The 489074-nt window shown below is 49.9% G+C and overlaps 7 protein-coding genes, 5 long non-coding RNA genes and 2 pseudogenes across 76 annotated transcripts in view; 8 read left to right on the top strand and 6 right to left on the bottom strand.

The window, feature by feature from the left end:
• Window positions 1-2169: 2169 nt before the first annotated feature.
• Window positions 2170-18081, bottom strand: ATP6V1E1 (ATPase H+ transporting V1 subunit E1). Its single transcript, XM_059081420.2, has 9 exons — window positions 17844-18081; window positions 14170-14235; window positions 12297-12406; window positions 11830-11896; window positions 7858-7947; window positions 7219-7287; window positions 5724-5818; window positions 3603-3690; window positions 2170-2729 (listed from the first exon to the last, which is right to left on the bottom strand). The coding sequence occupies exons 1-9, from the start codon at window positions 17874-17876 to the stop codon at window positions 2667-2669; spliced, it is 681 nt and encodes a 226-aa protein (XP_058937403.1). The 5' UTR covers window positions 17877-18081; the 3' UTR covers window positions 2170-2666.
• Window positions 18082-24536: 6455 nt separating this feature from the next.
• On the top strand, window positions 24537-92757 carry BCL2L13 (BCL2 like 13). Of its 4 annotated transcripts, XM_059081368.2 has the most exons (7): window positions 24537-24719; window positions 35991-36161; window positions 63143-63250; window positions 65225-65381; window positions 69170-69239; window positions 76204-76347; window positions 90625-92757. In XM_059081368.2, exons 2-7 carry the CDS (start codon window positions 36041-36043, stop codon window positions 91369-91371), a joined length of 1347 nt encoding a protein of 448 aa, XP_058937351.1. In that variant the 5' UTR covers window positions 24537-24719; window positions 35991-36040; the 3' UTR covers window positions 91372-92757. The 4 variants fall into 3 exon arrangements, 3 of the variants coding, with proteins under 3 accessions (XP_058937351.1, XP_066864491.1, XP_066864492.1); XR_010835707.1 differs by lacking the exon at window positions 69170-69239 and having other exon boundaries at window positions 24550-24719; XM_067008390.1 differs by lacking the exon at window positions 63143-63250 and having other exon boundaries at window positions 24549-24719.
• Window positions 92758-92928: 171 nt separating this feature from the next.
• On the top strand, window positions 92929-110128 carry LOC131766726 (cytochrome b-c1 complex subunit 10 pseudogene; annotated as a pseudogene).
• BID (BH3 interacting domain death agonist) lies at window positions 98568-123447 on the bottom strand. Of its 13 annotated transcripts, none has more exons than XM_067008392.1 (7): window positions 123365-123447; window positions 106660-106723; window positions 104495-104580; window positions 103117-103321; window positions 100822-100961; window positions 99948-100160; window positions 98568-99017 (listed from the first exon to the last, which is right to left on the bottom strand). In XM_067008392.1, exons 1-7 carry the CDS (start codon window positions 123413-123415, stop codon window positions 99006-99008), a joined length of 771 nt encoding a protein of 256 aa, XP_066864493.1. In that variant the 5' UTR covers window positions 123416-123447; the 3' UTR covers window positions 98568-99005. The 13 variants fall into 13 exon arrangements, with proteins under 13 accessions (XP_066864493.1, XP_066864500.1, XP_066864502.1 ...); XM_067008399.1 differs by lacking the exon at window positions 123365-123447 and adding an exon at window positions 119095-119162; XM_067008401.1 differs by lacking the exon at window positions 123365-123447 and adding an exon at window positions 118865-119067.
• On the bottom strand, window positions 122512-309815 carry MICAL3 (microtubule associated monooxygenase, calponin and LIM domain containing 3). 37 transcript variants are annotated; one of them, XM_067008354.1, is made up of 44 exons: window positions 295001-295124; window positions 269948-270132; window positions 269255-269305; window positions 238308-238390; window positions 236318-236421; window positions 220995-221333; window positions 218923-219130; window positions 216994-217110; window positions 216485-216586; window positions 215804-215959; window positions 214746-214846; window positions 212501-212758; window positions 212044-212159; window positions 209324-209450; window positions 208345-208441; window positions 205867-206014; window positions 203431-203627; window positions 202036-202148; window positions 201884-201946; window positions 201267-201440; window positions 199814-199897; window positions 196922-197020; window positions 195240-195296; window positions 193123-193230; window positions 190739-190846; window positions 190076-190262; window positions 181343-181431; window positions 180534-180621; window positions 162894-163089; window positions 156956-157164; window positions 153710-153844; window positions 152666-152728; window positions 149890-150003; window positions 148837-148974; window positions 148569-148651; window positions 146011-147706; window positions 145477-145571; window positions 140548-140658; window positions 139371-139464; window positions 134706-134756; window positions 127526-127591; window positions 125433-125532; window positions 125198-125271; window positions 122512-125124 (listed from the first exon to the last, which is right to left on the bottom strand). In XM_067008354.1, the coding sequence occupies exons 6-44, from the start codon at window positions 221256-221258 to the stop codon at window positions 124940-124942; spliced, it is 6471 nt and encodes a 2156-aa protein (XP_066864455.1). In that variant the 5' UTR covers window positions 221259-221333; window positions 236318-236421; window positions 238308-238390; window positions 269255-269305; window positions 269948-270132; window positions 295001-295124; the 3' UTR covers window positions 122512-124939. The 37 variants fall into 37 exon arrangements, 34 of the variants coding, with proteins under 34 accessions (XP_066864455.1, XP_066864456.1, XP_066864462.1 ...); XM_067008355.1 differs by lacking the exons at window positions 236318-236421; window positions 238308-238390 and adding an exon at window positions 273622-273853; XM_067008361.1 differs by lacking the exon at window positions 236318-236421.
• LOC136792321 (mitochondrial import receptor subunit TOM20 homolog) lies at window positions 309200-312457 on the top strand (annotated as a pseudogene).
• Window positions 312458-318102: 5645 nt separating this feature from the next.
• On the bottom strand, window positions 318103-333482 carry LOC136792234 (uncharacterized). Of its 2 annotated transcripts, none has more exons than XR_010835709.1 (3): window positions 332983-333482; window positions 329561-330720; window positions 318103-320053 (listed from the first exon to the last, which is right to left on the bottom strand). It is a non-coding gene; the product is annotated as an uncharacterized lncRNA (long non-coding RNA). The 2 variants fall into 2 exon arrangements; XR_010835708.1 differs by having other exon boundaries at window positions 318860-320053; window positions 329561-332058; window positions 332983-333464.
• On the top strand, window positions 330409-331722 carry LOC136792235 (uncharacterized). Its single transcript, XR_010835710.1, has 4 exons — window positions 330409-330443; window positions 330718-330907; window positions 331181-331272; window positions 331421-331722. It is a non-coding gene; the product is annotated as an uncharacterized lncRNA (long non-coding RNA).
• An 18617-nt stretch (window positions 333483-352099) lies between the features above and the next one.
• Window positions 352100-361381, top strand: PEX26 (peroxisomal biogenesis factor 26). Its single transcript, XM_059081403.2, has 5 exons — window positions 352100-352672; window positions 353706-353846; window positions 354293-354588; window positions 356069-356215; window positions 358847-361381. Exons 1-5 carry the CDS (start codon window positions 352458-352460, stop codon window positions 358948-358950), a joined length of 903 nt encoding a protein of 300 aa, XP_058937386.1. The 5' UTR covers window positions 352100-352457; the 3' UTR covers window positions 358951-361381.
• An 8468-nt stretch (window positions 361382-369849) lies between these two features.
• On the top strand, window positions 369850-386786 carry TUBA8 (tubulin alpha 8). 3 transcript variants are annotated; one of them, XM_059081345.2, is made up of 5 exons: window positions 369850-370343; window positions 379756-379978; window positions 381423-381571; window positions 382928-383608; window positions 386475-386786. In XM_059081345.2, the coding sequence occupies exons 1-5, from the start codon at window positions 370194-370196 to the stop codon at window positions 386766-386768; spliced, it is 1497 nt and encodes a 498-aa protein (XP_058937328.2). In that variant the 5' UTR covers window positions 369850-370193; the 3' UTR covers window positions 386769-386786. The 3 variants fall into 3 exon arrangements, with proteins under 3 accessions (XP_058937328.2, XP_058937332.1, XP_058937329.2); XM_059081346.2 differs by having other exon boundaries at window positions 370208-370573; XM_059081349.2 differs by lacking the exon at window positions 379756-379978 and having other exon boundaries at window positions 370193-370343.
• Window positions 386787-389694: 2908 nt separating this feature from the next.
• On the top strand, window positions 389695-392509 carry LOC136792233 (uncharacterized). Its single transcript, XR_010835704.1, has 3 exons — window positions 389695-389738; window positions 389832-389848; window positions 392046-392509. It is a non-coding gene; the product is annotated as an uncharacterized lncRNA (long non-coding RNA).
• Window positions 392510-396681: 4172 nt separating this feature from the next.
• On the top strand, window positions 396682-426062 carry USP18 (ubiquitin specific peptidase 18). 11 transcript variants are annotated; one of them, XM_067008348.1, is made up of 13 exons: window positions 396709-396987; window positions 400480-400637; window positions 408767-408873; window positions 410028-410124; window positions 410816-410945; window positions 411518-411663; window positions 416512-416591; window positions 416848-416994; window positions 417341-417436; window positions 417876-418043; window positions 422400-422531; window positions 422997-423046; window positions 424974-425604. In XM_067008348.1, exons 6-13 carry the CDS (start codon window positions 411519-411521, stop codon window positions 425017-425019), a joined length of 864 nt encoding a protein of 287 aa, XP_066864449.1. In that variant the 5' UTR covers window positions 396709-396987; window positions 400480-400637; window positions 408767-408873; window positions 410028-410124; window positions 410816-410945; window position 411518; the 3' UTR covers window positions 425020-425604. The 11 variants fall into 11 exon arrangements, with proteins under 11 accessions (XP_066864444.1, XP_066864445.1, XP_066864449.1 ...); XM_067008349.1 differs by having other exon boundaries at window positions 411137-411663; XM_067008351.1 differs by having other exon boundaries at window positions 409877-410124; window positions 411137-411663.
• Window positions 426063-452420: 26358 nt separating this feature from the next.
• On the bottom strand, window positions 452421-453840 carry LOC136792336 (uncharacterized). Its single transcript, XR_010835994.1, has 3 exons — window positions 453774-453840; window positions 453402-453519; window positions 452421-453264 (listed from the first exon to the last, which is right to left on the bottom strand). It is a non-coding gene; the product is annotated as an uncharacterized lncRNA (long non-coding RNA).
• Window positions 453841-488143: 34303 nt separating this feature from the next.
• The window catches only part of LOC136792335 (uncharacterized), a 1420-nt gene continuing 489 nt past the window's right edge, over window positions 488144-489074 (bottom strand). Inside the window, exon 3 of the long non-coding RNA XR_010835993.1 lies at window positions 488144-488987. This is a non-coding gene — a long non-coding RNA (uncharacterized lncRNA). The remainder of the gene's footprint in view (window positions 488988-489074) is intronic.

Below are 489074 nucleotides of genomic sequence, written 5' to 3'. Positions count from 1 at the left end.
CGCTACAAGGCCTGAGCGGCTGGGAGCTCGGCGCGGCCGCCCCTCCTCCGCGGGGACACCCCCTTCTCCGGCATCTCCTTCCCCCGGGGGTCAGGGAGCCCACGGGGAAGGCCTCCTTCGCGCACTCCTTCACGTCTGGCTGTGTCGCAGGCCCGGTGACGCCTCTGGAAGCCGAGCACGTTGCAGGTGGAGCAGCACGACTTGCTCTCCAGGGGAGGCGTGTGTAGACTCGTCTGTAGGACGAACATTCTGCACTTTCAGGATGCAGGAGATGAAACAGCCCCAGCGTGAAAACCACGTAGGGTCACGACCCACGGCCCCTGCCGAAACTCTCATCTCTGACGAACCCTTCACCTTAGGGCTTCCTGTCCCCAGGAGGGTTTGGGCACCAGCTGTCAGTGACCGCTGGCCCTCTACGACTTGAGGCTAATGGCGGGAGGAGAGGCTTCCCCGTCTCAGGGCTGCCCCTGCTCATGCTCCGAGAGCCGGGCTCTCGTGCAGTGGGTCCCCTGGGGCTCGAGCCCTTCATTTTGTAAGGGAGGCCCGGCAACGGGAAGGTCCCCATTACAGAGCCCACAAGGGCAGAACGGGCCTCGGTTCAGCTGAGTCTGCCGGCTCGCACAGGGAAACCGGCACTTCGTGGCGACGGAAGGACGCCCAAAGCAAGGTGTTCACTCACGGTAACTTCCGCTCAGTTTAGCTTTTAATCCATTATTCATTTATTTATTTTCAGCTGCATTGGCTCTTCATTGCGGTGCGCGGGCTTCTCATCGCGGTGGCTTCTCTTGCTGCGGAGCACGGGCTCCAGGCACACAGGCTCGGTAGTGGTGGCTTGCACACTCTAGGGCGCAGGCTCAGTAGTTGTGGCGCACGGCCTTAGTTGCTCCGCGGAGTGTGGGATCTTCCCGGACCAGGGCTTGAGCCTGTGTCCCCGGCATCGGCAGGCAGATTCTTAACCACTGCGCCACCAGGGAAGTCCTCAACTTTGTTTTGAAAACTCGAATCCAAACCCTCGAGAAAGGCCGGGGTGAGGACGGCTACAGCGGCCTCATCAGCTGTGCCACGTGAGGGCTGTGTCCCTTTGGAGACCATGGCTCCCTCTGCACTGGGTCCGCCCACCCGCTCGCTGGCTGGGGTGTGGGGGGAGGGAGGCCTAGAGCCCTGCCCGTCGGGTCAGCTCTTGGGGCTCCCCTCCCCCCAGGAAACTGTGGAGCCAGGAGGGCCCTGGTCATAGCCCTGCTGTTCGGGTCACCCAGTCGATGCTCTTCAGCGTCTACTTCTCAGAGTCGGCAAGCGCCTCAAGGGTTTCGAGTAGGCTTCGCGGCAGCCCCGGCCCTCCTAGCCCCGTCCTCTACCTCACGGGCCCCTCCACCTCCCTTGGTGACCAAAGCCCTCACTGCTCTGGGGGTCCAGCCCGGGGACCCTCGGGAGTCCCGATCCCCTGAACAGACAGCACAGATGGGATCATCTCGGCGTTTCACGTCTGTCTATCTCACACGCAACACCGTCAATCAGCTGGAGGCTTCAGTCTCGTTAACTCTGAGTTAAATAACCTAATTTGTCTCAGCGCTGATATGGGCAAAGGCAGGACTTTATTTTAGCTCAAGGGGACCACGGCAGCCCTCCAAGGCGGCACCCGATGCCCATGCTCGGCCAGGAGATGGGTGGCCTGGACAGTGCGTCCTCCCAGCTTCGTCCCCTCAGGACCGAGCTACCCTCGGGACGACCCGCGTTGCTCACGAGGGTGGAGAACAGACGCTGTATCTTCAGGTCACGTCGTTTTTTCAGTCTCGATGCAATGAACACACAGCAGCTCCTGTCCCCCAAGACCGCAGTTTCTTCTTTCCTGATGCTGCCAAAGCTAATATAACTGTTCCCTTATTCCAGCTGCCAGGCCCTCCAGGGACGGCTGGCCCTGAAGACCTGTGTGCGGACAGTCTTAAGGGGCTGGGAGGGCGCCTCTAGATGAGGCTTTGGTGGAAAGGAGCGGATGCGCCCGAGGGACCCAGAGAGGGTTCGTGGTTTCAGCTGCTGAGGGCCGTCAACCCGCAAATGCTCCAGGGCTTTGGAAAATGCTTCCTCTTTCCAGATCCCTCAGTGAGAACTTCACCCTCTCAAACCACAACCTGCAGCGAGCGCCTTGTGTAATAAATCAGTGACGTCCACACATACGCGTTATGTTTTAATAAATAAAGCACAGCCACGGCTTAGATCTTAAATCGCATTGACAGACGTTTCTAGGCCCAAAGAGGTAACAGTGAAGCTGTTGCTGCTGCTGGAAGAAATGAGGCCCCACATGCACTTGAAGCCCAAAGAGCAGAGACCTGACCCCAGAGCCCACCACCCCACCCGCCGAGGCCGGACCCCAGGAGAGCAGGAGGCCCGGGGACACTCGTGCACCCACCACCTGGCCCCCCGCCTCCGCGCTGCGGAACAGCGGGAAGCTGTGTTACTTGGAGACAAGCTAGAGGAAGGTTTCCTGATGCTACTGAGACTCTCGCCCGTCGGTCCCCACCAGCCGGGGCGCTAGCGACAGCAGGGCTTCCACCGACAGAGGCAGCACAGGACAGGAGGACAGCAAAGAGGAAGCTACGCAGGCCGTCTTGTCTCTTCGACTGTCAGAAACGTCCACGTCACGCAGTGGGCGGACGCCACCTCCCTCAGGCTTAGTCCAAAAACTTCCTGTTGGCATTTGCCCCAAACAAGGCTCCGCGCACTTCGGGCATCATCTGTGAAGAAAGAAGCTCCTGCGTGAGGCGGCCCCGCCCCCCGCGCCTCGGCCCCGCCCCGAAGCCCGACCAGGAGACGCAGCGGTCGCAAATGTGGGCTTAGGGCCACCGCTTGAGGTGAAAGAGAAAACATGACGGGCGCCATGACCGTCTAAGGCTTCCGTCCCACTGTGATACGGGGAGAAGAGGGGACCTTCTGGGGCACCTACACTCGTTCTTGCGACAGCTGCTGAGCGCGCGCGGGGTGCCGGGTGGAAAGCTGACGGGGCAGGCCTGCGCTGAGGCGCGCCGCAGCAACGGGAGAAGCCCGAGGACTCACCCGCGGGCCGCAGCCACCAGCCGCGCGCGGGCCGCGCACCTGGCCTCGTTCTAGTTAACGCAGCCACACGTGGCTGGCGGGCCGCACGGCTGAGGTTTCAGTTGCCAGAAGAGGACTGTCAGGGTCGGGGCAGCAGAGCACAGCCCCGGAAGAGGCCCCGCCCTCGGGACAACTCAGGCTTCCTGCAAACCCGGAAACCCCCGAAGAGCCTGGCGCCCTGTGACAATTCCTTCAAGAGCAGCTGCTCGACTTTCCAGCGTTCCTGCCGGGGTTTGGGGTCCTGCGGCTTTGGGTCAGCATCTCCACGTGCCGTAAAACAGATGCATTAAAATCCTAGACACACGAAGCCCTCGTTCTGACCCCAAGGCCACCCTCACGTTAACAACACCCTCTCAGCAAATGGCGCGAAATGCCTGAATCCCCGTTCAAGAAAATGTCAAAAAACGTAGAAAGAACCACAAATTCCAAATACCGGCCAACTGACATGTTCTCCGCAGCACCTCCTCAAGGTGACGACAGGCCAAGTAAGCGGCGAGCAGTGCCCCCACACTCACCTGCTGGGCTATGAGGTCCAGCCGGCTTTCGAGGGTATTGGAGACCTTGATTTTGCGATCCCCGTTGTAGATCTCAACCCCGCCGGCTCTGCAAAGAACACCGGAAAGACGCACGTTTATAGATTTGAGAGCAACAGGCACACGTTGTACCATCACCTCGGAGAAGAGCTGTCTTGGTGTGTGGATGGTCTCAGTGCTCTTAGGGGCAAAATGAGTCTGAAACGAATTCAGAAGCTTCTGAAGATTGAAGGTAAAGAGGCTGGTAATAACTGGCATTACCAAGTGACTATATGCCAATCTGATTTTACAGCATTCTGACCACCAGCCCTGCCCGACTGGACAAAAAGGGGGGAGACTGCGTCCCAGTTTGCAGATCAGCACATACAGTCCTCGTCTGAATGCTCCTTAAAGGCCCAACGCTGCATGTACCAGGGGTGCCGACAGGCAACCCTTCTCAGTGCCTGTGTCTCAGATAAAAGGCTCCGTCCCGGCAGGTGCCAAACTCAGTCCTCAGTGGTGTAAGGCCCATAGGTCACATCCTGCTACAGGGAGCCTCAGGGTATGAAATTCTTCTGCTACATTACAGTTCTATTTTTTACAAAATATTTCTTGAAATAAGCAGGCTCTGAGGCAAAGGCTGGGAAAAATTTTGCAAATTTCCTCTAGAAAATTTCAAAGGGCTCTGACGTGAATATTATTTCCTTACTCCATCCTTCTCCCCCATTTCCTCTTTGTTTCTCTGAACAGGCCCTGTCCCCACGTGGGCAGCAGGGGAAGGGGTGTGTCTGCTGTGCGCCAGGCGCTCCTGAACACCGAGTCCAGGTCCTTCCGCGTTTCCTATTCCCCAGGGAACTGGAGTCTTGGTCTCCTCACCATTTATAAACCAGGAAACAGGCTTAAGGGACCGATTTACTGAATAAAGCTCCACTCTAAATCTGCACAGTCCTTCACCTGCAATTCTAATCTCAAAAGGCTCTGAAAACAGAACCATCGAATTCGAGTGGCTGCAGAGCCTGCACTGGCTCCAGTCACCTGTGTCCCTGCGTAACCAGTTACGCTGGTGTCCCTGCGTAACTACCCCTCGGGTGTGAGCGCTCCTGCTTTTCCATTCAGCCACATCTGTGTGTTTAATTCCGGGGGAGGTGCCGTAACACGTAGGGCGAGTACGGGATTGCTCCTCTAAGCACCCAAACTCAAAGCACCAGGCACAGCGGTCCCGACTGGAACTGCCGAGTCCCGCGTGGTCTCCACACGCCGACTGCCCGTCAGCAGAGTCGCTGTGGATCCTGAGCCCTGATGTCAGGGCTGCACGGATGTGACCCCACTTCAGCTCCCAAGGGCTCAGCGAGGCAGGCGCTGTTGTCCCCGGTCAGAGATGAGGAAGACTAAGTTAACCAGCCCAACGCTCCCTGGCCAACACCTGGCGGAGCGGAGCAGCAGGCCTCGATCTGACAGCGTCGCTCCGTAGCGCCCAAGCTCCCACGGGCCCTCAGCCTGAAAGCACCGCCACACACGCACCCTATCCCCGATCCTCGCCGGATGAAGCACGCGGGACTGATCTACAGATGATGGGATTTGGGCTCGAGGTCCCGCAGCGGGCGAGCAACAGGCCAATCGGGACTCAGAACTGGGTCTTGCAATCCCAAAGTCCTGTGTCCCGAGGCCTCCGCAATGCTGGCCCCCGGGGCGGACCAGCGGGCAGGCGCACGGGGAAAATGCCCTGGGTTCTCCCCGGCCAGGAGCTCCTACAGCCCCTCCCAACCACGCCGAGTCTCCCCGCACTCAGCAGAAGCACCGCCGGTGCTCGCGTTCCACGCCAAGGGATCTGCCAGCCAGACACGGCTACCTCCTTGTCAGAGGGAGTCATCACCTTTCTCAGCACCGAGGACACAGGCGGACCCGGCTTCAAGCTCTGGGTACAGGATCCGTGCTGCGTCTCGGCAAGCTGAGCCATCAGAAGCTGCTTAGCAAGGGGGAGACCAACAGGCGCCAGCAGGAGGCACGCGTGGAGTGGCCACACCACCATCCTGCCCGGGGCGCCGAGGACACGTGCAAGGCCGCGCGGACGGCCGTTCGCGCAGCCAGAGCACCTCGGGTGTTAAAAGCAGAAACGTTCCTTACATTTCCTCAGGCAGGCAGGCCTCCTGATCAATCTGGACATCAGCGTCTCTTCTGGTGGCGATTTTGTACACGGGGATCGCTTTCTGCACCGCAGCCTGGAAACCACAAACAACAGAGAGGTTTTATCAGCAACTATGGGGCAGGTATCCATAAAACCAACAGTCTGTATGAACAAAGATATTCCTACTTATTTTTCAAGTGAAAGAACAGACGTGTTGCTGGTGGGAATGTAAAACGGTACAGCCGCTGTGGCAGATGGTATCGTAGTCCCTCGAAAATTAAACACAGAATCACCACAGGATCCAGCAAGTCTACCTCCGGATATTTATCCAAGAGAAGTAAAAGCACAGACCCAACAGATATTGTACACCCATGTTCTCAACAGCATTGCTCACAATACTCCAAAGGCAGAAACATCCCAGGTGTCTATTAACACATAAACGAATAAATAAAATGTGGTCTTTAGATATAATTCAGCCTTAAAGAAAGAAATCCTGACACGCGCTACAACATGAATGAACCCTGAAGACATTGCTAACAAGTGAAATAAGCCCGTCACAAAAGCAGATACTGTCTGAGCCCCAGTGTATGTGTCAATCTGTTCAACTAGTAATCGTGTCAGAAAAAGACTAAAGTTCCTTCAAGAAAACGTTCTCACGTGTCTCCTGGAGCCTACAGTGCTGTCCCAAGATGGGACTCTCCACGCCACGCTCAGTGCAGCGCAGCGTGAGAAACCCTCTTCCATCTGTCCTACACCTCCACTTTCCCCAGCTCACTGCTTTTTATTTTATTTTTTTATTATTTTTTTTTCTTGTGGTACGCGGGCCTCTCCCTGTTGTGGCCTCTCCCGTTGCGGAGCACAGGCTCCGGACACACAGGCTCAGCGGCCACGGCTCACGGGCCCGGCCGCTCCGCGGCACGTGGGATCCTCCCAGCCGGGGCACGAACCCGTGTCCCCTGCATCGGCAGGCGGACCCTCGACCACTGCGCCGCCGGGGAAGCCTCACTGCTTTTTAAAACTGCGGTAAAATGCACATGACATTTACCATCGTGATCGGTTTTAAGTTCTGTGGCTTTAAGTACGTTCATCGTTGTGCAACTGTCCCCACCATCCCTCTCCAGAACGTTCCACCTTCTCAAGCTGAAACTCTGTCCCCATTAAACACCATCGCCCCCTGCCCCTCCCCCTGCCTCCGTCTCTTTTATTTAGATGGTACTGCCCAGCCTCTGCTCCGATCCAGTAGGTACTGTTTTTATTGAATTTTCAGAAGATTATGGTATTACAAGGTCTCCAGAAAGGGAGGAGGGTACTAACTCAGATGACAACTTGATTTGTTTAAGAAAATAAATAAGAGGCTCAGGTACACTTAAGTTAGTACCTACAACATGTTAAGACTCTTCTAATCCCCATGGTTGAGCTGTCATTTATTAGAGCATGCATTTCATCCCTAACATTTTGATCTTTAAAAAGAAAAAGGATTTCTTCAAGCTCTACCTTCACCAGAGGGAAATCCTGTTTCCTGCAACGAATGATCATTCGGGGCTCCAACAACTGGTACAAACCCTATTAAAGCACAATCAGATACAATTAGTAAAAACTGCAAAAAACGATAAAATCAAACAACGGCAAACAAAATGTCTTCATAACTCTTGCATCTAGTTTGGGAAAGCAGTCCTCTTGTTCAAGTTCCCCCAAAGACGGCCTGCATAGTCTGAGAACATGGCAAGATCGTATCACAAACCAGATAAATACACCCCATGCTCTGGCAATGGGCACGAAATTCATACAGGAGTCTTACATCCACGAGGCTGGGGACAAATACTGTACTTAACAGCTGAACAGCCAACAAGGAAAGTTTACACAGCCTGTGGTCTGAACCTCGACATCTAAAGCAAGCATTTTAGGGGTAAAATCAAATTAGGAAAGTTTACAGCTGGAGGTTACAAAGGACAAGTAAGACAACATCAGTCTCGTCCACCGGCCAGACACCACCATCCTCCCACACATCTTCCGACCAGACAAGGAAAACAGCTAAAATGAGAACACAGGAGAAACAGCTGGCTTCCACCCCGTTTTGTCGACTCTGCAGGGACGCGGCTCCCTCTCAGTGGTGCGTCCGACCTACAAACCCACCTGGAGGACCAGTCCATCCAGCAGCACTTGGTACCTGGTCGTATCTTTTACCACTTTGCTGAGCCTCTGTTTGGCTTCATTTAGTAGGTCCTACAAAGAGTGGAAAAAGAAAAAGTTATCTACACACCTGGGTAGCCAGCTCGGACCCCACATGGTACAAGCTGGCCCAGCTTGTACAAGTCCAGTCACTTCTCACTTTATGGCTGTGTTTTCAGCCCACGCGCGTTCTCTGAGGTGTACGGCAAAGCAGGTGCCGCCCTAAGGACACTGGTACAAGGGAGCCAGAGCACCACCACGGCGGCTCCCAGGGACTCGCACTCGGGCAGGAGAGCCCCGAGGATCGGCCACGACCGGCCAGCACAGAAAGAGCGACGTGACACTGACGTGGGAAGCAAGCCAGTGAGGCAGCTGGGCACGATGGTCCCATGTTTTATTAGAAAAAGCAGCCTCTGCACGGAGAACAAAGCGTCATCAACGTTCACCCGTGGGAGGCTGGACTCTCAATGATTTCAGTACTCTTTATGTCAGTTTGTATTTTCTCACGGTCTATAATAAACGCTGGCTTCTAGAACTAAAACAGAGATTGAAAGGGACTCCAGAGACAGATCTCACACGGTAGAGGAGGGCACGCCGGCAGCTACTCATTACGTGGTAAGCACGTGCAGGCTTACTGGTACAAGAGGACTGAGGCCCTTTAAGGGCAGAGATAGCGCCTCAGTCCCGCTGCTGGCCACCCGGCACCGCTGAGAACATTTCGTCCTAGTAAATCTTCCACATACATGTCTCCTTTACTGAATATGATCTCTGGAATGATTTGGGGGATGTAAAGAAGAGGGAGAACATCCATGCTCACCCGGACGCCAATCATGGAGGGAAGGAAGTGGCCCTGCATTTGGTTCTGAGGGTCACCCTTGGACCCACACCCAGCCCGGAACCACTGCCGAGCACGTGAAGCCTTTAGAATCTAGGGCGCTACGGCACAAAGATTTGAAGCATTTATGACATAAGACACCTGGATGAAAGAAACCTCCGCCCCTCCTTACCGAGAGAGCCCTCAAGCATTCTCTCTGTGCTGGAACTGACTGTCCTCACTGGTCAAGCCGGTGGGGGTGGACAGGAAGAGGACGGAGACAGGTTTGCTCTAAAACAATGAGCATCGAGTCAAGCTGTAAAGAGTGATGCCAGCCATTTGTAAAAATAACCCACTGAAAAACCTGGAAATGGACAAATGAGGAGTCTTAACGGCACCCAGAACTCCAATCAAGGGAGTAGGAACTTGGAATAAACTGAACTCTAGCTAAGAAAGCTGAAACCTAATCGACATAAACTGTATTGTCCCTTATCTAAATCACTCTTGTCCACTTAAAAGACATGCCCCACAGGTCAGGAAGGTAACTTAAGTAATACCCCCGTGACACTCTGATTCTGAACTCAAGTTTCTGGCTGTAGTCTGACTCCCCACGGGGAGGGGGTATAGGTTACTGCTGCTCACGTGTCTCAGCCTACAGATCAGTATTTTGAGAGTCTGGGAGGACGTTATCTGTCCACCTGAACCTGACTGCCTCTAGGATCCTGAAAATATTCGATTCTGCTCCTGGAAAGCAAGAAACTAAAACCCGGTTATGACAACAGCAAAATCACCTCTCCTTGCTTGTGCCCTGTGTGAAGAGTCAGGGGGCCTCCCGCAGAGACATTTCTGTTTTGTCTCCAAACGCAGCACCAGAAATCTCTACTTCAGGACCAACAACTCACAGTTTCTAAAGGTCGGTCTGTTCTTTATCTCCCTTAAACGACAACGACAACACCTTAACACAGTGTGAGGTTTAGGGAGTGACGTTAAAGAGCTGTTACTTACCCCAGGCCTGTCCTGTGTGAGGCACTGCACGGTCACTTTTCCTATGTGGACCAACTTAATTCTAGAGAAGCTTCGCATATATGCTTTCCCCATTTTTATAAGAAGAGGAAGGTTCAAAAGGGTTAAAAAATTCGCCCACCGGGACTTCCCTGGTGGTCCAGTGATAAAGAATCAGCCTTCCAATGCAGGGGACGCGGGTTCGAACCCTGGTCTGGGAACTGAGATCCCACATGCTGCAGGGCAACTAAGCCCACACTCTCTAGAGCCCATGCGCCACAACTAGAGCGCCCACACGCCACAACTAGAGAGCCCACGTGCTGCAACAAAGATCCGATGCAGCCAAATAAATAAATAAAAATTAGGAAGAAAAAAATTCGCCCACCGAACAGCAGATAGTGGTGAAACAGAAACACACCTCACAGGGATTCCAAAGCATGGGCTCTTACACCTGGAAAGCCTCAGGGCAGGCAGGGGAAAAGGGTAAACAGCAGAGAAAAGTAACTAAAGGACTATGCGACCATGCACTTTTGGTAGCAGAACAGCTTGCCTGTTTGCTTTTCATTTTTATCCTGGTTCTGTATTTTCTTCCTTCCATCTTTTGTCAACATCCTTTTCTAGCCAACTGCTTGACAAATCCCCTTCCTTTCATAGCTTCTTATTCTATGGATAAAGCTGGAAAAGAGCCAAATCCACAGAAACATGCACGTGTAGCCCTGTCCCCCATCATCTCACAGCCCGTTTCCTCACCCTCCGTGCCGCTTCATTACTGGGGTTCACTAAACCGCAAGTAACATGACGGCAAGATGTTAGGCTGCAAAGGACTAAGGAAACGAGTGCTTTAGAACAACTGAAATTATAGAAATGTTTATGTTAACAAAATTCTCATCATACATTAGCAAAACAAAAGCTCGGGCTGTGCTCTGAAACCGAGTTGCACGCTACAGAATAACTGGCTTTGCCATCTACCGAAACACGGACAGTTCAACAAAACGAGAAAAAGTAAAAGAAAAACAAGAAAACCCCGACAGTTCACACGCCCGCTGCCTTCAGCCCCTCCCCGCACGCTCGCCTGCCCCGCTCTCACCACCAGGCTTTGTCTCTACCAACCCAAAGGTGCTGCTCTAGTATTTTCAATTTTATAGCTTTTCCATATAGTTCCTATTCACCAACATTTACTCCTAATTGCTTACTGTTGGCATGTGGTAAAACTGTCCAGTTCTGTATATTCTCTTTGTAGCCAGTCACCTTTTTGAACAAATTACTAGTTCTTAGTTTTTCAGACGTTGTGTTTTTTTAGTATACAATCGTATCTTCAAAAAAAAACCATTTCTTCCTTCCCAATATTTATATAACTTGTCTCTCCATTTTGTAAGAAATCTAGGGCCTCCACAATAACAATGAGTAACGGTGGAAACGGAGGCCTCCGCTTGGTTTCTAAATTTTTTTTTCTTTTTTCGGCCGCAGCACGCAGCTTGCAGGATCTCAGTTCCCCGACCAGGGATCGAACCTGTGCCCCCTGCAGTGGAAGCGCAGAGTCCTAACCACTGGACCGCCAGGGAATTCCCTGGTTTCTGAATTAATTCAAATTCCTTCAGGCCGTCTCACCTAAGTGGTATGTTTCTGCCCTCTCCTTTGGGTGACAATACTCCCCAAATGGTTTTCTGTCTAACCTCTTCTCTGTTAAATTTAGTCTACGTACTCATATCATGAACACTATTTGTGATATTCCTAACAAAATAAAATGAAACCTTCAACAGCTTTCTACCGAAAGCAAGCAAAGCTCTTCACTTGCACTCATGGCCCCATAGTAACTCCATCCTACCTTTCTAGCCTTATTCGTCCCCATCGCCCTCAGATACTGTACGGTCCCCCCATCACGTGCTCTACACCCAGGAGCTACATGCTCTGTTAGAGCAGCAGGTCCCTGAAGACTGGACACACATCTTATCCATTTCTGTATTTATTACAATACCTAGTGTAATGATGTGCTGACCAAATGTTTTCTCTCTAAAAATCATTCATCACCTCCTTAATCTAACATTAACAAGTGAATTCTCTATAACAGACAAATGAATCAACGTTTTATAATTCTATAACTAAAGGAGCTAATTACTCACTGTGATAAGGTCATCTCTCGCTCTGAGGACTTTGAGCCTCGCTTGATTCATCAAATTAGACATCTGACTGCAAAAAGCACGGAAAAGTAGTATCATTACAGCATAAAAAACAACCACCGTAGAGAAAGAAAGGTACAACCTCCTATGTAGGTTGTACAAACACTTCTCTTTGTACAGATCCCAAAGAGAACTCTCTGAAATACAGGTAGTGGTTTTTATACACTTATTTTCAAAGATAAGGAAATATTTATTGAATGCTTATGAAGTGGCAAGACGTTATCAGTTATTTCAACTATATCTTTCAATAATCCTGTGAGCCTTCCGTTTTCCCAAATGAGGAAAGAGAAGTTACACAACTTGACCAAGGTTAGTTAATCAGTGAGTGGTCCAGTTAAGACCAGAGCCTGTACTGCCTGGCTCCAAAGAACCTGCGTTACCCTCTCGTCCCAGTGATTTTCAAAGCTCACATTTTCTTCTGCTGCTCAATCTGCTTTTCTTTCTTCTCGTAGTATTCCATAATCTTCAGTCTCTGCGTCTGCACAAGGCGGCCTTTCTCAATGTTGAACTCTTCTTCTGCCTACCAAGGAATTTATTACTAATTCATTATACAGACTTTGACAGTTTTATTTTAAGCAGCTGACGACCAGGGTAGTTGCTGATATTCACCTTCTTCTATATCTAGTATCCACCAACAAAGTTTCTATGAATATAATCAGAAGATTCTGTGTATGAAAAAAATTATGTATTTTAAATTTGATCCATCCGTTTAATAGAGGGCTAATGAAAAGGACACAGAATTTGGAGTCAGAAGATCTGAGTTACTGTCTAAAAAATCTGGTCAAGTGATCTCAGTCTAAGTGTCCTCCCTTATAAAATAAGAAAATAAAAACAGTATTCTTTCCTTTGTAGGTCAAAATCTAACAGTCCTTTTAAAATTATAAACTACATAAATTTGAGTTATTAGTTTTATTAGGGTTAACCACTGAGCAGTCACGTTTTACAAAGGGCATCTTAGTATATCAGCCGTCTGTGATTTGCAGGCAGTAAGAAATTATGACTTTGGAAGCTAGCTAAAGTTATTGATTGATTCAGATGTTTAATGCCTGGCATAGATACTGGAACTTTCATATTCTAAAATAAATACCTAACAGCTTATTTCTATACCTATCACAGGAGATAAGTACAGATGATGGTGTTACACGAGATAAGACTACTTTAAATAGGAATGCATTTACCAACTGAAATCGAAGTTCTGTATTTGTCCCAGAGAGAAATAAGGAAACTAGCCATACGAGAAACTGCAGTGCTCCTACGGCCACCAAAACAATATGAAACAAGCAACAAGGATATATTGTACAGCACAGAGAAATACAGCCATTATTTTGTAATAACTTTAAATGGAGTATAATCTATAAAAATATTGAATCACTATGCTTACACGTGAAATTAATAGAATATTGTTAACCTACTATACTTCAATAAAATATATATATATATTAAACAATACCCTCTCAACTGATTTATTTCAGTGACAGGCAAAATAAGTCTTTTCTTCCTTAGATGATAAACTACTCAAATGGTTCAAAGGTTCAGTTTTGGCCCTAGGATACCAGGCACACACAATTTTAAGGCTTTACTGATAAGTAACAAATGTAACCACTGTAGAATAAAGTAAAAGGACATTGAAAATAAAGTATTAGATGATATATTCTGACCTACTATGATACCTAGAGAAAAGAACAATTTTATATACCGTACAGAGAAACACTGTGCAACTCGAAATATCTGTAAAATTTCTAGATGCTGACAGCCGCTTTCGTGATGGACAGGGGCTTTCACTTTATGCCCTACATATGCCAAACTGTGTATTTACCTTTTTTGCAGCAAGCACAAATAAAAAAGCAACATCACAATGAAAAAAATACTACATCCTCCCCTGACCAGCTATCAATTAGCCACAGTTGCTCAATGTCTGAGTTTGGATTCCATGAGACAATTAATCCATCCCTTACTTGTCTACTCCCTACCATAAAATTTCAGGACACTTATTGACAAACAGAATTTTGGGACTTCCCTGGCCGTCCAGTGGTTAGGATTCCGCGCTTCCACTGCAGGGGGAGAGGCTCGATCCCCGGCCGGGGAACTAAGATCCCACGTGCCATGTGGCACAGGCAAAAAAAATTAAAGAACGTTTAGAAAGGAAAATTTATTTTTAACGTTAAAGAGATTCTTATTGGTCCTATGCAATGCTCTGTTAAACAATTTTACTAAGTACTAATTAGCAAAGCAAGACAGTACGAAACTTTGATAACTTCTTAAACCTAGGAAGTGGAATCTCACCTTTGCATCTATTTCTTCTGCTTTCTCATTGGCTTCTTGTTCAATAAAAGCCATCATGTGCTTAATCTATAAGGAGAAGGAAAAGGTTACTTTATTTTTGAATATGACAAGAAAAAATATCTATCTTTTCTGATTCTTTCAACAATCACTTATGGAATGCCTTTCTGTTCTCAGGTAACTTACAATCTGGAATTTACTCCAGCAAATGGACCAGATGCAATATTCAACAACACAGGTAAATAGGCCATTATCCCACTTTCAAGGAACTCGGAGTCTATGGGGAGGAAGGACTGAATACACGTCCTCCTCTACTTCCGACCTCCTTCTCTCGTAAGATGACAGCTGATCTCGTTGCCCTTATCTTACCGTATCTGCAGTGTCTCTCGGTACACTGACCACCACCCTTCTTGAGCACATGTACCCCAATGTTCACTGCAGCACTGTTTACAATAGCCAGGATGCGGAAACAACCTAAATGTCCATCGACAGATGAAAGGATAAAGAAGATGTGGTGCATATGTACAATGGAATAAAAAGGAACAAGATTGGGTCATCTGTAGAGACATGGATGGACCTAGAGTCTGTCATACAGAGTGAAGTAAGTCAGAAAGAGTAAAACAAATATCGTGTATTAACGTGTATGTGTGGAATCTAGAAAAACGGTACACATGAACCTATTTGCAGGGCAGGAATAGAAACGGAGACGTAGAGAATGGACATGTGAACAAAGTGGGGGAAGGGGTGTGGGATGAACTGGGAGATTAGGTTTGACATAAATACACCACCACGTGTAAAAGAGACAGCTAGTGGGAACCTGCTGTATAGCGCAGGGAGCTCAGCTCGGTGCTCTGTGGGGACCTAGATGGGTGGGATGGTGGGGGGGAGGTCCAAGGGGGAGGGGATATGTGTATACATAGAGCTGATTCACTTCGTCGTGCAGCAGAAACTAACACAACATTGTAAGGCAACTATACTCCAAAAAAAAAAAAAAGGAAAAGGTTAAAAAGGTAAACTTCACATAATGTGTTTTACACAATTTAAAAAAGTGAGTTAAGGATATAACCTAGGGACTTCCCTGGTGGCGCGGTGGTTAAGAATCTGCCTGCCAATGCAGGGGACACAGCTTCAAGCCCATGATCCCATGTACCGCGGAGCAACTAAGCCCGTGCACCACAACTACTGAGCCTGCGCTGTAGAGCCCGCAAGCCACAACTACTGAGCCCTCGCACCACAACTACTGAAACCTGTGCGCCTAGAGCCCGTGCTCCGCAACAAAAGAAGCCACGGCAATGAGAAGCGCCCGCACTGCAACGAAGATCCAATGCAGCCAAAAATAAATAAATTTTTTTTTTTAAAAAAGGGAAAATAAAGAGCAGGTGCTTTAACAACAACAACAAAAAAAGAATACAACCTCATGGCATCAAAGTCTTGAGGGAAACACACGATGCGGTTTTAGAAGAGGGAAGACTTCTTTTTTGTCAAAATTCTTAGGAGCTCCCTACCAGTGAGGAGCCAAAATAGTGATGACAATCAGAGCCCGTTTTATAGGTCATCCAATACTTATAAAATCTCAAGCCTTGAAAAATTGGGGTACCTAACCCAAATCTACACTGTTAAGAAAAACCACGGTGAACTTGCTGAATGGATCAACCTCCACACATCTGTGCCTGTGAGTGAGTTTCTGTTTGTGGTGAGGAATGGAATCGTCACAAGTTCAGATCAAACTCACTGCACTATCTGGAACTTTAAAAGTAGTTTAAAGACAGTAATCAACTCAGGTGCTTATAAATGCTACAAGACACTGGCCTCTAGAGGTGAACCCTGATTCAAACCTGCATTATCTGCCTCTATCTCTCATGCTGGACGCTCTGCTACCAGATCTGACGAGATCAGCACAGCCTAGAGCAAAACACACTCATTTTAACCCAGGTCAGAGAAGCCCGTTTACAGTCAACAAGAACATATTCTGCCTTTCGGAGTTCCAACAAGAGAAAGCCAACCCCTTCAGGACATTTAACTCCACCCTTAAGGCAGAAAAATCTGCCCTTAAAATATACTTTTCTTCTTCCTGCTAAAGCTACTGGGTTCAACACTTCTGGAGTCAAGATTCTTTTGAAAATTTGATGAAATAAATGACCATACTCAGACAAAAAAAAGCAACATACACAAATACTTTAATACAGTGGGGAAGAAATCAGGAAACCCAGGATTTCTTCTCTTTTTCTTTTTACAGTTAAGTATTGTATTTTATTTCCAGCACTCAAGTTCATCCTTGAGTTAAAAAAACTTAGTAGATTGTAGGGGGCTCTTTTTAAATACATTTACCCACTTGTGATGGAAAAACCAACAGGAACGAGCCCTCCATTTCCGATGTATGTACACAATGTGTCTCCTATAGGAGACTGTTCGGCTTAGCACTCTTGGCAGCTCCAGTGCAATCTCACAGAGTGTCCTGGGGTTTCACTGACCCACACCTAATGGTGCCTGAAAAACATCTATGCTTCCCCCTTGTCTCAGAATCCATGAAAGTCTGCAGATTCTCCCAGCTCTAAAAGCAGTGATGTTTACCGAAATCAGCACTTTGCTTTACTGAAGCAGACATCTGACACCAAAGAGAGTAACAAGATATGACTTAACCCAAAGTGCATGGGGACTAAAGACAGTTTCACCGTTCGGCTTTGCAATGTAGTTTCCAGAATTCAACTGTGATGAAAAGCCGGAAATAACTATATTAAGATTTTACTAACTCCTAAAGAGCAGGAAGTTGAAGGAAACGCAGATTTCTAGGCGTCTACTCGGCGCTCGGTACCCAGGCCTGGTCACTGCTGGGAATACGGGGAGCACACAGGCACCGCCCTGACGGGGACCGCGCGCAGAGCGGAGGAGTACAGACGACACACGCCCCCGTTCTTACCCTTTTACAGAAAGGAGACGTGGTTCTGGCCTAGTTTCACTGCTTTACCTTTGCCATATATTCTTCCTGGGGAAGCCCTCGTTTTCAATACATCACAAGGCGGAAAACGAAGAAGAAGAGGAGGACGAGAGCTGGTTCTAGGGGTGTGACTGCTGGACTATGTGGAGGGCACCGCGTCCTTTTCCCTGCAGTAAAACTCAGACGCAGCGCTGATTAATGTTCAAAACCCGCGCTGTCCTGTAAGCATGAGGTAAGATTTCCTACAGTGCCCCAAAGACGCTATTTTTGTTACCCTCCGTGATCAGCCTAAGATCCCCTGAAAGGAAGAACCACCACGCTTCTGAGAACATATCACCTAACGAATAAAGTGCAGAAGCGTTTTAAAGGAACTGGAAACATCCAAGGAAAAAACGCCGTACTGTTCATCTAAGAAGGCTCACAAGGCAGTGAGAGAGCGTTAGTCAGGGTTTTCCGAGAACTTCAGCCGGAAAGAGACAAGTTCTCTAAACAGCGGCCTCAGTGCCCTTCCCCGAAGTCCGGGCCTGGGCTGTCAACGCCCGACGCCCGCGAACTTCGAAACGCCGAGCAACGCCGCGACCCCGGGCCGGCCGCTCGCCCGCAAGCCCGACGCGGCCCCGATCCGCACAACCCCGAGGCGGGGTCCCGGGGACTGGGAGGTCTGGCCAACGAGGCCGCCGCGGAGCTCCCCCAGGCCCGGGGAGGCACCCGTCCGCCTCTCGGGGCCCAGCCCAGCGCTCACCTGCTTCTGCACGTCGGCATCGCTGAGGGCCATGGTGCAAGCGACGGGAGGCAGCGGGTGACCGGCCGCAGCTCAGGACCGACGCGGGCGGCGGGTGAACGGGAGACGAAAGCCAGACGCGCTTCCGGCCTCTTCTGTTTTGTGGGCACGGCTTCCGGTTCCTACGCAGGTCGCCGGGCAGCCCAGCCAGTGGGGAGAGAGCGGCCCAGAAGTCCCGCCCCGCCTCGCCTCCTGTCTCTCACTAGTGACTTCTCGTGACCGCCCCCCCTCGGTCTTTTCTCTAGCAGCCCGCTCCGCGGCGGGAGGGAAGGCATGCCCTCCTGCCCCTGATGTTGACTGAGCCTTGTAGCCCTTGCGTTTTTTAAAACTTTATTTCTGCCAACCAGAATTTGTTTTACTTTCCTGGCCCTAATGGAAGCAAATGCGTCAATATTTTACTTATTAACAGGTTTTATTTTTAGAGAAGCTTTACATTTACGGAGAATAGAGCTCAGGTTCCCATATTGTTAGCCTTCTCCCTTTCTGGGGTACATTTGTTGTATTTCATTAACCGAGGCTAATGTGTTGACAAAAGCCCACAGTTTAACCAATTTCCTTAGTTTCCCTCTGTTGCGGAAATTTGGCCTCTGTACACCAGTGCCGGATTATATCTTGGAGACGGAGTTTTGGGTGAAGTAGAAAACAATAGTTTTATTGCTTTGCCAGGCACAGGGAGGGGGCCACAGCAGGCTAATGCCCTCAAAACTGTGTGTCCCACCTGGAGGGAGTGGTGAGGAGTCTTACAGTGTTTCAGGAACAGGGCTTGATTAGCTCGTGGAGCTTCTTCTGATTGGCTGGTGGTGAGGTAATCGTGAATCAGCATCATCACCCTACTAGTTTCAACCGGTCTGAGGCCTGTGTGCTGTGGGCAGCAAGCAGCTAACCTCTCCCACCTGGTGGGGGCTTCAGTGTCTGCAGAACAGCTGCAAGGACCTGGCTCAGAACATTAACTGTATAGCCCTTGAGGGAGAACTAAAGGTCCTTGACTGTGTAATGACTAAAGTATTATTATTTTGGCTTGCTTGACTGTTTGCCTTTTTGCATTTTCCCACTTGTCTGACTAAATGTATTCCTTGACTGAAGTTTTTCTGCAGAAAAAGCGCAGGCAGAAGACACGGGTGAGGGTCTATTCTGGGAAGGCCTCACAGGGTCTTGCTCGGTTACACCCCTGATGCTCTTTTCCTGTTACAGGACCCCATCCCGGATACCACCTTTTATTTAGTTGACCTGTCTCGTAAGTTCTTCTTGGGGGTGACAGTTGCTCAAACTTCCTTCTTTGTTGACCTTGACAGTTTGAGGGATACTGTTAGGTATATTATAGATGCACCTCTGGGGATCTTTACATAATTGGTCAGGGGTTGTGGGTTTGGGGGAGGAAGAGCACAAAGTGCCATTTTCATCATATCACATCAACGGTTCATGCTGTCAGCCTGATTTTGACCGTTGGTGTTGACCTTGATCACTTGGCTGAAGCAGTGCTCGTCAGGTTTCTCCACTGTAAAGTTACTCTTTTTTTCCGCTTTCCATACTTTACTCTTTGGGAAGATGTACTATGTGCTGCCGGCACTTAAGGAGTGAGGAGTTATGCTCCACGTTCTTTAGGGTGGACTACCTACATAATTTATTTGTAATTCTGAATAAGCATGTGCATTTTTCAACATCATTACCAGGATCCATTTTCAGAAAATTATTCAGAAAATTAAGGGAGAAATTCTTCGAGCCCACATTTTATAAAGGCAAAATACTTTGAAAACTTATTTTTAGGATAGATTCCTAATAATAGAATTATGGGCCAAAGGGTACACACATTTTTATTACTAGCTTTTTATTCTGAAGAAATTTCAAATATAAGTTGTAAGAATAGTGCGATAAACTCCCATCACCTAGATTCACCAACTGTTAATATTTTGCTATATTTGCTTTATCACTTTTCATATGTATATATGTATATATATGTAAAATTTCATGAGTCAATAAATAGTTCAGTGTGTGTTTCATAAGACTAAGGGTGTACGTCAGTCAAATTCAGGAAATTTAATAAGTCCATATTCAAATTTTGCCATATGTTCCATTAGTATTCCTTGTAGCAATGTTTTTTTCTGATCCAGGATCCAATCCAGCATCACCTATTGTATTAATTACCTTGTCTTTTTAGTCTCCTTTAATAAGGAATAGTTCCTCAGACTTTGTCTTTCCTGATACTGATGTTTCTGAAGAGTACTAGTCATTTGAATTGACCAGTTGTACAAAGTCCCTCAATTGGGTTTTGTCTGATAGTTTCATCATAATTACATTCAGGTGCTGCATTACAGGAGAAGTACATACGTGATATTGTGTCCTCAGTGCACTGCATGTCCTTTTAATGGGAATGGCACACCCATTTTTTTTTTTTTTTTTTTTTTTTTTTTTTTTTTGCGGTATGCGGGCCTCTCACTGTTGTGGCCTCTCCCATTGCAGAGCACAGGCTCCGGACGCGCAGGCTCAGCGGCCACGGCTCACGGGCTCAGCCGCTCCGCGGCATGTGGGATCTTCCCGGACCAGGGCACGAACCCGTGTCTCCTGCATCGGCAGGCGGATTCTCAACCACTGCGCCACCAGGGAAGCCCGGCACACCCATTTTTAAGGCTCTTAATACAAATGCCAAATTATTGTCCAGCTGTGCTAGTGGACACTTCTTTGCAGCGTATGACAAGTTGGTACACGTACTTGAGAAAAGTGGTGGTGTTGGATAAGGGAAGGGTTCAGCCACGAAACAGTAAAACAGGGCAACGGAAATCCATGCATTTGATCTCAATTTGATCGGTAGTCTAATCAACTGAACCAGATGGTAGGCTTGTTTCTCTCACCTAACTAGTTTTTGCACTAATAATTTCATTCCTCATCATCCCAGAAGACAGGCATATGCATGCCTCTAGCAAGCTAGGTCAGGATGAGGTGGTGTTCACTCGTTTGGATTACAATCCTTCCTCCCGTGTATTTATTTTTGGCTGCACAGTGCAGCATGCAGAACTTCCCCGACCAGGGATCAAATCCATGCCCCCTGCGGTGCAAGCTGGACTCTTAACCACTGGGCCGCCAGGGAAGTCCTCCTCCTGTTTATTTTTACAATGTTCTGCAAATACCTGGGGCTGAAGACTGGGAGTCTCAACCTAATACATGTCTAATCACTTATGAAAACAGTGTCTGGAAGAGATGTGATACTATCCAGATCAATGTGCTTTTGTTTTCTGGAAAACAGTGTGCTGATTTTTATGATTTATCATTATTTTCAGACATTAAAAAATACAGAAAAGTACAAAGAATTCAAATGTCTCTGTACCATGTACCACCACCTCGAGCTGACCATTAACAGGTCACATTTTCCTTAGGACTTCATTTTTAAAATGGTGTTGCAGGTATACTTAACATCGCCTTTTGTGCTGCCTTCCACTCCCCCGTGTCAGTGCCCTTACAACTACTTTCTGCGGTATTTTGCTGATTCACCGAGGAACAAGCCAGCTGCTATCTGCTAAGCACGTGGTAAGCGTCACAGAGTGAAGCACAAGTGAAAAAGTTATCGTGAGTACATGCAAAGATTAACTAGTTAGTAGTTTTCCAAATCCAATTTCCTCCTATACTAGCTTAGGTCTTGTGAAGAAGTTTTTCTAAAACAGCTTTTCAGACAAATTCCAAAAATCCCACTCCCAGATAAGCCTGTTGACTATGGCTTCACCAAAACTGCCGACCTAAATTCCTTTGAGGTTAGTCACTTAAGAGGAGGTTTGCGTGCTCCTTGATTTACCTGCTCCCAAGCTAAGGCCTCAGTCTGTGGTTTATCTGGAAACTGAGTCACTAGAATAGATAAGGTCAGGCTTCAGTTTGTCAGCTGGGGAGTGCACACACACACACAGAGAAACTGGAGGTAGATGAAAATCATGTCTTTGAACGTTGAGGAATTAATTTTTAAAAGAAAAGACAAATGGTGGCAGAAAGCAGTGAAAGTCTAACTTAACATGCTTGCACTTTTTAGCCTTTTCCAACCAATTTTCCGCACAGCAGAAAGTAATTTAAAACCTAGCTGGCCTCTGATCACTCTCTAATTTATAACCTCTGGTGGCTCCTGTGTGCTCTGGAGGAGCCGGCCCCGCCCATTGACCTCATCACTCCTCCTCCCTTTCTCACCAGCTCCAAGCTTTACTGGTTTGTTCTCAAGCTTTTTGCCTGAGATCTTTTCCTGCACTTTTACCCCTTGGGTTGTTCTTCAGGCTTCAGGTCTCAACTTAAAATAGCCCCTCCTTGGAGAGAGGTTTCCATCAACACCCTGTCACCTTAATTTTCTACTCCCGTCCCGTGTTTGTTTACTTCAGGACATGCCACAATTTTAACTATTTTGTTTTTTTTCCTTTCATTTATAGGTTCTTATCTGGTTTTCCAACGATAACGTCAGCTTCACAACACGGACCATGTCATGGTTTTTGCCGGCATCCAGCATACTGCCTGGTACATACATAGTAGGCATTCAATAAATAACTGATGAATGAGAATGAATGAGTGGAATCTAGAGTTTAGATTTTATTATCACATTAGGCTGCAGTCTAGGTCTCTGTGTCACTCATAAGATCCGTCAGGAAAAAACAAAACAAAACCCCCAACCCCAAAAACCCATGAATTGCTTGTGATTAATTTTTGTAAAAGCATTATATATTTTACACCATTTGCTGAAGAGACGATCTCTTTCCTCACTGAATTGTCTCTGTTGAAAATCAGTGGACCATTCTGAACTTTCTATTCTGTTCCATTGGCCCATATGCTATCCTTGTGGTATACATTCAAAAAAATTTAAAAAGGGTAAAAAGCAAACCCTAAAACTGAAAGCAATCTGAAAGAAATTTACCTAACCATATATCAAATTGGCAACCTAACTACAATTATTCCTTGTGACTTTTTGAAATTTACATACAATGAACTGCACACACCTACAAAGTACAATTAGATGAGTGCCATCACCTGTGTGATCATACTATAAAGACTAATTCCATCACTCTAGAGAGAAAGCTCTTTTCTAGTCAATCCCACACTCCCAGTCGACAGTGCTGATTTCTATAACCATTGATTAATTTTGCCTGTTCCTGAAATTCATATAAATGGAACCACACAGTAGGTACATTTTTATGTCTGGCTTCTTTGACTCAACGCTTTTGAGATTAATCCATATGGCCACATGTAACAACGGTCACCTTTTCTTTTATTGCTGACTAATTTCCGTTGTATAATTCAAAGTCAACTTTTAAAAAATTAAGACTAGGAGACTGTTCAAAGATTTAACAACCAAATGCAATGCATGATCCAGGTTTAAATAAAAAACTATATGGAATCTAAAAAAAAAAAAAAAAAAAAAAAGGTTCTGATGAACCCAGGGGCAGGACGGGAACGAAGATGCAGACGTAGAGAATGGACTTGAGGACACGGGGAGGGGGAAGGGTAAGCTGGGACGATGTGAGAGAGTAACATTGACATATATACACCACCAAATGTAAAACAGCTAGTGGGAAGCAGCTGCACAGCACAGGGAGATCAGCCCGGTGCTCTGTGACCACCTAGCGGGGTGGGATAGGGAGGGTGGGAGGGAGGTTTAAGAGGGAGGGGATATGGGGATATATGTATACGTACAGCTGATTCACTTTGTTATACAGCAGAAACTAACACACCATTGTGGAGCAATTATACTGCAATAAAGATGTTAAAAAAAACTATAAAAGCCATTACTTGGAGAATCGGGGGAATTTAATATGGCCTGGTTAATAGGTACTATTAGGGAATTATTGATAGTTTTCTTAGCTCACTAAGTCTCTTCTTGGCAAATCTGTCCGGTTTCACTATGAACAGCACCACCCGAGTTCTCAGTCACTCGGGCCCAAAGCCTCGGAGCTCCAACCTTCTTTCGGATTCCGCCACCCACCCTCATTACCAGTTCAGGTTTTTATCACTTCTTTTTTCACGGCTGTATTGAGATATTCACCTTTTTGAAGTGTACAACGGAGTATAATTAAATGGCTTCAAGTGAGTGTATTCACAAAGCTGCGCAACCACCAACACAATCACCCGGAGAACAACTTCGTCACCCCAGAAAGAACCCTTGACCCCACTAGCAGGCACTGCCCATCGGCCTTTTGTCCTCAGGCAGCCTTCGGCTCCTCCGCCCGGCCGTGTCAGGCGCCCGGACACAGTGGCTCCCACAGGAAACGGTGGAGACGCCGCACCGCCTCCCAGTGGCCGCTGCAGATGCGCTCCTTCCTCGCTGCGCTACGGCCCCCCCCCCCCCCCCCCCCCGCCGCCCGCTCCGTACCCTCAAGGCCCAGGCCCCCCACCCAACACTGCGGCGCCGCAGCTCCCGCGACGCCACGCTCGGTCAGCCGTCTCGCCTGCAGCTCCTCCGGCGGACGTCGCCAGCCTCCTCACACACCACGGTGGGCCCTTCCGAGTCCGCCTCCTTCCCAGCGGTCCACGGCCGCCGCCGTCTGGAACCATAGAGCTGCTCCCCAAGAAGACAACAGGCTGGGAGAGAGCGGCTCTTCCGGGTCAGAGTTGCGCAAACAGACCTGCGGGACTCTGTGGTTCGGGCTTCCTCTCGGGAAGGCGGATCCGCCCCTGGCGGCGCGCCCGGCGCCCCGCCCCGACGCCGGCGCTGACGGAAGCACGCCGGGTGACCTCACCCGCCAACATGGCGGCGGCGGTAGATTAGGGCCGCGGGTCGGAGCCGCCGCCGCCACCACCACCACCGCCACCGTGGGCTCTTGTACGGAGCAGCTGCCGCCGCCGCCGCGTTTTCACCTCTTCGGGGGCACGGGCCTGGACCAGGTGAGGGGAGCGGGGTCGCGGGCAGGCCGCGCCGGGCCGTCTCCCAGCTTCGCCCGAGGTGTCCCGAGGCTGACGCGGGAGACGGGGGACAGTGAGAGGCTGAGGGCTCGAGGCCGTTCCGCTGCCCCTCAGACGTGTCCGGGCGCGGGTCGGCCGCTGTGGGCCTCGGGCGAGGGGTGCGTGCGCGGGGCTCGCAGCCTGGGTCCCCGCCAGCCGGCCGGGCCGCGGCTTCTACGCAAGGTTCCCGGTGCCCCTCCCGGCGGCTCCGACGCCGCTGTCATTGCTGTTGCTATTATTTCACGTGTTCGTTTTTGCCACCCTTAGAGGCGGCACGGTTCGCATTAGGTCGTTTTTTCCTTTGGTCTTTCTCCCACCATCCCAGGTCGACCCTGAGTGTCTCTCCTTCGGGCCCAGCCTTTCCGAGCTGGGGCTTCCCCGCTGGGAGCCGGGGCTTCCCCGCTGGGAGCCGGGGCCTCGGGCCCGCGGTCTTGGGCCCTGGCCGCCGCCCTGCGGAGTCGGCCCGATGCCCGCACGAGCGCGCGGTTAGCCGCGCAGCCAGCGCCCCGTTTCTGTACAAGTTCTTAACGAAACTGTCTCCCCTCTCCCCTTTTTCTTCACGACGTAGAGCAAAACAAGCAAGTCCTCTAGCGAAACTGTCGGTGTGATTTTCCCGGGAGGTTTGGTCTAAACCAGAATGCTGGTCTCTGCCCTGACTTGTGTGACCTTGGATGAGTTGCCACACCCTTCTAGTACCTTCTTTTTTTCAGTCTTCCGGAAAATTAAGCAAGTGTTCGTGTAGGTAGTGAACTGCTTATACCTCCCATACACCGCGGGGTAAATAAATGTACAATGTAAATTGAAAATATTTAAACCACTATGGAATATTCTGCCGTTAGGGACTTTGAGAATTCTTTTACTCTGATTGGTCAGGTACCATTCTCAGTTTTTGTTTTTTTTTTTTTTCCCCAAAGGATGGATTTTCTTATGGAGGACCGTACCCCAGTAATTGAGTTCAGTTGAGGGATACAGACGGTTGAGTCCAAGCCGTTTTGTAGAGAAAAGGTGCTCGTTCGTTAGCCTGTCAGTCAATATTTACTACATATCTTGGTCAGCTTTTAGGACAGATGATTTGCAACAATAAGTATCGTTTTAAGAACATGTTTCTCTTATGAAACATTTTAGACATACAAAACAGAAGTTTTAACCAATCACAGTACCACCATCCTGCTTTTTATCAGTCTTTTCAAACCTGATTTTTTTTTTTTGGCGGTATGCGAGCCCCTCACCGCTGTGGCCTCTCCCGCCGCGGAGCACAGGCTCCAGAGCCGCAGGCCCAGCGGCCATGGCCCATGGGCCCAGCCATTCCGTGGCACGCGGGATCCTCCCGGACCGGGGCACGAACCCGCGCTCCCCGCACCGGCAGGCGGACCCTCAATCACTGCGCCACCAGGGAAGCCCCAAACTTGATTTTGATGCATATCTTATTCCAAATAAGTGGTCATCAGAGTTTTTTTTTTTTTTGGCCGCCCTGCGCAGCGTGCGGGATCTTTGTTCCTGGACCAGGAATGGAACCCGCGCCCCCTGCCATGGAAGCACAGTCTTAACCACTGGACCACCAGGGAATTCCCGAGTTGTTTTTTTTTAAAAAATACTTATTTATTTGTTTGTTTAAGGTGTGCCGAGTCTTAGTTGCATGTGGACTTCTTAGTTGCAGCATGCACGCAAGATTTAGTTCCCTGACCGGGGATGGAACCCGGCACCCTGCAATGGGAGCGCAGAGTCTTAACCACTGGGACACCAGGGAAGTCCCCCAAGAGGTTTTTGTTTTGTTTTGTTTTGTTTTGTTATTTATTTATGACCGTGTTGGGTCTTCGTTGCTGCATGCGGGCTTTCTCTAGTTGTGGCGAGTGGGGGCTACTCTTCCTTGCGGTGCGCGGGCTTCTCATTGCGGTGGCTTCTCTTGCGGAGCACGGGCTCTAGGCACACGGGCTCAGTAGCTGTGGCGCATGGGCTTAGTTGCTCTGCGGCATGTGGGATCTTCCTGTACCAGGGCTCGAACCCGTGTCCCCTGCATTGGCAGGCGATTCTTTAGCACTGCACCACCAGGGAAGCCCAAGAGTTCTTAATTAATATACGTTAACAGGGTTGAAGGAAGTGGGCTATTTTCAGAGTTACTGATTTTTTTTAGCAGCGTTTTATTGAGACACCATTAAGTTGTTCACATGTGTAGTCATAGAGTGTGCAACTATCACTGCAGTTTTCATCATTCCCCAAAGAAACCTCATACTCATTAGCAGTCATTCTTTTTTTTTTTTTTTTTTTTTTTTTTGTGGTATGTGGGCCTCTCACTGTTTTGGCCTCTCCCGCTGCAGAGCACAAGCTCTGGACGCGCAGGCCCAGCGGCCATGGCTTACAGGCCCAGCTGCTCCGCGGCACATGGGATCCTCCTGGACCGGGGCACGAACCCGTGTCCCCTGCATCGGCAGGCGGACCCTCAACCACTGTGCCACCAGGGAAGCCCAGCAGTCATTCTTTATTCCCACACTACCTCACCTAGGCGGCCACTACTTTACTTCTCTGTAGATCCGCCAATTCTCCATATTTCATATGAACAGAATTATACAATATATGGTCTTTTGTGACTGCCTTTTACTTCCATGTTGTAGCAGGTACTGGCATTTCATTAGTTTTTATGGCCACATAATATTGCATTGTATGAATAGACCACATTTTAAAAATTCATCAGTTGATGGGCAGTTATTTCCACTGTTTGGCTGTTATATGTAATGCTGCTGTGACCATTCATGTGAACGTTTTTGCGTAGACAATGTGTTTTCATTTCTCTGTGGCACATACGTAGGAGTGGAGCAGAGAAATTGACTTTCATGTCTCCCTTTTATGCATGTTATCTACACATGTATGGGAAGCCTGATTATTTGCTGTGAAAGTCAGACTACGTGTTTGTGGGGAGAGTGAGAGTGAGGCATTCCTCTTTAAGTACATTATGCTGGAGTGCCCGCTGCTGAGTGGAAACATTTTTGGACGGCCCTTAACACAAGATTGAACTAGCATCTTCAGTTAGGCACGTTGCAGTTGGAAAGGGATAGTGTACACTAAAATATGTAGTATCTGCTGAGTTTTCAAATGCTTAGTTGCATTTCTCAGTTGGACCCAGTGAAATTTTTGCAGTTTCACAATTTTAATTAGGATTATGTAACTTTTCTTTTGCAGAAAGTCCTAGAATTGTATGAGACCTAATAAAGTACAGATTGAAGAAATAAAGTCATTGGACTTCATGCTACTTTGTGGAGCTTAAAAATTATTTGCTAAAACCACCAGTGGGTCTGGAGGCTGGGATCTGTGAATCAAAAACTTTGTCCGTGCTTAAAACTCCAGAGTTTTCATTTGTGACTGAATTATCTGTGGATTTTCACTTTTCTCTTTGTAAACTGGGATTGTATATATACTCAACTCCACATTATTGCTGTATTTAACAATCTTATTACAATTTTATTTTGGTGGGAGGAGATAGTCTAAAAACAAAGCTTCCTGAAATAATTTAATTACATCATGTTAGATTGTAATATTTTTCTGCTGTGGTTCTATGGGGTTAAGAAATAGAATATAGATATGATAGTCTAAGTTAGTATTTCTGAGGTGGGTGCTAGAAATTTGTTTTTAATAGCCGCCAAGATGATTATGATCAGACAAGGTTGGGAGACAACTACAAAAAACTCATGTTGCTGCAGATTTGCTTTTCATACGAATTTAAAGTAGAATTTAATAGTTGCTGTATACCTCAGTTTACCGTTCATAAAATTTGCCTTATTCCCACAACACCATCTATATTAACATCCTGGGATTTGCACTGGTACTCATAATAGAAATCTGGTTTTAAAAAAAGACCATTTATTTATTGTAAGATTGTGGATATTACATTTGTTACTGAAGGATCATGGATGTTTTGGAGATGCCACCAAATGTATGTATAAACACAGGATTAAGTTACCCTAAGCTTCCTCAGGCCGTCCATCTGGCTGACAGCTACCTGTAACTTGAGAGAAGAGCAAATTAAAGGTGTAAGGCAGAGAGAGAAACAGCCAGGTAACACAGCTGTATTCAGTAGGTTGTTAGAATTGTGTAAAAAGCAGGAGTTTTTATATTGAAGATCACTCGTATTTAATCACTTCTTGATACCAAGAACACTTATACCTAATTTGAATTCTAAAGGGTTCTAGATAAAATTTAAAGAGTAAAAGTAGCTAGGTCTGGCTTCCCTGGTGGCGAAGTCGTTGAGGATCTGCCTGCTAATGCAGGGGACACGGGTTCGAGCCCTGGTCTGGGAGGATCCCACATGCCGCGGAGCAACTGGGCCCGTGAGCCACAACTACTGAGCCTGCGCGTCTGGAGCCTGTGCTCTGCAACGAGAGGCCGCGATAGTGAGAGGCCCGCGCACCGCGATGAAGAGTGGCTCCAACTTGGTGCAACTAGAGAAAGCCCTTGCACAGAAACGAAGACCCAACACAGCAAAAATAAATTAATTAATTAATAAACTTCTACCCCCCAACATCTTCTTTAAAAAAAAAAAAAAAAAAAGTAGTTATGTCTTTTTCATCATTTAAAAGGAAGCTTGAGCTGTCTTAGGCATGAAATGCTCTCTGGTGGGTGAGTAAGTAGTGGGGTGGACCTGAGCATGGTCCCCTGCTTCCAGGAAAGCTCTGGGTGGTGGTCTCAGATCATATTTACTTTTTCTTTAACCTGTCTTTTTCCTTTTTGCCCCCCTGTCCCTTTCTCAAAATAGAGAAATTTGTTTCTTTCGGTATTGTGGGTGTCTGATATTTGGGAAATTGCCTTGTTTTTCTACCATTTTTTCCTGTTATCATTAGTGTTAGTGTTTCCACCTCTGTGTTCCTCTCACCCAGCACATTGCCTGGCTTGCAGGAGATGTGTATTGAATGAATACAGTTAAGGCCTAGGAGTTCGGAATGGAAGAGGAGGTACTCAACCAAGTGGCTGCACTGTTAACTAGCTGTTATGATTTTGGGCAAATAAATTGCCTATTCTTGTTTCTCCATCAATAAAGTTGAGACTTATCTTTTCCTTCTGGTATGGAGGATTACTGTGACAACACGTGGAAAAGCGCTTCAGAAATAAAGGTCTCGTGCAGAGGTGATTTATTTATGATATCATACAGAAATGCAAGAGCTCTTTGTGCAAAATGCAGATTAGTTGCCATGGAGTATGCAGAGGGTGTGATGCCCTCTCTCCCCAGAATACCCTGCGGCAGTGCTGCGGAGTTCACACCTGGCATATTTTCAGTGCCTTTGAGAAATTGTAATTTAATACAGATGCAGGAGACCTATGATAGCATTTCTTTCTGTTTATTTATTTTTAATTGAAGTATAGTTGATGTACAATGTTGTATGTTACAGTTGGACAACATAGTGATTCACAGTTTTTAAAGGTTATAGTTCATTTATAGCTATTATAAAATACTGGCTATATTTCCTGTGGTGTAGATACATAGTACTGTTTCTGAGGTCTGCCTGCCCCATCACCTAAACACAGGCCTGAATCAGCTGCTTTGCTGCTGTAAACTGGCAGCTCAGGTGAAATTAGAGGAGTTGGAAGGATGTTTTATCCTACGGGTCTGATTTGTTTATGACTGGAACGTCAGAGACAAATTTGAAGCCTAAAGACCACGCACTAAACTTAAATGATAGAAGTCTGTATGGTCAGCTTCTCCATTAGTGTGAGTCATTGAGAATGGCTGAGTGTCATGGAAGCAGTCACCCACTGTGTGGACGTATGGATAGTAACATGTGTACTAGAGCTGAGGACTTTATAGTGGAGATTTATGAAATCCATGATTAAAAGGGCATGTATGGGGCTGCCCTGGCGGCACAGTGGTTAACAATCCGCCTGCCAGCGCAGGGGACACGGGTTCAGCCCTGGTCCGGGAAGATCCCACGTGCCGCAGAGCAACTAAACCCACGTGCCACAACTACAGAAGCCCATGCTCCGCAACAAGAGAAGCCACCACAATGAGAAGCCTGCGCACCGCAGTGAAGAGTAGCCCTTGCTCGCTGCAACTAGAGGAAGCCAGTGTGCAGCGATGAAGACCCAACACGACCCCAAAAAATAAATAAATAAAATTTTTTTTTAAAAGGTGGTATTTATGGTTATTTAATAGGGCTTTGTAAGAAAATTTGAAGAGCACTAGGTTAAAAATCGAGTTTGGAAACTTGGTGAACTATGCTTTGTCTGTAGCATCTGGGTTGGTGTGTAACTAAAAGTGTCATAAGAGATATGGATTTTTGATAAATACAAGAAATTTTTATTTTATTGAAATACAGTTGATTTACATGTTATGTTAATTTCTTTTTCCTTTTTCCTTTTTTTTTTTTTTTTGCTTCGAGGCTTGTGGGATCTTAATTCCCCAACCCGGGGATTGAACCTGGGCCACAGCAGTGAAAACGCCAAGTCCTAACCACTGAACCAGCAAGGAATTCCCCATGTTGTGTTAATTTCTGCTGTACAGCGAAGTGATTGTTTTGCATATATATATATATGCACACATACATATACATTCTTTTTCATATTCATTTCCATTACAGTTTATCATGGGAAATTGTATATAGTTTCCTGTGCCATACAGTAGGACCTTGTTGTTTATCCATCCTTGATATTATAGTGTGCATCTCCTAACCCCAGGCTCCCAAACCATCCCTCCCCCCCCACCCTTGGCAACCACAAGTCAGTTTTCTGTGTTTGTGAGTCTGTTTCTGTTTGTGGATGGGTTCATTTGTGTCCTGTTTTTGATTCCATGTGTAAGTGATATCATATGGTATTTGTCTTTCTCTTTCTGACTGACCTCGCTTAGTATGATGATCTCTGGGTCCATCCATATTGCTGCGAATGGCATTATTTATTGCCACCACATCTTCTTTATCCATTCTTCTATCAGTGGACATTTAGGTTGTTTCCATGTCTTGGCTACTGTAAATAGTGCTGCAGTCAACATTGGGGTGCATGCATAAATACAAGAAATTTGATTATAACAAATTCTAGAACATCAATTTTTTAAAATATAAAGCATTATTCAGAAGATGAGTACTTCTTTTTTCCTGTTACCAAAAAATTCTGAGGCATATTTTATGTTAAATTTTGTTACTGATTTGCTCTGTTCTCTCTTTCGGAACTTAATAATTTATTCCTTGCTCTTTGTTTATGTATCATTGGCCCCTCCACTGAATGTAAACGTGCTTAAGTCTCTTTCATTGTATATAAAACAAAACAAAATTAATGAACTCTCAGACCCTTTGTCTCTCTCCCCAGCCTCCATTCTTGTCTTCCCTTCAAACCATGAAAGAATAGACTAAACCCCATTTTCTCTACTGATTCACTTTCCATTCACTTTTTTTTTTTCCTTTTCTGCTCATTTCTTCTTATTGATTGATTGATTGATTGATTGATTGATTGTGGTACGCGGGGTACGCGGGCCTCTCACTGTTGTGGCCGCTCCCTTTGCGGAGCACAGGCTCCGGACGCGGGCTTTCTCTAATTGTGGCAAGCGAGGGCTACTCTTTGTTTCCGTGCGCGGGGTTTTCATTGCAGTGGCTTCTCTTGTTGTGGAGCACAGGCTCTAGGCACGCAGGCTCAGTAGTTGTGGCTTGCGGGCTCTAGAACTTTGGCTCAGTAGTTGTGGCACACGGGCTTACTTGCTCCGTGGCATGTGGGATCTTCCCGGACCAGGGCTCGAACCCGTGTCCCCTGCATCGGCAGGCAGATTTTTAACCACTGCTCCACCAGGGAAGCCCTCCATTCGCTCATCTCGTCCCTGGCCTCTGCCGTTGCCCTGCTAGTCAGATCAGCCCATCCTGTCGGGGACATCATCCTGACGTTGCATTTTTTTGGTGTGTTGTTTGTACTGCCTTCTTCCCGAAGCGCCTCCCACGACTCTGAGCACACCCTCCTGTCCCCTTTATGCCTTTCTGACTGTCCACTGCAGACCTTAGCGGGCTCCTCTGCCAGCTTCTCATCTTTTTGGCCAGGCCTGAAATGGTAGTTTTGCCTTGAATTCTAATTGGGTTTCTTTTTCAGATTAAACCAGTGTTTCTCAACATGTTTTTTAAAAACCCTTTTTCCCTTTGATAAAAAAAAATCTCTGGCTCTACTTCTGGTGGTGCTCGGGGTGGGGGTGGGGGGGTTATGTGATTCTTCCCTCCCATCCTCTCACTGAGAGTCAGTGATACAAAGAAGGTTGAAGGTTTACTCAGATTTATTTTCAACTTTATAATCTGAAAACAGTAGGTAATGTTTGCTTTTCCAAGTATGAATATGCTTTTTCAAACCAAGCCACCCCTTCTCCCACCTCCTGGAAGCTTTGGCACTTCCTTCCCCTTGGAAGTCGCTGTTCTCCGTCCACTCTCCTTAGGTGATGCTGTATACCCGCCTCTGCGCAGACCACAGCTTTCTATCTCCAGTGCAGACCTCGTTCTGAGTTGAAGACCTGTATGTTTTAATGTTTTGTTCATTTGCACCTGGATGGCTGTGGGCATTTTACAACTCAGTATGCCCCCAGGTGAGCTTGTTATCCTTCTCCGCCGGAGCAGCTCTTCCTGTATTATCCAATTTGAGAAGTAGGGGCAGCACCACTTTCTGTACAGCTGCCTGGCAACTGTCATTGCGTTGGTTAACAAAATCTTTGAACTCTTCATACTTTCCCTATCTGTCCCCTTCTCCTTTCCTGTGTTCCTGCTCTAGGTCGTGCCTTCATACATCTCTTGTTTAGATTTTTCCAGTATTACCCTAACTTGTGTCCTTGCCTCCAGTCTCTGTTCTGTCTTCCACACTGCCTCCAGGATGATTTTTCTAGAATATAATCTGTTCATGTGCTTCTCTTGCTTAAAACCCTTCAATGATTCCTATTTGTGTTCTACAGAGTTCCTAGCGTTTTTTTGCATCATGATCTAATCTGAGAGGCTACCGAAAGAAATTGAGTGTTTTTTTTTCCCTCCGGAAAAAATGCTCATGCACACAGAATTTGCCTACAGTTATGGGGGTTCGTTAATGGACATGGTTAAAATAATTTTCCAGCTTACAGGATAAAACCCGAGCTTCCAAGCATCCTGTCGCATATGAGGCAGGCCACATGCTGACTACTGCTGAGCCCCGTCCTCCTTGTATCGTAGGGCTTGGCCATGTCAAATGCTTAATTTTTGTGTTGTTCCTTGCTGTTCCAAAACACTTCTGTGCCTTTTCCTGGTCTACTTGACATCTAAAGTTCACCTCGTCCCATTCCCCAGCTGGTTCAGTTAGTGACTGCTCACTCACGTTCCAAGATCTGCTCAGATTTTACCTTACAAAGCCTTTCCTGATTTCCACTTCTTTTTTCTTTCTCCGGAGAGACTTACCTGTTCCTTGTTTTGTGTCGCCCCTCCCACTCATGGATACTGACTGTATCATAGAATTTTGTTGTTCTTATTTGTTTCTATGCTTTTGTTTTCCTCTACTTGATAGAAAACTCCTGAGGGCTGGCGATTGATCTTAAGCCTTTGTGCTCAATGCACAGATATTTCTTAAGATCTTAAGGTAGTCTGTATCGTTGTTTTAAGTAGAAAACAATTCTTTGGAAACTTCTTAATAAGACATTTTGGTTTGAAACAACTGTTAAGGTACATAGTAGGGGTCAAAAGGTACAAACTTCTGATTGTGAAATAAATAAGTCCTGGGGATGTAATGTACAGCCTGGTGACTATAGTATATACTTCTGCCTTGCATATTTGAAAGTTGCTAAGAGAGTATGTCTTTTAAAAAGGGGGGTACATGGTATGTAAAACAGCTGTTAAGTCCACATGGAGAAGTGAATTGTACTTGCATTGATTAGGGTACAAGTTAAAGTAACTATTGAAGAGATTCAGAATAAAGTGGCTTGAATAGGAGTCAGAGGCAAGTGGTCAAGGTGGGCAGGGCAGTTCTGCTCCATGGGGTCATTCAGGGACTCAGGTCCCTTCTGTCTTGTGCTGTCCCCTGGAGTGGTGTCCTTGTTTGCATGTCAGAGTGAGGTGTCTGCCATATGCACATTTCAAACCCAGAGAGGAGGAAAGAGGAAGTCTTCAAGGAGAGACACATACCCCCACGGTGCAGATGTAACTTCTTATTCCTCAGGCTCAGACTAATCTTGTAGCACACTAAGCTGTAAAGGAAACAGGGAAATGTTGTTTTCAGCTGTGTGGCCATGGACATAGCTGAAATTTAGTAAGCTTTATTAATAAAAGAAATAAGAGAACGTATGCTGGCTGGGGGTGGGTAAAGAGAGGGCAGAGCTAGTGTTTTTGCCACATAGGTGAAAATAGAGTAACTAGGGAGAGGTAGAAAGGGAAATTTGCTTTTTTTTTTTTTTTTTTAAGGGAACTTTATTATTTTTATTTCTTATTTTTGGCTGCGTTGGGTCTTCGTTGCTGTGTGGGCGCTCTCTAGTTGTGGCAAGCAGGGGCTACTCTTCGTTGCGGTGCGCGGGCTTCTCATTGCAGTGGCTTCTCTTGTTGCGGAGCACAGGCTCTAGGCACGTGGGCTTCAGTAGTTGTGGCTCACGGGCTCTAGAGCGCAGGCTCAGTAGTTGTGGCGCACGGGCTTAGTTGTTCCGTGGCGTGTGGGATCTTCCCGGGCCAGGGCTTGAACCCATGTCCCCTGTGTTGGCAGGCGGATTCTTAACTACTGCGCCATGAGGGAAGCCCAGAAATTTGCTTTGGATCTGATATCCGAATAAATAAATTCCTACTTGTCAATAAATTGAAGTTATGTTTTTTAAAGATTACTGAGAAAAAAAGGCTGAGAAATATTTATTTAGGTATTTAGTTGAATAATTGGAGTCAATGGGAAAATGTACTGGCATGTAATAAAATTTATTTTCTTTTTAATACATTTATTTATTTATTTATTTTTACTTTATTTTTGGCTGTGTTGGGTCTTCATTGTTGTGCGTGGGCTTTCTCTAGTTGCGGCGAGCAGGGGACTACTCTTCGTTGTGGTGCGCCGGCTTCTCATTGTGGTGACTTCTCTCGTTGCAGACCATGGGCTCTAGGCCTGCGGGCTTCAGGAGTTGTGGCACGTGGGCTCAGTAGTTGTGGCGCACAGGCTCAGTTGCTCCGCGGCATGTGGGATCTTCCTGGACCAGGGCCTGCATTGGCAGGTGGATGCATAACTACTGTGTCTCCAGGGAAGCCCCTGTAATAACTTTAAACTGAAAAAATACTTTTATGTTTTTAGGTTTTACACATCTGTAAGTAGACCATTCCGGAGCTCTGCCAGCCGACCCCATGGCGTCCTCTACTACTGTGCCTCTAGGATTTCACTATGAAACAAAGTATGTTGTCCTTAGCTACTTGAGACTCCTCTCTGCGGAGAAGCTGCAGGAGCAACATCTTTCCTCACCCCAAGGTATTATCTTTGGCTTGTGGTGGTTGTATTAAATAGTAATAATTACTTCATGTGTGCAAAATTATATGTATCTAAGTAATTTATAGCTCTGGTTATAAGATTGAATAATACTAATAGGCTCTTAAAGAATAAGAGCCACTCCATCCCTTCCCATCCCCTCATCCATTCCCAGAAGCATGACTTTTAATGTTTTTTAAGAGCTTGATATTTTATTTAATTTATTTGTTTATTGGCCATACCATGTGGCTTGCGGGATCTTAGTTCCCTGACCAGGGATCGAACCCATGGCCCCTGCAGTGGAAGCATGGAGTCCTAACCACTGGACCTCCAGTGAATTCCCAAGAGCTCCATATTTTAAATGATTGCCATTGGTACAGGGAAAAATGTACTGAGTACATGTAAATAAACAGAAACCCATCTGCCTTTAGAGATTTCATACTTAACAAGCCATAGATTAGAATTATATAATTATTTTTAAAGTTTATAACACAGTTAAGTTCCTCAATTTACCTTTTTTAAGGCTATTAGGGTTTTTTTTTTTAGTTGAAGTATAGTTGATTTACAATCTTGTGTTCGTTTCAGGTGTATAGCAAAGTAATTCAGTTTTATATATATATACATATATCTATTTTTTTTCAGATTCTTTTACCTTATAGGTTATCACAAAATATGGAGTAGAGTTCCCTGTGCTATACAGTAGGTCCTTGTTTATTTTATATATAGTCATAGGGATATTAAATGTAAACAGTCTTTCAGACTTAGAGAGTTTTTAGCACAGTTCTTTGTATTGCAAAGTTGTATATATCCTTCTTTAAATAATTTGCCAAACGAAGCTTAAAACAGTTACTAGAGGCTGAATTAATCTTCTTCATTAAGATGCAACATCATCATCTTACATATTCTTATCCATAGATTTTTACTGCAGCCATGGAGGTAGTTCTTATTTATCTGCTGCTGTTTTAGCTCAAGAAAGGGTAGTGTTGGTACTAGGATAATGTGGAATTTGTGTCTCCTCACAACTAGGGCACCTACCAGGCACCATTGGGGGACCACGGACACCTGAGGGGATGGGAGGAACCCCCAGCGACTGGGGAGGACTTGGGTATAGTGGGAGTGAAGCGGGAGGAGAAGTGGAGGCGGGATGAGACAGGAGTCCCTGAGGGGCGGCTGGGGGAGGGGAAGGGATCCCATGCCCAAAAGGGGAAATTGGGGAACCATTGGGAGGACAGAGGATCAAAAGGGGGCGTGGCCAGGTTTCCCCTGCCCACTTGGGCCCCTGGGAACCTGTTGAGATCCCCGGCCTGATCCTCTGCCCACCCGGGTCCCCTCCAGCCGTGCGGGTCCTGAGGGGGTGGGAGGGAGGGAAGGGTGAGCAAAAGTAAAGGCCGGACCTCTGGGACCAGCACCCCTGAGGGGTGGCTGGGGGAGGGGAGGAGTTCCTACACCCAGAGGGACCCACCCCCAGTTAGGGGTCCAGCAGCGACTGGGGAGACCCTGGGGGAGGGGTGCAAAGGAACAGATGGGAACGGGGCCAGCACTTTCCCTGTCCACTCAGGCACTGGGGAGCCTGTTGGGATCCTGACCTAATCCTCTGCCCTTGGAGCCTCCCTCCTGCCGTGCAGAGCCCAAACCCCACCCCTGCACCCCCAACCAGGGCCCCATCTCTACACTCGGAGACCCCCTCCAATGTGCTGGGCCCAAGCCCCCCCCCCCATGCTCACTTAGGGCCCTACCTCCAGACTCCAGAACCCCACACTCCAGAGTCCCTCCTTTCCACGTGCTGCCTCTCCCCTTCCAGGCAGGTCCTAAGCAGAGGCCCTGCCCCACACTTAAGGTTGCCTGCCTAGGCTCCACCCCACGCTCAAACATCACCACCCCCACCGGCTGAAGTCCCGCCCCACCCTAAACCCCAGCCCTGCCTAAGTTCCACGCCCTGCCTAAACTACCCTCCCAAGGCCAAGGCACTTTTTTTTTCTTTCTTTTTTCTTTTTTCTTTTCTATTTTACCTTATTGCAGTTGTTTCAATTATACTTTTATTTTAACTAATACATTTTTTATCTTACTAATTTTATTTTGTTTTTTATTTTTTGATATTGTACTGCTCCTTTTTGTCTTTCTTCCTTTTTTTTTTTCCTGTGCCATGCAACTTGTAGGATCTTAGTTCCCAGGCCGGATATCAGGCCCAAGCTCCTTTGGTGGGAGCTCCGATTCCAAACTGCTGGACTAACAGAGAACCTCAGACCCCAGGGAATATCAGTTAGAGTGAGGCCTCCTGGAGGTCCTCATCTCAACACCAAGACCCAGCTCTATCCAACTGCCTGCAAACTCCAGTTTTGGATGTCTCAGGCCAAACAACCAGTAAGACAGGAATACAGCACCAATCAAAAAAAAAAAAATGAAATGACAAAAAAATATGTTACAGACGAAGGAGCAAGGTCAAAAACCTACAAGACCAAGTAAATTAAGATGAAATAGGCAACCTACCTGAAAAATAATTCAGTGTAATGATAGTAAAGATGATCCAAAATCTCAGAAACAGAATGCAGAAAATACAAGAAAAATTTAACAAGGATCTAGCAAACAAACAGTACTGAACAACACAATTACTGAAATTAAAAATATTCTAGAAGGAATCAATAACAGAATAACTGAGGCAGAAGTACAGATAAGTGAGCTGGAAGATAAAATGGTGGAAATAACTGCTAGGGAGCAGAATAAAGAAAAAAGAGTGAAAACAATTGAGAACATTCTCAGAGATCTCTGGGGCAACATTAGATGCATCAACATTCGAATTATAGGGGTCCAGAAAAAGAAGAGAAAAAGAAAGGGGCTGAGAAAATATTTGAAGACATTATAGTTGAAAACTTCCCTAACATGGGAAAGGACATAGTCAAGTTCAGGAAACAGAGTACCACACAGGATAAATCCAAAGAGAAACACACGGAGATACATACTAATCAAACTATCAAAAATTAAATACAAAGAAAAAATATTAAAAGCAGCAAGGGAAAAGCAACAAATAACATACAAGGGAATCCCCATAAGGTTAACAGTGGATCTTTCAGCAGAAACTCTGCAGGCCAGAAGGGAGTGGAAGGGCACATTTAAAGAGATGAAAGGGAAAGACCTACAACCAAGATTACTCTATCTAGGAAGGATCTCATTCAGATTCAATGGAGAAATTAAAACTTTTACAGATAGGCAAAAGTTAAGAGAATTCAGCACCACCAAACCAGCTTTACAACAAATGCGAAAGGAACTTCTCTAGGCAGGAAAAACAAAAGAAGGAAAAGACCTATAAAAACAAACCCAAAACAATTAAGAAAATGGTAATAGGAACATACATATCGATAATTACCTTAAATGTAAATGGATTAAATGCTCCAACCAAAAGACATAGACTGGCTGAATGGATACGAAAACAAGACCCATATATAAGCTGTCTACAAGAGACCCACTTCAGACCTAGAGACACATACAGACTGAAAGTGAGGGGATGGAAAAAAAAAAAAAAGATACTCCATGCAAATAGAAATCAAAAGAAAGCTGGAGTAGTAATTCTCATGTCAGACAAAATAGACTTTAAAATAAAGACTATTACAAGAGACAAAGAAGGACACTACAAATGATCAAGGGATCAATCCAAGAAGAAGATTTAACAATTGTAAATATTTATGCATTAGACACAGGAGCACCTCAATACATAAGGCAAATGCTAACAGCCATAAATGGGGAAATAGAAACATGATAATAGTAGGGGACTTTAACTCCCCACCTTCACCAATGGACAGATCATCCAAAATGAAAATAAATAAAGAGACACAAACTTTAACACATTAAACAAGATGGACTTAATTGATATTTATAGGACATTCCATCCAAAAACAACAGAATACAGTTTCTTCTCAAGTGCTCATGGAACATTCTCCAGGATAGACCATATCTTGGGTCACAGATCAAGCCTTGGTAAATTTGGCTCTGAATTTTGTTTTCCCCTGATATTTTCCTCGTGCAATTCAAAGTTAAAAGCATCTAGTTTTTACCATCTTCCACTTGAATTTAAGCTAAGTTATGATACACCTACTCTGTTCACAATTGGTGTGCAGACTTCAGTCGTTTTAAAGCTAGCATTGTTCCTGTTAGAAAAAAAGATTTGGCTTAGTATTTTTATTGCAAATTGTAATTGCTATGGAGCCACACGCAACTTTTAAACTTTTAATTTTATGATAAGTATTATGGCTAAAATTATTTACTGATAAATTCAGTAAAATGTGTGAATGTGTTTTTCTTTGTGTATTAACCTCATAGCAGTAAATGAATTGCTGTTGTTTCTTTAAATAATTTTTCTAAGAGGTCTCACTAGATTTCTGTTGAAACTCCAGTGTTAACATTTTTATAGTTTGCGCTGAATTTAACCGTGATACAAAAATGAATTTTATGCCTAGATCAGAATTTAAAATTAAAGGTTTTTTCTTTAAAAAAAAAAAAAAAGAAAGCTGAAATCGTATCAAGATCTTGTCCAACCACAACACTATGAGAATAGATATCAGTTACAGGAAAAAAACTGTAAAAAATACAAACACATGGAGGCTAAACAATACACTACTAAATAACCAAGAGATCACTGAAGAAATCAAAGAGGAAATCAAAAAATACCTAGAAACAAATGACAATGAAAACACAACTACCCAAAACCTATGGGATGCAGCAAAAGCCGTTCTAAGAGGGAAGTTTATAGCAATACAATCCTACCTCTAGAAACAAGAAAAATCTCAAATAAACAACCTAACCTTACATCTAAAGCAATTAGAGAAAGAAGAAGAACAACAACAAAAAAAACAAAGTTAGCAGAAGGAAAGAAATCATAAAAAGCAGATCATAAATAAATGAAAAAGAAATGAAGGAAACAATAGCAAAGAGCAATAAAACTAAAAGCTTGTTCTTTGAGAAGATAAACAAAATTGTTAAAACATTAGCCAGACTCATCAAGAAACAAAGGGAGAAGACTCAAGTCAACAGAATTAGAAATGAAAAAGGAGAAGTAACAACTGACACTGCAGAAATCCAAAGGATCCTGAGAGATTACTACAAGCAACTATATGCCAATAAAATGGCATATTTTAGCCACAGAAAGTTTGAACCACAGAAATCAGAGAAGAAAAAGAAAAATGAATCCAGATTGGAAAAGAACAAGTAAAACTGTCACTGTCTGCAGATGATATGATACTGTACATAGAGAATCCTAAAGTTGCTACCAGAAAACTACTAGAGCTAATCAATGAATTTGGTAAAGTAGCAGGGTACAAAATTAATGCACAGAAATCTCTCGCATCCCTATACACTAATGATGAAAAATCTGAAAGAGAAGTTAAGGAAACACTCCCATTTACCACTGCAACAAAAAGAATAAAATACCTAAGGATAAACCTGCCTAAGGGACAAAAGACTTATATGCAGAAAACCATAAGGCACTGTTGAAAGAAATTAAAGATGACACAAACAGATGGAGAGATATACCATGTTCTTGGATTGGAATAATCAACACTGTGAAAATGACTATGCTACCCAAAGCAGTCTACAGACTCAGTGCAATCCCTATCAAACTACCAATGGCATTTTTCACAGAACTAGAACAAAAAATGGTACAATTTGGAAACAGATAAGACTCTGAATAGCCAAAGCAATGTTGAGAAAGAAAAACGGAGTTGGAGGAATCAGGTTCCCAGACTTCAGACTATAGTACAAAGCTACAGTAATCAAGACAGTATGGTGCTGGCACAGAAACAGAAATATAGATCAATAGAACAGGATAGAAAGCCCAGAGATAAACCCATGCACATATGCTCACTTTATCTTTGATAAAGGAGGCAAGGATGTACAATGGAGAAAAGACAGCCTCTTCAGTAAGTGGTGCTTGGAAAACTGGACAGCTGCATGTAAAACAATGAAATTAGAACATTCCCTAACACCATACACAAAAATAAACTCAAAATGGATTAAAGACCTAAATGTAAGGCCAGACACTATAAAACTCTTTGAGGAAAACAGGCAGAACACTCTACGACATAAATCACAGCAAGATCCTTTTTGACCCACCTCCTAGAGAAATGGAAATAAAAATAAATAAACGGGACCTAATGAAACTTAAAAGCTTTTGCGCAGCAAAGGAAAGCATAAACAAGACGAAAAGACAAGCATCAGAATAGGAGAAAATATTTGTAAACAAAGCAACAGACAAAGGATTAATCTCCAAAATGTGCAAGGAGCTCATGCAGCTCAATATCAAAAGAACAATCCAATCCAAAAATGGGCAGAAGACCTAAATAGACATTTCTCCAAAGAAGGTATACAGATTGCCAACAAACACATGAAAGGATGCTCAACATCACTAATCATTTGAAAAATGTAAATCAAAACTACAGGGAGGTATCACCTCACATCAGTCAGAATGACCATCATCAAAAAATCTACAAACAATAAATGCTGGAGATGGTGTGGAGAAAAGGGAATCCTCCTGCACTGTTGGTGGGAATGTAAATTGATAACAGCCACTAGGGAGAAGAGTATGGAGGTTCCTTAAAAAACTAAACAGAACTACCATATGACCCAGCAATCCCACTACTGGACATATACCTGGAGAAAACCATAATTCAAAAAGAGTCATGTACCACAATGTTCATTGCAGCACTCTTTACAATAGCCAGCACATGGAAACAACCTAAGTGTCCATCGACAGATGAATGGATAAAGTTGTGGCACATATATTCAATGGAATATTCCTCAGCCATACAAAGAAACGAAATTGAGTTATTTGTAGTGGGGTGGATAGACCTAGAGTCTGTCATACAGAGTGAAGTAAGTCAGAAAGAGAAAAACAAATACCATATGCTAACACATATATATGGAATCTAAAAAAAAAACATGGGTTTTGATGAACCTAGGGGCAGGACAGAAATAAAGACATAGGCATAGAGAATGGACTTGAGGACACAGGGAGGGTGAAGGGTAAGCTGGGATGCACTGACTTATATACACTACCGAATGTAAAATGGATTGCTAGTTGGAAGCAGCCACATAGCACAGGGAGATCAGCTCTGTGCTCTGTGACCACCTAGAGGGGTGTGATAGATAGGGAGGGTGGGAGGGAGACGCAAGAGGGAGGAGATATGGGGATATATGTATATGTATAGCTGATCGACTTTGTTACAAAGCAGAAACTAACACACCATTGTAAAGCAATTATACTCCAATAAAGATGTTAAAAATAATAAAATTTTAAAAATAAATAAAATCCATAAAAAAGGGTAGTGTTGAGATTGAGAAATGATGGGCTCCAATACCCTTCTAGCAGGAGGGATGACCAAAGATGTCTTAAGAAAGTTCATTGAAATGCTGACATTTAACTAGTGGGTGTGTTCTGTTTTTAAACTTCAAATCATATTTTAAGTACCCCGAGGTAGGTTGCTGTTTAAAGAAAATTACTTCAAAATGGCTTTAAAAACTCATAAAAGAAAATGTGGTACCAAATATTGATTATTTCACCAAACTCACATAGTAGCTATTTTACTTTCTTTTGTCCTCTGATATTAATCAGTATGCACATAGTTTTCAAATAGTTGTAATCAGTTATTTGCGATTTTTTTCACTTTTATCTTAAAACATGTTTGCGTGTTTGTGTATTTTATCTCCGTTGTTGCATGTCTAAGTGTTTCTGTCATCTTAAACATCAGTAGCACTGCTGTGTACAGTTTTTGGTTTACTATAGAGCACCACTCCCTTTTAAAATTTTTTTAAAAATATTTATTTCTTTATTTATTTGGCTGTGCCGGGTCTTAGTTGCGGCACGTGTGATCTTCGTTGTGCGTGTGGGATCTTTTAGTTGCAGCTTGTGGGGTCTAATTCCCTGATCAGGGATCAAACCTGGACCCCTGCACTGGGAGCTCGGAGTCTTACCCGCCGGGCTACCCACGTCACTAACATTGGTAGTAGGAATTTAATTGAAAAAGTCAAGGCAAGAAGGTATTCTAAATAAAGAGGTAATCTATCATAAGAAATTCTAACTTAAAATGTTAATAAATGTACATAGCAATTTTGGTGTACAGCCAAGGCTTTTGTTTTTGAATATTGGTCTGTTGATTGGAAGTCTATGTCATCTTTCTACCATAAACCATATCTCCGTATCTATTACCTATAGTTTTAAATTTATGCTTATTTAAAATGGAGCAAGAACATAAAGACATTTGTAAAGCAGTTTCTTTGAAGAGTCGCTCTAGATTTTTATGATAATCCCCCCTAATCTTTTACAGTTGTTTCTCTCATACCCAGTTTGATGTGGTATTTTTAAAGCCACTTCTCAAAACATTTAGTTTAGCTTTCATAGAAATATCATGACTCTTTGCATGTCATCTTTCAATGATATCTGTGATTTTAAATAAATTACAGAATATCAGTGACCAGTATAATTTTTTTTTTTTGGCAAGCTGCTGTGCAGCTTGTGAGATCTTAGTTCCCCAATCAGGGATCGAACCCGTGCCCCCTACGGTGGAAGCACAGAGTCCTAAGCACTGGACCGCTAGGGAAGTCCCAGTATTCCCAGTATAACTTTCCTAAACAGGCTGGGAGAACGATAACTGATTCTTGGTAGGCCCACGCCCTGTACACGTGTGCTCAGCCCGCAGTGGGTCTTGTAACTCAGCACATCACTTGTGGAGGGTAGTTAAGAGAGCTTCTATGTGTTGCTTTTTACTTTTCCCCAGTTATTTACTTTTCTAAATTGTCTAGAGTCAAACTGCTGAATCAGAGTAATATTTTTATGAGGAGCTTATCATTTAAAATAAATATGTGTCCTATAGGTTGTCATACCATGTAGCACATCTTTTTAAGTTTTTACACAGTCTTATTTTTTTTTTGGCTGTGCCAGGTCTTAGTTGCAGCACGCGGGCTCTTTAGTTGTGGCATGCGGGCTCTTTAGTTGTGGCATGCATGCGGGATCTAGTTCCCCGACTAGGGATTGAACCTGGGCCCCCAACACTGGGAGAGCAGTCTTACCCACTGGACCACCAGGGAAGTCCCTAAACATTGTCTTAAGAACTACCTATAACTTCTGAAAATGCTGGTTTCTGTTGCTTTAAGACTCCGGTGTTTAGACTCATTGAGCCTCTATCATAATAGACTTGCTGGGAGTCCAGCTGAGTAGCTGTGTTGATAGTGTTTACTACATAAATGGTTAGGTCCCCTGAGGCAGGGATTATGTCTTCAATATTTCAGCTTGGGAGAAAGATTCTGGGAATTAATTTTATGAAACATGTGGTTTTTGTACATCAACCTCCTAATTCCATAGGTGTCCAAAGTAGACATCAGGACTCAGTGGATTAGAGCAAGACAGTTTAATATTCTAGCCCAGCAAACAGCAGGAGTGTTACATTGGTGGCAGTGGTTCCCCTGCCCTCAAGGACCATAGGGCAATGCCATGAACCCACGTGGTGGCCTTTCAAGCGGGAGTCGTTCTGAGCTGAGGAACCCGGTCCTGAGGGCTCAGGGCCTTCTGCAGCAAACAGTAAGCAGGTCAAGTTCCCTCTCCCGAGCAGTGGGCAGTCATGTGGTCGCTGGAGCTGCCTGCTTGTCCTCACTGCTCGCTGTGGAGCGGGCTCGGTCAGAGGACAGTTAGGCCTTCATGAGCAAGGACGTACAGGGATGCTTGGGGCTCGTAGCAGAGGCTGCTGCTCCCAGCCATCCACCCCTCAGATTACGTGCAGTGAAGTCCATTCATTTGTTTCATGTAACACCTGATGAAGGTTATTATCAACAGAATCCAAATTAGCATAATGGGGATAATTCTGCAGTGTTGATCTCAGCCATCCACCTCAGGACCCCAGATTCAGCCAAGCGAGTAAGGCCCAGAGGGACTGGTAGGAATTTTTTTCAGATAATCACTTATTTTTCTTAGCACGTGTGGATTGTTCCACCTAACCAGTAGTAATAATCCAACTCAGCAGGAGGTATTGGTAGCCACATGTACTCCTCCTTGTTCATCCAGGACGTAGGCCAAGACCAGTCTCTTGTACTCCACACAAGGGCATGTAGACTAACCTGCTGATCTCCTAGGGCTGCCGTCTCACGGACTGTGGTAGCTAAAGATAAGGATAGGTTCCTGGTCGTTACCTGTGTGACATGAACTCCCCCACCAGGGAACAGTGGACCCAGGAGTCAGTGTGTCCCTGGGTAGGATGGCCTTCTCAGTCCAAGGGGGTGCCATTGGCTCTTAGGGACATTGCCCAGGGCAGGGTTGGCAAACAGCAGGCCTTGTGATTTTAGCTTTAGTTCATTAAGAAATATTTTCAAGTCTGCAGTGAAAGCTAGTTTCCAAAGCTACTCATCATTTGATAATAGTGGTTGAGGGCGGTTCTTCTTCCTCAGAAAAACTTTGGTGTCACTTTTAAGCTCAAAAAATTGCAGTGAAATGCTACCACTCTTTAGACATTGAATTGCTATGTGATAGGGTACGTCAGGATATCCCGCTTAGACTTCTGACAAAAATTCATGAAGCTAATGATTAAGTCCATGACAGCGAGTGAAGTTCACTGTTGAAACTCCTGGTTCATTATACGGGATAGATTTAAATATTTTCCAGAGTACCTACTGAGGAACACAGTGAATGAGCATAGGTTTTAAATACCTTGCATTTTCAGTCCTTGTAAATTCGTCTTTTTCTGCTCTGCGCAGCTTTGCCACTATTAGTGACACAGCTTGGCGGGTTCCACTTCAGGGTGTGGTGAATCCGCGTCTCCACGGCTTCTTTGCCGAGGAGGGTCCCTCAGAGTCGTCGCCTTGTAGCTCGGTGGATTGTTGATGTTGTTCTCAGTGTCCTCAACTCACGGAGCAGCTCTTCTCTTCAGAAGACGAATAGTATTCAACTTTTGTTTTTTCTGGACACGTTTCTTCAGCCGCTGCAGTCGAACACAGTTTCCTTCTTTGGCTAACAGTGGAGCCCCTTAGGAACTTTGGTTGTGGCCTCGTTGTCATTGCTTATTTCACAAGGAAATTCGTGATGAGATGTTCCATTTAAAATTTTCTGATTTTTCTGATGGACTGTCCCGAGTTGGGAGTCCGGTGATGAGCGCTTTCAGCCTGGTGACAGTGGTGCATGTCCTGCTCCTCCCGCACAGCCAGGCCACCCGGGACTGTGCCGTCTCGTGTGGCGACAGGGTGACCTGCGCTCCCCGGTGTCTGAGGAGCGCAGCGTCCGAGTCCGGCTCTGTTCTTGTGTTGGCTTGTGCTCGTGCACGGGTGCAGTGAGGCTGGGGGTGCGAGAGCGCCCTCGTGTCCCTGCCGCGTCCCTGCCGCACGGGCTCTGTGGGCGGCTCGTCTCCACTGTCGCTGGAGCAGCGTGGGGAACACACGGCTGGGTGAGCGTGGCTCAGTTACGCTTTGTTTACGGGCACGGAATTTCTTGTGATTTTTATGTCACGAAGTAGCAATCTTGCCTTTTTTCCAGGCATGTAAAGATGTAAGAGCCATTCTTAGCTTGTGGGCTGTGTAAAAATATGCAGGGGGCAGGTTTGGCTGATGGGCCCTAATATGCTAACCCCCAATGACAGTGAAGAAGGAACATTGTTTTTCTCATTATTATTGAGGAGCTCAGTCTATTTATGCACAAAACTAAATGCTGTGTTTTTGTTTTTTTATTTTTGGCTGCATTGGGTCTTCGTTGCTGCACACGGGCTTTCTCTGGTTGCAGCCAGCGGGGGCTACTCTTGGTTGCGGTGCGTGGGCGTCTCATTGCGGTGGCTCCTCTTGTCACAGAGCACGGGCTCTAGGCACGTGGGCTCAGTAGTTGTGGCGCACGGGCATAGTTGCTCCGTGGCATGTGGGATCTTCCTGGACCAGGGATCAAACCCGTGCCCTCTGCATTGGCAGGAGGATTCTTTTTTTTTTTTTTTTTTTTTTTTTTTGCGGTATGCGGGCCTCTCACTGTTGTGGCCTCTCCCGTTGCGGAGCACAGGCTCCGGACGCGCAGGCCTAGCGGCCATGGCTCACGGGCTTAGTTGCTCCGCGGCATGTGGGATCTTCCCGGACCAGGGCACGAACCCGTGTCTCCTGCATCGGCAGGCGGATTCTCAACCACTGCGCCACCAGGGAAGCCCAGGCAGGAGGATTCTTAACCACTGCACCACCAGGGAAGTCCCTGTTCTTTTCTATATTAAGCCCAAATCCGTTTCCTTTAATCATATTTCTTTTTTATTAAAGTAATTCTTTTTAGTTATATAAGTTATATATATGTATTTGAAAGTATTTAGAAAAGTAAAAAAGTTAAAGAAAAAAATCCTATAATCCAGTAACTGAAATGATGAAATATTAACATTTTCCCATTTTTATAGATACATATTAACTTGAATTTATGGTTTACAAAAATGAGATCATGTACATGCCATTTTGTAACATTTAAAAAATTAACAATATACTTGAACATCTGTCCACATCAATAAATAGATATATACAGTCTCCTACTGTAGGATATTTAGGATGTTCACCAGTATTTGCTAGTAAAAGGTAATCTGTTAGCCTGCAGATTTTCTTTCCAGTTCTAGCTTCATTTACATTTCTAAAACATTCCCCTACTAGTTATAGCCTGATAGGTCTAGAAAAACACTATTTAATAGAACTTTATGCAGTGATGAAAATGTTCTATATCTGCTCTTTTCAGTATTACGGTCACAAGTCACATGTGAATGCTTGAAATATGACTAGTGCAACTGAGGAACTGAATTTTTAATTTTATTTATTTATTTCATAGATTTATTTATTTATTTATTATTTTTGGCAGCATTGGTCCTCGTTGCTGCGCGCGGGCTTTCTCTAGTTGTGGTGAGCGGGGGCTGCTCTTCGTTGAGGTGTGCGGGCTTCTCATTGTGGTGGCTTCTCTTGCTGTGGAGCATGGGCTCTAGGCACATGGGCTTCAGTAGTTGTGGTGCGCAGGCTTCAGTAGTTGTGGCTCATGGGCTCTAGAGCACAGGCTCAGTAGTAGCGCACAGGCTTAGTTTGTTCCGTGGCGTGTGGGATCTGCCCGGACCAGGGCTCGAACCCATGTCCCCTGCATTGGCAGGCGGATTCTTAATCACTGCGCCACCAGGGAAGTCCCTAATTTTTATTTAAATTTAAAAAGCTGCTTGTGGCTAGTGGCTGTAATATTATTGGACACACAGGTCTAGAACTCAGTTTTTTATCTTCCTCTCTAAGCTAGCCCCTCTTCTTACAGTGATTTGTTAAGGGTACCACCTGCTATCCAGGCTTGAAACACAGGGGTCATCCTTTAACTCTTATCTCTGCTTCCTTCTCTCTTAGTCAACTGTTATCAACTTTTCCAATTTTGTGATGATTCTCGCATTATCCTTCAGGTCCTGCCTCAGAGTATTGCAAATGTCTCCTGATTTTTCTCCTTCGTTTCATGTTTTCTCCATCGTGTGTTTTGCATGCTACAAGCAGATTGAGCTTCCTCACATTGCCTCTTACATCGAGAACCCACAGTTCCTCCCTTTTCCCCCAGGCTGTTCTACAAAAGGGACTTTTGCTGGTTTTCCTCATCCTTTTACCTGTTGTGTCTCGTGTCTGTCATTGCCTTGGACTGTAAACGAGCTATGCTTACTCCTATCTGTATTTTTCCCCTTGAGCTGAGCTGCTCTAGAATAGTGGGCTTCTCCGGTAGTGGTTCCTGCTGCTTCCCCTGTCTGTTCTTGTCTCCTTCCCGGGCCCCTGGGAAACTGCATTTAGGCAGGGCCATACGACTAGTCCTAGCTAGTGAAAAGTGAGTGCCTGGGGTTTGTGGCACTTGCAGGCTGTGACATTTAAGAGCCAGTATGCCTCCTCCCCATTCTTTTTCCCTTGCCTTGTGGATTTAAGGGGGATGTATGCTCCTAAGGGCATAGTTGTAGTAGGGCAGGACCACCACCGGGCAGGGTTGGTGAGTGACTGTATGACACCGTTTCCTTGCCTCCAATTTCCTGGGTTAGATATGGAGCACAAGGGAGAGATGGACCTTTGGGTTAAGATGCTGAAATTGCTGGCTTTATTTATCACTGCAGCGTAGACTACCCTGTCCTAATTAACATATCTCCATATTTACACATTAGGGTGACCAGCTGTCCAGTTTGCCCAGGAGTGAGTAAAACTGGGAAAATCCTGCGCAAACTGGGTGAGTTGGTCACCCTAATACATAAAGTACTTCCCCATCTACCCAAATTCCACTTATTTATGATGTTTCTTAACTGTAACAGACTTCATGCTCACAAAAAACCAGACCTTTTCAACCCCTGTGATTTATTAAGTTTGTAAGGACCTTAAGCAATTACATAAGTCTGTGTTGATCAACTTTTTCCCCCCTGCTTGAGCATAGAATTTTTTTCTATCTGAGCATTGTAGGATCTGAGGAGTTTACCTGCTTTGACGTTTTTGTTTTGATTTTGAAATTTGGTTGTTACCCTTGTATTTTTTCCTTAAGCCTAAGTACAGAGTATTATGTCAATACATAAATACAAATGTGTATGCTAACTTCTTAGAAGGAAAAATTAGGTTCTACTTGCTGTCTCTGCTGCTTTGTTGTCTGATTTGTTATCTAAAATGTGGTGTGGAACTCCCTTCTATGCCATGCTGTTATAAATAGGGCCTGCTGTAGCATGCATTGGTGCAATGCGATTAGGGTTTGGTTTCAAATTCATGAAGCAGTAGGTGTGAAAAGAAGAGGCTAAAGGAGGTGACCCTATTCATGACTCAAGATTTCTGTCACGTTAAATGTCTTTCATTTTTTCCTAAGTGAGTCATTTGCTGGGTACATACTTTTCCATAAATAGTTAACTCTGAACTTTTCCAGAAGTTGTCAGCTCTTCCAGACCGTGTTAGTTTGTTGAATATGTTCAAGATTATATATTCTGACTCGTAGAAGTCCTGCTGACTTGCATGTATGATGCCAGACTTGAACTTGTTATGTTCAACTTTGCATCTTTTAATATAGAGCACCTTGATGCTGTAGTCATTAATAGGGATTTAGTAAAACATTTCTTAGGTTAGGAAGGAGAGTAAGTTCATGTCTGTTAATTAGTAATGTGACTGTCAAATACGTGTCGTGATGCTGGCTTGTTATTCGTTCAGCCATTAAGCACTAACCCCTATTCTCCTTTCCTCTCCCTCCCTAGGCAAACACTGTTCTACTTTCTGTCTCTATGAATCTCATTTGAGTGGAAGCGCACAATATTTGTTCTTTTGCTTAGTATAATATCTTTAAGGTTTATCCATGTTGTAGCCTGTTTCAGAATTTTACTCCTTTTTGATGCTGAGTCATATTACAGTGTATGCGTAAGCACATTTTGTTTATCTGTTCGTCTGCTGATGAATATTGGATTATTTCTACCTGTCGACTGTTGTGAACAATGCTGTTATAAACATTTGTGTACAGATAATCTGTTTGAGTCTCTGCTTTCAATTCTTTTGGGCATATACCCAGGTGTAGAATTGGTGGGTCATTCTATGTTTAATTTTTTTGAGGACGTGCCATCCTTTTATTCCCACAGTAGCTGCATCATTTTACATTCCAATCAACAATGCACGGGGGTTCCAGTTGCTCCAAACCCTCACCAATGCTTGTTGTTTCCTGCTTTTTTCGTAACAATCATCCTAATGGGTGTGAAGTGGTATCTCACTGTGGTAGCTCATTTCTTTTTATTGCTGAATAATATATCATTGTATGGATGTACCATAGTTTTTTTATCCATTCTCCTATTGAAGAACGTCTTGGTTACTTCCACGTTTTGGCAATTATATATAAAGCTGTTATAAACATTCATGTGCAGGTTTTTGTGTAAATATAAGTTTTCATCTCGTTTGGGTAATATCAAGGAGCATGATTGCTTGATTGTACGGTAAGAGTATGTTTAGCTTTGTAGGAAACTACCAAGCTGTCTTCTAAAGTGGCTGTACCATTCCTGCCAGCAGTGTATGAGGGTTCCAGTTTCTCTTCATCTTTGCCAAATTTGCTATTGTCCATGTTTTTTTATTATAGCTATACTGGTGGTGTGCAGTGGCACCTCATTGTGGTTTTAATTTGCATTTCCCTAGTAGCTGATGATGTTGAACATCTTTTTTAAAATAAATTTATTTTATTTATTTATTTTTGGCTGCGTTGGTTCTTCATTGCTGTGCGCGGCTTTCTGTAGTTGCAGTGAGTGGGGGCTCCTTTCATTGTGCTGCGTGGGCTTCTCATTGCAGTGGCTTCTCTTGTGGAGCACGGACTCTAAGGTGCATGGGCTTCAGTAGTTGTGGCTCGTGGGCTCTAGAGCTCAGGCTCAGTAGTTGTGGTGCATGGGCTTAGTTGCTCTGCGGCATGTGGGATCTTCCCGGACCAGGGCTTGAACCTGTGTCCCCTGCATTGGCAGGTGGATTCTTAACCACTGCGCCACCAGGGAAGCCCTGCAGTTGGAGTTTTGGTAGGGATTACATTGAATCTGTAGATCACTTTGGGGAGTATCACCATCTCAAGTCAACTTTTCAAGACAGATTCTCATAACCCGATCCCAGTAGTGGTTCACGATTCATTATTTCCAGAGATATATACTGTTTAATTTTTTTACATTCTTTCTATCAGGAACAGGAGATGTTTGATCCTGACTACTATGAACCCAGAGTTTGAGTGGGTGCTTGTTGGATTTTCTTTGCATTCTTCTCTTTCAAATCCGTCCGTCCTCAAATCTCTCCCCTAATCTGCAGGATAGCTGGGGATTTGGTAACACTGGAGCCTGAAAACTACTGTTGTGATTGACTATTTTGGAATTTCGTTGTTTCTTTCTTTTTTTTTCCTTTTTTAGCTGTGTTGGGTCTTCGTTGCTGTGTGTGAGCTTTCTCTAGTTGTTGGGAGCAGGGGCTACTCTTCATTGTGGTGCACGGGCTTCTCATTGCTCTGGCTTCTCTTGTTGTGGAGCATGGGCTCTGGGCACGAGGGCTCAGTAGTTGTGGCACGCGGGCTTAGTATGTGGGATCTTTCCAGACCAGGGCTCAAACCCATGTCCCCTGCATTGGCAGGCAGACTCCCAACCACTGCACCACCGGCGAAGTCCAGAATTTGTTTGTTTCTTAAAAATCTGGTTTCTTACTTACTCGTCCAGTATGGTATCATTTGGAGTGTTTGTTTTTGCTATTGAATGAATAATTGAATTATGTTGTCTGTACTATTCAGTAGGTGTTTGATTATAATCTGATTTGATTATAATTTGGTTATAATTATTTGGGTTGTCAAGAGCAGTATTTGTCAAGTCTAATTGCCTGAACACTTATTAAAACAAAGATTATGGAGCCCTGCCCCAGACCTACTGAACCAGATGCTCCATACTGGGTCCTGGGAATCTGTATCTTTAATTATTACTTCATTATTATTTAATATTCTCTCTAATTTTAACGTGCCCCAGTTTGGAGAACCATAGATTTAGAAAGCATTTGTTCTGGAAGGTCTAGGCCATACATACAGCTGTTCTAAGCTTGTTGGTCTGATATTTATTTTGAGTGCATTTCAGGGCTGGAGTATGATTGCTGACTCACCTGACCCTTCCTTTGACACGGAGGTGGGTGGGATTTAGTGTACTAAAGTCTGTTTATCTTTGAGATATTTCTCTGGGTTTATAGTGCAGGATTTATGCTGCATTGGTGCTACTGCGAAGCTCTGTGCTTTTGAAAATCAGGGTGGGGTGGGGGTTGGTTGAGTGAAAAGCAGTGAATCTGTCTGTGTCATTGGTTATTAAAGAAATAGCCTTTTGTATCCTGACAGCAGTAGACTTTTTCTGGTTTAGGTTTTCCACATGGCTTATTATCAAGTACGACAACTTGTCGTGTGTAATTAGCATCACATTAGTCTCATGAGAATAGGTACGCCTTTAATCAGCTGCTTTTCTTTAATCGGGCAGGATGAGGCATACGGTAACCAAGACATTCCTGTCATTTACTTTGCGGCCTGGTGGTGGTGTTGGTGGTGCTATGATGGGTGTGAGGGTGTGTATGTGTCTTAGGTGTGCAGATTTTCCTGAAAGGGGCAGATGGCAGATAAAACATTCATATATTCCTTATTTTTCATTCATTGTACTTCAGAAATTGTAATTGTATGTTTTTGAATTCAGTAATAATTTTACTTATCAGAATATCTACTTTCTAATCTTATTTCTGTATAATTTATTTGAGCTTGGGCAAGTCATTTCTGAAAACTCTCATAAGCTTGGAGATGGTGGTTGAGGTCTTATTCTTTCCATTCCTCCTCCTCAGTGTTCTCCATCACAATCCATCACCATAAATAAATGTTCTCGTTACTGTCCTGTGTAGGTAGTTCTGTATTCTTACTCTCTTACATAAAATGACTACTCATTTTCTTTATTTCTTTTAACTTTTGTCATTTGAGGTAGCCTCAAAATATACTGATAACTTTTTTTAATTCCTCTGAATCTATTTATAACTTTTATTTTATTGTCTTTTTCTTAAGTGTCCTTTCTTCCCAGCAGAGTTACTGTGTTATACATTGTAATGCTTTGAGTCTACATCGCAGTGACAGTGAGAACTATTGCTATCAAGTATTTGTGTACTTTTTTAGTCCTTACTGGACCCAAGTCTAGGACAAAGGGACCACCTCAAATAGTTTGTAGTTTGTAATCAGGTCAGATTAATGATAATAAACGATAATATCATTGAATGATATAAGACAGTATATATTTAAGTGTTAAAGTATGTGGTACAGATGAAATGATATACATGTTCAAACATCAGTGATACGTAAGTAGTCAGTGAAGTTACGGTGGAAAAGTAGAGAGACTTAAATTGGTCTTTGCAGGGAATTCTCTGGCGGTCCAGTGGTTAGGACTTGGCGCTTTCATTGCTGAGGGCCCGGGTTCAATCCCTGGGCTGGGAACTAAGATCCTGCAAGCCACCTGGTGAGGCAAGAAAAAATTGGGACTTCCGTGGTGGTGCAGTGGTTGGGAATCTGCCTGCCAATGCAGGGGACATGGGTTTGAGCCCTGGTCTGGGAAGATCCCACGTGCCACAGAGCAACTAATCCCATGTGCCACAACTACTGAGACTGCACTCCAGAGCCCGTGAGCCACAACTACCGAGCCCGCATGCCTAGAGCCTGTGCTCGGCCACAAAGAGAAGCTCCCACTTGCTGCAACTAGGTAAAGCCCCTGCGCAGCGACAAAGACCCAACCACAGCCATAAATAAATATATTAATTAATTAATTAATTTTAAAAAATTGGTCCTTGCAGGGTGGACAGAATTAAATAATCAGGAAAAGGAAGAGCAGTCCAGGTTAGGTAAAAATGTCTTTTTTTGTTAGTGAGGAAATTGGCAATGAGTTCATACTGGGTGGGAAGAGGAATTAATTTTTAAAAATTTCTTACCATATATCATTTAATGTGCCTTATAATTAATACATAATGGGAATAAATAAATTCCAATCAAGTCAGAATAGGAAGATTCTACATTTCCACAGTGGGAATAATAGATCATAGATATGTAGTCTGTAGGGTCCTATATAGTAATCCTAGCATTGAGCAGTAAATTTGGTTCTGAAGCAAAGCCAAAAATAAGTGAAGGTATACAGTAGGTCCTCCTTACCCATGGGGAATATGGTCCAAGATTCTCAGGGGATGCCTGAAACGGTGCTGGTTAGTACCAAACCCGGTGTGTACTGGTGTTTTTCTCTAATAATGGGCGGGTAGTGTATACAGTCTGGATATGCTGGGTTTGTTTCAGGTCTCAGGCTGGATGAAACAGGGCCCCACCAGATTTCACGACACTAATCAGAATGATGTGTAATATAAAAGTAATGAATTTTATTTCTAGAATTTACTATTCAGTATTTTCCAACTGTGGCTGATTGCGGGTAACTGAAACCACAAAGGGGACAACTGCATTTAGTTCCCAGGATTTTTTTCCCATAACCAGAAGCTATACTATTTTCTTTAAAGTGGAATGTTATTCTTGAAGAGAATTGTTTTTTTCACTTAGAGCTTCATTACATAGGGCACAGAGAAATGCAGTAGAAAATGTCAATATCAAATACAGTATTACATTTCAAGACACTTTCTTAATGTAATTGTGGCTAAAAGCTAAGGAAATGGCACCAAAGTGCAGCTCAGTTATAACAAATAGGTAATATTATCTGGGGATTTTTCTGATGATCCAGCTTAATTTGAGTATAAAATCTAGAACGCAAGGACTGGAGGGACTACTTCTCATGTCAGGAAGCTTTATAAAAAGTTTCATCCAGCAGGTTGTATTCCCTGGAAAGAGTCTGAAATATTCAGGGGCTCTATATTTTTGATTAAGGACAGGTCAGAAGCAAGCTGGCCGATGTTGAGTTTAAGATGTTTTTGCAGAACTTAAAAGGCTAACCCAAGCTCTTCAGCGTGGTGGTCACCCTGCTTCTGCATGTGGAGGAGGATGAGGTAGGTAAGAGAAGGGTTTGTCTTAAAAGCACTGTGTTCACTGTAGCTCATGGCAGTGACTGATCAAAATTCTTCCATTGTTGAGCACGGCAGAGATTATTTGAGCCTGGAAAAAGTTTGAAGGCAAGTCTCTTCGAGGCAGTCACATCTGCTGGAAATTTGGAAAACCAGGGACCTTCTGGTACTCAGGACTGTAGCTTCCTGGTAAAACTTCCCAGATCAACTTATTGTGAAATGTACCTTATATTTAAAATATTAACTTTCCTTGTGTATTTTTAATATAAATTAATGAAACTGTTGGACATGTGTTCAGGAAAAAATATATTTTAGTTTTATTTTTTTAATATTTATTGGTTGCATCGGGTCTTAGTTGCAGCATACAGGCTCTTTGTTGTGGTGCGCGGGCTTCTCTCTAGTTGTGGCACGTGGACTCAGTAGTTGCGGCATGTGGGCTTAGTTGCCCTGTGGCATGTGGGAATCTTAGTTCCCTGACCAGGGATCGAACCCATGTCCGCTGCATTGCAAGATGATTGTTAACCACTGGACCACCAGGGAAGTTCCTGTATTTTAGTTATAGATCAGTTGATATTAAGCCATTCTCTCTTGCAGCAATTGAAGAGTGAGAGTAACTATTGGTGTTATAACAGACACTTTATGTCACTTGGCATTATCTAAACTGTCAGAAGGTTGTTTCTGCTGGTCCAGACTGTTATACTGAAAGCAGATTCTGTATGAGCATTATTGATTAGAAATCTATGATAAGCTGATTCTGTTCACAGGGACAAGGTTTGGGGAAAGATCACTGTGCAATGGTAACAACCCATTTTAGAGAGTCAAAAGGATTGGTGGGTGGGAGCCACTATCTTTTGAGCATTTTTGATGTGGTGGAGCTTAACTAATTTATCTCACTGACCTTGACAGCTTCTCTTTGTGGTAGGTATTATTTTTCTGTTTACATAAGAGGAGAGGTTCAAGATTATTTTCGTTGCCTAAAGTCACATGTAATGAGCTGGAATGCTTGGCCTCAAAGCTTACCTTCCCCTTTACTGAGACACCTTCCAGGAAGCCAGACTGAGAGAGAGAATTTCAGTGAAAGAAATAAGATTGACCCCAAATAACTCCCCAGTCTGTTGACCCCAAATAATTCCCCAGTCTGTGTTTGCCTTGTTTTAATAATGTTACGTATATTCTGGAGGTCCCTTTACCTAGTGTAATTATATTAATCAGTGATGTTGTAGAGCCGTCTAAACTACAGATTACTTTTAAAAGGAAAACCTGTTCTAATTATAAGCAGTACTTGAGATTTATTACAAGTCTGGAAGTGAATTAAGCCGGGTCCTGATATGATTCCACTTGTATAAAGTACTTAGAGTAGTCAGAATTGAGAGAGATGTAGAATGGTGTTTGCCAAGGGCTGAAGAGAAGTAATGGAGAGTTACTGTGTAGTGGGTCTAGAGCTTAAGTTTTACAAATGAAAAGAGTTCTGGAGATGGATGGTAGCACAACATTATGAATGTATTTAATACTACTGAACTGTACACTTAAAAATGGTTAAGATGGTAAATTTTGTTAGATGTATTTTACCACAGTAAAAAAAAAATTGGAAAAACAAAGCCTGTATGTAAAGATAGATTTTTATGCTTTATGAGAATTTACAAAGACTACCTTATTTATAGGATACATTTTGTCTTCAAATTTTGCATAAGGTTGTGTCTTTTTAAAATTTTAATTTATTTTTGACTGCGTCAGGTCTTAGTTGCAGCATGCGGGATCTTTCTTTGCAGTTCATGGGCTTCTCTCTAATTGTGGCACTTGGGCTTAGTTGCCCAGTGGCATGTGGGATCTTAGGTCCCTGACCAGGGATCAAACCCTTGTCCCCTTCACTGGAAGGTAGATTCTTTTTTTTTTTTTTTTTTTTAATTATTTATTTTTGGCTGCATTGGGTCTTTGTTACTGCGTGTGGGCTTTCTCTAGTTGCAGCGAACGGGGGCTACTCTTTGCAGTGCACAGGCTTATCATTACGGTGGCTTCTCTTGTTGTGGAGCATGGGCTCTAGGCACACAGGCTTTAGTAGTTGTGGCACATAGGCTCAGTAGTTGTGGCGCACGGGCTTAGTGGCTCTGCGTCGTGTGGGAACTTCCCGGACCAGAGCTCACACCTGTGTCCCCTGCATTGGCAGGTGGATTCTTAATCACTGCGCCACCAGAGAAGTCCCTGGGTCTGTTTTATGTAATTAAAAAACTTACCAACTTAATTAGGTAGAATTAAGAAAAATTGCATATATTTAAGGTGTACTATGTGATGACTTCATATAAATATACACTGTGAAATGGTTACCACAAGCAAGCTAATTAGCATTCATTACCTCACATAGTTACTGTTCTGTTTTTTTTTCTTCTCCCTCACCCCTCTCCCCCTGGCAGCCACCTGTTCTCTATGAGTCTGTTTCTGTTTTCTTATGTTGGCTTATTTGTTTTGTTTTTTTAGTTCCACATATGAGTGAGATCATATGGTATTTGTCTTTCTCTGTCTGACTTATTTTCACTTAGCATAATACCCTCCAGGTCCATCCATGTTGTCACAAATGGCAAGATTTCATTCTTTTTTTTTTATGGCTGAGCAGTATTCCATTGTATTGGGTTGGCCCAAAAGTTCATTCGGGCCTTTCTGTTACATCTTACAGGAAAACCCGAACGAACTTTTTGGCAACCCCCCCCTCACCCCCCCCCAAAATCTTCTTTATCCATTCGTCCATTGATGGACCCTTAGGCTGTTTCCATATCTTAGCTATTGTAAACAGTTCTGCATGAACGTGGGTGCCCGTGTGTGGGTGTGTGTGTACGTGTGGGTGTGTGTGTGTGTGTATGTATATATATATATATATATATATATATATATATATATACCCTTTTGAATTATTTTCTTCAGAATAATACCCAGAAGTGGAATTCCTGGATTGTATGGTAGTTCTATTTTTAATTTTTTGAGGAACCACCATATTGTTTTCCGTATTGACTGTATCATTTACATTTCCATCAACAGTGCCAGTGCACGACCTCGCCAACATTTGTTATTTATTGTCTTTTTGGTAATAGCCATTCTGACAGGTGTGAGGTGATAATCTCATTGTGGTTTTGATTTGCATTTTTCTGATGATTAGTGATGTTGAGCATCTTTTCATGTGCCTGGTGGCCATCTCCTTTGGAATGTCTATTGAGGTCCTGTGCCCAATTTTAATAGAGATTTTTTTTTTTTAATGTCTAGTTGTATGTGTTCTTTGTATATTCTGGATGGTATCATTGCAAATATCTTCTCCCATTCATTAGGCTGTTGTTTTGTGGCTAGTTTTCTTCACTGTGCAAAATCTTTATAGCGTAATGTAATCCTGTTTATTTTTGCTTTTGTTTGCCTTGCCTGAGGAGACATATCCAAAAAAATATTGCTAAGATCCATGTCAAAGAGCATACTGCCTTATGTTTTCTTCTAGAAGTTTTATGGTTTCAGGTCTTGTGAGTCTTATAAGCCTTTACTCCATTTTGAGGGTTTTTTTTGTGTATATGGTGTGAGAAAGTGTTCCAGTTTGATTCTTTGTATATAGCTGTCCAGTTATCCCAACATTTTCTTAAAAAATATTTATTTATTTATTTTGGCTGCTCTGGGTCTTAGCTGCAGTATGTGGGATCTTCGTTGCAGCATGTGGAATCTTTAGTTGCAGCATGTGGACTTCTTAGTTGTGGCATGCGAACTCTTAGTTGTGGTGTGCATGTGGGACCTAGTTCCCCAACCAGGGATTGAACCCCGGGCCACCTGCATTGGGAGTGAGGAGTCTTACCCACTGGACCACCAGGGGAGTCCATTCCAACATTTATGGAAGATGCTCTCTTTTCCCTATTGCCTCTCTTGTTGTAGATTAATTGCCCATATAAGCGTAGGTTTATTTCCAGGCTCTCTGTTTTGTTCCATTGATCTTTGTGTTTTTGTGCCAGTACCATATTGTTTTGATTCCTGTAGCTTTGTAGTATAGTTTGCAACAGGAGTGTGATACCTCCAGATTTGTTCTTCTTTCTCAAGATTGTTTTGGCTATTCAGGGTTTTTTGTGTTAGCTCTGGGCTTGTCATATATGGCCTTTATTATGTTGAGGTATATTCTCTCTTTACCCACTTTGTTGAGAGTTTTTTTTATCATAAATGGGTTGAGAGTTTTTATCATAAATATCATAAAAGCTTTTGAATTTCATCAAAAACTTTTCCTGCATCTGTTGAGATGGTCATATGATTTTTATTCTTCAGTTTGTTAAGGTGGTGTATGACATTGATTGATTTGCAGATATTGACCCATCCTTGCATCCCTGGAATAAATTCCACTTGATCATGGTGTATAATCCTTTTAGTGTACTGTGTATTGTTGGAGTTGGTTTGCTAATAGTTTGTTGAAGATTTTTGCATCTGTGTTCATCAGTGATACTGGCTTATAATTTTCTTTTTTGTGTGATATCTTTGTCTGGTTTTGGTATTGGGTTGATGCTGGCCTTATGGAATCATATTGGAAGCATTCATTCCTCTGCAATTTTTTGGAATAGTTTTAGAAGGATTGGTACAATATGAACTCCTCTCTAAATGTTTGGTAGAATTCACCTGTGAATTCTGGTCCGGGACTTCTGTTTTGGGAGAGATTTTTAATTACTGATTCAATTTTATTACCGGCAGTGGGTCTATTCATATTTTCTATTTCTTCCTGATTCATTCTTGGGAGATTGCATGTTTCAAGGAATTTATCCATTTCTTCTAGGTTGTCCATTTTATTGGTGTACAGTTGTTTATAGTAGTCTCTTATGATCCTTTGTATTTCTGTGGTGTGGATTGTACCTTCTCCTCTTTCACTTTTTATTTTACTTGGGTCCTCTCTTTTTTTCTTCATGAGTCTGGCTAAAGGTTTATCAATTTTGTTTATCTTTTCAAATAACCAGCTCTTAGTTTCATTGATCTTTTCTGAGTTTACCCTCTATTTCATTTATTTCTGCTCTGATCTTTATGATTTCTTTTCTTCTAACTTTGTGCTTCGTTTGTTCTTATTTTTGTAGTTCTTTTAGGTGTAAGGTTAGGTTGGTTATTTGAGATTTTTCTTGTTTCCTGAGGTAGGCTTGTATTGTTACAAGCTGCCCTCTTAGAACTGCTTTTGCTGCGTCCCATGGATTTGGGACTCTTGTGTTTCTATCTCCGTTTGTCTCCAGGTATTTTTTAAATTTCCGTTTTGATTTCTTCAGTGACCCACTGGTTGTTTAGTAGCATATTGTTTGAGGTAATGTTTTAAAATTTTTATGTATGTAGTTTCAACTAAGATATATCTATTTATAGGCAGAAATGTTAAATGAAATGTCATTAAATAAAATATTTATTAACCATGACATTGAGGGGATCCTTTCTGTTGCATTTCAACTAGAAATACCTGAGGAATTTTATATTTTCCACAAAAAAACCTTTTGAGGGTCTGAGTTTTATTTTAGTTAGTCTCAGCTCAGAAGAAAAGTGTTTTATGTAGCCTGAAGGAAAATTATTTTTGTCAACTTTGAAAGTTGAAATCTAATCAGATAATCTGTGAGATATAGAAATTTTTATTAAACTTTTATTTTTCAAATGAATTTTAAAGACCTACAGATGCTATAAGTTTCTTGACCTAAATTAAATTAGTAAGCTCATCTTTGAATTCAGAATTTTTTGTTTGCAAAGGATGAAAGCATATTAAAGCCTAAAACCTTTGTTTATAAAATTTGTCAGTGATACAAACAACTGTAAAAGTACTGGGAATATATAAAATAAATATATTCTGAATATAAATATATTCTGAATGGGAGGAGTGAGCTATCATAGTTGGATTCAGTGTTTCAGATGAAATGATGACACTCTGCCCCAAATATCTGGGGCAGGAAAAATTAGTAAATTGTTAACCATCTGGTTTATTTTTCTCCTTTCTTTGTTCTCCATTCTATGCTACAGACCAGGACCTTAGTTTTCCTTGTACTGCATGAGAATAGCTTGTGCCCCATACTTTGGGTATATTCATGGTTTTCTTAACTTGGAGGATATAAATCTTTTGATGATAATGGGCCTTCTCTTGAGCTGCGGTTTGCATGAAGATGTGAAGGTAAGGGGCCGTGAACGTCATTTTCAGGAGACATTATCACTGATCTAGACAGCCTTTTAGGTTTCCTTTTCTGTTATGTCAAAACTGTTTCTGAGCTGTTTCCTTCCTAGCAGCCCAACCAGATGAGGAGGAGGACACAGCCTGCATTAGTGGTTCTGTACTCACACTGCTCTGAATTCCAGTCACAGCTCCTCCATAGTCGTGGGACAACCTACCCAGGCCTCAGCTTCCTCATCTTTACGTTATCTTCTAGCCCCTAGTCAAGATAATGAGTTTTGATTTTGTATTTTCTGACTTAATGCTAAAAATCCTACCCATATTCTAATGTTTTCTTTCCCCCTCTTTCACTAGTAACCTTTTTTATTGGTTTCAGGGGTTCAACAGGATATAGCTTCACAATCCCTGGATCAAGAAGTTTTATTAAAAGTTAAAACTGAAATTGAAGAAGAGCTAAAATCCCTGGACAAAGAAATTTCTGAAGGTCTCTTTATCCTTATTTTCCTAGTTAATTAGTGGGTTCTGTTTGGTGTGGTTTTTTTTTTTTTTTTTTACAGTGGAGTGTTCACAAAATTACACAGCTTCATGGGTCTAGGATTATAGGGGTGAAACTAGAAAGTACCTCTTTCTTTCCTGGGGGAATCTGTTTATAAGTTTCTAAACTATACCCAACAGAGTAGATGGAACCTTTTCTGGTGTTAAGTAATAGACTAAACATTCATGTTAAGGTACTACTTTCCATTCAGTGTGATTGATATCTTTATATTAATAACACTAAAGGGAGAAGTGTAAGCGTGCTGCTTTCATTTTTCATGTGCTATAGATGGTGGTGGCAGTGATAACATTTTTAACACCGCCAAAAGAAACACTATATACGTCGACAGTAACTTCCCACTTCTAGTCCCACCAGCCCCGTCTCCATCCCCAATCCATCTGCTTTCTGTCTCTGTGCGTTTGCCTATTATGGGTCTACACGTAAATGGAATCATACACTGGGTGGTGTTTTGTGACTGGCTCTTTCACTTAGCATAGTATTTTCAGGGGTCATCCACGTGGTAGCACAGATCAGTACTTCATCCCATTGTATGAGGAATAATATCCCACTGTGTAGATACAGCACATTTTGTTTATCCATTCATCCGTTGATGGATATTTAGGTTGTTTCCACTTTTTGGCTATTATGTATAATGATGCTATGAATATTCATTTACAAGTTTTTGTGTAGATGTGTATTGCCCAGTAATACTTATTTTTAATTTTTTGGTTTTTTGTTTTCTTTTTTTTTGGCCATGCCACGTGGCTTGCTGGATCTTAGTTCCCAACCAGGGATCAAACCCGGGCCCATGGCAGTGAAAGTGCCGAGTTCTAACCACTGGACTGCCAAGGAATTCCCTGCCCAGTAATTTTTAACAAGAAAAAATAGAAATCATGTTTATAAATCAACTCCCTGTTAGTAAAGGAAAAATATAAATAGAAATTTACAAAAATCCAGAAACCTAATGTTAATGTTCTTTTGTTTTCCTTTACTGACATTTTTAACTGATTAATGTTATAATTCTGTTTTAATTCTTGTCCGTTTCTGATAACAGTACTGCATGGCAAAATGGGCAAAAGGCAGAAAAGAAAATGGCAACGAAGGCTTATATGCACTTCCTCATCGAACCTGTGTTCCCCAAGACTCAGCATCAGAGTGGGCGTTCTCAGGCTTGCTCAGACCATGCAGCATCTGTGAACTTTGTAGCCATGTATATCTTTCTTGAAGAAATACATACTTAACTCTAGTGAAATTTGCAGCCTTCTAGGAGCAAGCTTTGGATTAATGCAATAAATGCTTTATGGAGGTTACTGATAACCCTTGGGAGCGGGTACAAGCCACCTGCTTTCCTGGAAGTCTATGCCCTGCATCCCATTTGTACCCTGGACCAGGGATGATCTGGCCTCTCCTTCCTGCAGTTAGAGCAGGGCTGCATCTGTGTGACAGGGAGTGAGGAAGCAGAGGAGAAGCTGGCTGTGTGAGTGGGCAGCTAAAAGGGAATGAAAGTCATGTGGTCCTCTAAGGTGGAATAACTGAATAGAATCTGGTTTAAGAAGAGCCACATTTGTAAAGGTAAAAACAAATCTTAAGAGAGGGTTGATAGAGCTGGGAGTTGCTCTCTTTTACCATTCTTGACTGAATGGGTCTGCGGTAATATACAAAATTGGTTTGTGTATTTTGCCATGTCAGTTTAGCCTTTTTCTTCTCTTGAAACTAAGATTTTTCATAAAAATCTTTCCTTAAAAAAAACACCTCTAAATTTAAGGCAGGAAACATTAATATCCCATAACGATTATCTGACATTTTTACATGGCTTATAACTATTAGCTAGTTCCCAGAAGTTGGCATCTTAACCCCCTGAGCTTTTACAGCACAGCTTCTGACATTGCTCATTAACTTGGGTTTTCCTTCTGTCATCTTCAGCCTTCGCCAGCACAGGCTTCGACCGCCACACTTCGCCCGTGTTCAGCCCCGCAAACCCCGACAGCTCCGTAGATGACTGCTTGGCTCGTGTCGGGGAGAAGGTGTCACAGGAGCTGAGGGCGCCTCTGCTCGGGGCGTTGCGGACGCTCCTCAGCCGGTGAGTCTCCGTGGCCTCCGCGCTCTTAAGCCAGCCTCCGCTTTAGGTGAACAGTGTCACTTCTTTTCTCACTTACTTGTCTTCACTTGTTCTTTTTTTGCTTTCCCAAATCATCTCTGTTTGCATTTTGAGCAGTGATTTAATTGTTCCAGCATGAATTTGACCGTTTGTGTTTACTTGTTGGGCTATCAGGTTTCAACAAATGCTTTCACCGGTTGTAAACACAAGCTGTTTCACTTGTGCTGACCACTTTTTACCAGCACTCCCTCGTGACCAGCGTAAGTGGAATGACTGGGGTTTTATTCATTGTACTGCGGGATTGACATTGTGTCTATATTTGGGGCGTCCCGGATGTTGCTGCACTTTCGGGTTGCACACCTACCTGTGGAACTGCTGCCACATTCCTACTGTGGGAACTTCTTTCCTAGCTGTCGTGCTGGCTGCTAAAGCCAAAGGCAAGAAGCTCATCGTGAAAGTATATTAAGTAGAACCAAGTCATTTATTGTAAACCTTAAAAACGTGTTTCCCTTAATTCTTTAATGAGAATCATTAACAGATTGGTATGAATTTAAAAAAATATTTGGTTTAATGAAGATTAATGACTAAAACAAGGTGAAGATTGTTCCTTCACTCAAGGGGCCAACATTCAGATGCCAAATTACTGTTGTAGTAAAGTAATCCCTTCCTTTCACAAAGGCAAAGCTTATACGTTACCATTTGTTAGAAGAAGAAAGCAATTTGGTTTAAGGATGATTCAGTTTGTTTCCACATATTTTGGTGACATGAGCAAATGTAAAAATCCCACCTATACATAAGAAACAGTGAAATGAAAATCATATTTGGATTTTCTTAACTTTATACATAGAAAGTTTAAAAATAAATGTGGAGAGAAGATTCTGGGTGTGGGGAAATAAAACTGAGACAGGAAATCTGGAGGCACAGCAGTGGCTTTCAGAGTGTTGTGAGGAGGTGGGGGCGGTGGTTGGGCCCGCTCCACTCTTCTTAAGCCGGAGCAGCCACGCTTGCTTGGAGTTTGTATATTGAGCTTTCATCTTAGATTTGAGGGAGCCGACTGTTCGGCTAATACTAACATAAAGAACTTGTAAAAGCAGTTGGGACTGGGAGTAAAGTAACTGAGAAGCGTAAGGCAAAAAGTGGTCTCCAGCTTTGATGCAGACTATTTGTGTCAAGTCATTTCACTCTGTCATAGCTTCTCTGTTCATTTCAACTTTACTGGGATATTATGAGCTCTCCAAAGAACAGCGTTATCGTTTTATATATGTACAATGTATGTGAAGAACAGTATTATAATATCTGTATTTGGAGTCCTTTTCATGATCTACAGGACAAATTGATCTTTTCACTACCAAGTAAATTATATTTTAAAAAATACAGTCTTTTTCCAAAAAAAAAAAAAAAAAAAAAAAAAAAAAAAAAAAAAAAAAAAAAAAAAAATACAGTCTTGGATGAATATTTGTTTTGTTTTCCCCAAAAGCTTAACAACTTCAAAAAGTTATTAATATCCTGAAAATAACTGATGATGAACTAGAAGTATTATACAGGTTGATGGCAGTATCTTTTAAGGTAGAAAATACCACTTATTCCCCCAAACAGTTTTGTTAAAGTAGGGACACTAATCCTGAACTCTTCATACAGCCAAGCACCAGCAATCTGAAAAGGTTTTTGCGTGGAATTCCCTGGCAGTCCAGTGGTTAGGACTTCGCCGTTTCATTGCCAAGGGCACAGGTTCGATCCCTGGTCGGGGGATCTAAGATTCTATGAGCCGCACAGTGCGGCCTCCCCCGAAAAAAAGAAAAGTATTTCCCCTCCTCTTTCTTCTTTGCTGAATTCAAGTAGCTCATTAGATAGGGCTCATTTTTTTAACTACTTATTTTTCTACGTTTAAGATTTCCTTTGAGTGTTTTAATCTGCTGGATCTTTTATGTGCATTTATGTGTGTACGTATAATGTTTCAAATCACGTTTCATTCTGAAGGATGCCAAAGTACTTTAGCCTGATAGACAGACTCCCCGTAAGGACTGGTGGTGGCACCCAGCGCAGCAGGCAGTTCAGGAAAGGACGTGGAGGGACTGACGCACACAGAGCTGCAGGGAGCAATAGGCAGGTTAGACGGTAGCGTGGCTGCTTCAGGCCTGTGTTACAACCACCCAGTGTGTCGCCCGGGTCTTCAAAACAGTTCTACGCTTACTTTAATGGCAGTGCGATAGCAGGAAGGTCGCACATAACATCTTATTAAGACGGTCATCCCTCGTATCTTAACTCCTTGTCACTGTGTTGTTACGTTATATTGACTTACAGAAAAGAACTGTACCTGTGTCATCAGAACCGTTTTCTGAAACATCTAGAGCCACACGCTGTCCAACACATAAAATGCAGGTCACATGTATGTAATTAAAAATTTTCTAGCAGCCACGTAAAACGATTAAATACAGATTTTAAATATATTTTATTTAACTCAGTGTGTTAAAAATATTATAGTTGGAACATGTATTTATCATAAAAATTATTGGCAAGATGTCGTAGGTTCTTTCTTTGTAGTGAGTCTCTGCAGCCTGGTGTGTTCCTCAATAATAATGAGGATTATTGGACCTCATTACCCTGGTCCAGATGCGCGTTAGCTACATGGGGCATCAGTGTGCCATGGCCCATTTCAAAATCCTGACTCGGAATAGGAGCAGCGGCGTGTCCTTTGGAGCCACAGCACTAACGGGGTGTGGACTCCTATTCCTCTCTCGCTGCTTGCAGCCCTGTGGATTTGGGACAGTGTCAGCTTTTCTGAGCTTCAGTTTCCCAGTATGCAATAGAATATAAAACACAAATCTATAAAAATATAAAACATAGCAATAGGCTACCAGTAAGTGTACCTGTTATCAATCTTAAATATTCAGAGGCTGAAGAGATCACAGACAGGGGTGGTCAGAGCAGAAAATGCCTTTGGAATGGATTTTAAAATCCTATAAAAGCAAGACCTCCTCCTTTTTTACATACATGTTAATTCTTTGCCAACAAAAGGCGGGGGGGGGGGGTAGGTAAATCTTTACTAAATCTGTTGTCCAAGAGCCTTGGTGCCTTCATGTGTAAGTTGCTATGGAGTGTCTTTGTCATTGGTGTTACTTTGCACATGGGCCCACGCTGAAAACGCAGCACTCACATCCATCCCCCCCAGTAAACGTGTGTCTGTGACAGGAATAATCAGGAGAGCCTCGCCCCAGGGTTGGGTGTCACAAGACTCCAGATTAAAAATAGAGCTCATTTATTGACCTTGCTTATTCCAGCTTCTTATGTCCCCAGTTTGAAAAGCCTTCCAGTGACAATGTCTCTTTAATTTTTAAATAGTTTACATTTCTTACCTTTAACTTGTTAAAAAAGTTTAACTTGTTCTTTCAATTTTATTAATGAGATAATTTTTGTTATTTGTTATTACTTGATTCTGTATTAATAACCCAAGTGTTTATATTTATCTGCAGTGTAGAAGCCTTGTTGGATAATTTTCAAGCAATTGTAAAAAATTTATTATTATATATTTTTCTCTTCTTATGTTGTAAACTGCTTTCCCAAGCTGGTAGCATAAATCTCAGCCTGTAGAGAATGCTTAAAGAAAAATGCATACCAAATGTTAAAAGCCATGTCTCATAGAAAACTATGTTGAAAAATTTGTGTTACTTTAGCAAAAAGTTCAACAGCAAAGTAGTGACTGTATGTTTATTCATTTGGAAATTTAGAATTTTCCTTCTTTGTGACACAGCCTTTTAAAAAAATCTCTACAGGCCATTGACATATCAGGCATATCGGGAATGTACACTGGAGACCACAGTTCATGCCAGCGGCTGGAATAAGGTATAAACCAAGTTATCTATTCTCTTACAAGATTTTAGTGTATTAGTGATAAAGTACAGAAGGGATTGTTAGCATCGTATAAGAGAAAACTGTTAGAGCTTGTTGTTTAATGCATAAATCCAGGTGTGTTATGCAGTGTTTCTGATTAAGGCTGGCACAGAACCACGTGTTCCGTAGTTGTGCCATCTGCCTTCCCATATGTCCTGAATTTCCCATGATATCTTCATTTCTCTGCGTTAGATGTGACATTTCTCTCCAGGTGGTCATTTGTTCACAGGTGAGTATGTTTTGGGGACACAGCTGCTTGTGGTTCTTACAGGGGTAGCCCCAGTTGTGCTGATGGTTTACCATCTGAGCATTACAGCCATCCCTCGGAGATGGCAGAATGTATTTTATTAACTTTCATTTTGTTGTTTAGTTAGGTAGTTAGTTAGGTCAGGTGATTAATCAGGAAAAAAAAAAGTTAAAGTACTTGCTTAAGACCCCTTGACTAGTAAATTTTGGAACCAGCACTGGAGCTGAGATCTTTTGATTCCAGCTTCAGTGTTCTTCCGCTGTACCATGCTGCTGAGCCATTGTCTCGGGCTGTATTATCCACTTATCACCTTGACGAGGCCGAGTCTCAGGGGATGCAGTATGAGGTGGTCCAGCTCACTGAGGAGGAAGTCTGGCCCTTAGTGATGTGGTGCTAGGGATGAGAGAGTGTAGTACAGTTATTTTTATAAATAGCCAACTCTACTCAGAATTGTCCCTCCTGTGAGCCAGACTGTGTGACCTTATGTACCTAATTGAGGTATATTATTTTTACTCACCTTAATACAGGTTTTGGAGGCATTACAGCATAATCATTAGCGTCATAGGCCTGTAATCGGACTTGTTTCAGTATCAGCTTTGCCACTGACTACATGCATATCCTTGGACAGGTGAATTAAGCACACGAAGTCTTAATTTTCACATATGTGAAGTGGAGATGATACTACTAACTTCAGAAGTTTTATTAGAACTGAGTGACATAATGTGTTGTTCAGTGCTTATTTTAGTGCAGTTTCTGGCCCCATAGTAAGCACTCTGTGAACAGTGGCTATTATGTTAGATTTAACACATGGAACCTTGTTACCAAATAGTCACTATTATGGAGTTTTAGTATGTTACTTAGCTGTAAAAAATTTGTTAAAATATCTGACTGTTTCATTCACTTTCGTGGAATAAAACAAACCTCTCTTATTTTATAAATAAAAATGAGAGGGCTTCCCTGGTGGTGCAGTGGTTGAGAGTCTACCTGCCGATGCAGGGGACACGGGTTCGTGCCCCGGTCGGGGAAGGTCCCACGTGCCGCGGAGCGGCTGGGCCCGTGAGCCGTGGCCGCTGAGCCTGCGCGTCCGGAGCCTGTGCTCTGCAACGGGAGAGGCCACGACGGTGAGAGGCCCGTGTACCGCAAAAAAAAAAAAAGAGCTTGGCTATGATATATTTATTAGTATATCAAACAACAAATATTTAGATACCTAATATGACTAGCCCTCTCCCCCTATTTTATGTTCTTTTCCTGTCACCCTTATCTAGGACTGTCAAAATCAACTCTCTATGTCTCCCTGCCTTCCTCCCCTCCCCCATCCTATGCTTATCCCCAAAAGTTGGAGTAAACCCCAGTCTTCACACCCCCTCCTCACCCATCCTGCTTCACCCATTCCCTGCTTCATTTGAGTCCCTCATCTTGCCAAGGCTGTGGCTCGAATACCTCATGTAAATGAAGCATGCCAATTAGAATATGACTTGCTCTGATGAATCCAGTATTATTCTCCTAAGTCCTTTAGGGCTAAAAAGAACCTGGCTTCTTATGATAGGAAACTGAAACGCCTCTTTCCACCCCAATCAAAATCAGATTGGCTAATTTAAGCAGTTAGCCCATACTCTGCATGAATGTTTGCAAAATTCTGATATAGCATCATTATATGAATATGGCTATCTGGTAGGTACATAAAGACTCAAATGAAAAAAATGTCCACAAAGCATGCCAAGTTTCCAAACTGAATGTCAGTTCATCTGTATAGGGATTTTAAAAGCATCTTGGTATAATGCTCTTTAAATAGATCAAAAGAAGTGGAGGAATAAAGCTGTCACAAAGCCTTATTAATAGAATGACTTTTTTTGAAAAGTACATGTATAAATGTAGGTTGTATAGTATGTATATGCCAAGAATAATAATTGGAATGTGTACCAAACATTAAATAATCCATAGTAGTTATCTCAGAACTGTAGGTTATTCTTTAATTTTCTTTTATTTTTTTCTCGTGGGAATTGGTTTTCCTATGAACTTACCTGCTTCTAGAAAAAGAGGAGAATGGCCGTCAAAGGGGAAGACTAGAGTGTTAAGGCACAGAGCTCACATGTAGTAAATAGACTTTAGAGACACGGTGGCCAAGAGGAGTGAACTGTTTGCCTTGCTTAAGTTTTACTGGCTTATCACATCATTCATCTTTTAAAATCTTTCATTATGAAAATGTCAGGCGTGCACAAAGCGGAGCGAATAATGTAACAAACCTGGGTCCGTCACTCAGCCTCGGCAGCTTTCAGTGTGTGTCTGGTCTTGTTTCATCTGTTCCCCACACTCTATCCCTAGATTACCTTGAAGCACACCTTATAAATACATTAGTATGTATTTCCAAGGATAATTATATCCCTTTTTTAACAACTGAGAATACCATGATTACACCTCGGATATTAAGAGTCTTTCTAATATCAGCACATAGTCTATTCAGTATTCAGATTTTCCCAGTTGTTTCACAAAGGTATTTTCCTAAGCTGATTTGTTTGACTCGAGATTCAGACAAGGCTCATGCATTGTATTTGGTTGCTATGTCTCGTCTTTAAAAATTTTTTTGAAATATAATTCATATACCATAAAATTTACCCTTCTGAAATGTACAGTTTAATGTTTTTTAGTACAGAGTTGTGCAGCCATCTCCACTGTCTAATTCCAGAACATTTTTATCTTCCCCGAAAGAAACCCCATACCTTACAGTGGTCACTCCCCATTTCCTATTCCTTCCAGCCCCTGGCCGTATGGCTTGACTCCGTCTCTATGAATTTGCTTGTTCTGGGCATTTCATATACATGTGATCACATAATATGTGGCCTAAGTCTCTTAATTTGCAAACTTACTCTTCCTCTTGGGTATTTTTTTTTTCCCTAATTACTTACAGATTATTTGTTCTGTTAAATTTCCTACCTTTTGGATTTTATTGACTGCATCACTGAGATGCCAGCTAACATGCACAGCTGACCCTTGAACAATGTGGGGGTTAGGGCACCGACCCTCCCTCCAGCCACAAATCTTCATATAACTTAAAGTTGGCCCTCCTGTCCTCAGTCCCCCCCATACATGCAGTTCTGCATCTGTGGATTCACCAAACTGCGGATGGGGTAGAACTGTAGTATTTACTCTTGGGAAAACTCAGTGTATCTCTTACAGTTAGCCCTCAGTATCCATGGTTCCTCCAGTTCAGACCCATGCTGTTCAAGGGCCGACTGTATCTCCTTTCCATTGGTAGGTTGCTCTAGAGGCCTGATCATATTCAGGTTTAATCTTTGTGGCAAAACCGTGTCAGTGGTGGTGTTCTCTGTTTCCTGTGGCATCACACTGAGTGACACATAATGTCTGATTGTCTTTTAAATTTTATTTTGAAGCAGATATTTCAAAGGCGTTCAAACCTAATCAATGGATTAGGTTTAGATAAAATTTGTGAGGTGTGACATTTACTAGAATTGCTGAGACATAGAAGGGTTAAAGAGTAGATTCATGGACCAAACTGTGTAATTATCATCACAGTATTTTCCTGGAAGGGATTCTTGGAGCTATAAATTGGTATACGTCATTTCTGCACCAGGCAAGCTCATATGTTCTTTAGTAGAAGGATAACACTGTTAGCTAAGTGCATATAACCTATTGGAGGAAGACACCACGTGGTGTATATGGGGAGACAGAGTGGAGATAACCTTTTCTGATGGTCAGAAGCACCTTAGCAGCATCTACTGTAGAAGTTACTGAACAAACAAGTAACTTACATGAGTTGTGCGATTACTGTTATCCAGTAAGGAAATGACTTACAGAAAAGAATTCAAAATGTAAGACTGCTTGGTTGCTTTTTAGTGCTAGAGATAGAAGTAGTGGGACCTTTTAGGAATGGATACTTGGGGATCCAGTTTTATTTTAACATTTTTTTAATACTGTGGGAGGTGAAGTACAACAAATATCAGGTGTACACATGATATAAAATGCGGAATTGGGCTTCCCTGGTGGCGCAGTGGTTGAGAGTCCGCCTGCCGATGCAGGGGACACGGGTTCGTGCCCCGGTCTGGGAAGATCCCACATGCCGCGGAGCGGCTGGGCCCGTGAGCCATGGCCGCTGAGCCTGCGCGTCCGGAGCCTGTGCTCTGCAACGGGAGAGGCCACAACAGTGAGAGGCCCGCGTACCACAAAAAAAAAAAAAAAAAAAAATGCGGAATTGATGGAGGTCAGTTGTAGAAACACTCATGAAGCTTTGTGTGTGGTCATAGCAGTTAGAGGGCAAGTGGGTATGAGTACATAAAGACAATCTAAATTATAAAGTGTAGTGGGTCCTTGAAGATAGTGTGTCACATAGGTGAAGCAGACAGGACATGTACAACCAAGAGTGTTGTCAACCAAATAGAAGATGTTAGTCTTGTAAAAGGAAGTTTCTGCACTCACTGCCTTTCAGGAAAGATGTAATTGGGATGGAGAAGATCCAGGAAAGGAAAACTTAAATGATAAAAGCAGTGGAGGAATTGCTATGTGAAGAACGGACTAGGGCTTCCCTGGTGGCGCAGTGGTTGAGAATCCGCCTGCTAATGCAGGGGACACGGGTCCCGGTCCGGGAAGATCCCACGTGCCGTGGAGTGGCTGGGCCCGTGAGCCATGGCCGCTGAGCCTGCGCGTCCGGAGCCTTTGCTCCATAACAGGAGAGGCCACAACAGTGAGAGGCCCGCGTACCACAAAAAAAAAAAAAAAAAAAAAAAGAACGGACTAAAAAATTAGTAGATTTCAGCGTAAAAAGTATAGCGAATGAGAGGGAATATGGTTAAGGACTAAAGACAGTAGTGAAAGAGGATTAGAGATTTATCTCTAGATTATTACGTAGTAAAATGGGGGCAACTACATTTGATACATGAAAGAGGTAAATTTGGAACAAATAAGAGTATTATTTTTAGGGCTTCCCTGGTGGCACAGTGGTTGGGGGTCCGCCTGCGGATGTGGGGGACACGGGTTCGTGCCCCGGTCTGGGAGGATCCCACATGCCGTGGAGCGGCTGGGCCCGTGAGCCATGGCCGCTGGGCCTGCGCGTCCGGAGCCTGTGCTCCACAGAGGGAGAGGCCACAGCAGTGAGAGGCCCACGTACAACCAAAAAAAAAAAAAAAAAGAGTATTATTTTTATATAGGAAGTATGAAATATTTGCAACTCAGTTTTTAAAGAGGTAATAGAGCTTAAACATGAATAACTTTAAAATATGCATGTTCGTAGATTATTATGGGAAATGAGAATGTTTTGAGGTATGGAACATCCCAGGCCTTTGGAACTGGTGTGATGTGAGTCTGCAGGGCTGGTTCACAAGCTCCTCTCCTGCTCCAGCTGAGCCAGAATACTAGGCTCGATGAACAGCCGTGTTCATTTCTCTTTTCAATAGTGATACAGGTTTCTGATTGTAGAAAAAGCCTAACACAGTCTTCTTTATAGCCCTATACCCCTCCATTGGTGCTAAGAAGGGGTTTTTACTGCATTTTGGGCTGGAGTTCTTTTAGAATATAAAAAAGTGAAGATGTGTGTTTTTTGCTTTTTTCTTTCAGACTTTGATAGAGATTCCTTCAGGGCTGCTTTTACTTTAAAAAAAACCCCAAAGAATATTAGTAAGGATATAAACTCATTGTCTTTTCTGTTTGTCCTCTTCTGCAAAAATGTGCTGTAATCCCTCAGCTATGACCTTGGCGGGTCAGTGACAGGAAACTGGAATTGGTTTCATTTCCTTTCACAGTCCTTCCCAGTTGTGTGGAGACCTGTTGATGTTTTAGACAGAAGAGATTGCATGCAGATAGTTAACTGAAAGTCCTTAGTTCTTTTCAGTATGCAGGGAGTTTTTTTGGAAGGAAAGGGACTCTAGTTAGTCTCCGAAATAAATTTTTATGATTTTAAAATATTGAGCCATAAGGTTATTAGGAGTGATAATAACACCTCTGGCTTTTGATGACTTGTATAAGATAGCTTATAATTTTGAAAGTTCTTGTTTTCAAATAGAATAAAAGCACATGGTACAAAATGCACAAAGTACAGAAGACATACACTTGAAAATACTTTCCCACCCTTGTCACCACTTACCTAGTTTTCCTCTTTTTAGGCTACCACAATCACCAGTTTCTTAGGTATTTTTCAAAAGTACTATAGGGTTATACAGACGTGTGTGTAGATGTTTTGTTCTGTTAACAATGATGTTAATAATAATGGTACCATTATTGTACATACTCTCCTTTATCTTTTTTCACTGAAAGTAAATCTTGGTAATTGGGCAGTGGACAATCTGATTCTTTTTAACAACTACTTGATATTTTACTGGATGACCAAAATTTGGTCTGTTGGGTTGTTTCCGGTCTTCTGCTATTATAAATAATGCTTCAGTGAATTTCCTATACACATATTGTTACACACGCACACGCGCGCGCACACACACACACAGGCCCAGTTGTTTTCATATAATATTAATTCTACCACCCTGTGGTATAAAACATACATGCATTATTCTCAAAAATTCTAGTAGGGGTCACTATTTAATTTCCTCTATTATAATAAAAATGGAATTCCATAATGATGCACTGGAGTGTATTTTCTAGTAGTTGAACATATAAAATGGACTGTAAGAATTTCAGTTTGTTTTTTACTCTCTCATCTTTGCCTTAAAGGTTTTGGTTCCTCTGATTTTGCTGCGGCAGATGCTTTTGGAGTTGACAAGACGTGGTCAAGAACCTTTGAGTGCATTGCTGCAGTTTGGTGTGACTTTCCTGGAGGACCATGCTGCCGAGTACGTCATTCAGCAAGGCGGCTGGGTATGCGCTTTCAAGTTTGTTTTGTTTTCTTTTCTTTTCTTTTAAATCTTCTTAAAAGAAAAAAAATTAAGCCCCTCATGGTTGTTTTTAAAAGCATAGGTTAAATATCATTAACATTATTGTTCAGTGTTATTTAATATTGTGATTGGATGGTGATCAGTAGAACGACTATTCATGCAGTTTAAGTTAAACGAAGATTTTACTCCTAAATTCATATGTTTTTTTCTTTTAAATATTTATTTATTTATTAGGTTGTGCTGGGTCTTCGTTGCAGCAGGTGGCTCCTTAGTTGCAGCATGCGGGCTCCTTAGTTGTGGCATGTGAACTCTTAGTTGCAGCATGCATGTGGGATCTAGTTCCCTGACTAGCGATCAAACCTGGGCCCCCTGCATTGGGAGCGTGGAGTCTTCACCACTGTGCCACCAGGGAAGCCCCCATGTGTGGTATTTTTAAGTGGTTAAAATTATGAAACATTTCATACTAGCAAAAAGTATATAAATAACTTCTATATACTTAGTATATAAAAGTATATAATAACATATACTGAGAAAAATATATAATAAGTATATAATAACTTTAGAGGTGAGGAATAATAAATGAACACCTATGTATTTACTCTCCCAGCCGAGGAAAGAACACAGCCAACACTTTTGAGTCTCCTTCTATACCCCTCCTAGATATCCACGTGTTCCTACCTACTTCACAAGGGCAATTTCTATTCTGAATTATAGTTTTAATATGTATATATCCCTAGACAGTATATTATTTTGTATGTTTGGAACTTTATGTAAATAGTATCATATGTATTCTTCTGTAACTTGCTGTTTTCATTCAGTGTTGTATTCTTAAGATTCACCTAGGTCATTGTTTCTCAACATTTTTTTCCATTATCACCCCCCTAGGATTCCTTTTTAAACATTTTTATCCTTATCATCTCCCTCCTCCCCATGTGAAATTTTAAAAGCACAGATATAAGTCCATTTATGTACTGGGGCCTTTTGGAGGGCCACAGACCTTTGTAATATCTAAGCTCGCTCACATCTCCCCAGACCAGTTTTAACCCTCAACTTCATCCCCTTTGAGAACACATGATCCAAGTTGATGTGTTGATGGGCGTTTGGTTTCCACGTGTAAGTAAGTCACAATTTATCTGTAGTTTATCTATCTGCAGGCTTGCCGGTAAACATTTCTCCCTTTTTGCTGTTGGAAAGAATCTCATCCATATGTGCAGGAGTTTCTCTGGGTATATACTTGGGAGTAGAATTTCTGGTTCCAAGAGCATAGACATGTTCTAATTTACAAGATGATGCCAAAGTGTTTTCCACAGTGGTTTCCAGCTTGCCCTCTGTCAGCAGCATATAAGAGTTTTTCTTTTTAAATATGAGAATTTTTGTTGTTGTACCTCCTCCCCAACACTTAATATTGTCAGACTTATTAATTTTAAAAATCATTTATTAAAATAAGATTATTTAGGAGTAAGCATAGATTTACGAGAAAGTTACAAAGATAAAGCATCCCCACATGCCCTTCACCCCGTTTCCCCTAGTGTTAACATCATGCGTAACTATGGCTCCTTTGTCAAGTTGGCTTTTCCACATTGACTTTATATCCAGCAGATTTGTCCAACTATCTTATTATTCTGATTATCCCTGGGCTCCTTTGGGTTTTCTACATAGAAAATCACACCATGTGTGAATAATGTCAATTTTTTTTCCTTGATGAGTCCATCTTTTTAAAAAAATGTATTGCACTAATCAGCACCATATTAACAGAATTAGTATTAGAATCCATCCTTGTCTTTCCTGATGTTAAGTGAGTTAAATTTCCTTTAATCATTCCACCATTTAGTTGTATCTGTCCCGATGAGTGAGGATGGCCTGTACTTTTTCTTGTTTGGTTTCAGTTTTAAGGGTGTGCTGGCTTCATAAAAGAATTTAGAGTTGGGAAGAATGCTTCCTCCTTTTCTGTACTCTGGAACAGTTTGTACGAGACTCAGATCATCTGTGCCTTGCTTCCTATAACATTCCTTCAAAACCACCTGGTATTTTCTTTGAGGGAAGGTTTCTGTTTTTTTCTTGTCAACTTTTGATAATCTTTCTAGAATATTATCCCTAAATTTTCAGATTTGTTGGCATAGAGCTATTATATTTTCTTTTTTTGGAGGAAGGTACAGTGGATTTTAATTTTTTTAATTCTCTTATACTACTTACTTCTAATAAAAGTTTTCTTTTGGAGAATGTTGTATATGTATGAAAACAGACACGAGAGTGTAATGAACCCCCATCACTTCGTCCTGGCAATCATTAATTTACTGCCAGTTACGCTTTATTCACATCCTGATCACTTCCCCTCTTAATACAGTAGTATTTTGAAGCCAAATCCAGACAACCTATAATTTTATCTGTAAAGATTTCACTATGTATCTCTGAAAAATAAAGGTTCTTTTTTTATTTTAAATCACAAAACCATTGTCACATCACAAAAAAATTAAAAATAATTTCTTCATATCATCAAATATCCTGTTTTAGCCTTCAAATTTCCAGATGTCTCAAAAATATCCTGTCTTTAAGTCTATGCAATGTATGGGTCTGTAGTTCCTTTTTTATTTTATTTTATTTTTATTTTTCGCTGTGTTGGGTCTTTGTTGCTGCGTGTGGGCTTTTTCTAGTTGTGGCAAGCAGGGGCTACTCTTCATTTTGGTGCACATACTTCTTATTGTGGTAGCTTCTCGTTGTGGAGCATGGGCTCTAGGCACGCAGGTTTCAATAGTTGTGGCTTGCGGGTTCAGTAGTTGTGGCTCGCAGGCTGTAGAGCGCAGGCTCAGTGGTGCATGGGCTTAGTTGCTCCACGGCATGTGGGATCTTCCTGGACCAGGGCTTGAACCCGTGTCCCCTGCGTTGGCAGGCGGATGCTTAACCACTGCACCACCAGGGAAGTCCTGAGGCTTATTAATTTTATTTATTTTCTCAAAGAACCAGTTTTTGGTTTTGTTGATTTTCTCTATTGATTTCCTGTTTTCAATTTCATTGATTTCTGCTTTCTTTTTATTATTATCTTTTCTTCTGCTTACTTTGGATTTAATTTACTCTGCTTTGTCTAGTTTCCTAAGGTGGAGGCTTAGATGATTGATTTTCGATCTTTCTTCTTTTCTAATATATGCATTCAATGCTGTAACTTTCCACTTAAGCACTGCTTTCACTGTCTCACACAAATTTTAATAAGTTGTATTTTAAGTTACTTCAAAAGATTTTTTAACTTTCTCTTGAGATTTATTCTTTGACTCGTGTTATTTAGAAATATATTGTTTGGTCTCCAAGTACTTGAGGATTTTCTAGCTATCTTTCTGTTATTGATTTCTAGTTGTATTCCATTGTGGTTTGAGAGCAGACATAGTATGATTCTGTGCTTTTAAATTTGTTAAGGTATGTTTCATGTCCCAGAATTTGGTCTAGGTGAATATTCCATATGAGCGTGGGAAGAAGGTGTATCCTGCTGTGGTTGGGTAGAAGTCGTCTGTAGATGTCCATTGTATCCCGCGGATTGCCTGCTGGGTCTGTCCATTTCTGATGGCAGGTATTGAAGTCTCCAGTTGTCTTGGTGGATTCATCTGTTTCTCTCGCAGCTCTTTGGTTAGGTGTGTACATATCACAGACTGTTACCTCTTCTTGGAGGTCTAACCCCTCTACCATTATGTAACACCCTCTGCCTCCCTGATAAGCTTCCTTGCTCTGAGATCTGCTCTGTGTGAAATTAGTGTAGCTCCTCCTTCTCCCTCCCTTCCTCCCTTCCGTTCCTTCTTTCCTTTCACATGCAGTATTTGTATTTTAGACATGCAGGGAAAGCTATTTGAGAATCTACTAATTTAAAGCAAGCAGCTGTATACAGATAACAAACGAAACATCTTGTTACAGCTCGGCGCACAGCATCCAAAGCAGATAGGCATGAGACAGTGAATGTTTTATGGAGCATTAAAACCAGGTGAATAACATGCTGCAGGGCTGGGAGAGGGAAACCAGTGTTTCCGGTCCTCTCAGTGTATAATATGCTGCATTTCTCATTTGATGACCCATCCGGGTGCTTCAGATGCAATGTGCAATGAGAACGGTAAGGATGCAGACAACCGGTCTGCATACCTGCCTAACATATTTTCACAGGTCTTCTTTCAGTGGTAAACCAGTTTGAGCATCTCTTGAATTTGTTGTTTAATGATAGCTTTCTTACCTCAGGCTTTAAACTCTCTAGATATAAACAGTGACGTATTTGGGACTTTCCCCTTTATAATAAAATATGTTCCATGTTTCATTAAATATTTATTTATTTAGGCTGCACCGGGTCTTGCGGCATGTGGGATCTTAGTTGTGGCACGTGGACTTCTGTTGTGGCATGCATACAGGATCTAGTTCCCCAGCCAGGGATCGAGCCTGGGCTGTCTGCATTGGGAGCACAGAGTCTTACCCACTGGACCACCAGGGAAGGTCTCCCATGTTTCATTAAAAGTATACACAACGATGATCAAATTAAAGGTTTAAGTACTCAGAAATATAAAACCATAGTTAACAAAGCATTAAGTATCTAAACGAAGACTTACTAGATTATAAAACAATAACTAGTAAAATATTAGTATTTAAACAATATTAGAATTTTAACTGTATAAATAAACCTCATTAATACTGTGAGAGGGTGGCTTACTATTGAGCAAAAGATATTGGGGAAAAGCCTTTTCTGACATAGCTTTCTGATAGTTCAGGGGATTGTTTGGTATCGTTGTATAGCATAAATGTGATATTACAAATTTCTTAAAAGCTGTGTTTACCTTAAGTATTATATAATAGTACAGACTTTACTTTCTTATATTATTTCCAAATACACTTCTATGTGATACATTAGAACACATTAGCTCATGTAGACTATAGTATAATCAACTAAATATAGTGTTGTAGGGGTTTTTTCCCCAACACTTTGCAGACCAAACCACACTATATTATGGCACTGAATATTCGACCTAACATTTCAGCTATATTTTCTTTGGTAAACATTTTAACGATTGCTAGGTTTTCCTCTTACAATATCAATCACAGATGGTTTATAAATGATATGTGTGTGTTTAATATGAACTACTACTCAAAACAGTCATAGGTCATATTTTTTCAAGAAGAAATGAAACCAGTTGTGAGCAGGAGAAAGCTATATCAAGATCATATATAGAACGAAAATAAAACAAAAAAGAGGAATAAGAACGGGAAAAAATTACAGTTGTAAAGGTGTTGGTTCTGAAATGTTCTGTTATTTTTTAAAAAATTTTATTTATTTATTTGGCTGCATTGGGTCTTGGTTGCTGTGTGTGTGCTTTCTTTAGTTGTGGCGAGCAGGGGCTACTCTTCATTGCAGTGTGTGGGCTACTCATTGCGGTGGCTTCTCTTGTTGCAGAGCACGGGCTCTAGGAGCACAGGCTTCAGTAGTTGTGGCTTGCGGGCTCTAGAGCGCAGGCTCAGTAGTTGTGGCACACGGGCTTTAGAGCACAGGCTCAGTAGTTGTGGTGCACGGGCTTAGCTGCTCCGCAGCATGTGGGATCTTCCGGAGCAGGGCTCGAACCTGTGGCCCCTGCATTGGCAGGCAGATTCTTAACCACTGTACCACCAGGGAAGCCTCTGAAATGTTCTATTATTATTATACAAGATAATCAGTCACCAAGCTGAGGATATTTTCTTTCATCAGCATATCAGCTTTGTTTCCTCTGTGAATTCCGCACACAGGATGAGTGGTCACCTGGTCCACGGGGACATTGAAGCACTCATGACGTGGCTCCTGTACCACATCAGCTTGCTCACTTGCTTTAGGGACACTTTTCTTGAATGTTTCCCCTCCCAAAAGAAACCCATCCAAAATACAGTAAGCCTTCTCAGAATTAAGGATGATATCAAGCTCACGTGCACAGCCAAGGTCCTTGTCAAGTTGTGCCAGGCAGCAGTGGGCTGTTTCCAGGTCCTTAGTCCCCGTCCTGACCTTCAGTGGCACAGGAGAAACCCAGATGAGCACGTCTTCTGTGATCATTCCTCTGATCTTACCACTCATGAAAGCTGCACCTTTTAGGTTTTGGTACTTAGATAGTTTGAACAGTTCTCTTGTCATCTTTTCCTTCTCTTTGTCTGATAGTGGGATGTACCATTTCTGCAGTTGAAACTCCCCTATGACGAAAAAGCAACGTAAACTGCCTGGCAGCCATGGGCAACAACTAAAGAGGGCCCTGCTGGCAGCTGCTCCCACTTGCCTCTGATGAGTGTCTGCGTGGTCAGGTTACTCTTAACATGTCTGCGTCTTTAGTCTTTACATGAAGCGAGTTTCTTAGACACAGCAGACAGTCGGATCTTATTTTTTCATCCAGTCTGACAATGTCTTTCTTGTAGTTGGTGTGTTTAGACTATTGATGTTCAAAGTAATTATTATTATTATTATTTTAATTGTATTTGTTTTTAAATTATTTGTTTTATTTATTTTTATTTTTGGCTGCACGTGGGCTTTCTCTGGTTGTGGCGAGCGGGGTCTACTCTTCGCTGCAGTGCATGGGCCTCTCACTGCAGTGGCCTCTCTTTGTTGCAGAGCATGGGCTCTAGGTGCGCGGGCCCCAGCAGTCGTGGCACACGGGCTCAGTAGTTGTGGCCTGCGGTCTCCAGAGCACAGGCTCAGCAGCTGTGGTGCCCAGGCTTAGCTGCTCCACAGCATGTGGGATCCTCCCAGACCAGGGCTTAAACCCGTGTCCCCTGCATTGGCAGGTGGACTCCCAACCACTGTGCCACCAGGGAAGCCCCAAAGTAATTATTGATGTAATTAGATGAATATCTGTCATATTTGTCATTGTTTTCTACTTGTTGCCCTTATTCTTTGTTCCTGTTTTTGTCCCCCACTCTTTTTCTGCCTTTTGTGATTTTAACTGAGGATGTTACATGTTTCCATGTTCTCTCCTTTCTTGGCATGTCCATTACATTTCTCTTTTTACCTCTTTAAGTGGTTGCCCTACAGTTTGCAATATACATTTACAACTAATCCAAGTCCACTTTCAGGTGACACTGTACGGCTTCGCGGGCGCTGTGAGTGAGTGCGTACCTTGTAAGGGTGCCCCTGGTATCATTGCTGTCCTTCATGGCACTTGTATAAGCACACATACTCGAATACATTGTTGCCATTATTACTTCAAGCTGCTGTTATCTGGCAGATCAATTAAGAATAAGAAAAATAAAAGTTTTTATTCTCCCTTCACCCACTTATTCCTCAGTGGCCTCCCTTTCTCTATGTAGATCTGCATTTCTGACTTACATCATTATCCTTCTCTAAAGAACTTCTTTTAACATTTCTTACAAGGCATGTCTACTAGCAATTCCTTCAGTTTTTGTTTGTCTGAGAAAATCTTTATTTCTCCTTTGTGTGTGTGTGGTGTGTGTGTGTGTGAATAGTTTACTTTATTGAGATATAATTCACAACCACACAGTTCACCCATATGAAGTATATAATTCAGTGGTTTGTTGTATGTTCTTACTTGTACAACTTAATACATTCTTGCCTTAATTTTTCTTTTCTTTTATATCTTTATTGGAGTATAATTGCTTTACAATGCTGTGTTAGTTGCTGCTGTACAACAAAGTGAATCTGCTATATGCATACATATATCCCCATATCCCCTCCCTTTTGTGTCTCCCTCCCACCCCTCTAGGTGGTCACAAACCACCGAGCTGATCTCCCTGTGCTATGCGGCTGCTTCCCACTAGCTATCTATTTTACATTTGGTAGTGTATATATGTCCATGCCACTGTCTCACTTCATCCCAGCTTACCCTTCCCCGTCAAGTCCGTTCTCTATGTCTGCATCTTTATTCCTGCCCTGCTCCTAGGTTCGTCAGTACCATTTGTTTACATTCCATATATACGTGTTAGCGTGTGGTATTTGTTTTTCTCTTTCTGACTGACTTCACTCTGTATGACAGACTCTAGGTCCATCCACCTCTTTGCAGATAACTCAATTTCATTTCTTTTATGGCTGAGTAATATTCCATTGTATATATGTGCCACATCTTTATCCATTCATCCGTCGACAGACAGGTTGCTTCCGTGGCTGTTGTAAATAGTGCTGCAGTGAACATGGTGGAAAGTGACTCTTTGAATGATGGTTTTCTCAGGGTATATGCCCAGTAGAGGGATTGCTGGGTCGTATGGTAGTTCTACTTTTAGTTTTTTAAGGAACCTCCATACTGTTCTCCTTAGTGGCTGTATCAATTTACATTCCCACCAGCAGTGCAGGAGGGTTCCCTGTTCTCCACACCCTCTCCTTCATTTTTGAAGGATAACTTCTCAGGAACAGGATTCTAGGTCAGTAGGTTTTTTTGTCTCAACACTTTAAGTATTTCCCTCCACTCTCTTCTTGCTTGCTTGGTTTCTGATGAGAAGCTAGATGTAATTCTTATCTTTGTTCCTCTCTAGGTAAGATATTTTTTCCTCTGACTTGTCACAGAATTATTTTCTTTATCTCTGATTTTCTGTAATTTGAGAATGACATGCTTAGGTGTAATTCTTTGGATACTTATTGTACTTGGTGTGTTCTCTGAGCTTCCTGAATCTGTGGTTTGCTGTCTGACGTTAATTTGGGGACTTTTGTAGTCATTATCGTTACAGGTATTTTCCTCCTGTTCCTTTCTCTCTTCTCCTCCTGTGTCCAGGTGTGTGTGTCACACCTTTTTGCGTAATTGTCCCGCAGCCCTTGGATGTCCTGTTGTTTTCTTTCCCCTGTCTTTGTTGTCTTTGCCTTTCAGTTTGGGATGTTTCTATCGAGACATCCTCAAGCTAAGAGTTTCTTTCCTCTGCAGTGTGGAATCTAATAATAAGCCCATCAAAGGCATTCTTCATGGGAATTCCCTGGTGGTCCAGTGGTTAGGACCGGCGCTTTCACTGCCAGGGCCTGGGTTCAATCCCTGTTTGGGGAATAAAGGTCTTGCACGCTGCTTGGCATGGCCAAAAAAAAGCGGGGGTGGGCATTCTTCATTTCTGTTTCAGTGTTGTTTTTAAATCTCTAGCATTTTTTTTCTTTTTGGTTCTTAGGATTTCCATTTCTGCTGACATTGCCCATCTGTTCTTGTGTGCTGTCTACTTTATCCATTAGAGCCCTTAGCAAATTAATCACAGTTGTGTTAAATTCCTGATCGATAGTTCCAGCATCCCTACCATGTCTGGTTCTGATACTTGCTCCATCTTTTCAAATGTGTGCGTGTTTTTCTTCTCCCTTTGGTTTGCCTTGTCATTTTTTCTGGATAGCCAGACATGATGTCCTGGGTAAAAGGTAAATAGGCCTCAGTGACGTGGTGGCAAGGTGTGTGGCGGGTGCGTTGGAGTCCTGTGACTAGGCTCTGGGTGAGCCTGTGTCCCCCGTGAATTTGGCCAGAGTTTCTGTGCGTCTCTCCTCCTTTACGCGGGGCAGGACTGGAAGGTTGGAGTGGGCTGCCTGCTCTCGGGCAGTTAGGCTGTGGTTAACGGGTTCCCCCTGAGGGCACAGCTTGTCAGGAAGATCGGGGCTCATTTTCCCCCTCGCCCAGGAGCAGGAGCAGGGGGCGGTGGGGTAGAGGTGGATCTCAGAATTGCAGGGCCTCCCTGGGGCTGGTCCCTGGGTGCCCCCCCAGCCCCACCCATCCGTCTCCAGCCTCGGGGCAGCGGTTTGCCCTGCGGCGACACCTCTCTTCTCTTACAGTCTTTGAGATTTCCGGTCGTTCAGCTTTTTAACCCACTTCAGGGCGGAGTGGGGACGACCAAGACCTCCCGCGGGGAGCCTGCAAGTCAGCTGCTCGGTTTTGTGCCCCTCGGTTACCGTGTCCGTTTCTACCCGATAACCCTTAGCTGCTTGTGGGTGTTGTGCCCCCTCCGCTGGGTGCTGCTGCCCAGAAGTTGAGTAAAACAGGCCCTCCTTGGGCTCAGGGCAGGGCAGGGTGGCATGTTCTGTGCTGTGGGGTGGCTGTGTTACGGGGTCTGCGGACAGGAGGAGGCCGGGGTCGCCGGGGTGCGGTCAGAAGCACATGTCCGCTGGCGGCCAGCTTTCCAGAGAGAGAAGCGGAGAGTGACTGTCTGCTGCTGTCGGTACTGGGACTGCAGGGTAGCGCGCGTGCGTGTGTGGTGTGTGGTGTGTGTGTGTGTGTACGCACGCTTGTTTGCTTGCCTTCTACCTTATTTTTTCCCCGGCCAGAGTGTGGGAGTTGAGATCGGAATCACAATTTGTTTGTGGCCCCAGCTCTGCCAAATACTAGCCCTGAGTTTTGGGGGGAATTCATTTAACTTCGCTGAGCCTCAGTTTCATCAATTACAGTATATGGAAGAGCCGCTTCTGCAGCTCACAAAAGTGATGGTGTGAAAAACTGTCCTGTGAAAACATTACATTCTTACAAATATCAGCTTTTCAGATTCGTCCCTAAGAGTGTGTGTTTTTCCACTTCTCAGTCTGATTAAAGTTTCCTTCGAGTTTTGGTGGTGACTGTCTTTGCCGGGCAGCAGTCAGGCACAGCTGGGTGTGAGCCGGGAGAGCCCACCCCCCGGCCGCCAGGCCTGCGAGCCCACAGGGGCCACCGCGGGGCGGGCTTCTTCTGGGTTTTCTCCTGCAGCATGTGCTAACCTAAATACTTACTGTGAAACATTTAGATTACGTGAAAGATTACTGGGGGAAATGTCATCTGTAATAATATTAAATAGAATAAAATTAATTTTTGTCTATTTTTTCCGACTTGAAGCTTCTCATTTCTACTTTAAGAACTGCAAACCTCAAAAAGTTTATTGTTTGTTTGTTTGAATCAAGGACGTTTGAAGACTGTCTCTTGGGAACTTTTAGGTCAGAACTGGTTAGAACAGTGTGGAAGGTGACACATAGTTTGTGATCTAAAATCAGTTCAGCGGGTTTTGCGACTGAAGTAGTTTCAGTGTAGTAAGGGTTTGACTTAGTGTCTCGTGAGGTCTGTCTGTGTTATGTGTGAGTGCGCGCGTGTAACCGCCTTGTGTTTAAAGTGTATTCTTTGTGGCCTTGGTCATCACGTTAGGTGGAAAGTTACTTCTCCGAGTCTCTCTCACAGTATATTCTTTGGGGTTTTTGTCGTTTTTGTTTTATGTTTATATTTTTGGCTGCGCCGCACGGCTTGTGGGTCTTCCTTCCCCGACCAGGGATCGAACCCAGGCCCTTGGTGGTGAAAGTGTGGAGTCTTAACCACGACCACCAGGGAATTCCCTCTCTTTTCTTAGTTTAGGTTAATAGCGATCTAAGAGGCATTTGGTCGTTAGTACCCTGTTTGACTGAATGTAGAGAAGCAAGGTATCTGTGTTTGTCTTTTCCGGTGAATACTTGAGAGAGAGATCGTAGTGATACGGGTTGGCTGGTACACGCCAGGGGACGTGGGTCTCTGAGTTACCAGGGAGTGGGGTCTTGGAAGTCAGCCCCGGCGTCCTCAGCTGGAACAGTTAAGTTCATTGGCAGCTGTGACCCTGCGTGTGAAACACTGCTTGAAGTGGCAGAATAATTTGTAACTGGTGTGAACCAAAACAAAACTCGAAGCAAATGTGGTTAATACAGACGTGGTGAAGCACTGCTGCACACTTTGAAATGGTTCTTTGAGCGATCTCCAAGCTGTTTTTACTTCGTTCCTACCACTAAAGCCAAGGTTACGCTTACATTTTATCTTACGTTTATTCTACAAGGGTCTCTTTACCTCCGTATTTCAGTTTCTTCTCTACTTCCCTTTCTCTTTGAAGGGTTTCATGAACATATCTTTGTGTATTTGCTTGACTAAAACACCAAGAATAACCTTTAACATTTGCTTCTTGCTGTAAACTCAAGAAAAGCACCAGTATGGAAGTCTGGGGTTGGGGGGAGCCTTGGGCTCGAGCGTTAGGGGAGCACAGTTGACGAAAGCGTGGGCCCTGCAGGTAAGCGGCCTGGTTAGACCCAGTCCCAGCTTTGGACTTCAGGCCAATTACTTACCCATCTCAGTTGCTTTAGTTTCCTTACCTGTGAAAGTGAAATGAATTAATTTCAGTAAAGTCTTCAAAAGGACACTGACGTCCAGTTCTCACAGCAGCTGAGGGACCTTGGGCAAGTTACCTGATCTCTCTGGGCTTCATCTGTTTAAACAAAACATAGTTTTCTGATTCTTTGTACATATTTATTTACTTATTGGCCACGCCATGCGGCTTGCAGGATCTAGTTCCCCAACTGAGGATTGGCGGTGAGAGTGTGCAGTCCCAACCACCGGACCGCCAGGGAGTTGTGGCCCCTTCGTGCGTATTTAAACTCTAGTTGGTCCCAAGTCGTTTTATATTTTTGAGCCCTTGAAGTTACTCCTTTCTGTTTTTTGTATCAGTGGGACTAAAGAGATAGCTGTTTCCAGCAATATACATATTTTGTGCTAAAAATTATTTAAATTATTGCAACGGATCTAAGGCTAGTTGTAGATGTTAGTCCCCTAATGTGCTACGTTTTAGGTAAAGTATTACCCAAAACAGTGCTTTATCTTTTATTGCAAGCCTAGTCTTCATTAATGACAGTAATTGTCAAGGGAGAGCCTCTGTTTTTCTATTTTTGCTTCAGATGACCAGGAGTGACAGTCTCCATGGTCATCTATTCTTTCTTTAAAACTTCTTACATAAAAGCACAAAATTTTTGGCGAATCATCATTAAAATAATCGTGTCCCAAATACAGAAATAAGTTGTAAGGTATAGAGTCCATGACAGCAAAAGGAAAAAGGCAACCAAGTCGGACCGGCTTTGGGGCCATATTGTCCCCCCCGAGTTGTCGCTGGACAGCTGTGTTGACCCAGTATCTCGGTTGGATGAAGAAGCCTTCCCGATACGGGACGGAGAATGTACCTGACTCTCAGCTTTGAGCTGTTAAAGGGAAAGAGAAGAGTAGTTTTACGCTAAATTCTGTTTCAGTTTGTTAACTTTCCCCTCATTTCTTCACAATGCGACTTGTGAAATTTCCATTTCACTTGTTTTGGCTTCGAGCCCTAAATAAAAAGTAGCAAAGGTCTCCTTTCTGAGGATTAAAATTTTTACCTGTTTTGTTACGGTTCCTTTGTTTTGCTTTTGCTTTTTAAATCCGTTCTTGCTGTTAGAGGTTTTGTTTTTAGCCCTTGTGGGAGTTCCTACTGGTGAGCACGTGGGTCTCTCTGACCCTCAGGCCCTCCCTTGGAGGAGCAGGCCGTCGAGGGGCTGCAGATGTGATTCTACGGGTAGGGGACACAAGGGGTTCTGCTCCGTATCTCCAAATAACTCGAGTGCGAACGGAAAGTATCTGGTCTTGATTACAGAACAGAACTATTCTACTTCATATAAATGGCGGCCTTAATCACAAAATAAAGTAGGAATTAGTTTGCACATGCTCTGCAGACTACGTAACATCTGCGGGTGTCGTCCAGACTCGGGGTGACTTCCCGTCTGTCTCCGCCGCTAACCTGCTGGTCCCCGTGCATCCCCCGTCTTAGGGCTGCCAGTGTCGCGGTGAAATGTGTGCCTCCTGTGTCGGTCTTCACGTCTAGATGGTGAATTTGTCAAGAACCAAAATTGAGTCGTGCTCTTCCTTGTGACCGGAGTTGACACAGCCCCCGCAGGGAGCCTGGAGCCCCGGTGGCCGTGTTGCTGCTGTGTGGCTCCCGCCGCCAGGAGAGCGGGAGGCCTGCACCCCCGCACCTTCCCCATCGTCGGGGTGGCTTCCTCCGTGACCGAGTGGCCGATGACCGTTCCCTTGCCGCTGAGTCGGGGCCGTGGCGTCTGCTGCCGGCACCTCCCTGGTCACGGCAGGCTGCTTCCTGCCCCCGGCTGACATTGCTGGGCCTCTGCTGGGCCGTGGCTCTTCCTCGCTCTTCACACGTCCCTCCTCCAGGCTCCCGCGCCTCCCCAGCTGCCAGCAAAACGTGTCCTTCCCTGTCTGGGCTCCTGACGGCACCAGCCCGGCCGAGTGATAGATCCCTAGGGCCCAAGCTACCTGCCTTTTTCTCCGCTGTGTTGCATTATTTATTGCATTAAATTGAATAGAATATAAATCAGCTTTTTGCTCTTTCAGCTTTGAAGAAACTGGTCAGAGGACCGTCTTGTTAAAAATTCTTCCTCTGTGTTGGTCTACAAGCAGACACATTCAGTCTCCAAACTAGGTTTAAACGATGCATTTATCCCTGGAAGTTCAGTTTAGGAAAGGGGCTGCCTCCAGATGTACATTTATTTTAGATCTGTTCCCCCTTCTTTGCACTGACCGCCCTCCTCGTCTCCTAGGGTGCTGTCTTTACCCTGGAGCCGGAGGACGAGGAGCGCCCCGCGGGCGCCGCGGAGGACAGCAACGACATCTACATCCTGCCCAGTGGCGGCTCCACGCTCGCCAGCCCCCCGGAGTCTCCGACGACCGCGACGGCGTCCTGGCAGGCCGAGGGCTTCCCCGTGTCGCTGTCCAGCAGCCAGAGCTGGCGCACTGAAAGCCCACCGGTGTCCCTGGGTCCCGAGTCGTGGCAGCAGGTCACGGTGGACCCCGAAGAAGTCAAGAGCTTGGACAGCAACGGGGCTGGAGAGAAGAGCGAGAACAACTCCTCCAACTCTGACATCGTGCACGTGGAGAAGGAGGAGGTTCCCGAGGGCGCGGAGGCGGGGGCCGGGGGGGCCCCTGCCCTGATGGCGGCCGGGGAGCCTGGCCCAGAGGGCTCGGCCGGCCACACAGCCAGTCCCACGACGTCTCTGTTCGTGGAACTTGCTGAAGAAGAGGCGGGAGCGGCCGTGTCCGAAGCTGCTGAACTGGAGCAGGAGGGCGTCCCGCCGCTGGAGCCCCTGGTGGAGCCCCCAGCAGCCCCGCCGGGCGGAGAGCAGGCGGCCCGCGGGCGGGGGGGGCTTGGGGCAGGGCCTTCCCCGGGCAGCCCCGAGAAAGCTGGCCCGCCGCTCAAGGGCAGGTCCCTCCTGCTCTTCGGAGGGGCAGCCGCCGTTGCCATCCTGGCGGTGGCAGTTGGGGTGGCACTGGCTCTGAGAAGGAAGTAGATTTTTGGAGAGGGACGACAAAATGATGTAAGGTTTTAGTTGTGTCGACTGGACTGGAGCTGCCAGGAGCTGGCTGGACATCCCTTGGACACGCCGGGGTCAGGAGGACTTGGGTCTGCAGGGCAGGGGGCTGACCCACGTGTTAGGGCTTGAGCTGGAGGCTGCGCACGGTGGTCTGATTGGAGGTCCCAGGCCTGGGCGCCTGCTAGGTTCAGGCTCTTGTGTGTAAAGTGCCCCCCGCCTGGCGTCCACGGCCCCTGGGTAGCTCTTGGGCCCGGGCGCCTGTGCACTGTAGGGTGTGCAGCCCGCGCCCACCAGCCCCATGGCGCCTTCCCCAGTGGTGACAGCCCCACCCCACGTGTCTCCCCGTGTTGCCAAACGTCCCCCGGGGATAACGTCGTCCCGTGAGAGCCACCGTCTCAGAGCGAGAGGGTCCCCGTGGGGGGCTGGTGGGTAGACCCCAGGCAGGAGGGAGTGGCTGTGGGCCCCTCGGCTGCTGGCGCGCTCCTGCCTGGAGTCTCTCAGCTCCTCTGTGCTTCCCGCCCTCCGTCCCGCAGCCCAGGTGCGCTGCCGGGGCTCAGCCGCCTCTCAGGTACTGCCCTGCCCGCCTCGCCCCAGGGCGCCCCGAGGCCCCGTGGAGGGGGCTCGCCCGATGCTTCCCGCGGTTCCCCTTGTAAAGATGCTGCCTTTAGTCTTTAAACTTAGAAGACGGAAGAGACCTGGGGCCCCTGCCCGTGACCGCGGGGCAAGTTTGTCCCTGCGTTCGGAAGCTGGAGGGTGGCTCGGCCTATTGAGGTTGCTTCCAGCCCTTTTGTCTGGCCACCCTTGAGCCGACGGGGCCTCGCCAGCCGGCAGGGTCTCTCTTGCTGGGCATGGCTGACCGTGACCCGGACCAGCGTGATTCCCAGGTTCTGGCCTCAGCCTCCTTCCCCGTCAGGCCACTCCTCAGCGCTCTCCTGCCAGGCGATGAGGGTTTCCACAAGTGGGCTTACAGACCAGGGAATCGTAACTCTCGTGCAGTACACAGAGTCTCCTAGATATCACTGAAGTAAAAGGTAGGAAGGAGAGGCCGCCCTTGAGGTTCTAGCTTGGCTTTCAGAGTTCCATAACAGAGGCTTACACTGAGTTCGTCACGGCCCAAATGCCAGAGTGACAAACCGTAATGATCACGGTCAGCACGTGCCCGTGGAGACTCAGCGTAGCCTCATCCGCTGACCGCATCCCTCACGGGGGGACCGCGTCTCTTCACGCCTGAGGTCAGTGTCACTGACGGGACCCACGTGCTTGAGACAGGTCATCTCAGATTTATCCTAGTAAATGTAACAGGTTACTTTTTAAATCCTGAAATTTGTAATAAAATTACTTTACCTGTCCTGATCACCAAAATTTGATGTTTTAAATGTGCTTTATTTTTTAAAATTTATTTTTTTAAATTAAATATTCTTCCTAAAGCGATACTGTTTAGAAGTTGGTCAGAAAGGTCTGGAGAGTGTGTGTGTGTGTGTGTGTGTGTGTGTGTCTGGAGTGTGTGTGTGTGTGTGTCTGGAGTGTGTGTGTGTGTGCGTGTGTCTGCGCGCCTTTACCAGACAGTGTATCTTGCGTTCTGAGTTTCCGTGTCGTGTTGGGGAGGGATGTTGGTCAGGGTCTTGGTGTCCTTCACTGAGGAGCCAGAGGTGAGGGAAGCGGCGTTTTCCTCCGTGCCTCCCGGCTGCAGCGCTGCTGCTTCGTAGGGGAAGAGCGGACTGCTGAGTTGTCTTCGTTCTTTTCCCGTTTATGATAGAATGTTCTCTTTCCAGTGTTGACGTTCAAACTCTGGATCCTCGAGCCATCGGCTGAACGCACTGAATGAAGCACTAACGGGAGCCGGTGCGTTTCTGAGCGGCTGGCGGGAGGTCTGCGCTGCGGAGGCTGAGGTCTGCGTTCTCCACGGCGGAGGGGTAAGGCGGGGCCGTGCTTTACTCAGCGGTGACCCAGGTAGCGTGGCCTTCAAGCACGGGGTTCCCGAGTGATAGGACCTCAGCGTCCCCTCTGGTCATGGACAGGAGGGAGCGCCTAGTAAGGACTGTGGTGGTAGCGGCACCCATGTTTTGCTGTGACGTTAAAAACTGTTTCTCAGCTGCCCACCCCCTTTTTGGTGGGACTGGAACGTCTGAGTCTAAGGTAGAGGGAGGATGATCGTGGGGCGCCGGTGTGGAACCCAGACTCTCGCCCTTTTGTCACCCTCGTTTGAACCGCTGTGTTGGTGGGTCCTGCAGACCTCTGCACTGCTGTATTGAGTGTAATGATTTCTGATCACTGGGCAAAAGCCACTGAAGGCTCCTTGAGAAATATACCAGGATTAAAGGACGCCAGCTTATGTTCTCTGTAGTGAAGTGGTGACCACTCCGGGGCCTCAGGAAGCAGTCAGTCCCAGGGCGCCTCGCACCGGCGACATCAGCACTGCCTCCAGAAAGCTTTCTGGGTGAGAAGCCACATCTGCTGACCATCTGGTTCCCAGACGCTTATCCTCTGCTCGCCTGTTGTCCCTCTACCTGGGTGTGTCCTGGGGGGACAGGAACCAGAGACATGGGTTTTGAACCGCAGCCCCAGTTCATTTCCCATAGAAATTCATTTCCTCATTCTCGTGCTGATTCCTGCCAATGTAAAAGCTGGGCCTGTTCCTTGCCTTTTCCCTGAAGGCTTGACATGGGGATAAATGTCATACCCGTAGAATTTTTAAATTATTCTAAGAGATGTTTTATAGAAATGAAAGTTATTGTAGGTAAGATTTTTTTTCCCCTCTTCTCAATTTCTTATGTCTGTTTACGCAAACTTTCCTTACCAAGAATTTGACGTGGTCATTTCATCCAGAGGGGCTGTCTGATCACTTTGTAGAAACAGCTTCTAGCCTCTGGACCAGTTCCATGCAGGCAGTATCTCATGTCAAGTCTCAGCAACACACCTGATGCCAGGAGAACGTGTCCTCTTCCCCAGAGGAGCAGGATCTGCCCTTGGTGGAGCCCCCCTGTTCTCCACTCCCCGCAAGGGTCGGCTGCGAGCTGGGCTTGAGTTCAGGGAGCGTCTCTTTTCCTTTCCCTAAACAAGGGTGGTCACTGTCATCTCAGCAGAGGGGCTTTCGGGGGGCCTCCCTCGCCACGCTTCCCTTCTGCACCCCCCTGGGGTCACTGCTGTCCCAACGGCGTCTGGCATCTGTGCGGCAGGTGACAGAGTTTCTGACTCAGGTCTAAGGCTTCCCTGGCGTCTCCCATCCTTGTAACCTGCAGAGGTGCTGGCAGGTACCCTGTCCCGTGTGGGGTGGCCCGTGCCCCGGGGAGGCCGCGGTTGGGCGGGTGCTGAGCCAGCCCCGTGGGAGGCACGTGGGGGCCAAGGTTTCATCAGCCTGTCCCAGCTGCTCACCGCACCAGGGGCCTCTCCCAATGTGGACCTGGCGCCGGGCGGTTCCAGACCCGCCCCACGGGACTAAGTGTCTCCTTGGCTTCCTCGGGTGGTGTGGGGACAGGTGCCCATCTGTGCCCCCCGGGGTGCAGGGGGCGCCCACTCGGACACAGGCATGTCCTGGGAGCTGACGCTGGGAGCGCGACCTAATCGGGAAGTCAGTTGCTGAAGTGTTGATCCGCGTCTCCCCTTTCTTTGCACAAGACGATTATTCCACCATCCATGAATCCAAACCAGCCCGTGTCTACACCTCAAGCGCTCCTGCAGCCCCGGGGGCTGTTCCCCAGGCGTCCGCAGGGCCGCCGGTCCCACCGCCCCTCGTGGCCGCGCCGCACCCTCCCGCGAGCTATTTAGAGCAAGTGTTGGCCTCCTTCCCCGGGGAGAGCCAGAAGGTGGGCCCCTCCCCGTTGAGTCTGGACGACGATTTCTGGCAAAAGAACAGTACTAAGCGGCTGGGTTCTTGGTCAGCACTGAAGGAAGAGACAATTTATTATTTTCCTAGACCTGTGTTTTTCTTGCTGTCACAGTTGTTCATTTCCTTCTTCAGGTTCAAAGTGCCTCTTTCTACCTAACTTGTTCCTTGGCTGAGGTCTGTGTGTTATGGATTCTGATGCTATCATCCCTTGGAAGTCCTGCGGTGAAAGGGTCACCGTGGTAACACCCTCGTCCTGTGTGAGGCCCCCTGCTCTCCCGCACAGCCGGTTTGTGGGTTATTCTGGCTCCGCTCCCCTTCATCACTGGCCCCCTGTGCTCGCTGGGGGTACTGTCGCCGGCAGCGCTGGGAGCAGACACCAGCGGGGGTGAGAACGGGAGCCTGGGAGACACTGACGACTCGCCTTTCTGTTCACGCAGTAAACCCCTGCCTCGACTCGGGAGACCTGCTTCCAGACCGTCAGCCTTGTCATCTTAAGTACGTACCTCCGTGGTTTGACTGCAGGTTCTGAAAACCTGCTAGTGACACCCGAAGGCCCACTCGCACAGCTGGTGAACGTGCTGGGGAATACAAGCGGCTCTGGGGCCGCAACCCCGAGCAGCAGCCCAGCAGTCAGTGGCTCTTGAGGAGCCCATCCGAGCACAGCAGCTGGGCCTCGGGACTTGCAGGGATGCCGAGCATCGTCTGTTCTCCTAACCATCACTTAAGTCAGATAAGTAAAATGCAGGATGAAACGTTCCCTTAAGTAAAAGCATCTCGATTCTGTCCACGAGGGTTGTGATGTAAAATGCACCAATTCCCAGAATGTACCCGAGTCCTGGTGGCCAGGATGTGCTCAAGGCTGGAATCTCTGTATGACGCTGGCTTGGGGAGAAGAACGGGTTATCTTGCTTTATGACCAAGAGAGTATATCTGACTCGGTCTGGGAAAACTGACACCAAAACTTGTATAAACTGCATCAAAACGTTGGCTTACTGTATTAATGTAAGCAAAACAATGGCAGGTAAAGATGCTGTGACGAATTATTTATTTACATACTTACTGCACCTCATGGCATGCGGGATCTTAGTTCCCCGACCAGGGATCAAACCCATGGCCCCCGCAGTGGAAGCGCGGACTCTTAACCACTGGACCGCCAGGGAGGTCCCTGAAAAATTTAAAGTATTTTAAGAGATAGTCTGGGATTATTTGGTGCTTTAGAGCTCCTTTCTCTTCCATTAGTTTATAGCGTTGACTACTTGAGTTTAAATTGCTCCTGGTGGAAGAAAGTGTCTCCCTGCTGAGACACATTGTACTGACCCCGGTGTCTGTGTTCATGTGTGATTCACCCTGTTTCCACGGTGACATGAACCCTTTAAACCTGGAAGATTGTTTCCAGAGGCGCAGCCACGCCTGCTTGCTTTTAGGACAAGCAGCATATTGTGCAGGTGTCAGCCTGACGCCCGGCCCTGGGGTGCGGCGTTTGATGCTGAACCACGCAGTCATTTTTCTTTTCTGCTAAGTTTAAACTCGGGGAACAGGGAAGTGGCTTTGGTAACAGCGTATTTATCAGTACTTAATTACTCGTGTTCGTGTCCTTCCCCAGAGCATCGTGGTCACAGTAACAAGAACGTTTTGTTACTGGTGATGAGACCTGGACCCTACCCACCATCGCAGCTGGACGCAGACCAGTCCTAGGAGACGCTTAGCGCTGGGAACAGACCGGGCTGTGTTGCTTCTAACAGTAAGTGCTCTGGTTTACTCTGGTGCTAAGTGATTGCATTTTGTTATTGTATTCTTTTGTTTTTTCAAATTTTATTGGACTATAGTTTTTTGTTTAAATTTTATTTTTGGCTGCATCGGGTCTTAGTTGCCCCGCGGCATGTGGGATCATAGTTCCCCGACCAGGGATCGAACCTGCATCACCTGCACTGGAAGGCAGATTCTTAACCACTGGACCACCGGGGAAGTCCCTGTTATTACTTGTATACTGACTGTGTGTCTAGAAAAGGGAGAGCCACCACAAATGCTGAATTCCTAAGTCTAACTGTTCCTTCATCTTGTGTGCCTAGAAACCTGTTCTCTCCATAAGCAGCTTCATAGGTGCAGGTGAGCTGGGGGCATGGCTGGGGGCACAGACATTCCCCACAGGATGGATGCAGTAGCTTCTCCAGTAGCTTAAAATTTTTATCAAAACCTTGACTTCTTGGAAAGAGAAAAGGGTGCATTTAGTTACATGATTTTGGAAACTGGTTGACATAGGCCTTGAAATCACCTCCATGTCTTTTAACTGCCTGTGGTTCCTGATTCAAGTAATTCATGGTGAAAATTCAAACACATTTTGAAGTCTGATTTTCCTGTTAAACGTTTTAAGTCCAGAACCTCTTTGTGCTGCTTGGGTTTTAAACAGGAAGACTGAGTGCGCCTGAGCCAGCGGGGCCGGGGTCACCGAGCCGGGACAGAGCCACGATGCTGAGCAGGTCCATGGGCCCTTGCTGCCACCAGCTGGCCAGAAACTGGTCACCCACAGTGGGCCTGCGGGGTGCCGTGGGGCCGGTGTGGGCCACTGACCGATTCTGGACCAGGTGCCCTACATCAACGGCACGTTCAAGAAGGATGATTAATTAAACCCATCCCCTTGGACCCCTCCGGTATCTGGTGGTGCTGCCTTCTTCCATCTGCATCTGGAATGGCCCAGGCTCTTGGGATGGACCTCGAGGAATACACGGTGAGAGTTAGATTTCCTGTGTTGGTGGATATAGCTTTGGTGTGTGAACACACACGGCATTAAACCTCTCTATGAAACCAGAAAAGAAAGACTGCACTTCCTTACTATGAAGGTGTCCCTGTTTTGAGGGGAGTTTCTCACTTGTAAGAGGCTCACACACTCCCTCTCCACTCCCTGGTCCCCCACACTTGGCACTGCCTGCGGTGACACCACCTCCAGGAAGGGTGCGTTGTTTGTTTGTTTGTTTTGCTGCGCGGCACAGTATGTAGGATCTTGGTTCTCTGACCAGCGATCAGACCTGCACCCCCTGCAGTGGAAGCGTGGAGTCTTAACCACTGGACTGGCAGGAAAGTCCCAAGTGGGTTTTTTAAAAAAACAAAGAAACATTAAGTGTGTTCTTTTTCTTCTGCTCCCCCCCACCGCGGTACGTGGGCCTCTCACCGCCGTGGCCTCTCCCGTTGCGGAGCACAGGCTCCGGACGCGCAGGCGCAGCGGCCACGGCTCACGGGGCCAGCCGCTCCGCGGCACGTGGGATCTTCCCAGACCGGGGCTCGAACCCGCGTCCCCCGCATCGGCAGGCGGACTCCCAACCACTGCGCCACCAGGAAAGCCCTCTTCTGCTTTGTATTTGTCAATCTGCTTTTATTTTGTTGTTGTTTTTTCTTTTTTTGGCTGCAGCTTGTAGGATCTTAGTTCCCCGACCAGGGATCAGACCTCGTCCCTACAGTGGAAGCACAGAGGAGTCCTAACCACTGGACCACCAGGGAAGTCACGATCTGCTTTTAGATCTGATTTTCAGGCGGGGACCTTTCCAGCAGACATTAGGTAAAAGGCACAGTGTGTGGATGGATGTAGATGGTGTGAAACATTCACACATGTACGTGAAGAAATTCCTAAATGGTCCCTGGCTTTAAAATGGTGAGAGATACACAGCTGTCATCTCGTGCCTGTCTTCCTTGAGCATGTTTAAGTGGCCGAGGCTCCGTCTCTGTGGAGACAGCTACACTGCTGTCACCATCTCAAGTTGTAAAACAGTCGTGCTTTTGCTGAGTCGTCCCTTCAGTCCATCTCCTGGAGCAAGAAAGGACAACAGCCAGGATTAGCCAGCCTCCCTCCTAAGCCAGGACCCTGGATCTGAGCCTCTAGGGCCACGGTCAGCAGAAGTGCAGCTGGGGCTTTGCACGCACACACACACAGACCTTTCACCAAGTCACTTATGGTGCCCAGAGGCATCTCAGTGGGTGTGCGGACTGGACCAAGGTTCTGTTTCAGCCGCACAGTGTCTGGAAGCTGTTAACAGAGGCTTATCTCCTTCCAGCAACAGTTCAGCTTTGGTTTCACAATGAGTTGGGGTTTGTGTTCTCCCTCCGGTTTTTATTTTTAAAAGCCCGTATAACTGAAGGCCACGCAGAGAGAATGCTTTTAAGGCTCATCAACTACATATTAAGGGGGTCAGACGCCTGAGCAATGCTCCCGACACATAAAACCCCAAAATTTACAGATAAGATACATCCACTTTCCCTTCCAGGTGGCCTATGAAACTGAAGCACCAGACTTTCTAATATCCTGGGTGGAGGACAGACGTGTACAGTTTTTACCCCCTTTTGACCGCTCACCCTCCTCGGTAAGTATGTGTTTTAATTTAAATTATACTCATTTTTGTGACAACGTGAGGCTGATGGCAGACCAGGGAAGCCCCAGCGTGGGCCCCTCCAGCCTCCTCTCCTGCTCGCCCCCCAGCAGCTCTCACAAGCCTGCGAAGGGTGCACAGTTGGCCTGTGCTGCCCTGTGACAGCAGCTCCTCTCAGAAACAACCAGACTCTCAGACGCAGAAGCAAGCCTTTCCTCCTGAGCAGGAAGGGCCGTGGCCACCTTCCCTGGGGTCCGTCCCCAGCCGGCAGCCCTGCAGCGAGGGTCCCGGAGCTCAGAGGGGGCCGGGGTGGGGAGAGGTGGACACCCAGGGGGGTTAAGAGCCCAGGAGCTGCCACCGCTGGTTCTTACGTTTTGCACTAAGTCCCTCACGTAGGCGAGAAGGTTCTGGTTGATGAAGGTCACTGTGGTGTGAAAGACATCTTGGAGCAAAGCTGGCGAGTGGTCGGCCACCTTTTTGGCCACAAGCATGGTCAGCAGGAGCAGGGCCTTCTCACGGTCCATGTCCGCGGGGCAGAGCTGCACGAGTTGTTCCAGCGCCACCGCCAGGCACCGCCTCCGCTCCTGCACGGGTGGGGAGGCGGGAAGGTCTGTGAACAGCTGAGGGGGCCAGGGAAGGAGGCAAAGCCACGGGCAGGCGAGGCCCCCCCGCCCCCCGCCCCCCGCCGCGGGTCCTGCTTGAAGGCACCTAAGGTCAAGGTCAGTCACTGCCCGGGGGTCTGGCCCTGGTACAGGGGGGCAGGGAGGGGGATGGGGACCTCCTGCCCGGAGAGGCCTCATGGACCCCCCAGACAGGAAAGGACCGTCCACGCGCGCGCCAACACGTGGCAGCAAGAACGGCACCAGCAGCCTGTGTCTGCTCCACGCTGGCCAGCGAAGCTCAGAGGGAGGCTCCCTGACAAACGGGCCTTCCCGGAGGCAGGAGGCTCGACCCGCTGGGCCCAGCCCAAGGCCGTTTCTAGGTCGCGGGGGCCCCGCGGCCTCAGCCGTCAGAGGAGTGGAACATGTTTCAGGAAGAGTCACATCCGTCTTGTTAATCTTTGGGGGGCTCTGTCCCCAAACTCTTGAGTTTGACTTCAGGTTTTCAAGTGTCAAGTGACCTTTTTCCGAGAGACAGTTCGCCAGGCTGACTCTCTCTCCTGCAGTCACAAGCTGGGCCACCTCCCTGGACACCACTCTGTCTGCCAGGAGGCAGAGGACAAGCCCCGTGGGTTTTCTCACTCACCTCCTCCGACAGGCTCGTGTTCCTGAACTGCGCGGCCAGGCCAGCCACCAGCCCCGGGCGGATGCTGCACTCCATCCTGTCCCCAACCTGGGCGAGCTGTCTGGCGATGTCCCGGACCACTTCCTCCTGAGTCTGAGAGTCTAATGTGCAGTTGAGGGGGGTTCAGATGACGCCCTGCTCACACCCCACTCACACCCCACTCCCGCTCCCCCCGCTCTAGGAAAGGGGTGGGTCCTGCACCCACAGCCCAGTGAGGACGGTGTGATCACGGGACCAGGCGCAGGGGCCAGGCAGGAGAAGGACCTGTGATACCGGGGTAGCCACAACCCGGGCTCGAAGCCCAGCGTCCGACGGCTGTCGGCAGAGGAAGCGGTCAGGACAGAGGCTCCGCGGCCTCTAGTCCTGGACTCTGCCTTTCCTCCCCCCCACCCCTCCCCAGAACAGAAGCTTCCAGGGGCTCTGGGGTTTCCAGGTGTGGGCTGACTCCTGGGTACGCAGCTGGGGGACCCGGGGCACTGAGTGACCCGCTGCCTTGCTGCTTTTCCCCAGAGCACAGAAAGTGTACTCGCCCCACCTCCAGCCCCCCTGCGCCCGTCACACAGGTGGAAGGTGTGTGGCAGCCAGCCCTGCGTTGAGAGTTGCTGGCATCGTTTTTCCAGCAGCATTTGCTCACTCTGGGTCTCGGTGTCACATTTTGGTAATTCTCACAATTACTTCAAACTTTTTCATTATCATATATTTGTATGGTGACCAGTGACGTCACTGCTTCAACACGCTGCAGGCTCAGAGGATGGTTAGCATGTAGCAATGAAGAAGTACTTTTAATTAAGGCACGAACGCTGTTAAGACAGCGCTATTGCACACTGAACACACCTCCGTGTAGTGTACACGTAATGTCTACACGTCCTGGGAAACCACAGGGTCCAAGTGCTGCGTCTCGTGGTCTGGACCCCGACCAGCAACCTCGCCTAGCTGCCCGCACACTCGTCCCTCGGGGTCTGGGTGGGCGCCGGCCCAGGACCCCCGCAGGCACCAAACTCCAGGGGGCCGGCGTCCCTCACGTGATCACCTCCACCTAATACAATGCCAGCGCACAGCAAATTCAAGTTTTGCTCTGGGGAACTTTCTGGAACTTTTTTCCCCAAGTATTTCCAACCTGTGGTTGGTGGAATCTGCCGGCAGTGCCTGCACAGCCCTGCCTGCGCCTGTGGAGTTCCACGGGCCCGGCTGCAGCCCTGACCTCACTGAGACGTGTCTGTGTGACCCCAACACGAGTCCTCCTCGCCCCAAAACCTCCCGCTACCCGCCCACCTCTGCTCGGGGACAGGTCACCACTCGCCTGCCACGACCTCCGAGACCTGGGTCAACAGCCCGGCCACGCTCGACCCCATGCTCCCCTTCGCGGCCCAGCCCGTGCGCTCGTCCTGACCCGCCTCCTACACGGCCCCCGACGGCCCCGCTCGCCCACCTCCTCCCGTCCAGCCGAGCGAACAAATCCACTGACAAGTGGCGGCCGGGCCTGTTCTGCCCATTGCTTCCACACCTCCTCGGGCTCCTGACCACACACCGCTTCCTACCTGAGCGCCCACCTTGCCCTGTGCGTCCAGTGAGGCTCCATAGTCTGGGGGGGGCCACCAGGGCAGCAGGCCTGACAGCAAAGCTACTCTTGTCCCTTCCCAAAGGGGGGCCTAAGGCAACCCTGGCTGCTGGGGACTCCGTGCTGCGCCACCGGCCACCTGAATTAAGACAGCTGGGGGCCCAGAGGCCGGATCAGCCGCGAGAGGGCAGTGACACACACACCCCCCAGCCCCACTCCCCACCAGGCGGCAGACTCCAGCCCAGGCCTCCCGGGTGCGTCAGGAACACCTGGGAGCCTCCCCCCGAAGCACAGGCTGGTTCAGGAACCCGGCAGAATTCCTCAGGGCGCTCCAGGGTGTGCTGTGCCTGGCCCACCTCCAGAGGGGCTCCCAGCGGCCTCCGTGGAGGCAGCACTGGTGGCAAAAGCTGAGGCCGGGAGGACAGGACACACATCTGGAATCTGCCACACATGGAGGATGGCCCGGCCCAAGAAGAGCCCCAGGTCCCCGCTGCCCTGGTGACCGTGCAGATCGCCATGGCCATAACGTACACTGGAGGAAAGCGTGGGTGCTGCACAGACGCAAAGACTCCTCAGGAGTCCGAGTGGGTTTCAACTGACTGCACTCGGCGAGGCCTGCTCTGCTGGACACGGGGTGGGCCTGAGCCCGAAGGCGCCGCAGCCCGGATCTGGGCCGCGCAGGCTGGCCCGGCACCTACCTGTCTCTGCCGCCCCCTCAACACGGAAGTGGCTGCACCAGTTGCCGTCCGTCTGCAGCTCATCGTCGTGGGCCACACGCACGGCCAGCTCGTGGCCCAGCACCTCCAGCTCTTGGTGGCAACGGGAGTGCGGGTAGCTCTGGAGGAAGCCGAACACCAGCAGGCTTGTGGTGCGCTCATCCTGGGGGCTGGCGCCGTTGCTGACCTGAGAGGAGAGTCCTGTGGGAACGTGGCCCCGGGCCGGGCAGCCGGGCCTGGGATGCCCTCCCTGGCCCAGGGCCTGGACACCCTCCCAGTGGGCAGGGGCCAGTCCGCAGGGCCACGTACAGATGCCGAAAAGCTCCAATCCTGCAGAAGGTGACCCATCTGCCGGCGGCCAGCTGGTGCGCCCCGGGGAGGGCGGTCAGGCACGTACGTGTCCAGGTGCCATCCTGGCTCAGCACGCCTGCGCCGGGCCCCGTGTATCTTTTACCAGCCAGAGCCCACGCTCACTGGGAGTGCATCCAGCAGTTAGAAGCTCATCCTCTTCCATCATGTCCTTTGTGGGCCCAGGACGGTGTTGTGCAAAAGCAGATGTTCAATACAGCCCGGGCAGGAGTGGCCACAGGCAACACCTGCTCTGGGCAGGCCTGGCTGACCTCAGGTAGATAAGCCCCTGGCCGAGCCCACGAGCAGCGCTGGGGGAGCCAGGAGGGCCGCTGCACGTGGCAACAAGAAGGCAAGTGCATAGCAGGGCCAGGGGTGCTCAGGTCACCCTCAGACCTGGGATGAGAGGGCATCGTGAGAGGCTAGGATGCCGAGACCGCCCAGATCAACACATGCAGAACACACTGCCTGGGCTGGGAGAAGTCACGGGGAGAAAATGAAGGCGCAGGAAAAATTTACTTCTAAGCCCATAATGTTTTTCATTAGAAAATATTAGAAAAATATTCTGATTAGGAAAATCAGAAAACTTTGAGAGGGCAGTTTTTAGAGGACAAATTGTTTTCAACAAAATGCATAAAATAAGGAGCTTATGTATTGCTATTCAGCCTTTACTTCTCCAGAATTACTCCTAAAGGGGGAAAATGTATGTAAAAGCTCTACTTTACTAAATCTTTACAGTGAGGCCAGTGGCACAAGGCAGCTGAGAAACTTAAGAACGTGCTTCATCTCTACCTCAGGAGACGTCCTGGTCAGGAGAGAAGAGGGGCTTAGGCAGGGGTGCGGTTGAACCGTGTCCCCCAGAGACAGGCCCAGGTGCTGACCGCCAGGACCTGAGAGCAGGACCTTATTTGGAAATGGGGTTTTTGCAGATGTCACGTTAAGGCCAGGTCACCTTGGATCGGGGCCCTAATCCCATGACCCATGTCTTTACAAGAGAATGGGGCAGACTTACAGACACACACAGGGATGCCAGTGCAGACGGAGACTGGAGCTGGAGAGGCCAGAGCAGACTCCTCAGAGCCTCCGGAGGAACCAACCCTGCAACACCCTGATATCAGACTTGTGGCCTCCAGGCACTTCAGGAAAATACCCAGCTGGTGGGGTTTCCCTGCCACAGCCCCAGGGAACTAAACCAGGCTGTCTTTTTAAAGAGGTTAGTAAACAGGGTCTAAAGTCTGGGTGTGTGGCAGCGGTTGCCACAAGCTACACCAGGTCAGGTATCAAACCCAGGCGCAGTGACCTCTGCCTTTCACCCCAAAACACAAAGAACAGAAGTGGCCGGGCGAGAAGGAGAGCGTCCCGTGTTAGAGGGCTCAGGCCCCGGAGCCAAGTGTTTGGTGCCATCCGGCTGGGAAGCGTGGGGACAGACTCTGTTCTGAGCATGTCAAGAATAGGCTGGCCTGGACTCCCAAACAGGCAGCTGGCCCAGAAGACCAACAGCATTTAACACCAAGAACAAGCAAGGCTGTTGACAAGCCAAGGATGGACAAGTGATACAAGCCGAAATGGATGTCTCAGAAGGTGGAAGATTTGATAGTTGTTTATCCTTTTCGGTCACAGGAAAAAGTATGTTAAGAGATATAATCAAGACTTAGGAAATCTTGCCGGACATAATACAGATTTCATCTATAGGAGGCAAAAATAACTCGTGCAATAAAATCAATTCAGTGCAGAGAAAACGATGGAAAGCTGTCCAATGTGTGTGATAAACTAGACTAATCCTGGTGTCCAAACCTGGAGAAAACAGCACCAAACAAACAGTAAAAACAAAACAAAACAAAAATCAATCTCATTTTCTTTTTCTGCATATCAAAAAAAATATCAAAGAATGCTACAGTATAGATGAACAGCACCTTACAAACAGTTAAAAAAAAACCAAACCGAGCCATCATGCTCAGTGATACAAGCCAGACACAGGAGGACACGCCTGCTCCATCCCTCTCATCTGTGTGGTCCCTGAAGCGTCAAATGCACAGAGAAAAGGGGGCGGTGGTGGCACAGCAACGCTAGTGCTCTTAATGCCACTGAGCCAGACACTTAAAAAAGGTTAAAATGGGGGCTTCCCTGGTGGCGCGGTGGTTAAGAATCTGCCTGCCAATGCAGGGGACACGGGTTCAAGCCCTGGTCCGGGAGGATCCCACGTGCCGCGGAGCAACCAAGCCCACGAGCCACAACTACTGAAGCCCGCGCACCTAGAGCCCACAAGCCACAGCTACTGAAGCCCGCGCGCCTAGAGCCCGTGCTCCACAACAAGAGAAGCCCGCGCACTGCAATGAGAAGCCCACACACCACAACGAAGACCCAGCACAGCCAATCAATCAATCACTAAAAGGTTAAAACGGTAGATTTTACTGTAATTAAAAAAAAAAAAAAACCTGGAAACAAAATCAAAGGGAAAAAAGTCAGAAAATCTATAGCAGGGTGAAATTTCTGACGGGGGAAGAGGAAGCTGCTGGATGTCTCACCCTGAACCTGACTGTGGGGCATGCCTGTGTCTCGGCTTTCTCAGTGTAAAGGAAAGAAAGGGGAAAGCAAAGCCCTAAGAGTGTGTCTGCCCTTTCCCACTGAAGGCGCCAGGAGAAGCGGCACCCGGGCAGCTCCCGAAACCTCTCCTGCTCAAGTAGCTGATGTTTCTCCTGAGCTGCTAAGCTGGGAACCGCACGGCTCCGAGGGGTGTTTGAGAAGCGCACACCGAGCCCCCAGGCGCTGTCTGCTCAGAGATGCAGAAACCGGGCCAAGCTCATGAACCACCTAGTAAGTCCTCGGCCCCGCGGCCACCCCAGTGGGGCTGGTGGGGACATGGAGGGCCCTGGGCTGGGCGCCCGAAGATGCCACACTGCCCGGCAAAGACAGGAAGGAGGTGAAGAAGAGCTTCTGCTGTGCCAGGTGCGACTTTCTCTTTTAAACCCGTTCAAAGCACAAGGCGCCATTTAGGCCCCATCCTGCTGAGGCAGGGGACCGGCCCACACGACCTCGGCGACGCTATAGCTCTGAGCCCGTCCTGCACAGAAGCAGGCGGAAGCGGTGAGGGGACGAGGAGGTTATCCGCCCTGTGCTCCCGGGAGCTGGGACCCGAGGCTCCGCCGCCCACACCCCCGGGACCACCACCCATCTGACCTTCGAGTCCATGGCCCCGGCAGTGTCGTGGGCTCCACAGCTCACAGGGTTGCGGGTCCGCAGCCTGGAAGAGGACACACACAGGGTGGGTGCAGGGCCCTGCGGGGACACCCCTCCAGGACCCCCAGGGAAGAAAAGGGAGCCCTGCTGCCCTCGCCCTCCCACCTCAGCCCAGCCCCCAGCCCGAGCTCACTGGTCAGGCAGGCAGGGCCGTCTGCTCCCGAACCCACTCCAAGTCAGTACAGTACTTGGAGCGCCAGGCTCCCTCCACGAAAAACACCTGGATGTTAACAGGGACTTACTGTGTCACTACCACGGCCCCGTCACTGCTCTCCCCACCGACAGCCCCAGAGCACCGAGGGGGTGAGAAGACGAGGCGCGCCTGGGCCCAGGGCCACGTGGCTGCAAGGGCTGGTGAGATCAGTCTTGCACAGAAAGATGTGTATTTGACAGTCACACAAACGATTCAGGCTTCCAGATGGCATGTAAGTCCACACTAAATAACCCGGCAGGCATAAACAACCCAGCAGACAAAAAGCCCATCAGAGACTGAGTTTTAAAAGATTATGCCCCCAACGTGAAAAATAGAAAAGAACAAGAGCTGTGTGCATCGTAGACACGTCCAAACAGACCAGAAATGTTTCCGCAGAGCAGTCTCAACAGAATAATCCCGCGTTAAAATGTCTGCACCAGTGAATGTGTGTTTACACACAGTATTAGCCTAAACCCAATGAATCAGTCCTCTTGTAGGGCAGTAACCGTCAAATTTGGAGCTTCCATATGGTTCCTGAATACACGGGGGGTAAAAAGAGAGCCACCAGCTCCCCTCCAGGGAGAAAGGGCAAGGCTTCCCCCCGGCACTGCGGGCGGGGGCCTTCATCCCCAGGACCCAGGCCACCCACTGGGAGTGGGATGAGCCCACCCTGGGCCCGGGCAGGCTGCAAAGGACGCAGGGGAGGATGGAGGGACAGACAGGAAGCAGCAGGACGCGGGCCGCAGGGCCGCCAGTGCAGGAGGCAGAGCTGCAGGACAGCGTGCCACAGAGCAGGCCCCTGGGGGAAGGGCCGCAGAAGCCAACCCACGTCCACAGTCGCAGCCTTGGCCTCCACCGCGCCCTCTCAGGAACGAGCTTCCGAAAGCCAGGGAGGCCGCCATCAAGGGGTGACTCACATAAAATCTGCCTCCCGCTCGGACCCGCCCTCCCCACTGTCCCCGCGGCCCTGATCCACATCCACATCGCTGGCACCGTGCTCATTTCCCGCCTCGACACCTACTTCCACAAAATGTTTTAATGTCTTCACATAAGTGACCCTTGAACAACGCGGGGGTCAGCGGGCGTAGAATTTAGTTGTATCACGATCTGCATTCTCCAGTTCAACCAACAACGGCCTGTGGGGCATTTAGTAGTGAAAAACATCCCCACAGAAGGGGGGCCCATGCAGTTCAAACCCTTGTTTTTCGAAGGTCACCTGTGCATATATGTCTTTATAGCTCTCCCTCTATATGTCAGGATACAGAATGAGAGCAGAGCACCGACGCTGACCCAGCCGGGATGGATCCACAGGAGAAAGTGCCTCTGCAGAACGGCTGGGCCCTGGTGTTCTCCTCAGAAAGACAGTGGGTTTGGAGAAGGTGGATTTCCTTTTTTTCCTTCTGAAATGAACAGAACACTTCTAAAGATTTTATGTAACTGATTATTTAATGGGGGAAACAAAGATGTTAAAACCACTCAGCGCACAAGCAGCCACGGCAGAGCATCTGTATTTCTATGGACAAGTCACCTGCGTCAGCATCCGTTTTCTGCAACTTACAGGGGTGTAAAATAGCTCAAAGACAAGAAAACCAGAAACGGTGAGCTGGCCAGTATATCCAGGTTTTTTGCCCATTTCAAAGTCTTTCACAGATTTCCTGACAGTCTCCGGAGTGGTAATGATCTCAAAGATTATTCTTGACACACACAAACAGGGCGGGTCTCACAAGAATGCTAATTAACCAGCCAGGCCTCCTAGGTTTCTTTTGCAAATTTAGATTAAACAACTACTAATGCCACAAGATCAGCTTCTGTCTGGAAATTCTCACCAGGAAGCTCAGGCTGGACTCTGCTACCCCGAGGGCAGGCAGGGGCGCCAGGCCAAGCGCCTCTGTGGCCGCTCTAAATGTGTGCGGAGAAAAGGAAGCCCAGACAGGGGGACAGGGGCCACGGATCCAGACACTGGCAAGTGGCAGAGACTCAAATGCAGGCAGGGGGTTGGAAGCTTTGCAGAGGAGGCTGCGGGGGAAGCAGGGGGCCCGCTGGCCGTGGCTCCCTGTGCGATGGTGTCCTGTGTTGCCCCACGTCGGAGGCACGAACGGAAGGGAGGGAAGCTGTCAGGTATCAATCGAGTCCTGAAGTTATTTTTAGCTCCTTGGACTGTCCCAGAGAGCACTCTGACTTGACCTCCCAGGCTGGTGGGCACTGGGCGGGGTGGGGGGGTGCTGGGGGAAGGGGCCGGGCAGGCTGCTCTGCCATCGCCCACTCGTATATTCAGTCCCGGCCTCTCTTACTCGGGTCCCCACTTATCTCAGATTCCCTGGCCTGCAGGAAGCGACCTTCCCACCACGGAGGGCAGGGACCCCAGGGCCAGACTGGCTTTCCTGGAGGGCTCTGTAGCCTTCACTCCCTAAAAGCTCAGTTCTGTGACAAGTGGCCTGTCACAGTCCATCACACAAGCATCATTCAGAGATAGGACGTTCTGAGGAAGGCTCTCAAGTTGTCCAATTATATTACATCCTGGTAAAAAGAACAAAGGGCAGTGGGCAGTTCCTCACAAACTTATACACAGAATTACCGTTTGTTCTGGTAACTCTGCTTCCGGGTACGCGCACACCTGTCCTCCTGGCTGCGTCACTCACAACAACACAGGTGGTGACAGCGCAACATCCACTGATGGTGAGTGGATGGACACAGTGTGTCCATCACGCGGTGAGTCTCGTTCAGCCTCAGAAGGAGGTTCTGGCGCCTGCTGCACGGGGAGGAGCTTGAGGACACTGAGCCGAGTGACATGAGCCAGACGCACAAAGGCAGCTGCTTCGTGAGTCCGCTTCTCTGCCGGAAAGTGGACTGGGGGCCCAGGGCAGGGGCCGGGGCGGCAAGAGAGAGGGTCCTGGAGGGGACGGGGGTGGTGGCACCTCAGTGCAGGGGACATTGGGAAGTGGTTACGGTGGAAAATTTTATGTATATTTTACCACACACACAACAGAGAGGGAAATTCTGGCATCTGCGACAATGTGGAGGGACCCAGAGGATGTTACACCGAACAAAACAAGCCAGACGCAGGACACACACCGTCTTGCCCCACTTACATGAGAAATTTTGCCTGTTTTCTAGAGAATTGTTAATTCCTATTAATGCCACTGAGCTGTACACTTAAACCGATTAAAACGGTACAATTTTACATGTATTTGACCACAATAAAAATGTTTGAAAGAAGCCCCGCCCAGAGTCGGTCTTTCTGAACCTATGCAAATAGCTGTACCGTCACACAGAGCGAGGAAACTCAGCAAGAATTCTGTCAGGAAGAGCTAGATGTCATTGCCGGCTACCAAGTTTTTATGGGTTACAGACAGGTGAAGAAAGAGAAACTTCCGTGTGTCTGGAAAACAGAACTGGAAACGCCAGCAATATTCCGAGCAAACCACCAGTTTCCCACCTTGGTCTGTGGATCCCAGCAGCTGCGCCCACGCCGTCTGCATCCAGAGGAGCCTGGAAACCCTGACCTGCACCCTGGGTGAAGCTCTGAGTTGTTGAAGCCAGGAGAACACAAAAGCCTGTCTGTGAAGTTTCACTAGTTCAAAGTACCTGGTACCAGTCCTTCCCACAAGCCTCTGACTCAGTCCTTCTTTGCTGAGGACACACACGGAAAGCCCCAAGGCATCCCCAAGAGGGCACAGGCTTCCGGGGGTGGTTCATGTGCTTCTCTAACCGACAACATGAGAAAGGAAGGGGGTCAGATTCTCCTTGGGGTACAGTACGTAACAAACGTGATCAGTGTTTCCCCGGAGAATAAAGCCGTCCCCATATAGCACACAGCTTCTGAAACATTTAAATGAGTAACGGTTTCCTGTAAACACCTGTAAACATAACCGAAGCAGCCTCACAACAGTAACACTTCACACAAATCTGATTAATTGTACAGTCGCTCTCTTTATAAGATGCACGGCCTTGGGGATTCTCCAGGGACACTCTGGGAAGTCTCAATAAGAGTTGTAGGTATAAAAGATATCCTGAAAACATTTTTTTTCTAAATTCAGGGTCCAACCTTTGGAAGCTCTGTCAGAGTCCACTTGGGCACTTAAGATGGGGTCATGGATGCCTGAGAAACAGGACATGGTTATCAATGAACGAAACTAAGAAAACCTTAAGCTCCTCATAAGTGATCAACCTTTGTTCTTGGTGGGGCTGTTTTTCCCCTTAAAACAAAGCATCAAAAAGTACTGTTTGGGGGCTTCCCTGATGGTGCAGTGGTTGAGAATCCGCCTGCCGATGCAGGGGACACAGGTTCGTGCCCCGGTCCGGGAGGATCCCACGTGCCGCGGAGCGGCTGGGCCCGTGAGCCATGGCCACTGAGCCTGCTCATCCGGAGCCTGTGCTCCGCAATGGGAGAGGCCACAGCAGTGAGAGGCCCGCATACCAGGAAAAAGAAAAAAAAAAAAAAAAGTACTGTTTGGGGGACGTCCCTGGCTGTCCAGTGGTTAGGACGCCACACTTCCACTGCAGGGGGCATGGGTTTGATCCCTGGTCGGGGAACTAAGGTTTCACAAGCTCCTCGGTGCGGCCAAAAATAAACAATTAAAAAAAAAAAAATCTCGTTTTGACAGTAAAGGAGCCAAGACCATCAAAACAAGCAAACTTTGCTAAAATTGTGAGATTTCATAGCTTCTTCTCAGACTCAGACATTTAAGAGATTTACAAAAATATGAAACAATGTTCTCACTAAAAACATTGTTTTGTAAAATACAGTATTTTAAAAAAATATTCGTTAAGCAACAGGCATTGATATTTTCGAACAAACCAACAATATTTGAAAATTTTCTCCAGTTTTACTTTCTCACACAGAAAACAGATAAACCCACTTAATCAAAAGCTTTTCAGGGTCCTCAGTAATTTTTATGTGTAAAAGACCAAAAAGTTTGAGGGTGGGGGGAAAGACCTGCTTTCCTTGAAAATAAAAGCACATATAACAACAGTTTTTCTCTGTCATCCATTTTAATTACGACTCAACCCAAGTGACTGACCTTCCTTCACGGAAAACCAGGTGCCCGGGCGCCACACAGCTCAGACGCTATCTCCAGTAGCACACGTGCCCTGGGCGTCCCCACAGTGCAGACACGCTGAGCGACGCCAGCCAGAGACGAAGCCTCTGCTGAGGACACTGAAAACACTTGAACTTACACCTGGTACCCAATGCTTCGGTATCCTGTCTTACTTAGAAATTACCTAGGTAGGGCTTCCCTGGTGGCGCAGTGGTGGAGAGTCCGCCTGCCGATGCAGGGGACGCGGGTTTGTGCCCCGGTCCGGGAAGATCCCACGTGCCGCGGAGCGGCTGGGCCCGTGAGCCGTGGCCGCTGAGCCTGCACGTCCGGAGCCTGTGCTCCGCAACAGGAGAGGCCACAGCAGTGAGAGGCCCGCGTACCGCAAAAAAAAAAATTAAAAAAAAATTACCTAGGTAGACAGTGATTGCCATTGTTAACTCAATTTAATGTGCGTCCAAGCTGTACCCTGGAATACTGTTCAAGTAAAAACAATGTCAGAATTCTATTCAACTTCGTTGAAAACAAATTTACATTTCTCTTAACTTTAAACATCATGTAAGAGTAATATTAGCTGATTTGGTAAGTAAACCTGTAGAAGGTTTGGGGGAAACGAATTACAATAAAATATATTAACGTTATATTGATATATTGAATATTGATTATTACATGTAATCAGTATTAAGTATAATACTGATAAATCAGAGAAAAGACACAGCTTTTTTAAACCCCAAATTATTAATTTATCCTCATTTGCCAAAGATTTATCTTAATTATGTGAACCTGCATTCTTTTGTGATATAGTTGATGTATAAGTTACAGGTGTACAACACAGTGATTCACAATTTTTAAAGGTTATACTCCATTTATAGTTATTATAAAATATTGGCTATATTTCCTGTGGTGTAGGATATTATCCTTGTAGCTTATTTATTTTATACATAGTAGTTTGTACCTCTTAATCCCCTCCCTGTCTTGCCCCTCCCCCTTCCCTCTCCCACTGGTAGCTACTGGTTTGTTCTCTGTACCTGTGAGTCTGTTTGTAAACCTGTATTCTTAAAACGTTTCCGGGTTTGGACTTCCCTGGTGGCGCAGTGGTTAAGAATCTGCCTGCCAATGCAGGGGACATGGGTTCGAGTCCTGATCTGGGAAGATCCCACATGCTGCGGACCAACTAAGCCCGTGCGCCACAACTACTGAGCCCACGCGCTAGAGCTGGTGAGCCACAACTACTGAGCCCACGCGCCACAACTACTGAAGCTCACGCTCCACAACAAGAGAAGCCACCGCAATGAGAAGCCCGCGCACCACAACGAAGAGTAGCCCCCTCTCACCGCAACTAGAGAAAAGTCCGCGCACAGCAACGAAGACTCAACGCAGCCAAAAACAGATAAATAAATGAGTTTCTTTCTGTGCATTTAAAATTTTTTAAAAGTCTATTGCATTTAAATTATTAGAAACGAGATTTCCTGATTTTCTGGAAATTTTAGAAATATTTGATTTATATAAGCATTTATTTAGGTCCACAAGCCAATGAGAACAGAGTTCCTCCGATCTGAGACACTTCACAACCTAACTCCCTAATGACGAGAGAACGTTTTGCACATTTACACACCAAGAGGCCAAGGCCTTGCTGAATTACAGACCCACAGGGCACACGGCGTCGGTCCCACAACTTCAGGGCCAGGTCAAGAGTAAACACAGAAACACCAAGGCTCACGGGTCTGGATGTCAAGGAGTGGTTCTCCGTGGTGGCACAAAATTCTGAACTGAGCTCAAAAGAGACCAAGGACACAAACCACCATCTGACCACCCAGATCCTCTGTTGTCTCCCGCTCAACACAGAGCAGACCTCTGACACCTGCCCACAAGGACCACAGTCAGCGAAGGCACCAAAGGAGTAACTGGTGCATATGTGCAAACTCAAACCCCAGCCAAACACAGGACAGAGAGAGCCATTCCACCGGCCCTGAGACGTGGCCTCTCGGGGCTGAGACCCACCGGCACGCTTTCAGGGACGGCTCCCAAACTGCCAGCCAAAGAAAAGGGCGAAACCATGACTTTCATACAAATACAAAACAATAAAATGAACACATGTCCAAGATTTTATTTATTAGGTCATTAATTAATAAGGGAACCAGTAAGATAGATGATACAACCAGTTTCTAGATAACGTGGATTTCTAAGGCGGCTGCCAGGTCTGCTGAGATCACGTAAGACAGTTCTTTCCCCGAAGCGGGGGCAAAGGGTCAACACAGAGCCACAGGAGGCCCAGGCCAGTGTCCACGTGGGCCCCTTCTGACGATTCGTGGGGGGGGTGGGAGCTGCCGCTCACCCAGAACACAGTGTGACCTCACTTCCAGACCCTTGCCCCCTGGATTCGCCAGGACAGAAGCTGGAGTGTGGACGCGGGTCTCTATCTCTGGCTCCTCTGCGCCGAGCTCTCCGTCCCTCAGGCCTCCCCCGATGCTGGGCACATCCTCAGGAACCCCAGTGCTTGCTCCGCCCCTCGGCCCCCCCCTCCATCCCACAGGCCTGGGAGCCGCTGGCTTTCAATCCTGGCCGCACACACTGGGCGCAACTGAGAGAATGTAAGATACTGATTTGGCGTGATCTCACATACGGGAAAGCCCAGGGATCCGCTGAAACACCCCTGGAAGTAAGAAACTGATTTGGCGTGATCTCACATACGGGAAAGCCCAGGGATCCGCTGAAACACCCCTGGAAGTAAGATACTGATTTGGCGTGATCTCACATACGGGAAAGCCCAGGGATCCGCTGAAACACCCCTGGAAGTAAGATACTGATTTGGCGTGATCTCACATACGGGAAAGCCCAGGGATCCGCTGAAACACCCCTGGAAGTAAGATACTGATTTGGCGTGATCTCACATACGGGAAAGCCCAGGGGATCCGCTGAAACACCCCTGGAAGTAAGATACTGATTTGATGTGATCTCACATACGGGAAAGCCCAGGGGATCCGCTGAAACACCCCTGGAAGTCCTAAATGAGTTCACCAGCGCTGCAGGACACAGGCTCTGCAGGATCTGCTGTACTTCTACGTGCCCACGACAAACCACCTAAATGTGAAACAGAGCAGCATCAACAGAAATAAGGTACTTCGGAATACAGTGAACAAAAGATGTGTAAGACTTGTACAGCGATAACTACGAACATCGGTGAAGGAAAGTAAAGATCTAAATAAATGAAATCGTTCCTGTCCATGGACCGGAAGACGTATTCCATTCCGCCAGTGGGAGCCCCCCCAGACACCCACGGACTCAACACAATTACCCTCAAGCTCCCAGCTGGCTTTTTCGCAGAAGTGACAAATGGCTCCTGTTTCATGAGGAAATGCAAGGGGCACAGAATAGCCAAAGTAAAAAAGAACAAAACTGGCGGACTCACACGCCCCAACTTCAAAACTTATGACTGAGCTACAGTAATTGAGACAACTTGGTACTGGCAAAGGATAACCTCACAGATCAATGGACCAGAAATGACAGTCCGTAAATAAACCCTAATATTTATGGTTCATCGACCTCTGACAAAGGGGCCAAGACCAGGGTAAAGAATAGGCTTTTCAGAAACTGGTGCTGGGACAGCTGGGTATCACAGGGGTGAAGGCATGAATTTGGGCGCCTACCTCATATCATACACAAAAACCAACTCAAAACAGATCATAGGCCTAAATATAAGAGCTAAAACCATTAAAAAAAACCCACAATCTCTTAGAACCAAAAAATAAAACTTTATGACCTTGGAAGAGGCAGTGATTTCTTAGATATGACACCAAAAGAACAAGTCATATAAGAAAAAAATAGATAAACTGGACTTCTTGAAAATTAAAAACCTTTGTGCTTCAAAGGAAACGATCAGTGAAAACACAACGCACAGAATGGGAAAAAATGCTTGCGAATCATTTACCAGACAAGGGACTTGTACCCAGAAAATACAAAGAATCCTTGTTAACGACAATAAAAAGACAACCCAGTTAAAAATTGGGCGAAAGATTTTAATAGGATCCAAAGACATACAAATAGTCAACAGCCACATGAAGAGATGCTCAACATCATTAACCACTACGGAAATGTGAATCAAAACCACAATGAGAGGGGAGTTCCCTGGTGGTCAAGTGGTTAGGACTCTGCCTGCACTTTCACTGCCGAGGGCTCAGGTTCAATCCCTGGTTGGGGAACTAAGCTCCCCACGAGCCACGTGTGCGGCACAGCCCCCCAAAAAAGAAAGAAAGGAAAAAAACCCACAATGAGATACCCCTTCACACCCACCAAGGCGGCTAGAACGAAAAGGATAATAGTAAGTGGTAGCGAGGATGTGGAGAAGCCGGAAGCCTCATACCGCGCAGGTGGAAATGTAAGATAGCTCAGCCACTTTGGAAAAGTTCTGCAGCTCCTCAGAATGTTAAACAGAGTTATCACAAGAGCCAGCAATTCCACTCCTAGGCACGCATATACACAAGAGAAATGAAAACACACGTCCACACGGAAACTTGTACACGAATGTTCATCGTGACATTATTCGAGGTAGCAAAAAGCCGAATGTCTATCAACTGGTGAATGGATAAGGAAAACGTAGTAGACCCATAAAATGGAGTATTATTTGGCCATAAAAGGGAATGAAACGTGAAACATTGGATGAACTCTGAAACATTATGCTGAATGAAAACAATCTAGTCAAAGAAAACCACAGATTGTATGATTCCATTTATATGAACTTCCCAGAATAGGCAACTCCATAGAGAAAAAAGTAGATAAGGGTCACCTGGGGCTGTGGGGATAAGGGGACCAGGGGGTGATTGATGATGTGCATGGTTTCTTTGGGGGCTGTTGAGATGCTCTAAAATTAGATTGTGGTGATGGCTGCACAACTCTGAGAGTAAAGTGGAAACCACTTTAAATGGGCATATTTTATGGTATGTGAAATATCTCAATAAAGAGGTTTAAAAAAAAAAGCAGCCCAAGGGAGGGTGGAATAAAGAGGGGGAGCCACCCCGTCACACAGGTCCCAGAAGTGAAACCCACCCCCCAGCGTGAAAAGCCTCCCCCACGCGTGGCAGTCCCGCTCCGGCCACCACATTCTTCCACCGTGGCCGAAGGTCCCCGGGCCCCACAGCACTCATGTGCCTGAAGGGACCAGCCCCTCTCCAACCTGCTCTGTGTGTGACCCGGAGGGGACTCATTTCCTCCCCGCTCGCGACGACAGGACACTGAAGGAAGGGGATAACTGCAAACGAGCCAGTTCCTCATTGTACCAGTGGTGGCTTCTAGGACCCTGGACACAAATACACAAAAGCCAACCGAGAACTCAATCTGCAGCAGAACCTCCAGAAGTGGTTGCTCTGTGGTTCACCCAGATAATCACGTCTGCTGTTCACTGGAAACTTCCCCATTCAGCCCAGCACAGGCAGGAAGAGGAGGGAGGGAGAGGGAGGAGGGAAAGGACCAGGTCGGGCACTTGGGGAAAAGGCCCAGAGAGGGTGCACGGCCCCGCCCCACGCTTCCCCCAGCCCCCAAGGCTGCCCGCAGGGAGGGGTCTGCAGAAAGGCCAGGCCCTCCCCACCACCACCCCGGGTCTAACAGGTGCAGGGGAGCAGGGCTGGGAGGTGGGGCGACGGCCGGGAACCTAGGCAGCGCAGTCCCGCAGGGAGAGCCGGGGCTCTGGGGCAGCACGGTACTCAAGCGTCTTCGTCTTGGATCAGCATTCGTCCAGACACAACGCTCTGCCCGCGTGTCCCGCCCAGTGAGCTCCGCGTGTACTTCGAGCTAGCACACGTGTGACCCCCGGGGGCCCAGGTGCTGCTGTCAGATCCTGTTTAAGGGAGGCCCAGCGGGGCACTCCGGGCCTCCACTCCCTCCACAGCCCACACCTGACGTCCGACCACCAGAGGCGCAGCCACAGAAGCACCTGCCACAGCTATGGAGCGAGGCTTCTCAGGGCCGACAGTCCAGACGCGGCGTCCCGGGCCCCGCCGCACGACGCGCGCTCTTCCATCGGGGCACAGGCCCCACCCCTCCCCCCGCCACAGGCAGGCGGCCGCAGCGCCAGGCCGGTCCCCTTCCTCCTTGCCCCTGGGTGCCGGGGCTTCCGGGCAGGCCGCTCGCGTCTGCAGCAAGTGGGACCTCCAGTCCTGGGTCTGCGAAGGCCCGGGAGCAGGGCCCCTCCCCCAGCACTCCCGCACTGCTGCCAAGCTCCTATCCACCCCTCAGAGCCCACCTCGGATGGCCTGACCTCCTCAGACAAGACTTACGGGACCCAGCCCCTGTCCCGGCAGCTCTCAGCTCCAAAGCCTGCATCCCGGTGTCCCACCGTCGCCATTCCCACCACAGAGCACCCTGTCCCGCGGAGCCTTCTCTGGGCCCAGCCAGATAAGTCCGTCTTTGGACCCCAGCGGAAAGGCTGCCTCTGTGCGATGCGCTCCTCCCTCGCGGCAGGAAGCCAGAAGCCGCCCCGCGGGCCGCCCCATCCTCTCCCCCGCGGTGCCTTCCTAGAGCCAGCTCAACCCCTGCAGCCGGAGGGCTCCTCCCACCCTCCCCCAGCTCGAGCGCAGACCCTCTTCCAGGGACAGTCACCCGTGGTTCCCGGCGGGCTCAGGGTTTGCCCGGAGATGGCAGGGACCCGGGCCCAGGAGAGGCCCCAGCCCGACCTGCCTGCGTCCCGACGGGTGGGATGGGACTGGGAACCACGTGCCCCTGCTGAGGCCGCCGACGGAGACCTGGGCAGCAGACAGACCCGCAGGAGGGGCATGGCCGGGGCGGAGTCGCCCAAAAGGGTCTCTGGGGTGAGGCCCCCCTCAGTGAAGACCACCCCCTCCCCCGTGAGGGCCATCCCACCCCGGCAGCGCAGCGCGTCCCGCTCGCTGGATGAAAGAAACGCGCCCCACGCCCCGCGCCCGACCTGCTGGCTGAGGGTCTCGGACCTCTCGGGGTTTCCGGTCACTAAGTCACACAACAACCCGCTTCCGCCGCCCGCAGCGTGTCCAGGGCAGCGCAAGCCGGGGAGGCGCCTCGGCCTGCACCCGCGTCTGCCTCACGCGGAGGGAGCGGCGGGGCCGAGCACGCGGAGGCAGAGAGAGGGCGGCCCACGGGCGGAGGACGCGGGGACTGGGGACGCCGGGCGGTACTCACCTCCCACGGCGGCGCCAGGCGGCGAGACGGCTGCGTGCAGCGCTCGGGCGGGAAAAAGCCGACATTCCGGGGGCGGAGCGCGCAGCCGCCGCAAGCCCACTTCCTGTAGCTCCTGCCCCGCCCCGACAAGGCTCCGCCCCTTCACTGCCGGCCACTCCCGCCCCGGCACGGCCACGCCCCCACCCCATCATTTCCTCAACCTTGCCGCGGCCCCGCCCCTTCCCGGCCACATCCCGACAAGGCTCCGCCCCAGGCCAACCTACAGGCCCCGCCCTTCGCCAGGTCCCTGGAGGCCGCGCGCGGAGAAGCAGGTAGAAACCGAATTTTAAAAAGAAGAAAAGAAGAAAAAAGATCGCAAAGAAATATAACCAGAAACCATGGGCTGGTTACAGTGAAATAATAAAATCGCAGGATTTTCTCTTTTGTACTTTCCAATTTTTCTTAAATGACTGTGGCACCAATTTTACAGTGAATAAAAACTATGTAATAGAGACTTCCCTGGTGGCGCAGTGGTTAAGAATCCGCCTGCCAGTGCAGGGGACACGGGTTCGAGCCCTGGTCCGGGAAGATCCCACATGCTGCGGAGCAACTAAGCCTGTATGTCACAACTACTGAGCCTGTGCTCTAGAGCCCACAAGCCACAACTACTGAGCCCGCGTGCTGCAACTACTGAGCCCACAGGCCTAGAGCCCGTGCTCCACAACAAGAGAAGTCACCGCAATGAGAAGCCCACGCACCGCAACGAAGACCCAACACAGCGAGAGAGAGAGAGAGTGAGAGAGAGAGAGAGAGTGTGTGAGAGAGAGAGAGTGAGAGAGAGCTCCCAGAGACAGGGACAGGGAGTGGGTGAAATGGGTGAAGGGGGTAGAAAGGTACAAACTTCCAGTTATAAAATAAATGTGTCCTGGGAATGAAATGTTCAGCATGGTGACTGTAGTTAACACTGCTGTGTCGTGTATGTGGGACTTGCTGAGAGTAGATCTTAAAAGTTCTCACTGCAGGAAACAATGTTTAGCTATGTGAGGTGATGGATGGTAGCTAGACCTACTGGTGACTGGTCTGTAACGTGCACAAACATCACGGCGTGATGTGGGCAGCCGGGAGCCAGAGGTCCGCGTGCGGGGGGTGGCCCGGGCGGAGGGAGCTGGGCCCTGAAGGGGCAGGGAGGGGATGAAGGGGAAGCCGGGGCGCGCCGCCGCCCTCCTCCTGAGCTGCCTCCACCACGGGCCCTGTGTGGGGCTGGACCAGCTAGGGGCCCGGAGCCTGCAGGGCCGAGGCCAGGGCTCCGAGGGGACTCCCACAGTCGCTGCTGCTTCGACGGGCACCTGTCCCCTCAAGCTGAGGAGGCGAGCCCTCTTACTTCCCCAAGACAAATCCCTTCGGGATGGGGGTTCTGGGCGGCAGCCAGGCTCACACCTCACCTCCCACAGCACCCCCACCCCAGCCCTCTCTTGGGGTCAGGGTCCCACGGCTGCAGACTCCACTTCTTCTCTTCTGGAGCCCAGCTGACTCCTGATTCGTGGGGTCCAGCCTTCCTCCATCCCGGCCACCCCATCCCGTCACCGCAGGATGCAGGCTGACAGCCAGTTTGCGAGGGCTGACATCTCACATCCCAAGGGCCGTGGGTCCCAGGCGTGCGGTGGGAATCGGCCCACGGGGCCATGGGCCCTCCCTGCTCTAGACCAAGAGCCAGACCAGCAGAGGCCGGGAGAGCTCTTTCCAGCACCCAGGCCCCTCTAAGCTCCTCCTCTGTGCTCCCCGCTCGCCCCATGGAACCCAGAGGGTCGAGGTGTGTTCGGAGGGGTCAGTCTGGGAGGCCAGGGAGGCCCAGTAACTTACTTGGAGGCCGGGGTGGGGGGTTGGCTGACGTGTAGGGGCCACCCCAGCCCTGGAGAAAGGTCTGGCCCTGGGCGGGGGTGGACCAGTTCCCAACCTTCAAGGCGCTTTCCCACCAAGACAGAGCCGAGGCTCCGGACCTCAAAGGCCAGGCAGAGAGGTGAGTACCGCCGGGTCCCCAGTCCCCGCGCCCTCCGCCCCTGGGCCGCCCTCTCTCTGCCCCCGTGCGCTCGGTCCCGCTGCTCCCTCCGCGTGAGGCAGACGCGGGTGCGGGCCGAGGCGCCTCCCCGGCTTGCGCTGCCCTGGACACACTGCGGGCGGCGGAAGCGGGTTGTTGAGTGACTTAGTGACTGGAAACCCCGAGGGGTCCGAGACCCTCAGCCAGCAGGGGCAGCGTGTGTGCACGTGTGCACCCCAGGTGCTCTCTCCACGTCTGTTCTGGAATCAGGGGCCTTCTCAGGTCCACAGCAGCCAGGACTCCACTGCCCCGCTGAAGTCCCAGCTGCAAGGCCACCTGAGGGAGGGGACACGGGCGCGGGGCTGCCACAAAACGCTCCCTGCCAAGCCCGGCAGCCCTGGCCCCCGGGCGCCGCAGTGGAGGTCTCTGTGCAGGGCACTGGCCCACGAGGACGCTTCCTCTCTCCCCACCGAGCCGCGCTCGGGAGTCTTTGGGGCAATACAGCAGCCAGTTCTGTCCTTCGCATTTCCTGCTCCGGATCCTAAGACGGGACCGTGGGGACCAGGGTTCAGGAGGGATTTCGGAGCCACGGACACGGGTTCTTGGACGAATGGTGGCAGCTGCAGGGCAGCCTTCCCTCGGTTGTCTGCCTGAGGCCACCATCCCCTCCTACCACGTGGGTGCCTGTGAACCACAGCCAAACCCTGCCTGTCTCCATCTCTGATCAAGGGGCCCCTGTGAGGAACCAAAGGGGGTCAGCACAGGCGGCACCAGCCCCACTCCCCGCAACAGGCACAGTCCCTGACACAGACTTCCTTTGAGGACTCGAGGGCCACACTGCTTCTGCTTTTCTACCCGATGCACGAGTGGTGCCGGAGGCTCTGGGAATCAGCTGGCCCGGCACCGACCCCGCCCGCTGCCACCCCAGAGGGAAGATTAGCTCCACGGTGACAGAGGCCAGCCACACACCCCGTGGCCGGCGCACGTGGGGGCGCCGGGGCCGCAACATCAGGGCTCCCAAGACCCTGTGCTCTGAATGTACTTGGGGAGGCGGATACGTCTCATCGACGTAGGCCTGCAGGCTGCAGAGCCCACGGCACTGGGCTGCCAGGGCCTCGGGGTCACCCTGATGAGGAGAAGACCGCGTCACAGAACGTGCGTCTCTCCGGGAGGGTCCTGGCGCCGCTTTGGAGGGCGGCCTCGTACACCCTGGGCGCTCCACACACTTTCTCAAGGGGTGTCAGCAGGTGGCCAGACCAGGACCACACGGACAAAAATAAAGTCGGCTGAGAAAGCACCGAGGTTGTACTCTTCCAACCCACACACACACCGGCCGGTGCCACCGCGCGGACGCCAACCCACCGAAGGGCGTGCCCTGGCTCATGCCAAGAATACCTCTGTACTCGTTTTAAAAACTTTTATTGCGCATAAAATGGCCCATTCCCCTTTGTAGATCAGTTGTTACCACCTTTAAAATTGTTTGCTTTAAACTCTCTCCACTTTCTGCCCCCCTGAAAAACATTCTGCTCTTTGAAAAGACAGAGGATAGTCTATCATTGCTGGTCAGAGCAGCTGGAGGACGGCTCCCGGGGCAAAGGCCAGAAGACGCCATCTGAGCAGGACCGGACCCCCAGGTGGAGCCGCTGGTGACCTCAGACTGAGGCGAGGTGCGCTGCTGCCCTGCCTCTGCTGGAGCTGACCCCGCTTGTCCCTGCATGGGCCTTGGCCTTGGGCCTGCTCACGCCGTGGCATTTCCTGCGGCCCTGCCTTCGGGGGGACTTGACAGGAGCTGAGCGCATCTCTGGAGCTGGGACACACGGCATGCAGCCCGTCAGCAGGGCCCGACAACCAGCAGTCTGGCAGCTGTAAGACGGGAGCTTTCGGAAGAGGTGCTCTGCTAGAACCTGAGGCCGCGGCCCTGCGGCAGGGAGTGGGCGAGCGTTTCCGAGCTTCTCTGCAGCCTCCAGGCCATCCTCGCTCCTGCAGGCACAGTGTGCTTCCGCAGGGGCGGGCGTCGTGTCCCTCCTGGCCACTCTGTAAACTTGTCCTTGTCCTGGGTGGGCAGAAGCTCGAGGGACAGGCCTGGCAGTTGCGGTGCACCGGGGCGGTGGGTGGGAAGGGTAGGCAAAGGCCGCACAGGCAATGACTCCTGTCCCAAGCCCAATTTTATTGGAAGGCTGGGACTTAAGGATGGGATCTAGAACACCCTCCGCCCCCCCCCCTTTTAAGAAAGGAGAATAGAAATGGAGGCCCTACCTCATCAAGCAAGAGGTGAAGGTCAGAGCTGCGAGGGCTGGGGCAGCACATGCCCTGGATTCCAGACGGCAGCTTTGGGACAGACTGAAGAAGAAGACAGATCTTTGCTCCTTTGCAGTGAGAATGACTCTGTTCAAGTTGAGGCACGATGTGGTTCCCCAAGGACGTCCCAAGGTCAGCGTGGACGCCCCCTGTCCTGCCGAGGCCTCTCTTCCCTGCACGCGGCCCCACTCCACCAGGAGTCGGCTGGAGGGCCTCGGGACTGGCCTGGCGCTGCCCTTGCTCCTCTGTGGAAGAGCACGGCCCCTGCAGAGTCTAACAGTGGCTCTGCAGGCTGGACACTGCCGGCCTCTGGCTGAGCCACGGCACGAGCTGGCTCCACGGTGCTTCCCGTCCGGTGCCTCCCCACGAAGAAGCGCTGGGCTGGAGCTGGGCCGGAGCTCGTGTGTGCGTGTGTGTGTGTGTGTGTGTGTGTGTGTGTGTGTGTGTGACCCCAACTGGAGTCCGCAGAGTGCCGTCACTGTAGCTCCAGCTGGCTGGGTCTGGGCCTCGCTGAGCAGGGTCCCACACGCTGGTGCAGCCAGCCTAAAACTTTCTTTAATAAATGTGCTGTGGGAGGTGAGACTTCGGCACCAAAACGGAGGAAAAATGGGTTCTGCAGAGCCAGAATTCCAACACGGAGGCCAAGAGGCATCTGTGCCTCATGGCGTGGCCTCCGGCAGCTCAAACGCATCCTTGACAAGCTAGCGGTGTACACACGGACGCCCGGGGCCAGGCACAGGAGGACGGGCGCTGCACGCCGGGGCCCACACGGGGGTCTTGCTGACCTGAGAGCTCAGGTCAGCCCCACGATGAAAGAGTAATGCATGGAGTGACAGTGCAATCAGCTGGGACCCACCTCCACACCCCTACCCAGGTGCCAGGCAATCAGTGTCCTGGTAAAGATATAAAAGTGAAGTTGCTTCTTTTCAAGTATTAAAAAAAATAAGTTAATTGACAAAGAGGGTGCGAAGCGGCCGCGCCTCCCAGGCTGTCAGCTTCATTCGGGGCAGACACAGGAACTGGGCGAGGAGCCCGTGACAAGGAGGCCGGCCTGTGGCGGGGCCAGAAGAGGGTCTCCTGCTGACCTTGAAGTCTGTATCCTCCAGTGTTGTGAATTGAAAGTGGATGCAGCAGCCTCGGGCCTCAGGCCACAGCCGGGAGAGGCCTGGAGTGTGGCGCTGGGCACGTGGGGGGGGCCTCCTCAGCCCAGGACGGAGTCTGCGCCGGCTCCCTGGGCCTGGGGACCAGACAGGAGCCGTGTCCCACCGACCAGGCGTCCCCCCCAGGGTCCACGTTCCTCCGTCTCCGAAGCAGGAGGACAGGGAGGCCTCTTCGAGGAGCCTGAGCTACTGGACCACCGTCTTCACCTGCGGCTCCCACAGCTCGGTGCTTGACTGCTTCTCAGAGCCCCGAGGAGGTCTGAGTGCAAACTCCCAGGAGGTGCCAGGCCCACTCAGACCTCGGATCTGGGGGGCCTGGGAGAAGCCAGCCCAGGTCAGACGGGTGCACAGACCGGCCAGGGCCGGGCGGCGCTCAGGACCAGTTCAGGCTGAAGCCCTTGGACAGCATGGCAGCCTCTAGGTCCCTGTCTTCCTCCTTCTCCCGGAGCCGCTGCTCCTCCAGCAGGGCCACCAGGGCGTCTCTCTGCTCCACCACCTCCAGCATCTCGTTCAGGATCCTCTTCTCCTCCGACAGCTCCTCCTCTGTCTTCAGGTGATCTGGGCAGAACCAAACACGTGAGTCCACAGGGCCAGAGGCAGCGGCCCACACCCGCCTCCCGGGCCCTCCTACCTTCCATGGCCATCCGCTCGCGGAGCTCCTGCTGCAGCCGGCTCTGTCGGTCCTCCAGCTCCAGCTCCCGGGCGCTGGGTTTTCCGGGGATTTGGGGGGGGGGGGAAACAAGCAAGTGACTGGTGGGGGGTGGCACAGTTCCGCGTCCCCTAAACTGGGAGGCGGCTGCGCTCCTGCTGAGACGGACTCTGAGCCCACGTCCCACCTCGGCTCCCCCAGACCCAAAGCCACTCACAAGATCATCAGCTCTGACTCATAGCGCACCATGGCGTTCTTCTCTTGCACCAGCTTGAACCACTCCTGCATCAGCTTGGGGTCGTCCTTCTTGCCCATGCCTGCCGAGAGAGGGTGTGTTGGGAGGCAGTGCCACTGTCCCCAGCCCGGACTCAGCAACGGGGCAAATGTGCAGAGAGCCCAGCAGGGCACGGCCTGACGCTCCCGGGCCAGGCCCAGTTTGCCTCCGGCCACGAGAACGCCCCAGCCCCAAGGGTCCCCAGCCTGCGCCTTCCTCTGTCCCTCCGGCCGGCCTCACGCCCCAGCCGCTGGAGGCAGCTCGCCTGGACCTCTCCTGCTCCGCCGCTTGCTTTCTTTGGGCATGTTTTCGGTGCTCTGCCCTCCTTTTTTCTTTTTCATTCATCTAGGACCTATTTGGTACTTGCTAGGTACTAGGTCTGCTTTGAGGCCAGTCTAATGAAGAGGCAAATGGAGATTAAAAGGGTACTCGGCCTTCCTTTCCGGGGACACTCGCTACGGCACCTCCACAGGGTCACTGCCCCGAGGCCTCCTCGTTTCCAACATCCTGACCAGGGAGGTGCCTCTCTCAACTTGCGGCTCCTCAGGCTTCCTGACAGATGCTGCCGCGACCCCTGCATGGCGGACGCAGTGCGTCCCTGGGAGGCATGGGGACTCCCACCGGGGCAGGGAGAGCGCAGGCCCCCCGCTCTGAGCCAAGCCCAGCAGCAGCTTCTGGGCCTGCTGCCACCCACACTCAGCTGCCTGCACCCTACTCAGCTGACACCCGTCTCCACCAGGAGCGGCCTGACCCCCTCGGGCTCAGCCGCAGCAGGAGGGAAGGAAGACCTTCCCAAGGAGCCACACCCCACGGAGGGGACATAAGGAAGCCCACGGCCGTAGTGGGTCCTGTCCAGACGCAGAAGCCAGACTGCGGTGGCTCTTCGCTGTTTTCAGATTACAAGCCACGCGACAGTCTCAGGAAACTTGGGGACTCCCTTCCTGGAAAACTGCACGTGAACACATCCAATAACTCTGCCAAGGACTCCAGGGGTTCATGGGCCCCACAAGTCCACCCACGGCTGGGCTAAGAGGCCGGGACGGGGAGGTCTCTCCAAGTGCCTCCGCTTTACGGGTCACTGGTCGGAAGTCCTCTCCCAGTAAAACCAAGCCCAGGAACACACGGGGTGGCTCTCAGGGACCCCGACCTCCCACCACACGCGAGGGCAGGGGCCGCGCCTGCACTGCGCTGTCCTGGGTCCTGGCCGCTGCGGAGTGCGTGCTGGGCGCCGGGGCCCGAGCACTGCCGACCGCCCGGCAGCCCCTGTCCAGCTCCGCACGCCCCTTCCTGAGCGGCTCTGCACAGGGCACCCGCGGGGCGTGGCGGGGAGTACGGGGCCCGGGGCAGGTGAGCTCTCTGGGCGCCGGGATGCCTCCTGACGCGCTCGAGCCAGCTCAGGAGGGACGGCCGAGGTGGACGCAGCTGGTGGTGGTCAGCAGTGAGCGAGCGCCGGGGAGAGCAGAGGAAGGTTAGCGGGTTAGCCGTGGTCACACTCCCCGGCCCCGCCCGCATGCCTTGTCAACGACAATCACCACCACAAGGGACTGCAAACCAGACAAACTTAAAACACACACACTCAGCAAGACACAGGGCAGAGAAGTCTGCTTTTAGTGGTTTGGAAAGAACTGGGGCATCTGTGCAGAACAGCCTCTGTAAGGACAGTATTCCTCGACTTCACCGGCACAAATCGCTGCCACACGGGGCAGGGCTCCTCACCCGCGTCCCGGTCCCTCTGTCTGCGGGACTGGAGGCTGAAAGGCCCGACCACGAGTGGTGGCCTGGAACCGTGGATGCCTGCAGCCTGAGAGGCCCCCAGACCTGGACCTGCTCCCTGCCTGCGCCCCGCCCCCCAGCCCCCCGAGACAGTCGAAGGGATACTGCACCTTGTAAGGGACTGCCACATACTCAGGGGGTCTGTAACAGGGCCACCAGGTATCAGCAGAAGAAAGAGAAAGAGCTGGGTTTCGGGTCCCTGTTTGACTAGTGTTGCTATGCCCCCCGAGAGGCGGTGCGGAGAAGGTTGGGGTTTACTTTACCTTCCTGGACACAGCAAGGGCAGAAGGAGAGAGGTCTACGCCGTGGAGTCCCGCCACTGGGCTCAACTTCAAAAAGGGCCAAACAAGGAGGAGGAGGAGACAAGACGGACAGAGAGGAGGAGGAGGAGGAGGAGGAGGAGGAGGAGGAGGAGGAGTGCGGAAGTGGAGAGGGACAGGGAGAGGTGAAGTGAAAAACAAGCAGAGGACAAAAAGCAAAAAAAGTGAGAAAGGAACAACAGGAGGAAAAGGAAAAATACAAGAAATGGAAAAGCGGAAGCAAGGGAAACACGGTCTACAAATGAATTCAGTCCTTTATCCGGCACAGAGACTGAGCGGGAACAGCCCCGGGCCTGGGGAGGGCGGGAGAGCTGGGAATGACCATCTGGGGGCCTTTTGGGCTTGGGGGATCCCTGCGTGAAAACATCCAAAGTGCCAGCAGGCCTGCCCGCTGCCGTGGAGCAGCCAGGCCCGAGTGAGAGTTCTCCGATGTTACCACGTGGGTGAATCTAAGGGCCGGGGGTGTCTGTGGGCGCTGAACCCACAGAGGAGCTCCCCACCACGGAGGCAGCACCCAGTCTTTGATGGGCCTCCAGAGCCGGCACCCGTGATGCTCTGATTCTGAGCCAGGGCTCGTTGGTCCAGCGCGACCACCTCCACGGAGGTGGTCCCCACCGCCCGAATCTCTGTCCCCCCACAGCCAGGGAGAGCCGATCGCCCCCTTCCTCTGCCCCTTCCCTCTCCGCAGAGGGTCGACGCCACAGCTGGGGACGCTGTCACACTGCGGACTGCACGACAGGACACGCCAAGAACTCACAGAAACAAAGCTGGGAAGTCGTGCAGAGAACACCTCTAGACTAGGGGCCTGGGGCTCTCAGGAGGGGGGACCGTCAGCAAGGGACCATCACAGAACCACAGGGCACACGCAGGAGCCACGGCCCCATGTGGTAAGCAGGGCCTGGACCATGAGAAGCAAGCCTGTTTAGGTGAATGCAAGGGCCAAGCAGCCAAAGTGAAGAGGCCCTTTACTTTGCAACGGGGTGAGTGCAACGGCCACGCTTTCTCTTTCTTTTAAGCTCTTCTCTGTGTTCTCCACAGGGCTTTGTGCATGAATCTGATATTGGGTGAAAATTCATTACTAAGGTCAGAGGCTGTGTGTGTGTGGTGGGTGTGCAGAGGCTGTGTGTGTGCGGTGGGTGTGCAGAGGCTGTGTGTGTGTGGTGGGTGTGCAGAGGCTGTGTGTATGTGGTGGGTGTGCAGAGGCTGTGTGTGGTGGGTGTGTAGAGGCTGTGTGTGTGGTGGGTGTGCAGAGGCTGTGTGTGTGTGGTGGGTGTGCAGAGGCTGTGTGTGGTGGGTGTGCAGAGGCTGTGTGTGTGTGGTGGGTGTGCAGAGGCTGTGTGTGCGGTGGGTGTGCAGAGGCTGTGTGTGTGTGGTGGGTGTGCAGAGGCTGTGTGTGGGTGTGTGTGTGCAGAGGCTGTGTGTGTGGGTGTGTGTGCAGAGGCTGTGTGTGGTGGGTGTGCAGAGGCTGTGTGTGTGGTGGGTGTGCAGAGGCTGTGTGTGGTGGGTGTGCAGAGGCTGTGTGTGCGGTGGGTGTGCAGAGGCTGTGTGTGTGGGTGGGTGTGCAGAGGCTGTGTGTGTGGTGGGTGTGCAGAGGCTGTGTGTGGTGGGTGTGCAGAGGCTGTGTGTGCAGTGGGTGTGCAGAGGCTGTGTGTGTGGGTGTGTGTGCAGAGGCTGTGTGTGTGGTGTGTGTGCAGAGGCTGTGTGTGTGTGGTGGGTGTGCAGAGGCTGTGTGTGTGGTGGCTGTGCAGAGGCTGTGTGTGTGTGGTGGGTGTGCAGAGGCTGTGTGTGTGTGCAGAGGCTGTGTGTGTGGTGTGTGTGCAGAGGCTGTGTGTGTGTGGTGGGTGTGCAGAGGCTGTGTGTGTGGTGGCTGTGCAGAGGCTGTGTGTGTGTGGTGTGTGTGCAGAGGCTGTGTGTGCGGTGTGTGTGCAGAGGCTGTGTGTGTGTGGTGGGTGTGCAGAGGCTGTGTGTGTGTGGTGGGTGTGCAGAGGCTGTGTGTGTGGTGGCTGTGCAGAGGCTGTGTGTGTGTGGTGTGTGTGCAGAGGCTGTGTGTGTGGTGGGTGTGCAGAGGCTGTGTGTGGGTGTGTGTGTGCAGAGGCTGTGTGTGTGGGTGTGTGTGCAGAGGCTGTGTGTGGTGGGTGTGCAGAGGCTGTGTGTGTGGTGGGTGTGCAGAGGCTGTGTGTGTGGTGGGTGTGCAGAGGCGGTGTGTGGGTGTGTGTGCAGAGGCTGTGTGTGCGGTGTGTGTGCAGAGGCTGTGTGTGCAGTGGGTGTGCAGAGGCTGTTTGTGTGTGTGGTACGTATGCAGCTATCACAACCAGAGTTCCGAGTGGCATGACCAGCTGGTCACTGGGGCAGGCGTGAGCCTCCTTTCTTACAAACACCCCCAACTTATAACTCATCTACATTCAACCTTCTCTTTCTAAAGGCTGGTGCTCAGGACACTTGGATATGCCCACAAACTACACAGTCCCCACCTCTGACGCTTCTTGGGATAGATGTTAAATGCAAATCGGCTGCGGTGAAAGTGGGACAGCATCCCTGCTTGTTAGCAAGGGACAGGGACATGACACACAGCCACACACATCCGAAACAAGAAAGCACGTGCCGGCAGCACAGGTAAGAATGTGCTTCCCCTTCTGGACATCACAAAATGCAGCATTCAGCCCCTTTTATGTAGACCACGTCCTCAGACGCCGTTCCAGCACAGAATATGGCATGAGATCACAGAACAGGACTCAGGACAGAAATTAGGAAAGCAGCACCCTCGTGACAACAGACAGAGCAGATGTGAAATGGCCAGAGGCCAGGAAGGGCGGGTTTTGACTCTCTTCCTTAGCCTTCCTGCGCGCTCTGCTATTTCCATAATGTATACTTTATAATCAGAAAAAACATCCAATAAATACTGTTTTAAAAAGAAGAAACTGAAGGAAAAAACCAGCCAAACAAGGGGAGTTCCACCCCAGACCTGAACCTGAAACAAGCATGCAAGGGAGACACAGAGGCGCTGGTTTGGAGCTAGTCTCTTGCCTCATTTGGAGACATGAGAGACACAGATTTTGTTCACCAGCCGTAGGGCAAGAGAGGTCGTCACACTCATGGCAAATAGAAGTCGTTGACATTAGTTTCTGTATAACGTCGGGGAGAAGGGTTCCTGTCCGTGCATCACTCACTCTGGCCCCAGCCGCCGCGCAGGGCACCCAGAGGCCGCGTGCCAGGCGCGGCCTTGCAGGGCGGCCGTCAGCACCCTAACCCTACCCAACTTCGGGTCAGGTGACACGTGTCACTGAATGTGAAAAGCTGCAGATTATCATCGTGCAGCCAGGCACGTCTCATGGATTCCCGAGGGACGCGTGACGTGAGTGTGGCAGTGCATCAGAATTCAAACCACGGACACCTGTGTGGGCTCCTCTGGCCCCTGCACTGGCCCCGGGGGCTGCCCAGCCAGACAGGCATCAGCAGCTCTGCCGTCAAAGGAGGGACCGGAGGCTCAGAGGGTCTGACGTGCGCAGCCCGACTAGGACCCGCCCTCACTCTCCCATTCCCAGCACAGAGCGCCCTTCCTAGAGGACCGACAGAGGCTCCAGGCAAACCCAACAAAAGGACGCAGCTTGGAGGACAGGGGTCACACACAGAGCCCACTCGGGTGCCAGACCTGGAAGGGCCACCAAGCCGCCTCTGCCCCACCTAACGGAGAGGCCCAGAGAAGGCGAGTGGCTGGGCTGGGGACACGGTGAAGTGGGCCTGAAGCCAGGTTTCGTCTCCCTAAGTCGGGTGCTCTCCAGTGACTGCCTTGCCTCTCTGGTGGCCCGAGGCCGGCTCAGGACCCTGCAGGCTGTGGAACAGCGGGCAGCCATGATCAGTCCTGCGGCAACCCTCCCCCCACGCTCTCTCATCTCCTCTGCTTCCTCATAAAGGCTTTGCCTGCAGCACTGCATCCTCCCTCCAACCCAATCACCCCAGCACAGGGAACATCAGGGTAGCTGGAGACAGCGCGGCTGGTTTGCAAGCCGTAGAGCGGCATGTGGCATCTGACAGGGTGGAAGGCTCTGCCCGGCAGGCCCGGCCGAGAGACAGGGAGCTGGGGAGATACCTTGTTAGGAAAACTCAGTATGGAACAAACCTCTAGACTGGGGGAAAAACGAAGGGAAAAAAAAAGCATGTGAAAACTGAGATCCAACACGCATACACACACACACACACACACACACACACACACACACACACACACACACGTGTACACACACAGGAATGCTGGGGAATCTCAAGGATTTAAAGTTCCTAAAGCAAAACCAGAGCCAGGCTAATGCTCAAACCGAACAGACCAGCCAAAAATCTGCCAGCATCAACTAAGGGGGGGCAGAGAGCACAGGGGAGGCTCGGGAGGGGGAATGGGCAGGTGGGACGTGCTCCCTGCCTTCCCACCACAACTCACAGCAACGGTGAAAGCCCCTCCCCAGTCCTTTACACGACGTTTCTAAACCACTCATGTTCTTTCAATTTCCCCTTGAGACATACAAATCAAGAGGTGAGGTCTCTGAAAACTAGAAATCGGGTGTATGTATTCCAATTAATTTCTCTTTTGGTCACGCCATGCCGCATGTGGGATCTTAGCTCCCCGAGCAGGGATCAGACCCACGCCCCCTGCACTGGAAGCATGGAGTCTTAACCAATGGACCGCCAGGGAAGTCCCCAGGTGTATGTATTTCTAACTTAAAGTTCTCCAGAAGAGATGTTTTTATCTGAAGATGTCCAGTCGCCTACCTTGGTCTAGTGCAGCAAGACTGGCGGCTGGGCAGGCAGGACGCTGCCTCTGTCCTTTAAGGGGTCCTTTGGAATCACAAGATTCAGCTTTGTGCAAAGGGGATCTGTATACTCTGTGGCTCAGAAAGAGACTTTTAACAGATTTGGTGCCTTCAAAAGTTAGCTGAGAGCCACTGTAAGACCCCACGGAAGCAAGTCTGTGTGGCGGGCAGACGCCAGGTAGGGATTTGGAGGCTGGCCTCCTCTTACCTACACAGGAAGTAAGATTGGTGCTGGGTTTCCCTGTGGCTCTCTGGGGATGCAACAGTAGAGAAGCAATCAGATTCTAAGTACAGAATCAGGTTCCAAATTTCAAAAGGGTAACATTTCCCCAAATAATGAGATTACCAAGCACTCTAAGAAGGAAACATCAGCAGGAAGTGAAAAGGGGCTGATTCTGGCATCTGTTCTCCTCCCGGACTCTGTGGGAGGGCAGCAGCCTCTGGTGCTGAGCAGAGCCCACCGAGGCTAGACTTTACACAGAAATCACAGAGAGCTGACAGAGCAGGAAGTGAATCGGGCAGCAGGGGTCATAAGGTGTTTAATGCGGGCGTTCATAATTCAGAGATACACCGAGTTCCTTTTTCTATTTATTTCATTTTCCCCTGGAATTTCTGGTAATTCTAAACCCAGAAGGCTAGAAGCTGAAGTCCAGGGACACAGAAATGGAAACAGCCAACATCTTATCACTCAAGCCAACAGGAGCAAAGAAAACAAAACTAGCCACACGAGGTAATCAGTGTGGCAGCAGTATTCAAGCCGGGAGGGAAGGGTGAATGTAATTGGAAAGACACGGGTTCCATAATTCTTCCCAGTAGATTCTTAACAAAAAAACACATCTCACCTTCGTTTGGAAGCGACTTAAACGTTCCCCAGGGGTGTCGGGAAGCGGCGGGAAGGGAGCCCAGGACGTTAGCCAGGGGCGGGGTTTGTTAGTCGGGGTGTAAGCATCAGCCCTTTTACAGCAGCAACGGCCACGAGGTGGCAGCACCTGGACACCAGAAGCTCGGGGCCCTGGAGGGCCATGCAGAGGGGCGAACCTGTGCACGTGGGGGTGACAGAGCAGGGCAGAGGCCAGCGACAGCCCACCGCCAAGGAGGCCGGGAGGCCGGGAGCCTCCTTGCTCTGTCTCCAGTCGCAATCAGAATCGTGCTTTGGTTTTTAAATGAATGGGCCAAGAAGTGACTCTCTTAAAAGGATCGTATTACGGTAAAATATGAGAGTGATCTTTGTCCCCTCGTCTGTTCCAAGACCACTTTCAGGCACGGAGCCCGCGTGGGGAGATGAGGATGTCAGACCGCCCGACCCAGGACGCAGGACCCCAAGGAGGCGCTGGGCCCCGGAGGCCTCGCGAGCAGCCACCCGGCTCGGCTCCTGATACGAGGGCAGACTCGCAGGAGAAAAGGTGCCCAAGGTCTAGAGGTGAGACTCAGGCCTTGGCTGTTTCTCTGATCCTACACAAATGGTGAGTTTTGTGTGCAAGACGGCGAACGTACTGGGCTCCCCTGAGACGGCGGCTCCACTCTAGAAGTCACGAGAATGGCCTGGAAGGTTTGTTAAAGCAGGTAAGCAGGCCTCACCTGCAGGGCTCCTGACCCAGAAGGTCAGGGGTGGGGCCTGAGAACCTGCACTTCTAGCAGGCACCACCAGTGCTGCCACTGCAGGGACCAGACGCGGAGGACTGCTGCCTGGGCCGCTGCCTGTCTTTGTTGAAAAGAGCTGCAAAGTAGGTCCCTGCACAGAGCAAGGAGGGAGGAACATTCTCAGAGGCTTTGGCCAACACAGCCTCAAGTCTGGTGAGCCAGGGCAGAAGTCACCATGGCACCACTCCCAGGCACCGGGACCTCTCGGGGGGCCCGAGCAGCCCTGATGGAGACAGTGGGGGCCGAGCTCTCTGTGTGTTTGGTTCCCCAGTGTGGCCGGCAGTGAGCTTCCTGGAGGAGTGGGAGGGATGTGCTTCGAAGGGAGGTCACGGTACAGTGTGTGTGTATGCGTGCATGTTGAGTATGTCCGTGTGTGTTCCTACCGTCAAACAACCAAACGATATTAGCGGGACCAGAGTGAAGATTTGAGGTTGACAGGCTGGGCTAGGCGAACTTTTATTTATAAAACATTAAAATAACCCCGGGCAGCAAAAGCTATCTCAGGTCTCCCTCTGGAGCACGTACAGGCAGGGGGAGGGTCAGGCATTGCTCCCTTTGAGCTGGAAAAGGGCCTGTGCTTTTGCCACCTGCTGGTTAGCAGGATGACTTCTTGCTGTTTGTGAGCAGGTGCGGGGGAGGAGGGCAGCAGCAGGGTTAGTTCAGCAACAGGGCTGCATACATACCACCCAGACGCAAGTCGATGAGGTCAGTGTAATAAGACTCTCCCCAATAGTCTACAACAAGGAATCGGTGAAGAGAGTTACTGCATCAGATAAGCCTCTGGTCCCCCCGAGCCTCAAGCAATGAACGGCGTGAAGCGTAAGAAACACCCCGAGACGCAGCAGGAGGGGGACAGGCAGCAGCTGGAAAGCATGTGTCCCCCCAGGTGCCCCCCTGTCCCCCCACGGGCACACTGTAGCCACAGACCTCTGGGTGCAAGGGGTGGTCACAGAAACCCACGGGTGACTGCACTGACAGAAAGCGATCAGCCGGGACAGAAGCCTTGGCTTGGTCGGAAATCCTGCTGGGACTCAACCTCATCTAACTAAGATTTTTAAAAACTCAAGGGCAGATCAAAGGCTACAAACCTCCCTAATTTCCGAATATCAGAAGCCCCAGGCTGAGGGGCTGAAGGCGAAACGTGAACACCCTAAAAAGCTGCGTCAGGAACCAGCCCTCAGCCTGCCCTGTCCACACCGACCCCACCAGCAGCAGAAGCGCTTCTGCTGGACGGCCTGAGATGAAGGAGGCCCTGTTTCTTCTGCGTTCAGCCCCCAAGGTCTCCAGCCCCTCTAAGAGCAGGCAACGGGCGGCAACGTATTCTCGTTCGTCATGCTCCAGGACCCTAACACAGGCGTTGTGAGCGAGGGCGGCCCCCCAGGACCGTAACGCACGCAGAGCGTAGTCCGCTGCGGTTTGCTACCCTTTCCTCCACAACTCACAATCTGACAGCTGGTCCTGGCAGCCTCTGGTTCCACACGAGGGCTCCTCCTTCCAAAACACACACACCGGAAAGCAGACTGAGGCTGATCCAGTGGGTTCCAGAGACAAAGAGGGCTTCCCAGCTGCCCCAGACCAGAAACCTCACGAGTCTCAGTCTTATCCAAGGCTCTGAAGCTAAACTTGCCGTGCGGGTATACGTGAGATTCAGAACTACGCGAGCCTTCTCTGGAAGGCAGCTAGACCACCAGTCTGACCCCTCAGAAAGCCCATCGGGTGAGACCGAATGGCCAGTCCAGGGAAGGAGCTGACCAGCACTACTCAGCCCGAATGGACTTCTCAAAGGCTCGGCCGTGAGCAAGCAGACTAGCAGGAGGAATGGGACACAGAAGCCCAAGAGAAGGAAGAGGCGCAGCTGAGCCTCAAAGACGACCTCTGTCAGGTGGGAACAGAGCCCCAGGGGCTTCTGACAAGAGGGAGCCTAGGAAGTGATGTGCTTAAAAGAAAAAAAGCGGGGCTTCCCTGGTGGCGCAGTGGTTGAGAGTCCACCTGCCGATGCAGGGGACGCGGGTTCGTGCCCCGGTCCGGGAGGATCCCACATGCCACGGAGCGGCTGGGCCCGTGAGCCGTGGCCGCTGAGCCTGCGCATCCGGAGCCTGTGCTCCGCAACGGGAGAGGCCACAGCAGTGAGAGGCCCGCGTACCGCAAAAACAAAAAGAAAAAAAAAAAAAAGAAAAAAAGCGAAGTACCGGGTTCCTGTGTCAAGTGTTTCCCAAATGCATTGTGGGACTCTCCCAACGGAGGTACCACAGCCCGTTTTTGAAACAGGAGACGTGTATTTGGACAGAAGTTCTGGGAAGCTCAGCAGACTCTGGACCAGAATTGTGGTTTCAACCAGCTCTCTGGAAGCTTCGGGCTCTTCAAGTGCTGTTCCGGGGTCTCCCAAATACCCGATTCACAACTACTTTTAACTCATCAAAAAACTTAAACACGGCTTCCCTGGTGGCGCAGTGGTTAAGAATCCTCCTGCCAATGCAGGGGACACAGGTTCCATCCCTGGCCCGGGAAGATCCCACATGCTGCGGAGCAACTAAGCCCGTGTGCCACAGCTACTGAGCCTGAGCTCTAGAGCCCGTGAGCCACAACTACTGAAGCCCGTGCGCCTAGAGCCCGTGCTCCACAAGAGAGGCTACAGCAATGAGAAGCCCACGAACCGCAACAAAGAGTAGCCCCCGCTCGCTGCAACTACAGAAAGCCTGCGTGCAGCAACGAAGACCCAACACAGCCAAAAATAAAAAACAAGTTAAAAAAAAAAACAAACAAAAAACTTAAACAGGACACACCACGTTCGAATCTTTGATCCGCCAATGTGAAACCCACTGAAGCCCATCAACATGTTAATCTGTGCTGCAGGTAAACTCGCTTCTGTGCGGCCCCAGGACCAGGCTTCTTCTGCCCTCTGTGTGCGAGTGTCTGTCCTGCCTGTGACACGCGGAAGAATGACACTTCATCCATCAACTTCAATCCTGGCCTGCTAGCAGAGTCTCACTCTCAGAGTGTTCTGCCAGGGGGGTCCTCCAGGTGCAGGGCGGTCCTCCAGGTGCAGGGGGATCCTCCAGGTGACACAACACATAGCACACCTGGTGCTGGGTTCACTGTATGTTTGGGAGCATTTATCCGAGATTTCTTCTTCATAAGGAATCTGAACTGTAGTTGGCTCTGTAGTGATTCCACTGAGAGAGCAACTCTGACTTTAAGCTGCGGACACCCAAACCATTCTCACTGTGCACGTCCTGAGATTCCCACGGCTGCATATGACCTGCCCCCACCTCTGCACATCAGGTGCCCACCCTGTGTCCAGGGCTGGACTGGACATGGAGGGTATTAACCCTGCAGCTCTCCACAACCTGCATTTTCAAATTTGTGTTTATTAACATTTAAAAGTAATTTGGTTTGTTTTGAGTTAAACTTAACTCATAATTTGTCTTGTAAAAAAGCGTTCTTGGGGCTTCCCTGGTGGCGCAGTGGTTGCGAGTCCGCCTGCCGATGCAGGGGACGCGGGTTCGTGCCCCGGTCCGGGAAGATCCCACGTGCCGCAGAGCGGCTGGGCCCGTGAGCCATGGCCGCTGAGCCTGCACGTCCGGAGCCTGTGCTCCGCAACGGGAGAGGCCACAGCAGTGAGAGGCCTGTGTACCGCAAAAAAAAAAAAAAAAAAATTCTGCTCCTGATTTAAAAAAAGTTTGAAAACCACTGACTTAGACGAAATCCTGGTTGTATATGTTTACAAAAAGGTAATTATGTACACAACCAGTAAGCGGAATTTCAGCAAAATCCCAGGTCAATCTTCAGTGGTCCCTTTCCCTTGGCAGGCAGCAGACTGAGGAATGCAGCCTGCTGTGGAAATGCCAAGGGGCCACCGTGGACAAACCGCAGGGCAGCTGACAGACATCTGAATGCCAGGCGGAACCATCAGCGCTGGGTGCACATCTGGACCTCAGAGCCCTGTGGGGCACAGGGGCACTTACGCAAACTGTGACCCCTCTCCACCTCGGCAGAAGGAATCTGAGGGTCCAAGTCCTCCTGGCATCTTCTGCATGAAGAGAGAGCAGAGGCGGCAGGGCCCGCGGGTCCCCGTTCCCACTGCCTGTAGGACGGCTCCATCCAGGTGGTCAGGCTTGACCGAGGAGGCCGGGCCAGGGCACGCAGGGCCGGGGCCCTGTCGGGTGAAACTGAGTCCCTGCTCCCGGGCACAGGGGCTGGCTTGCCTCCCGAGTCAAGTTCTCACATTTCATCTGGTGGCACAGTGAGTCCAGCATCAGGCACAAGACATCACAGCCTCATCTTCCTGTCTCGTGTCCTCTCTTTACCTGAAGGTCACCCTGAGTCGCCTGCTAGCTGCATTCCGTGGCCGTGAAGGGTCAGGACGGGAGGCCTCCTCTGTGCCTGACCCCAGTCCTCTGACCCCCACGAACGCATCCCGATACCAGCCGCTCACTTGGAGGCCAACCACTGGTCAGCCTTCCAGCAAGATCAGAGGCCGCGACAGGCCGCATTCGTGGCTGCCTCTTCCTGATTCGCCTTCAGTTTACCCTCAGCCCAAAGCCCAGTGGACCCGCCCCCCGCTCCTGAGGAAAACCATGTCACCACCTGTCTTCATCCCTGGTCCCACGACTCTAGTGCTGACCCCGGAGGCCCATGCTCTCTACCAAGGGATGGAGGCTCCAGATTTGGGGACTTGGGAAGGCAGGGAGGACTCGCTTGTGCCTGGGTTGGGGCTACAGCTGGGGCTGGTCCAGTGGTTTCAAGGTCCTGAACCAAGAGGGCCTCCTAGGCCCTCGGTGCCTCTTTGCTCTCCGAGCCCCACTGTGCTGGGCCCACCCACAGGTTCTGGGGACAGTGGTGTGACTGCACTGCCCCCATGGCTCTGCCCCGGGAAGGGCGGTCACCAGCACATGGCCCTCACAGCCACTTCCCAGGGCCTGCTCTTCTTGGGCTCTGCCCTGAGTGCCAGCCTCCAGGACAGAGCCTGGTCCACCCGGGGCACCAGCTCCACCCGCTGGGGCGGGGGGCAGGGGTGGCCTGCACGAGCAGTTCTGTGATGGTTCCTTGTGCACAGCCTGCCCCATTCCAGTCACTGTCTTCTCAAGGAAAAGATGGGGAGGAGGGAGGAGGGAGGAGGCCCAGGGCATCAGCAGCAGAGGATGGGCCAAGGGGACAGCCAGCCCCGAGACTGGGCGGGGCAGCCCCAGATGCATGGGCCTCTCTCCTCCTTTGCTTAACAGAAGCCCCAGCTCTTGGTGACGAGAGGACCAGAGAGAGGATCCTGCTGGAGACTAGCTGATTCCCAGGGGCGGGGCTGGGCGGGCTTTCCTCGGGGATCACCCATCCACCAGGAACACAGCCGGTACCTGCTTCCCCACGCAGCGCCTTCTCCACGGCAACACCTCTCTCCTCCAGCTGGCGCTGCTTCTCCTCCACTTGCTCCAGCTGCCGCTGGATGATCTGTGGGCGACAGGACAGTGGGAAGGAGGGAGAAGGGCGAAGCGGGAGGGCGCCCAGAGCACGGCACGAGCGCACAAGAGTGCCAACACCCCAGCAGGGCTCTCGAAAGTCTCAAACAGGTCCTGCTTCGACAAGAGTAAAACTGCCCAGCACAGACTTGTACTTGCTAGGGTCAGGGGTTGGGGTGAGGGCCTGGGAGTTTGGGGTTGGTGGCTGTAAACTATTAGCTGTAGGATGGATGAACAACAGGTCGTGATGTACAGCACAGAGAATAAGAGCCCATCTCCTGGGATAAACCATCATGGAAAAGAGCATAAAAGGAATGTATGCATGTAGATAACTGAATCACTTTGCTGTACGGCAGAGATTAAGCACAGCATTGGAAACCAACTCCACCTCAATGAAAAAACATGGCTCCGCTGTGCACAGAGCAAGGCTTCTCCGGGGTGACTGACACCCGGGAGGACCTCCCACCCCGAAGCAGCGGCAGGGACATATCTTCACACAGAAAATGAAATAAAATCCAGGGATCCGGTCGTGCAGGGAACGCAGATCCAGAGTAATGTCCAGGGAAAGGACGAGAAGATTGGTTTTGGAAAACCAGAGGAATATCTTTGCTGGGAATGGGTTTGCTGTTAATGTTTCTTGCTGTTGTAGAGCTTTTGATTATTGTCCTAATCTTTATGAACACAACTATATACATATGATTTCATTTAAAAAACACATTGTATTTAGGTATCTTTTAACACTTCACATTAAAAAATTATTTTTTGTTAAAAAAAAGAAATCTGGAAGGCCTGGGACCCTGAGGACAGCTCCAACCTCTAAATCCCAGGCGCAACAGAGGCCAGCCAGCCACAGCTGCCTCGTGCTAACAGCTCTGACAAATGCACAAGCTGGCTTTGCAGCAGTTCTTCCAGAGCTAGGGATCTAGGATACTCAAAGCCTGGCCCCTCCCTTTCACCCAACCAATGCCGCCCCCCCACCCACCGCGGCGCGAGGCTTCTGTAGTGGCACAGAGCAGAGCAGCAGCTTCTTCTTCTTCCCCGCCCTCCTGTGGGTGCGGTCTCCCCCGCTGCTCACCTGGGCGCGGTGCAGCCGCTTCAGCTCCTCCTGCTTGGCCTGCCTCCGAGCTGCTTTCTGCACACGCCGGGTCAGCTTGGTGTTCAGCTCCTCCTCCGTGTAAGTCCTCGGCTGGAGGGGAAGATAGGGGTTTACTCAGTCAGGATCACGGAGGCCGCAGGGCAGGCGGGGGCGAGGTGTGCGCAGATGCCCAGACCCTCGGCCTGGCAGGAGCTCCACAGGCCAGGGGGCACCCAGAGATCCACAGGAGACGCTCCCATGGGGCAGGGACAGGAGGCTGGCTGCACAATGACTGCTGGGCAATTAGGACAGGAGGGCAGGGCGCCTTTACTGCTGAGATCACCTGTTTCCCATGTAAGGACGTCTGCTCTTTAAGACAGTGGGGGTAAACATGTTGATCAAATGTTTTCCCCAAGCCTCTTGCTTGTAGGGGTCACACAGGGAAAGGAAAAAGAAAACCCAGGATCCTTCTACTTTTTGTTTGGTATCAAAAGACACTTTTTTCAGATGAGCACTACTTGCAAGGTTCTTTGAAGAAGTCACGCCTGAAGGAAACAGGGGTGCTTCTCTGTTAAGCCTGAGCGAACCCAAACCAACTAATGCAGCTGAAGAAGGATGCCGGTGAATCTGGACAGATCAGGGGTCTGCACACCAAGAGGAGGGAGGACATGCTCTGGCAGGGCTGTGGGGCTGTCAACAATGGAGGGGCGCCCAGCCAGACAGCACAGCTGCACGTGCGAACGTGGCGTGGAGGCCACAGCAAGTGTCGGGCACGGTGGGTGAATGCGGGCAACGCTGAGGGACACCTTCTTTACTGCCTCCAAGAAAACGAAAAAGGAGCCTTTGCAGACTTTAAGGGAGCTTCCGAATTTAACTCAGGAGTTTATCCTGGTAATCTTTAGTCTAAGAGTTCCAGTGCTAGTGGTGAGCCACCACTTAAGGACCATCTTGGGACTCCCCGAGCATGTACCCTGCAGGTCACGGAGCCAAGGGCTCAAGAACTCCCTGTTCCTGTGGCGCCCAGGCCCAGAAGGGCCTCCCTGTCCCCACTGGCAACCGGAGCAAAAGCACCACATGGCCCCCCAGCCTGCGACAAGCAAGGCACCTTCCCGTCCTTGCCCACTGCCGCCCGTCCACGCGTGCCCGGACGTGGTTAGCAAGGGTTCGGCTGCCGGGCCGGGTGGGGCTGCAGCAAAGCCTTCCCACAGGGACAGGACACAGCCTTCGATGCACATCATGTCCTGAACATAAACCGACTTTTAAGGGGACGTGATGGAGAACAAAGCAGAACGGCAATAATAACAACGATCAAAAATTAAAAATAGAACCCAGAAATGGAGCAAAATCAGCTACAAGTTTAAAACAAACATGCACAACTAAAACGCATGATGGCTCCTCCCGTGTCAGCCAGAACGGCTGCGTGCAGGCTGGGAGTGAGACGCCAGCAGCGCCACCTCAGTGAACCCGTCTGAGGGAGGCCTGGGGTCACTCTTCTGCCGAGAAGTCAGCGCCTCCTTCACTTGCCCCAAATTTCCTGTGCTCTGTCCTCAGTCCCCTTGTGTGTAAAGTAACCACAAGGTCACAGGAGCTCTTTCTCTGTGCAAGTTCAGACTCCTCTTCTGGCAGAATGCTGCAGGGTGATGGCTGGGGGCAGGTGGTGGGAGACCCGGGTAGACTGCATGTCACCCAAGTTCTCTGTCCTGCTGGTGTCCCTGAACAGGCCCCAGCAGCCCTGGGAGGGGGTGGCCATCTCCCGATTATACACCAAGAAAGGGACTTAAATGGAATGAATAACAGACTTCCACCAGGGATACTGCAGGCAGTCAGCGTGGCCTCTTCTCATCCACTGAGCCTAGAACAGAGCTGCTTGGCAGCCCCATTAAATAGCTCAAAGGCAGGAAGGGAGTGAGAGGGGCAGCCGCTTCTCCCAGGTCAGGGCCTCCCGGAGGCCACACATGGTCATGTGTGCACATCCTGCCTCAAGCCAGAGTGAGGAAGGTTCATTATCAGAACAAGGCAGTTAAAAAGGAGACAGGTAATTTCCCCATGTGGCACATGAAAAAGTCCAAAGGAACTAGTAACTACAGCCTGAGGACCAGCACTTATCTATTAAATTAAAGGGGGTGATCGAATAGCCAAAACAACCTTGAGAAAGAAGAATGGAGCTGGAGGAATCAGGCTCCCTGACTTCAGACTATACTACAAAGCTACAGTAATCAAGACAGTATGGTACTGGCACAGAAACAGACACAAGGATCAATGGAACAGGATAGAAAGCCCAGAAATAAACCCACGCACCTGTGGTCAACTAATCTATTACAAAGGAGGCAAGGATACAGAATGGAGGAAAAACAGTCTCTTCAATAAGCGATTCTGGGAAAACTGGACAGCTACATGTAAAAGAATGAAATTAGAACCTTCTCTAACACCATACACAAAAATAAACTCAAGGGCCTCCCTGGTGGCGTAGTGGTTAAGAATCTGCTTGCCAATGCAGGGGACACAGGTTCGAGCCCTGGTCCGGGAAGATCCCACATGCCACAGAGCAACTAAGCCCATGCGCCACAACTACTTAGCCTGCGCTGTAGAGCCCACGAGCCACAACTACTGAGCTCCCATGCCTAGAGCTGTGCTCTGGAACAAGAGAAGCCACTGCAATGAGAAGCCTGAGCACCGCAATGAAGAGTAGCTCCCACTAGCCGCAGCTAGAGAAAGCCCGCACGCAGCAACGAAGACCCAACACAGCCAAAAATAAATAAATTTATTTTAAAATGTCATGTTTTACAGAACTAGAACAAAAAAATCTTAAAATTCGTATGGAGACACAAAAGACCCCAACTAGCCAAAGCAGTCTTGAGGGAAAAAGACAGAGCTGGAGGAATCAGACTCCCTGACTTCAGACTATACTACAAAGCTACAGTAATCAAGACAGTATGGTACTGGCACAAAAACAGAAATAAAGATTGATGGAACAGAATAGAAAGCACAGAGATAAACCCACACACCTATGGTCAACTTATCTATGACAAAGGAGGCAAGGATATACAATGGAGAAAAGACAGCCTCTTCAATAAGCGGTGATGGGAAAACTGGACAGCTACATGTAAAAGAATGAAATTAGAACGCTCCCTAACACCATGCACAAAAATAAACTCGAAATGGATTAGAGACCTAAATGTAAGACTGGACACTATAAAACTCTTAGAGGAAAACATAGGCAGGACACTCTTTGACATAAATCACAGCAAGATGTTTTTTGATCCACCTCCTAGAGTAATGGAAATAAAAACAAAAATAAACAAATGGGACCTAATCAAACTTAAAAGCTTTTGTAAAGCAAAGGAAACTACAAACAAGACAAAAAGACAACCCTCAGAATGGGAGAAAATATTTGCATATGAATCACCAGACAAAGGATTAATCTCCAAGATATATAAACAGCTAATCAGCTCAATATTAAAAAACAAACCACCCAATCCAAAAATGGGCAGAAGACCTAAATAGACATTTCTCCAGAAAAGACATACAGATGGCCAAGAAGCACATAAAAAGCTGCTCAACATCATTAATTATTAGAGAAATGCAAATCAAAACTACAATGAGGTATCACCTCACACCAGTTAGAATGGGCATCATCAGAAAATCTATAAACAACAATTGCTGGAGAGCATGTGGAGAAAAGGGAACCCTCTTGTACTGTTGGTGGGAATGTAAATTGATACAGCCACTATGGAGAACAGTATGGAGGTTCCTTAAAAAACTAAAAATAGAATTACCATATGACCCAGCAATCCCATTACTGGGCATATACCCAGAGAAAACCATAATTCAAAAAGACACATGCACCCCCAATGTTCATCGCAGCACTATTTACAATAGCCAGGTCAGGGAAGCAACCTAAATGCCCATCGACAGACGAATGGATAAAGAAGATGTGGTACATGTATACAATGGAATATTACTCAGCCATATGAAGGAACGAAATGAGGTCACTTGTAGAGATGTGGATGCATCTACAGACTGTCATTCAGAGTGAAGTAAGTCAGAATGAGTAAAACAAATATGGTATTTCAACGCATACATGTGGAACCTAGAAAAATGGTACAGATGAACCAGTTTGCAGGGCAGAAATTGAGACTCAGATGTAGAGAACAAATGTACGGACACCAAGGTAGTAAAGCCGCGGGGGTGGGGTGGGTGGTGGTGGTGGTGGTGGGATGAACTGGGAGATTGGGATTCACATATGTACACTAATATGTATAAAATAGATAACTAATAAGAACCTGCTGTATAAAAAAATAAATTAACAACTAAAAAACAAAACAAAAAAAACTCAAAATGGATTAAAGACCTAAATGTAAGACCAGATACTATAAAACTCCCAGAGGAAAAATAGGCAGAACATTCTTTGACATAAATCACAGCAATTTTTGGGGGGATCCATCTCCTAGAGTAATGGAAATAAAAGCAAAAATATACAAATGGGATCTAATTAAACTCAAAAGCTTCTGCACAGCAAAGGAAACCATAAACAAAACAAAAAGAAAAGTAGTTGAAAGACCACCCGGAACCGGGGTGACGTTATCATGAACCCGGACACAACGTCGTGCCAGGTCAGCACGTCCTGGGCGCAGCCCTGACTTCAGTGCTCCCTACGTGGCCCCCGGCGAAGGGGTGCTCGTGGGCTCCTAGGGCTTGGGTCCCAGACTCGCTGTCGGCGTGGATGAGGAGGGCGCCAGGGGCCCAGGGACAGTTGTGGTCAGAGGGATGTGCTCCGCCTCAGACTGGCCCTAACACAGGCGGCTTGGGCCCAGAGGAGGCCTCCCACCGTGTCTCGGCCTGGACACGGGCCAGGCGCAGTGCTCAGCTGCGCGTCGGCTGGGGTGGGGCGCTGAACAGGGGACGGAGTCGCAGCAGCGGCCCACCCACCTCTCTCCTGGACTTCTGGGAGGTCCGCTCCAGGACATCGTCACTGGAGACGTCCGAGTCCTCCGAGCAGCTCAGCTGGCGCCGGGGCCGCAGCTCTGGGGGGGCAGAGGCAGAGCAGGGACAGTGAGCGGTGGCCACGCGGGGTACGCTCCCCACTTCCACAACCACGGCAGCCCAGGGCAGGCGGCGGAGGTGTGGTTCTCCCCGGTTTGGGTCTGTCCCGCACCCGGAGCCACGAGCCTGGATGCTGACACACGTCCGGGCGGGACTGGGCCCATACGCACCGAAGGGGCCCCGTCTGGCACCAGTGCCCGGCCGCTCACCATCAGGCCCTCCCTGGGAAGTCACAGCCCCCCGCCGGCCCCCGCCCAGCTGCGCGCTGGTTTCAGAACGTCCTGCTGGGTTTAGTTTCCTTCTCCCTAGGAAGCCCCAGGGGAGGGGGCAGCACGGGAAATGGGTCTTTCGAGGGAGCTGCAGGGGCTGGAGGGCCCGCACTGTGCACTCTGCGTGGGAGGGGCCCCCGTGCTGCCGTACCTGCTCTCGTGACAGGAGACGCCCCCGGCTTGCCGGCGTCCACGGTGGCTCCGCTGGAAGGGGTGCTGGGGCGGGACCTGCCATCGCCCTTCTTCTTCTTGTCCTTCCTATACCCGGAGAAGACGGACTTCCACAGGGACCTGGGCTTGGCTGCTGCTTCCTCCAGGGTGCTGGGGCTGGGTCTCTCCGGGGGCCGGGCCTCACCTTTGGGCTTCTTCTCTTTCTTGTTTCTTCGTGGGGAGAAGAGGGACGATCTCTTCTTGCTCTTCCCGCTGGAGCCCTCGGACGAGGTGACCGAGCCGTCCAGGCCCCCGGAGTCTGAGGGAGGGGATGGGACCTCCTCACTCGTGGCCTTGTGCGTTGGGGTGGGCTCCTCCGGGCCCTTGGGGGGCACGGCGGTGGCTCTGCGGGGCGCCGGGGTCCTGGGGGCAGTGGCCACGGTGTCCATCTCCTTCATCCTGCTCAGCTGCCGGGCCATGGCGTCCCTCAGCGCCGGGCTCCGCACCGACTTCTCCCGGGCGCGCATGCGCTCGGCCGCCAGCTCCTTGGCTTCGGCGGAGACCAGCGGCAGCCCCCGCTTCTGCGGCGGGCCCCCACTCTCGGGCCCCCAGCTGCTCTCCTGGGCCAGGGGCTGCTCGGGGCAGGGCCAGCGGGAGGGCGGCGTGAAGAAGGGCTCCTGCAGACTCGAGTCCTCCGTGCGGTCGTCATACGTGTCCTCTACATCGTCAGCGAAGGGGATCTCGTCCACGCTCTCCACAAATGGCTTTGGTGCCTCCTCCGGAGGCGGCCGGACGGGTTCCCACGGGGTCCGCGCGCACGTGGCTGGTGCTCGGGGCTCCGAGGCTGCGGGCTGCCCCGCCAGGGCCGGCTTCCCGTGAAGGGTGGCAGGCTCCTCGTCGGGAGGCGGGGGCGGTGGGCTGGAGGGGGGTGTGAGCATGGTGGAGTCGGAGGTGCTGAAGCTCTGGCTGCCGGGCGTCCTGGTGCGGGAGGAGCTGCCCTGCAGGCCCAGCCCCGAGCTGCTGGACAGGTCTCTGTGCTCTGCCCGGGCGCCCTTCGTCTCCCTGCCAGGTGGGGACCCTGGGGTGGGCGGGGAGGGCTGGGTCCCCACGGCGGCGGGCGGCCCCAGCCTCCCGGGGACAGGTGTGGGTTTCAGAAGCCAGGGTCCCTCGCCCTGGGGAAGCTTCTCAGCTGGACAGGCCTGCAGGGGTGCGGGCTGGAACCCAGGCTCAGGTCCAGGGCCCCGTCGCACGGGCGTGAGCCCCAGGCTGCGGCGTATCTCTGCGCTCTTCATCCAGAACTCTGCCACCAGGTCGCTGCGTTTCAGGGCCTCGTCCCCAGGAAGGGGGCTACCCAGTGCGTCCTTGGTGACCCCTTGGCTCTTCACGGGGAGGGGGGCCAGGGGGGTGGAGGTTCTGGCCGGCACAGGCTGGAAGCGGATGGGGGACACGGTGGGGGACGGCACGGTGGCCTCGGCGGACAGCTGAGGCTGAGGCTGGGAGCAGATGGGGAGGGGGGCCAGGGGGGACCGGCGCTGTGGGCTTGCAGGCGAGGGCGGTGTCCTGGCTTCGGGCTGCGATCGGACAGGGGTGCCAGCTGTGGGCTCCCCATGGGGGAGCTCTGGCTCTGGCTCTGGCACAGGGCTCTCCGCGGGCAATCCCCTCGTGGCAGCTGCAGAGGCAAGCGGGGCTCGGGCACCCTGTGGGAAAGCAAGGTGACAGGAGCTACTCAGAAGGCAGGGTTCTGACGGGCGTGCTCTCCCCCCAAGGGCCTGAGCTTCCTGAAACACCCTCTCCATACAGGGGGCCATGATCATGGGCCAGGAGGACACCCCCCTTTTTGATCTGTCTGTCAAGCTTCAGAGCCCCTCACCCAGTGAACACGTGAAGCTTTCAGGTTTGGTTCATCCCAAACGCATCCAGTTCTTTGGGCCCTGAACGGACACCAGCCAAAGGATGCTAATGACCAGCCCCAGAGCTCCGAGGTCTCTGACGTGAGACGTAAAACAGCATCAATCGCAGTCTGCCTCCCGGACTGTCCTTCCTGCCACGCCCCGGCCTCATTGCAGATGAAACCCCCCAAATCACCTTGCTCCTCACGACCCCAAAGACCCCCAGGCCTTGAGCTCCAGCCGCCTCTAGATGGCGTCCCCTAAAACGTGCTCCATAGGACACAGTGTTACTATCTATTTACGGAGCATCCCGCAGTGTGTAGTTCAAAGACCACTGGTCACCTGGATAAGTATTTTTAACTTAGAAAATCATACATTCAGTTTAGCATAATATTGAGAAAAAACACATCTGTTGTATCAAACCAGTAATCGCACAAATATTACTGTTGTAACGTAAAAGTAAACATGTTTAAAACGGCGTGCTGTGTGGACACACGGAGAACGGTGGTGGGGAGCTCCGCGGCACAAAGCAGGCCACACGGGGCCAGAGCCCCAGGGCCACTCCTGTTTTCAACAGCCCGTCAGCACAGGGAACAACAAACTGGGTTCGCACCAAGGCCCCCAAGGGGTCCCACCAGCTCTGCCTCCAGAGTGGGCCCCAACGCCTTACCTGTGCCCTGGGGCTGTGGGCTGGGGAGGACAGGACCGAGTGCTCCTCAGGGGACCGGCTGGGGCTGGAGACTTGGGAGCGACCTGAGAAAACAGACGCAGGATTTGCGAGAGGAAACGCGCTCGCACTGCAGCGGGGCTGCGCCCAGGGTGTCCCGGCCTCAGCCGTGTCACCAGTGTAGGATCTGCGTCCAAAGGTCCAGAGGTGAGCTGCACAGGTGCCACAGGGGAAGGGGTCGTGCAGGGAGGGGAGGGGCTCGCACACAGACCTCTCTCTGGGCGCCTTGCCGAGGCCGGTGGTGGCTCCTCCTCGCCTTCAGACACCTGCAGCTCCAGCCCCACTCCCGCCGCCACCTGCTGCAGCTCCGTGTCGGTCTCTGATGGCACGTCGTCCGACCAGTGCTGACCTGCCGAGGGAAGTGAGCACGGACCTCAAGTGAGGCTGTGCTCCTTGCCGGGCTCCCAGCTCCTCAGAGGACAGCCGCCAGGCCACCAACTGCAGCGTGAGGTCCAGCCGGCTCTGCATCCTGGCCAGGCGTTGCCCACTGCTCCCCCTCCTGACACTCGTCCATCAACAGAGCATCCTATGTGACGTGGAGCCCCAGGACGCCCGTGGTACCCCCTCTCTTTTGAGGGTGTGGGCCTTCCTGAGTACACAGACGGCTCCACAGGAAGGACCAGCCTTGGGGACTCGGAGCCCTCCCGGCCCTGCCACCAGTTCCAGGCTCCTAGCGCCCAGCCCCGCCCGTTCTCACCTCCCAGCCCACTCCCTGCCCCTCCCCCTCAACGCCATCTCCTCCTCGTACCAGCTTCCAGAGGCAGCAGCTAGATTAAAGGCCTCGTAGGAAGCCCTGATTCTGCTCGGTTTCTCCCCACGACTTAACGAGTGCAGCCCACATCCAAAGGGTGGGTGAAACGACACACCTTCAGATTAGTGGCAGAACAAGAAAGGAACCAGGAGCCCTAACAGCCGCTCCTCTGAGAACCTCATTTTCAGGGTTTTTTTTTTTTTTTTTGCGGTATGCGGGCCTCTCACCGCTGTGGCCTCTCCCGTTGCGGAGCATGGGCTCCGGACGCGCAGGCTCAGTGGCCGTGGCTCACGGGCCCAGCCGCTCCGCGGCATGTGGGATCTTCCCGGACCGGGGCACGAACCCATGTCCCCTGCACCGGCAGGCGGACTCTCAACCACTGCGCCACCAGGGAAGCCCCTCACTTTTGTTTTAATGTGCGTTCCATCTTCCGTGAGCTCAGACCACTGCGGCCCCCTCCCCGGGAGGAAGAAGGTGGGCACCGCGGTTGGGGGGGCTCTGGGGTCCCCGTACCATCCTCCAGCTCTGCGCCAGTGTCCCCCGTGTCCCCATTTTCCGCTGCCTCGCCTTCTATCTCTGCTGGCTCTGAGTCCACATCTTCCTCCTGGTCGTCCTCGTCAAACGGGACTGCAAGGCAGAGACGTTCAAAGGAAGGAAGAGGAAAGAGACGGACAGACAGACAGACGCATCGGCAGGGGACTCCCAGGGCTGTCACGTGACGACCACGAGGAGGAGAGGGGAGAAGCCTGCCTGGGTGGGGGTCGGTGGGCCAGGAGGTCTCCGAGAGCAGGGCGGGGCCTCCTGAACACTGATCAGGCAGGCACCCAGCTGCAAACGTGGCAGCCGGGCCCTGCACCAACCGAAGCGTGCACGAGTTGCTTAACCCTCGAGGGGCCTGCTAACCCTGCCTTTCAGGGAAGACACGGAGCCCAGGCAGCTGGGGGGTCTGTTTGCAGCCCCACCGCTCAGCCTGGCACCAGTGCCATGTGCAGGGGGGTGACCAGCCGGCAGGGCTGCAATCCCGCTTGGGAGAATTTAGACACGTACTTTTTTTAAGCATAAGAGAGAGGCACGAGGGGATGTGGAAAGTTCGTTTTTTGGACTCAAGACCAGCCCTTCAGCGCCGCAAAATGTGGCAAAGCTTCATTTCTCCTGAGGAAGGACTCTCTCTCTCTCTGTCTCTCTGTCTCTCTCACACTCTCTCTCTCTCACACACACACACACACACACACACACACACACACACACACACACACACACACACCTGTTCCCAACCCTGCACAAGAAGAACTCAGACTACAGTTCAGGTTACAAGAAGGCAGCAGGAAGCAGCCATAGACATATTGTGCTGCCTGGACCAGGGGTCCCTCCTCCCAGAGTGCCCTGGGGGCTCTTCTCGGGTCTCCTTTCAGGAAGGGGGCTGGCCTTTGACCCGCACATACTTGGTCTGAGGGTCAAGCCCGGCAGGCTGGGAAGCAGAGGAGCCCGCTGAAACGCAAGACCAGGCCAAAGGAGCACGAGACCCTCGACGGCCAGCAGCCCAGCCTCATGAAGCTGTGTCCCCGGCGCCCGGGGCTGTGCAGTAACCAGGGTCAGAGCACAAGGAAACTGGGGACAAGACAGCCGTGATGGCCTGGAGGTGGGCACCTCTAGGTGCTAGGGATGTATTTCTTGACCCAGGTGGCAGGTGGTTGAGTCTTGGTGTTTTACAATATTTCCTTAAGCTGTTACTTATCCTCACCACCCCTTCTGTGCACTCAGCTTATTAAGACGAGGTGATGGCTCACACCCGCTCTGAGAGTGCTGTGAAATCGGCCTGGGACGGACGAGGCAGGGCCAGGACGCCCTCCTGGGATGATGGCATTTGCCGGGAAGAGCCCTGGGGCGGCCGCTCAGTTGCTTCCGTAGACTGAGACCTTCGTGCGCTAGGGCCGCTGCTCACTCATCAAACACCAGGGGAGGGGGCTTCTGAGGCAGACAAGCCTCTCCTCCCCGTGCCTTCTGTGGGACAGCGAGCTGGCCGTTGACGGGGACAGAACCCGGGCCCACCCCACGGCGGCTGCCCGCTGGGCCCACACGCGTGCTAGAATCAGTCTGTGAGTGGTCAGGCGTCGAGAGGCAATTTTACACGTCTGTGCTGGCAAGTCCATTGGAAGCAAGCGTGACGTGGACTCCCCAGCCTGGCGTGGCTCCAGATACGGGACACGAGAGCAGCCCAAGCCCAGACCTGGCCCTGCGGCCCCCAGCAGTTCTCCTACTCAGAGAAACATCTGCGCAGACTCGGGGTTAGGGGTCTATGGTCCTCAGCGGCGCCCTGAAAGGAACGACTGTCACACATATCTAAATACACGACAAGCATCAATGCAGCAGCAGCAACGCTGAAAGAGACACAGCTTGAGGGAGGGAACTGGGGGTTAATCCAAGTTAGGACGGAGCGGGTGCTAGAAGCAGCCACACACAAGGAAGCAGGCGGCGCCGACACGCTCAGCTCTGGTCTACTCGGCAGCCGCTGGGACGTCCCGATACCTCAGCCTTGTCCAACCATCCTGGGGACAAAACTAACTAGGAGAGGGTGACCGCAGCCCTCTCTACAGTTTGGCGTGAAGGTGCCTCCTGACCTACAAGCCGAGGAGGACAACGGGCGGCTGGCGGGCGGCTGGTGGGGCAACCATCCTGCCCGCCGGAAGGGGCACCTGGCCCTTCTGCATTTCACAACCGGTGGGGGCCAAGGCTGTCCCACATCCTGCCCGGGTGCCAGAGCCCCTCGCTGAGAAATGCCCACCCACCCCCGAAAAGAGCACTGAGGACAAGCAAGGTCTCTTGGCTCCCTCGGGGCCTGAGAGCTTGCAGAGAGCCCTGCACCTTGGCCTGCAGACCCAGCCTGGCCCCACCCCAGTTCTGACTGCCTCAGCCGTGGCGTCCCAGGAGGTTTGCTGACTGTTACGAGAATCCTCCAACCCACACCCAGCCGCTGTCCAGCCTCATTTCTCCAAACTCTGAGCCTCAGCGCCGCACATGGTCCTTCGGCTTCAGTGTCACCCGATCTCTACTAACAAAACGACGCCGCCCCCGCCCGACTGCACTGCTCTGGTTTTCCCAGGAGGGCGCGGGGCGCGGGGCGCGTGTCTGGTCCATGCAAGGGCGGCGGCCCGAGCGAGGCATGCGCGTGCCCCCGCCCTCCGCCGCGCATGCACTAGCGGCAGCACCGAAGTCCAGGGTTAAGGGACCAGCAGAGCTGCCAAGAGAGTGGTTATGGCGAGCGCGCAGAGAACGAACATCACCCGACAACCTCCGGAGACCGACTCCAGCCAGGCCTGCACTGCTGCACGGCGAACGGAGGGAAGGTCGGGCCCTGAATTTGAAACAGACGATAAATACAAAGTTACACAGGAGTTAGCGTTCCCGGCGAGGAGAGCAGAGGTCCTCCTGGAGTCCATACGGAAGAGAGACGGACGACGTTACGGACCGAGGCCCGTCCGGCACCGACCGGGGACAAGCGGGGCGTCGGGACAGGGAGAGGAGAGAGAGCACGGGGCGGTCAAGGTGGCGGCCCCGGACAGCAGGCTCTCTCTCGGCTCCTGCAGAGCTGCTGGGTGTTTACGCGGCTGCAAACGTGGTTAAAGAGGTGGGGCTTGCCTGCGGCGAAGGTGGCTAACTCCCATGAAGGCCGGGCCACCCGCTCCGCGCCCTCGGCACCCTGCAGGCTGTGTCCCCAACAGGCACCGAGTGCAAACGTGGAGACAGGTGGGCAAGGGACAGAGGGCGAAGCACCAAGGCGGGCACCCCGAGGTCGGGCACGGGAAGGACGCCCCCAACGGTCTCCAGGTTTTCCTTTCCGTCCTTAAAAGAAGCCAGAACAAGGTTCATCGTCATCCTGCCGTGGGATGCAGAGCACCTCCCCTAAAACCTAGAGCTGGTCATGACGCTACTTCAGAGGCCTCCTTGATATAAATTTCTTCTTAAAACTTCATATCAGTCCAAGATATGGTCCCTTGACCCCATCCTGTCCACGCACACTCACACCGAGACACACCACATGAGGAAAAGCACAGGACATTCCTCCAAGTGGAGAAGGAAGAACCCTGCCTAGTGACACGGGCAAAGTCAGCAAATTCTTGGTTTTCCCAATGTCAAGTTCACTGTTTCGCGTCAGCGGACAACAGCCCACCTCTTACCCACCGAGACGTCACATATCCTCTGGCGAGAGCCCAGGGAGCAGACATGCTCCGCTGGCTCTTACTTGTGAGGAGCCTGGGGGCCCCGCCCTAGAGTCCCCGGCAGCGCGAGGGGAAGCAGGACAGAGGTGCCAGGCGCCCTGCACCCGAGGAGTTACCTCTGGAAGGAGGGGACTCGGAGGCCGTTGACACTCGCTCCTCCCGGTTCTCACGAATGTGCGTCCAGTGCACGTCAGCCTGGATCTCCAAGGGATCCGCTGCATTTATGAGCTGCTGCAGCCTTGGGCTCCCAGCTAGTGTGCCAGGTTCGAGGGGCAGAGGAGATGAGGAAGGGAGAGATGACGGGAAGGAAGGAAGGAGAAAGCAAACAGTCCAGGGAAGGAAGGATCGAACACCACAGGAGAGGAAACAGAAGGAAAAGTTACCATATTTGCCAGGATCAGTTTGAGTCAGAAAGAGGCAAGAATTGAGAATAAGCACACGCACACACACGTGCACACGCACACACACCCGACTTCTACTCGTTCAACTTGATTCAGTCCCTTCAAGCTTCATGCAGCTGTCGATACGGATGAAGAGAGTCCTACACTCCCCTCCGATGCAGAAAGTACCTTCCTTTCTGAAGCTCTTTTCATCTTAACTGCGTCTGAGGGACCCAAGTGCCCAGTTAGGAGAAAAGAGCGGGTCACAACTGGCCTCTGCAGGGCCAGCCTCCCAAGGTCCCAAGTACGTGGCTCTGCTGGCCACACAGCCCGTGCCTGTGGCCACCTGCCGCGCAGACACAGAGGTGGGGCGGGACAGCGCACTGCTGCCACGGACCGGCTGGCTCACGCGGGGCAAACACTGACGCTGTTGGGATTCTAGTTTTTATCTTCTGCAGCTAAAGAGAAAAACATGCCCTTCCACAAGGGGCCATGCAGCATGCTGGGCCGAGGCGGGCTGGGGTCAGAGAAGGCCACGGTGGGGAGGAAGCGGAGTCTGTCCTGCAGACCCCAGAGCGCCGGAATTCACGGGAACAAGAAGTCAATCCCTCTGCCCTTTCTGAGGTCCAAGCCCTCTTCCCGAACACTCGACTGGTGCCCCGCTGATCCCCCCCTGGACATAAGACTCGGCTTCTTAGCCAGGTGAGAACTCACCAGGGGCCCCGCCTTCAGGCTGTTCTTGCTCTCGGGGCCCAAGGAGTCTGCGTGCACCCCTGCCCCGAGGGCTCCCACAGTCAGTGCTTGGACCGTGCCACACAGCTGGGTTAAAATAAGGGACAGCCAGCAACTTGGGGGAGGGGACCCTCCAGGAGGGAGGGTGGCTTTTCGGGCGGCAAGAGCAGGTGCCTCCTGACCAGAAGGACCCTCTGCGGTCTAAGTGGGCAACCTGGCTTTGGCTTTGGCTTCATCACGAAAACGACAACCTCCTAGTCTCCAAGCAACAGGGAACGTGACGTGGGCAGAACTCACCGCTAAGGCCACAAACGTGAATGGGGGCTGTGCTGGGCGTGGGGTCGCAGCCCGTGTGCTCTCTTGGGAGCTGCTGGCCTCTAAGGGCTTCCTCTAGGATCAAGGGGCCTAGGCAGTGCTGGACGGGGCTGAGTCACAGCAGCCACCAGAGAGCCCGACTGCCTTCGGACCAAGACGTTAAGTCAAGGAGGAAACGCAGGCCCCTTCTCCACCTTCAGGGCAAGCAGGGCAAGACAGCGAGCCCTCGCCCCGGGCCGTGCCTGCGTGCTGCCCGTGCGTGAAGCCTTGGGGACGCATCGCCCAGGCACCGGGGAGGGGCTCCGGGCGCCTGTGCTGGCCCCTCCACTTCTGAGAGCTGACTGTGACGTGGGGTGCTCGGCTCACATCAGAGGAGGGGCTGAGTCGAAACCAGATGAGGGGCTGGCAGCAAATGGTCAAGGGGCACGGGGGCGCCAGGGGTGGATGCCTCGCCCGCCGCTGCGGCTCTAGGAAACCCCGTCTCTCCACAGGGGACCTGCCCTCAGGGGTGGCTGGGCGGCTGCCAGGGGCCGGGGTGCAGGCGGGCAGAGCTGCCTTCCCGTGCACTCACACCCTCTTCCTCTGGCAGGTGCCCCGGCGGCTGGCCTTGCAGGAGGAGCTCTCTGTCCCAGGGCCAGTACTCTCCTTCCACAGCCACAGCAAAGCACCGCGTGGGGGCAGATGGGGAGGAGAGGACAGAAAGAAGAGTCATCTCCAGGCCCCTCCGCTCCAAAGCCCGCTCCCGCAGGCTGGAGCCGGACGCTACTTCCACGTCCAGGAGATCAGGTCTTGGGAGGGAAGCAGGGCCAAGCTCTCCTGAAAAGGGGCACGCTCCGACCCCTGGCTGTGTCTGGAGCTACAGACAAGCCAAGTGGCCTTCCCTGGGGTGGGCTGTGCACGTGATCCCCACTGACTCACGCCAGGGCACTCGGCTCTACAGACGGCCGGCGGAGGAAGCAGCCCCGGACGCCATCCCCCGCTCCTCACACGAGGGCGGTGTGCAGGCCTCACGTGCTGCCTTGGGGTCCCGCCCCAACCTCCGGGTGGGAGGGAGGCCTACAGCAGGACCGGGGCCACGGGGGCTCCAGGAGCCCGAGGAAGGCCCCACCTCTGCCGCCTGACCTCGTCAGGGCCACCAGCTCGGGGCTCCACTGCCAGCTGAGGACCACGGGTAACGCACACCTTGCCCGGTCAGCGCCCGGCCCTCGCTAGCTGGAGCGAATGAGCCTGGGCTGGGACTGGCCGCCGGGCACAGGGAACTCCAGGAGGAACAGAGAGACAAGCGTGCAAGGCGCAGAGCCCTCCAGGGCCAGCCCCACGGGCCAGGCCTCTTGGCTAACGGCTCACGTCCTCCTCGCCCTGTCCACACCCCACAGGGAGAGCACGGCCTGAGCAGACACGAGTTCCCGCGGACTCAGGTCTCTGCCTGCCTGGCCCTGCTCACCAGTCCAGGCCTAGTGCAGCCGGAACAGGGAGAATGACCCTCCGACAAAGGCCAGAGAAGGAGCCCAGGAAGCTCTTCCTCACCACTCGGGATCACACAGGCGGATGGGACAGGACCCAACACCTCGAGTGCGAGACAAGAGGCATCTCAGAGCCAGCCTGACCAACCTACCAGGACACGGGTCCCAGCACATCACCACGCACCACAGGTGACCCCTCCTGGGGGGCCCTCCCTCCTCAGTGCTCGACAGCCTCCGACGTCCAGGACCAGGAACCAGGGAACCCCAAAAGCTAAGTTCCCTGCGTTCCTTTAGCTGGAACAGGATAGGCCGAGTGGCCTGACCTGGAGGAGGCCCTTGTCTGCCCCTGCGTCCTGCTCTACCCGGACAGCCCTTCATGGGTCCCCTGGGGCCGTGGGAGGCCTGCCACGTGACCCCGGCCACAGAAGCTCCCGCACCCGGGCCGGGTCGGGAGGAGAGGCTTGACTCTGACCTTCACTAGACGCGTCCTCCTCGTCCTCCTCGTCCTCCTCGTCCTCCGCGTCCTCCTCCCCAGCCACGAAGCTCCTGGACGCCTCGAGCTCCTCTTCACTCTTTCCTTTCAGAAGAGCGTGGATCCTCACGGCCTCCTTCCAGGGAACACCACCCAGGTCTGAGGGCGGCAGCGGGGGCTCCTCCTCCTCCATCTCGGACTCCGAACTGCTGCAGAAATGACCACAGAACCCAGTGAGGGGACCACAGCACGGAGAAGGGGGCGGCTCAAAGCCAGGGGCACAGGCAGCGGCTCCCGGCAAGGCACCCGCTGGGCGGGAAGGGAGGGAGGACACCTCGGGGCCAGCGCACAGAGGGTGAATGGAGGGCAAGAGGGGTCACACGGGCCGGGGCAGCCAGCCAAGCACAGGCTCGGAGCTCGTGACCCTGGGGGCCGAGGGTGCTCCCGTGGACACACCGTCTCGTTGGAGGATCCCGGGTGGGAGGAAGGGCCACCGGCAGGAAGCGGGCGGGCGGAGGTGCTGCTCGCAGGAAGGGGAGCCCCGGGCCCTGCTCCCAAACACCGCAGCGCGGTGTGCGGCACGGCAGGTGAGGGCGCCTGGACAAGCCCCCGTCCTGCGGAGAGGCGCTCACTGCGCGAGGGCCCCGACACCTGCTCCCAGGGCTAAGAGCGCCCGCCCTGCTCCGAGAGCCTGGCCCGGCCGCCCGTGTCTGCGAGGGAGACCCTAAGCCCCAGGGTGCCCTGCCTGACGGGGAGGCCTGACTCCCCGGGGCCTCCGGTCAGGATGCAGAGTCTAAGAACGTGGTTTGGGGTGAAGGCCTTGGGTCACCAGCATCAGCCGACCCGGAGACCGGGCTCAACCACATTCCACAGGGAACGTGGACCCCAAGACTCTGTGGGTGTCGTCACACATTAACACCAGGAGAGTGGCTCTGCCTGAGCCCGTGGGGACGGGAGCCGCCCCTCTCAGACTGGCCTCCGCGCTCCGCCCCGTAACGGAGAAGGGCCGTGAGCACAGTGCCCCCAGTGGGTTCTGTCCTGTAGCCTTTCTAGAAAATTCCTGCACCCGAGGGTGGAGCTGGGGACTCCATCACTTTCATCGAGTCAGAAGTGAGGGTGGCCTCCCGGGCTGTGTCCCTCGACCCCTCACTGGGTCGCAGGGCTCTGCCACGACAGCTGTGTGGCCATGAGCTAGCTGGCTGGTCATGCTCTCCAAGCCTGTGTCCATGCCAGGAAGGGGGTGTGAACACCGGCCTGCAGCGGGTGCCCCTAGTGGAGTGAGATTTTATTGACCACCTCACGCTTGTGCTACGCTCCGGTCCTCCAGCCATCCATTCGCTTGTTTACACATTTACACACTCATTCATTCATGCATTCAGCAGACGTTTCTGAGCACCTACTGAAGTTCAGCCGCTGAACTCAGAAAGAAAGAGCAGCGTCTCACTGTCGGCAGCTCAGTCTGGCGACTCCTACTTCATTCACTCATTCAGCTAGAACTCAGTGAGTGTCTCTGCTCACAGTACTCCGAGACGGCACAGAAAAGGCCTTCAGCGTCAGGGGAGAGAAGATGCAAACACCAGCACTAGACAGGTGGGCGGTAAATGCAGGGCGCTGGGGGTCTCTACGAGGCAGGTTCAAGGGGGAAGACATAAGAAAGTGGACCACAGAAAGCTTGTCCTCTGGAGTTCGATTAGCCCTCAGTGTTTACGTGGCCATGACTTTTGCCTTATCGTTGTGATTCCATTTCTTTACTCTTATTAACTAATGACAACGTGTGAGCCTGCGTGCGTCATTTAACATCTTTCGAATGTGCAATGAGGGTAAGAACGCCTCCTGTGCTCAGCACTAACCTCAGGTCGATCTGCAACACTTCAGGTGGACAGGGAGGCCAGCCAGCCCTCCTTCGTGCCAGGAACGCCGGCGCCCCAGCTGTCGGCGGGCAGCTCTCTGCGGGGTGGGCTCAGGGCAGCCCCTCCCCATGCCGTGTCATGAGGGCAGCTAGCGTGATGAGGCCCCACTAGAAGCTGTGACAGCTCAAGGACCACGGAGAAGAGCAAGGGGGGCACAGAGCATAAAAACAGGGCGGAAGGTCAACCGCGCTTCTGGAGTGCCACGTGCTTCTGGAGATGGGACACAGGCAAGCCGCCCTGCCTGCCTTGGTGAAAGACAGAGAGAGACGGGCAGGTACTGCCAGCCGCTCCTCCCCAGGCATCACCGTCCGTGGGCCCTCAGAGCACTAGACTCCTCACGTTATGTAAGATTCACAGTGTGAACTCAACTACTCGACGCTCCTCTTATAATATATTCTTGGGCTGCTCCCAGCGCCTGAATCTCTGGGTCTGGCCTCTGAGGGGCAGGAGGGAGGATCTGTGTGAGGCACATTCCCCGCCTGGACTACGGCCTGGAACGCTTCCAGGGGGCAGAATCCCTTCAGCAGAACAAAACGCAAGACAAGCGACTTCCCTGTCCTTTAGGGAGGAGACGGGGACCTCAGGACACGGCCTCCCAGGAGACACGAGAACCAGAAAATGTAGTCGTCAAGACTAGCTTTCCACGACAGCAGGGATCTGTTTCCACATCTGTAACTACATCCCCGTGTGGCTATTTGATCCAGGCAGCCTCCCAGACCACACCCTCTCCTATCGCTTGCCTGGCACTGCCGAGACGGGCGAAGGCAGACAGGGGCCGCAGCGAGGAAGGCCAGGCAGCTGCACCCGAGCTCACAGGGTGGGAGGTGGTCCCTGTGAGGCCCCTCAGCAAAGCCCATCGGCGGAGATGGCGCATCCCACTGGAACCATGCGGCAGGAGCCGCCCCGCTGGGTGTGACCAAATCACTGCTCTCACAGCGCCTTCCCCAAACCCCCCCAGGCGCCGTCTTCTCGCCGAGCCCACGGTGGGCTGGCAGGAGGACGCCAAGTCAACGCACCAGCTTCTCAAGGGACAAGGTCTGCTCCAGACGTAAAAGAGGCCGCAGAGGAGCAGATCCAGGGAGGAGGGCGTGCCTGGAGCACAAGGCACTTCCCGTGGGTCAGCTCAGCTGATGACACAGCAGCTCAAGGGCACAGCCACTGCTGTCATCCCCGTTCCCGCAAACTAGGCAGCCGGGCTTCCGGAGGCGGGATGGTGTCTGGCTGAGGAGTCAGGAACCCCCAGCGTCCGCCCGCAATAGGTCACCCCGTCAAACCCAGGAGGAAGGTCAGGACCCGGCTCCTGACTGCCGTGGTCGACCTGGGAACTCGGGCAGCCACCGCGGATGGACACCACCCGAAGCTGCTGGTGGCTTCACTTTTAAGTTAACCTGCTGGTAATCAGAGCCTCTCCGAGCGATGCCCTGTCCTGCGCGACCGCCCCGAGTTCCCGCCCACCCTGCCGACCCTGTAACCACTGAGCCGCCTGCGGAGGAGACCTGCCGGGTCCTGCGATCTGCACACGGCGGAGAGCACTCCGCGCTCAGGCCGGCACCTGCGGGTGGAGGGTGAGGAGGGGGGCAGTCAGGGGTGCCTCGCAGGAGGGGCTCTTCCTCACGCCGTCACCCTTTGGGCTGGCCTGTCTCCTGTGACCTTCAGGGAGTCCTCTGCAGCCCTGGCTGCCCGTCTGGGAAGCACACCTGGGCTCCGGCCCTCCCCAACGCAGGAAGGAGAAAACACACGGAAACCAGACCAGCCTTCTCCTGCCCCGGCACCCAGGCTCTCCCAGAGAAAATGGAAGTACTGTTTCCAGGGTCCCCTTTGGAAGAGGCTCCTTCCCGCCCCTCCAAGGAAGGGTCACGGAGCTGAGGAGGCCTCGGCCAAGATTCTCTGCTCGTGTGAAGGAAACCGCGAAGATGATGGGAACCGCCTGGGTATCTGTGAAAACAGGTGTTCCTGGTCTCCACCCCACGCCCACTGAGTGCGAGACCCTGGCAGGAGCGGGGCCAGAATTATCCTTCGACCAAGTGTCACACGTGTTTATCATCAGGGACATTTGAGAAATTTAGAGCAGTGGCTCTCACAGCGTGGTCTCCAGACCACAGCACCAGCCGGAAACTTCTGAGGCACGCAGATCTTGGGCTCTACCCCAGACGGGCTGGGACAGAAACCTCCCAGCTGTCTGTGCTCTCACCAGCCGGCGGATGGTTTTGACGCAGGCGAGGCTCGGTCACCACGGCCCCAGGGCAAATTCGAGGCAAGCCCGATTTCTGGCACTTAAACCACCTGTTCAAGGAAACCCAAACAGGAATCACCACGCTGCTGCTCCTAGTGAGGGCTGCCTGGGCTGTGCACGGATGCACAGGTAAGACAGTGATTACAGCAACTGCCCACCGGGCGCAGACACTGTGCCCACTACTTTATTTGGTTTAACCCTGAAAGCAAACCTCTGAGCGCAGTGTCCTTTGCAGATGAGGAAAGGAGGGCAAGAGAGCGTAAGAAACTTGCCCCCACCTAGCAGAAGGTGGAGCTAGGCCTCAGGTCTGGGTTGTCTGCCTGCTAAGTCACGTCCAAACGGCTCCCCACGCTCTGCCCGCACCGCGGGCACCCGAGGTAAGAGGAGACTGAATCCCCGCTTGCACCGGCCAGTTCCTGGAAACTCTGTCATCTCTCATCTTCAAGTCCGATGACTTGAAGATCTTACGGCTTCCTTGGGGAAATAAGACAGCTCTGGCGCCGCGCTCTCACGAGACCACCGTTACACTTCACATGACATCCACGCTTAGCGCTTTTTCAAATGGGAATCTGAGTACGATGGGGCATTTACTACACCCCTGGGAGCTGACTGACCTATCCCTCTACCCCACCTGCTGCGAAGGCCGTGGCTCAGGCTCCCTGCAAAGCCCCGGCGACATCACCTCCACTCCTGCCCCATAATCCCTCGGTTTACAGATGACAGTGCAGGAAACATTATTCCCGCAGCACAGGGTCTGGGCACGTCCCCAAGCCCAGCCCTCCGCTCCGCCCCACCTCGGGAGCACCGCGTCCTGAGGGCGCCGGTCGGGGAGGCTTCGCGAGGGGGGCTGCAGGGCGTCCGCCTGTCCTGCCTCCACTCCACCCGCCTGTCCTGTTCTCTTCCAGCCCGTGGGGTCTCCTGCTGAGCCCTGACTTGGGCGCTGACCCCACTGACTCAGGCAGGCCTGCGGGTGGCGGGGATGCGCGGACCAGGACAGGGACGAGGGGGCGTGGGGGGCACTTGCCCCAAAGGTGCGCGCGGCTCAGCAGGCCAGCGCCACACACTGCGAGGGGCCCTGGGGTGCAGGTTTCTGCTCCTTTCCACACAAGGGAGAAAGGAAGGAGCCCAGAGAGGTGAGACAGCTTCCCTGAGACTGCACAGCGACCCGGGGGCCGAGTCACCCCAGAGCCTCCATGGAACCCACCCCCAGGACACAGTCACCGCCCCGCAGAAGCCCCTGCCCCCACACACCTGTAAACACCAGCCCAGGCACATTTTTTCTGTCCCTTTTCAATGAAAAGCGGGGTTAAGGTCTTGGGAGGTGCTCAGTAAGTACTGAATCTCTGAATCAAGTCAAACAAACTGGTCCTTTCTGACTAACGAGACGGGGAGCACCGGGCGGCAGGGAACACGGAGAGCCCGGGATGTGGACCAGAGATCCTGGGCCTGAACCTCAGCCAACCCTCCATCCTAGTCCTGGTCACCGTCGGTTTCCTTAGCGCAGGGGGCGAGATGCACACCCTATATATTTCACAGGCCCCGGAGGACGACCAGGTGAGGAGTCAGACGCTGGAGTCCGCAGCCGTCGCCTACAAGCGCCTGCCTCCACGTGCGCAGCTCTGTCCCGAGCACCTTCTACCCCGGGACCCTCGCCCGACTCCGCAGGAGGCCCTGGTGCTGCCGCCCCTCACCCGGACGAGGGGACAGGCAGAGGGGTCACGCGACCCGCCCGGGCACGGGTCGCGATGCGGGCCCCGCTCCCCCGCCCGCCGCAGACGGAGTCCCCCAGGCTGACCTGCTGGCCGCGTCCTCCTCCGTCCCCGTGTCCAGCACGCTGCTCAGGTTGTGCTCGGTCTGCGTCTCCTCGGGCACCTCCTCCAGCCCCTCCGCCTGCCGCACCGACAGGCGGTAGTTCTCCAGCTCGATCCTCTCGGGGGTGCCCCGCAGCCTCTTGGCGACGCTGGGCTCCTCCAGGCCGTTCACGCTCGGGCCTGCAGGACAAGCAAGAAGCAAAGTCCTGGGATCGGCGACAGGGACGAGGGAAGGAACTTCTCCCTGGAAGGAGGGGCAGCCGTCCCACGAGGCCAGGGAGCTGGACACGGCCGCAGTCAACAAGGTCGGGCCCCGGAGAGCCCAGAGGTCTCTGGTGTGAGGGGGCAGAAGACAAAAGACCCCACATCTGCCCGACAGGGACGCGACAGCCTGGGGAGCAGTGCACACTGGCCGGGGCGCAGGGGCAGGACTGGCCCTCAAGGGAAAGCAGCCTGCGGAGAAGGGAGTCCTCTCCGCTGCCACACCCCTCGGTCCAGGACCTGCTGCCCCCTGACAAGGCCCAGGACCCGCTGTCCCCCACAAAATGGTCCAGGACCTGCTGCCCCACCCCATGGTCCGGGACCCAGTCGAGGTTTGGGCACTGCATCTGGCTGGTCTACTGAGGTGTCCAGGTAAGCTGTTCTGCAGAGCTTCTCACACTGTGGCTTTGTCTGTCTCACATTTAGATTCACGGCAAGACTTCTTGTTCCACGGCAACACCTCGTGGGTGACTCTGGGCCCCTCCCACTGCACTCACGCAGGACAGTCAGGCCCCCTCGGTCCTGGTGACACCAGCTGAACGGCTTGGTTGAGCTGGTGCCCACCCACGTCTCTGTGGTAAAGAGACTTTTTCCCCTTTGTAATTAATAAGTAATCTGGGGGGTGACGTGGAGAGACCCTGGACTGCCTGTTCCCAGAATACCCACGTCAGGGGGCTAAAGATCCATTGATGACCCTGCCTGGTCAATTATTGCTCTGGGAGGCCCACGATGGCAGTTTCTAGACTCTATCATTCCTTTGCGAAGAAATCTGAGGACTGGGCTTCCCCGGTGGCGCAGTGGTTAAGAATCCACCTGCCAATGCAGGGGACACGGGTTCAAGCCCTGGTCCAGGAGGATCCCACGTGCCGCGGAGCAACTAAGCCCGTGCGCCACAACTACTGAGCCTGTGCTCTAGAGCCCGTGAGCCACAACTACTGAGCCCTCATGCCACAACTACTAAAGCCTGTGCGCCTAGAACCCGTGCTCCACAACACGAGAAGCCACTGCAATGAGAAGCCCGCGCACCACAATGAAGAGTAGCCCCCACTTGCTGCAACTAGAGAAAGCCCACGTGCAGCAACGAAGACCCAATGCAGCCAAAAATAAATAAATAAATGAAAGAAAGGAAGGAAGGGGAGGGAAGGTAAGGGAAAGGAAGGGAAGGGAGGGAGGGAGGGAGAGAGAGGGAGAGGAAGGAGAGGAAGGAAGGAAGGAAGGAAGAAATCTGGGCTTCCCTGGTGGCGCAGTGGTTGAGAGTCCGCCTGCCAATGCAGGGGACGCGGGTTCGTGCCCCGGTCCGGGAAGATCCCACATGGCGCAGAGTGGCTAGGCCCGTGAGCCGTGGCCGCTGAGCCTGTGCGTCCGGAGCCTGTGCTCCGCAATGGGAGAGGCCACAACAGTGAGAGGCCCGCGTACTGCACAAAAAAAAAAAAAAAAAAAAAAAAAGAGAAAAATAAAGAGAGAAAGAAATCTGAGGCCGCAATGGGCTCGTGGACTCTGAGGACTCAGGTGTCCAATGTCGCCGTCACCCCCCACCTCCCCCATCTCCATCGTTGCCCTTCCTAATACACCTTGTGACCCCACCTTTGAGCAGAAGAGGCCCACCGACCAGTCCCCTGTGTCCACTGTGGCAGGACGTCGCATGTGGCGCAGAGTCAGGCACACCCGCTGAGACACCAGACTCCCCCAGTGACCAGCTGAAGGACCTTAGGAAAATCACACGGCCACTGAGAGCTCGCTTCCTGATCCGTGAACAAGGACAATCCCACATCGCAGGGTTACTACGAGTACGAAGCGAATTACACACGCAGGTACGCGCTTTTGCGCAGGTGCCATCTCTGTGCCCCGTACACACTGCCTCCCTCTTCTACGAGTTAGGTGATACAGCTGAGGCCCAGGAGCATTTTCACCACCATCTGTACAAGTTCGCTGCATCCATCTGCCCCGGGCTGCAAACGACAGTTATTGGACACAGAAGGCCGGGAAGAGGCTCTGAGCAGAGCAAGCAGCACAGGGGCCCAGGTGGAGGGACGCGGGCGCCGGGGCGGGGCGGGGTACAGGGCCTTGTGTCCCGCCAGGGCAGGCGCCTGGCTTCGGTGACACTCTCGGCTTTAGGGACCGACGCGAGGGTTAGCAGCTGAAGTCACACCAGCCAGTGTCAGGTGGTCGTAAGGCGAAGCCCAGAAGCCCCCTGATAAAGGGCTGAAGGACGGGGTGGGAACACTGATTTAGTAACTTCTGTGACCTGAGAGGTTGTGCAGAAAACGTCTGGAAGGCTGGCCCTTCTGTCGTGCGCATGTTCCGAACCTCCTCGTAAAATCATTAGAAATAAGCCTGTGAATGCAGGCAGTGACCAGGATCTCCCACCAAATAGCACCCTTCAAATCACTAGCGATTCCTCCTGAAAAGCAAGGCCTGAGGCGTGTTCACGTACAAATGCAGGTAAATGTATAACCGTGGGGTCTGGGCACGAATCCTGTGCCGTGTGCACACATCTGCCCGTCCCGGTCTTGGCGCCCCGGGAGCCTCATTTTGGACACCCCCAGACTGTCCTTCAACACTGAGTTCAGTGCCCCCGAAGTGTGAGCTCTGATGCTGGACGAGGGCGTGTGGAACATTAGGAAACACGTGGTCTCCAGGTGACAGCGCGAAAGAGGCAGGGAGCAGAGCAGGTGGACACGGTCTCGACAGTCTCCACACCTGCCCCCAGGCCCTCCGAGGGCGCAGGCTCCAATCGCGGGGCCAGCCTTCCCGGCCTCCTCCTTTCTCCTCATCAAAACCCAGCTCGATAAAGACAAGGCCAAGGGTCCCTGACTACAGTAGCACTTGATTCTGTCCTTCCCATCGTATATTTTTGACAACTGCCCTGAAACGAAAAGGGAAATAAATGGGTGGCAACGAGCTGAGCACAAAGTTTTGGGGAATTCCATGAATCTGGAATAAAGATCAGTATTTCTTTTAGATGGCAGAAGAAAAACAGAGTAAGAACTGTCACTTCAGGGAAAACAACTCACATCATCAGTTCAGACTGAGCAATTTCAAGGTAGAGAAGGAACACACCCGTGGGAAGACCCTTGGGGGAAACACACAGTGTCTGCCAGGAATTCCACGAGAACCTGGGGAAACAGCGCAGGCGAAACTGCTCTCTGCTCCGAGCGCCGCAGGCCAGGCACGGCAAAGAAAGTCCTCACAGGGACGGCTCCAGGCGTGTAGAGGCATCAGGGCTCGAGCACACACGCGGGACCCCAGGAGCACGGAAAAGGGGCGCGCGGCCCACCCAGGGATCCAAGGAGGGCGCTCTGGAGGAACACGGGGGTAGGCGCCAGCTTTAAGGTAGGTAACAGTTTGCAAATGAGATCCCCGAGGCTCAGAGACAGTAAGTAAGCTGCCCAAGGTCACACAGCTGGTGAGCGGTGTGGCCAAGACCTGAGTTCCAGGAGCGCAGCGTCTGCTCAGAGGCCTGGTGTGCTGCCGCCAAGGCGTGTTTCCTTGGAGTCCTGCTCTGCCTTCTCCCGCAGAGGCGTCTTCACCACGATCTCCTCCCCACCGTGACCTTCATGACGAAGGACAGAGACTCCATGGAAATGTCCTGGAGCAGAGCGTCTGGCGTCTGGAATGACATCCGGCCCTCCTCCCAGCGTCAATTCTCTGGAGTTTCCACAGGCTGCGTAGAGCAGGGGATCATCCAGCCCCAAGCCCAGGGTCTGGGGCTTTGGGGAGGGGAAATGTTAATTTAATACTGGGCTTGGCCACAACGAACAAACACGAAGCCAGAAACACTCAGACCATTCACACATCAGTCCCCACAGAGAGGAGGCTGTGGGCCGTGAAGCCTAAGACATTCCCGCCGGAGACTCTGTAAAAGGCGGGAGGACTGGAGTCACTCACTGGTCAGGCCCCAGGCCCCTCTGGTCTCCACCCACTTTCAGCGACCAAGGAAAGCAGGATGTTCCCTCAGGGCCGGGTCCCCATGGAGGCCGTTTTCCCAAAGGGAAGGTGGCACTCAGAGGACGCTTGGCAAGTACCCCAAATTCACTAACTGCCAAAATATGCTTAGCATTCCTAGGCCATAACCTTAACACGTCATGGGAAACGAAAACAAACAAACACCCCAAATCAACAAAACCAGCATCCTCGATTCTCTGTCCTGAGCAAAGGGCCATTTGCCAGACTACCCGGGATGGTGGTGATAAATTCAGACACTGAAGGAAGTAACGGTGGGGGAGGCCTCGGCAGTGGTTCAGACACCGTGACAGACACAGGACCCCCACCTGCCGCCCCCGGGTCTTCTCTGTCTCGTCAGCTTCAGAGGAGCCCAGGAGAGCAGGGGCCGCAGCAGGGCAGTTTGGAAAGTCAGAGTGAACCAGCGGGTCAGGCCGAGACCCTCAGCCGCTCCACGTCACACGCTTTTGACGCGGCAACACGCAGGGGCTTCCCAGCCGAAAGTGGGACGAGTGCTTTGGGATCATTCCTAGGCTGACCGTTCCCTGGTCCAGGCAAGCGGACCTCAGGTCACTGGAGGCCAATTCCAGCGGCACAGACCACAGGGAAACGGCTCCAGGGTCTGCATGGCACCCTAAATAAGAGAAAGGCTCTGAGCTGGAATGCCGGGCCCTGCTCTGGGACAGTCACTGCCTGCATGAGCTCCATACATCGTTCTCAAGGAAATAATTTTCCCCACGGGAGAACCTGCTCTCGGCTGACAGACGAGCACTGCCAAAGCCCTTGGCAACACGCGTGAAATCACCCTGGGGGAGAGGTCGCCCTCCTCACGGGGAGGCCCCGTCCTCACGGGGCTGCGAGGGGGTCCCGGCTGCAGTTCTGCAGCAACGCGTGGCCACCCGGGACGGGACCGCTGTCCGGACCAGAGACAGCTGCCTCTGCGGGGCGCTGCCTTCGAGAGGGGCCCCGTGATGTGAGTGGCCCAGCGGGCCCGCGGGGAAGAACCAGCCCACTGCCCGGAAGCCCGTCTCCACTCCCATCTGGCGGGACAGCGGGGTCTGGTGTCTGCGGGAGGAGGAGGGGGCCCCCCTTGGGGGAAAGGCTCACTGGGGCTGCTTCCGAGGCCTTCTCAGAAGGGCCCCGGGACGGCTGGTTTGGGCCTCAGCAGACGCTGCTGGGCCAGCCGCACGCCTGACGCCTCGCACGGCGATTTCTCCCTCTGGAGGACGCCGCACGCTTCGCCGCTGCTTTGGTTCTGGAGACCAAAGGAAGGAGTTTCCAAGCACCGCCTCGGTGAGGTGACCCCGGCCCCTGCACGTGGACCCTCCGACAGACTCTTCTGTGGTTTCCCGCTGGCAGGGGGTGGGGCGCACAGCATGTCCCGAGGTCACAGGACCGGAGGCTGTCAGACGCTCCTTTGCTCGGGAAGCAGGTGATGCAGGGACAGGGGCGACCCGCCGAGTCAGGACTGTGACGTGGGCTGCACGCCCCGCCGCTGGGCAAGGCCGGCGCCGCTACCACCCGGGGCTCTGATGTCCGCGGGCCCTGTAAGGCCGGTCCCGGACGGCACCCGGGGCCGTGTGGCTGTGCGGCGAGGGACGGGATCGCTAACTGCCCCTCCACACCCACCGCCTCCTCGGCGTCCAGGCGGAGTGCGTGCTCACGTGGGCACAGAGAAAAGCAGGTCACGCGGACGCAAGGGGGAGATGCTGAATTACCAAGCGTCGGGCAGTGACCGAGAGGCCGAGGAGGAGAAGCACGACAGGGTCAAGTCAGAACTGTCCCAGGAAACCCACCGGGTGGGAGCGGGGAGCCTGCGGCCCGCAGAGGAAGCCCTCAGGAAGCTGAGGGGCTCGTCCACCGCCACGGCCCTTGGCTCCCCGTCTGCAGGATCCTAGGGAACGTTTGCTGTTACGTTAGTTTTCTAACATTACGTGACTTTTGCTGCTATTAGTACAACATCTCCCAAAGGTGTCTTTCTGGCAGGTGGAAATCCTGGCACACGTCACTCTAACTGGCCAAGGCCAAGAGGTCTCTTTTAAGGCACGTACCCGAGTCTCCATAAAAAAAACACCTTACCAGGGCTTCGTATAGCTCTCTTGATAACATATCTTTCATGTGTTGAAATATCTCAGAGATGAAATTCGACTTGACCCTTAGCAGTCAGCTGGGTCACCCCGCAGAACGGCCACCTCTCTGCTGTCTAAAGCGCTGGGGTCTGCTGTGTTTTCTCTTAAATCCCCCAGAGCTGAGCTCTAGCTGCAATTCTGCTGCTCCCACCTGGCCGCCCACGTCCGCACACCTGTGCACACACGGGAGCCATGGGTGCGGCCGGCAGATCGGGGTGGGGGGGGGCCCTACAGCTCAAGGTAAGGGGCCTGTCCGCCAGCCCACTCGTGGGGCTAGCCTCTGAAATCTTAATAAGAGGCGGGTAAAGATGAGGATGGCGCACAGGTCAGCCCAGCCTGGCTCTCCACTCCTCCTGCCGCCTGCTGCCGCTGGCCCCTCTGCACCCCCAGGGCTCTAGCACGCCTTCATCACACCATCCACCTCCTGAGCGCACCCCAAATGGGAGGGTCCGCTGCAGAGGGCTCTCCCGGCCTTCTGTGGTTCTGGTGCCGTCAGTGTGGCAGAGCAGGTGTTCGGTAAAGCATCTTGAATAAACAATCAGAATGGAAGGTCTCGGCCTGTATCTGAACGACAGCAACACTTCCCTATACTTTTAAGGAATTGGTTGGACATAATCTGGTCTCGGTTTCCTCATCTTGACACACAACACTGAGGGCCTCTGTGTGTCTCAAGGAGCTCGATGCTGTTCCAGGCCCCGAGAAGAGGCAGGAACACCACCTCTGCGAAGACAGCAGCCGTTCCCTTAGCGCCCGGGACAGAGAAATTCCTATGAAGATGCCAACATCCTGCAAGACTCCACGGAGGAAGGCTCTGAAAAGACACCATCTCAGACGACCTGATATCCTAAACGCATGTCCTCGCTTCACGGTGGAGAACAGCTGAGCTCCAGGGAGCATCTCGCTCACCGGAGAACCAGGCCCGAACAAGCACGCGGAGCACAGAGGTGGGAGGGGAGAGAAGGACCACGAGTCTGCCCGCCAGGCACTGCAAGATGATGAGCTTTTCCCAAGATATGCATTTAGACTGCACCCCTCCCCTCCGGGGCACTTCAGTCCAGAGTGCGTCCCAAGCTGGCTGCGAGGGGCTCTCGGGGGGCCAGCTGCACAGCCCCAGAGCGGGCTTGGCGTCTGAGCCGTGGAAGGCGGGAAGCGAGGCCCTGCCCATAATCCAACGTTCAACAGGGACAAACCCACCTCGCGAGGAAAGGCCCTCTCCTCTGCTCTGCGACAGGCTCCCTGCAAAGACAGCATCTCCGCAACGGCCTCCCCTCAGGCACCGTAGATCTGTTGTGGGAAAGGAGCCAAGCTCCTCCAGCAATGCCCACAAGCACCACCCGAGGCGCACCTCGGGCCCGTCTCACCTGCGCTCTCATCTGTCAGCCGGTCCCTGAGACATCCAGGCACGGGGGCTTGCACGGCTGGTGCCAGGAGTTCAGAGCCCTCTCCAGCGGCCAGCCGGGCACCCACAAAGCACTGTCCCTGCGCTGACTCCAGGCCGGGAGGTGGCTCAGAGGCCCTGGGGGCTTGTAGGGAGCCACACCGTCCCGAGGCCCACGTGTAACCCTAGCTCTGCCTAAGAGAAGCTATAATCCTGTGCAGTCCTCTGACTGTCACGTGGGTGCTGAAATTCAGCTTAACGTCAACCTATCCAGGACCGCTTTTCTTCCGTCCTACAGTGAAGAGCCCCCAGGGTGTCGTGGAGTTAGCAGGTGACCTCACAGCCCATCCATGCAGGCTGGGGAACAAGCAAGGCCAAATTTAGCCAAGCCCTGCAGAGATTCAACACCCACTCTCTCAGGACGAGACACAGCCAGCCCTCCTCAGTGTTCTGTTTCCCCAAATCTCTGCTGGCTGGGAACACATCCCAGCAGGCCGTCCGGTCCTAACCCCGCAGGATGCATCATCGCCCAGTCAGCAGAAATAACCCTCACTCACTCTCACTCTGATTATGCCAGCATTTTCTGGAATCTCCACCAATGATCATAGTTGATATTCCTGTAATCTTTTTAAATAAACGGGTTTCCACGTTTTCGCTTATTTGCTCTTGACAACAATCTTACGAAGTAGAGCAGCAGGGAGCCTTTTTTCCATTTTATGATCTTAATAGATGGGGAAACTGAGGCTCAGAGAGACGAATGACCGAGGACAGCAAGGATAACAGGCTGCATCTTCTCCTCAAGATCTGTGCTTGTTCCCTTTAGACGCAGCTCTGCTCTCCGAGGCTGTGGTCACCTCAGAAGGTGAGCACACGCTGGGGCGCGGGCCGATCACTGTGGTTCAGGAAAAGGGACTCCTTCCTGTTCTAAAACACGTCCTTGCTGTCTGCCAGCACACACAGTACCGGCACGGCTGCCGACGTGTGCACAGCGTCACATGCTGGGGGGCGTGTGCCCACAACCTAACAGGGGTGGGCAGGCCACTGCTGTCCAGTGTGGTCTGTATCACTTTCTTTGTCCTCACGCACTCTCTTCCCTGGTCTCCTACAGGGAACAATCAAATGGAGGCTAATTTTGCATTTAGGGCCTGTCCTTACTTCTCCTGACTTTAGTCTAGAATGGTGGTGGTCAACCAGGTGATCTTTTCCTCTGGGGTCACCTGGCAATGTCACAGCCTGGGAAGGGGGTTGTCCTGAGATCCAGTGGGAAGAGGCCAGGGATACTGCAAACAGCCAACAACGCACAACAAAGAACTACCCGTCCAAACGTCAGCAGTGCTGAGCCCGAGAGCCCTGCCTGGAAATCACAGCAGACTATCTCCCACCTCTCACTGATCAGGCCAACCAGCACACCAGATGCTGGGCCGTGGCCCAATGGACAAGGTCATTAGGACAGAGCAGTGATGCTGCCACCAGAGTGAGGCGTCCTGAACCTCGGAGGGCAGTGCGTGGAGGGCCCGTCGGGAAGGGCCACGTGGGGCACATGGTCCGCGTGCCGGGTGGACATGCCCCGCCTTTCACTGTCCTTCGGCGTGGAGGAGTCTCTCTCTCATGGAGATGCCGCCCGTCCCACCGTCCCCCGTCCACCCTCCCAGCCCTCCGGCGTGGGGCCTGGGCACAGAGGCCAGGTGCTGGAGGCCGACAGGTACGTCAGAAGGCCCGCTCACTAAATGCAGGGGGAAAAGCAGATGTGGAAACACGACGGGGAAAAATACTGCTTCTTTCTCCGTGTCCCCGACTCACTTCTTTTTCCGTTTTCCAAAAACATCCCCTATGAGCTCGCAGGGCCCGTCGCGACACGCCTGCCTGAGGCTGGGCCTGGATGTGCTCAGGTCTCCCGAGCCGCTTCTGTGCCCAACCCAAGTTGATCCAACACGGCAGAACCCAAAATGCTCACTGCAATGACATGCACGCTTAGCCCGGATTTAAGCGTCATTTTACGTGAGTGGAGTCTGGAGTGGCCCAAACTCTGACAGGTAAGAATGTCCGTGTTTAACTCCTGTCATGGGTGATTCTGCTCAAAGTGTCAGGACAGAAGGAGGCAGACCCTCATCTCTCCCTCTCCTCTGCCAACCCCACCCAGGGCCAGGCCAGGCAACTGCTGTGAATGGCAGCCGTAAAGCATCAAGAGTAAGAGAAGGAAACCGTCAGCTCCACCATCCCTGGGGCCTCTTAGAGAAGTGTGATAAAATGCGAGCGTAGAGGAGAAATAAGCAACAGGCATACAAGTCAGAAGTAGCTAGACTGTTGCCTGAGAGCAGCCCCGAACATCATCCTGGAGCACAAGCCCGGCTCCTCCAGACGGACAGGGAGGTTCCATGTGGAGGGACATCTTAATAGCACGACTTTAGGCTTGGTATCCTTTGAACTGATCAAAGAGCGCTGATACGGAGAAAATGAAAAGCAGTCGATTCAACATCAATATTCTCCTCCTCCGTCTCTTCTGATCTCTCCCTTCACATACCAGTGATGGAACCCTTTGCTCTCGAATCTACCCTCTTTGCAAAGGCACATTCCCAGCCCTGGGGTCACCACTGAAAATCTGGGGACACGTATTTCCCGGAAATAACCAAATGCACATTCACGGATGACAGGATGACACGGGCGTTCGTGCGTGTTTTTAGAAAGTCATCTTGGTGGAGCCGACACGCAGCTCTCTTCCCGCTGCCCCGCGCAGACAAGCTGAGGCTGGAGGCCTCGGGAGTGGAGGGCGCGGCGGCACCGTGCGCGCATCCTGTACTGACTCCACCCGGCTCTGCCCGCTCAGTCACGGGGCCTCGAGCCAGTCTGCAAAATGCCACCTTCCTCACAGCCTACGGTGTGATTAGATGAGGGATGCGTATACAGAAGGCGTCTGGACAGCGCCTGGCACACTGTAAGTGCCACACACTAGCTGTACCCCATTACGCGTCTTCCTGAATTGTTCTCTGTGAGTTCGTGTGACAGCAGCCCCAAGGGCAGATTCACCGGTATAAACACTTGGGGGAGACTGACAGCAGTGAGCACACTTCGAGTTTCACTCCCTATTTTTATCTGAGGGAGACTCCAGCAGAGGCAGGGCCTCTCCCGGTTGTAAACACGACGGCCCCTTGGCGTGGTATTTGCAGCCGCGGGGAGCACGGCTGTCGGCTCTCAGCAGCCCCCGAGGGCAGCAGGACTCTGGCCCTTCCCGCAGGCAGCTGGCCGAGCCCCGTTGCCCCAGGGCCCAGAGCCTCCACTGGGGCTGCCTTCCCCGCACCCGGATCCCCGTGTTCCTGGGCCTCCAGCAATGCTGATGCCCCACTGAAGGCAGGCAGGGAGCTGGTTTAGAGGAATTCACAGGAGACAGAACCTAGGGCAGAGCCTTCTCTTCTAGAGGAAGACCGAACTAACCCAGATACGTCTGCTGGTGGCAAATGGTGGGAGGGAACTTTTACAGCTGGTCTCTCCAGCCTGGTCTTTCTAGATCCTGACTCAGTTCTAGAAAACAGGAGAACAAGAATAAACAGGCTATTATAACCATATTGTGACAACATCAGCTCTTCTCCTTCAGCACCAGGTTGAGCTCAGGCGTCTTACAGACTCTCCACCCTCAGGTCCCTAATCACACTTTTTAGGTCTGATCTCTGAGCAGCCGCAAAGTACCAGGAGGATCACACTCTCAGAAAATCACTTCCACTGATGCCCGGCTTTATTACCTTGGAAGAACACGAGGACTGAATGAAAACATGTTTATTTAGGCCACTGCACTGAAACAGCCCCGATTTCGTCGTGTGTTTGAGGCCCAGGTCCTTCCAGAGCCCCGACCCCCGTCTGGCAGCACAGTCTGCAGGGGCCCCCAGTAGGGCCAAGCTTTCTTGGGGAGTCGGCTGCGACGGAGGCCCAATCACACTGGGACCCTGGGCACAGGAACCACAGAGAAGCAAGCAGGTGCCTGAATTGCAGGGCCCGAGCTCTTCCGGCGACCAGGGCCCCTTAACACAAAATAACCACCAAAGACCTACAATTCCAGGCAAGGACACTATGAAACAACAGTGACACAGTGGAAATAACCCTGACATTTTACAGAAGTACTGTCCCTCATACTAGGGACAGTTTCATACGATTAATGCACAGTCACGGCAAGCTGGTGAGTACAGAAATAGAGGTAAAGAACACGTAAGAGGCAAAAGAAATTCTGACTCAGTTTTAAGGATTTTTCTAGCAATCACTAGCATGGCCCCAGGAGCCTGTTCTGAGTAGGCAGAGCTGGGGCCCCGGACCCCCTCCTGCCAGACGGTATCCCCAAACTGCCTTTTATACCAACGCCCCTCTGGGAGTGATGGGGGCAGTCTGACCTCACCTGTGGACACCATCAAGGGCGAGATCGGGTTTGCTTGGCTTGGGTGTAGGGGCGACTCAACCTCTCACCCACTGTCCTTCTTAGAGCAGAGCCTCGCCTCCCCCAACACCTGCCCCCAGAGCAACTGTGGAGCAAGAGGCGTTACCCCAGCACGCCCGTCTTCTCCCCGCAGGCCCTTAGGATGGATCTACTTGCTGGCACTTGCTGGACGCTTGGCTGGGTCTGAGGTGCCAGTTAAGGCCTGGCTTTGGAGCCTTGGTGAGGTCGTAGAGCTCTCTGAAAGGGCCTGGCATTCCGGGAGGAGTCTTCCCGAGGCTGTCTGATGGCTATTACATGCCAGCAAGGCCCGAGCGGGGGCTTGTCTTCAGTGGGTCCCTCAGGGGACAGGACGGGAACAGAGGGCAGCCCATTCTCACTGCTTCCTGTGCCCCCGTCACACGCAGGAGCCCTCCTGGGCAGTGTCCCGGTGAGGGAAGGGCCAGGGAACCAATGAGAGAAAAAGAGAATGGGCTTCAAGTTTCAGAAAGAAACTCGACCCAAAGGGAGCTCTCCAGGGTCTTCAGCCTGACTCTTTTTCCTCCCAGCCTTCTGCAGGGCCCGGGACAGACCCGACTGACTGATTTCAGAGAAGGAGGAGGGCGGCGAGCAGGCCGGGAGAGGCGGGCGCCCTCCCTGCCAGGACCAACTCCCAACCCAGTGATGGTGCTGTGGCCGCGCCGGGACCCAAGGGGGCCGCCGGGTGGAGGGGAGGCCAGGAGGCCGCTTCACACCAGGCTGCCATCACCTAGAGCAGCGGTGGGCGCAGACTGGCGCTGAGGGCCCCCTCCGACGTGCCCTCTCCTGGCCCCATTCAGCACCCAAACGGCTGTGCCCCTGTGGTCGGCGGGCCGGCCAGCACCAGAGGCCCCGCTGCCAAGGTCACAGTGTGTGTGAGAAGGGGGCTCAGCCCTCCAGGCTCGAGGAGCCAAGCAGAACTGGACCCCCTGCCTCTGTGTCCAGGTCACAGAAACAGAGCTGGGGGGACAGAGCAAGGACCGTCCCTGACGCCAGGCGACAGCCTCAAGGCGGCGAAGAGGCGCCCAAGCGCCCCGGTCCCCACGGCACCAGCTAGTCGGAAAGAGGAGGGCACGGCCCGGGCTCAGGCAGAGGCAGGCTCCACGGAGAGCGTTTTCCTTCACCTGCTCCCGCCTCAGCGCCCTCATGCAGGATGACGGAATGGGGGACACAGGTGGCATCTTCCTCCACGCAAGGAAGCAAAATGTCTTCCACCATGCCCCCCGCAAACAGGGGCCCTTCCGCTAATGGGAACCTGTATGGTAGGTATAAACACCCTGTTTCCCCATTTTAATACACCTACGTTCTCTCCCGAGCCCAGCCCAGGAGTGAGAATCCTGAGGCACCTTGGTTTCACGCCCACTCCTGAGACCTGCCTGAGCGACCCCTCCCCACCCTCCAATCAGGAAAAAGGGAAGGAAAAGAAATACTCAGAAACCTGAAGATTGTTTGGAATTTATTCTCTTAAATAAGAATGGTAACACTTGTTAAAAAAAAAATTAAAAGCACAACACCTTAGTTTCACAATAACGGAAAAACAAAGTTACACAATTAAATAAAAACAACTCACAGAGAAACACACCAAAACGCACAACAGCACAGGTCAGAGACGAAGGCAAAGGCGAGGCTTCACAGCAGGAAGGCCGGGGACAGACAGGCGCACCGTCCCTGGCACAGCTCTGGCCTCTGTACCACTCCTGGGGACCCGCCTGCTGCCTGCCCCCGCCCTCCACCCCAAGCTTAACGGATCAGGAAAAGTGGGTGCGGAACCCCTTAACTCACTGGCCAGGCCTTCAAGGCCATGCTGAGGCCCCTTTCAGGAGAGACTAAGGATTCCACTGTCCTACAGACACACGAAACACCAAGAGACAGCAGGGAACTGTGCTAACAGACCCGCGCCTGGAAACGGAGCGGTCCCCTGGGGTTCCTGAGCGAGAGCCCTGCTCCCCTGCTTTGTCTAAGTCACCTCTCTGGGGTGGGGAGTGTGCACTGCTCATGTCCGGGGACCCTTGCCCCCGCGGTCCCCACCTCCCCTGGGTGCCTGGCTGCTCTGCTCTCCCCAAAGCCTGATGGGACCGCTGACCCAGGTCAGCGGCACGCTCCCCAGTGTAAAGCCGGAGCCACGGGACAAGGAGCTCGGGGAAGCTTCACTAGTATTGTTATTACCACTTCGGGCACAACATACAAACGTGTACTTGTAGATATGGAACTAAGCCTGCGCAAATACATGTGTGTATATATGTAAGTGTTCACACATCACCGTCTACTTGGGCTCTTGGGTTGGGGTTGGAGAGTGAAGCTGGATTCGGAATTCTCTTTGCTTTTCTAATAGGTTTTCCAGAAATGACTATAAGGGAAGAGGGCTTGGGAAGCAGTGGGAAGATCTCGTAACTTCCTCCTAACAGGAGGAACCCAGGATTGTACCACGCGTGGCTATTCTAGATGGTGTGGGAAATGCCCGCATCTCCTCATGGCTCACTCAGCATCCAGACTACGGAACCCAAGGGTGACTGTGCAATGTGTCTGGGGACGCGGCACGCACCAGCCGCAGCGCGGCAGCCTTTTATGTTCACATCATCTCTCCATAAGACGACAGACAGTGAAGCCTTTCTCCCATCCCATGTCTGTCACCTGTACTGGAAACAAAGCTCTTCTGTTCCCTATGGTACCCCATGCCTGTACGCTTCAGTTCTGGTTACCCATTATGTGAGGTGTAAAGGGGACTCCTCTGGTTGAAAAAAGGATCTAAAAACCTTCAACTGAGGGTCTTGTATTCAAGGGCAAAACATCCCACTGGGGGTTTTCTTTCTCTGCCTGTTGTTATCCAAATGTTTCCTCAAGTCAGGGCAGGTACTATGAGGCCAGGGTAAGAAAATCTGTGCCAGGTCCACTGACCTGCAGCACTAAGTATAAGAAGCTTTGAAACAAAGCACTTACTGATTTTGAGAACAGCAAAGAGGGTTTCTACATTAAAAGCGCATTACAAACAAAGATGCTAAATCAGGCAGCAGCCGCAGGCCAGGGGGCCAGAGACAGAGGACGCCGGACCAGGTTCTAACTCACGGGTTGTGTGTGTTTTTTTGGCACCAGCAGTCATTTTGGTGTAAGAGGAGAAGAACATCAGGGAGAAGAGGGAAATGCCACAAACTAGAGGGGGGGCACAGAGCAGTGCCAGCCAGTGTCACGGCTCCTCCAGACCAACCTCCTGCGGGAGGCGGATCTGGGGCGTGAACCACGCTCCGCGCGCTAGCAGCTCTGCTCAGAGTGCAGCCCAGGGGATGCTCCCGGAACCAGCCTGACCACTGCCGTCCACAACACACTTCCTGAAGCCCCGCAACACCTGGGTCTTTCTGAAGCTTTTCAAAAGGAAGTTCCAGTTAACCAATCAAAGCTTTAGTTTGGGATTTAAAGAAGAAAATCCTCATTAAAGGAGAAAAAGAAATCAGTTCCCTGCCAACTATAACATACACCCTTGACCCTGCTCCTCTTCTATGAAGGGGAAGTGCTGGCGCCCTGGGGCACGCCCACACTCGGAGCCACGCTCTCGGAAAGCTCGGGCCTCCAGAGGCAGGTACTCACTGGATCCCAGCGGCCCCGGGTGCTGGCCTTGCCACCGCCCACAGGGCACCTCTAACCGGGCTTCACATCTTGAACCCCTTACGCTGTGACATCATGCTAGCACATCACCTTCCGAATCAAGAAGGTCCTCAGGACTTTGATTCTGTCACCACAACCCCAGCTCTCATCTTCTCTCCCTGCTTCACAGAATGGTCCTCTTCTCTACGGAACCCTTAATTCTCCACAACTCCTAAAAACCTGAAGCCCACTATGCTTTCAAAGCAGGCAGTCAGACGGCAAACTGAACCGGACAGAGTACACGACCCTGGCTCAGGAACGGCCTGACCACTGGCTTTGCTCTCCTTCAGATGCCCACAAAGAGAGCCGAACGTTTTAGTTGTTTGCTGAGCACCCAGGTGGTTCTCACCTGCGCAAAGGCACACTCCCTGTCTCTACCAGCTCCCCTGTTGCAAGGGCCATCAGCACTTCGTGAAAAAGACAGAATATAAAGGGGCTCAAGGGGTACCAAGTCATTCGTAGCTTAAACATGGCTATAAAATATTGGTCCAATCTGCAGAGCACTTAAAAACTTGCCTAGATTTTATCAGGGCACATGTAGTAGCAGAAGCTGAGTTCATCTAAGCTCCAGTCACTGCACCCGGGGGCACTGCCCAGCGTCTGGGACACCCTCCTGCCCCAGGGCAACACCACGGGGCCTGCGTTAGTTCCGGAGCACGGGCGAAGGAGCAACTCTGCTAACCTCCCATTTGAAGGCTGAGTGGATAATTTTTCTCTTCTCCCATTTTGGAAATTCCACTACCAACTCCCTCTCCGTCGTTTCTGGCCTTAGCTGATAATCTTTAGTTTTCAATATGGTGATTTCTGTGAGTTTGTAAACGGCTGCTTGAGACCTATCTGCTCTGAAGGGAAGAAACTTGTGACAGGTGAAAACAGGGCCCTGACCACTTCCTCTCCGACTGGCTACAGTGACCATGGGCTATGAGCTGTCGAGGCTGCGCAGGGCATCAGGACCACCCATGTCTGTGGAACCGTGGACACACGTCACAGGCGTGTTTGGCAGGGAGTAGGGAGAGGTGATTTTTAAGGAAAAAAACACGATTCTTCACAAGAAGTCTGGTGCCCTTGGGCCCTTCCTTCTCCTGACCTTCAAGACCAGAATAAACGTGTTTTTAGATGTGGGGTGGTGGCACTCACCTCCTGACACAGGAAGAGGTTAGTGAAAGTGGGACCGATTAGGGCCTGATCCTTGTTAGGAGTTCAAATGCCCCCAAATGACCAGGACAGGGCATGTCCTTCAGTGGTTACAGGTGAGGTGGGAGAGCAGTGGCAGCTCACCTAGATACCTGAGCAGGGAAGAGGATGGAGGATGCCCAGTTCAGGTGGACACACATGCAGACCTTGGGGCCTTTTCACAACTCCACGCGCTGCCCAGGGAGCGCACGGCGAGGGACTACGAGAAGGCCCTGCTGCCCGGGGCCATCACTTGGGTCGGTGCCCAAGCAGCCTCTTTTGAACTCCTGTTCCCCAGACAGGGCCTGGGCCAACCCCCCGAGGTAGCTGATGGAGGTGGGCAGCTCCCAAAACTCCAGCAATACAAATTTGAGATGCTGAATAGACAGTACCGAAGCCCGGGTGACGCCGCTCACCAGACGGCACCCCTACTGGCTCACGGCCGGCCAGTGAAACTCCCCTCTCATTTGTACCAGCACCTCTGACAGGCCATAGAGAAAGGGGACTCCGAATGCAAGCAGCTGGCACATGAAAAAGGAGTCCAGAGGGTTTTGGGCCACCTGATGCCCAATTGAAGAAATGTTGCTTTGGAGGTGCTGGCTCATCCCCTTGGCCTTGTCACAGAGGCCGAGAGAGTGACGCGCCACCCAGCCAAACAAGGAAGTGAGGCTACCTGGAGTTCTCTCGGCAGGGCTGGCAGTGGTGCTGGGCCGTCCATTGGTGTCTGCAGCGGGGCCGTCCTGCAGGGGTCCCCTGGCCTCCTAGGAAAGTCCACAAGAAGAGGAAGAGTGACTGAGTGAAGCACCCACATCTCAGGAGGCAATGACGCCTGGCTGCCGGTCTGCTACCCTCACCAGGAAACCCAGAGCTGCGCCAGGGCACACTTCACGCGGGAGTCGCAGGCACCTCACGTCCCTTCCCCCACAGGCTCTCTGCAGTCCGCAGACGCCCTCCTGGAAGCATCAGTCAACTGCACGCCCACAGGGCAACACCACAGAGCGGAGAAAGTATACAGCTCACTTGGAAAGACAGATGTGGGAGCTGATGACACTCACTTTTTTTTTTCTTGTAAAAAGAAGGTTCTTAGATAAGTAATTCCCAGAATATAGAAAGTTCAAGGAATTGGCTGCAGAGCATTTATTTCTAGCCAAGTCCTTTTCCGGTGTCCTCCTCTCAGGAAAGGTGAGATTTTCAAAGGCAAAAGCCTTTTTTTACACAGTAAGCAGAAGAGAAGGTCTGACATGGTCTTCCAAATCCAACTCAGGTGGTGCTGGAACATTACCTTACTGAAACCCAACATTAGGTTAGGCTTGAAAAGATGCTCCCTCCCCATACCAGACTGTGACCATCTCTCAGGCCCTCCCATTCACAGGAAAGACAATGCAGTGGCCATTCAGGGCCTGCTGGCCACACACTGACCTGTCACCGCACTGAAACAGCACCTGCTGCCCCCCCCCGCCCCCTGCGGCCAATCAACATTACCTTTCCAGACAGAGGGGCCACTGCTGGTCTCTTCCTCTGTACAGGCCCGGACAGCCGGTAACAGTAGTGTGGTTTGCAGTAGAATTTACCTGCAGGCAGCAAGGGGCAGGGGAAGAGGGTGAGCAAGTCTCTGAAACTCCCAGCTTGACCCCTGCTCTTGGCACGGTCGTCCGCTCGCCCCGGCACCGGCCTTCCCCAGGCCCAGGCTTCTAGTCCAGGGAGGCCAGGCCCTCCTCTCCCCTGTGCCCGGATGTGTGGAGGCCACGGAGCCATCACCCAATCAGGGCCTGGAGCAAAGACCGAGGCCTGCACGGCAGGGCCAGCAAACAAAGTGGCAGTGTGTGCAGAACAAAGATGTGGTCACATGGAGAGCCAGAGGAGCATTTCTGGGGAAACCAAGAATGAACACAGGCGGTGGTGGCCTGAAGGCTGCCGGGGGTGGGCTGGCACTGAACATGAACCCGCCGGGGCCCTCCTGCTGCCCTTCTGCAAGCACCCGTGAGCCAGCGCCGGTCGAACTGCAGCTCTGACCCACAGTGGGTCAGGATCAGCATTAAAAACAACGCAAAACAAACCAAAAATCCTACAATGCACTATGACTAAAACAAAACAGAATAAAGCCTAATAAAAAGCATCAGCATGCACTGTGGCATCCTCAGAGTCCAGGATTATTTCTCACAGCTCAGCTGTGCCCACCTGGGTTTTCTGGGTCCTAGTGTAACATGTATGTCTTATTGTGGACATGATCAAAAGTTTGAAAAACACCAACCTTGGCTTTTCCCACGATGCTGGTAGGGGGATTCAGTCACTGAGGGTTGTTTTTTCCCGACTCTTTCCTCACCCCCCACTTACAGCCAAGGCTTTCGAAAATTAAAGGATAGACCCTATCACAGAAACTGTTGAAACAGGAGTAATTCCACTCATCCTTCTCATCTGGAGAGAGTGGCTCCTTTGACAAATGAACTTTCCTATTCCCAAAGTTAAAGTAAGAGGACCTAACCAGAAATACAATAGAATAGATCAATGAACCTGATTGTTTTTTGAAAAGATAAACAAAATTGACAAACCTTTATTAGACTAATTCAGAAAAACAGAGAGAAGACTCAAGTAAATAAAATCAGAAATGAAAGAAGACATTACAACTGATACCACAGAAACACAGAGGATCGTAAGAAACTGCTAAAAACAATTATATGCCAACAAGCTGGATAATCTAGTAGAAATGAATAAATTCCTAGAAACATACAACCTATTAAATCTGAGTCTCATGAAGAAACAGAAAATCTGAACAGACCAATATTGAGTAAGGAGACTGAACCAGTAAATAAAATCCTCGCCAAACAGAAAAGCCCAGGACCAGATGGTTTCACTGGTGAATTCTACCGAACATTTAAAGAAGAATTAACAATACTTCTCAAATGCTTCCAAATAACTGAACAGGAGGGAACACTCCCAAACTCATTTTATGAGACCATCATTACCCTGATACCAAAGCCAGATAAGGACAGTACAAGAAAAGAAAATTAAAATTCTCAACAAAATATTAGCTAACCAAATTCAATAGCACATTAAAAGGATCATACACCATTATCAAGTGGGATTTATTCCAGGAATGCGAGGATGGTTCATTAGCCATAAGTCAATAAATGGGATTCACCGTATTAACAGAAAGAGAGGAAAAAAATATAATCATCTCAACAGATGCAGAAAAGCATTTGACAAAGTACAACATCCTCTCATGATAAAAATGCTCAAAAAACTTGGTATAGAAGCACTGTACCAACAAAATAAAGGCCACATATGACAAGCTCACAGCTAACATCATATTCAACAGCAAAAGGTTGAAAGCTTTTCTTCTAAGATCAGGAACAAGACAAGGATACTCACTCTCACCGTTCCTATTCAATACTGGAAATCCTAGCCAGAGCAATCAGGCAAGAAAAAGAAAAAAAAAAAAGGCTTCCAAATAGATAAGGAAGAAGTAAAACTGTCTTTGTCTGTAGATGATATGATCTCATATACAGAAAATGCTAAAGACTCCACCAAAAAAACTGTCAGAAATTTAGAAAAGTTGCAGGATACAAAATCAACATATAGAAAACAGTTGTGTTTAAGAAAAAATCGCATTCATAATAGCATCAAAAAATAAAATAAAATTCTTAGGAATAAACCTAACCGAGGAGATGAAAGATCTGTACACTGAAAACTACAAGACTTTGATGAAAGAAACTGAAAACACAAATAAATGGAAAGATATCCAGTGTTCATGGATCAGAATGTTGTTATAATGTTCACATTACCCAAAGCCATCTATAGATTCACTGTAATCTCTATTAAAATTTCAATGGCATTTTTCACAGAAATGCAAAAAACAATTGTAAAACTTGTATGGAACCACAAAGGATCCCAAATAACCAAAGCAACCCTGAGAAAGAAGAGCAAAGCTAGAGGCATCACACTTCCTGATTTTAAACTATATTACTAAGCTATAGTAATCAAAACAGTATGGGGACCTCCCTGGTGGTGCAGTGGTTAAGACTCTGTGTTCCCAATGCAGGGGGCCTGGGTTCGATCCCTGGTCAGGGAAATAGGTCCCGCATGCCACAGCTTAAAAAAAAAAATGTAATGAATTGGGAGATTGGGATTGACATATATACACTAATATGTATAAAATGGATAACTAATAAGAACCTGCTGTATAAAAAAATAAATAAAATAAAATTCAAAAATTCAAAATAAAATAAAGTTATTATAGGGGCTTCCCTGGTGATCCAGTGGTAAAGAATCTGCCTTCCAATTCAGGGGACACAGGTTTGATCCCTTGTCGGGGAACTAAGATTCCACAGCCGCAGGGCAACTAAGCCCACATGCCACAACTACTGAGCCCATGTGCCCTGGAGCCTGCAGGCCACAACTAGAGAGAAGCCCGCACACCACAACGAAGAGCCCACACGCCACAATGAAAGACCCCGCGTGCTTCAATGAAGATCCTGCATCTCACAACTAAGATCCAACGCAGCCAAAAATAAATAAAAAATAAATCTTTGAAAAAAATTGTTATTAAAAAAAAAAAAAAAAAAAAGATCTCGCACACCACAAAAAAGGTCCCAAACGCAGCAATGAAGATCACACGTGCCACAACTAAGACCTAGTGCAGCCAAATAAATCAATAAGTATAAAAAATAATATGGTACTGACATAAAAACAGACCAATGGAACAGAATAAAGATTCCAGATATAAACCTTTGCATATATAGTCAATTAATATTTAACAAGAGAGCCAAGCATATTTAATGGGGAGAGGATGGTCTCTTCAATAAATGGTCCTGGGAAAACAAGGTAATCACATGCAGAAGAATGACACTGGACCTCTATCTCACACTACTCACAAAAATGAACTTGAATGGATTAAAGACTTAAATGAAGACATGAAACTATAAAACTCCTAGAAGAAAACAAGGGAAATTCACCTTGACATTGGTCTCGGCAATGACTTCCTATGTATGACAGCAAAAGCACAAGCAACAAAATGAAAAAGCAACCTATGAGATGGGAAAAAATAGCTCCAAATCATGTATCTGACTATGGGTTAATATTCAAAATATATATAGAACTCATATAACCCAACAGCAAAGAACCTAACAACCTGATTAATGCAAATCAAAACCACAAGATATCACCACATACCAGACAGAATGCCTATTGTCAAAAAGACAAGAGGTAACAAGTGTTGGAGAGGGTGTGGAGAAAAGGGAACCCTCATGCACTGTTGGTGGGAATGTAAATTGGTGCAGCCACTATGGAGAACAGCATGGAGGTTCTTCAAAAAATTAAAAATAGAACTACCATATGATCCAGGAATTCCATTTCTGGGTATTTATCTGAAGAAAACAAAAACACTAATTATAATAAAAGATATATGCACCCCCATGTTCATAGCAGCATTATTTACAATGGCCAAGATACAAGGACAACCCAAGTTTCCATCCATGGATGGATATATACGCATACACACACATATGTATACACAATGGAATATTATTCAGCCATGAGCAAGGAGGAAATCCTGCTATATGACAACCTGGATGGACCTTCAGGGCATTGTGCTAAGTGAAATAAGTCAGACAGAGAAAGACAAATACTGTATATCACCTACATGTGGAATCTAAAAAAGACAAACTCTGAGAAACAGAGAGTAAAATGGTGGCCAGTAGGGGTGGGGGGAGCGGAAATGAGGAGATACTGGCCAAGGAGTAGGGACTTCCAGTTATAAGATTAACAAGTTTGGGGAACTAACGCACAGCATGGTGATCAAAGCAAATAATACTGCGTCATATACCTGAATGTTGCTTAAAGAGTGGGTCTTAAGTGTTCTCACCACAGAAAAGAGTTAGTAACTATGTGATGGCACAGAGGTGGTAACACTGTGGTTTTAGCCTAGGTTACACTGTGGCGGTAATAACTTTACAAATAAATGTGTCAAATCAACAGGCAGTACACATAAACTGATGTGTCAATTATAGCTCAAAAAAAAGTCAAGGAGATAAATGAGATGGCATTCTTCTTCCCTTCTCCTGGTGATCTGATTACATCTCTCTCTCTTTTTTCCCCTCAGAGTAACTGACTTCTGTTCTCCTTTTACTGGTACTTCTCCCCCTCCCAAGACTGCATAAATCTTTTAGAAAAATAGAGTTTGTGGGCTTTCATAATTTCAAATAATATTCATATAGGTAGTATATTTTCTGAAAAAGAGTTTCCCACTAGCTCCTGGCACGTAATCAGAACTCAGAGAACCACACCTCCTGTCAGGGGCACTTGAGAGCAAAGGACCATCAAAGCCCACTGCTTATCTCTCTATAAGGGGAGTTGAGTCGTGGGTTATTTTTAGCAGCTTGGACACAATCTCCTTCTACAGTCTGTAATAAATCATTTCACTTTTGCTAATTTTGGTCAAGATAAAATGTAATTAGGACAAGACAAAACATATCGGTGCTTGCATCACACACTACTTTTTGCCTGTCTTGTGTCTCATTCTTTAAGGAGCACTCCTCCCTCCTCCACATGACTCTGATGGGGCTGCCAACCACGTGGCCTGATGTGACCCAGCACAGAAGTGGATAAATGACCCAGACAGGTCAGTCAGAATATCCCCTTTCCCTCCAGCCCAGCCCAGGACACGGTGCTCTAGGATCTGGCATGTGGCTAAGTTAGGCTAACAGACCCTTAGGGATGGGGAGAGAGAAGGGGCAGCCCTGCTATCTACAAGAAAGATCTCAATCTTATGCATAAACTTTCATCTGATCTGGGTTTCCATTACTTTCAACCAAGAGTCTTACTTATTGTTGTATCAGAAAACTACAATCATTTACAGTTGGGTTCATTCCTTTCTTCTATTTTTCCTCCATTAATTTGCTTTTTTTCTAGTAAAAGCAGAATTCTAGATTTAAAAATACAACTCAATAGACTGACCTAACAGGGAATCCTCATTGAATTCTGCTATGGTATCCTAAATAAATAAAGTAAAGAGCTTTAGGTTTCAAAAACGAGTCCCATGAGCCTGACCAAAAGGTAAAGAGAAAATTCCAAAACCTTGTTTTCTCTATGAATGCAGCACAACCTGAGGGGAGGAACACCCACACTGAAACCAGAGCTCAGTGCAGGCACCATCCCGGCCACTCAGTGGTACGTGACCCACTCAGCACGCGTTTCCTCATGTACAGCGTGAAGACCACACCGTCTCGTGGGGTGAGATCCATCCACGAGACATCATCAGACATCGAACGCTGTAGCTGCTCGGTTAATGCACCTCAAATCCCTTCCCAAACCCAACTTGGTGATACTTTTTGCTTCTTATGTTAATAACAAAAAGGGCTGATTTTCATCTAACATTTACCATGTGCCCAACACTGTAAGTGCTTTACAACTATCGACTCACTTAATCCTCGAAACCCGGTGAAGCACAGAAAGGCTGAGCCACGCTAGCGAGTCGCGGACACGACTCGAACCCCGGACGCCTGGCTCTTCACGACGGTGCCCGTCTCAACCAGCAAGTACGGCCATGCTAACGTCCCAAAGCAACCGCAAAGCATGGTTGATCCCGTCAAGTCACTGATTTTAGATGGTCTAAGTAAATTCAGGAACCTTGACAACAGACGTAGGAATAACTGAAGATGGAACTGGAGCAAACAGACAGCTAAGAGGCGAGCCTGAGGCAGACGGGCCACAGACTCCTTCCCCCAGCAACTCCAGGTCAGAGCCAGAGACGCTCTGGTCGGGAGGCGGAGGAGCCCTGCCGCCTCGCCTCGCCGGGAAAGACCGGGCGGCGACAGGAGGCTGCCCGCGAGGGTGGGAGGGGCGCACCCCAGCAGAGGACACGGCGAGCGCACGCGTGTCAGGGCAACGGAGAAGCGAGCAGCTCGCAGGGGGCCGAGGTCAGGCTGGGAGGACCGCGGGTCCACCTGTGCCGAAGGGGTTGTCAGGGTGAACGGCGGGAGGCCAGGAAGGTGTGCTTGCTGCCCTGTGGGAGCAGACACAGGGCAGCGGCGGGGCAGCGGGCTCGTCACTCCCGAGGGCGGCCCTACCCAGACCTCCTCAGCGGATGCTCTGTGTTTTCTCTCGTCGAGAGGACAGGAAAGACGTGACACCCTGTTTGATTTAGAGTCCTTTTCTTAAGAGCTGGCAGCAGGCAAATAAGCTAGTCTGTGGCAACAGAAAGACGGCATCCTTTTAAAGGGGCTGAAGGGACAAGGGTAAAACCTAGACGCCTCTCTCAAGTGAGTGAGTCCCCACTAGCCAGGCCGGAGTTGCCGTGGGCTGGAAGCGCTAACCCCACGACGTCTGACCTGGGGGACCTCAGAGGTCACTTGCTGCTGTGTGGAACCTGGACAAGCAACTTACAGCTTCTCTGAATTCAGTTTCCTGACGTGTAAAATTACAGCAATAAAGCCAGCTACCTCGCGGTGGTTCTGAGGATGAAACGTCACAATATGCTGTGAAGGGCCCGGCGCGGGCTGGATCAACACTCTCTCTCCGGAGCCACAATCCCTGCCCTTTTCTCTCTTACCTGAGGCTCTTCCGTTAGATTTCCGAGCTTCATGCGGCTCAACCCTCAGGACCCCTCAGGTTCCCTCCTTTCCCCAAGCCCAGCTGTCGCCGAGGAGGGCGGGGCTGAGGGAAAGGCTCACCTGGGCTGCAGTCTGCGGCGCCGGTCAGGCCGCCGTCAGGAAGGCCGCGCTTAAGCGCGTGGGCCCGCTCGTCCGGCCCCCGCACCGTGCTAACGCGCCCAGGCTCCGCTGCCCTCTGCGGGGCCCTCACCCACCACGTTCCAGAGTTCAGGGCAGGCTGGCTAAGTCGTTCCTGACCCTCCTGAGCTTCCCGGGCTCCTCCACCTCTGTGCTTCACAAAGTTACAGTCTGCACGACGCACCGTCGCCCTCGGTCACTCCCTTACGCTGTCTGCTGCCGGCTCACTCCATCAGGACACCGGCCCCCCTGACACCATCTACACCCTCAGGAGAATGTGGCAAAGGTGTGGCGCACAATCTATGGGCAAAAACACTCGTGGATCGATTCGCCAGACCTGGAGGGATCTTTCCAGGCCGACCTCGCAGACAGTTAGAAACGCTGGGTGGGCCCCAGCTGCCAACCCCATCCGGAGAGGTCAGAGGCATTATGCAAAGACCAGGTGTGGGGGATACTGACACCTAACAGTACAGACAACTGTCTTACCTCTTCCCTCGCTGGGTGGTGCTTCTCACTGACGTAACAAGAGGACCAGGTGCCACAACAGTAAGAGCCAGCTTTTCTCAGGTCACCACTCGGCTCCTTCTGGCTGCTCCTCGCTCACTAGTCGAAGAGCCTGGAGGACTATTTCCTCATCGCAGGGCACCCCTCTCCCGGGTGACATCCCCTGACGGTCTCCTCAGTCAATGCAAGGGACCTGAGGATTTACTTCCCCCTTCTCTTAATCTGGGTCTTTTCATTACTGTTGAATCAGTAAGACGGCCTCTCATAAGGTCCCTTCTGTTTCCTGTAGGAAGGCGCGTAGAATCACTGATGTCTCCGGTGACCTTTTCCAATTATCCCCAAAGGGTTTTCAGGCGGCAGACATGCCTCTCCACCAGGCTTTGTTACCTGTCTGCATAATTCTCTACCTTCTGCCTTATCAAGGTCATTCCACTATAAAACCAACAAATATCACAAAAGGCCAGGGCTTGAACAGCACAGTAACCAGACTGAGGCCTGGGCAACGTGCTCTCAATCCACCAGAGACGCTGATACGAGAGAGCACGGGTGACACTGGGCATAACTCAGGCACCTTCAGGAAGCCAAGGTCTGAGAACAGTGGCAGGGGATACAGTTTCAATGTGCTGTCACGGACCTTAGGCAAGATATGTGGTTTCTATAAGCCTGTGATTCTTCTTCTCTAAAGCGAACACAAAAGAGACTTACTCTCCTCAGGTCCCTTTTATCTTAAGATCCCAGACAGCAGGTGTCTATGAAGCCAGGGAAACAATTTAGGTAAACGCATGCCCTTCTCATCACCATGGTCACTGAGTCATCTATGATAGAGCTCGGTGACTCTGCGGAAATATTTATAAGAAAGAGTCTGGGAGAAAACACAGACTAGAGGGGGGTGGATGGGAAGGCTCTGGAGAGGCAGAAAAGAGAGCATCTGTGTAAGAACGCAGCGGGGGCCCTGAGTCTGGGTGCGCTCTCCAGCACGGGGACTCACCGTCCTCGAGGGCGTAGGCGTAGGCCGAGAGGCGCAGGGTGGTGGCGCAGTACTCGCACTTGAAGCAGCTCCGGTGGAAGAACTTGCCCTCGGCGCTCAGCCGCTCCATCACGTAGACCCGCTTCCGGCAGAAGTAGCAGGTGTCGCTGCCTCCCAAGTTCTGTGGGAACTCCTTCTTCATGGAGCCCTGGGTGGAGGGGGGGGGTGCGGGGCACGCGTCAGGCAAGGCCTCCCGGCCCCTCCCCAGGGCGCACAACCCTCCCTACGCGGTTCTGCCTGGGGACGGGAGCTGCGCGCCGGCGCAGGCCGGTGCCTCCGGTGCCCACGCAGCACTTGGCACTGCGTCTGTTCTACACAATTTCATAACAAGCAAACCAAATCCTCTTAACAGATTCTGATCTGAAGGTGTTCCCGTGGTTCTCCATGGACACAGGCCCTGGACTCTAGAGCAATCACTTTAGAGATACTGAGTATGCTGTTCATATAACCTTCAAAACAACGGTTTCAGTCCTAGAAGTTCAGCTACAAAATTCAGACAACCTCAAAAAATAATTACCACATGGCACGCAGCGGCCACATATGCCACCGAGCTACTTAGAACAATGCAGGCTTGTTCACCAGAGCTGTCTCATCTAGACAGACAGTACCCTTAGTGTATCTTACCAGTTCCTTCTTGTCTAGAAGGGTTTTAGGCTGTTCTTTCCTTTGAAGCTGATTGGCTATCTGCTCAGCCAATGAGCTCACTCCGCCCGTGTACATCTTTATATACTTCTATTGGTTGGAGATTGTTAAACGACCAGAAAGAAGGTAAATGAGAAGGAAAAAAATAAATAAATTAAGAAGACAGGGGAAAAAAAATCTTTGAAAGGTATAAAATGAATACACAAGGTGCAGCAATGAACATGCCAACACAGTGCCCACGAGCAGGGGACTAGGTGTCAGTGTCCACACACTGGTGTCAGCACAGGCGGGAGCGATGGCCACAGAGACAGTGAAATTCAGGAAGGAGAAGCTGGTCTCTCATGTCTCTCTGGACGAAGTGCAGGGGCGGGGATGCGGAGGCGGGACGACAGGATGGATGCAAACAGAGTGAGAAGGGCCTACCACCCAGCGGCTCAGATTACACACAGAGAACCTCAAGGAACCTAAGAGGACACCTCCCTTAAGACAGCGGGCACCAGACTGCAGGCACATCCCAGGGCCTGGGAGAGGGCCTGGGGAGTTATTTCCTCATTTAGAAAGAAAGCAAGGCCGACTCTCCATCTGGGTAACGGATGCCAACAGCCCAGTGTCACTGGGGATGACGTCCGTCCTCACTATTACCTCCTTCGCTCAGAGCCCCTGTCCTGTGCACCAGAGGCCCCCGGGCTTTACCAGGAAGAACCCTTCTCTGCCCGTTCTCCCCGTGGAGCCTTCTGTGTTCCCCTGAGCCCTGAGACCAAGCCTTCCGGACCAGCTGGGGCACTGCTGACACGGCTGCTGTGGAAGCCAGAATGTGTTTCTAGTCCAGGAGGGGTTATTTCTTTATACGTTGAAACAAGATAAAAGAAAAAATATCCAACCACCTCAATCCTCTTTCTAGCAATGCTGAAAAAGCAGCAGGAGAAAACTATAAATTTCAATGGCAAACCTTCCTGCGGGAGCCCAGCTTTAAGCCTGTCCTGTGCGGACGGCCCAGACACCCAGTGTGTATGACACGCCTCTCAGCGGCTGTGTGCCCGCCGGGTCTGAGGAGCCCTCACTCTAATTCCAAATCCAAAACATGCCGGGAGCAGTTGCGCTGGGGATGCCAACAACCCCATCAGGAAACGGTCTGAACACACGAAAGCGTGTGTAAGAGAATCACCAGCCTGAGCAATGGCATGTCCTGGGCGGGGCAGGTACAAACCAGAGGAATGCTCTAGGGGGAAACTGACCCTGTGTAAATACAAGAACGACAGCAGCACAAATGAGCAACCAATTCTCCAAGGTTCAGCTGGAACTGAGGAGTCAATTATATTTTCAATTTAAAATAAGGAGATTTCCAAAGGACAGTGCCATTTGCTCATTAACTCCATAGCTTATACCCATCTGTGGTCGAGAAACACAAGTGGCTCTTAGACCTAAGCCTTCTTTGGATTAGAAACATTAGGGAAGCTTAAGCCCGGAACAGACAGGAACCCAGGCACAGCCAAGCTGAACATCGAACGGCTGACGCCAGGGAGTAGGCAACTGCAGCAGGTGAGCGGCAGCGCGGGCCAGACGCCAAGCCTGAGGCTGGGGCGCTGGGCAAGCCCGGGGTCCCCCCCGTTCAGCCAGGACCCTGCTCCCCCATCGGAACCAGCATTCGCAGCAAGTATAGCCCAGGGCTGCCTGGTGCAAAGCCACCTGTCACCTTCAGTTCTCAGCGATGTCAGAGTACTGACGAGCACACCCCTAAGAGAGGTGGAGACTCAAGTTCTATTTGTTTCTGGCATGAAAAGCAGATGGTTTTCCTCTCCCCACTCTTAAGAAACAGTCGAAATGTAGCACTCTCTGGACTTACACTGTGGCCACCACACATGCGTATCATTCTGTACAGTCTGCTACCAGCTCAAGAACAGGAAACAAACAGAAAGCACAAAAGCCCCTGCAATCTCTCTGTAAACTCGTCCAGGCTGGGTCAGTTCCATCAGAGGAAATAGCAGAGTTCATTCCTTAAGAGATTACAATTCAAGAGGCACCCAGAATACTGCGTATCCACCACTCTCTTTGAGAGATTTAATTACACTATGGTTCATATTTTATAACACATTAATAGGAAGAGGTCTGGAGTTAAAAAAAGCTAATGGCTACAAAATGCTTTCTTATTATTTGATACAGTTGCACTATAATGAAAGCGGGTTGACTGGGACAGAATTTGCTGCAGTGAAGCTAGCAGCCTCCTTCACTCAGGTGGACGCCTACCGACCTCACATGCATGACGGACACACACAACTGGATTCCTAAGGAGCCAGGCTGCTGTTCGTGTGGGTGAAGACAGTGCAGGCTGAAGAGGAGGAGCCTGGCCAAGCCCCGGACCCCGCTACCTGTCGGAGGGAGTCAGAGGAGGGAGACGCAGGGCGGCTGGCAGAGCGGAGGCTTAGAGAAAGCTCCCACTGGTCGGCAAAAAATCGACGAGGAGGCTCAGGCTCCGGCTATAAAATACAAGATGGAGGAAAAAATCGAAGGAAACGTTAAGTTAAAAGTTACGTGCTGACCTGAACACAAGGAACTTGGCAGTTTCAGACCCTTTATCTGGATGACAAATACAGTACAGAAACGCTCCTAGTTCCAGAAGCACCAACGGCTCGTGCCAGGCTCCCACGGTGCCTCACGCTCACAGCCACACCCGCGCTGGAACGCGGCCCCCCAGCAAGCCTTGTCTGCACCCCTGCTCTCGAGTGCACCCGTCCTGTGTGCCCTGCAGAGCCCCCCACGGCCTGGGCTGGAATTTCTCGTGAGCACAGGGAGATTCCACCGGCTCGTCACTCTGCCGGCCTTACGGGGAGCAGACAAGAGACGGCAGCTCTGGAGCAAAGCTCGCTTTCTCCATAAAAGCCAGGAAAGCGGCCCCCCCTCCTCCTCCCAGTGGGGCTCAGACACCGAGCTCGCCCCGGAGCCGGCCCCAACCCTCTGCAGACTGCATGCAGCACGTGGAGCAAAAGTGGGCCCTCCAGTCCCCAAGCCAGGAGGGGCCGCGAGCTTGGCAAGCAGTAACTGCTTCGCTGCCTGCAGCTTCGGGCTGAGATACCTGCGGGCCACAGGGAAGAAGCGGCCCTCGGCCTTCAGCTCGCACTAACTTCAAAGCTTCAGGCGTGTCGGGGTGATGGGGGGTGTCACCAGCCTCTGTTCCAGAGGCTCAGAGAGAAACTCCCCGGACAGCGGAGAGCAGGCAAGCGCACAGCTGGACTGGCAGGCGGTGGAGGGAGAGTCCAGGAAGGAACAAAAACAGTGACCCCCAGGGGTACCTGGATTGGAACCCTGCACCGGAGACCCTGGAGACCAGCCCACCGGGGAAGTGAAAGAAAACTCCCGCCAACCCTGCTGCTTCCTGAGCTCCAAATCCCACCTGTCCTCGGTGCCCTGCAGCCCCAACTTCTACCAGCTTCCCCGTTCCAGCTCTCTTTCCTCCACCAACTTCCCTCCGCTCCCCACTGAGACCCTGTTTCATTCAAGACCACCAGCACCTCCTCAAATAAGCCTTCCCCCAAACGGAGGGCATTGCCCTGTGCAGTAAAAGTGCCTAGCTTTCTTCTTGACAGGAACCAGCCTGGGAAGAAGGAAGAAAGAGGCTGGGCACAGGCAGTGAAGCTGCGGGTGACACGGGTGACATGGAAAGGCCCCCCCTCCCCCACCCGGGGCCTGCTTCCTGCCTGGCAACTGGTAGGAAGACAGTGCTACCATTACTTTCCTAATGGGTCCAGGAGGGAACCAGACTTACTGCTCAGCCGTGAGGGCATTTCTCAGAGAGCAAAGGCAAAGGAGGAGGCAAAAATAAGAGGAGAAGGCCCATGTGAAATGAACAGTTAGAGATGATTTTTCATCCTGGCTGCAGAGCTACTCCCAACTCGGGCCTCCATTTAAGGGTAACAGTAACAACCAAAAAAGTTTCATAGTTAGCGGGTTCTGAGATGAGCATCTCTGCAACTTATCAGATCACACAATGGCCAGGTGTGCTCAGGCGTCTCGAACAGATAAGCCACCGCTTTTCATTATGGACCCTGTCTTGTCATCACCTTCCTTCCTGCCCCCATCCTCTTCACACCTGAAGCATCTCCATGCTCTATGAGCTTTGGCTTTCTCGGTATTTCTATGTGAGGATCCCGGAAGTAGCCACGCAAGTGCCTCCTGCTTACTGACCTCGACCCTTCCCCAGAAGTCAAAGGTGCATATCCGGGAGTGGGAGGGGGGGGCAGGGAGGGGAAGAGGCCGTTCACAGGGCACGAACTCTCAGGGTTCTTATCTGGTCTGATGCTGAATGGATGGATGTTCCACGGTGAATGCTATTTGCAAGGGTCATCATTGTTAGTGAAAAGAGTCCCGGCTCTTGGCTGGGTGACCAGAGTGTGGAAAAAGCAAGGGAGACGGGCCACGCCTGCCCCCCCGCCCCAGCGTGCCGCATCTGTGTGGCTGCCAGCATCCCATGCCACAGTCGTGCTTTTACCCTCTCGTGGTGGGGACTCTGCTTGCCACGGCTGTCAGCATCAAGATCACTGTACATCTGTTGGCAACAAAGTAGAAACTTAAGCTCCATCCAAATGCTCTATCTGGACCTACTAAGTGACAGCACCAGAAAGTGAGAGTTCATTTCAACACATAACCTGTTGCCTACTGGTCCCCAACCCCAAGCAGCCACAGTCCCATCTGCATCAAATCCTGTGACCCAAGGACAGCTCTGCACAGCTGTTCTCCCACCTGGCTTCCAATGAGGTCAGCTACGTGGATAAATAAGGAACTACGGTTAGTACAAAGGTGGAACAAACATATTTCTTTCATACAGCGGCATGTGATCAGAGGCATTCAGTGGAAGGTTAACAGGAGAGTCAGGTTAGGAGGGTGAAACTTCCACACCAAGGCATTAGAGACGACAAGAGTCCACAGGAGATTCCAAGAGCACATGGCACTAAGGGGCGAGGTGAGCACAGAAGCTGTACCCAAGAGGCCAGGGACCGTGACACAGGCCCACGCTGCCTCCACTGCCCTGAGGAAACCACTAACAGAGCAACATGGGGTTGGGGCGTCTAGGCCCCCAGTCACTCTCTGGATAGCCCAGCATTCACCGTATGGCCCTGCCCCGCTGCAAGAACTGACCTGGAGCTCCCGACGCGGCCACTCTGTTGTCCAGAGCCTGTGAGCCTGCGGTCTCCGCGGGCAGGACGAGGCCGGGGCTCAGGCTCCAGAGTCACACCACTTGGGTTCAGCTCCTAGCTCGCTGCTCACCGTGTGACTTCGCACAAACTACTTGGCCTCCCTAGCCTACACCTCGGTCTCCTCATCTGTAAAAGGTGAGGATAACAGGACCTGCCTCGTAGGGTTATTGTGAGAACAGACCGAGACGACACAAGAAAAGCACTGAGAGCACCGCCTGACTCAGAGGAAACGCCCCCTGTTGGTTCTGGGCAGAGGCAGGGCCCAGGGTGGTCACTACCCTCCAGGGCTCGGCGTCCGGACCCAGGGGCGCAGGCTGGGCCCCTGCACATCAGGCACAGTATGGGATCACCTTCTAAATAGGCTACCATAGCTGAGAAAATGTCTTTCCATAGACCCGACCTTCAAAATCAGCGCTTTACTTTATAGGGACATACAACACAAGTCAAAAAAGCCGTTCTGTAAATGCACTTCGTATGAGCGTGCTGGCCGCAAAGCACGTGTGGTTAACTCGCCTTGAAGCAGCTCTCCAGCGGTCTGCCTGGACAGTGAGTGGGGTGGACGGAAAGGGCAGGTGCTTGTTGGCAAAAGCTGGATGAGCAAGAGGCAGGGCTCTCAAAATCAGAAGGAGCCAAACTCACGGGGTGGAGTCCTAATAAAAAGTTTCCCAAAGTTCACCTTAACTGTGTCTCCTTGGGCAGCAAGACAAAAATGGCCGACTTCCATGGGGTTATAGAAAAATGCTCTCCAGGCTTTGGGACCTTAGTTTGTGGCTGCACGGTTGTAGTCCTGTGATGCGGGACTAGATTAAAGCACCCAGGGTTTGAACGGACGATGTGCTATCCTGAGGTCCACCAGCAAAGGTCGCTTCGCCAGTAAGTCATCACTGAAATGAGGGGATCCTGACTTGGTCTCTCCCCTGGACACCCACACAGGCAGGCAGGCACACAGGACAGCGGAGCATGCAGAGGGGGTCACCTGCTGGTCGCCACGTGCCCGACAGGGAGGCGGAGTAGGGGGAGGAGACAGTGTGATCACTTTTTTGGGGCAGGTCCGAGAATGTTCCTTTTCCTGTCGCTTTTACACCGATAGACACAAACAGAGAGAACACAGGTGAAATGGTGGCCACGTTGAGGCTGGGTCCGGAAGGACCGAAGGCGTTTGCCAAAAGCATCCCAGAGGCCCTTCCCCACCCATCCATCCTCAGCACAAATTGGCGTGTTCAGGCAGGGGCCTGTTCCCGCCTGTCGTGGCCTCGGGGCAGAGGTGCTCTGTTTGCAGATCCCAGAGTCATCTCTGCCGCCACTGTGGGGGGTCAGGACCTGCATGGCAGCACTTTCTAAATGCCAGGGACCAGGGCATATTCTTCTCTGTTGGCTTAGCAGGGAAGCCGGGGGGTAGAAGGCGCTCAGTTACAAGTAGAGAGAAGGGCACACAGACTCCCATTACAGAGGGAGCGTGGCGACTGCTGCCCACAGCGGGGGCGCCCGGGCACCTGCAGCAGCTGACCTGGGCCACCCACGCCCACGTCCTGCCACTGCTTCCCCCTGCTCAGCCCCCTCACTCACACGCAGAAGGTTCTGGGAGACGACCACAGAAGAACAGGAAAGAACAGGAAACAGGGTATACGATGAACACCTTTTGCTAACTGACACCACACAGTACCCGTGGATCACTTCCCCACGGTGTCCGCTTCCTGTGAACCTGCCTCTGATTGGCAGCACGCTGCAGTGCTCAAGGAACCACCAGATTCCCGAGTCAGAGGAAGCCTCAGGTTCCTCACGCCCAGGGCTGCCGTGTGGGGCGGCTCCCAGCAAAGCCCGGAGGGGAAGAGGCCACGGAACCCACTCCTCCATCTGTTCCCACACCGCTGACCATCTACAGCCAAGCCCAGGCTGCTTCACCGCAGACTTCGCCTGCAGGACCCACTTCTGAGGTCCGAAGGGGACGAGGTGGCGGCGAGCCGGGTGGCGTCACGGGAAGGCGACGAGGAGCGGCATCCGCGCACTTTCTCCCCGCGGTGCTCGCTGCAGCCGCCTGCCTCCGTCGGAGCCGCTTCCGGGGACAGCAAGTGAGGCACAGGAAGGTGCGCCGTCAGCGCCCAGGGCCCCCAGGCTGGTGCCCAACTGGTGTGGCCCTCCAGTGCTCTGTCTTTCAGGGGATAAATGGGCAAAAGCAAGGCTCACGACGCCATCCCTGACTTAGCACCGGGGATAAGTCGTTTGTGAACACATCTCACGAGGACGTGAGAGCTGGGCGTCACCTGTGAGCGGTCACAGCCCAGCACATTACAATCCCGCTCTACACATAGGATCTAATGGGGTCCAGCTGACCGGCACCTCCAGTGCCCCTTCCCCAGACCAGCCTTCACTTTAAGAGTCCGTTGGGCCTGGAGAGCCTGGCGATACAAACTCAACTCCACCGACCATGATCACAAATCACCTGGGTGCGTTCAGGCGGCACCCGCACAGGCTGGAGGCTCCCAGCCACTGCAGCAACAGGAGAAGCAGGGCTCTGGGCACCACTGCAGCCCAGCACCCAGCGGGAGCCAAGCCCATCTCCCGTGGGACGGAGGCAGCAGTGGCGGCCGAGCCGGCCCCTCGGGTCCCTGATCCAGGCTTCCTGGGATGCCCACCCAGAGCCACTCCAGGATGTGCCAGCACTCAAAGTCACCTCTTCACCCACCGACTGTGTTTCCCTGTCTCAGGCCACCTCCGTGACTAGTGTAAGGACCTGGGAATGTAGTGCAGAGTTCACCTTCCCCTTTAGTAATACTCAATGCAAGACTAACCTTCAAATCATACCTTCCATCTAGACTTCAAAGGTCTACCCTAGGCAAAGGGTACGTAAGGAAAATAGAAGTGAATTTCTAGTGAGTTTTTCTCAGAATACTTCCCCTCCCCAAGCATGGGGAGAGAGGCAGATGGCTTCACGGTGACTTTGGACGCTGCTCCCAAGCTTCCACCCCAGCCTCATGGGCCCTGCCTTAACGTGCATCTCATCAAAAGAAAAGTTAGAAAGAAACATTCTGCCCTAAGTGTAATTCAACTAAAATCTAACTCACCACTCCCCAGCAGCTCCCAGCACAGGAGGGAATCAGGGTCAGCCCCTCTGACTGCTCAGAACCCCAGTGCTCAGTGATTCCAAACCACGAGACAGCAAACCCAGGCCGCACTCACAGCTGTCACTTGGGGGGAACAGAGCAGAGGCCTCCCATCGCTCTGGAGGGTTTCCTGTTCCCCGCCAGGCGCCAGCCCCTCTTTCTTTCTGCCCCACTCTATACTATGTAGGAGAAGCAGCTTTACAGGAGATCCTGCGGAAACTTCAGTGAAAATTTCCAAAAAGAGTATTTTAAATGTGGACAAAACACTGAGAAAACACCCATGATCATCTCTATCCATGATCTGAAACAAGGAAAAAAACAGTTTGAGACTATTTCTTGGATAACGTTTTCCTGTTTAACACGAGAAGACCACTGCCCCAAGCCCCAAGCTCTAGATACTCGGGATTGTCCTCCAGGGGTCACGTGGATGCATCTCAGCCAAAGGTCAACTTGGGACAAAGGTTATAACAGCAAAACCCCAAAGGCTAAGTACTGAACACAGGTACCACATAGCTTCAGCTAGTTTCAACACCAATATAACAGCCCACCCTTTTCACTGGTTTCCCAAATCCCAAGGAGTTAAACAAGTCATGCAATGCTATCAGTACTGTCTGTTAAACTTTCCCCCAGAGTCGCCACTCAAATGCGCACAGAGATCCCTACCCTGTGACCTAGGGTTCTACAGTGCAGGCCCCACCCGGCTGGCTCAGAGGAGGAGCAGGTGGGACGGCCCAGCACCCATTCTGGTCCCTGGGCAGTTCCTTTACCTGTTTCCACTGGGGGGCGGGAGCAGGGCGACCCTGCTCAGGCAGGCAGCAGGACGGCTGGCTGAGCCCACGCTCTTGTGTTGGCTGTGACACACAGGCCAAGTATTGGGTAGGGGACAGGACACGAAGACAGAAAAAAAAAAACAAAAAAACACATTAAGGTAGCAGACACAAAAATGGTTCTCACGGAGGATAGACACGCATCTATGAACTGAAGGAGGGTGCACGGAATTAGTTCTAGGAAGTTACTCTTACAAAGGAAAATCCTCCCTCCCCAACTCGGGCGAAGCCACAGGCAGCATAAGAAAAGACAAACAGAAGCTGTAATTCTGATTATCCTTTTCCCAAGCTCAATGCTCTGAGCCTAAACTAGTAATTCTGGCTTGGAAAATGAATCTTTCCACTCAGAATGAGTGGGGACATACTTCCTCTAGTGGAGAGCACCCCAGCCTTGCTGAGGAGGATGGAACCTGGGCTGCTACAGCCGCCTGACAGCCTCACACGTTCACAATCAAGCCCGCACGTTCTCTGTGGACCTCGGAGCGAATGCCTGGAACATGAGGCTCTAACCAAGCACTAGATATGAGAAGAAGTTAGTGATGGTGGTCGGCCTGGCCCCTGGTCCACAGGAACAAGGGCTGGCGCACGTGGCGAAGATGAAGAGGCGCTCCCCGCACCAGGAGTTTTAGAAGAAATGTTCAGTGTGGATCTCACAATGCCTGTACCTCCTCTTGGGAGAAGCCTTAGTGATTTCTAGACAAGCAAGAGGAGAGACGAGACCTAACAGACATGGCAGCCCAGCCCTCAGCAGGACTCCGGGAGTGAGGACAGCCCATGGAGGACCTTTACAGCGCTCACACTCATGACCTAGTTCCAGGACAGTCTAGGAAAACCATGTGCAACACACCAGAGTGTCTACCTCTGTGCCCTCCATAAATGAGAAACAACTAAACATCCAGCACCAAAGGAAGAGTTAAGAAAAGCATGGGGCACACACTTTGGAAGAGGCTTATAAAGAGTTTGGAACATGGAAATACGCCCAAAGTTACATGAAGAAAGCAGAACAGGAAAGTGTACATTAAGAATGACCTCAACCATGAAAACAAGAATGCACTAAAAAAAGACCAGAAAGAAACATGGCAAAATATTACCAGAATTACAGGGGTCTTAATTACACTTTCCAGCATTTTTCTCAATAAGCAGGTACCTCTTATATTACTTACGTATGCATGTACGTGAACACACACCTATGTACACAGATCTGGACACCCCGTTTTAAAGATCCTTGGGTGGGCCTGGCCGGTGAGGACAGGAACCCTCGTCCCTGCCCCACGCAGACGTCAGTCTTGAGCCCTGAGCCCTCAGGACCGGGAAGTTCCCCGTCTCACTCACTAACCCGCCTTCCTCTGTGGCCAGCCCAGGTCCGGGCGGGCGAGCTATGAGCCGGGCTTACCTGTCTCCTCACGCCCGTGGACTGCGCGGGTGCGTTCTCCTCAAACTTGGCCAGCAGCTGGGTGGCCATGTACTTCACCTTGTTCTGGTTGCCCAGGGCCACGTCCACCCTCCGGTCGCTCGGTGTACTGGCCAGCGCAGGCCTTCCTCCTCTGTGGCCCCGGGGCGCATCCTCCTGGTGAACAGGGGTATCGAGAGCCAGCCTCGGTTAGAGAAGCCCCGGCCCACACCCCAGGGCCTGGCACAGCGGCTGGTCCATGCTTTAGGTCGAGCTCAGTGGCTCTCCTCAAGGTTCTAATCTCAAGATGGCCTCGGGCCCAAGGGCCGTATGAAGAGGTACTTGGGCTCTCGCTGGCGTGGTCACATCCCAGGAAAGCTGCTGCCCTTCGCCACATATGGGATTCCAAAGAGACAGGAAGGCCCAGAGCACGTGTGTGTTCCCTGGATGCTCTCCAAAAAATTAAACAAAGGCAAAAGGCCACAGAAAGCATCTGTGTACAACAATTCTCACAAAGAGTGAACTGGAAAGATCTAGCAATACCGATCTGGGAATTAAGCATTTCAGCCAAGGAGTGCAATTCAGTACAATCATTCTTGCAAATTCCAGTTATTTCTCACCTCTTCCGACTGGCTGGTCTTTCTCCTCTTCCCAGCACCGTCCAAGTCCTTTTCCTTCTTGTCCTGCACCAAGAGCAGAGGGAAAGCGCATTCCTCTAGTCACTGCACTGTGCCATTAGTTCTGCAGCTGGAGGGAAAACCCTTCCACTGACCTTGGGAGAGCGCTTCCGGGAAATGGTCTGCCCCAGTTTGCTTAGGAAGGAGACGGGGGATTTCGTGCTGGCGGCCAGGACGGCCCTCTCCTCAGCGTTCAGGTCCAAGGCGCCTGTGGGCAGAAACCAGCAGTGTCCGAGGACAGCCCTGAGGGCACCTCCTTGCAGGAGGCTCTCGGAACCTCAGGAAGCTCTGAGGGTTCGTGTGCTCTGAACCCGGTAGCAACTCCACAGAGAAAATGCACACGGAGCCCTGGACGCTGGGCCTTCTCTTCTCCATCCATACAAACAAAACCAACGCTTGCCCCAATCCACTTCAGTCACAAAAACCTCCACTTTCGCTTTTCAGACGCTGCAATCTGCCTGTGCTTGCCGGTTGTAACAGAGTGCCGAAGCCTCACTTCAAGATGAAAAGTTCAGGTCGGGAGAGAAAGGGAGGGGCATCGGGGGGGGAGGAGACGGGACTCGGGTCATGGGTTCAGGGTATGCTTGTTGATGGCAGAGTTGTGCATGTCTGTTGTAAGAACTGCATCTCTAATGAGAGAAAGCCACAGATGTCTACAGATGTCTACAAGTACATGGGCTAGAAGCACTGGAGAACGGTACCTAAACTCTGTGGGTTCCAATGTTTTATTAGTAACAATAGTAATGTTGAAATAATAATTGAAACCTATAATACATTGCTAACGTTTGTTTAAGTGCTTCCATGCGCCAAACACTCTTCTTAGCGTATTACAGTCTAGCCATGTACATATTATCCCCACTTTACAGATGGGGAAACTGAGGCACAGGGAAGTTTAGTGATTTTAGGTGGAGGCAATGGGATGTAAACCAGGTCAGGTGCCATGGTCAACACTTGTAAGCATCGTGATGGAAACACTCAAAGGTAGGAGAAGAAAGAGAAGCCAGAGAAGGAACAGTTAACAGAAGAAAGAGAACGAAGCAAGTATAGTCCGGGATCACAGAAGCCAAGAGGAAGAGAGAATTTCAAGAGAAAGGACGTCATTCCAAGTGCTGAACAACGCAGAACAGCCAGGTACCCAAGAGGCGAGAGAGGAGGGAAGAATCTGCATCTGGTGATTCTTCACGACCACGGACAACAGTTTCGGCTGGGTTGCAAAGTGTCACAAAGATTAGGCAGTGAGGAAGTCCAGGCCACAGCAAAAGCACCCTTTCAAAAAGTCTGGTTCTGAGAGAAAGGGAACGAGGGCGGTGGAGTCAAGGACAACGTTCTAGACGAGAATGCTCATGGCCTCCACAACTGCAGGTTTGCTGAGCAAGACCTGGGTCAGAACGAGGGGCTGCCAACAGTGCAGAGAAGCGGGTACTGGAAGAAGGGGCATGGGGGAAGGAGAGGCAGGGGAGCCACACGGCAGCACCCCGGGGGGCCCTTACCTCGGGAGGGGAGTGAGTCCCTGAACATCTCGTAGAACTGGCTCAGGTACATCACCATGGACAGCTTGTCCGGCTCCCCGACCGAGGCCATCTCTCTGCCTGTCATGATGGGAGAAATGCCCAGCTCCTTCTCAGCAATATCAAAGGCCAGCTGGTTATTCTTCTCCACATTCTGCTCATCCAAAGAATCAAAATCTCTGAGAAACAGGACGAGGAAAACGTGTCAAGATGGGCTGCTTGTCCCCAGACCAGAAAACACGGTATCACAGAGTCATCATTATTTCTTGGTCTTTCAGCTAAAATCCAGGGTGCAGGCCTCACTGAAATCGGAGAGCAAACCTGTCTCTCTCACTTCCGTCTCCCTCCTTTTACTAATGAAATGCAAATCATCCTCAGGGAGGAGAAAGGATTAACAATGTACCCATAAGAGGAAAGAGGGGAAAAATTGGAAAACATAACACTTTATCAATAACATAAAGTTCTTACTAAAACGTAAGCTCAAGAAAAGGAACTGTTTTTGTTAAGTTTCTCCTGTGCCCTGCGTGTGGTCTGCATGTATTAAACTCATGCTCAATAACAATAAAGGTCCTATTTGGATCAGGCTGTGTCTAAAGGCCGGGAACCATCACGCCCCGTGTCCTTTGGAGCCGACAAGCTGTTGAGGTACTAAGTCAGCTCTGGTGAATCTTACTCAGCCTTCCCCTCTAATTAAAAGGGAAATTCCAAAACTCCTCAAAAGATTTCTCCACTGCTAAATTTTCTGAGTTTTCCTAAGTATTTAGATTAACAAACATTTCCCATTTCCCACTGGGTTTCAGGCTTCTTGCTATTCAATCAAGTAAAGACTGACAGCACCGTTCTTTAGGTGATTTCAGATTAACTGGGAAGGACTTATTTTGTGTTAACCTGCTGACTCTGCAACCGTTTTTCATTTTTTAAACTCCTTTACGCTGTATGTTAAGCCTACTAAACTAGGCGTGGGGACTCATCCTGAGTGACGTCACGGCAGCTTAACCGGTGCCAAATTAGCTACTCACGGCTCTGTGCACCGTCAGGAGGAAACGCCCAGGCCCCCGGCAGCCTTCGGTCCATTCCCACAGGAGTGTGTCCCCTCCGCGCCTGGCTCCCTTCAGGGACTCCTTCCCTCCCACTTCTGTCCTGTCCTCCCTCTGGGCTTGCACTGACTTGCCTGGCCCTTCTCCTGAGCAATTCTGCGTCATCCACCGCAGTCATTCTCAGGCTGTCCCCTGCCCCCCAGAGGGGTCAGTAAGCCCTACTTCAACTCAATTTTCACCAGTCTCGGCATGAGCTAAGGGACAGGGGCACAGAGACCACTTCCGCTTATCAGGTACGTCAGCACCCCCACTCCTAAGCACTAGGTGAGGCCCCTTTCTTTTTTGTTTGTTTTTTTGTTTTGTTTTGTTTTGTTTTTTGTGTGTGGTACGCGGGTCTCTCACTGTTGCGGCCTCTCCCATTGCGGAGCACAGGCTCCGGACGCGCAGGCTCAGCGGCCACGGCTCATGGGCCCAGCCGCTCCACGGCATGTGGGATCCTCCCGGACCGGGCACGAACCTGTGTCCCCTGCATCAGCAGGCGGACTCTCAACCACTGCACCACCAGGGAAGCCCCGCTTTCTTTTATTAACATAAAAGAGAGCCAGATCTTTCAGGATTCCTTAAGTAATCATTAGAACAAAACAAATACACAAAAATGGGCCCCTAAGTGGACCTAATGATGAAAGGACAGACAGCCAAAATAATGCCACATGCTCTGCTCGTTTCTGAATCTTCTTGTTTGGCTTCCATGGTAACGAATGCCTACGGGGAAATCTGGGTGCACCGGTCACCACAGCTGACCTGGGTCATCCTGTCATACTAGTCTGCGTTTAGGTGAGTACAGAATGACCAAAAGAGGAAATGTCACCGCACAGGTGCGTAAGGCCACCTGAGTGTTAGGGGCGTAACAGAGCACGCTTGCAAAAAGTGCAAGAGACAAGAGACAAGGCCGACAAGCCCCAGTGAATGGAGGAAGTGCTTTGCTGGTAGTGACACACGTGCCTTCAGCCCACACTCCAGCCAGGCTTTCCTCGTGACCAGCAGCACTGGAGAGACAGCTGGCTGAACGCAGCGCTCAGCCTGAGGCCAAGAAACAGAGTTTTCCTTCATGTGATGTTAACAGGCCCGGGGGGTGTTATAACCAGTTTTCCACGTTTTGAGTGCTGAGACTTTACAAACAGCTAATAATTCCTGGGTTGAGCTACACAATGCCTAACAGACCCAGCTTTAAATATAACTATAAATCAAAATTAGTGACCGACTTCCAGAAGAAGTATCTTATATATATCTCGTTCTAGGAAAAGGTACAGAGTTTGGCCGCTCGGAAGCAGAGCACTCGCAAGTCCTGCGGGAATACAGATGAAGCAGAGTCTGGACTCACATCAGATCAGGGCGGTATCTGTGGATGATGGCACACAGGGCCAGGCCGCTCTTCCACGACATGGTGAGGTCCGTCACGTTCACCCCAGCGTAGCCATCTGTCTGCCGCTGGCACCAACCCAGCAGTTTGCTGGAACGAGCCACAGACTCTAAAACAACAACGTTATTATTGGAAGTGTGGTCACCTGGTAGCTTTGACAGAGAATCCACGTAACCAGGTTATGTGGATACTGAAGGCAAGGACAAAATAGTTGTCACTGGTTTTCAAAAGTAAGAACTTATTTAACTGGTATCATAAGAGTGGAATTTAATTTAATTTTTTTTTTTTTGGCTGTGCGGCACGACTTGTGGGATCTTAGTTCCCCAACCAGGGATCAAACCCGGGCCCACAGCAATGAAACTGCAGAGTCCTAACCACTGGACTGCCTGGGAATTCCCATGGAATTTATGGTAGACAAGAAACTACCAATTTATCCAGACTCTGAGGTCAACATCCACGCCCCAAGAGAATGACAGATCACAAGTGGGTGCTGTGGATCGTCTCACGCTGAAGCCCAGGGTCCCAGCCACTCTCCAGGACAGGGACGTACAGGGAAGGGTGCCACCTGCTGAGCTGTCACCCTCACACGTGGTGGCTCTAAGATTTCCCTGGAGAGCTGTCGGCAGGTGGCGGAGGAAACGCCTTCCCTTCAAAGTAACATTGGGAGCACCTCAGAAGAAACGTTCCATTCCACCTAGCAGCAAGTTAAACACTTGCTCTCATACTTTCCAAGGTACCGAGCAATCTGCCAAGTGAAGAAACTTTGCAGGACCACACAGGCAAGGCCAAGGACGCCAGACCAGGCCAGGTTTGGCACTCAGTATGACAAGTGGTCACATCTTGAAAAACTCAACACACAGACACACATACTGGGACGTTTCCCAGTCACTGATGTGTCTTCTAAAACGTGAAGAGCCTTTATAAAAAAACGTTTTTCATGATCACATCAGAAGAGCTCTGACATAGAACATTTATAAGAATCTGTGAACTCCTATTTGTGTCCAAGAAAGTCTGTTCCTTACCTTAAGCAGCTGAAAACACTTAACCTTATACTAAGCCATTTGTACATAACAAATTTGTGAACATAACAAAATAAAAACTGCATATCTAAAAATCCCATTTCACTTCAGTCTTTCAGGGAAAATGTATCCTGAAATGACACAGAGAACTACTGCTGGTGTCACCATCATAAGTCTCCTGGCTTCAGAAATTCACTTTATTCAGATGTCTCCCAAGTCTGTGTATCCACTGATCCAACATGTACTGGACGACTTCAATAGTCCAGGTTCTAGAATAACAGTGAATGAAGACACACTCTCTGGGCACTTCCCTGGTGGTCCAGTGGTTAGGACACCACTCTCTCACTGCCTAGGGCCCAGCTTCAATCCCTGGTCTGGGAACTAAGATCCTGCGAGCCATGCGGTGCGGCCATTAATAAATAAATAAATAAAAGACACACTCTCTCTGCTTTCAAGGAGATGACACCCCAGTGGAGGAAGATGAAAATGTTTTCAGCTGCCTGTTGGTGGTCACATCTGCCTTGATATCTCAACAGCACGTCAAATTCAAAATGTCCATGACAGAGCTCAAATCTTCTCAGCCGCGAGTCCTTGTTCAGACTCTGCCAGTGCTTGTGGCCCCGTAATGCTCTCGGCAGCCACTTCTGACGCCCCGCTGCATGCCAGGTGCTGCAGTGAACACCCCAACACGCCCTCGAGTCCTCGCAGCCAGCGTGAGGTGGGCATGGTTACCCCCACTTTGCACACATGGAAACCCAAGTTCAGAGACGCTATGTATGCTGTCAAGCCACATGCTTTACTGGACGCGGTCTCCCTTCTCATCCACAGCATCGACACCGGACCGGCCAGCCTGACCACTGGCACACTTCTCAACTACCTGCTCTGCCCCGGTGCCCTTCTCTGTCCCAGCTCACCTGCAGCTGGTCGGTTACTCTCCTTTCAAAGAACTCTTCAGGGGCCCGCACCGCACAGGCTCCGCCTCCATCACTGTGTCCTGCAGCCGTCGAGGTCCTCAGCTAAGAGGCCACTGCTTCTTCTGTAAAGCCTTCCCTCAAAACCTTGGTTTGCGTGTGTGCTCCCAAGTCCGCCCCCCCAACCTATCAACAGCGCTGTATCCGATTTCTCTTTAGACCCTCACGACACCTTAGACCAGGTTTCCCAGCCTCGACAGCACTGCTGCTTTAGGTAGTTGATCCTTTGCTGTGGGGCTGATTTGTGTACCACAGGGGGCAGAGCAGTAGTAACCCCCCCAGTCCTGACACCCAAAAAGGTCTCCAGACACGACCAAACGTCCCCTGGGGGCAAACCACCTCCAGTGAGAATCATGTACATGAGAGCCAGTACTGTGCACGCCAACAGCTCAGCCAATTACACAAAACGCTCTCGACGGCGGAAAGGCCATTTCATTACCAGGACTCACCATTGCGGGCCAATTTGGGGGTAGTTCGGGAATTCACGAGGTTCTCCATCTCCAGATGAATATCTTTTGTTTCTCCAGTATCATACAGATGGCGCACCTGGCAGGAAGTTTACAAGTTGTAAAGAAGGAAAATCACATACCAAGTAACAAATTCCCGACTGAGAGCACACTGACTGAAGTGGAAGGCTGGGGAAAGTGTAGTCAGGAGGTACAACGCCAACCTTAATCCTTTCTGGGATACGGTGGGTCACGTACACACAAATGCATGTGAACTGTAAGAACCTGTGCTCAGAGACAGCCACGGAGGGCCCTCGCACAGTCTCTGCTGGGCCATGACTGCTGCCCAGTGACAGCGGGTTTCCCCCTCAAACACGGAGGCCTAGATGTAAAGTAAATTAAAAATTACTCTAGAACACAGGCAAATACGTTGAATGGGCTGCTTTCTCAGCATTGTCGGGCTCCCTGGGAATACTATGCTTTGTAAAATGTCACTCCCAGCGCAGTAACAAGGCTTTAGACATTCTGAGTTGGCCGGCAGCGTCTTTTACTTGCAGAGGGTCTTATCTTTCCACGTTCTCTCCAGTGCCCAGTGCCGGCTGCCTGCACAACGACCCTGGGAGTAGCGGGGGTGGTGACCTCCGTGGCACAGACGGGGAAACAAGTTCAGGGAAGGTGAGCGGCGGCCCCCGGGTCACGGGGACCGGTGGCAGGGATGCAGGGACTTGCTGCACGTCCCGACTAGAGAACACGGGCTGAGCTCCTGCACCACCCACGGGAACCAGGAGACGGGACAGAGCCCTCCGGTCACCAGACAACCCGCTGCCCTAGCTGGTCCGTCTGCCGATGGCAGAGGCCTCCCTCAGCCAACCCAGGAAGACGTCTGCTTGGATTGTGAAGGAATGCTGTGTGCGCCTGCATTCACAGAGTCTGACTGGTCCCGACCGTGGCCTGGACACGGATGACGGGCTGGGGCACTTACCTGGCTTGGCCGGAGGAAGTTGACGTTCATGTTGGGGTATCTGGTGACGGGGTCTATGCTGTACTGGCTGAAGTTCTTGCTCACATTCTCGGGGGTGGTCTGAGGCAGCAACCTATAAATGCTTTCCCTGCAACAACGAACAACAGTGCGCTCAGAGAAGTGACAGCACCAGAAGCTCCTCTCTCTCCTTTGATAATATTTCGATTTTCTGACAGTCCAGGGTGGGACAAATCCTCCTCCTGGACGGGTGGCCTCCAGCCCCACATCAAGTCCTGGCTTCCCATCCCCACCATCTCACTGACCCCACAGGCACCAGACTGTTAGGGGCCAAGGAGAAGGGCAAGTCCACTGCTGTGGGCAGGGAGCCAAGCCTCGCTCTACTTTACTGCTGTGCTGTTTTAGCAAGTAGGCCAATGTTTAATTTTTAAGAAAATCACTGATGAGAAAAACTTGCCGCCAAATTTACCCAGAGTACCTGAGGTAACAGACTTAAAAAAAGGTATCGACCACTAATTTCATCCAGCAAACCTCTTTCTCTAGTTCTGGTCAAGGCACTTGTTCTTTATTAGCAAGCGAATCCGAGACCTTACCTCATCTGCAATTATCTGCTTCACAATATCTGACAGTTGAGAGTCCATGTTCACAAGCACTTTGTTGTTTTCCTTTGGATTCGAAGTCACTTTTAATTTCTTCTCTTATGTTAGTCCATCCCCTGCTACCACACTGATTTCATTAGTACAAGTTTCTCTAGTTTAAGGACAGGAAGATTAAATGCACTATTTTCATGTACTGGGTTGGCCAAAATGTGCCTTCGGTTTTAAGTAAAAACTAAAGACACATTTTTCATTTTCACCAAGAAATTTATTGAATGTATTTACCCCTTTGTTCCACTACCTTCTGCCATTTTTCAGACAACTTCATAATTCCATCTTCCCAAAACTTTTTACCTTTTTCAGCAAACAACTGTTCCAGGTGCCTTTTACAGTCTTCCAGGGAACTGAAATTTTTTCCATTAAGAGAATTTTGTAAAGAAAGGAATAAATGGAAATCCAAAGGTGCAATGTCTAGTGAAAACAGCAGATGAATCAGAACCTCCCAGCCAAGCTGTAACAGTTTTTTCCTGGTCATCAAAGAAACATGTGGTCTTGCGTTATCCTGATGGAAGATTATGTGTTTTCTGTTGACTAATTCCAGACGCTTTTCGTCGAGTGCCACTTTCAGTTGGTCTAACTGGGACCAGTACTTGTTGGAATTAATCGTTTCGTTTTCCAGAAGGAGCTCATGGTAGAGGATTCCCTTCCAATCCCACCATGTACACAACATCACCTTCTCTGGATGAAGACCGGCCTTTGGTGTGGTTGGTGGTGGTTCTTTTCACTTGCCCCACCATCTCTTCCATTCCACGTTATTGGACAGTATCCATTTCTCGTCACAATTTGTTTTAAAAACAGAAATTTTTGCTACATTTAAGTAGAGAATCGCATGCGGAAATACGGTCAAGAAGGTTTTTTTCGCTTAACTTATGGGGAACCCAAACATCAAAGCGATGAACATAACCAAGCTGGAGCAAATGATTTTCAGCGCTTGATTTGGATATTTTGAGTATGTTGGCTATCTCCTCGTGGTGTAACGTTGATTGTCCTCAATTGATATCTCGATTTGATCACTATCAACTTCAACTGGTCTACCCAATCGTGGAGCATCGTCCAGCAAGAAATCTCCAGCACAAAACTTTGCAAACCACCTTTGACATGTTCAATCAGTCACAGCACCTTCTCCATACACCGCACAAATCTTTTTTTGTGTTTCAGTTGTGCTTTTACCTTTCTAGAAATGATAAAGCATAATATGCTGAAAATGTTACTTTTTTTCTTCCATCTTCAATATTAAAATGGCTACACAAAAATTCACCAATTTTGATGTCCTTTTTTTTAATTTTAAAATTTTATTTTATTTGCTTATTTATTTTTGGCTGCGCTGGGTCTTCGTTGCTGCGCACAGGCTTTCTCTAGTTCTGGCGAGTGGGGGCTACTCTTTGTTGCAGCGTGTGGGCTTCTCATTGCGGTGGCTTCTCTTGTTGTGGAGCACGGGCTCTAGGCGCACAGGCTTCAGTAGTTGTGGCACGCAGGCTCAGTAGTTGTGGCTCGAGGGCTCTAGAGCACGCTCAGTAGTTGTGGTGCACAGGCTTAGTTGCTCTGTGGCATTTGGGATTTTCCCAGACCAGGGCTAGAACCCATGTCCCCTGCATTGGCAGGGGGATTCTTAACCACTGCGCCACCGGGGAAGTCCCAATGTCTTTTTTTAAATGCGGGCTGATATGACAGCTGTCACATACGATCTAACAAAATTGCTTCGAATGAAGTTAAAGACAACTAAGTGCTACTAGAGCCATCTTAGGGAAAAAAACCGAATGAACCTTCTGGCCAATCGAATATTTGTTCATGTAGCTGTCACAAAGGAATCAGAGAGTATCCTTCAATGTTACACAAAGATTCAGATATCATTCATCAGTAACAAATTTGATTTGAAAGGGATAAGAGAACATCACTTAGATTAGATAATCTTTAGGTTTCTATGATTTTATGAATACCTATATTGCTTTCTCTCTCCTAAATATAAAAACATCATTAATGAAGAAGGAAAAGAGAAACCTGAACTCTGCCTGAGGAGCAAACCACTGATCCTCCCATGTCACCGCAGAAAGACGCCCCTCTGGTTACCTCTCTGCCAGGACTTCCAAGGGGCTCCTTCCCAGAGACCAACTGCGCACCATCCAGGCCGAGTCCATAGCAGCTAGAAAGCCCCGGGCTATTCCTGTTCCCATTGGCCAAAAAGGCTACAGAAACAGAAAACAAAGAATTAACCTGAATTACCTTTTAAAAGAGGGAAACTAAACTAAGGAGGAGAGAAAGAGTTTGCTGTTGAAGAGCAGCTGTACCCTGCCCTTCCCTTCCGTACTTCACAACCTGCAGACGGGCAAGTCACAAAGCCTTCGGAACTGCCAACCACAGTGGCAAGCCTGGGCTCCCCGTGGCCTGGGGCCCTCCCCGCGACACCAGACCACGTGGCAGCGCAGACACTCGCTCCCCAGCTGGGACCCCAGAGCTGCCCCTCAGTGCGATGCCCCCTCGCCAGGCCTCCAACCCGAACTGCCACCTCCCCCTGCTCAGCACTCACCTCCAGAAGGCTATCCCCCACCAGGGCCACCAGCAGCTGGTGGCCACTGTGCTCCCGCACCAGGGCCGCGTTCTCAGAGGCGTACATGCACGTGAAGTCGAACATGGCCACGTCGGGCTGCCCGTAGTGGTTGATGGCAAAGTCCAGGGAGGGCAGCTGCTGCTGGGTGGAGAAGTCGGCCGCCTCCCGGGCATAGCTCAGCAGGGCCTCCTGGTCCACATTCTCCCGGGACAGCAGGAGCTCCGTGTCGGCGTAGTCCTGTCTCCAGAGGGAGAAGAGGCTCGATGGAAACGCCCGGGCAGGGGCGCAAGAGACCGCCGGCCGCAGCCATGCTGCACGTGCCACACGGAACCTAGTTCCGCAGCCTTCCCCTCCCTGTTCCAAAAGCAGTCTTCTATGCAAATTCAAAAGAAAAGGGGGGAGGCTGTTTCTAAAGGAACACAGGTTTTGCCGCCTAGAAACAGAGCCCCCGCTTTTCCATCTACTTGGAACCAGTCACGGCTTCTTCATTCTAGTCCACTCCACCTCCCGGAGTTGCTCTGAATACCAAATACAATGATTCAATGTGATGGTGCTCTGTAAACTGAAAAGCATTCATAGTTCAGGCTGCTATCAGCAGTCACCATCTTCTGGGCAGCAGCTGGACCTACACGGGACACTCAACCTTGCATAGCTCATCGAACCCCAAGGAAGAAACGGAAAGCTTCAGTGCCAGAGGGATGAGGAGGTGGGGACAATAGGAGTCCTGGGGGCCGGGAAGAAATACATTGAAAATGGAACAGAAGTCTTCAAAACAATACACAGGATTCTGAAAGGCCCCATAGGAATCCACCAACAAAGAAAAACAATGATGAGAGAAAAAGGGCTTTCCACAGAAAGGACTGAGAAACTCCTTTTCTGTTTTTGGAGGCTCCTGGCACACTGAGCCAAGTCTTTCTTCTCAAGTGGGACCTAAGCTTTCCAAGTGCCCCTGAAGGTACTTTCCGTTGGTACTACAAGACGTAAAAGCCAAACACAAATACTCAGGTTGGTCCCGGAAACTGTTTGTTCAACACTTAGTAAGTGGCCACCACGGGCTCTAAGTCTGAGCTTAGTCCCAAGGCGTAGCAATGGGTTCACTGGCTATTTCTTACTGATAGAGCATCCAACCAAATATATCTTGCTCATGCTTCTGGCAGAATGGGCCGTGCCCACTGCTCTGTCCTGTTCTCCTCACACGCATAAAGGGCCACGGGGCTGAGACACAGACACGAGGCCCACAAGCTCCCAGCTGCCAGCTCCCCAGCACCGCCTGCAGACAAGGCAGCACCATAACTCAGACCGAAGTCACCCAACTCTTCGTCATCCTGCAGAGACAAAGGACATCCTGAAATTCAGCCACCAGCCTGCGCTGGGAACTGCACAGGCCTGAATCACCGCAGCTGGTGCCTCTTCTCTCCACTCATCACACAGGGACAGTTAATTCTCAAATCCAGACCAACAAGACCAAGTAAGACTTAAGAAACTCTCCTTAAGGAACCATCCGCCTGTGGTTCTCTGAGTCCATATTCTGATCATCATCTCAGGGAATGTCATACAGTTAGTCATCTGCAAAAATGGCTTAGCTGGCCCTGGCTCTGGGTCAACAAGGGCCCTCATTGTCGGGCCATAAAGAGGTCCAAATATAGCCTGATTCAGGCACTGTAACCATACCTGCAGTAAAACCAGAACCGTTCTCAGGCTCCCATAAACACCAATTTTTGCTTCTTGGTCTAACTGCCTTCCCTCTATAAACCCCTCCCAAAAGATGACCTATTAACCAACCAATAATTGGTCATATATAGAACTCATCATAACCACAAACAGAACCACCTGAAATTAAAATGAATATTTATGCGTGAAATGCTGTCTGAGATTTGCTTTGCACAGCCCAAAGTGGGAGTGGGGAGTGGGCTGGGGTACTCCTGGGACAGTGCTGGCCACGTGCTGACAACCGCTAAGGCTGGATAACAGGCACTTCGGGGTTCATTACACACGTCTCTCCACTTTTGTTCGCGCTTGAAATTTTCCATAATAAAAGATTTTTTTTTAAGTTAAACTAAAAAACATCAGAGGAGTACAAAGTACATGGTCCCAGGAGATGAGTAAGGCACTCATTTTCATCCGCTTGCAGGAAAAAACTCATCAGACAATAAAATTCTTTCTCTTGGTAATCACATGACCCAGTACAACATAAAAAGAGGTTTAAAAGAAATCCGTGACTCACATGCAGTATCACCCCTTTGTCCAGTAAACTCTGCTTTTTGGCTGTCATGACAAAATAGTGTGTGTCATCCTTGTAGTAGACGATGTTCTCCAAATCGATCCCTGCAACAGAGAACAAACGTGCACCTAAGGGTCTGCTGAGATGAAGGTGGGTTAGGACAGCCAGAGAGACTGTACTGGCCCACAGAGGCCAGGGTTGTGGAACTCCAGACAGGGAAAGAGAAAATAAAGGCACGTGAGCCTGATCCTCACTTCCTGCACATTTGTTCACGAAAAGAGGGGGAGCTCTGGTTATCTCACACTGCTCTGCATTCACCTGACACCCTGTTATCCTAGCAACAGCAATCAATCAGAAGCAGAAACACAAGGATGGGAAGAAAGGAGAGGTTAACCTCCAGTAAGAGGGTCTGAGTCGGTTCTCAGGTTAAACCTCTCTGATGCTCGTCAAGGCAACAGGGGAATCACCTAGACTCTCACAGGCAGGATAGACAACTGGATGCCTGGAAGTAGAGTGCACTACTGGCTCTTTAATCCGATTAACCTGAAAAACAGATGCAGTGGGAAGAAACCATGTTCTTCCAGAAAATAGGTAAGTGGAATTTGCCACACATTTTTGTTGCAGCAAAATGTCTAAGTGAATCCATCTATTCACAAGCTATCATACAACAACCTCACTTCTATCTGGCATGTGGTTTACTTCAAAGCCAAACAAACTCAGGAAAAAGAAGACACACTCAACACCTAGAGTCACGTTCTCAACAAACCAGAGCTCCCCTCCCAACAGCCGACGGCGTCAGGCACCAGCATGCAGAGCCAGGCAGGGGGAAGGGCTGGAGGAGCAGCCCATCCCTGCAATGAGGACAAAGGACACCAGAGTAGGAGACAGAGACACAGAGAGCATGACGCTGAGAACGAAGCACGGGAGTGAGGAAGGAGCAGAGGGGCAAACAGCACAGCAGTAACACTGATGACCCCCCCCCCGACCAAACCCTCCGAGAGAAAGATCACAAGCGGTATTTAAATTTCTATCCTTTTTGCTGTGGAGGCACTGACACCAACCTGTGGCTTCCCTCAGTTCCTGGAAAAATTTTTGGTTGAATATAAAAGCCACACCACTGATCTCTTCCACTTTGGCTTCTGCTGTTGTATTTCGGTTAATAAAATTTGCTGTAATGGCAATGGCCAATTTGCCACGAAATTCTTTCCGACGAAATCCTGGAAGGAAAGGAATGTTCAGAGGTGGCAAAAGCTGGCTAAAGAAGGAAGATCACGTCACACAGGAGGGGTGCTGAGGAAGACATTAGGGGATATGGGGGATGGGAATCAATGGGAAGATTTTAGGGCAGCTCTCGTCTATCTGGAAATAAGGTGTTTACCTCCCAAAGACTGTAACAATGCAGGAAAGACGTCAAAGTCACCCACAACGAACATACTGCTAGAAATCTGACGGACCTGAACAGTACTCGGTACGAGGGGTTCCGTTTCATAAAAAGGGACACCGTCTGCTTTAATAACTTAGGTTTAATCCTGCAACGTTCCCTGCTCACGGGTGGCTTGTCTGCCTGTGCCCTGGAGAAGTGGCCCAGTACCAGCTGGCGGGGCGAAGGTGGGGCCTGCCGTTCACCTAGCCTAGGCGGCGCACGCGTGAGGATTCTCAGGAGCGGGGCCTCTGAAGACACAAGCTCTTGGCAGGCTTCCTCCACATGGCGCAGGTGAAGGAGAGAGGAGCACTACCCGTACCTTCCAAGGTGTTCCTGCGGCCATCCCCTCCAATGATCACTTCAAACTCATACTCTGATACAGGATGGGTTTTGGGGTGCACCAGGGCCCGCCAACCTATCCCTGTGGACCAAAGTCAAAATGAAGGTTATCACCCAGACCCATTCATACATCTAAGACATCTCTAGGTACCTAGGTGTGCAGACTGCACAAAACCCCACGCCAAAAACACACCAGGCATAAAAGCATGGGGTACAAACCAAAGACAGAAAGAAGCCTCGAGGAAGGCTCACAAAGGAACGTCCCCACCACACGACCTCCCATAACAAATCCAAGCCCCTGTAATGTCTAATACTATGTCAGAGGCCTCCTCATAAGTCAAAAGTTCCTCCAAAGACACAGGCTGTGCAAATGGAGACACCCCTTTAACTAGCTCTGAAAACAACTCTCAGGTTCCTCTCTTCTCCCTGGATCTCATCTTTCCTCACCTCTTCAAGGCCCTTTTATCCCTCCTTCATTTGTTCACTCACGTTCATTTTCTTGGTCCTCAGGAGGCTCCACGAGTCCTTGGAATTCCACATTGACATGGATTTCAATGCCTAGGATCAATGCTACTTTCAAAAGTATTAGTTGAAGCTGACGGATACCTGGGTGAACAGGAAGATCACAGGAGTGAGGGCCCACTGGGGAGAGAGAACCAGTCAGCATCACTGCTCCGGTCCCCCAGTCCCCCAATGCAGAGTTTATCCAGATGCTCAAAGCCACCTACAGCAGGCGGTTTTTCCGAGCCACACTCCATAGCATCTTCCTTTCTTTCTCAAGGGCAAATACAATTCAGTGCAAGAGATGTTCTAGAGAGACATGCAAGCCTACCTCTCAAAAGCTCTGAGAAAGAATGACACCCTCCCTTCCATCCTCTCTGACACAGAGCCACAGTGACCGAGCAACACCTATGATCCTGACAGGACTCACCACAGGAGGCAGAAGGTAGGCACACCCAGGGGTGCTTCCAATGGATACAAAGGCTGCCCTGCTTCCTGAATTGCCCACGGCATCTCTCTCTCAGCCTGTTCCCTCACTGATCTTCACACACTCTTACATGCTGAGAGGGGATCCCTCAAACCAACCTTAGCCTCTTACCATTCCCCCTCCCGCCACTGGTCTACAGCTGCAGAAACTAAGGCTCAAAATAATTGAAAATCTTGCTCATTATCATAGTGAGACTTATTTATTTGTTCAGTGTCCAACGAGTAGTTCCCAGGTGTCAGACACGGATGGCCCCAGGTACACTGAGAGAAAGTCTGGGCCCTCATGTGGGACCCTCTCAGCTCCAAGACAAATCCTGCCACACACAAGGCAGACAAGTCCGCTGGTATACTGACCCCGGTCCACTGTTAACACCGACTGCTTACAGGCTGTGACCGATGTGCTAGGAATACGTGCTAGCCCCCCACGCAGCCGTCTCGGCTAAGTCCCCCACTTTCCAGCCTTCCACGTCACGCTCCCAAAGACTTGCTAACGCCCTGCCAGCGCGCATGTCACCCCTGCAGACGGCTGTTACCCGTTACAGCTCGGCAGACGCAGAGCACTCCTGTTGCTGCTGGAATGTGGCATCTGCTGGCCAGTCTGATAAACTGGCACAACTGCTTCAAAGAGCAAAGGGTTGAGTAGCTGAACGTTTACAGGACACATCTGAGGAGCTCAGAACAACAGTTCCTTCATAAGGCTGTCCTGCGATCATTAATGATGATCAACAGACAAGACGGCAACTTCCTAACATCGACAACAGTCTGTTCTGAACCGCTTTTCAGAGCGGCATGAAAACAAAAGCAATGTCTGCATTAAGTTCTACCACCTCGAGCCCAGGCCCGGGCTGAGGCTGGAGGGGACAGGAGAGCAGGAGCCCTCCACGCTGCAGACCTCACGAGAGTCACTCGGCCAAAGGGATCCCGCTCTCTACTTGCCATTCACAGCCGGACTAGGAGTCCGCTTCTTCCATCACCGTGGCTCCCCGGACCAGGCCCAGAGTGTTTGATCTCACATTAGGAGAGTGCCCACCTAGCACATCACAGCAAGCTGCATACCTCGTGCTTCTCCCATCAGACTAAGAGCCACCCGAGGGTCAAAGCCCAAGCTGGCAGTCTGCTTCCTAGCCCGGCCCCAATCCTATCCCACCCACTGCTGGGTGCTCAGTAAGCGCTCAGGATGTCAGAATTCCTTACGCTAAACTCATTTCACAGGAGACACACTGGTAGTTAAGAATCTCAGGTTACAGAACCACCGGAGGGCAGGTATTTTGACTCCAAGCTGAGTGTATTTTCTACACAATAGATACTAAGGATGTCAGGACACACTGGGCTTCTGAGTACGAACTCCTCTGGTAATCTGCCTGCCTCTTTCTGCTGAAAAATGAGTAGCGAGTAAGGGTGGGATCCTACAGGAGAACTGATTTTACTTACTGATGTGGTCGATGGCTCCAGCACAGAACTTGCCGTAAAACTTCTTGGCACCCAGGCCTCGCAGATCGTGTATGGTGAATGGCCAGAGATGCAAGACATTGTTGCGGGAGAAGGCATCTCGTTTCTCAATCACGACCACCTTAGCTCCCAATAAGGATAAATCGATGGCTGTGCGGAGACCGCAGGGGCCAGCTCCAATGATGAGACACTGAAAAACACAGCTGCTTTCAGGGAGAAGACAGCAGCTCTTCAGCGCATAACTACCATTCCCTAAAGCCCCCTGGTAGGGCTATTCTCCCCATGACCAAGAAACCTTCAAACCCATCCGGGTCAGAGGCGGAGTGCCTGCCTGCAATGGCTTCAGAGAAACGCTGTGGGCACTCTGGATGGAGGAGATTTAACTGTAAGTATTGGACAGAAACTCAGATGTGGCACCTGCAGATCACATTTACCTGGGTCCTCACATCAACACACAATATGAAGATCACATCTCATCTCTCAACAACAGGAGAAAACCTTCTGGAAGGTTTCTAAGACAAGCAGATCTCTGTCCACAGAGGCACAGATCATTAAATACACAGCCAAGCAATCTTAGGGTCCTGGAATGGACCTACCACTTGAGAGACTCCAAGGTGGTAATTTTCAAGAGCCAAAGTTTTATGTGCAGAAAAGAGTTCTAAAATCACCAACTTTAGACTGAAAATCCAGGGAAACGATCTTGAAGATCCATATTCTAGAGAAGTACTCAGGGTGAGACCGCACACTTATCTTAACTAGTTGGCATGCACGTTCAGAAGAAAGACATGCACTGTTTCTGGCTTCCAATTCCTTTTATTCTTTTATTTTTTTTTCATATAAGTTTATTTATATTTTTAATTTTGGCTGTGTTGGGTCTTCGTTGCTACGCGTGGGCTTTCTCTAGTTGCAGCGAGCGGGAGCTACTCTTCGTTCTGGTGCGCGGGCTTCTCACTGCGGTGGCTTCTCTTGTTGCGGAGCAGGGCTCTAGGCGCGTGGGCTTCAGTAGTTGTGGCTTGCGGGCTCTAGAGCGCAGGCTCAGTAGCTGTAGCACACGGGCTTAGCTGCTCCGCAGCATGTGGGATCTTCCCGGACCAGGGCTCAAACCCATGTCCCTTGCACTGGCAGGCAGATTCTTAACCCCTGTACCACCAGGGAAGCCCCTCCAATGCAGCAATCAATCAATCAATCAATCAATCAATACTCTAGAGTGCACTTGAATTACTTGCATTTTGTGGATGAATATCTAGCCAAATGCAAATCAACACAGGGCAAGTTAAGGCTCTTGAAAGGACAGTAATTACAGTCATAAAGTCATCTGCAACTTCATTTCCCTGCTAGCTTTTCTGAAATTCTCACAGAAAGTGCTCTTACTAAGGAGGAGAGCAGGAATGTGTTACCTTTCTCCTCTCCCCACGCCTCCCCCTGCACAGGTGACTGGGCATCTCGGGTCTTTGCCCAGGCCTACCCGTTTCATGGAAACTCTATTTCTCTAGATTGTGAAGCAAGCAAAAGAAATACTTTGGTTTACAAAGCCCTTGCTTATCAAGATAGACCTCTGCAAAATGGATGAAAAGAGGTCTGAAGCCTGTGGGAAAAAAATCCCCAAGTTGGCAAATACTCTACACCTTACCAGAGGCTGAGTCTGGAACAATGACTTCGTCAAGCACCAGGCTGCCATGGTCAGACAGGACACTGACAGGGCCTGTCTACCTCTTTGCTCAGAGGCCTGCATCCTCCTAGCAGTCTGAGATTCAACTAGAGCCTCAGCAAAATCAAACAACTCCTACGGTGTCTGACTTCAGGGTTGTTCTCCATAGCTGAAACCCCGAACGTTCCTATGTGAATCCACAGGATAAGAATGGGGCACACAGAGCAGTCGAATGAACAAACACAGGTAGTGGATCCACAAAGTGCTGCCGCAGTGTGAGCTTGACTGCCTCCCTAGGCTGTGGCCTAAGCAGCCTTGTCCTCACCAGGCTACCTCCACCCAATGCTCTCTCCTTCGCCAGCTGAGTCCTTGGGTCAGTGCCCAGGGCCTGGGCGGCCGCCCCTACCTTAGTGTTAGTGCACGCCTTTCCCTTCTTGTAGTCTTTGTGGCTGCCCCGCTTGTCCAGCTTTGCCCAGAGGGCCTTGGCTCTCCAGTAGTTGAGCTTGGACTTGAGCTTGTGGTAAAAGGAGCGGTGGTCCTTAGGTTTCAGTTCCAGGTGGTCGCAGAGCTCTTGGAAGGCCTTGAGTGTCCCCTTGCAAGTGGTGGCCTGCACGAACCGGTCAAAGAGGATGTGAGCCCGATTCGTCGCCTCGTTCTTACGCTCCTCCATGTCTCCCCACTCTCAGGCCCCTGACAAATGGGGTGGTGGGGGGGCTGTCGGTCCACCTGATGCCGTCACATTAATCTAATAAATAAAGAAAGACGAACGGTTAGCAAATCCAAAGCTGCATCTAGAAACGTCTTCTAGGAGACATAACTCTTTTCAGAGTGCACTTCCTAAGTGTTGCAGGCGTTTGTTACACAAGCGTAATAAGCTGTCGGTCCTCTAGACTCCAGGCACCGTCTGAGACACCGCGATAGAGAAATGAGGAAGACTGCGGTTGCTTTCAAGGATCTTGCAGTTTAGCGGGTGAACAGAAGCTCAGATGTGCCCTACTAAGTGTCAGAGGGAGAGAGGCTCAAGGGATGTGGGAACACAGGGGAAGGGCGCCTACGTCATGGGGGAGGGACCCTCATCCAGGATGAGCCTCTGAGGGATGACAGCTGAGGGTTTCAGGATGAACTGGTGTCAGCCAGGCAGGGAGGAAGCACAGGACGTGGAAAAGGAAGGAAACTGGAAGGCTTGCAAGGGACTCTTACAGACGAAAGGGTCAGGGATGTTTCCCGTGGAGTGAGTGGTGAGCCCAGGCCGAGGGATTACAAACAGAAGCCCTCATCTGTGGCAGGTACCCTGTTACAGCTGAGCTGCCTCAGTGGAGGGGCTCACTAGGCAGTCGGCTGAGTCGGCTCGGGGGGCACAGCACACAGGTGGTAGCTGACCTGTGAAGGCTGGTCGGATCACACAGGGGGGCCCTGGGCTCCGGGGGAGATCTGGACTCAGCGAGGGAGGGGCTGGCAGCCAAGGATGAGCGCTCTGGAGAGCTTCTAAGGCACGGCGGAGGGGTCTGAGAGCAGAGCCAAGGTCAGCGTTTAGGGACTGAAGTCCTGCCATGCGGACGGCACGTGGCAGGTAGGAGGATTTTACAGCCGTTCCATTTTGCCCACAAAGAAACCTGACAGCAGTAATGATGCCGTCTATGCCCCCCAGTTACGAAAAACTGCCAGCACCTACCAGCCGACGTTTGCTGGGAGAAGCTTCAAGAAGGGAAGGCCCCGCCTGCGCTCCTTCACCCACTCCCTGCCTTAGGTCTGTGCGGCACTTACTTGTCATCACTAGGGGAGGCAAAGGGCCAGAGGCTGGAGCAGGGCGAGCAGAGAAGCTGGGCAGGGCAACAAGACGAGCAGCACCTCAGCCCCGGGTCCCCGCGCGCCGGGCCCAGGCTGCCCCACTCGGCCTCAGTTCTCCCTCGCGTAAGACGAGGTGAGAGTGGACGCCCCGGGTTCAGTGTGGGAAAACCCTCCCAGCTGCAGGGCTCACGCCTGGGGCTCCAGGCGACCTCCCGCCAGGTGACCAACAGGGCTGAGCCAGAGCTCTGCTGTGAAGAGGACCTGCTTGTGGAGACGGCAGGGGATAGAGGAAGGGAGCTGCTGATCCACTGTGTTGGGGGGAAGGGGGGAGTGAGAAGTGGCCCACTATTTAGTGAACCAGCCCAGGGCAAAGGGAGCCACCAAACTAAGTGCTGAGGAGCCCCTCTGCTTGCCTCCCCAGGCCTGGAAGAGCCCCACGTCCCGTCCTGAAGCTCTTACAGGCAGGAGAAGCCCCCTTGGGAAGCAGGAATAAGATTCTGCTTCTCTCCACACTTCACCATGTATTATAAGGTTGAATCGAACCAACTGGAGGTATGGGTGGTTTTCTGAGAGAAGGCAATACCTAAATACGAGGAACTGCCACTTTCCTCTTGTGTTTTCTGTGTCAACAGACATAGCACTTGTTCTGTGGAGGCCAAGGTGAAGATGGTAATTCTTTACCTGAAACACACTGACTTGGCTTCTCATCTCAATACATCACCAACTCGACAACCCCTCCTATGCACACTGCTAAACAACAGCTTGTCCCAAAAGCCACGTGACCAAGAGTCCAACGAGAAATGGAATTAACTGGAACTAACCTTCAGTTTCCCCTAAATAAAAGTTTATTCTAGGTAGCGCTAAGCAGCAAGAGAAATATTTAAAAGTTTCTAAAAAGAGCCCATTCTTCTTACAAGTCAATGCTTATCTTAGAAACTGCAGGTTGTCAAAAGATGGCTTTTAAGTGGCAGAGAAAACCAGACATGCTCATCCAGAAGCAGAAGAAAGGGTAATAACCCACGACTAGAAACAAGGGTCCCGGGTGTTGCCCGTCGGGGCCTCTGCAGCTTTATTTGCTTTGCTCGTGCAGCCAGCAGCCAGCGCTCCTGGCCCTGCGTGCCCCACCTGTGTGCACAGCTCTCTCGAACTCCACCAGAGACACAGCGTTTAGAAAGCTTTGAACACACTGGCTCTGATCTCTCTGCCTCTCGTCAAGAAAGAAAATGATTTTTCTTTGTTCCTAAACAGCAGCAGCCACCTTCCACTCCCTGCCAGGATCTGGAGCCCGAGGTACCACCGTGTTCTAGCTGACACCAACTCGCTCAAGATCCTGCGACATGCATTTCTAAAGGCCTTTCCCCTGTCTCACCCCACCCTAAAAGAGTCTCGGCATTTATTTTCAAAGAAGAATTCTGACGTGTGGGCTAACACCCCCTTTGTTGGCCGTACGTAGCCCAACCTGTTTGAAACAAACATTTAATTCCAAAGAGCTGAGCACTTGCTCAAATCAAACCTCACCACACATGAACACCTTCATTAATAACTGGCCCCCAAACCTTCTGCTGATGCAAAACACTTTCAAGTGAACAGGTTCCAGCCACTCCCGGGCAGCTGCAGAGAGCCTGCTTGCAAGAGGCAGACAGGGAGTAAGTGCCCAGTGTAAGAGAGTTCCACCTGCAGGTCACTAATGACAACAGATAAGTAGAGGGAAGCTGGTTCCTGGAACAATGTGACAGGCACCGGAGGTAAGACTACACAAGACCAATTCCCTCGGGCTGCCTCAGCTTTCCCCCTCTCTGCGAGCCAAGTGGCCGTAGCAGAAGACACTCCCGTGTCTGTTCTGCAGCTCTGCTGGCGGGACGGCCTCGTGCGGCCTGGGGACTACCCGGCCCTGGGTTCACGCTAAGAGCAGCTGCGCAGACGGCAGAAGGACCACTCCCGCCATCGCCCTCAGGCCCTCATTCCTGAACTCAAACCCAAGCTCATGCTCGTCCGGGCCTCTCCTGGACCCCCCCCCCCCCCATGTGCTGTACGTCCCACTAGCCAGGGAAAATCAACAGTCATAAGCGCAGGAGCCTACATACCAGGAAACCTGGCCGGAAGGTGCCAGAAATCCTGAGGACTGAAAAGTCAAGGTGTGGAAGGAAGGGACGAGGGAGTGAGGAGCCTGAGGAGGAACAAGGAAGAGGTGGGGCCAGCCCTCCGCACGATCTCTGCCACCGGCAATGGCCTGCGGGTTCTGTCCCACAGCAGCTGACTGCTGACTCAGAAGCACACTCCTTGGCTGTGGAGGAAAGTACTAGAGACAGCCTATGAAGTGCATGCAGGAACAGAGTTTATGCTTCTATTTATAAGAGTAAAAGGTTGTCACTGACTCATTGCTGATTTGAGAACACTCAGTCTCTAGCTCTTAGAATAGATGGGTGGTTATTTGAGGGGTGGGGGAGACTTATCTTTAAAAATAGAAAAAGGAAAGAGAATCAAAACAACAAAATAAGAATTACACTTCAAGAGTAAGAAATCACAGCCAAGTTTGGTTAATTTTCTCCCTAGCCACCACACCACTAATATACTGGCACATGTGCAAATCTGACTCTTACAAAGGATCTATGAAATGCTCCTTTCCTAGCCCGTGCAGTCAGAGGCGTGGCTTGTCTAAACAGACCTTAGAAGGAAGGCAGATAGGAAGACATGTTTTACAATGTCATTAGGAGGAAAATTAGATGACAAATGCACTTCAGATTACAGAGATTCCTTCACGTTTTACAGAAACAAGGACCAAAGTAGCCAAATGCCTTGAGTTCCTGGCCAGTCTTTCTGCAAAAGGGCAGCTCAGGCCACCACAATCTGTGGATGGGGACACTGAGTCCCTGGCCTGGGGCATCTGATCGAATCAGACTGTCTGGGAATGAAACTCCTCGTCGCCCCAACTGCTTCCCAGCTCCTGTTCCAAAGGCCTCTCATCTCTCATGGCCCCAAGATAAGGTTCTCTAGGTCCCAAGGAAGCAAGCTCAAAATACAAGAAGGAAAGCAGTCCTTCTCACAATTCTTGTTGCTGCCTTTGTTCCATCCTCAGTTCTTCTCTGACTCTCCATCCTATTTAGCATCAAATGGACACTCAGCGGGATGCTGAGGACACCGGAAACCAGTCCCCGTGCCCCTCCCCATTCCTTGGATCTGCTCTTTAGTCCCACGCACCGGTCCTCACCCGTGCCTGCGATTCCGCAAGCGCATGACTGGAATGGCTCTCTCCTCCACCACCTCAAGGCTTCCTCAGGGCAGGGACCGGGTCTCTGCAGCTTCAGCCTGACCTGCAGTAGGAACACTCTAGTTTCTGTGGAGTTGACAAGGGAAAAGAATCCCTAGTGGGAGTCTGTCTGGAGGTCCCTGAGGGGCTGGGGGAGGTGGAGGAGAAGCGGGGAGATGTTAGAGGACAGTTCTACCTAATGTGCCACCAAAATGGGGTGTCTAAGAACACAGTCAGCCTGGGCATGGAAGAGCAACTAGCAAGAATGCAGCGCTTTTGTTATGGATTCTCATGCTGCCTTATTCTAGGAGGTGGAACGGCCCTCTCTAGAGGGGTCTGAGAAGAGCCTGGACCATGACCTCTGGGTTCTCTTCCAAGTCTCCAATTCTGAAAGACATTAACCCCTAATGTTGTATCTTCTCAAAACTTTTTATTTTACTTTCTTTGATAGCAACCTATTTCTTCAGGAAAAACACCTACACAATTGACCAAGGAGTCAGAAATGACCTCTGCCCATAGAGAACAGACTTGTGGTTGCCAAGGGGGAGGGGGAGAGGGAAAGGGATGGACTGGGAGTTTGGGGGTTGGTAGATGCAAACTATTACATTTAGAATGGATATAAAACAAGGTCCTACTGTATAGCACAGGGAACTATACTCAATATCCTGTGATAAACCATAATGGCAAAGAACATTAAAAAAAGAATGTATATAACTGAGTCACTTTGCTGTACAGCAGAGATTGACACAACATTGTAAATCAACTATACTTCAATAAAAAATTTTTTAAAATATATATAAATGGGATCATTAAAAAATAAAATATTGAAGGGTCAAAAAAAATAAAATATATCTAAAACATAACTTTAAAAAAAAAAAAGAAAAGAAATGACCTCTGCCTTTGTCACCCCAAGCAAACACTAACAAGTCCAAGTCAGAGCCAAACACCAGTAAACATAATGGCTGATGCCAATGCAAATGCCAATGTCTGTCCCAAATAACCCAGGAAAACAAAGAGTCAAAAAGAACAATGCCCCAGCCCCAGTGTCTCAGGAAGAGTATCTTCACCTGCAAAGTGAAGGTAATGTCCAATGAATCACAGGGTTTTGCAGGAACTGAGGTAATGAATGCAAAATGTTTAGCAGTGCCAGGTGCACAGCAAGACCCGGTAAATGGCAGGAGTGTTGTTATTATCTAGTAGTTTATAATCCCATCAACAAAAGGTTATACTCAGCTAAATAAGTGGCTACTCATATAACAGAATGAGAGAACTCAGACAGTCTGTCTTTTGAAAGAAAGAAAAATGTTGTAAAACTTCCTTTGTCCCTCCCTCCCTCTTCACCCTCCCTACTCCACTTGTCCCAGAAAGTGTGACAATGGCATTGGGCAGGAGGGGCTAAAGGATAACACCGGAGTGGGCAAGTTCCTGCCAAACTCAGATGTTCAAACAAGAAAGATATAAGGACTGTCAGCGACAGTGAAAACAGCCAACACTGAATACTTATTGGTGGTCAGATCCACACCGCATCTCTACCGTCACCACAATCTACAAAATGCAGGTGGAAAACGGCTGCTTAAAGACGTTTAAATGTCACACAGCAGGAAAACGGTGCAGCCAGGTTTTGTATCCAGAGCCCAAGGCCAGAGCCATTCGAAGGAAGAACCACCTGAGAACACAGCTTGAGGAACAAGAGCTCATCAGAACGACATCCCCGGTCCGGAACCTCTAGGAAGAGCGCTCCAGGTGAACTTAGCAAGGACACACAATACCAGATTCTTTTTCTTCTCACAATGCATCGCTGTATGGGCTCCTCCGAAATAGAGCCCTTTCTTAAATGGAGGTCAGGGAACTCTGGGGTCACACTGACCCTCCGTGTGGCAGCTGAAAGGCTGAGCGCTCCCCAGCCTGCATCCCTCAGAAGCTCTCGCACCTGAGCCATCTTCAGCACCTCTCAGGAGGTGATCACAAAGCATTTCTGAATCACCCAATGCTACTCCACTCGCTGCAGGAACTCAGGGCAGGACAGAAGATGAATCTCAACCTACTCACTACCAAGGGTCCAGAGCTGAGGGACAGAGACCAAAAGACCAACCCCTTCCTGCCCATAAATCTGAGAGCCTTGTTATGATCCAGGCTGTCAGGGCAAGGAAAGGGCCTCTGGTTGGGGAGAGAGGCTCACTGAGGTTGTGGGAAAGTGCAACCAAAAGCTGTTCTTCTGCACAAGGACAGGCCCCAATCCACGTAGCTTGGCACTGTGTACCCAGTTCCCAGCACACAGTAGGTGCTCAATGAGGTTCTGCTGACTAGAGGACTACCCAGCCACCTGCACTTGTGCAGACTCGGGAAGTGGTCTGCCTGGCAGCCGTGCAGGGTGACCTCGAGGGCCACTGCTGGACAGGGGCTCAGAGAACACCAAAGCTGCGGCAGCCCAACGGGATACCGATACTCCCGCAAGGACGGCTGTGGAGCTGTAGGGAAACACCTCCAGTATCTCCTGTTCCCGGCGGCAGACCCTGCAGCAAAAGCTTTGTAAACACAAGAACTGCTGGCAAGAGGTTAACGTGGCACCGAATCTGGGGTTTTTCAGTTGTCTGGTCTGCCTACTACCAACTGCCATGAATCACTAAATATACGATGGTCAAGATCCGAAGGACCACCCAGTGTGACCAGCCACCCCACACCTGCATCTTCTGTGTACCGACCACAACACACAAACAGCTGCACTGACAGGTGTCTTTCTACCTTGTGAAACAGTCTTCACCATCTTTGAGCAGCTTGAAATGTTCATTTCCCAAGGACACAATTTCTAGGTAGGAGACCCCATAGTTTTTTTACTCCACGGTCCAAAATTTCCCCTTGGAAGTATCCAGAACAAAATTAGTTCCTCTTTTACAGGCCAGCTGTCCAAACATCTGCTATCTTCACGTCCTCCTCAGTTCCTTCAACCCTTTCTCTTCTGACGTGGCTTTCAGTTTCTTCACCTCAGCATTCTTCCATAAGCTCCTACAATCATGTCAATACCCACCTCATCTGCCCTCCTTCCGTGACGATGCACATGCCCACGTGAAGCAACCCATGTGCACCGATGCCACCCCCCTTACTCAACCCCACACACTGCCTCCTGCACTGGTCCTCTCCTCCTGCATCAGTCCCTCCCCGAAACTGAACTCTTCCCACTGGCGCAGGCTCTCATCTTTAAAAACCCTGCCCTGCCCCCATCTCCTGACTAGTGCACTCCACTCCCCGGAAGAACTGTCTGTGCTTGTGGTCGTGACTTCCTCTCCCACACTGTCCTTGAAACCTACAACAATCAGGCTTCATTCCCACTGCTCCACAGAAACATCTCAGCAAGGACACAGTGATTTCCACACTGTCAAATCCAACGGCCAATTCTCAATCCAGGTTTTCTCCACCAGCCCAGAGCTCGAGTCACAGCCCACCACGCCTGTCCTTGGCCCTGGGACACCACCCTCCTGGTTCTCCTCTGGCCTCTACAGATACTTTCCTGTGTCCTTTACTGGCCCCTCACATATCCCCACCCTTCGCATGTTGAAATGGTCATGGGATCACTTAGTCTTTGGGTCTCTTCTCAATCTACATCCACTCCCTGAACATCAGTGGCTTCCTAGCTTTTTAAACCGTACACACAATTCTCTCTATATATAGTCTATGTAAATGTAATTTTTCTTAACAATAAAGCTATTTTTAATTTCAATCAATCAAAATTTTGTAGCTTTTAGAATCTATTGCTCAAGACTGCACGTAAGCAACTTAAATGCAAATTATATTGGTAGCGCTTAGGGGAAGCAGACTGTGTACTTTGGTTTTTTTGCTCTCCACTTCTATTTGATATTTTTTATTAGTCATCTGTTTTATACATATTAGTATGTATATGTCAATCCCAATCTCCCAGTTCATCCTACCATCACCCCCACCCCCATAAATGAAATTTTTGAAAAATGTCAGAAGCTACCTTTACTACTGAAGTATTCTGACGTTTTCTGTTCTCTCATTCTTTAAAGTTGCTGGGCCCCACTGTATTGCTTTCATGACCCATTAATGAGACACAACCCACTTTGAAAAACTCTGCCCTCCATGTCCCCCAGTACCATGGCTTTAAGTATCCATTTTACATAGAGATTGTCACTGGTGCACAAATTTATTTTCTCTCCTCTGAACCTGTAAAACCAACTGCTTATCTGACATCTCTACTTGGAAATTTGACAAGCATCTCAAACTTAACATGCACACGACCTTGATTCCCATTCCTATCCCCAGCCTGCTTCTTCCTTAGTATTTTCTGCATCTCAGCAAATGACATCAACATCCAGCCAGCTGCTCAATCTGAAACCCTTAGAATTCTGCTAATTTCTGTCACATCCCATAGTCAGTTCTTCAGTATCTTCTGTCTGTTCCATCTTCAAAGTACAGCCCAATCCTACCACTCTCCACCATCTCGTCCCCCACCCTCACCAAAGTCAAGTCACCCCTCCCTTGGGTTCCTCCAGAGCCCCTCCCTGCTGCCACCGTCCCAGTCCCACCTCCCCCGAATGTTTTCTAACAGCAGCCTGAGCATTCACTCAATGTTGGTCCAATCAGGTTACACCTCTGCTCTAAGGCTCCACAGCTTCCCAGCTCAGAGTTAAATCCGAAGTCCTGGGCTTCCTTGGTGGTGCAGTGGTTGAGAGTCCGCCTGCCGATGCAGGGGACGCGGGTTCGTTCCCCGGTCCGGGAGGATCCCACGTGCCGCGGAGCGGCTGGGCCCGCGAGCCACGGCCGCTGAGCCTGCGTGTCCAGAGCCTGTGCTCCGCAACAGAAGAGCCCACAGAAGTGAGATGCCCGCGTACGGGAAAAAAAAAAAAAAATCCAAAGTCCTCACAATGGCCTCTGAGGTCAGGAGTGACCTACCGCACTCCCGTCCCCTACACTCCTTAGGCTCTAGCAAGACTGGCCTCCTTCTTCTTCACCAAGTACCCCCAGCAGCGGCCACCCAGGTCTTAGGTCTCTGCATGCCTGGGTCTCCCTGCTGATGCTCTCCACCAGATGGCCACACGGCTTTTGTTTGTTTGTTATTTATTTATTTATTTTTGGCTGTGTTGCGTCTTCATTGCTGTGCACCAGCTTTATCTACTTGTGGTGGGCGGAGGCTACTCTTTGTTGCGGTGTGTGGCCTTCTCATTGCAGTGGCTTCCCTTGTTGAGGAGCACGGGCTCTAGAGTGCAGGCTCACTAGTTCTGGCTTGAGGGCTCTAGAGTGCAGGCTCAGTAGTTGTGGCTCACGGGCTTAATTAGTTGCTCCGCGGCATGTGGGATCTCCCCGGACAGGGCTCGAACCCATGGCCCCTGCGTTGGCAGGCGGATTCTTAACCACTGCGCCACCAGGGAAGCTCCCCACAGATACCTCTTCACCTTCTTCAGGGCTTTGCTCAAACATCACCTCGTTAGAGAACCCTTTCCTGACCCCCCCCCCACGGGCAAAAGAGCACCCACCTCCCATTTCTCTTTAACCCTCTCACCTTGCTTCATTTTTCCTGTGGCATTTGTTATGACCTGACATAGTGTATGTAACTTATCTGTGTATTGTCCATCTTCTCCAGCAGAATGTAAGCCCCAACTATAAAGAAAAGAGGTCGACTGGAATGTGCCCCTCACTGCCGACACCACTGCACACAACAACCCCCAAATCTTTATCACTAATGTGCTGCTCCTAAAATCTAGCCCCATATTTACGCGCTTTGCTTTCAAGACCCACTGGGACCTTTCAACTATCTTTACTAAAACTCATCTTGTTTGATTCAGCCAGAGTCATGGATGCAGTTCCCATCTTAGCATTAAAACAAACATTTTTACTACGGCCTACAAGGCCCTAGAACAGTGTTTCACAAAATTTTGGTCTTAGGACTCATACTTTATACTCTTAAAAATATTGAGAACCCAAAGATCTATCAATACTTACTGCATGTGAAGTTAAAACGGAGAAAAATTTCAATATTAATTCAGTTTAAAACAATGCATTACACAGTAAAATAATTAACATTTTTTCCATAAAATATTTTCCAAAACAAAAATGTAGTGATTAGAGTGATAACGTTTTTACATTGTTGCAAATCTCCTCAATGTCTGGCTTATTTAAGCCAGCTGGATTCCCACGTCTGCTTCCTGCACTCCATCTGCTGCAGTATCACGTATCATTTAGCCTCTAGAAAACTCCACCGTACACTCATGAGCAGAAAAGAGGGGGAAAGGCAAGTATTTCCAGATTAGTATCATTGTGAAAATAGTGTTAAGCTCAAGGACCCCCCGCCCCGAAAAGGTGTCGGGGAGCCCCTACAAGATCCACACCCTATGCCCTTACCTCTCTCACCTCCTGCTACTGCGGTCCCCTTGCTCATCCCCTCCATCACACCGGCTTCCTTCCTGCCCCACGAACACTCTCCCCTCAGCCTGGGCACTCGCTGCTCCTATGTCTGAAATACTCTCCCCCAGATCCAGTCACACATTCAAAAAATACTACTGAGCATCTGTTGTGTGCCGAACACTTTTCTTTTTCTTTTTCCTTTTTTTATAATTCTTTTTTAAAATACATTTATTTTATTTTATTTATTTTTGGCCGCGCTGGGTCTTCATTGCTGCGTGTGGGCTTCCTCTAGTTGTGGCAAACAGGGGCTACTCTTCGTTGCGGTGTGTGGGCTTCTCACTGCGGTGGCTTCTCTTGTTGCGGAGCACAGGTTCTAGGCACACGGGCTCAGTAGTTGTGGCTCGTGGGCTCTGGAGCACAGGCTCAGTAGTTGTGGCATGTGGGCTCAGTAGTTGTGGCTCATGGGCTCTAGAGTGCAGCCTCAGTAGTTGTGGTGCACAGTCTCAGTAGTTGTGGCTCGTGGACTCTAGAGTGCAGGCTCAGTAGTTGTGGCTCATGGGCTCTAGAGTGCAGCCTCAGTAGTTGTGGTGCACAGTCTCAGTAGTTGTGGCTCGCAGACTCTAGAGTGCAGGCTCAGTAGTTGTGGCGCGTGGGCTCAGTAGTTGTGGCTCGCGGGCTCCAGAGCGCAGGCTCAGTAGTTGTGGCTCATGGGCTCTAGAGCGCAGCCTCAGTAGTTGTGGTGCACAGTCTCAGTAGTTGTGGCACGTGGGCTCAGTAGTTGTGGCTCACGGGCTCTAGAGCGCAGGCTCAGTAGTTGTGGCCCATGGGATCTAGTGCGCAGGTTCAGTATTTGTGTGCCGAGCACTTTTCTAGGCTCTAGAAATAACACAGTGAACAGAGGGGAAACCTGTCCCTGCCTCCCTGGGTGCCCATCCTCTGACGGGGCTGACAGGTGTGTGATACACCCTCACCACCCTTGGCTGTTATTTGAGTGCCACCTCCTCAGTGTGGCCTTCCCTAACCACACCATTTAAAACTGACCCCCCACCCAGCTTAGCCTCTTGGCCTGTTTTCCCCAAAGCACTCACCACAGTCTGATGTACTATAAATGCCATTTACTGTCTTCCTCTCTAGAATGTGAGCTCTACAAGGACAAGGATTTTTGCCACTTTGCTCCCTGCTGTATCGTTGCACCCAGAATAGGTCCTGACTCAGAGCAGTGCACAACTGCCTCTTTTTTGTTGTTGTTCTTTTATTTTATTTATTTATTTTTGGCTCTGTTGGGTCTTCATTGCTGTATGGGGGCTTTCTCTAATTGTGGCGAGCAGGGGATACTCTTCGTCGTGGTGTGCGGGCTTCTCATTGCGGTGGCTTCTCTTGTTGCAGAGCACAGGGGCTCTAGGCACGCAGGCTTCAGTAGTCACGGCACGCGGGCTCAATAGTTACGGCATGTGGGCTCAGTAGTTGTGGCTCACAGGCTCTAGAGCTCAGGCTCAGTAGTTGTGCACACAGGCTTAGCTGCTCCACGGCATGTGGGATCTTCCCGGACCAGGGCTTGAACCCGTGTCCCCTGCATTGGCAGGCAGGTTCTCAACCACTGCGCCACCCGGGAAGCCCAACAACTACCTCTTGAATCCATGAACAGATGAGTGACACCAGGGGGTTCAAGCAGAATTCTGTTGGGACGTGAGATGGAAGTCGCCAAATGAAAATGGGCTGAGAGCCACCAGGTTGGGAGCAGGAACACGCAGATCCGGGAATCCTACAAGGGGACCCGCGCCTTTTCCACGGCCACACCTGCTCTGGACCCTCCCTCTACAGACCCCTCCGGCAGACCCCTACACCCATGCAGCAGGAAAGGAGCCAAGCCCTGGAGGCAGCTTTGTTTTCACAGCCAAATGGTTTCAGAGTAACAGCCCCCATGAAAAGAATCTGGTTGCAGAGAAGAAGAGTTTATCAGTGTCATGAAGTGTTACAGGGCAGCTCCCAGCCCACCTCCCCCAGAAGCTAAGGGAAAGACCCATAATCTTTCTATATCCAGGGTGTGTGTGTGTTTAAAATCTGTCTCAGAAATCCATGCTGCTGTCATAAGCCGAGGTGTCTGCAAAGGCAGCATTTCCTCACTCAGGGATGAAGACAAAGGGGAGCCGCACCGCCCAGCAGCTTCTGACAAGGCAGCCCAGAGATTAAGTGGAGAAGGTGGGCAAACAGAGACAGACAGCTGGACCCTTGAAACACCAGCTTCAGAGGTGGGATAGGGATGGAACTTCTCTGAACAGTAGGAAAAAAAGTCGGCAGCACAGACTGATGTGGCCACATCAACCTAGGGGGTTGGGAGGGGGGTCAGCACCACCCAGGGATTCAGGCCCTGCAAGCCACCCCCACCCCGTCCACTCTTAATGACCCCGCCTCGCAGGAGCAGGGGCCGCACCTTCCCCTCTCCAGCCCCCACTCACTGTCCTCACCCCTCCCCTCCCCGGAGGAGGGTCCCGCCAGTCAGAGGCCCTTTGTTCTCCTCTGAAACCAGCACCATCTACTGTTGTACATTTTCCCCCTTTTCGGCCATTTTTAAGTGCACAGTTCAGTGGCATTAAGTACGTTCACATCCTGTGCAACTATCACCACCACCCACCTGTCACATACTTTAAACTTCTTCCTCCCAGCCTGCATGCTGGGGTCTCTCCCATCTTCCCACACACCAGTGCGCCCTTCCAGCTGCCGGCCCCTCCCTCCTGCTTCCTGAGGGTGCTGTCTACCCTTGCTGTCCCCACCGCATGACCTCCTAACTACGCCCCGTCACCTTTCCCCTCCCTCTGAATCTGGCTTCTGTCCTCATCACTCCACTGAGGGCGCTGGGAAAGGCTCAGACACTTCAACCCCTATCTCACTTGTTCCCGCTCATTTGATCTTCCTGGAAACCCTCCTCTCCTTGGCTCTGTCCTGCACCACAGGACACTTCTGTTCTCTTCCCCAGCTCTCACCTCCTCATGTAGTCAAATGCTGCCACTATCCACCCACCAATGGAAACCGGGGGTCATTTCAGACCCTTCTCGGTGTTAATCTCGCAATCCGATCAACCAATAGCAAAGACTTCTTGATTCTAACTCTCTGGGACCTCTGCTTTATAAAGCATCTCCCTACCAGTATCTTGGTGGGAGCACCTGTGATCTCTAGTTGGATCATTACAACAGCCTTTTCATCTTAAGCCCCCTCCAATCCATCCCCCACATGAGTGCCTGAGTGTTTTTTTAAAGAGCAAATGTGATCCCTTGCCTTAAATGTGATCCACTACAGCCTTCCAGTGTTTTTAGGGAATAATCCAAAGCCTCAGCAAGGTTCAAAAGGCCCCAGAGGTCTAGCAGCAGCCTTGCTCCCAGCCCTCCACACACAGTCCACTGTCCTCAGTCATGCTCGCAGCCTCCAGGACGCGCCTCAAGTGCGGTCACAGCGCTGCCCTGGCCCGGCACGGCCTTCCTCCCTGCCCACCACCCCGGCCCCTCTGTGCTCCCTCTCACCCGGGCACATATCCCTCCTCCCTTTCCACACTCGCCACTGCTCTGGAATGAGCCCACGTCTGCCTGCCCATCAGCTCAGGGGGCACTAGTTAGCAGGAAGAGTCGTTCGTTTCTGTTCTTGCACTCAGTACACGTGACAGTGGGAAGGAGGAGAAGAAGAAATGAAAGGCTCACGTGGGGGGCTTCCCTGGTGGCGGAACGGTTGGGAATCTGCCTGCCACTGCAGGGGACACAGGTTCGAACCCTGGTCAGGAAGATCCCACATGCTGCGGAGCAACTAAGCTCGTGAGCCACAGCTCCTGAGCCTGCGCTCTAGAGCCCACGAGTCACAAATACTGAGCCCACGTGCCAGAACTGAGCCTGCACTCTAGAACCCGTGAGCCATAACTACTGAGCCCATGTGCCACAACTACTGAGCTTGCGCTGTAGAGCCCACGAGCCACAACTACTGAGCCCCTGCACCCGCAGCCCGTGCTCTGCAACAAGAGAAGCCACCGCAATGAGAAGCCCACGCACCGCAACGAAGAGTAGCCCCTGCTCGCCACAACTAGAGAAAGCCCACGCAGAGCAACGAAGACCCGACTCAGCCAAAAAAAAAAAAAAAAAAAAGGCTCATGTGGGCCACAGAGTCTAATGTCACAGAATACCGAAAGGAGAAAAAAATATATATGAAGATTAATTTGTTACTAACTTGTTATTGATTTAAGGGGTGAGAGAAGGGCAAGGAAGTGGCCAAAGCTGAGTTTCCTAAGGTATCTCTGGACAGTTCTTGATTAAGAAAAGGACTTTTGTTTTCAATTCACATTTCAGGACAATATTTACCTTTTCCAGATACCAGAGGATCACGGGTCACTGGTACAATGATGTCTAAGCTCCCAAGGGTTAGACAGTCCAAAGGAAAAGATTCACCAGATGCCCACAGGGTTCTTGGAGATGGAAACAGGGAAGGAAGGAGGAGATAAAGCAAGTATTAGTATGCTTCCTCTGGAAAGACCGGCTGTAAAACAGGAGCAGTAAGATGCAGCTGTTTCAGGAGGCTGGCAGCTAACAAAGGAAAAAGATCTCAAATCTCCAACAGGGTTGATGACGACCCCCTCTACCTCCACTTCACACACTAAGCAAACTGACCAGATCTGCCTTGGCTCCAGGCCATAGAAGAGAGTGGGGCTAGATGGCTCCAAGACCGTGATTTTTTTTCAACTATTTTCATGGAGAAAATCTCAGCTGTTTTCTCCAAAGCAGAAATAAACTGAGAAGGCTAATCTTAAACCAGCTCTATAGAACATACTTTTCCCTTCCCAATTAGCTTAAGAGGGTACGGGACTTAGGCATAATTTCCCCAGCAAAACAGTTTTCTCTGGATCAAACACTCCTCAAGGCCAGCCCTCTCATTCTGCTGATTCCTACTGAGCTCTGACACCATCGACCATCATTCCCGCAGCTACAGACCTAACTCGTTCACGAGGGAAAGAGTCCATCTGGTTAGAAATAAAACACTCAGAGAAAGGGAACACAACAAGCTTCATTTCCTTATGCTTAAGGAATACTGCAAATTCCTGAGCTACACTCTGGCAAGCTCTTGAAAGGGCCCAGCCCACAGCCTCTCCTTGCTTACGCCAACTCTGCCTTGGGGAGGACCCCCACCCTGTCCAGGGGCTGCTGACATACAGCCAAGACTTGAGTTTCTTTTCTCCCGAAGACCAACTGCCGATAACCAACTGCCATGAGACCTTTGGGCTCCAAAATTCCAACTACTCTGGGCCCAAAGCCAGCAACCTACCGAAGTTTTTCTCCAGAAGACTAATTAATCTTCACTCAATTCAGTGCCAATGAGATTAGGCAGTAAAGCCCTCAAAGGGCCTAAAGGGCCTGCTCCACATCCACCCGTGTCCTAAAACACCTACAGCGCCCTATGGCCACCTTCAGCATCCTTCTCTGGTCCAGCAGCGGCGAGCTTCAGATGACACGTTGTTCCTTGCCCACCACTGGATTTTCTGAAACCCTTGCCCAAGTTTTCACAGGCATAAGTCATTGTTACTTGACCTCCTGGCTCTGGTGCACAGAAGGCAAATGCTTTGCTTTGCTCCACAGCCTGAAATCTAACAGCTGAGAGAACTCAAGTGCTCCGCAGGGGATACCATTAGGCACTACCTACTGCCCGACCCTCTCATCACTGTGGCTGAGGCAGGTCTGCCTCTGGGAAGCCACCCTCATGAGGAATGCCCTCTGCCCTCTCGTGAACTGGACGAGCTCCGTGCCTCAGCCATGATCATGACCACTCAGTGCCAAGCATGACCAAGTGATCTGGGTACATTTCACCCTCTCAGGTTCCTGCTTTTGGGTGAAGACTGAGTATATCACCTTCAGAAATATCACTCACTTCGGAACAGGGAAAAGTGAATGTATCTGTTCAACTTAAACACATATCTGATACAGGCACTGGACATCAGACATAAAGACCTTGTTAAAGGACCTTTAACTAAGCAGCCTTATATCTCAAAAGACGTCTGACCAGAAGCCCCAGAGTATCTCAAATCACAGTGTGAGCACAGTAGGAATTCAATAAATGTCACACTAGGATGACCTCAAAAGGATGGCCTCTCTTTGTGCTGACTGCCTACCCCCTATGTGGCAATTTAGCCCACTTGTTCATGTTAAAGCCGCAATCCCTGCTAACAGCAAGTTTGTTTTTTAACAACCTAGCGTGTGACAGGCACTGACATACAACAGTGAAAGTGGACAAGATCTTTGTCGTCATGAAGCATACGGCTCCTGAAGAGGAAGTTAATGATAATCAGATAGTGAACCAAACCTGCTTCATATACTGCAATCCAACTGCATAGAGTGGCATTTGGGGTGAAGGCAGGAAAATCTGTTTACCTCCTTTTCAATCACCTGGATAATTTGAGGGAGAAAGCAGAAGAGAATAAAGAGGTAAGAGAATATACAGACAACAGGAATCATTACTTAACCACCTCTCCCACTGAACCTTCAAAAGGAACCATTGAGAAATGGCCATACTGCAAGATTTTAGTTTCACCTAAATTCCTGCTCACCCTATAATCATGTGTTAACAGAGCAATAAAATGGCCAAACAGCTAGTGGGGGAAAAGTCATGGGCTCCAAATAAATAACAAGCTGGGTAACTGGCCTCTAAGCCCTAGAGAACCTGAGGTCCTCATCTTAGAGCCTTGCACCAGAAACAGATGGGCTTGGCTTATTCTTGGTGGATATTCCAGCCCGGTCAGGTGTTGGAGGCCCTGGGCAGAGCAAGTGCAGAGGAGCCAGGTGAGAGCCCAAGCTGTGCCAAATTCCTGACATGAGAACCTGCAGGACCTGGCTGAGAACCAGAAGAACTTTAAGCAGGGCTTCTGTTGCCCCAAAGAGCAGTGCCCAGGCAGCAGAAGTTGCACAGTGCTTAGGACTGGACGGAGTGTTTTCCTAAACAACTTTGAGGTACAACTTACATACCATAAGATTCATCTGTTGTAAGTGTACAGTTCAATGATTTTTTAGTAAATTTACCAAGCTATGCAACCATCACCACAATAGAGTTTTAGAACATTTCCATCCATCTCAGGGGATTTTTAATAACTCCTAAATCTGAAGATGATCATGTTATAGTCAGGTTTAAGGGGCTGATGAATACGAAGATAGTACCCACTGCTCTTCCTGCCAATTCAGCAGCATGAAGGGGACTCAGCGCAGCCACACAAAGGAAGCCACAGCCGTCTTGTGTCTGCATGAAAAGATGGGCTTGGCTTGGGGACCAGGAAACGTATACAATTTTCTTAAAATGTCACTAATGCTGAGAATAGTGCTTCCCAAACTACAAGAAGAACCCCTTAATCTGTTTACCTTCCCTGGCACCCTGCCCACAATGGCTCAGTGGTGCTAGTGTACAAATCTCTGCTCACCACGACAGACTGTGAATACTAGAGCCAAGAACTCAGAAACTTTTCAAACAGGCATTGTCCCTTCGTCCGGACAGCTGTTTCACTTTCAAAAGCACAGTGTAAAGGAACGGGTCATGAATCTCAAATCTAATAATTTTCCAAATCACTGATCAAACAAAAGAAATGAAATTTATGAAAAAATGCTCTGACCTTTAAAACATAAATGCATAGGCATCTTAAATTGATGTTAACTCACGGATTATAGGGTTTTACATCCTATAACATCCTGAGATTGATGTTGGCCTAAGCTGTCAATTTTCCTTCACATGCAGAATGTAAGCAGAAGCAGCATGAAGGGATAGTGGAATCAGAACGTTAGAAAACGTTAGCAGACCGAAGGTCCACAACTTCCCAACACACAATGGAACCACACAGAAGTGCACACCCTTCCCTGAGCCCATCTGGCGACCGCGCCTTTAGCACCTTCAGGATGTCTGGGCCCTCCTACCAACAGCCTGGCGTGGAGAGGGGACACCAGGCAAGGAGGGCGACTCTACAAAGAGCGATGAGAAAGCCAATCTGACAAGGGATGAAGGACTGCACAGCGCAACTCTCCTCCCTGGTTTCTTCCGGACACTCCTCCGACTTCTGCCGCACTGAAGACCACTGAGGGCCCCCAGGCCCCCATCCCTGGACCTCTTCCTTTCTGTTTCCTTCCGCACCTTCTCTGTAACTCTCTCCTGGGCATCTCCAGCAGAATATGCCAGGGCACCTTCATGTGTGGTTTCAGGAACAACTCTTCATCTGCTCTTCCAAACTGGTCTGTCCCCCTGACTTGCAACCCCTGTAAAATTGCCGTCCACCCGAGCCAGAGCTCCAGGCACCGGCCTTCACATCTGCCCTACTCCGCATGTTCTTCTCGTCGCCCCCAGAATGTCAGGGGCTGTGCTGTGCGTGGTACTGTAGGGAATGCAGAATGGGACCGGATAAACTGCCTCCTGTTCTTCCTAAGTTTGTCTCCACATATCCCCTCCTTCCCAACCTCGTTGCCTTGAACTTTATTATCTCTACCTGGACTCTACCTAGATCTCCTAAATGCAGATCCTGTCTCAAGGTGGGGTTTTTTATTTTTACTTTTTGTGGTAATACATATACAAAATTTACCATTTTAACCATTTTTAAGTGTGCAATTCAGTACATTCGCAATGTAGTATAATAATCGCCAGAACTTTTCATGACCCCAACAGAAACTTGGTACCCGTTAAATGACCACTCATGTCCCCCCTTCCCTGTACCTGCTGGTAATCTCTACCCTACTTTCCGTCTCTGTGAATGTGCCTATTCTAGGTGCCTCATATAAGTGGAAGCGTGTGATATGTGTCCTTTTGTGTCTGCTTGTCTGGCTTAGCATAGCGTTTACTGGTGTTGTCACAGGCAGCAGAACTTCATCCCTTCTCATGGCTGAGAATGTTCCGTTGTCTGTGTACTTTCATCCACCAACGGACACCTGGCTCACGTCCACCTTTTGGTTATTGTCAGTAACACGGCTATGGACATGGGTGCACGAGTTTGTAGATGCCGTCTCAAGTTTGAAATTCTAATTCGTATGCTGTATTTCTTCCAAAGTGATCTTTCTAATCAAATCTCATCATGCCACACCTCTGTCTGCACATTTTGAGACACGTTTCACTCATGGACTAAATTCCTTGGCGGCCAGAGCACCCGCTTCCCCTCCGTTCCCCTCACTCGCTGCCCCTTGACACACCTCACTCTTCCCCCTGCGTCCTGTTTCACCGCCAACGACACGTTTCTCCACCCTGCACACACAGTCAACCTCCTCCGATCTTCTCTGCACCGAGGCCGGTGATGGCTGTGAACCTACTCACCACCCATCAGGGCTTCGGTTCCACGTTCCCTCTGAGCCCTTCTCTCAACAACGCCACGCCTCCCTTCTCTGGGCACAGATTCTTCCTCTGTTCCCACTAGACTCTGTGCTCCTGGAGGAAGCAAGTTTCTCTCAGGCCTCTATCCCCAGCATTTAGCAGAGGGTCAGAGCCATGACAAACGTTCAGATCTCTACGGAATGAATTTTTGGTTTATGAGTATATACTTCTAGTGTTCAAGATAAACTATATTTTAAAAGCAGCAGAAATACTTGTGGGTCCAATATTTTATTTTATTTTTATTTGATTTATTTATTTATTTATTTTCGGTACGCGGGCCTCTCACTGTTGTGGCCTCTCCCGTTGCGGAGCACAGGCTCCGGACGCGCAGGCTCAGCGGCCATGGCTCACGGGCCCAGCCGCTCCGCGGCATGTGGGATCTTCCCGGACCGGGGCACGAACCCGTGTCCCCTGCACCGGCAGGCAGATTCTCAACCACTGTGCCACCAGGGAAGCCCCAATATTTTATTTTTAAAACCATGAGTTAGTTGAGTTGCTAACTTCCAAACCTACAACGCATTAATTCCCAAGAAAGAAGCAATAAATAACCACATTTTGTCCAAAGGCTTCCCTCCTCAAACATGCCTGAACCCTAACTGTGCCCAGTTTTGGAAGGAACACACCTCCTTAAAGCCAAAGGACTACTTGTAGCCAAAAAAGTCTCATATTCAGAATATGTAAAGGATTCATAGTAAACAGTAAGAAACAGACACCCAACGAAAATTAAGCAGAAGATCTGACAAGTATTTCACAAAAAAAGACATCCAAATCGCCAGAAAGCACCTGAACAAGTGCCCAATATTATTAGTCATCAATGAAATGTCAATCAGAACTGCAATGAGAAACTACTGCCTGCCCATTCGAATGACTAACAACCAGACACTCAGAATGTAAGCTGAACAAGCAGAGTGTAAGCTATACAACCAACCACTTTGGAAAACTGTTCAGTAGTAGTTCCTAAAGTTGAACAAACTACCATAAAACTCAGAAATTCTACTCTTGAGGATACTTCTGAAAGAAATCAATGTCTATGTTGACCCAAAGACCCAATGACAAGTACAAGAATGTTTGTAGCATTTTACACACACACACACACACACACACACACACACACACACATTATATAGAGCATTACAGTTCATAATACTCCAGGATGCAAACAACCCAAATAACCAAAATACAAAGTAAGAAATAAGCAGCAGCCATGGAATACTATGCAGCAGTGAAAAGGAATGCATTACTACAACATGCAGCAACGTGGATGAAATGCATAGATCAATGGTGAGCCAAAGAAGGCATATTAACACAAAAGAGAACACAGTGTCGGGCTCCATCTCTGTAAAGACCAAGGACAAACACAATTCAAATCTATGGAACAGGGAATTCCCTGGAGGTCCAGTGGTTAGGACCCCGCACTCTCGCTGCCGAGGGCTCGGGTTCAATCCCTGGTCAGGGAACTAAATCCCACAAGCTGCAGCCAAAAAAACAAAAACAAACAAACAAACACAAATCTATGGAGTAGAAGAAGTCCGTCCAGAATAATGGTTGGGGGTGGTGGGGTGTTGTTACTGTCTCAGAAGGGGCAAGAGGACGGGCGCCTTTGGGATCCTATTCTGGATGGTGGTCACACAGTGTGGCAGACAGTGCCGGGTTGGCTTGGTTCAGCTGGGGACTACGTTTCCCAGAACCCCCGGAGTTCTGAATTAGAACTGGCCAACAACGGAACTCGCGTGAGGTTTGGAAGACGGACCGGACGCAGCAGCCACTCCTCTATGAAGGTCTCGGCAGTCAGACGTGGCGATGGACAGAAACAGAGAAGTGCGCGGGGTTCCAGCCCGTCCTCGCTCTCACCCACGCTCCACCCAGCTCTCCCTTCTTGCCCCTTACCCAGACCAACAGACACCCGCTGGACCCCCTGGACAGCAGCTCTCCAGGAGCTCTGAGCTGTCCACCCACACCAATGCCTCAGGCAGACTGGGGAGTGCCTCCCCTGTGAGCTCCAACCTCCTATCTGGACTTTCACTGTCCCAACACCTCCCACAGTGGGTAAGGTCTAATTTCTGTAATAAATCCCTTAGCCCCCAAATTTCATATGGCTCGACTCCCAGCTGAACACCCTGCTGGATACATACAGAGGTTTATGTACATATGTAGACATCTGTGTGTGTGTATGTTTCATACTTAGGATTTGTGCACTTTAAGAACATACATTATACTACCATTAAATAAAGAAAAAAAAGAAACCAAAAAAGGGTATTTTTTCCACGCCCTGAGAGAACAGTAATCTGAGGGCCACCCAGCAGTGCACACCAATGGAAGAACTGGAAGAAGCACTGCTTGGCTGAGGTCCAGCAGACAGCTGGGAGCCTGGTGGGTGTGGCCAGAGCCTGGATGTGTGTTTCTAGACACCAACAGGACACATGCTCCCTGTCTGGCAAGCTGCCGACTCCCTGGAACCAAGTTCCATAGTCCAGAGGGGGTTGTCCCTTTTGAAGGGACAGACTCACCACAGTCAATGTGCACCTGAATGCAAGTGAGTTAGGAGTCCCAGATGGGCGGAAAGGCACCCGCAGGGCGGGTGCAGAGGCGAGACAGAAGTCCCTCCTGTGAATCCAGAACGTGCACTCTGGTGCTGCTGCTACGGCAGTCTTGGGTACAGGCGCTCCTCTGCACCCCAGTACCCACGTGAGGGTCAGTGCACACATGGGTGTCCCCAAAGTCACTGCCTTCCAAAACCCAACGTGTTTGGCTGACTTTTACTCCATTCAGCAAGTCATTTATCGACTATATGGTATATGTCAGGTCCTACGCTTGGCACTGAATTTACATTGGTGAATCAAAACACGGTGCTTGCCCTTGTCTGCTGGACGATACAGACGATAAACAAGTAAGCAAACAAGCATATACAGCTGACCCTTGCACAGTGCAGGTCTAAACTGCGTGGGTCCACTTACACACAATGTTTGTGAATAGAATATACTACAGAGCTACGCAGTCTGTGGCTGGTCGAACCTGCAGATACTGGGGCTTCCCTGAAGGTCCAGTGTTAAGACACAGTGTTAAGACTACAGCTTCCACTGTAGAGGGTGCGGGTTGGATCCCTGGTCAGGGAACTAAGATCCCACATGCCGCGTGGCATGGCCAAAAAACTGTAAGAACCCGCAGATACACAGGAATCAAGGATCAGAGAGCCAACTGTAAATTATACACAGATCAACCCCTGCATTGTTTAAGCGTCAACTGTAATTTCAAAATATGAGTGCCAGGAAGGAAATGCACAGGTTACGGTGACCTAGACTAATAAGGAGGGGACCCAAGATAAGTTGGTCATGGAAGCTTCTCTGAGCAGGTAACTTACAGCAGGTCTGAAGGACGAGAGGGGGCTTGGCCTCCCCTCCAGCGTGGACGAAGCCCGTCCCTGACTCTCCCCACACTGTGCAGCAGCACTGCACGCTTCACAAGGTATTTCCACACAGGTTATCTACTGCCTTCTCACACAAGCCTGAGCATGGAAGGCGGGCGCTCGTGTCGCCACCTGTCCTGAGTCACACGACGAGCTACCAATGGCACCATGGTTAACTGGTTCTATTCTCTCCATTACCTCCCTTTGCTTCCTTTCATCATTACTTTTAAGTGAGGAACTCTTCTACTACAGGTCCTTCCAAGGACCCATCAATCCTCTAAGGATATTTTTTTAAGCTGGAAAATGCCGAAGTCTAGTTTTCCCACATCTACTTCAGTCCCATACTTATTGTAAGAAGACAAGCCCAGTCCAAAGCAGGAAAGGAAAAAAAAGGATGACTGCTATCAGAGGTAGACTGCTTACTGTACCATGTCCCACAGTGATGTCTATCACAGTGCCTGTAAGGTTCAATTATACTCCAGGAACCAGTTTATATGACCGTCTCCAGATCTGTGAGTTCCCAGGGACAAGGACCACGCCATATCTTATTCCCAGCATTAAAGCGGTCAAGATATGAAGGAACAAAACGAACCACTTTAAAAAAGCCACTATTGTCTTCTCTCTCTTGTAAATGATTATAGCCACTAGATTTCAACCTAAATGTAAGACTTTACAATTACTCCCTGCTTTGGAAGGAGGAGGTTTAAGAGACTTTTTGGCCATCTCTTATTGATTATAATACCTATAACCATTTATTGAACTCTCCTATGTGCCGAGCCACTGTGCTGGCACTTCACAATAATCTTTCCATTTGGTCCTCACACAATCCTATAAAGAACTCTTATGATTTTCATTGTGTAGATGAGAAAACTGAGATCAGAGGGTAATTAACTTGCCCAGCTAGTAAGCTGAGAATGACAACATTTAAACATAGGAATGCCTCACTCTAAAGCCCAAATTGTCCCCACCTCTTCCCAAAGGTCCCTAGTGTGTCAAAAACAGAACACAAGGACTTCCCTGGTGGTCCAATGGTTAACAGTCTGCACTTGCAATGCATGGGGCGCAGGTTCGATCCCTGGTCAGGGAACTAAGATCCCGCATGCCGCACGGCACGGCCTTTAATAAATAAATTAATTAATTAATTAAAAAGGAACACAAATTCTAGGAAGACCAGAGCACCCAATGGGAAGGGACATTGTTCTGAGCCTTGGACGCTCCATATCTTGCCTTATTATACCACCGAGATCAGCAGGGCTCAGCTGTGAACACTAGCAGCTCCACACACTTCTGAGGAACAGACCCGGGGGCAGAGTGGGGCTCCTTTACAATGATGCCCGTGCCAGCATTAAACTTGGCGGATAACTGTGCTGAACTCTGGCGCCAAATACAATTTTGGACAAAAGATTTGGGTGTCAAAAGGTTTGAGTTCAGTCTAAGATGATGCTTTGATAACCGGAGTCTGAAAGGACTAAACGGCAATTGGGCAGAGGGTGAGACCACTTCTCACTTGTAAGGTAAGTGTACTGCTCTCCCCACCGGTGCTCCTGGCTCTAGATGAAATCTCAAGGACATTCAGCACTTGCAGCAAGACCCATTGGGGTAACAAGTAACACAGGATAAAGGCACATCTACACCCATGACTCTAAATGAACACTGTGCTCCTGCCCCTGGCCACCATGTGGAGCGCTGCTAGCTCCTGGTTAAGGGGAGGGGTGCGGGGGCTGAAATCCAGCCCACGACCCCACTCAGCAAACCATACACCTGGCAAGGAGCAGAACCCACATATAAGAAGGGGTGCAGACAGAGTGGCCACAGGGGAGAATGATGGCCGCGCATCCCTGCCACCCGAGGCCCATGACAACTGTCTGGACCACAGACAGTGAAGTCGGCCGGGGAAGGGCTCTGACTCAACTCTGTGTACCTTGTGAAGAACCATGCAAAAAATAAAGAACAACCCCGGCAGTCTGTCTCTGCAACTCTGAAAGGTGGCACCAGACAATCATTTCCAAAGGAATCAGACAAATACTCCTTTCCACACTTAGAAATGAAAAGGCCTTCCTGGCTAGAGAGTGACTCAGGAAACTAGGCTCCTATTTTTATATTAAATTAGAGCAACTGCCCTCCTCTAAGGCAAACGGTCCCATCCACTACTGCCTGTCAACAGGCACCTCCCTCAAGACAACACAGAAACATCAGACACCCATTCGAGAGACATCTGGAACCATCGACCCCACTGCACACACTAAAGATCTGAGCCCCGTTAGGCAGACACAGGAGTATGTGCTCTGTTTACTGAAGGACTAACATTCCTCCAAGTAGCCCTACAAGTCATGTCATCACAACCAGCAGTCCTGTACTACTTCTGGGGAGGAACGTGCCTCCAGATCACTGGAAAAGGCCCCTGGACTTTCCAACTCTGAGGCCAAGGACAAAAGCCTGGTCAAGAAAGAGCCACAGTCTGGGTTTGGTTTAGTTTTGTTTTTCAAACATAGAGCATTTTTTCTTCCTTTATTAGCAAAATGAAATAATCAAACTGTGAATAATTTATTTGCTAAATCCTTTAAAGATTTTCACTTTTATCTTTTAAGTAAAGGTATACACATGTACTATATTTTCAAGACAAAGGAAATGAGTAATAATAATTTCATCACAGGTTATAAAAAACATAAAAACAATTATGTTGGGACTGTGGTGACTGACTCGTTCTAGTTAAGCTGATCTGCACAATTTACTTAATGAGAATAAAATGTCATAATTAATAATTAACCAAAGATAATCTAAAATTAATTACCTTATTTTTTGTAATATAAAAAAATCTCAAGTCCTATATGTATCTAATCAATAAGGGATTGTTAATATTGAATATCATTAAGTTTGCTATGGTTGGGTTTGAATAAAACTGAAAAAGCTTTAGCAATTGCACTGAGTAATAAGTGATCAAGATTACCACTAGGACTAGTGCCCACTCTTCTCAAAGAGAACTGACCCCACATTTACCAAAACCCTTACTGTTACTTTCAGTAGTCAACACCAAATGTGTAAGACCCCTGAGCTTCTTGTGTCATCCCACTATTACCCCCCATAATGCTCTGAACTTCCTGTTCCTTCTCTCCTCCCTTCAATCCTCAAACCCGACCACTGTGCCTTCTCTAACTATGGCGACATACGCAGCCACCTCCCCTACACACTCAACCTCATCTCCAGAGCTTCCTCTCTATCCTTGCTTCAAACAACTCTCCCCTAAGGCACGTTCTCTTTGGTGTTCCCAAGCAGGGGCTTTGTATTAGGAGCTGATGTGCTTGGTGTCCACTGACCCCCACTGTCTCCTCCAGACTCCATCCTCTTATACAAAACACACTTCTGAGGACCAAGGTCTGATTTTTCTCAATGTATCAATCAGCTGTCATTTTAATAACCTTTCTGGGCCAGCTGAACACAACTTCAAAAACACAAGACTTCTTATAGTTGACAAGCATTTGTGAGTCAGCCTATAAAGAGGAGAACTGATCCTGATGAAGGCCATTAAATCCATAAAACACAACTGAAGAAAAGCCAAACTCAAAGATCAGAGGGAACATGGAAGGACTAGTCCCATGAGATAATCAAGTCCAGTGATAGAATATATGAAAGACGGCTTCCCTGGTGGTGCAGCGGTTAAGAATCTGCCTGCCAATGCTGGGGACACAGATTCGAGCCCTGGTCCAGGAAGATCCCACACGCCGCGGAACAGCTAACCCCGTTCGCCACAACTACTGAGCCTGCATTCTAGAGCCCGCGAACCACAACTACTGAGCCCGTGTGCCTAGAGCCTGTGCTCCGCAACAAGAGAAGCCACCACAATGAGAAGCCCGCGCACTGCAATGAAGAGTAGCCCCCATTCGTCGAAACTAGAGAAAGGCCAGCATGCAGCAACAAAGACTCAACACAGCCAAAAATAAATTTTAAAATATATATATACACATATATGAAAGAACACAACATTCTTAGGAGAAAAAGAATTTTTATAAAACTTCATCACGAGGTAAGAGGCAAAGGTAGCATAAACCCAAGGCTGTGTAAATACAGAAGCAAGGGCAGCCTCAGCAGGGATAAAAAAGGGAAACCAGGCTGAGAAGGGGGAGAAATTAGGCAGAGAATACTCAAGCAGCTGAAGAACATTTTCTAGATCTATGGACTAATTTCTCAAAGGAAAAGCTGTAAACCCTGCCTCTGACAGGCCAGTGTCAAATGTGCACAGAGAGCTACCTATCAGGGTAAATAACATAAAACAAGCCCAAATAAGCAAACTCTCCCTATGTCAGATCCTGGCAGAACAACAGTCAATCTGCTCCCCCCACCTGCCCACTGAAAACGCCCAAGATGCCCAGCTGTGCGCAGAGGCCCCAGGACAGAAGACTGGGGGGCGGGGGGTGGCACGTCTCCCCACATCCGCCTCTGGCACAGCAGGGGCTGGTGCAGCACGACCACACCCACGGCGGCTCCTGTTCTCGGAGACCAATGACAAGTCTTCCTCTTGGAGATTGTGGGGAAAATGAGGCTCAGAGCTGTTTCACAGCATCCTTCTCTGGCCTGCCACTGCCCGAGGAGACTCAGGGGTTCACCATTAGAGACGTGAACGGGAACACTAATGCCACTGTCACCAAGCGGAAAAGCAGGCATCCTCACGGGTGGAGACGAAGCCTTCCCACCAGTGGTGACGGCGGCAGCAGGCCGAGGTCTCGAGCGCCTCAAGCACATCCCCATTCTGTTTTTCTGGAGGACAGCACCTGGGGCTTGGACAGGCCCCCAGCAGACCCTACAACTGTGCTCTTCCCAGCGCTCAAGCGCTCCCCTGCAAAGATGGAAGTCAGAGAGAAAGCAGAGACGAGCAGAGCTTCAAATGCCATACCAGGGCAACAGCTGTCATTGTTCATAAAATTTAGGCAATTCCCTATTTATGGGACATAAACATTCATGATGGGAAAGAACTACCATGTGCTTCAAGTGTGCCACTTTTGGGGTGTGTGAACTAAGACAGGGACATTTTCCTATACTCTGGTATTAGCTATCTGTTCATGAGACTCACCAAGGAACCTGAAAAAAAATATTACCAATGTAATATTCAGGCCCTGCCCCAGAGCCATCAAATCAGAATCTCTGCAGCGGCGGGAGGTTCCCCCCACCGTGATCCTCATGTGCTAAAAAGGCAGAGAAGAAGGGAGACAGAAGGCCAACCTGGGAACACAGCACACATGTGGCTGAAAAATCAGAAGTTCGCCCACTTCAGACAGGCTTTCTCCCCTATATACATGTCACCACCTCATCGGCAAAGTCCTACGAAACCTCAAAACACAGAAACAGAAGAAGAGCTGCCCAACAAAAAAACTGAGTCGTGCTTCACCGGGCTTGAGGGAGTGCCTTGCTTAATTAACCTCTGAGGGTGTTTTGTTTACAAGATGTAAACCAGCTGCGATGTTCTGTCCCTCCTAGGTGAAGTTACACCACAACTGTCTGAAGACGGCCCAGTGATTGTATGTTTGCAGGGAGCACAGTCCACATGGGTGAAGGCAGATTAATGAGTGATGTGGCTGCCAGGCCAGCTGGACTTTCCTTTCACTGGACAAGTCAAAGCCCTGGGGACCCGCAGAGGGTAAATATAGCCTGGCCTCACCAAGGGCCACTCTGTGGGTAGGCAGGGACGCCTGTCCTATCCTGTCCCTCTTACCAGAGTGGTGAGCCCTTTCCTGGCAAGCTTTTCAGAAATGGTCATTAAGGTCAGTGCTAATTCATGTCTGACCATAAGTCTGAGAAGAGAAAGGTGGGTTGAAAAAAATGTGTCCTTAAGTAACTTTTTGGGTCCTTTGGCCATGATCATATGAGAACCTGAGACAGGCTTTCAGATGCTCAGAGACAGCAACGGACCCCTGACAGAATGGACACTGGTGCCAACAGCTGCAGAGACCCCTTAAGGAGCCTGGCCTCTCCATGAGGCCCCCAGACACTCAGAGTAGCTGGAGATGGCAAGTGTCCCTTAGTTCCAGCAATTCTCCTGGGCAGTACGAGGTGAGCCCAGCGACAACCAAGGCAGTCCTGACGGGCCAGGCCCGCTCTGCTGGAACCCTAATGGCCCAACTGCACCACAGCAGGCCCAGGAAGGTCCAAGGTGAAGGCAAGTCTCATCAGGCCCACTTAAGAGTAAATTCACACTGAACCTTTGCTCCTTGGGCTCTTTAAACCAGAGGCAAAATTCTGAGGCTGTACCATTCCCTTAATCCACGTTAGAGTTGTCACCCCATAGCTAAGTTTACCTCTACGATGAAAGCATGCTGACAGCAAGAGTTCCCAAGCTCTGTGAGAAACCAACTGAAATTTTTCTAATTATTATTTATTTTCCTGAAATAAACTCCCCTTCCTACCCTTTCTTGGGCCACTAGAATAGTTTCCTTGAAAATGCCTCTAGGGACTTCCCTGGTGGCACAGTGGTTGGGAATCCGTCCGCCAATGCAGGGGGGACAGGTGCGAGCCCTGGTCTGGGAAGATCCCACATGCTGCGGAGCAACTAAGCCCGTGTGCCATAACTACTGAGCCTGAGCTCTGGAGCCCACGAGCCACAACTACTGAGGCCACGAGCCACAACTACTGAAGCCCGCATGCCGCAACTACTGAGCCCACATGCTGCAACTGATGAAGCCAACACGCCTAGAGCCGGTGCTCCGCAACAGGAGGGGCCACCGCAATGGGAAGCCCTCGCACCTCAACTTAGAGAAAGCCTGAGTGCAGCAGCGATCCAACACAGCCAAAACAAAAAACAAACAAACAAAAAGAAAATGCCTCTATCTTTCTCTTAACAGAGAAGATTAAGGCAGAAACAACAAAATCCCTTCAGTGCAAAAAGTACTATGTGCTCTCATGAAAAACAAAGGCTCTTTCCAGATATAAAAAGGCTCCCTGTTCTAGGTGCCTGCGACTAAGCTTTAGAAATAAATCAAAGCTATCTGCAGCCACAGCTCTCCTCCCACCTTTCTCTATCCCCTTTGATAGCATGAACTAGAAGCAACAAAAGAGCAAGAGCTCTGCTGTCTGCTTTTTGGGGGCTTGTCCCACAGAGAAAACAGTCAGTTTGAGCTTTATGCCATGACATCATCAGCCACCAATCAATGCAGAGAAGGTGGAGCAGGTTTTGTCTGTGGAACCAACCATTGCAATTGTCAAACTGCAAAAGGCAGTGCAGGTGTGAGGTAGGGTTTTCTCTTACCTTGTTTCTGTTAAACTATAAAAGAAAAGTGAGAAGAAGAGGGAAAAAAACTTGTCTATGGAAAAAAATAAACCCCCAAATTCCCTAGGTATTAGCAACAGACCATCCAGGACCCTACACCTGTGCAAAGACTGACAGTAGAAGCCTTTGTTCTGTGAGACACTGAATGGAATCTAAGAAAATAGTCAGTTTTAGGAAAGCGTTTTGTTTTTTTTTTAACCTGAGCACACATGCGTGTGTGTTTTCAAATAGGGTCCCAAAGTAGTGAAGGGAGTATGGAATAAAAAGAAAATACTTTGGTTATCCAGACATTAGTTAAAATCTCTACCCATAAACTACACTTTTTACTTGTGCATCACAGCTGGAGGTTCTTGGGAATTGCTTATGTTCAGTCCATTTTCATCCCAGAAAATGCTGCCCATCTTATTATGAATGAAGCCGTTTAGCCAAGGTTAGAATATGCAAGGAGAGGGGTGGCAGAGGACACAGGGCTCCAAGAGTGGGGGTGAGGGAGCAAACTCACAGAGCAAACATTGTTTACAACTGCCAGCCAAGCTGATGCCGTCTCTCCGCCTGTTCAAGCAGATTATTACAGTAAGTCCCAAACAATCAAGTCGAGGCAGGGAGGGGGCTGACCCAGCCTCCGCTCTGCGGATGGCACGAGGGCAACATTCCAAGCAAGGTTCGCCCGGGCCACAGTCTGTGCCAGCTCTTCTGGGAACCCACCAGGCGAGAGTGCTGGACACAGCCAGGCAGCAAGGAGGACAAGCTCTCAACTCAAATTAAAGGCCGAAGCGACTAGGCTTCCAGAGGCGGGCACTACACCAGTTCACGTACAGCCACGTGAGAAGGGATGAGGGAGGCACTGCAAGATGCCTTTTTCAATGAAAACAGGGTGCAACCGCACACGCTGGGAGGGGCACAGGCTGCTGGGTCCTCACACAGCCATCGGAGGATGGGGCAGCCAGGCTGCTGAGGGTGGAGCAGTCACTGAGATCACCGTACGATTTACTTCTGACAGTGTCACTGCACCTCTGAGCTCCTAAACGTTAATATAAACGACAAATATACTATCAGAGGCCATTAACCGGAAATGTCTCACAAGCAGTCAGACTTTTTTTTTAACAATCAATGCACGCTCTGATGTTAACTTCAGGCCAGGCTTCCCCGGCTCTCCTCCCAGGGTGCCACCCCATCTCCACCCTCTCCTCTCAGGAGCAGCGCCCTGGTGCAGGCCTCCACGCTGCCTGCCTGGCTCAGCTGGGACTAAGTCTGAAAACCATCCGGGGGCCTGTGCTCCCTGTCCCTCAGCCACTGAGGGACATGAAACCGATATTCAGGACACCCTGGCTCTGGTCCCCCCAGAGGCGCACCCTGTTGCGAGCCCCTGAGCGGGACAGTCACCTGCTACAGGAAGAGGGGCCTCCCTCATTGACACTCCACGGTTCCCTGAACAAAACAACAGCAAGATCAGCAGGGGAAACTGCTCCCTTCCACCGGACAAGCTTTTCCGTGAGGCTCACACATCAAGGCATAAAGAGGAGTCCGAGGCTCAGGGGACAGAGGGGCTCCGAGAGAGCAACGGCCCCTCCACACAGGCCTGCCAGCAGCACCAGCATGCCCCCATCCCACCATGTGCACCCCCAGCCAACCAAGAATGCTGTTCCAGCCTGGCCTACCTCATCAAAGACCACAGAGACCGGAGAAGGAAGGGACGAGAGAGAGAAGAGGCTACACTTAGCTGGCTGACCAAGATAAAGGGATAAAGTGAGTGATAAAGGCCAAGCACCACACAAGCACTTCACTGTCACTCGGGATGGTGGAAGGTCTGGCCACGAGCCACGCCAGGGCAGGATCAGGGCCGGAGGCAGCTTTCGAGAGAACACAGCTACTTTCTCAAGTCACGGGAAAAGGCAGAAACAGGTCCAGAGGGATACACTGCAATACCCTTATGAAGTTCTTCAAAATCTAGTCTGAAAGTCAGGACAGAAAATCCTCCCTGGTAAAAACAAGGTGTTGATACTAAACGTGAGAAGAAGAAGTGGCAACAGGTGTAAAGGACCCAGGGCAAGTGGTGTCTCAGGCTCCAGGTCTTTTCCTTGGAGGCCCTCTGGCCACCCCGGGACCCTCACCGGCTCTAATCACAGGAGTGCCTTCTACATCTGCACTAGAGTCCCGAAGGCCAGGGACGGCGTCATTTTCTGTGGGTGGTGTGGGGAACCCCTACTTTTTAAAAGAACAGAAAAAGGGGGAACAAGGCAGCTTGCCTATCATATTAGAAGAGCTGGCACTGCTGGCTTTTTGACCCTCAGCTCTGCAGCTGGTACGCCTCCTGTGTGAACAAGGGTGCAGGCTGTGTATTTACTGGACAAACATGACCCAGGGGAGTTTCTTCCACTTAGTGTCAGGAGAGTTGCCTTGTAAATGGGACACATCCTTCTCCACGTGGGCGGCAAAGACCTCTTGAGAAGAGCCTCTGTGAGAATACCTACCCACAGTCCCAGAGCATCTCAGCACCTGACACACGGAACCATCCTAGTGTCACACACATGGACACACACACACCCGGAATTACCAGGGGACACACATCTAAATCCACCAGGCAATTTGGGAGCATTCCTCTTATCTGGAACATACAGTAAAAACCTGTATTTTGTGGTGATATCTGTCTCTTTCTTCCTTTTAATGAGGGCTGATTTACTTTCTCTTTGTTCCAAAAGCAACACCCTACTTTGAGCCCGGTTATCGCGGGAGGACCACATCTGAGCTGAGGGCGCAGTAAGCTGGTTCTTAGAAGCCGCCTATTTTTAGTCCCTGGTCCTTCCTGACCTCTTCCCAAGGGAAGGCCCCTCCCTCTGCTCTCCGGCAAACAGCTCTGCCAGAGCACAGGACACTCACACCAAGTGGGAAGGGGGTGCTGGAGAGCCCTGAGGCTGCCCCTCCACACGTCAGACTGCAAAGAGGTGAACGGAGGAGGCTGGAGAAGTGGGAGGGAGGACATTTTTTAAATCACAAAGAAAGTGGGAGCGTGACTCAGAAGAGAAACACTGCACAAAAGTCGTTTGTCGGCCGTCTAGGATGGGAGCACAGCTCTGTGCCACGTAGCTGGACTGGACATCTGTCCTGCATCTGTCAGCCACGGTAACCTCGCAGCCCACAGCACTGTTGGCAAGCCTGAACCAGCCAAGACGGCCACTCACCCCTTAGAGAGCGAGGCCACCACCGGCATGACCGCAACTCCCCTGACACGGCCAGCCTTCTCCCTTCACCAAGAAGGGAGTGCAGAGGAAAGAGGAAAACACTCGGACACCTGCCTCACTCTGAACTCCAGGACATGCCCTCCTTTCACGAGACTTCACAGTATTTTATACAGGTAGCCGTTACAGAATCACCAACCTGAACTGAAGAGTGAATTCTGCTAATTCTGGTTTTCCACTGACTTGTCATTGTAAAATTGTAAGTATAGGCAGAAGTCTTACTCCCCTCAAGAGTTAAACATTTTTTAACTTAACTTGTAACAAGGTTCAAACATAGTAGGTGAAATATGAATAGATCCAATGCATAAGACAAGGTAAACAGTCTATTTTAAACCAAGAGCAAAGAAAATGAGGAAAAGAATTTGAAAAAGAATATGTGTGTGTGTATAACTGAATCACTTTGCTGTACACTTGAAACTAACACAACATTGTTAATGAACTATTCTTCAATCTAAAAAACAGGGAAAAAAACCCAAATAAGATGACTTGAAAAAAAGAGTAAAGGAAGTGACAGTCCAGCTGATAAACTAAACGATTTTCATCTTCAAAGAGCTTGACATCTGTGAACTCACCACCATATGTACACCCCGCCTTGCAGGGGGCACACCAGCAGACAGCAGAACACGACCCGGGCCTCTGCTCCAACACTAAGTACACGCATTGTATCACAGCAGCTCCCAAAGCTGACCTCCGGATGCCTGTACCACCCCGCTCCCATCCCACCACCTGCCCTAGAAGAAGAAATCACACGACAGGAGGCCCGAGAGCAGGTGCTCCTCTGCGTACACCCATCACCCGAGAGCCCTTTTAATGCAGATTCAGATGCCACAGGTCCGGGTGGCGACCTGAGAACAAGCTCCTAAGCAGCAAGGAGCCAAAGGATTTCAAAGGTCTACTTGGGCTGGGGTGCTCTGGAGAAGGTAAAGAAGTGAATCAGAAACAGCCTTTACATTTAGAGGACTGAGTAGAATTGGAGAAGTTTGGGATACAGTGTTGGGAAGAGAGAAAATAGTATTTTAGATGGAGCAAAAAAATTCAGGCAAAGGAGAAGCATGAAACACAGGTCATTCAGGAGATAGCTGTCTGTGTAAAAAAAAGATAAAAATATTCCCAAACTGTATCACTACTTAGGTACCAAGAATTATGAGACTTAATTCTCTTGAAGAGCCCTGAGTGGCCTGAGAGTAAGTTCGAGCTAGGGAATAACTTCAGTGTGTTGGTCTAATAAAGAGCAACACCTGTGATAAACATCTTGCAGAAGGCAGCCCCAGCTACTCAGCTACTTGGTGCCCCTCCGAGGTTTAAGGCCATGAACTTGGGCGCACACCCAGCCACTAGCCAAAGAATGTTCGTGAGATATTTTTAAATGCTTGCCATCCCGTAATGACCAGGAAAGGAAATCCCACTGTCAGCTCCACCCTATGTCGGCCTCCTAACACAGATCTCCCAGGAGAGGGGTCAGAACAGTGGTCTCCAACTGTGCCATCTGGTGACGTGGCCCAACTTCCGGGCTGGGTCACTTCCTCTGCTGTGTCAGACCAAGTGGCTCTGCCAGTGCCCAGTAAGCTCCTCAGCAAACAGAAATGAAGGCCCAGATGCAGGAGGTGTCACCAGGATACCCCGACAGCATGCATACTCTGGGAAGGCAGGGCAGCGCGGCAGGAGCGCAGTGTGCACCACAGGGACAGGGTCTGAACCAGGGCTCTTCTCATAGGCCACACAACTGCTCTCAATCCATTTGTATATTTACAAAATGGAAATCACAATCCAAGCCCTGCCTACCCTACTACTGCAAATCAATTTCAGCAACGTCTGTGAAATGCTTCCTAAGCTGTGAAGCACTATAAAAAGACAATTCCGGGCTTCCCTGGTGGCGCAGTGGTGGAGAGTCCGCCTGCCGATGCAGGGGACGCGGGTTCGTGCCCCGGTCCGGGAGGATCCCACATGCCGTGGAGCGGCTGGGCCCGTGAGCCATGGCCGCTGAGCCTGCGTGTCCGGAGCCTGTGCTCCGCAACGGGAGAGGCCACAACAGTGAGAGGCCCGCGTACCTCAAAAAAAAAAAAAAAAAAAAAAAAAAAAAAGACAATTCCTTACTCTTAAAGGGTCTGAGAGATAGAGAGGCCCTTTATGACACTCTCCCTTTCTTGTCAGCAGCCCACTGTCTATATCTGGTATTTAATATCCCTTTCACCAAAGGAAAAACTCAAAGCACAAAGAAGAAACCACAGACCTGTTCAAGGTCAAACACCAAACACATGTGTTTGGAGGAGTGAAAGCCATGGCTCAAGGTTGCCACAAAGTTAAACACCTTTCTGTTATGGTAAAACAAGAGAGCAACTTCCTAATTTGCCTCTAGAGGTTCAATGTTTTAACCCTTTCTAAAGGTGCCCTGCAGAGTCAAACCACTGGACCCATACTTGTGTGAACCAACCCGAGAGCCTAGGTGGAGCTGACTGAGGGTGGACAGGACTGCAGCACTGACCCGACAGCACCTTGGACCACACCAGCCGTGCAGGCAAGGCTTCAGCTTCCTTTGCTGTAAAGACAGGCCAGGACTAGCTAAGTGATTAGACCTCCTATAGGCGGCCAGTCCCCAACACCCAGAACAGGTAGAAGCTTCTCTGAAACAGTTAGGTGCTTGGCCCAGCACCTCCAAGACCCATGCACCTCCCTATAGACCCTTTAGACAATCGTGTGTTCTAATTTCCTTAAGGCACCGCTAAGTCCCAGCATCCAGACTAGAAACCTCTGGAGTAAGTGACCAGCTGCGACATGCAAAGGCAGCCTCCTCAAATCTCCTACCACATTCCACTCTCCCAGGCTTTTGAAGTTTGCCACAATTCTAGAATTGAGAAGGCAGACCTAAGCCAACCTGGGTACATTTGGGGGAAGGGAGGGAGGAGTGGAAACAGGAAGAGGAAAACAACAACCAACCAATCCATCACGCTGCAAAAACCCTGCGCCTTTATGATTTGTCGTTTGAGGGAAGGAGCCTACACAAGCTGGCACGCCCCGCTTGGCAGGTCCCCACTCAGCGCTGAGGCACACGGCCCCAGCACAGCACCTGACGAGCAGAAGGCAACCATCCGTGCGGGACGTGTGAGAGGCCCGGGAAGCCTCAGCTCAACCCTAACTCTGTCCCTTCCCCATCCACGTGGCTCCACGGGAGTTTCTTAACCTGTTTCCTTTTCTGGCCTCAGAGGAGGCTGGAACATACGTAAAATGCCTCTCACAGTGCCAGATACACAGAAAATACTCAATAAAGCCTGGAGGTGAGGATGATGCTGGTGGGGACTCTGCCTTCCAGCCTCACGTCAGGAAACTGAAGTCGAAGACCTGCACCCAAGAGATCTCGCAAGTGCACTAATCGTAGTGGAAAGTAGTCTTCTGACATTTTCCCTCCTCTTTCCTATAGAAGGGAAGTCATCTGTCTCCAGGCACCTGAACCTGATCTAAAGACAGACAAAAACATTTAGCTAACCTTCTCTTGTATCCATAAGGCCTGAACCAGACTCCAGTGGAAAAAAATAAGAACATTGACCACCTAAAATAAACTGAACACAAGAACCTCTGAAACCAGCCCTCAAAAACAACTGAGGGGGGACTTCCCTGGCGGTCCAGTGATTAAGAATCTGCCTTCCAATGCAGGGGATGCGGGTTTGATCCCTGGTTGGGGAACTAAGATCCCACATGCCGCAGGGCAACTAAGCCCATGAACCGCAACTACTGAGTCCCTGCTCTCTGGAGCCCGAGTACCACAATTAGAGAGAAGCCTGTGTGCTGCAACGAACAGCCCACGCGCTGCAATGAAAGATCCCCTGTGCCGGTGTGCCTCAACTAAGACCTGATGCAGCCAAATAAATAAAATTTAAACAACAACAGCTAGGGGATGGGAGTGGAGGACACAAAGCAACTCCATGTAAGCCAGGAACACCCTTCCCTGGGAGAGAAGGGAAATGACAGGCACAGCCAGACCCCGGATATGGGTAATCTCCTGAGCCCCAGGCTTCCCATAAGGCGCTGTGTCTTAGCTGTCCCAATAACCAGTTACGATGCTGGGAGCAGGGGGCAGGAGGGATCAATATTCCAAGAGCCAACAAACAAGAAACCCCTAGTTCTAGTGCTTGAGAAAAAGAAGAATCATTTAAGGAACACTCTGGGGAAGAAGTGTGGTGTTTATACAAAATATCATGTTAGGAAACTGACTGTGAAAGGTGGTGGGAACTTACCCACTGCTATAAAATAAGCTCCACAAAGGTAAGAATTTTTCTTTGTTTGGCTTGCTGCTATGGTCTCCAGCACCTAGAACCATGCAAGGAACAGAGAGGCACTCAGACACTCGTTGAATGAACGAAATAAAGAGGAAGCAGCAGCTATGTGACATGGTTAAGGGCACAGGCTGTGAGTCAAACAGAATCAGATCAGATCCTGGTTTTGTTACTTAAGTCTCAACCTCTCGGAGAGACAGACAATCAGAGCACTGGATGAGAACTGGGAGCTGCAGCCCCATTCCACCTAACCCGTACCCTAACCCTAACCCTAACCCTAAACCAGTACCCTAACCCTAACCCTAACCCTAACCCAGTACCATAACCCTAACCCTAACCCTAACTCTAAACCAGTACCATAACCCTAACCCTAAACCAATACCCTAACCCTAAACCAGTACCCTAACCCTAACCCTAGCCCTAACCCTAACCATTCCACCCTAACCCTAACCCTAATCCACCCTAACCTTAACCCTAACCCATACCCTAAACCTAACCCTAACCATTCCACTCTAACCCTAAACCTAACCATTCCACCCTAACCCTAACCTGTACCCTAACCCTAACCATTCCACCCTAACCCGTACCCGTACCCTAACCCTAACCATTCCACCCTAACCCTAACCCCATTCCACCCTAACCCGTACCCTAACCCTAACCATTCCACCCTAACCCTAAACTGTACCCTAACCCTAACCATTCCACCCTAACCCTAACCCCATTCCACCCTAACCTGCACCATAGTGTGTCTGCTCTGCCCCCACACCCTCTCTATTCCTGCGTTCCTGTAGAAGACATGCCCACGCACCCCTCTCTACAGGGAGCCTTCCTTCTGTCCTGCTCAGGAGACAGCATGACTATCAGTACAGCCAGGGATTAGCAGGCAGACCAGCACTGGGAGAAGCTAGTGCAGCAGGAGAAACAGACAGCATCTAAAAAGGCGCCCAGCTGAGAACCAACTAAAATCTGAGAGCCAAGACAGCCTCCTACGCTCACTTACACGGTGATTCCCACCTATCAGCATCCCATAATATGTTAGTTTGATTTTTACAAATTAACACTTTCTCAAGCTGCTGAGGGCACCATTTTCTAAGATGAATCCCACAATTCTCTTGACAGCTCAACGCAAATCTGCTACGCATCTCAATGTGTCAGGGACAATTTCCTAGACAACTTCAGCCAGGGGTGGGAGGTGGAAATACATCTCCTGACCAAGAAGTCCCCAGCTGACGTCACAGAGTCGCTGAGGATTTCAACTGGAAAAGATCTGCGAGAACTCCAATTAACTCACTGAGCTGAGCATAGGATCCAGGTTTCCTGAGGACTTGGGTCCAGAGAATTTAGGAATTTCAGATTTACAGTCATAAGCCAAAACCTTGGACCGTTAGGTGGTGTTTGTGAATGTGTATGTGCAAGGCGGAAGAAATAAGCAGGAAGATGGACTCCTGAGTGTGTCCTCTGTAACCCTGACCTCCTAGGAGACACAGCCGCAGAGGGACACGCACATCAGCTTCTCATTGTACTGACGTCGCACCCACTCCTCCGAGGACCCACAACAGTGAGTGACACAACGAAGCAATAGGGGTCGCACATCACAATCACAGCTTCTAAACAAAACAGGGTTCAGGGCTTCCCTGGCGGCGCAGTGGTTGAGAGTCTGCCTGCCGATGCAGGGGACAAGGGTTCGTGCCCCGGTCCGGGAGGATCCCACGTGCCGCGGAGCGGCTGGGCCCGTGAGCCGTGGCCGCTGAGCCTGCGCGTCCGGAGCCTGCGCTCCGCAACGGGAGAGGCCACGACAGTGAGAGGCCCGCGTACCACAAAACAAACAAACAAACAAAAAAAACAGAGTTCAGGGAGGGGAGGGAAGAGCCCCGAGATGTAAAAACAGCAACCTCCCAGGTGTGCCCAGGCCTGAGCTGCCACTGCTGCCAACTAAGACGTCACCTCCAGAAATACATGCCCCTCTTACCCACCAGGCTGCCAACTGACTCCTACAACTGGATTACCATTCAGCTGGAAGGAGAGACACAAGGACAGCCAGTCAGTATCCAGAGAAAGAATCACTGTCCCTCCGGATGTCTGCAGGAAGCAGGGCACACTCATGTGAGACATGCCAGCTACAGCAAAGAGCTCAGACACACTCACTCAGCAAGTAGCAAGCCTTCTTTCTTAGCAACAGAACCCCAACTTGATCAGGGCCAGCAATGGTACAAAACCACACTTCCCAGCCTCCCCTGAAGTTAGCTGTGACCATCTTTTCTAAGTGCTGGCTAATGAGATAAGCAGAGGTGTGTGAGCCTTCCAGAAAGACTCCTTTAAGGGAGTTGTCTTACATTGGAGAGCAACTTTTTGTCTTTCTCTTCATTTCCTCTGTTTTGTGTTTTTCTTGGAAACAGAAATATGATGGCTGGAGCTCCAGCAGCCATGTCTGACCACCAGGTAACCTAAAGGATGGAAATCATGTGCCAGGGCAGTGGAGTTAGGTCAGTTAAACCCTCACCTGTCAACCCATGGAGTGTACCACATGCTGCAGCTAACTGGGCCAGAACTTCTATCCTTGTAGACAGAAGGAGGCAACATCCTGATGACCACAGAAATGGCTACTGGCTGAGCCTCCCACCTCTAGGCCTCTTTACATAATGGAGAAAACCTTCTTTCATGTTTAAGCCATACTTTGCAATTCCCAGCAGTTTTAAAACTAACCCTAACGGATACTCTAACCTTTATTTACTAAGGGAAGCTCTGAAGGAGACAGAACTGTGCACAGCCTTGCATGGAGAACAGGACAGACTCCAACGGGGCCGCTTACACAGAACGGCTTTGGCTCGACTTTCCTAAGTGGTAAGCCCTGCTACTAAAAAACAGCACAGCTTCTCTTGGAGTTAAGAGGAATGAAGGTTCATTCCCAAGCAACTAAATATTCCACGTTACCCATAACTGAACTCTCAGGATAGACCGACCCAGGGAGGTGGCATGATTTGACCTCTTGGGTGATATTCACCTCCAGATTTTCATCACCAATTAAAATTATGCAAACCCCATGACCCTCAACTTCTAACACTTTTAGGCCTGCTCATCTACTACCACCTCCTGCAGAAAAGCCCCGCCAACGCAGAGCCAGCAAACCTCTAACCCTTCCGTCCATTAACTCACCAACTAGCACACACCCTTACTCGGGTTAGGTGCTCAGTCCACGTGGTGTTATGTACCCCAAAATGCAAACGCTTAACAGTCAGAGACAACAAGGGCTAGAGGCAGTTATAGAAGAAGGAAAGTGTCCGCCCCGCAAAGGTGGCTCCCCTGCTGGCCCAACCTCACCCTCTTCTCCTGTTAAAGCTGGAGCAGATGCACTCCTCTGCCCCAAAGCCAACGTCAAGCTGAACTGTCCATCCGTGGAGAGGACCATACCGCCAACACGCTGCAACCAGCAGGGCCAGAACGGACCATGAGAAGGGGGCTTAGGTGGTGGCGGCCCTGGCCCTAGGGCCCATTTTGCACCATACGTGATTTACGATGACTGCCTACCCTTTGGAGAAGGGAGGAGAGGGCAGGATGGTTTTTCCAAGTCAGGTATGAGGTAGGTTAAGGAAATAAATTCCTCCCGGTAGGGACGGAATCCTTCTAGAACAGAAAAACAAACATAAATCAATAAAGGGAGGAAAAACCCTGGAATGAGTATAGAAAAAAAGAAAATTAACTTCAGGTAAGACAGATCTTATAAGGAAAGTTTACAGGAAATGGACTCATTTGACATGAAAATGAAAAAACTCAGGACACCTTCCCTGCCTGCAAGACCCACTAGTATTCCAGTGTCTAGAAGCGTACTTTGTATGCAAAAGAGCATTTACTATTTGTTGACTGATTAACAAAAGGCAGCTGGCAATCCTCTCTGAGCCTCACAGGAAAAGATGAAAAGAAGATACGCACAAAGAGCAGCGGACCGGCTCTAGGTAAGCGGTGCTCACGTCCAGGGCAGAGATGGTCCGGGCAGCTTGCGGCCCCTGCCCTCCCTGTGCAGCACGGTCAGTCCCACCCTTACTCCTACAGAGGCTTATCGGCCCGCCTTCCCTGCCTTTCCACCACGCTGTCTGTCGTGGCTTCATCATTTGCTTCTCACTAGGCAGTGAGCCCACTGTGCGGGGCGGGGGGATGTCTTATTCAGTATGTGTGTCTGCACACTGTGGGCCCCAGAGCCTGGTTCCTAGAACATCATGGATGCAGAACAAATGGATGAGAATGAAGCCAACAAGTATATGCTGTTCACTCCCCATGTGCCTAGCACTGGGGACCAGAGTGAATAAGACAAACACGCCTGTCCTCAAGGAGCCTTCATTCTAGTGGGGGAGACAGCATGCAAGCAAACGCCCACATATTAGAGGGAAACACGCGCTGTGGAGGAAAAACGCAGTGTGGGAGAAGAACAGGAGGTGCTGGCTGGGGAGGGTGGCTGCTGTCACCCAGACTGGTCTGGGATCACCTGCAAGGGAACAGCACACAAGACTGGAGGTGGGACAGTGCCGCCTGGGGACAACAGACTGTGTGGGACCTTGCAGGCCACTGTGAGGACCACTGGCTGCTGACAATACATCTAGGGGTGCAAGGGTGGAAGCAGGAAAACCGGTTTGGTGGTTACTGCAAAAATCCAGGGGATGGATGACTTGGCTAACGCGGTATCACTGTAGGTCGTGGTCAGATTCCGGATCAAAATACAAAAGTGGAGTTCACAGAATTTGCTGATGGACAGAATATGAAGTATGAGAATAAGAGAGAGCCTGAGGAGCTGAAAAGATAAATAAAGAATAAATACATAAACCTCCTTCCCGCTGGGTCCTACTGGCGGCCCACACACAGACCAAGTAACGCCTTGGCCATCTCGCTGCGCAGGAGCGTCACACCTGGCGAAGCGGGTCCCCTGGCAGAGGTCCTCCCCCACGCTCGAGAGCTGACCCTGGATCCAGCCGCTCACCCCACCCCCACTTTGCTTCCTACACTCTTGGCCCCGTGACCCTTCGCTAAGTAGATGGGCACGTGGTCTCACCCGCACAGCATCTGCTCCCTTGTCAATCATGAACAGGTCCGGAACAGCTCAGTGGAGCTCCTGATAAAGAGAAGGTCTATATCCTCAGCACGTTCCCCAACTGCGAGGGTCTCTTCCCCACACTTAGTGCCACTTAAGGAGGCAGTATCACCTCCAACACAGAGGAGGCAGCCCAGACTTGGGGGTGGAGGTGGGAGAACAGAGACAAGAAGGGGAAAACAAGAGAGCAGCCGCTGGAGGGTCTGCACCCCACATCCCCCCTCAGGCTGCGCCTTTCCTCAGCCATTCAACAGCATCTCCCATTCAAGGGAAGGCCTCCATCCCCACCATCACCAAATCACCCATCTAGACCTACTGCTCTCCTCTTCCACCCCACTTTCCAAAGAGCGAAAGGGTACTTGGCATTTCCATGAGATTCACCTTTAAAAATACACTGTTTGGGGTTTCTTTTCCTAGCCAAATCCATACAACCTTGTCCTGAACATTCAGCCTGAGACAGACAATAAGACAAACAGAAAAAAGAATTCAAAATGGGACAAAGGTAGGGAAGTGCTTCTTACTGATTATTTTCTTGGCCAATGACTGTAAGATCATGCTAAGCATGTCAATCGTTTGCTGACTGCTCACAAAGTGGCCAACATACGATGACCCCTGGAAGAAGAGACAGACATGCAGACAAGACAGCATTCCCACCCTCAAGAAGCATACAATCCAATTAAGGAAGAAACTACCGCATGCACGAGAGCAAACAAGCAAATGCTTCCTATATCACGTGGCCAGGCTATTGGAGTATAAGGATGGTTAGGATTTGGGGGAGCAGAGAAGAGACAGAGGAGGCACACACAGGCCAGAGGCGGCACTCAGCAGAGCACACACAGGGGGCTGGGAGCGTGGTGACAACTGCCCTGTGGGCTTTCAAAGCCAGGTACAACAGCTGATGGGGGCTTTGCAGGGAGCAGCCCAGCCTTCGCAGCAGGGTGGCTTGGCCACAGCCAGGAGGGTGGTACCAAGGAGGACGGAACTGCAGGCAGGCAATGTTCAAGAGGCCTGGACAGTCACTTGGGCATAAAATGAAGGGGGAAAAGACTAGAACTATAGCAACGGGAACTGGAATCTAAAAAGGGAAAGTCCTTACAATACTGAGCACCAATTATGGCAGGCGTAGTTTTAGACGTTGGAGATAAGCGATTTCCAAAGACATTTTGAAGAAAGAAATAACAAAGCGGATTGGCTATAGAGGGTATACAAACCAACTGCTGACTTTATTTATTACCTGCATTCTGCTCAAGGGTGGAAAGGCTAATAAATACTTTATATCCCAATCAGGGGCTTAACTTTATCTACAACTTGCCTAGACACAGAATGCTTAAAGGAAGACTCTGTTAGGGATACACACACGTGAGATGAAATGACAGCCACCTTTAGTCCTTCATGGAATTACTTTGCTTCCCTGTGTTTTACATAAATATGGATGAAAAGATCTGAAAAATCCTAACTATCTCCCAAGCAGTAAAGCAAGACCGTTGTTAACACGCAACGGGCCTACATAGCCATTCCTTACCCTGCCACGGCCAAGCACACCTTCCTTCTGCAGAAGCCTGAGGAGGTGACGACAAAGAGCCGGGGCTCGAAGTACCTCTGACCCCCCAGGCACTGAGGGAAGCTTTTCACTCATCTGAGCCCTCTCTCACCCTCTAAGTGCCCCATAAGCCTCAGGGGTCACGACAAACCTGGCACACAGGCTCTGCTGAAGACACGGCCACATGCACTGGGAGCCATGGAAGCTTCTTCTGCCATCTCCCACCCTAACCCACACTTCAAAATGCCACAGACTGAGCATCAGCCTCCCAGGGAAGACGCTCCTGGCTTCAGACAACTGAGCAGCCAGCTGAGAGTCAGGTACTTAGGGGTGTATTTAAGGATGCGGCCCCTCTCTGCTGCATTTATAACACAGGGCAATTCTGAGCCCCTCACAGACTCTTCAGTGCAATGGCAATGACGACCAAGGTGCGCACAGAGACGCCCTTCTATGCGTCCCCAAGGCAAAGGCAGGTTGGTTTCCTAAGCCCAAGCCACAGGACACTGGAAGTGGAGTATATTCAAAGCAGTACACCACGGAGCTGGAATCCCGTGTCCTCACAAGGATGAAGAAGGAGCCAGTCGTTACCCCAAACCCGCCTCTCCTCCTCAGCCCCAGTGTGAGACCCAAGGAGGGCAAAGCTGGAGCAAGGCCAGTCTGCTGTATCACTCTGCCACAGGTCTGCAGCAGCCAGCCCTGCTCCGACAGGCTGTCCTCCTGCACATCCTTCTGATGCGCTCTGACCTTGCACGGTTGAGGCCAAATACGCACAAGCCTAGTCTTCTGGAGATTCACAAAGTAACTGCTAACGAAGGATACTGCTCCAGGTAAGACACCACTGCCCTCAAACGAGGCTTATTCTGTTTGATCATCTGCCCACAGGGCTAATGCGTGCATCTGGGTTTTGTGCACCATCTCTGCACATGGCACACGTCCATGCTCATTACCAACCGTAATGGGGGGCAGGGGAGTCAAAGAGATTAGCTCCACAAGACTCTGACCCTACCTGAGATGAACGTCTTCAAACCAGACTCACACCTCTGCCAGCCGTCACCCACCTCAACACTGTCACAGCCTACACCAGAATCCTACAGACACCCAGGCTGTGTGAGCAGGGAATTGGATCCACAAATAAACTGTCCCTTTAAAGATCCGCAGCAACTTAAAAGCAGCTGGTTTCTGGTATGAACCAGTCCTCAGAAAGCAACTCTCACTTCATCTACAAAGGACAAGGTCCAACAATTTGAGTTTTGTTAAAAAATAAAATAAAATAAAAGCAAAGAATCGCTCCACACAGATAAATTCAAGACTCAGACACAACTGTTGGTTCAAGAACAGGGCTTGAGGGCTTTTCAAAGCAGCCAGAAGGCTGCTGAGTGTGACTATCCTGCTATAAAGATAAACGTGGCTGGTTGAGGTCTGGGTCGAGGGGAAGGGAAACAGTCCTGAACAGAAAGGTCCCGCCTGCAGGGGCACAAAGCAGGCGCAGAGCTCACTGTGGGGCCTCTGCACTGCCCACGCCCAGGGCAGATCCAGCAGAGCTGACCTTGCCCGTACAGGCAGGTGTCTCCTGCCCTGCCCTGCAGTAGCAAGTCCTTGGACAGAGGCAACTGTGTGGCCAGAGGAAATCCAGACTTCTCCCCTTTCCTTTACCTCCCTCCCCATCTTTGTTTAAAAGAGAAGGGGAGGGACTTCCCTACCCTGGTGGTCCAGTGCATAAGACTCTGCGCTCCCAATGCAGGGGGCCTGGGTTCCATCCCTGGACCGGCAACTGGATCCCAAATGCCGCAACCAAGACTCTGCATGCGGCAGCTAAGAATCCCACGTGCTGCAACGAAGATCCCGTGTGCCACAAATAAGACCCAGAGGAGCGAAAATAAATAAATAAATAATTTTTATTTTTATTTTTTTTTAAAAAGAGAAGGGGAATATTTCTGTGCCTAAGAAGTATTGCAACTGCAAGAGTCCTATATCAAAAAACAATGACTGAGGACTTCCCTGGTGTCCTCAGAATCTGCCCTGCCAGTGCAGGGAACACAGGTTCGAGCTCTGGTCCAGGAAGATCCCACATGCTGCGGAGCAACTAAGCCTGTGTGCCACATCTACCGAGCCTGCGCACTAGAGCCCGTGAGCCACAACTACTGAAGCCCGCGCGCCTAGAGCCCATGCTCCGTAACAAGAGAGGCCACCGCAATGAGAAGCCCACGCAACACAACAAAGAGCAGCCCCCCCTCGCCACAACTAGCGAAAGCCCACGTACAGCAACGAAGACCCAACACAGCCAAAAATAAAAAATATAAATAAATAAATTTATTTAAAAAAAAAAAAAAGAATAACTAAGACACTGCTTTGGGAAAGATCTCCAGTATTCTCCTTACTTGCTGCAAGCAATAAATCCTTCCCTCTCCCTCCCTCCACAAAAAAAAAAAAAGAAAAGAAAACAATGGCTGACTTTTTAAAGGATTTCAGTAATACCTGGGACCTCTAAAAGATTCTGAAATTGGCACAAGATGGTTATAATTTCAGTGCTTAAGAGAAGCTCTGAAGTCACATCATTTCCACACAGCGATCAGAGGTAGTTTCTTACCATATAGTTGGGAGGCCTTATTTTTTTTGGTCTCCTGCCTCAAAGAAAGTCCCTACCCCAAACCAAGTACTGTGATGGTAGTAATAATGATACTATCAAAAATATCAGCTGCGGGCTTCCCTGGTGGCGCAGTGGTTGAGAGTCCGCCTGCCGATGCAGGGGACACGAGTTCGTGCCCCGGTCCGGGAAAATCCCACATGCCGCGGAGCGTCTAGGCCCGTGCGCCATGGCCGCTGAGCCTGTGTGTCCGGAGCCTGTGCTCCGCAACAGGAGAGGCCACAACAGTGAGACGCCCATGTATCGCAAAAAAAAAATCAGATTCAACTTATTAATCACATTACCACATGCCAGGCATGTTTAAGAGCCAGCTACCTATCTTTCCTCATTTAATTCTCCTTGTGAGGTAGGTACAATATTTAGACTGATTTTATAGATAAGAAAAAGGAGACACAGAAAAGTTAAGTAACTTGCCCAAAACCACACAGTGAATGATATAGCTGGCACTTAGCCCCAGGAAGTCTGGAACCACTAGTCTAAACAGCCTCTGTACTTACATCTGCTAGATCTTCATCCTGAAACAACCCTGTGAGTCATCATAGGGTTATCTGCAAATTACAGATGGGGGAAAAAAAGAATGAAGAAAGGTCAGATAATTCATCCAGCTAGTAAGCTACAGGGACAGATAGGGTCAGGAATCGGATCCAGGTCTCTGTCCTCCACGTTCTACACTCTTCACTTCTCCACACTCCAGGGTGGCTTGATCAGCCAACTCGGGACCTCTGTACAGATATGGCTGTTCCCAGGACCAGAAGAGGTGACACTAGGTCCCAAGGGCATATAGGCAGGGAAGAATTAAGAACCATCATGCCATGAGGAATCTGCCATCTGCTGCCCACTTCGTGGCTCTTAAACAGGATTTACCCTGCCATGTCCTGCTCAAAAACCTACAGACTTATTATCCCTCATCGTGTCTCCTGTGTAGTTTCAAGTCCCTCTGGCTTGAGTTACCCGATCTCATCTCCCACTTTCCCCAAGAAACCCAGCACTCCCTCTCCTTTGGCGACCCCACTCCACCCCACCCCAGGGCACACCCCTCTCACTCGGACGTGGCTCACGTGGTTCCCAGCACCTGAATCCGCTCGTGTTCATCTCCCTGCCACGTTTCAGAGCCCCTCGCCTCCCCCAGACCTTCCTGAGTGCCTCCGCCCTCTGGGCGCCTTCGCAGTTCCAAACAATTTCATACTTACTCATATCCAAGCAGTATTGTTTGCCATTGTTTCTGTTTCCCAACAGAAAATTCCTTAGGGGAAAAACCACGCAGGATCTCAGGAGGCAAAGACACCAGAAGGCTTCCGAGCACAGGCTTGGGGGTCAGACAGAGATTGGATCCTGACTGCCATGCGCTCAGCCGTCCAATTCCTAGTTGGCACACCTGTAAAATGGAGGTGAAAATAGTACCTACTTCACAGGGTATTTCTAAGAAGTAAATGAGAGAATCCATCTCTATAGCGTTTTCCACAATGCCTGGCAAAAATGCTCAATAAATAATTAATTCAATGATAACATACCGGGCACAGCCCTGCCTAATGTTTGCTGACTGTGCAGCTGGAGCACAACAAACAGCTGCAGTGAAGTGACGGAAGACGACCGAAGCTTGAGGGTACTGGTAAAAACTAGACAAGAGAAGAAAAGCAAGAGGAAGCTCAAGAAAGTAAAATAATAGAGCGGAACAGGGAAAACAGGATCTAAGGACTAAACCAGATCTGAAAACACTTCCTGGGCACTGACCATGTGCAAGCACACCAAGGGGCACAGAGGGCAGATAAGACAAAGGTCCCACGCTCATGGGGCTGAGGATCCAGCGAAGCACTTAAGACAACACACAAAATAACAAAAAACACACCAAAGTACATAACTGCGAAATGAATGGTACAGCCAGGGGTTTCCAGCTTTTTTCAGTTGTAACTCCTTTTTACCATCAACTATTTCTTTTTTGATCATTATGTGATATATGGCATTCTTTATAATACCTTGTTGATTGAAAAAAATGCCTAACAATAAAAAAAAATCTACTATGAATTCAACATTTTCCAATGAATTTGTATTTTGTTAATCACAACAGCATCTACGGGCACTGCAGAAAAAGCAGAACATATACATTCGCGATGTCATTAACTCAAGCTATGATGTTTGACGAATCTACTCAATAGATCCACAAGACTGGCCAATGGGCAGTACACACACACACACACACACACAGACTCTGCCCAAAGCATGGGGAATCACTGGCAGAGAATCCTACTGACAACAGTAGTTCAGAAGCGAGTAGAGACTAAATGACAAAGTTCTAACAGATTCAACTCAAAAAACACGTAGCTAACTTAATTACAACAAACAGTTAACTATTTTAATGAAAGAGACCCTGGAGGACAGGTGGGACGAAGCTGGCCCGAGGGAAGGGGGAACGTGACCCGCATGCGCGTGTGTGCAAACCCGAGCCTGGCGCCTCCTCTGCAGGCACGCTGTGGGGAGGAGGGGACCGTGACCTGGGCACAAACTCAACCCACCGTCCGGAAGGGACACAGCTGCTCAAAAGACGAGTACTGCAGATGCCAGGAGCTCCTGTGTGAAGAGCACGGGCTCCAGAGTCCAAGGATCTGGACGTGGATCCGGGACCCACCCTCACTGGGCCTCGGTCAGTGAAGGCAGGCTTCTGAAGCCCCATCTCCCTGCTATAAAACAGAGACCAACACTATCTGCCTCATAGGGAGATAAGGATTTTGAGGGGAGGCTAAAATAAGTAACCATGGTGAAGTGAGCCCACAGTGTCACGGGGAGCAGATAATGCCGCGGTGCCCACGACCATACAACAGGGAGTGCCAAGGTAAGACTGAGTGCAGGTTCCTCAGACAGATTTGACCACAAAGCAGTTTTAAGTTAAAATTTACAGAAGGAATCAGTAAAGGAGCGCAAGAGGTATGAGGTACGCTTAGATTAGCATGGGACGACAAATAAGAAAACACCTAAGGATCCAAACTATGAATTCAACGCTTTAGATAAATCTTTAAATTATTTTATTAATTTATTATGTATTTTATTAATCACAAATCAAATCAAAAGGTCTCATGGGTAAAGGAACTCTTGTAAAAATGACTAGTTTTTAAAGGTTTATAAAATCCTCCCCCCTTAACAAAAACTTGAGTAAAATTCAATCATCTTATTAAGAATATGTTTTGCTTTTCTCCAGACCCCTTTTTTAACAGTCCATGGAACACAATTCAGGAAGCACTACCTCAGAGTGGGGTGCGGTGCTGAAATAGAGGGCAAGATAAATAGGAACAAGGAAGACACAACAAATAAAATATTATTCTACACTTCTGTGAACACTGATAAATTGTATGGCTTAGAAAGCTGGACTTGGTACCTCTTCTCACCACCCCCAATTTAAGGACCGTGAAAACACCCGCTGTATGCCAGGAATGCTACGGGCATTAGGGGACAGGACTTCTCGGGATAGAAGAGGGGAGGAAAAGGCAGTGAAGGGGTAATTATCAAATTCTGCTTCTGAATTTGGCTTTTTTTTTAATTTGGATTTTTTAAAATGTATGTATGTTATTACTACAGAAATCAGAGGCTTTTTCAGAAGTGAAAACTAAAGCTTAAAAACAAGGAAGACAACGTGCCACTGTAGTGAATGGACACAGTTCTGATTGCAGATGGTCTTTATCTGTCCCCCAAAGGGAGCTCCGACCAGTGTGGCCTGGGGTAGAGAATGGAGACCCCCGTGTGGGCTCCACGCCCACGAACTGCTCCTCAAGGACTCAGAACTAGGCCCAACTCCATCCGACAATGAGCAGGAGAGCCGTCCTCTCCTGGAAGGCAGCTGGAGATGCCATGGAACTGGGGCCCGGTCACAGAGCTGCTCTGCACACCAAGGCCAGTCCCTCAGAGCGGCGTTTCTGTGCAGTCTGGGCCACTGTGCCAGGAGGGCGGGAGAGGCGGCCCAGGGACTTTCCGTCTGCGAATCCTGGAGCCCGAGCAGCCGCGGAAGGCAAACCCAGGGCAGAGAAGAGGACCAAAGGGAAGTCTGATTAATAATTACACTCTTGAGTTTACACAGCACTTCTTTCTTCCCTGATGAGCTTGAAGTGTTTTGAAGACATTACTTCACCAGGGCCTGCAGGTTCTTTATTTAAGACAGTCTCCAGCACACGGGAAAGCTGAATATTGACTCCACTTTAAAAGATTAGGAAGAGCACACATACCCACACCAATCTGCCCGAGGGGAATTGGCAGAGTGACGAGACTCCAAACTCCCGTTCTCCTCGCTGTTCTGGCCAGTAGCATAAGGTTGCTTCTCAAAAATGATTCTGAGAGTTTAGGAAAAACTGAGTATCCCACAGGTCCCAAAATAAGCGTCTAGAATTACACAGAACAGAATAATAGTCCTGCCTCACCCACAGCACAGATCAAGAGCCCAAGTTGCCTTAAATCATGTCTAAGACAAGCCAAAAAATGAATAAAGGAGAGAGGGAAATGGAAGGAAGAAAGAGGAAAGGAAAAAAGCTCATGTGTTGTGCTGAGATCAAAGTAGTTTCCATTTGTATCTCAAGAGAGGGGCACTGGGAGGTTCCATAGGCCTGTCTACTGCAAGCCAACCAGAGCACTATAATCTGTACGATAAATCGCTAGTCATTTTACATTTCTTTCTTGTCTCTCAAAAAAAATACATCTGTTTCTATAAGAATATGCAGTCGTTTAGCATTTATTGTGAGTCTACCAAATACCAGGCATCATGCTGGGTCTGAGTACGGAAGTGAACAAAACGACTCCCACGCTGGATGGAAATGCAGTGGTGACCACAACCATCAGGACAAAAATGTCAACACACAAACAGAAAAACAAGTTCATACTTACATACCGTGAGGAGGTCTGAGGGGGAGAGAAGAGCAGAAGGTAAGAGGAAATTACACAAGGGACCCTTGGCTGGGGTGGTCAGGGAGGCTGCAGGAGCGAAGTGCTGTCTCGCCTGAGGCGGAGGGTAGAGCTGAGGGAAGGCGGGAGCTTCCTGCAGGGGTAGGAGGAGGCACAGGTGCACGGCCATCAGGTGAGAACAGACGTGGGCCTTCCAGGAACTCTGGGTTTAAAGGTCACTGGGAGAGGAAGAAGAGGACAGCAGGGCAGGCGAGGCCACATCATGGAAAGCCAGGCTTGGCATCTTAAGGAAAGTGGATTTAAGGACTTTGCTTCTTCCTGTGTCCCTCATAGCTCTCGGCCCAATGCCTTCCTCATGGCAGACACCAAGAGAACACACGCTTCATTCAAATATAAACCACTGACCATTTAACAAGCAATGCAATGACTTAAAACCTTGGCCCTCAAGAATCTTACAGAAAAAACAAAAAAACAGACCACCCCTCCACCCCAAATGACAAATGTTCTTGAGACAACAAGAAAAATATCCTGAGACAGTATCTAATTAAATGCCAAATGAAATGTTCAAGTCGTATGTCATTCCCTGGAAGGGGGTTAATTTTAGGCCATAGTAATGATGACAGGTTTCCCAGAGAGGGTTAGGACTGCAAGTGGAAACTGAAGTTTGGGGAGAATTTAGCTAAGCCACCTGGGAGGACGCTCCAGGCGCACAGAACAGGGTAAACTCAAGAGCACAAGCAGAAACGAGCAAGGCCTGTTTGAGAGAAATACACACAATGGGACAGCTGGGCCCATCCTGGACACCCGCACAGCAGTCCAGCCCAGAAGCCTCTCCAGGCCGGCTGGCCCAGCCTCAGGGCCTTGCAGGGGACAACAGGAAGGTACCCACCAGTCAGGCCCCAGCCGGTCTCCTGCCTGGCACACTCTGGGTGAGCAGCCTGGAAAGGAGTGTGAGTGAGACTGTCTGCCTCAGGAGGACTCAGACAGGCAGAGGGCTACAGATCTCATTCACTGGGATAAAAAATTAAATGCCAAGAAGGAGGGTGAGAAGAGGAAAAATCCAAGTTGTTGTAGAATTACGCAACTGAAATTCCATGCATAAGCCAGGAAACTCAAAGGTCACAGTTCCCACAGCAACTGTAACCTGAGCCTCCGGCTGTGTAGTCTTTGGCTCTGCTGGGCCCAGGGGGAAGCACCCTACTGTGCTCAGTGCTCCGCCTCCAGACCGCACCGCCAGCCAGTACCTGCCGCTCAGGGCCCCAGGCCCGGCCCCTGGAGCACCAGGCAGTCCTGGGCAGTGCTGCTCTGAGCTCACCTGTGTGGCCACAACAGGCTGCAGTCCCGGATTCTTTTAGGCAGAGCTCCACCCTGACCCCTGCCCACTAACTCAGGTCTTTAATCTTAACTCTTCTTCAGGTTGAGTGACCTTGAGGGGGAAGGGAAGGTGCACAGGGGAGGGGCTGCCACCCCCTCTTCTCTACATCTGTGGCATCCCACACATGCAAAGCCTTACCGACTGGGAAAAAGGGCAGGGACGGGCAGCAAGGGAATGTTGGGCTTCAAAGGACACCATCAAAAAAAGGGAAAAGACAACCCACAGGGACCTCCCTGGTGGTCCAGTGGTAGAGAAGCCACCTTGCAACGCAGGGGACAGGGGTTTAATCCCTGGTCGGGGAGCTAGGATCCCATGTGCTGCGCGGCGGCTGGGCCCACACGTCAACTGGTAAGCTCGCGGGCCGCAAACTACAGAGCCCACACACCCTGGAGCCCTCACGCCATGACTAGAGAGAGAAACCCCGCATACCACAACTAGAGAGAAGCGCGTGCCCCAACAAAGGATCCCCGGGTGCCTCAACGAAGGTCCCGCATGCCGCCACTAAGACCCGACACAGCCAAAAAAAAAAAAAAAGAGAGAGAGAGATAACCCACAGAATGGGAGAAGATTTCTGCATATTATTCACCTGATAAGGGCCTTGTCTCTAGAGAATATGTAACTGAGCATATGTTCCTTCCCCAGAGGGGCGGGGACACAGGCAGGTCACCCAAGGCCCCGCACCCATCCTGAAGCAGCCTGTATTATGATAGTGGAGGATGGGGCCTGAGTCCCCTTCTATCCTCACCCCGCAGTCTGGGGTCACTGTTAAGCTGTGGGTATCTGCCTGTGGGTGGAAGGAAGACCAATAGGCACCTGGTGATCATGGGCCTTTTTAAAAGACAAGGCCCCTAAGGTTCTCCTCCTCCTCACTGTTCAATCATCACAACAGAAAAGACTTACCCCAAAAAAAGTTTATGTTCTGGAAATCTTACCTCCCTTCAGGCAACATCTTAAGTGAGTAGCTGATATTACGGGCTCTGGGCAAAGGATGACTTTCCTGTTACTTTGGCTGCCAAACTGGCCATAGACAAGGAAAGCATGAGGTCATCAAGTGGAGGCCCTGCTCCACACTGAGCAGCTGTCTGCCCTGAGCACGGCCCTCCATGACGTGATAAAACTGCCCGGCATGATGTCACGAGAAGTAAATGGACTAAGGCATGTAAGAGCCATAATGCAGGCCTAACACGCAGGAGCTCAACAAGGGGAGTCACTAGATTGCTGCTATTTCTTCTCACACCCAACCTGATGACCCACTTCACTTATAAGAGCTGGGTCCAAATTAATGATAGCAACAAGAATAGCAGCAATTATTGTAGCTGACATTTAATATGGACTCACTCTGTGATGAAGTCCACACAAGATTTCACTTAATCCTCACGATAACCCTGTGATATAGATATTATCCACATTCTTGGGTCAAGAAACAGGACAGTCATGTACTCAAGGTCATGCAGTTCTAAGTGGTAAAGATGGAAGTAAACCCAGACAATCTGGCTCTGGAGCCCTCACATTTAACCACATCACCGCCGTCTTCAGGTGTCTGTCCCACCAAGAGCAAAGCAGGCAAAGACATTCCAAAAACATCCCAAGGGTGACTTCCGTGACAGAACTTCCAGTCTTGGGTTGACCTAGTGATCACAAAACCATGTGGAGGGTTCTGAGTTCTGCAGAAGAGAAAGGCAGAAGCAATCCAAGATGCCACCATCACGCACTGTCACCCACTGATCACAGGTAGCTCTGTTCAAAGTGGGGACGCGGGCCTATGCTTCATTTCACAAGTACACTTGCTAAAAAGGCATTCTGATACCTCAAGGGTAACAGTGAACAAGCCTGGGAATTTTCAAACTGTCTTACACACTACTTGACTCCCGCTCTATTTCATAAACCCCACAACTGTCCTGCATTTGCACAGACAAGACTTCTCACCTTCTCCACTGTCCTTACCCAGGGCCTCCTCTCCCTCACATGTCTGTTCCTATGCTCCACACACCCTCTAGGCCCCAGCTACATGGTTTATACCCACTTGTTCAGATTACATACAATGAAAAAAATCAACACATTCATTTACCCCAACTTAGAAATGGAAATACCCGATAAAGAAAGGGATACAGAACAAATGAGGCACTGAAAAACCACGTTTGCAAGTAATCCCAAGCACGCCCCCCCAAGGAGACCCCAGCATCCCCACGACTAGTGGGAATGTGACCTTGGACACAGACAGCCTACCTCCTGAGCTGGCTCCCTTCTCGAGGGGACATACTACCCTACTTACTGCTATGCAGGCGGTAGGAAAGGAGCAAATGAGACAGCCAACAGAACACTATTACGTAAGTCAGATGTCTTACTATTTTTTAGACTTGTCTGAACAGCATAGGGAGAGGGTAGACTGCTAAAGTATCTTGCAGGGATCAGGGCAGGAGGTAGCTCAGTTTTTCATTGTGGTAACTTATCTCCATAACCCAGATACACTTCTTGTTATTAAATTCCATGCCTATACTAGAGTAAATAGAGCCGAAAATCTCACTAGATAACACAAGAGAGTTAAGACTACAATGGGAAGTGACACTGCTCCATTTTCCTGACTTATGCTTAAATACAACCTCAGTATACTGTGTCCAACCTCCAGCTATTCCCAGAAGCCTGGCCCCCAATCAGTGTGTTTAAGCGTCATCAGCTTATGGCTGTTTTTACCAGCAACACAGTAAGTAAAATGTTATAAAGAGCCTATATGCCTTAGTCTCTGCTTTCATAAGATTTTAAGTTTCTAAAAGCTAAAACAAAGTCACCAACATAAGGTCGAAGTATTAAAGGTTATGAAACTGGCTACAGACTATTCAACTGCAGAGACTTGTTAAATATAACAGAAACACCTGAAAGCATAGAAATTTGTCATGTAAATCTGGATTTACTCAAGAACTGAGGGCAAATTTGACCTGTCAAAACTAACAACTTTTATACTTTGAAACATACAGAACACTGTCAAGAAAGTGAAAGGACAGCCCACAGAGTGGGATAAAATATTTGCAGATCATATATCGGATAAGGAACTCATTTCCAGAATATATAAAGAACTCTTACAGCTTGATAATTTAAAAAGTAACCCAAATTATTAAATGGGCAAAGGATTTTAATAGATATTTCTCCAAATAAGACATACAAATGGTCAATAAGCACACAAAAAGATGCTCAACATCATTAACCACTATGAAAATGCTAATCAAAACCACAATGAGATACCCCTTCACACCCACCAAGACGGCTAGAACGAAAAGGATAATAGTAAGTGGTAGCGAGGATGTGTAGAAGCCGGAAGCCTCATACCGCGCAGGTGGAAATGTAAGATAGCTCAGCCACTTTGGAAAAGTTCTGCAGCTCCTCAGAATGTTAAACAGAGTTATCACAAGAGCCAGCAATTCCACTCCTAGGCACGCATATACACAAGAGAAATGAAAACACACGTCCACACGGAAACTTGTACACGAATGTTCATCGTGACATTATTCGAGGTAGCAAAAAGCCGAATGTCTATCAACTGGTGAATGGATAAGGAAAATGTAGTAGACCCATAAAATGGAGTATTATTTGGCCATAAAAGGGAATGAAATTCTGATACAGGCTACAACATGGATGAACTCTGAAACATGCTCAGTGAAAAAAATCTAGTCACAGAAAACCACAGATTGTATGATTCCATTTATATGAAATGTCCAGAATAACAAATCTATAGAGACAGAAAGTAGACTGGCGGTTGCCTATGGCTAGTGGGAGAGGGACTGGACAGAAGTGGAGAGTTACTGCTATGGGTACAGAGTTTCTTTGGGGGATGATAAAAATGTTCCAAAATTAATTGTGGTGACGGGTGTACAATGCTTCAGATATACTTAAAACCAGTTAATTTTACACTTAATGAACTGTATGGTATGTGAATTATATAATAAAACTGTTTAGAGCAGTAACCATGTCTTTTTTGTCACTGTATTCTCATAAGTAACACAGGGCCTGGCACACAGTAGATACTCAATAAATGTTGAAAAAATAAAGAGAACAGAAGTGCTGAGTCTTTTCACCAAAGATTTCATTAGAGGAATTCCCCCACTGCACTCAGGGACTTCTGTGAGCCGGTCCCAGCCCAGAGGAGACAGGGAGTCCTCTCCAGCTCCTTCTCCCAGCCCAGCACGGCCCCTAAACATAAGGATGATAGTCTCTGTCTGCAGTCTCTTCTAAACCTGAATTCTAGGATGCTTTGCTGGTGGATATAAAAAAACAACAAGGGTCTTCCCTGGTGGCACAGTGGTTAAGAATCCACCTGCCAATGCAGGAGACACGGGTTAGAGCCCTGGTCGGGGAACTAAGATCCCACATGCCAAGGGGCAACTAAGCCTGCACACCACAACTACTGAGCCCATGCGCTCTGGAGCCCGTGCACCATAACTAGAGAGAAGCCCGCGCTGCAACAAAAAAGATCCCGCGTGCTGCAACGAAGACCCAACGCAGCCAAAAATAAATAAATAAATAAATATTAAAGATGTATAGCATATAATAGTAATAAAATATGTAATAGTAATAAATATATAGTAATAAGTAATAGAGTATAAAATACATAGTGCTCTTTACTGTAAATTCTATATAGCCAATTGACTCTCAGACAAACTTGTCACAGATTTTTTTTGGTCTAACTCACATCTATGGCCAATCCATGGACTCAACTGATAAATAAGTGAACGTTAGTTTTCATTTACCTTAAGGAGTAAAACGAAATTGGACAAAAAAAGATGTATTTGGGGACTTCCCTGGCAGTCCAGTGGTTAGGGCTCCTCACATCCTCTGCAGGGGCCTCGGGTTCAATCTCTGGTTGGGGAACTAGGATCCCACATGCTGTGCAGCATGGGCAAAAAAAAAAAAAAAAAAAAAAAAAAATGTATATCAAACATGATATAAGCAGCTTCTTTGCTGAATTGGACCCTAGTTTTTCAAATGCTAAAAGAAGTATTTCCTCAAATTTTTTGTGCTATTCACAATGTACTGGATATAGACATAAAACACTTTAAGTTTAAACTGCAAATGTTAACATTTTTTCATCACTTTCTTAGACAATGAACAAAACAACAAATCAAGCCCTGATGTGTAGTGTTTGTTGGTTTCTGTGGTGTAAATACTCCCACCATGGCCAAGTTCAAGCTACATACATCTCTGAACACAGAGCTGGGAGGAAATGTACCGCAGTTCACAATTATACAGTATTTCCACCATAGGGGCAAGAGACCTGAGAGCATAGTTCATCCTAAAATAATGAGGAAGTAATGAATTTTGAGTATTTGTTACCTTTGTTTTCAATATAATTTATTTAACTATAAGTTTATAATTTTTAAAATATTTATTTATTTGGCTGTGCTGGATCTTAGTTGCAGCATGCAGGATCTTTAGTTGCGGCATGAGGGATCTAGTTCCTTGACTAGGGATTGAACCCAGGCCCCCTGCACTGAGAGCACTGAGTCTTAACCACTGGACCACCAGGGAAGTCCCTAGAATTAATTTTTTTTTTTTTTTTTTTGCAGTATGCGGGACTCTCACTGTTGTGGCCTATCCCGTTGCGGAGCACAGGCTCCGGAAGCACAGGCTCAGTGGCCATGGCTCATGGGCCTAGCCGCTCTGCGGCATGTGGGATCTTCCCGGACCGGGGCACGAACCCGTGTCCCCTGCACTGGCAGGCGGACTTGCAACCACTGCGCCACCAGGGAAGCCCCCTAGAATTAATTTTTAATAATAGCTGTATTTAACAACCAACTTGCAAAATTCCTGAAAATTTAACCACAGGTATGAACAGGCTCTGGCAGGCCATGGTTCACTCCTACACTCCCAGTGTTTAGTACACAAAAGGTGCTCATGCATGTTTGTGGAAACAAAATATAACCCTATAGTTACTTCACCCCTAACACTCCAGAGGGATTCAAGACTTTCCTATAACAAGATTTTCCTAGAGCTGGGAATTTTGAAAGCCAGAGAGACTAGCACAATCTTCCCTGTAACGCATTTCTTTTACAAAGGGCAGGGGGCGGGTCTTTTAATACTTAGTATAAGCTCAAATCTAAGACACCTTCTTTGATATATTCTCCCTGAGCTATTTCTTCCACAAAACACTCAGGCCCTGGGAAGCTAATTTTAAACCCTCGACAGTCTGATCTGGTTTAGCACCCTGGGTGGCACTATTCACAGGGCGTTCCTTAAAGCTCTCTGAAAGTTCTGGCTCCTGCACTGGAAAATACAGAGCCCCACAAGCACCCACCACTCCCACTCCCAGCTCCTGGAGTTCAGTTTGGGTGCTCTCCCTCCCTCCCAATTCTGTCTCTGGTCTGCACTCCTCTCCTTGGTTCCCTGTGGATCCTGCCCAGCTGCCTTCCCAAGGGTGGTCTTGGTCCTTGGCTTCCCACCATCCTTTACTACCACCTGCCTTTGTCACTAATGACTCCTAGGTCTATGTGAGACCTAACCCTAACCTGAATGCTCCTGTTTACTGACTAGCTTCATGACAAAGCCTGAAGGACTGCTCCTCTAAGAAGGCAGCAGAGGGACTTTCCTGGTGGTCCAGTGGTTAAGACTTCACCTTCCAATGCAGGGGGTGTGGGTTTGATCCCTGGTTTGGGAGCTAAGACCCCACATATCTGGCAGCCAAAAAACCAAAACATGAAACAGAAGCAATATTGTAACAAATTCAATAAAGACTTTAAAAATGGTCCACATAAAAAAAAAATCTTGGGCTTCCCTGGTGGCCCAGTGGTTAAGAGTCTGCCTGCCAATGCGGGGGACACGGGTTCGTGCCCCGGTCCGGGAAGATCCCATGTGCCGCAGAGTGGCTGGGCCCGTGAGCCATGGCCGCTGAGCCTGTGTGTCCGGAGCCCGTGCTCCGCAACGGGAGAGGCCACAGCAGTGAGAGGCCCGCGTACCGCAAAAAAAAAAAAAACTTAAAAAGAAAGAAAGAAAGAAAGAAAAAAAAAAAAAAAAAAGAATGCAGCAGATACTCTATCCCCTCAGCCAGGAGTTGGTGGGCCTTTATCTTCCTTAGACTGTAATATGAATAAAAGGGGGGAGAGACGTTTCATTTTCCCAAGTATAAAGTAAAGCTGAATTTGTTTTTTCAGTTGTACGTGCTGCTCTCCTAGCCAGAAGGCAGCGCAGTTACTCCCCTCCCCTCCCTGTCCCCGATCCCAAGACCCCACATAACGTCTCCTGGGTCTGTATCCCTCCCACTTCTGGTCACAGTCTGCCCTCATCACCCTCCAGTGGAAATTATTCCAAAGTGCCCGCCCACAGGGCCCCTGGCCTTCAGCCCACCTTCCCCAAGTACTTTCACACCATGCCACTTCCCAGTTTTAGAATCTGAAGTTCCCTGTCAAAATCTAAGAGAATATCCCTGTTCCTAGGAAATAAACACTCAATTATTTAGGGGTCAATGTCCCTAGTTTATTCAAAGAGAAAGACAAAATATGAAAAAGCAAATGGGGCAAAATGAAAACAAGGTGTGTTTCTGGAACAAGAGCTCCCTTGTACTATTCTTGCCTCTTCTGAAATTATATCAAAATAAAGTTACAAAAAAACTGAACCCTCATCTTAGTGTCAAAGTTTGATAATAAACAGCTCCTTCTCGTCGTCACACCTCTGGCACACTGTTCTCGTCCCTCTCTCTACACCCAGACTCAGGATTTCCCATCTCCTCCCTGTCAGCCCGCTCCCTTCACTGACTCATTTCTTCCAGGGGTGCTGAGGAAGGAAAAGAACGAACATTTACCGACCATGTGCTACCAGCCAGGCGATATCACGCTTGGCATTTCGTGTATTTTATTTCATCAAATTCTACTGAGGACTCTACGAGGGAGGTGACAGCCGAGGCCTGGAGAGACTAAGACACTGGTCCAGGATTCCACAGCCACTAAAGGCAGAGCTGGAATGGGAACCCAGGTCGGCAGGGGAAGAATGATAAAGCAAATGGGGCAAAGTGTAAATAACTAACAAAATCTAATTAACAAATTTAGGGAATGGTACCAGGGAGCTCCCAGTACTGCTCTTGCCACTTATCTGTAAGTCTGAGACTACATCAAAAGTTGCCCAAAAGGGGGCTTCCCTGGTGGCACAGCAGTTAACAATCCACCTGCCAGTGCAGGGGACATGGGTTCAAGCCCTGGTCCGGGAAGCTCCCATATGCTGCGGAGCAACTAAGCCTGTACGTCACAGCTACTGAGCCCACGTGCCACAGCTACTGAGCCCACGTGCCGCAACTACTGAAGCCCGCGCGCCTAGAGCCCGTGCTCCGCAACAAGAGAAGCCACCGCAATGAGAAGCCCACACACCGCAACGAAGACCCAATGCAGCCAAAAATAAATAAATAAAATTAATTTTTGTAAAAAAAGTCATCCAAAAAATAAACTTTTCTTGTGCCCCGACAAACAGGTGGGCCCACTGACCCAGCTACAGCAGCCACCTCCTGCCTAAAGCACCTGGAGGCCAAGGCAGCAAAGATGTGTGCGAGACAATCGGGAGAATTCACAGTGCTGACAGTCTGGGAGCCCCTAAGAAATCAGTATCTCTGGGGTTTTTCTCCAGAATCAAGTCATATTCTTGGCACATGGAAAACAAGACCAGTTTTACCAAACCTGGGAAGGCACCAAATCTGAAACTTGGGTGTCCCCTGGTCTCCTGCCTCTCCTTATCTCCTCCATCTAATCAGTGTCTTCTTTCCAAAGTGCCCCTGGCATCATCTCCCTGCCTCTCGATGTCCATCGCAGACATCCTGTTCTAGTTTCTTGTCATTCACACCTGAATTATTACCATGACCTGTGGGCCAAATCCAACCGGCAAGTGAAGAAGGGTTTTTATATTTTTTTAATGGTTGGGGAATAAAATCGACATGACTATTTTGTGACACGGAAGAATTAGATTGAAACTCAGATTTGGGGGGTGGGGGATAAAAGCTTTATTGGCGCACAGCCATGCCCATTCATTGACCATTACCTGCTTTCCTACTACAACAGCAGTCGGTGGTTGCATCAGAGACCATATGGCCCGTTCAAACTTAAAATACTTTCTGGCCCTTTACAGAGAAAATTTGCCAACTCCTCCCATGGCTGGTCTTGCCTGACTCTCATCTCTCCCCACTCCATGAGACGAACTGACACAAAATATTACTTCTGTGCTGTTGCTCTGTGTTCAAACACCTCTGATGAACTCTCCCTCGCTTATAAACTTCACACTGTATCCTGGCATCCATGAGACCAGGTGAACAACCTTGCTTTTAGCAAGAAAAGCCCCAAAAGCCATGCCTTTGTTCATGCTACCCTCTGCCTTTGTCATATGGAGCGAAGTCAGACACAGAAAGACAAATATCCTGTAATATTGCTTATATGTGGAATCTAAAAAAAGGGTACAAACGAACTCATTTACAAGAGAGAAGAGTCACAGATGTAGAAGACAAACTTACAGTTACCGGGGATAAGCGGGAGAGGGATAAATTGGGAGACTGGGATTGACATACACACACTACTATATGTAAAATAGATAACTAATAAGAACCTACTGCATAGCACAGGAAACTCTACTCAATACTCTGTAATGGCCTATATGGAAAAAGAATCCAAAAAAAGAGTGGATATATATATATATATATGTATAACTGATTCACTCTGCTGTACACCTGAAACTAATACAACATTATAAATCAACTTTACTCCAATAAAAATTTTAAAAGAAAAATTAAGAAAGAAAGAAAGAAGGAAAGAAAGAAAGGATAGAAAGCTAGCTCTTCTTGCCTTCAACTGCTAAGCTCACTGCTAAGTTGCCTTTCAAGACGCTGGGAGACGCTGGGAAAGGAACATTTCCTGGTTTCCTCTCCTCTGTTTCCACAGCACCCTATACTTACCCTCATCACAGCCCCTACCACACTACAATGAAATCATCTATTTGTGTGTGTCTCCCCAGCTACAGTAAGATTCCAAAGGGCAAGGAACGCATCTCACTCATTTCCCAACACCCAGACCCAGTGTGGCTCCGCGGTCCATGAACACTGAGCTCAACTCCAACCCCACCAGGCTGGCCTCCTCACTCACCGAGGCCCTGGTGCGTGAGCTCACTCTCTCTCCAGGCACCCCTACACCTTGCCTAGACAACCCCACCAATGAGCTGGGACACAGCCTATGTAGGCCCACAAGTCAGCGGACTAGGGTCCAAACCCCAGGCTCCTCTCACTCATGCGCCCTTAGACAAGACACCTGGGTGTCTGTCCTCATCTGCAAAGCAGGGGTGCCAGAGCAGCACCTGGACTGCAGGGCTGACAATGCATGTAAAGCATCTAAACCAGCGCTGTGCGTGTAATAAAGACTCAAAAGGTAAGCTATTGTCCTTGTTCTCCCCAAACACTGGAGTCACCTGTCTGTGCCATTTGGCACTTCACTGCTTTTCTTCCTTTACCCAACTGTCTTGTGCATTCATATTGTATCCTATTTGACAAGGTCAAATACCTCTAGGAACCTGGGCCCTGCCCTAATACCCAGTACAGGGCAACATGTGGAGAAGGGGCCCAACAGATGATAAATTAATGAACAAATTATTCCAGGAAGTCCAAAGAGGTGCTAATAAGAAAAACAATGCAGAGCCAGGGATGAGGCTGAGAGTAAAGAGACAGAGAGCAGCAGTTGGGGGGTATGTTTGGGGGTGCTTTCACACTGGTAAGCGTGGAGCCGCACATGGTCCCCCAGAGACTGTCCCTTCAGTCAATAACAGTACCAGCTAACACTCAGGGTGTTCACTGCTGCTTATCAAGTGCCGGCTGGATTCTAAATGCTCACAGCCACACCAAGCACATAGGACTGTCATGCTATTGCACAGATGGAGAAACTGAGGTCCAAGGAGGTTAAACAACATATACAAGGTCACACACCCTAGTAAATGATGTAGAAGTCTAGTTCCAGAGTTCATGTTCCTTACCACTACACATTTTGGGGAGTGAGTGAGAGTGTGTGTGTGTGTGTGTGTGTGTGTGTGTGTGTGTGTGTGTGTGAGAGAGAGAGAGAGAGAGAGAGAGAGAGAGAGAGAGAGGGAGGGAGGGAGGGAGGGAGCGAGCGGGAGAGGCAGTGTTAAGTTTCACTTGGGGACCTTACTGAGGACTACAGCCCAGGAGACAGCCTCTCTGATAGCTCTGAGGAGCTGCTCCAAAGAGGAAAGGGAAGAGCCAAGGTATATATGAACTTTTTTGCTGGGAGAAACATGTAGTCAAGCATAAAAAGTTGAGTTATCGATTTTACTGCTTTTCTGTGTATGGGAAGATACAAGAATCTGGGGTCATTGAAATTCTTCCTGAGATATGCATCTTAACAATCTAGGGGCCGGCATATCCAAAGCACAGAATGGTTGTTTTTCTCCATCCTGAATTCCTCTCAGGCTGCACTGTCAGTGGGCAACTGCAGTGGCTGATGGCTTGATCCTTGTAGAACTGGAATGGCAGGCAAGATTTTTTTCTTTACAGTGACGTGGAACCCAGGAAAATGTCATTCCTTCTTTCTTTCCTCTTCCTCTGGACTTCTTTCTAAGGTAAGATTATTTAGGCAACCCCTGAAACCTGGGCATGGAGAAGCGGGGCTTGAAGATTGCAAAGCCCAGGTATGAACCAGGAAAACAGAGACTCACTCCCACATTTTGGGTTTTAATCTAATTTGGCTCCACCCTTCACCAGCTAAGAGATCTCAGGCAAGCCACCTAACATCACTGAGCCTCATGTTTCCCAGCCTGTTAAGTGGGCATCATATATGTAACCTCCCAAGATTGCTATAAGGATTAAAGGAGACTGCCATGTCATGACAGTGTACTGATAAATCATACTCCGGGTAAATTAGTTCCCTTCTACCTTTCCCACACCTTAATATAAGTAAGGCTTTCAGCCAAATCCCTTGCCCTCCTTTACGGTCCTACCAGGGAACAATCTATACTCCACCCTGGCTCTTCCTGTCTGGTGCACAGGCCCAAGCACCCAGGCCTCATAAAAGCCTGCAGAAGCAGCTTGGAAACAAGCACAAGAGGGGAGCAACTGCACCACGGTCCAGACGGCTCCTGGGGTGCAAATGAATGTTGCATGCGGAGAGGCTGGCCAGCCAGGCACTGCCAGACCTGACTGATAGCCAGGACAGCGCCTGGAAGCCTGTAGAGGCCGGGGCTAGTACCATCTGTGGCTCTGAGGTTGCATCTGTGTAGGGCATGGAGAGGACAAGGCAGGTAAAAGTGACAGGCAGCTACTTCCACCTAAGTAGGAAGATCAGACTGCCTGGGAAAGTTGTATACAGAAAAGCAAAATTCTGAATTCCTTGAGAAGGAATTCTGTTGCAAAATTCCTTTACTGTGAATAATCAAATTTAAAGCCAAGAAGTACAGATACACACAATTATATTTTGGAGGTCAATCCACATTTTCATACAGCAACTTTGCTTGAAGCAAGGATATCTTTAAGCTGATGAACCCTTCTCTGAGGTCACTGGTCATGGACATAGAGAATGTTTCATTAGGAACATGTGAAAGGGTCCTAAATGTTATTACCAAATGGAGTCAACTCAATCAATATAGCAGGGAGCAGGGCTTCCCTGGTGGCGCAGTGGTTGAGAATCCGCCTGCCAATGCAGGAGACACGGGTTCGTGCCCTGGTCCGGGAAGATCCCACATGCCGCGGAGCAACTAAGCCCGTGAGCCATGGCCGCTGAGCCTGTGCGTCCGGAGCCTGTGCTCCGCAACGGGAGAGGCCACAACAGTGAGAGGCCCGCATACAGAAAAAAAAAAAAAAAAAAAAAAAAATATAGCAGGGAGCAGAGGGGAAGATGCTTAACCACTGCCAGGAGATGTAAGTCATTTCTATTTGAATGGATTTGATCATAGTGATCCAAAGGTCTTCTAAAATAAAAGATTAAAACACAAGCAAAAACTGTATCTCACTGAGCATATCCAGCAAGAAGTCCCATTAGGCCTTTCCCACAATAGATCAGCTTCCAAATACAGCACATGACAAAGAGATACCGAAGGAAGGAGGAGTGGGAGGGCTGGCAGGCACCAGCACAAAGTGACCACAGAGTTCCCAGGTCCCTGCAGGCACAGTGTCGGGGTCCTAGAGTTAGAAAGGAGCCTCAGAGGTAACATGGTCCAATCTAATTCCCAAAGCATCGGTTAAGCGCCTCCCTGCTCACGACTGCTCCCACCGTTAGAGCACCTGGGAAACGGTACTCCAGGCTGCCCAGAGCACTGGCACCTCCAAGGCAAGCAGCAAGCCACAGATGGCAGTGGTGCTAGGCCACAGGGCAGCCTTCAGGAAGGGGAGGTGGCCCCAGCCTTTCCTACAGCCAAGGTGCTGGGCTGGTCCTCAGAGAGCAGCTGCAAACAGATCTGCTGTTTGCAAATATACAAACATTCCTGAAACAACAGCCACAGGGGTAAATTCTAGAAATTCTCAATCTTATATGTACGAAATTAACAAAACCAAATGGACAAAAAATATTTTGCCCATTAGTATAAATTTTCTTACCACTCCATGTTCAGGGCTCCCTGGCCAGTGGAGCCACTAATCACAACACATTATGGTTTTCTGCATCTGTGCTTTCCCCCCTTGCAGGCGGACAGCGTCTTATTGTCTGGCACGTGCCTTACATATAGTAGCTGCTCAATAAACATGTGCTAAGAGGAAGCCCCAGCATGAAGTCACAGCTCTTAGGTTCCGGCCCCTGTGTCCCCAGGCTCCCTGAGGGTGGTCGAGGTCTGAAGCGCCTCTGGGCCCTACTCAGCCCACTGAGGCACACAGCATCCAGTGAGTCCTGGGGGCCCAGGCACACTGCCATCTCTCCCGTTTCTCTCCCGTGCCCCATACTGTCTTTTTCTTCCTTGCTTCCTCTTCTTTTTGCTCCCTCAACATGTCACCTTACAGCGAGGTGATTAGACGCACAGGATGTGGAGTCATCCAGCCTCAGCAACTTATTTAAGGTTCCGGACCTTAGCCTCTCTGCAATAGTTTCCCTAGTGTGAAGCAGGAGACTACAAGTGGTGTGTGCACATAAGGCGCTGGGCTGTGTCTGGCCCACCGTAGCGCTCGGTAGGTGATGGCTACTCCTATATAATTGCCCAGGGTACCTACTTGTCTAAGGGTGCTTAAAAATGCCAAAGGCAGAAGGTTGATTTGTTTTCCCTACATCTGCAAGTCTGGTTTTGACAAAAGCCTATCTGCTTTGGAAACAAACTGAAACATGACCATGTCACTAGTTAAAATACTTCCTTTTCCTTTTTCACAGGGAAACAAATGACTCTGACCAGTCAAGACCAAACTGGGTAAAAGGTTCTGTTCCAAACAGTGGTTAGGATCCCACATTACCTCGTTTAGAAAAACAGAATAAATAAATTAAATAAAAATCATCCATAAAGTAGTTGAGCTAGGACAATGATAGGATTTGTGCGAGCTCTAGGTTTTGGGAATCAGAAACCCATACCAGGCAAAAAAGTAGAGGAGAGAAAGGGAAGGGTTTCCTCAGCTTTTCAGACAGCAGACCTGTAATCAACCCTCTTTCCAGATCCCATGGCCCAGCCACTAGGTCCCCGAAGACTACACTGTCCTAAGTGTCCCTTCTGGGAAGCCCACCTCTGTTCCCCTCTGAATGCTTCAGAATTACATCCTCTGACCCTGCCCCCTTTTTAAAGGAATACGCGAGCTAACCTAAATGCATCTCTCCTGTAGCATTTCAAACAGATAACTCAAAAGTGAAGAGGGGGACAATGTGAAACAGTGCAGGGAAGGTTGGAAGAGAGGAAGGGCTGACGCCCATGACAGAGGTAAGTCAGCTGCCCTTGACTTGTCCGTGAGAGCACAACTCCAGAACTGAATGCCTGAGTCTGAATGAAGCCTAAGTCCACCTTTTCTAACCCGGCAGTCGTGAGCTCTGTGTGTGCAGGAAACAAGGGCCATCGCAGCACCGACCCGCTCCGGCGGCCAGGAGGACTGAGTGCGGTCACCACGCGCCCACTCAGAACAGGCCCGGCACACAGCTAACGATCTGCACGCAGGACTGCAGACACCACCATCGGGATGCTACTCTCCCCGCTTCTCTTCCTCCGCTACTCACAGACCCAGCGCTGGCGATCACAAGGCAGCCTGGTCGTGGGGGTGGGTGCCATGAGGAAGGCAGCAGGAAGGCAGCCGGGGCCTCTGTAAGCCGGCTTGCTGTAGGCTGGGGGCGACCTGCGCGGGGGTTTGCTGGCACAATCCGGGGGGGCGACCAGGGCTCGAGGAAGGATTGCCTGCCCTTGGTCTTCCCTCTGGGCTGCTCTGCCCCTCTCTCTCCCAAGCTCCAGCACAGACACAGGGACTCAGGCCTCCTCCATACTTTGCTTAAATCAGCAACAGAAAAGAGGCAGGGCAGGAGACAGGGCAAAGCCGGAACCAACCAAAGTTTCACTCCGCCTTTCATGTAGTTATTTGTTTTAACAGGAAGGAAAAAAATCAATAAAAGCTACTAGTTAACCACTTGACGGAGTACTGTTCCTCTCCTTCCGGAGTTAACCAGACCGGACCCTTCACCAGGTCACTAGGTCAACGGTTAAACAGGCCTCTGTAGACCCACCTAACACAGAAAGACTCCTCTCCCAGGGTTCGTCCACACGCGCACGCGAGCTTGTCGTCCTCCGGCACAGACGCTGCCAGGGACCTGACCCCTTAGCAGAAGCTTCTGCCCTTCGTCTTCCACCTTTCACCAGGGTACAAACCAGCGGTCCTACTTCTTCTCCCTTCTTTAATCTGATTGTCACCACTTTCTTTTTGTTTGTTTGTTTAACTTGTGGCAATTTTCTCTTCTCTGAAATCTGACACTGACGGACTGCAGGGTTTAGGCAGATAGCTTTCCTGTCCTCCCTCCCCAGTTTCTTGATAACAATGACCATACACCCACCTCAAGACAGCTAAAGCCCACACCAAGAAAACAGCAAGTCATGTGCAGCTGAGCCCCAGGGGGCAGGCATGCTGTTCTGTCCCCTGGTGCCAATGACGCACCCCACCCCATTCCACAGGTTCAGAGCTGAATTCTGAAAAGTGGAACCAAAGGTGACAGAAGGGGTGGCTGGAGGAAGGGGAAGTCCACAGAGAGTTTAGGTGAATTTCCCATCAATATCCCCACCATTCCCACAATGTACCTCATTATTTGTAGAAGTTAAAGACCAAAAAAGAATCAGATTTTCAACTCTGCCATCTAAAGCAGAAACTGAGAGCCTTATTTACTGCACAGATTCTAGCCCAAGTGCCATGCCTCCAGGTTTACAATTTCAACCTGCCGCTTAAGTTAAAAAGCCTGTGTACTAAAGGTGTCCCCTGGGTTAGAATATCACAAATTTCCTCCGTCCACAAACCATTTCAATTCTCTCTATCCCTATTCTCCCCATCTGGCCTCATTAAATATTTCACACTCTCCAAATAAAGATCGTTTTTCAGCTCTATTTTTTCTAAACTAATGATCTGTCTAAAGAATGCTTCTGGTCCAAGAAAAGCCCAGAATCTTTTCTACTATTCTACTTCAATGAAAAGTAAAGCCCTCAGGGACCTCCCTGGTGGCGCAGTGGTTAAGAGTCCGCCTGCCAATGCAGGGGACAAGGGTTCGAGCCCTTGGTCCGGGAAGATCCCACATGCCACGGAGCAACTAAGCCCATGCACCACAACTACTGAGCCTGCGTCCTAGAGCCCGTGAGCCACAACTGCTGAGCCCGCAGGCCACAACTACTGAAGTCCTCGCGCCTAGAGCCTGTGCTCCGCAACAAGAGAAGCCACCGCAGTGAGAAGCCCGCACACTGCCACGAATAGTCCCCACTCGCTGCAACGAGAGAAAGTCCGTGCAGCAACGAAGACCCAACGCAGACAAAAATAAATAAATACATTTATTTTTTTAAAAAAAAGAAAGAAAGAAAACTAAAGCCCCTATAAAACCAAAGCCCATCAGACCCAGAGAAGCAGCAGCAAGAGGTGTCAGGGACTCTGCTGTCTGCTCCCCAGTCTCCATTAAAGCATGGAGGTTAGGAGCACACATTTCAGAATCAGCCCAGCTTTGAGTGCCAGCCCTGCTTTCTGTCACTGCCTTGACCTGGGTCTCACCAAACCCTAGTTCATGTAAAACCAGGGAAAATAAACGTCCTACCTTGTACACTGTCGTGGGGAAGAAATGAGGTGATGGCATAGGCTCCCACACATAAGCACCCAACAAATGCTGACTATTCTTAGCTATCTAGTAATCTAAAAAGCACAATGGTCTGGTGTCTTTAAGTTTTCCAAGTTCCAAAAAAAGAGGGTTTTTTTCCCCTACAAATGAATCAGTGAAATGCCACATGGAAGCAACCTAAGTGTCCATCGATAAATGAATGGATAAAGAAGATGGGGCACATATATACAATGGAATACGACTCAGCCATAAAAAGAAATGAAATTGAGTTATTTGTAGTGAGGTGGGTGGACCTAGAGTCTGTCCTACAGAGTGAAGTAAGTCAGAAAGAGAAAAACAAATACCATATGCTAACACATATATATGGAATCTAAAAAAAAAAAGGTTCTGAAGAATTTAGGGGCAGGACAGGAAGAAAGATGCAGACATAGAGAATGGACTTGAGGACACCGGGAGGGGGAAGGGTAAGCTAGGACGAAGTGAGAGAGTGGCATGGACTTATATACACTACCAAATGTAAAAAAACAGATAGCTAGTGGGAAGCAGCCGCATAGCACAGGGAGATCAGCTCGGTGCTTTGTGACCACCTAGAGGGGTGGGATAGGGAGGGTGGGAAGGAGACGCAAGAGGGAGGGGATATAGGGATATATATATATACGTACAGCTGATTCACTTTGTTATAAAGCAGAAACTAACACACCATTGTAAAGCAATTATACTCCAATAAAGACGTTAAAAAAAAAAAAAAAAGAAATTCCAAAAGAAGGAAAACTCAGTTGAAGCCCAATTCAGGCATCAACTCACTACTCAGAACAAATCACACCACCTCCATTTCTTCATCTATAAGGTAGGAATAACACACTGCACTAACCCTGATGGCCTGAGACAAAACCAAATCAATGATGATGGGCAATGAAAACGCTTTCACTTTTTAAAAGAAAATCAATAAATAAATCCAGAGTATGATTATTACTAAAATGTGATTCCCAATATTATGGGACATACATAAAACATGATGCTACTTGCTCTTTCAAGAACATTGGGTTTGACAGCCTTTTAATCTGGTCACATGGAGCCTGGTACAAGCAGGAGGGGGTACATGTAAACCCCAGTTCAGAGGCAGAGCCCACAAATCTAGGACCGTGGCCTGCCTACTGGTCAGTTGTCACCCACTCTGGGCCATTTCTTACATCCCGATGCCAGGAGAAATTAGGAAGAGTTTATGGTTCTGCCCAGACAAGTTAAACCAACGACAACCAAAAGGTGGGGGAAAAAAACACCTCACAATCTAGCAGTCAAGTTCCAGACATTTCAAAGGTTAGTGCTGTGAACACAAAAAGGTGGCTTAGCTAGGAACCAGGTCCAAGTTCCTAAAGATTCTTTGCAAGAGAAACATCTAAACCCTGTTTTTCCTATAATTCTGGAATTAACTAATGGTATTTAATATACTATCCAAAAAGTTAAAATTTTTTTAAAATCTGGAGCACAAAAAGCATTCACTGTAGGGCCACAACAACCTGAGTCAAGTTTCTGACCAAGTCCGTTTGAAGATCAAATAAGAAATTTATATTAGCCTCTCTTTTCTTTTCCCTTAGGCCGCACCAAGCGGCCCGCGGGGATCTAGTTCTCCAGCGGGGATCGAACCCGCACTGCCCCGCACTGGGAGCGCGTAGTCTTACCCACTGGACCGCCAGGGAGGTCCCTGTGCTATCCTCTTGAGAGACCCTTACAGATGTGCTCACAGGAGAAGCACCGCAACAAGGAACTGGCATCTGTGTGGCCACGTGGTGAGGCACAGAGCCCTCCTGCTGGCCCCGCAACTGAAGGGCACGGTCCTGCTCACTACAACACCCGCCTCACCCGCACCCTGGCGTGCGATCCAAACGACTGTCTCCCCGGCAAACTGTCACACGGATGGGACTTGCAAAGTTTACACGCCATCTCTCCATCCACAGCCCAGAAGATGAGAAGGTGGTAAGCCTGGAGAAACACTGCTTCCAAGACACCTCCATCTCCCGGCACTAAGCCCTGACGTCGGCGGTAACTGCTGCCTGCGGTAAAGAGCCGCCACCTTAGACCTCACACGCGGGGTGTACGGCTGGAGACGCCTTCCCTGAACTGAGTGTGGAGGGGAATCGCGAGAATAGGGCGGTCCGTGCGCCTTAGGGGACGGGGGGACACAGGCGGGCAGGGGCACACGGGAGACGGGGGAACACGAGGGGATGGGGACACGGGGGACGGGGGTCACGGGGATATGGGGACACGGAGGGATGGAGACACAGGGGATGGGGGACACGGGGGACAGAAGCACAAGGGGGATGGAGGAACACGGGGGGATGGGGACATGGGGAGATGGGGGACACGGGGGGATGGCGGACACGGGGGGATGGGGGCACGGAGAGACGAGGGGACGAGGAGAAGGGGGATGGGGGACATGGGAGGACCTGGAGGAAAGGAGGGACAAGGGGGACACAGGATGGGGGACACGTGGGGACCTGAGGGGACGGGGGCCACGGGAAGAACGAATGGTGAAGGCCCCGCCGCGCCCGCGCTCCCCGGCGCGGCTTCTCAGCGGCGCGTCCGCTCGCGGACTCGCGGGCGGCCTGCGGGTCCCCTCGTGCCCGGCCTCGGACAGCGCCCACGGCAAGCGCGCCGAGCCTCCCGCCCGCCGCCCGTCGCCCGCCGCCCGCCACCCTGGACCCGGGCCCGCCGTCCGCTCTGGGGCCGCGGCGGCCAGAGGGAGGCGCCCGGCCCGCACGGGTCCCGGCCCGGTCCAGAGCCCGTCTCACCTCCGCCTCATGCCTCAGTGCGCCGGCGTCCCGGCCGCAGCCCGCAGTCCCGCACCTCGGCCCCTCGGCCCTAGGGCCGCGGCGTCCGGCGCCCCAGCCCCCCGGCGACCCCGCTCGGGCCAGCGCCTCACCCCACGGCTGCTCCTCAGCGTTCGGCGTCCCGCGCGGGCTGCACCGCGGCGGCTGCTGAGGTAGCAGCGCTGCCGCCGGGCGGGGCGGGCACATGTGAGGGCGGGGCTGCGGCCCCCGGGGCGCGACCACCGGACCTCGGCCTCGGGGCGCTGACATCACCGCGCCTCCGGAACCCGCTCTGCCTCCTATCCCCAGGGACGCCGTCGCTACCCGTAGGCTCAGACTTTGCCAGAAGCGCATGGTTCTATGCAGAAGGTAAGGAAAGGAGCCACCGCCCCACCCTTCCTCTTCTCCACCCCTCCTCCGCGGGTCCAGTGGTACATTCCTCAAAGCCCGCCCCGAGGGGCTAGGGAGAAGATGATTGGTTGAGAACCTTAGAAGGGGGCGAGGAACCGCGCGAAATGACCAATGGAAAAGGACGGTGGGCACATCAAAGCCGGCCAGATGGGGAGGAGAGAGGATGCGATTAAAGGGCACGTATTCGTTGCTCTCAGTAGCCGCCGCACAACACAACTGGAATTTTCCTTCTGATCCTATCAAGAAGGGAAACAAAGAGACTGGGGATCCTCAAGTTTCGGGATTAGAGAGCGAAAAGAAAATATGGAGAGAACTGAAGCAGATATCTGTGTGTGCCTCTCGGTAGGTTACTCCATCTTGGCCGCAGGTATCTATCTAATCCAATGAGGATATTGGACTAGAATTGATCTCTGATGGTCCTTCTCATACTTTTCGAGCCTATGAGCCTTTGCATGGGATTAGCAATATTTACATATGTGCTTCAAATTGGGGCATCTTCCTAAAGAGCTTTGCTTGAAAGTGAGTAGACTTTCTTTCAACCAAAGTTGAAAGTTGACACCAGTTCCTTGGTATAGACAGTATTAACCTCACCTTTTGTCAAGACAAAGTCAATATCCTTTCTGGGTCCCTTTCTTAAAGCAGAGCATTCTTCTTGTATGTGGAGAACCATACTCTCCCCAATAATTTATACTCTTCCAAGAGTCACCTCCTCCTCTTCTCTCTTCCTCCATGTAATCAGACAAAGCTTCAATTAATAATTCATTCACCTGTTGAACTGTCCAGAATCCCTGGCTTCAGCAACAAGTCTTGCTGGTCAGGCATCATCAGAGTTGCCAAAGTGCTGGTAACTATCTCAGGTCTGCAGCAGCCATTCAACTCTGCAAGGCCCATGAGGCTCTCAGTCTCACTGCCTGTCAAATTCAAGACTTCAACATGTCCTGTAAGGGTCCCACCTGCTCTGCTTTAGAGCTTTACACTGGCAGCAGGCCTATATTTTGGTACCAAGCCTAAGGCCAACTCCACCTTCCTTTTTCAGAACTTTTCAACCTCCCATCAGCTGCTCACCCTGCACCCACTCAACCCTCTTCCAAATTGTATCAGCTGTTTGAGGTACCCTTAGTAGCTCCACTCCCCAGCCAGACAAGTCCTCTTCCAACTATTATGCAAAGAGTTCTAGGAAGTTCAGTTCCTCCATGAAGCCTTACCAGACGGATGAACAGAAGCTGCAGGCTTATAGAGTTCCCACTTCTTCTTTGTGCTCCCCAAACCCTGATTTTCTGCCCTACTATGCAATTTTTATTGACATATATACCTCTCTCCTTCATTGACAATAGCAACAGTGGCTGCTGCTTGCATTTATTAAATGCTTACCATGTGCTGGGTACTGTTTGGAAGTGCTTTGCAGGCACCGTTTCATTTCAGTCTCAGGCTTGGAGAGCTGCCTTGCCCAAGTGCACAGAGTGGAGGTCTAACTCCAGTGCCTACCTTCACAGTCCCCACAATGCAACACTATCTCCTGTTTCTTCAGAACCAACTCCATTCCGTTCAAAAGATAATGTGACACACCTATATCGTGTTTTACATTGATCTCTATACCTATATCATTTCAGCCTCAAAACAATCACATCAGGAGGGTTGGGAGCAGTTTGTTACGGCCGAAGCTGCATGTAGGCTGATGCATTTGGCTGCTGTAACAACACTGGTGAATAAGGCCTCTGGTTTTCCAAGTTGGGGATTTTCCCCCTGCAACACCTGCTCCCTGAGTGAACACAGCCTTTTTATATGTCGTAAGTAGAGAGCCATTATAAGCAAAAAAGGAACAAATACAAAATAGCAAACTGTGGCACTGTGGGACCAGGAGCCTGGTACGGCCAGTGCTCACAGCGGGCAAAACCAGCCAAGAAGGACGGACGGTGAGGAGCACTGTGCATTTCACTTCACTGGTTTATTGGTTGTACTTCGTCAATGAGATCACGTCTTTGACACATCTGGCAAATTCAATAGCAAAGGGCAACAGAAACTGCCCCCAACTCATTCTGCCTGGGGACAGAATCAGCCCCACGCCCATGAGGAAGGGGCTTCTACATGCAGGGTTGCTGCCCCCAATTCGGGGAACTTTCTAATTTGCCATTTAGTGAAATACCCTGCTCCACTGACAGTCGTGATGCGGCCCCAAAACACAAGCTGGGCTAATGATTTCATTCTTTTTCAACTGCTGAAATCCCCCCCAGGGATGGACATGCCAGCAAAATGGCATGAGAGACAGTGAACTTTTAATATTGATTCAGAAGACTGAGCACAGCCATTCTGAAGCCAAGTATTTCCAAGTTGCTCTCTCTGCCTGGCCCAGCCCTAGTCCGTCCAGTTAATTTTCACTCCCATAGCTGTCCTGTCTTTCCTCATCCCCAGAGAGCTCGAGCATTTCTTGGGCACCTCCTGCGAGCAAACAACTGTCAGGTTGTGTGAGGTTATCCTGATGGATCGCCCATGAAGCCCGTACCTACTGGCTGGATGAGTGTGGAAAACATCAGACTCCCTTGGTGAGGAGTGGGTCGGATCAGCTCCTCAGAGGCCTATGCCGGGATCCCATCCCCGGCTAAACACACGAGCTCATGTTGCAACGCCCCTGCCCTAGAGCCGGAGGAGCACAGGACTGAGTTCTGGGAGAGGGCTGGGGTGGGGAGAGAGCATGCACGCTCAGGAGGAAGGTAGAGAGCCGGAGGACACCCAGAAATAACTGCACACGAGCCGAACAGTAGGGAGGAGAATGCCAGTCCACAATTTGGCCATTGGAAGCATTGTGGTGTGGTCTTCCTTTTAAGAAAAAAAAAAATTCTGATTTCCAAAGTAATACATGCCCATCATTTAGAATTTTTGAATAGAGAAAAGTACAAAAATAAATAAATTAATTAAAATTTAGCCATTCCTCTTACTGGCATATCACTGTTACAATTTTGTTTTGATTTGGGGGGTTTTTTTAAATAATTTTTAAAAATTTAAATGTATTTATTTATTTATTTATGTTTGGCTGCATTGGGTCTTCATTGCTGCATGCAGGCTTTTCTCCAGTTGTGGCAAGTGGGGATTACTCTTCCTTGCGGTGCGTGGGCTTCTCATTGAGGTGGCTTCTCTTGTTGCAGAGCACAGCCTCTAGATGCGCAGGCTCAGTAGTTGTGGTGTGCGGGCTCTAGAGCACGGGCTCAGTAGTTGTGGCACGCAGCCTCAGTAGTTGTGGCTCGCGGGCTCTAGAGCGCAGGCTCAGTAGTTGTGCACATGGGCTTAGTTGCTCCGCGTGTGTGGATCTTCCCAGACCAGGGCTCGAACCCGTGTCCCCTGTATTAGCAGGCGGATTCTTAACCACTGCGCCACCACGGAAGTCCCTTATAATTTTCATATATGCTTTTTCCTATACTTTTTTGTGTGTACATGTGTATGTATCTTCTTTTTATGTATGTATCTTTTTTTTTTTTTTGGCAGTGCATTTACCCCACCAGGGATCTAACCCGTGCCCTCTGCGGTGTTAACCACTGGACCGCCAGGGAAGTCCCCTTGTATGTATCTTTTTTTAAAACAAAATTGATCAGGGACTTCCCTGGCGGTCCAGTGGTTAAGACTGCAGGGGTCACAGCTTCGATCCTTGGTTGGGGAACTAGATCCCGTGTGCTGCAACTAAGACCCAGAACAGCCAAATAAATAAATAAAAATTGATCAGGGGCTTCCCTGGTGGCACAGTGGTTAAGAATCCACCTGTGCCAGTTCAGGGGACACGGGTTCGAGCCCTGGTCCGGGAAGATCCCACATGCCACGGAGCAACTAAGCTCGTGTGCCACAACTACTGAGCCTGCGCTCTAGAGCCTGCAAGCCACAACTACTGAGCCTGCGTGCTACAACTACTGAAGCCCGCACACCTAGAGCCCGTGCTCCGCAACAAGAGAAGCCACCGCAGTGAGAAGCCCGCACACCACAACAAATAGTAGCCCCCGCTCGCCACAACTAGAGAAAGCCTGCGCACAGCAACAAAGACCCAATGCAGCCAAAAAAAAAAAAAAAAAAATTGATCGAACTGCTTTGCAATCTACTTTTCTCCTTAACAAGACCAGGAATTTTCCCATGCCATGTAGATTATTTTAAAACATTATTTCAAATGGCTGCATCCTATGGTTATACCTTAACTTACTTAACCAAGATTCTATTTTTACTCATTAAGATTATTTCCAATTCTTCATTATTATATGTAACTTCAAGGATTATCCACATATGTAAATGTTTATATATTTTTATGATTATTTCCTAATTCTAGAAATAAAATTGCTTGGTCAAAATGCATGTACTTTTTAAAAATGTCTCACATATATTGCCAAATGATCTTTCAGGAAGTTTACACCAGTTACATTACCACCAGCAATGTGTGATGTAGCTATTTCTCTGAACCCTCACCAACCTTCAACATTTCTTTTGTAATCCTTGCCATTTGACAGATGAAAAACAATATCTTGTTGTTTTGATTATCATAGTGTATTTTTAATCCATCAAGGTAATAAATATGTATCTTTCCTTCCAAGTCCCCCGGAACTTAATAGCAAAATGAGTGTTTCCTTTTTCCCCCATTCAACCACTCCTCTCCCAAATCCCTGAGAACTGATATAGAAATCAGAGTAAAATCTGCTCAAATGACTAGACAAACTCAGGGCCATGTCACCTGAACCAGTAAAAGAAAGTAGTGGAACAGATGGCTCAAAACAGCACATACACCATAAATTACAACTGTGAAATGGGTAACAAATCCTTACACAGAACCTTTTTTAGCTATAAAAGGAGATCAGTCCTCTGAGTTATATTTAGCACTGCCTAATACAAAAATCGCATTTCTTCAACAACACCCAGTTCTGTGATGTGGCATCCTCCATGCTGAGTGGCTAATCACCCAATATTATTCTCAACTCCTGCCTAACGTTCTTGTCCCTTGACTTTGTTTTTGTTTTGTGGTTGCCTCCACAGGATCTCCTCCTCTCTGGCTGTCAGTAGCCTAATTTACCATTGAAGAATTTACCCCTCCCCCATTCCCAGTGCGGTTTGTTCAGGATTGAGCACAATCCCACTCTAGACTTGATGTGGGATGCAGATAGCTCTGGGAGCTGCTCGCAGCCATTTTGGCCCATGAGGTAGAGCCTGCATCAGAAGGAGTGGAGTTGAGAAACAGAGAGGGGAGCTACGTCTGGTCAAATCTGTAAGCCCTGAATCAAGCCTCACGGGAAGCCAGTGTGTGAAACAATACATTCCCTCTTTTTTTTCTTTTTTTTTTTTTTTAACTTAAACCAGCTTTGGTCAGCTTTCTGTCACAAGCAAAGAATGCTGAATGAAACACTGCCTGTGGATGGATTCCATGGTCCAATAGGAAGTCAGTCCATTCAATCCAAGCATTCTAAACATCACACCCATTACTGCCACTAGTTCAGTTCATCATGACCCCAGGGGTGTTCAGATGCAAGGTAAAACCAAGCTACGTGGAGCCTGAAGGCCCCAGGATGCCTGGGTGGGCTCAGAAGCCCACCCCATCCACCCGTAGCAGGTCAAGAGGGAGGAACAGGGTGGTGTGGTACAATTTGATCCCTGGGCTACATCCATTGTCAGGTGGACCTACTGAAGACACAAAGGTCTGAAAAGCTTGATGTCCTGCCCCTCTTCTATACTGAGGGCTGATTTGAAAGCAACCCAGTCTTCTGCAGAGAAGCTAAGAGGATCATGGACTGGTATGTCCCATCTGGGTTCTGGGGTTTATCCTTAGGCTAACAGGTAAAAAAATCAGAAATCTTCCAACTAAATCTTTCTAACTAATTCCTTGATTGGGTTACAAGTTTCACCCTGCCAGGAGAAAGGAAATTTAAACGCATCTTGACAAAATTGCAAAGCTACTTCTGCATCAATTTTTCATAATACAATGACAAAAAATTGAGAGGTGTCTCCCCTAACTCACTGGTATGTACATTCTGTAGTAGCCAGAAATTCTGTGTAAGTACAAGTGAGCAAAGTCAAGATGGGAGTCTATGGAAGATACCTCTAGTCACCAAAGCCACTGCAAAATAAAATCTAGAACCACCACATTGTAATCATGACCAAAAGAGAGTTTCCTGGAGCTCTGATGTAACTTGCAGGAAGACACTTCCCTAAGCAAAGCCACACCAAGTGCTGGAAAGCCTCTAGGAAACATAGAAAATTTTGTGAACAGGGTTTTTCCGGACTTATATCCTCATATACAGCCACAACTAAGACAAATTTACCAAAATAAATAAATAAATAGATATACGTATTCATGTATAGGCATAATGTGTATCGAAATATATATATTTCTCTGAACACAGGTCTTGGGGCTCCAGCCACCATCATACAGGACTGAAGGCTACCCGGCTGCAGAACTAAAACTCTCCTGGTGACTGGCGCCTTCCCCCGTGAGGAGGGAAAGAAGCTCTCTGTCCTTCCAGTCTGTCTTTCCTCTGGGGCTCAAACACATGCTCTTAAAAATAAAAACATCAGGGGCTTCCCTGGTGGCGCAGTGGTTGAGAATCCGCCTGCCGATGCGGGGGACGCGGGTTTGTGCCCCGGTCTGGGAGGATCCCACGTGCCGCGGAGCGGCTGGGCCCGTGAGCCATGGCCGCTGAGCCTGCGCGTCCGGAGCCTGTGCTCCGCAACGGGAGAGGCCACGACAGTGAGGGGCCCGTGTACCGCAAAAACAATAATAAATAAATAAAAACATCAACTTCAATACTGCATGAGGCAAAGGTCAGGCTCGGCCCAGCTGGGTTATATTTGAATATGACTTGTTTCACACAGCTCTGTTTTCAATTGTGAAGGAGAAAAGAATGAAAAGAAAGGAGTGGAGGGAGAGAGGAGACAGCACATGACACTGTACGTGTAGAAATCTGATAATAACAGACGATGCTCTGATAAAGCCTCGGAATGGAGCTGACACACTCGAGACCACTGGCACCCAAGTCAGCGTTTTCAGGTTTAAGAGGAAAACACATCCAAGTGGATCCGTCTTTTATGGGAAAGGAAAATATGTCAAATCTGCCTTTGCCCGGGGCCTAGTAAGGGCACGTACAGGATCCCAAATCCCCTTTGCTCCTATTTGAGATCATGGAACTGCTGTTTGATTTCAGCCTCTGATTCCTTCTCATGCAATCATCACGAGTGTCTGCGACGGACAAGGCACTTGTCTGGGCGCTGAGAGCATCCCAAGATCAACAGGACATAGGGTCTGCCCTCAAGGAGCTGACAGTGGGGCAGGGAAAGTGAGACACGCATAGAAAAGGGTCTTTGCCAGGTGGAAATTGCTATCTCGTGAGAGTGAGAAGGCTCCCATTCAAGAGCTCAGAGAGGGCTTCCCTGGTGGCACAGTGGTTGAGAATCCTCCTGCCAACGCAGGGGACACAGGTTCTCGCCCTGGTCCGGGAAGATCCCAAACGCCACAGAGCAACTAAGCCCGTGCACCACAACTACTGAGCCTGCGCTCTAGAGCCCTCGAGCCACAACTACTGAGCCCGCGTGCCACAACTACTGAGCCCGCGTGCCTAGAGCCCATGCTCCGCAACAAGAGAAGCCACTGCAATTAGAAGCCCGCGCACCGCAACGAAGAGCAGCCCCCGCTCGCCACAACTAGAGAAAGCCCGCGCGCAGCAACGAAGACCCAGCGCAGCCAAAAATCAATCAATCAGTCAATCAATTCATTAAAAAAAGAGGTCAGGGAAAGTTTTGTGGAGAAGGGGCTATTTGAGTGGGCCCTCAAAAGAGAGAGAGAGAGAGAGAGAGAGGTGTTCCAGGAGTTGAGCCTCTCTAACTCGTCCGGGTTCCCACGAGCAGAGGTCCTCCGGAAGGACCACCTCCCCGCCCCAGACGGAGGTAGGTTGAAGGGTTAGAAGGAAAGGGAATTTGAAAGGGTAAATATGAACATGCTGCCATCTCAGTGAAGACAGGGATTGGGTGGGGGGGTTTGAGATGATCTTAGTTTTGCTCATTTGTGCTCTTTCATTTCGGGAAAGAATGAACTGTGGAACCTACTTTTGTAATGAAAAAATACGTATGATTTTAACACAATAGTCCAAGCCACCACCACCAGCCTCCCCCGACCGCCCCACCCACGGCAAAAAAAAAAAAAAAAAAGGAAAAGAGAAAGGGAATGAGAAGAGCATCCATGTCTCCTCTCTATACACGGTCTCCTGCTTGGAAACCCAGCCTAGACACATCATCATGGCACACCCTCAGAGACTAGTCACAGCAAAATCCAGAGGTAAAACCTATAAAGAGTCTAGGCCCCTTGGGCCAGATGCCCCTAACCTTATCTAGAAGAGATGTTACTTTTATTTCCTAGGGATGTTGAACTCCTGGCCATGAAAGCCCTGAGGCGAGAGCGGCTGACTCCCTGCCTGCCTGTCGGGGCCTCAAGCTGGCAGGGGCCAGGCCGGGGCAGAGCCGCTCCTGGGGGTTGATGCCTCAGTGCCGGGGGTGGCGGGCCCACCTCCTGCAGGAGCACCTCAGGGTTCACGGCAGGGCGTTGTTCAAATGCCACCTCCCAGTGTGCCACAGCCTGACACATGGGGAGAGCACTAGGCCCCGCGGTTCGGGGTGCCACCAGCAAGAGCTCACGGGTTGTTCCTCTGTGCCAGGTCCAGGGCTGGGGCGCTGGACGCGCTAGCTCTGGGGGGACAGGGACGTCTGGGGCTCTTGCCAGCGCGGCGTGCAGGCGCTCTCGTGGGGAAACAGCACCCACAACTTCTTTTGTGGGCAGGCATGTCATGAAGAGCCCTGAGCCGGCCAGGCTGACTTCTCTCCCTGGGACTTGAGTGTTAAGCAGAAAGGCACGAGAACTGAAAAGAACAGGGGCTGATTCGTCCCATCACGAGTACCCCAAAGAAGGAAACTGGTGTCTATCTCTCTGCTCTCTTGACCCCTTTGCTGCCCTGGGTCTTACCCTTCCCGAAACCTGGCTGTTCACTTTTCGTTCTGTGTGTGAGGAGCTAATTCTTATTCTTCCAGTAAATGTCCTCCATCCTTCCCCAAAGTTAGCCCTAGAGTCTACTTGCAATGTTGGCAACCAAAAACCCCCAAAAGGTACAAGTTCTAACCATCTTAATAACCTCACTTTGTCATTATTATCCCTATTTTAATATAAGGGAATTGAGCCTCAGAGAAGTTAAAAAAAACTCGCCCGAGGACACATAGCTGCCGAGAGCCATGCTCGGAACGTGAACCCAAGCCGTGTGGCTCGGAGGCGTGACAAGAGTGTGGGTTTTGCCATGAGAGTAAAACGAGCCCAAAACCCCGCCGGTTTCTGCAGAAAAACCCTGATCACATTAGTGTCTCTGAATTGCAGGAACCCTCTCCAAACCAGAAAATGGAGAAAATAACACTCATTTCACAGAGCTATTGAGAGTTTGATATCGGGCTTCTGAGTTGACCCAACGACGAGGTTTTCTCTCTGTTGTCTCTCTGTCTCTCTGTCTCTGTCTCTCACCCACTTTTGTTTATAGGGGTTTCCCCCATAACTCTGTCCCCTCCTGTGTCCTGGTGTACTGTTCCTGGAAGGCCTATCAGAAAACGCAGACACCCTCAGGGAAGGAGCGTAAGAGGCACATAGATATGTATAAAATCTAAACCTTCCACTGAATATGCCTTTGGAGGGAAGAGAACAAGAGTTTTCATTCCTCTTGAGGACGATGAAAACACAGACACTAAATGTTTGTCTCGAAGTTACACAGAAAACTCAAAGGTAAGAGGGCCCAGGAGTTATATGCCCGGCCAGTTGGTCTGAAAATTCCAGAGAACAGGTGTCCCAAGTTGCTGGTTTTGAACCCGCCCCTCACTTCCCCTCTTTCCCAATTCAAATAAATAATGTAAACATCCACATTAGGCAAATTTCTAACGGTTTCCCCAGATCCCTGTCCATTACACACCTTATCTCTCCCTTCAGAGCTGTGACCTACTTAAAATGTTCTTATAATTCTTTGAATGGCCGGAAATTCCCAAAGACCCGCTCCCTATGCTGGAAAAATTTAAGTTCCCTTATAATATACAATTAAAGAGAAAGTGTTATTTCCACTAAGATTTCTGATGCTTCTTCAGAGATAAATTCAAGTTTTCCCAGGATTGAGATTGTGAATAGTATACTAAAAGATCAGTCTGTCAACAGATATTCACAAACTACCTGCCTTAAGCAAGGAATCTACCAAAATTGACACTAGCTTACAACAAGAGTGAAAAAATCCACACGGCATGAAGTTATTCAACATAATTTTGACTCATGATTTTTCTGGTTTTTAGGGCCAAGAAAACGACAATCTACATTGTAATGTGATAATTTCTGGGATTGCTTTTCTTCTCCTGTACATTCATTTCTTCCAGTCTGACAGGTTTTATATACAACAGCAGATCAATTTTTAAAACAATAACCCATCATTTTAGCAACTTGAACATGGGAATTTATCTTCCAGAGGCACACAGATTATTTAAAGTTACAAACACGGTGTGCTTGCTATTTTGTATTCTATGGTACATTTTTTTTTAATTAATTAATTTATTAATTTTTGATTGTGTTGGGTCTTCATTTCTGTGCGAGGGCTTTCTCTAGTTGTGGCAAGCGGGGGCCACTCTTCATCGCCGTGTGCGGGCCTCTCACTATAGCGGCCTCTCTTGTTGCAGGAGCACAGGCTCCAGACGCGCAGGCTCAGTAGTTGTGGCTCACGGGCCCAGTTGCTCCGCGGCATGTGGGATCTTCCCAGCCCGGGGCTCGAACCCGTGTCCCCTGAGTTAGCAGGCAGATTCTCAACCACTGCGCCACCAGGGAAGCCCTATGGTACATTTTATCCTAAGTCTTTCCTTGTTTCCCTCTACATGTCTCTGGATATAAGCATTCGTTAAAATGCAAAATACTCCATTATGTTGATGTACCACAAAATTTTTAAGCTGTTCCTCTAATGTTGGACATTTCAGATATTTCTATTTTTTTCTGCTACAAGTAACACAGTAGAGGATATCTTTCATGTATTTAGAATTTTAAAAATCTTTGTTAAATAGCTTCCCTGGGAAAAATTCCTGGGTATAGTACTTTTATGGCTTTTCCTATTATCATGTTGCATTTCCCCGAAATTTTACCAATTTACAATGCAACCCACAATACAAAATGCAATTTTACTGCACCCTCAATAACATTAGGTGTTATTTTTTTTAATTGTTACTCCCATTAGCAAGAGGTAAAGCAGTGTCACAGTGTTGCTATGATGTGTACGTTTGATTACCGTCAATGAGGAACATTGTCTTTGTATTTTTTTCTTATTTCCTTATCTGAGTGAATTTCTTGTTTTTTCTTTCTAAAATTCTGGTCATGACCCACAAAACTGATTTCATGACCCACTGGTGAGTCATAATCCACTGTCTGAAAACATGTAAAATAGGGCTCTATTTTACACTGCGGTCTCTCTAGTATCCCCCAAATGAACTGATACACATAGAATGAGCCAGGTCAGCTGGCCATTTCCCCCCAGCGGCCTGTGACGTAAACTGCCCTTTTTCAGGGACTAGATATTGGTGGTCGTGGGTGGGCGGGCAGCAATGAGAACTAAGACATGGTTTCACTGTTGCCCGCCTGCCATCCAGGGGGCTGGCCGCCTTCGCAGGCTTGACCTGGCCTGGCCGGCCCGTGAGGTGTAGCAGCTCTGAGATGCCGTGCTGGGAAAGGGTGCTTGGGCCTGAGGCAGCAGAAGCAAGGAGCCGTCCTTCCCAGGGAACCAGCTGAAAGCAGCTCCAGTTCAGCTGAGAGGCTAGAGCAGCGGGTGAAGTGTGCCCGCAGCCTGGCTTTGCCAAGCGGACACGGCGGAGCCTGAAGGAGGCCCGGTCTGGGTACGTGAAGGCATGGTCTCAGGAGGTGAGGTCACTCCAGGAAGAGACAAAACGCGTGGACTAAGCAGGCACTGGGAAAGGGCTCCTCCGGGTCGGCCTCGGGGGTGACTCCAGACAGCGGCGTGGGAGAGCCTCGGCCACCCGGGGGACACTGCCCAGCCACGCGGCCCCGGCACGTGAGCTTTGTGTTCCATGCCGGATGCTTGTATGACCTTTAAATAGCGTTTTAATTCTCTTGCCTATCGATGAGGTGAATGACCAAGCCTGGCCAAGGGTCTCAGAAGAGACAGTACTTTTATGCCTACCGTCAAGGAGACCACAACCAATCGCTGTTCAGCCAAAGTTATTATTACGATTTTTTTTAATTTCCTTTTTTTGGCCGCACGGCGTGGCAGGCGGGATCTAGTTCCCCGACCAGGGATGGAACCCGGGCCCCCTGCGTTGGGAGCACAGAGACTTAACCACTGGACCGCCAGGGAAGTTCTAATTCAGCCAGAATTAAAGCAAGCGCCTTAGGAAGCGCTGACTGGGCAAGTTCTGGCCCCAGGTTGGTACATGACACTTTCTAGTGTGTTGGTATTTCTAGCGCAGATTCTTGCCTCCCGCTGCATATTCGTGAGGTGAGCTTAGAAGGCAGGTGTTGGAAGAACCTGTCACAACAGGTGTGCCCCCTGTCGTCAGTAGTAGCTGCAGAGAGGAGCTGACCCTGGCCCTTGGATCTTCAGGGAAACCCCTCAAACTTAGGAGGAGTTCAAGGCATGCTGAAGGGTTTCAGGTCTGCAAAGGATAACATTTCTAATTCTCAGGTGTTCTTAGGTTGCTTCTCCCTTCTTCAGGGTGACCACCACATTCCTAACCCTTCTTCTTCCTAAGCGTCCGTTCTCCTCGTTCTCCTCGAAGCGGGTGGGAGATTTGCACATGAATCTGCTAACTTCTAGCATGAAGTCCCGTCACCGACAGGAGGACGCAGCTTTCACCCCACAGGCTGGCACAAGCTTGCACCTCCTCTCCCCCTTTCCCTGGGGAAAGGTTCTAGACATTCCTGACAGACATACGCCCTGCCCCTACCATTGGAGAGACTAAGCAATTACCAAATTCACCTGGAAAAATGTCATGCCGATTGATTAAAATGGTGGATTGCAAATTTACCTCGTTAGAATCACATAGGAGCTTAATCCCAATGTTGAGGCTGTATCTCAGACCTACTAAGCCAGAATCTCTGGAGATGGGGCCCAGGCTTCAGTGTTTTGTTTGAATCTATTTATTAATTGCAGTATAATTGACCTACAACACTATGTTAGCTCCTGGCGCACCACATGGTGATTTGATATTTCTGTACATGACAAAATGATCACAGCCAGGCACCAGCACTTGTTAAAGCTCCCCAGGTGTTCCAACACGCAAGCACGGTTGAGAACCACTGAATAGTAAGTACTGCAGGGGCCCAGGGGTTCAGCGTCGTATTTATCGTCCATTTAACGAGATTTCGCCCTTCCCTCGAAAGGAATCTTTATAACAGTGAAAGCTCTAAACAGCTGATCACGGTAACAGACCCACAAGAAAGACTTTTTCTTGGGGGTGGGGGAGGAAATGGGGCGGGATGGGCAGACAAGGAGAGGACTTATATGCAGAGAGTATTTCACCGTGGAGTCATACTCATCGGAGTCTAAACAAAGCCAGCCCCCTGAAAGGCGTCCGGCCCTTGCCTTGCCTCAGGAAGGGCTGAACTTCACACTCTGTGTCAGAGCTCTCCAAGAGAAGCCCCCGCGGCCTTCGGTGCGGTCACACGCGCCTCCTCCGTCTCTGGGCTCGGGCTGAGCCGCGGCCCCCGCTGGAGGGAAGGAGACTCCCCGGGGGAACCGCCGCCTCGCTGCGGAGGTGATGGAGGCATATGCGCTTCCCTGGGCTCGCCTGCAAGGACGCGGCTTGGCCCAGGACGGCTGGCGGCCGCCGTTTGCCCCGGGGAAGGTACTTCTCTGATTGCGGGAGAGGAACAGGAAGCGAACGGGATGGAAGCGGCTGGGAATCTGAGCCCCGCGGCCTCTCGGACAGGTTTGGGGTGTGTCTGCGATGCAGGGACCCGCACGGTGGGGCGTTGTCTGAAATGGAGGCACCGAGACGGCGCAGCTGCGGTTAGGAGAGCGGCGCGTTTAAAAGGAGACGAAATCATAATTCCAAGGACCCAGATATGTCAGAAAGGAAAAGCCTTCCCGGCCACAAGCAATTTAACGGCGTGATTTTTAAAAGGCATCAATCCAGACACCGCACGACCTTGTGGTTCGGGGATCCGCTCCCCGCGGAGGACTGGGAGGTACTCACGGGCGGCCCCCCCCGGCAGGAGGTCCTCGGCGCACGTGCAGGTGCGGGTGCAGATGCTCCGGCCGCTCGCGAGCTGAGCACAGCCGCGCCGACCCCGAGGCCCCTTCCACCCGCCCGGCTCCCGGGCCGGAGGTGCGCGTCCGGCGGCGGGCGGAGAGGGCCGGGTCCTGCCGCAGCCTCCTCCGCGCTCGGCTCCGCGGTCGCTATGGAAACCAGGCGCAGCCCCAGAGGTGACACAGCGACGCGCCCCGGGCCCTCTCGGCATCTGCGCGGCCCCGCGAGGTCTGGGATGTGGGCTTCCCGGGCGGCACCGTCAGAATGTCCTCTGCGGCCTCAACCAGACCCTCCCCTCCTCCTCGCCCCCCTCCAGGCCCACCTCGGTCTGCAAGTGACGGTGGAAATGCCGGCCCGTACCGAGCCCCTTCCAGGCGGGGACTCCGGGTGCTGGGCTGCCAGAGGCCTGCGCCTCTGCTGGGGTCGGGACCCCTCCCCTCACTCCTCACGAGCCCCGGATTGCCCAGGAAAGCAACCTGCCAAGCCCCAAGGAGGTCAGACGGAAGGCCGGACAGATCGGAGTAAATTCCTATCAGCATTTGCTTATTATAATCGGAGCAGAAAGAAGCCTTAGCGATGATTTCGTCTTCAAGCATCACTGGCTTCAGTAGGACATCCATCAAGCTGTGTGGTCGAGAGCAGACCGGCTCCAGCCAGCACCCTCAGGGGAGGGCTGACGACTCTCAGAGAAGCGGCGCCTGCTTGTCTCTGCTGGTGTCCCCTTAATCCCGCCGTCCCCTTGAGTCGCGTCCCTCTTCTTTCCGTAGCCATTAATGCGAGGGGCGAAGCTCCAGGATCACGGTGCAGCTCAGAGGTGGTCCCGCTTGTCACCCGCCGTCCCTCCTTCATGTCACCACTCTGCATCCATGTCTGTTCTACCTAAATCTACAGGTGTTTTGCTCCAATTCCAAAATAAGGGAAGGAAACACATTTTTGGGGAACTCTGACAATATGCCTAGCATATTTATGGGTTATTTCATCTAATCCTTGTGTCAACCTGGATTTTACATCAGTGTCTTATAAATTAAGAACATAAAAACACAAAGAAGTTACCTACCTGTGCAAGGCTACACAGCTAGATAAATGGTAAAGCTGGAACTCCCACCTAGCTCTATTTGACACCATAGCTGAAGACACAAGGCTGTCTGGGGTTGGCCCAGGTGGATATGAGGGAAAACTTCCTAGGATGTCCAGAATCACTAATAATTTCTCCCACCTCTCATTTACTGATTTTATTTCCAATTTTTTAAAGAAATAAAGTGTTTATTTTAGAAGTCTTGAAATATATAGAAACATAAAGGAATAAAAATCATCTGTAATCCTACCACTCAAAATCATGATTAATATTCCTATTTCCTTCTAGTCTTTTTTCTATCTTTAAACTAAGTTAAAACTGCCATGGATTGTATGTTTGTGTCCCCCCAAATCCATATTTTGGAATCTAATCCCCAGCTGATGGGATTTGACGATGGGGGCCTTTGGCAGGTTATTAGATCATAAGGGCTGGGTCTTCATGGATAGGATTAGGGCCATGAATGGTAAAGGAGACACCGAGAGCTCCCTTGCCCCTTCTGCCATGTGAGGACACAGTGAGAAGGTGGATGTCTGTGAATCCTCACCAGACACTGGATCTGCTGGTGTCTTGATCTTGGACTTCCCAGCTTTCAAAACAGTGAGAAATAAATTTCTGTTGTTTGTAAGTCACCCAGTCTGTGATATTCTGTTATAGCAGCCTGAATGGACTAAGACAAAGAACATATGTATAATTGTATCCTACTTTTCACTTAAAATAGCCTCGTGTAGTCCGCGCCGAGAGTTCTGAGCCAACGGTTCCTTTGCGGGCCCCGCCGCCGCCGCCCCCACTCCTCGTTGGAGAGAAGATAGTGCGCCGGAACAGCGCCATCGCCGCCGGCGTGTGCGGGGCCCTTTTCATCGGGTGCTGCATTTACTTCGACCGCAAGACACGGAGTGACCCCAACTTCAAAAACAGGCTGCGGGAACGAAGAAAGAAACAGAAGCTTGCCAAGGAGAGAGCTGGACTTTGCAAGTTACCTGACCTTAAAGATGCTGAAGCCGTTCAGAAATTCTTGCTTGAAGAAATACAGCTTGGTGAAGAGTTACTAGCTCAAGGTGAATATGAGAAGGGTGTGGACCATCTGACAAACGCAACTGCTGCGTGTGGACAGCCACGGCAGTTACTGCAAGTGTGGCAGCAAATCTTCCACCACCAGTGTTCCAGATGCTTCTGACTAAGCTCCCAACAATTAGTCAGAGAATTGTAAGTGCTCAGAGCTTGGCTGAAGTTGACGTGGAATGAGAAATAAACGTCAACCTAATAATCTCAATTTAAAAATATTTAAAAAATCTTAACTTGGAAGATGATCAGTTCTGGGGGGGTGAGGGCAAGTCAGCTTGCTGTGGACTGTCCTACGCTGAAATCTACCAAAGTTAATTTTTACTTTGTGTAGAGCCATTTGTCTGTTTTATCTATTTTTCTCAGTGAAAAGTGTATTTTGATAAGTTTTCATTTTATATAAATACACTATCAGTTACCGAAATATGGATTTTGTTTATTCCTAAAACGTGCAATTTTAGGATGTACATATATAACATCACATTACTTACAGTAAAAATACCCAGTGCTCAGTTTTGAAAGATAGGCCAAAAAAAGTGTAGAAGAAAACTGAAGAATGCACTTTTTTCTTTTAAGCTAGCACAGTTCGCTGTACATCAGATGATTGGATGGAAACTTGATTGTGTATTAAAACTGAGCATTAAAATCTTTAAGAGATTCTTTCCATTTAATCTCTTAAATAAAAAATAAAAAATTTAAAAATTTAAAAAATAAATAAAATAAATAAAATAAAATAGCCTTGTGTAAATTTTCCCCCCTCCATTAAGTTTCTTTAAAAACACTATTTTTAATGCTATACAATATTTCATCATATGAATGTATCATCATTTCTTTATTGAATATTTGAGTTATTTCCAATTCTTATTGATTGCATATAACTGTAATAAATTTTTTTCTACATAAAACTTGCCTAGGGCTTCCCTGGTGGTGCAGTGGTTGAGAGTCCGCCTGCCGATGTAGGGGGCGCGGGTTCGTGTCCCGGTCCGGGAGGATCCCACGTGCCGCGCGGCGGCTGGGCCCGTGAGCCATGGCCGCTGAGCCTGCGCGTCCGGAGCCTGTGCTCCGCAACGGGAGAGGCCACAGCGGTGAGAGGCCCGCGTACCGCAAAAACAACAACAACAACAACAACAACAACAAACTTGCCTATATTGACATTTCCTTGCAAGTGAGTTCTAGAAGTGGAATATTAGATCAAAGATATGAACTTTTAGAGGGGTTTTTTTTGTTTTGTTTTGTTTTTTTTGCGATACGCGGGCCTCTCACTGTCGTGGCCTCTCCCGTTGCGGAGCACAGGCTCCGGACGCGCAGGCTCAGCGGCCATGGCTCACGGGCCCAGCCGCTCCGCGGCATGTGGGATCTTCCCAGGCCGGGGCACGAACCCGCGTCCCCTGCATCGGCAGGCGGACTCTCAACCACTGCGCCACCAGGGAAGCCCAAAGATATGAACTTTTAAAATTCATATTGACATTATTGGGACTTCCCTGGTGGTCCAGTGGTTAAGACTCCACGCTCCCAATTCAGGCGCCCGGGTTCGATCCCCTGGTCAGGGAACTAGATCCCGTGGGCCACAACTAAACATCCTGCGTGACACAACAAAGACCTGGCACAGCCAAATAGATAAATAAATATTTTTTTAAAAATTAAGAAGAATAAAATTTATACTGACATGAGTGACATCCCCACCAGAGTGGTACAATTGTTACAACTGGTGAGCCTACATGGACACATCGTTATCACCCAAATCCATGGTTTACATTACGGTTCACTCTTGTTGCCCATTCCATAGATTTGGACAAATTTACAGTGACATGTACCCATCATAATCGTATCATATAGAATATTTTCACTGTCCTAAAAATCCTAAAAGCTCCACGATGGGATCTGGAGATGGGAAACTTAAATATGCATTGACGTTTTCTCATGTCTTTTTATGACTTGATAGCTCATTTCCTTCTAGCACTGAATAATATTCTGTTGTCTGGATGCACCATGTATCTCTTCACCTACTGAAAGACATCTGGGTTGCTCCCAAGTTTTGACAATTATGAATACGGTTGCTATAAACATTTGTGTGTAAGTTTTTGCGTGGTCATCAGATTTCAACTCCTTTGGGTAAATACCAAATATGGTTGCTGGATCGTATGGTAAGAATATATTTAGTTTTGTAAGAAACCACCAAGTGGCTGCACCCTTTTGTATTCCGCTACCCCAGCAACGATTGAAAGTTCCTATTGCTCTGCATCCTCACAAGCAGTTGGTGTTGTCAGAGTTCCAGATTTTGGCCATTGTTTTTTTGCTTTTTGTTTTTTGTTTTTTAATATTTATTTATTTATTTGCTTGTGCAGGTCTTAGTTGTGGCTCACCAGCTCCTTAGTTGTGGCACATGGGCTCCTTAGTTGTGGCATGTGAACTCTTAGTTGTGGCATGCATGCGGGATCTGGTTCCCCAACCAGGGATTGAACCCCGGCCCACTGCATTGGGAGCTTGGAGTCTTAACCACTGTGCCACCAGGGAAGTCCTATGTAGTGGTATTCTTTTAATTTGCATTTTCCTGATAACATATGATGTGGAGAAGGGGATCTATTGCCTTTGACTGTTTTTTTTTTTTTTTTGGCCACGGCTTGCATGGGATCGTAGTTCCTCGACCAGGGATCAAACCCAGGCCTTGGCAGTGTAAGCTTGGAATCCTAACCACTGGACGGCCAGGGAATTCCTGCCTTTGACTATTTTTAAATGTACCTTGCAAATCCAGATCAGGCCAAAAAGTTTCTGCTCTTGAATAAAGGGTTAAAGTGTGCTGCAAAGTTGATATGAATGAACACAACATGGCAACGGATCTTTCATAAATTCTCTTACTGGGTTATGTTACAGTGGATATCTAAATATAAAGACATAGGGCTTCCCTGGTGGCACAGTGGTTGAGAGTCCGCCTGCCAATGCAGGGGACACGGGTTCGCACCTCGCTCTGGGCAGATCCCACATGCTGCGGAGCGGCTGGGCCCCTGAGCCATGGCTGCTGAGCCTGCGCATCCGGAGCCTGTGCTCCGCAGCGGGAGAGGCCACAGCAGTGAGAGGCCCGCGTACCGCAAAATAAATAAATAAATTAAATTAAATTTTAAAAATATATATATATAAAGACATAATATTTATTTATTTATTTTACTTTTTTTTTTTTGGCTGCATTGGGTCTTGTTGCTGCGTGCGGGCTTTCTCTAGTTGCGGCGAGCGGGGGCTACTCTTCGTTGTGGTGAGTGGGTTTCTCATTACGGTGGCTTCTGTTGTTGCGCAGCACGGGCTCTAGGCACATGGGCTTCAGTAGTTGTGGCTCGCAGGCTCTAGAGCGCAAGCTCAGTGGTTGTGGCGCATGGGCTTAGCTGCTCCGCGTTATGTGGGATCTTCCCGGACCAGGGCTCGAACCCGTGTCCCCTGCACTGGCAGGAGGATTCTTAACCACTGTGCCACCAGGGAAGTCCAAGATATAATATCTACCACTGATTTCACTAAAGGTAGTATAAGACTAATATTTCACCAAGTAGTTTATATGTATATACATACATAACATACAGAATTTAGGAACTAAATTTACTACAATTAAATTGACAAAACACCAATATAATTCTGCAGCTTTTCTCTTCCACAGACTAGAGCTATACAAATGTAGAATGTCTATTTATGAGTGAAGGCATCCACCATATTGTTTTCCGAGTTTAATTAAATTGACAAAATTAAATTGACAAAACACCAATATAATTCTGCAGCTTTTCTCTTCCACAGACTAGAGCTATACAAATGTAGAATGTCTATTTATGAGTGAAGGCATCCACCATATTGTTTTCCGAGTTTAATTTCTATAAACAGTGCCTGGGGATTACATTGAAATCCATGTATTTGAACGCAGAGGCCAAGCTAAGGAGCATAAACTCATCCTGTGGGAGGATGGGAAGCCACCATAAGATTGTAAGCAGCGTCACAACATGTCAGATTTGAGTTTTAGACAGATCTGGCTACAGGGGGGAGGAACTTTATGATATGCTGCTAAGTGAGGAAAGTAAGATGCACAATAGTGGATATAACATATGTCGACTTAAATAACGCGCAACCTTAAAGGTTGAGAATTATGTTTTATTTGGCAGGCAACGCTGAGGATTGAAGCCCAGGATGCAGCATCTCAAGATAACTCTGACAGGCTGCTCCAAAGAGGCAGGCGGGGAGCCAGGATATATGGGAGTTTTCACAACAAAGACCAGGTAGTTGGAACATCAAAAGATGACTGTTAATTAAAGAAAACCAGACATTGCAAGTTAAAGGAATTTAGCACTTTTCTATGTATGGGAATTTGCAAGAGTCCGGGCTCACTGAGATCATTCCTCTGATCTGCACCTCAGCTACCTGGGGCCAGTATCTTGTGCTTTCTCATCCTGAGTCTTCTCAGGGGGCACCGTCGGGGAGGCCATAATGTGATGGCTTGGTGGCTGCAACATCCTTTGTTTACTGATATGGCAGGCAATATTTTTCACTCACGTATACTACCATTTGTGCTCATAAAACTTCATCCAGACATATAAGTACATGCGCTTGGACATGCATAGATTATCTCTGTGAGGATATTCAAGAAGCAGTCGCTGTCTTGGGTAGGAAAGCTGGGTAGCTGGAGACAGAGATGAAAAGCAGACTTTCTGGTTTTCAATGCGCACACTTTTATCTTTTTATTACTTATGAAGAATGAATTTAGGCTTGCTTGGGAGTGGTCTGTAAAGATGGTGACATAGGAGGCTCCTGAACTCCCCTCCTCCTGTGGACGCGCAAAATGAACAGCTACACATGGAGCAATTCCCTCTGACAGTCATTTAAGAACCAGCTGTTGACCCCCACCCTTCAGGGGGGCAAGAAAATATCCCCATCGAAAGGAGCAGGAAAGGCTGAAACACACTCTCACGGCAAATCCCATCCCCTAGAGCGGTGCCATGCAATTGGAAGCGAACCTCAACTCCTCCTTGAGGAGTGAAGAGCTTGGACCCCACATCTAGCACCCCAACTTTGAAGACTTCCACCTGAGGAATGGGCCCCCAAAACATCTAGCTCCAGTAGCCAATGGGGCTTGTGTCCATGGGACCCACAAGCCTATAGCAAACAAAGAAGCAGTTATCAAGGGCTCAGCTGGCAAAACTTGCCCATGTCCCAGCCTTTGTCTGAACGGGGCCCATCTGCATGCCTCAAAGCTGCTGCCCGTGGGTCAGGCTTCTAATCTGCCATGCACCTAGGGGTTGACTGCAATCCTCCCCAGAGATCGGGGAAGCCAGCAGACACGTCCCCTACCCTCTTTCTCCTGCCACGAAAAAATCAGCATATCCCTGGAAGGAGCCTGGACACATGTCTGGCGCCCCAGCTTCTGTGACTGCTGTGGGGGGAGGGTGGGACCCCATATAATCTGGCTCTGATAGCCAATGGGGCTTGCATTTAGCAGCTCCATGGTACTGCGCAAGCAAAGAAGTTCTTAATGAGCTCAGAAGCACACCATCCATGGCTATACGTCAGGGCCCACCTGAGAGGGAACAGGCAAAAATGCCCATTTCCCAGTTTCTCCTTGGAATGGCCTAACTCCACACTTTCCCAGCTGTTACATGACAGTCTGGCTTCCAACCAGCCTACATCTGGGTGCTAACTGTGATCATCCCCCTTGAGACACTGATGGTCTTGGGAGTGTGAATGTAAAATGCTGCCTGTGCTTGCGCCTGCCATATCAGTAAACAAAGGATGTTGCTGCCATCAAGCCACTGCAGCCACCCGCCACGGTGCACCCTGAGGGGATTCAGGATGAGAAAGCACAGGACACTGGCCTCAGAGAGCTGAGGTGCAGATCAGAGGGATGATATCAATGAGCCCAGGCTCCTGCCTCTTCCCATACACAGAAAAGCACTAAATCCCTTAACTTGAGATTTCTGATTTTCTTTAATTAACAGTAATCTTTTGATGTTTCAACTACCTGGTCTTCGTTGCAAAAACCCCTATATATCCTGGTTCCTCCCTGCCCTCTTCAGATCAGTCCCTCAGAGCTATTCTGAAAGGCTGCCTCCCAGGCTTGAAGTGCTCAGAAAGTCCACCAAATAAAACATAATTCTCAACTTTTAGGTTGTGCATTTTTTCCAGTGGACAGGAGACGCTAAGAACAAAGGATGTGGCTTGGACAATCACAGAGGTTTGAGAAATGGGAAGGAGTGCTGGCCAGGCTGATTTATGAGGTCCATCTCCCACACAAAACGACTATTTCAAACCTGGGAGAAGTGGCCATTCTATTTAATGCACAGAAACCAACACAGAGAGTCAAGGAAAATGAAGAAACAGAGGAGAACATGTTCCAAACAAAAGAACAAGATGAAACTCTAGTAACAGATCTTAATGAAACAGAGATAAGTGACCTACCTGATACAGAGCCCAAAATAACAATCGTAAAAATGCTCGCAGAGGATCAGAACAACGCATGAACAAAAGGAGCATTTCCACAGAGATAGAAAATATTTTTAAAACACCAAACAAATCACAGAGCTGAAGAATACAATAACAGGCTAGATCAGTTGGAAGAAAGGGTCTGCAAACTAGAAGACAAGGCAGTGGAATTCATCCAATCAGAGGAGCAAAAAGAAAAAAGAATGAAAAACTGTGAAGATAGCTTAAGGGACTTATGGGAAACCATAAAGTGGACCAAAACAAGCATTACAGAGGTCTCAGAAGGAAAAGAGAGAGATAAAGGGGCAAAAAGCTTATTGGGAGGGGAAGGATAAATTGGGATTGGAATTGACATATACACACTACTACTACTACCATATATAAAATAGATAAATAATAAGGACCTACTGTATAGCACAGGGAACTCTACCCAATACTCTATAATGGCCTATATGGGAAAAGAATATTAAAAAATAGTGGATATATGTATATGTGTAACTGATTCACTTTGCTATATACTTGAAACTAACCCAACATTGTAAATCAACTATACTCCAATAAAAATTAAAAATAAATAAAATAAAATAAAATAGCTAGAGTAATTTTAAAACAAAACAGACAAAAAACAAAAAGCTTATTCAAAGGTTTTCAACTGACTTCGCCCAGATCCATCAGAGGAATCCCTATCTACAGCAACTACAGCCTTACAAAATGTATTTCTTAAATAATAAGACTTGAAAGTCGAAATTACACCTTGATCTGTGGGCTAGAGGACGAATGTTGTGTCAGGAGGCAGGAAAACAACATTAATCTCGTAGTGCACCTCCATCAGAGTTCTTGGGTGACCAGGTGCATTGTCAATGAGAAGTAATATTTTGAAAGGACTCTCTTTTTCTGAGCAGTAGGTCTCAACAGAGGGTTTAAAATATTCAGCAAACCTTGGTGTAAACAGAAGTGTTGCCACGCACGCTTGGTTGTCCCATTCGTAGAGCACAGGCAGAGTAGACTTAGCGTAATTCTTAGGGGCCCTAGGATTTTCAGATGGTAAATGAGCATTGGCTTCAACTTCAAGTCAGCAGCCACAATAGACCCAACAAGAGAGTCTGCCTATCCTTTGAGGCTTTGAAGCCAAGCATTGACTTCTCTCTAGCTATAAAAGTCCTGGATGGCATCTTCTTCCAAGAGAAGGCTGCTTTGTCTACATTGAAAATCTGTTGTTTAGTGTAGCCAACTTCATGAATTCTTTTGGCTAGATCTTCTGGATAACTTGCTGCAGCTTCTACATCAGCACTTGCTGCTTCCCCTTGCATTTTTATGTTATGGAGGGGGCTTCTTTCCTTAAACCTCATGGACCAACCTCTGCCAGCTTCAGGCTTTTCTTCTGCAGCTTCCTCACCTGTCTCACACAAGTAAAGAGCGTTAGGGCCTTGCTGTGGATTAGGCTTTGATTTAGGGAATGCTGTGGCTGGCTCAATCTTCTATCCAGACACTAAAACTCTCTCCATAGCAGCAGATATCATGTTGGCTGTTCCCCTTTTCTCATCATCCTGTGTTCACCGGGGCAGCACTTTAATTTCCTCCAGAACTTCCCCTTTGCCTTCACAGCTTCGCTGACGGTTTGGCACAAGAGGCACAGCTTTCGGCCCATCTCGGCTTTCGACCTGCGTTCCTCACTAAGCTTCACCATTTTTAGCTTTTGATTTAAAGTGAGAGACGTGTGGCCCTTCCTTTCACTTGAACACTTAGAGGCCATTGCAGGGTTGTTGATTGGCCCAATTTCAATACTGTTGCGTTCCAGGGAATAGGAAGGCCCGAGGAGAGGAAAAGACATCAGGAAATGGCCAGTCAGCGGAGCAGTCAGAACATGCACAACATTTATTGATTAAGTCACAGTCTCACATGGGTGCGGTTTACGGTGCCCCAAACAATTACAATAGTAACATCAAAGATCACAGATACCACAAAATATAATGATAATGGAAAAGTTTGAAATATTGTGAGAAGTACCAAAATGTGACACAGAGACACCAAGTGAGCAAATGCTGTTGGAAAAACAGTGCCAACAGACTTGCTCAACAAAGGGTTGCCACAAACCTTTCATTTGTAAAAAACACAACATCTGTAAGGTACGATAAAGTGAAGCACAAGGAATGCCTGTATAATTAAGTTGTCAATTAAAGAAAAGGAGAGAATTTTAAAAGCAGCAAAAGAGGGACTTCCCTAGTGGTCCAGCGGGTAAGACTCCACGCTCCCAACGCAGGAGGCCCGGGTTCGATCCCTGGTCCAGGAACTGGATCCTGCACGTATGCTGCAACTAAGAGTTCGCACGCTGCAACTAAAGCTCCTGTATACCACAATGAAGATCCCACGTGCTGTAACGAAGATCCTGCATGCCACAACTAAGACCCAGGGCAGCCTAAATAAATAAATATTAAAAATAAAATAAAAGCAGCAAAAGAAAAACAACTTGTACAAGGGAATCTCCATAAGACTATCAGCAAAAATTTCAGCAGAAACTTTGTAGACCAGAAGTGAGTGGGGGACTTCCCTGTCAGTCCAGTGGTTAAGACTCCAAGCTTCCACTGCAGGGGGAGCAGGTTTGATCCCTGGTGGGGGAACTAAGATTCCACAGGCCACGCGGTGCAGCCAAAAGAAAAGTGAATGGGATGATACATTCAAAGTACCGAAGAAAAAACCCGCCAACTAAGAATCTCTGGCAAGGCTATCCTTCAGAACTGAAGGAGAGACAAGCAAATGGTGAAGGAGTTGATCGCTAGTGGCCTTACAAGAAATGCTAAAGGGAGTTGTTCAAGCTGAAAGGAAAGGATACTGACTAGTAACAGGAAGACGTGAAAGTATAAAACTCACTGGTAGGGCTTCCCTGGTGGCGCAGTGGTTAAGAGCCCGCCCGCCGATGCAGGGGACGCGGGTTTGTGCCTCGGTCCGGGAAGATCTCACATGCCGCGGAGCGGCTGGGCCCGTGAGCCGTGGCCGCTGAGCCTGCGCGTCCGGAGCCTGTGCTCCGCAACGGGAGAGGCCACGACAGTGAGGGGCCCATGTACTGCAAAAAAACCCAAAAAACAAAAAAACAAACTCACTGGTAAAGGTAAATATATAACTAAATTCAGAATACTCTAATGTTTCAATGGTTGTGGGGAAATCACTTATAATTGTAGTATTAAGGTTAAAAGTAAAGGTTATAGTATGAAAAGTATCCATAAATACAATAACTTGTTAATGGATAAACATTGTAAAAAAGAAATAAATTGTGACATCAAATGTTGGGCAGGGCTGTAAAAATGTAGAGCTTTTGTGTGTAATTGAAGTTAAGTTGTTATCAGCTTAAAATAAACTAATAAATAGAAAATGTTCTGGAGAGGGTGTGGAGAAAAGGGAACCCTCCTACACTGTTGGTAGGAATGTAAATTGATGCAGCCACTATGGAGAACAGTATGGAGTTTCCTCAAAAAATTAAAAATAGAACTGCCATATAATCTAGCAATTCCACTCCTGAGTATATATCTGGAAAAAACGAAAACTCTAATTTGAAAAGATACATGAACCCAATGTTCACAGCAGCACTATTTACAATACCCAAGGTATAAAAGCAACCCAAGTGCCCATCAACAAACAACTAGCTTAAGAAGATGTGGTATATATACACAATGGAATATTAGCCACAAAAAAGAATGAAATATTGCCATTTCCAGCGACATGGATGGACCTAGAGAATATTATACTTAGTGAAATAAATCGGACACAAACACCACATAATATCACTTATATGTGGAGTTTAAAAAAATAATACAAATGAGTCTATATATGAAAGAGAAAGAGTCACAGACCGAAAACAAACTTATGGTTACCAAAGTGGGGGAGGGGCAAACTAGGAGTATGGGATTAACAGATACAAACTACTGTACCTAAAATAGATAAGCAACAAGGATGTACTGTATAGCACAGAGAATTATACCCAATATCTTATAATAAAGCATAATGGAATATAATCTGTAAAGACCAAAAAAGAAACCAAACCACTATGCTGTGCACCTGAAACACAATACTGTAATCAGCTACACACCAACTAAAAATAAATAAATAAATAGAAAATGTTTTATATAAGTCTCATGGTAACCACAAAACAAAAACCTATAATAGATACGCAAAAGATAAAGGAATCAAAGCACACCACTACAGGAAACCATCAAATCACAAAGGAAGACAGCAAGAGGAAAAAAGGAACAAATGAATTACAAAACAACCAGAAATCAATTAACAAAATGTCAAAAGTAAATTCATACCTACCAAGAATTACTTTAAATGTAAATGGACTAAATTATCTAACCAAAAGACATAGAGTGACTGAATGGATTAAAAAAACAAGACCCAACTCTGTTGCTTATAAGAGACTCACTTCAGATGGAAGGACACACACAGACTAAAGTGAAGGGATGGAAGAAAATTCTTCCACTGACATTGGAAGAATTAATATTGTTAAAATGCCCATATGACCCAAGATGACCTACAGTTCAAAGCAATCCCTATCAAAATTCCAATGGCATTTGTCACAGAAATAGCAAAAACAATCTTAAAATTTGTACTGAACCACAAAGACCCCAAATAGCCAAAGCTATCTTGAGAAAGAATAACAAAACTGGAGGCATCACATTTCCTGATTTCAAACTATGTTACAAAGCTATAGTAATCAAAATAGTATAATATTAGCAAAAAAAACCAGACACATAGATCAATGGAATAGAATAGAGAGTTCAGGGGAGTTCCTGGCAGTCCAGTGGTTAGGACTCCAAGCTTCCACTGCAGGGGGCACAAGTTCAATCCCGGATCGAGGAACTAAGATCCTGCATGCCTTGTGGTGCGGCCAAAAAAAGAGTCCAGAAACAAACCCACACATATATGGCCAATTAATTTATGACAAAGGAACCAAGAAAACATAGTCTCTTCAATAAATGGTGTTGGGGAAATTGGATATCCACGTGCAAAAGAATGAAACTGAACCACTATCTTACACCATACACAAAAATCAACTAAAAACGGATTAAAGGACTTCCCTTGTGGCATAGTGGTTAAGAATCTGCTGGCCAATGCAGGGGACACAGGTTCAAGCCCGGGTCCGGGAAGATCCCACGTGCCGCAGAGCAACTAAGCCCGTGCACCACAACTACTGAGCCTGAGCTCTAGAGTCCAAAAGACACAACTACTGAAGCCTGCACACCTAGAGCCCATGCTCCCTAACAGGAGAAGTCACTGCAATGAGAAGCCCGCACACTGCAATGAAGAGTAGCCCCTGCTCACCTCAACTAGAGAAAAGCCTGCACACAGCAGCAAAGACCCAATGCAGCCATTAATTAATTAATTAATTAATTAATTATAAAAACCCAAGATAACAAAACCAAAAAAAATCTTCTGCACAGCAAATGAAACCAACAGCAAAATGAAAAGACCACCAAATGAATGGGAAAAAATATTTGCAACTCGTATATCTGACAATGGGTTAATATCCAAAATATATAAAGAACTCACACAACTCAATAGCAAAACAAATAAACAAAAGCAATCTGATTTTTAAATGGACAGAGGAAATGAATAGATATTTTTCCAAAGAAAACACACAAATGGCCAGTACGAATGGTACATGAAAAGGTGCTAAACATCACTAATCATCAGGGAAATGCAAATGAAAACCACAATGAGATACCACCTCTTACCTATTGGAATGCCTATCATCAAAAAGACAAGAGACAACAAGTGCTGACAAGAATGTGGAGAAAAGGGAACCCTTGTGCAACTTTGGTGGGAATGTAAATTGGTGCCGACACTACAGAGGATCCTTAAAATATTAAAAATACAACTACCCTGTGATCCAACAACTCCATTTCTGCGTATATATTCAAAGGAAATGGAAACAAGACCTTGAAGAAATATCTGCACTCCCATGTTTATTGCATTATTCAATAGCCAAGACATGGGAACAACTTAAATGTCTGTCTTTGGATGAATGAATACAGAAGATGTAAATATATATACATATATATATATATATAGTATATAATTATTGTGTATTATTATGTATATAATGGAATATTATTCAGCCATAAAAAGAAGGAAATCTTGCCATTTGCAACAGTATGGATGGACCTTGAAGGCATTACCCTGTGTTACATAGAGAAAGACAAACACTGCATGATATCACTTATATGTGGAATCTAAATAAACTGAACTCATAGAAATAGAGGCTAGAATGGTGGTTACCAGGGGTTGGGGGGGTGAGGGAAATGGGGAGACATTAGTCAAAGAGTACAAACTTCCAGCTGTAAGATAAGTTCTGGGGATTTAATGTACAGCATAATGATTATAGTTAATAAACTGTATCATATGGTTTAAAGTTGCTAAGATAGTAGATCGTAAATGACCTCACCACAAAAAAGAAATTGTAATTATGTAACAGGATAGAGGTGTTAGCTAATGCTATGGTGGTCATCATTTTGCAACGTACAAGGGTATCAAATCAACACAGTAGTACAAGGGAGGTCTGCTCTTTTGTCCTCACACCCCTTCTGGTTCCTAATCCTGGGAAAAAGATGTGATGACTGGAGCTCCAGTAACCATTGTGTGACCATGAGGCAATCTTGAAGATGTACACCATGCAGTAAGAATGGCAGAGCAGAATGACAGAAGAGGCCTCAGTCTCTGATGACCACAGGGACACTCTATCAGCCCAGTCTGCCTAGCTCCAATTTTCTTTTACATAAGAGACAAGTGAACTCCTCTCGTGTTTAACTCACTATTACTTCAGGCTTCTGTTTCTAGTAAACCTAACTTACTCCTAAATGATAGAGGTCTTTTTCCAAAGATATTTAAAGGATTGATAAGCAATACTCGAGAGCAGGAGTCAGCTAACTTTTCTGGTAAAAGGCCAGATAGTAAATGTTTCAGGCTATGGGAGGCATACGGTCTCTGTCACAATACTTGACTCTGAGGTTGCAGCATGAAGGCGGCCACAGAGAACGTGGGAATGAACAAGCATGGCTGTGTTCCAATAAAGCTTTATTTATGGACAGTGAAATTGAATTTCACATAATTTCCTGTGTCATGAAAGATTCTGTTTTTGTTTTTTTCAACCATCTAAAAATTATAAAAACCATCCTTAGCTCAAAGATTGCACAAAAACAGGATTTGGTCCCCAGGCTATAGTTTGCCACCTCTGCTGTACAGGATACAATTCCAGCAAATAAACCGAGGAATAAACATAATAAGTCTTTATTCTATATCTGTTAGCTATCTGCAAGCTTCTGTCTGTTTTGAAACCTTCTTGGATGTACCAGAATTGGGCCTTAAAATAATTAGATTTGTTTTTCAACAACATATCAAAAATTACATATGTAGATGAATGCTTCCTTCCCAGTGATGACCTTGGGGAGTAAGGGACCAACCCTGGCGATGCTGATCACAGTATTATGTGAAACATTTTTTCTTCCTTTTTGGCTGTGCCATGCAGCTTGCGGAATCTTAGTTGCCTGACCGGGGATTGAACCCGGGCCCTTGTCAGCGAAAGTGCAGAGTCCTAACCACTGGACCACCAGGGAATTCCCCTACTATGTGAAACTTTATTTGAATTCTTTAGTCTGTTTAAAAAAATCAACCACCTTACTTCATAACCACACTTTGTAAGACCAATTCCCTGTTGGCTGCTCAAGGAGCTGAGCCAGTAGGCACCAGTGTGAGGCAGCCAGGACAGCAAGAGGCTGGCCCGGGACCCTTGGCCACATTAGCTGTTGTGCCTGCAGTCACCGATCAAGGCCATTTGTGGAATAAACACGCAGAAACGGTAGAGCAGTGGTCAGGGTTTTGTGGGAAAGGCGGAGGGGGAAACTTACTATTAGGAGCTGGAGAAACATGAGGGTGTTTTTTTTTAAAAAAAATAGAAACAATGGTTGTGTTAAGTCTGATCATAGCAGGTAACTGCGGACGGGAAAGTTCAGCCTTAGCGGATAAAGGAGAACAGTTCATGAGTTCACACTGAAGAGAGGGCGGTGAGGACACACGTGATCAAACTTTACAGTAGTACAGAAAAGGCCAGGTGTGTGTGTGTGTGTGTGTGTGTGTGTGTGTGTGTGTGTGTAAATTGCCAGACACACTGACACTGTCTGGAAAGAAATTAAACTGCTTATCCAACATCAGGTGCACAAGTGACAGGATTGGTAAGAATGTTGATTTTCCTTTCACACGGAGGTGTGATCGCAAACACACACATCCTCTGTGTGTGTGTGTGTGTGTGTGTCTGGAGGTGTGATCGCAAACACACACATCCTTTGTGGTGTGTGTGTGTGTCTGGAGGTGTGATCACAAACACACACATCCTTTGTGGTGTGTGTGTGTGTGTCTGGAGGTGTGATCGCAAACACACACATCCTTTGTGTGTGTGTGTCTGGAGGTGTGAACGCAAACACACACATCCTCTGTGTGGGGGGTGTGTGTGTGTGTGTATGTGTGTGCTCTGCAAGTGCAGGCGGGGATGTGGATGGAAGCCTTGTGCGGAGGGCAGAGGCTGGCTTGGGTGTGCACAGTCCGGAAGTGGAGTAAGAGGGGTTTGCCACGTAACCGCGGGAAGGGGCCGGGAGAGATGGTTCGGAGGGCTCTAGTCCACCCGTAGAGACTGTTTAGCTCGCAGGCGCAAGGATAGGGCGGGCGCTCTCGGCCTCCGTCTCTCCCTCACTCTCTTCTCCCGGCAGCTGTGCAAAGATTTAACACGTGACCCTGAAAGCACAACGCTGCAGCCTCAGAGTGCGCCGAGAGAAGGGCAGGGAAACAAAGGCCCCAGCCAGCCACCAGGAGCCCCCGTCCCCGCAGCGACACCGAAGAACAGTCGCAGGACTCCTTTCACCGTCACCCGCCCCCAGGACCTCCCGCCTCCCTCGTCAGCCCACCCCACCCCCCCCGACCCTTGGCGCTGAAGCACCAGACCCAGGACGCTAGGGCTCCTCCTCGTCTCCCTGGAGGGAGCCAGGGTTGCTCCTGCTGGGCGGGTGGGATTCCCGGGGAGCTCAGCGGGGGCGATACTGGAAGTTCAAGAAGCACCGAGGACGTGAACCACAGGCCAGCTCTGCACAACTCAGCCCACGCCGGCCGTATCCCCACGCCTCGCGAGATGCTTCTCCTGCCCCCGGACCAGGACTCTGCCAGGAGGCCTCCAGGAGAAAGCAGACCCATCTCTCCCCTCATTACCCGCTCTCTCTCTTCACTTCTCCAGACTCACTCCTTCCGTCCCTCCCTCCTTTTCTACCGCAGGCCCTGCACTGCGACCTTTGCCTGGACGATTACCACACCCACTACACACTTCCTATATTACCTTAACCCAGACATTTCTACTTCCCCGGGGCTTGATTTTTTTTAAACACTCACTTCCACCTACTCTTTCTCTCAAGGATAAAATGGGGTTAAAGGACTTCCCTAGTGGCACAGGGGTTGGGAATCTGCCTGCCAATTCAGGGGACATGGGTTCGAGCCCTGGTCCAGGAAGATCCCACATGCCTCAGAGTGACGAGGCCCGTGCGCCACAACTACTGAGCCTGCGCTCTAGAGCTCGTGAGCCACAACTACTGAGCCCACGTGCCACAACTACTGAGCCCACGTGCCACAGCTACTGAAGCCCACGTGCCTAGAGCCCGTGCTGCACAGCAAAGAGAAGCCATTGCAATGAGGAGCCCGCGCACCGCAACAACGAGTAGCCCCCGGTTGCTGCAACTAGAGAAAGCTAGTGCACAGCAACGAAGACCCAACAGAGCCAAAAATAAAATAATAAATAAATTTTAAAAACTATAAAAAAATGGGGTTAAAAAAGGAAGTAATAAAAAATGAAAAAAGCACTATAAAAAATCACTACATATGTAGAGGGACAGATGTCACGCATCCTACTGATGTGTGTGTAAAGGACAGTTGTTAACTATGAAAAATATTGTCAGTATTAAATGGATTATTTTTAAGATGGAAAATTGAGCTTTTGTCTTCTTCTGAGACATCCATTTTCTAGCCTCTACGACTTGTCAAATATCACCAATACTCAGTAAAAATGTCAGGCTTTCACTGACAATTTTTTTTGGCTGTTATATTCTTTCTAGATGATAAGCTGAACCAACATCAAAATTATTTTTGTGTGCTTTTCTGCAGTGTCAAATTTGGTCACAATCCCTCAACTCTTAAATGTTCTCATGGAATCTACAGATAAATCTGAGATGCTGTGGGGCTGAGTGGAAACAAAGATCTCCATCTTGCGTTGCACCTTGCTGTGAGCCCTTGGGCGAGAGACAATTTCCTCATCTGTCACCTGATACTCAAGGCTCCGGTGTCTACCCAAGTCTATGAATCCGTCTACTAAAGATTTGGTAAGTCTTTCCCAGATGAATACGGAATTAATCCATTGAAAATCCTACTGGCTGCCATTTTGCTTCACGGTGGTAACTCATCTTCACAAATAGAAAGTAAGCATTCCATCCCTGGTCAGTAAGCATTCTGACCAGGTAGCGTTTAGGAGGGCTTCCAAGTGGGTCAAAATCAGATAATCGTTTGCAGAAGGAAAAAGTTACAGACATCCACCTGAAGGGCCGACTCACGGAGTTAAGACGGAAACCCTTCTTCGGAAGGTTGGTCTCTGCTGGTCCCCTCACAGAAAGGGGGGCTCAGGAGGTCCTGGGTCTCCCCATAACGCCTCTATTAACCCTGACAGTACTTTCTGATAAGGAACACTGATTCTAGCGTTGAGTGGTGCTAAGAGCGTGTATGTGGTGTCTGAAATTCTCCTGAAATCCGACCCCCAGCCTAGGTTCCTGCTCTACCTAGAGTCATGCCTCACGTTCGTTTCTTCCAAGACTGGGTGCAGGTGTTGGGAAGAAGAGACGCTAACAAGACAACGAACGACAGGAGTCCTTTGCTCTAGGACCTGAGAATATCTGATAAATACAGCTCTCTCGGCCCCAGCACGGGCTGGGGCATTTACAAGTCCAGGGAGCAGACGTCAGATCCAAGACCTCCCAGAGGGGCAGGCACCCGCTCTGGGGATGGTTTTTATGCCCTCACTTCTTTGGAATCATGTGGGGTCTGAAGCAATTCCCCTGACCCTCTTAGAACCCACTCTTTTTCCGAGGCGATTTGTTCCTCGTGGACAAAGGCAAACAGAAGGCCTTTCTGCCCTCCTCCCTTCCCGAGCCGGGCGGTCACCGCGTGTTCTCAGACCGGGCTGCCCCCACCCTCTCATCTCCCCCCTCCCCTCCACTCACCTCCCTTCTCAACCCTCCAACCTGGTCCGTCTTATTACATCGCCTTTCATGGATCCCCTTCTTGTCCTCCCTCGTATTCCAGGTGTCTCATCGCTTCATTTTCATGGGTTTTTAAAATCCACTCTTGTTTCTTGCTACCACCCCTCGGCCGAAGACGTCACCTCGAGGGCGCCGGCAGAGATAGCAAGGCAAGGCGGCACACAGAGTGAGGAAGGCGGCCAGGTGCAGCTTCACAGGTGAGGCCCCACGCGCAGACCCACAGAAGCCTCACGGGCCGCTCTCCCTCCACTTCACAAATCAGGGCAAATGAGATACGGGGCCCCTATGAACCTATCTTCCTCATAGGCTGTGACAACTTCTCTACTTTGAGTGGGTCACAAACATCAGGAGGACGCAGGCAGGATAACCAAAGTCATCTGACTTCCAAGAGATCTGATAGTGGCCTGGCCTGGGCTTAAGCCTTCTGGGAAGTGATGCTAGGAGACCCTGTACTGTCCCAGGGTCTGGAGGTGTGGGCTGTGGGCTGCACCGTGTGTGATTAGGTGTATTTTAGTTTATAGAGCATTACTGGAAGAACTTGCCAAACGTTCCGTTTTATCCTGGATGGGCTGCGGGTGGCTGAGTGGGGCGACAAGGGATGGAGAGGGGGAGAGTGGGCCAGAAGAGCCCTGTCCCTTGGAGAGTCTGGAGGAGCCTCAGCAGCAGCGTGGTGGCAGAGAGCCAGAGCTCCAGGAGAGGGAGAGCGGGAGACAGCATTTGAGTTGCCTTTTAGGGAAGCAGCCTTACCAGCAGTTCCAGTTTAAAAAATAACTTTGCCAGCGCAGATCAAGTCTCGGCTCCTCCTGCCTGGAACATGCCAAGAGGCACATCTTGGGGTTCAGCCGTGAGTTTCTCCAGCCCCTCCTAGGCCTGATCATAGGAGGCAGTAGAGGCTCACGGGGACCCTTTGCTGGGGGAGGTCCCAGGGCCTCAGAGGAAGTCTGGCCTCAGAGCTGGACGAGGCTGACAATTCTTGATAACAAAGCAGACTGTTCCATGGTGCAGTGACAGGAAGAACTGGGTCCCCGCGCCAGGGGCGAAGGATGTGGCTGCACTTCAGCGTAACCTTTCTGGTTATCCTCCAGCCAGAATCTCTCCTGGTTTGCTCTCCACCACAGGCACTGCAAATGATGGTGTCAGGGAGAGGACAGCCACTTAAGACGCAAGGAGACCTTTTCTTGTTTCGGAAGGCACACTCTCCACCCAACCCCCCCCAACAAAGGAAACCTTGCAAAAATCCAGAAGCCTGCTGTAGGCTTCTGCTACTGTTTCTACTTATGACGTCGGATGGGCCCTCAGACAAAGCAGGTGAGTCAGTTGTACCTTATTAGAGCCGTCTTGCAGAATATTTATGACAGACGGTTCCGAGGTCCAGGGATGACAGGCGGCAGCGACCTCCGGTTTGGGGGCGCTGAGTGAGTTCCGAGCTCACACCCGCTTCCCCTGGGAGGCCATCCTTACACATTCCGTCCCCCTGAATTTGGCAGCACGGTTTTCTGTGGTTTGGTCTTTCGGCTCCAGATTGAACTACATTTGTCCTCCAGTTACTTCGTTTCATCTAAAACCTTTCTCTTCGTCCAGACTGCGCATACCTTGTCTCCCTCTTTACCCCCTTTACGAGCATGCAGCCCAGCGCCAGACACACAGCAGCTACTCGCCAAACACCTGTTCAGGTGAGGATAAATACCTGGAACGGGCAGCACCCCGGCCTTGTGCCGCGTGAGGCTGTGTGAGATGCGCATGCTTCTCCCACCTGCCAGGCTCCGCCTCTGCAGAGAGCGCCTCATACTCCGAACCCTCACTTTAAGTCTCCCTTCCCAGCCCCTCACACCAGCTGACGCCCTGACCCAGGCTTCGTGGAGCAGACGGCGTGGCTGGAGGAGAGCCGTCGCCTCCCACCGCCGCCCTGCGTCCGGACGCCTCTGTGCCACGTGGGCGGGGGTCCCAGCTACAGCTGCACACGTGCCCCTGTTCTAGCTGAGGTCAGCCTTCTACCTGGACCCCGGCAACCATCCCGCGTTTCCACAAGCTCTTCACCTCGCTTCTTCCCTTTCTCTCACAAACTTTCAATTATTCGCCCCTTCTCCCCCCCCCACCTCGTTATTTGCAATTAAAACGAAAAACTTGCCTTAATGTTAATGCTAAGCCCTTCTCTCTTGCTGCTGGCTGTGTGCCAGGGACTCCCCTAACCACTGCGTACGTATGAACTCATTTGCCCTTCCCGCCGCCCCTATAATGTCGTCAGCGCTACTGTGTTTCAAGATGAGGAAACCGGGGCTTCCCTGGTGGCGCAGTGGTTGAGAGTCCGCCGGCCGATGCAGGGGACACGGGTTCGTGCCCCGGTCCGGGAAGATCCCACGTGCCTCGGAGCGGCTGGGCCCGTGAGCCGTGGCCGCTGGGCCTGCTCGTCCGGAGCCTGTGCTCCGCAACGGGAGAGGCCACAACGGTGAGAGGCCCGCCTAGCACCAAAAAAAAAAAAAAAAAAAACCAAAATGAGGAAACCGAGGCGTGAGTCTCACCAAACCCTCGTGGTGTCCAAGAGAATAAAAGCAGGCATCCCCTGAGTGGGCTGCTTCCCACTCCAAACCCGCTGATTTCCTTGTCCTTTCCATCTTAGTGAGTGAGACCACTACTTACCCTGTTGCTCAGGACAAAACCTAGAAGTCCTTCTTAACTCTGCTTTCTCTATGAACACCCCTCTCCCGTTTCACCTTCAAAATGCATTGCACCAAGTACCACAGCTAACTACGTCACCACCCCCACCAGACGCAAACCACGGCCCTCTCTGCTACTCAGACCACGGTCCCTACCTTCCCGTCTCCGTTCTCGGCCCCTCTGGCTGGGTCCGCCCTCCCCATGAGCCCTAGTGATCTTTCTAAAATAGACACAGGTACTGCACCATAGCGCTCTTCCCCTCAAAATTCTCCCGACTCCCAATCCCTGCCCATGTCCTGCCAGGCCCTACAAAACCGGCCCTGTCTGCACCCGCGGGCACCTGCCCCTTCTCCCGCGGTCTACAGGATACCGCCCTCCTGGCCTTCTGTATGTCGTCTCAACATGCCAAGTACTTGCCTGACTCAGAGACTTTCCCGCCATGGGAACACTCACCCTGGGACTTGGGGTCCTCCTCACCTTCCGGGTGGCAACACCCGCTCAGACAGGTGGGTTCCTCCCATCACCCCGCCACACCTCCTGAGACAGTGGGCCCTCCCATCACCCCGCCGCACCTCCTGAGCCAGTGGGCCCTCCCATCACCCCGCCTCACCTCCTGAGCCAGTGGGCCCTCCCATCACCCCGCCACACCTCCTGAGCCAGTGGGCCCTCCCATCACCCCGCCTCGCTTCACGTTCTGTCCCCAAGCACCTGTCAGCATGGGAAATCACCTGGCGTAATCACTGTGTTGCCTGTCTGCCGCTGCACCCATCTCCCACCCCTGCTTCAAGTGGAAGCTCCTCGAGGTGGGGACCTGTCCCGTTCAGTTCACTGCTACAGTCCCAGCCTGGAATGTGGCTTGGCCCCTGGCAGGGCGGACATCGGGAGGGATTCCAGCTCCCCTCCTGCTCTGGTCCCACACAGCGACCCCTGCGGAGAGGACGGGGTCCCCGGGAAGCTTCTCTCGCCCCTAGATCTGCGTCCAGGGCCGCATGCTTCCTCGTGTGTTTGACCCCATTTGCAGGGTGTGGAGAAGCCGCCAGACTGTTTGTTGCTGGGCGTCGGGGCCAGCACGTCAGTGAAAACACAGGCCACGGTCCAGATCGATGGCATCACGTCTTAATGACTCCAGCTGCATTTAATTAAAACTGAGCCTGCTTTGCTGGAACCCAGGCCGCGTGGCCAGTAGCCTGAGTTCTGCCGCAGCTTTGTTCTCCTCCAATCTTCAATTAAGGGAGCAACAAAAGATCCCTATCATGAGCCATGTGTGGTGATCTCATCAGCTAAGACAAATATTTTTTTTCTGGTTATATTTATAGAAACCTTTCTTGTTTCCTTGGACAGCCCTAGCTGGGGTTATCTTGTTTACTTTCTCTTTGTCCAGATCTGCATCTGTGGGGGGGGGGCAGCTTTTTATCTGCTGCTCTTTGCTGCCTTGGATTTCTAATTCCTCTGTTTTTCTTCTCATCTTTCATCTGTGGGCCTCTTTTAAAATCAGACCGTTTGGAATTTCCAGTTACCAAGGCAGTAACTAGAAAAAAAAAAAAAAAGACACCATTGGCCGTGGTGAGCATTTGGCGATGGTTTTCTTAGCGGTGTCTCGTTGCCTCCAGGGAGGGGGCTTGGTACGCCTTCCCCCTTTCCGCCAGCCACGTGTTCCATGGCGCCAGGCCCTCCCTTCAGCCGCCACAGGGTGGAAAGTGCAGCCCACGCCTGCAGCCCTGTGAACTAACACCTCCGCGTCCGCAGTGAACCCGTGTCACCTGGGAATCTACGAGCCCAGCAACATTCTGGCTTGCTCGGGGGCCGTTACCCTGGGTCCTGTCAGGGCTGGGGGAACGAGACCCTGGGAGCCGGGGAGGCCTGGGCGGGCTGAATCCTGGCCCTGCGGTCTGGGATGCAGGGGGCAGCGTGGTCGGACCGGCCAAGCAGCTCTGCCCAAAGAGCTTGGCTCAGGGGCCGCAACTTCTTAGCCAAACTCGCGTTTCCCCTGTGGGTGGTGGCTTCTGCAGACGCGTGCTCACGGCCGCTCTTGCCCCCAAGCAGGGGGACTTGTTCTCAGCTTAGGGTCTGAAAAACACCTTAGTATTTTTATGTATAAAGCACTGATATTCACACCACACACAAACAGATATACAGTGTATCTGTGGTATTAACGTTTCTCTGGGGGAGTGTCAATCAGAAAAAAGATACTAAAAAACACTCTTGAAGATGTGATAATAACAAAAAGATTGAACAACATCATCTTCATCTTAGCTCTTGCTTTCCTCTCTGCCGATCAAAACTTTGCTTTCAGCAAAGAATCTAAGACACAGTCCCTCTAAGTTATGTCTGGTAAAAGTTTATAAAATAGCATCTCATGGGGATATTTGCCCACTAATATCCCGGACAACGCCGTACAGTAAAAAGGAATGAAGCTGTAGTCGTGGAATCGTGGGCTGGGGCAAGCAGGAGGATGCTGCTTTCTGAGGGACTTGGATTTGTTGACTATCTTTTTACGTAAAAAATTTGGACACGTTGTCTGCCAAAAGATCTTTTTTATAATTGATTTTAGATGTAAGAAGCTTCTCCTTAGGTATAATTTAGAAATAGAAATGTTGCAACTTCTAGGATCAGTTAATGGTTTTTTTGAAGTCGGGATAATTCTGAAAACTCCAGACTTGTGACTACATAGACCAGGGCCTTCTCACTGTCCCTGAAATCAGCGCTTCAGGCTTTGGTCACTTTTCCTCTGCAAAAGACAGTTATCAGTACTTAACTGACCGAGGCAGAGGGGAGGGCGGCCGTGGTGCGCGTGCAGGAGGAGGAAGGGCCTTCTGCAGCCCTGGCGGTCTTTCTGCACTTGCCCTGTGCACACAGCAGCTCAATTTGTGTGCCTGAGACGCTCTAAAATGGCCCGATGTCCTTGAAGCCATCCTCTCACTATTCTTGGCTTTAACCAGATCTTACTAGGGACAGATGTCCAGTGTTGGCTTTAAAAGTAAAAATGAGGCTGGGGACAACTGGTAGGGTCCGTATAAGAAAAAAATAAAGTGACTGGAAAACAGATCCTTTGCAAAATGCAGTTAGAACTGTTTACCTTGGACTAGGAAGGGCAGAGGAAGAGGTTATTTTATGGGGACGAGTGATAAACTCTTTTCTTTTTTCTAACTTTTTGGATGCAGATGGGGTATAAATAATATTCTCACTGCTGAGAATCAAATAAAAGAAACTGGGCTTGATTTTGTAACACAGAGATGTGGAGCGAATACAAGGAAAAAATCCCAGTATGTTGTTGGACATCAGTCCTTAGGGGGCTTGGTTTTGTTTCTTTTTCCGGAAAATGTAGAAAGAGCAAGGCACAGCAGGGATGGTTTTGCCAGAGTGGAGCCAGTTCATATCTACTAAGTACCTGTGAACTGGGACCGTAGTAGGGCCCTATAAAAGCCAGAAAATATATACTCCCTGTTTTCTGAAACGACCTGATTTTAGGACTAATTACTCTGAGTCTTTCCATTTCTGAAAGTTAAAGGGATCACGGTGAAATGAGTGGGAGATACGTGAGCCCTTGTCCTGACTGTGCCATTGACTAACCTGCTGACCTTGGACAACCCACAGCTTCCTCGCGTGCCATGTGTGATGACAAAGGCCTTCCTTCTTTTTTTTTTGCGGTACGCGGGCCTCTCACTGCTGTGGCCTCTCCCGTTGCGGAGCACAGGCTCCGGACGCGCTGGCTCAGCGGCCACGGCTCACGGGCCCAGCCGCTCCGCGACACGTGGGATCTTCCCGGACCGGGGCACGAACCCGCGTCCCCTGCATCGGCAGGCGGACTCTCAACCACTGCGCCACCAGGGAAGCCCCTTTCCTTCTTCCTTGGGTTATTAAGTGTGTCAAGTAAGGAAAAGAAATGACAGTGTTCTATAGGCTGTTCGATGTTACACAAATATAGCAACTGTTACTAATTTGGATAAATCGTTCTTGAGACCTTGATCAAAGGAAGGTATTTCCAGATGAAAGTGTTGACCAAAACTGACTCCCAGATTTGAATTTCGAAGCCTGTGAAAGTCCATACGTTTGAACATCCTCCTGTACCTACCCCCTCACCCCTCAGAGAGTGTCCGCCGTGGGGCGGCCAGCCTGGCAGGCGCAGGGACGTGGTGAGGGGTCGGGGGCAGCGCCGGCCTCGGGAAGGCACAGAGGACAGTCAGGAGGGGAGACGCGCACCGGGAACTGCTGCGCAGCGCAGTGAGTGCTCTGATCTGACGAGGCCAAAGTGCTCAGGACCTCAGGACCCCAGATGTGGCCTTATGAGAGCAGAGGGAAACTTCTCAGGGGGGCTGGGTGCCAACCCAGGCTCGAGTGGTAGGACTCGGGCCTGTGCAGCACGAGTGAGGTGAGGAAGACCCCAGGCCAAGACTCAGAAGCAAAGGAAAGCTGGGCCGACTCGGGGAACTGCGAGTACAGTTAAAGGAGGGTGGGGGGCGCTGTGCAGATTAGCCGGGAGCCACGTCCAGCTGGCCTCGCTGCCCGGCTAAGGGCTTCGCCTCAGAGCGACAGAGAGCCACGGGGCGTTGCCAGCAGGGAGTGTGAAGAGCAGACTGAAATGCAGACACCTCGCTCCGGGTGCAGTTCCGGGGGTTGCGTGGAGGAGGGCAGGAAGCAGTGAAGGTGGCCCGACCAGAAGAGCTGGGTGACCAGGGCCTTACATGATGCTGTGAGCTGGGCGCGTGGGCACAGCGGGTTTCAGAAGGGGAGGAAGCAGGAAAGGCAGGAGGCCGAGGGCGGAGGGTGGGCGGTGAAGGGTTCCTGGGGACAGCCCGAGAGAAAGGGAGCAGGGAGTGAGTGGGGGAGACGTCACTGACAGTGAGGCCCTGGGAGGCTTCCCCTGCAGCTTCTTAAAAAATTGTGGTGAAACACACAAAACATAAAATCTACCCTCATGGTCACTGGAAGTGCACTGAGAGCAACGAGTGTATCGCGTGCCAGCACGCTCCCCTGTGCCGTGCCACCGCCACGGCTGGCGTCCATGGGATGCGTCATCGTCAAAAGTGAAACTCCGGGGGCTTCCCTGCTGGTCCAGTGGCTACGGCTCTGCGCTCCCAATGCAGGGCGCCCGGCTTGGAACCCTGGTCAGGGAACTAAGATCCCACCTGCTGCAGCTAAGACCCGGCGCAGCCAAATAAATAAATAATAAAACAAAACAAAAAGCAAAAAACGGAAACTCTGTCCCCACCGAACACGAACTCCCCACTCCCTGCCCCCCATCTGGACCCTGGCAACCACCTCTGTACATTCTGTCTCTATGAATGTGACTATTTAAGCTCCTCTTACCAATGGAGTCTCACAGTATCTGTCCTTTCGTCACTGGCTTATTTCCCTGAGCACAATGTCCTCGAGGTTCATCCACAGTGCAGCCTGTGTCAGACTTTCCTTTCCTTTTAAGGCTGAACAGTATTCCTTTATATGTACTCTTATCCCTTTTAAACTTTTGACTATGGTCCATACTAAAAAGTGCATTTGATGTCATGACCTAGTACACATGTATTATGTTACTGAAATATTATGTTATTAGTATATGTTATCATATAATAACATACATGTCATTGAAATAAACATTTTACCCCCAAACTACCCTTCCTACATGTGAAGTACTCTGATATTTTTTTCTATACTGTTTCTTAAAAAAAAAAAAAAAAAATCTAGTCACAATCCTCCAAATCAGTTTCATGACACACTAATGGGTTGGATTCCCAGTTTGTAAACAGTTGGTCTGTCTGACACTGATTGCCCTAGACGCCAGCAAGGCTTGGTGGAGTGGAACATTCGGGTTTGGTGCCAAAGCCGTCAATGAGTAAGGAGGGGTGGAAACCAGCTTCGCCCATGTGTCTTTATGAATAGCCTATAATTCCAGCACAACCTACCAAGCAAAGGTCCAAACTATTAGTTTATTTCTGGTGTAAATAGGGTAATCCATGAATTTGAGGCTTTTTTCCAGTGGTCACCAGCTGGCGTGGGTCTTTTGCTCTGGTTTATTCACTGCCAGTGGCCATTCCAATCCACTTTTCTATCACGGGGGAAAGCCAAGTAAACTGGCCTTCTTCATACCCTTGGACCCGTGCCCCCCACCCCTGCCCACCTGATCTGGGAAACGGGAAAGTGGGGGGGCAGGGGGGGACTTCAGCAGCAGGTGACTGTGGCCTCTGGACCCTGCGGGGCTTCCAAAGGCTCCAGCTGTCGCACAGCTGCAGGAAGAATCCCCTGAGGGAGGGCCGCTGTCCAGGGGAGCTGGTGGGGGGTCAGCCTCCAGGATGGGCGCTGGGGGAATGCCTGCCAGGAGAAGAGAGGAGGGTCCCAGAGCAGCGAACGTCAAGGGTCAGGGCTCCCACCGTGTCTTCACGACGCTCTGCGAAGGCCCTGGTGTTGCACCGCCGTCTCCCAGCCATTTCTGTTCAACGCTAAGTGCCAGGAGAGCTTCGCCCTCTCCACCTTATTAATGAGCTAATCTCTGTGGTATTCCCAAAGGGTGAGGTCAGAAATATCCCCATCTCCATGGCAATGAAAAAATCAGCGGGGGTGGGGGGAGAGATCAGAGGAAAGTCCACGTATCCATCGAGGTTCGCCGAGCACCGCTGTGCGCCGTGTGCCGAGTTAGCTGTGAGGATGCAATGTGAACGAGCCGTGGCCTCTTTGGGACGTGGACTGAGGGGGGTGACCAGACCAAAGACTCCGAGTTATGAACGTGGACTCTGCAAAGTTCCAGTGGGGAGAAAGAGCTGGGCTCTTTGACTTTTCAAAAAGTGGAATTGAGGCTGTTCATGTCAGAAGTAGACGGCTGCTCAAGAGTGGAACCGGTCAAGGGTTTGATGATGATCTTGGCTGATTTGGCCAGGGAGACTCAAAGAGAAGCCTAGGACGCCTCACGACTTGAGCTGAGCCATTTGAGCACCAAAATATATCTACAAAACATTTTGAGTTGGAGAACTTAGGATTTTTATAACATGACTATATTTGGTGACTTATTTATTCAGGGTGCCGTTTTGTCTCTGTAACTTAGTGAGGTCAGTACAGTGGGCATTTACTCATCCTAATTCCTCTATCCCACCCCACTGCCTTTCCTTGATAAAGGAACTGAGGACCAGAGGGTGGGTAACTTGTCCTGCATTAACCAGAAAAAGAACCTGGACACTCCTACCCAGACGAGGGCTCTGTCCACCACCTCAGGACACCTCTTCAGGTCCAAACTCTTCTCTTGCAGAGCCTTTGAGTGCTGGCCCTTTTGGAATGAAAGGGTTGGAGGAAAGGACAACGCAGGATGCCACAGCGTGACCGCTGGGCACCGAGAGCTCAGTCCTCTTCCATCCGTCCCCCTCCCTCCCCGGGACGCACTGACTCTGTCCCTCTGGGAGGGGCCCTCAGACATGGAGTGGTCTGGTGCAGTAGCTCTGCTGTCCAATTTATGGGTTAGAATTTTGGCTCTGGCGCTTGCTACCTGGTAAACGCGGGCAAGTTTCTTAAACTTTCTGAGCCTCAGTCAAATGGGATACTAACAAGCACCCAGCAGGACAGTTTGTGCAGCTAAACCTGGCTCATGGGCTGACATCAAGATTGGGAGAAGGGGTTCAAAAGCCTCTGCCGTTGCATCTGAGGGCCTTCCCTGCCCCCTCTCTGCTGAAGGCCCTGCAGAGGTTTACCCCCTGAACCCAGGGCATCCCAAACACTAGAGACCCTTGTTCTGGGATCCGAGGGGCTCACAACGTGGCCTCAGGGCATCCCGTCCCAGTGAATCACCTCCTTCAGCGGTGGCGCTTTCCCAGCCCCGCGGCCTGGGTAACTTACTGCAGACCAAAAATAGCTCCAATGAATGGAACTCGGGTCCCCGGAAGTCCACAGCCAGCCCTGAGCATGGAATTCCAGAGCAGGAAGGGCTTCCCGGGGTCTCGCACTCAGCCCCAACCCTGACCCCAAGCAGACACCCCGCGGTGGAAATCTATTAAAACCTTGAGCACATCAAGCAGCGCTCGCTGTGGGCGCCTAACTTCCTTGACCTTCCAGCCCAGCCCCCCAACCCCCCGGCAAGAGCTCTCCGGGACAGGACCAGCCGCGCCCCACCAAGCCTCCCCTCCCCTGAAATGCTGATCATCTCAACCTCTGTGCTTTGCTTGCACAAATCTTATTTTTCATACTGAGTTCACTTCTCACCTCTAGACTGCTGCTGAGGTTTCGTAGCCCCTCCCTCTGCAGTGGGGAGCTGGGATGGATGGGGACGGGGCCCCATGTGACACAGTCTGGGACACGTGCCAGCAGCCCACATGCTCCTGATCTAGGAGGAGGGGGAAAGGAAAGCTGACAACCACGGACACAGGTGCCCCCTTCTTGGTAAGGCGGAAGGACACTAGTATTTTCTTGGCCAAACAAGTCCTGGAGGGGAACCTCAGGGCAGAGGGTGTCAGGACACGGGGTGAAGACTGGGTGGGAGCGGGGAAGGCAGAGGGGCCCTGAGAGCGCCTGCGAAGCCAGGGTTCCAGGAGGGGAAGTGTTACTTGGCCCAGAAAACCCGGGTCCTGCCTTACTTCTCTACCGGACCTCTCACCGGAGGAGACCTCAGTACTCATTAGGCCAAGGGATCCTGGCTACTCATTCATTCAACAAACATTCACGACCACCTCACTGGGTTCGGAACTGGAAATACCAAAGTAAAATACACAGCCCTCTACCCTAAAGGAGTTAGCTGTTAACGGGGGGCTTCCCTGAAGTGAACGGATGGCTCATCCGCTACAATACAGGCAAGTACAGGCCCTACAAGAACACAGGCAGGGAGGCACTGAATCTACCTGAGAAGGGGGGTCAAGGAGAAGCTTCCCAGAGGAGGTGATAACTGTGCCGAAGTCTGGGGGTGAGCCTGTCCAGGAAGCGAGAAGGGGCCCCCAAGAGGAGGGAGTAAGCCGCTTAGAGGCCCAGGTCTGGGGAGAGCAGGGTGGGTCAGGAGAGCAGGGCTGGGAGGGCAGGCGGGGCAGATCCCGGAGGTGATGCGGGCCACTGCGCGCAGAGGTGACGGGCTCCCGGCAAGGCTGCAGCCCGCACTAGAGGCCGGGCTGGGGAGCAGCGGCCCGTGGTGCGGCGCAGGGCAGCTTAGGGGGGGCAGGACTTCCTGCCGCACGCGCACGCGGAGCCCGCCACGCTGAGGCCGCGCTGCTCCCCCGCCCCTGAGTGGGCGCGCGGCCGGAAGTAAGGGGCAGCCCTGCTCACGTGCAGCGACCAGGGCGCTGGAGGCCCGGGAGAGGCTGGGGAGGAGACGCCGCTGGAGTCTGCGCTCGCGGGGGGCTCTGCTGGGCCGCCCGCGTGTGACGGCTGCGGAGCCTCGGTGCGACCTACACCTCCTCGTGCCGAGGATGTGAAATGACCGCCCCCCGCCCCGGAAGCCGCCTCACACCCAGCGGCCTGCCGCCCCTGCTCGGGCGCGTCCCCTCCCGTTTGCCTGCCGAGGTTGAGGAAGGAGGGGGCATGGCCGGGCGCGTCCTTCGCTTTGAGTTTATTCTGCCTTGACCTATTGGGACGGCACCATGGTTCCCCCAAATTCAGCTCGAAAGGGAACACTTGGGACGAGACCCCCGGTGAGGCGCTTAAGGCAGGCGTGCAGCTTGTCCTGCCGTCCAGGAACTGGCGGTCAGGCCGACTGTCTCGGGGGCGGGGACCTCGGAGCCGAGTGTGGCTCGGCTGCGCAGCCGGCCGCCGTGCTGAGGCCCGCAGGCCAGTGGCGCCGGGACAGCCGCGGGAGGAGAGCGAGTCTAGAGCCGGGGCAGCGCTCCGAGAGCACAGCCCCCCGTCCCTTTACCCGCCCCCCCAGTGCTTCTCCCCGGCCTCCTCTTTCAAGCCCTCTCTTTTCCATGCTCCCCTCGCCTGTCTCACCGTTCTCCGCACCCCGTTCCCTCCTGCTCTGCAGCGGGCTGCCGGGGCTTCCGTCTTCGAGACGAAGGAAGCCGCCGAGCACTGCGAGTCACCTGGCGGCTCCTCGGCGCTCCGTCCCCCAGAACACGGACCGGCACCTCCGCTGTACCTTCCGCCTGCGGCTTGGGTCATTCGATGGGGCGCCTTTCACGATGTAAACGGTGCTCTTGGGAGTCACCTCAGTTTCACCGTGGGACTCGAAAGCCTTCATGGCATCAAGTCTTTCAGGGGAAGATGTCGGCGCCTGGAGGAGACCAGGTCCTCAACTGGACACGGAAGCCTGTGAATAGTGTCCACATCACTGTGCTCTGGAACCTTCTGCCGTGGAGACGGTAAATCTCCTCCCCTCCAACCTCACCACCCGCTACCCTCACACGACCACAGCTGCAGCCGGTTGCTGATCTGAGCACGCCAGGGGCCACCCTTGCTCCTGGAGCTCTTCCTGTTTGCCCGGTGACGCTCAGCTCCCCACCCTGCCCCCTTCCCGGCCCACTCAGCTCAGGGACACCTCTCCTCTCCGCTCCGAACTCCTTTGGAAGTCTGGCACTGTACATCAGACGTCAACCCACTGCCCAGAAACAACGGCTTCTGTTCAGATTGGAATGAAATGCACGCGTCTCATCCTTAGACAGCTCAGAAGGCGTGACTCGACCCGGCCCAGTTCTCTTACTTGTTTCTTCCCTCTCTTGCCCTCATCTGGCCCCTCAGCCCCACTGGCCGCTCTCAGACTTAACCAAATTCACGTCCATCTCAAGGCCCTGCACCTGCTGTTCCCTCTGCTTCGAGGACTCGTCCCCCCGACATCCAGGGCTACCAGAACGTAAACCTACGAGAGCAGAAGCTTTGCTTTTTCTGTCTTTCCCATCGGATTCCAAGTGGCTGGCACATGGTGGGTGGTGGGTAACAACGCTGGATGGACAGTGTAAATAACACGCCACCTGGGACTTCCCTGGTGGCACAGCGGTTAAGAATCCGCCTGCCAATGCAGGGGACGCGGGTTCGAGCCCTGGTCCGGGAAGATCCCACATGCCGTGGAGCAACTAAGCCCGTGCGCCACAACTACTGAGCCCGCGTGCCACGACTACTGAAGTCTGCGCACCTAGAGCCCGTGCTCCACCACAAGAGAAGCCACCGCAATGAGAAGACCACGCACCGCAACGAAGAGTAGCCCTCGCTCGCCGCAACTAGAGAAAGCCCGCGTGCAGCAACGAAGACCCAGCGCAGCCAAACAAACAAACAAACAAACAAAAAACACACCGCCTGGCATGACAGAGATCTGGTCTCGGTGATGCGTATCCGGCCCAGCATCCAGCCCACGCCCTCGAGTGGCTGTGCTTTTAGAAAAGTTTGTTGACACAACGAAGACAGAACCGGGCAAGAATCGTTTCCCACCAGGCGGGCTCAGCAGCCTCCACAGCAGGAAAAGAGTAAGCCTTGACCTCCCCGCTCATCCTGGGCTCGGCTGCCAGCCCAGCCCCTGGGATGTCGCTCCCATGGCAGCGGAGCTGTCCTCCACTTGGATTCCTTTCCCGCCACTGCCAGCATCACTTTCTGAGCTGGTCGGACTCCGAGAAAGGGTATCTGCCCTCCTAGAACAGCACACACCTAATCTTACGAGAAAACGGGGCTCTGCTGAGATAACTGCCTGATTTCAAGGTGAGCTCTTCTAGAAAGATTTACTGAGTCCATGACTGTGGCTGCTGCGTTTCAAAGCCCAGGCAGACGTTTAGGTGATAGAGTTAAATATTCCAAACTTACCTCATCCTCCCCCTCTCTCCCTCTCTCAAGGGGGAACATTCAGTTCCTCTTCCCCAAGCCAGTCCTTCTCCATATTTGGGAATCTGGAAGGGGCACTAGGGGCACAGCACCCCCTCTCGGTGTCTGCTGGGAGCTGTAGTTCCCGACGAGCCCCCGCCAGCAAGTGGGCTGTCCTTTCTCAGGAGGACGTCTGGACGCAGGGGTGGAAGGTGCCATGAGGAGGCTCATCTTCCGGTTTCAGGTCTTGGAATCTGGTTTTGGTTGTGGCTCCGTCTCCCCACCTGTAAACAGGGATAATCATTTCTCTGTTCCTACCTGCCAGATCGTTTGTAGGGGGGGGTGATTGTCCAGCACTCAGTAAATGCTTCGCGCTCGTGCCAGCAAGGAGTGCTTTACAAATAAAAATTGCTGTCTTTAAAGAGGAAAATATTAACTCTGATTGCCTCATTGCCTTCACAAGCCAATCCTTTGCCTACGTGTCAAAAAGATGCCGTTTCATTCCTTGTATGTTCCTTCCACCCACCCCGCATTTAAATGGCTTCCCTGCATCGCATTCCATTTTGTTTCATCATCCTTGGTTTCATATCCTCAAGAATAAATGTGCGCTCTCTCTCCTCTCTGAAAGGAGTGGATGAGTTAGACAACTCTGCCCTATGCTGAAGGCACAAGAAAGTCACGAAGAAGGGATGGGTTGGGCCTCCTCTGAGCTCCACGGCTCACGCCTCGATGTGGCAGCAAGCTTGGTCTCTGTGCAGGAGGCTGACCTCTGCTCCCTCTGAAGAAGGCACAGAGGTTTCAGCGCAGCAGGAAGGATTTTTGAAAGATCTTTTTGTTTTTGTTTCTTTGGCCACGCCACGCGGCTTGCAGGATCTTAGTTCCCCGACCACTGTGGAGTCCTAACCACTGGACTATCAGGAAATTCCCTGAAAGATCTTAGCAAGAACTCCCTTCTCCAGAGATGTGAGGGAAGAGTTCTGCCACCCAGCACCTTTAGTTACAGGAAAGGGGTTGGTCCCATGCAGTGGAAGCAGCAGCTTAGAAGCAAATGGTTAGAATCCTGGCTCTGGGACTTGAGGCAAGTCATTCACCCCTGGCCTTGGTTTCCTCGTCTCTGAAGTGGAGACGACACACAGGTCCGAGTTTTGTCGAGTGCTGCCCGAAGGGATGCTCCAGTCAGAAACGTCTGGATCAGAGCCCTGCCAGGGTCCACTGTGGACATGCAATCGGTCCACTTGACTTCTCTTGACCCTCAGACGTATTCTCTCTAGGATGGGGATCCCGAGACCACGTGCGGCCCCCTGCACAGAGCCTGGCGCTGTGGCTTCTCAGCAAACGCCGCCGTGGCTGTTAGCGCCTTGCACACATGGAGTCGTGACGACTCTCCACATGCACTGTCATCGCACTGTGGTGACCTGTCTCGTTTAGGACCGTCTCGTTTTGTGATGATCCATGAAAATAACGTAAAGGTGCTTTCTAAGCTGTAAAGGACTACACTTTACAACTTAATGATGAGGGGTGATTAGAACTGAGCACACAGACAAGGGCGACGGAACGCCCAGAGGTCTCCGCCCGGCCCCAAGTTTCCATGGGATCAAGGAGGTACAAATGCTTTCTACGACAAAGAACTAGAAGCATGTAAACTGTCACCAGGAACAGCAGGATGATTCATTTGTCGTTTGGGTGTGCGTAGTACCAGTGTCCACTTGGGGAGTAAGAAGGACTCCTGGGCACGCCGCACACCAGGTCACAGGGCAGCACAGTCACGTCTAGTCGTGTGAGCACGCCGTGTGTTTATGGAGGGGGGTCGTCAAAGGGTTAAAGCTGTCACGTATGGATGGTGGGAATTCAGATGATTCTTGTACTTTTGGGTCTTGTCTGGGTATGCATCGTTTTAACAAAAACAGTTAAAAGGGCAGATACTAAACAATCAGATTAGAGGGTGTAAAATGTGAGGAGGATCCTTTAACCCCAGAGAACGTTTTCTTAGGCGTGTCTGGAAATGATGCCCAAAGCCTGTGAAGAGAAGTCAGAGGGGGATGGAGTCCCTCCAGGACGGCTCCAGAAAGACAGGAAGGGACGCTTTCACATCTGTTTACTTCCTCGGCTGTACCCACACAGCGGTTTCGCCATCGAGGGGTAGGTCGAGCCTCCTGTTTTCCGCCTCTGCTCTCTGCAGTCCTAGGACTCAGGAACTCACCCTCCTTCATGCGACCCAGAGAATCACCTTTTGTCACGAGGGGTTAGGGGAAGGGTCTGGTGAGCCTACCTCGTCCACTCCCACTGTCGCACTACATTTCAGAACCAGGCGCACAAAGAACAAACTCGCTTCCCAGCAAGTCACGAAACAGGAGGGACGGTGACGCATGCCTCTCCCTCCACGACCGTCTTCCCAGAGGGCGCCCGCGGCGAGTCCGCGCAGCCAGGCTCCGGGCAGCCCATCCCCGGAGAGGACAGGCTCCCTCCTGTTGCCACAGACACTGAGGCGGTCCCCAGAAAGACCTCTCAGCCGAGCCCACGTTAACACGGAGCCAGAGAGAGGGCTGCCACATCAGGCCCTGTGGGGGTGGAACCTCACAGCCCAGACTCGTGGACTGGCTCCTGGGGCTTCCTGGTTAAGCCCCGGAAGGGTGAGCTTCCCTGCGCAGATTGATTTGCAGGGAAAGAGGCTTTCACAAAACCGACAAACTGGAGCTTGGCCAAGTAGTCCTGAACCATTTTTTTTTTTTTTTTTTTTTTTTTTTTTTTTGCGGTACGCGGGCCTCTCACTGTTGTGGCCTCTCCCGTTGTGGAGCACAGGCTCCGGACGCGCAGGCCTAGCGGCCACGGCTCATGGGCTTAGTTGCTCCGCGGCATGTGGGATCTTCCCGGACCAGGGCACGAACCCGTGTCTCCTGCGTCGGCAGGCGGACTCTCAACCACTGCGCCACCAGGGAAGCCCCCTGAACCATTTTTGAAATGCACTGAATTGTCATGGGTTGAAAACATATGTTCAGACACCTGTTTTCCTCACTGTACCAGCTTTCAAGCATCCCACCTGGTGTCACTCTGAACCTGCCCTGGAACCAGATGCTGGGTGGGGTCAGGTTCTCTGTGGAGCAGGGCACTAGGCTCGGGGCGAGGATACCAAGAGGCCCTTGAGGTTACAGTCTGAGAAAAATCATTAAGACAAATGCAAACTGCAGTTCCTTTTGTTTAGTTCATAGTTATTACGTTATTCCTTTTAGGCCCTGGACCCACGGGATGGTGCTGGGTACACGTTTGTTTTCCTTGCTGTGGTCAGCTGAGTAGGAAATCCGGTTTGCAGGCTGACCGAAGCCTCCAGGGTTGGGAGCGCCGCCCTTCTGCTTCTTTGCGCTTCTCACCACCCCTCTCCTTTCCACTGCCCTCACCTGGGTCAGCTGTGAAACCCTCCCAACATTTCTCCTCCTTCCCCACTGCCCATATGCCTTCATCGGGGCTTGCTGACCCGAAATTCCAGTTGGGGAAATAACTTCAGGAAATAATTTGGGACATAAAGCTTCTGTCAGTGGTTCCCAGGCTTTTAAATACAAATGACCACTTTTAACTGCCCCTCCATCAACCCTCTTTTGGAATGTTTCTCTAGTAAATAAAATCTATTGATCAGTAACAATAGTAGCATCATCTCAGGTAACCATACAACTGAAATATGAAAACTACGTTGAGAGCCCCTCCCGGGGGCCTGCTGGGGGAAGCCACAGGTTTTGGGGACCAGAGCTGCTCTGGGGGGCGGGTGCAGGGAGGGAGCCCCGGGCTGGGGAGTGCTCTTCCCAGCAGGATCTGGGCATGAACGGCGGGCTTGGATGCTGCGACCCACCCCAAAGTGCAGGGATCTCTGGGCTGGTGAGGAAACACTTTAAGCCAAGGCGACACGTCCTCTCTGGGGTGGCGTGTCGGGAGCAGGGGTGCTGCGTCCTTCAGTGGGTGACAGCAGCTGTCGCTTCCCCTTCCTGGCCTCAGTTTGGCTGTAGAATAAGGCTCCTTCCAACCCTGAAATTCTGTCACTCAGGGTGACTAAGTTTATTCGGTTATTTCCTAGGAAACAAGGAAGAGGTCGCTAGAAGGAACATTGCAAATCACTCACAGGCAAGCAGGCAGGCTGGAAACACCGCCACGTGTCCCTCCTTTTCGGCGGCCTGCGTGAGGGCACGTACCTCCTCAGCTTCCAGCCTTTCTCACAGCGCTCACCAGCGAGGGTACCTGCAGGTCTAGATCAGATGATGCAGAACAGCTCGGGGGAGGCGGGGTCCCTGGAGCAGCGCATGCCTGCCGCCTTGCACCATGCCAGATGCACGGGGGTCCTGAGATAATGGGGCCTGTCCCTGTCCTCAGGAACGGCACAGATAACTATAAGAAAATGCAAAGCCCAGCGGGGAGTTTGCAGGGAGCAGTGATGGGCTTGAGTTGAGCGGGCCACGGAAGGCGCAGGAGGGCCCAGCGTCCTTCCACCTTCCGCGACACAGCAGGGCTGACTAGTCCCCAGCGAGTACCCGTTACTTGCCTCACATCAGGCCTGGTCTGGCATCATGAAGACTTGCTCAGGTGAACCCTCTGGCTCCCGGGGTGGGTGAGAACATGTGGAAATTGGAGGGCAGGTCTGCGTGGGGGGCTCCCGATCACCCTGAGGGCAGATGAGGAGGAGCTACTGCCAGCCCTTTGAAGAATGCCCTGCCGTGGGCTCTGGTGAGACGTCTCCAGTCATTGCTCCAGCTTTGCCGCTGAAACCGTGCGTTCTGAACTCAGACAGTTTCTGAGCTTTAATTTCCCATCTAGCGACAGGAATGAGAATAATATACCTGTATTGCCTTGCTCACAGGTTTGCTGTCCAGCTCACAGGGTGAGAGCGCCTTGTACAGCCAGAATTACGTTATCAGCCGAGAAAAACACTCGAGCCAAACTGTCTTACTGAAGTCCCAGCCCGCCTCTGCTTTCCCATGAGCCTGCCCTGTTGCCTTGGTTTCTACACCCACAGCCCGGGGGCGACAGCAGGGCTGCTGGTGAGCAAGATGAGGTGGATGTAAAGCACTCAGAACAGCGCCCGGCCCGTGGTCGATGCCGGCCTGTGGTCGATGGCACAGCACTAAGCTGAACGAGCGTTCCTGGGCTGTAAAGTACTGCACGGGGTGGGGATGACGCCACTCCTTAGACGCAGAAGCAAAGTGCGCACTCTGTGTGCAGCTGGAGAGGAGGAGACGGGAGGCAGAGTTCCGCCCTGAACTCCAGGTCCAGGCTTTGAAATGAGCCATAGAAATGCCATCTAACTGACGAAGGTCTGGGGCCCGTGACCAGCCTGGAAAGCATCATGTCCACCCTGCCAATATTGATGTCTTCGGCTTGCTTCTAGCCCAAGTCCACACCAGGCATCATCCTACTGCCTGCAGGGCTTTACCACTGGTGGCCCTGTACAGAGGGGCTCTGGCTGGACAAGACGTGCCCAGAGGGGCAGCTATGGATGCTGTCTACCATCATGAAATGTAGAGCCAGCTTGGAAAGGGCAGACTCTAGATGTGGGCATCTGACCTCTGTAAGGTCAAGAGTCAGATTCTGGGTCAGAAAGTAAGATTACAGGACTTTGAGGTGGAATTGGATTCTTTCTTCTCCTTACCCACCCCCAGTGTATCATCTCATCTTATTACCAGCCTGAACTAGTCCAGTGATTTAAAGCGTTCTAGGGACTTCCCTGGCGGTCCAGTGGCTAAGACTCCGCGCTCCCAGTGCAGGGGGCCCGGGTTCAATCCCTGGTCAGGGAACTAGATCCTGCATGCCACAACTAAGACTTTGCATGCCACAACGGAAGATTCCCGTGTGCAGCAGCGAAGATCCAGCAGAGTCAAACAAATCAATAAATGTTTTTAAAAAGGCATTCTAGGCATTGTCACATGACCTCTTCTGATCCCTACAACCACCCACATGGCAGGTGTTGGTGTCAATGTCCTCAGATGAGAAAACCGAGGCTCAGAGGACTGGCCTGACTTTTCAGAGGCCTCCGGGATTCCAACTGGTGTAGCTCATCTCCCAGACCACAGCCCTTTTTGCTATGGAAACACGGACTCATCACCTGCTCAAAGAAGCCGAGCAAATCCACACCCTCAGGACCCTTCTCAGGCAAGATACACTGAGCACCCGACAAACAGAAGGGACAGTGGCAGGTCCCAGAGCTTGGGTGGGCTGGGGGATGGCTATCAGGTGGGTTTTGAGTATCATTTACTAGTTTTCCGAAAATGAAAGCATTCCAGCAAAACAAATATTGAGATGGGTCAGGCCTTACAGGTCCGAGAGAACTGCCTTGTTTCCACTCATTTTATCCCGGGAGAGGCTAGGTGGTTTCAAAGCTTGAGTCGCGAGCCCCTGTTCACTCTCCCTCAGGTGGAATACATTAGGACTGCCGCGTCTTAGCTTGAGAAGTTCTGGGTACGTTCAGACGGGGGTGGGGTGGGGGGTGTCACAGTGCTGGCGTTCAGGAATCAGTCGGCCGGCACAGCAGTGCTGAAGTTGTGTAGTGACAGATCACTATGTAGTCCTGCATAGTCAAAGATTGGGTGAAACACAGAAATAGAACACAATTCTATTTTTATATGACTTTTTGCAACCTCCCACTTCCTTCAATATCCTGACCTCATTCTGGCAGCCACAGCACTACACCTGCTGGCAAGTCGGCTTCTTTTAAGGCTGTGCTGCCATCTCCTGGAACGGCCTGGGCGTTGCAAGAACTTTCTCCTTAGGGATGAAGGAAGGGGCCTTTTTCAGGCGGCAAAAGCTTGGAGGTGGCACTTCCGGAGGCTGAGGTGTGGCTGTACCAGTCTCAGCTCGCCCAGGCCTGGTACATCCATGTTCTGATGCTACGGCTGCTTCCCCGATTTTTCAGGGAAGATTTCTAAAACCAGCTCTGAGAAACAGGTTTCTTGTTTGTTGCAGTCCAATAATTATGTCATCACTAATGATCTTCATTAGCTGCCGTCAGGCTTGAGGCAGAACTGATAAAACATTTTGGTAACTTCAGCCTTGAACTGATCCACACTTTCCTCTGGCCTGCTTGCCTCTGGAGTTTGCTGTGTGGGAATGAATATTGCCTGGAGTTGAAGAGGGGTTTAAGGTGGACACTGAGCACAGGGCCACATTTTCTCTCTGCTATGCTCCAGCCTTGGGTTTACTGTTAGAAAACAAAGCTAGCTGGCGTCCCTGTTGTCACTCCCAAGCTCTCTTCTGTATTTGGTTTATTCCTGCTTAGCGTTTATCACCACCTGACATACGACCGTATGTATTTCACTTGCTCATTTTCAACTTTGTTTCCTTTCACTATACGGAAGCTCCACAGAGGCAGGTATTTTTGTCTTTGTTCAGTGGGATCCTCAGTGTTTAGAACGAGGCCTGGCACTTAGTAGGTTAGGTATCTGTGGAATAAGTGAGTCCTGGCTTTATCACCACCTTATACGGTTATGGCTCCACACTTCTCAACCGCAGAGTCTGATGCATTTAATGCGTCTCCCTCAGCTTTCCGGGAGGGCGTTCTGCAGAGAGCTGAGGGCCCGGGCTGCTGACCAGGGAAGGGGAGGCTGAGGCAGGCAGGTCCTGACTCGGCGCCTAGCCTGGTCCGTCTCATCTAATCACAAGGGGAACCACTTCGAGAGGCTTCAAAGGTAGGAACTGGGAGGAACCGAACTGAGGGCTTAACACAAACCTGGGAGGCTCCCAAAAGCCTGAGTGAAGCACAGAATGTAATAATAAATGTCACTTATGTGTCTGTGTACAACCACTTAATAACTACTATCGCAGCCGTAACGTATGGAATACTTCATCTGTCCCAGTGCTTTACTGCAAACTGCATTACACACTGTACGGCTGTTTTTCACGAGCTCTCTACTTGGCATGAAGCATGGAGTCTCAGTGTGGACTGACCGGGAGCTGGGCGGCACACAGACGCCCTTCCCCGCCCGCCGCCTGAGCTGCGTCCCCACTGCAGGTGCCAGAGACCCGCGCCTCCGCCCGCACCCCGTTGGGCCTCACCTCCCACAGCCCGCGGCTTCCGTCGCTGGGCTTCCTCCAGCTGCCACGACTTCCGGGACGCGGCATGCCGGGGCTTGTAGTCCGCAGTTCCCAGCTGCGCCGGGAGGGAGGCCGCTTCAGGAGCCGGACTACAACTCCCAGAATGCCTTCGCGCCGCCGAGGCCCGAGCGTGTGCGGGGGCTGCGCGCGCAGCGATGTCGGAGCCTGAGTTCTCGCGCTAGTGGTGGCGGCCCTGCAGCTAGACAAACCAGGGAGTGGCCCTCCGCGGGGGGTCCCAGTCCTTGTCGTGGGGCCGGGTGTCCAAGGACGCATTGCTCCGCAAATCCGAGGGCTCCAGGCTGTCCCGCGCCGGAACCACAGGAGAGCCCAGCCGCGCCCCACTTTCCTTCTCGGGGTGCGGCCTCGGGGAGGCTTGTGGGCCAGGCTGTGAGTACTCTCCTTCCTCCCCAGGCCGCATCGGGCACCCCGCAGCCCCCAGAGGGCGGCGGCCTGGCGCTCGCCCATGAGGAGTGACCCCGCGCCTTCCGCAGCCCCCATGAGGGGGCTCGGGGGGCCCCTGCGGAGCAGCGAACCCGTGCGCGCCGCTCCGGCGCCGTCGGCGGCAGCGCTTCTGCTGGAGGAGGCGGCCGACCTGCTAGTGGTGCACCTGGACTTCCGCGCGGCGCTGCGCACCTGCGAACGCGCCTGGCAGGGCCTGGCCGAGGAGCCGGCGGGCGCGTACGTGCTGGGATCGGTTCGCCTCCGGGGTCGGTGGGAGGGGCTCCAGACCCCTGCACTCCTGCGGTCCGGTCGCTCACGCGAGCCTTACGCCTTCTTTTCTTGCTGTGACTCTCTGGAGGCAGCGGCTCACCTTGTGCAGGTTCTCCGAGGAGAGAACGAGGCCCTGCCCAGTGAGGAGCAAGCGGTCGAGTAGTGTAACGGGCTTAGGGGGACCCACAGCCAGTTCTTTCTCCCTGTTCCAGGGTAGACTGTCTGACGGGAAGATAGAATTGAGTTGTTAAATCACTTCAGTAAGCAGGTGGCGAAGTCCTCTCCTAGGCGCACCCCCTCCCCCGAGCCTTCTCACCTTGGCTGATAAGTGGATGTGTTCTGGTCCTGTTGAAGGATCGTATCAAAGAATCGAAATCTTGGTCCTGCCTTGCTCTTTCTGATGCTGCTAGCCTCTCCGGTAGCTGAGGGCATCATTTCTCTGTGGGTTGTAGAGTTGGATGAGGCCACAGTAGGGAGGGGGTAGAGTCCCCAGAGGAGGATGAATGAACTGGGGAGACCTGGCTGTGTGTTGAGGGGTCGGTGAAGGCTTGTTGCAGTAAATGCTGGAGGCTGTGACTCTGGCTGCTGCCCTCAGGCGGAGACCTTGCCCCTGAGCCTTTCTTCACTAAGCAAACTCTTAGCTCCAGCTCTCTTTTCACCCACACATTTGTGCTGCCCTTTGACTTTTTCCCCTCGGAGTAAATGAACCCTTCCTGTTTGCTAACCCTGAATTTACCTGGATACAGGGATGTGTGTTGGGCAGCAGCCGATTTGCCTCTAGGTTTCCAGGAACTTTTAGCTCCTGGGAAGAGGGCAGTTTTCTCTTGTGTTGGGGCCCCTGAGAGTGACGGTTATTGTGAGGCCCACTGGAATGTCAGTGGCGAGGATAGAAGTGATGGCTGCTGAGCTGGGAGCTGGCGAAGAACAGTCTCGGGGTGGAGGTGGGGATGGCAATGCAGGGGAACCACTTCTGGACTTGAATTGGCTTTTCTGCGGACAGCTGCTTGGAGGTGAAATGCTCTCTGTGTGTTGTGGGGATCCAGGCGCTGGCAGAGATGGATCGGTGGCGGGAAGTGCTGTCCTGGGTTCTTCAGTGTTACCAGGTTCCTGAGAAGCTGCCCCCCAAAGTCCTGGAGCTGTGGTAGGTCCTTAGGTCCTTATTGCTTCCCCACTGGGTCAGTGCAGGAGCAAGAGGCTTTTCCTGTTCTCTGCCGATGCAGCCCTGATATCTTCTCTTTTCCCTTCCATACCATTTCTCTACAGATTTGATTCTTTCCCTGTCCCGCAGCCCACGACTTCAGAACATAGCGATAAAAGATGTGGAAGGAGGAATTTAGGAAGGGGGTAGGGAAAAGAGGAAGGAATAGGAGACGAGGAGTGGGGTGGCAGAAGTGGGGTGTGTGAGAGCTGAGAGAGCGCCTTGCTTTTCCTAAGAACTCCTGGTTCTTACCGTGTCAGCATCCCGTAGGGAAGGGCTGGAGGGCTGGGGACCGGGCTGGGTAGGAGGAGTGTGGTGGTTATGAGAAATTAACAACCGGCGAAGAACTGACTGCTCTCTTTTCGGGGTTGGATTATTTGGGGCTGCAGTGTTCTTTTATACAGCAAGATGCGAGAGCCTGGAGCTGTGCTGGATACGGTCTGGGCTTGGCTCCAAGACGCTGACAACCAGGGCCTTCCAGAGTACAGAGCCTTAGCGGAACTTCACCTGCAGCGGGTGCTGCTTCCTCTGGGCCACTTGTCGGAGGCTGAAGAGCTGGTGGCGGGCTCTGCAGCGTTCAGTGAGGAGCGGCGGCTGGACGCACTTCAGGCCATTAGCACGGCGAGGCAACAGCAGAGACACGGGCAGTCCGACTCCGAGGGGACCCAGAAGCTAAACCAGGAAGGTGAGACGTTATCCTTCTTTTGGGCCTCTATACAGTGGGGTAATGGGCTTTCTCCTGAGCCTTGGAGCAGTTCTTTGTATGAATAACTTTCAGATCACAGAATAAGAAACCTGTTGAGGTGCTTAGAGAGCCCAGCCCAGCCCCTCTGAAGTTGGCAGTGGAAGGCGGGTGGTGCAGTTCTCAGACAGAACCTTGGCTTTTGTCTCCTGGCAGCCACCTTCTCTTTGGGGTCCTGTTGTTAGATCTGCCTCCACGGTGCTGGCCTGGGTGGGATGTTACTCCTTTAAATGCTGGCCCAAACGCAGACCCCGCTGAGGTGTAGTTGGGGATAGCCAGAAGAGAATGAACAGCCGACATGGTAACTTGTTAGCTCAACTTTCGGGATTCAGTTTGGGCCCCTGCCCTGCCTCCTGTCTGCCTTCCCTTAGCAGACCTCTCGCTCAGGGTCTTCTTCGGGGATTGACGTCTGCCCCGTTTCAGGGCCGGCCCGCTTCTGCCCGGTAGAGGGCAGCTTTACACACGGTGGAAACCACTTCAAGACCCAGCACCGTGCACCTGGCGAGCAGCTGCAAGCGCGCCTGCACGGGCCGGGATGCGGGGGGTGGACTTAAAGGCCCTCTACTCCAGACTCTTCCCCGGTCCCTGAAGCCTCTTCATCACCTTTTCCTCGAGCGATCGTCTAGTCTGTACATGAATACTTTCAAGGACAGAAAAGTCCCTGTCTCCTGATGCAGCTGGGGACAGTTCTGTAAGGAAGTTCTTCCTGAGGCTGAGTTTAACATTTCCTTCTGGTAGTTTTTAACCCACTGATTCTTGCTTTTTCTGTTGGTAACACGTAGAATAGGCCTAATCCATTTTACTGAAAGGCCCGTTAGCAGATTGTAGTCCTGTTTCCAAAGTGTTTTTCTCTGTGTGCTTTCTTTGTGAGCATAGACCTGCTGAGTTAGGGTCACTTCTTTGCGAACAGGTTGTTGGCTTCAGGGACTACACGTGACTCCCCAGACCCCCTGCCTGTCCACTGCCTGCGGAGGAGGAGTTCAGGGTGTTCTGTCAGGGCTGGGAGGTAGTGTTCATGTTTGTACTCATGGACCAAGACTGGAATTCTTCACTGTGCCTATTAGGTGCCCTTTGTTTTCTGCATTCATTGATCATCAGGAACTATTGCTCTGTGTAACTCTGTGCATACGTCTCAGGCCAAAATGCTGTAGTCAGGCTATTAAAGAAGCACCAGATGTGCAAGGTTTCCCAAGCTGAGTAGACATTTCTGTCAAAGTCCTCTCGTAAGGAGATGGTATTCTGGTGATTTAGTCTGTCCTTAAAGCATCTTTGGAGCTTTTGGCACTTCCTTTAGAACCACTTTATGAACTGCATGAGAAAACCAGTCTTGTTACCCTTTTGCTCGGCTTTTATAGTCAAGCTCAAAGCTCAGAGTCAGGGAAGCTGGTTCTTACCCTGAAGCTATGCTCCGTCTCCCGGCCAGGCTCCTCCTCCCACAAGTTCCTGTCACTACTGACGTGGCTTCGCCGGCTCTGGGACTCTGCAGTGAGGCACTTCTTTGCCCCGCCCTTCAGAAGGAGCCTCCTGGCTGCCTTGCTCCTCTGCCTCTTGGTGGTGAGGTTTGACCCCGGTGAGTGAAGACGCCTCCCGCTCTCCCCGGGATGGGGCAGTTGACAGGGGCTGGGCCTTGGGAGCCCTCCTGGGGGTGGCGGTTTTCCCTGGTCTCTTCCACAAGGAGGAGTTGGTGGACCCGAGCAGGAGCCAGCCCAGCCTACCTAGGAGCAGAGACCAGCCCTGGAGAAAGTCCACTCTGCCCTGTTGACCCTGAACGTCCAGGGCTGAACTCTGAGGAGAGCCTCAGAGTTCAAAAAGAAAAACTTCATCATAATGTGTAAAAAATTTATGTTAATTTAAAACATATTAAATTGTAGAAACACGATTACAATAGAAAAAAATTATACTATTCTAGAGAATATGGAAAATAGAGAAAAGTATAGAGGAGAAAACAGAAATCACCCGTAAGTCTGCTACTGTAATGGTTATACTTAGTTTTTCTCTGGATATAGATGCAATTTTCCGTGTCATTAAGTATTCTTTTTTTTTTCTTTTCGTTTGATTGAGTTATAATTGACGTAGAGCACTGGGTAAGTTTAAGGTGCGTAGCATAATGATTTGACTCACATACATCAGGAAATGACTGCCACACTCTGTCTAGTGAACCTTTATCATTTCATATAAATAAATAATTTTAAAATAGAAAAAAATTTTTTCCTTGTGATGAGAACTCTTAGGACTTACTCTCTTACCTTCTGTATCTAACACACAGCAGTGTTAATTATATTTATCATGTTGTACGTTACATTCCTAATACTTATTTCTCTTATAACTGGAAGTACCTTCTTCCAATTGCCCATCCTCCTACACGTATTCTTTAGAACATGGCTTTAGTGACTTCCCTGGTGTCCACTGGTTGGGACTCTGCACTTTTACTGCCGAGGGCCCGGTTTGGATCCCTGGTCAGGGAACTAAGATACTGAAGCGCAGCCAAAAAAAAAAAAATGCGTTTAAAGCTGTACCTGGCTAAAGAATACTTCACATTACAGGAACTTCCATAATGGATTTTAAAATGCCCTATCGTTGGCCATTGTGACGATTTCTGACTCCGTTTCCTGCCGTGCTCGTTTCTGAGGGTTAGGTCCTCAGACCTGTAAGCGCTGGGCCAACGGTGAGGCGCCCACTCGTGGGCTGTCCTGTGTGTTGCTCTGTGTGAGGTGTGACCTAATCTCTACTTAGGAATTTAGATTTAGGATGATGTAACTTTCAAAACTGAAAGGAAAACTGGAAACCCTTGTTTCAGTCCCTTCATTTTCTTTTTCTTTTTCTTTCGTTTTTGTTTGAGAAACCTAAGAACCAGAGAGAGAAGTGATGACTCCAGAGTCACACAAATGTGTGTCTGTTGTTCTGGATTTAGCCTTAGATCTTGCCCGTGTCCCCCGCTTCCCTTTTTCTTGTTCAGGAGCCGTTTCTGCACAGCTGAGGTTGTCCCTTTGACCCCTTGGCTGAGCACGGAGCAGGAGCTCCCTGGGAACAGCTCTGTTAGCCCTCGGGGAGCCTGAGGAGAGTTTGTGTTCGTTCCTGTCCGCCATCGGACCTTCTACTTGCTTCCAGAGACTCACTGAAACTTAGAAACTTTCTTGTGGTTCTTACGAGTCCTTCAGCCTCATGAACCCTGGTCTCCGGAGTGGGTACAGCAAGGGGCCATTTGAGCTCCTTCCATCAGGGAGCCCTGACTGTGCTCCCACCCTCAAGACGGTCTTGACTCAGTGCAGAGGTGGCTAGAACCCAGGGCTGGGCTGCAGTTACACCTCGGCAGAGAGGATGTAAAGAGGGTGGACTATAATAGCTTTCTTTGTTTTGTTTTTTTTTTGTTTTTGTGGTTCGCGGGCCTCTCACTGTTGTGGCCTCTCCCGTTGCGGAGCGCAGGCTCCGGACGCGCAGGCTCAGCGGCCATGGCTCACGGGCCCAGCCGCTCCGCGGCACGTGGGATCCTCCCGGACCGGGGCACGAACCCGCGTCCCCTGCATCGGCAGGCGGGCTCTCAACCACTGCGCCACCAGGGAAGCCCTATAATAGCTTTCTTAAAAGTAACATTTTTTTTTTTTTTGGCCACGCCTTGTGGCGTGCGGGATCTTAGCTCCCCGACCAGGGATTGAACCTGCGCCCTCTGCATTGGAAGTGTGGAGTCTTAACCACCAGACTGCTAGGGAAGTTCCAGTAACATATTTCTTTTTAAGAAAGAAAAAAAAAAAATCAATTAAAAATCAGTAATTCAAATAAGGATAAACAAACCAAAACAAACAGCCAACTCAGCTCTCATTCAAAAGAGGTGGATTTTACTTTTATTTTCAATATAATTAACTTATGATAAAAATAGGTAATACTGTCACTTGGCTCCAAATTTAAAAGATACAAAAAGGAACGTAGTGAAAAGTCTCTTCCCAAATTCCTCTCCCCAGAGGGAGCCACCGTTACCAGTTTTTTATATATTAAAAAGTTAGATTAAAACATAATAAATGTGGATCTTTTTCTGAGCAAGCTGAAGGTCACTGTAATCCAAGTGAAGAAAATACATCCCGGAGTCTATATCCTGGAGAAAGGGAACTTCTGTACTGTTGGGAGGGGAGGAGGGGCGCCAGCGTGGGTCGCTCCCGGGTCGGAGAGTTTGGGTGGGTAGGGCCCACTGACTCACCTCTCCCTGCAGCTTCTCCCACTTCCCTGCCCTTCCTCTACAACCTGGCTCAGATCTTCCATCGGATCCGCAAGGCCGTGACTTCTCCTCTCTGCCGGCTTCCCGTCCACGACTGAGTGGTCTTCCTGCTCACCTTGACGCCCTCGTCCCCAAGGCTGCCGGACAAGCAGAGCCAGTCGTCCACGGCAGCCTGTTTCTTGCAGCTGGATGGGCCCTGACGGTGCGGCCAGCCTCATTCTAGGAGGAGCTGACCTGGCCCAGGCACTGTATCTTGCTGCCTGAATGCCCTCCCCTTTGTGCCCCACTTTGGCCAGCTTGGCAGGTGGTGTGGAAACAAGATGCACAGCCCTGCGGAGGCCCCTTGCACAGGAGGGGTTCGGGAAGGGAGAGTGCTTTGTCCTTGAAACATTTCGTCTTCCTGCAAAGGCAGGGGTTTGATTTTTCAGGCCAGGGTGTTCATGAAGCTGGAAGTTCAGAACAAGGTGCTGGTGGAGGGACCTTGGCCTTTCACTTGCTTGGAACACTTACCTCTGAAGGTCGCCCCCAGCGCAGGCCCTCCCCCTGGCAGGGTGGGGGCTCCACAGTCCGGGCTGGATTATCACTACCCCTCCCCGAGGTGTACAGCGGGCCCACTCTCTGCTCAGAGCAGGCATGGCTTCCTGAGCCTGAGCCCCCGGTGCACTTCTCACTGGGTAAGGGGATCTGGCCTGCTGCCTCCTGGGCTTCAGCTCAGTTTTCCAGGTTGTCAGTGGCCAGGTGGGGCTCTGTTACACCCGTGTCTCTGCCCTCTCTCCCTCCTGTCAACTCCTTCCCCTGCCGTGCGGCAGTTGCGCTTTGTCCGATGGCTGTCTCCCAGGTTCTGCCTGCATCCTTGCCTCCTTGGTACACACCTTTGCCGGTTCCCCCCTTCCTATGCCCCGTTATTCTAGTTATATTCTGCTGTTGGTATAACACACAAGTGTTTCTGCTTCTGTGACCTTGAAAAGTAGGCCAGTCTCAAAGGCTGATGAGCTGAAAATGGAGCGGGGTAGCCAAGTGAGCTGGAAGCATGTATGGAGGGGGCTGGGTGGAGGGAGGCTCTGTAGGCAGCGAACAATTTTATTCCTGTGCGGGGAGGAGACACTGGGGCCTAGGGGTTGAACAGCTGAAATGTTTCAGTGCTTCCTGTCAGTGGCCACAAGAATCCTACCTGTTTCCATGTGAGGACATGCTGGCGGGTGGTGGAAGGCCTGGGAGGTGAGTCCTAGAGTTGGTCCACCGCAGCTAAGAGTTCAGAACCCTGCGGAGAGGAAGGGAGGCGACTGAGCTTTGCTCTCTCTCCTTCAGGATGATTTTTAAAATCTGGTCCTGTCGACACCCTGGATAAAACTCTTTAATGGCTTCCCCCGGCCCAAGGGTAAAGGCCAGGTTTTTGCGGAATGTAGGGCCCTTGGGCGCTGGCTTTGGCGGACACCCCAACTCATGTGAGGCCTCTGAGCCGGCCCAGCCCCCACCAGCTTAGTTCTCTGAGCACTGCCCCCCTCACACCTCTGTGCCTTTTGCACCTGCCGGGCCCTCTGCAGGCCCAGCCCCCCTGTTGCCTGGTGAGCCCTTTCAAACCTCCAGACTTCCCCGGGGGTTGCCTCTGTGCACCCTTTCCTGGTGTCCCCTGCCCCAGGCCCCTGTTGCGCGTGCTTTCTGTGGTGGTGACCCCGCGGCCTTGTGAGTGTGGGATTCGCCGGCCTCCCTGAAACCGGGGAGTGTGGCTCTTCACGGTGCTGAGTCGAGGGTAGATCCCTGACCTCCCACTCGCGGGCTGTGTGACTGTCAGGAAGTGATCTAACCGCATCTGTAAGTTGGTTCTTCCTTCACAGGGACTTGGGTGAGTAAATGAGCCTCTAGTGCGGTGTTAGCACATCTCCTGCTCCGGGTAGGAACTCCCATGAGAGGTAGCTCTGTTCCCGTTGCCTGGCCGAAGGCCGGGGGTTAGCAGGTGTTCAGGGCCATTTAAAAGAATAAGCAGATGTATCTGACATGATAGGAGGCCTCTGCCACAGGTGCGTGTGTGGGTTTGTGTTGTGGAAGCCCCGACTTTCCAGCCTCTTCTCTCACCCCGGAAGCCCCCATGTGGCCCTGCTCTAGGCCTTGCGAGTCTCTGCTCCTGTCTGTGTTGAGCTCCGCAGCCTTGTTTGGCATCCAGCCCTCCTAGGCGGACAGGCACGCGGACCTGCTGCTTGGGTGGCTCGGGCCTTTTCTGCGATGCAGCTGCTGCCCCGGCTGCTCCTGGGCTGTGGGCTTGACGAGGTCTGAAGCGAAGGGAGAGCTGCCTTGTCACACGAGCGCCTGTGGTGACCAGTGAGGTCGCTGTTAGCTGCAGATGGCCTTTGAGCCCGTGAAGTGTGGCTGGTCCATCTCCATATGGAGATGTTCTGTAAATGTAAAATACACGCCGATCTCAAACACATAGAACTACAAAGGTGGAAGCTCTATAATTTTTATATTGATTGCATGTTAAAATGACAATCTTTTGGGTATATTGGGCTAAATAAAATCTATTACTGAAATGAATTTCACCTGTTTCTTTTCACTTTTTTGGGGGGGCTCCCACAATGTTTAATCTTGCACGGAGATTGAATGTTTCTGTGGGCCAGCGCTCGCCAGCACCCGGCACACGTCTGGCCCAGAGAAACGGCCCATATAGTGGGGTCTGCAGTCATGAAATCTGGAAAGACCACCTCTTATAGCCCCTTCTTTGTGAGTTAAGGAAGTGGGGACCTCAGGGTGAAGTGAGCCCCCAGGTGACGGCCTGCGTGAGACCAGGGTCTCCACCCAGCGTCCCCTCGCTGCACGTGCCCAAAGATCAGCCGCCAAAGCTCGCTGTCAGCGTGCAGCTGTGTCTGGAAGGTACCTCGGCCCGAGCGAGTGGGCTGGTCCTGCAGGTTCTGAGAGGATACGACGTGGGTTCTGTGGCTGAGGGGCTGCTCGGGAGATGGGGTGAGGTGACGAGGGCTTGGGCTGCGGTGGGCGGCCACCGGTTGGGGGTGGGGAGCAGTGGAGGGGAGGACGCAGGGTTCTGCTTCCAGAAGGGGGGTCCGAGGGGCCGAGGGCGTATTTCGTGGCTTTGTGCAGGTGACGCCGTGGGTGTGTTTGCACATGTGCGTGTCTGGACTGTTTAAAAACTATTTGAGGTTTACGTGTATAATACAGAATTCAGAAGTCACAAGAGGGTGTTTGTGAAAAAGAGCGTCTTTCCTTCCCCAGCCTCCTGCCCCAGCCTGCGACCGCCACCATCCATGTCCTTCCACAGCTAACCTCTGACACTAAGCTGCTCTTCTCTCTGCAGAGGATGGCATCCTACACACACGTGCCACAGTTTTTTTAAAACTTAATTAATCCTGGATGTTTGTTCTGTATCAGCTGGTGTAGAGCTGCCTCACTCTTACCAGCGCTCTGTATTCCGTCGTGTGATAGGCGCACAGTATAAAGCCCGTACCCTTTCTCCTGAATGTGGGGAAGCCTCTCCACCCTCTCCTAAGCCCGAGTCTGAGATTAGCAGGTGGGGGTCACACCTCTGCTGTCTGCCTGGTAACTGCCTCGGCCACAGGGGAGCCGAGAGCCGCCTCTCACACTCCGGACACTCCACTTTTCAATCGGGGCTCTTTCGGGTCCACTGTTCCCCAGCTCCTCTTTTGCAAGCACCTCTTTGAAACTTTTCACATCCCCTTGTCACTTTTTCTACCATCCGAGATGGGGACTGACAGGCATCAGGTAACATTTGGAGACTTGGTTGAAAAACGAAAGGATTGTTGCAGAAGTGTGTCAGCATAGAGAAAAGTCACTTTAACAGTAGCACCAGCATTATTGCTGTGGAGAGATTCCTTAGGCAGAAAACCAAAGTGTACAGTCCTTAGAAGGTAACCAGCAGCCTTGCCGTCAGAGCTGCATTAAGTTCTGGAGGAAAGCACTGATGCTTTTATGCTAAGAGGCTTGTTTTCCACATACAACAGCGTAGTCCCTTCCTTGGCTCCTTGCTGCCTCGGAGGGCTCTGACTCTGCCCTTTCTGTTTCTTGGGCTGGCTGTGCCGGCAGCTCTGCTCTGTCTGGTCTCCACCCCCATCTCTGACCTCACAGGCTGTTGGTTTTTTATTTCTTCTTCTAGAGTTTCTTTGTACATAAATTTTTTAAAATTTGGATATCGATCCCATTTTCTCTTTTTAAATAAAAATAACTATATTATACACACTGTTTTATTCCTTTTTTATTTTTCAAAGAAGTGGCATGATTTTGAGGAATATAGGTTACTATAATGTGTACTTTTGCTGGTCTGGGTTCTAGCTCTGCTGCTGAATTGCTCTATAACTTTGCAAAAAGCGCTTAATCTTTAGGTCTCAATTTTCTCACCTTAATGATGGGGATAAAATTTTTCTGCCTTATTTTCTTTATGATACATTTGTGTCATACGAGCAAAAGTCCACTAAAAAAACTTTGAAAAGTATTAAGTGATACATACTACATGGGATGGAGTATTTAAAACACTACAAAATATTTACTATTATAAAATAGGATGGTTAAGTCTTTTTGATAAAATAGGTTTAAAGTATTTGAAACAGGTGCATGAAATAGGTTACATAGACACTGACTTTCCATATGGGCACATTTAGTTGGATTAAGGAAGATTAATGGCCCACTACGGATCTGTGTCCAGTTGCACAGGCAAATGCAAATCAACGCTTTCTCTCCGCTGTTTAACATAATCAGGACTAGGCCAAGAAGTGACACGCTCTCTGCCTCACCTTTACTTCTGGCCTGTGAGAGGAGGAGGGTGGGGTCTGTGAGAGAATATTTGGTAAAGACAAAGGCTGGGGGTTGTGGTCTGAGGGGGTGACTCTGTCTCAGAGGCGGGGAGAGTTCACGACAGGGAAAAGGGTGCAGGTGGGCACTCGAATTTTAGAGATGGATCTGTGAGCCAGTACTGCTGGGGTCAAAACTCTGACACCAAATTGACCAGAGTGAAAAATAGCTGGGGTCCAAGCCTGGCTCTGCTGCCACATGGGATGACAGGACTTTACTTTCAGGTCTGTGAACAGGCCACGTTACTCATTGTGTTTGTAAGACGTGAAATGTGTTCATTCAGACAACCTTACTAAAAAACCCATAGAAACATCATCTCCATCTTCTCTTCGATACACATGCATATTGTTTGTCATAAACATATTATCTAGTACTTCCAGTTCTGCGTTTTTCGTTTAATATGATCATCTCTTCAGTTTTCAGCATTGCTGCTTCTTTACTATATGTATTTGTTTCCTGGGGTTGCTGAGACAAAATTAGCACAAACTGGGGGGCTTCAAACAACAGAAACGTATCGTCTCACAGCTCTGGAGGCTGGAAGCCCACAGTCATGGCGTCTCTCTCCAGAAGCCCTGGGGAGGGTCCTTCCCGCCTCTTCCAGCTCCTGGGGCTCCGGCGTCCCCGGGCTTGTGGCCGCATCCCTCCTGTCTCTGCCTCTGTCTTCACGTGGCCGCCTTCTCGGTTTCCATGTTTTCTGCTTTTCTGTCTCTTAATGTCGCCGAATTTAGGAAACACCCTAATCCAGGTGATCTCATCTTGAGGTCTTAATTACACCTGCAAATGAGGTGACAGTGGAGGTTCCAAGTGGACGAATCTTGGGCGTCTCAGTTCTCCATTTTAGCAGCCATGTAAGCCTTCCTACTGATGTGCTGGCCATTCTAGATCTTGCTGACATTTTGCTTATGTGAGCAACAGCTCTGAACAGACTGTGTGTACAGAGGCCATGAAACGGCACTCTTATTTTCCTTGTGGGTTATTTTCTTAGGATAGTTTTCTGCAGCGGATTTATGGCAACAGTGAGAGCGGTTTTCCAGCTCTTTTAACATGCTGCCAGGGTGTGGCCCAGAAAGGCTGGATGTCTGCGCTACCCACAGCATTATGTGAAATATCTGGAAAGCAGAGAAGCCAGCAATCATTTCAGTGTCCGATAGGAGGGAGAGATCCAACAAGTGAAGAGTCCGCCGCATGCGGAGCACCGAAGCCTCAGAGAAGACCTGACCTGACCGCCTGACCTTTTCTGTGGTTCCGCTTTACCCCGCGCAGCTCGTTTGGTGCTTCCTGAGGGGCTGACAGCTGAAGAACTTGGGTCACCGGATCGGTAACAGAGCCTTGGGTGAGGGCGGGGGCTTCCCCTGGCCTGTGAGCAGTTTGCCCCGGTTTGTGAAGGAGACGAGTTTTTCTTAGTTCGCCAAGCTCGGGGTTCTCTGCACTTGGACTCCCGTCCCGGCTGCCTTGTCTTTCTGCTGAGTTCTCTGTGCCTGACGGGTGCTGGCCTAATGGGCTGCGCCCTGGGAGGTGAGCTTAGCAGGGATGGAAGGCAACGCCATGGAGTGCCCCACTTCTGACATCAGCCAGTTGGCAGGAGGGGAGCAAGAGGAGAATCGGGGCCATTAGGACGATGCTGCCATCCCCAGCTTGAAACAAGGCCACCCAGACCCTCCACGGCTGGCTTTGGAAGGGGCCGCGCCTTGGAGAAGGGTTGGCTGGGCCGTGTGGCTCCACATTTGCTCCTCTAGATTTCGGTGCCACGGCCGTCCGCCCTCAGAGGGGAACCACTGCACCCGCACCCTGTGGCCATCGATGCCCACTGCCCATCCAGCGCCCTGCAGCGCCTGAGACACAAGTGGGGAGTCCAGTATTCAGATGCGAGTGGTCTTACGACAGGCGGTCACCGGAGTTAAATCCATGTGGCAGGTGCCTAAATCTGGATAGTCTGGTTATGAAACAGAGTCCCCCAGCAGCGTGGGTGCCCGGGAAGTACTGGGTCTTCTTCCTCTGGGCACCCGTCGCCCTCTGTTGTAAGCTCCACCTTTAACACCCACCCCTTGGAGCAGCTAGACATTTGGCCTCCAAGTCTAGCCGAGCTCGAGGACAAGCCTCTACCTGAGGCTCAGTCTGGAGGCAATGACTGAGCGTGGAGTCTGACCCCCTGGGTGCAAACCCCATCTCTGTCTCTTACCAGCGTGTGATCAGGAATGACAGCTAACACTGCTAAGTTTCTGATTCTTCACCTGTAAAATGGGGGTGATAAGAGTGTTAAGTTCAGGGGCTTGTTGTGAGGAGTAAAAGAGATAAGCACCCAGCACAGCGTCTTACACACACAGTGCTCAGAGTCGGGATGTGTAAGGAACACACACATCGTGAAGACTGACCCCGGGGGCTTCCCTGGTGGCGCAGCGGCTAAGGCTCTGCGCTCCCAATGCAGGGGGCCGGCTTCGAGCCCTTGTTGGGGAACTAGACCTCACACGCGTGCCACAGCTAAGAGTGCACATGCCACAACTAAGGAGCCAGTGAGCCACAACGAAGGAGCCCGCCTGCTGCAACTAAGACCTGGTGCAACCAAATACATAACTAAAATAAATATTAAAACAAAACAAAAGACTGACTCTCCTCCTGGGGGATTGATAGGCATTATCTTACCTCTTACTCAGATGCGTGTGGCTCAACACTTCAGGCATCACTATAATTATTGTATTGGAGAATATGACCCCATAGCACAAAATCCACGCCAGAAGAAATGACATGGTCTCTGGAGTCTGGTGGATGTGGAGTGATCTCTTTACAAGGCCTAAATCACACCAGGAGGTTGCTTTCTCATGAATAGCCCAGATTTTTTTTTGTAATCATTGCAAAAGCTAATTTATTTCACTCTTTTTATAAGAACAGAACAAACTCTTGATCCCAGTTGGGTCTAAATCACCTATTTTCGAGGCTGATTTTTTTAAAAAATTTAATTAATTAATTAATTTTTTGGCTCTGTTGGATCTTCGTTGCTTCACACGGGCTGTCTCTAGTTGCAGCGAGCAGGGGCTACCCTGTTGCAGTGTGTGGAGTCCTCATGGCAGTGGCTTCTCTTGTTGCAGAGCATGGGCTCTAGACGCGTGGTCTTCAGTGGTTGTGGCACGTGGGCTCAGTAGTTGTGACACACGGGCTCTAGAGCGCAGGCTCAGTAGCTGTGGCGCACGGGCTTAGTTGCTCTGCGGCATGTGGGATCTTCCCGGACCAGGGCTTGAACCTGTGTCCCCTGCATTGGCAGGCGGATTCTTAACCACTGCTCCACCAGGGAAGCCCTCGAGGCTGAATGTTAAAAATCTCTACAGGGAGCAGGGAACTTTAAAGCTATTAGAGCAATGCCACTCTTCTCTGAATAGCCTGAATTTGACTTCAGTTTTTCCACCTGCATAAAAAGGGGGACTGTGTTAGGGTTCTCCATAGAGAGAGCACCCATGGGATATATGGAGACACACACACACACACACACACACACACACACACACACACGGAGAGAGAGAGAGAAAATAAGGAATTGGCTCACATGATCATGGAGCCCAAGATCTGGAGTCTGCAAGCTAAACCCAAAGTAGCTGCTGAGTTCCAGTCCAGGGGCAGGAGAAGACCAGTGTCTCAGCTCAACGGTCGGGCAGGCAGCTGGTCCCTTTACTCAGCTCTTTAGTTTAATTCAAGTCTTCAACTGATTGGATGAGGCCCACCCACACTGGGGAGGACAATCTGCTTTCCTCAGTCTACTGATTCAAATGTTCATCTCATTCAGAAACACCTTCACAGACACACCAAGAATAGTGTGTGACCGAATGTCTGGGTGTCCCGTGGTCCAGTCAAGTTGACACATAAAATTAGCCATCACAGAGACTGAAGACACATGTCCTTCCTCCTTTCCAAACTTCTACTCAGGGAGAAAGGCATAGGATAGAGGTGGGGTCCAGGTTGCCACAGATCAAATAATTGTGAGACAGAGGACTTAAAAACCAGAAAGAAGTAGATGTTTTTTACTCTTAAGGACGGTCAGGCCACTAGACTCAGGTCTGAGTCTTTTTCACTATCTGAGTCTGAATGGGCTGCCGTAACAAAATACCACACACCAGGTGGCTTAAACAACAGAAACTTATCATCTCACTGTTCTGGAGACAGGTAGCCCCAGATCAAGGTCCAGCAGGGTCAGTTTCTGGTGAGGCCTCTCATCCTGGCTTGCAGATGGCCACCTTCTTACCGCATTTAACCGTAATTACCTCCCTAAAGGCCCCATCTCCAAGTACAGTCACACTGAGGGTTAAGGCTTCATATATAAACTGGAGGGGGCAGGAAGCTACCCATCTTTTTACCTCCCTGGAACCAAAAGATGTCACATTCAGCATTTATGGTGTAGACATGTCTCCTTCCAACCCTTCACCCCATAAAAAGGAAAGATGATGAGGTTCAGTGAATTACCATAATGAAGGCTGCTGAATGCCATCATAATTACCACTGTTGTCATTATCATTTTTATCCCAAGACATTAAGAACCTGCTCATAACATATTTGCTGGTTTACAAAGAGAACTCAAAAAATCAATTTAGTCAGCAATGTTTATTGAGCATCTTTGATGCACTTGACTAGCTACTTTTGAGGGAGAGGGAACCAAGATGAATAACAACCCCTGCCTTCAAGGCGTACCAGTTTTGTAGGAATACTTAAACACATGCACACATACACATACCAAGAATCCAAAGTGGAAAGTGAGAAATGTAACGGAAGTGATAAATGTACACTCTGGGAGTTTGGAAGAGAGAGAAATACATAGTTGATAATAGTCATCATCCTTTATTGAGCATTTACCATGTGCTTGGCAGTTAGCTTAATCATGATTCTCAATTTTTAGGATCTTACATTATAAGATAGACAAAATTCAGCTCATAGTTTACTAAGCACTGTATGTATCGATGGGTAAAGCATGGTGTCTGAGACACTCTCAAGTGCAAAGGTGATTAAGACCCGTGTCCCATCCTGTAGAAACTCATAGTATAAACAGGAAACTATAGGAATGGGTGCTCAGCAGAAAAAATTGCTATAAAATAAAATAAAGTGTTCTCACTCTCTACTGGCTGGAGATAGGCACCTGTCGGGAAGGGACGGGAAAGTGACTCTGTGTCTGTGCTTTGGACACTTGGGGAGTCGGTACGTCCGGCCAGAGTAGCTCAATGTGGTAATACCTTGCGGAAAAGCCATGGATTTGCCTGGAGTGGCCTGGGATTGGTGGTCGGGGCCTGAGGAGAGCGTGAGAGGAGACAGAAGTGCCTTTACTCTCTTTAGCACTGCATGGACTCTGGTGGGGAAGTTTGCACTGAGACCAAGGATCAATGACGGCCCTGCCCACCACTAAACTGGGGAGGGGAGGGGAGAGTGAGGGAAGGTCAGTAAGGTGCACAAAATCTGAAGTGTGAAAAGAGGGCCAGACCCATTGTCCCCACCCCCTCCCACCAGGGGAAGCGGGGCAAGCCCCTGGCCCTTCAACATCACTTGTGGCCACCGAGAGGAAGGCTTACTACTGAGCAAAGAGGCAGCCAGAATCCTGGTATCATTGTGCACGTTCCGGGCTTAAAAGTAAGAAGAGGGAGCGATGAGAAGTGGATCAAGAAAGCAACTTGAAAATAATCGTGGAGGGAGGAGTAGAACAGGGACAGAGGGCGCACTGAGCCCCTGCTAGCGTCTCACTAATTTTTTTTTTTCAAGAGGGTATTAAATTGTTTATTTATTACACATGATAATGGATGATACACAAGCTTCATTCCCATCTATATCTGGTACCATAATCCAATTTAGATATATTGCATAGGATGCGCCAACAATCATCATAATAATCAAAAAACTCCATGACTTTGCTTGGGTGACGCTTTTCACGGTGAACTCCAGGTCACAACGCAGTAACTCAGTTCAACTACACCAAGGTTTCGGAAGACAATGGCTTCTCCACCGGAGCAGGTTGTAAATAAATTTTGAATGGAACCTGGCATCACCCTGAAGGAGTACTAACTTAACACTGTTGGGGTAATTTACCAAAATGGCTTCAGAGTAGACTAACTTTACACGGCACACTTATCTCAGTTAATCCCCCCGTAGCCAGGCCGGCCTTGATGGAGGTGCGGCGGGCTTCAGAGCAGAGGCTCCACCCCCCACTCAGCCAAGGCTGACGCGGCAGCAGAGCTGAGCTCGGAGCCCGTCCCTCCCACCCGGTACCCTGCCCCGGGTTGGGGGTGACCGCGCGAGCTGAGCCCCAAGCAGGTGCCTTTCCTGCCTGGTCCCGTCCTTCCCGGCCGCAGGAAGAGGATGAAAGTTTGGGGACCGTGAACGTTCACTCTAACAGCACTTTACATTTCTTTCCTGAGCGGCTGGAATTACAAAGGCTGATGCTACAGAGCATAGCGTGGGAACGCGCGCAACCCCGCGTGTGCGGCGCCCGGGCAGAGACCCGAGCCGCGGGTGGGCGGGGAGGAGCGATTGTGACCTGCCCGGTCCCTCCCTCGCCGGCACTGTGATGCCGCAGGGCAGCTGCCGGCCCAGCGTGTCTGTCCCCGGCCCCCTCCCGCGCAGTGTCACAACAGCGGAGGCGGCTGTATCTGGAGCGGCTGGCGTGGGCGGGCCCAGCCGGGAGCGAGCGGGCTACGGGAGCGGAGCGGCCGCGATGGTGAGCTTGCCGGGCCGGGCGCTGGGGCTTGGGGGTCCGCGGCGCCCAGCGCAGGGCCGCAGCTACGCGGGGGCTGGCGGCCGTCGCTTGAGATCTGCGGAGTTCGAAGTCTCCTGGGGGTGTCAGTTCGGGGTCGAGGGGTCTGTGCCGGTGCCCCTTCTCGTAGAGAGAAAGTAGGGACGGGGGCGAGTCGCCCCTTAAAGGGACCCAAGGGAGATGTGCGCACTCAGGTGAGGAGAAGGGGACATGGGGGGCCGGTGCGGAAGAGGTGAGGCTCTGAGGCGTCACCTTGGGGCGACTCAGGAATCCGAGTGGGGGAGGGGCCGGCAGTCCAGGGATTCCCGGCGGCTGGGGGCGGTCAGGTCCCTATACCCAGCCAAATGTGACAGAGCCCCGGACGTGTCAGGGCACTTAGGGCGTCACAGCCTCACGCCCGGGGGCTTCTTTCTCCTTCCCCAACCCCGGCCATCTGGCTTGGGCTTCCCAGGCCCCCGGCACCCGCTCCAGCTCCCCAGTTTTTCCGGTGGTCCAAGCCAGAGGACCCTGGCCTACAGGGCTCTCCCTCCAGGAGGCCGGGGGTGGGGTGGGGCTTCAGACCTGTGGTTTCCTACCCTGCCCTCTGGTCTGTCCATCTCCTTCGCGGACTTACTTGCTGGAGAGGACCTCCCCCACCTCCTCCCTTCACCCCCTGCGCCCTGGGCTGGGTAAAATTTGCCTCCGATACATTTGCCCAGACGGACGCCTGGAAAACCAGAAATCTCCTCTTCCAGAGCCCGGCTGTCTGCGCCACCGGGAGGCGGATGGAAAGGTTGGGTGGGGAAGGGGGCGGAGCGAGCAGCCTCACAGGCCAAGGTCAGGCTTTCCGCACTCTTGCCCGGGTGTCAGTGACCAGCAGGACAGGTGAGGGCTGCCCTCCTCCCGGCCTCTGCTCGTTCTGGAGAGTGCCCAGGGCCCCTGGCTCTGGCCCCAGCTCTGCTGAGTCTAGTCCAGGTCTGTCCCGCACCCTCCCTCCCCAGAGCAGCCTCCTCGTGGCCAGAGGAATCCACTCCTGCCTGAGGCCCCTGGTGCGGGGCCCTGGAAGGAGCTGAGCTGAGAGTTCAGAGTTTTGGCTCCTGTCTCTGCAGCTAGCTGTGTGACTTCAAGAAAGTCACTTAACCTCTCTGAAGTGGTTTTTCTCATCTACAAAATGAAGAGGGCTTATGGTTCAAATTTTCAAGGCTCCACCTAGCTTTATTATTTTAAACTTTTTATTACAGAGAATTCCAAACATATACAAAAGAAGAGTGTTATAATGAACCCTGTATATGCCTCATCCAATTTCAACAGTTATCTACTTATGATGAGTCTTGCTTCATTTACTCCCCTTCCCCTCTCTCCCTGTTATTTTGAAGCAAATCCTAGGCAGCATACTCAAGATTTGATATTTAATATTTATAATATCTAGCACATAGCTAGTACTTTATAATTTTTAAAGTGCTGTCTCTTGCGTGTTTTAATTCTGACCTGAGAGCTGTAGTGAGTCTTAGAGGGGGTCCCACGATCCTCATCCAGCTCTCTGAGCAAAGTTCAACGGGCATTCAATAGGCCAGTTTCTGAAAATACCTAATAAACCAAAAAATGTAAAGTAAAACCTTATTTTAAATGTGCTAAAGAATTTGAAAGCTGTTTAACTGAAAACCTATGGCTGAATATTTTGGAAGCAGAATACCTTTATTTTGAAACACTGAATTTTGTATAGCAGGTTCTATTTGGAATGTTTATGTACATGGGCAGCCCTGTCTTGATGGGAAAACTTTTTTGTGTGTGTGTGGTACGCGGGCCTCTCACTGTTGTGGCCTCTCCCGTTGCGGAGCACAGGTTCCGGACGTGCAGGCTCAGCGGCCATGGCCCACGGGCCCAGCCGCTCTGCGGCACGTGGGATCCTCCCGGACCGGGGCACGAACCCATGTTCCCTGCATCGGCAGGTGGACTCTCAACCACTGCGCCACCAGGGATGCCCAGAAAACATTTTTTATTGACCATTTCACACTCACAGAATCTAAATTTATTTATTGATTGATATTTATTTTTGGTTGCGTTGGGCCTTCGTTGCTGCACGCGGGCTTTCTCTAGTTGTGGCGAGCGGGGGCTACTCTTTGTTGTGGTGTGCGGGCTTCTAATTGTGGTGGCTCCTCTTGTCGCGGAGCACGGGCTCTAGGCATTCAGGCTTCAGTAATTGCAGCACGTAGGCTTAGTAGTTGCAGCATGCGGGCCCTAGAGCGGGTGGGCATCAGTAGTTGTGGCACGTGGGCTCAGTAGTTGTGGTGCACGGGCTTCGTTGCTCCGCGGCATGTGGGATCTTCCTGGACCAGAACTCAAACCCGTGTCTCCTGCATTGGCAGGAGGATTCTTACCACTGCGCCACCAGGGAAGTCCCCAGAACCTCTTTTTTAAAGCCCCTTGACTCGTTCCTGAAAGGCTAGGCTGACACATCTGCACAGCTGGACGCAGAGTCCCACCCGCGCTGAAGGGACTTTCCTTCCTCCAGTGGCTGGGCTTCCCTCCTGAGGGCTGGGGAAGGCTGCCCATGTTGAGGATAGACGCAGCGTGTCTGTAGTTTCTAGGTGAGGCTTTTAGAACTAACCCTGTACCTGAGCATTCCCATCTGCTCCCAGGGTCCCTCTGGTAAGCAGGTCTCCTGGGGACTGAGACTGTGACACCTTTTTCGGTGTCAGTGATTCCAGGCCTCAGAGAACGTGTCTGTGGTTCACGGCGGCCGTTGAGAGCACAGCCTCCTCACTGCACGCCTGGTGGGGCGGGGGGGGGCGTGAGTTCAGGTGGGAACTGGCATCAGATGGCGACAGAGAGCCTGTCTTCCTGCGGAAAAGGGCAGCTAGAAGGCAGAGTGTCCTGGGGGCGAGGTGGATGCTGCTTCCGGGTCCACAGGCCTCCGCAGACCCCGAGCGGGCGGCGTGGCTGAGCCCCACAGGGCCCGGGCTTAGCTCCCGACTCCGAGCCCCCCGGGGGCTGCGGGCACTGAGTGCGGGTCCCCAGAGGTCCCTGGGCCCGTGCTCCGGGTGGCAGCGGAGGCCCCACCCCCAGGCACTGTGTCCACAGGGAGCGTCTGGGCCCCGGTCGGGCCCGCGCAAAGCCCGGGAGTGAAGCTGTGGCTCGGTGACCCTGAGAGAAAGAGAGAAAGTTACGGTAATTTTTGAGGAGGAAGGAGCTCGTGGGTATAGGGCTAGGGATGCAGTGGGGGGAGGATGTGGCTCTTGGAGCCAGAGCAGACCCGCTGCTCCCTCCCTTTGGCCACCACGGGACTGACAGGACTGTCTGTGGCCTCTGTGGCGACGTCGCCCGCCGGCGTCGTCCCGTTAGCATTTCTCCCAGATGAAGAGACCAGGAGAAGAGTGGGCGCCGTGTGCTGCGGATTAACACCCGCTCGCTCTCTCCGGCACTTGACCCCAGTGTCGGCTGAAGCTCAAGGGCCTTTGGCCTCGAAGGGTCTGGAGAGTCTGAGTCTACGACCAGCCCTGGCCACTCCCGAGGGCCGTCACTGCCACCCCCGTTACTGCCCTGCTGCAGTGCCTGTAGCCTGGTGTTAACTTAGGTTGACTCTGTTCCTGCTGTTTCTGGCTTGCTATCTATTCTTTGAGTCCAAATATGCTCTAATTGAAGGATTTTGAGCAGAGATAGTGCAATCTTTTGTGAACCACGTTGTTCTTACTTTAATTATCCCTCTGGAACTCTGGCTCTACTTTTTACCTATCATCTCTGACCTAGATCCTGAAGTGTAGGTGATTTATTACCCTAGCCTGACAGCTAGAAGTAATTGGGGCTAAAAATATGCTTCCTGAAGGCAACTGTGTGGCCCTTGACCCACAGGTGGTCGGGGTAGGTGGCCTGGTCTCAGGTTTTCACCGGCCTACACTGTCAGGTCCCTTCCAAGATAATATGCCAGTTTCACTGTTTTGTGATAGTTCGAAACTATTTTTAAAGCTACAAACCCTGCTTCTGCAGAGGATTGCAGTGAGCTGACCTGAGTCGTCTGAGAGCAAATGAAAAGGAAACGATTACTATGAAAACAGAAATAATATAAGGTGGACCTGAGGAAAGATTTCTTGCAGTGGAGTTATAAGAGGACTGTCAGGCTCTGGAGTGTCTTTTTTTCTGCCGTCCCGCAGAACTGGGCACCCTGCCCGGGGGGGATGCTCGTGGGCAGCTCTGCTGCTCTGCCTTCACAAGCCTCCACTTCGGACCAACTAAGCAGTTTGTGGGACCTGCCCTAAATTCTCCCGCCTCTCACTCACACCGCTCCAAAATCCAGCTGAAAAACCTGCTGGCACATCTACGTTCTCCAAGATGTCTGCAAATATCCCTGCTGGGGGGAAACCAAGCTGCAAGCTGTCTTTTCTCCTTTGAGCTCCTGTTACGTCTCAGGCCCTGGCCACTCCCCTCCTTGTTAGATGGACTCTAAGCCCGGGCAGTGTTTTCTTTCCAACCTCCCCTCGAGCCCTGTACTCGATGCTGAGTATCTGGCCAGGAAGTGGGAGCTCCTTGCTCTCCCCCGGGTAAGTCAGAAAAGCGAAAGAGCGCGGGGAGGCGGGGTCCGAGGCAGCCCGTGCGCCGTGGGGCGGGGCCTCCCAGAGCTTCTGCAGGAGGGGACGATTAGTGAGTGACTTGAAGGGCCAGTGGGAGTTGGCTCAGCCCCTCCTGAGGCCTCTTCTTGCAGACAACGACAGTAGCTCTGTGCTGCAGGAACCAACAGAGCAGGTCACTTTGGGAGCCACCCAGCACTAGGGCTGGGGAGGGGTGTCATGCTTTCCTCAAGGAAGGGCGCTCCTGGGTTAGGTCTCTTCAGCTCCCTCACCTTCACCCCCTGGACCGCTGGGCCAGAGGCTCCAGCAGCCCTGGCGGGACCCCCTTCATCTCAGGGGCCCAGGAGCAGAAAGCTGGCCTGAGCCCTACAAGCCCAGAGTCAAAATAGAACTGAGGGAGGAACAGTGTCAGAGAGAAAGGAGGAGCTCTGCCCGGCCGGAGAGGGAATCTGAAACATGAGTTTGGAGCAAACACATGATGTAAATGCCCTCTGCTGAGTCAGCTCACCCCGGGCCCAGCCTCGGTACTCACCACCCGGAGAAACAGTCCTGGTCTTCCAGGGAGGGTGGCCCATTTTCAGAGACTCCCACCGTGAGTCTGTTTTTCTCTGCGGTGGAGCTTTTTCTGGTTTGGAGCTTTGCCTTCCAAGCTTGCCTTGCTCTCTACTATCAGGCTTGTGCTGCTGTCGGTGCGGCCCACCAGGGCCCAGGGGGTTAAGAGTGCAAACGAGGCAGGGGGGTGGCTGTTGTCAAGGAGAGGACTCGGGCGAGGTCAGAAGACCTGCATTTGGGGCCAGGCTCTTGCCCTGTGAAATTTCCAATCTGCCTCTTTACCTTTCCGAGCCTCAGCTTTCTCACCTGTAAAATAATGGGGTGGGAATCATATTCGGTGATCCGTGAGGCCAGCGCGGCTCTAGAATCCTGAAGGCTCTGAGCTCACATCACGTCCCTGGTCGTGGCAGATGGGTGACCTGTCTTGGGCATGAGGGCTGGCCCCCAGGCCGTCAGCACTGGGGGTGCTTTGCATTTTCCTGTGTAGAGCCTGCAGGCAGGAAGGAGGGGTCGCAACGAGGCAGAGTGGCCAGAGGAGCCGTGGGGCCCTTGTCCCCTCAGAGCAGGTGCAAATGGTGCACAGACCTTAGCACCATTAGTTAAATGAGGGAGCTCACCTAACTCTTCATTTCACTGGTGATTTCCTCACGTGACTTTACATAATTAATTGATTTATTGAGGCCATGCTGCGTGGCTTGTGGGATCTTAGTTCCCTGACCAGGGATTGAACACTGGCCCCGACAGTGAGCGCACCCGGGTCCTAACAACTGGACCGCCAGGGAAGTTCCCCCCTCGCGTAACTTTAAAGTTCTCATTTGCCCCGACAAACTGGGCTCTTGGTCATTGTTAGTTGGATCAATGACGACGTGAGAAGGGACAGGAAGAGCCTGGCCCTTCGCGATGGGTCATTAGGGTGGGGGGAGCCCTCACTTGGCTCTTGCTCTGTTTCCTTTCTTTAATTTTTGTCATTTTAGTATGAAAACCGTCAAACCTTCAGAGAAGTACGGTAGTGTATCGCCACCCATATATCCATCATCTAGATTTAATAATTACTATTTTTCTGCCACGTTTACTTTACCTGCTGTGTTTGTGTTCAGTAGTCGTGGCTCGCGGGCTCTGGACCGCAGGCTCAGTAGTTGTGGCGCACGGGCTTAGTGGCTCCGCGGCACGTGGGATCTTCCCGGACCAGGGCTCGAACCCACGTCCCCTGCATTGGCAGGAGGATTCTTAACCACTGTGCCACCAGGGAAGTCCCCCCCCCCTCCACGCCATATTTTGATTTGTTCAAACCAGAATTCGGTTAAAATTCACATACTCCATGTGGATGTTATGTGTCTCAAGTTCCTCTTGATGTGGGTCAGACTCTCCTTTACCTTTGTTTTTCATGAGTTAAAAAGATTGGGTCAATTTCCCTGTAAAATGTCTCACCTTCTGGATTCATGTCGTTTTCTTGCAATGTCCCTTATCCCTTGGACCCCTGTGTTTTCTATAAAGTGGGAGCTGCATACAAAGGGTGTAATACGTTAAGGCTGAGTATTTTTGACAAGAAGCCTTCACGGGAGGTGTCATGTGTGTCCTACCGTGTCACATCAGGTTATCTCACTATTGTGGGGTTTATGACCCATCCCAGTGTCAGAGGCTGGTGACCGTTGCAGTTATTTTCCCCTTGTGACACACAAGTAACACAAGTAACAGTGATTCTTTGGTGCTGTGTGAATATCCAGTTCCCCATCAGTCCTTGTCCAAGTCAATTATGTAATCAGAGACTGTAACATGCAGTATTTCTCAATATATCATTCCTTCTACGCTGACTAGCTGAGTCTTCGGTTTTAAAAAAAGAGCTTTCCCTCCTCGACTGGGCTGTTTGGATGGGGACAAAGGCGTTTCTTTGGTGGGAGTTTTGTTTCTTAGTACCACGAAGGACATGGAGATTTTGACGTGTCCATCCTGTTTCAGTCGGCCGCTGCTGTTCCTCTTTTTGACGCTCAGGTTGTTACACCTTTGGCCGTGGGGCCTCTTCTGGTTGGTGTCTGAGACCTGCCGGCGTCTATCCTCTCAGGCCCCCGATGACGTTCCAGGTCATCCTGTGCATTCTTTGCCCCAGACCCGGAACCTCACCCTCCAGGGAGCCCTGGCTCCTGCTGGGGGAGAACGGCACTGAGAGGCCGCTTCTGGAGGCATCCGTGGACCCATCAGTTACTTCTGAGTCTATCTTATACCTCCGGTTACTCTTGTGAATTAGTGTAACAGGGAAAACGGCTTCTCCTAAGGAGTGTGTGTGTGTGTGTGTGTCTGTGTGTGTGTGTGTGTGTGTGTGTGTGTGTGTGTGTGTGTGTGACCGATTTCATCTGTGGAGACTCTGGCACATTGACCAGCGTGAGGTTAAAGGGGTGTGGAATCCTCTGTATCACCATGTTGGTGGTTTGCAGGACCCTGAGATCCTTTACTCTTCCTCCTCTGACCTTTGATCTTCCTGAAATACCCCCGTGTCCTTCCAGAAAGGCCCAGGGGATGCCTGGAGGATGGTTGGGAGGTGGGGTCACAGGGCAACATGTGGGACCTGCTCCTTTCAGGTCTCTCCAGGGTCCCCTCAGTTCACACCCCCCCGAGGAGGCCGCAGCTGCATGTGAAGGTGTGGTCTGGTCTGTAGCTGTTGGTTATGGGGGGGTCCTGGGGAAGGGACCCTGCTGCCTTAGGCCTGAATTGAGTCCGCAGGTGAAGTCCTTTCACTGTGAGAGGAACGTAGCCTGAGGTCTCCGGCTTTCCACATGTGCCTCTTCCAGGTGGAGAGTGAAGCTCCAATACTGAAACGCATGATGATAAAGATAAAGATAGGGACAACACCCCAACAGAAATGACCATGGTAACTTATGCTTTCAGATGAAGGGGGTTTACGTAACTCAGCCCAGGTCACACAGCGCAGCGTGTAACCTGAGAGGCAAGATCTGTGCCCTGGGGTGTGGGCAGCTGTGAGCAAAGCCCTTTCCTGGCCACCAGGCTCACAGAAGCACAGAGGCCAGGGCACAGAGACAGTCGTGGAGCAGTGCCACGTTGCACAAGCGTCAGGGCACCGGCTCCTGACACCGCTGGCTTCCCTGCACCCACACCCAGGGTCCCAGGAGTCCCATACCCCTTGCCCAGCCACGGTGTCTGGAGGCTCTGCTCCTGGCTTGGGTTTCCCGGAGCTGGAAAATGCCAGGTCGGGTCACGGTTAAGAATAGAAGGCCACACAGCAGGCACATGCTTCCCTGCCCAGCTCCGTCTCGAGCACACAGTCTCCTTGCGGGGCCCCTGCTTCCCCGGTGGGGTGTTGGGGGTGACGGGTACACCGTCCCAGCAAAACCATAACACACACTCACACACTCACACCCACACACACACACTTACGCATACATACACACTACACGAATGTACACAGTACAAACACACACGCACACCCCTCCCCATCCTAAGCTGTTAGTACCAGGACCAATCGGGTAACTGCAGCTTCACACCAGAGTAACATGGAGAAAAGGACACTCTAAAGGTCAACTTTACTTAGCACTTGGCCTGACGTGGGCGAAGGAGCAGGTTATGGTGGCCACAGAGGAACTTTCCAGTCCCTCAGAGTTCAGGGGGCGCCGACTTTGTCCCCTCCCAGCCCTCCCTCGCTGATGTACTGATCCTTTCTTATTCCTGCATTTGTAGCCAGAACACTAATGACACCCGTGATACAGACTCCAAAAGTACACTCCACCATGTGCTTCGCTGTTCTGTGATGCGGAGACAGGGAGCGCGCGCATGTGTGTGTGTGTGTGTGTGCGTGCGTGCGTGTGTGTGTGTGTGTGTGTGGCGGCGGCGGCCGCGAGACTCCGGCTGCAGCAGGACTGGGAGCAGCGCGCCGAGCGCGGCAGTGGCTTTGGGGGTGGTCTCTGCTCTTCCCGCTGGTTCTTCCTTTGACCGGCTCCATCCGTGCAGGAGTCTCGTGGTTTGGAATTAGCCCAGTTTCCTCTACGCAGCTGCCCTCCTTTTCCTTTTCTTGACACAAAGGATCCATCCTGGAAAGCAATCTTTACGGCAAAACCACAAAGCTGCGCTGCTTCTTTGGAACCGACTCTTCATGCAGATGCCGTGGTGCCCAGACCCCACGTGGCTGGGGCATGGCATGGCGGGAGGTGTGGGTGTCCTGCCCGTTGAGTGCCAGGGATGGACGAGTCCTCAGAGGCGGGGGCCTGGGGGCCTGGGGGCCTGGGGCAGAGGCGTGGCCGGGCTGGGGCTCTGACTGGGCTGCTCTCTCCCCGCAGCGGGAATGCATATCCGTCCACGTGGGCCAAGCAGGGGTCCAGATCGGCAATGCCTGCTGGGAGCTCTTCTGCCTGGAGCATGGCATCCAGGCTGACGGCACTCTGGGCGCGCAGGCCCGCAAGGTCCAGGACGACGACTCCTTCACCACCTTCTTCAGCGAGACTGGCCACGGCAAGCGCGTGCCCCGGGCCGTCATGGTCGATCTGGAGCCCACCGTGGTGGGTGAGTGCGGGCCAGGGCCCCGCGCAGGGACAGCGCCAGACTGCAGAGGCCGTGGTGGCTGGGGAAGCAGATCTCCACGTGGAAGCGGTGGCTCACCCGGAGCCCCCCACCACATGACTCTTGGCTCCTCGAGTTCTCCGCGGTCTCGGGATCCCAAGTGGGGATCGCAGACCCCTGCTCCCCATTAAAGCTCCAACCTAGTGCTCTCCACTGAGATCTGCTGAGACAGGCCGACACTGCCGACACTGTTGATTCAATATGAAGGGTCAAAATACAAATAGTTCCAGAAATTATAAGACGCCCTCAGACAGTCAGTTTCCCAAAGTGTATGTTTCCGATCCGATAGTAATTGCAGTCTGTCCCGGTGGCCTGGGATTACCTTGCAGCGTCTTGCACACGAGGCGAAATAGCCGCGGGCACTTTCTCTTACAGCCAGAGGCTGCCGTCGGTTAGAATGCACCTCACCTGGCTCTTAGGGAACAGGAGCTCTGACTTGCTCTGGGGCAGGATTCTTGCTCTCCCAGCTCCCCCAGCCCCAGGGCCCCCTGGATCAGTCCTCGCTCTTCACCAGGATTTTCTCATCTTCAAAGTCTGCTCACCAGCGAAGGTGGACAAGTCCTCCAGGGACGTCTGGGCACTGCCTGCGGTGCCTGAACACTGTTTCTAGGGCCACAGACCCCAGGCCCTCTATCCCGTGGGCACTTGTACAAATACAGAAAGGGCAGATGAGCTTCCCGGGCCACTGCACAGACGGGTGCTCTCCCTGGGGGAGTAGAGGGACCCTGTAGAAGAGAGGGGCTGGAGGGGGGGCCTGAGGCACCTTGGTCTGCCGTGTGCCCACTCTGCGTGGACCTTGGAGGTGAGCAGAGCCCCCGGCCCCGCGGCCTCTCTTGGGCTCCAGCTCTTCTGGAGCCTGGAACTTAGCTTTGCTTCAAAGTTGTTCTGAAATATCTCTAATGCCTGACATGTGTTGTTGCCACCAGAGATGGAGGTTAGGGCTGGGACAATTCCGGGGGAGCCTAGGAGCCAGGCACATCATTCTGAATCTTTCTCTGTATCCCTGGAACATTTGGATGCAAGTGAAATCAGGTTAAATTCTGGGGTAAATTTTGCAGCATGAATGAAGAACAAGAGGGAAACCTTGTGGGATCAGGGTGAAGAGGCAGTCACCTTTGGTGTTTGGCCAGCTTGGTAAACCCAAGGCTTTTTAAGGTCCAGCCAGTGGAGCAGCTGGCTTCTCATTGCTGCTCGAGTCCCGGGCTTCTGGCTCTGTTGGTGCCTGTGTTACCCTGGAATTCTCTTAACCTCTCAGATGCATTATAGGGTTGTCTGGTTCTACCTCAAGGGAGTTCAGTAGGTAGGGGTGCCATGTGTATTCTAGAAGGGAGGGAGCCGTCTCTTCTGGGAACCAGGTGGTGAGACTGATGGTCCCCTGTCTTGGCAGATGAGGTTCGGGCAGGAACCTACCGGCAGCTGTTCCATCCAGAGCAGCTGATCTCAGGAAAAGAGGATGCAGCAAACAACTACGCACGGGGCCACTACACGGTGGGAAAGGAGAGCATCGACCTGGCGCTGGACCGCATCCGCAAGCTGGTACGTGTTCACAAGGGCAGGGGGCTGGTGAGCTGGACGCACTAGGATTCGCCTCTCTGAGCAGGCCGGGCGGAGGCACGTGACCCCTGGCTACAGGGTAAATGCCTAAGATTTGGGAATTTCTGCTTATGTTCTGTTAGAGGCCTTCACAGGGCTGACGCCCCTTCCTCTGGCTGTACATTGTGGGCTGCCCTCCAGATGATGCCCGGGTAGCACTTACAGATGCTCTGCGGTGGCGTCTGGGGAAATCCCAGGTGTGAGAAAGGCGAAGCTCTTTGCTTCCTGGCGGCACAGGTTAACAAAGCATTTAACCTGGAAGAGAAGAGGAATATCGTTCGTCTATTTCAGCACTTACAAACGCCATTACCGATGTCCAATACGCTCCTTTGTTCAATCCCCTAAGTAATGGTACGAAGGAGGTCTTGTCCTTGAACTTTACAAATGGGGAGATTGAGGGCCAGGATGGTTCAATAACTTGGTCCCACAGCTAGAAAGTGCCCAGGCCAGGATCTGAGCCGGGTTGCTTTGACTAGAAAGCTCAGGGTGGGTCACTTGTCGACTTGAGCCCCCTTTCCTAACCTGTACAACGCAAAAGATTGGGCTTGATCAGGGGTTCTTTACTTGGGAGCCAAGGATGCCGAATTTTCTGTTTAGAGGAGGGCTAGTAGGGTTCATCAGTCTCAGAGCTGTTCGTGACCCCCAAAGTTCAGAACCACGGGACTGAACACAGTCATAGATCAAGGCCAATGGGGCAGTTCTGTGACCTATGAATTCTCTTAGTTCTGGTGAGAGCTAACTGTCAGGTCCTTGCTTAATTATGACAATAACCTCATGAGATGAATATTTTTTATTGTCCTCACTTTAACCAAGAAGAAACATGAGTCTGGAGGGTTCAGTTCAGTAACTTGCTTGAATTTTTACAACTCAGAAGTGGAAAAGTTGATGTCAAATCTCAGGTTCTCTGACACATTTATCTTCCTGAGCCACCTTCCAAGGTGGGACTGGGACGTGTAGGTCTGCGGTACCCGCAAGATCAAATGACTAGGGCTGGGGAAGTGGGCAAGGAGCTGGGGCCCTCATGGGGCAAAGTCGTTAACCGCCGTGGTTCTGGAAGCTCATTCCTGGTCCAGTCAGGCCACTGGGCTGGAAGCTTCATGGACCCGGAGGTGTGTGCAGGTTTGCTGCCCGTATTTTAGCGGTTCCTCCCAAGACCGCCGAGGCTCCTTTGTGTTTCCTTTTGCTCCTTCAAGGCTGTTTTGATTTCGCCCGCTTGACAATGTTGAGGGATAGAGTGGGGCAGACAGAGAGGCCCGTGGGGGAGTCTTCAGAGCCTTGTCTTGTGTCCTCCGCTCCCAGACGGATGCCTGCTCGGGCCTGCAGGGCTTCCTCATCTTCCACAGCTTCGGGGGCGGCACCGGCTCCGGCTTCACTTCTCTGCTGATGGAACGCCTCTCCCTGGATTACGGCAAGAAGTCCAAGCTGGAGTTCGCCATCTACCCGGCCCCCCAGGTGTCCACGGCCGTGGTGGAGCCCTACAACTCCATCCTGACCACGCACACGACCCTGGAGCACTCGGACTGCGCCTTCATGGTGGACAACGAGGCCATCTACGACATCTGCCGGCGCAGCCTGGACGTCGAGCGGCCCACGTACACCAACCTCAACCGCCTGGTCGGCCAGATCGTGTCCTCCATCACGGCCTCCCTGCGCTTCGACGGCGCCCTCAACGTGGACCTCGCCGAGTTCCAGACCAACCTGGTGCCCTACCCCCGCATCCACTTCCCGCTGGTCACCTACGCGCCCATCGTCTCGGCCGAGAAGGCCTACCACGAGCAGCTCTCCGTGGCCGAGATCACCGGCTCCTGCTTTGAGCCCAGCAGCCAGATGGTGAAGTGTGACCCCCGTCACGGCAAGTACATGGCCTGCTGCATGCTCTACCGGGGGGACGTGGTGCCCAAGGACGTGAACGCCGCCATCGCCGCCATCAAGACCAAGAGGACCATCCAGTTTGTAGACTGGTGTCCCACAGGCTTCAAGGTGAGAGCTGGTGACGCGGTGGAGACAGACCACTAGAGAAGCAGAGAGGGAGAGACCAAGGATGGGGAGAAAGAGGCAGAAACTCAGGGTCTTGGGCGGATGCCCATTCCGTGGGAGCTTTGGGATGAGATGGGAAGAGGGGCTTAAGCCAAATGTAACACTGATTTCATTCATTAATTCGTTCATTCACTTATTTTAGGTCAGGAGAGATTTTGAGAGGGTTACTGGAAGGGGGAGGGCGCCAGTGCAGGAGGGAGAAGGGCTCCGCCGCCCCTGCCCTAAGACCTGCAGACATCCCAAAGGTCAGGCAGAAAGGACTTTCCTCTGACAGGGAGGAGTGAACGGGGCGAGAACGAACCTGCGTGCAAGTGGGATGAAGAGGGTGACTGGGTGGCAGTAGCTCTGATCTGACGGTAGACCAGAGCCTGCAGTAACCAGATTATTCCAGTTGCCGGAGAGGTGTAATTCCCTCCTCTGACAAAAGATGTGTTCTTCTCTCCCCAGTTTATTTTGAAAAATTATTCGCCTTGTAAGTTTTCATCAATTTAGAGGAAGGATAAGAAATTTCATGGTTATCATATGGTTGTGATTCACATCATGAAGCCCTGACATTTCCACTAACCGGGAGTGAGCTGGGAGCCTGTTGTAGGTCTGCGGTCTGGGGAACACCAGACTCTGAGGGTTGGTGCGGGTACAGAATAGCCAGGGAAGACCCCCAGCTCCCAGGGCCAGAAGATGTCACGCATTGGAAGCCGCCCCCCCCCCCCCAGATGTCGCCCTGGCCGGGCAGGCAGCTGCCCCTGCGCTCGTGCCTGCTCGACTGCTTTGTCCTGTGTCCCACAGTCTCATCCGAGCCCACCATCAAAGCAGCTGCCACCGTTCCTGTTAATTAGACCCCTGGCAGGCCTTTAATAATTTAGAGGTTTGCTGAACACCAGAGGTGGTTGTGACAGTTGCTCGAGACAGAGGTGAGCACGTCTCAGTTTTCCCTGCTGGGACTTACGGAAACGGGACGCCTCGTGCTGGCTTCTCGGCTGAGAGGCTGACGGCGGGGAGCCTTCCCCAGCCTGCTCGGCTCCCAGCCGCGCGCTTTCCCCTGGACTGTGCCTATTTGTATGTGGCAGTTCTGGTCACTCTTGCGAAAGCATTCAGGACCTTCCCCCAGGTTGTTGGAATTTTTTCTTTTAAATGGAAACAAACAACAAAACAAGCTAGTAGTAAAATGAATAGGCAAAAAAAAAAAAAGGAAAGAAAAAAAGAAAGAGATATGAGGGTGGTGGAGAAATTCACAAAAAGGGCCTGCTCCCAGATTCTTGCCCCTTTATTTTAAGCTGAAGCTCTGGGGTTATGACCCGAGAGAGAAGGCAGTGCTAGAGCCTTTAGCCGCTTCTCAGAAAAGCACATGCCGTGGGGGTGGATGGTGTTGAACTTCACCCTGTAGCACCCTCCCCAGGGTCAAGGGATGCTACCGCTGAAAAGAGAGCAGAGTTGGCTGGTCTAGTGAAATATGTCATGTGGCACGGCCTTCTCCCTTCTCCCTTTGGTCCTTTGCCCCTGTCTCAGCATCACCTCCACCCCCAAGATGCCACTTTTGTTTGAGAGGAATGATAGATCGCTGTGGATTCGTTTAGTGGGTTACCCACCTGGGCTGTACAGCCCGCTGCCACTGCCACCTCCACCTCTCAGAGGACATGCGTTTTAAAGCTATGAATTTAAGAGATTGGCAGTTAAGAGCTGGTGGCCTGGCGGAGAGGCATGCTGGGGCCAGCTCCATGGTTCTCAGGGTCCCATGAGTATTATCACAGTTGTCACCTGAGGCCCCTTCTGGGTTCCTGGAGTTCCCGGGGTTGGCCCCAGTTTGGGGGGTGTGTGGGGAGAAAGGAGATTTCCGGGATAGTAGCTCCCGCGTCAGGTTAGGCTGGATCGACTTGGAGGACCCTCCATGCTGCCAGATTTTGGGGGATTGGCTCATCCCTCAAGAGTTTTAATTGACTTTCTTTGATTTCCATGCTTTTCTTCCAAGAAACCCCACTCCCCAGAGATAGAGGGCCTGGTAAATGCTAACACCATCCCCAGAACCTTTGGCATCTCTTTATTTATTGCTTGAGAATATTTCCCTGATCTTTTTAAAAAATTGATTAATTAATTAATTTCGTTTGGGCTGCGTTGGGTTTTCGTTGCTGCGCGCGGGCTTCCTCTAGTTGCGGCGAGAGGGGGCTGCTCTTCGTTGCGGCGCGCGGGCTTCTCACTGCGGTGGCTTCTCTTGCTGTGGAGCACGGGCTCTAGGCGCGCGGGCTTCAGTAGCTGTGGCTCGCGGGCTCTAGAGCGCAGGCTCAGTAGTTGTGGCGCACGCGCTTCGTTGCTCCGCGGCACGTGGGATCTTCTTGGACCAGAGCTCGAACCCGTGCCCCCTACATTGGCAGGTGGATTCTCAACCACTGCGCCACCAGGGAAGTCCTCTCCCTGATCTTTTAAACAGCCCTTCACCCTTGGCAGAGAAACTGCCCTAAACCCGTTGACAGCATATCTAAGAGGAGCCTGAGATACCGTTGGAAGGAGTGAACTTATAATAACCTCCGTCTGCTGGTACTGCACACGCGCCCTGCTTGAGCCCCTGTTCCTACCCTCATTTGTCTGCTTGAGTCTCCCACTAGGGCTTCTACCGCCCTTCCCCTCCCCTTGAGCTTCCCGGCCCAATGCCGCTTGCCTTTGCTTTCTCTCCCACATGCGCCTCTCTACCCGCCCGCCGTCCCACCTCCCGAGCCCCCTCTTCACAGCCAGGCCTGCTGCCCCACCCACCATGCGACCGAGGTGCCCCAGCTTGCGTTATCCGCTGACTGCCGCATCTCCGCCCTCTGTTCCCCAGGTGGGCATCAACTACCAGCCCCCCACCGTCGTGCCCGGGGGAGACCTGGCCAAGGTGCAGCGGGCCGTCTGCATGCTGAGCAACACCACGGCCATCGCCGAGGCCTGGGCCCGCCTGGACCACAAGTTCGACCTCATGTACGCCAAGCGCGCCTTCGTGCACTGGTACGTCGGAGAGGGGATGGAAGAAGGGGAATTTTCCGAGGCCCGGGAGGACCTGGCTGCCCTGGAGAAGGATTATGAGGAAGTGGGGACTGATTCTTTTGAAGAAGAAAACGAAGGGGAGGAATTTTAAATACAAACGTTCCTCGTGGCTGTGTCTCTTTATTCCCTGCTGCCCCTGCAAGCACGTTTAGCTTTTCCTAGAGCAGCCGACCCCGGCCCGGGTCCCGACGCCAGTACCTGCGGGTGACGGGGCCAGCGCGACGCTGAGCGCTGCCGGACCGTCCCGTGGGGGAGCCCAGCTCCGTGTCAGCAAAGGAAACGAGAGTCACTGTCTCTGGGTTAGGGTGCAGGCCAGTCACACCTGTGCGGAGACCTGAGCGGGATTTGAAACTCTCTGTTAGGCTGGGCTCACCCCAGACGCAGCCTGCTGGCTGGGGAGCGGAAAGGTGAGATCTGGGCGCGGGGGAGATTCTGGAAGCGGAGTGTTCTCAGACTTAGAGTTAGAAGCAAGAGCCCATCTTCTGCCCTTGTAAATACACAGATCAACGGGGGGGATCAAAGCGAAAAAGCAGTGATGTTCTCCCATCGGAGAAGTGGGTGGCGAGGTGAGAAGAGGCCTCGTGGAGACCCGGGTGCAGCTCGGAGCCACCGCAGAGGTTCTGGAGTCAGAGCGCGCCGGGTGGGTGTGTGAAGAGCAGGGAGGAGGTGAGGGGGCCCGGTGGGTGGAGGTGAGGGGTGCGACCAAGAGCCACACTGGGCACGGGGCACACAGGCTGATCCTGCCCAGGACGCAGGGAGCTTAGGTTTTCTCTAAGTGAAACACAGCATTTCTGTTTGGAACTTGGAAGGTTTTAAGCAGAATACCTACCGTGCTTTATATACACATATACCTTATCTCTAACCCCCAACCATCACAAAGTGGATATTCTTCTCATTTTATGGATGAAGAAGCTGAGGTGTAGGGCGTTTATGTGTTGGAGATACAAAAGGGCGGGGGCCGAGACTGTTCTCTCGGCTACCCCGCACTCCTTCCACCGTTGGTGTCTGTGTCCGGTTCCAGCTGCCGCCTCATAAAATGAAGGGTGGGGAGAAGCAAAGTCCATTTATTACAAAGGAGAGGACAAATTAATGCATCTCTTCCCTGAAGTTGGCAGCTCTGGTAGGATTTCTGGAAAAATCAAAAGGCTACTCTGATTAAACCTCTGATAAGACACCCCGGGTTGGGCCCATAGCAGGTCCCTGTGCATTAAATGTGCAGCGCGTCAATTGGGAACTTTCCCTACATGTTTCTACTCTGCATTCCTTGGAGGCCCCGAGGAAAATAGAATAAAATGTTCCAAGGAAAGGAAGACCAGGCAGGAAGTGAGGCTAACCTCTCGCCGAGGACTGTTTTCGGAGAGACCGCACTTTCTTGCTCTTCTGTGAAGGAGATCGTGGTGCTGAGGAGGGGTCCAGATCTCTGCCCATCAGGACCCCCTCGCCCAAGGTCACGCCTCACCAAGTCCCGCAGGGGCTGCAGGGACAGACCCAGCTGTGCAGAGAGTTGGGGTCAGGAGCTGTGGCCCGTCTCAGGAAGGGGCATTTCCCCTCTGACACAAGTGAGAGACCTACCCACGGGTTTCAGATAAGCCTCGAAGGACTTCCCGAGTGTGTAACTAGGACCTAACCAGGTAGAGGGTAACAGACCCCCGAGGCCAGGGTTTAGGGGAAATCACCTACAGTGTCTTCCTTCCCTCTAGATTTATGTGAATTAGGTTAAAATAAATATGAATGGCAAAGTCACAGAGGTGATGTCTGAGAGGTATGGGGAAGGGGGAGTTTGAGGGATGATATTTTAGGGCCTTGGATGTATTTCCCCCCAGTTTCTTCTCTTCCATTTTCCCTTGTTTGGTTGAGTCCCTGTCCGATCATGGGGTTGGGCCCGTCTAGCCCTGCTGGCTTTTATCTCTGTTCACGAAGCAGGAGTATTGAATTTTAGAACTGGAGAAATGCATCCCTAGAAAGAGGGTGAATAGGAAAGTGGATGATTCTCTAGCTTCCCCCAAGAAAAGGCAGCTTCATAATTCTCCAGCACGGGATTGGCTAGAGGCTTCTGAAGACGGTAAAGTAAGTTTGGCAGATGCCAGAATTGCGCCACGGCCCGTGGTAGGCAGCTGGTTTAGCTCACTGGACTTTAGCCTGGATTATCCAGTTTCTTGAATCCTAATGCCATCTCTGAAGGATTCCTAAGTAATTTCTACCAATTAAAAAAAAAGTCTTTTTTTACTTTTTACTATTTTACCCCAGGAATTAGGAGAGCCCATAGTTAACATAATATCTAGTGAAATCCACATGCATATTCATATGTACTCCTCACCCCAGTGTTTGCAGTCTGGGTCCTTCTCAGCAAGAGGGACAGATCTCCAGCCTTTGACTGCAAACAGCCTAGGTTCCAAAAAGAACCTACTGGGCTTCCCTGGTGGCGCAGTGGTGGAGGTCCGCCTGCCGATGCAGGGGACGTGGGTTCGTGCCCCGGTCCGGGAGGATCCCACGTGCCATGGAGCGGCTGGACCCGTGAGCCATGGCCGCTGAGCCTGTGCGTCCGGAGCCTGTGCTCCGCAACGGGAGAGGCCGCAACAGTGAGAGGCCCGTGTACTGCAAAAAAAAAAAAAAAAAAAAAAAAAAAAAAGAACCTACTGAGGAAAAAGATAGTATGTTTATATATTTATTTTCTCCAAACTGCTGATTCTATCAGTGATTTGATCGGCATTTAACTTTAATACAAAATTGCCATTAAGGGTCACTGGATCAACGCCATGTCTTTCCTATTACAATGCTAATCTACCAAAGGGATCAGAAACTTCCCTTTTAAAAAATTTTTTTGGCCACACTGCACAGCATGCGGGATCTTAGTTCCCTGACCAGGGATCGAAGTCACGGCCCCTGCAGTGGAAGCAGAGTCCTAACCACTGGATCGCCAAGGAATTCCCAACAACTTCCCTTTTTAAGTTCTCAGTCTAAACTGTCTACATTAAAAAACAAAAAAACCAGTGCTATAATTAATTTTTTTATTTTTAGGTCTTGTGACAAATTTATGATGTCGACCACTTTAGGGATGGAGGTGAGAGTGTGAGTGGGGCAGAGGGGAGGATATCAACACGGATACTGTTACATGTTGTATAATTTATTTCATCCTTCCTTCCCATATACACAGAACCCCCAAGACTTAAGGTGAGTCCTCACTTATTCACATTCTTTTCATAAATATGCAGAATGAAACTCCTTATGTGGCCTTCTACATATTGTATTTGGGGCTTAGACACTGAAGTCTAAAACGTAGGGCTGTTTGTTTGGCGCATGGTTAATGAGACAGGACATTGTCTCTCCAAGCAGGTTCTATTATGCAGTGGGGAGAAATAAAAACACATGCGGTGATCTTTTGTATTAATGCCAGGGACTTCCCTGGCGGTCCAGCGGTTAAGACTCCGCCTCCCAATGCAGGGGGCATGGGTTCCATCGCTGGTTGGGGAACTAAGATCCCACATGATGCATGGTGTGGCCAAAAAAACATCCTGAAAAACAAAAGAAAATCCCCAAACCCCAAGATTTGTATTAATGCCATTGCAAAAACGATTAGTAAAATGTCAGCAGAGTCCATACCACGTTAAAAAATATAGCACAACCAAGAAGGATTTATTCCAGGAATTCAACCCGTGGTTCAGTTATTAGGAATTCCATCAGTCTTTTTTTTAAAAGTAATTTTATTTTATGTATTTGTTTATTTTTTGGCTGCGTTGGGTCTTCGTTGCTGTACGTGGGCTTTCTCTTTAGTTACGGTGAGTAGGGGCTTCCCTTCGTTGCGTTGCAGGGGCTTCTCATGGCGGTGGCTTCTCCTTTTTTTTTTTTTTTTTTTTTTTTGTGGTATGCGGGCCTCTCACTGTTGTGGCCTCTCCCGTTGCGGGGCACAGGCTCCGGGTGCGCAGGCTCCGCGGCATGTGGGATCTTCCCGGACCGGGGCACGAACCCGTATCCCCTGCATCGGCAGGCGGACTCTCAACCACTGCGCCACCAGGGAAGCCCCGCGGTGGCTTCTCTTGTTGCAGAGCACAGGCTCTCAGCACATAGGCTTCAGTAGTTGCAGCACACGGGCTCAGTAATTGTGGCTCACGGGCTCAGTAGTTGTGGCTTGCAGGCTCTGTAGCACAGGCTTAGTAGTTGTGGCGCACCGTCTTGGTTGCACTGTGGCGTGTGGGATCTTTCTGGACCAGGGGTCGAAACTGTGTCCCCTGCGTTGGCAGGCAGATTCTTAACCACTGCACCACCTGGTAAGTCCTACAATGTATATTGATGTGGATTTCTTTGGCCTTATCTAGGGAGCCCACCCAGTTTATTAAATCTGCAGATTTATGTCTTTTGCCAAATTTGGGAAATTTTCAGCTTGTCATATCTTTGAATAGTTTTCAGCCTCACACTTTCTTCTCTTCTTTGGAGCTCAGTGAATGTTAGATCTTTCATTATAGTACCACAGGCCACTGAGGCTCTGCTAACACTTTTCAGTCTATTTTCTCTCTGTTGTTAATATTAGATAATTTCATTGTTCAATCCTCAAATTCACTGATTATTTCTCCTGTCACCTCTCTTCTGTTGAGCTCACCCAGCGATTATTTCCTTTTGAAACTTTGGCATGACCAAATAATTTTTTCTTTTTTAATAAGCTTTTTTGGGCACTGATTGTAAATACAGATTTTATTTAATACATTGCATTTTACAACATGTTAATAAAATGCAATGTTATTTCCTTTCCCTGTGCACATATTCCCTAAGTAATGAGAAAGCCAGTAATTCAGTATAGTATTGAATTACTCAATAGCTCAACCTTAAGACTGTCACTGGATTTGTTCTGAATTTGGCTTCTTCAGTTTTTTGTTTTTGTTTTTGTTTTTTTTACTGTGGAACAGTGCTAAATTATCTATGCTTAGGTTGGCTTCACTTACATCTTCAAAGGTGGGCCCAGAAGAGGAGCTCCGTCACCCGGGAAGCCCCAGGCCTTCCTCTCACACTCTGCTACAACTTGATAATGATGAGGTTGCACATTTTCTCCAGCTCTTTCTGCCAAAGTTCAAGTTCTTCCTTTTCTGCAGTCAGATTCTTATCAAGCCAGTTGATGATTTCATTATGCTTGTCAAGAATCTTCTGTTTGTCCTCATCTTTGATCTTGCCTTTGAGTCTCTCATCTTCAACTTTTGCTTTCATGTTGAATGCACAGAATTCAAGTGGATTTCTGGAAGCCACCTGTTCCTCTGCTTCTCACATTCAGCTTTGTACTTCTTAGCTTTTGGACCATAAGCTCAATGTGTTCTTTGTTCAAATGGCCCTTGTCATTTTTTTATGGTAATCTTGTTCTATTTTCCTGTACTCTTATCCATAGCAGAGACACCTAGGATACCACTGGCATCCTGAAACTACATCACCAGAAACAAATACACTGAACTGTGTATCAAATGGACACCATAACCACAGAGAAGAAAAATAGAATCCACAGTATTGAACACATTATTTTGACTATATATCTTCTGTGTAAAGATATAAAGAATGGAAAACATATCTTGAACTTAGTAAGTTTGCTGTTGGTAGGTGGTGTAGCTGTTCTCAAGCTACCGTGTATGTGCTCTCAGATTGAGCAAAGAAAGAAATAGATTCGTACTAATGGGAGCCAGAGTTCTCAATGTGGAGGAAGGAATATACAATTATGGGATGGGATAGAGCAAAGAACAACCCTGTAACAGTGGATCATATTGTAAAATTGGAGTCTTCAGTATGAACTCATGTTTGCTTCTTTTTTTTTTCTTTAATTTTGGCTGCACTGGGTCTTCGTTGCAGTGTGTGGGCTCTTCGTTGTGGTGTGCAGGCTTCTCTCTAGTTGTGGCGTGCAGGCTTCTCTAGTTGCAGATCACAGGCTTCTCTAGTTGTGGTGCACCGGCTCCAGAGTGCATGGGCTCAGTAGTTGTAGCACTTGGGCTCTCTAGTTGTGGTGAATGGGCCTAGTTTCCCTGTGGCATGTGGGATCTTAGTTCCCCGACCAGGGATTGAACCTGCATCCCCTGCATTGGAAGGTGGATTCTTATCCACTGGACCACCAGGGACGTCCTTCATGTTTGCTTCTTTGATTTTTTTTTTTTTTTTTTTTTTAGCTCTGCCATTGAAAGGACCTAGCAGCAATGACACTCTATAGCAATGAGAACATCTAGTGCTTGTATCTTGGTTTCTAAATACCATTCCTCTCTAAAAGGAATTATGACTCATTGGAGAACTGGCTGATTTCAGGGCTGAGTCAGGAAAAGTACAAGATGAACCTGGAACATCTTGTTCCAGAAGTTAAAGAAGTGCTCAAAAAATGATGGAAAGCATGTCATAAAGACACAGGAGCCAGTTTGACAGAGCTCCTACTGGCCACCTGAGCACCAAAATTAATAAAGGCAGTACACATTGAATATAAATGAATTTTTGCATTTATAATTTGAAGAAACAAAGAAGCAAAGAGGAGGGGGAGAAGAGAAAGCTCTTCTTTTTAGTCGAATGCCAACTAATAAAGAAGAACCATGACAGAATCACTAGGGGAAGCTAAAACCATTAGGTGAAAGGTTCTTGGGTATCAAAGATAAACAAAGCCAGCTATTAGTTTAAGAGGTGAAAACAGATTTTATTCAGTAACTACTGACAGTAGGGGAAAGAGCTGAACCCCATTCTCATTGGCACAGAGGTGTCTGGGTGTTTCAAGGGGAGAATGAGGGTGTGGGGAAGGGGCTCAAATGAAGTCACTGAGGGTTGGTCAGTGTAAATGTGACCAGGCCAGCTGTGTCTGCTGCTGGCGGTGCTCCGAGGGAGGGTTCTGTCGCCACAGAGACTGGGGACAGAGGCCTGCATCGCAAAGGAATGGCTTTTAGGTCCTTGAGAAAGGCGCTCCTGAGTTGAAGGAGATACAAATACATCTTGGAGGGACAGAGAAAGGATTCACAATTGTGAGCCCTTTTGAGTAAATGCTCTGAGAAATGGAGGTCGGGGCCTACCATCCGGTAGCAGAACGAACAGTAAATTATTTTGACAGCCCTGAGGCTTTTCCAGACAGGAACTCAAGAGAGGGCTGGGTGTCCCAAGGATGTGGCTTTGCTGCTAGAAGCTGTGTTAAAGTTTGATCAAGTCTCTGTTTTTTTCCCCCCACTTCTACCCTTTTTTTTTTTTTTTGATCAAGTCTCTTTGTTCAGGAGTTTGGATGGAGTGTTCGTGTGCCAAGTTTTTAGAGTTCTCATGGGTTAAAGAATATTTACACATTCTCGAAGTATCTGTCCTCAGATTACTCGTTAATTAAAGGGAGGGAGATTACCTTTGTAGTGGAGAAATCTGGTGGACACCATCTTTTTTTTTTTTTTATTCTGTACGGGGGCCTCTCACCGCTGTGGCCTCTCCCGCTGCAGAGCACAGGCTCCGGACGCGCAGGCTCAACGGCCATGGCTCACGGGCCCAGCTGCTCTGCGGCATGTGGGATCCTCCCGGACCGGGGCACGAACCCGTGTCCCCTGCATCGGCAGGTGGATTCTCAACCACTGCGCCACCACGGAAGCCCCAAATTATTTATTTTTATTGGTGTGGACAATGAGTTCCTAGTTTTACCTAGTGAGTTATAATCTGTCTGTTTTGTCACTTATTTTGATGCTCAAAGTATTCTAGGTTGGGCCAATGGGAGTGCCTTCCAGCTGGCTTCCATGTCCTTTTGACATGTCCTCATCATTCTGAGCATTTTCTTACTTTCTGACAGAGCAAGGCGTCCTAGGCTCATCTTGTACTTAACCGTGAGAGCAACAATTTCTCTAAGCACTCTGGCTCCTGTAACTAGAGAACGGCAATTAGAAGCCAAAATCTGGGCGCTCGATGGGCGCAGTGCTATCGGGGTGTCACTGGTCCAGGCCTTCTCAGTGGACAGAGTTGGGGACACAGGTATGCATACACACGGTTCCCGCTCTATTTGTTTCTTTGCCTATTTCTCTAAACATTCTGAAATCATGAGTCCACACTAACTCCCATTCCAGTTCAACACAGTAGGGTTCATTCTCCCATCGGCCTCTCTGATGGTGACAAATCTGGTTCCAGTTATCCTTCTCACCCTATTTGGGGGCCAGCACCCTTGCTCAGGCCTCATACTAATCGTTATGGATTCTTACATTGTGTAGTCCAGTCTCCAACCCCGAGACTGACCCTGACCATGCTACACCGGGGCAGCAATGCCAATTCCTTTGCTCCACTGCGTTCCCAAGATTAAAATAGAATGAAGTGGTTGACTACAAGTAGCATCTGCTAAGAATCACTGAAGGCAGATACAAATGTTCCCTAGAATTCTACTGACTTAAAGTACTTAGAAATTATACCTAATGTACAACACCCTCTCCCCATGCCCTCACCTCAGGGGGCGTGAGGCTCCTGTTTACTGACGGGTGATGTTGGTTATATTGGTTGCTCTGCATTCAGTGCACCTGTGTAAGCACGGGCTGCATACACTCAGCCCCAGTCTGGAGACATGTGCCCTGCGCTGCACTCTCCTGCTTTCCATTGCGACAGCAGGGAAGGGGGGCCTTAGCTTACGTGCAGGGTATACGTGCATTCATGCACACCGACAGGTATATGCAGCATGGATCCATGTGCCTTGCTCAAGCTTCTAACAGACACGTTGCGCTACATATATCTTCACACCAGGACGGTGTGACCAGAACATCTCACTGCAGACCCGCCGCAGCCTCAGCGAGGCCCCGGCAGCTTTGGGTTTCTGAAGCCTCTCACCCTCGCACCTGGCCAGTGGGTGGCTTTCCGAAAGGCTGAGCACGTGTGAGGAGACTCCATTCTGCTTCCCTGCACATGTCTACCACTGTCCAGTGGGGTATCTGAGGCCCCTGGCAGACAACCACCCCGGGGGTCTACACGCATGAAGTGCACCCTGAAGAGGCCACAAGAATTTCGCGCGCGCAAGTTGTCCATCCCTCTTTGAACCTTAACCTATCTGCATGCCCACCCGGTGAGCCCCTGATTTCACAGAACTGGCATTTCATAGGAAGGGGTGAGGGGCTTCCCTGGTGGCGCAGTGGTTGAGAATCCGCCTGCCGATGCAGGGGACACGGGTTCGTGCCCCGGTCCGGGAAGATCCCACGTGCCGCGGAGCGGCTGGGCCCGTGAGCCATGGCCGCTGCGCCTGCGCGTCCGGAGCCTGTGCTCCGCAATGGGAAAGGCCACAACAGTGAGAGGCCCGCGTATGGCACAAAACAAAACAAAACAAAACAAAAACCAAACAAACAAACAAAAACAAAAAACACATAGGAAGGGGTGAAATTAAAGTCAACACGGTGGCAGTGGGGGTTAAGAGCGAAGGTTAAGAGCCCTCTGGAATCCTGGCTCCACTTGTAATCTTGTGACCTTGGGCAGGTCTCTTAACCTCTTTGAAATTTCATATTCCCTCCTATAGAATTGGGATAAAAATAGGGCCTACATCAGGATAGATTGAATTAGGTTTAGAGTTGAGAAGCGAGCCTGGCGTTTCTCTGGGATCCCAGTGTATGTTAGGTTCTAAGCAGAAAGAGGCAGTTCATTTTCTTTTCCCAACTGCTCTGCGTTACAGCGGGTCCTCCCCTCCGAGCAGAACGATAGGATAACGGCTTGGTACCCATGTGCCGTATTTCATCGAATCTACAAGCCATCGATTTTAAGATACCCAATTTAAGAAATTATATTATGGCTTTAATAAAGAAAAACACGCTGCCACGTGTACTACGAAATGCCAAACGATTGTAAGACGCCCCCTAATTACTACGAGGATCTTCAAATGTCAAAAGAAGCGCTTATTTTAGGAGCCGCTGGGAAAGGGCACGTAACGCAAAGTGTGCGCACGTTTAAACGCGAAACCAGCTTCGGCTGCACCTGCTCCGTGCGCCGGGGCGAAAACGCGGGGCACTTGAGACGAAGCCTCGCTTGAGTTTCGCTTTCGGTTCGCTGGAAACGAAAGCTGAGCGGCGGGGCTGGGCGGGGACGTAGGCGGGGACAGACGTGCTGGCACAGACGTGCCCGGCGCTTGGGGACAGACGCACGTGGACCGAGGTGGGGACATAGTCGCAGGGACAGACGCGGGGGCCGAGGTGGGGACAGAGGCGCGAACAGAGGTGCAGGGACAGACTAGGGGACCGAGACTTGGGGACCTAGGTGGGGACAGACGGGGCCCCGCTCACCCCGCCCGCAGCGCCCGCCACGCCGCTGCCTGGAGGACCGGACGCGGTTGCTGAGTTTCTCCCTCATCCAACTTATCAGCGCGAGTCTGACTCTTCGCTGCACCTGAGGCAAGTTTGGTGATACTTTTGGAAGCTTTCTTTCCAGGGAAGGCACAAGGGGGCTGTGCTCAGATGCCACGTGGATAATTATGGGATTTTTTGGGCTGAGCGAATTATAATAATGGTCTGTATTCGTTAATACGTATATTAGATCAGTGAAAATTTCTCACACTGATATATTTCTTTGGACTTTTTCTTTTTGCACGACTGTTTTTAATTAAAGAAGAAATTGCAAAATCCGCCTCCTACCGTCTCCCTCTTTTCCTGGAAGAAAGCTAAATTTAGACCTTTAAACCTAAAACTCTATTCTATATAGACCCCTGAAAAATCTGGGTTCAAAGTGTTTTGAAAACTAAAACAGAGCCTTTAACTTCATGCTTTATAGCATTGAGGTAGTTATACTTTGAAATTGTTCAAAAAAGAGGCAAATATTTAATTCTTTCTGGTGTTATATTGTGAGAGTGAGGCGGAGGGTTCAGACCTAGACATCCAGGTGGTCTAATGTGCTCATACAAATCGGACTAATACAGGTGCACAGATCCATCTTGGTTTTTGGATCACTATCAAAGAACTGAGGGGCTTCCCTGGTGGCGCAGTGGTTGCGAGTCCGCCTGCCGATGCAGGGGACGTGGGTTCGTGCCCCGGTCCGGCAAGATCCCACGTGCCGCGGAGCGGCTGGGCCCGTGAGCCATGGCCGCTGCGCCTGCGCGTCCGGAGCCTGTGCTCCGCAACGGGAGAGGCCACAGCAGTGAGAGACCTGCTTACCACAAAAAAAAAAAAAAAAAAAAAGAAACCAATTTTTGTATTTTCACTAAAAAAAAATGCGTTGCACAGTTGGGGCACTTTTACCCAATGATGAGCTTGCAAAGGGGAAAATGGGTTTCATCTGGAGTGTTCGAATCTGTGTGCCCAGCACATTACCATCACTTGAGAAACACACACGAATGATTAAGAATGAGGTCTGAATCTGTCGTTGCCATGATGGGTTGGATTTGGAAGGCTGTGAGGCTTGTGTCATGTTCCTCTTTTGGGCATTTAAGGATGGAGTCAGTTTTCCTTGTAGAGAATCTAGTGGTGAGTGAAGAGCCCAGCTAGAGACCAGGGCCAGCCCAGGTTTCCATTAGGTCTTATGTTGTTTCTCCGAAGACCCCAGTTGTTTCTGTGACTCTACAATGATGAACAAGCTAAGCCAGCTGTTTCTATCACTCACGTCTCCCATTTATTTTAAGGGCAAAATTTTTTGGAAGGGTGGGAGCTATGTTAGTTTAGTTCTTTGGAACCAAAATTTTTGTTTAAATAATAGACTTTAATACTAGACTTCACTTTTCAGAGCAATTTTAGGTTCATGGCAAAATTGAGTACAGACTTACTGTATACGCTCTGCTGCCTCCTTTGACTCCAAAGTTCAACAGTTTGTTACAGCTGATGAACCTACATCATCATCATCCAGAGTCTATTCTTCGTGTTAGGGTTCATCGTTCTCTGCATTCTGTGAGTTCTGACAAATGTACAGTGACATGTATCCACCACTATGTTATCAGAATAGTTTCACTGCCCTAAGAATCCTGTGTTGGAGCCCATTTTCCGAGTCGGGGTTGAGTTTGAAAATTCAGCTTTCTTGGAATAGATCTGTTCTCTTTTGCCCTGTCACCAGCTGCTTAGGTCACTTTGCCTTGCCCCATCCTTCTCAGATCTTTAAGTTTCACTTTCCTTCCTTTTTTTTTTTTTTTTTTTTGAGAGGATCACTATCTATTAATGATAACATTTTGAAAGCAAATTGAAATTTGCTTTCTTCAACCAGTTAAATGCAAAGATCTTAATTTGATGCCTAAAACTGAAAACACACTATAACACGGAGGGATCAAAGTTTGAGTGTTCTCCAACAATACAAAATTATAAAATAATTTAAAACTGGACGCTATTTGACTAATATAATTCAAATCAGTCTCTCAGTGGAAGAGACTAACGTCGGAAAAGTGAAATCCCGCATGCTGTTGCTGTCTAAAGAATCTTCAAAGACACTGCTGTGTTCTTACTAACATTAACAGCTGCTGAAACAATTCTTTTAGAAATCCTCATTTTCTTCCAGGGGTGCAGTTTCCCAAAGAATCCCAGGCTAAAATCTAAATGGACACAGGGCCAAAACCGAGTGATACCACAAAATTCAGACTTCCTTTAAAACAACTTTTACACTCTTTCCTTGGAAGAGAGGACAAAGGATAAAGCTCTCATTATTTGCTCTGTTTACACCACGAAGGCTTCAGGACAAGAAACTCTGGGGGTGATTACTGGCCAGCTGGTTGAAGTGCATCCCTGCTCATAGAGAATGCTTGTTATTTTCCTTCCTTTTTTGCCCCACTTAGCCTGTCTCTCTGTGATCAGCTCTGAAGTTTGCTGCCTTTTTCTGTCGCTCTTTGGGATCTGGCCTGCGAGCCGGCCCAAATGATGCCTCCTGAGTTTTACTGTCCTATTTTGGAGGTTTTGGCACAGTGCAAAATAATGTCTCTGGAAAACCGGCTGGTCCCTTTCTACTGTTTCATCAGATTTCCCTCGATGTGGTCTCAAAGTCCTATTTTTTGCTCATGGAGTTGTCAACTGCCATCATTTCTCTCTCAGTTTGACTTTCCTAGGCTGAGCCTCGTAAGAGGAACCAGCTGTTAATGCTATTGAAAGTAAATATTTACTAAGAAAAGAGATTTTGTTATCTGAGCCATTTAACATGAATCTGTTAATTATGCCGCTTATATTTAGCTGTTTCCCAACTTCAGATGTTCTCCTTCCTTCACATTTTATAACAGAATTGAGAAAAAAAACTCTAAGACTTTTCATCCCTAATTCATTAATTCTTTGGATCTTGGAATAGGAACACTATTGCCAAACAAAGCCTCCCTTAAAAGAAACTAAATCTGTGCCTTAAATGAATTATTGCTTATTTAAAATCACATATTAATTAATTACAGGAAATTTGGAAATTAAGAGAAATAATCCAGAAAAAGACAAAAATGATGTGTAATCCCACCAATTAGAGTTTTCCTTTAATGACATTTTTGATATGTTTTGTCCCAGTCCTTTTTCTGTGTGTATATGTAGTTAGATTTATGTTTTAGAAAATTGTGTCAGACTGTACAATTTGTAAAACACATAAAGAAAATAGGCTGTAAAAATGAATTTTGGTGAACAGTCTTTTACATAGATCTTTGTGTCTGTTTCTGGAAGATAGAATCCTAAGGTAGAATCCGTGTTAATCAGTAGTCTTTGAGCTACAAGTGACAGGAACCCATTTCAAGCTGAAGTTAAGAGCAGCAGAGGCGCGGCTATGACTCGCAGGCGCTAGGGGCTGGGTTGGCTTCAGGGCTTCAGCTGGCACCTCAGCGTCCTGTCTCTTTCTCCGTCTCTCGGTTCTGTTTCCTGTCACTGGCTCTTTTCCTTGAATGCTGGTTTTTCTTCTGTGGTGGAAAAGATGGTCTGATTTATGTTCTTCTGGCTTAAAACGCCTTGTAGGAGCCGGATTATGATCAGCCCGGAGCGGGTCACGTGACCATTGCTGAAACAGTCACCTTGGGCCCTGAGTGGCCAGGCCTTCGAGCCAGGCAGTGCGGCGTGTGGGCTCCGCCCAGTCCGCGTAGCCTGAAAGTGGAGATAGTGTTTGTAAAGAACAGGTGAGTATGCTACCAAAAGGTGGGGCACTGGGCTGGCAGAGATGACAGGCGTCCACTGGGGTCACTTTCAAGGTTGCGGTACATGTTGCCAAGTGGTCGTCCAGGCTGGCTGTGGCAGTGTCCACTCCCAGTAGCTGGCTGCTGCTGTGTACCCGGATTGAAAGATCTCTCTGCACAAGTAACACCAGGAGGTCTTCACTGGTGAGCCCTTAAATGGACATAAAGCAGCCAGGAATCATGCACCTTTAGGGAGAGCAATGCTGGGACTGAACTGAAAACAGTCTTCATGAAATGACCTGAAGGTAGCTGGTCTGCAGTAAATCCTCTATGCCGGTGGCCTGAGCTAGGTGGCCCTGCAGCCTGAGCTTGGTCAGTGCTTGTCTAGAACAGCTTCTCAACCTTAATGCTTGCGTAGGTCACCTTGCAATCTTGTCAAAAGGCAGATTCCGGGCGCAGTGGTGGAGAGTCGGCCTGCCGATGCAGGGGACACGGGTTCGTGGCCGCTGCGCCTGCGCGTCCGGAGCCTGTGCTCTGCAGCGGGAGAGGCCACAGCAGTGAGAGGCCTGCGTTCTGCAAAAAAAAAAAAAAAAAAAAAAAAGGCAGATTCCAATCCTGTGTTTTTAACCAACTTCAGGTGGTGCTGTTGCAGCTGGTCCAGAGACCTGCCTACCTGCTTCCAAGAGGCTGGACCAGTGGTTGCCAATACTTTAGCAGAACGAAAGAAAAAAATTGAGGCCCCAGCTCCCCTTCAGATAAGAACTGAACTCTTAGTAGCCGTTCATTGAGAAGACACACTGAAAATCTCTGTGCATTCAGGAGAGCTTTTACACCTTTTGGCAGAACAGTAAAGAGCTGAGTGTTAGACTCAGTGTTCAGTTACAGTTGAGGCCATTCGCCCCTCACCTTTGCTTAAACGCACACTGATTTCAGCACATCACTGGGACTGAAGAACGGGAGCATCTCACAGCAGGTATCGCATGAGAAATATTTGGATTCTCAAGAAGGCTTTTAGTGTGGTCACTTCAGTCGTGTCTAGTGCACAAAGTGCAGGTGCTAAGTTCTGAAAACTACAAATGAGGGCTTCCCCCAACCCCGCGGTCGTTACTGTCTTAGTGGCCTTTTAAACACATAGTGTCTGCTACCCCCTAGTGTCTGAACATCTCACATAAGTACTTGACGAGACTGTTCCAAAGTCTCTGATGGAGGATGATGAAACTGTCTCCCCATCTTTCTCCTCTGACCAGGATTTCCTGTTAACATTCTTCTGTGCTGTAATTACCCTCCTGTACGCACACTGAAGGATGTGAACAAAACACTATATACAAGACAGTCTACATAACTTGCAGGTCCCCTAGTAAAGTAAAAACGTGGGGCTCCTTATCAAACAATTGTGGAGAATTTCAGGCCTGCAACAGGAGAGCATTAAACCAAGCCGGGCTCTTCTGAGTGCAAGTCTGTGCAGCTACGCAGGTTGTGTACTCACCAAGGCAGCCCTGACTCAGTCTGTGATTCTCAAACCCTTCATAGCCTTCATCTTGTTTGTTCCGCTGTTGATGACGACTGTATGGCGTTGACATTTAAGAAACTGGTTTTCCAGTCTATAAATATTTCTTCAATCAGACTTGCAAGGAGAGAATCTGACCAAACGCACCATTAACCCACCGTGCTGTTTAAAAGAGGCTCTGGTTGTTTCTGTCTGTTCAGATACCTGATACACATGATATAGAAGTAGCACATTTAAAACTATCACTGTGTTGTTTTGTGCACACACAGCAGAATACAATTCAGGAAAGTTATTTTTAGGGATGTATTTTCCAGAGCAGTGGCGTCCCTAGGATTCATAGTTTGGGTAACTGTCAAAAGTTGAGAGTTTTATTTCCAACTATTAAACTGAGTGACAATCTAAAGCCATCATTTGAACAACAGTTTTTAGCCTCCATAAGTAGACCAAACATTACAAAGAGCAGTGTGCTTGATTCATGTGTGTAGTCTGTGGTTTTTGAAGTTTGACTAGTGTGAACAAACCGTGTTTTGGGTGCTTTGGTTCTTTTCAGATTTTTAATATTCTTTATCACACCTGGATTGAATGATGATTTAATTATTGATTTTTTTATAGATATGTTTGGAGTTTTTCCTCCTCATGGTAAGTGGTAAAGTTGATGTTCTGGTTTTAATTCATCTTCACAAGATGTGAAGAATTTGCAAATAGGGTTTTTCTCTTGAAAGACTCATGGCTTAATTGGGCTTAAATAATTAAAATTTAAGTACAATTCTTTTTTTTTTTTTTTTTTTGCGGTATGCGGGCCTCTCACTGTTGTGGCCTCTCCCGTTGTGGAGCACAGGCTCCGGACGCACAGGCCTAGCGGCCATGGCTCATGGGCTTAGCCGCTCCGCGGCATGTGGGATCCTCCCAGACCAGGGCACGAACCCGTGTCTCCTGCATCGGCAGGCGAATTCTCAACCACTGTGCCACGAGGGAAGCCCTAAGTACAATTCTTAAAGATTATTTTGTTTAATATTATGAGAAGGCTGGCATACCAAACAATGTTGCAAAGTCTAACTCTGTTAGACTTGATACAGTCTAACTCTGTTGTTCTCAATTACTTTTAAAATTTAATAAAGTTGTAAGCCAACAAAGATATAATATCCTCTATAAACTATTTAGCAAACTTATTCTCTCTTTACTATATGTATTAATTTCTTTTCCTTTTTTAAGATTTTTAAACAATTTTATGCATCCAATGGCCCAGACCATTCACTGTTGCAGCATCTTTTGCTTTTGCGGTGAAAAGTATGCTTTTACGCCTCAACGTGCAGAGTACAAAATATGAGATTTCCTACACTAAGTTGTGTGGACCATTTGCAACTGGATATTCAGCTATTAACAGTTAATCCAAGTGACCTCCCTTTTTCTTACACTGGTCACATGGGGTGGTAACCGAAGTGATCACTTGATTGTGTCCCGGCGCAGGGACACCGGAAGGGGACTGAGGTGGGCGTTTGATGGGTGGCCTTTCAAAGGCTGAGGCCAAGGAGCAGATCTCAGACGAATAATAATAATAAAGTGAAGCCACGCTTTGGTACTTTCCTACTGCATCTGAGAAACGTACGTCTTCACGCAACGTCTGGCATGCATTTGCATGCAGTGCCACTATCATTAAGTGACGTGGCAGTAGGTGGGAATGACTGGTCTTTCGGTATGATTCAGGGTTTTCGTATTAGGTCTTTTATTATCTGTCCTTGGGTGTGTGCTCCCGTCTGTTTACTTGGTACCAGCCTTGGCAGTCTGTCTTCAGCCCACGGCCACTGGGACATTCCCATGTATCGACTAGGGGGCACCGCCGACACTCCCACGCCTGGTTTGGCTTTTTTTTTTTTTTTTTTTTTTTTTTTTTTTGCGGCACGCAGGCCTCTCACTGTTGAGGCATCAGCGGCCATGGCTCACAGGCCCAGCTGCTCCGCGGCATGTGGGATCTTCCCAGACCGGGGTCCCCTGCATCGGCAGGCGGACTCTCCACCGCTGTGCCACCAGGGAAGCCCTGGTTTGGCTTCTGCTTTTCTCACTGGAGAGAGAGATCTAAGGGCATCTGCCTTAAGGATTTCTCTAGTCAATTACAACTGAGCTTGTTGGGGAAAGTCCTGGAAGTGATTTGTGGTTCAGATCTATCAGCAGTTGAGTTAGCTGAACCTTCACTGCTGGGCTGTGTGCGTGCTCTTTGCAGAGAAAGACTCCACACCCGCATCAGACCATGTCTGTTTGCCTCAGACCACTGGCTTTGACTCCAAGTTCCAATTAATTTATTAACTAATTAATGATAAAATAAACACTTAGAAAACCCTTCCCCCCAAACTAGAACATTACTGGCGATCACATGCGCTCTACTTCTCTTATCCGTCTGCCTGCCCACTGGAGGTAATGACCTGGTCTTTTTTCGTTTTTTAAAATATTTATTATTTATTTGGCTGCTCTGGGTCTTAGTTGCGGCAGGTGGGCTCCTTAGTTGTAGCTCACGGGCTCCTTAGTTGCGGCATGCCAATTTTTAGCTGCAGCATGTACGTGGGATCTGGTTCCCTGACCAGGGATTGAACCCGGGCCCCCTGCATTGGGAGTGCAGAGTCGTAACCACTGCGCCTCCAGGGAAGTCCTTGGCCTGGTCTTTTTGATCTTCGTTATCCATTTAAAAATCTTTGTCACACATGCACGTTGATGCCTAAACAGCATAATGTCTCATTTTCCTTGAGTTTGAATCTACGAAAAGAAATACTAGATATTATCTTCTAAGAATTGCCTTTTGACTCAACATTGTGTTTCTAAGATTCACCCTACTGTGACATGTTCACTCAGGTGCAACTGAGGAATATTATTTTATTGTGTAAATTTATTACAGCTCATGTACCCACTCTCCTGACATTTGGGTCGAGTGCTTGGATTGTTTCCATGTTTTTGCTGCACAAACAGCGCTGCTGTGAACATTCTTGTTTATGTCTCCAGGGACACATGTAAGAATTTCTCTTTTTAATTAGTAGGTTGAAGTTAAGTGAATGTTTTAACTTTACAAGATGATGCCAGGTTGTTTTCCCAAGCGGCTGTGCCATTTTACACCCTCCCCTGGTAGTATATAAAAGACCCTATTTATCTACATCCCCTCCAACACTTGGTTCCATCAGAATTCTTAACTGTTGCCAATTGAATAGCGTAAAATGGTCTCTCATTGTGGTCAAGGTTTGCGCTTCCCTGACAACTAGTGACCACTTCCTTTTTATAAAAACTAAAATTCTGGAACGTCTACATTTTATTCCAGTCCGGCTTGGATTCACCCGTGCAGGGCAGGTCTGCTCACACTCCTTTGCACACTTTTCCCCACATGCTTCTCCCTCAAACCCCTGGGCTTGTTTGCATAACACCTGCCCTGCCTCAAGGTGCCCCTTACCCTTTCCTCTTTTTTTTTTTTTTTTGCGGTATGCGGGCCTCTCACCGCTGTGGCCTCTCCCGTTGCGGAGCACAGGCTCCGGACGCGCAGGCTCAGCGGCCACGGCTCATGGGCCCAGCCGCTCCGGGCATGTGGGATCTTCCCGGACCGGGGCACGAACCCGCGTCCCCTGCATCGGCAGGCGGACTCTCAACCACTGCGCCACCAGGAAAGCCCCCATTCCTCTTTAATAAACTCAGATCAAGACTCACTTTTCCCACGAACCCTGCCCTCGTGAACATCAGTGAACTTAGGTTACTTCATTAAACCACTGAGTCCTGACGGGCCTCTGAGCCACTGGCTAGAGTACAGACGGGGGCAAGTTATTTAGCTACATATGTTAAGAGCCTTAAACTTCGTACACTATGACCTTGTAATTATATTTTTAAGAATATCTCCTAGGGCTTCCCTGGTGGCGCAGCAGTTAAGAATCCACCTGCCAATGCAGGGGACACGGGTTCGAGCCCTGGTCCGGGAAGATCCCACATGCAGAGCAACTAAGGCCGTGCGCCACAACTACTGAGCCTGCTTTCTAGATCCCTTGAGCCACAACTACCGAACCCGTATGCCACAACTACTGAAGCCCACGCGCCTAGAGCCCGTGCTCCATAGCAAGAGAAGCCACCACAATGAGTAGCCCTTGCACCGCAACGAAGAGTAGCCCAAGAGTAGCCCCCGCTCACCGCAGCTAGAGAAAGCCCACGCTCAGCAGCAAAGACCCAATGCAGCCAAAAATAAAAATAAATAAATTTATAAAAAAAGAATATCTCTTAGATATTTAAAGATTTTTTTTGAAGTGGACCATTTTTTTTTTTTTTTTTTGCAGTATGCGGGCCTCTCACTGTTGTGGCCTCTCCCGTTGCGGAGCACAGGCTCCGGACGCGCAGGCCTAGCGGCCATGGCTCACGGGCTTAGTTGCTCCGCGGCATGTGGGATCTTCCCGGACCAGGGCACGAACCCGTGTCTCCTGCATCGGCAGGCGGATTCTCAACCACTGCGCCACCAGGGAAGCCCTGAAGTGGACCATTTTTAAAGTCCTTATTGAATTAGTTGCAATATTGCTTCTGTTTTATGTTTTGGTTTTCTGGCTGTGAGGCATGTGGCATCTTAGCTCCCTGACCAGGGATCGAACCCGCACCCCCTGCATTGGAAGGCAAAGTCCTAACCACTGGACTGCCAGGGAGGCCCCTCTCCTAGACATTGATTTAGCATCTGGTTGTATCTGAGGGCCACAGATTTATTTGCACCGGGACAGAGGAGCGATTGAGGAAACAGCATGGGTTGTGCCCAAGCCTAGACCTGGAGGCAGGCCTGAGCCCTGGGGAGAGATGGCTTCCTGCAAAGCTGAAGAACTTGGTGAAACGAAAAGGCACGAGGCAGTGGGAGGACTGGGCTTGTATCCCACTTCCACGTGAAGGCCCTGTTTGTAGATACGAGGGAACCTTTGTGCCTGGATTGCTGTGTCGGGCAGTGCCCTGCAGACGCTGGTGGGCAGGCACTCCAGGGCAGATAGGGACAGGCTGTGGTGGTTGTGACCTCGCTCCAAAACACAAGAGACTCCTCCTGAGATTCCCACACACCTGGGGAGAATTTACAGGTGGCTGAAGCCTGTGTTGCCAGGAAGACGTGGGTTCTGGTTAACACGACCCGGTTTGCAGCTTTTACAGCTTTTTTTTACAGTTTTGTTGTGTCCATGACCTTTGGTTTGCCTGAGGAAAAATCACATAGGTAGAAAAGGGTCTTATACCTAAAAATGTTCACTGCAGTTTTTTTTTATAACTGCAAAAAATTGAAAACAGCCAGAATATTCTGCAATGTTTTGTTGCTATATCAGGCATCACTGTGAAATGGTTGGAAATATACTGCTTTTTCCATTTCACATTATAACAAGAATATTTGATGACAGGCCTCTCTCAATTTCTTGTGCCCATGCAAGGGAAAAAAGGAGAAAGCCCAGGGCAGAAAAGAATGTGTCGGAAAGTTTATATATGTGAATATATACGTATGGGCGTGGCGTTTGGGTTCCCAAGGACGTTTGCCAGCCAGTCCTGGCTGAGTCTCAGCATTTCTTGGTGGAGCCCGTTGAGAAGAAGTCTCTATACCCCGTGTGTGTGTGTGTGTGTGTGTGTGTGTGTGTGTGTGTGTATGTGTGTGTGTGTGTGTGTGTGTGTGTGTGTGTATGTGTGTGTGTGTGTGTTGTCTGAAAAAGCTCAATAGACTCAAGGCCCTGTGTTTGTGTGTGTGTGTGTGTGTGTGTGTGTGTGTGTGTGTGTGTGTGTGTGTGTGTTGTCTGAGAAAGCTCAATAGACTCAAGGCCCTGCCATTGATTTGCCCTCCTTTGATGCTGGAGTCCCAGCTGAGCTGTGCGTGGGGAAGGTTTGCTGGGGAGCACTCTGGAAATGACACCCAGGGGGTGAACATAGCAGGGTGGGCAAACGGAGGCCTTGAACTCCCCAAATTTGCGGCAGGGCCTCAGCCAGTGCTAAGGGGAGCTCGGGGGCTGGGGGACCCTTCAGGCAGGTGGTGAGGCCCTTAGGCCCCCTCATCGTCCAGACTCTGGATAGGGACCGGGCCAGCTTTCTTCACTGGGGTGAATTCTGGAGGGGGCCTCGGCTGGGGGCCGTCGACCACCAACACCCGGCAGCCTGGGCAAGGGCTCCTGCCCCGACGGAGTGTGAGGGGGCAGCACCTTCCGCTGCAGGCAGACATAGCTGTTCCCCACCCCAGTTACTCGACCGGCCCTGTGTACAACACGCGTGGGCGTTCACAGCCGCCCCTGCCGCGGGAGCCAGGACAGGCTTCCTTGGGGCCAGCGTGTGGACGGCAGGGAGAGGGCTTTGAGCGGCCTTCGGGCAGTGGAGGGCCTGGGCGTGAGGAGAAGGGAGACCCAGGTGTCTGGTCTGGACCCTTTGGTGCGTGTCGAGCCATTTGCTGGAACAGAGGGCCCAGGGCAGGGGCTGGGGCCGTGGGTCCCAATGAGGACACGGTGGGAATGAGGGACCAAGGGGACGGAGTCTCGCCCAGTTGTTGTTTCTCGCCCTAGAGCTTTGCGGGCCAGTCTCCCCCCCTGCCGCCAAAACTGGCTCTTGGGGGTCAGAACGGATCACATGCATGTGCTTCCTCTTCTCTCATCCTTTCCTCTGCGGTGTGTTTTCACAGAGGTCCCGCCAGGGCCGGCTCATGAGAGCCCTTCCTGGAAGTGAGGTCGTGCCGTCCTGAAGACGCCCTGTGGCCGCCGTCTGGGATCTCGGAGTGACCGCCGATGGGTATGGTTCCGGGTCCCCAGGCCGGTCTCGGCTGTCTCAGCGTTTCTAAGCAGAGCCCATTAGGAGAAGGACGGGAGCAGCAAACGGGAAGAGGCACAGGAAGCCCCGAGCCCGGGCCGCCAGTGGGCCGAGAAGCCCAGTCTTCTCTCTGTCGCCTGCGCAGAAGTGCTTTGCTCGTCCGCTGGGCCGTAGAGCTTTGTGGTTGACGGTTGCTGCTCTCTGTGCCTCCACTTCTGCACCTGTGAAATGGGGACGATGACGCTCCTGAGCCCATAGCATTGTTGGGAAGAATAACGAGGTTGTTGTGGAAGCTGCTTGAATCCTGTGCTTGACATGGCGTGGCCCCCAGCCTTCCCCCGGTGCTAGTGTGTCTGGTGACAAGATGCTTCTGCTGATTGGGTTCCCGCTGACCACGGAGTCTTCCGTTCTTACTGCCCCAGCTCGCACGCCAGAGCCCTTCCCCGGGAGCTCTGAGATTAGCGGACTCCCTCCCTCTTAAATTACGCACCTTGTGGGGTCTGTGGAGCCCAAGGTTGGGTGGGAGGGGGGAGGTTGGTTGCTAGTGGGTCAGAGAAATACTACCTTTTGGTTTTCTCACATCCTCATAAGTTCCTTGTGGCTTCCAGCCTCTCAAGGTGAGTTTGGATGAGGTGGATCTCCCCCAGAACTTTCTTCTGATTCTCTCCCACCACCTGGTAGGGCCTGGGCAGGGGCCTTACCCCCAGGGCCCAGAGTAGATTGCCTGGGAGGTGACTGTTGCCCCTGAGCCCGTAGATGCCCGCTGTGAGCCAGCTCTGTAGGGGCAGCTTGGGTGGGCAGGGCCCCTAGTTCTCCCCGATGGGCTGTCCGTAAGGTTTCTCTTCCTTTGCTCTTACTGTTGCTTGGGTTACACGTTTGACAACGAGTGATATACCTCCTTGTGGCCTCTCTTTTCCTAACAGACTGTTAAAACTCCTGCTACTATTTCACTTTACAGAGGCTCGTGTTTCTCTCTCCTTTCCAGTTTGTTTCCAAGCTACTTAGTGAATTCTTTGTGCCTCTGGGAGCACCTTACAGAATTTCATGTCCTCAGGAGGGTCTAGAAGAATGTTTGGTGTTCGTTGAATTCTGTGGCAGGGCTTTCCCTCGGCATCTTCCCTCTCTGCCCCCCCTAGGCCCGGTCGGTTTACACAACATCGGACAGACCTGCTGCCTTAACTCCCTGATCCAGCTGTTCGTTATGAACATGAAATTCACCAGGATATTGAAGAGGTAAGGCAATTGTTCACGCAGATAAATGTGTGTATTTTATGTTTTCAAGCATTCAGTTATTCACAGTGGTTTGGACTTTTAGAAGTCTACTTCCAAAAGCTAACAGAGAAAAGACCTTGCTCTACACAATCTTTGCACAATACCATAATCATCTAAGATGATTTCTAAAAAATGGAAATGCTGATCCCACCCCCAGATACTTGGTTTCACTTGGGGCCTCGGTGGGTGTCTAGGGTGGGGCCCAAGCATTCATACTTCTCAAAAGATTCCCCAGGTGATTCTAAAGTGTAGCCAGATTGGCAGCCACTGATTTGGTTAAAAGGAAGTGGGTGGGGACCCTGCCAGTGTCAAATCAACGGGCAGGTGGTCTATTGATTTTTCTCAAAGGAAACACATCCACACTCACACAGTATACACACCGTGAGAACCCTTCTTTCTTTCTTTTTTTTTAATGATTTAAAAATTATTTTATTTTTATTTATTTTTGGCTGCGCTGGGTCTTTGTTGCTGCACGCGGGCTTCTCATTGTGGTGGCTTCTCTTGTTGCAGAGCACGGGCTGTAGGCGCACGGGCTTCAGTAGTTGTGGTGCGCGGGCTTCAGTAGTTGTGGTTTGCGGGCTTCAGAGCGCAGGCTCAGTAGTTGTGGCGCATGGGCTTAGCTGCTCCACGGCCTGTGGGATCTTCCCGGCAGGGGCTCGAACCTGTGTCTCCGGCGTTGGCAGGCGATTCTTAACCACTGTGCCACCAGGGAAGCCCGAGAACCCTTCTCTCTTCTCAACCGGTTCTGCAGAGACATGCTGAGGCTCCTCCAGGACTGACAGGCAAATTTCCTTGGGAACCCAAGCGCCACGCCCATACATATATATTCACATACATAAACTTTATCACGCATTCTTTTCTGCCTTTTGCTTTCTCATTTTCCCCTTCCATGGGCATGGGCAGTTGAGAGATGCCAGTGATTAAACAAATCATTGGCAAGATACACTGACATTCCTTTATGTGTCCTTCCCAGGACCTAGATCATATTTGCTTTTGGCCTTTGGAGAACGTCAGGCTGGCCGCTTTGCTGTGGACACAGGACCTATTGCCCTTGCCCTTCGTTTGGGTGTGACTGCCGTGCCGGGTGGGGAGAGGGGTGAGGCCGCAGCTGTGCGGACCCCCCTCAAGAGGATTCTCCCCTGTGGCTGATGTGCTAACACAGTAGCTCTTCGACCTTGCCTGTATGTTTAAATCATCTGGGAAACTTAAAAATCTTGGTAACTGGGCCACCCCCAGAAATTCTGATGTAGTTAGTCTGCAGAGTGGCCTGGACGTGAGATTTCTGAAGGTTCTCTCCCATGTGATTCTGAGAACCGTGGGGACAGGGAGGTTCGTGGCTGTTCTCACTCGGCAGGATGACAGTGCCAAGGGGAGCGGAGGAACGGAGGAGAAGTGTCCCCTTCCAGCTGCTCCTGCTGCTGGAGAAGATGCAGGATAGCCGGGAGAAAGCAGTGCAACCCGTGGGGCTGGCCTCCTGTCTCCAGATGTACAGCATACCACGTAAGGCGGTCCTCCTGCTTGGGCTCCTGGCCTGGTGCTCTGAGAGGGAGGGGACACGGGAGGGGGCAGGAGAGGAGAGGAGAGGAGAGGAGAGGAGAGGAGAGGAGAGGAGGGGGACTGATGCTCAGTGAGTGCACAGGAAGGAAGCCCTTGTGTCGGAGGCACGTATGTGGATGCGAGATATCTGAAGGAGCCCGCATCTTCCAGGTGCACCAGTGCTGTTATTTATGCATGCATTACTTCCACACTCACTCTTTTTCTGCCTCTCGGTGGAGGAAGTAAGCCTAAGAGTCTCCTCAAAGCCGATTCAACTACAGGTAAAGGATTCTAGGGAAGCAGAATCAAGGATTCATAAGGAGAAACCATGTTCTACAAAAGGAAGCTCTGAAATAGCTTAGTTTTTTTTTAAACAGCCTTAATGAGATACACATCACATACTGTAAAATTCAATCATTTAAAAATGTACAATTCAGAGGTTTTTAGTATTTCACAGAGTTGTGCAATTATCATCACGATCTACGTTTAGCAAATTTTCATCACACCCCAAAGAAAACCGTACCCATTAGCAGTCATTCTCCTTTGTTTTCTTCTAGGTTTTATACTTTTAGCTCTTACATTGGATCCCTGTTTCACTTAGAGCTAAGTTTTGTGAATGGTGTGAGATAGGAGTCTAACTTCGTTCTCTTGCATGTGGGCATCCAATTGTTCCAGCACCATTTGTTGAAAATACTACTCTTTTCCCACTGAATTGATTCAGTCTCTCTTTCCTTGTTACAATGAGCATCCTTTCATTTCAGCTTGACGAACTCCTCCCAGCCGTCCTTGTAAGGTAGAGCTAGTGGTGATGAGCTCTCGGTGTTTCTTTGTCTGGGAAAGCCCTCGTCTCTCCCTCGTTTCTGAAGGACAGTGCTGCTGGGTACAGTTTTCTTTATCAGCAGCTTTCATCACTTTGAATATATCATCCCACTTTCCCATGGTCTGTAAGGTCTGTGCTGAGAAATGTGCTGATAGTCTTATGGGGGTTCCCTCGTAGGTGATAAACTTCCTGTCTCTTGCTTTTAAGATCTCTCTTTGTCTTTGATTTTTGACAATATTTTTGACAGTATTATGATGTGTCTTGGAGAACATCTGTTCAAAGGGAATATGTTTGGGGACCAGTGAGCTTCATGAATTTCAATGTCTAAATCTCTCCCCAGATTTGGGAAGTCCCAGCCACTATTTCTTTAGATGAGTTTTCGGCCCCCTTTCCCCCCTCTCTTCTCCTGGGACTCCATTAAAGTGTAGGTTGTTTCTCTTAATGGAGTCCCATAGACTTTCTTCAATCCTTCTCAGTCTTTTTGCTCCTTTGACTGGACAGTTTCAAATGACCTGCCTTCTAGTTCACTGATTCCTTCTGCTTGGTCCAGTCTGCTTTTGAAGCTCTCTGTTGAATTCTTCAGTTCAGTATTCTTTAGCTCCAAAATCGCCCTTTGGTTCTTTTTTATGTTTTCTCTCTCTTTGTTGAACTTCTGTTTTTCTTGTATTGTTTTCCTGATTTATTTAAATTGTTAATCTGTGTTCTCTGGTAGCTCTCCGAGCATCTTTAGAACAGTTATTTGGAATTATTTTTCAGACAATTTGGTATCTCCATTTCTTTGGTTTCAGTTACTGGAAGTTTACTGTTTTCTTTTGGTGGTATCATGTTTCCCTGATTGTCCATGATCCCTGTAGGGACTTTGCTAAGAAGGACCTTCACCTGCAGCTGGGGTGTGCTGTGATCCAGGTGTAGTGGTGTGAGGCTTGTGGTGGCTCTGGGTCTGGGTGGGTGTGATATCTCATTGGCTCAGGCTGCTGGGGTCCACGACCTCGATAACTGTGCCATCCTTGGAGAGAGCTGCAGGGGGTCTGAAGTAGCTGCAAGGGCTGTGAGGTAGTATTTCATTGTAGTTTTGATTTGTATTTCCCTAATGATTAGTGATGCTGGGCATCTTTTCATGTGCTTACTGTCATTTGTATGTCTTCTTTGGAAAAATATCTATTCCAGTTCTTTGCCCTTTTTTGAATTGGGTTATTTTTGTTGTTGAGTTTAAAAGTTCTATATATTCTGGATGTTAATCCCTTATCAGATATATGCTTTGCAAATATATTCTCATTCTGTGGTGTGCCTTTTTACTCTGGGGATACTGTCTTTTGATGCGTACATTTAAAAAATTTTCATGAAGTTGAAGTTTTCTATGTTTTCTTTTGTTACCTGTGCCTTTGGTGTCACATCCAAGAAGTCATTGCCAAATCCAAGGTCATGTGCTTTTGTCCTATGTGTTCTTTTAAGCATTTTATTGTTTAGGGTCTTACATTTAGGTCCTTGATCTGTTTAGAATTAATTTTTGTATATGCAGTTAGAAGCGTTCAACTTCATTTCTTTGCATGTGGATATCCAGTTTCCCCAGCATCATTTGTTGAAGAGACTATCCTTCCCCGACTGTATACTCTTGGCTCCCTTGTCAAAAATTATTGGACCATACATGTGAGGATTCATTTCTGGACTCTTTATTCTATTGCATCAATCTGTCTGTCTGTCCTTATACCAGTGCCACACTGTTTTGGTTATGGTAGCTGTGTAGTACGTTTTGAAATGAGGAAGCGTGAGTCCTCTGGTTTGTCATTCTTTTCCAGAATTGTTTTGGCACTTTGGGGTCCCTTGAGATTCTATATGAATTTTAGGATGAGTTTTTCTATTTCAGCAAATATCTTATTGGGATTTTGTTAGGGATTGCATTGAATATGTAGATTGCTTTGGGTAGTATTGACCTTTAAATAATATTAAATATTCTAGTCCATGTACATGGAATGTGTTTCCATTTATTTATGTCTTCTTTAATTTCTTTCAGCAGTGTTTTGTAGTTTTCATAATACAAGTCTCTTACCAATTTGGTTAAGTTAATTCCTAAGTATTTTATTGTTTTTGAAGCTATTATAGATGGATTTGTTTGTGTTATTTCATTTTCAAATGGTTTTTTGTTCGTGTATGTATAGAAATAAAATTGACTTTTGTGTGTTGACTTTGTATCATATTTTTAATTTCATTTATTAGATCTAAAAGCTTTGTTTCGTGGAGTCTTTTAACGTATGATATCATCTGCAAACAGCGGTAATTTTACTTCTTTTGGATGCATTTTATTTCTTTTCTTATCTAATTGCTCTGCCTAGAACTTCCAGTACTGTGTTGAATAGAAGTGGTGAAAGCAGGCATCCTGCTTTTACAGAGACCCACACTCCACTGTCCCAGTTGTATGTCACCTTTTTTTAGCTTTCCATAGCAGATTGTACACCTGGGGAATTTTTCTCATTCTTCTTCTTCTTTTTTTTAAAAAATAAATTTATTTATTAATTTTTTGGGGGGCTGAGTTGGGTCTTCGTTCCTGTGTGCGGGCTTTCTGTAGTTGGGGCGAGCGGGGGCTACTCTTCCTTGCGGTGCGTGGGCCTCTCATTGTGGTGGCTTCTCTTGTTGTGGAGCACGGGCTCTAGGCATGCGGGCTTCAGTGGTTGTGGCACGTAGGCTCAGTAGTTGTGACGCACGGGTTTAGTTGCTCTGCGGCATGTAGGATCTTCCCGGACCGGGGCTCGAACCCGTGTTCCCTGCATTGGCAGGCGGATTCTTAACCACTGCGCCACCAGGGAAGGTCCTCTAATTCTTCTTTGAATTGTGAGTACATGGATACTTGCCTCCCACTAGACTATAGGTTTCTTGGGGACAGGAACTTTCTCTGGCCTGTGCAATGCCTCGCACGTAGCAGGTGTGAAGGAAGTTGGGGGTTGGGCAAGCATCCCTGTATTTCTTAGATGAATCGGGACTCCTGGTTCTGGGATGGTCGGGTGGAGCAAGGTGGCTCTATGTGGCAAGCTGACTTCACTCCCTTTATGTCCTGTGTGGCGAGCAGCCTTCTGAAAATAATTCCCTGGAGACTGCATCAGTGCAGCCTGCTACCAGCCTGCTCGTCTGCGGTTTGGGATTATTAGCTTGGAATGCGGATTAATTAACCATTCAACTAATATGTAATGTTCACCTATTATGTGCCAGTTACTGAGCTGGTAAGGGAGTTAGACTGACAGAGTATTTGCCTCCGTGGAGCTGACAGTTAAGAGGAGAGACACAGGCCAAAACAAAATACAACCCTCAAACGTTAAGTACAGATCGTGATAAGTGTCACGAAGGAAATGGTGTTGAGATAGCACATATGAATGCTGAATACCTTTTCTTGCAACGTCTTTGCGACTCGGGAACGTGGATTCGTTCAGCCCTGTGCACTGCTTGTAGGCTGATGTTCACGTGCGTAGGATTCATGGCTTATTCCCGCTTCCTCTCCGCCGGCACCGTCTAACACTGAGAAGGTTATTTCCCTTCTTGTTCTCCTGGACACCTTTGGGGGAGACCTGGGTCAGGTATTAGTGTTGGGAAACTGCTCAATTTTTAGGGGAGTGAATAAAGAAAATACGGCGAGGCACAGAGAAGTCAGTGATCACAGGAGTCCAGTTGAAGGCCTGGCAGGGACACAGGAGAGAATTCACCGCTGACTATTGGTTTTGTGTAGCTGGGTTCCCCAGAGAAGGCCAGCAGGGATGGGTGGCAACTCAGAGGACAGAAGCCTTGTGTGATGCGGTGGGGCCGGACTTTGAGTTTTAAAAGGAGTTCTCAAAATCAATACCAAGCTTATCTTTCATTTTTATGACCGAACATCCTGTGGAAACTTAGCCCGAAAGCAGGGAAAGACAACGCGATGAGAGTTCGCATGCGTCTAGGTAGCTGGGGCAGGAGGGCATGACAGGTGTCCCTGGGTCCTCACCCTGGGCGTTGCTTTTCTCTTTGGCCAGTGTTTGTCCAGCACGATGCTGCCCAGCTCTACCTCACAGTCTGGAACCTGATTAAAGACCAAATCACAGATGTGGACTTGGTAAGTCCTAGAGCGAGAGGGCTCAGAAGGTGAGGATGCTGTCTGTGTGACGTGTAGAGAGGATTGAAAGGGGAAATGCGTGTAAAATGCATTTTACATAGTGCAGGTGCTGTGATTTCTCTGCGCCTTTGAGAGCGAGCGGAGGGCGGCTGCCCTTCTGGAGCCGCGTGCGGTGGCTCCGGCGCTGGAGCTTGGCCGGACCTGCTCACCCGCGGCTTTCTCTGCACTTTCGTCCTCCTCCCCCGCCCTTTTGCAGGTAGCGAGGCTGCAGGACCTCTATGCCATCCGCGTGAGGGAGTCCCTCGTTTGCCTTGGATGCACCGTGGAGAGTGACAGAAGCAGCAGCATGCTGACCCTCCCCGTCTCTCTTTTCGACCTGGATTCAAAGCCCCTGAGGACACTGGTGAGGGGTCCTTGGGGAGTTTGCTGTTCCCGCACAGCCCGGCGCTGCTGGCGCCCCCTTGCTTCTTTGATCCACCCTTGGCTTTTAAAAAATCATTTCCGCTTCCTTTGCACGACTCTGGCCAAGTTCTCCTTTCATTTGCGGGGGAAGAAACGTTTCTCCTCCTACGGCCCTCTATCCTCACTGCTTCCTCCCAAACGGAGGTCTTTCCTGAGACCCTGGCACATGTACCACGCTGGGCTGGATGTTAGGGGACCTGGGGCACACCAGGAGAGGAGCTGAAGCTCACGGGCAGGGTGTACCCAGGAGGAAATAACCCTGCCTTCCCCTTGCTCCTCTGGGACAGGAGGACGCCCTCCACTGTTTCTTCCAGCCCAGGGAGGTGTCCAGCGCGGACAGGTGCTTCTGTTGGAACTGTGAGAAGAAGACCTGCTGGAAGCAGGTAGTTGCTCCCAAACCGCATGCTTCTGGCCCGTCTGGGGTTCCCCTTGGGGGCCTCCCGCCGAGGGAGGGAGTCCCTTCAGGCCGGGGATCCTGGGGCTTGTGACCTCCAGGGCTGTGGATACGCTCCTTAGACCCCATCACTGAGACGGACGGACGGGGGAAGGCGCAAGGGCGGGGGCTCTTCTCCCCTCGGGGCCAGACGCCCCTGGGAGGGGAGCAGACCCCGTGGTTCCCCGGGGTTCCTGGGTGGAGCCCTGCACGTCTTGAGCCTTCTGTGGGAGGCCCAGCAGATCCAGCAGGCGGGGCCCTTACCGTGTGATTCCACTCCGCTCCCTTCCTTTTTGGAAGAAGAACATACCGTCGGCCCTGGTGTCTCCCGGAATCGACCTGTTTCAAGTGTCTGGCACTCGCCTCCACGGTGGCTTTGCTTTTTCCAGGCCTTTACGCTGACCCACCTGCCCCAGACGTTGACCATCCACCTCCTGCGTTTCTCCAGCAAGAACCTGCGGACAGAAAAAGTCTGCCACTCACTGTGTTTCCCCCAGAACTTGGATCTAAATAAGCTCCTTGAGGTGGAGGGAGAGCCCTGCGCCGCCGAGGAGCAGGTGAGGGCCCCCCGCGTCCCCTCCCCCCCACGTAAGACACCCGGTGCTTCGTTTGTCTTCCCTCCCCTGAGCTGTGCGGCATCAGGGTGACCAGAGATGCATCCTGAGCACCTCTCTCTCCTCCGGTGGCCGAGCTCGGGACAAGAGGGAGGGACGCTCCCCAGCGGCTTGGTGTGATTCGTAGAAGCATTTCACACACTCGAGAAACACGTGTTTTTCAAAAAAGGCGTCTGATGGTGGGACCCCGAGCCTCTCGAATGACAGCGATGGGCTCTCAGCCTCACGTCGCCACCGACGTTTGCTGTTGGCGGTTGCATTGCTTTTGAGATCCAAAGACTTTATTTCTGATGAGCGGACTTGTACCCATCTACCTCACAGCAATGAGGGAAGGGGAACCCGTGAGTCAGAACCTTCCTTGTAAATAGGACGTGCGGTGCTTACATAGCCGCGGGTGACCACGGCGCCCTGGGTTCTAAATAGAGCCCCCGCCTAACGTTCTACTTCAGGCAGCTTATGCTTTTACCTTGGGGATAATAAGGAAGCAGCCAGCACGTTGGGCCAAATTGATTCAATTGATTAGCTCAATTGTCTTGAGCTAATCAATTGTTGGGAAACGCTGAGAAAAAAGTGACATAAATGTCTTTTCTCCGTAGGTTTAAAATGCTACATTTATTCCCATACATATGCGAATCCATTTTTGGACTTTCTGTTTTGTTCCACTGGGCTGTTTACTATCCATGCTCTAGAACCATGGTTTTTTTTTTTTAAAAATTGAGGCCTGACAGTGTGTTATAGTGGCTCTTTCCCTGTTCAGGGCAGGTACATTTCATAGGATTCTCAATTTCTTTCCTTCTAGTTTCCTTATTTCCACTTGCACAGCCTACCTAATGAAATATATCTTAAAAATTTTTTCCTCTTGAAAAGACTTGTGAGGAATTATATAACGAATCTCCACATCCACCAACGGCTTAAACAGTTACCAAACTCATGGCCAGTCTTGCTTTACCTACACCCCATCCTCTTCTTTCTCCAAACCTCTACTGGATGATTTTCCAAATCCCAGACACCATATGTGTCATTTGTAAGCATTTCATTATGTCTCTCTAAAGAATAAGCAGTCTTTTTTCTAAACATGACCAATTCCATCTTATGATTCTTTAATATCCTCTAACAGCTGGTAAATATTTGGATTTCCCTAACTGTCCTGTAAGTTGTTTGCTTTGTTTGAATCTAGAGCCAAATAAAGTCTATACTTGTATTTGCTTACCTTTGTTTCCTCCCTCCCTCCCCCTTGCCTTTCTTTCTTCTTTAGGTTAAGTTTCCTTGATGTTTCCCCTCCTTTCCTTTTCCTTGAAATTTATTTGGTTGAAGGTTTTTTTTAAATGTATATCCAGAATTGGCTGGCGGGTCTTATTTGACATATTCCTCTAGCCCTGGTATTTCTTGTGAACTGACAGACCCAGAGATCGCCCCGCACTTTTTGCACAGTAAAGGAAACCATAAACAAGACAAAAAGACAACCCTCAGAATGGGAGAAAATATTTGCAAATGAAGCAACTGACAAAGGATTAATCTCTAAAATATACAAGCAGCTCATGCAGCTCAATATCAAAAAAACAACCCAATCCAAATATGGGCAGAAGACCTAAATAGACATTTCTCCAAAGAAGATATACAGATTGCCAACAAACACATGAAAGGATGCTCAACATCACTCATCATTAGAGAAATGCAAATCCAAACCACAAAGAGGTGTCACCTCACACAGTCAGAATGGCCATCATCAAAAAACCTACAAACAACAATTGCTGGAGAGCATGTGGAGAAAAGGGAACCCTCTTGCACTGCTGCTGGGAATGTAAATTGATACGGCCACTATGGAGAACAGGATGGAGGTTCCTTAAAAAGCTAAAAATAGAACTACCATATGACCCAGCAATCCCACTACTGGGCATATACCCTGAGAAAACCATCATTCAAAAAGAGTCATGTACCACAATGTTCATTGCAGCACTATTTACAATAGCCAGGACATGGAAGCAAGCTAACTGTCCATCGACAGATGAATGGATAAAGAAGATGTGGCACATATATACAATGGAATACGACTCAGCCATAAAAATAAATGAAATTGAGTTATTGGTAGTGAGGTGGATGGACCTAGAGTCTTGTCATACAGAGTGAAGTAAGTCAGAAAGAGAAAAACAAATACCGTATGCTAACACATATGTATGGAATCTAAAAAAAAAAAAAGGTTCTGAAGAACCTAGGGGCAGGACAGGAATAAAAAGGCAGACGTAGAGAATGGACTTGAGGACATGGGGAGGGGGAAGGGTGAGCTAGGATGAAGTGAGAGAGTGGCATGGACATATCACACTACCAAATGTAAAATAGCTAGTGGGAAGCAGCCGCATAGCACAGGGAGATCAGCTCGGTGCTCTGTGACCACCTAGAGGGGTGGGATAGGGAGGGTGGGAGGGAGACGCAAGAGGGAGGGGATATGGGGACATATGTATACGTACAGCTGATTCACTTTGTTACAAAGCAGAAACTAAACACACCATTGTGAAGCAGTTATACTCCGATAAAGCTGTAAAAAAAAAAAAAATCCAGTGCAACATCGGCATGTGAGAACAGAGAATGATTGTAGCCCTCCCTTTTGGGGGACTAAGCTTCGTTTGTCCTACCCTCATCCCGTCCCCTTCACGATCCTGTTTCGAAGTCTCAGGTTAGGGATGTTATTTGACTGTGTTGAGAAAACAAGTAGTTTTCCCAACTTGTGGAGATCTTGCTCACCATCAGCGAAAAATCTCTCTCTTGCCACTGTCCTCTTTTCACAGAGAATATTCTCTCTTGTCTTGACTTGCAAAGATACTGCCCAACCTCGTGAATACTTTTTGCTCTTTCCCTTACTTGATCTTTTTGTGATATTCTGTTATTGATGCTATTCTCCTTCAAAATCTGCGTACTCTAGGCCTCTCTCCTGGCGTTTCTTTCTCCATTGCTGGATCCATTCCTGCCCATTTTAACTGGTATTTAGTTTTAATTACATTCCTTTTTCTTCCCATGTTTTGAATGTCATCTCATTAATTCTCATGGTTTCAATCACCTCAAACTGAAAACTTCCAATCCATGTCTCCTGCTCAGGCCTCACTCTCGACCTCCAAACAGTGAGTCCACCTCCTACTCAGTGTTGTCACACGGTCCCCAAATGCGCTGTCTTTGTCCCCAAACACCTCTGTTCCATGTGTGACCTTATAGCAGCAGCATCTTCCTAATTTCCAAGCCGAAAATCTGGGGTTCATCCTCGTGGTGCCCCCTACTTGCTCCCCCCCCCACCATATCTGTCAGTTGCAAAGGACCTTATCATCTTTCCTTGACTTTGCACAAATCTGTCCCCTTGTCTCTCCGTTTGCCCTCACTTCCTCAGGATAGGGGTCGAGAGCTCGGGCTTCGAAGCCAGGCAGGCCTAGGTTGAAGCCCCCCCTCTTCTCTTTATCAGCTCTGGCGCTTGCGTAAATCTCTCTGCTCCCTGAGCTCAGATTCCCCGTCTGCAGGGTAGGATCTATGCTGGCACCCGGTTTACAGGTTTGCGGTGGATGGAAAATGTAACAATGCATGCGAAGACTTAGCCAGGTGCTGGCACTCAGCTAGTAATGGCCGTGTTAATAATGCTGCTTATCATCTAGTGGCGGCTCCCAGTAGTAATGGCTGGGCCCTCACCACTTCTTCCTCATGCCGTTGTGGTTCCCTAGCTCGTCTCGTTGCCTCTGCCTCACTTGAACTCTCAGTCCGTTTTTCGCACCCCATTAGTTCAGTGTTTCTCAAACACAAACCCGATGATGTTGCTCCCCTGCGTAAAGCCTTCCGACGGCTCCCACCGCTCGGGATCAAGTTCTGATTCCTGACTTGGCCTTTGTGGACGTTAATCCCATGGCTCCCAGCACCCCCAGCTGCGTTTCTGGGTGCACCGTTCCGTTCCCACCGGGCCTCCGTAGTTCCTGGGCCAGACCCCGTCACGCGTGTGCCATCGTGACCCTTCAGGATCAGGTCAAGCACGTCTTCTCTGGGAGCTTTCCTCAGCTGGTCATTCCTTCTCCTTTTTGGGGTAAAAAGTGGTTCTTCCCAAATTTATCTCCAAATGCATCTGGTATAAAACATGGCATTACAGCTCTGGCATAATTAGCTGTGAGTCTTGTGGTCAAAGACGGTTTTCTAGTGCCCTGGAAGCACCAGTGCCTGGCAGAGAAAGGCACCGGGTAAGCAAAGGCACGATGAGATAGTTTCCTCCTTCTAGACGAGAGTCAGAAGAGGAGCGATGATGGGGGTCTCTTTGTCCTTGTGTCTGTCCTTCAGCACGGGGGACAGTATGAACTCTTCGCTGTGATTGCCCACGTGGGGAAGGCTGACTTCGGTCACTACTGTGCTTATGTCCGGAGTTCGGTGAATGGAAAATGGTTCTGCTTCAATGACTCCAATGTTTGCTGGGTGAGAAACATCCTCCAGAATTGCCTCTTGCCCTGGATTCTCCATCTCTAATAAGTTCTGAGCCCCGGGACTAGATGGGCCCTCAAGGCCCAGACACGCTGTGGTCCTGTTCTCGGTGTGGGGGGCCTTTCGTGGGGTTGGAGCCCTTTTCTGCATGGAGTCCCTGTCTGGTTTACAGCGCCCTGCGACTCCACTTAGCTCAGTGTCTAGGATTTTGGGATTCTAGGCTCAGTGCCCTGTAGCCTCGTGCTCTGGGGGAAGCTTACTGAAAGCAAGAAGAGTCACAAAGAGTTAGAAAATCTTGGCTCGGCAACACCAAGTTTAAACAGAGGGACAGCGTACTAAAGAGACTCCATACACATGGCACCTGTCGCTAGGTGATCCAGGTCATGGGCGTCACGGGGGTGGATTTGTCTGGGTGAGTGATGGAGGGCCGCTTCAACTTGTCTGTCTGTGTGCTTCCAGGTGTCCTGGGAAGACGTCCAGTGTACCTATGGAGATCACAGCTACCGCTGGTGAGAGAAGCACTGGGGTGGTGGGGTCCCAACGAGCTCACACACCCTGAGCAGCATAGGGTGCTAGCTGCTCTACAAAACGCTCACGGGCTCAGCTGCCACTTGCCTTTGGATGGCCCCCTGGTGAATGCTGGTCAGCCTCATCTTTCCGTACCAGCCACCACACTGCTCTTAATGCAGTGTAGACTCCAACAGTACTGAAGTATAAGTGGCTCCCGAGTATCACGCTGTCCGTGGCTTTGCGCAGGCTGGTCCCGGCCTGTGCTGCCTTTTCCTAATTTGTCACTGCGGCAAACCCCTTCTCATGCTTCGGAATGTCTTCTCGTGCCCGCCTGCTCTGTAAAGCCTTCCCAGCAGCATCCAGGCAGGTCTGTAGGAGCTTCTCAGATGCTTTCCCTGCATTTGGAGCTCACCTCCCTTAACAGCAAGGACCCCCCTGCTCTGTAATTGTTTGCCTACATAACATTCTTTCACATTAACCGTGAATTCTTTGGAGGCAAGGATCACTCTTTTCCTCCTTTGTCTGGTACAGTGGCTTGCATGTAGTAAGTAACAATAACTAAATTGTTAAAAATCAATAACTACAGAGGGGAAGCTGGAGAGAAAAAAGCTGGGTGAAGGTAAAGCAGAGACTTTGTAAGTTTTTCCTGCTAAGCTTCCGGCTTAGAGGTGACATGGTACATGAAGCGTGATGTGCGAGATGACCCCAGCTGCACACGTAGGCCTTCACTTGGAAACTAATGAATTAGGTGAAATTCGTGCTTGAAATCCTCCCCGCCTCCACCTTGTACCTTTCGTCTTCTCTTCCTTCTAAGCGTCTCCCTTAGATGCCCACTCTTTGTCACCTTTTGGCTGTCAGTGATCCCCCATTATTATTATTATTATTATTATTATTTTAAATATTTATTTATTTATTTGGCTGCATGGGGTCTTAGTTGTGGCACGAGGGGTTTTCATTGCAGTGCACGGGCTTCTTTCTAGTTGCGGCGTGCAGGCTCCAGAGCTCGCGGGCTCAGCTGTTGCCGTGCGCAGGCTTAGTTGCCCTGCGGCATGCGGGATCTTAGTTACCTGACCGGGAATCGAACCCATGTCACCTGCATTGGAAAGCGGATTCTTTTTTAAAAAAAAATTAATTACTTTTATTTTTGGCTGCGTTGGATCTTCCGTGCTGCCCATGGGCTTTCTCTAGTTGTGGCGAGCAGGGGCTACTCTTCGTTGCGGTGTGTGGACTTCTCATAGTGGTGACCTCTCTTGTTTCGGAGCACAGGCTCTAGGCGTGCAGGCTTCAGTAGTTGTGGCTATCAGGCTCAGTAGTTGTGGCGCGCGGGCTCCAGAGCACAGGCTCAGTAGTTGTGGTGCGCGGGCTTAGTTGCCCCGCGGCACGTGGGATCTTCCCGGACCAGGGCTCGAACCCGTGTCCCCTGCACTGGCAGGCGGATTCTTAACCACTGTGTGGAAGGTGGATTCTTAACTACTGGACCACCAGGGAGGTCCCAATAACCCATTATTTAGATCAGGTTTTGGCAGACTTTCTCTGTAAGAGGCCAGAGTGAATGTTTCAGCCTCTGGGACTCACAGTCTCTGTCTCAACTTCTCAACTCTGCCTCTGCAGCACAAAAGCAGCCACAGATGATATGTGGGTGAATAAGCGTGGCTTTGTTCCAGTTATGTTTATTTGCAAAAACAGGGTTGGATTTGGCTCACAGGCTCATAGTTTGTCAACCCCTGATTGAGACGTTAACTAGCAGTTTAATAGTAATTCTTTTCCCAGGTCACCAGTTTTGTCCCCTCTGAGGTGATGGAGATGAAGACCTGATCCAATAACCTGGAAAGTTTTCTGACGGGTGTCCTATCGTGAATTAATAATGTATTAATTAACTATGAACGTTTCATTTCTGTGACGCTGTTGCAATTGTTTTCTTCCTAGGCGGGAAACTGCATATCTTCTGGTTTACATGAAGATTGAGTCCTAATGGATGTACCCTAAACCTTCAGAGACCCACAGAGTATCATTTTCCTTTTCTGTTCCTGGATCTGCAGACTCTTTTAAGATATTCTGCAGTGAGGAGAGGCACCGTTTTGAAATTGTTTAATTAAACTTTATAATCAGTGGTGATTATCAAAATATTTAACAGTGACACTGTGCAGGTTTGGATCAGTCAGAGTTGGTACTTCCACCAGTGGACCCTGGCCCCGTGGCTGCAGCAGGTCTGGAGTACTCCTGCTGTACAAGGTGGTGGTCCTTTAGCTGGGAGATTGCGGAGTCCAGGGGCTCCCAGGGGAGTAGAGACCAGGCCAGCACTGGTAGCAGGGGGCAGTCAGGTGGCAAGGGGCAGTGGTAGGGAACTATTTCCATATTTTACAACTAAGGTTACTGTACTGGTTGGTATCGGCTGTATATCATTTCTATTTATAATTTAAAAAATTTTAGAGCCTGTATCAATTACATAAAACTCAAGTGCTTTGTAATTGTTATTTATTTGGCAAATATGTATTGATCACCTATTCTCCATGAGATGGTGCGCCAGACACAATGATGAATAAAGTTCTTTCTCTCAAAAGGAGTTTTTAGTTTAATGGGGGGTTATACTAAGGGTTAATGCTACAGGAATTCAAAGGAAATTGAAGTTGCTCCTGTTTTGGGGCCGTGGGAGAAGCCTGGAGGCTGAAAGGGCTCAGAGTGAGGACAGTCAGTTTGCGGAGAAGCAAACCCAGTGGCATGCTTGAGAGGGCAAGGGTCAAGGTCCACAGATCATCCACACGCCTGGATGGAAGGGAAGTGGGGCTCAGAATGTAGAAGGTCTTTTTTTTTTTTTTAAATTTTTTTATTTAATTTTCTTTTTTTTAACATCTTTATTTGAGTGTAACTGTTTTACAATAGTGTGTTAGTTTCTCCTTTACAACAAAGTGAATCAGTTATACATATACATATGTTCCCATAACTCTTCCCTCTTGTAAAAGGTCTTGATCTAGGCTCAGAAGTTTGGGTTTAATTTAATAAATTAATTTAATAAGTCATGAGGAATTTTTTTTTTTTTTGAAAGGGTTCAGAAAGGAAAGGAACGGTTAGCAGTGTTTTCGTGAAATGGATTTGCCGGGGTTGGCAACGTGGATTAGAGGCAGGATGGCAGAGCGGGTGGAAGGGCGTTCCCAGCCTCTGGAGCCACGTTAGAGGAAGAACCCGGACGGTGAGGGGGTCCCGGAAGACCCCGTACCAACCTGGGAGGTGAGGATGTGGACACCCCCGTCTTACAGGTGAAGCGACTGAGTCCTTCGCATGTTGAACGACTTGCTCCAGGTTTCATACTTGGTAAGTGGCAGGAGCCGAAACTTCCAAAGTGAAATGTGGGTGGTTTATTATTTTATTTTTATTGGCAAAAAATTAGCCATGCAAGAGTAAATTCTCACTGTAAAATATATTGATAGGACCTCTTCCTTAGACGTAAACATTGTTAAACAGGTGTGTATTCGTTTCCCAGCACTGCCGTAACAAATTATCACAAAGTGCTTGGCTAAAAACAAGAGAAATTGTATTTTCTCAGAGTCTGGAGGCCAGAAGTCTGAACTCGAGGTGCCACAGGGCTGGTTCCTTCTGGAGGCTGTGAAGGAGTGTCTGGCTGGCCTCTTTCCTGGCGGCTGGTGGTACGGCCCTGCCTGTCATTTCTTGCATGTCGCTGGGTCACTCTGGTCTCTACCTCCGTCTTCCCGTGGCCGTCTTCCCTGTGTGTTTTAGCGTAAGGACACCAGCCACAACTTAGGGCCCATCCTAATCCGGCGTGACCTCATTTTCACTTGGCTGATTACATCTGCAAAGACTCTATTTCCAAATAAGTTCACATTCTGAGATTCCAAGTGGATAGGAATTTTAGGGGCATACTATTCAGAGTAGTAAAATGTGTATATCCCTCTAGGCCTCCTTCTAGGCATTTGCATATGTGTGTATAACAGATACAAATAATTCTTACATCATAAATTCTACTGTACAAATTATTCTGCTCATTGTCTTTTTTTTTCACTTAATAATGTCTTAGGAAAATTTCCAAGTCTGCATACAGATGGATAATATTCTTTTAAATTGTTACATTTAACCCATAAATAGATATACTATATTTTTTCCAGTCCCATATTGGTAAATATTGAGGGCAGTCCCACTTTTTCACTATTTAAAATGCAGAGTGAATGAACACCTTTAGATGTATTTTTGTTCATGAGTAAATATTCTGCAGGTACTGAGAGGTGAAAGTACTGGATCAAAGGACATGAGTGTCTAAAACTGTGGTAGGTACTGCCAAGTTGACTTCAATTAACACCAATTACTTAGTAAGTTTTAATTTTTGTCAGTCTGATAGATTTTAAATATCTCATTAAAAAAATTTATTTATTTATTTATTTATTTATATTTGGCTGCGTTGGGTCTTTGTTGTTGCACATGGGCTTTCTCTAGTTGCAGCAAGTGGGGGCTACTCTTCGTCGCGGTGCGCGGGCTTCTCACTGCAGTGGCTTCTCTTGTTGCAGAGCACGGGGTCTAGGTGCATGGGCTTCAGTAGTTGTGGCTTGCGGGCTCAGTAATTGTGGCACATGGGCTCAGTAGTCGTGGCACGTGGACTCAGTAGTTGTTGCTCGTGGGCTCTAGAGCGCAGGCTCAGTAGTTGTGGCGCACGGGCTTAGTTGTTCCGCGGCGTGTGGGACCTTCCCGGACCAGGCCTCGAACCTGTGTCCCCTGCATTGGCAGGCGGATTCTTAAGCACTGAGCCACCAGGGAAGCCCTAAAAATCTCATTATTGATTAAATTAGATCAGACTTAATTTACAGATTAATACAGTTGAGTATCTTTCCATATGTTTATTAACCGTCTGTATCTCGTCTATGAATTTCCTATTATATACTTTGTCCTTGTAGTATTTTACATTTTTGTTGTTGATCCGCAGGAGTTTTCATTTATTTTGGACGATAATTTTATCTGTTACACATGTGGCAAATATTTCTCCCCAGTCTGTTGCTTGACTTTAACTTATTCGTTACTAGTGTTACTTTAAGCTGCAGAAATTTAACATTTCTACCTAGTTATATGTGCTAGTGGGTGGGGTAGCTGCAGGGAGTTAAACGTTGGTGTGCGTGTGAACACAGTCTTTCTGGACAATTCCATGGTTAGGCAAGATGTTGGAGGCGGTTCCCATCTGGGAGTTCTGTCCTTTCATCCCAGGTTTGGGGCAAACTTGCTCTGTTTTTCTCTCCTTTCCTTTGGCTCTGATAGATTGATAAGAGCTTGATTGGGCTTCAGGGTGGAAATAACAGAGTGGCTTGTGATCTTCTTTGAACAGAGGGTACAGAGACCCGTCGGATATGGGAAAAATGAGTCCTCCACTCAGCTTGGCTTGGCCGCTGTAGTTCTGCACTGGTGTTTGGGGTCGAAGCTCCAGCTCGTAGTGAAATGTTACCTTGCTTTCTTTGTATACTTTATATAAATCTCTTCTGGTTTCCTTGAAGAGAACTGACTGGATGCAGATATTTATTTATTTATTTATTTGTTTGTTTATTTATTTATTTATAATCAAGGGAACGATTTTATTTATTTATTTAATTTTTTTTTTGTATTCTATTTTTTAAACATCTTTACTGGAGTATAATTGCTTCACAATGGTGTGTTAGTTGCTGCTGTATAACGAAGTGAATCAGCTACACATATACATATATCTCCATATCCCCTCCCTCTTGCATCTCCCTCCCACCCTCCCTATCGCACCCCGCTAGGTGGTCACAGAGCACCGGGCTGATCTCCCTGTGCTATGCGGCTGCTTCCCACTAGCTATCTGTTTTTTACATTTGGTAGTGTATATATATGTCGACGCTACTCTCTTGCTTTGTCCCAGCCTACCGTTCCCCCTCCCCATGTCCTCAAGTCCATTTTATGCGTCTGTGTCTTTATTACTGTCCTGCCCCTAGGTTCTCCAGAACCATCTTTTTTTAAATTCCATATATATGTGTTAGCATACGGTATTTGTTTTTCTCTTTCTGACTTACTTCACTCTGTATGACAGACTCTAGGTCCATCCACCTCACTACCAATAACTCAATTTCGTTTCTTTTTATGGCTGAGTAATATTACATTGTATACATGTGCCACAACTTCTTTATCCAGTCATCTATCGATGGACACTTAGGTTGCTTCCATGTCCTGGCTGTCGTAAATAGTGCTGCAGTGAACATTGTGGTATATGACTCTTTTTGAATTATGGTTTTCTCAGGGTATATGCCCAGCAGTGAGATTGCTGGGTCGTATGATATTTCTAATTTTAGTTTTTTAAGGAACCTCCATACTGTTCTCCATAGTGGCTGTATCAATTTATATTCCCACCAACCAGTGCAAGAGGGTTCCCTTTTCTCCACCCCCTCTCCAGCATTTATTGTTTATAGATTTTTTTTATGATGGCCATTCTGACTGCTGTGAGGTGATACCTCATTGTGGTTTTGATTTGCATTTCTCTAATGATTAGTGATGTTGAGCATCCTTTCATGTGTTTGTTGGCAGTCTGTATATCTTCTTTGGAGAAGTGTCTGTTGAGGTTTTCTGCCCATTTTTGGATTGGGTTGTTGTGTTTTTGATGTTGATCTGGATGCAGATATTCTTGAGTCTCTGGTGATATACCATCAAAATATCACCCTTTACCCTTTTGAAGCATCCTGTTATTTTTATTACATCCGATGGAAATAGTGTCAAAGGAATACTTTTATAGGAGGGAGAACCGTCGTCAGTTTGTAACAAGGTAAGGACCCCTTAAAAAGGAGGAATAGAATAAGGAAGAAAATGGACTCTAGGTACTGAAACAAGGGATTGGGGGAGCCAGGAAGAAGAGTGATGCAGAGCACGGGGTCATCTTGGCAGCGAGGGCGGTGGGGAGTGGGATGCAGAGGCTGAGGGGCAGCGGGAGGTGGGAGACGTTACGTACGGGCTCTGGAGTAAGAGCGACAGTGATAACAGGTAATTTTTAATGTCCTGGATTCAAGGAGAAGGAAAAGGAATCAACTGACTGAATTTCTAGGAGTAGCTGATTTCTGACTATTTTGTTTCTTCTCCAAAGAGCTCACAGATTCATCCTGAATTCACAAAAATCAAAAATTCATGGTGATGCCTGGTGCCCAAACCTGGTGTGAACTTGGTTGTGTTCTTGTTTTGAGGGGTTGGGGTCTACTGTAATTTTACCCCCAGCAGGGGTATCCCTGCTGTCTGTTGCCCAGACCTCTTCAGCACGTACACCCAGTACCTTCATCCCCCTTTTTTTTTTTTCTTAAAAGGACTATTTTAAGGAATTCCCTGGTGGTCCAGTGGTTGGGACTCTGCACTTTCATTGCTGAGGGCGCAGGTTTGATCCCTGGTCAGGGAATTGGGATCCTGAAGGCCACACAGTGTGGCCAAAAAAAAAAAAAAAAAAAAAAAAAGGACTACTTTAAAGAATAGGGCAGAGGGGCTTCCCTGGGGGCATAGTGGATAAAACCCTGCGCCCCCAATGCAGGGGGCCCGGGTTCAATCCCTGGTCAGGGAACTCGATCCCACACGCATGCCGCAACTAAGAGTTCGCCTGCCACAAATAAGGAGCCCATGTGCCACAGCTAAGGAGGCCCCGGAGCCATAACTAAGGAGCCCGCCTGCTGCAACTAACACCCAGTGCAACCAAATAAAAAAATAAATATTTAAAGAATAGGGCAGAGAAGCCATGCCTTGTCCCACTCACCAGTGGGCCAGCACCAGCCCCAGGGCCCCCAGGCCCCATAGCCAGTCCTGCCACAAGGCAGGGCTCGGCAGCCCCCCAGGCCAGGGACAAGTCCTGCCTACCAGAGTGCCCACAAGAGTCGGCCCCAACACAACAGAGGCCCCAGCCAGCCCATGCAGGGGCACCCATAGGTCATATAGCTCTATATGACCAGAAGAGAGTGCTGCTGGGCCCCATAGGGTGTCTCCTATACAAGGCTGCTTCTCCATTATAGGGAAGCATAACCAACCTAACTAATACATACAGAGAATTAGGCAAAATGAGGCAACAAAAGAATATGTTCCAAACGATGCAACAAGATAAAACCCAGAAGTAAGTGATGTGGAGATAAGCAATCTACCCAATAGGGTTCAAAGCAGAGATCATTAAGATGCTCAGTGAACTCGCGAGGAGACTGGCTGCACACGGTGAGAAGTTGAAGCAAACCGAGTTGAAGATTACACTGATGAAATAGGAAATACGCTTGAAGCAAATTAGATGCAGAGGAATATGGATAAGTGAGCTGGAAGACAGTAGTGGGAGTCACCAAGCTGCACAGAAAAAAGACATTGTAAAAAATGACAGTTTAATGAAGCAACTGACAAAGGATAATCTCCAAAATATACAAGCAGCTCATGCAGCTCAATATCAAAAGAACAAACAACCCAGTCCAAAAATGGGCAGAAGACCTCAACAGACATTTCTCCAAAGAAGATACACAGATTGCCAACAAACACATGAAAGGATGCTCAACATCACTAATCATCGGAGAAATGCAAATCCAAACCACAATGAGGTGTCACCTCACAGCAGTCAGAATGGCCATCATCAAAAAACCTATAAACAATAAATGCTGGAGAGGGTGTGGAGAAAAGGGAACCCTCTTGCACTGTTGGTGGGAATGTAAATTGATACAGCCACTATGGAGAACAGTATGGAGGTTCCCTAAAAAACTAAAAATAGAACTACCATATGACCCAGCAATCTCACTACTGGGCATATACCCAGAGAAAACCATAATTCAAAAAGAGTCATGGGCTTCCCTGGTGGCGCAGTGGTTGCGCGTCCGCCAGCCGATGCAGGGGATACGGGTTCGTGCCCCGATCCGGGAAGATCCCATGTGCCGCGGAGCGGCTGGGCCCGTGAGCCATGGCCGCTGAGCCTGCGCGTCCGGACCCTGTGCTCCGCAACGGGAGAGGCCACGACGGTGAGAGGCACGCGTACCGCAAAAAAAAAAAAAAAAAAGAGTCATGTACCACAGTGTTCATTGCAGCTCTATTTACAATAGCCAGGACATGGAAGCAACCTAAGTGTCCATCGATAGATGACTGGATAAAGAAGTTGTGGCACATATATACAATGGAATATTCCTCAGCCATAAAAAGAAACGAAATTGAGTTATTTGTAGTGAGGTGGATGGACCTAGAGTCTGTCATACAGAGTGAAGTAAGTCAGAAAGAGAAAAACAAATACCGTATGCTAATACATATATATGGAATAAAAAAAAAAAGATGGTTCTGGAGAACCTAGGGGCAGGACAGGAATAAAGACGCAGACGTAGAGAATGGACTTGAGGACACGGGGAGGGGGAAGGGTAAGCTGGGACGAAGTGAGAGAGTGGCAGGGACATATATACACCACCAAATGTAAAATAGACAGCTAGTGGGAAGCAGCCGCACAGCACAGGGAGATCAGCCCGGTGCTCTGTGACCACCTAGAGGGGTGGGATAGGGAGGGTGGGAGGGAGGTTTAAGAGGGAGGGGATATGGGGAAATATGTATACGTATAGCTGATTCACCTTGTTATACAGCAGAAACTAACACACCATTGTAAAGCAATTATACTCCAATAGAGATTTTTTTTTAAATGACACTTTAAAAGACCTTTGGGATAACATCAAGTGTACTATTATTGACATTAAAGGGGTCCCAGAAGAAGAGAGACAGAAAGGGGCAGAGAACTTATTTGAAGCGGTAATAGCTGAAAAGTTCTCTAACTTGGGAAAGGAAGCAGACATTCAGGGCCAAGAGGCACAGAGAATCCCAAACAGGAGCAACCCAAAGAGGAACACACCAAGTAAAAAACGAAATCTTAGCAGTCCACACCGAGTGTACCCTTTTTATCAAACTCAAGAACAAATGAAACAGTATATTGGATAGACATATATAGTAAACCCAGAAGAGAAATGAAAAATTCAGGATAGTGGTGCAAACACACAGATTCAAACCATTGAGAAGATTCTAGTTCTGGGGTTGAGTGGTGTGTTCGCAGGTGCTTGTTATTTTATTATCCTTTATAGAGGAGGAACAATGTGTGGATCCAGACAGATCCAGTACGATTTCCCTGTCACACAGTTCCTTGTTTTCACTTTGTTGCAATGGGACCCAGAGGTCTGCAGGGAGGTTGGTTCAGGAAGCGGAAGGACCAGAAACTGGTTGAGGGCATTTCCACCCCCCCCCCACCCCGGGCCTGTTTCCCCGTAAGCAAAATAAAGGCTGCGCCAGATATGACAAATGGCTGGCATGCATAACGCAGGTCTCCCCTTTCTCCTCCACCACAGACATTACTAACAGATTGTAGCACTCTTTAATGCTGAGCACATATACAGCTTTGGACCCCTCCTTAGCTTGGCATTCAGGCTGCCAGGGATGGCTGATCGCAGATGGTGTACTAAAGGACACCTACTTGTTGAGTTGCAGAGTCCCTCAGTTCCGGCCTGGGAGTTTTGAAGCCTGGCTGGCAGGCAGGAGCTGCTCTGAAAGGCAGTACTGGCCAGGGAGCAAGCAGCCCGCTGGCTTTGCAGCCAGCCCTGGCCAGGTTCTGGCAGTGGGGAACCTCAGCTTCTGCAGCCCCCCACCCTGGCCGCCAGTCTCTAGAGCCCCTCACTGCCCACGCACCATCCTCCTGAGCCTCTGTGTCCCCACCTGTTGGGTGGGCAGGCTCATGTCTACCCTATGCTTGTGATCTTCGCTGGAGTTGAAAACAGCTTTGCCGGCACAGACAGCCCGGCAGGAACATCATCACCCTCCAGTCCAGAGGGCACCACTGGAAATGGCCCGCTGAGCCTTACCCAGTCTCCCCCAGGGAGACAGACTGCACTCCTTTCCCCACCTTTGCCTCTTAGGTCCCAGGCCTTTGTTCTTATGCTCTGCCTTCCCGGGGCCCCCATCTCTCCTCCTTCGTGGCCACAGCTCACAAAAGCCATCCTGGGTTGCGCTGCCCCAGCACCTTCCTCCCCAGCGGGAGTTAACGCCCCTCCTCCTGCTGTCCACGACGCGGAGGTCAGCTTTCTCATGGAGAGTATGTGTGCTGGGCCTGTGTCCAGTTTCTGTGGGTGTCTGTTCCCGCAGTTCAGAGATCTGCCTCACAACTGGCATGAAGACGCTAGCACCAGCAGGGGCGGCGGCGATCCCTCAGAATAAGTGGGCTTTTCCGAGCGCTGGCCACTTACTGCGTCAGCTTCACACCAGGCCAGTAGGCGGTGAGGGACAGCGCTTCCCTCTGCATTGTAATGGGGAGAAGTCAAGGGCCACAAGTGTCACTGCCCACGTTCCCACCCTTTGGGAGTCTTAGGGGCTCTTCTGCCACATTCTGGCCCCGAAGCCCCAGTGCTGTGTGGACAGCCTGCCCTCCCCAGAGCAGGGGACCACCGAGTGACCAGTCACCAGTCACGGAGCACGGGACTTATCCCGGCTCATCCTGCTGCCTGCAGGTTATGCTAATAACAAGACCTAGCGAGAGACATTATATCCAGTACATGGTGTGTTTGGTGATTCATCTCGCTTACATTTTATCCATCTTAGCAAATGTTAAATGACAGCTGGGGCTGTGTGCTCAGGAAGCCTTGATTTAATACTAGAAAAAACGATGGCAGGTTCTTAGAAAACAAGGACAGGAATTAAGGCATCCAGACACCGCCAGTGAGCAGGGTGGAGACAATGTTGTCTCCTGCTGCTCCATCCCAGAACAAAGCCACCCATGGGCCCCCAAGGGACTCACCTGACCCCCAGGCCAGAGTGTGCCATGACACCCATTGTGTGGAAGGGCCTGGAATCTGCTATTCTCACTACTGTCCATCAGCTTCAAGAAGCAAACACCATGAGCTGCTTTTCACTGGCAAAGTTACCTGAACAAGAACACTTGTGTTCACAGGAACACAGATGACAGATGCTCACTTCTGGTCCCGGCTGCTCCTGGGCTAATCTTTTGTCAAGACTTGGAAACCCTGGGCACACTGTTTCTTGATCTACAATCCCCCACCACATCCCTCAGTAAGCTCCACACCTGGACAACTCCAACACCACCTCCTCCAGAACAGGCTGTGATACCCCCTCCTCCAGGCAGCCTCCCTTGCCTTCCCCCCCAGCCTCTTTTATATTCATTTCCTGCTAAAATGATCACAATGGGTTCAAATGCTGCTGCTTGTGTGTTTGTCTCCCCTGCCATGAGGTGGGTTTGTGGAAGCAGGGTTCATGGCTGATTCATACCTAGTACCTCTGGCCCCTCAGCATGGGTTCTGGCATGTCGGGGGGCGGATAGAGCAGGGCCTCCAGAATACATGTGATAACTACCTGGTCTCTATCTTCATGAACCTCATAGTTTAGTGAAAGAGATCTAATGACAAGGTGAATTCAAGTTATTTTGAACATGGATCAGACAATCCTTTCCTGAGTACCTCACATTTAAGCTTAGATCTCTGGTAAGTAAAGAACCTTCCCAGGAGAGAGTATAACAGACAAATGTTCTAAGGTGGGAGGGAGCTTTGTGGAACTATGAAATTTGTGGAACTATGAAATTTGTGGAACTATGAAAGGCCAGTGGGGCTTTAGCAAAGAGATGGGGCGAAAGCAAGAGCTCATGGATTATGTGCATCAGTTAGGATAGGCTGGGTTATGCTGAGTAACAAATGATTCCCAAACCTCAGTGGCCTTCAGTAAGGCTTATTTACCTTTCCTGTTACATGGCCCACATGGCTCTGCTCCGTGTCATCTTACCTCTGGATTCGGGCTGACGGAGAAATCTCTATCTGGCTATTGCCAATGCTGTGGAAGAAGGAAAAGAAGGAAAGAAGGAAAAGAATCATGTACTGGTTCTTAAGCGTGCGCTCCCATGTCTTTCTCTGTTCACCAGCACCTTTGCCATGACTGAGAGAAACAAAGGGCAGGGCTGTATAATCCTCCAGTGAGAGGGGGGCCACAGCAAAGGGCACTGGATGTGGGCGCATTGTAATCTGGTTGCACTCTAAGCTTAAGATTTTGATGTTTATCTTAGGAGCAGTGAAGTACATTTTCCATTTTTAATAAATCACTCTGGCTGTAGTGAGGAGAATAGCAGAGTGGATGTGGGAAGAAACATTAGGAGGCCATTTCAGTTTTCTGGGGCCAAAGGATAGTACTTTAGACCAGGTCCCTGGCAGTGGAACTGGAGAGAAACCGATAGACTTAAAGACAGGAGGACATAGTGCTGTGCAAAGAGAAGCAGAGGTGAGTGACCATGTGGCCCCAGGAGGGTGGAAGAAACGCAGCAGACATGGCATCTCATGTCTTACCAGCTGTTTCTCCAGTCTTTTAAGAAGACCAGGTAATCTACTCTCTATTTTTAGGTCCCCTGTGTTCTAATAAATCTCCCTTCCTGCTTAAAAGAAGGAGGGAACAAATGGATTAATAAGGTGAGGAGCTGTTGAGTGAACTGACAATAAATTACAGAATGACCAGGGGAATTAATTCATGTCCCCAAATGTTCAAAGAGTGAAGAGAAACTAGACTTGTCCAGAAGAAAACAGACTCTCCACTGGGCCTGCCTCAGACGTATCCTCCCTTCCTCATCAACACACCAGTATCTATTCTTCGAGGGAGCCATGACCAATTTTCATCTGTGCCAGAGAGAGGAGGGAGAGAGAGGGAGGTGGGTGATGAATGGGCTCAGTGGAACCTCCACGTCTTCCTCTCTCCCCTCCATGTGGCCTCCCTCTACTTCCCTTTCAGAGCTGCAGACTTGAATTTCAGAGGTGGGAAGGCTTGGAAATAAAAAATGTCCCCAAAGAGATTTTCTGGAGGAGCAGCAGCCTAGGGCAGCCTCATAGGGACCCAGAGCCTGGGGTCCTCACAGGCACGGAAAGCCCTGATCCTCATCTTCCCTGGTTGCTCTCAGCAACCACGAAGAGGCAGGATTTAGATGCACAGCTGTGTGATTGTAGACTCATCTCAGCCCAGCCCTGCCGTGGGAGCATTGTGGCCATTCTCCGTGGTGCTCACGGGCTGACTCAGCCGGAGAGACATGTTCTAAGACCCACCTACAGTATGTCAGAGCTGAGGGGGCTCCAGGACCTCATTTGCCCCAGTGCCTCATTTTGCAGACGAGAAATTAGAAGCTCAGAGAGGGGGAGGAATTCCTCAGGGCCACACAGTGGGTGGCAGAGTGGGACTGGTAGCTCACCTCCAGATGCTTCCTCAGACAAAACCTGTTCCCTTTGGGAGGCCCCTGGTTGATGCCCACTACTCAGAACAATTAACAGTCCTGAAAAACCGTAGCAGCATGTAGTAGGTGCTCAGTAGACATTTGTTGACTGAATAAACGATCGTTTGTTGACTGAATACATGATTGTAATGGGAGACAAAAAACAAGCCTTGAGGCTGCGAGTGAATCCCCAGTCCTGTTTTCAAACAGGAGGTCTTGCTCCTTTTTGGTGTGGGTGGGTGAAACAGGGCTTGGGAAGAGAAGAAACGCGTCATGAATTCTTTTGTAAACAGAGGACAATGGGGTGTGGGAGGAGGATGTGAGCAGGTACATCCCAGGAAACTGAGCACCGAGGACTCAGCAGGTCGACCCTCACCCCTGCTCTCTGGGCATCCCACTGTCTCTCACCCCAGGACACAGGGCGAGCAGCTCACAGGTTTCCCGGAGAGGATGGTCACATGACCTTGACCTGGCCAATCAGCACGTTCCATCCTCCCTGGCCACTTGTGATTGGCTTAGGGCTGGGCGGAGTGGCCAATCAGGTGGGCAGGGCCTCATGCTGGAATCCTGCGGAAGGGAAGCTCTATTTCTGTTGGGAAGGGAGGGGACATGACGTCAGCCTGCAGCAGCTGGTGGGAACATGACGTCAGCCTGCGGCAGTTGGAGGGGACACAATGGGGCCAAGGTTGAGGCCAAGATAGAGGCCAAGTATGGGGAGTGGGGCTGAGGAGAGTCTTGGTCACCTTGCTTGGTCCTGGGCGTCTGCCTGGTGTCTCTGTGTCCTGATCTCTTCTTGTAAGGACACCAGTCCTATGGGACCTGTCATCTCAGAGTGAAGGGTGATTGTGCACCCTCAGGGCCTCAGGACGGAACCTCAATGGAAGTAGGGTCTGGTCCTGTAAGTAGTTAAGACAAGGACATGAGGGCGGGCCTAATCCTGTGTGGCTGTGTCCTTACAGGACAAAGGAGACACAGAGACAGAGGGGAAACCACATGAAGACGAAGGCAGAGACAAGAGGGATGCGGCCACAAGCCCAGGGATGCCTGGAGCCCCCAGAAGCCGGAAGAGGCAGGAAGGACCCTCCCCTGGAGCCTCAGCACTTTCCACGTAGACAGTTGCCATGGGTGGGCCTTAAATGAAGGCAGCGCTGTGGCCCCTGGCCATTCTGTCTTGCCCGCATGGTGCCCTGGGGAACAGCTCTCACAGGACGCTGACCAGCGAGTTGGTGTCACATGAGACTGCAGGGCTGGTCCTCTAGACTTACAGGCTCGTGTCAACATTCCTCCTGGGCTCTGATCCCACAGGGTGACTATGCACCCTGTGGGGCTGAGCTTTTGGCCCCTGCACAGGACCCCTGGGTGTGGGTTAAAAGTCAGGTTACACCCTAAAAATGATGGAAGGTGAATTTCTCATCAGCCCTGTGCAGTGCAGACAGAGAGTCACAATTAATTATAGAGTTAAAAGTAGCGGGGGATATTAGCCATGAAAAGGACTGAAACACTGACACAGGCTGTAACATGGATGAACGTTGAAAACATGATGCTCAGAGCAAGAAGCCAGACACAAAAGGACAATTAGTTGATTCCACTTACATGAGACGTTCAGAACAGGTTAAGTCCGTAGAGACAGAAAGTGGATTGGTGGTGCTGGGGCTGTGAGAAATGAGGGGTGACCTCTAAAGAGTGGGCTTCCAGGGAGATGATGGAGATATTATCAAATGGACTATGCTGGTGGCTGCACAACCCTGTGAATATGCAAAACACCACTGAGCTTAATACTTAAAGTGGGTTAACTGTGTGGTATGGGAATTAAATCTCAATAAAGATGTTATCAGAAGTGAAAAACTGGAGGCCTCTAGGCCCAACTCCAGAATGTGACAGCAGAGGTGCGGGGTCGGACAGGACCTGCGTGTCTGAAAGCCCCATGTGTCCAATCAGGTGGTCTGAGGGCACCTCGTGAAATTCTCCCTGTGACATCAGAAGCGTGGGGCGCTAGTGTGGCCAGGCCTCAGGCAGAGAGGCTGGATTCCGTGGCCTTGCTGTCTTCTCTTAGGGACTGTGGCATCGTCTCCGTAGAAGGAGGTGGGTCAGCTTGGAGCCCGATTCCCTCTTCTGCACGTTTCTTCTTTCTCTCCCAACGATGGTGCCGGCCGAGCTGTGCCAGAGCAACCAAGGCAAAAGCGTCGTGCACAGAATGACTGAGAACTTTGACCAGGGGCCGTGGACTCGTCAGAGGCAGTGACCCAGGACTGGGGTCCCCGAGCGTCCTTCTGAGTGTCGTGGCCCCGGTGCCCCTCTCACGGGAGTTGCTGTCAGCCTTGATGGTCGAAGCAGCCATGGTATCGAGATTTCACTGGTAGAAACTATTCCCATTCTTCCCTGGGAGGAGCAGGTCTCCTTCTACTTTGCTGGGGAGACTCCCTTTTTACTAAACAAAAATGATCAGCTGTAAGTACATATTAAGGATTAGGTTATATACACGTAAAGAATAATCATAAAGATCAAGAAACAGAACATGATGAGTGGACACCCAGGAGTGCCCTTCCCTCGTCGCAGCCTCCTCCCCACCGTGAGGGAGCTGTTCTCCTGATTTTGTGCCAGTGACTTGTCCTCAGAGTTTATGCCCAAGCACACGCATCCCTAGACAACGCAGCCCAGCTTTGCCTAGTTCCAAAGTCGGTAAGTGCGTGTACCGTGCATGCTGCTTTATTGCTCTTGATGGCTCAGCATTGTGTCCATGGGATTCTTTCATCTTGTGAGTAGAGGTTTTTTTTTTTGCGGTACGCGGGCCTCTCACTGTTGTGGCCTCTCCCGCTGCGGAGCACAGGCTCCGGACGCGCAGGCTCAGCGGCCATGGCTCACGGGCCCAGCCGCTTCGCGGCATGTGGGATCCTCCCAGACCGGGGCACGAACCTGTGTCCCCTGCATCGGCAGGCGGACTCTCAACCACTGCGCCACCAGGGAAGCCCTAGTAGAGGTTTTTTTAAAAATAATTTTTATAGTTTTACGAACTTCAAACAAAATGTACTCCATTGCTGTGGAATATTCCTTCATAGGAGCGTGCGTGGTTCATTTCTGCATCCGCTTGTGATGTCCTTCATGTTCTTTCAGGTTTGGCTCCTGCGGCTGCAGAGTCCATGTCCGTGTGTCCTGGTGCAGGGCCGGTGGGTTTGTGTTCAGCTGGGAGGAGCCCTGCGGGTCTGTGTGCACGGACTTCGCTCTCTGAGGCCCGATTGTTTCAGAAGCGGTTGCATCCGCCCGCTGCGTACCAGGCTTTCCATTGCCCCACAGCCTGCTGATATTTGATACTATGTCTTTCATGTCTGCCATTCTGGTAGGTGTACGCACAGTATTTTTCTTATGGTTTCAATCCCTTGGTTCTTAGTGAAGTTGTGCATATTGTGGTATTCATAGACTATTTCCTGTTGTTTTTTAAAAAGTTTTTAAAATTGTGGTCAAAAACACATAACAGGGCTTCCCTGGTGGAGCAGTGGTTGAGAGTCCGCCTGCCAATGCACGGAACGTGGGTTCGTGCCCCGGTCCGGGAAGATCCCACATGCCGCGGGGCGGCTGGGCCCGTGAGCCGTGGCCGCTGAGCCTGTGCGTCCGGAGCCTGTGCTCCGCAACGGGAGAGGCCACGACGGTGAGAGGCACGCGTACCGCAAAAAGAAAAACAACAGCAACAACAAAAACATAACATAAAATTTACTATCTTAACCATTTTTAAGTGCACATTTCAGGGTCAAGAAGTAATTGGCGCTGTTGTGCAAACCTGACCGCCATCGTCCTCCAGAACTTTCTCATCTTGCAACATTGAAACGGTCCCCATTAAACACGCACTCCCCATGCTCCCTCCCTCAGCCCCTGGCACTCAACATGCTACTTTCTGTCTCTATGTTTCTGACTGCTCTAGGGGCCTCGTGTGAATGGAGCCAGCACTGCGTGTTGTTTTGTGTCTAGCTTACATCACTGAGCATAATGCCCTCGAGGCTCATCCCTGCTGAAGGCTGTGTCAGAATTGCCTTCCTTTTTAGGCTGAATAACATTCCCTTGTATCGATGGACCGTGTTTTTCTTCTCCATTCATCCATTAGTGGACACATGTAATAGCTACATTCATTTCTCCTGTCATAATAATTGTGGAATAACATCAGAAAGTCCTATGAATCAAAAGTCATTTGCCATTAATTTTTTTTCTCAAACTTTTTATTGTGAAAAACATCAAAGCTAAGAAAAAGGGAAAATACATGTCAGCTTCACCTGTGTTCAGGAATTAATGCTTTACAGATTCACTTTATTCCCTGTGTGTGTGCTACGTGTGTGCATGTGCCTGTTTGCCTACATATGCTGTGCATGTGCATAGGTATGTGCACTGGCACACGTTAGTGTGTGCGTGGGTACACGCGTGCGTGTGTGTTCATAGGCTAGTGTGTGAATATATTTGTGCTGTGCGTGCGTATGTTTGTGTGTGTGCTGTGTCTACCTGTGTGCACACCTGTGTGTTTTCTGGAACCACTTGCAAGTTGGTTGCAGACTGAATTGTGCCCCAGATATGTCCGCATGCACCTGCTCTAACATTCCTGCTTTTCCACATAAAGATCAGAGATCTCAGGGATTTAAATGGATGGAGCAGGATGTCCTGACACAGGGTCTGTCTTCCAATGACTGTCACTGTCTGAGTGACATCCTTCACACTTTCTCTAATCCCCATTCAGGGTCCACCTTAGGCCCCCATTACATTCCGTCACCTGCCCCGGGTCCCCTATAAGCTCCAATGTCACAGTTGGAGAGTCCGGCCAGGGCTGGGGGGGGCCCTCCTGTTGGCCCGGCCTCCAGGCCCTGAACGTGGCTCCTGTGTTCCCATCTCTCAGCCAGGCCCCGACTTGGATGGGGCTGCCACCTCTTTCGTCACAGGGTCCCATCGCCCAGTCAAGGGGGTTCATTCTCTCCAAACACAGTATCAGGAGTGGGGGAGGGGTGGCAGTCCCCACTGAGTCTACTTCATGTGAGACCCTGTGCTGTTGAAAGAGCAGGCGCCCTGCCCTCGGGGGTGGGGGGCTAGGGTGTGGCATGTGGCCCACGATGGGCTCTCGGGTCCCCGGGTGGGACGAGCCAGGGTGCAAGGATTTCCGTGGTGGGTTCTCCTCTCCAAAGGCTTTCGTGCCCCTACCTCTCCCCGTGCCTCCCCTCGAAGACAGTGCGGTGCCTGGGACGGGAGCCATGGGAGCCGTCAGCCACCGCCCCCTCTACGAATGCGCACACGCACACACACACACACACACACGCTGCAGGGAAGCAGGACCTGAGTGCAGGGCTCTCAGCGGCCCTGAGAGCCCCGCCCGGAATCGGCCAGCGGAATGGACAGACTGGATCTCCCGGCCCGGACCACGCAGGACTGTCCTGCCTGGGCTTCCAATATGGCCGCCTCCTCCTGGAAGCCTGGGAGACTGGAATCAGGCCACTTCTTGTCTGTCCTGGCAGCAGACCGGGCTGCACTCTAAGAAGTTCTTGGATCACACGTGGATCCTGACCATCAGGTGGCCAGAGACATTGGTAACATTTCTGTTTTGTCTGTTGAAATGTTTAATGACAACAGTTTCCTGATGTGAGTGTCCAAAGATGAGAGACCCATGTTTGTGATCTGTACCTCCTATGAGATCAGCCCTAAGCCAGTTTAAACATGATCAAGTTCTGTCTACACGGTAAATTTAGACCTCTCCATGTGCTGTCTACTGTTTATGTTTAGAGCTGACCATGTGTTGTCTATAATGAGAAGATTTAGACCTGACCATGTTCTGTGTACGCTAGGAGTATGGAGAGTTGGGAAGAGAGCCGGCCTGGCCTCAGTACTGGGAAGCTCCGTGCCTGCATTTGAAAGTCAGTGTTTAGATGTCTGGGTCTGGAGCCGAGGTGGGCTTGTCTAGGTAACAGCCTCTCTTCTGAGTGTGGTGACCTGGTCCTCCCAAGAGTCAGTGCTATTGTCAGGGCCTTAGTCTTAATCCCTGCAAGGTTCACCTTCCCTGGGGCTCCTGGAGAATCCTCAGGAGGGCTACCTGCCGATTATTCCAATTTACCAGCACGGGCATGGTGCGAAGGGAGGCAGGTTTAGCTGGTGAATTGATTGCAGGGCACGCAGATCGGGCAAAAGGCCGATGGGTAACAGCTGAGGCTGCTGCTGAGCTCGCCTTCCTGTCTGCCGTCCCTAGTCAGCAGCGTCCAGAGCTGCCCTTCGGCTTTCAGCCCTGCTGTCCTGTGAGTTTTCTCAACAAGTAAGTGAGACAAGAAAGTGAGACTGCGCCTGCCAGAACCAAGTAATGTGTTCAACTCTAGCATGAAAGCTTTAAAAAGAGGTAAAATCACACAGAACCAAAGTGAAAAGAGGAGGACTTCTGTGGGACAAGTGTGGGGACAGGAGACCCACCTTACACTTTTTCTCATCCCAGCAGGTCCCAGGAACCCAGCTTGTTTCCAAATTAGGGAGCCAAGAGCAGAGCTATGGTGCCCTGACCAAGGGGACGTGTGACCCCAGGTGCACAGTCTGGGGAGGTGAGGTCACCCTGGAGGATGTGCACGTGTGACTTCAGTTGGGGGAGTCTGGGGAGGGCAGTTCACCCTGGGACTGTGGACATGTGACCCAGGTGGAGGGGTCTGAGGAGGTGGGGTCACGTGTTGAGAGAGAACATGTGACTTTAGGTGCAGGGTCTGGGGAGGTGGGTCACCCTGGTGAGTGTGGATGTGTGACCCCAGCTATAGGGTACAGGCACTGTATGGGTCTCACCACATCTGCATGCGTCCGGATCACATGAATGGGGAGACCCCTATGTGCTCTTTGCCTGCAGTGTGTCTTTTCCCCATTGAGATTTCCAACCTCTGCATTAAGGGTGTTGCCCTGATTAACCTGTGGTTCCTTTTCTTCCCTTAATCCTGTCGCATTCATATGAGGTCATGCATGTTTGAGTGGGGTGCTGCTCTGTGTGCTGCTGAGTGACAATGTTCGGTGGTGTCATATGAATATCATAGCATATCATATGTCTAATCTATGGGGGTCACCACTGCCTGGGTCTCCCTGGACAGAGGTGAGGTGAGCACAGACTAGGCCCCCGTGAGAACGGTCTCCCATGTGCCATGTGAGGGCACCGTGATGGCCCCTAAGGTAGGGGAATGTGTTTGGGTCTCCGACATTTGTGATGAACGGGAGTCGAAATGGAATCTGATTTAAAAAGACATTATTTTATGAATTTAAGTGAAATAAAACACACATCACATACCCTTTACCATCGTCACCATTTTAAGTGCACGTTTCTGAGGCATCAGGTCTATTCACTTTCTCGTGGAGCCATCACCACCACGCCTAGAACTTTTCATCTTGCAAAACCAAAATTCCACAACCATGAAAGTCTCACTCCCCATCCCCTCACACTGGCCCTGGCACCGATGTCCCCTTCAGTCCCTGAGTTGTGGACTCCAGGGCCCCCACTGGAGCGCAATCCTGCAGTGTTTGCTGACGGGTCATTTTGGAAGAGCTGACTTTCAGTCCGAGGCTCTGCCTGTTTGCATCTGAAGAATCTGCATTTAAGGAGGGGATGTATGAGGAAGGGGCGTAGGAGGGACAAAGGTGTCTGGGATGCAGTTGAGTCAGGACCTGAGCAGCTGCCTTTTGTGTCCTCTGGTCGCATCTCTTGGTCTGGGCCTCATCTGCATCATCACTGTTCCCGCTGGCACCCCTGGGTGTTGTTGTCTGAGTGAGATTCCCCTGGTGCCCCTGCTCTCCTCCCCTCCTCCTGCTGGTTGGGGAGGGAACTGCTTGCTGGGTGGTCTCTACTCCTGAGGCAAGAAGGACCCTGTAGCATGGACCTGCAGAGTGTGGGTGTGGTCCCCACAGCATGGTGCCCACATAGGACACAACATCGGGGCGTGACAAGTGCTAGGTTGCGTCATCACTGACAGGGAATGTTGCCAAGATCCTGCTCGGGAGGGTGTGGTGTGGGTGGCCTGGGACCCCAGAGGTCCATTAAACCAATAATGGCCCATTCCTATCCTGGAGCTTGGAGAGTGCATCCCCATGGGCTCCAGATTCACCCCACATCTCAGCCATATCCCTCTGGCCTGTCTTTGAACTCAGGAAAATGAGCTCTCTTGTCCACTACATAGGCCTGGTCCTGTTGGTATTAGGATTCTTTAATTTAGGCATCCTGGGATAGCAGCTCTTTTTAGGCCTGAGAAGGAACAGCTCAGGAGTGTACAACAATTTCAGATGAAACTAATATTCTATGACTATCTCTAACTCCGCGGTTGTTGACTTCTATTAGTCATTATTCTCCTGGTTTTAGCCCTGATGTGGGGATTACAGAGGAGTCAACATTTAAATCTTCATAATCTGTGTATTTGTAGCTTCAGTATCATTACTGACCCATCGTTTTTTATGGTTTGGGAAGAGTTATTGATTTCATGTATCATGTAAATGATTCACAATGATGATAGGGCAATTAAGATTACAATAATGGCTGGTAAATTCTTCACATTTTTCTCTACCTGTGCATCTATTGTATGTATATGAGTTAGTTTACTTGTCAATGTTAGTGAAATAATATAGAGGACTAGAGAACTTATTTTAAAAATCACTATTAATGTGTGATGATGAAAATGTAAATGTTCTTCCATAATCGGTGATGTTGTATCTTGAGAGCCTAGATGAAATTGATATACCTTAGTGATATACAGTATTTTAGCCTATAATTTAACTTTGACAAAGCTGCATCACTTTTTACTTTTATCTCATTTATTGAGAAAGACATAATTGTTATAGTGTTGGCTTGAAACTAGTTGAAAAGGACTTGAGACCTTCCTTATTTTACATTTACATAGGTAGGATCTTGAAACATAGGATATGGTGGAGGGCATTCGTGTAACCATTCTAGGTTAGGAGTAGCAGTTTCCACCGCTAAGACTTCTTGTTTAGATGCAAATGCTTTTCAAAGTATGAAGATTATTAGCATTACTGCTGCTACTGAGATGAATGAGCCTTAAGACACAATATTTCATGTTGTGTGTGCCTCAGGGTACTCAGCCTAACGTAGTGACATCCCTGCGAGGCCAAGAAAGTGCTGCAGGAAGTCACATTTACCACTACAGATATACCTGTGAAGTGAATTTTTGCTCATGCTGAGTTCACTGTATAACCTGAGAATAGTGGGAATCCGTGTAGGGAGCCTCCTATAATAGTGAAGCCCGCTCCCATGGACATTAGATCATGAAAGTGTGCTACTACATAGTATGTATCCTGGAGGACAATGTCCGGGGATCAGTTCGCTAAGATGATTCCTGTCAAACCACCTAGTGTAAAAAGAAAAACTTAAGCCTAAAACTCATAATATAGTGGGAGGTCATATAATATTACCTCCGCGAACAGTTGCTAACCAGGGACTTCCCTGGTGGTGCAGTGGTTAAGAATTGGCCTGCCAATGCAGGGGACATGGGTTCGAGCCCTTGTCTGGGAAGATTCCACATGCCGTGGAGCAAGAAGCCCGTGCGCCACAACTACTGAAGCCCATGCGCCTAGAGGCCGTGCTCTGCAACAAGAGAAGCCATTGCAATGAAAAAGGCCGTGCACCGCAACAAAGAGTAGCTGCAGCTCACTGCAACCAGAGAAAGCCCCCTCCTGTAGGGATAGAAGTAATTACGGTAGCTTTTGCAAAGTATGCTCCTGAGTGGACAGCTATCCTTATGGTAAACATATGATGGGCCCACAAGAGAAATCCTAAAAAGCCAGTGGACATGACTCATACTATTCCCAAATAGCTGAAAGGCACTTTTTGTCCTAAATAGTATGTAGTGATGTGTGAGTTTATAACAAACCCTGGTAGGCCATGAATACAGACTTCAGGGTGACCAAAGAATCAAAATAATTGTTGGTATAGGATTCGGTCTCCTCCTGCAGGGTCAAAGAAAGTAGTGTTGAGATTTCTATCTCTTAACAGTATGGCAATTCTGGCTGCTTGGACTGACATTGGTAATTATAGTAATACGGCTATAGTTGGGGAAGATTAAACAAATACTGTTGTTTGGTATTGGGATATGACTGCTGGTTTTGTATGAAAGACTATAGTAATAAAAGTAATAGCACCAAGAATTGAAGAGACCCCTGCTAAATGTAAGGAGGAAATAGTTAGGTCGACAGAGGCTCCTGCGTGGGCCAGGTTGCAGGCTAGAGCTGAATACACGGTCCACTGGAACCAGAACCAGCTTCTACTTTCACTATTGGTGATATGAGTAGGAGTAAGAACGATGGGGGAAGTAGTCAAAAGTTTACATGGTTTACTCGGGGAAATGCTACCTCAGGTGTCCAAGCTATTAGTGGCCCAAGTGAGTTGTCAAACCCTGCAATATAATGGGTACAACAATAAAGAAAATTATTACAAGTGCAGGGACTGTTATGACCACGTTACAGATTTGTGCGTCTCCAAGTAACGCTCCAGGTTAGCATAGCTCAGCCTGGATTAATATTCTTAAGGTGCTGCCTGCTACTCCAGCTCAAGCACCAAATAGTAATTATAAAATGCCGATATCTTTGTGATTTGTTGAAAATAATCAGCAGTGTATGAACAGAGGTAAAATGACTGAGCTAACATTAGACTGTAAATCTAAAGACAGAGATTGAGCCCTCTTTCTCACAAACCCTGTGGTGAATCAACAAATTGAATTGTAACTTCAGAGAAGCAGCTTCAATTCTGCCGGTGATTTTCCTGCCTTTTCTTTTTTTCTTTCTCAAATGAAGAAGAAGTAGACTGAAGCCAGTTGACTAGAGGATTTGCCTGTTAACTAAAGTTTCCTGGGGTTAAAACTCATCAGTCTCGTAAAGATTTGGCTGAATTACAATGTTTGCTTTATGTTCAATTGATGTAGGATACAGTTTTGCAATCCTTATTTTCAGGAATTAAGTTAATTTTACTTGCTTAGGGCTTTGAAAGCTCTTGGTCTGAACTAACCTAAATTCCTAGTCCAGCACCAATAGAATGGGTGTTATGTGTAGTAATCGTCTGGGTATTATGATTGGTAATGATAGGAAGGTTATTTCTTTGAATGTTCAATGTGCTTTGTTTTTGTGTTGTTTCATGAAGGGAATACAGTTAGTGATGTGGAGTATGTTAGCTGCAAGTAGAAATATATGCTGAGCACTGCTGTGATGGCTATTAATGTTGGTAGAATGATGTTGTCATTTTCGTTATCTCTTGGATAAGTATTCATTTGGGTAAAAACCCTGATAGTGATGGACTATGTCCTAATGATACTATAATGGTGAGGAAAAGGATTGTGATGGGAGGTGTTTTACCGCATGTGTGTGATAATGACACTCTTGTAGTACATGATCTGGGCATAAATAAGAAGAAGATAGTGTTGTTATGATATAAATTAGTATGTTTAGGATTGTTATAATCGGAATATACTTTATAATAACTGTTATTCATCCTACATGGGCAATTGATGAGGAGGGTTTAATTTTTTCCAGGTGAGTCTGACTAAATCTCCCTCAGCCTCCAGCTATGATTTATAATATCACTATGATTAATAGTATATTTAGGTTGATGGATGGTGACATGTGGTATAAAACTGACAGGGGTGCACTTTTGTCTTATTAATAGCATCAGGCCTGCTGTTCATGGGACGCCTTGTGTGACGTGAGGCACTCAGAAGTGAAATGGGGAAAGTCCTACTTTTGTGACAAGGGCGATTGTCATGAGGGTGGATGCTGCTGGATGAAAGATTTTTGTTATTCATTGTGTTCCATGACCAGAGTATATTAGATTAAAGATAATAGCCGTTATAAGTAGTATTGATGTGGTGGATTGTTTAAGGAAATATTTGTTGGATGCTTCTGTAGCTTATGGGTTCGTGTTTTTTATTAGAATGGGGATATCATTAACCAGTGTGAGCTTGTTATACATTTATATTTCCTGAGATAATGGTCAGTAGAATGATAGTAAAAACAATGAGAATTTATTAGTACAGGAAGGATATACAACAACTTTTTGGGGGTATGGGCCTGAAGCTTACTTAGAGAATCTTAGTATATAGCATGTGCTGTAATGTGGTAGCATGGAGAATGTAAAATTCTTAGGAAGAATTCAATTCCAGGAATAAGAGCATTGAAACCTGTATGATATACTCTATCAAAAGTAACTCTTTTGTCAGATCTATTTCTTAAGTTTGTGGTGGGTTGCCTGGTATAATGACAGGTAGTGAAAACTCTCATATACATCGGGCTAATGTTAGTAGTAAAATTTTATAAGAGATGTAGACATTGATCATATCAAAATTGTGGGTATGATGCTCAAATTCATAGAAAGGAGATTGTTAGATGTGTTTTAATGATGACTTGGGGTGTATATAATTCTGGCATCTAGGGATTGTCAAATGCTCCTAAAATGGATTGTTGTGGAAATGTTTATTATAAGGAAATTGACATATTCTCTAGGAAGGACCGGGTGAATGGGCCTGCTAGATTTTCTACATTGAAGACAATTACAGGTTTTGATTCTACTTCTGTTAAATCAAGTGAGGCTTCATTGGATTTTTGCTACTGCGGAGATAATAAAATTCTGGGTAAGGGTCAGGAGAAAATTAGTCATAGGTGTTCTTGTGTAATAATTACTGTTGAAAGTGTAAATGATCCATTTATCAGTAAGACTGAGAAGAGAATAACTACATTACTTCATATGAGATTGTCTATACTACTGTCCCTAGAGCTCCAGTGAGTGAGTATGTTGAATGTGAAGCTCATCCAGAACTGAGGATGGAATAAATGGCTAGGTATGATATGACTAATATAAATAATATTCCTACATGTATATTAATTAATGGATAAGATATGGGAAGAAGAATTCATGTTGTGAGAGTCAGGGTTAAGGCTAGCATTGGGGCAATAATATATAAATTGATGATGTTGATGGACATAGTGGTTCTTTAATAAGTAATTTGAATGCCTCAGCAATGGGTTGTAATAATCCATGTGGGTTGATGATTTTTGGCCCTTTCTGGATTTGTATATAGCCTAGGATTTTCCATTTAGTTAATATGAGGAATGCTATGGTGAATTAAATGGGGTAATTTGTGAAAGAATGTTGATTATAAACATATTCTTAAGAAGAGCACTTGAACCAGTGCAGATAAAGTTTTCAGTTTTACATAATTACCAGGCTCTGCCACTGTAACAAACCCTGTTCTACAGTAGGGTATGTATAAATTCATTGAATGTAGATTATATTATCATTAGAACAGGTGATAAAGAATTTTGACTAGCTGGTCTAAATTGTAATCACTCAGAGGTGGTTTTATTCTCCAAAAATAAATGGCACACGGGCTCAAGGCGCACCAGCTTCAGTAGTTGTGGCGCAGAGGCTCAGTAGTTGTGGCCCACTGGCTTAGTTGTTCTGTGGCACGTGGGATCTGCCCGGACCAGGACTCGAACCCGTGTCCCCTGCCTTGGCAGGCGAATTCTTAACCACTGCATCACCAGGGAAGTCCCAGAATGGCAGTCTCCCTTTTAATATACCTTAATCCAAAGAATCCATGGAAAATTGTTACAGAAAATAAGAGAATAAAATATTGTAAGGACTATAACAGAAGCATGTAGTACACAGTTCATATAGACACATCCCAAGCAGTTACAAAGTATATTTAAAAGGAGGCTGCAATATTAAAAGAATAAGATAAATTATACCCACAAACTTCCAATCTTTCCTGAAACGTTGCAATCTGAAACCCTATTGTAGGAAGCAGAACACTCCAGGAGACATTCTACAAATGAAGGCCTCTAAACCCTGTGGGTGGATAAGGAATTCTGGAAGGAAGGTATCCTCACCCAAGGAAAGCAGGTTCCTATACTTTTCTCACATCACATCCCTGTACAACTCCCATTGATCTTGGTCCAGGCATTCCCAGTCCTCTTGAGATAAATCTATGGGCACATCCTGGAATGTCAGCAGTCCCTGAAATTAAAAGTACACATGCCATGTGGCCACGGGAAGAGTTCATAATATGACCCAAGAAGAAAAGAGCAAATTAAGAGAACTGGTTTTAATTTAGAAGAGTGTCTTCAATCATCCACTAATATATATATATATATATATATATATATATATATATATATTTTTTTTTTTTTTTTTACAAAGTAACTTTCTCTATTTCTAACTACAAAAAAAGAGTATGGCATGTGATCCACAAAACCAGTATAGAGACTATACTTATCTGGAAAAGAAATAATAAAATGATGGTTTCAACACAGGCATATGCATTTTTGAGTGTTTTATTTATATCAAACTGGATAAGATGTGTGTATTTCTCAGACAGAAAAGACATGTCGAGGTAGAAATGTACCTTACAACTATTCATGGGTCCACAGGTACACTGGAGAGACTGTAAAATTGCAGATTGTGATTCAGTAGGTCCGGTGGGCCTGAGTTCTATTTTTTTAACAAGCTCATTTTTAACTAGTGATGCCACAGTCTCTGATTCATTAACGACAATTGTGAATAGCAGAGAGACAATTAGAAAGGTGAAAATTCGTATTTAGAGGCTTCCCTGGTGGCGCAGTGGTTGAGAGTCCGCCTGCCGATGCAGGGGACACGGGTTCGTGCCCCGGTCCAGGAGGATCCCGCATGTCGCGGAGTGGCTGGGCCCCTGAGCCATGGCCGCTGAGCCTGCGCATCCGGAGCCTGTGCTCCGCAATGGCAGAGGCCACAGCAGTGAGAGGCCTGCGTATCGCAAAAAATAAATAAGTAAATAAATAAAATCGTATTTAATTTTGAACTTCAAGTGTGTTATGGATTTCACACGTTTAATAGGATAGTAAGCACAGCAGCAACCACCATTTGTGAACATTCACTGTAGACCGTGTGTATCTTTCTGACTTTTTGTGTAGGATTCCAGGAAAAAGGCCTGCGCTGCGGCCACAGTGGGCGGGGCCCTCAGGCCGGGCCGCCCCTCCAGGACCCCCGACGGGGCCCTGAGCTGCTGGCGGCTCCTCCCCCGGCGCCCCGCTCCCTCCCAGGATGCCTCGGGGCAGAACGGCCCCACCCACTGCGCCCAGAACGGAGCCCGCGTTTCCTCAGAGCTGGAGCTCCCGGCTCGGGGTCTCTTCCCTCCGCCGTCACGGAGCTGCCCTGGCGCCCGAGGGTAGGGTGGCCTCACTGACGCTGCCGGCTGCGGAGGGGCCCCGGCGGCCGAAGCCGCGACAGTCGTGGGGACGGCGGGCCGGGTAAGTGGGTCCGGTGCCGGGCGGCCGCGCAAGAGCAGCTTCTGAGGGGAAGGGCTTCGCGGCCACCCGCCGCTGCTGTGCAGAACGAGCGGCCTCGGGGTCTGGTCCCGGGGAACTTCGGCCCCTCCTCTCGGCCCTGCCCTCGGCCTGGCTCGCGGGGCCCGGGGGGGCGTGGGGAGAGGGCGGCCTGAGCGTCCTGAGGGGACACGGGGCGAGGGAGGCGCAGGGTCCGGCCGCAGCGTCAGCGACCCTCCTCCCGACGGCGGGGAAAGCGGCGAAAGTTCCTCCCGAGGCTCCCAGGCCTCTTGTTCAGCCGAGGCCCTGTGCGCCCCTCCCTCCCTGAGCTAAAGCACCGGGGGGAGGGGACAGGGCGGGGGGCTGGCGCAGGTGATGGGGGACTTGAAAAGGTGATTGTCAGCTAAGGAGAACCTGCTCTCCAAGGTGAGGAATGCAGCGCTTTCCTTTGTATGCGAAGATGCCGGAGTCAGGCTCACGAATTCCTTCCTTTGATATGCACCTCCGCTCTCTGGGGCCTGCATTCTGTATTTACATATCCTGAATTCCCCTCACACTGGAGGGCTGCAGGTGCTGATGGCTGTGACATCCTTTGTTTACTGAGATGGCAAGAAATATTCCGTTTCTCACAGGCTTGAGGGGCAGACAGTGAAGAAGCGTCGGAGAGTCTCACTCAGCATCATCACCCCAGGAGCAGACCAGGAAGCTGAGGCTCCAAGAAGCCAAATAATCCAGCCGGAAGCACGGCTGTGGGACCACGGAGTAGGGTCTGCACCCATCGCCCACCCAGGGGGACTGCCCACTCCCCGCAGCTTCCACGCCTGTTCCCTTCACCCCCTCCCGGGGCCAGCTCACAGGGCCGCCTCCTGGGGGCACTCACTCACCTTCTTCTAACAGGATCCGTCTCACTGTCCTGTTCTGGGATCATCCGGAAGGCTTGTCACTCTGAAGCAGGTTCAGCCTCACGTCACCAGGGTAGCTTTCCTGGATCACACTCACCACCTGCACGTCCACCCTCAGCTCAGACCCGGAAAGGCCCCTCGGCCCCGAGCCCCATGGCTCTGCCTGGGCTGCCACCCCCTCCTGCCTGGTCCGTCCCTCTCGTGTCCCCTGCAGGGTCACCAGGAGCTCCCACCTGCCCCAGGCAGGCTGTCTGCTCTGTCCTGAGGAGGCCTCCGTGGTGTCAGGTGGAAGGCACAAGAGGTACCTGTGGGGTCTCCCTCACGCAGCACAGTGGCCAGCACCCACCTACTGACCTCATCACTCGGGATGGACGGGGGTTCAGGGGGTCCGTGGCATCTCCTGGTTCTCATTTCATCCCAGCGCTGCCCACAGGGAAGTTGCTAAGCAACTCTGTGCCGGCTGCACAGAGAGGACGCTCATACACACACACCCCTCCCAGCACACGGGGCTCTCGTGGCCAGGCCCCTCCCAGGATATGGTGCTCACCTGAGCAGGTACCCAGCAGCCCCCGGGGCTCTCGTGGTCAGGCCCCTCCCAGGATATGGAGCTCACCTGGGCAGGTACCCAGCAGCCTCCGGGGCTCTCGTGGTCAGGCCCCTCCCAGGGTATGGAGGTCACCTGGGCAGGCACCCAGAAAGGCTGGGCACACAGGAACCGTGCAAGTAGCCCTCATTGCAGAGCACCCCCAGCCCACCTGTTGGTCAGAGCTGACACAAAGCACCTCAGAGCAGGACCTGAACTAACAAACAGCAGCTCTGACAGGTCTGCTTGGGCTTCACTCTGTGTGGCCTCCTTCCACTGGGTTTTCCAGAGGCTTCCACTGCAGCTGAGGCACCAGGCCTCTGTCTCCACCCACCACCCCTCCTCTCCCTTACTCCTGGCTTCTTCTCATTAGGAGAGGGTCTTCTTGAAGTTGTCTCCCACTCATGAACCAGACAAAATGTTGAGAAAACAAGCAGAGTTGCAGCCCCGTGTCTATCCTGACCCTCAGGAAACCACACCTGTTCCTTGGACCTGGCCAGTTCAGCAAGGCCCATTTTCTGCAACTCTGAGCCCCTGATGGGTGAGGATTGGCTGACCTGGGCAGCCTGATCGGGCCGGCCAGCCCTCCCCAGGTGTGCCTGGGCTGAGGTCAATATAAACACCGCTCCAGACAGCAAGAGCCCCTGCAGCTGTGCCTGACGCCATATTCTCTGCCCCGTCAGCAGTCTCGGGGCTGGGCTGGTGGGAGGGAGTAGGGCTCACGGCTCTGTGCGTGGCCCGGTGCGAGTGGGGCTCTGCTGGACTTTCTGCAGGAGTTGCCAGTTTGCTGCCTGCTAAAGAAGAGGATGTGTCACCCATACCTGCCACTGGAATTTCACACCGGGCAGAGGTGAGGAAGGAAAAAAGCAGTGGGGGCCGGAACAGGAGGGGTACGTCAGGCAGGGAGATGGAAAGTTTCCAGAAGTGCGCCCGGGGTTACGACCATCCTGCCTGGCCTGCAGGCACCAACTCGGCCTGCGTGCTGTCGCTGGTGTGGCTCCACGGCCCTTCCTCTAGGCTTTCAAGTCCTTGCGCACATTCAGGTGTTTTAGCTGGGAAGGGTGGGAACAGTTCAGCAGCAGCTGGCCTGGGAGTCAGCTCACGTTTACTCAGGGACGCCTCGGCCCGGTCCCCCAGCTTTGCAATGAGGACGCGCCTTGCGGAGGGGCTGCTGGCTGCCTGGGAGCTGATTCCCCACCTCTGACCAACTTCAGAATTGTTTACCACTGGAGCAAGTGTCCTGATAGGGTTTTCCTCTGTGTAACTAGTGGGTTCTTAATTAGCAACGTGAAGGGTGACATCAGAAGTCCTGAATTAGGATGGAAATACTTATCCCCAACTTGTACAGGCATAAAAACCTGGGGAGGCCGTGTGCAGCCGGCACCTTTAGGGATGGGCTTCCAGCTGACCCCTCAACATTCTTGTGTCCAGCCACTGCTTTAGGATTTCTGGGGCCCAGTGCTGACCCTAAGGGTTCTGCAATCCAGCCTCTGTAGGCCTTTAATGAGACCTGCACTTCCAGGATCCTACAGAGCAGGGTCTGTGTGACCGTTCTGTGGCTTCTGTAACAAATGACCACAAGCTGGGTGGTTTAAAACAACAGGAATTCATCCTCCCGCAGTCCTGGAGACCAGACATTTGAGATCAAGGTGTCTGCAGGACGGAAGTCTCTCCAAAGACTCCAGGATAGGGTTCTTCCTGCCTTTTCCAGCTTCTAGGGGCTCCAGGCATCCCCAGGCTTGAGGCTGCATCTCTCCCATCTCTGCCTTTGTCGTAATATGGCTTCTCCTCTGTGTCTGAGTCTCTCCTGTTTTGTCTCTCCTAAGGACTCTCTCAATTGGATTGAGGGCCACCCTAACCCAAGATGACCTCACCTCGAGATCCTTAACTACATATACAAAGACGCTTTCCCCAGATATGGTCCTGTTCCTGTGTTCTGGGGGGCACATCTTTGGGGTCCAGCATTCAACCCATTACCTGTGTATAAAATAACCCTCATTTTAGGAGATTACCAAGGTCCCGTATAGACTGGCACAGACAGTAGCCATGTGGGTGGGGTTCTGGGGAGAATGAGGACCCTGGAATCACCTGGAAAGGATGAAGTCCTGGCTGCATTAGGGGAGCTCTTCCACCACGGGGCCCGTGGAAACAGCCACTCCACTCTGTCCGTGGAAAGGGACCCAGTGCCGAGTCCAGAAATGGTGATATTGCAAAGCTGGCTCTTCTGGGATGTCATCATCAGTAGCATCATGTAACCAGTAACTACGGGCTTGGAGGAGTCACCCTCTGGCACGTGATGACAGCACTGTCACTTTAGGCTCATCAAGCCTAGAATAGGAATGTTTGAAGGAGAAGAGTTTGGGAGATTGCGAAGCTTGGTTGTTAAGGAAACTGAGCAGGTTTGTCAAGGTTGTCAAGGAAACTTCTCGCTTAAACTGAAGGCAGGGCTGTGAGAGCTGAAATCCAGGGATCTTCTAAAGGGGCTGCTCTGAAGTACCATCACCTGAGAGGTGGTCTCAGCGTGAGCTGGGGTTTGAGGAAAATGTGATGAGATGAAGTCTGACTTTCTGTGACAGCTGGGGAGGGGTTTGTAAAGCACCTTGGCTTTTAAGGCAGAAGTTTGTTGCTGGAACATAGTGTCTCCCAAAACTGGGCTGAAGCTCAAGATGTCTCTGTCCCCTTCCTGTGAGAGTCCAGGGCAGGTGGGTGTCAGTTCCCAGGCTCTGCCCCCACTTTGTTTCTCCTCCCTGCTTCCAGGTGAGTGTTTCAACCAGCGGGGTGGGGTGACCACAGGGACATTGTGCCCTCCGTCCTAGGATGCAGGCTGGCCAAGGCCCTCACCACCTCCACCCCTTCCCCTTGGTAACAGGAGACACTGCGCCCCAGCTGTAAGGGGTGGGAAGGCTGGGAGATGCAGGGTAGCTGTGCACAGGAAAAAGGGAAATGGGTTCTGATGGGCAGCTGTGCGGCTCTGTTGTGAGGGTCGCCCAGACACTAGCACACAGATTCTGGGTTCTGTGAAGCTTCGATGCTCTGTGGTTCTGGAAATCCTATAGGAGATGGTCCACAGCAGGTGAAGCTAATGCTCGCAGTGGAGGTGGTGAAGCCAAAGGTCTGCAGTTCAGACTAAAGGTGCCGATGTACATGCAGGACAAAAACATCTCAGGTGAATGGACTTCAGGCACGTTTAACATGAATGCAGTCGTGTTAATGCCTAGCATCTTCTATCTTGTGCCTCCCCTCAGGGACCCCCTCCTTGATGCCTGGGGCTCCTTTAACTCACGTACAGGGGGATGGAGAGTGGGCTCTGTCCAGTCTGAGCCCTGAGTTACCCTGTGAGTCTGCTCGGGGCCGCCATAACAAATACCACAGACTGCGCAGCTTGAATAACAGGCCTATCTCCCAGTCCTGGATGCCGTTGGAGAGCAAGGTGTCTGCACGCTGGCTTCTCCTGAGGCCTCTCTCCTTGGTGCTTAGACAGCCATCTTCTCCCCAGGTCCTCACATGGTCTCCCCCTGTGCCTATCTGTGTCCTAATCTCTTCTTGTAGGACATCAATCCTATTGGATTAGGATCCACCTTAGTGACCTCATTTTTACCTTGATCACCTCTTTAAAAACCCATCTCCAAATACAGACACATCCTGGCGTCCTGGGGGTTAGGGATTCAGCATGTGGATTTGGGGAGACATGACTGAGCCTATACCGTCCTCCTTAGGAAGCAAGTGTGCCTCGGTCCTTCCTTCCCTCAAGTCACACGAGGTGAGCTAATGGCTCAAGGAGAGGCCACTCGTGCAGAGTTTGTGTCCCAGCTGGGGAACCCTTCTCTGCTCTCTTTGATCAGGCAGTGGCAGTGCCAGCCCCCTCCTGAGGTGAGCAGTTCTGGGGTTTCCTGCCGTGTCTCCTGGCCCGCTGAGGTGCTCAGTGTCTGGGAACCCAGGAGCCAGCAGCCTAGTGGGGCTGCCGGGGACTCTCAGGGCCTTGGCAGATGTCTCTCCCGGCAGATTCCCTAGCGAAAGTGGGGAAACTTTGGCGGATTACAGGAGGGAGAGAGTCACAGTCTCGTTTATGCTTCAGAAAGACCACGTTGGGGTGGGATGTGAGTCGCACCGTGGGGCAGGGAGCTTTGCCAGGCCTGATGGAGGAACCAGGCACAAGATCGGGCTTGGGCCAGGGCTGTGGGCCTAGAGGGGAATTAGCGTGGGAACTGGCCACAGACTGTTGTCGAAATATTGGCTTCCCTGTGCACTGAGGCTGAACAGAAATACGGAGACAGGGATTTTGGAGGAAGAGAGAGATGGCTTTATTTTTCTGCCAGGCAGCAGGGAAGACACAGCAGGCTAGCACCTCAAGAACTGGGCACCCCTCCTTGAGAATCAGGGAAGATTTTATATGTGGGGCTCTCGCAGTCCGGGGTATAGGATGAGGATCAATGTAGTGAAGGTCTTGCATTCTTCCTTTCCTTTGCATTATTTCAAAGCAGTCACAGCTGGTGTCAGGCCGCCCGGTAATTGGGGTCCGGCAGTCTGGTAATTGCGTCCGTTTGCCTCTGGTTTATCGGCCGGTGACCTTGTTTCTGAAATGAAAAACTGTAGGGGGTGATTTGTTGTGAGGGGCGTATAGAATGTAAGTGCGTTACATAATAAGGTTAGGGAGTGAGAGGCAGGGGCTGTAACACACACAGTGAGGGGTGGTGGGTACTGAAGGTAAATTCCATAGTGTCAGGGAGTGAGGTTAGCTTTGTAAAGTACAAATCTAGTTACTACAAATGAGTGACAAAGTGAAACAAGGAGTGATGAGCTCTTTCAGGCCAGGTTACGCTTCTTCTCCAGCCTGTTCGCTGTCCCCTTGTTTCCCTTGTTCTTGGGGCAGGGAAACTTCGTTTCTGTTTTTGCTGCAACAAGACTGTGGAGGAGGAGCTGACAGTCACTGGGGCCCAAGGCGAGTGGGAGCCTGGGAGGCCCCAGTGTTACCGAACCAAACGTGGGTCCGCTCGCCCGAGGGCAGCAGAGCCAGTCTACTGACACCGGGGGTGGTGGAGGAAGGTGCAGCCTGAATTGTCAAAGTGCCGATACAAGGAGGCCAGGTGGCCTGTGCTCTAAAACCCCGAGCTCCCTGAAGGATTTCAGCAAAGCAATTTTCAAGGCCAAGTGAAGGAGGGGGTCGCAGGGTATGTGATCAGCTGGTGCACAATTCTCTGGTTGATGGTGAGGTAACGGGCGGTTAACGTTATAAATTCTTAGGCACCAGGAGCTCCGGGGTTACCTGTTCCTGATCATCAAGTAGTTAATTTCTTCCACTTGGTGGTGGAGGAAGCATGCATCGGGCACTGTTATCCGGGTACTTCAGAGAGGAGCTACAGCAGAGGGTGTGGGGGAGGGGTCTGTCCTGGGAAGGCCCCACAGGGTCCTGCTCGGTTACACCTGGTGCCTGGGCTCAGCAACCTGGGAAGGTGGGGCTGCTCCTGGGTGTGGGGAGCTGCAGGATCCCAGTCCTCTGAGGCCCTGCTAGCCCCCAAGGTGAGATGGGTGTGCAGTGACTGGACGGAGGCGTCTGGCCTGGGAGAGGGGTCCGGGCTGGAAATGTCACTGGAATCATTGCAGGGAGGGAGAGGAAAGGCAAAACGGGGGCAGATGGGTCACAGCAGACTAAAGCAGGTGACTGCGGTCTTGTTGGAAGCAACTCAGAGCCAGAAAGGAGTGGCCGTCAGGGGCTCAGCTCCATTCTCTTGTTCCTTTGTAAAACCACTGTGTCAGAGTTTGAGACGCCGCCAGGAGACGTCTGGGCCCAGTGCTGCCATGGCTTCATCAAAGGGCCCAGGGGGAACACAGAACCACTGCAGGCCCCGCCCATGTCCTCACTGGGAATGAGTCCCATCGGGGCTCCTGGGCTCACAGACTTCAGGGCACCTCTGTCCTCAGGACTGGTCTTCCTCCTTCCTCTCACCTGCTGGCCAGAGGCCCAGGAACCCCCAACCTGGCTCCACCCCCAGGGCCTGGGTTCTGGGACAGCTTAGGGGTAAGCCAGACCCTCACGCTCCTTTATCTGCTTAGGGGTGAGAATGTCTTAAACGCTGCAGTTGACTGATTACGGAGTGCTGAGTGTTTCCAGCAGGTGTGGATGGAAAGATGGGGTGTGAAGTTCCTATGTCTGCAGGGTCTTCCCGGCGTGAAGATCTGTGTGTTCCCCCCGGCCAGTCGGCATCCTCCCAGGAAGCCCAGATCCAGGATTACGAGGGCAGAGGCTCTCCCCTTGCGTACCTGTAACTTCGCACTCCCACAGCAAGGAGCCTGGCTCCCACCATCTGCCATTTATCTGTGCATTGCTCCTTTCCACATTACATGTGCAGAGGTTTCAGAATTGTTAGCTGTTACACCCTGGAAAGAACTTTGTAAAATAAAGCCCACTGTTTATATACGGGCCATTTTGCCTTTAGCTTACAGATTCCATTCATTTCCAAAGGTAACTTAGGTCAGCAGCTTTTATCCCATCCCCTACAGTGAGTTGTTTCCATGTGTGAGCCTGCTCAGGCTGGATTTTTCACTTAGCAGTACACGCTGAAGGTTTATCCATGTCTTTCCATAGCTGGATGGTGCATTCCTTTCTGCTGAGTAGTATTCCACTGCATGTGTATGGGAGGAAAAACAACTTTCCCTCTACTTTTCTAGGTTCTTGGTTGAGCCCCCCCCCGCCCCTGTAATAAAAGACAGATTACCAGGAGAAAAGCAGAAGTTTAATAACATGTATACCTTCTGAATAGAGGGGGGATACCACGGAAAACTGCGTCACTCCCTGAAGTGACCAAAACCATCCCCTTCAATGCCGTCTTCAGCTAAACACAGAAAAGATGCTGGGGAAGGGGGGAAGGCCAGTTATGGAAGGTTATCATGCAAAGCACAGTAAACAAGGGTATGGCTGTGTGCACATTTAAGTCAGGACTTCCCCATTGAAAAGAGTTACTTAAGATTTAATAATCCTTCTATTTTTGGTGCAAAGAGAGGCATACCCTTATAAATGGAGATTTCTCTACTGTAAATGTCCTTCATAAAACGGCAATCTCAGTTTTCTGAGATTTTTTTAAAAATAAATGTATTATTTTATTTTTGGCTTCTTTGGGTCTTCGTTGCCGCATGTAGGCTTTTCTCTGGGTGTGGCGAGCAGGGGCTACTCTTCATCGTGGTGCACGGGCTTCTCATTGTGGTGGCTTTTCTTGTCACAGAGAACAGGCTCTAGGCGTGCAGGCTTCAGTAGTTGTGGCACACGGGCTCTAGAGCACAGGCTCAGTAGTTGTGGCGCACAGGCTTAGTTGCTCTGCGGCACGTGGGATCTTCCCGGACCGGGGCTCGAACCTGTGTCCCCTGAATCGGCAGGTGGACTCTTAGCCACTGGGCCACCAGGGAAGCCCTATTCTTTTTAAAGCAGACCAATACTCCTTATGCCAGAGAGACATATTTTGGGGTGGCATATTCTACTCACCTTGACATGGATGGGCCCCAATTTGCTTATGCATTCATCTTTTGAAGGATATCCTGATTTCAAGTTTTTAGCCATTATGGAAGTGCTGCTGTGCATAACTGCATCCTTGTTTGCATTTGGACATAGATTTTCAAAGCAGTTGCCTAAATACTGGAAGTATGATTGTTGGGTCCCAACGTGAGACTTGTTTAGCTTTGGAAAAAACTGCCAACTTGTCTTACAAAGTGGCTGCACAGGCATCCCCCCAGCTATGAGGGAGAGTTCCTTTTGTTCCTCACCCTCTAGCAATTGGTATTGTCATATTCTTGGAGCTTAGCAGTCATAATAGGTGTGCTATGTTGTCTCATGATTTTAATTTGTAATTCCCTAATGGTATATGTTGTTGAGCTTGTTTCTGTATGACTTTTACTATCTGTATCTTTTTTCGCCGGATGTCTGTTCAGATCATGCTGTTCTTGTTCATGCTGGGGGGAGCCCTGTCTCCTCGGGACCTGCTGGGGCTTTGGCTTCTGGAACACGTGGGGCTGAGTCCACGCTGATGGCCGGGCTTCGGTACAAACCGGGGTCAAGTCCACACTAACGGAAGCCAGGTCTCCTCAGGACCCGCTGGGGCTTCAGCTCTGGGACACTGGAGGGTCCAGTTCGTGCTGAGAGGAGCCTGGTCTCCTCGGGACCTGCCAGGAGGTGCTGCCGCTGAGGGAGAAGGTGAGGAAAAGTGGGGGGAAGGTTCCTGTGCATGGCTGACCGCTGCGGGTGTCTGTCTTCAGAGGACCCGGGAGAGGAAGGGCTTGATGTGGAAAACTGGGTGTTTGGCCCCTTTTGTGTGGGATGTAGACAGAGTTCAGTGTTGTTCTTTGGCGAGTGGCGTCTGGTTTTCCCAGCACCGTTTATTGAGGGGCCTGTCCTTTCCCCGGCGTATGTTCTTGGCTCCTTTCTTGTGAATTAAGTGATCGCATAGCTGTAGGTTGACTCCTGGGCTCTCTGCTCTGTTCCTCTGGCCCGTGTGCCTGTTTCTGTGCCAATGCCACACTTCGTTGGAACTGTAGCTTCGTAATGAAGTGTGAAGTCAGGGAGCGAGAGGCCTCCAGCTCGTTCTCCTGCCTCAGGGTCGCTCTGGCTCTTCTGGGTCCTTCGTGGCTCCACACACAACTTAAGATTGTTTGTTCTGTTTCTATGGAAAATGTCATTGGACTTTGGGTAGGGATTGCATTAGATGTGTACATTAATTTGGCTAGGATGCATATTTTTTAATTAAAAAAAATTGGGGGCCACACCATGTGGCATGCAGGATGCGGGATCTTAGTTCCCCAACCAGGGATGGAACCCGCGGCCCCTGCAGCGGGAGTGCAGGGTCCCGACCCCTGGGCGGCCAGGGAAGTCCCACCTTAGAATGCATATCTTCACAGTATTCTTTTTACTCATGAGCACGGGGTACCTTTCCATTTATTTTTGTCTGTTCAGTTTCCTTTATCAGTGTCTTCCAGTTTTCAGTGTGCAGGTCCTTCACGTCCTTGGTTAAATCTACTCCTCGTTATCGTTTTGGATGCAATTGTAAGTGAGAATTTTTAAAAATTCTCTTTCTGATGGTTCATTATCAGTGTATAGAATCGCAAATGATTTTTGTGCGTTGATTTTTCTTTTTTTGTATCCTGCAGCTTTACTGAATTCATGTTTTAGTTGTAACAGTTTTTTGGCGGTTGAATGTGGAAAACTAGAATTCAGCAGTCCCGCGGTTTCAGCTACATCCGGGTCTTCCACGGCACCCAAGACATAGTGGCTCCCAATGTAACCTTCCCACGGTGCCTCTTGTAGTATGTGGACTCCTACAAGGGTGATTAGCATCACCACTGCGGGTGAACTGGATCTGGGTAGGGCTTGGCCTCTATAACAGAGTTTGATGTCTGTGTTTCCGGCGTGGTATGACATGGTGGTTTTGATAAGTACTTTATTTTCTAGTAAATTTCAAGTGTATCAAAAACTTTAAATAGCAGTATAAAGTTTTCCACTTTTACAAAATACTCCAGTTTACCATTTAAACCATTTTTAAAAGCTTTTAAAAAATATTTTATTTTATTTTTTTGGCTGTGTCGGGTCTTTGTTGCTGCACGCAGGCTTTTTCTAGTTGCGGCGAGCAGGGGCTACTCTTTGTTGCCGTGTGCAGGCTTCTCATTGCGGTGGCTTCTCTTGTTGTGGAGCACAGGCTCTAGGCGCACGGGTTTCAGTAGTTGTGGCACGAGGGCTCAGTAGCTGTGGCTCGCGGGCTTAGTTGCTCTGCGGCATGCAGGATGTTCCAGGACCAGCGCTTGAACCCGTGTCCCCTGCATTGGCAGGCGGATTCTTAACCGCTGTGCTGCGAGGGAAGCCCCATTGAAACCATTTTTAAGTATACAGTTCTGTGGCATTAACTACATTCACATTGTTGTAAAAATATCCTCACCCTCCATCTCCAGAGCTTTATTTTCCCCATGTGAAACCGGAGCCATTAAACCCTAACTCACCTCAACCCCTGGCAACCTTATTCTACTTTGTCTTTGAAATTGACTTATCTGGATACCTCATACTAGTGGAATCATAGAACGTGTGTCCTTTCTGTGTCTGGATGGTTTCACTTGGCATAACGACTTCAGGGTTCATGCACGTTGTAGCATGTGTGAGAATTACCTTAGTTTTCGAGGTTGAATCATATTCCGTTGTGTATATACTACACTGTACTTGTCCATTCATCTGCTGAAGGATGTGTTGTGCTGCTTCCACCTTTTGGCTGCTGTGAATAATGTTGCTATGAATACGGGGTACAAATGTCTGTTCCAGTCCTCGCTTTCTAATATTTTGGGTGTGCACCCTGGAGCGGAATCAAGGGATCATACGTTTTCCACGTTTCTGAGGAGCCACCATACAGTTTTCCACAGCGGCTGTAGAATTTTACTTTATTCCTTTATATGACAGAATAATGCAGCTTATGGATCTACCTTATTTTGCTTATCCGTTTACCTCCTGATGGACATTGAAATCTTTTCTACCTTGGGCTGTTGGGAACAGTGCTGCTATGAATAATTGGTGTACAAGTTTTTGTTTGAACGCCTGTTTTCCATTTTTTGGGTATATGTCTAGGAGTGGAGTTGTTGAACCACATGGTGATTATATTTTATATTGAGTAAATGCTAAAGTTTTGAACACATAGACTGCACCATTGTACATCTCCACAAGTAACTTTTAAGGGTTCCAATTTCTCTACATTGTTGCCAGCATTTGTTTTTATTTACATATTTAAAAATTTATATTAAAAATTATTTTTATTCTAGCGTGTGTGAAGGGGCACCACACTGGGGTTTTAATTTGCGTTTCCATCATGACTACTGATGTTTGACAGCTTTTCGTGTCCTTGTTGACCATTTGTATGTCTTGCCTGGAGAGCAGTCCGTGCAAGCCATTTGTCTGTTTCAAAAATGTTATTGTTTGTCTTTTTGTTGTTGAGTTGTAAAAGTCCTGGGTATATTCTAGGTAGAGAGTCTTATCAGATATATAATGTGCCAATATTGTCTTCCATTCTGTGGGCTGTCTTTACTTTCTGGATAGCCTCTTTTGATGCACAAAGGTTTGTAAGTTTGAGGAAATCCAATTTATCTATTTTTTCTTTCATTTCTTATGCTTTACTGTCAAATCTAAAAAAACGTTGCTAAATTCATGGTCAGGAAGATTGAATTCCTTGGTTTCTGTGAGAGTTCATACAGTCATCCCTCAGTACCCACTACGCCAGGCTTTAGGCCTGGGGTTGAGTCAGTGTGAGGGTTCAGGGGTCACGGTTTAGGGTTATGGGTCATTGTTGGGGAGTCATGGTAGAGGGCTGTGGTTAAAGGGTCAGGGATTAGAGTTTAGGGGTCAGGGGCGAGGGTCTAGGGGCCTAGGGCTAGGGTTGTTAGGGGGTTACGGTTAGAGGTTAGGGTTCTTAGGGTAAAGGTTAGAGTTAGGTTTAAGCACAATCGGCCCTCATTGCCCGCCCCACTCCTCCTCTCTGAAGCCTACAGAATGGATAGGACTTGCCCAGGGTCAGACAGGAGTCAGGGAGCTGAGGTCAATAACTGTTTTTCTGGCCTCCCTCCCACTTGTCCTGGGCTCTGAGAGAAGAATGAAATGTCTGTTCTTGTCTCAGACTGTTTCTTATCCACCTCGACCTCTGTCAAGGATTGAGGAGCCTGTCAGAAGTCATGCATGGTTTCCTTCGGCCCTCCTACCTGGGGAGGGTGATGCTGGCCCTATTCTACCTGGGCAGCCCCAGGGTCCAGCGCAGCCGAGACAGGAGGGCGCTCAGTGGACATGTGTGGATTTATACAGGACCGGGTGCTGTGACCTGCCAGCCCCTGGATGCTGCCTTCTTAAGGGCTGGTGGGGGCTCTCCTGGAACCGGAGGCCTCCTTTGTCCCATCTGAGTGGGCATGAGAGATGATCAAGTCTCAGGCAGGACAGCCCTTGACCTCTGACTCGCCAGGCGGGCATCTGTGGTCCTCTAGTTCAGTCCAGCCTGGGCATAGTCAGGCCCTCATGGACAGTTACAGAGCTGACCATGATGCCGGGCGATTCAAGAGCTACCTGGGCAGTGTAGACCTTCCTATGAGAAGTTGCAACTACCAAGGTGCATGTGGTTGAGAAAAAGGCCTCCCCCTCACAGCCTCATAGGCTGCCAAGAGAAGTAATAATCCTCTAAACATTGGAGTGTGTCCCTGACACAACACCCATACAGCAGACCGTGGCCCTGCAGTCCTTTGCCCTTTCAGTCGTTAGAAACTTTTGACATGCATATTCATTAGGAATCAAAGATATGGGAGCAACTGGACCTCCAAATGGGAGGTTTACAGTGAGACTGCATTGTCTTGGAGAGCCATATACATCCATGTGGCCTCTGGAAAGCCTGCCAATTATGGGTTCCATGGCATGGAAGAATTCTTGAGCCTCCCGTTACTTCATGGCACGCGAGTTTCCTTACCACCTTAGCATTTGGTTTCTTCCTCTTAGTAAAGGAGAGAGAAGAAACTGGAAAAGGAACAGTATTGTTTTTCAGGGATCGGTAGTTAATATGGCCAGGGAGATGGCATAGCTCAAGGGCTCCCACCTCTCAGGGGCAGGGATGAAGTCTGTGTGTCTTCTGAGGGCACATGGGCTGTTCTGGGCCAGCCTCTGAGATGTGAGGATCTGATGCCCAAGGAAAGAGACTTACGTTTACCACCACCAATGATCCTGACTTTTCAGCAAGTGAAAGAACTTCTTGCCATCTTGGGAGGACAGGAAGAGCACTGGATGAGTAGCTGCAGCCCTGACCCTAAGTGAACCCCTTTCTTCCTTTTGTGTCAGATTCTGTGCTGTGCAGTGAGCTGTCATTGACTTAGAATCTGCTGCTTTCTCCAAGCCAGCATCTGCTCTCAGGCCCAAGTGCCTCAGTTTTCCTTTGGGAATTACATCTCACCTGCTTCCAGTCCAGACAGTTCCAGAAGAATGAGCGCGTGTTGCACGCAGCTCGAAGATGGGTTTACAGCCCACATCTAGCCAGTCCCATTTTCCATCTCCTGGTGATGGGTCAAGGGTGAGAATGCCACCCAAGCCAGATCAAAGGCATTTTAAACCATGACTTTCTTGGAATCCAGGAAAAGGAGAAACTCTTTCTCAGAAAATGGATGGTGAGTGTTGGTCAGCCCAGAACAGCTGTTGGCCCAAGGGCAGTGCGAGAGCCTGTGCCTGTGAATGGGGTCCCTCACAGGCACTGAGCAGGACAAAGGCGTGGAGAGAAGCAAGGTCACACTGAGACAGTGTGAGCCACGGGACCTGCCAGATCCAGTCCCATCCTTCAACTTGCCACTTGCAAGTATTAATGCATTTCTACCCTGACGATAAATACTAATTTATTTTACTTCCGTGAGTGTGTCCAGTTGCTGGGGAGAGAAAAAGTCCTGGTTGATACATCTGAATCAACAATCCCTGGTCCTTCCTCAGGTGTCCTCACTGGGTAGGCGTGGCTGGGGGAGGTGAAGACCCCGGGTGGGGTCATATACTAGGGGAGCTGCCAGACAGCTCTGTCCCTGCTCCTTCCCTGTCCCGGGAGAGGGAGACCCTGGAACAGTGATAGGATAACCAGTATGGGGGAGAGGTTCCTCGGTGATTCATTGGTCTTTTTGTATTTTCCTTAATTTAGGGTTCATTTTGGTAATGTGGTTTTTTTACAAAGAAATACCCCATTTCCTGTAGATTTCCAGTTTGTTACAGTAGGTTTTTCTTACTTGACGTTTAATTTTTCCTGTCTAATTTTCTACAGAATCATGACAAATAATGAACCAATATTGATACTTCACTATTAACTGAAGTTCCCATTCATGTTCCCTTTGTTATACCTTTCCTTGTTCCAGGGTCTCATAGGACATGGGGTCATCATGTCTGTTTAGTGTCTTCTGGGCTCTGACAGTTGCTCAGACTCTCCTGGTTTCCATGACCTTGACAGTGTGGAGGAGGACTGGGCAGGTATTTTGTAGACTGCCCTGCACTGGGATTTGCTTGGTGCTTCTGTCATGCTTCGACTTGGCTTTGAGAAAGCAGATCACAGAGGTGAAGTGACTCCTCTTCACTGTATATCAAGAGGACAGGCTCTTAAGGAAGCTTCTCACTTATATTCTTAACTTTGGTCACCCAGCTGAAGTAGTGTTGGTCAAGTTTTCCCACAGTGAGGTTAATTTTTTCCCCATGTCCATCCTGTGTGTCTTATTTAGGAGGAAGTCATAATGCAGAGCCCACGCTTGAGGAGAGAGGAGTTAGCTTCACATCCTTGATGGACAGCTGAGTGGCTATATATATGTTGAGAGGCTTTCTGCATAGGAGATTTCTGTTTAACACCATTTATCAAAAACGATGTAATTTATTTTTACCAGTTTGGACATGTGAATAATTATTGTAAACTTTTGGTTATAATCCAGCACTACAGTTTTAGACTGCTTAGTTAATTCTTGCTTTGGCTGTTGAGGGCTTTTTCCATTTCCTCCTGTTTTCATTTTACATAATTTTTCTTTTGTGGGTTTAAAAAATTTTGGTACCTCTTTACTTTCTGATATTTTAAGATTATCGTGTTTCTTATATTTACTGTCTCAGTCCTAGCATCAGCCTTTTCTTCAAAGAGCCCTTGTTCTTTTTATTAGAGAATGGTTTTAAAAACTTACATGTGGGAGCTAAATGTGCTCAGCTGACAGTACATAGAAATATATGCATGTATCCCAGGCTATATCTATACACATAATTATAAAGATTTCCATGTGGAACTATGTGTAGGCTAAAGATAGTTTATACTGATATCTCCAACTGGATCTGTTATGACATGCATACTGTAACCTTCTCCCTTTGTTTGACTGTAACATCCCACTGCAGTGGTAAGAAACCTGGCTTCCACCATTTGTCATTTATTCAATTAAGCGCTTGTTCCATTCGATTACTGATATGATAGTTTCAGTAGTGTTAGATACTACCCCTCATGGGAAGGAACATAGAGTCCCCTGTGTATGTATGGCACATTTTGTCTTTGGCCTACAGAGTGTGTACATTTCCAAAGTTAGGTCAGCTCATGTGTCCCGCTACCAACAGTGAGTTTTTTCATACATTTCTGAATCAGTTAGATTCTTTGTTACATTCTGTATTCCAGTCTTTGACACTCCCATATCCTAAGTAGCTAAGTTTGAATAGATTGTAAATTACTTGTTGGGTTGTAAAAACTCTGTGGGTGTAGACAAATGCGTAGTGACAATTATTCATCACTAAAGTATATATGGACTGTTTCAACCACATATTCCGTAAACTGTTTACCGTTGTCAGTTTTGCCTTTTCTAGAATGTCACATAGATGAGGTCGTACAGTGTGTAGCACTTCAGACTGGATTCTTTCACTTAGCAATGTAAGTGTTAGATGCATCTATTTTTTTTTGCACGGGTTGATGGTCCACTCCTTTATATCTCTGAATACTATTGCATTGCATGTATATGAGAGGAAAAATAATTTTCCCTCTACACTTCTATGTTCTTTATTGAGATCTCCCTTGTAATGAAAAAGAGACGAACTGGAGAAAACAATCGGAAGTTTAATATATACCGTGCATACCTCCTGTATACTTGAAAGATACCCAGGAAAACTGAGTCACTCCCCGAAATGGCCCAAGCCATTAGCTTAAATGCTATCTTCTGCTGAGAACAAAAGAAAGATGTTAGGGAATGGAGGAAGCCATTTAAGGGATGTTATTGGTCAAAGCCCAGTAAACAAGGGTATGGTTGTTACACAGATTTACATCCAGGCCTATTTCATTGACAAGTTTTTTTTAACTTTTATTTATTTGGCTGCACCGGGTCTTAGTTGTGGCCTGTGAATCTTTAGTTGTGACATGCGGGCTCTTAATTGCAGCATGTGGGATCTAGTTCCCTGGCCAGGGATTAAACCCTGGTCCCCTGCATTGGGAGCATGGAGTTTTAACCATTGGACCAGCAGGGAAGTACCCACAAGCTTTTCTTGATATTTAGACCAAATCCTGGTCCAGAGAGGGACGTACGCTTACAAATGGAGATATCCTTAATAAATGTAAATTTACCTCCTAAAGGGGCATTTTCTACTTGGTTTTGAACGATTCTCCTGGGTCTGCTGTGTCTTAACTTAATCAGTCCCAATAGTCCTTTTGTCAAATGGGCCCATTTTGGGGTGGTGTGTTCTGCTCCCCTTGACGTGGATGTGCCCTAATTTGCTTATGAATTCATCTACAGAAGGACATCCTGACATCTTTACGTTTTTACCCATTATGAATAGAGCTGCTGTGCATTGCTTGATGCTAGTTTTGGTTTGAACACAGTTTTTCAAAGCAGTTGTCTAAATACAAGAGGTACACTTCTTGGATCCTAAGGTGAGACTGTTTAGATTTGGCAAAAAACTGCCAAACTGTCTTCTGAAGTTGGTTGTACATGCATTCCACCAGCATCCTGAGTATACTCTTGTATGGTTTACTGCCTGTTTATCTTCTTGAGCCAGGTGTGTGTTTCAATCTTTACCAAGTTTTAATGGCGTTGTTGGCATAACTGGAGTACAGATCCTTTATCAGATATGTGTTTTGGAAATAGTTTCTTGCAGTTTGTGGTTTGTCTTCCAGTTTTCTGAATAAGGTCACCAGACTCAAAGTCATGTAGATTATCTTTTATTCTAGGATTTTTATAGTTTGGTCATTTTAAATTTGTCTATGGGCAATTTTGAGTGAATTTTGTTTGAAGTTGTAAAGTTTGTGTCTACATTCATTTCATTACATATGGTTTGTAATCAATTGCTCCTTAGCCATCTTTTGAGAAGATACAGTGAGATACTTGGCTGCGTTTCAGTTTGGATTTCCAAACTTAGTATATACAGCAGAACAGCCTTCCGGATGAGGCCTCTGGGTTTGTGAGTGCGGCGCTCCCGGCACTTCTCTGACGTCCCACAGGGGGCGCCGGACCCACCTGTCTGCCCCTGGGGGCACAGGTGCACCCTGCCCACAGACTTTGCTCCGTGACAAGCAGACAGGAGCTTTGTCTCCTGTCAGGGCTTAGGTTTCTGGACCATGAGGCATTGTCCACACTGATAGGAGCTGGGTTTTCTCGGGAACCACTGGTGAGGAGACTCCGCAAGAGGAAAAAATGAGCAAGTGTGGAGAGGTCTTGTGCAGCTGACTGCTGGGTGGGTGGGGTGCGTCTTCAGGGGACTCGGGAGAGAAAGGGTTTTCGTGGAATACTGTGCGCTTTTAGTTAGTTTTACGTGCAGTGTAGATGGTGACCAGTGTCGTTCTTTGGAGTCTGGTGTCTAGTTTTCCTGGCACTGTTTGTTGATGGCTTTAGGTAGAATAAACATTTTAATAATAGTAATTTTTCTGATGCATGAGCGTGGAATATTGTTTTCTATTGTGTCTTCAGTTCCTTTATCAATGCTTCATAGTTTTCTGTGTATAGGTCTTTCATGTCCTTGGTTAAATTTATTGCTAAATAGTTCGTACTTTTTGATGGAATTGTAAATGGGATTGTTTTCTTAATTTTTCTTGCTGGTGGTTCATTATTAGTGTATAGAAACAAAACTGATTTGTGTATATTGATTGCATAGTTTGCAACTTTACTGAAATTATTTTTAACATATTTTTTGAAATAATGTGAAAAATTGCAATACTAAAATCTCACAGTTTCTACTGCACCCCAGGTAATCCACAGGACCCCAAGACATGGTAGCTACTAATATACTCTTCCCACGGTGCCTCTTTATACCATGCGGACTCCTACAAGGGAAATAAGTATCACAACCTTGGTTGAACTTGATCTGGGTAAGTCTTGGCCTCTATAACAAAATTTGATACCTGTCTTTTCTGATTTTCTGGCACGATACTGACATGGTTGTCTAGAACAGTAATTTACTTTCCAGTAATTTAAAATGTACAGAAAAGTTGCAATCATGGCAAAAAGTACTCACATTCGCCACTTCACACAAAATGCTCAGTGTGTTTCGCCCAAGGAACCAGCATATACTCCCTAAATGAAGAAATCCTGATGTCCACAGTATAATTTAATACTCAGCCCCACTTCAACTTTCACCTGCTGTCCCAACTGTGTGAAAATGTCTTTTTCCATCCTGATCCAGTTTTCTTTTTCTGGAACCATTACTGAGTTTCCCCCTCATTTGGACAACCTTGATGGATTTGAAGCAGACAAGATGAGTATGGGATCTAGGTGGTCTTTTCTGTATGGCTTTTTTCACTAAGAAGGTTTTTAATGTTCATTTTTGTAACAAATATCAGCGCTACACTTTTTTTTCCATTGTCATTAAAAATACAAAACATGACTTTAGCATTTAATTCACTTTACGTATATAGTGTTGTGGTATTAACTACCTTCATATAGTTGCACAAACAAGTTAACTACCACGTGTACCTCCTGTGTGCATGGGAGATACCCAGGAAATTGAGTAACACCCTGAAATGGCCCAAGACATCGCCTTAAGTACCATCTTCATCTAAAAGAAAAAAAAGGAAGGCTATAGTTTTTTCTATCTACATTCATTTGATTGTATACGGTTTCCAATTGATGTTGTATAACTAGTTGTGGAGCAGTCATGGGACAGGTGGCTTCATTTCAGTTTGAATTCCAAATTTAGTGGATTCTGCAGTCTTGCTACAAGGTTTACAAACTACATATTGGATCAGGACGTCCCATGGTGTAACTGGTATTCATGGTTCGTTCAACAATTAAAATTCTGTGTGATATGAGTTCATCCCGGAGTAATCCAGGTTAGTTTCTGTTATACATCTGTCCCAGGATGAAAGGACAAGAGAAATAAGACCTAATTTATAAAAGTGCCTTCAAACTAATTGATACTGAAGTATAGTTGACCTACAATGTCGTGTTAATTTCTGCTGTACAGCAAAGTGATTCGTATATACATACATATATACATATTCTTTTCCATTATGGTTTATTACAGGCTATTGAATACAGTTCCCTGTGCTGTACAGTAAGACCTTGTCTATCCATCCTCTATATAGTAATTTGCATCTACTAATCCTAAACTCCCGATCCATCCCTCTCCCCTGTCTTCCCCTTGACAACCACAAGTCTGTTTTCTATATTTGTGAGTCGGTTTTTGTTCTGTAGATGGGTTCATTTGGGTCTCATTTTATCATCCACATATAAGAGAGATCATATGGTATTTGTCGTTCTCTGTCTGACTTACTTCACTTTGTAAGATCATCTCTAGGTCCATCCATGTAGCTGCAAATGGCATTATTTCATTCTGTTTTATGGCTGAGTAATATTCCATTGCATATATGTACCACATCTTCTACATCCACTCATCTGTTGAGGGACATTCAGGTTGCCTCCACGTCTTGGCTATTGTGAATAGTGCTGCTGTGAATGCTGGGGTGCACGTATCTCTTTGAATTATAGTTTTGTCTGGATATGTGCCCAGGAGCGGGATTGCTGGATCATATGGTAGCTCTATTTTTAGTTTTTGAGGAACCTCCATACTGTTTTCCATTGTGGCTGCATCAATTTACATTCCCACCAACAGTGTAGGAGGGTTCCCTTTTCTCCATAACCCTTCCAGCATTTATTTGCACACATTTTAATGATGGCCATTCTGACCACTATGAGGTGATAACTCACTGTAGTTTTGATTTGCATTCTCTAATAATCAGCGATGTGGAGCATCTTTTCATGTGCCTATTGGCCATCTGTATGTCTTCTTTGGAGAAATGTCTATTTAGACCTTCTGCCTACTTATTGATTTTTTTTTCCTTTTTTTGAGTTGTATGAGCTGTTTGTATATTTTAGAATCAAACCCTGGTTGGTCGCATCATTTGCAGGTATTTTCTCCCACACAGTTAGCACACGTTCTGGAACAACTGGATACCCACATGCAGAAGAATAAAGTTGGACCCTTACCTCCCCCCACCCCATATACAAAATCAACACTAAATGGACCAAAGGCCTAGATGCAAGAACCAAAATTATAAAACTCGTTGAAGAAAACATGAGAGTAAATCTTCACGACCTTGGATTTGGTCATGATTTCTTAGATCTACTGAAAGCCCAAGCAGCAAAAGAAAAAATAGATGAATTGGACTTCCTCAAAATGAAAAACAGTTGTGTATGAAAGGAGCAAGGAATAAGATAATCCACCATCCCAAATGGCACAAGATGTTTGCAAACCATGTATCTGATAAAGGCCTGTAGCCCACCAGCCCAGACCCCGGTATCCAGTGGAGCGTCTGTGTGGCCCCTCCCGTACTCGGCGGTCAGGGAGTTTCAGGCCCACAGCACCCGAGGGGTGGACGCGGGTCATCCTCAGCACCCTCAAGGAGTGAGTGCTGGATGGCTTTGAGCCCAGATGCACTCCCGTTACTGCCCTCAAAGGCTGAAGGCTTCAGCATGCCTCCAGAAGGACACGGAGTATTTGCAAGTCTTTGAGAACCAAGAGAACAGTCTTCACTTTTCTGGAAAGGGCATCTTATTCTTTCACAGCGCGACCAGTTTTCAATCTGGCTCTCAGGGGTGCGCTCCCACCTTCTTGGTTTCTCTGAGAGTGGCCATGGAGGTCTGGCTGTCCCCAGTCCCCACACCAGGTGACAAGGCCAGCGGGGTCAGCTCCTGGGGGTCCTTGGCTTCGTTGGAGACTAACCCAGACTCTCAGCCTGCGATTGAACGTGGATGCCCCTGCTTCTCCCCGTCACCGATTCTCCCCTCCGCCTCTAGCTCTCTTCCTCTTGCTTTTCAGTCTCAGATTTACCTGATGGCCACCACTCACAGTTCCCGCAGAGCCCAGAGATTTCTTCTCGAAGGAAAGGTTCTGGAAAATCAGAGGGACAAATAAAGGACGCAGCTGATCCCCGCCTTGTGCTGACGCCCAAGAGGGTGAGGAGAGTGAGTGTTTTCTCATTAGAATTGTAAATCCTCCAAGTACTAGATCATTGGGGGGGCATCCGGTGTCTTCCTGCTCTTTGTAATAATGTCATTCCTGAATTTTAATGTGGTAAATAATTTAAATTATGAATATGCTGAGGGGGATAGCCATTAAAAAAAAATAGAGGTAACTCCAAGGGATTTACAGAAAACAAGGGCACAGAACCCTGTGTCCAGACACCAGGCGGAGAGATTCCTACCCGGAGCCGCCGTCCCCTGGAGGGCGGAGCGGCCGTGACTCTCCTCCCACAGCTGAGCCGACACAGGCACGTCCCACGTGGGACCGCTGCCTCGCAGACTCTTAGAGTGGCCGACGGCAGGCAGCTGGCTAGAGACGCGGACAGGAGAAAACCGCGCAGCCGTCGGGGACAAGCCCGGGGCGAGGCCTTAGGAAGGGCCGGTGTCAGAGCCGCAGAGGGAACTTGAAGAGAGTTCGGGATGTTAAGGACATCGTCAGAGATGTACTTAGGGACATATTCAGGGCCTTAGTTATGGACGGGACCAGGGCATTATTTAGTGACAGCTTAGACTATAAGGGACAGCGTCAGTGCTTCAGTTAGAGAAAACGTGAGAGCCTTCGTTAGACACAGTTCAGGCTGTTACTTAGGGATATCTTCGGGGCCTTGGAGCCAGCATCTTGGCCATAATTAGAACCAGTGTCAGGGCGTTAGTTAGGGCCCAAACGAGGGTGTTAGTCAGGGAAAGAGTCAGGTCGTTAGTTACAGACAGTGTCAGGGTGTTAGGTAGGGACAGCGGCAAGTCCTTAGTTAAGAAGAGTGTCGGGGCCTCACTTAGGGGCAGCGTCAGGATGTTAGGGAGAGTCAGGACGTTCAAATGTCAGATTCTGAGGTAGAGACAGCATCAGGGCCTTAGTTAGGGCCAGCATCAGAGACTTAGCTAGGGACATATTCAGGGCCTTCGTTATGGACAGGATCAGGGTGATACTGAGGAACACCTAAGGGTATTGGGGACATCTTCAGGGCCTCAGTTAGGGATAGCATCAGGGTGTTAGTTAGGGAAAGAGGCCATTATTACAGACAGTGTCAGTGCCTTAGGTAGAGAGAGCATCAGGGCTTTAGTTAAGGACAGCGTCAGAGACATACTTAGGGACATATTCAGGGCCTTCGTTATGGACAGGCTCAGGGCATTATTGAGAGGTACACGAGACTATTAGGGACAGCATAAGGGTGTTAGGGAAAGAGTCGGCCGTTATTATAGACAGTGCCAGTACCTCAGGTAGAGACATCATCACAGCTTTAGTTAGGAAGAGGGTCAGGGCCTTGGTTAGGGACAGGGTCAGGCCCACAGTGAGGGACATCTAAGGCTATTAGGGACATCGTCAAGGCCTTAGATTGAGCCAGCATCAGGGCTGTAGTGTCGACCAGTGTCAGGACGTTAATGAGGGACCAAACTAGGGTGTTAGTTAGGGAAAGAGGCAGGTCATTGATTACAGACAGTTCTCGGGCCTCAGGTAGAATCGGCATCAAGGCCTTAGTTAGGTTCAGCATCAGGACGTTAGTTAGGGCCAGTGCTGTCAGGCCCTCAGAGATAACTTGAGGGACTTAGTAAGAGAGAGTTTAGGCCGTTAGTTAGGGACACTTCAGAGACTTTCTCAGGGATATATTCAGGGCCTTAGCGATAGAATCAGGGTATTATTTTGTGACCGCTTAGGCACTAAAGGACAGCATCAAAGGCTAAGTTAGGGAGGGCGTCAGCGTCTTGGGGATAGTGTTAGGGACTTTGTAAGTTATAGCTTAGGCCATTAGATAGGGACAGCGTCAGGGGCTTATTAAGGGCAGTGTCAGAGACTTAATGAGGGACATCTTCAGGGCCTTAGTCACGGACAGGATCAGGTCCATACTTGGGCCCAGTGTCAGGCTGTTATTTAGGGGCAGTGTCAGGGCCTTCTTTAGAGACAGCGTCAAGGCCCTTAGTTAGGAAGAGGGTCAGCGCCTGAGGACAGTGTCAGAGACTTACTTAAGCACATATTCAGGGCCTTAGTAATGGACAGGATCAGGACCACAGTGAGGGACATCTAAGTCTAGTAGGGACATCGTCAGGGCCTTAGATAGGGTCAGCATCAGGGCTGTAGTTAGGACCAGTGTCAGGCCGTTATTTAGAGACAAAATTAGGATGTTAGTTAAGGAAAAAGTCAGGAAATTAGTTACAGACAGTGTCAGCTTCTCAGGTAGAGACTTCAAGGTCTTAGAGCATCAGCATCTCAGGTCGGAACTGCATCAGGCCATTAGGTAAAGGCAGTGTCAAGGCGTTAATTAAGGAGGGTGTCAGGGCCTCAGAGAAAACCTTGAGGACCTTAGTAAGAGACACTTCAGGCTGTTCATTAGGGACATAACCGGGGTGTTATTTATCGGCAGAGTCAGGTTATTAGTGAAAGACAGCTCAGGCAATCAGGCACACCATCAGGGCCTTGGTTAGGGGCAGCGTCAGGGAGTAGTTGGGGAAAAAGTGAGGCCGTTAGGTAAAGACAGACTCGGGGCCTTAGTTAGAGACAATGTCAAGTTCTTCGTTAGGGACGCTGTTATGGCCTCAGTTAAAGATAACTTGAGGGTCTTAGTTAGAGATAGTGTCAGAGACTTAGTTATGGACATCTTTAGGGCCTCGGGTAATTTGAGGGCCTTAGTAAGAGACATTTGGGGTCATTAGTAACATCGTCAGGACCTTAGTGCCGTCTTCAGTACATCATTTATGGTCCACATCAGGGCATTAATGAGAGACAGCTCATGTTCTTAGGGACCGTGTCAGGGCCTTAGTTAGGGACTGCATCAGGGCCTTTGTTAGGGAAAGAGTGAGGCCATTAGTTAAAGATAGACTCAGGGCCTTAGTTAGAGACAGCCTCAGTCCTTAATTAGGGAGAGTGTCAGGGCCTCAGTTCTTTAACTGATAGTGTCAGTTTCAGGACCTTGGGCCTTTGTTAAGGACAGCTTCCAGGTCTCAGGGACAGGGTCATGGCCTCAGGACTAATTTCAGGGCCTTAGTTAGGGACAGCATCAGGGATTTATTTAGCATAAGAGGCTCGACATTAGTTAAAGACAAGGTTAGGTTAAGGTCTAGGGATAGCGTCAGGAAATGACCTAGGGATAGTGTCAAGACCATAGCTACTTAGAGCATCAGTGCTTAATTTAGGACCAGTGTCAGGGCTTCAGGTAGGGACAGCGTCAGAGCCTGACTTGGGGAGAGCGACAGGGCCTGAGTGAGGCCTAGAGTCAGGCCCTTAGCTAGGGGCAGTGTCAGAGAATGACTTAGGAGCACCATAAGGGCCTCAGTAGGAACAGCCTAAGGGGTTTGTTAAAGACATTATCAGGGCCTCTGTTAGAGACAGCGTCAGGGCCTCACTTAGGGACAGCGTCAAGGCTTACTTAGAGACAGTTTCAGAACCTTAGTAAGAGATGGGTCAGGATATAAGCTCAGGATACTGTCAGGACTTTAGATATTGATGGCAGCAGGGCCTTAGTTAGACACAGTGTCAGGGCCTGTGTTAGGACTAGCATCTGGTTCTCTGTTAGGTACAGTGTCAGGGCCTGAGTTAGGAACAGTGTCAGTGTGGGATTTAGGACGAGCATCTAGGCCTTAGTTAGGGACAGTGCCACGGCCTTGGGGCTAAATTCAGGGCCTGAGGGATTCACAGCATAAAGGCTTCAGTTAGTATAAGAGGCAGGACATTTGCTAGGGACAGGGTTAGGGTTAGGGATCGTGTCAGGAAATGACCTAGCGATAGTGTCAAGACCTTAGTCACTGAGAGTATCAGGGCCTTATTTAGGACCAGTGTCAGGGCTTCAGGTAGGGACAGCATCAGAGCCTGACTTAGGGAGAGCGACAGGGCCTGAGTGAGACGTAGCATCAGGCCCTTAGCTGGGGACACTGTCTGGGCATGACTTAGGAGCAGCATCAGGGCCTTTGTTGCATCAGCATTAGGGTCTTAGTTAAAGACATGGTCAGGGCCTGAGTTAGGCACAGCATCAAGGCCTCAGTTAGGCATAGCTTCAGGGCCTGAGTTAGGCACAGCCTCACGTCTTCACGTAGGGACAGCGACAGGGCTTTCTTAGGGACAGTGTCAGGACCTTGGTTAGAAATGGTTCAGGATATTAGCTCAGCATAGTGTCCGGATTTTAGTTATTGCCGTCAGCAAGGCCTATATTAGGGACAGATTTCGGGCCGTAGTTAGAGTGTGTCAGGGTTTTAGTTAGAGCTAGTCAGGGCCTTAATTGGGGAGAGCATTAGGGCTTCAGGGAGTATAAGAGGCAGAACATTAGCTCGGGACAGAGTCAGCTTCCAGGCGAGGCGTAGTGTCAGGAAGTGAGCTACAGATAGCGTGAAGACCTTAGTCATTGAGAGCGTCAGGGCCTTAGTTAGGGAGAGCATAGGGCTTCAGGGAGTATAAGAGGCAGAACATTAGCTCGGGACAGAGTCAGCTTCCAGGCGAGGGGTAGTGTCAGGAAGTGAGCTACGGATAGTGTGAAGACCTTAGTTATTGAGAGCGTCACGGCCTTACTTAGGACCAGAGTCAGAGCCTTAATCAGGACCAGTGTCAGGGCTGATGTAGGGATAGTGTCAGAGCCTAACTAAGGTGCGGCAATAGGGCCTAAGTGAGGTCTATCTTTAGGGCCTGAGTTAGGGACAGTGTCAGGGCATGATTTAGGAGTAGTATAAGGGCGTCTGTAGGATCAACGTTAGGGTCTTCTTTAAAGACATTCTCATGGCCTCTGTTAGGGACAGCCTCAGGGCCTCACTTAGGGACAGCGTCGGGGCTTACGTTGGGACAGTTTCAGGACCTTGGTAAGACATGGGTGAAGATATTGGCTCAGGATAATGTCAGGACTTTAGATATTGACGGCAGCAGGGCCCCAGAGACAGTGTCAGGGCATGACCTAGGACAAGCATCAGAGCCTTTGTTAGGTACTGAGTTAGGTTGTAGTGTCGGGGCCTGAGTTAGGACCTCCAGGCCTCAGTTAGGGACAGGGTCACGGCCTCGGGACTAATTTCAGGGCCTTAGTTAGGGACAGCGACAGGGATTTATTTAGTATAAGAGGCTAGACATTAGTTAAACACAAGGTTAGGTTAAGGTCTAGGAATAGTGTCAGGACATGAACTAGGGATAGTGCCAAGACCTTAGTTACTTAGAGCATCAGGACCTAATTTAGGACCAGTGTCAGGGCTTGAGGTAGGGACAGCGTCAGAGCCAGACTTAAGGAGAGTGACAGAGCTCGAGTGAGGCCTAGTGTCAGGTCCTTAGCTAGGGATACTATCAGGGCATGACTTAGGAGCAGCATAAGGGCCTCATTAGGATCAGCCTCAGGAGCTTTGCTAAAGCCATTATCAGGGCCTGAGTTAGGCACAGCCTCCGGTCTTCACGTCGGGATAGCAACAGGGCTTTCTTAGGGACAGTGTCAGGACCTTGGTTAGAAATGGGTCAGGATATTAGCTCAGCATAGTGTCTGGATTTTTGTTTTTGCTGGTAGCAGGGCCTGTATTAGGGACAGATGCTGGACCTTAGTTAGAGACAGTGTCAGGGCTTGAGTTAGGATTAGCATCAGAACCTTTGTTAGGTACAGTGTCAGGGAGTGAGTTAGGAGTAGTGTCAGTGCCTTAGTTAGGGAGAGTGTCAGGGTCTGAGTTAGGAACAGTGTCAGGGCCTTAGTTAGGCTAGAGATTCCAGGACCTTCCCTGAGTTCCAAAGGGCAGGTTCGAACAGTTGCTCATCAGGGAAAGGAGGAGATGCAGAGACGAGAGAGAAACCATCAAGAAGCAATAGTGCAGCCTTGGGCCAGGATCCTGGTTTTCCCTCAAGGGATACAGGTAAGAGTATCTTTGGGCTCTTTACCAACCTAAAACCCCCACAAAATAGAAGATTTTAGTCTTCTTCATTCCAGAGAAGCTCATCAAGAGACCATCTGAGGCCAGATTAAAGTGAGTTAAGGCCCTGTACACACACTAATCCTTAAGATCAACTGTTTCCTTAAACCATTGCTGTAAACCTCCTCACCAGATCCTCCTGCATTGGGACACATGGTTTTTGAGGGCACGAGTTTTCTGTGTCCCCCTTTGGCTGCCAAAGCAGTAAAGCTATTCTTTTCTACTTCCTGCAAACCCCTCTCTCTGAGATTCGATTTGGCACTGGTGCACAGAGGTCGAGTTTTCGACATTACATTTAGTACCCAATGTGGGCCTGACTTGGGGATGTCCCCTGTAGGTACCCTGACTTGATCGGACACTGAGATTTTCTCCACACCAGCCTCTTCCGAGAGAGTGTAGAGTTGCAGAATTCCTTTAGAGGTCAGACCACCTGGGACCCTTGCCTGGAAAGGCCGAGCCCCAGTCATCCCAGCAGTTAGAACTCTGGGGCAGGAGTAGATGGTGGAAGAGGAACCACCCTAGCAGCTGCTGAGGCTGTCTTTGCCTTGAGGACGTTCCTCTCTTCCTCCTGCCTGGAGTGCCCCAAATGTCCTACTTCAAGGGACTATTTTGGGGAACCAGAAAAATAGCATTTGGGAGGTTACAGCAACTCAGCCAGCATGGGGTAACACTCTGGCATGCAGTCTGAGGTCCTTTTAGCCCGGTACATTTGGGGGAACCTTGGTTCCCATTTGGGTGACTTTTCATTCCAGGAAATCTCATTTGGGAGGTGCACCACTTGAACAGAGGTCACAGGCTAAGTTGAGACTTGGAAGCTTATTTGAGCCTTGTGCTGTTTGGTTTTTGGTTCCTCTTTGGTTTCTGGTTCCTTTGGTTTGAGGCTTCGGTTGGTGTTTAGGATTTTGTTTTGTTCTTAGTCTGTGTGTGAGTGTTCTATAGTTCAAACATAAGAAGTGCTTCTTCTTCAGTTCCATCTGCTAGCCAATGGGCAAAATCCTGGCATACAGGTCAACCTATAGTTGTAAACCTAAGACTATGAAAAGAATGAAATTCTATTGTAATTTTGTCTGGCCAATGTATGGATACATTCTTGAAGAACGAGGAAAGGTGGTCTTTGAATGGTAGCCTAAATGACTATACTATCCTTCAGCTAGAGTTATTTTGTCACAGGAAGAGAAAGACAAAAGAAGTTCCATATGTTCAAGCATTTATGAAGCTACGTAATAAAGAAAGTGAGCAGCTAGGTAACAGGCTGATGGTACAAAGAGAAAAGAAAGTCACTTTGTACTAGAGCTGGTGGTTTCTGAATGCAGAAAATAATAAGGGGCAACATAAGATGGATACAGAAGGTGATGAACATTTGTGCAAAGGGAACATTGAGAAAAGAGTTGTGCATGACCAGGATTTTCTAAGATGGATTTTGTTGGAAGTGGGTTAGGCCAAGCCTGGATTTGGTTTCTCCCTCCAAAGTTTTCTTGGAATGCTGCTTTTGATTGCAAAGAGCTTGTGAGTTCCTTTGCCTGTGTCTGTGATCTCTATTTTTGTTTGAAATCTCTTTGCTTTGGTTCAGTGAATAAGTGTTGTTTGGCCAATTCTAACAGTTTTTTTAATCTCCAGCTAACTTTGAGATGCTTTAGAAGGCCCTTGAGCCATCTCAGAGAGAAATGTTTGATTAGTATGTTAAATTACATGGAATTCCTAAAAATCTAGTATGTCCTGGTAAAATTTTTTCACTCATAATTCTATATATTTTAAAATGTTGTATGTAGCAGCAATCATGGCTTCTTTTGTCATTTACATTGTGATCAAATGTTTAACCATGAATTTTAAGTCCTTATGTGTTTTATAGATAGTTGCTGTTGTGCTCTAGCACTTTGCAAAAGTGCTCCATCTTCAAGAAGATCTATGTGAAGGACCTTTTGGCAAGCACAGGTCTCTGATAAGTTTCATATCATAATGCCAAACTGGGTAAGAAATGAAAAATCTTAATGTAGAATCGGATGGCTTCATAAAAAGTTAATGAAAGGATTGGTTACTGAGTCAACTGGTGAGTATGGTTATAATGTATTTGGTTTTTTGTTACTGGCTTTGATCTGTGTTTTCCAGACACAGGGAAGTCCTTGCGCTCAAGCTACTTAGGACTTGGAGCAATTGGATAAATGACACCTCTGTACTGAAGTGTGTATTTATGAAGGTTACTGTGTTGGCTTCATTTTGCCCTGATGTTTAAGAGGAAAGGAAAACTATCTACTGAAATGATCAGAATGTACTTACTCATGATGTTTCACTGTTTGCTTTAGGTCTACTGCTAAAAGCACATGTACAATGCTTGTGTGACAATTGGGTATGAATAATAAAATGTATGGCCTATATAAAGCGTTTTCTCATTAACATACCTCTGAGCATGTTCACGATAGCTGATCAGTATTCCCCCAATGCGGATTAACTAGGCAAATATAAAGGAGGCGTAGCGCTGAGGGACATGGTCTACACATGGGCCAAACAGCTGAATCATTCTGACACTGATGGATTGACATTTTGATCACCAATGCTTTCTATTGAAAGACTCGTAATGAAAAGGGAAAAAAACTCTTCACGTATTGAGGTGTGAGGAAGTCACTCTGGCTTATACCTGGTTTAACTTAAATTTTACTGACCAACGTGGCCTGTTTTATGGTCTTTTGGATACGAATTGTACATCTGCTTTGGCATTGAGGACGGGAATGCATTTGACAGTCAAAAAGGAGTAACTAGGGTTCAGACACCCAAGATAAACCTAAGTGACCATTGTAGATGTGATTTAGATGCATTCCTGTAATTTTTGTTTTGTTTTCTTTTTAAGTTTTTTTTTTGATGTGGACCATTTTGTAATTCTATTGAATTTATTACAATATTGTTTCTGTTTCATGTTTTGGTTTTTTGGCTGCGAGGCATGTGGGATCTTAGCACCCTGCCCAGGGATCCAACCGGCAACCCCTGCATTGGAAGGTGAAGTCTTAAACACTGAACCGCCAGGTAAGTCCCCACATTCCTGTATTGTTGAAATTCAATTTCTTAGCTATATCACACTCAGGATGCCACTAGCCATTCTCAAAATAATGTCTGCTGATAGCTGCAACCATACGTTTTCAAGGAATCCTCTCTTAACTATTAAATTCCAAACAATGATGTTAGATCAGATACTAATAGAAGAGAAATATGTGTAGTGGTCATTAGCGACTGTTATGGATACATCAATACTACGTCAGAAGTTAAAACCTACTTAGGTAGAATTAGACAACTGGCTACGAAGTCTCTCAGTGTCAGTGTCAGTTCCAGACCAGCTTTCAGAATTACGCTCCTGAAATCCTAAGAGAATGAGATCTTTTTAATATTAATTTTACAGTTGTTAACGCCTCCTATTTTAACTGGATTGGTTGCACAAAAATGGTGAAAAAAGGGACTAAGGTCTTAATTGTACGAGTCTCACGAACAGGACTTACGGTTAGGCTTAGCGCCGGGAGAGGGTTAGGGAAAGATTGGGGTACAGATACGTGCTAGGGGGAGTGTACGGGCCAGGGTATGGGTTATCGTTAGGGTAGGCCTCAGGCTTCAGGCTGCGGGGGAGGCCCAGGGGTCAGGGTCAGGGCTGGAGCTAGGGTTAGGGTTAGGACCCGGTGAGGCAGAGAGTCGAGATCGGGGTGCGGATGCGTGTTAGGTGGCGTGTGCGTCGTAGGGCACGGTGTGCCGTTAGGCTAGGCCTCAGGCTTCAGGCTGCGGGGGAGGCCCAGGGGTCAGGGTCAGGGCTGGAGCTAGGGTTAGGGTTAGGCTTACGGTGAGCCTGAGGGTCGAGATCGGGGTGCGGATGCGTGTTAGGGGGCGTGTGCGTCGTAGGGCGCGGCGTGCCGTGAGGCTAGGCCTCAGGCTTCAGGCCTGGCGGCCCGGCGAAGGGCCGGAGCTAGGGTTAGGGTTAGGCCCCCCGCGAGGCTGAGGCTCGAGGTCGGGGTACGGACACGTGTGGGGGGGCGTGTGCGGCGTAGGGCGCGGCATGCCGTGAGGCTAGGCCTCAGGCTTCAGGCCTGGCGGCCCGGCGAAGGGCCGGAGCTAGGGTTAGGGTTAGGCCCCCGGTGAGGCTGAGGCTCGAGGTCGGGGTACGGACACGTGTGGGGGGGCGTGTGCGGCGTAGGGCGCGGCATGCCGTGAGGCTAGGCCTCAGGCTTCAGGCCTGGCGGCCCGGCGAAGGGCCGGAGCTAGGGTTAGGGTTAGGCCCCCGGTGAGGCTGAGGCTCGAGGTCGGGGTACGGACACGTGTGGGGGGGCGTGTGCGGCGTAGGGCGCGGCATGCCGTGAGGCTAGGCCTCAGGCTTCAGGCCTGGCGGCCCGGCGAAGGGCCGGAGCTAGGGTTAGGGTTAGGCCCCCGGTGAGGCTGAGGCTCGAGGTCGGGGTACGGACACGTGTGGGGGGGCGTGTGCGGCGTAGGGCGCGGCATGCCGTGAGGCTAGGCCTCAGGCTTCAGGCCTGGCGGCCCGGCGAAGGGCCGGAGCTAGGGTTAGGGTTAGGCCCCCGGTGAGGCTGAGGCTCGAGGTCGGGGTACGGACACGTGTGGGGGGGCGTGTGCGGCGTAGGGCGCGGCATGCCGTGAGGCTAGGCCTCAGGGTTCAGGCCTGGCGGCCCGGCGAAGGGCCGGAGCTAGGGTTAGGGTTAGGCCCCCGGTGAGGCTGAGGCTCGAGGTCGGGGTCCGGACACGTGTGGGGGGGCGTGTGCGGCGTAGGGCGCGGCATGCCGTGAGGCTAGGCCTCAGGCTTCAGGCCTGGCGGCCCGGCGAAGGGCCGGAGCTAGGGTTAGGGTTAGGCCCCCGGTGAGGCTGAGGCTCGAGGTCGGGGTACGGACACGTGTGGGGGGGCGTGTGCGGCGTAGGGCGCGGCATGCCGTGAGGCTAGGCCTCAGGCTTCAGGCCTGGCGGCCCGGCGAAGGGCCGGAGCTAGGGTTAGGTTTAGGCCCCCGGTGAGGCTGAGGCTCGAGGTCGGGGTCCGGACACGTGTGGGGGGGCGTGTGCGGCGTAGGGCGCGGCATGCCGTGAGGCTAGGCCTCAGGGTTCAGGCCTGGCGGCCCGGCGAAGGGCCGGAGCTAGGGTTAGGCCCCCCGTGAGGCTGAGGCTCGAGGTCGGGGTACGGACACGTGTGGGGGGGCGTGTGCGGCGTAGGGCGCGGCATGCCGTGAGGCTAGGCCTCAGGCTTCAGGCCTGGCGGCCCGGCGAAGGGCCGGAGCTGGGGTTAGGGTTAGGCCCCCGGTGAGGCTGAGGCTCGAGGTCGGGGTACGGACACGTGTGGGGGGGCGTGTGCGGCGTAGGGCGCGGCATGCCGTGAGGCTAGGCCTCAGGCTTCAGGCCTGGCGACTCGGCGAAGGGCCGGAGCTAGGGTTAGGGTTAGGCCCCCGGTGAGGCTGAGGCTCGAGGTCGGGGTACGGGCACGTGTGGTGGGGCGTGTGCGGCCTAGGGCGCGGCATGCCGTGAGGCTAGTCCTCAGGCTTCAGGCCTGGCGGCCCGGCGAAGGGCCGGAGCTAGGGTTAGGGTTAGGCCCCCGGTGAGGCTGAGGCTCGAGTTCGGGGTACGGACACGTGTGGGGGGTGTCCCCTGAATTGGCAGGCGCAGTCTTAACCACTGCATCACCAGGGAAGTCCCAGAATCGCCGTCTCCCTTTTAGTACACCTTAAGCCCAAAGAATCCATGGAAGATTGTTACAGATAATAAGAGAATAAAATATTGTAAGGACTATAACAGAAGCATATAGTACACTGTTCATATAGACACATCCCAAGCAGTTACAAAGTATATTATAAAGAAGGCTGCAATTTTCAAAGAATAACATAAATTATACCCACAAACTCCCAATATTTCCTGAATCGTTGCAATCTGAAACCCTATTGTAGGAAGCAGAACACTCCAGGAGACATTCTACAAATGAAGGCCTCTAAACCCTGTGGGTGGATAAGGAATTCTGGAAGGAAGGTATCCTCACCCAAGGAAAGCAGGTTCCTATACTTTTCTCACATCACATCCCTGTACAACTCCCATTGATCTTGGTCCAGGCATTCCCAGTCCTCTTGAGATAAATCTATGGGCACATCCTGGAATGTCAGCAGTCCCTGAAATTAAAAGTACACATGCCATGTGGCCACGGGAAGAGTTCATAATATGACCCAAGAAGAAAAGAGCAAATTAAGAGAACTGGTTTTAATTTAGAAGAGTGTCTTCAATCATCCACTAATATATATATATATATATATATATATATATATATATATATATATATATATATATATATATTTTTTTTTTTTTACAAAGTAACTTTCTCTATTTCTAACTACAAAAAAAGAGTATGGCATGTGATCCACAAAACCAGTATAGAGACTATACTTATCTGGAAAAGAAATAATAAAATGATGGTTTCAACACAGGCATATGCATTTTTGAGTGTTTTATTTATATCAAACTGGATAAGATGTGTGTATTTCTCAGACAGAAAAGACATGTCGAGGTAGAAATGTACCTTACAACTATTCATGGGTCCACAGGTACACTGGAGAGACTGTAAAATTGCAGATTGTGATTCAGTAGGTCCGGTGGGCCTGAGTTCTATTTTTTTAACAAGCTCATTTTTAACTAGTGATGCCACAGTCTCTGATTCATTAACGACAATTGTGAATAGCAGAGAGACAATTAGAAAGGTGAAAATTCGTATTTAGAGGCTTCCCTGGTGGCGCAGTGGTTGAGAGTCCGCCTGCCGATGCAGGGGACACGGGTTCGTGCCCCGGTCCAGGAGGATCCCGCATGTCGCGGAGTGGCTGGGCCCCTGAGCCATGGCCGCTGAGCCTGCGCATCCGGAGCCTGTGCTCCGCAATGGCAGAGGCCACAGCAGTGAGAGGCCTGCGTATCGCAAAAAATAAATAAGTAAATAAATAAAATCGTATTTAATTTTGAACTTCAAGTGTGTTATGGATTTCACACGTTTAATAGGATAGTAAGCACAGCAGCAACCACCATTTGTGAACATTCACTGTAGACCGTGTGTATCTTTCTGACTTTTTGTGTAGGATTCCAGGAAAAAGGCCTGCGCTGCGGCCACAGTGGGCGGGGCCCTCAGGCCGGGCCGCCCCTCCAGGACCCCCGACGGGGCCCTGAGCTGCTGGCGGCTCCTCCCCCGGCGCCCCGCTCCCTCCCAGGATGCCTCGGGGCAGAACGGCCCCACCCACTGCGCCCAGAACGGAGCCCGCGTTTCCTCAGAGCTGGAGCTCCCGGCTCGGGGTCTCTTCCCTCCGCCGTCACGGAGCTGCCCTGGCGCCCGAGGGTAGGGTGGCCTCACTGACGCTGCCGGCTGCGGAGGGGCCCCGGCGGCCGAAGCCGCGACAGTCGTGGGGACGGCGGGCCGGGTAAGTGGGTCCGGTGCCGGGCGGCCGCGCAAGAGCAGCTTCTGAGGGGAAGGGCTTCGCGGCCACCCGCCGCTGCTGTGCAGAACGAGCGGCCTCGGGGTCTGGTCCCGGGGAACTTCGGCCCCTCCTCTCGGCCCTGCCCTCGGCCTGGCTCGCGGGGCCCGGGGGGGCGTGGGGAGAGGGCGGCCTGAGCGTCCTGAGGGGACACGGGGCGAGGGAGGCGCAGGGTCCGGCCGCAGCGTCAGCGACCCTCCTCCCGACGGCGGGGAAAGCGGCGAAAGTTCCTCCCGAGGCTCCCAGGCCTCTTGTTCAGCCGAGGCCCTGTGCGCCCCTCCCTCCCTGAGCTAAAGCACCGGGGGGAGGGGACAGGGCGGGGGGCTGGCGCAGGTGATGGGGGACTTGAAAAGGTGATTGTCAGCTAAGGAGAACCTGCTCTCCAAGGTGAGGAATGCAGCGCTTTCCTTTGTATGCGAAGATGCCGGAGTCAGGCTCACGAATTCCTTCCTTTGATATGCACCTCCGCTCTCTGGGGCCTGCATTCTGTATTTACATATCCTGAATTCCCCTCACACTGGAGGGCTGCAGGTGCTGATGGCTGTGACATCCTTTGTTTACTGAGATGGCAAGAAATATTCCGTTTCTCACAGGCTTGAGGGGCAGACAGTGAAGAAGCGTCGGAGAGTCTCACTCAGCATCATCACCCCAGGAGCAGACCAGGAAGCTGAGGCTCCAAGAAGCCAAATAATCCAGCCGGAAGCACGGCTGTGGGACCACGGAGTAGGGTCTGCACCCATCGCCCACCCAGGGGGACTGCCCACTCCCCGCAGCTTCCACGCCTGTTCCCTTCAC

The sequence above is a fragment of the Kogia breviceps genome, chromosome 12 (assembly GCF_026419965.1).
Source record: "Kogia breviceps isolate mKogBre1 chromosome 12, mKogBre1 haplotype 1, whole genome shotgun sequence".
In the NCBI taxonomy this organism is placed as follows: domain Eukaryota; kingdom Metazoa; phylum Chordata; class Mammalia; order Artiodactyla; family Physeteridae; genus Kogia; species Kogia breviceps.
The sequence above is the reverse complement of the archived record's forward strand: the minus strand, read 5'-3'. Positions and strand labels throughout refer to the sequence as shown.

Bases quoted from the DNA above. Each gene is read 5' to 3' on its own strand.
- MICAL3 (XM_067008364.1), bottom strand. From the start codon at position 221,258: ATGGAGGAGCGTAAGAACGAGGCGACGAATCGGGCTCACATCCTCTTT. The intron at 216,587-216,993 runs GTGAGTGAACAA...TTTGGTCCACAG, and splicing joins TGAGGACCAAGAAAATGAAC to GGATAGGTTGGCGGGCCCTG. The intron at 134,757-139,370 runs GTACCGGCTGTG...TCCTTGTTGTAG, and splicing joins GGCGCTGCGTGGGGAAGCAG to ACTATTGGGGAGAGTCTTAT.
- USP18 (XM_067008343.1), top strand. The intron at 417,437-417,875 runs GTAGTTGCTCCC...TGCTTTTTCCAG, and splicing joins AGAAGACCTGCTGGAAGCAG to GCCTTTACGCTGACCCACCT. The intron at 418,044-422,399 runs GTGAGGGCCCCC...TCTGTCCTTCAG, and splicing joins CCTGCGCCGCCGAGGAGCAG to CACGGGGGACAGTATGAACT.
- BCL2L13 (XM_059081368.2), top strand. From the start codon at position 36,041: ATGGCGTCCTCTACTACTGTGCCTCTAGGATTTCACTATGAAACAAAG. The intron at 36,162-63,142 runs GTATTATCTTTG...TATTGGTTTCAG, and splicing joins ACATCTTTCCTCACCCCAAG to GGGTTCAACAGGATATAGCT. The intron at 76,348-90,624 runs GTATGCGCTTTC...CTCGTCTCCTAG, and splicing joins TCATTCAGCAAGGCGGCTGG to GGTGCTGTCTTTACCCTGGA.
- TUBA8 (XM_059081345.2), top strand. From the start codon at position 370,194: ATGCCGCAGGGCAGCTGCCGGCCCAGCGTGTCTGTCCCCGGCCCCCTC. The intron at 370,344-379,755 runs GTGAGCTTGCCG...CTCTCCCCGCAG, and splicing joins GGAGCGGAGCGGCCGCGATG to CGGGAATGCATATCCGTCCA. The intron at 383,609-386,474 runs GTGAGAGCTGGT...TCTGTTCCCCAG, and splicing joins GGTGTCCCACAGGCTTCAAG to GTGGGCATCAACTACCAGCC.
- ATP6V1E1 (XM_059081420.2), bottom strand. From the start codon at position 17,876: ATGGCCCTCAGCGATGCCGACGTGCAGAAGCAG. The intron at 12,407-14,169 runs GTGAGATTCCAC...ATTCCTTGGTAG, and splicing joins CAGAAGAAATAGATGCAAAG to GCAGAAGAAGAGTTCAACAT. The intron at 2,730-3,602 runs GTGAGTGTGGGG...CTTTCTTCACAG, and splicing joins TGGACCTCATAGCCCAGCAG to ATGATGCCCGAAGTGCGCGG.
- PEX26 (XM_059081403.2), top strand. From the start codon at position 352,458: ATGAGGAGTGACCCCGCGCCTTCCGCAGCCCCCATGAGGGGGCTCGGG. The intron at 352,673-353,705 runs GTACGTGCTGGG...TTCTGCGGACAG, and splicing joins GCCGAGGAGCCGGCGGGCGC to CTGCTTGGAGGTGAAATGCT. The intron at 354,589-356,068 runs GTGAGACGTTAT...TCTCCCGGCCAG, and splicing joins CCAGAAGCTAAACCAGGAAG to GCTCCTCCTCCCACAAGTTC.
- BID (XM_067008392.1), bottom strand. From the start codon at position 123,415: ATGTGCTGCCCCAGCCCTCGCAGCTCTGACCTTCACCTCTTGCTTGAT. The intron at 104,581-106,659 runs GTCAGATGGGTG...AGGGTGTTGCAG, and splicing joins CCGGGGCCATGGACTCGAAG to GGTTGGTTCCTCCGGAGGCT. The intron at 100,161-100,821 runs GTGAGTGAGAAA...CCACCCGTGCAG, and splicing joins ACACGAGCCTGTCGGAGGAG to GAGCGGAGGCGGTGCCTGGC.